Raw genomic sequence first — 556222 nt, 5'->3', positions numbered from 1 at the left:
GTTCGGAAAGGGGGTTTCGAACTCTGTTGACGACATTCCTTTTGGCTTCTCAGCAGGAGCAGAAGCATCTCCCTGGTCCTGATTCTATATCAAAGCCACGCAGCCTGTGCTCTTGCCAGCTAAGGGAAGAAGGCTGTGGTGGGAGCCTTGGAGGAAGAAGGCAGTGGGGCCAAAGACGGCCCTGCCAGCCCAGTCAGGGCGATCACCACCTCAAGCCCTCTCTGATGGGAACCACTCAGGCACACTGACGCTTTCAGACTCGGCTATTTTTAATACCCTGTTCACAGGCTCAAAGCAAACAGTGATGGAGACAGCGAGGCGGTCGCTGAAGGAAATTGATTCAGGAAAGGAAACCTCAAATGTTTGAGGGCTCTGGAAAGCAGTCCTCCACCACTCACTGCGAGGTGATAAGTTCACTGTGGACATGTCCCTGACTGACAGGGACAGGCACCGGGACTGTGTGGAATTTCCCTGGGAAATAATCCAGCAAGGCCCAGTTCGGCTTCATGTAGTGTATTTCCTAAACCATTTCATCGATCGCTTGTCTTCTCACCTGTTTCTCCACGCTGGGACGGCGAAAGCACTGAGAAAGGCTAACTTGCTGAAGAACATCCCAAGTCCCAAGGGAAACCTGAGTTAGGAAATGACAAGCCGCTCCCCTCATCTCCCTCCTGGAGACTGGCCTTCCTAGGCACGAAGGGGAGGCCTCCTCCCACTGCACTGTGAGCCTCCCCGGAGGGGGTGCCATGGCTGGGTTCGGGTAGCATGGGTAGCATGGGGCTGGAGGGCAGAAGGAACGCTCTCTGCCCTGTCCTATCCGTACCAGTCAGGCTTTGGGTGGGAAAGTGCAAGTGTCAGCATTCCAGGAAGGGAAGGACCTGATTTGGGAATTGGGGGCTACAGAACCATTGGAAGAATCAGGAAGGCGCCGCTGGGAGAGGTGGCTCACGGAGGCCATCTTGAAACTGCGCCGGATTTCCACAAGCTCGGCAGGCACCTTCCGGGGCTTCCTGCAGGGCCTGCGTGGTAACTTTTCTAGAGCCCGTCTCTTCTGCCGGCGCCTACTCTGGAAAGTAACGGCTTCGCATGCTGTCATAGGCTGTGTTGTGTCCCATGTGATTTATGTAGAGATAAGGACTTTAAAGAGGTAATTAAGGTAAAATGAGATCACTAGCATAGGCCCCAATCCATAGGACTGGTGTCCTTACCGGAAAGGAACATCAGGACACACACACAAAGGGACATGTCCCCCCATGTGAGGACACAGGGAGAAGGTGGCCATCTGCAAGTCAAGGAGAGAGGCCTCAGGAGAAACCAACCCTGTGGACACCTTGATCCCAGACTTCCAGCCTGCAGCGCTGAGAGACCATACCTGCCGGCTGTTGAAGCCACAAGGCTGTGAGCCTTTGTGTGGCTGGAGCAGACTAAGACCCTTGCTGTTCCTCCATCCCTCCCTCTTCCTACATCCCTGGTTCTTACAGCTTACCGCCCCCCCTCCCCCCGGAAGTGATTCTGCCCTTATTTCTTTGCTCATATTTCTTTGGCCAGAACAAATCATGTGGCCAAGCCAAGCCTCCAGTGGAGGAGGAAGTGCAAGCTTACTGTGCGCCCAGTGCCGAGGCGAGCCGGAATGTTTTGGAACAAGCTATTAGTGAGCACCCCACCATTCTTCCCCACCTCACCCTGAGTGACCTGCAAAAGCCCATCGCCTGCGGCGCTGCAGACACCTGGGCCAGCAGACCCCAAGGAATGCATCAGACACGCAGGAGGGGGTGAGAAGACAGGACAACTTCAGCCATATTTTTAGTCTCTTTCTGTTTTTAATATGCTTGAAATGTGCACAATGCATTTGTACAGTGATGTATTGTATGAAGTGTGAACCTGTCGGCGGGGAGGGGGATAGGCACAAAACTTTTTACCAATGGGGCACAACATCAAACAAGCGTGAGACCCGGCCTTAGCCTGCAGAGACAGGTACTGGCTTTATTCTGCTGCCGGACCCTGGGCTGAGCCAGATGGGACTCAGGGATGGATGCTTTTCTTCTGAGAGGTCACACAGGTAGGTCCTATGGCAAATGTCCCTCTGTGGGCACCAGCAACTTTAGTCCTTTGGTAAAAGATACAACATTCCTTCCAGTTGGCTCTGGGCTCTGCTCCCCTTGACCACAGAGCAGAAAACAGAGGGTGGAAGAGGAAGGGAGAGGGGAAAGGGAGAGGAGGCCAAGAAAGAAAGAAGGCAAAGGAAAAAGCAAACGAGGGGAGGATTTTCTAAAGCACAGAGTTGACATCAAGTCAGAAAACATGAAATAACCTTCTCTTCCTGCACTGAATCCCCTGCCTTTTTTTACTTTAAAGTTTATTTATTTATTTTGAGAGTGAGCCAGGTGTGTGTGTGGTTGGGGGGGGGGGTGCATAAGAGAGAAGGGGAGAGAGAGAGAGAGAGAGAGAGAGAGAGAGAGAGAATCCCAAACATCTCTGCACTGCCAGTGCAGAGCCTGGAGCTGACGCAAAGCTCGAACTCACAAAATCACGAACCCGTGAGATCATGACCTGAGCCAAAACCAAGATGTTTAACCCACTGAGCCACCCAGGGGGGAGCCACCCCTCCCCTTTTTTAATAAGGTCCTTAGAACAGGGCCCAGAAATCACAGTTTCCAAGTTTGACTCTCAGGGAGCAGGCGTGGATCCAAGGCCTAGCAGCCAGAGGAATTGCCAGGCACCCCACAGCCTATTTGAGTCCACACCCCAGGTTGAGCAAAACCGTTGATCTCAGTGCCTGCTCGGACTGTCTGTCCCACCTTTGACAGGCCACTTCCCGCGCAGCTCCTCAGGGGCCCTGCTGAAATGACCAGAGCTCAGCCCACAGAGGGCGAGGCACCTGGAAACACTGGGGAGCCTGGGGGCCAGACACAGGGAGGAAGGAGTTCTCTACTGCTGCTTCCTGCTGGAGACAAAGGAACACAAAATGTCATCTGCTGAATCCTCCACCCCCTTCTCCCCCACCCCAACCTGAAATTGGGGTGGGGGCTGTTCTCTGAGCTCTGCTAACTCTAAGGAAAGACAAGACTGAATGAACCATCATAAAAATGTTCCGGGGGCCCCAGGAGAGGGACTAGATTTTCTAAAAGCAAGTTTCTAAGTTTCCAGCCACTTCTATTTCTAGCAGAGGAGACAGTGAGTCTCCCTTAGAAAAGCCTCCTGAGTGGTCTCTTTCAGGAAGTGGATGAAAGGCAAGTCAGCAACTACTCCTCTCTGGGAGGGTGAGCCAAGAGTCTTGGCTCTGACAAAGACCGTTCCCCCCAGCTCCCACTGCGATTGCTAGGAAGGGGTAGACAATTTGGGTCGGGGCCTAGAAGCCTTCCAAAGAACGGGATCTCGACTCCTTTACAGATTCTGAAGTACGGAAGCATCTCTGAAGCGCCTCTAAAACCGAATGCCTGACTCCTTCAGTGGGGAAGGCTGGATGCCATCAGTCACAGATGTGCTGAACTTGCAGGACACCCAGGAGCCTCCTCACAGGGGCTGTGACACTAGGAGCCCGGATCTTAGAGGAGATGACAGCCTCCCCTTCAAGGGGGCAAAGCAGAGAGCAAGGAGCAGCCTTGGGGAGTGATGAGTCTCAGGGGAGAAGGGAGAGGAGAGACACAAGACTTGCCATGTTTGAACTCATGATTAACTCACAACCAGAATTAAATCATACAAAATGTAAAAGAAGCCATGGCCTTATACCGACCCCACCCTGCTGAGGTGGGATATGATGAGGGAAACAAAGGCAAGAGAAATGTAGCTTACGTTAAATCTCCTTACAGCTTGCATCCCACTGAGAGACACCTTCCTCAAGCAACTCATGGCTGCCTTACTTACTGTTTTTGTTTTATTAAAGACTAAAAGTAACCTTATGTTAACAGCAGCTAGCCCCTCAAGGCCTCCAAAGCCTTGCTTTCAAATTCCTGAGAGACTTACGCTATCTCTACCTCCCACTAACTTAAGAGTATATAATCAGTCACTCCTCACAACCCAGGGCAGCTCTTTCTGCCCACGGGTCTTGTCCCCATACTTTAATAAAAAATCACCTTTTTGCACCAAAGACATCTCAAGAATTCTTTCTTAGCCATTTGCTCACGAACCCCATCAGGGTATATCACATGCTGTCAGGTCAGAGAGCTTTAGCCATCAGAAAGTGATCTTTTCCTCGTACAAAGAAGTAGGTCCAGGGGCACCTGGGTGGTTCAGTCGGCTAAGCATCCGACTTCAGCTCAGGTCATGATCTCACAGTTCATGAGTTCGAGCTCCACGTCCGGCTCTGTGCTGACAGCTCAGAGCCTGGAGCCTACTTTGGAATCTGTGTCTCCCTCTCTCTCTGCCCCTCCCCTGCTCACACTCTGTCTCTCCTTCCAAAATAAAAATGAACATTAAAAATATATATATTTTTAAAAAAGACAAAGAAGAAGCAGAAGCAGGTCCAGGAGCTGAAGTGACTAGCTACAGTCACTGCCCAGCTGGTGCAGAGCTGGGAATGCATCCTCCTCCGGGACCTCCCAACACCTTCTCTTTCCTGCAGCCCCTCCATCTCTATGTCCCCTTGCCAGAACCTTCCAGAGGTCTGAGAAAACAAATCTGTGAAATTCTTCCTTCTGTAAACAGTCGGGTTTTTTGGACCTTTGTCATCCAGACCCAACTGTGTTAAAGAAATCCTAAAGTGCCCTCTGCTGGAGAAACTGAGGAATCTATTTACATGTGGGATGCCCCCCTCCCCCCACCCCCCGCCCCCAAGTTTTAGCAACACCAATCATTTTCACCTTGGTATTTGCTTATTTTCTTGGTGTTTGCGATTGCCATCACTTTCCATGTTTGCTGAAAAATTCCAAGTTCGGATGCTATTTCCACCACTCAGAAACCAAAATCTCTAGTTGGAGCACTCTGTCACCATTTAATTAATCTGCTAATATATTTTAATATCCAGTTGGTGCCAAGCACCGCACCAGCTCCAGGGAAGCAAGATGGTAGAAACCGATGGCGTATATACAACACTTTGGTTTCCTTCCTGCTATCTCAGCTGAAATTCATGTTTTATCTCCGTTCCCGAATGCAATCCTTTTTAAAGAAAATAAAATAGCCGTTAACCTGAAAACACTACAAGTTTTGAAATCTCTTGTTTCATGTGGTGTTTTTCCTTCTCACTTTTTCGAGCTCCAGTTCCTAGTTATTGTGGCCATTTTCCCGATTATAATGGAGAAGCGAGGAAGTTTTGCATCTTTCCATTTGTTCTCTCTTGTTCTCTCAAAGCTACTCCTGGACTACTCCAGAGTTTCCCCTTTCGCTTGATTCCAAAGCTCCCGCCATCTTCCTCAGCCTGCAGCTAAAATCTGGCTTTCTCTCCAGGAGAGAGAACTTTCTAAGACCATGACTCAAGTAATTCAATTTTCCTCTTCAATCTGTCTGCTGTCTTTCTCTCTTGCTCTCGCTCTCGCTCTCTCTCTTCCCATGAGTTAGAAACAAAATGATTACATTCACAAGCCCTTTCCCTTCCTTATAGTGTGTTTCCTCATGACTGATTGTTCTCAGTTGGATATGTCTCTATTCATTTTGATTTATGGTCTTGCTTGCTTTTTTTTGTTGTGGTTGTTGTTTTTTAACCTTTCAGGGGAAGATGCCTCTCTGATTTGCACCCCTCTCTCCAGATGGCCACCTTCCTTTCTAGCAGACAGTATTTTTTCACCTTCATTGCCCCTGGCAGCATACCAAAATGTAAACTAGCACCGCAGCAAAGTCCATGTGATACATTACTAACAGAGTTTGTTTAAAAGAGGGGGATGGGGTGGGGAAGGGGCTTTCTAAAGCTTAATACTAACCTAAGTTCAAGAAATAACCCAATTTATACCTATAACTTTTTTTTCAAAACCTGAATGGAAAAATGACTGAAAGGAAGGAATAAACAATCAAAACCATATAAACATCCTCTATAACCTCAGGAGTTTGGGTGTGTGATTCTCTTTCTGGACCAGCTCAAATTCCAGCCTGCAGTTTGTCACCAAATGTCCAATTGTTAACCGTGAACATCTTGACTTTACACAAATAAACTGTACAATAACTCTTAACATCAGAATATTTCTGACCAACTATCTAGATAAGTGATTAATATATATTAATATGTGTGTGTGATTTTATCTCTGCCCCTTTACACATTTGATGTTCTTTTCCTGTGCTTATGCTGACTTCACAATAAGACTGTAATTTTCCTCTTTATAAACTCCTGGGACCTAACTCAGTACCCAGACTGGTCAGGTCCCTCAATAGATGTGAGGAAAATGAATAGTCTCAGAATTATTTTATGTCTCATCTACCTCAAGTGTTTACAGAAAGTGGCTGTCTGGATCCTGAGAAAGAATAGCATTGTCCCACGGTTATGATTGAGCTGAGCCGGAAGTGGGCATTCAGGGTGGGAGGTCACTTCCCCTCGTCTGGGTCTCTGGCTCCCTCTGCTGGTGCTCTTTCCACTTGTCCACGAATAAGGCAAATCAAGACTTGGCCTTCTAGGTATGGCCAACCTCAAAGTTTCCTTGGTATGAAGACTTCACACCTCAATCTCAGAAAAAATCAGGCTTAGGAATCAGACAGAAAACATTATTTTAGAACATATTAGAGATAGCTGTTGAAAAGAAGCATCTTGAGCATCCCACGTCTTAGAGGAGCCAGAGGGCATGAGCGGTAAATTAAATGAGCCTGTGCAGATCTGTCCTTCCCTAGACCTATTTGAAAAATCCCCAAATAATTGGAAAACTAAGCAGTATTTTACTAAATATCTCATGAATCAAAAAAAAAAAAATCAAGGGGAAATTAGAAAATATTTCAAGCCAAGCGAAATGGATGATATATCAAAATTTGTGATATTCCAATTAATGCAATAATTAGAGTTTGGGAAATTTGCTTTAGATATTTATACTGGGAAGGACTAAAATTCCAAAATAAATTTTATAAACTTCTATGTTAAGAACTTAGAAAAAAGAGGGGCGCTTGGGTGGCTCACTCCATTAAGTGACTGTTGATTTCAGCTCAGGTCATGATCTCACAGTTCGTGAGATCGACGTCCACATCAGGCTCTGTGCTGACAGCATGGAGCCTGCTTGGGGTTCTCTCTCTCCTTCTCTCTCTACCCCTCCCCTGCTCACACTCTCTCTCTGTCAAGATTAATAAATAAACATTTTTTTAAAAAGAAAGAAAAAAGAGCAAAATACCTGATATAAGCAGAAGGAGGCAAATAATAAATATCAACACAAAAGTCAATTAAATAGAAACAAAAACCATAGAGAAAATCAATGATACTGAAAGTAAGTTAATTGGAAAGATCAGTAAAATTGATTGATAAGCCTCTAGCTAAAATGATCAGTTAAAGAGAAAGAGGGAGATTACACACAAAATACCAACAGCAGGAATGAATGGCAGGGGCGCCTGGCTGGGTGAGTCAGTAGAACATGTGACTCTTGATCTCTGGATTGTAAATTCGAGTCCCATGTTGGGGTAGGGATTACTTAAATAAATAAAATCTAAAAAAAATTAAAATAACAGTACTGAATGGGAGCAGCACTATAGATTCCTACGGAAGTGATAATAATGGAACATTATGAAAAAATTCAAATCTAAATTTGACAATTTAGATGAAGTGGAAAAGTTCCTTGAAACACAGAGAGTATTGAAACTGACTAAACAAAAACAAAATCTAAGTAACTGTAGGTACTACAGAAATTGAATTCTTAATTAAAAGCCTTCCTACAAAGAAAACTCCAGGCCTCATTGGTCTCATCAGTGAATGCTTTCAAAGAGTTAGAAAGAAAAAGAAGACTGTTTTATGCAGTTTTTCAGAGGATAAAGGAGAACATATTTTCCTACTCATTATATGAGAACTTCATTATTCTGAAATCAAAACTGGACAAAGACTTACAAAAAGAAAATAGAAAAGTATAGATTAATATCTCTCATTAAAAAAATACTAGCAAACTCAATGTAGCAATATACAAAAAATAAGATTTATCCCAGCTATTCAAGGTTGACTAAAATTCAAAAATCAGGGACACCTGGGTGGCTTAGTCAGTTGAGAGCCTGACTCTTGATTTCAGCTCAGGTCACGATCTCAGAGTTGTGGGATCGAGCCCTGCATTGGGCTCCATGTTGAGCACGGAGCCTGCTTAAGATTCTCTCTCTCTGTCTCTGTCTCTCTCTCTCTCTCTCTCTCTCTCTTTCTCTCTCTCTCTGTCTCTCCCCCTTTGTTCTCCCCAACTCACACTCTCTCTAAAATAAAATTTTTAAAAATTAATTCATATAGTTCACCATAACAGGATAATTAAAAAAAAAAAAAAAGATCTTCTTTGGGGCACCTGTGTGGCTCAGTTAAGCCTCCCACTCTTGATTTTGGCTCAGTTCATGATCTCATGGTTCATGGGTTGGAGCCCCATGTCAGGCTGTCCTGCTTGGGATTCTCTGTCTCCCTCTCTCTCTCTGCCCATTTCCCGCTCACACTTTATCTCTCTCTTTCTGTCAAAATGAATAAATAAACATTTTTTTGAAAAAGACCATCTTCACAGATGTAGGAGAAAAATTGAAAAGTTTCTATTTTCTTTCTTTTTAATGTTTACTTATTTTTGAGAGAGAGAGCTTGTGCATATGTGTGATGGAGAGAGGGGTGGGGGAGGGGCAGAGAGACAGGAGAGAGAAAATCCCAAGCATGCTCCATGCCATCAGCAAGGAGCCCAAAGGGAAGCTCGATCTCACGTATTGTGAGATCATGACCTGAGCTGTAATCAAGATTTGGACACCTAACTGACTGAGCCACCCAGGAGCCCCCCAAAAAGTCTATTTTCATCAATGCTAAAATCTCTTAGCAAATTAAGAATAGAAGACTTCTTCAAACGGATGAAGAAATATGAAAAACCTAGAGCTGACCTCATACTTCATGGCAAAAGACTGAATGCCTTCATCCTCAGTTTGGAAACAGGTAAAAAATGCTCTCATAGCTTCTTTTCATCACTAAACTGGAAATTCTAGCCTATGTAATCAGGAAAGAAAAAGAAATAAAAGGCAGAAAAAGTGGAAAGTAAAATTGTCTTTAGTGCAAAGTACATGATCATGTATACAGAAACCCCCAAAAAACCTACCAAAAAGCTATTAGGACTAATAAATGAGATTAACAATGTCTCAAGTTACAAAGTCAATATACAAAAGTCAATTGTATTTCTATATATTAGCAATCAGAACTTGAAAAAGTTTTAATAGGCATCCCAAAACATGAATAATTAGGGATAAATTTAAATATAAATATATTAAATATAAATATAAATAAGATTTATAACTGAGAAATATAAAACATTGTTAAGAGAAACCAAAGAGGCCCAGAATAAATGGAGACACATACCATTTTAATGGACTGGAAGACTCAATCTCCCTAACAGGTATCTACAGATATGATACAACTCCAGGCAAAATTCCAGGAGGGCTTTCCTGTCGAAATCGACAAGTTGATTCTGAAATTAACAAGGAAATACAAAGGACTTAGAAGCACCAAAATAAATGTAGAAGCACAAAGTTAGAGGCCCTCACTCTCTGATTTCAAGACATTATGCACTAACAGTAATTAAGACATTGTAGTACCAGTGTAAGGATAGACATATAGATCAATGGACAGAAGAGAGAGTACAAAAATTGACCCCCACATATATGATTAGTTGATTTTCAACAACTTGCCAAAGCAATTCAGTGGGGGAAAGTGTAGCCTTTTCAATAAATTGGACTGGAAGAACTGGATACTCCTATTATTCATACAGAAAAAAAGTGAACCCTAGCCTTCACATATACATTAAAATCAACTTGAAGTAAAGCATAGACCTAATACAAAGGCTAAAAGCATAGCATCTTTAAAAGAAAACATAAGAAAAAATACCTATGACCTTCAAGTAAGCAAAGATTATTTAGAAAAACAACACAAAAGGCATAAACCGAAAAAAAGAAAAAAAAAGAACTAAGTGGACTTCATCAAAATTTAAAACTTCTGCTCTTTGAAAGGTATTGTTAATGGAAAGGTAAACCACGGGCTGGGAGAACATATTCTTCATATATGTATCTGATAAAGAATTGGTATCCAGAAAATATAAACATAAAAATATAAACATTTAGACAACATTTTGGTGGGGGGTGGGGGGGTGACTGGGTGACTGGGTGACGCTGAAGCGTTCCACTTTAGCTCAGGTCATGATCTCATGGTTCATGAGTTCAAGCCCCACATCCAGCTCACTGCTGTCAGCACAGAGTCCACTTTGGAACCTCTGTCCACCTCTCTCTCTGCCCCTCCCTCTCTTGCACTCTCTCTCTCTCTCTCTCTCTCAAAAATGAATAATCATTAAGGAAAAAAAAACATTTTGGGAATTTCTTACATTGTTGAGCATATACTTACCATGTGACCCAGCAACTCTACTCCTAAGTGTATATGCCCAAGAGATAGGAAAACAGATTTCCACACGAAGACTCGTACATCAATGCTCATAGCATCTTTGTTCATAATAGCAAAAAAAAACAAAAACAAAAAACAAACCTAGAAACAACCTAAAATGCCCTTTAGTAAATGAATGGATAAAAAATTGTGGTATATTTATACAATCGAACAGTATTCAGCAATCAAAGGAATGAGCTACTGATACAGTAGCATACATGAATCTCAAAAAGATGATGCTGACCCAGACCATACTTTACACACTGTATGTTAGCCAATTTGACAATAAATTATATTTAAAAAAAAAAGTGATGCTGAACAGAAGAAGTGAAACATTAAAGAGTACATGCTGTATAATTTCATTTACAAAAGACAAATTCAATTTACAAAAGACTTCACTTGAATTTACAAAAGACAAATTCAAAAGTCCATGCTAGACTCTCCTGATCAGCTCAGGACAGTTTTCTCCTGGGTGTGGTCCTAACACCAACTATTATTTCCTTCTGAAATCCTGTGAGATCACTCGCAGACAGAAAGCAGATCAGCGGTTACCTGGAGCAGAGGCAGGGGTTGAGTGGGGATGAGACACAGGGGATTTGGGAGGTAATAGGAATATCCTGTATCTTGGATGTGGTTGTATGAATGTATCAATTTGTTTGAGCTCATTGAAATGGGGTTTGGTGGCATAATAAATTATACCTCAGTAAATTATAACTGAATGAAGTTAATTAAAAAAAAAAAAAACCCTAAGCAGTCTGGGAAAAAAGGTTTAGAAAACACTAACAAATAACATGAAAAGGAAAAGCACCACTTTATGGAGTCCTGGAGACAGGGGCCAGAAGAAAGGAGACGTAAAGCAAGTGAAGTTCTGTGAAACTCCTTTCCCCTCTCTTGGCCTCAGTCATACCCATGGCGCAAGGGACAGGATCCTGTGTGCGGTCATCTGTGTAGGTTCTGCTTTTTCTCCATTATCAGGAGATAATGTGTGCCTACACACAGTTACAATCACCATCACCATGAGCCTTTCATAGCTGCATTGGACGGGATGGTCTGTGGCCAGACGTCTTCACCGATGCTTCTTATTCAACCCTCAAGTCCACTCTTGGCTAAGAGGCTGTGTGGTCTCCATTACTACAGGAAACGAGACTGAGGCTCGGAGAAATTAATGATTTTCCCTAGATCACACAGAACACGGCAGACCCTGGATTCAATTCCGAGTGCCAAGGAACTTTGTTTTCCATTTTCTCTCACGCTTCACCGCCCATCCTTTTGTCCCTGGAAAAAGTAACTCAGTTGTTATGTAATTGACTAGAATCATCAGAAGCAACAACGTATCATTAACAGAACAGAGTGATAACAGATCTAAGAAGTAGCACTGTGATGTAAGGTTCATTTTCTTGTTCATCCCATTATTTCCCAAAGAACCGAGTGGCTATGACTCTGCTTGTTGTGTTTAACTACGCTTTACTTAGTATTTCAGTTCAACAAATATTCTGCGAGTGAGGCATTATTAGAAAGAAGCTGGGCAGTCAACAATGAATGAGACATGGTCTTTGCCTTCTGAGAGCTCAAAAGTCAGTGCTAGACTCTCCTGATCAGCTCAGGACAGTTTTCTCCTGGGTGTGGCCCTAACACCAACTATTATTTGCTTCTGAAATCCTGCAGAGTCACTCCCAGTGACTCACAGAACACAAGGGGAAGATAAGGGTCCACGTCCGGATTTTCTGTTTTCCAAGAAGTACAACACAGGCAGGATCTGACAAGTGCCAGAGCACTGGTGGCCACCATAGGACAGAGTAATTTAAATCAGACCTAGCGTGCAGAATCCAGAACAAAATGCTGTCCTGTACAGGGTTGTAAGCCTCAAGTCTGACATCCTCAAGCTACTTGAGAATTTCTAATGTTACTTTACAGTTTGGGGTGGTTTTTGTTTAATGTTTATTTATTTTTGAGAGGAGAGCGCATGAGCAGGGGAGGGGCAGAGAGAGGGAGACAGAGGCTCCAAAGCTGGCTCTGAGCCAGATGCAAGGCTCAAACTCATGAATCGAAAGATCATGATCTGAGCCAAAGTCTGATGCTCAATCTACTGAGCCACCCAGGCACCCTGAGGTTGTTTTTTAACATAACCGCCAAATTAAGCAAACACAGTCCACAGGTCTCCTTATGTCTTCCCCTACAAATTTTAAAACACCCATTTCAAATCACAAACATTTCTCTGGGAAAGGAGGTGGTGTAGAGAGAGACACCTTTGTGATAAGCACCATTCCCTTTATTTATGGCCAGGCTTCTGAAGGCAGGGGGAGGAAAGCAGAGGTTGTTATTCTTGTCCAGGGTGAGAAGCTCACATACCAAGAGGTAGTACCATCAGGACAGAATGGACACCCCTTGCTTTTGAGATCCTCAATCCTTTTTAAAGTTTTTACACATTCATCTTTCATTCTCTGATGCCACATCACACACATTCATTTGAAAAATTAAAAAAGTGAACTATACCTAACTTTTTTCCTGTCATAACATGTAACATTGATAACCTTCAGTGCATTTTCTTCATGTGAAACACATATGGAGAAGACAGCATGACACAGACCTGAGTTTTGGCTTCCTCGGACACACATGGTCCCTGCATAAATGACCCCTTGCTCATGACACACAAAATTACCTTTGCCTGTCTTCTCACAGCCAAGTTTGGCAAACACCAACCCATTAAATGCTTTTTCCAGTTGGGTCTACCTGATCCACGCTGGGGTGCCCTCTGGTGGCAGAGATTTGTATAACTGTCGAACACCAAAACTGTTCACTCTTTTAAGTCACTCCGTATTTGATTATGTCCTCCGCCTTGATGTAAGGTCCATGAAAGACATAATCTTTACCTTCTTAGCTCCCTGAAGTATCCCTTACAGTTAAAACAGTGTCTGGCACGCAGTAGGTGTTCTATAAATATTCATTGAACGAGTAACTGAAAGGATGAGTAAGTTCTCCTGCCCGCACTAGGCTGTCTAGTAGGCTCTTTTGTGTTTTGTTTTTTTAATGTTTATTTATTTTTGAGACAGGGAGAGACAGCATGAACGGGGGAGGGTCAGAGAGAGAGGGAGACACAGAATCGGAAACAGGCTCCAGGCTCTGAGCCATCAGCACAGAGCCCGACGTGGGGCTCAAACTCACGAACTGAGAGATCATGACCTGAGCTGAAGTTGGACACTTAACCGACTGAGCCACCCAGGCACCCCCAGTTCTTTCATGTTTTTGCTCGTATTCATGTGCAGTGTGTAGCTGAAGCCCATCTCCTAACTTGTCAATTGAAACTCAGCCCCAGCCTCTCCACAATGAGACGAGCTTCCCATGCAGCTGCAGTCTGAAAGTACTTAACAGAGAGAATGATCATGTAAATCATATGCAAATCAAATCAGCAAAAATACTTTTCTGTTTCATATCTAAACAAACTGAATTATATGGATACCACAATGGCTTATCAAGAGATATAACTTATTATGAAAATAAACCATCAAATCATTCTAGTAGTTTCCAAATCATGTCTTCATTTTTAGAAGTTTTTGCAGTAATTTCCTTTTTTTTTTTTTTTTAATGGCTACCAGATGACACTCTTGCCTGAGCTATAATTCAACTTAGGGAATCACATGAAACTCTTTCAACAACTTCCACATTAGATTGATATTTGGTGGTGGGTTTTTGTCTTAAAAAGTACATTTCTTGGGGCTCCTGGGTGGCTCAGTCAAATGTCCGACTCTTGATTTCGGTTCAGGTTCATGATCCCAGGGTCATGGGATCAAGTCTGCATGGAGCTCCACACTGTGCGTGGAGCCTGCTTAAAACTCTCTCTCTCTCTCCCTCTGCCCCTCTCCCCTACTTCTGTGCTCTCTCTCTCTCTCAAAAAAAAAAGTACATTTCTCTTAGCATCAACAATTTAGTTTTTGGTGCTGACTGTTCTCTTGGCTTCTACCAAACTAATGGCAACTTCACTAAAGAACTTCTTAGCACATGTAATACTATTTGATATTCCTATTTATTCAATATTTCTATTATCAAACAGCTCATAAAAATGTTTATTGAATTGTCATATTAAAGATTTGGTTTAATTTTGTCAACCGTGTTCATCAGCGATTCCCAGAGCTTTGTGAACATTAATCAGCCACACTGAGAGAATTTAAATTCATTACGACTTTTACTTTTGTCATCAAAAATTCATTTACATATAATTCAAGATTAATAATATTTCTCTTATAATTGATAGTTTCTTTTATCTTAAAATGACATACCTCTTCACTGTTTCCTCATTTGTTATATCTTCTGCTTCTCTTAATATCTCTATTTAGATTGACAGGTTAATTATTTTATCATTCATCAAAATAGTCTATCAGCTTTAATACTGGAAATACTTTCCTTATATAGCTGAACAAAGTTTTGAGTTTTGGTACAATATTATTTACTTAAGTCAAATCGCTGATTATAAAAAAAAATTTTTCCAGGGCACCTGTGAGTAGCTCAGTCAGTTAAGTGTCTGACTCTTGATTTTGGCTCAGGTCATGATCTTGCCATTCATGAGATCGAGCCCTGTGTCAGGCTCCATGCTGCTGACAGGGCTGACTGCCTGGGATTCTCTTTCTGCCCCTCCCCTGCTCGTGCACATGAGCTCTCTCTGTCTCTCTGTCTCTGTCTCTCTTTCTCTCTCAAAATAAATAAACTTAAAAAACTTGTAACCACTCCTATTTCACAGTTTCTATGTAAGTGACTATTTGTATATCTAAATGTGATTTCCAGCCTGCTCTGCAACACTAACAAGTCAGATTATCCCTTAAGGTTATTAAACATTTCAAATATCCCCTCTGCTTGTTAGGAAATTTAAGCACATTATCTGTAGGTCCATGCATTGGAAAAGATTTCTGCTCTGTAGGAACAGTGTAAGTTTCACATTTAGCTCCAGAGTCCTCAGCTGTTAAAGCCAAAGAACGCTTTCCCTCCCATAAATTGTCTCATCACCAAGCAATACTCAAAAGCACAGGGCCAGGCCATTTGTATCCACTGCCCTTGCAATAGGCACTGTGCCAATGGACCGATGCTAGGTACCCAGCACCTGGATGTGCCTGATTGCCCTCATACTCGTTCCTCACCCTCTCCCTGCTCTGCTGTGTATTAAGGGGGCATCCTGAAGCCTGCAAGCTTCCTTCTCCACTGTCAGCTGGGTTTACCCCAATGGGAGGCACTAGTAGGGACAGAAAGGTAGGAGAAGAGAGAAGCCAGAGTATTTCTTTCCCTCCATCTCTGCCTCCGGTGCATCTCTAGAAGCACCTGCATCTCATCAGCTGTTCTAGTCCCTCTGGGGCTCAGATTCTGCCAGGGGACCTGAGCCCCTGGCTCTGAGGACCCTCATCACCTCTTCCTTCTGTCCCTTCAGCTAGGGATGGAATGCCTTTCTGCCGTTCCTGTTCTTGTACTGCCCTGCTTCATTTTGAGCCGCTCCATCACCTGGATAACCAATTTTTAAATCTGCATTAAATCTCCTTTACAATACATGCGTTTTCCTGGTTAATCTTTGACTGATGTATTGCCATTTCAGAGCCAAATAATAACAACATTCCAGGAGGAGGCTTTGCCTCTCTCCCCTATTGGCTTCATGCTCTCCCTTCCACATCTCCCACAGCTTGAGTCTGCCCATTTACCATTTCTTTCCAACTCTGCCTTCAGCAACATCATGTTTGTGGTTTGAAGCCACCCGTGAAGAGAGCAGTCACACCATGGAAACCTGCAAGCGCTATGAACCCGGCCCACGCCGCCCACCCCATTCCACCCGGAGCCAGTTGTTGAACATTTACCAGCACACCGCTAGTGGAGTGCTTGATGAGTAGCATAATGGACACTTGGCCATTTAACTAGGGACAGGGCTTCTCTGTGGAGGTAGGTTTCCAGCTTGCCCCACCTCGTCTTAATTTTTTTTTTTAATGTTTATTTATTTTTGAGACAGAGACAGAGCATGAACGGGGGAGGGGCAGAGAGAGAGGGAGACACAGAATCCGAAGCAGGCTCCAGGCTCCCAGCTGTCAGCACAGAGCCCGACGCAGGTCTCGAACTCACGGACCGCGAGATCACGACCTGAGCCGAAATTGGACGGCCAACCGACTGAGCCACCCAGACGCCCCACCCCACTTAGTCTTAAAAGAGAACTGGCCCAGTATGAACACAACTGTATGGCCCTGGGAAGCCTTGGCTAAGTGCTATCTCTGGAGCAGGGTTGGCACTATGGTGAGATGAGGCAGGGATTTGCTTCAGGCACAAAATTTTAGGAGGCATCCAAAAACTCAGTAACCAAGATGACTGGTATTTTAATGCAATATTTTTCAAGGGTCAAAATTAATATCCCCAAGCCCATGATAAACAAAGTAAAAAAATTTTAGGTAAGAATGGGATTGGACAGGTCTGACATTGGGTGAGGTGAGTAGGGGGAGTGATGCTGAGTCTAGGTAGAATTTTGTGTTGGTTAGATTTCGATAGTTGATTCATACAGGGTTTTTTGCATTAATTTTGATTTCCTAGTTGCATTAGCAATGATTTCTTGGCTATGACACCAACAGCACAGAGAACAAATAGATAGAATAGATAAATTAGGGCTCATCAAAATAAAAAAACTTCTGTACATCCAAGTACATCATTAATGAGATTAAAAAGACATGCAAAGGGGCGGCTGGGTGGCTCAGTCAGTAAGCATCCGACTTCGGCTCAGGTCATGATTTCACGGTTTGTGGGTCTGAGCCCCGCGTCGGGCTCTGTGCTGACAGCTCAGAGCCTGGAGCCTGCTTCGGGTTCTGTGTCTCCCTCTCTCTCTCTGCTCCTCTCCCACTCACACTCTGTCTCTCTCTCTCAAAAATAAATAAACGTTAAAAAAAAAGCGCCATGCAAAATGGGAGAAAATACTTGCAAATTACATATCTGATAAGGAATTAATAACTACAATATATAAAGAGCTCCTAAAACTCAACAACAGTCAACCCAATTTTAAAAAAGGAGCAAAAGACTTGAATAGACTTTTCTCCAAAGAGGCTATACAAATGGCCAAATAAACACATGAAAAGATACTCAGCATCACCAATCATTAGGGAAATGCAAATCAAACTGAAAATGAGATACCACCTCACACCCATTGATTGAGATGACCAGTATTAATAAAGCAATTTTAAAAAAGAAAAAAACGGGGCGCCTGGGTGGCTCAGTCGGTTGAGCGTCCGACTTCAACTCAGGTCACGATCTCGTGGTCTGTGAGTTTGAGCCCCGCGTCAGGCTCTGGGCTGATGGCTCAGAGCCTGGAGCCTGCTTTGGGTTCTGTGTCTCCCTCTCTCCAAAACAAGTTTTGGAGAGGTGGAGAAATTGGAATACATGCATCGCTGATGGCAATATGGTACAGCTGCTGTGGGAAGCAGTGTGGCAGTTCCTCAAAAAATTAAAAACTAGAACTACGAGATGACCCAGCACCTCTGCTTCTGGGTCTGTAGTCAAAAGAGTGGAAAGCAGGGACTCAAACAGATATCTGTACCCCCATGTTCATGGCAGCGCTATTGACGATGGCCAAAAGCTGGAAGCAACGAAGTGTCTATGGACAGATGTGGAAATAAACAAATGTGGTATGTCCATACAATGGAATATTATTCAGCCTTAAATAGGAAGGACACTCTGCCACACACAGCAACATGAATGAACCTTGAGGACGTTATGCTAAGTTAAACAAACCAGTCACAAAAAGACAAATACTATCTGATTCCACTCATATAAAGTTCCTGGAGTAGTCACATTCATAGAGACAAATCAGAATGGTGGTCTCCAGGGGATGAGAGTGGGCTGTTCGGGTTTAATGGGTACAAAGTTTCAGTTTAGGAAGACGAAAATGTTCTTCACATGGTGGTGGTGATGATTGCACAACAACGTGAAATGTACTGGAAGCCACTGAACTATACACTTTTTACCACAATTTTTTAAATACAGCATTAAAATATGATTCATGTTGGCACTTAAGGGGTTTTTGGCTCCTCCTTAAATTCTGCACCTGAGAAGAGTACTTCATTGACCTCACCCCAGTCCCAGGCCTGCTCTTGAACATATGTCAGGCAAGTGGAAACAATTTTCTGGTTTTCTTGGTAGTAGAATGACACCTCTCCTCTACATGAGCATGGCCATGGCTGCTGGTAACATTCCGCCCCTGATTCCAGTGGCTGGAGAGGAGGACCTGGTTTGGGGTGGGGGCGGGGAGGCAGAGTGTGGCTGACTATGGATTTGGAATGCTGAGTGATGGACTAGCCATGGAGAAATCTTTGAGGCAAGATATAAGGCGCCAAGGAAAGAATGGGCCCATGGGAAGTGGCCCATTACAAATGGCAGCAGAAAAGTGGTCTTCAGAGAGCAAGCATGCTGGCCACACAGTGTGGTCAGGACTTTCTCTCAGCCTCAAGCCACTCCAAGAGGTGCTGGAGAGCATGTAGGATTGAAGGAAGGGCTCAGGGACAGGGCCTCAGGGACAGGAAAGGCCTTAGAGCTTCCAGGCCTTTCCCTCTCCATCCATCTCTTACCTCTGTCTACCTGGCTTAGTTCTGAAGACAGCTTTTCTTCCCACATCTGGGAAAGAAACCTCCAACACCCCGGTTCACATTCCTCCAGCTTAGCAAGTTTAACAAACAAAGAATATTCTCTTTCCATTGTCCACTTGCCTTCTTCAAAAAAGGAATTATTAGTTTGCTCAGGCTGCCTTAAAAAAGCACTGCAAACCATGGAAAGAGCCCAAATGTCCATTGACAAGTGAATGGATAAAGAAGATGTGGTATATATATATATGTGTATGTGTATATATATATATATATATATATATATATACACATACACATATATATATATACGCACACACATACCATGGAATATTACTCGGCAAACAGAAAGAATGAAATCTTGCCATTTGCAACCATGTGGATGGAACTAGAGGGTATTATGCTAAGCGAAATAAGCCAGTCAGAGAAAGACAAATATCATATGACTTCACTCGTGTGGAATTTAGGGTACAAAACAGATGAACATAAGGGAAGGGAAGCAAAAATAATATAAAAACAGGGAGGGGGACAAAACATAAGAGACTCTTAAACACAGAGATCTAACTGAGGGTTGCTGGAGGGGCTGTAGGTGGGGGGGATGGGCCAAATGGGTGAGAGGCATTAAGGAAGACACTTGTTGGGATGAGCACTGGGTGTTATACCTAGGGGATGAATCACTGGAATCTACTCCTGAAATCATTGCACTCTATGCTAACTAACTTTGATATAAATTAAAAATAAATAAATGAATAAATAAATAAATAAGAACAGCCAATAATAAATTCAAAAGAAAATAAAAACAAAAGCACTGCAAAACAAGGACCTGGAATAACAGAAATATACGGTCTCCCTGTCCTGGAAACCAGAAGTCCAAGATCAAGATATCAATGGACGGGCGCCTGGGTGGCTCAGTTGGTTAAGCATCCAACTCCGGCTCAGGTCATGATCTCACGGCTTGTGAGTTCGAGCCCCATGTCAGGCTCTGTGCTGACAGCTCAGAACCTGCAGCCTGCTTCAGATTCTGTGTTTCCTTCTCTCGCTCTCTGCCCCTCCCCCACCCACAATCTGTCTCTCTCTGTCTCTCAAAAATAAATGAACATTAAAAAAAAAAAAAAAGATATCAATGGGGTTGGTTCCCTGTGAGGGAAGGGTCTGTGTCAGGCCCCTCTCCTTGGCTTGTAGATGACCGTCTTCTCCCTGTGTCTCCACATCATCTTCCTTCTATACATGTCTGTCTCTGTCCAGTTTTCCCCTTCTTATAAGGATATCACTCATATTGGATTCGAGCCCACCTTTACAATTGTATTTTAATTTGATTATCTAAAGACCCTACCTCCAAATAAGTTCACATTCTAAGGTAATGTACACTAGGTCCTCAACATAAAATTTTTTAGGGGGGACCCAATTCAACCTATAACAGATATCATTGGACACCACTGTTGCCAAGGAGACAAGGACACTAAAATGGATCACACAGCATCCCCACGGCAAGAGGTGAGCTACTATGCAGATTCTCCCTTCTTCCCCCAAAGAAGGAACATCGTGAAGATAATAAAAACATTGGCCAGTACATTCAACAGTAAAGTTTATTGAGCAAATCCTCCCTTTACACTGAGTTAAGGAGATTTTATGCTTTGACTCTATGTTACAATGTGAAATAAAATGCACATAAATTATGAGGTGCCTGTCCCGTCCGTCATGTTTGAATTCATAGCCGCTTTTACCCTGCGTCACTATTGTATGTGTGTGTGTGTGTGGGGGGGGGGGGGGGGGGGCAGGGAACAGCAAAGGAGAGTAGAGCTCTGAGGTGGAAACATTTCCAATTTCCTCGTTTTCACTTATTCAGAGATTGGTATCTTTTAGGCCCTGAGCTTGTGAACCAGTATTAATTTTAATATAAATAAGAGAATGCCTGGAAAAAAACAGCATACTAGAAAAAACACTGGTCCGGGGGTAGGAGGCCTGTCTGGAGGCCCAGCTCCAGTGTCAACAACATTTCTTTCTCCAGGACTCAGACTTTTCGTGTATAACATGGGTCTTACGCTGTTCAGGAAGTATCTGGAAGATGCCGTTGGATAAAAAAAGCAAGGTGCATATCTAGGAAAAGAATTGAAAGCAGGGACTCAAGCAGATATCCGTACACCCATGTTTACAGCAGCATTATGCACAAGTCACCCACCTGAGTGGACGCGACCCAAGTGCCCATCACGGGTGAATGGATAAGCAAAATACATACAAATGAGTATTATCCAGCCTTAAAAGGGAAGGAAAGACTGACACAAGCAACAGCATGGATGAACTCTGAGGATATTATGCTAAGTGACATGAGCCAGTCACAGAAGGGCAAATATTGTTCGATTCCACTTACGTGAGGCCCCGAGAGCAGTCAAATTCGTAGAGACAGGAAATGGAATGGCGGTGGCCATGGGCTGAGGAGGGGAGGGAAGAATGGGGAGCTGTCGTTTAGTACGTCGAGCATCGGTTTTGCACGAGGGAGAGAGCTAGGAGATGGATGGTGGTGATGGTGGCAAACCATACGAATGTACCTAATACCACTGAACTATACATCGGAACACGGTTGTGAAAATACAGGAAATCTCATTTGAAATGACTCCGGAAGCCCTGACCTGGGCACTGTCATGCATATACCACTCCCGCATTCTGTACAACCAGCAGGAAGAAGGAAGGTAACTGTCTTGATTAAGGAAGACATTTTTACATAGGAATTTTATCTCCTGATTTTAAGGGGGGAAAAAAAGGAAAATCCACCACCCCCTGCTCCAGCAACAGGGCACTCACCACCGCCAGCAGTCCATGGAAACTGCTACAACCTTGAACTCTGGTTCTTCCCCTATGAACTTGTGATTAAAGCAACCTTCCCCTAATGTCTTCCTAAAACCTAATAAATCTGACCTTCCCTTTGCCTCTTCAGGCCTCCCTATGGTTCTCCAGAGTTTGCTTGTCCCAGAGTGTAATTCCTCTACTATTCCTACATAAGCTCATTTCACTGGTAAAATAACTGGCTATTTTATTGTTAAGATCGACATGGTTGAGATGATAAATTTTATGTTATGTGTATTTTTGCAGTTTTTTTTAAATTGAGGAATAAATGAAAGGTGCAAACCAGTATATGTTAATGGATTACTTTTAGGTTTAAAAAAAGTGTGTCAGGGAGTGGGTAAGAATCTAGTATTTGATTTGCTTGGATTTGCATTTTTTTAATTTTTTTTTCATTTTAGAGAGAGTGTGTGTGTAAGTAGGGGAGAGGGGCAGAGGGAGAGAGAGAGAATTTTTTTTTTTTTTTTTTTTTGAGAGAGAGAGTGAGAGAGCACAAGTGGAGTGAAGGCCAATGGGGGAGAGAGAGGATCCCAAGCAGGCTCAGCACTAACAGTTCAGAGCCTGATGCGGGGCTCCATCCCATGACCCTGGGATCATGACCTGAGCTGACATCAAGAGTCAGATGCTCAACCAACTGAGCCACCCAGGCGCCCCTGGACTTGCATTTTTAAACCTCTGGAAAGATGCCTACGAAACTAAGAATAAAGTTTACCTAGGGAGGTGTGGGAACTGGGCAGCTGGAGGACCAGGGCAGATATGACACTTGTCACAGTATCCTTTCTGAGAAGTCCTAGTAAGACCTATAAACAGGTCTCAGAAATTCCCAGCTGCTTATGGAAAAGCAGAAATACCCTAACTTGAAGGTTATATAATGATCACATGGTCTCAGAATGCTAACACTTTCTGGCAGGGGTTTACCTTGACCTGTCATTGCCCAGTGCCTTGTTTTCTATCTTATCTCACTTGAAAACCAGAACGAGCCTTCAAGCCAACCCAGCAGAGCACTTTTCTCTGGAAAGAGTCCCACTCACTCCCTTGAAAGGCGTGGGGCCAGGGGGCACTGAGCTAGCTCAGCCAGGAACCTTCTCTCTGGGGGTAGTTCCATCTTTCTCCTTGCCTTTCTGTCATCTCCATGGACATCTTGCATTCGGGGATCCTGTGCTGGCCAGTTCCCGGCCCTGCTTGCCAAGCTCCTCTTGGACTACTAGGAAGGTTCCAGGGAGCCCTGTCTCGAGTTTTACTGAAGGTTGACCACACCCGTGGTCAGGAAGCAATGAGAAGCCGTGCTGAGAACGGACACGCTCGGGGGCGTGCTCCCTTCGCTCTGAAGTAGCTGCTTTTTACTTGTCCCCTCATCTTTCCCTGCTCAGGGAGAGAACCCAAGGCCCCAAGTCCTATTCCACACCGCCCACCTCTTCTGGGGCCTGGACCTCCAGTCTTGCCCTCCACCTCCCACACTGGAGCCCTGCCCGGTTAGCACCGTCCTGCAGTCAGGAGCTCGCACATGGGTTTGAATTCTGCTTACCAGCCGTGTGTGACCCTGAGAGAGGTATTACCCTACTCGTGCCTGGGGTCCCCCCTGTGTAAAATCATAATAAAGTACCATGAATATGTGCACTCTCCTGGAAGGAGAGTTTCTGGGTAATGGCATGGTTCTTCTTGAGCTAGTTGGTGGCCTTGCAGGACTTTTCTTTATAATTATTAAACTACATTTTTGTTTTACGCACATTTCTAATATGTACGTTCTATTGTACAGTTTCCCCAAAAAAGTGATTCAAGAAAGGCGGACCTACAGAAGAAAATGTTCAGTGTTGAATGAATGCCAGTTTAGTCACCCTCCCTCCCGCTTCATACCAACTCAGTTCTCATCCTTCTTAAATCCCTTTGATTCTCCACTATTGCAAGTCTCTTCTTTTTCCCAGCCACGCTCCTCAGATGGCTAATCCAAACCTGCCACCGGCACTTGTCTCTCCCCTGTCTTCTTGATGAGCCAATCATGGGCAGCAGGCCATGCCTTGACGCATCTGATTCCCCACCACATTGCTCTCGGCCATGGCTGTCCGCAGAGTGTCTCTTTCCCAACGCTAGTCAGCCTCATCCAGATGTACAAGGGTATTCTCGGGCACAATTCCAGGGGTTAGGCTCTGTAAGTGATATGAAGCAGTATCACCTGCCCTCGCATCAGAATTACCTGGGTGCTTTTTTTTTTTCTGAAAGAGAGAGAGACAAACCAAAAAACCCCCTCTTTTTTTCTTTTTTTTTTTTGATTTGTTTATTAATTTTTGAGAGAGAGAGATAGCACATTCAGGGGAGGGGCAGAAGGAGAGGGAGAGAGGGAGAAGTTCCCAAGCAGGCTCCACACTGTTAGCATGGAGCCCAACGTGGGACTCGAACTCACAAAGTGTGAGACTATGACCTGAGCAGAAATCAAGAGTCGGTGGCTTAACTGACTGAGCCACCCAAGCGCCCCTACCTGGGTGCTTTTAAAGACACTGATTTCTCAAGGCCCACCAGGGAGGGACATGCCAAGAAGAAAACCCAAAAAGAAAATTTTCATCCACCAGACACCTACTATGGTACCAGGTACTTCCATACATCAGCCTATCTAATTCTTCCTCTAGTTCCATGAAGTTGGTGCCATGATTGTCCTCATTCTGCAGGTGAGGAAACTGAGGCTCAGAGAAGGTGAGTAATTGCAGTGGGTCACATGGGCGGGAGCAGTGGAGTCAGGATGTGAAACCACGACCGTGTGGCTCCCTGGGCCATTTTTCCCCCTGGGAAAAATTCCCTGAGAATTTTTCCCCCATGAAACCATGCTTTTCCATATCACTAACTTAGTATCTGGTAAAGCAGCGTTTCTCAAAAACATTCACATGCCCTTGATTTGCCTGGGAGCTTGCTAATTCTGACTTGGTGGGTGTGGGGTGAGGCCTGAGAGTCTGCATTTATTTTTTATTTATTTTTTTTTTTAATTTTTTATTTATTTATTTATTTTTGGGACAGAGAGAGACAGAGCATGAACGGGGGAGGGGCAGAGAGAGAGGGAGACACAGAATCGGAAACAGGCTCCAGGCTCCGAGCCATCAGCCCAGAGCCTGACGCGGGGCTCGAACTCACGGACCGCGAGATCGTGACCTGGCTGAAGTCGGACGCTTAACCGACTGCGCCACCCAGGCGCCCCAAGAGAGTCTGCATTTATAACAAGATCCCAGGCGGTCGTGGTCGGTGCACCTTGCTGTGAGTAGTAACACAGGAGAAGAGGCAAAAGTGCACATTACTGGGACCCAGGCATTCACTGGTGTTTCCATTTTAAGGGCGGGTAAGCTAAGGTGCTATAGACTGAATGTGTCCCCGCCAAAATGCATCTGTTAAAAACCTGTCTCACAATATGACAGTATTAGGAGGTGGGGCCTCTCAGAAGTAATTAGGTCATGGGAGTGGAGCCCTCATGAATGGGATTGGTGTCCCTGTAAAGAGACCCCAGAGAGCTCCCTCTCCCCATCTGCTGTGTGAGGACACAGAGAGAAGATGCCACCCGTGAACCAGGAAGAGGGCTCTCACCAGACAGGGAATTTGCCTTGATCTTGGACTTTCGGCTTCCAGAACTGTGAAAAACAAGTATGTGTTGTTTAAGCCACCCAGCCCATGGTATTCTGTTATACAGCCGGATCAGACGAAGACGTAAGGGCAGGGTAACTAGATGATCCCCCTCAGCCTGGTGGTGCCCTCATCATGCTGCCTCTGTTCTGCCAGTTCAATCACACAAAGCCCAGCCCTCTCCCCACTTTCCCTGAGGACTTGAGACCTTAGGAACTTCACTATAGATGTGAGAGGTGACAGGGAGCAAGCTCGTCTCAGGCCACATGCCAGCGTCTCCCTCAGCTCTGCTGCCTTTCTGGAAGGCCACACTTGGGACCTGTAGTCCCCTGAGAGGCATGGTCAAGTCCCTGCCCCCGGAAGTTTCTCTCTCAGGGAGCATCTGCCCTGACTAGGTCTCTGACGTCCTGGGGAATAAATGCTCTTGGTTACCTCTTCCACTAAGAAAAATATTGACAGCCCTTTGCAAATGTTTGTCCTTGTTGTTTTTAATGTAAATTCTCTCCCTACATGCCACAGAAAGAGACCAAACACGATCCTTACTTGTCTCTTCCAGGCTTTCTCCAACTCCTTGTCCCATTCCTAAGGATTCCATGGGGCCCTTCTATGAAGCACCTTTTGCAGTGTGGCTTCCCGGCTTAGTCTAGGATCAGTGTCGCCCCACTGTTTCCACCTTGTGGCACACAAAGGAGATGAGAATACGCGTGCCACATGGATGCACCCACCAGAGCTGAGGTGTGCTTGCCCCGAGGGTCCCCAAGGGTCCCTGAGGTCCGTGGGTATCCGTATCTCTGCCCATTTGTGTCGCATTTACAACACCTCAGCTGAGAAGCCCTGGGTGGAGATTCTTGCCCTCCCTTTGAGGACACTGGTTTCCCACACATTCTACTGATGCCATCTGTCCTAGTGGTAACTGGTTAAAGCCCACATTTTTAGGGCTTTATGGTGACCTGGAGGTGGATCTGAGTTCCAAGCTCGGTTCACAGAACACAAACCCACCCCGTACCACAGAGAGGGAGCCCTGCCTGCCCTTGTACCCCCTCGGGGGACAGAGAATAGTGAGCTAGAATGGTGAGCTCTGTCTCACCACCCCCCACCAGAATTGTTCATCACTCTGTCCCCTCTCTTGTACCCTGGCCTGAGGCCCTGGTTCTCCACATCTGTGCAACCTGCTATGAGATGCCACACAGCAATGGGCAGGAGCTTCTTCTCTGGGTCCCGGGCGGCCCCTATTTCTAACCCTGCCCCTCCAGGGCCTGCCCGGCATCAGCGGGAGAGTCTGCCCACAGGCACATTTGCAGGCACAGTCATCAATGTCATCGACCAAAGCAGCAGACAGGCTCAGGCTTCGGAGGGTTGCTTTCAGACCAGAGGTGGGGACCTGCTGGTCCTCGCTCCCTGAGGCTGCCCATTCAGTCCCACTCCAGGAAGCTGAGTATCTTCCACTGCACCTGCCCCCACCCAGCCTGAGCTGGAACCATCCATTCCAAATGGGTCGTTTGGTCTCATTTCCCAGTGACAACCAGTGCGGCCTCCCTCTCTCCCCCTTATGAACTGAGTTTCACAAAGAATGAGAAGTCAGAGCCCTCTCAGATCTCTAAGTTCCGGAGCTATGATTTTGCCACAAATCACTCCCGCAATAACTCGCCCATCCGTGCTGGTGTGTAGCCTACATTCCCCTCAGATGCCTCTGTGGTCAGAACTTGCTTCTTCCTTCTGGCAGCATGGGGTAGGGTCTCTGGTGTGGACTCCTGGCAAACATCCGTCGTGTGCTGTGGGACGTGCACGCAGCTGAAGGCCTCTGCAGCGCTGATACCGCAGAGACCCCTGAGTCTGCCAATGCTCAGCTAATGTCCGTCTCTTCATCTGCAGCCTGCCCCTGTCACAGTCCAGGGACGTTTGCCGACCATGGGTTCAAAGCTTCCTGCCCAGGTGCCGAGGCTGCATTCCCGTATGTGGCTCAGGTGTCTGGAAGCACAGGGCCCTACCAGGGTTCCTGCCAGGGAGGAGAAATGTCCATGGGGCCAAGATTAGAAGAACGGTGATCTTCCTTGACAACAGACCCAAGAGAGCCCGAGGCAGGAAAGAGATTGTGCCCTTGGATCTGCTGTAGGGTCTGGAGGATCAAAAATGAGGAGAGAAGCCAACGGCCCTGCCGAGATGAAGGCCAAACACACCTGCTGCCTTAGCAACACAGCGGCCTTCAACCCCCTCTCCAGGAGCTGCCACCAGCTTCACAGGCCCCGGCCGTGTTGACTCTGGCAGTAGGGGAGGATGCTATCAGCTCTCAAGGTCTGAGCCTCAAGGCAAGGGCAGAGTGGCTGATAAGCTAAGTGGGGCTTGGGAACCACTCCAGGCACAGGCACACGACCCACCACCTTGCTTTTCTCTGGCCAACAGCTGGGGCTGTGGAGGATCGTCCAGCCTAGGCCTGAGGCCCCGACCAGAGGGTAGGAGAAGACAGCCGTAAGTGTCCCTAAACATGAGCTGTCTGAATTTTCTTCCACATGTACAGGTGAGGATCCTCGAACACCACGTTCTCTACCTTCCGGGGTAGAGGGGGACCTTTGAGAACCTGAGGAAAGCCAACATCTTCTGCCTGAAAAGTGTTGCATCTAATGTGCAGCTGAGTTTGGTTTTCAACTCATTTGAGACCTGGTTGATACACAGACAGGGTCAAGGGGTGGGAAGGCTACTTGGAGGGTGGGGCAAGAAGCTGGCAAAGGTCTCCGAGAGCCTGGAGAAGGGGGAGTGAAACTGGGAGAAGCCTTAACTAAGGTTAAACCCCGAGACGACAGGAAAGATGGCATTAAAGATGTGAGTAAATTTAAAGATCTGGTTGGCTTAATTCAACCATTCCTGAACCCAGCAGCCTCCCACCTAACAAACAGAAGGCTGCTCTGAGGAGTTCAAACTGGAAGGCTTTTAATAGGCAGAAACGAGGACAAGAAAGTAAAGAGCCAAATGAAGAAAAGATTATTTCAGGTGAGCTCACCTTCCCTTAGGGGGAAGGGCAGGGGTCTTATCAAGCAGATGATCTCACTCCTCACTCACACGGATCAGGAAATTCTGGAGTGTTGGGTTTAAAATTCCTCTCTCCTGGGAGAGGCTAAAACTGCAGTTGTGTAAGATAGGAAGTCTTTCTTTTTAACAATGGGAAGGACTATCTCTCTGACATGGCTGAGAAATAATAAAAAATAATAATATAGAAAGGATGCCATATCCTAAAATGGTGGGGTTAGGTGTTAGCAAAGCATTTTTGGATGGTCCTCACCTGATCACCTGGCCAGGGAAGACTCCAGCAGAAGACGAAGAAGAACATAATTCAAGAAAGGCTTTGGGAGTAACATGAAGTATCTCTACTTCCTTTTCTCTTTGGGTCTTAGTAAATAATTTATCACATCATGTTGAACTCCCTGTTGTGGCTTTCAAACTTGGCCATTGTGATGGACAGACTATAAGGTGGTACCCACAATCCATGCCTCCTGGGAGAAAACCTCTCCCCTTGAATGTAAGCAAGATCTTGCTTCTAGCCAATGGAAAGCAAGCAAAGATGAAGGAATGTCACTTCCTTAATTAGGTTACATTATGTAAGACTCCAGCTTGCTAACAGACTTATTCTAGAGACTCTTCCTTACTGGCTGGATGAAATAAGCAGCCGTGTTGGGGAAGCCTATGCGGCAAGAAACTTCCCGAAGTCTCTAGGAGCTGGGAGTGCCTTCTGGGAGCTAAGGGTGACCGTTAGCAACAGCTCACAAAAAACCAGGGCCCTTGGAGATATAATCTCAAGGAAATGAATTCTGCCAGCCATCTGAGCTCAGAAGCAAATTCCTTCCCAGTCAGTCTTCCCAACGAGAACCCAGCCCTGGACAACACCTTGTTTGCAGCTTTGTGTGACCCTAAGCAGAGATCTTTACCTGGACTCCTGACCCACAGAAACTACAAGATAATAACGATGCCTTGTTTTAGCCACTAAGTTTGTTACACAACAATAGATAACCAATATGGCCATGGCCTGAGAAAATAGATAAATGGCTTTCTGTACCTGGGTTGTAGTGACTGGAAGTGTCCATATCAGTTGACAAAAGCAGAGAGATTCGAGGACGTGGATAAATGGTCTCTCATTGTGTCTCAGGAGTCACTATGTTGGCCTTGAGCTTAGCATTTATAAAGTCCTGGACATTATACTGGAAGAGAATTCCTTTTATCCTATGCATTCATTCTATATCTAAACCTTCTCCCTGAAACCTGTTATTACAAGCCACTATCTAGACTTCAGGGGACCTGGATTTGTTTCATCCTCAGAAGAACCCAAGATAGAGATGAGATGTGCAGGAATTACTGATGGTTGCAGAAGCACAGCCCGCAAAACCTGTTCAGGTACTTCAGTAGAGTCTGAGTTGTCCAGATTGAGTAACCCTACCCATCTGGAGAGCTTTTATGTAACTTTGGATTACTTGCGTCAACCTGAATTCTGGCTACCAAATCCTTCTCTGATCTGGCAGTTTTCCCCTTAACTTTCGATTCATGGCATTAATTATTACATAAAGCTAACATCTGTGTAATACTCAGTGATGTATTTCTTCTCTTCTATTCAGCTAGCGTTTATTAGGCATCAACTGTCATGCCAATGACCAGGGGAGTTGACAGATGATGGAAAGTAACCCAGGTTGTTTATAGGACTTGCTCGCTCACATAGGTCACAAGTGACAGGGCTGAGGCTTGACTCTGGTCTTCTGGCTGCAGAATGCTTCTGGTCATAATGTGATATTGCAGGAAGATCCCTAACCCCTTTCCTTCAAGGCTGTCCTTAATCTTTCCAAGAACATTCCTTCTTGCTCCTATTCAATTCAATCCAGTAGACAATCATTGAACACCTACCATTACAGTCTCAGAGACAAATACTGGGCTGAATGGACCACCTAAGGAACCTCTTAAGTCTGAATATCAAGGCTTTTGAGAGGCTGTGAAGATGGCAAATGGGGGCTTGTGTCCCTACACATACCCTGTCTGGTTTTCAGGGCTCCGTGTGTGGGTGGAAGACTCCACCCTTGGATGCCCTCGGGCTCTGTTGATCAAGATCAGGCCTTCCATGACAAGTTCCTGAGAGCAAAGATCTTGTGACTGACTGGGTTTATACAAGAGCCAAGGAGAACTAGGACTCTGTGCTGGGCGTCAGGGTAGGGCAGTATGATACTGTGATATGACAAATATATATATATATAGAGAGAGAGAGAGAGAGAGCCCTTCATCCCCAGACCTTGGCCAGAGTTCCTAAAACCCTCATAACTTCCTAGGTGACAAGAGTGACGGGAGCATCTTATTGGTTATAATATTTCATTTTTGTCCTTAGCTCCCGAGATAGCTCTAGACTGATAAAGATGAAAGACACAACTTTTGTTATTTGCAACATGCCCCTGTCAATGCCACCTGAGTTTATGTGAATGACGTGGCTTTTGGGAAACCCCTCAAGATGGGGTTGCTGGCCAGGGAAACCAACCTGTGTCCAGAGGGTTGGAACCTTCAGCCCCACCCAACTTCCAAGGAGGGGACAGAGACTGCAGCTGGAACTGATCACCAACAGTCAATGATTGAATCAGTCATACCTGCAAAATGAAGCCTCGATAAACACCCTACCTGAAGGAGTCTGGAGAGCTTCGTGGTTGGTGAGCATGTGGAGGTCCCGGGAGGGCAGCATGGCTGGAGAGGGCATGGAAGCCGTGCACCCCTTGCCCATACCTTGTCTACTGCATCCCTTCCATGTGGCTGCCTCTGAGTTGTATCCTTTGTAATAAACCACTAAGAGTAAGTAAAGTGAATTCCTGAGTTTTGCGAGCTATGCTAGCAATTATCAAACCCAAGGATGGGGTTGGGAGAGACCCTTGAGGTCTGGACTTACACTTGACATCTGAAGTGAGGGCAGGATTGTGGGAGTGGGCGCTTAACCTGTAGGGTCCACACCAACTCTGGGTAGTGTCAGAATTGAACTAAATCATAGGACACCCAGTTGGTCCACAGAGAACTGCAGAGGTACTTGGTGTGGAAAACCCATCTATTTGGTGTCAGAAGTGTTGAGAGTAGAGGAGACAATGTTTTCCCTTGTTGGAGGTTTTTACTTTTATGAAGACATTCCTCCACCATCACCACTCCCGCCAGGCTCAGCTTGCTCTCCTAGAGTTCATTCTATCAGGAACTTTGTCCACAAGAGTGGCAGGGACCTTGGAAGGTTGTTTGGGGTTGAGCACCCAGGGCTACTTCTCCCTTTCCTGCTTCCTGAGCTCCCACAAATCCTCCTGAGTCTCCTTTCCTCCATCTACTGCCTGGCCCCCACCTCCTCCGGGTCCATCCCTTATGCCTCCTCCCTCCTGATACCGATCCCCACTTTGGAGCACCCTCTCTCCTCTTTCCTCCCTGAGCACAGTGCCAGCAAGGACGACATCCTTTTTGGAGCTGCTCTCCTTAAGCCACTCATCAGGGTGTTGCCTGAGCCTTGCCCCCTCCTGGATGGCTCCTAGAACACCTTTGCACAGGTCCTTGGTTCTGCGGACAGACCTGGAGGACTTCACCGAGGACTCTCTCCTTTTCCTGAATGTCCCCCTGCCTGTGCAACCCGATCCTGGCCCTTCATCACCTGCCCCACTGCATGCTCCAGGGCTGCCTCCTGTGCTGACACCCTAGACCAAGGGATGGGTACTCCTAAGACCCACATTCTCTTTTATACAGACCTCCTCAGCAGCACCTGCAGCCCAGGCTCTGTGTGGTGCTGGCCGCTATGGGAGGCTGGGAGCAGGTTTCTCCACCTTTCTTTTCTTTTTAATGTTTATTCATTTTTTGAGAGACAGAGAGAGACAAAGCTCGAGCAGGGGTGGGGCAGAGAAAGAGGGAGACACGGAATCCGAAGCAGGCTCCAGGCTCTGAGCTGTCAGCACAGAGCCCGACACGGGGTTCGAAATCACAAACTGCGAGATCATGACCTGAGCCGAAGTCGGACGCTTAACCGACTGAGCCACCCAGGTGCTCCTCTCCAGCTTTCTTAAGGAATCCTGGTGTCTTGACTCCTGTGGCGATAAGTACAAGCCAGCTGTTCCTGAGCAGCGGAGAGAGAGTATCAGCACATGGCCAAGGATGAGAGCCCTTGGTGAGGCAGTAACTGGATGGACTTGTTCCCAGGGGCGGAGGGCTGTACAGATAGAGCCTGGCAACCTGTCGCCAAAGGCGGGCAGGAAGAAATATACCCAGACTCTGCCACATCAGACTGGACAAGACTGGCCCTCCTCACCTCTGAATGCATCCTTTCCATCCTGGCTGAATCAGGTTCGTTGAGAGGCAAAAGTCTTGAAATGCCCCTTTTGGATCCTGCCCTCAGAATTTCACTGGCTCCACTTGGAGGCTGGTGAGTGCCCAGGCTTCCAAAGAACTAACACTTAACTTACGTGCATCTGCTCCGTGGCAGGCACTGTGCTCTCGCGACACTTTTGCATTCCTTTCCCACAGCAATCCTCTCAAACAAGTACTATTTTACACAATGTTCATGTAGCACACCTGTTTCCTGGCATCTAGTTCAATAATGCGTAAATGTGTTTTGGGGGGACTGAGAACACTCAGCTATCAGAGAGCTAGCTCACAGCTCAACAGGAGGCACACTTGTGAATAATAACAATGCTTTTCTTGGGAAGAAGGGCCCATGGTAGTCTGGGTCCTCTGAGCATCTGATATCAAGATGGGATTAGATGTGTAAGAGATGTATTGTGCGGGGGAGGCGATGCCTGTGAGGAAAACAGGGGCTCCCAAGAAGTTTGAGAATCACTGCTTTGGGGAGGAAAATGCTCTTTCCTTGAAAAAACAAAAGCCAAGCATAGTTGTATTTCTCTGGCCCTATTTCTCCATGTAGGGCCTCAACTATCAGGTTACTTTTATAACTTTAACTGAAATAGAAGGCACAGAGGAAACTTCTATTTCACTGAGGAAACTGGGTGGGGTGGGGGAAGGATGGGGAGAAAGGAAGGTAAGAGAGACCTGTTTGTCTTACACAAGCATGTGAGCAGAATGGCAAAGCCCACAACCACACATAATGCAACGTTCTGCAGCCACACGTGTCCCGTTTACGTCTTCAAACAGCAAAAATGAACTCAGCCATTAATATAACCCCAAGATACAGCCTCTCTATAGCATAAAAAAAAGAAGCAACAGCATATAAAACTAAAATTATGTCAGTGATCAATGTTTGGGTATTTTATTGTGTTTAGACATTATCTAGATATCCAATGGTTATCACTAAACTAATTCAACAATATCAGTCCAAGGTTGTAGATTGCCTTAAAATCTTGGAAAGTTATCTTTCCCTTACAAAAACTTAATTGCAGTTGGAAGAAACAGTTTTTCAGAATAATGATTGAATGTAGTTGAACACAAATCTACATATTTAATAATCCTGTTAAGTAACATTAAGTATTAGATTATTTAATAAGTAAGCTTATCTATATTTGGGAAAGATAAAGTAAAATAAAATGTATGCTTGCACTACACCCTGATAAATAAGTGAAGTGACATGCTATTTTTTAAATAAAAATGATTAAGGGCACATGGGTGGCTCAGTCGGTTAAGCGTCTGACTTCAGCTCAGGTCACGATCTCACAATTCGTGGGTTCGAGTCCCGCATCGGGCTCTGGGCTGTCAGTGCAGAGTCAGCTTCAGATCCTCTGTCCCCCTCTCTCTCTGCTCTCTCTCCCTCTCTCTCTCGCTCTCAAAAATAAACTTTTGGGACACCTGGGTGGCTCAGTGGGTTAAGTGTCCAACTTCGGCTCAGGTCATGATCTCACGGTTTGCGAGTTCGAGCCCCGCGTCAGGCTCCGTGCTGACAGCTCAGAGCCTGGAGCCTGCTTCATATTCTGTGTCTCCCTCTCTCTCTGCCCCTACCCTGTTCATGCTCTGTCTCTCTCTGTCTCAAAAATAAATAAACGTTAAAAAAATTTTTTTTAAATAAAAAAATAAACTTTCAACAAAAATGATTAAACTAGTCTCATTTGCCAAAGGTTAATTTTAATTATACAAATGTGGATTCTAAAATGCTTCTTCTGAATTGGTATTAGATACTCAATTTCCTTATTTACAACAACAACAAACATACAGAGAGCTGATAGGGTTTTTTTGTTTGTTTCCACAATTTCAGTTACAGGTCAAGATCAAATTGCACAAACACGAGAGTATCACTTAACCTTGTACAAAATATTAAAGGGCTGTTCTTCCCAATGATCACAGAATTCTTGACCGACTTGAGCGAAAAAGAGACAAACAGAAAAACTAGAAAAAGACGAACAAACCAGATTCTCTGTTGTCTTTTACTCACTAGAGAACAGATTCAAAAAACTCACAAAATCAAATTCCCTCATTGCTGCTACTTGGGGGAATTGTTTACAGGCCACATGGAAACCAGAAATAAAAAGAAAACAAGATCAATAAAGAGGAGAAAAAATAAAACTAAAGAAACAAAGAATCACCACAGTTACAGTTCTGTTGCTGTTTGGATTTCCTGGGGAAATCTGGAAAAGACATGCCCAGGCTTATGTCAGCAGAGAGGTATCCTTCTCTGGCTACACAGTTCACCTTGCTTTGTCACGTGGATACGTTGTACCTCTAGGTGAACGGCCTTTGATACGATTGAAAGATTTTTTTTTGAAAAAGATTAAATTATGACTCTCATACAAACATAAAATACACAAAGATTGTGTTTAACTCATTAATGAATGAGGGAACCAGTAAGGTGTTACAGGTGACTCAAAAGAGGGCACACACACACACACACACACACACGTGTGCATGCACAATAAAGAATGCCAAAATGAATTTAATAGATGCAAAACTGGCTTCCTTCCTTTTTTTTTTTTTTAACTGGCTTCTTGATGAAGGAACCCAATTGTAACTCCAAGTAAAATCCATTTGCATTTCTATGGACAAGAATAATCTGCATTACTTGCAGTTAATTTACAGAGCTGTGAAATAACTAAAAAGAAATGAAAGGCACAGATAACCCAGAAGAGTGTGCTAATAATCTTCTTGCCCATTTCCAGTCCTTTCACAAATTTTCCTGACAGCAATAAGAGATCTATTGTGGACAATCCAAGTTTGAGATGCCATTTGTATGCCCAACTGGAGATGTTAAAAATTCAGTTAGATGTACAAGTTCGCAGTACCGAGGCTAAGTATTATGTTTCACCTCTTTTTAAAAATGTTTTTATAGGGGTGCCTGGGTGGCTCAGTTGGTTAAACGGCCAACTTTGGCTCAGGTCATGATCTTGTGGTCCGTGAGTTCGAGCCCTGCGTCGGACTCTGTGCTGACAGTTCAGAGCCTGGAGCCTGTTTCAGATTCTGTGTCTCCCTCTGTCTGACCCTCCCCTGTTCGTGCTCTGTCTCTCTCTCTCTGTCTCAAAAATAAATAAACGTTAAAAAAAATTTTTTTAAACATGTTTTTATATATTTTTGAGAAAGAGAGCATGATCAGGGAGGGGCAGAGAGAGGGAGACAGAGCCTCTGAAGCGGGCTCTGCACTGACAGCAGTGAGCCCAACTCGGGGCTCGAACTCACAAACTGTGAGATCATGACCTGAGCCAAAGTTGGACACTCAACAGACTGAGCCACACAGGTGGGTGTTAGATTTCACCTCTTGAGGAAAATGCTTCTGACCAACATCCCCCTGGAACCCACCTCACCACAAGACTATATACTCCTTCCTATAAATCATATGTGAACTTTTTTTTTTTTGAAAGAGAGTACACAAGCGGGGGGAGGGAGAGAGAGAGAGAGAGAGAGAGAGAGAATTTTAAGCAGACTCCAAGTCCAGCATGAAGCCCGATGTGGGCTCGATCCCAACACCCTGGGATCATGAGTCGGACGCTCAACCCATCCAGGAGCCCCATATGTGAACTTAAAAAAGAAAACTATTATTTAGTATCTATTATAGTTTTTTGCAACCGCCTTTTGACTTGTTCCTGTTTGTCTCCACTAGACTCTCAGGCACTCAGGAGAGGGCCCATTTCTTTTTTTAGTGTAGGATCCCCAGCACCCAGCAGAAACCCTTGCCAAGAAAACAATTAAGAGAGATAGGGTTGCAGCCACACTGTTCTACCATTCTGAGGTCTACCTAAGTGTTTGATAAGGAACTTGATAATTCCATGCTGACGTCATGGTCCTCTGTGTCATACGGTGGAAGTCAGAGAAGAGGTTGGAATGATAAGAATGTAATGAACTGTATCCACTCCAGTCATGAATAAATTAGTTAACAAATTAATGAATGAACTAGTGACTTGGAAAATCAGGGAAGCATTGAGCTAGGGCGACTGAGCTCGCAGAAGTAGGAATGGCCACGCAGGAAAAGATGCTTCAGGAAAAAGAGAGAATGGATATAGAGGTTCCGAAGCAAAGGAACAGGAAATGTTTGGGAAGCCACAGATTGGTCAGCATTACTTGAGCTGAATGCAAGGGAGCTAGTGGGAATAAACAAGGCTGGATAGCAGATAGGAGCAGAAACCTGGAGGGTCCCATAAGCCAGGCATGAGACGTTGTGCTGTGGGCAGTAAGAAGTTAACTGAAGAATTCTGATCAGAGGTATGGCTCAGATTTATTATGCTTATCAGTGCAAATCTTTGATTAGAAGAGGTGAGGAGCGCCTGAGTGGGTCAGTTGGTTAAGTGTCTGGCCTCCACTCAGGTCATGATCTCGTGATTCGTGGGTTCCAGCCCCATGTCAGAAGAAGATGAAACTAGGAGCAGAGTGATGAAGGCAGCTCATGAGTCTCACACACCACAATCTGGCTAAAATCACTTATTAGTTCCAGTAGGATCTTGTGCATCCTATACATTTTTTTTACATGCTTCTTTCTTTCTGACTTATGTCATACTGGCTAGAACCTCCAGTAGAGTGTGGAATAGTAGTGGTGAGAGCAGTCCTCCTTGTCTTATTCCTATTTATTTATTGATTTTTTTTATTTTGAGAGAGAGAGAGAGAAAGAGAGAGCATATGAGCAGGAGAGGGGCAGACAGAGACAGAGAGAGAGAGAGAAAGGGAGAGAGAGAATCCCAAGCAGGCTCCACACCATCAGTGCAGAGTCTGATCCGGGGCTCAAACTCATGAACTGTGAGATCATGACCTGAGCCTAAATCAAGAGTCAGACACCCAGGTGTCCCGTCTTATTCCTGATTTTAGGGGAAAAGCATTCAATTTTTCACCATTAAGTATATCAGATAATAATATTATATTAATAATATAATAATATTAGAATTTTTGTAAGTATTCTTTGTAACATTGAAGAAATTCCTCTCTATTCCTCCTTTTTGTTTTTTTTTTTTTTGGAGAGATTTTATCATAAATGGGTGTTGAATTTTGTTAAAGTTGGTTTTTTTGGATAGATTGATATGATCATGTAATTTTAATTTTTTAGTTTGTTAATAGGATGAATTACATTGATTTCTGAATATTGAAATAACCTTGTATCCTTGGGATAAACACTTGCAATGGTGTATAATTCTTTTGATATATTGCTTAATTCTATTTGCTAAAATTTTGATAGGGATCTTTGCATCTATATTCATTATAAATATTGGTCTGTAGTTTTCTTTCTCTGTACCATCTTTGTCTGGTTTTGGTGTCAGTATAATACTAACTTCATCAAATTAACTGGAAAGTATTCCCTCCTTTTCTATTCTCCAGAAGAGAATTAGTGTTAATTCTTCTTTTAACATTCGGCACACTTCCCCAGTGATTGTACCAGAAGATTTCCTTTATGGGAGTTTTTACTCTGCTTAGTCTCTGAATCCCTGTGGTTTGGTTTCTGACATTAATTTGGGGAAAATCCTCAATCATGATTGTTTAAAATATTTCTTTTGAACGGGAACCTTCTTGCACTGTTGGTGGGAATGCAAACTGGTGCAGCGGCTCTGGAAAAGTGCAGAGGTTCCTCAAAAAATTAAAAATAGAACTACCCTACAACCCAGCAATAGCACTACTAGGAATTTACCCAAGGGACACAGGAGTGCTGATGCATAGGGCACTTGTACCCCAATGTTTATAGCAGTGCTTTCAACAATAGCCAAATTATGGAAAGAGCCTAAATGTCCATCAACTGATGAGTGGATAAAGAAGATGTGGTTTATATATACAATGGAATACTACTTAGCAATGAGAAAGAATGAAATCCTGCCATTTGCAGCAACGTGGATGGAACTGGAAGGTATTATGCTGCCTGAAATAAGTCGATCAGAGAAGGACAGATATGTTTTCACTCATACGTGGATCTTGAGAAACTTAACAGAAGGCCATGGGGGAAGGGAAGGGGAAAAAATAGTTACAAACAGAGAGGGAGGGAGGTAAGCCCTAAGAGACACTTAAAAATTGAGAATAAACTGAGGGTTGATGGGGGGTGGGAGGGAGGGGAAAGTGGGTGATGGGCACTGAAGAGGGCACTTGTTGGGATGAGCACTGGGTGTTGTATGTAAGCCAATTTGACAATAAATTCTATTAAAAATAAATAAAACAAATTAAAGTAAAATATTTCTTTTGTTCCTTTTTCTCTTCTTCTGGCATACCCATTATGTGTGTGCTATACTTTTCACAGTAGTTCCACGATTCTTAGATATTCTATTCTGAGGGTTTTTTGGTGGTTTTTTTTTAGTCTTTTTTTCTCTTTGATTTTCAGTTTTGGAGGTTTTTATTGAGATATTCCCAAACTTAGATTGTCTTTCCCTCAACCATGTCCAGTCTACTAATAAGCCTTTTAAAGGTACTCTTCATTTCTGTTACAATGTTTTTGATCTCTAGCATTTCCCTTTTATTCTTTCTTAGAATTTCTCTCTCTGTGCTTACATTACCTATCTGTTCTTGTGTGTTGTCTCTTTTACCCATTAGAACCCTTAACATAGGAATCATAGTTATTTTAAATTCCCAATCTGATAATTCCAACATCCTCGTCATAACTGAATCTGGTTCTCATGCTCACTCCAGCTCTTTAAACTGTGTTTTATACCTTTTAGTACGTCTTGTAATTTTTTGGTAAATGAGCATTAAGTATTAGGTAAAAGGAAATGCTGTAAATAGGCCTGCAGGAAAGTGCTGGTAAGGTGTGGGGGAGGAAGGAGCTTTCTATGGTCCTGTGAGTAGGTCTCAGTCTTATCTAAGCCCTACCTCTGGACTGTGAATTTCACAAAAGCTTCTTAGTCCCACAGCCCCACCCCCCTTAGGTGGGACCCGCTGGCTAGAGTGGGCTGGAGCTGGGTGTTTCCCTTCGACTATATGGAAGGCTAGAACCAGGGCAGTTAACTGATAGAAGCAGGCTCTGGCTAACCAGTTTCTCCTTGTTAGGAAGAACAGAATGCTCTGGCATATTTCAAATTTGTTCCATTTCCCCCTCTTCCTGCCAGACTCAGGAGGGGAATTTTTTCTAATGTTCTTGTGAGAACCCAATCAAGCTCCTGAGTAAAATTCACAAGAGTAGGGGGCCCTTGATGACTAAGTCTACCTGGAGTTTCCAATCTCACCCATGCTGAGCCTCCAGCAGCTCATCAATTCCAGTGCAAGCTTCCTACCTCGTGCAAATGCCATAGAGGTTTGCGCTCCCGGTTTCTGCTCTGGGGAGTTGTAATTCTCTATATTCACCTGTCAGTTTCTCCGATTTTGGAGACAGCAGTTTGCCCTGTGACCTCACTTCTCTGACAGATGTAAGACTTGCTGATTTTTTCTGTTGTGAGGACAGAGTCATGACTTCCAGCATCTTACATGCAAAACCGGAAACCGGAAGTCCTTATGGGATTTTTACAACTATGAATTCAACTTCCTTAACAATTATAGGGTTATCCAAATTACCTATTACATGCTGCATGAGATATGGTGGTTTGTGTTTTTCAAGAAATTGGTCCATTTCATCTGATTTGCCAAATTTATGTTCGTAGAGCTATTGGGAGTATTTCCTTGGTATCCTTTTGACATCTGCAAGATCTGTAGTGATATCCTCTGTTTCATTCCTTTTTTTTTTTTTTTTAATGCTTATTTATTTTTGAAAGAGAGAGTGAGAGAGACAGAGTGCAAGCAAGGGAGGGGCAGAGAGAGGGAGACACAGAATCTGAAGCAGGCTCTAGGCTCTGAACCATCAGCACAGAGCCCAGCAAGGGGCTCTGATCCAGAAACTGGGAGATCATGACCTGAGTCAAAGTCCAAGGCTTAACTGACTAAGCCACCCAGGCGCCCCTTGCATGTTTCATTCCTGATGCTGCTTGGTTGGGTCTTTGCTCTCTCTTTTTAAATTTGTTACCTTCCTGGAGGATTGCCAACCTTATTAATCTTTTCAAATAACCATCTGTTTTCTTTCTTTCTTTCTTTTTTTTTTTTTTCTGTTTTCAATTCCATTGATTTCTGCTCTTATTTTTATTTTCTTCCCCCTGCTGGCTTGGAGTTTATTTTGCTTTTCTTCTTCTAAGTTCTTGAGGTGGTTCCTTAGATGACAGATTTGAGGCTTCTCTTTTTTTCTAATATATGTATTTAGTGCTATACATCTTCTCAGCACTGCCTCACCTGCTTCCCACAAATTCTGATATGTTGTATTTAAATTCATTAAATTGTATCTAAATGTATTTTTTAAATTTTTTTAGGAACACATATCTTTTTTTTCCTAAAATTTTCTTAAGTTTTTATTTTAATTCCAGTTAGTTAACATACAATAATGTTAGTTTCAGGTGTGCAGTACAGTGATTCAGCATTTCCATACAACACCCAGTGCTCATCACGACAAGTGTTCTCCTTAATCCCTATCACTTATTTCTTTAAAACTTCCTTGTGGACCCATGGATTTTTTAGGAGTGTGTTGTTTCATTTCAAAGTGTTCAGATATTTTCCTGTTATCTTTCTGTTATGTATTTCTACTTTGACTCCATCGTGGTTAGAGATCACATTCTATATGATTTCAGTCCTTTTGAATACATTGAGGTTTGCTTTATGGACCAGGATATGGTCTATCTTGCTAGAGGCTCCATGGGCACTTGAAAAGAATGTGTATTCTGCTGTTGCTGGGTGGAGTGTTCAATAAATATCAATTATGTCCTGTTGGTTGACACTGTTTTTGAGTTTCTCTTATAGTCTGACAAGGGCGGAAGTCTAGGCTTTCCACTTGATATTTGTTTGTGTGGGTGGGAGCTGGGCCACATTTTTTTTCTGCGGCCTTTGCCTTCAACAGAGTGATTATTTTCTTTTTTTTTTTTAATTTTTTTTAACATTTATTTATTTTTGAGACAGAGAGAGAGCATGAACAGGGGAGGGTCAGAGAAAGAGGGAGACATAGAATCTGAAACAGGCTCCAGGCTCTGAGCTGCCAGCACAGAGCCTGACACCGGGCTTGAACCCACAGACTGCGAGATCATGACCTGAGCCGAAGTTGGACGCTTAACCGACTGAGCCACCCAGGCACCCCCAGAGTGATTATTTTCTAAATTTTTTCTGTCTTGTTAGGTTGCCTCTTTCCTGATTCTTTGGCTAGAGAGAGCAAGCTTTTCTTGGGCCTCTTTTGTCTGTACCCATTGGCATTTCCAGGTTGCCAGCTTCTCTAGCAAATTCTGATATGTTGTATTTAAATTCGTTAAATTGTATCCAAATGTATTTTTTAACTTTTTTTTAGGAACACTTATGCAAGGCAAAAAGAAAATCCAGGGAACTAAGCACCATGTCATTCTTTGGTCTCAGGCTCCCAAGTCAGTCTGCCCTCTTCTCTACACCTTTCAGAGTAATCTTATGTTTGTGAGGCCAGCATGATTTTGGTAACAAAAATCTTACGAGGGCATACAAAGAAGGAAAATTATAGACTAATGTCCCTCATAAACATAGGTGCAAATATCCTAAACCAAATATTAGCAAATCAAATCCAAAAATGTAGAGAAAACTGGTATCTCTAAGAATGCAATTTGATTTAACCTTCAAAAATTAATCTATGTAATCGGCCACATCAACAGAATAAAGGAGAAAACTCATGTAATTGTTTTAATAGATGCTGAAAAAGCATTTAATAAAATCCACAGTAAGAACACTTACAGCAAATCAGAAAGGGATTTTCTTTAATCTAATAAAGGATATCTATAAAAAGCCTACAGCAAATATTATACTGAATGGTGATATCTTGAAAGCCTTCCGCTGAGACGGGAACACACAAATGTACCTACAGGTATCCCTTTCATTCCACCTCATGCTCAAAGTTGTACCCAGTGTTAAAATACAAGATAAATAAATGCATAAAGATTGGAAAGGAAGAAAGAAAGTTGTCAAGATTCACAACTGACATGATTTTTTAAAAATAGAAAATCCAGAAGAATCTATAAGTAAACTATAAAAATTAATAAGGAATGTCAACAGGCCAATACACAAAAGTCAACTGTATTTCCAGAAGAAAAACAAAACAAGATAAAAAATTTTAGAAATACTATTTAATTTTTTAATGTTTATTTATTTTTATTTAAAAAATTTTTAATGTTTTATTTATTTTTGAAAGAATGAGAGAGAGACAGAACACGAACAGAGAGAGAGGGAGACACAGAATCTGAAGCAGGCTCCAGGCTCTGAGCTGTCAGCACAGAGCCTGAGGCTCAAACTCATGAACCTGAACTCATGAACTCATGAACCTGAGCTGAAGTCCAAAGCTTAACCGACTGAGCCACCCTGGCCCCCCTAATGTTTATTTATCTTTGAGAGAGAGAGAGGAGAGAGAGAGAGAGAGAGAGAGAGAGAGAGAGAGAGAGAGAGAGAGAACAAGCAGGGGAGGGGCAGAGAGAGAGGGAGACATAGAATCTGAAGCAGGCTCCAGGCTCTGAGCTGTCAGCACAGAGCCCGATACGGGGCTCTAACTCACAAACTGTGAGATCATGATCTGAGCCAAAGTCTGATGCTTAACTGACTGAGCCACCCACGTGCCCCTAGAGATACTATTTAAATTGCATTGAAAAAAAAAGGAGTATCTAGGAAACTAACCATGATAAATCCTAGAACAGTGGTTTACTTTTGAGAGTGGGGGCAGAAGGGAGCCTCTGGGGTGCTGGAAATATTGTATATCTTGATTTGGGTGGTGGCTCCATAGGATATGTGTATGTAAAAATTTCTTAAACTCTAGGAAATAATTGATAGGCAAGAGTTCTTTGAAATTAAAGCCTTCTGCTCTGCAAAAGACAATGTCAAGAGAATGAGATAACAAGTCACAGACTGGGAGAAAATATTTGCAAAAGACACATCTGATAGAAGATCGTTATCCCAAATACACAAAGGACACTTAAAACTCAGTGATAAGAAAATGAAAAATCTAACTAAAAAATGGACAAAGACCTGAACAGACACCTTACTAAAGAAGACCTATCGATGGCAAATAAGTGTATACAAAAGATATTCACATCACATGTCATTAGGAAATTGAAAAAGCAAAATGACAATACCACTAACCACCTATTAGAATGGCCAAGTTTTTTTTTTAATCTTTTTTAAGTTTATTTATCTGTTTTGAGAGAGAGACAGAGAAAGAGACAATGGGGAGGGACATAGAGAGAGAGAGGGAGAGAGAGAATCCCAAGTGGGCTCCACACTGTCAGCATGGAGTTGAATGTGGGGCTTGAACTCACAAACTGTGAGGTCATGACCTGAGCTGAAACCAAGAGGTGGACGCTTAACCAAGTGAGCCACTGGGAACCCCAATATGGCCACATTTCTAAACACTAGCAACACCAAATGCAGCCAAAGATGTGACATTCATTGCTGGTGGGAACTCAAAATTGTGCAGCCATTTTGGAAAGCAGTTTGGCAGTGTCTTATAATACTAAACATATTCTTACTGTACAACCCAGCAATCTCATTGGTTGGTATTTACCCAAAGGAGTTGAAAACTTAACATCCACACAACAACCTCCACAAGGATGTTTATAACATCCCTATTCATAATTGCCAAAGCTTGGAAGCAACCAAGATGTCCTTCAATAGGAGAATGGATAAACTGTGGTACATCTACACAATGGAACATTATTTACCACTAAAAACAAATGAGCTATCAAGCTGTGAAAAGACACGAAAGAAACTTAAGTGCGTGTTATTAAATGAAAGAAGCCAATATGCAGAGGCTACATACCTATGAGTCTAACTATATGACATTCTAGGAAAGGCCAAACTATGGAGACCTTAAAAAAAAATCAGTCATATTTGGGGCCACCCAGGGACTCACACACACACACACACACACACACACACACATCAGTGGTTGCCGAGACGGAGGGATGAGTAGGTGGAACACAGAGGGTTCTTAGGGCAGTGAAACTGTTCTGTATGAGACTATAATGCTATATGCTTGTCATTATACACTTTTACAAACCCATAGAACCTGCAACGCCAAGAGTGAGCCCTAATGTAAACTATAGACTTTGGGTCATTATGATGTGTCAATATGGTAGGTTCACTGTGCCAAATGTACCACTCTGGTAGGGGATGTTGATCGTGGGGGAGGTTGTACATGTTGGGGACCAGAGGATATATGGGCACTCTGTACTTTCCGCTCCACTTTGTTGTGAATCTGAAACTGCTCTAAATAATAAATACTATTGAAGTGATTAAAAAATTTTTATTAAGCTCTAAAAAAAAATTTAACCAAGCTCCTCTGCCCATAGAATTTGTACATTCTTGTGCATATATATCTCAATAGAAATTAGAGAAAGAAATAAAAACCACAATGAGGTCTTATTAGTCATTCACCAGAATAACTGAAATTAATGACCCTGCCAATGCTAAATGTTAGCAAGGATATGCAGAGCTCACGTCCTGTTCTTTGGCACTGTTAGGTAGGATACACCAACAGTGAGCTTACACTAGACCCAGCATATGCTATATAGAGCCTAGGTCTATACTCAACAGAATTGAAAACTTACATTCACCAAGAGATACATACAAGAAAGCTCATGGCACCCCTATTCATAATAGCCCCCAACTGGAAATAACCCAAATGTCCATTAGAATTAAAATTGATTTTTCTGGGGGTGGGGAGGATTTAATGACCTGGTTTTCTCCCACCCATTTCCCCAGTGTTAGTATTATTATTACTACAGGAATAAAGGATTCCTGAGAACCTTCCACCGTCCCTTCCCTTGGGGCCCCCCCTTGACAGGACTCATCCCCACCAACCCCCACCCCTGGATTTTTGGGGAAGAAAAACGAGTGAAAGGCACTGCAGAGGGTAAAGCTCAAGTGTCAGGAATCTGAGAAGTGGTGCAGAGGCTGGGCCAAGCCCCCAGGGATCTAGGGGGAGTATCCAGGTTTAGCAGGCCTAGGAAAGTCCCTCCTCCTACTCCCAGACCCACTCGGGGGTCTGCAAAAGGAGGATAATCAGTGTTGGGCTCAGAAAGGAGGAATGGAGGGCACACTCTGCCCAAACCCAGAGGGGCATATTGCAAATCACTATAATCCTCAAAAGCCTATTGTCTTTGGGAAAATTGATTTTTTTATGTTGATTTTGTCATATTCTGCAATACTATACAGCAGTGAAATGAACTATTATGTCTATACATAGTGACATGGATGAATCTCATGAACACAGTGTTGAGCAAAAGAAACCAGGCACCAAAAAAAGGACTCTACACTTTTATTTATATGTAAGTCTAAGACAACGAAACTTACCTGTAGTGTTAGAAGTAAGGGTGTTGTTACCTCTGGGGCAAGATTGGTAGTGACAAAGAGGGGGTATGGGAGGGGTTCTGGGAACTCATATATTTTATGTCTTGATTCTACGTAGTGGTTGCATAGATTTACACATCTTTAAAAATGCATCCGTTTGGGGGCGCTTAGGTGGCTCAGTTATGCGTCTGCCTCTTGATTTTGGCTCAGATCATGATCTCATGTTCGAGCCCCCACATTGGGTTCTGTGCTGACAGCATGGAGCCTGCTTGGGACTCTCTGTCTCCCTCTCCCTTTCTCTGCCCCTCCCCCACTCATGCTCTCATGCTCTCTCTCTCTCTCTCAAAAATAAATAAACAATGATCTATTTAAAAAATAAATAAATAAAAAAATAAAAATGCATCCATCTGGACACATAAGATTCGTATACTATGTTATGTTATACTTTGATAAAAAGTGTTTAAGAATATTGGGATCTAGTAAAATTACATATGCATTTACCCTCACTAGAGTCGGTAGCAACACATGGCACACAGGTGAATAAAATAAGGGGAAACAAGATTGTAGATATGCATGCATCTTTTAAGTGAAAAGGGAGAAATACCAAACAATATTTTAAAATGTCTATGGGAATAGGATAGGTGTAAGTGATATATTTTTTAAATTATGAAGTCATTCTGGGTTCCCTGGTATTTGTTGTGAAAAATGCTAGCAAAACAGAAGCACTTACTAAAGAGACTATTAAAACACAAAATAAAGGGGTGCCTGGGTGGCTCAGTGACTTCGGCTCAGGTCATGATCTCACAGTCCGAGAGTTCGAGCCCTGCGTCAGTCTCTGTGCTGACAGCTCGGAGCCTGGAGCCTGCTTCAGATTCTGTCTCCCTCTCTCTGACCCTCCCCCATTCATGCTCTGTCTCTCTCTCTGTCTCAAAAATAAATAAACATTAAAAAAACACACACAAAAAATAAAAAACACTGTTTATCTGTGCGAAGGAGTCTTTCCAGGGAATTGTAAATTGGCTTTATTGAAGGGAAGTGTTGGAAACAGTTTCTGTACAATTATATAAACTATTACCACACGACAGGAATTCAACACTAACAGGGACAGTTTTTAAGTCTTTTATTAAAACAGATTCTCAAAAATTATTCATTTCTGCCCTTCAAACAGAATCCCATCTGTTTCAAGACTGACTACATATGTCAGCATAGTACTTCATTTCCAGAATTTAGTAAACATTGCAAAATTAGTTTCAAAGCATATGGCAGATTTTTAGCAAATTTCCTTTTCCCGAAAACTCCAGGGCTTAAGGAGGAAACTAGGAATTTTCAAACTGTTGCAATAGGTTCTACCTATTTCACTGAATGGAATCCATTATGTTTTTTTAATTTTTTTTTAACTTTTATTTATTTTTGAGACAGAGAGAGACAGAGCATGAACTGGGGAGGGTCAGAGAGAGGGAGACACAGAATCTGAAACAGGCTCCAGGCTCTGAGCTGTCAGCACAGAGCCCGACGCAGGGCTCGAACCCACGGACTGTGAGATCATGACCTGAGCTGAAGTCAGACGCCCAACCGACCGAGCCACCCAGGCGCCCCTGGAATCCATTATTTAACAATTATGTATTCCCCAGCAAGACACCAAATAATTTCACTTTCATAGGAACGTGCTAAATAATTTTAAGAAAAGTATTTTGACACTAATGGAAAAAAAGAAATGGAAATATTGGCTCATCTTTTATTAGAACTTTAATGTGTCTCAAGAGAAGTGGCATCCTTAGCAAGTCTGGTGCCCGCCTTACCTGTCCACCCACCAGCAATGTCAAAGGCAGGTAGTTGGCCCAACAGTGGCCAACAGTGGCCAACAACGGCTGAGCTTCCTTCTTCATTTCAGCCCTCAAAATGACACCCAGGGCAGGGTGGGGGCTGCCCTTGGACTCCAGTAGGTACAAATGCAACCATATCTATCCATCATAGCTACCTGTGCTAAGACTCACATTGTCTTCCACACTTTAATGTCTTTGAAATCAGGCTGCACCTTATAACTGCTGTTGACTAGTGAAAGTGTTAATAGTGTTGGCATCGCCTACAAGGCACCTTCAAAAGCACAGTCTAGAAATCTGCAGGGTGGTGTCAGCTTTCAAACCCTTGGGAGCCAGAGGGGTGTAGGTTGGGGTGAATCAGATTTATTTAGCCACATTCCTGAAGTAGGTTCAAAAGCACACTAACTTGGTGTAATTGTAAAGCTGATTTACAGCACCAATGATTTTTAGTTTTTATGAATTCTTTTAAGAAATGCCCTATCATCAATACTCCTGTTGGCAAAGAGAATAATGCTGGGTAGAAAAAGAGACACTGAGTCAAAAAAGATTCAGAAAAGTCAGACCCCAAGTCTTAAGTATACCAAAGATGCATTTGACTATTTCTCTTTTTATGTATGCACAAGTGATAAAAATCTGTATCTAGTACAGTCAAAAAGAGTGCTCCAGTAAGATATAAAATAAAAATTCCAAGCAATGTAAAAGCTTTGTTCAGTTGGAAAAGTTTTTTGTTTCTTAGTGGAAAAATGGTGTGTTACAAAAAATAGCATATTCTAATGACATTTTAAAATTATGCTTTTAATGATATATTTTCTCAGTGCTTTGAGTGTGAAAAAATTGGGAAAGCACAATCCTTGGGGGAGGGGAGCTTACCCTGGTGAATTCTTGCACACTATAAATTATCCTTAAACTTTTCTCAATAATCTATATAGATTCCTGAAGTCACGTGAGAAGTACACTTAATTTTTCTTAATGTTTATTTATTTATTTTTTTTTTAATTTTTTTTTCAATGTTTTTTATTTATTTTTGGGACAGAGAGACACAGAGCATGAACGGGGGAGGGGCAGAGAGAGAGGGAGACACAGAATTGGAAACAGGCTCCAGGCTCCGAGCTGTCAGCACAGAGCCCGACGCGGGGCTCGAACTCACAGACGCGAGATCGTGACCTGGCTGAAGTCGGCCGCTCAACCGACTGCGCCACCCAGGCGCCCCTCTTAATGTTTATTTTTGAGAGAGAGACAGACAGAGACAGAGAGAGACAGAGCATGAGTGGGGGAGGGGCAGAGAGAGAGGAAGACACAGAATTTTTGAAGCAGGCTCCAGGCTCTGGACTGTCAGCACAGAGCCCTTCGCGGGGCTCGAACTCACAAACCGTGAGATCATGACCTGAGCTGAAGTCAGACGCCCAACCGACTGAGCCCTACCCAGGCAGCCTTACACTTAAATTTAAATAAAGAACTGGGAAAAAATAAAAATGCTTGTTTCTTGTTAATAAATTTCCTAAATCTTTTTTTCTCAAGGACTTAAATATATCAATAGAGAATATATTACACGTGCCCCAATATAAGGGAAATTTTTCTTCCAAAAGTATCCCTTAGAGAGGGTCGTTTTATAAATGAGACATCACAAAGTCTTTTCAATACCCTAAGCACCTCAATAATCTGAACAGAATGCTATCTGGGGAAATCTATTTTTAGCCTCAGACGACCTTCAGCGATGCTAATTACCTGGTGCTGGTGGAACAGACTATAAAGAAGGCGGTAAATTAACGTATTTGCGAATGCTCCCTGGGATTATGAAGCTACAATTTCAACTGTTAGGTGTTTAAAAATCCCTGAAAGCAATACTGTAAGCGACTGTGTGGCAATCACAGGATGGATTTTGAATGGTATTATGCAGAGGAGTACTTGTGGTTTGGGATTAAATTTCCACCCACAGCATCACACATGGATTAAACAAGGCTGCATGTAGGGACGCCCCACTGGCTCAGTCAGTAGAACATGTGACTCTTGATCTCAGGGTCATGAGTTCAAGCCCCATGTTGGGGGTAGAGTTTACTTTAATAAAACAGAAACAACGCTGCATGTCAAACAAATTGGAACAAAAGATTATTTGCTCTTGACTTGTGAAAACACAAAAGTTAATGTCAAAAGTGAATTTGATATTTGAATAACATTCAGGAAAGGTGAATATAACGAGGAAAAATCTTGTTTCTTGGTTAACAGATGAACAAATTTGAAACACACAACTAATATTAAAGGTATATATTTTTGGGGCGCCTGGGTGGCACAGTCGGTTAAGCGTCCGACTTCAGCCAGGTCACGATCTCGCGGTCCGTGAGTTCGAGCCCCACGTCAGGCTCTGGGCTGATGGCTCGGAGCCTGGAGCCTGTTTCCGATTCTGTGTCTCCCTCTCTCTGACCCTCCCCCGTTCATGCTCTGTCTCTCTCTGTCCCAAAAATAAATAAAAAACGTTGAAAAAAAAAATTAAAAAAAAAAAAAAAAAGGTATATATTTTATAATCTCATCTGCAACCCTAAAAGCTATATATTTAAGTTGGGCAGAAAGGCTTTGTGGGATCTTCACAGTGGAAAGATGAGGCATTGCCTGTTTAATTTAGTCCCCTCATGGTCAAGCACACATATTAGAACCACAAAAACTCACATATGTCTATTTTCAAAAAAGTGAGTACCCAAAATTATCTTAATAAAATGTGATTTAAAAACAGGATTACTATCTCATGGGTGGCTTATGGAACCAATACCCCGAGCTAGAGGTAGTTACCCAAGATCTGGTATCTTTATCACATTAGTTCAAATCTCTTTCAATTAGACTCTTAAGATTCTCCAGCAAAAAACTAAGTTTATATTCCCCCAAATTTTTACAAAATAAAACTTTTTTTTTAAAGCAAAACATTTAAAGAAATGTAGACCATATCATGGTAAATAAATATGTACCACAAGAAGGAATGTTGATGGTAGAGCAGAATTTCTAATTTCATACATTAATTCAATTTTTTCTCAATAGCAGTTTCTTTCATTTTTAAAAAATGTTTATTTATTTTGAGAGAGAGAGAGAGAGTGAGTACAAGTGGGAGAGGGGCATAGACAGAGGGAGAGAGAAAATCCCGACGCAAGGCTTCATCTCACGAACTGGGAGATCATGACCTGAGCCAAAATTAAGAGTTAGACACAGGGGCGCCTGGGTGGCTCAGTCGGTTGAGCTTCTGACTTTGGCTCAGGTCATGATCTCCCACTCCGTGGGTTCGAGCCCCACATCGGGCTCTGTGCTGACAGCTCAGAGCCTGAAGCCTGCTTTGGATTCTGTGTCTCCCTCTTTCTCTGCCCCTCCCACACTCACACTCTGTCTCTGTTTCTCAAAAATGAATAAATGTTAAAAAAGAAAAAAAGAGTTGGACACTTCGACTACTGAGCCACCGAAGTGCCCCTCAATAGCATTTGACTACATAAAATTAAGAGGCAAACAGTGTTCACATACACTGGCCAAGTAATTGTATTTCTAGTTTCCACACTTAGCCAAAAGGGCGAGAAGCGATTGTATTTCTAGTTTCCAAAGAAAAGCAATTAAAATGTAAAATTGTTACATAATTATGGTATTTTATTCAATTATTAAGCAGCTATTTTTTAAGTGGTAACTATTAAAACTACATTTAAGTTACTTGGAACACATATGAGAAGACTGGATGGAAATATTTTTTAAAAAAACTAGTACGTTAGGTGGCAAAGGTTGCAAGTGATTCTTTCCCAAGAAGTTTGGCAATGTTGTCTTAGCCCTTTTACAGTTTAAAAAAGAAAAAAAAAGTTTGATTGTCTGATACTATACTGTAGAAGCACAGGGGGGAAATATAGATACACATTATGCTGTTAACATCATTTATTGATTGGGTTTAGAGAAGACAACTTTTTTTTTCATTATATATCTTTAATTGTTTGAATTCTTAATATTTTGAAAAGATCTAAAAGGGTTTTGTTTGTTTTTGAAGACTCATGCCCTTACCATAAAATACAGTAACAAATCGGCAACTTGGCCTATGCAAGTTAAAAAACTATTAGCGTCCACCCTCTTCTACAGGAAATGTCCAAAACAGCAGTAATACTCTCTGCCCAGAGCCTGCTTCTCAATTTTGAACTTTCCTGATGGCAGCCGTGAGCCGTGCCGTCTGTGGAGTGACACAAAGGCACATTGCGGCCATGCCACATGGAAAACATGGCAGCACGACTAACGACCACGTTGGTAGTCTGGGGAAATCTTCAAGATCTAAGACAGCCAAGCAAAGTCAACCTTTATAGTCTTCCTTTTTTCATCTAAAATCAAAACACTATTTTGTTTTTTTTTTTTTTATTTTTTTTTTATTTTTTATTTTTTTTATTTTTTTTATTTTTTTTATTTATTTTTTTTGGGACAGAGAGAGACAGAGCATGAACGGGGGAGGGGCAGAGAGAGAGAGGGAGACACAGAATCGGAAACAGGCTCCAGGCTCCGAGCCATCAGCCCAGAGCCTGACGCGGGGCTCGAACTCATGGACCGCGAGATCGTGACCTGGCTGAAGTCGGACGCTTAACCGACTGCGCCACCCAGGCGCCCCTCAAAACACTATTTTGTAGTTAAATCCCCACTTTCCCCTTCTAAGATGCTCTTCAGATCATTTCCTTTTTTTTTTTTTTTAATTTTTTTTTCTTTCAACGTTTATTTATTTTTGGGACAGAGAGACAGAGCATGAACGGGGGAGGGACAGAGAGAGAGGGAGACACAGAATCGGAAACAGGCTCCAGGCTCCGAGCCATCAGCCCAGAGCCTGACGCGGGGCTCGAACTCACGGACCGTGAGATCGTGACCTGGCTGAAGTCGGACGCTTAACCGACTGCGCCACCCAGGCGCCCCTCCTTTTTTTTTTTTTTTTTAAGTTTAATGTTTTTATTTATTTATTTCGAGAGAGACAGAGACAGAGAGCCTGAGCAAATGCAAGCAGGGGAGGAGCAAAGAGAGGGGGAGAGAGAATCTCCAAATGGGGCTCGATCCCACAAATAGTGACCTGAGCCTAAATCAAGGGTAGGACACTTAACAACTGAGCCACTCAGGCTTCCTTCCCCAGATCATTTCCAAATGAACTGTAAAAAACCTTTTCTCCCAACAGAAAGGAGTCTTTTATAGCACAACATTGAGTCATCTCCTGGGATCCCAAGATGTGCCCTAGATATTGCATGTTTAAATAGAAAGGGCAACTCTAATTTTAGTCATTTTAAATTATTTATTTTTTTAAATGTTTATTTTGAGAGACAGAGAAGGAGAGAGTGAGTGGGGGAGGGGCAGAGAGAATCCCAAGCAGGCTCTGTGCTGTCAGTGCAGAGCCTGATGTGGGGCTCGAACTCACAAACCGTGAGATCATGACCTGAGCCGAAATCTGAAGTCAGACGCTCAACCGACTGAGCCACCCATGCGCCCCAAAATTATTATTTATGAGATAGAGAAAGTGAGGAGGGGCAGAGAGGGGACAAAGGATCTGAAGCGGGCTCTGTGCTGACAGCAGTGAGCTGGACGTGGGGCTCAAACTCACAGACCATGAGATCACAACCTGAGTCAAAGTTGGATGCTCAGCTGACTGAGCCACCCAGGCGCCTCTCTAATTTTAGAGTGCAAAATGCCAGTGCAGAAGAACTCCTATATTTTTAAGTATTCATTATTCTTTTACACTCCTCTCAGGTTTTCCTCAAGGTGCACGTATAGATTTAGAAAGACTGAAGGAAGCCATTCTAGAACAAATCCCTCCAAAAGGCCCCAATTGTGAGGTCATTCAAGGAAGCTGGTGGAAACACTGGAGACTAAGGTCTCAGAGTCAAAGGTCAGCCTCAAGTCAGTTGCTTCTTCCCTTCTCATGGAAAGAATTCACTTCTGTTCCTTTATGATAATAGAGAGTAAATCAGGGGAGCTTAAGAACTATTTTTCAAACTGTGAACAATAAATGAGCTTCAAAACACACTTATCTACACAGATATTTGTAACAGCATTAATCCATAACTGAAGCATGCAAACCAGCTAAACGTCTCCCAACTGAAGGACAACATGGAGTAGACCCATACAACGTAGTACTATGAGCAATGAAATGGATGGAGTATTGACACATGCTACATCATGGAGGAACTTGGATGCTAAAACTTTATGCTAAATTAAGGAAGCCAGTCCAAAAAAGACCACATATTTTATGATTCCACTTATGTGAAGTGTCCAGGACAGGCAAATCCACAGACATGGAAAGTAAAGACATGCTTGCCTAAAGTAGAGAGGGCTAATGGGCACCTTCTTTGTGGGATGTTGATATGGCCTAACATTACAGTGATGGTTGAACAACTCTGTGAAGATACTGAAAAATCACTGAACTATAAAGTCCAGTGGATGCCAACACAGGTTGTTCCTGACTTTGCTCACCCTCCCTCATAAGAACTAACGACTCTTCGAGAACAAGATGCCACTGAGAGAATCCTAGAACAGAGGGCTGAGGCAGTAGCACACCTCTCCTCTACCTCTCATCACACAGACCAAGACATGCTGCAATAGAAGGGTAATGGGGGCAGCTACACGTTGAACTCACCGCCCCTTCCCCAGGCCAGTGCAGCGCCACACAGAGGGAGGCCTCCCCTGAGCCTCTCGGTTCTTCCAGGAGAAAGAGAACCTAAAGGTAACCACCAGCTACCGCCAGCATTGTGGGTCACTTTGCAGGAGCCTCTACTCTAATGTTGCACCACAGGGATTGCTGGGGAATCTACAGGGCTCAGCCACTGGGAATTTGATTATGACAGAGGGCAGAGGGGCTTGCAACACAGCAGCACACAGATTTTGGCAGACCAAGTTCATATCTGTAGTCCCCAAGTAGTAATCCCAGCCAGCAGCACTGCTCAACTCCAGAACCAAGTTGGGGATGCACTCTAAGGGCCTTGGTGGGGTGTAGATACATCTGCCTGATATAGATCCTGAAACTAGAAAATTTGCCAGCCTTAGAGCCTGGTTTCCCCACACCCAGGCAAGGCGTTGAATCACGGTCCCACCCACTGGAGATAGTGTCTTGCAGTCCCATCAGACCAGAAGCTGGAAGCTATGTGGTCCAGCGGTGGTTGAAGTGACAAGCAGGTGGGCAGAGCCAATTGCTCCCAGAGCAAAGCCAGTACCATACATGGGACAGTCCTGTGCGTACACATACAGGCAGGGGGATTAATCCATAGCCAAGGCTGAGGATAGCTCCTGGCCCCTCCCACCTGAAAAGCCTTGACTTGCATCTTGATAATGATGTCCTTTTTTTGGATGTGACAGGGACACCTAAAGCTCATGCAGCAAGATAAAAAACATCAAACTAAAAAGCTCTGCACAGCAACAGAAGCCATCAACAAAGTGAAAAGACAACCTCCAGAATGGGAAAAGTATCTGCAGAGCACACATCTGATGAGGGGTTAATGTCCAAAATGTATAAGGAACTCATACAACTCAATAGCAAAAAACCAAATAACTCAATTCAAAAGTGGGCACACTACTTACATAGGCATCTCTTTAAAGACATACAGATTGCCAACAAGTACATGAAAAGGTGCTCAATCACTAGTCATTAGGGGAGTGCAAATTAAACTCAACACTGAGGTATCAGCCCACATCTCTTAGCATGATCATCATCAAAAAGACAAGAGATAACAAATGCCAGCGAGGGTGTGGAGAAAATGGACCCCTTATGTACTGTTGCACTGTTCGTGGGATTGTAAACTGGTTCAGCCACTATGGAAAACAGTATGGAGGATCCTTCCAAAAATTAAAAGTACAACTACCATATGATCAACCAATTCCATTTCTGAGAATAGATCCAAAAAAGCCAACACTAACTTGAAAACACACTTGTACTCCCATGTCCACAGCAGCATCATTTACAAGAGTCAAGACATGGAAACAATCTAAGTGTCCATCAATGGCTACATGAATAAAGAAGTTATGGTATATATACACAATATTACTAAGCCATGAAAAATGAGGAAATCCTACCATTTACAACAGCATGGATGGACCTCGATGGCATTATGCTAAGTGAAATAAGTCAGACAGAGACAAATACTGTATGACCTCAGTTAACATGTGGGGTGTGGGGGATAAAGTTTAGGAATCCCCCAGGTTTACACCAATGGGTTAACAAGGCATAAACAAATACAAAGTCATAAAATGCTCACTCCTGAGTTTGGGTAAATCAGATTGGCACCACAAGAATGGGGGGGGGGTGCAAAGACACCCCAAGAGTAGGGAGGAGCAAATGTGCCAGGATTAGGGAGGTGCAAAGGCACCCCAAAATAGAGAGGGGGTGCAGAGCCCCCAAAATAGAGGCAGAGGCAAAAGCCTAAAATAGAAATGGCACAAAGGTGCCCAATATTCAGGTATATGAAATGAACAAGATTAGATTTTCAGGGCAGAAACACCCCCAATTTAGTACTATGGCAGAAAAGCTGCTTTCACAGAATAGGACCAGGTTAGGTAAATTGGTGAATTGGATTATGGACCACTGCGCTGCAGGCAAATCAGCCCAGAGAGGAGATGGTTAACAAAAGAACAGGTGCCTTATTAACCCTGAGGTTATTCCCACCGTCTTATCCTCTAGGCTAGCTAAGATAACAGGCAAGGCGCCTCCTGTCTGCCATTAACAACCTTCCTCCCGACTTGCCTGGCGCCCAGATTTTGTTTTATATTGACCCAAACCCCAAACACTGTATCTTCAAAAACCCCCTTTCCCCTCACGTCCCCAAGTTAATGTTCCCAGTTTGTCTCTTTGTACACGTCCATCACGTTTGTAAGCCTTCTGATCTGAATGAATACGGGGCAAGGACGCTTATTCAGGGGTCTTGTCTTTTCCCAGACATAGCCAACTCTCGCTTTAATCCTGTGTCTGCTCTTTTGCTGGCCAAAAGAGAACTTTAGACTTAGAGCCTAGGACAGTGGGAGAAAAAACCCATCCAGTCTCATAGAAAAATCAGTCAGAATTGTGGTTACCAGAGGTAGAAGATGGTAGAAGGGGAAATTGGAGGCAAGTGGTCAAAAGGTACAAACTTCCAATGATAAGAGAAATAAGTACTCGGGATATAATGTGTAATGTGATGACTGTAGCTACCACTGCTGTATGAGCTATAGGACAGGTGTTAACAGTCAATCCTAAGAGTGCTCATCACAAGGAGAACTTTTTTTCTTTATTCGTTTTTATCTTTCTTTCATTTTATTGTATTTCTATGAGATGATGGCTATTAGCTAAACCTATTGTCATAATCACTTCCCAATCAAACCACCACGCAGTACATCTTAAACTTACACAGTGATGTACATCAACTATTTCTCGATAAAACTGGAAAAAAACCCAAACAAAACTATACATGAGTAAATTCAACAGCATATGAAATATATCTCAATAAAGTTGTAAAAAACAAAAACAAAAACAAAAAACAAAAAAACGGGACACCTGGGTGGCTCAGTCAGTTAAGCATCCGACTTCGGCTCAGGACATGATCTCACAGTTCGTGGGTTCGAGCCCCACATGGGGCTCTGATCTGAGAGTGCAGAGCCTACTTGAGATTCTCTCTTTCCCTCACTCTCTGCCCCTCCTCTACTTTCTCTCTCTCAAAAATAAACATTAAAAAAGAACTCATTACTGTTTGGCTTTAGAAAATAATACACATCAATATAAGCTTCATTACATTAAGTAGGGAAAAAAACTATATCAAAATAACTATTAAATAATTTATTTATTTAAAAAAAATTTTTTTAACGTTTATTTATTTTTGAGACAGAGAGAGAGCACGAACGGGGGAGGGTCAGAGAGAGGGAGACACAGAATCTGAAACAGGCTCCAGGCTCTGAGCTGTCAGCACAGAGCCCAATGCGGGGCTCGAACTCACGGACTGCGAGATCATGACCTGAGCCGAAGTCGGCCGCTCAACCGACTGAGCCACCCAGGCGCCCCAATAATTCAATTATTTAGAAGTTCTCCAGTTAAAAGTTAAATAGATTTTAAATCCAGTTATACCTCCAAAAAAGTTCACATTTCTACCCTGCAGTTAAAAATATCAAATACAGGGGCACCTGGGTGGCTCAGTTGATTAAGCATCTGACTTTGGCTCAGGTCACAATCTCACAGCTCATGAGTTCAAGCCCCACGTTGGGCTCTGTACTGACAGCTCAGAGCCCGGAGCCTGCTTCGGTTTCTGCGTCTCCCTCTCTCTCTCTCTCTCTGCCCCTTTCCCACTCACACTCTCTCTCTCTCTTTCTCAAAGATGAACATTAAAAAAAAAAATCCAAATACAAAACATTGACAGTAAGCACATAATAGAAATGTCTTTTAGTCCATGACAGCTATTGTCCAATATGCTCATGATTAATCTTGGAATTTCACTCTCCAGTAATTCCACAGGTATCCGGAGGTAGCTGGAAAAAAGTCAACCTGTATATATTTACATAGGAATTGCTTCAGAGGATATAGAGCAGGTCTTCTGAAAGCTCAGCCTAAGTGTGTAACAAAAAGGCTATCACAAGAAAAGTTCTCTTTAGAAAATAGTGTTTGGACCTGGTCCAGCAGGCCATAGCTGGAATAGAATAACCAGTGGCCTTTTGAAATTCCCACCCCCATTTGTTGAATCATCTGAAGGGATGGGGCCCAGAAACCTGAACATTGAGAGAAGCTCCTCGGGGAGATTGACAAGGCCAGGTGAGAGAACTACAGTCCTGGTAATCAACACTTAGCTCACAACCGGGAAGGTAATCAAAGTAGGAGGTGCTACCCATTATTAGTTAGATCATCTTTGATACTCCTAATTTCCTACAGATATGTCTTTTTACAGAAAAATAAATGAGAAGTGATAATTGTTGAAGAAGTATTAAAATCTCACGTATATTATGAACATGGGATTATATGTCAAACATTTTTAAAGTCCTGATGGGATAGTAAAGTATACTTATAAATTAGGAGATCATCTTGGATAGTCTTTAAAATGTAATCTTTGGTCTCTAGTCAAGAGAATAATGGAGTCTTAGGAGTGATACGAAAATTAAATTTAATTAAAGACAAACATCACATACTTCCACCTTCCCCAAAATGGTCACTTCATCTTAATTAACCTAAATGGAAACTATTATGACTTAAGCCTTCATTCTGTGATATGCGTGTTTGGGCAAGTTTAGGCAAACAGCAAAGACTGAGAACTCCTACCACCAAACCTACAGCCCTTTGAAAATGCAAAAGCCTACTTGATTCTCCAATCTGGCAATTCAATATGAGCTGCCAAAATTTCCTCCAATTAGTCCTTCCACTCCTGATAATCGAGGTTCCTTGGGGTATATAACCTTGGGGTCATTATGGTTTTCCCTTGACAGCTGTCCAGGATACAGGAGTTCTCCCTTATGATCCTCTCAGTTAGCTTGGGCAACTCTGGTATCAGAGCCATGGAAGTTCAACATCGTCGTCACCAGCTCTGGAAGATCAAAGTCGTGTTTCCACCCCCAGTCTTTCCGAGCATTGCTGTCATCAAAATTCATCGGCCAACTATCCGCTAGGAAAAGACATGGAACAGAAACTTAAGTTACTCAGGCTCTAGATTTGCAAAAAGGTCTAGAACATTTTATATGAAGGTCTCCTGTACAAGGTACACCAAGGAAATTCACTCTTTGAAATTCTTCCTTGAGCAGACCAGAGTGGCCATCATGTGCATTCACAGCCACCTTCTCTTAACATGCCTCCTGTCAGACATTGTGAATTGTGACACACTATGAAAATCTGACACGAAGTTGTAAGGTAGGAATCTTATACTCAAACAGTGCTCAAGGGCCACAGTGGCAGAGTCCCAGCATTGGAAACCCCAGGGATATTTTTTCTAAATTTTTTTTTTCAACGTTTTTTATTTATTTTTGGGACAGAGAGAGACAGAGCATGAACGGGGGAGGGGCAGAGAGAGAGGCAGACACAGAATCGGAAACAGGCTCCAGGCTCCGAGCCATCAGCCCAGAGCCTGACGCGGGGCTCGAACTCGCGGACCGCGAGATCGTGACCTGGCTGAAGTCGGACGCTTAACCGACTGCGCCACCCAGGCGCCCCCCCCCCAGGGATATTTTCTTACGCTGCCTGCTTGTTTTACGTCTAAACTATAAAATGGCAAAATGCTGATAAGCTGTTTATTTGGAACAGAACTATTCCACCCCCTTTAGGTAGGATTTCCCCAAACTGCAGCAACTGTTGGCTCAACAGCAGCTCCTTCTACAGAAAGTGTCAGGCCCTCCTTATCCGCCACGCTTTGTGTCCTCAGGGGACTCTCAGCCCAGATTGAAGCTTAACTTTGGTTGTCATGGGGTTTGCAACAATGTACCAACCTATGGCCTGTCGAACAGAATCCACATTGTACGTGATCTGGAATTCTGGTATGTGCTTGAGAAGCTCCTGGGCCAGGTCCTCAGGGGTAAAACTCATGGCATTGACATTGTAGGTCCTCATGGACAGGGACTCTGCCGGGGCCTCCATGACTTCCAGGGTGGCCCTGAGGCAGTCATCAATATACATCATTGGGAGCCGTGTGCTGGATTTCAGGTTGCACTCAAATTTGCCATTCTTTACAGCATCGTGGAAGATCTGGACTGCATAGTCTGAAAGAGAATCCTGTCTGTGGGTCTTCTTAAAACAGTGAATGAACCTCTTGCATTAGGGCAGTGGTTCTCAGAAGCCTTAGTCTCAGAACTTCTTTATGCTCTTTTTAAAAAAAAAAAAAAAATTTTTTTTTAACGTTTATTTATTTTTGAGAGAGAGAGAGAGAGAGAGAGAATGCAAGCAGGGGAGGGGCAGAGAGACAGGGAGACACAGAATTTGAAGCAGGCTCCAGGCTCCAAGCTGTCAGCACAGAGCCTGACAGGGGGCTCAAACCCCTGGACTGCGAGATCATGACCTGAGCTGAAGTCGGAGGCTCAACTGACTGAGCCACCCAGGTGCCCCTGAGCATCCAACTCTTAAAAATGTTTTTTTAATGTTTGTATTTATTTTTGAGACAGAGAGAGACACAGCATGAGCAGGGGAGGGGCAGAGAGCGAGAGCGAGAGCGAGAGCGAGAGAGAGAGAGAGACACAGAATCCAAAGCAGGGTCCAGGCTCTGAGCGGTCAGCACAGACCCTGATGCGGGGCTTGAACCCACAGACCACGAGATCATGGCCTGAGCCAAAGTTGGACGCTTAACCGACTGAGCCACCCAGGTGCCCCAGAACTTCTTTATGCTCTTAAACAACACTGAGGACCCCCCTCCAAGAGGTCTTATTAGTGGGAGTTACATCAGTACCTACCGCACCAGAAATTAACTGAGAATTTAAAAAAATATTACTACATTTTAAAATGACAATAAACCCATCACATGTTCATATATATATGATATTTTATATGAAGAATATATTTTCCAAACAAAAGAAAATTTAGTGAAAAAAATGGCATGTTTTACTCATTTGACAATCTCTCCGCTGCTTGGTTTAGAAGGAGACAGCCGGGGTCTGCGGCCTGCTTGTGCGTCCAGGCCACTGGGCCACCACACATCACCCAGCCTTTTAAAAAAGTCCTCCGTGCCCTTATAGAAGGGAGTGAAAAAAGGGCAAACAACATCTTAGTACTGAGATGAAAACAGTTTTGACCTCTGAGACCCCCTGAAAAACACCAAAGATCCCGAGGGATTCCTAGGAGAGGCACTGTATTAAGGCAAAAGCTTTTTCAAAAGTAACCCAAACCAAAATCTCCTTTAAAATCCCTCAGATTTTGTCAAGATTTATCTTTTATATTGTATCTCAGGACCCCTCATATAGGGGTTACTGAATATAATGCATGCTTGAGTCCAAATTAATTATAATACTTAAGCTCCTTTTAAAATGCATCTACTGGGGCGCCTGGGTGGCTCAGTCAGTGAAGCGGCCGACTTCGGCTCGGGTCATCATCTCGCGGTCCCTGAGTTCGAGCCCCGCGTCGGGCTCTGTGCTGACAGCTCGGAGCCTGGAACCTGTTTCAGATTCTGTGTCTCCCTCTCTCTGACCCTCCCCTGTTCATGCTGTCTCTGTCTCAAAAATAAATATAAATGTTAAAAAAATAACAAATTAAAAATAAATAAATAAATAAAATAAAATGCATCTACTCCTGAAACCATATTGCACTGTATGCAAAAATTTTTTAAAAATCATAAAAAATAAAATAAAATATGCAATGTATACAGTCCATTTTCTGCATTAAGAAACAAAGCTCTTGGGGCGACTGGGTGGCTCAGTCAGTTAAGCATCCAACTTCGGCTCAGGTCATGATCTCAAGGTCTGTGAGTTCGAGCCCCACATCAAGCTCTGAGTTGTCAGTACTATTTCAGATTCTGTGTCTCCCTCTCTCTCTGCCCCTCTCCTGCTCACACTGTCTCTCTATCAAAAATAAATAAACATTAAAAAAAATTAAAAAATGGAAAAAAAAAAAAAAACCACCCCAACCCTCTCTGCATGAAGAAACAAAGGGCTGCATTTAAAAAAAAAAAAAAAGAAAAAAAAGGAGGCTATTTCCTGTTTGGTGTCTTCCTACATTGCGGGTGACAAATATGTCCTCACACCCGATCTGATTCCAGCACTGTGGGTGGCCAATCCTGAGCTGGATTTGCAGCACCAGCATAAGCTGCCCTTAACAAGTTCAAGTCAAGAGGATTCCCTGAGCTTCTCAGATGCACCTCCCAGAGGGGATGTGGGACATCTGTGAGCACACAGCTAAAAGACGGCCAGTCCCTCACCTCTTCACAGCACTAAGAAAGCCCTTCTCACATGGGACAGAAACAGAAAACAACACTTACCAGTTGTTCCTCCACCAGGCTGGGAGTCCGCGGAGATGATTCCAGGGTATCTCAGGCATCGGAAATCTAACCCATACCGGTAATGATAATACTAGAGAAAAGAGAAAAACTACTTTAAAACCAGTCTTTTCAATCAGATAGAGCAAAGAAAACAAACAAACAAACAAACAAACAAACAGAAAAACGCTTTTTTTTGGTGAAAGATCTTTCCATGCAGTTCTATTAAAATATTCCTTAAGGAAAGGAGACTGTAGGATTTCTAAGAGTCACTCATTTTTCTTTAATAAATAATCCTGAGGTTTTTGTCTTCAAAAAATCATCACTCTGGTGACATATTAACACGGTAAATAATAAATCAGCCCGCACTAGGGACTTCTGACTTTGTTTGGAAGCAAGTCACTGCTCATTGTCCTGAACAATTCTCCACGGGCATGTTCCTTCAATGCAGCACTGGAAAGTGCAGGGGGTGGGGGGGCAGGGGGCGAGGAGAGCAATAACTGATATATCAGCTAAAGGAGCAAACAGCAATTGACATTTGCTGTAGAGTTATAAAGACAACGATTATTTAAAAAACTAAAACCCAAAGTCATTTGACGTTCTCTAGAACACAAAGTTTTAAAATCACCTCCAGTAACTGCCAGTACCGGGAGCTTTTTGAAAGACTGGACCAGCACACAGAAGAGAGGCAGCAGTGGAGGAGAGAGTGCCATTTGAGAGGCCTCTAGGAAGGGCTGAGTGTTATCATGTGGCCAAGGGCTGAGGAGTTCTTCTGGAGCTATCAGGACCCGCCACTTGGCAAACACAATCAGTTTAGGAGCACTTCTGGGGGCTGGGAAGGGGCGGGGGCAGGGAAAAGTCACCCCAAGAATGAATCAGCAAGTGTTCGAGGCAAAAACGAACAGAAAAGGCAACACGGAGTTATCTTGCCAAGCAATGCTTACTTCTCCCATGAGCTCCGCATGGACCTTGGACACCCCGTAGATAGTCCTGGGCCTCTGAATACAGATATCGGGAGTTGGATTCCGGGGAGAAGTAGGTCCAAAAGCTCCGATTGTGCTAGGCACAAACAATCGCAAATTGTGCTCTGCTGCAACATCCAGGACGTTATGCAATCCTGAAACGAACAGACATGGTCACAGTCTGAAAAGTCTCTTCCCGGTGAACTGAAAACACTGGCAAACAGATCATTTGGGGCAAGAAACTTACCAGTGATATTTACGGCTCTGGCCAAGGACACGTTTGCTTCTCCAATGGCACTGAGCAAAGCGCTATAATGAAACAACCAGGTAATGCGGTTGTTTACCACGATCTCCCGAAGATTCTTGTAATCCAGAATGTCAGAATAAATAAATGGGCCTACGAGGAACACAGCAAGACCACAGATGCGCAAGTTTGGGGTTTAAAAAGCTACGTGAACTTTCTCTCCCTCTCCTGTTGACTTGTGAATTCCAGTAGGGTCAACTTGGTAACTAAACCACTTGGACAATATGCAGCATTTTTCTTATGAAAAGAGTAACAAACCCCAACCACCCCACAGGTACTAATAGCTAATGCTTACACAAGACCTACGTTTGCCAGGCACCGTCCTACGGGCTTTCTCTCTCTCTAGCTCTCCTACAGTTTTTCAGGGAGATACCTTTTACTGAGGAGGAAACTGAGGCACAGAGAAGTAAGAACTAGTCAGGATGAAACAGACAGCAAGTGGAAGAACTGGGGTCACAACCAGGCAGCTGGTTCCAGAGTTGGTGCCGTTAATACTACCCGACATGCGCACAGTGATTTCACTCTGTTGAAAAGTTGCCTATTTTGAAAGGAATATAAAAGTGGAGTTTTGAAAGAATATACAGCTCGGTAGAGAAGAACCATAAGCAGGAGTTCATCATACCCGGTCAGGCTGGAGGAAGAGCCAGTTTGGTTCAGTGGCAACTTCCCCCACTGCCCCCAGGGGCCACATAACACTCAACCCTTCCTAGAGGCCCCTCGAATGGCACCTCCTCCATTGCTGCCTCTCTTCTGTGTACTGGTCTAGTCTTTCAGGCTCCCAGTACTGGCAGTTGGTGGAAATAATTTTCAAACTTGGTGTTATGGTAAGTACCGGTAAGCCACATGCTGACGTGGAGCCACCAAGGACTCGCAGACGTTATAAAAAGGTTTCCAAGGTAGGAGAAAACTTGAGTAGAGGAGTCTGGAGGCCTTGTGTGTATGCCCAGTAATTTAAGAGCAAGCCTATGCAGAAATAGATTAATTTCGATTAATTTCTATAAATTTTTAAAGCTCCCTTTCCTCATTAGAGCACTTGATTTTTGTTTATTTTCCCTCTGAGCCAAGAAGTTAACTAAGCACTCAAAAAGGCAGGAATCAAAGTTTGTACTCCAAAAATACTATCCCAGATAACACCCAAAATATTATTCCAAAACTTTACTTCATGTTCAGAACTCTCCTGTTCTTGTAACACTTGAGCAAACAACAGCATCACTGCAGACATTTCCCAGAACTACTAGGGACAAATGTATGAGATTTTTATTCTATTTTATTTTATTTATTTATTCATTTATTATTTTAATGTTTATTTTTGAGAGAGAGAGAGAGAGGGAGACAGAGAGAGAGAGACATAGAGCATGAGCAGGGGAGGGGCAGAGAGAGAGGGACACACAGAATCTGAAGCAGGCTCCAGGCTCTGAGCTGTCAGCACAGTCCCATGTGGACCTTGGACACCTCATAGATGATCTCAGGTGAGATCATGACCAGAGCCAAAGTTGGATGCTTAACTGACTGAGCCACCCAGGCATCCACAACATAGGAGATTTATAACAGAGACACAACTCTGCCTCAAAAGTGCTTTCTTCCTTTCTTTTCTTTTTTTTTTTTTTTAAACTAGGCTTTACTCCCAGCATGGAGCCCAACACGGTGCTTAAACTCACAACCCTGAGATCAAGACCTGAGCTGAGCTCAGGTCAGCTGAGTTGGACACTTAACCAACTGAGCCACTCAGGCACCCCAATAATGCCTTTCTTTTCATCACAAGCCTGGTTATGAGCTGTTGTACACAGTGATTCCATGAACTGCCTCTCTAACTGCAATCTGAAAATCAAGAGATAAAACAAAAGCAAGACATATTGATCTCTTACCACCATGGAAGATGTGATCAGGTGGTTTCCTTATGTCGGACAAAATCACATTGTCCTTCCCAAATCGTTTCCTGAAGGACAAAATCAAAACACATGAGTAGGTACATCTAGGATATAACTGGTCCGATGAAAACACTCTTTCAAACAGGGAAAAGGACCAGCGTGGGAGAGGATGAGCCATGGACCTGTTACAAGTGTATGATGTTAAGAGGCAAAATAAAACGTATTCTAAACGGCCAGTTAGCTGGGACACCTTTAAAATGGTAAGGGGCAAGAAGGAAGAGAAAAATTAAATAATAAAATGGCACCGGAGGCAAGCTGTACATACTGAAGAATTCAGATTTTCAATCTTAGCTTTTTGGGCTCTTACCTCAAAAAGTTAGCAAGCCCCACTCCAAGCTGGCCAAGACCCCCTAGATGAAGAAGAAAAAAAGTGGACCTTTAATCCAAATCTAACCGATTCAATTATTCCCAGAACACAATGACACACGACGACTATATGACAATCTCAGCTAATTAGGGAAAGTGCTAGTCTGACCTGACAGAACTAAATTACCTCCTCCAAGCTAAGACAGAGATCAATGCAGGTAACATTAGTTTCAGAGACAAAAGAAAGCAAGGGTGAAGGAAGAGAAAAAACACAAGAAAGCCGGACAACCTACTAGCTCCCTGGGCCAGGAATTGCCTCTCATTATTTGATGGGCTCTGATGCTTGTGTGCGACAGGTGCCAAGACATTCAAATATAAGTGTTTGAGGTCAGCCTCCAGTGGGATTATCCAGAAGCCCATCCTCCAGCAGAACTGGGCTGACAGGAGAGGGGAAAAAGGGGACAAACCAGGAGGTCATCTGAAAAAGGGGCAAACATCTGAATCGACAAGGAGCTATGAAGAAAATTAAAAATGCATCTTAGAGCTTCCTGATTAGAGGCTTAAAAATGCCACTGACGGGGGCGCCTGGGTGGCTTAGTCTGTTGAGCGTCGGACTCTTGATCTTGGCTCGGGTAATGATCTCATGGTTTGTGACTTCAAGCCCTGTGTTGGGTTCTGTGCTGACAGCACAAAGCCTGCTTGGGATTCTCTCTCTCCCTCTCTCTCTGCCCCTCCTCTGCTTGTGGACATGCTCACTCACTCTCAAAAGTAAATAAACATTGAAAACAAAATATGCCATTGACAGAAGTGGGAGAGATTGGGGCTATGGGTACATTTGGGGGAATGTAACTGCAAATTCCATCTGAGAGAAATAAACGAGGTGGAGAGATACAGAAAGTGGGGTTTCCTGTAGGCACTTGTTACCGTGGGACTAGAACCAAGCCCACTAACATCACCACTGGGTGAGCAACAGAAGATGCTCTGTTGGTGAAGGCAGGAAGGAGTAAACCAGAGAAGCAGGTAAACCAGGGAGGACAGTGCAGAGGGGAACTGACTACATCTGAAGTCAGTCTCCAGCAGGAGAAGAGGCAGTGGCAGTGACAGAAACACACATACACAGTGTGAAGAAGGGAGGAAGCCAAGGGAAGACAACCTGGCAGGAAGGAGGAAATAAAGCGTGCCCGTCAAATCAGAGGTGGGCTTGGGGGGAGCTGGAAGGACGCGGAGTGCCCTGTGAAGCCCAGAGCGAGGAGCGTACATCAGGGGTGGGGTGTACACGAGGCCAGGAGCACAGGGTGTGAGTCCGGCAGCGAGATCAACAACGTTGTGCGATGTTGGCAACGGGTTCCTCAGGCCCTGACCTGCCTTCTCTGTTGCCCACACACAAACACGCAGCAGCTGCTTGGGACAGGTGACGCCAGGTTCAGGTTGAGGGGTTTGGCCAAGAAAAGCTGTGCCTGATGCACAGTCCATGCCCCAGTCCCTGCATATGACCTATCTGTGAGCCCTCACCCCCCAGGCCATCCCAGCAGACAACGACACCGGAGCTCCACAGCAGCTTCTTGGCCCCCAGGTCCCTCTATCCTCCCTTCAGACCATAAAAAATTACAACAAGGAGGGGCACCTGGGTGGCTCAGTTGGTTAAGCATTGGACTCTTGATTTCGGCTCAGGTCATGATCTCGCGGTTCGTGGGATTGAGTCCCCCATTGCGCACTTCGCTGATAGTTAAGTACGTAGCCTGCTTGAGATTCTCTCTCCCTCTTTCCCTGCCCCTCCCCTGCTCGTGCTCTCCCCACCCCCCTTTCTCTCAAAATAAACAAAAAACATTAAAAAAAAAAAGATTGTGACAAGAAAATGAAGCACCGGCAACCGTGACAAAATAAGGATTTGGGGCTTGCAAGATTCTGGAGGAAGCCAATAGCGGAACAGGTAGTTTCTGATGAATATGTTAGCTGGTGACCTGGCAGCCCTTCCAAACACAAAGTCACACAGAGACAGCACAGAAAAGAAAATAAGAATCAAGTTTCAAATGTGGAAAAAAGAAACAAAAAACAAGAACAAAAAACACCCCAACCTGTAATTAAGACGCGTGGCTGGTCTGTTCCAGAGAAAGAAGAAGAGTAGAAGTTGGCATCTGCTGGAATTTGCCGAGGGGAGGTGCCCAGAAACCGGGCCAGCGGGGCAGAGGTCCAGCAGCCACAGGCTGGTCTCCCCGGCATCTGGCCCACAACCTGCCGCAGCATCCTGGCGACCGGCATCGCTCTTCAAATACCCTGCAATAATAAAGGAGCAGAGCTCACTACACAATCTTCTATTCTCCCAACGCGTCCAGACTCAAGCTCTTTAACTGAAATGAACACTAAGATTGTCAGCTCATGACCCAAAAACTGTTTGGCGTTGTGAACTGAACTAAAGAGGCTACCGAGTGGGAAGCCGGTCAAGAGCCTGCCATGAGCCGTGCTCTGTGAAAAGGGCATCAAACACTGTAGGCAAACAAAAGCCGGGCAGAGATTTAGAACTGAAATCGCACAATGCGGACATCAATGGCATCTAACGGTCACAGCGGAGGTGACCGTATATACAGCCAGAAACACCAAGTCAGTGGATTCCAGTGAAGCCTTCAAATCTTTACAACTGTTACCAGTCTGCCCACGCACCATCACAAGGCACAAACAGGTCCCAGGTTTCATAAGCCAGTGCCCTGTAGATCTTGTGCTAACACTCAGATGTTACCTTTAGAATGAACCAGACTAGAAAAGCAGATGGTTAAGATAAAAAGGCCCTTGGCGATATTTAATAAGCTGTAACTACTTTGTTTACTGCCATCTCCTTAGAAAGGATCATTTAGAAAAGTCATTTTTGGGGCACGTGGGTGGTTCAGTCGGTTAAGCATCTGACTCTTCTCTCAGCTCAGGTCATGATCTCATGGTTCGTGAGTTCCGGCCCTGCGTCGGGCTCTACACGGACAGTGCTGAGCCTGCTTGGGATTCTCAGTCTCTCTCTCAAAAACAGATGAATAAACAACAACAACAACAACAACAACAAAAAAGCCATCTTCTCCTTTCCTTCCAGATCACGTACAGTTTATTTTAGTCTCCCTCTTCCTCCTCACCAGTTTTATTGCTTACTGACCATAAAATCAGTTCTGGCCTTAGGAGGCCAAGATGGTCCAATCATACATGGCTTAAGACCAGATCCGCATGCAGGGCTTCCATTTTCCTGATTCCATGCCCTGCACCCAGACAAGCATGTCACAAGTGTAAATCAGAGCTACCCCGCTTGCTCTGCTGGTTCCGACCCTCTAAAGTCAGGCCTACCGCACTCTGCACACGGCCCTGTGGCTTCCACAGTAAGCTTTCCAACAGAGCTGGGAGATAAAGCTTCAGAGCCAATCCTGCTGGCCTGCCCCTTTACAAAGAGCTGACCAGATCTCCACCACCTTCTGTTTTGCATCATACAAGGAGAAAAGGTAGATGCCAGTTTTAGATCTGACCTTGGCCAGCTACCACGCTCCACTCAGCGCCTTGAGGCAGGAACAGTAACACAGCCCTTAAAGCACGGGGGCCCTTAGTCCCAGCCAACTTTGCCAAACAAGCAGAGGAGAGCCTTCTGCTGGAGCCTCTCCAGCTTGCTGTGGGGGTGGTCAGGACTGGACAAAAGGCCCCCCCTCCTCTGGACTGCATTACAGGAAAGGCCCAAGCATCTCAGAAAGACCTTTGGAGAAATCATCCTTTTAGTCATGGTTGTCACCCGACACCAGGTAAGAACAGTTTTCTTCTTCTTTTCTTCTCCCGGGTTGGGAGGCAGAGTGGAGTAAATTGTAATTTTGTTTAAATTGGAAACCAAACACACAACTTGGAATGGATTCGAGGCAAACTGTGCCATAGCACTTTAAGTGGCTACACAAAATTTAAAAAGCAAGTGGGGCGCCTGTGTGGCTGAGTGGGTTAAACATCTCTTGATTTCTGCTCAGGTCACGATCCGAGTGTCACAGGATGGAGCCTCGCGTTTGACTCCAGGCTGAGCGTGGAGCCTGCTTAAGGTTCTCCCCCGCCTCCTCTCGCTCATTAAAAAAAACAAAAACAAAAACAAAAACAAAAAAAACGCTCTTCAAAAAGGAGCTATCAAAAAAATGTTTCTAATATGGGACCAGTAGTGCAAGAAACAGCGTGTGAATACCTGGATAATACACCCATTTTGCAATAGTGCAACGCTCAAGTACATATTGCTGACTGTCCATACTCCACACTGAGTCCTGGCTCCTCATTTCTACAACATGCTGACATTTCCTAAAGAAAACTACTTAAAAAAAAGGCATAACCCAGATCTTTCCTCCTTTGACCTACTCCATCTCAGTTTAGGTGTTCAGAAGGGCCTAGATTAATCCAGAGGCAGCTGCATGCCACATGTGACTAGATCAGTTTTCTCAAGGTTTCAGGACCACGACAGTAAGGGAAGGGAAGGAAACACGGTGGAATGAAGTCCTAATTGCTATACATGCATATTGTTGGACAGCAGGGGGAAACCTTTTACAGACAAGTTACCAAAAAAAGGCAAATAACTTGGAACACATTGTGCAGTATCTGCACGTTGCTGTCACCGCGTGTACGAACTCTTCATAGTTGGACTGAATATCTGCTTCCCTGATTGTTTTATCAGCCTACCATCTGCTCACTTTTCCACCAAATTTGTCATCACATGGCCAAGCCCCGCACTCACACAGCCATTGCCATCCTTAACAAACACGCGGACTGCTTCTCCAATTTCTTCTTCACTGTGCCTTTCATTTTTTTTTTTTGCCATCATTGTCAGAAATTCCAGGAGGTCAAGTGTGTCCTTATCATCAGCATCCACTTCACTGATCGTGTCCTGTAACTCTGCTTCTGGGAGATTCTGCCCGAGAGACCCGGTTACAGTTCCCAATGCTTCTGTTGTTATGGTTCCATCACCATCCTTGCCAAATGGTGGAAAAGCTTCTTGGGATTCTGCTGTCTGCTCCTTGGTGCTGCATGCTGGTCTCTGAGATGCCACCACCCAGCATGCCCCACTCGGACCCAGATCTCTGACGCTTAAAGCTGCTTTTTTCAGCAAGTGGCAAGGGGATGGCAAGGAAGCCAAGAAGCAGATAGATTTGGCAGAACATTTAAATATCAAAGACAATTCTCCATTCCCCATAGCAAATAATGGATGGCTAGTTGAAAAAAGTGGGTTTCTTTTTTTTAATGTTTATTTTTGAGAGAGAGAGAAAGAGAGAGAGAGAGAGAGAGAGAGAGACCAACCCCAAGTGGGGGAGAGGCAGAGAGGGAGGAATACAAAGAATCCAAAGCAGACTCCAGGCTCTGAGCTGTCAGCACAAAGCCTAACACGGGGCTCAAACTCACAAACCGCGAGATCATGACCTGAGCCAAAGTTGGACGCTTAACCAACTGAGCCACCCAGGCGCCTCTAGTTTTTTTTCTTTTAAGGTTAAAGAAGGGGTGTCTGGGTGGCTCAGCTAGTTAAGCGTCCAACTTCGGCTCAGGTCATGAGCCTGCGATTCATAAGTCAGAGCCATGGGCGGGGCTCTCTGCTGTCAGCTCTGAGCCAGCTTCGGTTCCTGTCCCCCATTCTCTCTGCCCCTCCCCCCCTCAAAAATAACCCTTAAAGAGGGGCGCCTGGGTGGCGCAGTCGGTTAAGCGTCCGACTTCAGCCAGGTCACGATCTCGAGGTCCGTGAGTTCGAGCCCCGCGTTAGGCTCTGGGCTGATGGCTCGGAGCCTGGAGCCTGTTTCCGATTCTGTGTCTCCCTCTCTCTCTGCCCCTCCCCCGTTCATGCTCTGTCTCTCTCTGTCCCAAAAATAAATAAAAAATGTTGAAAAAAAAAATTAAAAAAAAAAATAACCCTTAAAGAAATGAAAATAAAGGTTAAAGAGACTGAAGTCAGGGAAAAAGCAAACCTCGAAGATACAAAAGACTTGCGACTCCATTCATCTCTTTCTCCACAAGGAGAAAGCATGGAGGAGGCTGACATTCTTAAACGAATATAAAGCATTTTAGGTTAACAACGTGGACAATTCATAACTGAGTTGGTTCTTCTTATCTCACTACTACTAACAGCTAACATTTGAAACTCGCACTCCCACTATATGCCATGGGCCAGGGAGTCAACCAGTTAGTTCTTAAACACCAAGCCGCAGTACTGTCGCCATCATGGGACCGCTCTAACCATGCATGGGCACTGAAAACAAAACTGCCAACCATCATGCTTTTCCAAGTCAAGATTATCACCTCGCTACTTACGGCCAAGTTCAATTTCATAGTCTTAAGGCAGCAATTCTCAGGTTTTCTGGTCTTAGGACCCCTTTACATTCTTAAAAATTGAAGACGAAAAAGAGCTTTTGTTTATGTGGGTTACATCGGACGTTTGTTGTGTTAGAAAGCAAAATCGAGAAACGTTTACCATAAAATTCACTTAAAACCAGTAAACAGATACACATATTTTTATGAAAATAACCACATTTTTTAAAAAACCTAGTGAGAAGAGTGCCACTGTTTACATTTTGTACATCTTTGTTGTTTGCCCTAATGGAAAACAGCTGGATTCTCACACATGCTTCTGCACCCCATCTGTGACTTAAACTGAAGTATGTATAAAAAACTCCAGCACGCGGCGAAAGAATGGGGAAAGGGAGCAGTGTTTTAAAAGCCTTTTCAGGGGTGTCTGGGTGGCTCAGTCAGTTGAGCATCAGACTCTTGATTTTGGCTCAGGTCACGAGAGTATAGTGAGTTCAAGCCCCACGTTGGGCTCTGAGCTGGCAGTGCAGGGCCTGCCTGGGATTCTCTCCCTCTCTCTGCCTCTCCCGACTCGGTGCTGTCTCTCTCTCTCAAAATAAATAAATAAAACTTAAAAAAATAAAATAAATAAAAGCCTTTTCAGAGAATTCTGGATAGTCATCTTTGCTATCCCAAACTCAACACATGGTAGTTTCTTAAAGGTTACCTGCAAAGTAGAATCTGAAGCCATTATCAATGCACCCCATTACATTAAAACCCACTGGTCTATCTAGTGCTTTGAATGGATCCTTTACCCCTGAATGATTTTGTAATCTCATATACTGGTTCAGCAAGTTAAGCAGGGCTTCCAAATGTTAACAAACTTCACTATACAATATCAACAAGTCACACTGATCTCATCAGAAAATTTCTAAATACTGGGAAGCTATCAAGCTCGCAGTGGTGGATACAAGTTACTTGGCAAAAAACACCATTAGCTGTTTTCTTGAATTGACAAGCTCACTTGGTTTATTTTTTAGAAAATGTATTCCAGGGGCTCCTGGGTGGCTCAGTTGATTAAGGGCCCATCTTCGGCTCAGGTCATGATCTCACGGTTTGTGAGTTCAAGCCTCGCATTGGGCTCGCGGCTGTCATTGGGGAGCCCACTTCGGATCCTCTGTCCCCCTCTCTCTGCCCTCCTCCCCCGCTTGCATGCACACACTTTTTTTCTTTTTTTAATGTTTATTTTTGGGAGAGAGAAAGAAAATGTATTCCAACCATCCAAGTATGAATAACCCTAGATTTTCAGTTATTCATTGAAACAAAAATAATTTTCCATGAAAAACAAAGGGGGGGTGGGGAGGGAGGGCAGTTCACCTCACAATTCAATCATTCAGGTGCTTTACCTCAAGTAAGCTGTCCCACCTCGACATAGAACAGGTGCATCCACTTACCACATGGCATCCTAAAAAGATAGGTCCTCCAGGGTCAAGATTTAATAAAGCTTCACATTTTTACTATTATATAAAGGGCATTCTTAAGTAAATCTGGCAAATTTTTCTTTTCTCTTCTATTTTTTTATTGAAAGCCCACGAAGACCATCTACTGGTCGTTTGATGCCACGGCCTCGATTCCTGTAAAGGCACCAGTGGTTTTAGTCACCACTGTTTTTGCCCCAGCAGTGCAAATTCAATGCAGTCGTCCCCAGATAAAGCCTGAAATTTAAAAGTGTTATTCCATGCTGAATACTTTGGCAGCACTTGTATTTGCTGCCAAGCACTTCCTGAAAAGATGCTCGCTGGTGAGCGGTTTGGTGCTGATACCAAAGGGATACAAACTAAATGACAAATCAAGCCAAGGCTGCTAGTTCTTCCATTGATTTGTAAGGTAAAATTCACTTCTGTTAAGATACTAACGCGGTCTTCATGTGTGCAGCGAAAGTTTTAATTTGACAAGCTTCTGTATTATTAGAAAGTGACAGTGCTAATGATTCCTTTCAATGCTTTTTCATCCCAACAAGGCTTTATTGTGTTTCTCCAGCCACCGCAATTGGATAACCTAGCCTGCCCGAAGCTTCAATAGCTTTTTCGTTGCTAGTTTGGAAAGCTGTGACAAATCATTTCTGGCTTTTAAAGAGCTCATCATAGCTACATTTAAGCCATTCAATTCATTTTTTTCTTTAGAGGACTCTGCATGGTTGATCTCAGAATAATGCTACTGGTACCATAATATTATTCAAAAAAGGTTCTGCTGCATAAGACATATAATGTAAATTTCTAACATATGTAAAACTGACACAATCTGTCACATTTTTACGTCTTTTTTAGTTCTGTCTACTTCTCTGGAGTAAATTCCTCCCTTCCATTATTCAGACAATTTTGATAGATCATTTCATTCCCCCCCCCAGCTTTTATAGACATGAATGGTACATTTTTGAGTAGAAAAAAATCAAGTTTTCTAATATCTTCCTGTTTAGCCAACAATCTATCCTTATATATAAAAAATATATAAATATCCTTTATTTTAGAATAATTTTATATCATTTAAAAATTTAGAAAAGTTTTCAAATCAAGACTACAAAGCATACTTACTTTTTGTGGGTTTTTTTTTCCATATATGCAAAACTCAGAGATTTCAAAGTAATGACTTAATAAAAGAAAACGAGGTCACAGAGGTGATAGTAGGTATAACTGGATAGCTAGTAAGCATGGAGTAGAAGTACTAAAAATAAACTGAGTTTATCTCTGAAAACACATATTTATACTCCAAGCCTACTTACCCTTAGAAAGTTCTAGAAACATGAGATTCTAGAAGACACAAGCACACATTTCATTAGCCATCAGAGGAAAGGCTCATCACAAGTCATGGAGACTCCCACTGTATGCTTGTCAGAGAAAGAATGAAAATGGTGAATAACATCTCAGTCTTATTTTTAAAACAGTTTGACCTCATAGACCCTAAAATCTGTCTCATACTTTGAGGAGAGCTGCTCTAAAGTAAAATTTGCCTTGCCAACCTAGTTATTAAATGTATAAAGGGAAACCATCAAAGATTCTGTCCCTCTTTAAAGATCAGATTATAGTCCGTAGACTCTCTCCCAAGCACCTTGTTTACTTTAACTGCAAAGGGATGAAAAAGAAAAAGGTCAACAACAGACTCCTCCCCAGAAATAATGAAGTGCCTCCCGAACCCAGGCCTCTCCAGGGTGGTTACTATACCACTTTCCCATCTCCTGGCATGTACCCTATCTGCATGAACCACAGAACTCTAAGACAGCAGTGACATCAGGAAGAGAGTGGGGGTGATACAGATAAAGACTCAGAGCTCAAGTGGCTTTGGTCATTGTACAGATATGGCAGGGCTAGTTAAGGAATTAAGGAGAATAATACTGAGGTCTCTAATTTGTGCTACAGTAAGAATGGGCTCCCTGGAGAAGCAGATCAGGTGAGAAGACAAGGAGTTTGGATTTGGACATGTTGGTTTTCGGTGCCAGGAGACAATATGGCTGTCTCTCTCATAAAGTTGTGAGTGCTTATGAGCAGTTCCTAGGAGTACCTGATGTATGTCAGTACTCACCAAATACCGTGTGGAATAGATAGACCGGAAGGAGAAAACAGGAAATATCAAGGGTTTGTCTACACCACACAAAAAATACAGAATGCCCCTGTTCTCTGAAAAAAAATTACTTCAGTTTCTCAGGGGAAAAACTTACTTCACTTGTGATTGCTCTGAAGATAGATAATTCTGTTTCAGGAATATTAAAAGAAACTCTAAATTGAAACACTTCAGTCCAACAAAATAGGCCTTTTCCTTGAGGGTACACCATCAATTTCCCTTCATGTGCTTGTTGCCTTGTGATCTCCTTCGATTCTAGCCCTAATCATTCTTAGCCATGGAGATAGTAACTAAGAACTATTAAGTAATAACTCCAGCACTAACGCATGAAGGTAAAAGTATCCAGCCACTGACAGATGAATGGATAGACAAAATGTGGTATATACACACAACAGTATATTATTCAGCCTTGAAAAAGGAGATCGTACCACATGCCACAACATGGATAAACCCCCAGAACATGGCAAATGGATGAGTCAGTCACAAAAGGCCAAATACAGTATGACTCCACTCTTACGAGTTCTACAAGGTATCTAAAGTAATGAAAATCACAGAAAAAGGAAGTAGAAAGGTAGTTGCCAAGGAGTGGGAGATAACAGGGAAGGAATATCAGTGTTTAATTAATTGACATATGCTTTCAGTTTTCTGAGATGAAAAAAGTTCTACAGATCTGTTGCACAGTATACTTAATACCACTGAATTGTACATTTAAAAATGGTTAATGTGGTAAATTTTACATTATGTGATTGCAACCACAATTTAAAATAAAATTTAAATTCATTTTTTTAAAAAATGTTTATAAATAAGTTGAGAGGGAGCACTGTGTGCAAGTGGGGGAGGGGTAGAGAGAGAATCCCAAACAGGGTCTGGGAGCCTGACACGGAGCTGGAGCTCACCAACCCTGAGATCATGACCTGAGCCGAAAGTAAGAGTCCAGCGCTTAACCAACTGAGCCACCCAGGCACCCCTAAATGCACTTTTAGAAAAAGTTTCCAGCACCAACAAATGGTCTGCACGGACATATATTGCTGAGGAGCTAGAAAATTTGCCCAGTAGAGATCAATGCTGTCTCCAGAGACCTAACAGTTCAGTTGGTGCCTACCAACTCCAGTCTCACCCAAACTCCCAAGCCCTTTTCCCACTTAACTCCCCAATTTGTTCTCCTCCCTCTGCTGAAACCTCTTTTGTTCTACCGGCTTCATCTTTTCTCCCAGTCTCAGGTGTCTCCAGGACCCACCGGTTGCTCCCAACCTTCATTCCCTACTCCTCAAAGTGGGGCTTCCTAACCCTGCAATCCGTGAAACGGCTTTCAAGGAATATGTGCCCTAGCCTAGTGGACGATTACTTTCTTTGCTCCAGTAAACTGCTGACCACGCCCACCTTCATTTCTCCCTCTTAGCCTGTTTTAAGGACCAATAACACTTATAAAACACATGCAAGGCAATCTCTCCTTTCAATCTTCCGGTTGACTAAATAATACTAAATGTGTACTCTTAACAGTACCGACCCAAAGAAAAACCAGGCACTCATAACTACTGACCATTGATCAAACACCTGCTTTCCTGAACTCTTACTGAACCCTCACGGTAACCCTGAAGCTGACATCTTTTCTCCGTTTGGCAGGATGAATTGACCTATCCAAGGTCAGGCAAACACTAATCACCAAGAAGGGGTAGGAAACCAGATTCGTTGAGTCTCAAACGCTCCTTCCCACCACCCCTACTCTTCTCCTACAAGAAAAGAGATGCGATCAGGTACCCAAGAAGACGACAAAGAGGAACATCTCCGTGGTCGCGCAGAAGGTACCCTCCACATGCCCCCCAAAACCCCCTCCAATGCGGTTCCTCTGCGCCCCTCCCCAGGAGGACACCCGAGCAGCCTAAGGGGTTCAGGACACCGCCAACTCTCTTGCTGTGAGAGCCTGCCTACACGCCTTTGCCAAACTTCAAGTTTCCTCAGTTTTAGAAAGGGGAAAATGATGGGACCACCACACTAGATTAATGGAGCAATCTAGTTAGAGCACTTAGCCACACTGCTAAACGCAAAGACTCCATCAACGAGCTGGTAAAATCTGGACTTACTGTGGGGATGAGCCGAAAGCCAGAAATGGTCTAGAAAAAAATGCCAGAGTTTTAAAAAGCATGAGATACAGAGGGTCTCAGAGGGCAGTCCGGCTCTGTAGAGCGGGTGTCCTCCTCCCATGCACACTTGCCGGGGAGAGGGGACCCAAGAAGACGCTGGGGGTGAGCCGCACACGGGTCTCCCGACCTCAGCCTGGCTCCCGGGGAAAAGGGTGTGGGGTCCCATCCTCCCTGGGAGTTGACCGGGTAAACCGGTTTTACGAGAACAGCCGCGCCTATCTCTACTCCTTGGTGGAGGTTGCCCTTGCAAAGTGGAAGGGGTCGGGGGTCGCGTCCGGTCGACCGAGCGGCTCCCAGTCCACCCCCGCCCCCGCGCCCCCGGCCCCGGGCTCCCGGCTCCCAGCTCCGCGGCGACGGCTGGAGACCCGCGCTCACGGCCGGGTCACATCGATCGGAGTCCCAACGGGAGCCGGGGAAGGCGGGGGGCGGTGGTGGATCTGCTCCTGGGTACAGCCGCCGGGGTAGCGTCCGGCCACCTCCGCACTGACCTTCCGAAGGAGCCTCCCAGAGATGCTGAGCTGCGAGAGCCCACGCTGCAGCAGCACGTGGCCCGAAATCCTAGCGCCGCGAGCGGAAACCCGAGCGCCTTTATCCTCTCTGCGCCCGAACCCGCCCCTCCGCTCACCAATCCCTTTCTTCGGCCCGCGCCCGGGCGGCGGCTCCAGGTCAGCAAGGGGCCGGGGTGCGGGAGGGGTGTGTGCGGAGGGAGGGCTCCCGTTGCCTTGGCAACCCTTCCCCGCCAGTATAGGCCTCCGCCTCCGACCGACCCGGTGGAGAATTAAGCCACTGCGAGGGACGCGCGCGGTGTACCGGGCTTCGGCGGTGCCAGCCCGCCAGGCTTCACGGGGCACCTTCAGGGCGCTGGCAGCTCTGCGAGGGCGTCCCACTACACGGAAATCGGCCCCGCCGTACGCCTGAGAACCGGCTCGGGCTGCTGTGGAGCGGCTCCGCTGGGAACCTGGGGATGAAGGCGGGACGTCGAAGAGGAAGCTGGAAGGATTGGCTCAGGAAATACCCCGGGACCCGGAGACAGGAGACCTGGTATGGGAAGACCCTGAGCGAGTCATTTCATCTTGGTTTCCCACATGGGAAACATCAATGTCAAAGTAGATGGCCCCCAAGGCCACGGACCAGCAGAGTCAGCATCACCTGGGAACTTGTTAGACACGAAAATCCGGGGCCCCAACCCAGACCTGCAGAGTCCTGATCTCTGGGGGCGGGGTCCCGCCAGCTGTGTTTTAACAAGTCCTCCAGGTGATGCTCATGCGCGCTAAAGTTGGAGAAGCGCTGGTGTCAGGCCCCAGTTCTCAGACTTCGCTGCCTGTTAGAATCACCTGGGAGTTTTTGACTCTCCCAATAACCAGACGGTACTCTGAATCAAATGAATAAGAATCTCGTTTGTGGGGTTGGGGGAGGAGGAGCCCAGGCTTAAGCATTTTTTAAAAGCTCCTCAAGAGATTCCAATGTGCAGTCAAAGCTGAGACAAAGCAGTGCCCATCCCCCCACCCGGATCTACTGAATCACTGTCTGCGTTTTAAAAGATCCCCAAGCGATTCTCACGCACATCAGGATTTTGGAAAGCAGCTCTAAGGAAGGTCTCCTCCAACATTAAGAATCTATGACCTCATGAAATAGGTCTAATTTGGTTTTACAGACACTTAGAATGCTCCATTCAACATTTTCTCATATGACATAATCCTCATTATGTCTTTCTCTGTTGCACTTGAACTCTAAAATCTTAATTACAGGCTTTTTAACCTCTCAGGAGACTTCAGAGATTATGAAGGGCACCATACCCCCTTCACAGTGGAAAAGGCAAAAACCCTTCCAGAAGGTAAAGACATTTGCTCAAGGCCAAGGGACTAGAATGCTGCCCCAGGCACTGGGTCCTTTCTAATACATCGTATCATATCACGAGGTTTTGTTTTGTTTTGTTTTTGTTGTTTGGTTTTGTTTGTTTTCCTCAAACCTTGTGATGGCATCAGAGATCCGGAGCTTGCTTTGAGTGGGGTTGGAGGTGGGGAAGTTGCTGAGTGGAGCAACCCACTGACTTTGCTGCTGATCGGGATCCGGGATGGGGTAGGGGAGAGAGAGGCGTGGCTTAAGCCTTTGTTTCCGAGGACCAGGGCAAGGAGGAGGGTGGATTTACAAGGGACTGAAAGCTGGGTGGTTTCTGGCTACCTACCATCAATTTCCTCTCTTTCTCACGGAAACAGTCTGGTAGTAACATCATCAGCCCTCTTCCTCTTCCAGCCAAGAGAGAGGCACTTCCAGTGGATTTGAATCCTGGTTGGAGTGGTTAGAGAGGCTGAAAACAGCAGAACCGGTCCCCAGCAACCGAGGTCCCCTCCAAGAAGGTCAGTCCTGCCTGGGGGCCACTGCCTGGGGGCTTCCAGACTCCCAGACACCTTTCCAGGCTAATTCTCCAGCTTTGCCAAGTCTGTCTTCCTCATATCCTTTGGATTAAGTCATCAGAGCAGGTTTCTGTTACTCTAATTTAGATTCTGATAATATTCAGACTTTCCCTCCATTTTCAGGGTTGAGGTTTTCATTCTCAGATCACAAACGCAAATAATAAAAAAGAATATAAATATCCTCTAGTCTATATTGATATAAACACTGAGTAAATAAATGAAGTAGAAGAGACAACTCTTTCTTACAGAAGAATTCCAACAAATAAATGTAGAAGAAATGAAGGATATAGACATTCCCTGTAAGAACACCACAGCAATAGTTGCTGCAGGGAGCAAATTCTCCCTTCCTCTACATTTTGTTCTATTCAGGCTCTCAAAGGATTGGATGATACCAACTCACACTGAGTAGGGCAGTCTACTAAACACACTTATTCAAATGCTGATCTCATCCGGAAACATCCTCACAGACACCCAGAAATAATATTTAATCATGGCACCAGGGGCACCTGGGTGGCTCAGTCGGTTAAGCGTTTGACTTTGGCTCAGGTTATGATCTCGCGGTCCGTGAGTTCAAGCCCCACGTCGGTCTCTGTGTTGACAGCTCAGAGCCTGGAGCCTGCTTCAGATTATGTGTCTCCCTCTCTCTGTCCCTCCCCTGCTCATGCTCTGTCAAAAGTAAAGATTGGAAAAAAAATTTTTTTAATTTAAGAAATTAAAAAACAAACAAATAAACAAAAAAATCATGGCACCATATGGCCCCATCAAGTTAACATATAACACTAACCATCATATAGTCTCCATAGTTTTGCCTGTTCCAGAATGTCGTTAGCTGAATCATACACTATGTAGCCTTTTCACATTGGCTTCTTTTACATAGTAATATGCATTTAAAGTTTCCTCCGTGTCTTGTCATAATTCTGAATAATATTCATTGCTTTTTTTAGCACTGAAAAATACTCCAATATCTGGACATACTACAGTTTAACCATTCACCGCTCCCTTGTAATCTTGGTTGCTTACAAGGAATCTTGGTTGCTTCCAAGCTTTCTCAATTGTGAAGAAAACAGCAGTAAATATCCATGTGCAGGTTTTTGTGTGGACGTAAGTTTTCAACTCCTTTGGGTAAACACCCAGGAGAACAACTGCAGGATTGTTTGGTAAGAGTATGTTTAGTTTTGTGAGAAAACTCCCAAACTGTCTTCCAAAGTGGCTGTACCATTTTGCATTCCTACCAGCTAATAATAAAAGTGCTTGATGCATCTTCACCAGCATTTGGTGTTGCTTTTATTTTTTTTAATTATTATTTTTTTTTACACTTATTTATTTTTGAGGGACAGAACGTGAGTGGGGGAGGGGCAGAGAGAGAGGGAGACACAGAATCCAAAGCAGGCTCCAGGCTCCCAGCTCCCAGCTGTCAGCACAGAGCCCCTCGAACCCACAAACCGCGAGATCATGACCTGAGCCGAAGTCGGATGCTTAACTGCCTGAGCCACCCAGGTGCCCCTGGTGTAGTTTTATTTTTTACTTTTTTTTTTTTTTAACATGTATTTATTTTTGAGACAGAGAGAGCATGAACAGGGGAGGGTCAGAGAAAGAGGGAGACACAGAATCTGAAACAGGTTCCAGGCTCTGAGCTGTCAGCACAGAACCCGACACGGGGCTCGAACCCACGGACCGCGAGATCATGACCTTAGCCGAAGTCGGACGCTTAACCGACTGAGCCACCCAGGCGCCCCTCTGGTGTTGTTTTAGATATTCACTGTACATGTGTGGTGGTATCTTGTTTTAATTTGCAAATCCCTATTGACATGATTTTAAGCATCTTTCCATATACTTGCTTGGCATCAATCTTCTTTGGTGTGATATATGTACAGATCTCTTGTTCGCTTTTAACTGGTTGTACATTTTCTTATTTTTGGGTTTTAAAAGTTTTAAAAAATACTTTTTGAATAACTGTCCATTATCAGATAGGTCTTTTGCAAATAACTCCTCCTTCTCTGTGGTTTGTCTTCTCATTCTCTTAGCAATGTCTTTTGCAGAAAAGAAGTTTTTGTTTTAATAAGTCCAGTTTACCAATTGTTTCTTTCATGAATTATGCCATTGGTGTTGTAACTAAAAAGTAATCACCATATTTAAGGTCATCTAAGTTTCCTCCTATGTAGGATTTTTATAGTTTTGTTGTTTACATTTAGGTCTATAAACCATTTTGAGTTAATTTTTATGAAAGGTGTAAGGTCTGTGTCTATATTATATATTATATATATTTATGTGTGTGTGTATATATATATATATATATATATATATATGGCATATGGATGTCCAGCTGTTTCAACACAATTTATTGAAGACTCTTCTCTATTGTGTTACCTTTGTACTCCTATGAAAGATCTATTGCCTATATTTGTATAACTTTCTGGGGTCTCTATTCTGTTCCATTGATTTATTTGTCTATTCATTCTATACTGTCTTGGTTACTGTAGCTTTATAGTAAATCTTGAAGTTGGGTAGCATCAGTCTCCTGATTCTGGCCTTCTCCTTTACTATTATGTTGACTATTCTGCTTCTTCATATAAACTTTAGAATCATTTTGTCAATAACCACATTTTTTTTCCTTGGGATTGCATTGAATCTATAGACCATTTTGTGAAGAACTGACATGCTGCCAGTATTGAATTTTCCTATCATTAACATGGAAACTATCTAGTTCTGTGATTTCTTTTATCAGATCTTATAGTTTTCCTCATTGAGATCTTGTACAGATTTTGTAAATATTTCATTTTGGGGGAGGTGTGAATGTAAATGGTATTGTTTTAAATTTCATATTCCACTTGTTCATTGCTGGTATATAGGAAAATTATTGACTTTTGTATATTAACCTTGTATCCTGCAACCTTGCTATAATCACTTATAAGCTCCATTTTTTTGTCAATGCTTCCTGGTTTTCTACATAGATTATTATGTCAGCTGCAAAAACAGTTTTATATCATCCTTTTCTATATGTATACCTTTAATTTCATTTCCTGTCTTAGTGAGTTAGCTAGAACTTCCAATATAATGTTGAAAAGCCGTGGTGAGAGGGGACCCTTTTGCTTTGTTCCTGATGTTAGTGGGAAAGTTTCTGGGTTTTTTTGTCTGTTTTTTACCAATAAGTATGACATTTGCTGTAGGGTTTTTGTAGATGTTCTTTATAAAGCTGAAGAAGAACTTTCAGTTTTTATAATGAATTGGAATTGCTTTTGGTCAAATACTTTTTCTGAATCCATTAATAGGATCATGTGATTTTTATTGTTTTTCTGTGATGTGATGAATTACATTAGTTAATTTTTGAATGCTGAACCAAACTTGCATACCCAGGGGATCATGGTGTTTTTCAAATTTATCCTTCTATTACCTTCCTTTTATTGTAAATTTTAATCTATTTACATTTAAAATAATGATAAAAAAGAATTTACTTCTGCCATTTTGCTATTTGTTTTCTGTACATTTTATAGCTTTTTTGTACCTCATTTCCTCCATCATTACTATCTTTTGTGTTTATTATTTGTAGTGACTTTAGATTTTCTTCTCATTTCCTCCTCTGTAGATATTGTTTTTGTGGTTACTATGAGCCTCATATATAGCAACCTAAAGTTTTAACACTCTAATTTGAATTGACATCAACTTAACTGTAAGAGCTTACAAAAACTCTGCTCTTATGTAGTTCTGTCTCTCACTCTTTGTTATTGGTATCACAAATTACATCATTATACATTGTGTGCTGAATAACAGATTTATAATTATTTTTTTATGTCTTTGTCTTTCAAATTCTGTAGAAAATTAAAGTGGAGATACAAACCAAAATTACAGTAAGATTGCTTTTTATATTTGTCCACTATTTTACATGTGCTGGAGATATTTATTTCTTCTTATGGATTTCGTTATCAACTAGTGTTCTTTCACCTCACCTTGAATGACTTCCATTAGTAGTTTTTGTAGGCTAGGTCTAGTGGTAACAAGCTCCCTGAGCTTTTGTTAATCTGGGAATATCTTAATTTCTCCATTATTTTTGAGGACATTTTTCTGTATATAGAATTCCTAGTTGACAAGATTTTTTCTTTTAATATTTTAAATGTATCATCTACCTGTCTTCTGGCCTCCATGGATTCTAATGAAAGATCAAATTGATAATATCATTGAAGATCCCTTGTATGTGTTGATTCTCTTACTGCTTTTAAGATTTTTTCTGTGACTTTTAGTAGTTCGATTATGTGTTTCACTGTGGGTCTCTGAGTTTATGCTACTTGGAAGTCATTGAGGTTCTTGGATTTTTAAATTCATGTCTGTTTTTCAAATTTGAAAGTTTTTATCCCTTAATTCTTCAAATCATCTTTCTACTCCTTTAACTTTTCTTTCTTTGATTCCCATGTTGGTCCATTTGATGGTGTCCCATCGGTGTTGTAGGCCTGTCCACTTTCTTCATTCTTTTTCTTCCTGCTCCTTAATCATTTCAATTCACCAATCTTCAAGTTAGCTGATTCTTTCTTCTGCCTGAGCAAATAATTTGTTGACTCCTGCTAGTGAATTTTTCATTTCACTTGTACTTTTCAGCTCAAGAATTTGTTTGGTTCCTTTTTATAATTTCTATCTTTTTATTGGTATTTGCATTATGTTCATACATTTTCTGGATTTCCTTCAGTTCTTTGTCCATGTTTTCCTTTAGCTCTTTAAGCCTATTTAGGACAGTGATTTTAATATCTTTTTCTAGTTACTCCAATGTCTAGAATTTTTCAGGGAGACTATTTTGTTAAATTTTGTAAAACTTGTTACTTTGAATGGGTCATACTTTCCTTTTTTTTTTTTTTTTTAGGTTTCATTTTTTTGCATGCCTTGAGATTTTTTTTTACTGTTATTGTTAAAAATTAAATGTTATAATGTGGTCACTGGAAATTAGATTCTTACCCTTCCCCAGAGTTTGCTAGGGGCTTTTTGTTTTATTATTATTTAAGGTTGTAATAGTCTATTTGTTTTGTTACTTTCCCAAACTATTTTTGCAAGAACTGTATTCCTTGTCATATGTGGCCACTGAGGTCTCTGTTCCTTCAGCTCCTGTTAGCTTAATGTTTTGGCAGAGATTTCTTGGAATGCTAAGAGCTTAAAAAAAGAACTGAAAACAAACCAAAAAAAATCCTTCTTCCAGTCTTTGCATATCTGTTCTGTGTTGTGGCCCTCCTCCAACACTAGTCTTGCACTGAGCCTAGGGATCACTTGTAAGTGAAAACTTAGGATCTTAATACTTTTCTCAACATGCATCTTCGTTTAGGTATGTATACAAGTTCTTTTGAATGTCTTGATTTCCCAAAGAATCTTCCCCAGCTTTTCCTATCAGGCCTTAAGTATCTTGACTGTTACATATCTTGACTATATTTTGCCCCAGGTGTTTGCTGGTTGTTAGTTCTCCTTACAGTATTTTGGATCAAAGCCCCACTGCCTTTCAGCCTGAGTTCTGAGTTAGGTAAAAGAGAGATGAACACGTTCTGTTAGCCCTTCAGGTATCCTCTAGACAGGTTACAGCAGACTTAAGTGTATTTTTGACTCAAGTGTACTCTGCTCTCTTCAGAACCGGATACCAGGGTCCACGATGGTTAACATAGGCTGGCCCTATTTCAAGACTGCCACTGTGCTGGAGATGGGGTGGGACAGTGGCATGTAAAATGCTACAAATTTTCCCTAGTTTTCAAGTCATCTTTTAATTTATTCAGCATTTGCTTTGTTGCTACAAACCTTTGACTCTTTTCCAGAGTTCTGACAAGCTTGGATCTGAACTTGTTTTTGGACGTTTCTGTGTGAGGATACAAGGTTAGATCTGCCTATTCCATCAATCTGTTAATATCACTGTATATGCATTTTCAGTGATTTTATTCCGAACATTGCAATAGTTTAAAAATATTTGTAAACTGGAAAGTAGGTATATTAAAGTCATGTTATTTCATTATACATTTTTAAAATAACATAAAATTTACCATATTAACCATTTTTAAGTGTACAGTTCAGTATTAAGTATATCCAAATTGTGAATTTCTACAACGTGAATATACTTAACAATACTGAATTTTTTTATTTCGCAAAACTGAAACTCTGTATCATTGAACGCTAACTCCTTATTTCCCCTTCCATCCAGCCTATGGCAACCACCATTCTCCTGTTTCTACAAATTTGACTGCTGTAGATACCTTACATAATTGAAATCTTACATTTGTCTTTTTATGACTGGCTTATTTCTAAATGAAATATAATAAAAATGTAATAAAAACTAGTTCCATCCATGATGTAGCATGTGACAGAAACTCCTTTTTAAACACTGAATATTACATTATATGTATATATCATATTTTCTTTATCTGTTTATCCACTGGTAGATATAGGTATTTGGGTTACTTGCCTATTGTGAATATCACTACGATGAATATAGGTGTCCACATATCTCTTATTTTAGATTCTTTTGGATATATACCCAGAAGTGGGGTAGCTGTATATGGTAATTCTGTTTTTAGTTTTTTGAGGAACTGCTAATACTCTTTTTCATAGTGGCTGTACCATTTGACATTCCCAGCAGAGTCCACAAGGATTTCAGGTTCTTCACATATTATTTAACCCCCTTTCTAACTAGTAAGTATTTTATGGAAAGACACTTTGGGACTATATGCTTTTCCTCACAAATACCTGCCAATTTTAGCACCCACAGATGATGACCACCTAGATCAATTATTACTGTGATGCCTGCAAGATAGTGACTTTCTAATTTTGTCATTCTTCCTATATCTCCTAGTTGGCAATCTATTCTAACAGAGAGATTTCTCTTTTTCTTTACTAATTTATTCATAGCAATACAAACTAGGTAAATAGAATAAGACATACACCTAAATCTTGAGAGATACCTCTGAAATATTTATGTAGAAAGGTCATGATGTCTACAGCTTACCCTCAAATATTTCAGCAAAATAACAGTAATAACATACACACTCACATAATCAGGAGTGCCAAGTTAAATGTGAAAATTGTTAATTATTCAACTTAGGTGAACAATATATGGGAGATCATTGTACTGTTTTGCAACTGTTTTTGTGGATCTGAATTGTTTCAAAATATAAGGTCTAGACATAGCAGTTTTAATTGAGACACTGCCAAAACCTTCACGAATATTTGGAAAAAAATTAAAGTCAGCCTATAGGTTTAATTTACCAGCATTTGGATATATTCAAATTTTATTACCATTGTCTATAGACATTTAAACTAGCATCTGTGCAACAGTCCTCTGAGGCAGAGAGCACACCGCACAAATCTTACATACTAAGATAACGGTACCATGTTCAACAAGACTGTTTCATGACTAAGTAAACCAAGCTTGACAAAGCGGCCAACTCACGATGGATGATTCCAGTTTTAGGACATAAGTGAACTTACTACATAGGGAACATTACAAACAATATTAAAATGTTACAGAGACTTTAAAAAGTTTATATTTTTTCCCTAAGACTATATATAGACATGGTTCACATAATAGAAACCTGTACATTACAGCACTCAGAGGTTTTAGCAAAGCATACATTATAGACATATTTGCCATACAGTGCAATTTTATTGTGTAAGACATGAATCATAGTGCACTTAAATCCAAGAGTCACATTCAAATATATCAAGAATACAATCCAAATACCTGGCTATTGAAGAAATACATATTCTTTTTTTATGTAATTAAATTGTGCAAGTACAACATTTTTAGTGTAGATGGTGATAGATCTATAAGGATTCGAAGCAACAGAACTCAGGGTGTATTCATGTAGAATAATCCACGTCTCCAAAGATATGTGCACTTTAAAAGTGAAACAAATGACAAATGTCTTGGGCAGAAAGACACAGGCAGTGTGGCACAACTTGCTTTTATTACAAATTACCAACACAGTTCATCTGTATACTCATAGATGGCTAGACAAAATGGTTCTAGAAGTCCGTAAGCTCCAGGAATTATTTTTCAGGACAATGTAGTGTCTACAGTGAGCCCCACTATCTTTCACTATACAAACTATAGTTCTACAATGTAGTTCAAAAATGGTACTTTCTTAAACGGGAATTTAGTTAAGTTCAAACTTTCTAAAACCTCATCCTACAGTTTCATAGGGTCTCTTCCCAGCCATTGGTTTCAAAGAAGAAGATGTGGTGGACACTAGATCATAAGGACTGAGTAACGGTAGTTTTATTCAAGAAAAAAAAAATCAGAAAACTGATACTGTAAGAAAATTAGCATTTCATGTCATCTGAGAATAAATATTAATGGAGAAATCAGTCTTTAAATGTTTTTTAAGATGGTGAATTACATAAAAATACTATCTGGTAATAAGTTAGCATATCAGCTCCAGAGAGGGGAAAAGATCTAACCCATGTCAAAGAAAAAATAAATTATCTATGTTATCTTTTTAAAAAAAAATTTTTTTTAAATGTTTATTTTATTATTTTTGAGACAGAGAGAGACAGAGCATGAACGGGGGAGGGGCAGAGAGAGAGGGAGACACAGAATCCGAAGCAGGCTCCAGGCTCTGAGCCATCAGCCCAGAGCCCGACGCGGGGCTCGAACTCACGGACCGCGAGATCGTGACCTGAGCCGAAGTCGGACGCTTAACCGACTGAGCCACCCAGGCGCCCCTATCTATGTTATCTTGAGGTATAGCATAAACCTGTACCAGATGTACTGAATGACTTCATCCTCTGGTAAATTTCAAAGCTGCCAGAACAGGGGATCTACTATTCTAAAATTTGCCGATTTTTTTTGTCCAGGAAATAACTTCTGATAAGGGTGCTCATAACACCCTCTTAGTTTTCACTCATTAAATCTGGATATGGGTAAATAGCAAAATTTTGCCTCAGGTTGGGGTCTGGTAATAAGTAACCTGGTTAAGACTGACAATAAGGGGCGCCTGGGTGGCTCAGTCGCCTGAGCATCCAACTTCAGCTCAGGTCATGATCTCAATGCTCATGAGTTCAAAACCTGCATCAGGCTCTGTGCTGACAGCTCAGAGCCTGGAGCCTGCTTCTGATTCTATGTACCCCTCTCTCTCTACCCCTCTCCACTCATGCTCTGTCTCTCTCTCTCTCTCTCAAAACTAAGTAAACATTAACAATTTTTTTAAAAAACCTGACAATTAAAATAGCTAATCCTGGGGGCACCTGGGTGGCTCAGTTGGTTAAGCATCCAACTTCGGCTCAGGTCATGATCTTGCCAATCTCAAGTTAGAGCCCCGGGTCAGGCTCTGTGCTGACAGCTCAGAGTCTGGAGACTGTTTCAGGTTCTGTGTCTCCCTCTCTCTCTCTCTGCCCCTCCCCTGCTCGCACTCAGTCTCTCTCTCTCACTCTCTCTCTCAAAACTAAATAAACATTAAACAAGTAATAATAATAATAATAATAATAAAATAGCTAATCCCCAAACCAGATTAACTACAAGAGTTACATCTTTCTTTTGTTCTTTTTCTTTCTTTCTTTCTTTCTTGTTTTTGTTTTTTTTTTTGAGAAAGAAAGCATGAGCAGGGGAGGGGTGAAGAGAGAGGGAGACACAGAATCTGAAGCAGGTTCCAGGCTCCGAGCTGTCAGCACAGAGCCCGACGCAGGGCTCAAACTCATGAACTCATGAACCGTGAGATCATGACCTGAGCCAAAGTCGGACACTTAATGGACTGAGCCACCCAGGCGTCCCAAGAGTTACATCTTTAAGCAGATTTTTTTTAAATGCAGCAAAATGTTCCTTCTATTTTTCACTTTAAGAGATAACTACTGGTCAGATCTTTTCCATGACATTGATTTTTTTATGTAACATAAATAATGAGTGAATCAAAGACTAAAATATCGCTAAATTTCATCCTTTAAAATGAAAAGCAATGACATATCACCTCTTTAAATCAGGATTCAGAGTTCAAAGAAAAGCTTTTAAATTACCCATATGAGATCTGAAATGATTCTAATCTGTTGTCTTCCCAAGTTTTCCCCAAAATCACTTTGAACTCTTGCTTCAAAGCCTAATTTTTCTTAGAAGTAACATCCATTTTTAAGTGTTTTAATCCTGCTAAATTTTATAATTTCTGCTTTTGTTCCCATTTAATAAAAACAGAATGAAAAATTCTGATCAATTAATTACTGAAAAGTCTTACCACCCAAAAAGTTTCAAAGTCTTAACAACCCACTATGTTCTTCTGATTTCTACAAAAATTGTTAATTTAAAATCTAAGGATCCTGGTATTGCTGACAGAGGACTTTAGCAATCTTTTGTATTTTTAAAGTATTCTTTGTAGGACCTTCATTTGCATCCCAAAAATGTAAGCCAGGCTTTACTATGCATTCATTTATAGTATGCTTAATATACATAAACTTGATTATATCTCACTTGATTATTATTGGCTCCTGTGGGGCAATTTGTTTGCTAATTCTGCCACCACTCTCTTTATTAAAGTTTTTTTTTTATGTTATTTTTGAGAGAGAGAGAGCGCGCAAGCAGAGGAGTGGCAGAGAGAGAGAGAGGGAGACAGAATCTGCAGCAGGCTCCAGGCTCTGAGCTGTCAGCACAAAGCCTGATGCAGGGCTTGAACCACAAAATCATGACCTGAGCCAAAGTAGGACACTTACCTAGTGAGCCACCCAGGAGCCCCTTCATTAAAGTTTTTAAAGCCACGTTTATCAAAGATGATTCTCCAAACTTAATGTTTAGTAAGTATTTTCTCATGAGTATATCCACTGTATATATTCTTCTCATGCAAGGGATGAGTAACTTCATAGTATTACTAAAACCCCTCTTTAAATTATATTGATAATGTACTTTTGACATGGTTCTTGAGTTTGGGGAAATCCTAATATTTGCATTAGATGTCCCCTTTGAAAATGGATACCAAAGTTTGTTTTTATGACCTATAAACGGAACTGAAGGTTACAACCCTTAATTATAAATTAGTACTAAAATGCAAACTTGTCCAAACAGCTTAAGATTGTTGTCTCAATAAGAAAAAAAAAAAAAAGAAATTGAAACACTATTCTACTATTGGACTCTGGCTCACAAATAAAACGTTCATCAGGAAGACAGGTAAAAATCGATGGCATACAATTTCTCCATGATCAAGCCTAATAAAAACTTCCACCCACAGAAGCCCTATGGCCAATCAATATCATCAGTGGCAGTCACTTCTAAAGAATCACTTAAAAAAGAAAACTCTCTAAATGTTTTTCCTTATGGATCTGTTAGCTGAGAAGAAAAAGGCTCCTTCATATCTACTCTTGAGACAAAAATAGGAGAAAACAAAAAGGTCAGCTGCATGAACAAATGCAGAAAGCAATTTTGAGGGGTGATAAAAAAGCTAGGATATTTCCTCTTTTAAAGTATTAATATAAACATTTTGTACAATAGAGAGATACTGAGAGCATGATTTCCTTTGCTCCTTGCCTTAGCCTTTTTGTGAGAGCTTTCATGCCTGGAGACTCATAACTATAGCCAAGAAAATAAGAGAATAAATATGGGCTTGAAGGAGAAGGCAGGCAAATATACCAAAAGAGAGTTCTGATACGCATGGTTTTCCAAGCCTTTTGCTACAAGTCTGAGAAAACAGAAAAAAAAGATGAAGCTTGGGCAACTGGAGATAGAAAGTACTTTGCTACTTTCTAAGGCTTCTGAATGTGGCCATAGATGATGCTAGAGGTGATTTTTTAAAATTATATTTTTAGCTTAATACACAGCTCTAAAGCAGGGTTCAGTTTTGGTGTGCTTTACACTGAAATGGTTATATACAGATGGGGTGGAAATAGTATTAAACATTATTCTTCAACTATCCTTTTAATGGAAAACTAGAATTCATAGTATTTTTTAAAATAAACAGTGTCACAAAACAAATGTATACAGAAAGAACTGAACCACAGACTTTTAGAGTAGCAGGCATGAACTAGCATAGCATACGGTCATAACATTGAAACATTTCAATCTGTTTCTGAAGTTTAAAACATAGCTTTGTCATGTTCATAAACTTTCACCTCCACTTCAAGTAGATTTGCCTAACATATAATGGACAAATCAGCAGAATCCAGATAAATGTTCAAAAGGCTCAAGCCAACATGAAAGTTTTAAGCTTAGTATTAGTAAACTCTCAGAATACTTAAAAATAAGACACAATAAAACTTAACAAACACAGATACATAAACCAGTGCAATAAGAATTTCAGATAAGGGCAGTGCATCTCTGGTTTAAGGAAACCGTATTTGTAGCTTAATTATAACAAATTAACATCTACCCTAAATGATGGTTTAATACGATATCCAGCATTTGATATGCACTTTATTATGTACTCTCAAAAACCTGAAAAATCAATTCAACAGTAACAATACCATATCAGTAACAAATTCCTACTTTGTTTCTATATTGCACATACTTTTACGGGTCTACTGTTAAAATTTACTTCTTAACGTAAATATCAGAGGATTAAACCTATAACCCTTGCAAAAATAATTTACCTTGAATAAATATTCAGATTTTCCTTTCTTGACAAACCAGAATGAGAATGAATTCAGCTTTGTTAATCCAAAGCTATTTTAAAGAGAAGGGCAAAGGTATTGGAAATGGCATGTTAATCACAAAATTCTTGGTTTTTCAACCATTTCAGTTTTGAAAAATATTTCTATATTTGGAGTGTTTAAAAGTCTAATCTTTTTTAAAACTACCAAATATTTCCTAAAGAGATTAATCATATACTTGACCGGTCTAGAGCAGTGTTTGGAAAGTAGACACAGAAGAATAAATGGTATATAACGCAAGTGGCATTAAATAGGTCACCTGTTTCACATAAAATAAAATGACTAGCACCTCCTTTCTGCTCCCAAAGTAAAGAGGCCTAACAGGCCACATGAAACATGAGTAATTACAGTATATTTCATTCATAAAGTATTGAGAAATCCACTACATTTAGAGGGTTCTCACATCTAAAGCCTTAAGTTCAAGGCTACTTTGTAAAAGTGAACTGAAGGGCCAAAGGAAAAAGAGGTGGATACAGGTCCAGGAAGGTCCTTACGTAGGTCATAGGGAGGTCTTTCATGGACTCTCCTGCATCTCGTCCTCAGTTTCCAGTTCTGCCAACTGCCTCCTAAGGATATTTACTTTTGCTTGTAATTCCTTGTTATATTCAATGATGTTAACCATTTCTTCATATGCTTCATCCAGATACTTGGAGGATCTGTTCCAACGTAGGAAAATACCTATTGAATTCCAGGAAAGGAAGACAGAAGGGAAAAAGATACATATGGTGAATTAACATTGACATTATTCCATGCATTATACATTCTTTTCTCTTTACTTTTCTTCTTTTTTTTTTTTTTTTACAGTTCACATCTATATTTTACTATACTCTGAAATAAGCAGGAATATTGGTGTACTGAAAGAGTATAATTAAATACAGTATTTAAAACATCACTATTTCTATGTACATAATCATTCATTCTTCAACCCCCCCATAAAATCATGATTTTACAATACCATTTTCTGATGTATTCAGGAAAATAAGCTGATAATTTACAATGCCATAAACTTTACAGTTTCACAATATAAATTTTTTATTCAATTATAGAACTTTACTCAGACCTGTAGGACCTCATACATGTATAAAATCATTCACTGGGAAAATGACGGTTACAGTAACAGCAAAACTACACACACTGTTATTTAAAAACCTAAACTTCCCAACAAACAAAAGTTCAGGATCAGATGGCTTCAGAGGTAAATTCTACCAAACATTTAAAGAAGTGTTAATACTTATTTTTCTCAAACCATTCCAAAAACTTGAAGAGAAAGGAATGCTTCCAAGCTCATTCTATGAGGCCAGCATTACCCTTGATACCAAAACCAAACACAACACAAAAAAAGAAAATTATAGGTCAATAACCCTGATGAACATAGATGCAAACATCCTGAATGAAATTTTAGCAAACTGAATTCAACAATACATTAAAAGCTAAAAGCATCTTATGCCACAATCAAGTGGGATTTATTCCAGCAATGCCAGGATGGTTCAATATCCAGAAATCAATCAACACAATACGGCACATTAACAAATAGGATAAAAATAATGATCATCCCAACAGATGCAGACAAAGCATTTTATTAAATTCGACATCCATTTATGATAACTCACAACAAAGTGGATATAGAGGCCATAAATGACAAACCAACAGCTAACATCATATACAACAGGGAAACGTTGAAAGCTTTTCCTCTAGCTCACAGACAAGGAGGCTTACCACTTTAACACAATATTGGAGATCCTAGCCAGAGAAATCAGACAAGTAAAAGAAAAGGCTTCCAAACAGGAAAAGAAGAAATAAAACTGCCACTATTTGCAGATGACCTGATACTATATATAAAAAACCCTGAAGACTCCACCAAAAAACTATTAAAACTAATAAATTCAGTAAAGTTAAAGGATATAAAATTAACACATAAATCTGCATTTTTGTATACTAAGAATGAACTATCAGAAATTAAGAAAACAATTCCATTTATAGTTGCATTAAAAAAAGTACCCAGGGATAGGAGGAAGATCTTGCACTGAGGAGGTAAAAGACCTGTACTCTGAAAACTGTAAGACATTAATGAAATAAAATGAAGAAAACGCAAATAAATAGAAGGACATACCATGTTCATGGATTGAAGAATATTGTCAAAATGTCCATACTACCCAAAGCAATCTACAAATTCAATACAATCCCTATCAAAAGGCATTCTTCACAGACATGAAACAATCCTAAAATTTATATGGAACCACAAAAGACTCCAAATAGCCAAAGAAATCTTGAGAAAAGAACAAAGCTGGAGGTATCACCCTTCCTGATTCCAACCTATACTACACAAAGCTACGGTAATCAGAACAGTAGGCTAACAACACAAAAACAGATACACAAAATCAGAATAGAGTCCAGAGGGGTGCCTGGGTGGCTCAGTTGGTTGGGCATCTGACTTCGGCTCAGGTCATGATCTCACTGTGGGTTTGAGCCCCGCGTCAGGCTCTGTGCTGACTGCTCGGAGCATGCTTCAGATTCTGTGTCTCTCTGCCCCTCCCCACACTCGTGCTCTGTCTCTCTCTCACTCTCTCAAAAATAAATAAACCTTAAATTAAAAAAAAAGAAGTCTAGATATAAACCCACACTTAGATGGTCAATTAATTTTGAACAAAGGAGGCAAGAATATACAATGGGGAAAAGACAGTCTCTTCAATAAATGATTAATGCTGGGAAAACTGGACAACTACATGCAAAACGATACTGGACCACTTTCTTACATCATATACAAAAATAAACTCAAAATGAACTAAAGATTTAAATGTAAGAACAGAACCCATAAAACTCCTGAAAGAAAGCATAGGCAGTATGCCCTTTGACGTCAGTTTTAGCAATAACTTTTTGAATATGTCTCCTCAGGCAAAGGCTAACAAAGCAAAAATGAACAATAGGACTACATCAGACTAAAAAGCTTTTGCACAATAAAGGGAAGCATCAACAAAATGCAAACTAATGAATGGGAGAAGATATTTGCAAATGATAGAAATGATAAGGGGTTAATGTCCAAAAGAAATAACAGAATCATATAACTCAAAATAAAAAAAAATAAAAAAACAATCTAATTAAAAAACTGGCAGACAACTTGAATAGATATTTCTCCAAAGAAGGCATACAGATGGGCCAAGAGACACACGAGAAAATGCTTAACATCGCTAATTATCAGGGTGAAATGCAAATCAAAACCACAATCAGAAATCAGCTCACACTTGTCAGAATGGCTATTATCAAAAAGACAAGAAATAACAACTGTTGGCAAGGATGCAGAGAAAAAGGAACCTTCATGCACTGCAAGTGAACATGCTAAATTGTATAGCCACTATGGAAAACAGTATGGAGGTTCCTCAAAAAATTAAAAATTGAACTACCATATGACCTAGCATTTCCACTTCTAGGTATTTATCCAAAGAAAATGCACACACAAATCGAACAGATATATGCATCCCTTATGTTCACTGCAGCATTATTTACAACAGCCAAGATATGGAAGCCACCTAAGTGTCCATCGATAGATGAATGAATAGAGAAGACGTGGTATACATACACAATGGAATATTACCCAGCCATAAAAATGAATGACATTTTGCTATTTGCAACAACATAGATGGACTTGGAGGGTATTATGCCAGGTGAAATAAGTCAAGTAGAGAATGATAAATACCATAGAATTTCATTTATTTGTGGAATCTAAAAAACAGAAACAAAACAAACAAAATAAAACAGAAACAGACTCCCAGATACAGAGAATGGTCTGATGGTTGCCAGAGGGGAGGGAGGTGGGGCGACGGACAAAACAGGGGAAGGGGATTAAAAGGCACAAACTCTAGGTATAAATAAGACAGGGATGCAACATATAGCAGAGGAAACATAGTTAATAATAGTGTAATGCCTTTGATGACAGGTTGTAGCTAGACTTATTGTGGTTATCACTTTGTAACATACATAATGTTGAATCACTGTGTTGTATACCTGAAATTAATATATGTCAGCTACACTCCAATTAAAGAAAAGGATAGAAAAAATAATGCTCTCCCTCCCTGTTTCTTAAGAGGTGGTCTTCCAATTCTACAGGCAAGTCTTCTTTCCCCCATTAATAATTATCCTTTTATTATAGACTAAAAGGAGACATTTTCTCCTCTGTATAGATCTACGTTAACTATATCAGCCCAACATAATGGCTTAAAGATAGTCAAATAAGGAGGTACAGAAACTTTCCAGGCAGCAACATGTCAGTAGCTGGTAAGTTCACAAAGGTTTTATGTTTCTTTAAAACACTTTTTAGAAACCAAACTGCCAGGGCCTTAAATCCTGTATGTCCAAATGCTACTCTCTATCAGAAAAGGAAAATAGAAACATAGCTTAAAGACTATCTCCTTTGTTGATTTTTCTGTTATATGAACCTGTATTTAAAATCCTGTTCTTCAACCCAGGAATTACCTTAAATTAATGGTTAACTATGATGTAAATATAAACAGGAGAGAGACATTTTAAGGTCAAAGAGTAGTCTCATTATACAATCCAAATACCTACTGTGGGAAGATTTTCCCTAACAAAATTTCTTCCAGTTCTAAGCTGAGGCACTAAACACATATGGAAACTCTGTTCTTTATGGAGCGGTAGGAATTTATTCATGTAACAACAAAGATTTCCTCCAGTCTCTTAATTTCTAAACTCTCAATGAGGTTTACTCATTGTAACTAGTAAACAAGTTAAACTGTCCTTCAGGCCATTCAATTCCAAAATGTGGCTTTTCTCCCAAGTAGCTAGTCTCTCACTTCAGTTATTAAACATGACAGTGGCTTCTAGGTAAATTGTCCCAGAAATCTTTAACAAAGAAATCACTTATCCTGCACCTGTGACTATCTACAACAACCAAGAAAGTAAGCAAAGAGAAGTTCTGAACAGCCCAAAATTCCCAAAGCACCAAAGCTCAGGCTCAGAGAATCTGCAGACTATCTGAGGCCACTTTCCCCACAATTCTAACTTGGGGACACCTCAACAGATAAGATTAGAAGCATAAATTGAGGAGGAAGAGAGCAGCTAATGACAGATATGCCAAGAGGAACAAGACCTGAGGGCTGACATTCAGAGAAGTGACAGAAACAGACTCAGTCCCAAACTGAGAGAGCAAAATGATCTGAGGCCTTTTTGCACACAAAAGGCAGTTTCCCACACATGGATTTGCCCTGTGGGCATAACATATGAAACTGTGGTATAGTTAACTGACATGTATGGTAATTCAGTTCAATTACCAAACAGCTACCATTCCTGTGTGTAGGCTGTGTGCTGTTTAATACAAAGATGAATAAAGATGCATTACTACCTTCAAGATGATTAAAAAGAAACGGTATTTTATAGTCTTTGTTTAATGGATAGCTAATATAGTCTAGATAGATTTTGGTTATATTTTTAAGAAGAAGCTTTGGTATTTTATAGAACCTTACTAGAATGACTAGCTAATTAACCCTTCAACAGAAAAACCTATCCTAATGGCTGCTTAATAAAGGAAATAGAAACCATCTCCTTGGAGCTTATAATTTATTCCTGTCCCAGCTACCTACCAACTCTCTCAGACAAAAAATAACGTACTTTCCCTCATTACCCGTCAGACTGGCCACTACCAAAGGGGGGAGAAAACCAAAAATATAGGAAGTGGTGGCAAGGATGTAGAGACACTGGAACGCTTGTGCACTGTTGGTGGAATGTAAAACGGTACAGCTGTTATGGAAAACAGTACAGATGTTCCTTAAAAAATTAAACATAGAATTCTCATATGATCCAGCAATTCCACTTCTGGGTACACACCCAAAAGAATCAAAAGCAGGATCCTGAAGAGGTATTTGTGCACCTATGTGCCAAAAGATGAAAGCAAGCCAGCTGCCCATCAAAGTATGAATGGGTAAGCAAAATGTGGTCTACACATACAATGGAAAACTATTCAACCTTAGAAAGAAGGAAGTCCTCTCATATGCTACAACATGGATGAATCTGAGGACATGATGTGAAGGGAAAGAAGTCAATCACAAAAAAACAAATACTGTATGATCCCACTCATATGGGGTACCTGGAGTGGTCAAACTCAACACAGAAAGCAGAATGGTAGTTAACCAGGGGCTGCAGAGTGGAACAATGGGAAGTTGTTTAGTGAGTAGAGAGTTTCAGATTTACAAGATGAAAAGTTCTGGAGACCTGTTTCACAACAGTATAAATATACTTGGCAAGACTGAATTGTATACCTAAACATGGTTAAGTTGGTAAATTTGTAATCACAATTAAAAATAGAAATGTATCTTTCTATCTGGGGAAAATAACCAACATAAACAGCAGTATCCATTGAATTATCCCCGCTAATGTCTGAAATGGGGACTGAACAAAAAAAGTGTGACCAGATTATGGATATGAAAGAGAGAACCATTCCCCACATTGAGAAAAAACAGCAATAACACACAGGTTTGAGGGTCAGGTCCACCACTTACCATCTTCAAATACAAACAACAGCATGTTCACAGAGGATCCTTGGCTACTGATAACAAATTTACAAAGGATGCACAGCTTACCTTCCCATAGCTGAAGACTCTGCGGAGCAACTGAAGGCCAGATGACGAGATTGTTGGCTTCAAAGAGAGGATTGGTGAATTTACTCAGTTCACTGGGCCGATTGACCCAGGACCACAGAGACATCGTTTTCTGCTGCAGCTTTAACTTACATCTGATTAAGGAAGAAAACTGCCATTAAAGCAGTTAAATTATAACCACCACTATTAAATGCTCCTAATAGGACAAGTGCTTCTCTACGTGTGTTAGAAGGCAGAACACAGGACTTTTAACAGAGGAATAAAATGTTGCAAAATAAAAATATTTGTGGGATGCCTGGGTGGCTCAGTCCATTGAGTGGCTGATTTGGCTCAAGTCATGATCTCGAGGTTTTGTGGGTTCGAGTCCTCTGCCGGGCTCTGTGTTGGCATCAGAGCCTGCTTGGGATTCTCTCACACCCCACCTCTCTCTCTCTCTCTGTGCCCCTCCCCCACTCGTGCTGTCTCTGTCTCTCTCAAATAAGTAAATAAACTTTAAAATAAAAATATCTGTCAGAAAGTTCAACCAACATTACAACTCTCAATAACAACAAAACTATTCCACAGGCTCTCAAAGCCAGCCAAAAGGATAAAACCAGAATCTGGTCATGTCAGGTATGGTGTTAAGCAGAACATTACTATACCCAAAAGCCCTTTATTGCATCTGGCATTGTGTTTTAATTTAAAATAGCTAAATATAAAACTAACTCTCCTTTTTGTTTTGACAAGTCTAGAATACAAAGAACAGATTACAGACATACTACAAATGGAGGCTGAGTCAAATCTCAAAACTTAAAAATTTTAGACACTGAGATTTTAGGACAAATAAATTACATGTACATAAAATATACATGGACTGTCAAAGATTAAAAATAAAGATGTGTCTTGTGTAAATACAAATACAGATTTAATCTACATTTATATACAATGAACAGCTTCATAATAACCCTGAAGTTCTGTAACACTCTTTTATCATGGAATAAACTCACAGGGATGGAAAATAAACTGGTACATTTTTTGAAAAAATAAATTTTAATAACAACTGGAAGATAATTTGTGGTCAACCTTACATTAAGCGAAAAGATAATACATTCAATTTTCACAGGATCCTATTGAAGTTTTACTATAAGATTGGTTTTGTCTCTGAAACTACTTGGCCATTTATAAGGTTCACACAAGTTAATTATGTGCATCCTTTTTATGCCAGCAATAAAAACAATCCACATAATCCCAGAACCCATGTGCTGGAACTTAACTGCTAGGATAGCAAGTCCCGTACTATGTCCCCCGGAACCAGGCATGGAAAGAATAGGAAACCACTGCACCAATTGCTCCTGCAGAAATTGGTTTGGCCCTGCCCCCCAGCCCTAACCAATCACTGAACTTTTTCCACCTGAGCCCACCCCATACAGCTTTAGAATCCTTCTCAATCAGCCCTACTGGTAGAATCTACCAAATGGCAATCAGAATGTGAGATAAAATGCATTTGTGATCCCTTTATTAAAAGCTAGTTCTGAAGGATGTTAGTAAGTATAATTCCAAAAAGAAATCCATAGTCAAACATATAATTTAATTTAAATGCTGAATTAAAGGGGCGCCTGGGTGATTCAGTCGTTTAAGTGGTTAAGCATCCCACTGGATCTGGCTAACTCAGGTCATGATCTCACGGTTCAATGGACTGAGCCCCATGTAGGGCTATGCACCAGCAGTGTGGAGCCTGCTGGGGATTCTCTTTCCTCTCCCTTAAAATAGGTAAACTTTAAAAACTAACTAAATAAATAAATGCTGAATTAAAGTTACGTACATTGCTTTATTGAAGAGTGTCTTAAAGCTTTTAATAATTATTTTGTGACTCTCTGAGAGGGGACTACATTATGCCACATTCCCCAAATTTATCTATGTAAATCATCAATTCTCTTCCTTGCCCCATCAGAGTATAGTCCAGGGCTGAGTCAAACATGTTTTAAGAAATGGCAGGAGAGGGGCGCCTGGGTGGCTCAGTCGGTTAAGTGTCCGACTTCAGCTCAGGTCTCTTGTGCTCTGTCTAGCTCTCAAAAATTAAAAAAATTAAAAAAAGAAATGGTGGAAGATATTAGATTTCTAAAACATTAAGTGCCATAAAAAGAATTGCCTTTGTGATGATTATTGGGATGTAATTTTTAATCCCCTAAAAAACAGGCTAAAACCAAAATAAAATATCAAAGCCTTGACATACGACTTTGTTTGTTCAGTTCTTTTTTATTTTATTTTAATTATTATTTTAACTCAGCATTTTTATAAAAAAGTATTTTTTATTTCAGAGAGACTGTGCAAGCAGGGGAGAGGGGCAGAGGAGGGGAGGCAGAAAGAGACAAAGGGAGAGAAAATCTTTTTTTTTCAAGATTTTTTTTAATGTTTATTTATTTTTGAGACAGGGGAAGACAGAGCACGAGTGGAGGAGGGGCAGAGAGAGAGGGAGACACAGAATCCGAAGCAGGCTCCAGGCTCTGAGCTGTCAGCACAGAGCCCAATGTGGGGCTCAAACCCACAAACTGTGGGATCATGACCTGAGCCGAAGTTGATGCTTAACCAACTGAGCCACCCAGGCATCCCAAGAAAATCTTAAGCAGGCTCCATGCTGTGTGGAGCCAGATGCAGGGCACAATCCCATGAGCCTAGGATCATGATCTGAGCTGAAATCAAGAATTGGAGGATCAACCGAGTCACCCAGGTGCCCCCGTTTTGTTCAGCATTTTGTTTGTTTCTTTTTGACAGACAGCAAGCATGCCCACACAAGTGGGGGGGGGGGGGGCCGAGGATCTGAAGCTGGCTCTGCGCTGACAGCAGCGAGCCTAATGTGCGGCTCGAACTTAACGAACCAGGAGATCATGACCTGAGCCACCCACATGCCCCTTGCTCAGCATTTAAAAAGTATTTCTGACCACGAATCCTTTTTGGTGTAATACCTTTTTTTTTTTTTTTTTTTTTTTTTTAATTTATTTTTGGGACAGAGAGAGACATAGCATGAACGGGGGAGGGGCAGAGAGAGAGGGAGACACAGAATCGGAAACAGGCTCCAGGCTCCGAGCCATCAGCCCAGAGCCTGACGCGGGGCTCGAACTCACGGACCGCGAGATCGTGACCTGGCTGAAGTCGGACGCTTAACCGACTGCGCCACCCAGGCGCCCCTGTGTGTAATACCTTTTAACATTGCTTGGTATTAGTGTCTATCAAAGAAACTGTAAATACGTTTCATTTCACGTGCTGACTCCCAACTGCTAAAGGTTACCAATTCTCTTTCCTTTTTTTTAAGCATCAGGTGACACAGAGCACAGTAAATCAGTGGTAAGCTTTAGGCTCATGTCTAAGCAGGTGATAGAAGACTGAAGGAGGAATGAATGAATGAACTGACATTTTTTAAATGCCATTTTGTGAAAGGTATGCTGGGAATTTTCACATGTGTGCTATTTGAACCTCCCTATAACCCAGTCTGGCAGAGATTAATTTTTGCCTTTAACATTAACAGAAATAGATTCAGAGAAATCACATGGTTAGTAGGTGGTATGGTGGAGATTCAAACTCAAATCTCCTAACTTCAAGTCCTGAACTTTTTCCTTTTAAAGTACATTGGAGAGAATGAGGAAGGGGCTGATGGCAGTGAAAAAGAAAAGTCCCTCAAGTTTCTCGGAGTATATTTTAAAATGTGGCATTTGGGTGTGGGACTTCTGGAATGGTAGTGATGATCTCTGTATATCTTCTCTAAAAAGTCATGAAAACAGTGGCAAAAATGGTCAAAATTAATTACTTTTAAAACTCTGGGAATTAACAAAAGGCTTGGGACAATCTGAGGAATACTCATTCAAGAAAAACTAATGAGACTCTGAAAGAACAGCAGGATTTGTGGCATTTTAACTTGGTCAATGCCAACACCCTTTCCCCAGCTCTGCAGTAGCCTTGTAGCCACCGGAAGGGCAGGCCAAGTTTGGAGCTCCTCAAAAAATACCACCCCCAGGGGCGCCTGGGTGGCTCAGTCGGTTAAGCGTCCGACTTCAGCTCAGGTCACGATCTCGCGGTCCGTGAGTTCGAGCCCCGCGTCAGGCTCTGGGCTGATGGCTCGGAGCCTGGAGCCTGTTTCCGATTCTGTGTCTCCCTCTCTCTCTGCCCCTCCCCCGTTCATGCTCTGTCTCTCTGTCTCAAAAATAAATAAAAAATGGTAAAAAAAATTAAAAAAAAAAAATACTACCCCCAGAGCACGGTCACTATTTGATGCGTCTTACAGCTCCCTGGCAAAGCCTCCTTTGCAGAGTGTTGTAGTTATCTGACTTGACTCACAGTTTTCTTGGAGGGAAAAACCCTATTCCCCAGGGTGTTTGTCAAAAATAATGAGCAGAAACTATTTAACATCACAGCTGCTTGAGGCTGCCATAACAACTGGGGCAAATAAGAGCCTGGGAAAAATCGTAAAAGTAAGATTTGGGGAATGAGATGTCCATGGGCAACAGGGGATGGGGGTGAGGTGGGGAGGGGGCTATGTGAAGCTCTGACATATTCCTGGGAATTTAAACGGGTGTGCACATGCCCAGAAAATGCTTGAGATAGTCCCAGTCTTTCACCTCTGGCTGAACCTCGGGCCCTGTACAAGCTGAAGGCTAAAGCAGAGTTGTAAACCACCTGAGAGTTGAAGTCATGCCTAACACACACATAGGGCCCCTCAGCAAAGGGTGAATGAGTTATTCATTCAGAGGGTGGAAGATCTAATTTCCAGATTTGCCATATTATCTAAAACATCAGTTTTCCAAAAAACAAATTATAACGCACATAAAGAAACAGGAATGCATGGGTAAAAAAAAAAGGCAGTCAAAAGAAACTGTCCCTTGGATGAGGAAGGACATATTGAACTTACCAGACAAAGACTTTACATCATCTATCATAAATATGTTCGAAGAGCTAAAGAAAAATGCCTGAAAAGTTAAAGTATGATAACAATGCTGTACCAAGTGGACAATATCAGTAAAGAAGTAAAAATTATAAAGAAGAACCAAACAGAAACCCTGATTTGAAAGTATAACTGAAATGAAAAAATGACCATAGGAGGTCAACAGTAGATGTAAGCTAAAATTTGAAGATAGGTCAATTGAGGTTATTAATTTCTGAGGAAAAGAAAGAAAAATTGAAGAAAATTCTAAAGAATCTCCAAACCCGTGGAAGACCACCAAATATACCAACATATGCATAATGGGAGTTCCAGAAGGAGAAGAGAAAAAGGGAGCCTGGGTGGCTCATCCGACTTTGGCTCAGGTCATGATCTTGCTGTTCATGAGTTCGAGCTCTGCATCAGGCTCTGTACTGACAGTTTGGAGCCTGAAGCCTGCTTCAGGTTCTGCGTCTCCCTTGTCTCTCTGCCTCACCCCTGCTCGTATTCTGTCTCTTTCACTCTCTCTCTCTCTCAAAAATAAATAAACATTAAAAAAAAATTAAAAAGGTCTCAAGTGTGATGAAGACATTATCTACATACCCTAAAAGATCAAGGAACTCCAAGTGGGATAAATTCAAAGTGTTCCACATTAGGACACATCAACGTCAAACTGTCAAAAGTCATAGAAAAAGAGAATTGTAAAAGCAGAGAAAAATGATCCATTATGTACCAGGGACCCTCAATGAAAATAGTGGCTGACTTATCAGAAACCACGAGGCCAGAAAGCAGGTATGACATGTTCAAAGTGCTGCAAGATAAAGACTATTACTTCAAAAATGAAGAGTGATGCCAGCAAAAATGCCAGAGTAGGCAGCTCCAAATGCCCATCCCTCCACAGGAACATTGATAACACAAGCAGAAACTGTTAAAACCTACTCTGTCAGGAGCGCCTGGGTGGCTCAGTTGGTTAAGCATCCAACTTCAGCTCAAGTCATGATCTCACGGTTTGTGGGTTCAAGCCCTGCATCGGGCTCTGTGCTGACAGCTCAGAGCCTGGAGCCTGCTTTGGATTCTGTTTCCCTCTCTCTCTGCCCCTCCCTGGCTCACACTCTGTCTACCTCTCTCTCAAAAATAAACATTAAAAAAAAAAAAATTAAAAAAAAAAAACCCTACTTTGTCAGACTTCTCAGAAATAGTCCAAAGTTTATAGCACACAAGCAAATGAAGAATCAAGAGGAAAAGGGGACTTAAAAACAATCACAAAGCTTTATGGCATTTTTATTTGCTCTTGCCTCACCCATTTCCTAGCTCCTGGAGGTCTTGAAGAGGGCAGCCCATGTTCTCAGTATGGGACCCTGGTCCTGGCTCCAGAGGGAACACAGCAGTCCTTATTCACAAAGAATTGTGTCTCTCTGTTCTAACTTATCCAAGGGTTCGGACTTGTCTTTGTCATGTCTAGCTTGGAAACCACCGTGGGCAGAAAGGTGATGGGCGTTCTTAGAAAACATAAGATGAGCGGGCAACCTGCAGTCTTCTAGGGGAAAAGATGATGGGTGAAGGAAACACCAGAGCACCAAAAGCCTAGGGAATAAGATTCTTTGGAAAACCAGAGTATTCAAAGGTGCCCATGTATACTGAGGAATTCAGAAAGCCACATGCATGCCCAATGCAGGAAACCTGCTCGCAAGGGCCGAAGAAGATCCCAAGATTTTGGTTCTGGCTGATCTCAAGGCTCAGTGAGAGCCAGAAGTGAAGGCTGAAGCTTAAGCACTGAAGAAATATTCCAGCAAAAAGCCCATCTGCAAAGACTGCAAAAGGATTTTTCCTTTGTCTTGAGTGGTTTTCCCTTTCTCTTTTCCCTCCCTCTTTTCATCTCTCTCTTTTGGTTCCTGGCACTCAAGAAAATTGCTGTCAAACACTAGATGAACACAAACTAAAAGAACAGATACTTCAGAAACCACACATGAAAAAAAAATACGCTTTACAATATAGTTTAGAAAATGACTAAATAAAGCGATGAATCACGGTAATCTACCCCCAAAACCAAGAGCACACTGTGTTAGCTACCTTGACAGCAAATTATATTTAAAAAAACCCAGAAATGACTAAATAAACAGCTACAGCCCACAGAAAGCAATAAATACAAATGCTGAGGAGTGGGAAGAATCTGATTTCCAGAGAGCCACATTATAATATTTTAAATGTCCAGATTTAAAATTACAAATAATACAAAAAGAAACCCTAGAAAGTATGGCCCATTCATAGGAAAAAATTAACAGAAACTGTTCCTGAGAAAGCACAGACTTGGGTTTTACTAGATTTTAAATCAACTGTCTGAAATATGCTCAAAGAGCTAAACAAAACAAAACAAAAAAAACTAGGACAAAGAACTAAAGGAAACCAGGAGAACAGGTCTCAAAACCTAGACTATATCAATAGACAAAATTATAAAATAGTACCAAACAGAAATTCTGAAACTGAAAAGTATAATATCTGAAATTAAAAAAAAAAACAACAATGCACTAGATGGGTTTTAATTACAGATTTGAGCAGGCACAGGTATAAACAAATTTGAAGACAGGTCAACAAAAATTCCCCACTCTGAGAAGAACAAAAAAAGAATAAAGAAAAACGAACAGAGCCTAAGCAATATACCAACATACGCATAATGGGAGTCCCAGAGACAGAAGAGAGAAAGGGAACAAAAGAATATATAAAGAATTCATGGCCAATTTGTCATTTATACCTCAACACAAACGGGGGAAAAACACAAACACAAAAAGAACCACACACACACATGCAAATATTAAGGACTGAAAACTCCCCAAACTTGATAAAAGACACAAATCTACATATTTAAGAAGCGCGACAGGCTCCAAGAAGGATAAAAGCAACTCACTGCCCATACTGGACACACCATAATCATCAAATTGTCAAAGCCAGACAGAGAATCTTGAAAGCAGCAAGAGAAAAGCAACTTCTCAAATACAGGGATCCTACATGATCCCTCCAGAACAGGTTTCTCATCAGAAACCATGGAGGCCAGAAGGGAGGGCAATAACGTTTTTAAAGTGCTAAAAGAAAACCAAACTACCTACGAAGAATTCCACATCTGACAAAAAGATAAAAACTGAGGGAGATCATTGCTAGAAGACTTGCTTTGCAAGAAAAATGCAAAAAAGGAATCCTTCAAGCTAAAATGAAAGGACACTAGACAGTAACTCCAAGCCATGTGAACATACAATTCGGCAAAGATAATTACATAGGAAAGAATAAAAGTTATTATTGTATTTTTGATTTGTAACTCCTCTTTTTATTTCCTACATAATTTAAAAGACAAATGGATAAAAATAATAATAAATCCATGTTAATGGGCATATATGAGAATATAACTTGGGATAACAACACATAGAGGAGTGGAGTATAGAAGAGCAAAGTTTTGTATGCTATATGCACTGAAGCTAAGTTTGTAGTCAAGTAGATTGTTATAAATTTAGGATGTTAACTGAAATCCACCTGGTAACCAGTAAAAACAAACCCAAAAAACTGTTTTAATATACACAAAAGGAAACAAGAAGGGAATCACAATAGTATACTATAAGGTATCAAACACAAAGGAAGGCAAGTAATGGAGGAGATGAAGAACAAAAGAGTATAAAATAAACAGAACACAAATATCAAACTGGCAGAAATAAGCCATTCCTTTTCAGTAATCACTTTAAATATAAATGAAGTAAATTCTCCAATCAAGATGCAGAGATTGGCAGAATGGATTTTAAAACATGATCCAACTATATATTGTCTACAAAAGACGCAAACAGACTGAAAGTAAAAGGAAGAAAAAAGATTTTTCATACAAATAGTAACCCAGAGAGAGCTAAGGAGGACATATTACATCAGATGAAATAAACTTAAGGGCAAAAGCTCTTACAAGAGACAAAGCAGGACATTATAAACTGGAAAAAGAGTCAATCCATGAAGAAGATAAAATAATTACAAACATATAATTTATGGCACTTTGCACCAGAGCCACAAAATATATGAAGCAAAAACTGATGTAATGGAAGAGAGAAATAGATAATTCTACAATATAGTTGAGGACTTCAATATCCCACTTTTGATAATGTATAGAACTAGACAGAAGATCAAAAAGGAAATAACAGGATTTGAATAAAATGTAAAACAAATATATAATACTCTGCTCAACAACATCAGAGTACACATTTTTCTCAAGTGTACATAAAACATTCTTCAGGATATATCACATGTTAGTCCACAAATAAATCTCAATAAATTTTAAAAGTTTAAAAGCCAGCTAAGTATCTTCTCCAACAGCATGAAATTAGAAATCAATAACATAAGAAAAAATGGAAAATTCATAAACATGTGGTATTATATAAAGCAATTTTAAACAACCAATGGGTTAAAGAAGAAATCACAAGAGAAATTAGAAAACACTTAACAGATGAATGAAAAGAAAAACACAACGTGCTAACACAACGTATGGGGACCCAGTGAAAAGCAGTGCTCGGACGGATATTTATAGCAGTAAAAACCTCTATTAAAAAAGAACAAATACCTCAAATCAAAAACTTAAATTTTTTTTTTTAGTGTCTGTTTTTTTATTTTTGAGAGAGAGAGAAAGAGACAGAGTGCAAGCGGGGAAGGGCAGACAGAGAGAGACACAGAATCCAAAGCAAGCTCCAGGCTCTGAGCTGTCAGTACAGAGCCCGACATGGGGCTCAAACACATGAACCATGAGAGCATGACCTGAGCCAAAGTTGGAGGCTTAACCAGCTGAGCCACCCAGGCACCCCCAAAACTTTTAAATCGATAACTTTATATCTTAAGGAACTAGAAAAATAGGGGAAACTAAACCAGTGCTAGCAGAAAGAAGAAAAAAATGAACAGTAGAGAACAGATGGACAAAACAAAATAAACAGATAATAGAGAGCATCAATGAAACCAAAAGTCAGTTCTCTGAAAAGATCAACAAAACTGTCTCTTCAGCTAGAATGACAACAGAAAAAAGAGAAAGCCTTTTGACTGTACCCAATTGAAATTACCAGTTGATCACCTTTAAAGAGCATTCTGATATGAATCTTCTAAATAAACCTATGAACTTGACAGAGTGTAGGCTGTGAAGTGAGACTGTCACTCTGGGCCTGAGGGCAGTTTCCAGGTGTAATAAAGAAAGTCTGGAGCAGGAGTAGAAGACCTGTATCCTAGCCCTACTACTGGTGATCAACTGGCTGCGTCATTTAACTTTTTGGATACCCTCCTAATCTATAAAATTGGATGGAGGGGCCTCTTCCAGATATAAGATTACCATGATCTTAGATAAGGAAGTTAACATTTTAAATGGTTGCCGAATTTACTCAAAGCTTTTAAATCAGTAGGTAGACTAATTTTAATCTAACAGAACAAAATCTAGGACATGTTCTCACCCAGCATGTGATAGGCTCATAATAAGAACACACATTATGTAATTTATCTATACTAATTGTAACCTCTACCATCTTACAAATAACATCAATATGGAACCAAATCCTGGTCTCTTTTAGGAGGTGACCAAAACAATTACAAACAAAATGGCCCCCATCCCATGTAAACAGTGTACTCACCTTTCACTTTCATTGTTGCCGAGAAATGTTCCAAACTGTGAGGCATATGCATGCTCAAAGAGCATGATGAGGAAATTCTCATTAAATTCAAAAGAACAGGGAAACTGACGAAGTATCTGCCACACACAGTCCAAGAAGAGAAGAAATACAGGTGACTCCCACTTCTGCTTACTATTACAATAGGCTGACTGTGCGCAGCGCTGCTGAAATGGGTGACCAGCCTAAGACAGAAGATGGAAAGGTGACAGTCATAGCCTACTGAGATCACATTACAGCACATTCTATTAACATATTTCACACAGTTACAACAAAACTTATTAAATGGAACATCATGTAATTTGGATGGCTGCTGTTTACATTAATGATTTCTTGGCTTAAAACAATTTTTAGCATCTAAGGAAAGAAACACAACTTCCAAACATGTAACAAGGCCATGCAGTTACGGCATAACCATAAGAACTGCAATTATCCTTGGTGAACTTCATAAAATAAAATTTTCTAGGTCTCTGTAATTGGTAGCAAAGTCAAAGAATGTAAGGTCTTCAAGTACAAAACAAAAGACAGCTATCACATTTTATCTGTCCAAAGCACTGCAGATTGTTGTAAGCTACGTAAGCCTCACTACTAAATGGAAATAAATCTGGGGCTCTCACAAACTTTGTAAAGTCACTCCTGATATTCAATTTTTAATTACATATGGGAAAAAAGTTAGTGTGAAGAGATATTTAAGAATACTTTTATATTAGAGATAAAAATTGTCCCTAGCTCCCCTCTTCTCTCAAAAAGAATTGGAGGAGTCTGACATGTACTGACTAAAGGAAATTCAAGAATCATTTGGCTCTCTGGCCCACCCAGAACCTAAGTACTGACCTTGTCCCAAATGACACCCTTCTAGGTATTTCACAAACTTGCTTTATCTTTGGATCCTTATACTACTTTACCAGACAAAGATAATGACATCAGCATTTTCTAGTGGCTAATGGTACTTCGATACTCATTAAAATGGTAATATATGAGTAAGTAAGTCACATTCATTTTATTTGTTTGCTATGCATCATGAGGAATGTGGCTGAATAGATTTTTGCCAAATATTTGGGATGGTCTGATTTGAACAGAGATACAAATCAGTTGTCAGGCAAGATAGACAAGGTATCCATAACAGCATTAACACGCAACAAACCTGAATTTTAACTAGAAGGTCCAGAAATTATTTTTCTCCAGAGATACTTCCACTTTCAAGATATATCTAAACATCTGTTCTCAATCACAATTATTTGCTAAGTTACACAGTGTATATACATTTATAAATTAATCTCTGACTTGGAGGTTTCAATCTATTTCATGAGAACTTTCTTTCAGTTGTCATTCAGCATTACGTGATAGCACTGCATTGTCTCCTAGGGATAATAGAGCAGCTGCGCATGGTTCCCTGACCTCAAAGGAATCACTTTATTTGGGTCTAGGAAACAAATCATGAAGACAATGGATGGATTTTATCTGTGAAGAAGGTTAAGGTCCCAAGACTTCAGGACAGCAGTGACATTTAGCTGTATCTTAAAGCATGAGAAGGATTTCACCTGGTTGGGCAAGAGGATAGAGGGGAACCAGACAAGCAAAAGGCAGAAAGCACTAAAGCACACGTCTTATAATTACAAATCCCCACATCCCTTTCCTGCTTTATGTTTTTTATCTCTAGCAAAATTAAGCTCTGCAAGACAGAGACTACGTTTTACGCTCTTTGTTCTTTCCCTTGTAGGTAACAAAGTACAACTAGTGAGAGCTTGTTAGGGGAATAAAATGCCAAATGAGCAATATAAGCAAAGACAGGTACAAAATTGAGAGGCAGTAAAGATTATAAACATTTACTGAGAGGAAGACAGATTATTTGCCTCCAGAAAATTAAACATATAATGTAAACATTTTAATCAAAACTTCATACATTATGTCTGTCCTACAACTAGGATCACACCCATTATTATTAGCAGTTCCTGTGCACATCAAACAGTGTTTCTCACCTGCAGCCACTCTCTTTCTATCAGGGCCTCAAAACCACGGATGGTCCTGCTTCTCGGTTCCAAGATGATCTGGGCCAGGGAGGTAACCTGAAGTGTGGAATCAGTTCCTTCTGTTCCATGAATCAATATGGATGCCCCTTCCCTGATAGGAAAATCCAGAGTACAAATGGGATACTCCCAACATGGTCAATCAACTCTGTTAATAATAAACATTTCCTGAGTACAGTATTTGAAACTCATGCATTCTGCTCTGTCCAGCAGGGTTTAGAGTCTAAGTAAGGCAAATGAAGAGAGCTTCTCTTAGGAGAAATAAATAAATAAAACTATAAGTTCAAAATTTCACATGGCAAGAACCTCTTTAACTTACAACAAGTTTCACAAAACTTTTTAGTTGAATTTTTTCTCCCTTTACAAAACCCAAAAGCAGTCCTTATCATGCACACACAGTAAGCACTTACCTTTTCTGCCTATTAAGTTAACTAAAGCCTTTTCTCATCACACCTAGGAACACACACTTAAAGTTATTTTTCTGTATCTCTCTGACCTTGATTCTATCTTTCCACCTCAGCTGACTGTAAGGATGCCTTCATAAACTGTAATGTAATGAATCTAGGAAACAAGTCCTAAACCACATTTTTAGAAAAATGAAAACAAGATACATAAAACAAAACATAAAAATTTCAATCTAGAGGGGCGCCTGGGTGGCTCAGTCGGTTAAGCATCCGACTTCAGCTCAGGTCACGATCTCGCGGTCTGCGAGTTCGAGCCCCGCGTCGGGCTCTGGGCTGATGGCTCAGAGCCTGGAGCCTGCTTCCGATTCTGTGTCTCCCTCTCTCTCTGCCCCTCCCCTGTTCATGCTGTGTCTCTCTCTCTGTCTCAAAAATAGATAAACGTTAAAAAAAAATTTAAAAAAAAAAAAAAAATTTCAATCTAGAAACTCAGTGGCAATGATACTATTATACCACAATATTTAGGAGGAGTCTGGGGCCCAATATTCTAAAGAGAGTGGAAGGAAACACCAAAAACTAAACTAACTACATTCTTTCCTCTCCCCTTCTACCTCTTATATTGAAATGACAGTGAATAAAATTTCCCAGAAGAGTCTCCAGTTTGGTTACCATTAATTCTTTTCCCACATACATATATACTTTACGTAGCTATAACATAAGGTAATTTCTTACTATTTCCACTTTTATTATAAACATTTTCCAATGTTTCTATACCACCTTTAGAAGTATTGTATTCATGGTTATATAATATTCTATTAGGTGATCAACTATAATTTGCTGAAATGTCTGAGAATTAGACATTTAGGTCATTGTCAATTTTTGTTACACTACAGATGACATACTTAGCTTTTTGTCTTTTGCTGGATCATTTGAGAGTTCTTAATTTGAAAATAAAGGTCCCTGGTTAGGTTAACAACCTTATTCTAAGAATGAAACCTCATGACTAGGTAGAACGGTATGAGTAAATAGTTTAAGGCTTCTGATGTATATATTGAATCTATATATCTTAGTTATCTGTGGCGTATTTTAAATTCAATTCAATTAATTTAAGGTCTATTTTTACATTTTGAGCAGTTAATTATAAGGACAGACTTTTATGGAGGTATAAATAATAAGCCTAATATCAGAAAAGGTAACTCAATCATGGCATAATAAACCAAAACCTTCAACTCTTGTTAAGAATGTGGAAGTCCTTGTTTAAGGTGGCCAGCTGACTCTCAACAAAGATGGAGATAGCAAATACTGTTCTGCACCTAGGGTTCCCTTAATCTGCAGCATCCCATCATTACGGCTGCAAATTCGGACAACACGGTGAGAAATGTTTATTACAATTTATGGTTCATAAGAAAACAGAAGCTCTGTACTCATCATGTAAGGGGAAATCTTTTTAACTTGGGTTAAAAAGAAACAGAACCTTTAATATCAACACCTCATCATTCTGTAGTATTGATTTGTCTGCCGTAGAACCTCTTCTTTAACTCCCATATTTCGTTAGATAAATGAGCTTTGAGCTTTGCCTAAAACAAAAAACTAGTGACAGCCTGAGAATCCAGACCAAAAATCTCTACCCATTTCTGGTGTTGTCACTAATTCACCACATGACCTTAAGCAACCCATTCTATTACCAGTTTCTCACTAACCACAAAAAAATTACATATGTCTATTTCCCTAATTTGGAAGCACCAATAAGACAAGTTACAGTTTCAAGGAAAAGTGTCATCCAGCTATGTAGTGGCAATACTTACACCTACCTATTGTCTCAGAAGAATCCCCTTCTTAAAAGGGGCATTCTAAGCTTCTGCAACAACTTATACCAGTTCTCTGTTCAAGTCTTCTGCTTCAAGTCTCAAGGATTAGCAACCTTCAGCTGAATGAATAAACTAAAATCACTTCATATACTTTACGTCACTGCCATCGGGTTTTCTCAACTTGAGATCCTGTTATAATGGCACGTATCAAGTACTTTGTAATAAGATATCTGAGAGATTAGAAAGAATCATTTTACCGTGTAACAAAATTACATGTTTCCTCTCATTGATATTTCGAAAGTAAGAAGGCAAGCCTGGCCCTCTGAGAACAAATAAGAAAACTTCTTTTCATTCTTGTTCGCAGTTTAAGCAAAGGAAAATAGGTAGATTCACAATTCAAGGATTTTATAGAAAAAAAGAGTTCCTTTAGTATTTAAAAGCTTTGTGTCCTTGAAGATGTGTGCCTGTGGTTCATATTTGTTCAACAAATATTAATCACCAATTAAATGCCAGACTCTATGCACACACTTCATTGATAGCACTGAATGGCATTGACCACCTTATACAGTAATTTATGCAATGATCTCAACACAGAATAGAGACTAAAAAACTTTTAACAAATATATAAACACATGTCTGGATAAAAGCAAAGTCTAGTTAGCGCTGCGTGTCCCATTTCAGAACACCAAAATACACTCTACCTGTCGATACACTGAGCCGCTAGACAGGCAGTTGTAAGAATCTCTTTGATGTGAGTCAGCCAGTTAGAAGCCTCCAATTTACTGAGCCATCTGTCCATGTTATGTGTTTGGTCATTACAAGCTTCCACGAGTTTGATTAAGCTCTCCTGAAGAATGTGATACCTTTAAAAAATAAGAAAAAGTAAAAAGAAAATAGAAAACACACTGATGAAGAGAGAAACCAACCAAAACTTCAACCTCCAATATATCCAAGAGGAAAAGTAGCTCAAAATGGTATAAAAATATTTACCTTACTGACAATAACTTGATGATTAAACACTGAAAAAATAATATGTAAACATGGCAACAAAGATACTTAAAATGCCTGTCATGGTAAACCATTCCTCACCTGAACAGATTAAACCCAGTTTACATAGCTAAATTACCTGACTGGGGAGTGGGCCAGAACACCGCATTTTGTAAGAAGTCACGAGGCCGCACCACTGACACCTGCAATCCTATTTCCACAGATCCAACACTGGATACCCAGTACCTTTAGCAGGGATGCCCAGGGCCAGCTCAGACCCCACTGTTTTATTAGCTCCAACTCCCACCCACCCTTCCAGAAGTCCCTATAAACCTCTAATTGTAGACATAAACAAGATGTAGGTGGAGGAAACAGGGTGGGAGAATAGGAGGGTGTGGGGGAAAGTGTCTAGTCTTCTGACTTAGAAAAATATACTTATCCGTGGCGTATCTGTTCAGTAAGTTTGATGACCACTGATCTTACAAGGAGAGGAGCAGACCTCTGACCTTGCGGAGATGAAATTTCAGAGTTAACTTAAGAGGAAGCATGCTGGATGTAAATTTAAAAAAATAATAAATAAAATAAAAATAAATAAATAAATAAAGCATTAAAAAAAAGAGAGAGAGAGAGAAAAGCATGCTACCTGACTAAAAGTCAGCTGTGGGCATCCAAGATACGTTTCCTGCTTATCTTATAAAACGCAACAGGAGATCCAGCCGATTTCCGACTCTAAGTTAATACGTAGGTTCATTTGAGAACTTGTGATTTTTGCAGCTAAGGGCTCACCCATTCTAATTCGCTTCAAATAAGAGCCTACTACTGTCTCCAGAGTCTGTTACCTCTCAATGGACTTATGAATCCGCCTCCACTGGGGATAATGGGCTTCTTGTTCAAAGCCGCCGCCTTTGGCTCTAGCTTGCTGAGCTACATTTAAAGACCGTGTGTCAATGATGTAGCCACGTTTCCCTGCCCTGAGGGTAGCATTTATCAGCTTTTCATCTTCTTTGCACCTTCTCCCATTTGTGCCAGTGAGTGGCTGACCGCTTCGCATGATTACCTAGAAGCACGATGCAGTTTAAAATTTAAGAGTAGCTGCTTTGAAAGTTTCTGAAAATAGAAATAAATTAGCTAGATTAAGAGTATCTCAAAAACAATTGTGTGGCACTTTGAAGATGAATATGATCGTAAAACAAAGAAATATTTCCACATATTTGCAATAGTTAATAACTGTAGAACAAAAATAAGCCTTGCACTTTAACACAATTTTTCTTCCTACTTCTCAAAATACTTCCACATAATAAATTACAATTGCTAAAAAGATCAATTACCACAATTTGTTTAGTTAGTAAATTGTTTACTGGACATGGCCCTGTAACAGAGATAATAATAATGGCCTATGTGCCAGTAAACTTTTGCTTCAACTACATAAAGAGGGTTGGCAGGTTTAATCAAGAATTATAAAGAGAGAGATGGGGTACCTGGGTGGCTCAGTCAGTTGAGCGTCCAACTCTTGATTTTGGCTCAGGTCATGGTCCCAGGGTCATAGGATCAAGCCCTGCATCAGGCTCCATGCTCAGCATGCTCTACTTGGGATTCTGTCTCCCTCTCCCTCCCTCCCTCCCTCCCTCCCTCCCTCCCTCCCTCTCTCTCTCTCTCTCTGTCTCCCCCTCTGTCCCTCTCCCCAGCTCAAGTGTACTCTCTCTCTCTCTAAAAGAAGAAGAAGAAGAAGAAGAAGAAGAAGAAGAAGAAGAAGAAGAAGAAGAAGAAGAAGAAGAAGAAAAAGAGGGGCGTTTGGGTGGCTCAGTAGATTTGGCGACCAACTCTTGATTTTAGCTCAGGTCATGATACAGGGTCATGGGATTAAGCCCTGCATCAGGCTCTGTGCTGAGTGTGAAGCCTGCTTGGGATTCATTCACATTCATTCTCTCTCTCCCCCCTGCCCCCAACCCCTCTCCCCTCTCATGCTCTCTCTCTCTAAAATAAAAATAAAAAAAGAAAGAACTATAAAGAGAGAAAAACTATAAAGAGAAAAGCCACCAATGGTAAAATAAAGTTTATGTACTATTTGTGTTTGGGGAATCATTTTTAATATCTTTAAAGCTGCTTGTCTATTATTTATTCTCCTGTTACCCTCTTTCATCCTGTTCAATATTTCAGGATTTAGAAACTTATTTCCAAAGACCATCAACTATATATTTTGAAAGGTTTGATTTTGAAACCTTTCATTTTCTCAAGAAATTAATATTATACAGATCTCTTCCTTGGTGAATGGTTTAGAGTTATTTCACTTTCTCCCCATAACATGTGCTGTTATCTTCACTACCTTGAAATTTAACATGATCAAGAAAGGTCATCCAGAGGCTGACAATGGCTAACTCCCAGACTGCACTAACCATGTAAATGGACATATAGTATATTTAATATCCCTTTTTAAAATGCTTTGTAATGAACTCTCTAACAAACAGAAATACTACTATGCAAATGGGATAGATGATCTGATGCCAAAGTAGCAAGTTTTTTGGAAATTTTTTTACCCTAAATATCCATGCTTGACTTATTATCCAGGGGAAAAAAGGCAACGGAAAATGACCATAACTTATCCACTATTTTACTATTGGTTTCAAAATGAGAAGCCGAGTTTATTGACTGAGAGAAAATAAGAGGACAGAAACAGATTTAGAAAATATTTAGGAAACATACATACAGCAAGCACTATTCAATTACTGACTCCTGTGTTTACTTAAATTGTAACTAATAACGTGACATTCTTCTCCTTTTTGAAAATAAAAATGTCTGCTCAATTTACTTTTTACAGGGAAATTTGGGTAAAAATAATTTTAAAAAAGAATTCTGCCATTATTCTGGTCAGAGAAATTTATTTTTCTACCTAACAGTGTTATTTTAAGTATCAAATAAACATTAGTTCCCTTAGTACTGAGTCCTTAAAATAAACCTGCCTGGCCTTTTTTTTTTTTTTTTTTTTTTAAATATTTATTTATTTTTGAGAGAGAGAGAGCAGAGGAGGGCCAGACAGAGAAGGAGACACAGAATCCGAAGCAGGCTCCAGGCTCCAGGCTCCAAGCTGTCAGCACAGAGCCCCATGTGGGGCTCGAACTCATGGACTGCGAGATCATGACCTGAGCTGAAGTCGGACGCTTAACCGACTGAGCCACCCAAGCGCCCCACCTGTCTGGTCTTTCTAATTTTCAGCAGCATCATGAGAAGAATTCAAAGTCATATCCTAATCATGGAAAACACTCTACTCCTGATTCCCTAATGTTTAAAAAAGGAAGTTCTGGCAAGGGAGACTAATCGCATCAATGAACAAGTACACAGAAAGTGGAGCATTTCTAAGGAAAGATCTGTAAACCAAGGCATTCATAGATCAAGCAGCAATACTGTACACATACCATTCCATTTTTCTTATGATAATAGCTGAGTACTGGGAAGCGTCCTCCATGCCGAAACGTAGCTACCTTCCGAAGAGCTTCATCATCAATGGATTTGGGCACTATGACAATTGGCGGGTAAGAAGGACAGACAGCAAATTCCTTATTGACATAGCTTAACCTCCATTCACTGGTCTGGAAAACACAAAATACTTCAAAGCTAAGCAAGTATCTCAATGTTACAAAATAATCTGAAAATTTTAAAGGACCTTAGAGATCAATTTTCATACAATGAAGAAGCCATCTCTGGGGAATTTAATATAAGGATACCCAACCCATACTTAAAGGAGTTCTATTCTTCAGAGTCCGTTTCCTACATTGCTAGGTATTCTCCATTCCTAGAAAGTGCTTCCTTATATTGGGCAAATGTGGCTCTGTAACTTCCTCTATTGTTTTTACATGCTTCAGTCCCAGTTTCCTATTTCACATGGCATCCTATTAAATATGTGAAAGACAGTTGTTTCCCCTGTAGTCGCCTATTCTCCAAGTTAAATATATTTAAGCATATCCATGCTATCAAGGCCAACATCATCCCATTCATCCTTTTTGGGGTAGCATTTAACTTTATTTTTGGCATTCTTAAGTACAGCAACAGGAAGACTGTAATATTCTAGATAATGCTTAACCAGATGATAACAATAGAGCTACTACCTACATCAAATCCCTTGTTCCCTTCTGTTATTTAAAAATATAGAAAGACTGGTCATATCTTTCTTAAAACAATAACCACTTAATGCTAAAAAAAATTGTACTTAGGAATCAATGAAATAATTTCTAACTCAATATACTGAGGACTAAGAGTATACAATATAAGATTATCAAATGACAACTTATTTTAAACATCAAAAATAAAAACCACTTGAAGACAGTAAAAAAAAACTTTTTACAGTTAAAAAAATAAAGTTATGAATATGCAAATTTTGATACATTCCGATAAATCAGATTTGGCGTGACATACTGGCCAAGAGGTGCAGTACCAGGAAGATAAAATTGAAGCATATTCAACATACTATAGGAAAAGAGAATTTTTTTAAAAACCTTTTTACAAGATACAATATATTTTTTAATTAAACCACTTACACTTTTCGGTTATTCTCTTACCAATTTTAAAGACAGTTTCTAAAAAATTCATTATTTAAAAAAAGAAAAAAGGAATTTACCTGTTTCCTGTTCACCTCCATCACGTAATTCCCTTTCCCCAGAGGTAATCGTTTTCAACTCTTATAGCTTTTTATTTCTAGTGTTTCCATCCAAAATTTTTTTTTTTAATTTTTTGTAATGTTTTATTTTTGAGAGAGAGAGAGAGAGAGAGAGAGAGAGAGAGAGAGAGACGGAGCACATGTGGAGGAGTGGCAGAGAGAGAGGGAGACACAGAATCCAAAGCAGGCTCCAGGTTCTGAGCTGTCAGCACAGAGCCCAACGTGGGGCTCGAACTCACCAACCGTGAGGTCATGACCTGAGCCTAAGTCGGACGCTTAACTGACTGAGCCACCCAAGCGCCCCTACATCCAAATTCCTAAATAACGTGATTATACTGTTACTTCTTGAATTTCACTATTAGACATTACTTACTGATTTCCTACTCTGGAGAATGGTATGATCATCCATTGACCTGCAATGCCACTTCCGGTATATATTAAGTTCCCATACGTAGAAGGTTCGCTATTCTGTCCCACTGGTTTATTGTAGTAAGTCCCATAGCTTTTAGAATAAACTTGATATTTAGTAGGCTAAGTCTCCTCCTCCCTCTTTTTTGTTCTTCAAGAGTACCTGAGCTTCTCTGTGCAACTTTTATCTAATTTCATGTAAAAACCCATTGTGGTTTTAGTAAGACTGCATTGATTTTATGGATTCATTTAAAGACATCTTTAAAATATTCTATCTCCCTGTCCATGAGCATAGTGTCTCTCACCTTTTTAAAGCTTACTTAATTTTTTCAACAAAGTTGTACAATTCTCTCAATAAAAGCCTTGCCTAACTTTTCTTCGATATATTCCTAGAAACCTTATATTTTTGTTGCATTTTAGTCATATGTTTTTCAAAACTGTGGTTGGTATACAGAAATGCTCACAATCTCAAGACTCTTTCAGTTTCCTGTGTAGACAAACATATAAGTAAAAATGACAGTCTTGCTTCTTTCATTTCAATCTTTGTATCTTTTATTTTTCCTTCTTGTCTTAATGAACCAGCAAGTAGTGGTGGTGGACAAACTTGTCTCAGTCTTGAACTTAAAGAGAATGATAAAAGACTTGCTTTTTTCATGTTTTTGTTTTGGGTAGCTTTATCAGACTTATCAGACAGCATTTATCAGATGATATAAATGCCCTTCAAATCCAATTCTGCTAAGAGCTTTTATCATGAATAGATGTCTAATTCTATCCAGTTTTTTTCTATTCTAATTGTATTACACCAATATGTAGTTTCTCTTTTCTCTCCGACTTACTTTGTGATATTCTCTTTGCCTTACGATTTAATAGCTGGACTACAACACATCTAACTAAAGATTTATTTTTTATTGTCTTGCATAGTGCTTCCTGGGACACTTTAAGAGTTTGTGGCTTTCATCAGTTCTGGAGAACTCTCAACCATTACCTACTTGAATAGTGCCTTTCTCCCATATTCTCTATTATCTTCTTGAACTCCCATTTAATGAATATTGGATCTTTTCCCTTTATCATTCATACACGTGTCTAACTTTTCTATCATTTTGCACATCTTCCTTGTTTCTCTGCTCTGCACTCTGAGCAATTACTTCAGATCTGTATTCTAGATCACTCTTTGTTTCCAATCAGGTACTTAACCTTACATTAAGTTTTTTCTCTTCTTTTTAATCAATTTTGAGATTTTATTATTTGTATGGAAAAATAAACTAGATCCATTTAGAGTGCATGATTTCATGAGTCTTGACAGCTATATACACTCATGAAACCACCACCACAATCAAGATAACAAACATTTCAATCATTTCCCACAAAAATCCCATGTGTATTTTTGCAGTCCATATCCTCTCCTCCACATCTCAAACTAGGAAATCATTAATCTGATTTCAGTCACTTTTGGTGTTCTATCTAAAAAATCTTTGCCTAATCCAAGGTCATAAAGATTTTCTCCTGTGTTTTCTTCAAGAAGTTTTATAGTTTTAGCTTTTATTCCATTCATCAATAAGTCTGCCCTTATACCAATGCCACACTCTCTTGATTATTATAACTTTACATTAAGTTTTGAAATCAAATAATGTAAATCCTTTCTTTTTCACAGTTGTTTTGACTATTCTAGTAACTTTGCATATCCACATAAATTTTAGGATAATTTTGTCAATTTCTATTAAACACACGTATTGGAATTCTCATAGGAATTGCACTGAATCTATAAAGCAATCTGGAAACAACTGTGATCTTAATGAGAGGTCAGCAAACAATAGTCCACAAGCCAAATCCAGCCCACTGCCTGTTTTTATAAATAAAGTTCTATTGGAACATAGCACTACCCATTGTTGCAGTAGGCAAATAACTTCCTTAGATTTAAACTGCAAATTCTGTCACACCTGAGGTGCATGGCAGCTCAGATCGTGGTTCTGACTGATCTCAGTCTACCCCATGCAAGCAAGGTTCGAGATCAGCCCGAAGTTCAAGGCTGCACACAAAATCAAGGTTCCCCTTCTCTGGCTCTCTGGTTGCCCCAAACCGTTCACCCGGCTCCTCCCACCAGAAGAAGGTGGGCTTTCTATTGGAACGTTAGCTGTTCCACATTATCAATCCCAAACTATGCTGACCTGAGGACAAAGCCGCCTAAAAAGAAATCCCACTCTGGCCTTCACTGTCTCTATGTTTTGATTCCTCCAAAATATGCTGCTTTCTGTTCAATTACCAGAGCTTTCAGATGGCAGTTTTTTGTGTTTTATTCATAGTTTGTCATCTATCTCTGCAGGAGGTCTTGTCAGATAGGAGCTACTCAATCAAAAGTAGGACCTCATCACCTTTTTATATATAATTTCTAAAGTGGTAGATTAGGTGAGTACACATATACTGTGTATGTGTACTTCAACAAAGTACCTGAAATAATCTTTCATGATATCCTAGAATAAAAAGCATGCTTAACATAGGAGGAACTCTAGAGATCACTTTGTTCAATACTTTCATTTTGTAGACATGGAATCGGAGTCCCAGAAAGTCAAGCAGACAATAATATATCTGGGATGCAACCCACAATATCCTGATAGCTAGCTTTAGTACTAATTCAATACCACACATTTCTTTTGGACATAATAATGAAGTAGGGACTGGCTAATATTATAAAGTTTTTACATGGTAAAAAAAAAAAAAAAAAAACTTACTCAAAGAATATTAAGTGATAGATGTCTAACCTGGCAGAGGATTTTTAATGATACATAGAAGGCTTTCCTGTCCTTCTGCCCTATCCTGAATAAATACACATTCCTACATTCATTCACTCAACAAATATTTACTCTTCGTTGATCATATGCTAGCAATACAGTAGAAAACAAGAATGACATTGTTCCTGCCCTTGTAAAGTTAATATTCTAGCAGCTTATATTCTACGCCGTGAAAGAGAAAATAAACAATGAATAAGAAGCTGTCCACACTGTTGACTCCCTCCTATGTGAAACTTGCTCTTTTCTTGGATTTTTCCTCCATTTACCTCTTAAATGGTTCAATCCTTAGCATCCTTTTTTTTTTTTTTTTTTTTTTTAACATTTATTTATTTTTGAGACAGAGAGAGACAGAGCATGAACAGGGGAGGGGCAGAGAGGGAGGGAGACACAGAATCTGAAACAGGCTCCAGGCTCCGAGCCATCAGCCCAGAGCCCGACGCGGGGCTCGAACTCACGGACCGTGAGATCATGACCTGAGCTGAAGTCGGATGCTTAACCGACCGAGCCACCCAGGCGCCCCAGCATCCTTTTTACTTTAGATGCTCCTTAGGCAATCTCAGTTTCTCCTCATGGTTTCTACAATGTATTTGCTGGTTAGTCTCAGTTTTTCATTTTTAACACATCCCTCAAGTAAGCTCTAGACTATCTCTTGTATACATTCAATGACATGTACCATACAGGCCATTCGAATTGCCATGCCCCAAACTAAACTGAACTCATTCCCTCTACACATATTTCTTTTTCTGCCTTTCCTATCTCAGTGGTAGCATCCTTTTCACATCCAGTAAGTGGGTCACCAACGCCTTTTAATTCTACTTTCTGAATCTTTCTGTGCTATATCCAACCACCTTTATATTATTACAGTAGCCTCTTAAGCAGTTTCTTGGCATTTTGCTTCAGAATTGATTTTCTGTAACACAAATTTAATTATGTCATTTTCCCTGTGCCTTGTGGATACTTTTGTCAGCACTTATTTTTATTGTACTTGATTACTTAAATAATTGCTAGACTTTGAACAAGTAGAAGGAAGGAACCATGCTTTGCTCATCTTAAATTTCCATAATCTAGTAATACCTCAAACAAGGCATTGAAGATGTTCTCATTAAATCTGTGGATTATAAAATTTGCAGGAAAATACCAGAACTTCAAACATACAAATTGCTTAAATAATTAGCTGAGCCAAAAAGAAAATGTCTACAAGGAGAAGTATTGAATCTGAGTAAAAATTAGTACGTAAATAAAATAACAGAAACATAGGGAGGATCCCTTAGTAACACATGTGAGATGCAGGAATTTTCACTTATTTCATTAGTAACTTAATTCTCAAAAATGCTAATTCAAACTTAAGCTGCCTTAAAGTACCAGCCATAGTTCCAATCTACACCAAGTGTTATGGGTACCATATGTTTAAGAGAATAAATGACAAACTGAAGGCCCTGTTGGGAACAGCAACCAGGACAGTGTGGGGACCTGAGGTCACTGTTACTAGAAGAAAAGTTGAGGTAAATACTGACATTTAATCTACAGAAAAGAAAACGTCATGGGGACATAAAAGTTCTTAATTTGAGGAACAGTTCATGGTAGAGGAATAAGATAAATTGGGTAACACAAGGTAACATCAGAAACATTGGCTCTGTGTACAGGGAGACAGAGCTCAGCTCAGCATAAGAGCTGTTCCCAAACGGGGCATCATTGTGTTTTTGCGAATTCTCCCACACTAAGAGTTCAAGCAGAGGCTAAACAACAACATCATGGTTGTTTTTTCGAACAGGAGATTTCTGCACAGAATAGGAGACTAACTTGAATGTTGAGTTGTAGAATGTAGAATTACACTGGTTCACTCACAGCACCTATCTCCAAGATAAATCACAGGCAGGTCATCTGTATGGACAGTTTTGGGTAACCAAGCAAATCATCCAGACATCTCTCTTTCTGACCACCATGTGACAGCCATTTGCCACCTAGGAAATAATTGAGGATTCCCCTAAGGTAACCATTAGGTGGCAGCTGACACAACAGAAAAGCATCATGCATTTAAGAGTGTTTACTATGCGGGCACCTGGGTGGCTCAGTCGTTTGGGCGTCCAACTTCAGTCAGGTCATGATCTCACAGCTCGTGAGTTCGAGGACTGCGTCGGGCTCTGTGCTGACAGCTCAGAGCCTGGAGCCTGCTTCGGATTCTGCATCTCCCTCTCTCTACCCCTCCCCCACTTGTTCTCTGTCTCTTTCTCTCTTTCTCTCAAAGATAAATTAAAACATTAAAAAAAAATTTTTTTTTAAAGAATGTTTACCATGCAGTTTGTAATGCAATAAAAACACTAAATGTAAGTGTAAATACAGGTAGTTATCCACAAACTACACAAAATGCCCCATAAATAAGAATGTGAACTTCCTGTTCCTTTGACACTTTGCTTGCCATGAACATCTTTATTCTTTAAATTACAAAGCACCCTGGTCCCTACTTCTTCATCCCCATGCCCCGCCCCACCCCCACCGGGTCCATTTACATAGGTGTGACGGAAAAAGAAAGAAGTAAAATAGTGAAGAATGAGAAAGAAAACCTGGTTCTAGTAACATGGTCTTGATAACCCAAGTTCTAAAAACATAAAAATTATCCCACAGAAACAAACGTGATCTATGTTTCTCTAATGCTGTCTTAGGTACACAGTGGGTTCAACAGACTTCTTTGGGATAGCTCAGACCCTAATTACTACATAAAATTGTATCTATGGAGACACTTTTAAAATAATCAACAATTAATTCAAACATGTCAGGATTACCTTTATGAAGATCTTAATGTTTTATCAATGTCATTTTCGAAATTAAAAAAGTAGTATTTGGAATACAGCAAATCCACTAGTGGAAAAATCACTTGAGCTACAGCATTGAAAATAAATTATGCAAATCTCTGAATGGCAGAAGTTGCATTACTAATCACTACCAGAAATTTCTTTTAGGCATAGATAAGCCAACAACACCTTATTACTTGTCAAAAGGAAGTGATCATTTTCACAAGTAAGGTGCTGGGTTATTTCTCATTACATATAGATCTCTCAGAAAAGTTAACTCACAGCTGAAGAGTAGAGTTCAAACTCTTGCTCAGGAAGGAAAGAATGCCAGCCATCTTCTATCACTTCAAACATGGGTCGGTAAAAGAAAGGGTACATCAGAGTGATAGAGTCCAAGGTAGACAGTGCCTAGGGCATAAAAAGGAAATTAAAGAAAGGAAAAGGAACATACTGCAATTTCAACACTTTCTAACTGCCAAATTGGTATTAAATATGATCAATAATGATACACACCCAATATATTTCTTTAACGTTGTACTTACCACTAGATGTATAGTTTATCGAAGCTAATTTCCATGCCTGCAGCATCTAACAAGGTATGTATCTGGCACATAACATACACTCAGTTACCATTTGCTGAATGAACACAAGGACAAGAAAAGTGTGTACACCTATTCTAGGAGAAAAACTAAATAACTCCTTTTGATACCACTTAACAAAGCCTAATAAAAAGGTCCAAATATTTCTGGAAATCAGAAAATAAACACGTTTTGTTAGCAAGCAAGGTCATGGCTCAAAATCCCAGCTATCAACTGTATCAACATATGTAAATTACATAAAATCAGTGTCTGTTAATAACCATAAATAAGGGTGTCACAGGTAAGTGGCCAAAGAGTCAGACTAGAGCCAAACTGCTAGACTCAAATTCCAGATCCCAGTGCAATAATGATTAACTAACGTAACCACTCTAATGCCTCCATTTCCTCAGCTCTAAAATGGGGGGAATTAAAGTACCTAACTCATAGGGCTATTGGTAGCATTATGAAAGATAACGTATAAAACAGGCCTGTTAATAATAGTGCCTGGCACATGATAAACCCTGAAATTGATCTTGGCAATTATATGCTTCACATATATGCACCACATATGCTCCATCAATGTTCATGTTCTACCTCCTTAGAATGATATGCCATTTGGTCATGTATCATATTATCTTTATGTTACAATGAATGACCCATTCTCAACCTGCGGCATTAACTCTGTGGTCCCCAAAAGAGCCTGTGTTCATCTGGAACTCTTGAATTCTGGGTAACACCACCAAGAAAATCTGACTAAATGGGAGGAACAGACAGATGAAATAGCCTCCAGGTGATGGAGGCTATTTCAACCTTCTGACAGGGGAGTTATGAAAAGCACTTCTATGGCTGCAAAAAAAGGCACCAAAATCAATTAGCATAATTCAAATTCTAGGAATTATGGAGACACTCTTCTGGAGGAGGGCAGGGCCCCAACATCATGCTAGCTCCCCAAAACTCTCAGAATAAAGCTACCTCCCTCTAGGTCACAGAAGGATCAGTCTCACAAAAGAATGGGCCCAAGCGTTAGTAAAAAATAGACTGGACATGTAGTTCAGCAGCTTAACAAAAACATCCCCATCCAAAGCTATTCTTCTGTCTGTTCATAAATCACGACACCTTCCCCCCAGAGCTCATAAAACAGAAAATATGGAGAAGCAGGGCTGGATAATCCATTATCCACTTCTGTAGAGTCTTTGGCTTCCAATCACACTAAACAGAAACAGAATGGCCAGTGTCCACATCTGACCTAGGCCAGAACTGTCATCGTTCAGGACAAACATTATTTTATTTAATGGTTTACTTTTTTAATTGGTTTAAGATATTTTTTGCAATATTTAAAAAATCTTTTTTCATCTTTGCTGAGGTAAAACTACCAAAACTAAGAGATATTTCAAGTGATGATCTGATTCACCGTGAAAGGACTCCCCCATTGAGTCAATTAACATGTCCATCACCTCACATATTTACCTTTTGTTAAGAACATTTAAGTGCTACTCTCTTAGAAAATGTCTGTTATACAATACAGTGTTATCAACTGGAGGGACCATGGTATATATTAGATCTTAAGACCTTATTCATCTTATAACTGCAAGTTTGTAACTTTTACCAACCTGTCCCTATTTCCCCAGCCGCCAACAACCACTTTTCCACTCTGTTTCTATTAAGTTTTGTTTTTGTTTTTTAGGATTCCACATATAAGTAATAACATGCAATTATTTGTCTTCTCTGTCTGATTTCACTTGACACAAAGCCCTCCAATTTCATTCATGTTGTCACAAATATTAGGATTGCTGTTTTTTAAGGCTGAATCATATTCCATTATATATATAGATACGTGTCACATTTTCTTTATCCAGTCATCTGTTGACAGATACTTAGGGTATTTCCATATTTTGGCTAATATGAATAATGCTGCAATGAACAGTGGAGTACAGATACGTCTTTGAGATAATGATTTTGTTTTCTTCGGCTATATATCCAGAAGTGAGACTGCTGGGTCACATGGTAGTTCCATTTTTAATTTCTTAAGGAACCTCCTACTGTTTGCATACTGGTACAATCATGATTTTTTTTTCTAATTTTTTAAAATGTTTTATTTATTCTTGAGAGAGAGACAGTATGAGCGGGGGAGGAACAGAGCAAGAGAGGGACACAGAATCTGAAGCAGGCTCCAGGCTCTGAGCTGTCAGCACAGAGCCCGATGCAGGGCTCGAACTCACAGAGGGTGAGATCATGACCTGAGCCGAAGTCGGATGCTTAACCAACTGAGCCACCCAGGTGCCCCGTGATTTTTAATGCAAGTCAGCAGTCACTTTAGCAGATAATAAGCACTCATATTCTGACTTGTTGTGATCACAATTTGTATCGCTAGAGGTAGGACTTTTCCTTTAAACTCATTAACGCTGAAAGAACTGAAAACATTTCAACTCCAAAAGACAGTAGAAACTACATAGAAAAAAGCTTCATCGGCCTTCCTACTACGATTTAGAAAAACGAGCACTTGCAAGTTATTACTCCAGTGGGATTCTATTTATGGCAGCAGAATATATTTGGGTATATGGATTCTTGATTGCAAAGAACAGTTCAACTGTGCTATATAAGAAATTCACTTATTACTTCCAAGTTATATCAAGATATACAGGGGAGATGGGAAAGAAATTAGATACCAGCAAAAGGCAAGAGGCCACGTTCACTATGGACATTTACTACGTTGTAAAAATAACCAGTAGAGCATTCACTTCCTAAGGTCAAATTATGAGAATGGCTCATAATTCATAGCTTCTTTTCAGCTGTAAGGGTTTCTATATAATCAGTTTCTAAAGGATTTTAGGTACTATATACAGCTAATGAAACAATTGATTAGCGTCAGATGCTAACAAAGCTAAGTAAATGCAATCAGAAAGTGGGTTAATAGCTTTGCCCTATATTTTCTTCACCACTATCCTTTACCATATGCAATTTCACTGACACCCACCAACCAGCTATCTTGTAACCCATAAAACAGATAAAAAGAAAAATGCAGACTGGCCAGTGAAAATCCAAACCCACAACTGAAATGAAATGGGTCAGTAGCATTTCCTTGCCCAAAGAGCAGGACAGTATTTCAGCTTAACAGCCTAGAAACCACAGTGTGTTTCTTACCCACGTTAGCGAATGTGGCCAAATCAACATTACTCTGTCACTTCCAAATGACAGATATGTAAGACAAACAGTTCAGCTCATCTTCTCATTTCCTTTAACGAAAATTTAGCAAAGGCAGAAGGTAAAATGGTTACATGCCATTTTCTCAGCACCACAACAGTTGTTTTTTTTATTTCTCTATTCTTGTTTAGAAACCAAACATGATCCTAGTTATAGATTTTTAAACCTTTCTGCCTCCTTTTAATAGTTAAGCCGCTAGCATTTGTTTTGGATACAAAGACCAGATTAGTCACTCATAGACGGAGGGAAAAGAAATCAGTGTGTCTATAATTATCTAGAAAATACCATAAACATAAAGTTAATTACTATAATTTAGTAGCAATGATTTAAAATAAGGCAATTTAAAATTTGAGTGTAAACCAAAATAGTTGGTTTGAATGGGGAAGAAAATGAAGTGAGCTCCTCAATTTAAATATTAAATTATCCAAGTAAAATTTCTATTATTTGAAATCTGAAGAGACAGTCAATACTGTTTATACAAATATAAAACAAACACACTTTTTAGTCTTAGGCAAACATTTGCCTAAGACAAGCAAACATTCTCTGTTTGCTTCAGACTTGCTAAAAACAAACACAGGGCTATAATCATTGGTATAATTATTTGCTTTGATAAAAGAAGTAACTTCTAACAAAAGCCTTACCATATACACATACAATGGATTATCATCCAGCCTTAAAAGGGAAGGAAATTCTGTCAAATGCTACAATGAGTGAACCTGGAGGAATAAGGAACCCAGAACACTAAAAACTAATATAAGTCAATAAAATCCTAATACATTCCTATAACAATGAATCCGGGTGAGGCTTTTCCTAACAATTTTCAATATGTGAGTCATAGAACATGACCAAATATCTAGTAAAACAAACATAAGAGCTATACTGAGTAAGAATATAAGGTTCTTTTTTATTACTATTTACTTTCACCAGATTTTGCTTCTGAAACATTTACCTCAATGGAACTGGCAATATTCAAACATTCCTCCATTCCAGGAATATCCAACTGAATTATTCGAAAGTCTTTACATTTTATGATGATGGTACCCAGTGGTCCCACAAATCTGTAAAAAATTACAAATTATGCTTAGGAACATATACATTTCTATCTTTTTAAAAAAAGTATATTTATTTATTTTGAGAGAGAGAAAAAGGGAATCCCAGGCAGACTTCACACTGTCAGTGTGAATCTCAATACAGGACTCAAACTCACAAACCAGGAGATCATGACCTGAGCTGAAATCAAGAGCTGGATGCTTAACCAACTGAGCCACCCAAGCACCCCCATATATGTCTCTATCTTTAAGCATATGATTATTTCCTTGAAAAAAGAATGTAGAAAAAAGAATTACCATCTACATTCACCTTTCTTCTCCCCAATTAGTCTAGTTAGGGAAGAGGCAAGCCTGCATTACTAAAATGTGAGCCATAAATTATTTTAAATATATGTACTTTAAAACATTTCAAATTCATAAAGTAATTCATACTAGGCCAATTCATTTAATGAAAATTATTTGGGACCTTGCTTCAAAGAATGAAGAAAAAAGATCTGTAATTAATGTGGTAAGTGTTTGTACAGAGGTATTTCTGAAACGTAGGAAAACACTTCATTTCAGATTTTACTTACTTCCAAGTTTAATAGTTGATTTTAAATATAAATATCTCTTTTTCAGTCTTTAAAAACTATTAGCTTGCAATATCTATTCTAAACCAATGTCATATCTAATCACAAATTTTGTATCAGTAAATTTTGTGCAAATGTAATTTTACCTTTATTGGAATTTTTGTCTTTTATTGTAGTTGTTTTGTCAGTACTTGCTAACAGCTCTGATTTTTCTTTTGCTTTGCCACTGGTTGGCCCTAAATCTTTTCCATTAATAGTTCTGGGTATTCCTTAACTAGGAATTCTTAGATTGTCCAAATGCTGTTCATTTAACCTACTTTTTGCCCAGTTTAGAAAGACATCTCCTACAGCCACTCTTCTGAACACCATCTGAATTGTAAGCATCCCTATGCCTCTCACCACTGCGTTGTTAATTTGGACAAGCAGACGTTATCAGCACGGGTCAAATCCCAGTAAAGATAATTCCACCAGACATCCACAACCTATCAACACACTAGAATGCCGCTTATAAAATTTATTTTGAAAACTCACATTCTTGGCACTTCTACTTCTGGCAAAGGTAGAGTAACAGGGACCAGACTTACCTTCCCACCTGAAACAACCAAAATAACTGGACAAAATATAAGAAAGAACTGTTTTCAAGACACTGGACATCAAGCAACAAAGAACAGAGATCTCTGGGAGATGGGAAACAAGATGAGTCCTACAAATACCCCAGTTTACTGTTTTGAGTTTCCAGGCCACAGGAGAGGGAACACCTGGGTGGGGCTGATAGTCTGAGGAGAGCATCTATATTAAAAAAGAAAGTTTCATAATAGTGACTTCAGATTCCAGGATACTAGGAAAAGAAGGGCAAATTAAATCCAAAGCAGAAGACATTAAATAATAAAGATCAGAGCCAAAATCAATGAAAGAGAAAAAAAAATTATAGGGAACAAGAAAAGCAAAAATGATTGTTTGAAAATAATAAAAGCAATAAACCACTTGCCAAAGTGATCAGGAAAAAAGAAAATCTGTCTCAATTTACCAATACCAGTAAGGAGAGAAACGAGAATCCTTACAGATTCTACAGGCATTAAAAACATTAAAGGAAATACTAGTAACAACTTTATGCCAATAAATTCAACAAGGGAAATGATATGGACAAATTCCTAGAAGACAAAAACTCAAGGAGAACCTAATTAGTTTTATAGCTATTAAACAAACTGAAATGTTCATTAAAATCTCCTCCCTACCACCACCAAAACAAACAAATAAACAAACAAACAAACAAAAAACAAAAACAAAATAACCTTCAGGTCTAGGTGGCTTCACTGATGAATTCTACAAAATGTTTAAGGAAAAAATACTATTCAAGACAAACTCTTCCAGAAAGTTGAAGAAAAGGCAATTATTTATCAATTCATTCCATGGGGCCAGCATAACCCTAATATATATATATTAAAAAAAAAAAAAGACATTACAAGAAAACTACAGACCAATATATTTCATGAACCCAGATGCAAAATTTCTAAACAAAATATTAGCAAATTAAATCCAACAATACGTGAAAAGGATAATACATCATAAGCAACTGGGGTTTATCATTTGAAAATCAAAGCAATTTATCATATTGCCAAATTAAAAAAGAAAAACACCACATGATCATCTCAATAGATATAGAAAAAGCATTTGACAAAAGTCAACATCTATTCCTGATTTTTAAAAACAAAAACAAAAAACCTCAACTCTCAGCAAACTAGGAACAAAAGGAAACATCTTCAACAGCATTTACCAAAACAAAACAAAACAAAAACAAAACAACCCTACTACTAATTACAGACTTAACAGTGAAAACTAAATACTTTTTCACTAATATCAGAAATAACAGAGATGTTCACTCTCACCACTTCTATTCAACGTTGTATTGACAGTTAATAGCCAGTGCAATAAGGCCAAAACAAAAGAAAACAAAACAAAAAAAACCACAAAAAAACAAAACCAGAATGAATAAATGGCATCCAGATTGAAAACAAAGAAATAAAATGGTCTTTAGTTGAGGATGACATGATTGCCTATTTAGAAAAGCCAATGAAAAATACATAAAAGCTATTAGAATTAAAAGATGAGTTTAGTAAGGCTGCCAGATACAAATTCAATACACAAAAATCAATAGTATTTCTATATACTATCGCAACAATTGTTTAAAACGCCCAGGATTTGGTTTTTATTCAGGATGGTGAGGCTGATAGATCAGGAGATAACTGTCACTGAAAAGTTATTTTGTTACTCACATTTCCCAACAGGAGAGGCAAACTATGTCACTCAGAGCCACATGGGGAAGCATCTGGGACAGTCAGGAGGCAGACAGAGCGAGAGGAAAGGATGGGCCAGAACTTCTGTGATGTTTCACAGAAAAGAATGGGAAAGGCAGGGTAGGTGAGCTGAGCAAGTTTAGGATTAGAGTTTGAATAATTCTGTCAGGCTCTGGGTTATACCAGTGATCCCTGGTTGTCTGGTACCTGGCCCTGGAAGAATTTAGGACAGGAGAATAGTGGTCCTGACTGCAGAAGCCTGATAAGAGGAAGCAGATGCGGGTATGGACTTGAGATTGGTTGGTCTGCATATCAAAGGTGTGCTTGCAGGCAATTTTCTTGCTATCTCTAGGAAATAGCTAACCCTGGGTGGAAGCAGTCCCACTCCAGGTCTGCAAGGGGCTTAAGACATCAATGTATTATAAAATACAAAAAGTAAAAAACATAATTAATACATATGAGCAATTAGAAATTGAAATTTTTAAAATACCATTTGAAAGAGCATCTAAAAATGTGGACTAGAGGAAAATCTGTCAAAAGATGCCTAAGATCTGTAAATGAAAATTACAACACATCACTGAAAGAAATTTAAGAAGACCTAAATAAAATAAATGGAGAGATTCACTTTGTTCATGGGGCAGAACACTCAATATTTAGATATCAGATGTTAACTCTTACCAAATTCATTTATCAACAGATTGAACACAATTCTCATCAAAATCAGAGGCTTTTTTTAAAGAAATTGACAAGCTGATTCTAAAATTCATATGGAAATGCAAATGATTGAAATAGACAGAACTTTTAATTAGAACAATTATGTAATACTACATAATTTCAACTTAATATAGAGCTACTGTAATTAAGACAGTATGGTAGTGTGGTAACAGCATCAAGATAAACAGATCAATGAACCAGAAAAAAGAGTCTAGAAACAGTTCTATTTATATATGGACAAAGATGCAAAGACAATGCATTGAAAAAAGGGCAAAACAATCAGATATCTATATGCAATATACATACATACACACATATACGGTAAACCATATATAAAAACTCAAAATGTATCATATACATAAAGATAAAACCTAAAACTATAAAAGTGCTAGAAGATAAAGAGAAAAAATCTTTGTGACCTTGGGTTAGGCAATGATTTCTAAGATAAGACACCGCAACCCCAATCTATAAAAGAACTGGTAAATTGGGCTTCTTCAAAATTTAAGTCATTTTCTCTTTGAAAGACACTGCTAAAGAGAATGAAAAGCCAAGCCACAGACAGAAAATATTTGCAGATCTTATATAATAAAAGACTTGTATCTAAACTATATTTTTTTTTTTAATTTTTTTTTTCAACGTTTTTTATTTATTTTTGGGACAGAGAGAGACAGAGCATGAATGGGGGAGGGGCAGAGAGAGAGGGAGACACAGAATCGGAAACAGGCTCCAGGCTCCGAGCCATCAGCCCAGAGCCTGACGCAGGGCTCGAACTCACGGACCGCGAGATCGTGACCTGGCTGAAGTCGGACGCTTAACCGACTGCGCCACCCAGGCGCCCCTAAACTATATATTTTTAAAAACACTCAAAACTCAGTAAAGGGAAAGATTCTGGGAAGATGGTGGAATAGAAAGCACCAGGAATCTGTCTCCCAACCTAGACAGCAATTTCATTGGCATGATCTGTTTGATGTGACTGTTTTATAACTCTAGAGTCTACTAAGGCTTGCAACTTCCAGAGTTCCAGAGACCTGGATGGTAAGTTTTGGATAAATTCAGCTCTTAGCAAAACAGCAGCTATGCATCCTACCCATGAGGTGGGCAGCTGTGCACACGTTCCTGGAGCAACTTACAAACAGCTTGCAGAAGCTAGGTTGGGCAAAAAAGACCCTGTCCTCCAAACATCAGAGAAAAGAGATCCTGTCCTACAAATATCAGGATTTGTGTGCTAGCTGATTGCTGCTTCTGATCACAGAAGAGCAGAGGCCAGTGGACATCTGGTTATTGCATCTGTTATTGCATCTTTCCCCATTGTTGTAAGCCTCTCCCCAACAAGTGACTTCCAGAGTTTTAAACAACAGTCCCCTTTCCCCTCCCTGCCTGCATTTCATTTTTCACTCTTCTCCTTTCAGGAGACAGACATTAAAGACTAAGACATTCAAAGACAATTACATAAATCAGGAAAACTAGGATTGGAAATGCCCAGGGAAAGGCTCAAAAACAACCCTAAGATGACCTTACATTTATACTCTAGGCTGATCCTTGGCATAGAGAAAGCTTACAACAATAAATAACAACATCAACAACAACAAAAGTAAATAACAACAACAAAACAACAACAAAAAAAGAGCAAACCTTGGGGAAGGAGAAAAACATGATTTCCAGAATCACCACATTATTAGATCAAATGTTCAATGTTCAACCAAAAAAAAAAATCACAAAGCATACAAATAAACAGGAAAGTATGGGACAGTCAAAGGAAAAAAATACATCAACAGAAACTTTCCCTGAAAAAGACCTGATGGCAGATACACTAGACAATGATTTTAAAACAATTGTCTTAAAGATGCTCAAAGAACTAAAGGAAGATGTAGAGAAAGTCAAGAATGTGATGTGTGAACAAAATGGAAATATCAATGAAGAGAGAGAAAACCTAAAAGGAAACCAAAAAGAAATGCTGGGGCTGAAAAGTGCGATAACGGAAATGAAAAATTCACGAGAGGGATTCAAAGGCAGATGTGAACAGGCAGAAGAAAAATCAATGAACCTGAAAATAAGAAAATGAAAATTATTGAGTCTGAGGAACAGAGAGAAAAGATTGAAAAAAAGAGAACAGAGCCTAAGGGACCTGTGGGATACCAACAAGAGAACCAACATACACATTGTGGAAGTCCCAGAAAGAGAAGGGAAAGGGAGAGAGAGAATATTTGAAGAAATAATAGCTGAAAAATTCCCCAATTTGATGAAAGACATGAATATAAACATCCAAGAAGTTCAACAAAATCCAGATAAGATAAACTCAGAGAACCACATCAAAACACATTTTAATCAAACTTTCAAAAGACAAAGAGAAAATTTTGAAAGCAGCAAGAGGGAAGTAAATTGTCACATACAAGGGAGCCACAATAAGATAATAAACAGACTTCTCATCATAAACTTTGGAAGCCAGAAGACAGTGAGCTAATATATTCAAAGTGCTAAAAGAAAAAATTGTCAACTAAGAATCTTATATCCAGCAAAAGTGTCCTTCCAAAGTGAGGGAGAAATTAAGATAATCCCAAATAAGCAAAAGTTGAGGCATTTATGACCACTAGAGCTATCTTACAAGAAATGCTCAAGGGTGGGGTACCTCAGTGGCTCAGTAAGTTAAGCATCTGACTTTGGCTCAGGTCATGATCTCATGGTTCCTGAGTGTAAGCCCTGCATCAGGCTCTATGCTGACAGTGCAGGGCCTGCTTGCGATTCTCTCTCTCTCCCTCCATCTTTGCCCCTCCCCACCTCATGCTTTCTCTCTCAAAATAAACTTAAAAAAAAAAAAGAAAAAAAAAAGAAATGCTTAAGGGAGTCCTACAAGATTAAATGAAAGAACACTAGGCAGTAATTTGAAGTTATATGAAAAAATAAAGATCTCAATAAAGGTAAACACATGGGTAATTATAAAAGCTAATATGTAATAATGGTGTGTAATTGCACTTTCTGTTTTCTACATGATTTAACAGATTAGTACATTCAAAGAAAAGATTATTAGTATAAAAGTTAATATTACTGTATTACTATAACTTTGGTTTATAACCCCAAATTTTGTTTACTACATAATTTAAGAGAGTAATGCATTTTCAATAATTATGAGTTTATGTTTGGGGGCATACAATGTATAAAGATGTAATTTTGTGACATTAACAATGAAAAAAAGTAGGGACAGACCTATAAAGAAGTAGATTTTTTGTATGCTATTGAAGTTAAGCTGGTATAAATTCAAACTAGAGTGTTATAACTTCAGGATGTTAAATGTAATGCCTATGATCATCTTAAAGAAAATAGCTACAGAATATACATAAAAGTAGACAAGAAAGAAATTTAAATATTTCACTACAAAAAATCAACTACATACAAAATAGAACAGTAATTAAGGGACTAAAAAGCTATAAGGCATATAGAAAACAAACAGCACAGTAACAGAAGTCCCTCCTTATCAAAAATTACTTTAAATATAAATGCATTAAACAAACCGTTCAATCAAAAGACAGAGACTGGAAGAATGAATAAAAACATGGTCTGGGGGTGCCTGGGTGGCTCAGTCGGTTAAGCATCCTACTCTTGATTTTGGCTCAGGTGGGATCGAGCCCTGCATTGGGTTCCACGCTGAGTGTGAAGCCTGCCTCGGATCCTCTCCCTCTGCCCCTCTCCCCCACTCACACACTCTCTCTTATCAAAATAAAATAAAAAACTTTTTTTAAAAATGTGTTTAGGGACACCTGGGTGCTCAGTCGGTTGAGCACCTAACTCTTGATTTCAGCTCAGATCATGATCTCGCAGTCGTGGGATGGAGCCCTGTGTCAGGCTTTGCACTGACAGCATGGAACCTGCTTAGGATTCTCTCTCTCTCTCTCTCTCTCTCTCTCTCTCTCTCTCCCCTTCCCCTGCTCTCTCTCTCTCTTGCTCTCTCTCTCTCTCTGTCTCCCTGTCTCTCAAAATAAATACACATTTAAAAAAATGTATGATCCAACAATATGCTGTCTTACAAGAGACTCAAGATTCAAAGACACAAAGGGGTTAAAAGTGAAAAGACAGAAAACAGATATTCCACACAAACAGTAACCAAAAGACAATAGGTACAGTTATACTAATCTCAGACAAAATGGACTTTAAATCAGAAGTGGTTACAAGAGACAAGGAAGGACTTTATATGTGAAAAAAGATTCATCACAGCAAGAAGATATAACAATTATAAATATTACACACTTAATTACAGGCAACCAAAATATATGAAGCGAAAACTGACAGAAATTGAAGGAAAAAATAGTTGGAGACTTTAATACCCTATTCATGATAGTGGCTAGAACAACCAGATTAAAGATAAATAAGGAAATAGACACTTAACACAATAAACCACCTAGACACATCAGACATGTACATGCTACACAACAACAGAATACACATGGGACATTTTCCAGGATTGACATATGTTAGGTCACAAATCAAAGCCTCAATAAATTTAAAAAGACAGATATCTTACAAAGTATCTTCTCTGAACACAATGGGATGAAATTAGAAATCCACAACAAAAGGAAAACTGGGAAATTCGCAAAATTATGGAAATTAAACACTACACTTATAAACAACCAAGCCATGGGCACCTGGGTGGCTCAGTCGGTTGAGCGTCCGACTTCGGCTCAGGTCACGATCTCACAGTTTGTGGGTTCGAGCCCCACATCGGGCTCCATGCTGACAGCTCAGAGCCCAGAGCCTGCTTCCAATTCTGTGTCTCCCTCTCTCTCTGCTCCTCCCCTGCTCACACTCTATCTCTTTCTCTCTCAAAAATAAACATTAAAAAAATTTTCTTAAACACATAAACAACCAAGGGATCAAAGAAAAAAAATCACACAGTAAATTAGAAAAAATAGAAACAAATGGAAACAAACACATAACATTACAAAACTTATGGGACACAGAGAAAGCTATACATATATGAAACCACTTGATATATGTTATGATGCATCAGTCAAGAATGGGTTGCTAGACAATGGTATTAAGAAAACTGGCTTGCTACATGGAGAAAAACACTTGAAATTAAGGTAGAATCCAAATGAATTAAAGTACTAAAAGTGAAGGGTAAAAGTATAAAGCTAATATGGAAGAAAATGTAGAGAATATCCTAGTGATCTTCTTCAGTATGACTTAAAAAGCACAAACAATAAAGTAAAAATTGATGAATTCTGAATTAAAATTAAGGCCTTTTGTTCAACAAAGAACACCACAGAAAAGTCAACAAATGGGTGAGAGACTAGAAGACATTTGCCATGTCCAAGTAAAGAATAATACCTCAAGAGTATACATGGAACCAGTGCAAATCAATTCTAGAAAGACTTTTAAGCACTTTTTTTTTTTTTTTTAAGAGGGAGAGAGGGGCGCCTGGGTGGCTCAGTCAGTTAAGCATCCGACTTCGGCTCAGGTCATGATATTGAGGTTTGTGAGTTCGAGCCCCACGTCGGGCTCTGTGCTGACAGCTCGGAGCCTGGAGCCTGCTTTGGATTCTGTGTCTCCCTCTCTCTCTGCCCCTCCCCTGCTCACGCTCTGACTCTCTCTGACTTTCAATAATAAATAAACATTTAAAAAAAATTTTTTTTAAAAAGAGGGAGAGAATTTACACATGAAGCGGGGGAGGGGCAGAATATGTCGTGACAGCAGGAAGTTGGAGGTTCTCTGGAGGGTCAGAAAAGTAGAATGTGGTAGATAATTTGGGATTCTATTCTGCCATCAGAAACAGTGAAATGGATGTACACACAGCAATAGGAAGAGATCCTGAACAAGAGTACTGAGTTAATGTTGAGAAATAGAACAAGATCTGCAACATACTCATACTGAGGGAAATTAAACTCACACGATAGTGCTATAGATTTTATAGGAATATACATATATCCAAGGACAAATAGCAACACTCAGCATTACTTGCCTATAGGGACTGAGGATGAGGTAGAAAACAGGCATGAAAATTAGGGCTTGAAGACGAATCAAATTAAAAAAAACAAAAACAAAAACAAGAAAACCTTGTAATGAATCCATCCTGAAAATGACAAGTCATCAACCGAGTAGGATTAACTCAACTCTATACATGTGAGGTCCATGAAAAGAAAAAGGTATAATTGTAAAACCTGTGTAACACCTTGCGTGCTGAAAGGACCACATCAAATTATGTATGCAACGTGCACGACAGCACTACATGAGCCTGTGACGTGTTACCCAAATAGAAGTTACTACTAGATACGAGAAGGGCTGTCTTCCTCTGTGTGATAGAAGTGATGTTCAGAGAGGTTAAGTGGCTTGTCCAAGGACACCTACCCCACCGGAGGCAGCACTAAAAGAGGCATCCTTAATACTGCTCTTCCTCTCACATCGCATTTGCAACTCACTCACGAGGCATGGCAGCTCAGCCTTCAAAACACACCCCAAACTGGCCTGCTTCTGATCATGCTACTACTGCTTCCACTCCTTTTTTTATTTCAAGTTTATTTATTTATTTATTGAGAGAGAGAGAGAGAGAGAGAGAGGAAGGAGCAGAGAGAAAGGGAGAGGAAGAATTCCAGCAGGCTCTGCATCACCAGTGTAGAAACTGATGCGGGGCTCGAACTCACGAACCGTGCGATCATGCCCTGAGCAGAAGTCCGATGCTTAACCTGCTGAGCCACCCAGGTGCCCCTGCTTCCACTCTAAAGTCACCACTGCCCTTTCCCTGAACTATTCAACAGTCTCCTAACTGGGCCCACTGCTTCCACTGTTCCCCCTCTGCAATCCATTTTCTGCCAGTCGCCGGAATCATCTACAAAGTCTGTCTGCTCTTACTTCCTTGCTTTCAACTCTCCAGGGGCTTCCTGTGAAAACCATCACACCGGCAAATAAAGCCCTACACCATCTGGCCCCTGCTTATCCCTCCAACCATTTTCTGCTATGCCTCTAGCCTCTACTCTTGCTCACTGCCCTCCAGCCAACTGGTCTCTATGTTTTTTCTTGTCTAATCCTAGCATATTCCTGTCTTTGCATTCCCTGATCCCTCTGGCTGGAATGCTCCTTCTTCCCATATTCACACTGCTAGCTTCCTCTCTTCATTCAGATGTCATTCATTTAAATGTCACTTGTCTTCTCTGAAATTCTTTCTAAATACACGGGCATTCTGTACCCTCCCATCTTTCTTTATTTTCCTTCCCGGAACTTATTACCTGACATCGTTATCTACTTATTTGTTGATTTATTTGAATCTCCTCCACTGGTACACAAATTCTTCAACCACCTTAGTCACAACTGTACCTGCAGAGCCCAGACAGTGATCAGCACATAGAAGACACATGGAAGTATTTCTTGACCACAACAATTAAACAAACTCTGGTCTGACCACCTAGCTCGTGCTCTTTCCATCACATCATGCTGCTTCCTGGGGAAAAAGGTAAATGTATACACAATTTGTCATTTCTGCCCTAACAGGTTAAAATGTCATGTCTTATATACTTTGTTAGCCTTACCAGGCCTGGCATGTAGTAAATGCTACGTAAATATGATGAAATGAAAGTGTGAAAAGCAACCATAGAAAAAGAAATAAGAAAAAAAGAAAAGGGAGTTGGTGGTGAGGAGAAACTCTGCTTCAGAGGCACCTGGGTGGCTCAGTCAGTTAAGCATCCGACTTTGGCTTGGGTCATGATATCGTGGGTTCGTGGGTTCAAGCCCTGCGTCAGGCTCTGTGCGGACAGCTCCGAGCCTAGAGGCTGCTTCATATCGTGTCTCCCTCTCTCTCTGCCCCTTGCCTACTCACATTCTGTCTAATTCTCTTTCAAAAATAAATAAAAAACATTTTTAAAAAATTAAAAAAATAAATAAGTAATTTGTATTTTATAGCGCCACAGACCATTCGGGGGTCAATCCATCTTATACTTCCTATATGCCTATGTGCCCACGTTAGGAGTTTGGAAAGAGATAAAAATTAACCAAATGTTAAGTACTGACTTCAAGGAGCTAACATCTATGTAACTATCAAAATACAAATGGTAACATACACTTATTAAAGAGGTATAATTAAAGAGCTAAAGGATTTCAAGGTGAGAATTACTTCTAGTTGTGGAAATTCCTTCTTTGTAGGAAGAACCTACAAAAAGAGGCGGCAGTTAACAGGGTTAAACTAAATATTGATAGACGAATAGAGGTTGGATGATGGCCTATGAAGTCCTGAAAGACAAGCACTATATTTTATTCATCTCGATGTTCTTAAAGCCTCCCAAAATGTCTAGACCCTAACAACATTCAATAAATCTTTAACAAACTTGGGAGGAACACGGCATTCCAGGCAGAAGGAAGAGCATCGATAAGATATACACAAGAGAATGCAGGACACGGCGAGCAAAAATAAAGAGTGAGGACTGGCTAATAAAAAGGGTTCGTGAAAGGGAATGGCAAGAACCCAAGTGGGAAAAGTAAGTTAGGGCCAGACACGGAGCACCACAAATGATAGAGTTAAGAGGTTTATGCTTTATTATGCAGGCCAGGAAGAGACCATCGAAAACTTTTACACAGGAGAAGGTTGATCTGAGGAGTCTAGCAAGAATCCTCTGCTTGAAAAAAAATAAATAAATCTGTCACCAATTCATCCATACCATTCAAATTCTACCACTAGAAATTATTTTCTTTTAAGGCATAACCTCTCTAGGAATCTTCTTAATATCCAAGTTTTCCTGAGAGGTAATAAAAAAGGCTGTTGTCATTCATTTATACTTTAGTGTAAACTGGATGATCAATTCACCTTCTCCTGGCTAGAGTTAAGTACACAGAGCCATTGGGGAAGTAAGAATTTTGACTGCAGATGGATGTATAACTTTTTGACTCTGAGACACCACCTTGGAAAGACAGAGTCTGGGGTGCAAAAAGAAAAAAAAAAGAGGTTAACAAATTAATATTTTTGATTAAGAGCCAATTCTGTTTCTTCCAAAAGCAGACCTTAGTAAGGATAAATAAAAGATATTAAATCTCCTATGGTAGGAAGTATTCAATTGATGACCCAGAAGGTAAGAAATAAGGAGAAATATGATCAACCAAACATGTTTGAGGGAAAGGAAAAAAAAAAGTTTTGTGAACTTTAGACACTACATACGAAGTTCTTGGAGTTTTCCTCAAAAGTGGCAACTAAAGACTTTACCTAAATCACACTCAACTACTTCAAGAACTGTGACAGGCAATCAATAATCAATAATACAAGGAATATGATGGTGCAAGAAGAAATTTTTTTTTAAGGTTGAAAATCCACCCAAATGATGTTATGTACCAAAAATGATAATCAGAATAACATGTGACAACCCTGGAAATTCCACCCAGATTTAACGGAAATCAGGCATCTCGTTTGAATGGTTTTCTGCTTTCTAAAATTCCTATCCTCAATCTAGGCCAAAGAGGGCTCATTTTGCTGGCGGGTTAGGCGATGGGGCGCAAGGAAAACACTGAATCGCGTGGCCTCAGACGTCCACCTAAGGTCCCCCAAGCTCCCTACGGAAGGGGGTGGGATGGGCACTCACCGCTTGTCGATGGCGTCGATGTTTGAATGGAGAAGCCACAGCTCCTCGGTGTTGTCCTGCCGAGAAGACAGGATCAGGTGGTGACCAGTCAGACACAAGGTCCCTTCGACGGCGGGATAAAAAGGCCGGTGCAGCACCACATTGTCCACCCGCGGGGTCTTAATCAGCTCCGCAAACTCCATGTTGCCCCGCGGCCGGAGCCACGGGACTGCCGAGTCCCGGAGGTCCGAGGCGGTTACACCGCCGCAGGGCTGGGGACCAGACTGACCAGGCTCGGGGCAGGCCGGAGGGGCGGGGACGGGGCGGGGAGGCCGGGCCCCGCCCCAGGCTAGGGTGGGCGCGGCGAGGCCTGTGGCCACCGTCACTGGCCGCGGGAAGACGGGGGCTGGGGCTGGGCCAGGCCCGGGCGTCTCTCTTGTGCTCCCGGTGCCCCAGGTCCAGGTCTCGGGCCGAGAGAACGCTCCGCGACAGGCCCAGCAAGCCTCTGCCGCCACCTGGGGACCCGACCTCAGGTGGGCAGGCTGAAGGGAGAAGGAGGAGGCCGCTTTAGGGTCAGTTTCCGAGACCGAGCTGCTTGGGACTCCTGGCGGAAGTAGCTGCTCGGAGCCGGAGCCTAGGGCAACTCTGGGCGGAAGCGGTGGAGCTCGAAACTAGAAAGGCAGGGAAGTCAGAGCCGGAAGTCGGTCCCCTCCCCAGGTCCGAAGAGAATGTTTTCGGAAACAAGGACCCGAAGGTTTGTGTTCCTACCAGGAAAAAGAGCCTTTCTGCCTTCACGCCCACCACCGTCCTTCTCACCCCTTCCAAATATTGATCAGAAAAGGCCAGGGAAGAAGGGACGACGAGAAGAGGTCCTTGCCTGCCTCCCTGCACTTTAGTAGTCCCTGCAAGGGCTCGTCACAACGTGGGGCTGACGTAAAGTGTGAGGATTTTCTTCCATTCTCCGTGAGATGGCAAGTGTGCGATCGAATCAGTGATTGTGACCGTAGAGAAACCGCAGGTGTAAGGGAGGAACCCAGGGCCGGCACCGCAGACTCCCAGAGAGCGCCGCGCTAAGGTTCTGTGACCTTGAACGAGAGTAAGAAAAAGCATGCAAACACATATGAGAGGGACCTAGGTAGAAATAACACACAATGCGCAGAAGAGGAAAAATTTAATCCTATCCTGTGAGGAAGCTCAAATGGCTTGCTAAATCTTAGTCTGTAGCGGAGACTGGACTTCATCTAGATCTGTGAAATCAAGGTACCTAGGGCGGGGGGCGGGGAGGACATTGGTCACCACCACATAGCCACCCCATTAAATACAGTGCCACTGAACTACTCCCAGATACCTAAATTATACCAGAAATTAACTCAAATAAATTCTTGCTTAGTGCCCCCTTCTTTAAACTATTTTCGTAACTTCATTAACCTTTGAAATCCTCACCGTCTAGTACCTGAGGACAACGGATAGGCTAAAGTCTCACAGCAATCAAAGTCAAAATGAATTGTCTAAAATCTCACCTGATATATATAAATAAATAAATAGAGAGAGAAATAAATAAAATCTCACCCCATCACCCAACAGTGTCCCTGCCTCTGGCCTTGCCCCCCAACAGTGTCCCTGCTTCTGGCCTTGCCCTTCCTAAAATGTTCCTTTATTAAAACAAACACTTTATAAGATTGTTACAGCTGAGAGTCCAGTTTTATTTGTCTCCAAACGAAAAAAAAAAAAAAAAAAAAGGAACCAACAGAAAAGAGAAAATGAGGGAACTGGTTTATAAAGCTATTTTTCGAATTAGAATTTTTATCGTCCTTCCACTTTGTGATTCATTATAACAATTCAGAATTTACTTCCAGAATGAGGAACCAGGGAAAGTTTTATGGAGAAGATATCATTTGAAACAATGACCTTGAAGGATGAGTAAGATTTATACTCTGAATGGAATGTAGCCAAGATGTCTGTCTTGTCTTAAGTTAATGATGTCTGCTTGAGGTAGGGAAAAATTCTTCCAAAATTCTGTGACCTTTTCTTTTAGTTTAACTGAAAAAAAAAAAAAAGCCTATGGAAAAAAAACAGTGTGTCATTACATTTTAAAATGTTTAATATTCCATAAAGGCATAAACTCTTTGCCCACAAGAGAAAATTGTCAGTATCATGTTGGATTGCTATAATGGAACACCGGAAACTTAAAAAATTACACCTACTCTGGGTTGAAACTCAAAGCATAGAAAGCCCCTGAGATCTGCAGAAAACAAATATTCAATAGCAAAGAATAGAGCAGAGACGGAGCGCCATTTGTGAACTTAATAAGTACCTGAACAGTAGGTGGCAGTCGAGCTCAACAGTAATAGGACAGGCTTCCATTCTATTACATTAAATTCGAGGAGGCTGTAGTCAAAACAAACAGCCTGGTTGTAAGGGTCTCAGATGATTCTGATAAACAAAAGAAGATGATGGCATTTATAATGCATGTAAAATACTCAACACCTTACAAGTGTTATTACTTTTATTATTATTTTGTGAGATAATAAATGGCATTAATGTGTAATCATCTTGTATTCTATCAAATAGTCACCTAGCATGTATTAGGTGCCTACTGGGTCATCAGCACTTGCCCTCAAAAAGTAACAGCTAATGTGGGAAGGCCAACACACCCTACACAACTAATGAACAGAAACTAAGAGAGTAAGTATGGAAATTTTGAAGTACAGGTTTACTTTCCCGGCTCTGTTTCTCTACCAGGCCTTGAGTAGTTAGTAGAAATGGAGCATTTGAAAGTAGTTTGAAGAAAGCCGATCTACAGTTGCCAAAAGTAGCAGGAGCACTTGAGATAGAGAAGACGCTGCCTGTATGTGCCATTGATGAGCAGTTTTTCTCCATGTGCTTGACTGTAGCAGGCAGCTGAGTCAAACTTGATCACCTTGTGCCTATCTTCCTTGTGTTCTTCCTCCCTTCATCCCGTAAGCAAATCAATCACCAAATTGTGATCTAATAACTCTTAAAATCCCCCACCTCTCTCCATCGCCAAGGCTGATGCCACCACCATCTCTCACAGTACTTAAGGAGAAAGCCTCTTAGTTGGTCTCATTTCTTCCAACAGGGTTTCCCTCAAGACTATTTTTCCATTTGGTAGCTAAAGCCCTCTTTATGTTCTAAATTTCTTTTTTCTTTTCTTGTAGGTCCTTTTGTGATCTAGCCCCTTAGGCAGTGATCAGCATCACAGATCTCATCGTTCCTATTCTCTCTACCTGGCACGACAGTTCCCAAACCCCATTCCCAGCAGTTTGCACACCAGCTATCCTTAAATAGCTGACAGTTTCCTCTTGAGATTTTGCACCCAGTTCAAATCTTGCTCTGGTGGGGAAGTGTAGGACAGGGACCAGCATCATTAGCATTCCCTGGGAACTTTATTAGAAATATTTCACTCCAGGGGCACCTGGGTGGTCAGTCAGTTAAGCATCCGATTCTTGATTTCAGCTCAGGTCATGATCCCATGGTTTCATGAGTTTGAGCCCCACATCAGGTTCTGTGCTGACAGCATGGGGCCTACTTGGGATTCTCTGTCTCCCTCTCTCTCTGCTCCTCCCCAACTCACACTCTCTCTGTCTCTTTCTCAAAAAACAGAAAGAAAGAAAGAGAAAAAAAAAAAAAAAAAGGAATGTTTCACTCCAGAGCTACTGAATCAGAATCTGCACTTAAAGAAGATGCCTAGATGATTTTTATGAACATCAAAGTTTGAGAAAGCACTGATTTAAAGAATCTGGGTGTTCTTTAATAGCCACATTCCTTATGTCTGTTCACTGAGCCACTTTGGTTTTTGGAACCAATCAGAACAGCAACCCGGCATCTTAGAAGAAGGTGACAAACTGGACGGATGAGGGACTGTTGCTATTGCACATAAAATAAATCAGCCCAAGCATGGTTGCTTAAAACAACATCCAGCAGTTGGTAGCTAGAGCTGGAGTAGTAGGAGGGGGAGAGGCTGAAGCATCTGGGCACTGCCCAGCACCCTTCTCTGTAGTCTCCAGGGCTCTCCCATGGTTTCCTTGGGAGTCAATTTGGTATTTCTCCTAGTAAGTTGGCCACAGGGCAGTTGGGCTGCATACAAAGCACTCTGGAGTCCAGAGTGAATATTCCCAAGGGTAAAGCAGAAGCTGCATCAACTTTTATGACCTAGACTCTGATGTCACATAATGTCACTTCCACAGCACTGTCTTGATTTTAAACAGCACAAAACCCCACCCAGTTTCAGTGGGAGAGGGTGTAGACCCCATGTCTCAACAGGAGCAATGTCAAATGAATGCATGCCAGAGGGATGCAGTTGATAGTGGGAAACCTATGTGTGAACTCAACCACCCCTGCACACTCTGGCAGCTGCGAAGAGGAATAAAGAGAATATTCAGAAAGTCAACACACTCTTTTTGGCAAAGTGCTTCTCTGCTCATAGCCATAATGAAATGAACTAAGAATATGCAATTACATCTAATTGGATATAATTAAAATAAAGAGTCACATCTAAAATAAAGGCATAATTAAGTGGGAGAATTTACTAGGTGGCAATGTCAACGATGCTAATTAAGTGATCACTATTGGAGTTTATTTTATCATCACTGAACCTAAGTTGGGGTCAGTGTCCAATAAAGCAGGGAAGCAACTTCAGTCTGCCCTCGACTCTTTTAGTCACAGCTACGTCGCTTCCCATTTTTCCCCCACATTATTTACAGGAGGCTTTACGTAAAATTTTAAATGTGACATGTAGTTTTGTTTTCAGTCCTTTAATTTGTTCAATAGACTATGACAACTGTTCCACTTTCCCTCCCCATGTCTTCCCTTACTGTACTTCCTTTGGCTTTCCTCCACTGTCCTTTCCTTTCCCATCCTATTCTGCTCTTCTTACCCCATCGTTTTTTCTCAGAGATGACCACCCAAAGAGGACAGATCCACAAGTGTCACCCCACAGATCACAAAGTAATTACCAAAGGAAAAGCATATCTTTATAATGGAGAGATCTGGTGATCGTCACGATAACCAAGTGATGAACAATGCAACATCCAGTCATTCTGAGCCTCCTGCTGTGAGACAGTAATAGGCACACAACATCTCCTGGGATATGCCCTGGCCAGATGTGCTTACCTTGAATCTAAGCCTGAGAAACCACCAGACACATCCACAGAATGGGATATTCTACAAGGCAGTTGGCTTGGGCTCCCCTAAAAATTCAGTACCGTGGAACACCAAAACAAAAGCAAAAGGCAAGAGACCCATTCCAGATTCATAGGAGGTAAAGAAAGGGATGTAATAACCACGTGCAAGACAAGAAACTTGATTAAATCCCTGACCCCCCCCCCCACACACAAAAAACCCCAAAAAACTACAGAAGACTTTGGGGCAAAGTGTGAACATGGATTGTATGTTAGTTGACATTATTTTTTTTTTTTTAATTTTTTTTTTTCAACTTTTTTTTTTTTATTTATTTTTGGGACAGAGAGAGACAGAGCATGAACGGGGGAGGGGCAGAGAGAGAGGGAGACACAGAATCGGAAACAGGCTCCAGGCTCCGAGCCATCAGCCCAGAGCCTGACGCGGGGCTCGAACTCACGGACCGCGAGATCGTGACCTGGCTGAAGTCGGACGCTTAACCGACTGCGCCACCCAGGCGCCCCTGTTAGTTGACATTATTGAGTAAATGTTGATTTTTTACAGATGGGATAATAATAATGTGATTGTGTAGGAGGAAATTGTCTTCTTTCTCAAGATACATGCTGAAATGTTTAAAGATGAAGTATCCCGATGTCCGCAGCTTCCAAATGTTTCAGAAAAATATATATGGATTGTATATGTGTGCATATATATGCATGCACACATAGAGAGAACACACACATATACACATACATAGAGAATACACACACACACACACACACACACACACACACACACAGGATGAAAATGTGGCAAATAATTGATAATTGGTTAATTTGGGGGAAGGATTTAAGGATATCTCAGGTACCAATCTTCCAACTTTTCTATATTCGGACATTTTCAAAATTGAGATTGAAAGAATCAAAATAAAAAAAGACATACTGTAATATAATGGTCATTAATGCAAGTTCTGGCAGCTAAACACCATAGCAGACTTGGAGCTGTGGCTTAGCACTGTATCTAGTCTGGAGTGGCTTGGATTGGCAACTCGATTTTAATACAGCCCTGACAGAGAAGTATAATTGAAGACCCTCCTGAGAAAGTTTAGATTCTAAAAGTTCATCAAAGACTACGGAAAGACTGGGCACTAGTGACTCCTGCTGTGAACTTCATTGTTTTATTGGGTTTTTAAAAATTGTTTTATTGTTTTGGGGCACCTGGGTGGCGCAGTCGGTTAAGCGTCCGACTTCAGCCACGTCACCATCTCGCGGTCCGTGAGTTCGAGCCCCGCGTCGGGCTCTGGGCTGATGGCTCAGAGCCTGGAGCCTGTTTCCGATTCTGTGTCTTCCTCTCTCTCTGCCCCTCCCCCGTTCATGCTCTGTCTCTCTCTGTCACAAAAATAAATTAAAAACGTTGAAAAAAAATTAAAAAAAAAAACAATTGTTTTATTGTTTTATTGTAAGGGGTTACTGGTAGGAGTTCAAATATGAGTTGCCAAATCATGCATTCAAAATTTCAAGTCCACACAGTGTAAACTTATACCAGCCAAAATTTCTGTACATCTGACATTTTCAAATCCTGAAATTCCACCTTCTGACCACAGTTTCCTTTTCCTAGCCTTCTTTTACACTCAACCTGCCCTGCTCAGGTAGACTCTGAGTCCCTGCCAGCCTTCTTTAACTCACTTCCTTCCCTGCGCAGGCCCCATGCCCTAGTCCGTGGCTTCCGGGACACTCTAGTGTTCACTCCTTCACCTGTATAAAGGCAAGGACTGGGTTCCACTGATCTTTGTAGCCCCGGAGTTGAGCACAGTGATGGGTACATAATAAATATTTGATAAATACATGTAAATGAAATAGAATAATCTAATCCAACCCTCTCATTTTACAGATGAGGAAACCGAGGCTCAGAGATGCAAAACAACGTGCCTAAAATCAAACAACTGGTGAGTGGCAGACCGGGAAGGAAACCCATTTCCTTGGGGCTTTCTTTTTGTGTGTGTGTGTGTGTGTGTGTGTGTGTGTGTGTGTTTGTTTAGAGGGAGAGACAGAGCACAAGTAGGGAAGGGGCAGAGAGAGAGGGAGAGAGAATCCCAAGCAGGCTACATGTTGTCAGCACAGAGCCCGACGTGGACTCAATCTAATGAACCTGAGCTCATGACCTGAGTTGAAAGCAAGACTCAGACGCTCAATCAACTAAGTCACCCAGGTGCTCCTTCTTATAACTTTCTTATCAGTGCTCTTTCTACTGCCAAAGCTTCCTTCTCCATCACTTAAGTCTAGTTTAGTTTTTATTTTTTGAGATAGGATGGCTGGGGAACAGGAAAAGAATGAAAAGCCAGTTTGTCTACACATACCAGCTAATGGCCCAGGACATGTCTCTTCATCTGGCCTCTGCTCTCCACTTCCTCCATCTGCTCGTCCCCAAGGAGCGTGGACGTGTATGTGACCAGGCACCAGGAAAGATGTGGTAGTTGCATCCTCTGCCGGATTTCTGCTGCATTTTTAATCAGTGTCTCCCTGGTGAAAAGTCTCCGGTACCTTGATTTACTTTCACTTTTTCTCCTTGGTTTCAGTGTGTGTGTGTGTGTGTGTCCCTCCCTCAGGGTTTTGTTTCTAAGGAGCAATGGAAGTCTATTTTCTACAACTTTCAATTTCTTACCCGAAGATTTAAGAGGATATTCTGTCATTATCAGTGTCAAAGATGAAAAAAGCCAGACACGAGCTAAAGTGGTCAGGACAGATTGTAATCAGTAATACATTATTGCAGTAGGGAAGGGTCCAGAGTGAACTGAACTCAAGTTCAGTTTGTTCAGAGGTGACTGGGCATTTCCAAGGGAGAATGGGAGAATAGGAAGGGGGCTTGCACAGAGGCATGGAAGTGAAAAATTACAAAAGCTTGGTCAGTATAAATGCTATTAGGCCAGCTGTGTCTGTTAGGGGACAGTTAATCGAATTTAAGGTTCTATCCTCTCACAGACTGGGAGACAGGGGCCCTATACTTCCTGAGGATTGTATTTCAAAGGAATGGATTTCAGGTCTGTGAGAAATTCATTCCTGAGTTGTAGGAGATACATATCCATCCAGAGGGACAGAGGAAGGATTCACAATTGTAAGCCCCTTTTAGCAAATCCTCCATAGAGGCTGACGGGGGCCTATCATCAGGTGTTGGCTAGAACAAACAGTAAATTCTTTAAAAAAATTTTTTTAATATTTATTTATTTTGGGGAGAGGGAGAGAGACAGAGCATGAACGGGGGAGGGGCAGAGAGAGAGAAGGAGGCACAGAATCAGAAGCAGGCTCCAGGCTCTGAGCTATCAGCACAGAGCCTGATGTGGGACTCGAACTCATAAACTGTGAGATCGTGACCTGAGCTGAAGTTGGAGGCTCAACAGACTGAGCCACCCAGGCACCCAAACAGTAAATTCTTTCGGTCACCTTGAGCTTTTGTGTTTTAAGGTGGGTAAGGGTCATCCAAGGATGTGGTCTTGAACTGTTAGAAATCAAGTTAGTGTGTATATAAAATATATACAATAATGGAATATTATTCAGCCACAAGAAAGATCATCCATATATAAAAAATATATATGAATATTACTATCATTGATGGACCATATATTCCATTACATTGACACTGGGGCTGTTTCCATAATTTGGCTATTGTAAATAATACTACAATAAATATAGGGATACATGTATCCTTTGAAAAAAAAAAGAAATCAAGTTAGTGTGTATTCAAGGATTCATAGTGGGGGTGAGGGGAGGAAGGGGGTTGGATAAAATCATTTGTGCAGAGTCTGCAGTTTTTACAGACCAAGGATGAGGCCTGATCAAGAAGGCCCAGATGACCTGACTAGAGTCTGACTGAGGAGAGACTTTTTGTCATCGCTACCAAGGAAACATGAAACATATTTTTTAAATGGGCCTCATCCTCAGATTTCAATTTTAAATCTGAAAACTGAATATGGCCACATATCTATGTGGCTCACACTTGACATTCCTTTACTCATTCCCTCCTTTCTCTCCTTTGTAATATTCCCAGTCATATTAGTTTCTCACTAGACCATATGATTTTTTAGAATGACAGGTCTATATCCTATTTATCTCAGTGCTTCCTCCCCTCTCAGAGCTCCTCACAGTCCCAGGTGCATAGAGGACACTGGGCAAATGTTAATGAAATAAAGGAACAATCAAAAAAGGGGTAACCATGTCAGTCATCAGTTCCAAAAGGCCAGAAGATAAAGTTGGGGAAGCAAGGTGAGGGAAGTTCTGACACACTACTGATTTCAAAGGAATAATCTCCTTGGGGCATCCTCTACCACCATCACCAAAGATAGTTATTTGCCCTTGTTTTCTAAAGAACCAAAGAGAATTCATTCTTAGAGAGAAAGAGAAAGAGAAAAAGAAAAAGAGAAAAGAAAAGAAAGGAATAGAAAAGAAAAGAAAAAGAAAAAAAACAGTGTTATTACCCATCCCGGCCATTGGTAGGAAAATTGACTCTGTAGTAAAACAACATTTTCTCCCCTATGTGTGTTTAGGGTTAGAGGGAGGCCTCAACAGATCATATTAACACACGCTGCTAGTCACATAGGGGTGGGATGGTCACTTTTACTCTTGTCTTACCTGCAAAATCAGGCTAGCAACTCCTACAGAACCAAGTTATGCTAAGCATCGAGTACTGTTTATGAAATAAAGCTGTAAACTGTAAGGTGCCATGGAAATATAAGACGAAGATGATGTTTAGGTTTCTATTACAGCTGAGTGTGTTGTTGGAATGATGGTACATTCAACCCAAGTGGCATCTTCTCATTGTTTTAGTCATGCAGGAAAAGGGGAAATTAAGGTACACATAAGAGAAGCTAGCGGGTTATCGTCATGCAGGAGAAAATGATAGGGGAGGACTTAATGAAGCCAAGCTCTGATGATCTGTGCTTTAACCACTATTTTCTCCTTTGAGGAGGAGTGGGAGAAAGCTTGAATAGGCAGGTATGAGCTGAATTGTGTCCTTCCCAAATTCATATGTTGAAGTTCTAACCCCTAGTGCCTCAGGATGTGTATTTGGAAATAAGATCTTTTAAGAGGTAATTAAAGTTAAATGAGGTCATTGGGGTGGGCTCTAATCCAATATGACTAATGTCTTTATAAGAAGAGGACAGTGGGACACAGACACTCTCAGAGGGAAGACCATGTGAGGACACAGGAAGAAGATGGCCACCTGCAAGTCAAGGAGAGAGGCCTCAGGGGAAATCAACCCTGCCAACACCTTGATCTTGGACTTCCAGCCTCCAGAACATAAGAAAATAAACTGTTGTTTAAGCCCCCAGGCTGGTATTTTGTTATGGTGGCCCTAGCAAACTAGAACAGATGGTCATCCTGTTATTTAAAAACAAAAACAAAAACTATATAACACAAAAGATTAAGAAAAAATTGACAAGAACAATCCAGGTGATTCCGGTGTCCCTTACTCCTCCATCATGGTTCTCCATGTGACGTGACTCTCATCTCTGGATCGTGTTTGAGCCACAGCTCATCAGTTTGTCCTCATAGCTTCCCCACCCTGGCAGTAGCCCTTATCCTGGACACAAGCTTCCATGCCTGCCCACCATGGGAGAAGAAAATCAATGGAGGAAACTGGAAAATGCTGTGGACTAAGCAGGCTGGACCCCTAGGTCCATACTACTTTATCAGAGGGCACACCCTGGGGACAGCAGTGGCCAGTGGCAGAGAGATGCTGCTGTGTGGGTCAGATTGTACCCTGTGGCAATCCAGAATTCTTCCACAGGCGGTCGACTCAGAGAAAGAATGTGGAGCCCTGCCTCAGTACTTATCAACTGTGTGGGCTCAGGCAATTTACTGAACCTCTCTGAGCTTCAGTTTTCCTACGTATAAAATGAAAATTACCGGCCCCGCATGCTGTCAAGAGGATGAAATGGAATTATGTAATTATTTGAAATTCATAAAGCGGCCAGCACAGGTTTAGCACACAGCTGGCTACATCTCAAGTATTGATAAAATTGGAAACAGGGCATTGTTGTTTTTTGGTCCTCTGGGCACCTTCTCCTTGACTCCTAGGACCGTTCCTGTAAATTTGAACTGTTTATGATGGTGAGAAATGCAGATTCCTTCTGTTCCTAGGAGGATTGCCAAGACCTTTTCTGTGACCATTTTTATAGATTCCAGGAAAGGGCATTTTGATAGTGTATCTCATTCCCAGGTGTCCTGTACAGGTCCTCTAAAAGGGCAGGTCTGGAATGCTGGAGGCCGCCCCTACAGGTGTGGAGACTGATTTCTGTAGCTTGTTCTTGAACTGCCTTTGAAGAGAGCCTCCTCCTGCTTGCCTTCACCCCCTTGAGGTCACCTTGGCGGTGACTGCAGATTATTTTTAGCTGTAGGCAGTGTTTCTTACACTGTGTGCAGAACATTTATATCAGAATTTCGGCGGGGGGTGGAGGCAGAGAGAAACATGCAGATTCCCAGGCTCCTCCCCAAACCTATGGAATCAGAACCTCTGGGAGCCTATGCTTGTTCCCCTAGCTCCTCAGGTGACTCTGAAGCTGCAGGTGCTGTCACCTTGATACAGTGAGTATTCAACTAATGGTGGCTAGCGTATGTATGTGATGGGGAGGTGAGGCAACAATAGTTATTGAACATTTACTATGTTCCGGCCCTTACATACTGTGTATGCTTCCTATGGATGCTGTAACATATTACAACAAAATTAGTGGCTTAAAACAGCCCACCTTTGTTCTCTCACAGTTCTAGAAGTCGGAAGTCTGAATCATTTTCACTAAGCTAAAATCAAGGTGCTTGTGGGCAGAGCCACACTCTCCAAAAGGCTCCTTGCTTTTTTTACCCTCTACAGCTGCATCCCTGGCCTGGGGCTCCTGCCTCCATCTTCAAAGCATCTTGCTTCAGTAGCCACCTTGCCTTCTTCCTCTGTAGTCAACTCTCCCTCTGCCTCCCTCTTATAAGGATACTTATGATTGAATTTAGGGCCCACCAAAATAATCCAGGATAATCTCCCCATCTTTTTATTTTTTTAAGTTTATTTATTTATTTTGAGAGAGACAGAGACAGTGTGAGTGGGGGAGGGGCAGAGAGAGAGGGAGAGAAAATCCCAAGCCGGCTCTGTGCTGCTTGCGCAGAGCTCGACAAGGCACTCGAATTCAGAAAACTGCAAGATCACGACCTGAGCCGAAACCAAGAGTTGGACGCTTAACCTGATGAGGCACCTAAGTGCCCCTTGGATAATCTCCCCATCTTAAGATCTTCGACTTAATTACTGTTGGTTTACAAATCGGTCCCCATACGTGGAGCGTAAGAAGAAACCAAAGAAAGAGGCAGACCGTTCCAGATTGGTAGATGACAGGTGTAATAAACAAGGGAAATTCACACAGGATTCCTATCAGGCAGCTGCAAGACCAGTGGATCTCCATGCTTACCCACCAGAAACTTAAAAGTTTAAACAGAGGCCTTAACTGGGTTTGATCACATATACTATCTAGGTGGTCTCAAAAACACATTGCTCTCTCAAGGCTGCATTCTTGAAAACACCATTGTGGAAATGGTGGCAGAATGTACATTCCAAGCACATGGAAGGGGATGAAGAGCCTCCAATTGTCTGGGTCCAGCTGGTGGGTCACATCCTCTCAATGGACCTCTAATAATCACATCTGCCAAGTCTCTTTTGCCATATAAGGTAATATTCACAGGTTCCAGGGGTTAGAACCTGGATATTTGGGGGCAGGGGCATCATTCACACACATTATTTTTTAATCCTCAGAACAATACTATGAGTTGGTTAGTGTTATCCCCATTTTCCAGATGAGGGAACAATTTTTAAATTGCAAACCACACAGCTGGTGGAGGAGTTAGGATCTGTGCCCAAGACTGACTGGTTTTAAGACCTGTGATTCCTGCTAGACATCAGATTGAACTATAATACCTGACACAGGAATACTACCAGTCACAGCTTGTCGGTCTTTTAGACGTCTAAGACAGCCATTAAAATGTCCCAACATGATGCTATTCTCAGTCTCTTTCCCAAATACAGGTGAGAAGTCCAGCTCTCGAATTCGAGTGGGTTATTGGAAGACAGGGTATCGACAGACAAGCCAGGTCCTTGCCAAATTTTTGGAACACCCGGGAAGATATAGATGATTACCAAACAGCCCACTGGGTCGATTCTTGAGATGGGAGCGGCTACTTCCATTTAGAACCCTCATGGTAGTTCTGCACAATTTAAGTAAAAAAGATTATATAGGAGGGGCGCCTCTGTGGCTTAGTCGGTTGGGTGTCCAACTTCGGCCCAGGTCATGATCTCACAGTTCCTGAGTTCGAGCCCCGCGTCGGGCTCCATGCTGACAGCTCAGAGCCTGGAGCCTGCTTCAGATTCTGTGTCTCAAACTCTCTCTGCGCCTCCCATGCTCATGCTCTGTCTCTCTCTGTCTCTCAATAATAAATACAAAATATTAAAAAAAAAATTAAAAAAAAGATCACATAGGAGAAGCAGCTAGGCTAGGTCTCAAAGACAGCCTTAAAAAGGCACATCCAGGCTGTGTTAACCAACCTTACTGTGGAAATCATTTCACAGTACATACTTGTATCAAGTCACCACACTGTACAACTTAAATTTACATATGTTCTATGTCATCAATAACTCAGTAAAGCTGGTCAGGGGTCGGGGGGGCAGAAGCTGTCTTCTTATTCGACAACATCTCTGAGGTTGCTATGGTTCTGCAGTGCCCAGCCAAGTGCAAAAGCAGGACCTGAAGAATTGTTGTAATAGTGACTGTAACAACTATCGGGAGTGTGTAGTTATTGGAATGTCTGTAAGTTAGCACTATGGAAACACAATGGCAAATGCTTCATGAAGCCCAGCGAGGTAGAGATAAGTAAACAGGGGAACCTTCTGAGTAGAGAAGCAGAAAATAAGAAAAGGGATATATAGGCTTCACTGCAGGAAAAAAAAAGTAAAAATAGACTGTTAGACTTCTATCATATAGATATAACTTAATTACAATATCTAGTTTGCAATAAAATACAGTGTTCTCAAAAAGGAGAGAGACTAAACTTTTTCTATTCCAAAGTGTAGGAAGGAATCCCAAATTGGATATTTTAACCTTTAAACAGAACATAGTCTCCACTTAGTGTTCTCTCATTTCTAAAAAGGTTGTGCATTGTAATTTAAATCACTCTGAAGCAAAACCACCTTTAAGTTCTGGTCAATGGCTTATTTATATGTATTTGATATATCAAAGAATTAAGATGGTTCTCCAAAGTTAATTGCAATGGGATTCATCCTGGATTCTAAGTTTCTGTATTTAGATGGGCTTGAAAATTCAATACTTACTCTCTTAGCACCCTCAGATTGCCTTTATGTGAACCCAAACTCAGTCCAAAGTGTTTGAATCTATCCATGATCCTAATCACCCATCTTTATTTAGGTCCCACCTTCCTAGAGGAGTCAGGAAGAACAAGTAGAAGTTTTTCTCAACAGGAAAGCTCATCAGGAAAAAGCTAGTGTATGAGAACAGAGGAAATGCAATGAACGAAGCACTACAAAAAAGAATAAAGGTCATTTCAACCTTTTGTATCAAAAGGAATCAGGACTAGTGTGGGTAGCAGACGGTAACCAAAGTTATGAAGGCAATCTGTTTATTACTTGACATTTGCTTTTGTGTATCCTTTGTCCGTAAAGGTGAACTCATCAAAGTTCCTAACACACACTCACTCAGTGCCAGTTTCCCATTGCACCTTTCCTTTTATGCCATTTGAGTCTACAAAAGTGAAATATAGCCCTATCTCAAACTAGAGGCACCTGGGTGGCTCAGTCAGTTAAGCGTCTAGCTCTTGGTTTTGGCTCAGGTCATGATCTCATGGTTTGTGAGTTCGAGCCCAGCATCAGGTTCTGTGCTGCAAGTGTGGAGTCTGCTTGCCCCTCCCCCGCTCATTCCCTCCCTTCCCCCCTCTCAAAATAAATAATAAAAAAAATTTGAAATAAGTTCTAGCTGAAATAAAGCTCTAAGTTTAAAGAAACCATGCTCAGCAATATGGCAGAATGCAAACCCTATTAATCCTTTTAGCATAAGACACCTACAATTGTCTATTTTTAAAACAATTTTTTTTGAGAGAGAGAGAGGGCACAAGTGAGCGAGGGGTGGAGAGAGAGAGAAAGAATCCCAGGAAGGGCAGCAGGAGAGAGAGAGAGAGAGAGAGAGAGAGAGAGAGAGAGAAGTGGGGTTTACCCAAAGCGGGGCTCGTGTTTTTACCTGAAGTGGGGCTCAGGCTCACCCGATGTGGGACTGGAAATCACGAACCCTGAGATAATGACCTGAGCCAAAGTGAGATGATTCATGACTAAGCCACCCAGGTGCCCCTAAAACAACAAATATTTACAAATATTAAAAAAAACAACAAACTATTAAGTGCCTAGCCAGCTTAGTAAAAGTAAAAGAAAATCCTCCAAGACCAAAATTAATATAAATCATGGATTCAGAGAAACAAGCAAGGATATGGAAAAGTTACTGCTCAAGGAACATCTGGAGGCCTGGAGTTTCCGTTTAAATGGTTTCTTTAAGGGGGGCGCCTGGGTGGCTCGGTTAGTTAAGTGTCCGACTTCAGCTCAGGTCATGACCTCACAGTTCTTGAGTTTGAGCCCCGAGTTGGTCTCCACACTGACGGTGCGGAGCTTGCTTGGAATTCTCTCTCTCTGCCCCTCCCTTGCTTGTGCATGCTCTCTCTCTCTCTCTTAAAGTAAATAAAAAGTTTTATAAAATAATAAATAAAGAGTTTTGTTGAGGGGAAAGGAAGACAAAGCCTAGTACCCACACAGGTGAGAAGTCTACCTACCTAGAGACCTTTGTTTATAAGGCTGGGACCCTGAAAACCACACCTCATTTGGTAATCCAGGGGAAAAATCCTTTCTCTCTTGAGATATTAAGGAAACCTGTCTCTCTTGCCCTTTCCTCTAGGTGAAAGGGAGACAAATATGTTTAAGAATTTGCATTTTACCCTCACACAGGTGTAGGACCAGAATGTATACTGTTTGAGAATCCTGGAAGCACCAAACTGATAATTTACTTTAAAGACATCCCGGATTGCTAATACATCAGGTGCTTGCAAAAACAAATGTAAATATTCACTCAAGGATTACACCTTAAACCCGAGTCAAAGAACTATTACAGATAGGCTCCATGGAACACGATCTCACAATGATAAATTATAAGACACACGAGGAAACTGTCACTTGAGTGACAGTCAAGGGAAAGAAGAAACAGTAGAAACATTTAGAAAAGACTGAAGACATTACAAAATAAAGCAAAATAAATATTGTAATGTATTGATTGAAAGAAATGGGGTGTTAGAAGTATGACCTTGGAGCAAACAAGAAAGCATTCTGCCAGCTTTACAAGCAATAACTGAGACCTGCCATGAGACCTGCCATGATTTGTAATACACAAACAAAAATTACAGAGTATCTGCTCCACACTCTACAAAGACATGCTAAGATATGGCCATAAAATCTTAACTGATATTAGACAAGATAGTATTTTACAAGCACTTACTTTAGCAAACAACCTAATGTAAACAACATAGTTCTGCATTAAAAATCTTTCCTCCAAGACCCTCAGGGGATCTGTTATTTGGTTGTCTACTATACATACCATAAAATTTTGACAAGGCTTAATTCTGTTTTCCCTTTGTGTTAACATTTTTGGAGGTCCAACAGAGATTACCCACTACTCAGAGCTTGCTCCTCAACTCCTGAGCGGGGGACATTTTGGCAGCATGCCAAAAGATCTTTGTCTCTCTTGACCTTCTCACCTGGGAAGCCATCACTGACCAGAGAATCCAAGTTGTTACAGTGATAGGGAACCACCGAGGTATTACCTGTCAAAACTCCTGAAATTGGCCATGAGATTATTGAAGCTGAGTGGTGAGTACATGAAGGGTTCACCATAAGCTGTCTCTACTTTTGTATGCATTTGAAATTTTACATAACAACTTTAAAAATAGAATCTGCTATAGAACACTCCTCTCAACAACAGCAAAATGTATATTCTCCTCAAATGCACGTGGAATATTCTCCAGGATGGATTATATGTTAGACCATAAAACAAACCTTAATAAGTTTTTAATGATTTAAATTATGCGAGTATGTTCTATGACCACAATGGAATTAAATTAGAAGTCAATAACAGAAAGTAATTTGGAAAACTTACAAATAGGTGGAAACTAAAACAATACAATCCTAAATAACCAATAGATCAAAGTATAAATAATAATGGAAATTTAAAAAAATATTTTGCAATGAATGAAAATGAAGATACAACTTACCAAAACTTATACTGTTATGGGAGTGCCTGAAGGAAAATTTATAGCTGAAAATGTCTATATGAAAAAAGAAAAGATCTCTAATCAATAACCTAACCTTCCATCCTAAGATCCTGGAGAGAGGAAACTGAACCTAAAGCAAGCAGAAGGAAGGAAATACCAGATAAATATTAGAACAGAAATTAATGAAATAGAGAATACAAAAACAATAGGAAAAAAAGCAATGAAACCAAAAGTTGATTATTTTAAAAGATTGATAAAATCAATAACAATTGGCCAAGAATGAAAGAAAGAAGGCTCAAGTTACTAGAGTCAGAATGAAAGAGGAGACCTTACCACCAACCTTACATAAACAAAAAGGATTATAAGGAATACTATGAAAAACTGGTAATTAAAAAAAAAGAAAAGAAAAATTGGTGAAAAATAGATAATTTATATATGACGAGGTCGGATGCATTTAGGATTAGATGACCTTAGACTACTTGTATGACATGGACAAGTTCTTAGCAGGATGCAAACACCTGAAAACAACTCAAGGTGAAATAGAAAATTGAAACAGACCTATATCAAATGAAGACATTAAGTTAGTAATAAAAAAAAACTACCTACAAAAAAAGCTCAGGCCCAGGTGGATTCATTGATCAATTCTACCATTTAAGAAAGATTTAATACCAATTCTTTACAAGTAAAAGAAGAGGATACTTCTCAACTCATTCTATGAGCCAGTATTACCCTGACACCCAAACCAGACAAAGACATCACAAGAAAACTACAGACCAATATCTGATGAATATGGGCGCAAAAATCCTCAACAAAGTGCTAGCAAACCAAATCGAGCAGCATATAAAAAGGGTTACACACCATGATCTAGTGAGTATTATCCCAGGAATGCAGGTTAGTTTAGCACCTGAAAGTCAATTCATGTAATACACCGTATCAATAGAATAAAAAACAATACACATAATTATCTCAGTAGATGAAGGAAAAGCCCTTGACAAAATCTAACACCCTTTTTTGATTAAAAAAGAAAACATATTAGGGGCGCCTGGGTGGCTCAGTTGGTTGAGCTTCCGACTTCAGCTCAGGTTATGATGTCACAGTTCATGAGATGGAGCCCCGCGTCAGGCTCTGTGCTGACGGCTCAGAGCCTGAAGCCTGCTTCGGATTCTGTGTCTCAACCTCTCTCTGCCCCTCCCCTGCTCATGCTCTGTCTCTCTCTGTCTCAAAAATAAATAAAACACTAAAAAAAAAAAAAAATAATAATAATAAAGAAAACATATTCAACAAACTATAGAAAGGAACTTCCTGAACCTGATAAAAGACATCTATGAGAAACCACAATTCACATTATACTAATGGTTCCCTAAGATCAGGAATAAGGCCAAGTGTTCTTGCCACTTCTATTCAATATTGTACTAAAGGTTCTAGTAAGGAAATTAGGCAATAAAGCAAAATAAAAGGTATCCATCCAAATTAGAAAAAAGATTTAAAAAATAGAGAAATAAAATTATCTCTATTCACACTCAACATACTCTTGTATATAGAAAATCTAGGGAATTTACTTAAAAAGAAACTATTAGAACTAATAAGTTCAGCAAGGTTGCAGGATGCAAGATCAACACATAAAAACCCATTGTATTTCTATATGCGTGCAATGAGCAATCTGAAAATAAGGTAAACAATTCCATTTACAAAAAAGAATAAAATACCTAGCAATAAATTTAACTAAAGAAGTATATACAATTTATGTTCAGAAAGCTACAAAGTATCATTAAATGAAATTTTGGAAAGGTATCCCATGTTGGTATATTGAGAGCCTTAACAGTGTTTAAAAGACAATATTCCCCCCAAAGTGATCTGCACATCCAACATAATCTTTATTAGAATCCCAGCTAACTTCTTTGTAGCAATTAACAAGTTGATTATAAAATTTATATGGAAATGCAAGAGACCCAGAATAACCAAAACAATCTTGCAAAAGAAAAACAGAGTTAGAGGACTCACACCTCCTGAATTCAATTTACTATAATGCAATGCTAATCAAGATTGTGTGATAATGGCATAAGAATAGGTTATAGATCAATGGAATAGAATTGAGTGCCCAGAAAGAACCATATGTCTATGGTAAATTGATTTTCAACAAGGGTGCCAAGACCATTCAGTGGGGAAGAATATTCTTTTAAACAAATGGTGCCAGAACAACTGTGTTGCCAAATGCTAAAGAATGAAGTTGGAGGGGCGCCTGGGTGGCTCAGTCGGTTAAGCGTCCGACTTCGGCTCAGGTCATGATCTCGCGGTCCGTGAGTTCGAGCCCCGCGTCGGGCTCTGTGCTGACCGCTCAGAGCCTGGAGCCTGTTTCAGATTCTGTGTCTCCCTCTCTCTCTGACCCTCCCCCATTCATGCTCTGTCTCTCTCTGTCTCAAAAATAAATAAAAATGTTAAAAAAAAAATTTTTTTTAAATAAAAAAAAAAAAAAAAAGAATGAAGTTGGAGCCCTACCTCACACCATATACAAAAAATTAACTCAAAATGAATCATACCTGAATGTAAGAATTTAAACTATAACATTCTTAGAAGAAATTATAGGGCCAAATTTTCATGATGTTGGATCTTGACATAGATTCTTAGATATTTCATAAAAAACATGAGCAAAAAAATAGATACATTGGACCTCATCAAAATTAAAAACTTTTGCACTTCAAGGGGCACTATCAAGAAATTTAAAAAACAACTCTTGCAGAATGGATTAAAATATGTGCAAATTATATATTTGATAAGGGATTTGTATCTAGAATATATTTTTTAAAAAAACTCTTACAACTAAAGAATAAAAAGACAAATAATCCAAATTAAAGATGAATAAGGTCTGAATAGACTCTTCTCCAAAGAACATACAGAAATGGCCAAAAAGCACATGAAAAATGCTTGAAATCAGGGGTGCCTGGGTGGCTCAGTTGGTTAAGCATTGGACTTTGGCTCAGGTCATGATCTCACTGTTCGTGGGTTCAAGCACCACTTCAGGCTCTGTGCTGAAAGCTCAGAGCCTGGAGCCTGCTCTGCATTCTGTGTCTCCCTCTCTCTTTGCCCCTCCCCCAGTCACACTCTGTCTCCATCTCTCTCTCTCAGAAGATGAATAAACATTTTTAAAAAACACATTTTTTTAAAGAAAAATGCTTGAAATCAGAAAAATATAAATCAAAACCACATGAGCTACCACTTGAGATGTCTAAAATCAAAACATATACAAGAATGCTTATAGCAACATTATTCATAATAGCCAAAAGGTGGAAACCCAAATGTCAATCCACTGATGAGTAGATAAGCAAAATGTGGTCTATGCATACAATAGGATATTAGTCAGCCCAAAAAGGGAGTGAGGAACTGATACATTCTGTAGCATGGATGATCTTTGAACACAACATACTAAATGAGAAGCCAATCATAAAGGACTTCATGTCGTATGACTTTGTTTATATGAAATGTCTAGAAAAGGCAAATCTACATGGAGAGACAGAAAATATATTGCTGATTGCTCAGAGCTGGAGGGTATGTATGGTGAGGATTAAGGGATGATTGCTAAAGGATATGGCATCTCTTCTTGAGGTAATAAAAATGCTCTAAAATTTCTTGTGGTGATGGCTGCACAGCTCTGTGAATGTGCTAAAAACCATTGAACTGTACAGTTTAAATAGGCCATGGGTATGGGATGTGAATTATATCTCAACAAAACTGTTACAAGGAGAGGGCAGAGAGAGGGAAAAGCTGTAAGGGCAGACATACAAGTTAATGTAGGGGTTCGTGCTTAACCTGTAGTAAGCCATGTTTCAGAGAATCGCTCTAAATCAGCACTGTTCAATAGAAATTTCAGTGAGGGGGCGCCTGTCACTGAGGGGGCTCAGTCAGTTAAGCATCCGACTTTGGCTCAGGTCATGATCTTGAGGTTCATGGGTTCAAGCCCCGTGTCGGGCTCTGTGCTGCCACCTCAGAGCCTGGAGCCTGCTTCAGATTCTGTGTCTCCGTCTCTCTCTCTGCCCCTCCCCAGCTTGCACTCTGTCTCTCGTTCTCTCCCAGAAAAAAAGTAAACATTAGAAAATAAATACATAAAATTTTTATAAAAAAACTGTAAATGTAAGCATGTGTATTTAATAAGAGTTGCCAACAACTAATGGCTGCATGTGAAACACTGCAAATTATGTGAGCCTCTAGAATCAATCACTCCACCTTTACTGCCTGGATCAATTTTTAAGTGTCGTGTTTTTCTTACAAATTTTTAATAAAAACGGTGATTAAATGTTCTTCAAGTATAATCCTAAGATTCATACTTAGCTTGAGACCTTTAAGTTATCCACTGCGGTAATTAGGGAGTAATCTTTATGTATCTGGAAATTTTTCAAAGGAAAAATTTCAAATTTGTAAATAAAGAGAAAATAAGGCCCATGCTCATGTTGTTTTGGCCTACATCTTCTTGTCCATATAAACACACGTAGCTTCAAAAATGCTGATTCGAAGGGGCACACGCACCCCGAAGCTTATAGCAGCGCTATCAGCAAGAACCAAAGTACGGAAAGAGCCCAAATGTCCATCGACTGATGAATGAATAAAGAAGATGTGGTGTACATAAATACAATGGAATATTACTCAGCGATCAAAAAGAACAAAATCTTGTCATTGGCAGCAACATGGGTGGAACTAGAATGTGTTGTGCTAAGTGAAATAAGTCAGTCAGAGAAAGACAAATATCCTATGATTTCACTCACATGTGGAATTTAAGAAACAAAACAGATGAACATGGCGGAAGGGAAGGAAAAAGAAGATAAAAACAGAGAGGGAGGCAAACCGTAAGAGACTCTTAAATAAAGAGGACGAATTGAGGGTTGCCGGAGGGGTGTTGGGTGGGGGAATGGGCTCACTGAGTGATGGGCATTAAGGAGGGCACTTGTTGGGACGAGCACTGGGTGTTGTATGTAAGTGAGGAATCACTGGGTTCTACTCCTGAAAAACCAGTATTATACTATATGTTGACTAACTTGGATTTAAATAAAATGAAAAAATGAAGAAAAAAATCATTAAAAGTAAATAAAATGTTTACAAAATTTAAAAAGCAAACACATGTATCTTTAGGACACTCAGTGAAGATAGTAAAAACCGATCTATTATAAACATTGCCTAATAACATGCCTGGTAAGATGAATTATGTGTATAAAATTAGAGTTTCAAAGGGTTTAATAGCATCGGCATTTAAACATTATCTGGGCACAAAGCCAGTCCAGGCAAGTCATGGGGGAGCCCTGGGAAGTAAGAGGCGATGGGTCGTCAGGGCCTGCAGGGAGTGGTCCCCACCGCGATAGCACGGGACCTGTTCAGGATTGCCATGGGGCCTTGCAGGGTAGGGCTGTGCCCAGGACAAGCCCTGTACCTACTGGTGAGCTTTGCCACAACGAGGAAATGATAGGCCTCTGGGTGATCCTACAGAGGACTGTGAGCTCCCGGCTGAGGGCTTGAACTTTGCTCTCCCAGGTGACTTGTGATTTGCCTTCTGTGCTGGCTGTAGAGCCCCTAGAGATTGTCCCCACTCTAGGGGGTGCTCTGGTTTCTGGAAAAGACTACTAACATTTGTACACAGTTGGATTCACCTTTTGGATACTTCCGGACTTTATGCAAATTCCTAGTGTTTGTAATATTACCTTTGGGCATTGTTGTTATAAAATATGTGAGACCAGTTAATCATGCAGCCAAGATAATGGACATTTCTTGTTTTCTTGTACCTTTGCTTGTATCTTAATAAATTAACTATTCTCTTCTGTTTTAATTAAAAGACTTTATTTTTTATAGCATTTTTAAGTGTACAGAGAGTTCTTAGGGCACCTGGGTGGCTCAGTCAGTTATGTGTCTGACTCTTGGTTTCAGCTCAAGTCATGATCTCATAACTTGTGGGTTTGAGCCCCACATCTGCACTGTTAGTGCACAGCCAGCTTGGGATTCTCTCTCTGTGTGTCCCCAGTTCATGCGCTCTCTCTTTCTCTCTCTCAAAATAAATAAATAAACTTTAAAAACAACTTTACAGAGAGTTCTCATCTACTCCTACCCCACCCCTACCAAGCCAACACAGTTTTCCCTATTATTTACATCTTGTATTATAATGTACCTCTTTTATAATTAACCAATACTAATACATTATTATTAACTGAAGTCCACGGTTTCCATTAGGGTTCACTCTTTGTGTTGTACCTTCCATAGGTTTTGAAAAATGTGGAATGACATGTCCATGATTTTTGTATTGTGTCGAATAGTTTCTCTGTCCTGCAAAACCTCTTCCTCTAGTTTTCAGTTTAGTTTTAGTTGTATTTCTTTATATATATATATATATATATATATATATATATATATATATATATATATTTGAGACAGAGGGAGACAGAGCGTGAGTGGGGGAAGGGCAGAGAGAGAGAGACACACACACACAGAATCTGAAGCAGGCTCCAGGCTCCAAGCTGGCAGCACAGAGCCTGATGCGGGGCTCAAACTCACAAACCGTGGGATCATGACCTGAGTCGAAGTCGGACGCTTAACTGACTGAGCCACCCAGGAGCCCCTTTTAGTTGTATTTCTGACATCCAGCCCCAAATTGAGAACCAGGTGGGTTTTTTTATTTTCCCAAAATGGCCTAAATGGTTTTTGACTACCATTTTTGATTTTCCCAAAATGGCCATTTGGTGATATCCGGAGGAATATACATACCTCCAGCTCGAGTAACATATGCAGGCTCCAAAGGCAAGAATCAACACCCAAGTGCAAAAATGCCCAGAGTTGGGGAAATTTTATTCCATTTGCATAACTAGTTGCCTCACTTGCAACCAGCATAACCTTCAAATATCTATAAAGGTGTGGTAAAGACATTACACATTGCTGGGTCCCTATGAATTGGATTTTCAGTGCTTGTTGACTACATCTTCATAAGCATGTGTATTTTCAGAGTAGGTGAAGTCATTCCCTGTCACAAAGCACTCCCTTATCCTGTCAAAGACATCAGGACAGTATGTCATTCTTTCCAACCTGGAGAATGATGTCAGCTCACTCCGCAGACAGAGGCTCACTTTATTGAACTGTTTTTGTTGTTGTTGTTTTGTTTTAATTTTTTTACGTTTATTTATTGTTGAGAGACAGAGAGAGACAAAGCATGAGCAGGGGAGGGACAGAGAGAGAGGGAGACACAGAATCCGAAGCAAGCTCCAGGCTCTGAGCTGTCAGCACAGAGCCTGATGTGGGTCTCGAACTCAGAACCACAAGATCATGACCTGAGCCGAAGTCAGTCGCTCAACCAACTGAGCCACCCAGGCACCCCTATTGAACTGTTCTTTTGCCTTATCAGGCTGGTTTTTGGGGCCATTTACCAGTTTTACTATTCATATCTATATCTACATTTCCCAAACACAGAAATGTGAAACACATTGATACAAGTGTCAAAGCCAAATTGGCTAATCTAGTGAGTGAAACTGAAACGTTTTGGTCTCTTTCCTCTTTACTCATGAGAATTCATTCCTCTGCGCAAAGCAAACAAACAAAAAATACCACTGAATCCTTATGAAATAGCTCCTGGAAGGCCTCTGCATTTTCATGTTATATCCCCATGAAAGGACAATACTTGGGGTGACAATACATCCTAGTTTCTTCCCAGCACAGTCCTCGTTTATGCTGTTGCCTGTGATGGTTAATTTTATGTGCCATTTTGCCTGGGCCACAGGAGGCCAAGATAGGTGGTTAAACATTATTTTGACTGTGTCTGTAAGGGTGTATGTCTAGATGAGATTAAGATTTGAGTCTGAAGACTGAGTATAGCAGACTGCTCTCCCCTCTGTGGGTGGGCCCCATCCAATCAGTTGAAGGCCTCAATCCAGCAAAAAGGCGACTGAGGCAGAATTTTCTCTTTTAGTCTTTTCCTGCCCTCCTCACACTAGCTCTCCTGGATCTCAGGCCTTTGGATTCGAACTAGAACTACACCATCTGATCCTGGGTTCCCAGCTTGCTGACTGCAGATTTGGGATTTCTCAACCTCCATAACCATGGAAGCCAAGTTCTTACAATAATTAATTAATTATTAATAAACAAATAAATATCCTATTAGTTGTGTTTCTCTGGAGAACCTTGACTAATGCATTATTCCAGTGTAATTTTTCATAACCCCTCCCCCCCATTTCACTCTCAAAAGTGTTCCAGTTTGGAAGATAGATTATATGGATACCCTAACTCTCAGCCGTCACGTTCTGATATGATCAGCACAGCCTGCTCTAGCACAGACAGCATCCCCCTGAACTACGGAAGACTCAAGACAGGACATCTCATTTTAGGCCCAGCTTGCCCCTTGCTGGCCAAAGCCCGGTGTCTGCTTCCCTCATCACAGGCAAACTGGAGCCCGTGACTGCACATGGGACTGAGAGGAGGCAACCAGAGCTGCCTTGGGATAAGGATGGAAGCAGAGAGTGGGACTCAAAAGGGAGAGGCTCATTGCTGTCATCTGAGTGGTTGTGCAGAAAACCACAGGCCCAATCAGCCTGGGATCCAAGCGGTCTGAACACGAATCCTCCTCCTGCCTTTACCAGGACTTATCTGCAACTTGTTCCAACTTTCTAGGCTCTGTTTCTTGATCTTCTAGAATAGGGTCAATAGCAGAAAGACAGAAAAGCATAGTATTGGTTAGATGTCCCTGAGGCCATAGAGTAATTAAGCTTTTGACCTCCGGAGCCAGACTGTCTGGCTTTGAATTCCAGCTCTGTCACCTACTAGCTAGGATCCGGGAGAGTTATGGAATCTCTCCAGGCTTGAGTTTCTGTATCTGTAAAATGGGGATGGTGATGATAATTGTGTCTGCCTTATAAGATTTGGCAGAGGAAGAGGGGAGGTGAGAATGTGGGGTTAGAGTTTAATGGGGACAGAGTTTCAGTTTTGCCAGATGAAAATGTTCTGGAGATGGAAGGTGGTGACGGCTACATAACGTGTGAATATAGTTAATGCCTTGGAACTGTACACTTAAAAATGGCTAAGGGGCACTTGGGTGGCTCAGTCGGTTGAGCATCCGGCTTCGGCTCAGGTCATGATCTCACGGTCTGTGAGTTCGAGCCCCGCGTCGGGCTCTGTGCTGACAGCTCAGAGCCTGGAGCCTGCTTCGGATTCTGTGTTCCCCTCTCTCTCTGCCCCTCCCCCTCTCATGCTCTGCCTCTCTCTGTCTCAGAAATAATAAACATTATTTTAAAAAAATGGCTAAGATGGGGGGCGCCTGGATGGTTCAGTCGGTTAAGCATCTAACTCTTGGTTTCAGCTCAGGTCATGATCTCACAGTTTATGAGTTCGAACCCCCGGTGGGGCTCTGCATCAACAGTGGGATTCTCTCTCTCCCTCTCTCTCTCTCTGCCCCTCCCCTGCTTGCACTAAGTAAATAAATAAATAATGGTTAAGATGGTAAATCCTATGTTATGCATATTTTACCACAATTAAAAATAATCTATAAAAGCTTAGAGCATGAAAGCATGATGTAAGTGAACTAAGTCAGAAAAAGAAAAATACCATATGATCTCACTCATGTCTGGAACTTAAGAAATAGAGCAAATGGGCAAAGGGAAAGAGAGAGAGACAGAGACAGAGAGAGAGATAGAGAAACCAAAAAACAGACTCTTAACTATAGAGGACAAACTGATAGTTGCCAGAGGTGAGGTAGGTGGGACAGTGGTGGAAATAGGGGATGGGGATTGAAAAGTACATTTGTCATGATGAAAAATGAAATGAAATGAAATGAAAAAATTATAAAACCTTTTTTGAAAAAAGATTTAGGAGAGGAATACTGAGCTCATTTCTGAACCACCCCTGGAAGAGTGCCTGTCACCCATGAGCCTTCCCTGAGGACTTGCTGTGCATATCGTGAGCTGGGTGACATGGAAAAACTTAGCTTGACTCCTGGACTTTAATCCCCTTACCCACAAACTGAAGTCATGGCAAGAATTAGAAATAAAGCAGGTACAACTGTTTGACACGCAGTCCTATCCTTAATAAATGGTAATAGCTGTTAGCTCAGAAACCACTGGGGTATGAAGCTGACTAGGGCTGGGGGTAACCCGCCCTGCAGACAAGAAGGAAGGCAGTTTTCCCAGACACCCTCTAAGTTGGAGCAGGATCTTGGTTCCAAAGCAAACCTGAGGGGCAGAAACATTGCAACAATGCAAAGGGGAAGAGACAGAAACCTTGTCAGTTTCCCTCCACGGGTAAAAACTGACCTCCAGGCAGGGGTCGCGGGGTGAGGGGTGAATTACACCGTCTTTGAAGAGTGTGTCTGGATTTAACAAGATGCACGTATCACGGAGCATGTATCAGGAGTGTATCAGGAGCGTGTTCCTGGCCAGAACACACGCACCGCGGTCTTTCAATGAATGGTCCCCTCCCTGAACCTGCCCCTCCGTCTGGGATGCACAGGTGGGACCTCCTCTATCTCACAGACCAAAGTTGCTGGTATTTGTCAGATACTCTGAAATCTTCCCAAATAGGGCTTCCTCAAATGAAGGGAAGGTGCGGGAGTGGGATGAGCTTGGCTTTGGGCAGGATTGGGAAAGTCAAACACCATCTCTGTGGCGAGGGCTGGAGGGGGAAGAAAGCGCATGCCTGGCTAGAGCCCCCAGTCATAGTCTCTGCACCTCTGAAATGCTTCTCCCAGCAGAGCACTGCTCTCCCAGCTTCTCTGAAGCAGGGTTCAGTTTCCTGATATGAAAGACTTCCTTTTCTTCTTGAATGGCTGTCACCAGCTGGATACTTCCTAGAAAGGAAGGAAAGCAAATTATTTTGAATCTGAGACCAAAGGGGACCTAGCCTAATTAATATCCACTCCCCCACTTCCACTATACAATGAAATTACTTTTAATAATGATCATGTAATATCCAGTAGTAATCTGGATTCAGTCTATAGTTTCAAATCACACAGCTTTGAGGACAAAAACATTTCAATTTAACATTATTCAAATTTAGTAACCTATTTCATGGATGAACAAAATTTCCCTTGCCACTAGAAGATATTAGATCTCACATTTTTCTCTCTGTTTTACTGTTAAAAATTCTTTTTTATTGAGATGTAACTGACATATAACATTGTATTAGCTTTAGTTATACAACATAGTTTGATATACTAGGAAATGGTCAGAACAGTAAGTTTAGTTAACATTCATCACCTCACACAGTCACAAATTTTTTTCTTGTGATGAGAACTTTTAAGATCTACTTTCTTGGAAACTTTTAAATGTACAACACAGTATTCTTAACTACAGTCACCATGCCGTATGTTACATCCTGTGACTTATTTACCCTTTAGCTAGAACTGTTTCAAAAAAATTTTTTTAACGTTTTATTTATTTTTGAGACAGGGAGAGACAGCATGAACAGGGGAGGGTCAGAGAGAGGGAGACACAGAATCCAAAACAGGCTCCAGGCTCCGAGCTGTCAGCACAGAGCCCGACGTGGGGCTCGAACTCACGGACCGCAAGATCATGACCTGAGCCAAAGTCGGCTGCTTAACCGACTGAGCCACCCAGGCACCCCTGTTTCAAATGTTTAACTCAAACAAAAACTCCCAAGTTTGTATCACGTAGAATGTAAAAAATGAAACATCTCAAGGCCTATTCTTCATCCTTACAATCACTGTGTTATCACGGTTTATTTTGAATCTATCATTTTTTAATTTTTTAAAAATGTTTACTTATTTTTGAGAGAGTACAAGCAGGGGAGGGGCAGAGAGAGAGGGTGACAGAGGATCTGAAGCACGCTCTGATGTGGGGCGTGAGCTCACAAACTGTGACATCCTGACCGGAGCCGAAGTCTGATGCTCACCCAACAGAGCCACCCAGGCGCCCCTATTATTTTTTTATTTGTTTTTTAAGTAGTCTGTACACCCGATGTGGGGCTTGAATTCATAACTGGGAGGTCAAGAGTCACGTGCTATACTGACTGAGCCAGCCAAGCACCCCTTGAGTCTACTATTTAAGCAGAGTGGTTGGAGACCGTCGCTTTACAGACCCTTGCCATGTTTCTGAACTGACAGAAATGTACAAAAGAAGGAAAATGCAGAGAGCTGGGTCCATGTGGCAGGAACTTCTGCACAACTGGGAGTTCTCTGCATTAGCTTCCAGACAGAATACAATTGCTGATGGATAAATAGGAAAATGTAGTGCAGGAATGCAACCAATCCCGGAGAAGCTGGTGGGAGCCCTGGGAGAGAGTTCTCATTTCCTTGTGAAGGGCAGGACATCTTGGAATAGGTTCGCCCCAAAGGAGGTGCCTGTACTTTAGAAAAAGAAAAAAAGAAGAAGAAGGGGCATCTGGGTGGCTCAGTCAGTTTAGCATCTGACTGCCACTCGGGTCATGATCTCCCCGTTCATGGGTTCGAGCCCTACGTAGGGCTCTGTGCTGACAGCTCAGAGCCTGGAGCCTGCTTTGGATTGTGTGTCTCCCTCTCTCTCTGCCACTCCCCTGTTCACGCTTTGTCTGTCACTCTCTCTGAAAAACAAACATCAAAAAATTTTTTTAGAAAAGAAAAAAGAAAATGTACCAAGTGGAACTTATGTATATGTTACTAAAATGCAATCATACCTGCAGAAATTGTTTAGAACTTCCAACAACAAAAGATTTTTTTGTGTGTGGAGAATTTTATCACTGACATCATTCAGAATTTCTGGTACAGAGTGATCCGAAAAACTGACTTTTAAGTTCTCTGCAAAAGATCCATTCCTTACTGCCTGCCCCACAGTCACACTGCTGTCACAGCTCTGTCCTTGGTTTGTCACTAGTTTAAGAGGTAGCCTCAAAGCTACAAGGTTATACATCTGTCTTCATTTAAACCAAGTCTTGAAGTTGAGCATTTTTATTTTAGATGTAAGATCCCTCAAGGGTGAAAGGGCAAACAAATGGAATGTTGCTAAATTCTTTTTCTCAGACATCAATACTTAGGATTTTTAGAGCATGTTTTACAAATACGGAATTTTTGCGGGGTGGGGAGGCGGGGAACTGGACAACAGCTTTTTCAAATTCCAGAACCGGGTTTGCCGCCCTCTGGTGGACAGTTTGAAATAGAAATAGCAAACAGTAAATCAACGATAGCTTATGTTGTTTATTAACTGCCGTGTTTGAGCTCAGCCCTTTGTATGCATTATCCCAGCCTTACAACCGTCTATAAATTAGGCATCTGATTCCAATTTTACTTATTATAGAACTAACTCAAAAATGTCAAGTAAATTGACCACAGCCACACAGCTAGCAAGTGGCAAAGCTGGGATTGAAGTTAGTTTTGTCTCATAACAGAGCCAAGTTCTTAAGCACTACGGACATAATACCGGCTCTGCATCTTAGAGCCGTGGGGCTGAAGGAGGGCCCACCCAAACTGTGCTTCCAGAACTATAGTTAACTGCCCGATTGTGGTGGTAAGATTTAAAAGTAGTTTTTTGATGTTCACTTAAAGGTTGTGATTTGCTCTCAAAAGTAAGCCACCGTGGCTTGGTTTGTCACTATTTTCCCATGCTTTTGGTACTTTTGTGTCTTCACATGCTCTTCTCAGTTCATGGCCATGGCTTATGGTGTCTAGCAATAGTAACTTTCAAACTTTAAGGAACGTTAGCAACATACTTCATCTGTGAAGCCCCGGCAATCTTAGAACCATAGAATTGAAATGAGCTAGTTCTGGAAGGATCTTGGGTGTTGTCCAATTTAGTGGTTTCCCAATGTGTGTATCTTGAAAGCCCGTGGAGGAAGTGTTGGCTGTTACAATGATTGGAGGGTGGCTACTGATGTATAGTGGGAGGGACACTGAGTGTCCTTCGATGCCAGCACAGGTTACACAAGGAAGAATTTACCCAGGTCCCATAAGACTTTCCAGTGTGCTGCCAGACATTTTGAAAGAAAATGTCCACTCCAATCTGTCATGGGATTTCAAGATCTGGGAAGTCTGTTCCACGACAGTTCATCACTCCCAAATCCCACGTCATCAAAAGGAATTGTTTCGACACTACACTTATAAATAAAGCGTGGATGATTTGCAAGAATATTCTACTTCCTGGGGTGCCTGGGTAGCTCAGTCAGTTAAATGTCCGACTCTTGATTTCGACTCAAGTCATGATCTCACAGTTTGTCAGTTCAAGCCCCGTGTCAGGCTCTGCATTGACAGCGTGGAGCCTACTTGGGATTCTCTCTCTCCCTCTCTCTCTCTGCCCCTTCAACGCTTGCACACACATGTGTTCACACACACACACTCTCTCTCTCGCAATATAAATAAATAAACATTAAAAAATATTCTACTTCCTTTTCCTGTATAGTCTATAACTTTTCTTGGCATCTTATCCCTACCTAAGGTTTTTCCTCTTTGTCCTATCGTATACAAATCACTCAGCTTTGTTAATACTAACCATGAACATTTATCCTTCTGTGTAACATTCTCCTGCTTTCTTTTCCTCTGTCCTTCTAGGAAATAGCTCCTGATCTCCCAACTTTTGTTAAATCTTAGCTTATTCATTGTGAGTGGGAGCAGTAAACCATTTTCAAATGTCTCACCATATAGTTCTGTTCTTAAAATATTTGTATTAATAGAAAATTCAGGGTATAGTAAGCCGACAGACCAGGAGATGACTACTATTGAAATGATAGCTTGTTACTCATAGATCCCAAGGGAAGGGGGTGCACTGTGCTATGGGGAGCCCACTTGGGGAAGCACAGGGTAGGTCAGGAGGCAGAGGGAGCAAGGAAGAAATGTGCACATGGGTCTCTATTGTGGTTTCCATGGGAAGGAAGAAGTGAGGCAGGGGAAGCAGGCTTTGGATTGGCTAGTCTGAAAAACTTCAGTAGGCTCTGGGGCATAACAGCTGTCCCTAGCTGTTGGTACCTGACCCCACAGTGATAAGGGCAGGTGGATTGTGGCCCGGAGTGCACAAGCCTGACTTGGTTGGGTTGTAAGCTCTGGACTGGTTGGTTTGCATTTTAGAAGCCTGCTCTGGGGCAAGTTGCTTACAAGCTCTAGAAATTCACTAGCTCTGAGACAGGCGGAGACCCCTCCGTGGTCAGCAAGCCCCCAGATGTCAAAGCATCAGAATACAGACCATCAAAGACATGGTTAATACACTGCCCAAGCCTTTGTGTACTACAATATGTATTATTTTCTCATAACCTATTCACTTGAACTTCCTATTTAAATTACTTTTAGAGCATGAGAGTGGTTTATAAAAATTAGGTCTACAACTAGTTGTCTACATATCTGTATATCTATGATTTTCATTTTCAGATTGCCAAGAGGATGTTTCAAAAGTTCCTTTCAAAACAGGGCATAGGGTCGGATGAGATTGGGAGCCGTAGATGTGTTACAGATGATGAACCTGGGACCTGGGGAGCCCACGTGACTCTCCCAGGATGACAGTGGGTTAGCAAAAAGTTGGGACCCAGCGCTCGCTCCAGCCTAATCTCTGCAAGGCTTTCTTTGGCACCAAGCTGCCTCGGTTGAGTCAGAACTGCCCCCACAAAAAAAGTAGTATTAGTGCGCTCCGCAAATACCCACAGTGAATACCTATAGCACTCAATACAAATAATGAGTACATAACAGCAAAAATTTGCCCCAAAAATCAAGTTTGTATTTCATCTTTTGGTAAGACTGGGGAGGTAGAACACATGTAGCCCATTCCCTGCATCCTTTCTGCCCTGTTTCCTCCATTTCTGTGTTGGTCAAAAAGAAGCAATAGGTTTGCCCTGCCTTTTTTTTCCATCTTTTTAGCAGCCCAACTTCCTCATAACATCCTTCCTGACCTACTAACGGTGAAATCGTCACGGTCTCCCAAAGACTTCACCTGGCCTGTAGATCCCCTCCACCAGGGCTCCTTCAGTTTCCTGCAAATTGCCCGGGGCTGCTGTAAAAATGCAGTCAGTGTTTCTAACAAGCCCCCAGGTAATGCTGAAGCTGCCCGGACAAGGGCCCCTACTTAGAACAGAAAGACTCTCCGAATAAAGCCACGGGTCTCAAACCAGCTTATCAGTACGGGTATCTATCTGAGCAGCTTCTTAAAAATACAGCCTCCCAGCCCCCACTTCATACCTATACTATCATAAGAGATGATAAAAGCAGAGCCCAGAATGTGAATTTTTAGAAGCTCTCCAGAGAGCTCGATAATCAACCAGGTTTGGAAACGCTCTCCCCGGCAACAATACAATGTTGACCTAATGCCTATGAGTACTACAACGATGTTATAACTTAATTTGGAATTGGCTTTCAGAGGTAAGCATCTTGCAGGCTGCTGCAAACCCTGAGTGATCGTTCTGTTCTGTATTTTCATGCTCAGGCCAGATTCCAAGAACTGTTCCTTCCCACACAATTACAGGACCGAACCAGATGGGGAAATGATCTAAAACAATCTTGTGGTGTTAATATCTTATTTACATGTATTTATACATCTCTTAAGATGATCATAGTAGTTGCCAGAAACCCAAATTGAAACATTTCACTGCATTAGGATTTTAAAACTAGGGCACTGGTGTGTATTTTACCAGAAGTTTATATTTGCATAATTATGAGTAGCCTGCATTTTCTTGAGCCCCTGTCTGTGCCTTCATCAAAGGCTTGAAGACAACCTGGCCTCAGAGGGAAATTCTTACAGAGGGAAATTCTTAAAGCAGTCTATTCCTCCCACCAGAGAAGGGGGAGGTGGGTGGGGGGAAGATAACAGTGGAGGGGAACCCCAAATTAGGATGCTGCTATTTATGCTGAAATTTGGGTGCCCTCAAAATCCATGTGTTGAAATCCTAACCCCCAATGTGACGGTGTCTGGAGGTAGAGCCTTTCGGAGTGATTAGGTCATGAATGGGATTAGGGCCCTTATAGAGGAGACCCCAGAGAGCTTCTCCACTCCTTCCACCATATGAAGACATGGCGAGAAGACAGCTGTCTATGAACCAAGTAGGCTCTCACCAGACACTGAATCTGCTGGTGTCTTGATCTTGGACTTCCAGCCTCCAGAACTGTGAGAAATAAATTTCTGTTGTTTATAAACCACACAGTCTATGGCGTTTTATTATAGCAGCCCAAACAGACTAAGACAAATGAACTTCTGAGCTGCAGAAACACTTAAAAAAATTTTTTTTTCCCATTTTTTCCAGAAGAGCACACCAGAGAACTGCAGTGATGGACTGTACCAGCTACAGCCATAGTTCATCGAATCTGACAGAGAAGTAACACTGAGGCCCAGATGGGAGGATTCAGGCGGGTCGTCGGGGCTGCTGAGGAAATTTTGGAAATGTCTCCGGTGGGACGAGGAGTTCCAAAAGGCAAGGTCATTTTTTCCAGCCCAATATGCCACTGTGGTTAGGGACGTACTCTGCCTTCAGGCTCAAGTGTGTTCCAGAGAAATGCACCTTCCATTTTCAGATGGCAAGTCAGTGTTCCCAGGGGGCTGTTATGCTCCACAGACAACTGCTCAAGACCCTGTGTAGCTGGTCCCTGTGTGGGCTTGGCAGCTCAGCCCTGGGCTCCACGAGGCAAGGTCAGGGCTTTTGGGTTCACACCTGTCTCCCCAGCATCCAGTACGGTGCCTCACTCATGGCAGCTATTTAATGAACAAGTGTCGACTCATGGAATGGACTAGATGTTATGTTTGTTAATTGCAGAGGTGCCTGATGCACCTTCTAGTTTCCACATTCTTCAGGAGTTAGGACTTCACAGGGAGGTATTATTTTTATTTGACTTTGCATTAAGCAAGTCTTTTTATTCTGATGCCTTGACATCTGGGCCTTGCTGACCCTGAAGCAATGGCGCCTCCCATGGCTACCAGTTCTTAGAGTGAGGGAGTCAGCAACAATCATGACTTTCTTATGCAAACCAGCCAATCTGGAGCCCACATCTCCAACCACCTCCTCTATTAGGCTATCTATCACTCTCTAGGCCTTTATCCACCTGCCCTACTCACCCCAGGGCCAGTACCAGACAACTAAGGAAGCGTCTATGACCCCAGAGCCCACTGAAATTATTCAGAATAGCCAATCCTATGTCCTGCTTCCCCTGTCTTACCTACTTCTTCCCACGGAAACCACAATAAAGACTTTTGACCATACTTCCCTCCACTGTTTCTGCCCCCTGACTGACTCTGGTGCTTCCCCATGTGCCCCCCCACCCCAAACACACACACAGCTCAGTGTCCTCTCTCCTCTTGGAATCTGTGAGTAGCAAACGATCCTTTCAGGGGCACCTGGCTGGCTCAGTCAGAAGGGCACGCGACTCTTGATCTCGGGTGGTGAGTTCAAGCTCCATGCTGTGTGTAGAGATTACTAAAAATTTTAAAAAATGTTAATTGCTTAAAAAAAGAGAAAGATCATTCCAATGGCAATCTTCCATGATCTGTTAGCTTTACCATACTTGAATAATCATAAAACCTACATTTTTAAAACAGACATATTGTGAAATCACAGGATATCAGACCTATTTATAGTCAAGTGTAGATTTCCAGACAATTTCAATGATCTGGAAGGAACATTTACTGTGGATAATAAGTAGTGCAGTATATTAAGACTGTTTAGGGTTCATCCCAGCCAGGGGTCAGTCAGAGCAGCAAAGCTGCTAGAATCTAGATCTCATATATATACCATCAGGGTATTTGCACGGCAAACCATGTTGACAGAGAGCAGGGTATGGTCCTCTGCAGTGAAGGGCAGGTCTGTTTGCTGCCTAATGTGAGAAAGATAATGCCTCCCCTGGAGCAATGTTCAGACATGCTTACTGTCCACCATAAAGGACAGGCTCACAGGGAAGCCTGGGTGGCTCAGTTGGTTAAGTATTTAACTTTCACTCAGGTCATGATCTCACGGTTCACGAGTTCAAACCCCCCATCGGGTTCTCTACCATCAGCACAGAGCCTGCATGGGATCCTCTGTGCCCCTCTCTCTCTGCCCCTCCCCCCACCTCAAAAATAAATAAACATTAAAAAAAAAAAAAAGACAGGCTCACAAAGCTTGAGCTTACTCCCAGTAAAGCCACCCTATGCCTCTACGGGCAGCACCTGGCCCTCATCACATGGCCCTGTGGGAACTGGGCCCTGGGAGACGAGCACAAACCCCAATACTCTGGGTACTGCTGTGGCTGTAATAGGATCCTTTGTCTCTGACCCCGAAGTCTTGTATCTTCTACCAGCAAACATGAGGCCGTGCAGGCTAACTCATAAGCTTGTGAGGAGGGTACAATCTCACACCCTTCACAGTTGCTGGTACTCCAGCCTCCTGGGGAGGGGGAAAGGGTTTTCACTCCCCCTTCTGTCACTGGTCTGTGAGGCTGTCTTTCTTAGCGATTGCTCTGTGCCTACCTCTGGAGGAACAGGCATCCGGAGGAGTCACAGCCAGCCTTCTTGTGCTGACCCAAAGAAGAGTCATTGACAATTGGGCCACAGAGGCCACACCACAAAGCCAAGTGACAGAGGGAACTCCTTTTGGGAAAGCCCCTTTATTAGTCTGCTAAGACTGCCATGACCAAGTACCACAGACTACGTGGCTTGAACAGCAGACATTCATTTTCTCAGTTCTAAAGACTGCAAGTCCCAGACCAAGGTGCTGGCCAATTTGGTTCCTGATGAGAGTGCTCTCTCTGGCTTGCAGATGGCCACCTTCTTGCTCTATCCTCACACGACCTTTCTTCTGTGTGTGTGTGAAGACAGAGAGTGAGCCAGTGTCTCCTCTTGTAAGGACACCAGCCCTACCGGGTCAGGGCCCCAACCTTGTGATCTCATTTAACCTTCGTTGCCTTCCTAAAGGCCCTATCGCCAAATACAGTCACACTGTGGGTTAAGGCTTTGACATATGAATTTGGTTTCAGAGGGGGGAAGACACAATTTAGTCCATAGCAGCTCCCACATGGCTGTGAGGTAGGTCGGCCACATTCACAGTCTTAAAAACATGATAAAGCATCTTAACGTTTCATCCACCTGGGGGAGGAAGAGCAAAAGGTAATCCTCGGGAAGACAAATGGAGAGAAGGACGTAGCAAGTGCTAGTAGCCCTCTGGCTTCTGAGTTGAGCTTCCTGCAGTTTTCTTCATGTTTTTTGTCTGGTCAAGTCACAGTCTCCTGCTGTGGTGTCTCCCTGTAGAAAGCCATTGCCCACTTTGTGCCTTGGAGGAAGTGTGCTGAAGAGCAGGCCATTGAAATTCTTTCTACATCGTAGCTTTGAAAAGAAACCCAGAGGAGCTGACCGATGCCCAGGAAGTGCTCAGAGCACCCTCCCACGCTTGCTCTAAACACACCCACTGTTCTCTCTCATCTGCTGTGGTGATTCCTCGACCACCCCAAACGTCTACAGTCCCCCCCTTACTGTTCTCTCTGGCGACTCCCTGCCTCTGCGCAGCCTCTGCCCCCTGCCTGCTCACCCCTGCTCCCCTCCTTCACTTGGCTGATTTCATAAAGATTACCTCGGACAGTAGCTTTATTCATAATTGTCAAAACTTAGAAGCAACCAAGCTGTCCTTCAGCAGGTAAATGGATAAACTGTGGTGTGTCTGCAGGATAGAACAGTATTCTGTGCTAAAAAGAAATGAGCTGTCAATCCATGATAAGACAGGGAGGAACCTTAAATGCATATTACTGAGTGAAAGAAGCCAATTGGAAAAGTCTTATATTGTATGACTCCAACTATATGACATTCTGGAAAAGGCAAAACTGTGGAGACAGTAAAAAGACCAGTGGTTTCCAGGAGTTAGGGGGAAAGGAAGGGTGAGTAGGGGGAGCACAGAGGACCTTTAGGGCAGTGAAACTACTCTGTATGACATTATCAAGGTGGATACGTATCATTACAAATTTGTCGAAATCCATAGAATGTACAACACCAAGAATGAAACTTGATGTAAACTACGGACTTTGAGTGATGAGGGTGTGTCCAGGCAGGTTCATTAGTTATAACAAATGTACCCCTCTGGTGGGGGATATTGATAATGAGGGAAGCTTATGTATGTGTGGGGGCAGGGGGGTACATGGGAAATCTCTGTACCTTTTAATCAATTTTCCCATGAACCTAAAACTGCTCTAAAAAGTAAAACCCAGTATGAAATGGAATAAATAACTTTTAAAAGACTCACCTAGATAAAAGACATCATCCTTTCTAGACTCGATGCACTGGAAAAATTGCAAGAGAAAATCTTTTCTGGCTCAGTGAAACATTTCTTTCTGGTGGAGGTTCTTCCTCCTTAGAAGAAACCTGATAGTTTCCAACTTACTTAGTCCTATAGGTAAGGCCAAAGGAATAGGCAAGAAGCGAATCTCAACATCCCAACCTCAATAGCTGGAATAAGTCACCTTCCTCTGTGGTTCCACAGCACCCTGTGTTTACCTAATGGACAGTAGTTATGCAGTGCTTGCTATGTGCCAAGTTGTGCCAAGGAACTGTACTATAATTCTCATCATATCCCGTGAAGTAACTATTATTACCTCCACTTGGCAGACAAGGAAACTGAGGCGTGACAAACTTGCCAAAGAGCCACCAGTTGGTAGGTGGAGGGGCCAGGAGTCAAATCAAGTCATTTTCCTCCAGTGCCCGGTCCCCCACCACTGCGCCTTATGGTCTCTGCATAGACCTTTTTGCCCTGAGATGCGACTGCCGGCCTCCTCTGCCAGCCCGTGGACCCCATGGAGGCAACACTGCATCTTCCTGTATTTTCAGCCCCTTAAGAACAGCACATATCAGTATTTCAATATGTATTTTTGAAAAAAAAAAAAAAGCAGGTTGATTTGCACTTGGTAAGACTGGGTGAAAATGGCATAGCCATCCATGTCCCGGGGCAGGGGGGGCGGGGGGGGACAGATGGCACAGTCAGGTTAGACTAATCGAGGAGCGTTTAATGGAGGGACTATTTGCAAAGCTATGGCCCAGGGAAGTACCCAGAGCCTAGTCCCAGCTGGCTTTCTTGCTGTCTATAGAGTTGAAGGGGGCAAGGGCAGGGAAGGGTTACCAGAACCTGGAGATGAACAGGGTGTGCAGAGAGGGCTGCCTGACCAGAGCTGGGATCTTCTGGTTGAAGGACACAGCCAGCCTGCAGTGACTCTGCAAGGGGAGGTGAGGAAAAAATACTGTGATCTTTCCCACCTGGCCTCCAGGAGACTGCTGGGACAAAATATGTCCCCAGTGAGAAGCTAGGGAAGAAGAGAAGTGCTGTTAGTGGCACACGTAAAGGATTGTGGGTTTTCAGGGAAGGCAGTGGCATTTGTGGGTAGGTTTTGAAAAGACGGAGATGTGGGGAGAGGATTCCTCCCTGAGAACACAGCAGGGCAAAGGTGCAGTGAGCCAGGAGCACAAGTGTGTCCGTCCCACCATGGCCGCTTGGCTTGGTCAGAGAGCAGAGTCGTTGATGGTGGAGCTACAGGGACGGGCTGTTTACAGCCACAGTGAGGAGGTCCTTGAGTGCCAGGCCAAGGGTGCAGAAATGTTTCTGTAAGATGCTGAGCAGGAGGGCAGTGTGCTTACAACTGTGCTTGAAGAAGACTGTAGCAGGGGCAGCATGACGATGGCCACCAGCTTTGAGCCAAGGGATGGAGAAATAGGCAGCAGGCCACCACAACATCGTGTGCTATGGGCTGAATTGTGATGACCCCCAAACTCCTATGTTGAAGCCCTAACCCCCATACCTCAGAATGGGAATGTATTTGGAAATAGGGTCTTTAATGAGGTAATTAAGTTAAAATGAGGCCATGTGGGTGGGCCCTATCCGATCTGACCAGTGTCCTACCAGAAGAGGATATCAGGGGGCACCTGGGTGGCTCAGCCGGTTAAGCGTCTGACTTCAGCTCAGGTCATGATCCCACAGTTCATGAGTTCAAGCCTCACATCGGGCTCTGTGCTCACAGCATGGAGCCTGCTTGGGATTCTCCCTCTCCCTCTCTCTCTGCCCCTCCCCTGCTAGCGTGTGCTCCCTCTCTGTCTCTCAAAATAAATAAACATTAAAAAAAAGAAGAAGAGGAGGACATTAGGACACAGGCACACACAAAGAGAAGACCGTGCGAGGACACAGGGAGAAGACGGCCATCCACAAGCCGAGGAGATTGGCCTCAAAAGGAACCAACGCTATGGACACCTTGATCTTGGACTTCTAGCCTCCAGAACTCCGAAGAAAGAGATTTCTGTTGTTTCAGGTGCCCAGTCTGTGGTACTTCATTACAGCAGCCTCAGGAAACTAACAAAGCCCAGGAAAGAAAATGATAAAGAGACACACTCAGAGAAGGCTGGCCAAGGACCATGTCTCATTGGACAAGAGTACTGAGGTCCAGGATGACCCAAGGCCGTAAGCCCAGTGGCGAGGGGCATGGTGGAACCACTGACGGAAGCAGCAAGCAGGCGATGCTCAGTTCCAGGAAAATGAAGTCTGTTTCTGATCGTGAGCTGCAGCTGCTGGCAGGATGTCTAGGCAGAGTTGGCCTTCCCATGGCATTAAAGGCTGATCTGAAGCCCAGAGGCTTGCCAGAGGTGGAGATACAGATGTGGGAAGGGGGATGCATGAGATCACTTTGGGAGGGAGGACACACAGCACGAGGGCCGGGAGACAGGCTCAGAGGGAACCCACAGCGGGCAAGGAGACAAAGGGCTGGTCAAAAACACAGAGGACAGTGTCCCAAAGGCCAGCAACAGGCTGTTGAGACCCAGGGCTCATCCTGCCAGCCCTGGGGGAGGACAAGGGCTCATGGATGACCTTTCAGGAGAGGGTCACTGCAGAGGGGTGGGCGAAAGCCTGACTGCCAAGGGATGAGGTAGCGAGGAGTTTAGGAAAGGAAACCATAAGTTTCATGTACTCCTTTTAGGAGTTTGGAAAAAGGGAGAGAAGTGGTAAATCGGGCCATGGGAATTTTACTGTACTTGTTTTCATTTTATTTTTTTTATCATGGTTACACAGACGACTATACATGACATAAAATTTACCATTTTAATCGTTTTTAACTGTACAGGTCACTGTCATTAAGCACACTCACACTTATGATGTGTGAACATCATCACCGTCCATCACAGAACTCTTCATCTTCCCAAACTGAAACTCCATCCCCATTAAAAATAAGTGCTCCTTCCCCCACTCTGTCTAACTCCTGGCAACCCCCATCCTACTTTCCGTGTCTAGGAATCTGACCACTCCAGGAACCTCATGGAAGTGGATCATACAGTACTTGTCCTGTCGGGGACTGGCTTCTTGCACTTGGCATAATGCCCTCAAGGTTTGTTTACGTTGTAGTATCTACCAGAACATCCTTTCTTTTTGAGACTGTGGGGCTTCTCTTTCTCATAGTGGCACAGCCCTGAATATGTCAAAGAGGGAAAGAAAACAGTAAGGAAAGATGGAAAAGTGGAAGGATGAAAGGCAGGGAGAAAGGCAGGACAGAGTAGACGGAGGGTCCGGTTTAGAGCCAAGCAGGCCTGGGTTCAGATCCTGGCCTTTCCACTGCATGATTTTGAGCAATTCATGTCATCTCCCCAGATCAGCTTCCTTGTGTGCAAAATACAGAGAGTGATGTCCTTTGGTGGGATCACTGTGTGTGTAAAGCGTCCCCGGAAGGGAACCCACACTTGCTGCGTGTTTGCTTTGTGTCCTCTGCAGCTGGATACTCAGAAAGGATGGTCTTATTCAGGAGGATTTTGCCCTCGTTTTCTATGGGAAGGAGCAGAAGGGTAGAGAGGGCATGTGACATGCCCCCAAATCCACATGTGACGGGGGGAATGACCCACGTTTTCTTGATTCCCAGCCCCATCCTCTCTCCAAGGCACCAGGGAGTACCACATGGTATAAAGCAGGCTCTTCCTCTTCCCCTGGAGGGGTGAGGCACCACCTATCTGCTAGAAGGGGAAGGGGAAGTGGGTGGGAGTCAACTTGAGAATCAATCTAAGGATTGCCAAACAGCTGCGAAGAGCCACCCAGCTGGCCCCATTACTATGACCAGAGCTAAGTAGACATGGAGCCCAAGAGGTGACAGGTAACTGCCCAAAAAGCTGTATGGGAGAGGCTGGCGAGAAGGGCATCCAGGATATACAGTTCACACAAGGGAACAGGAGGCTTGCAAGACCGCCAGAGACCACGGAAGCCCAGCAGAGGTCCTCGGTTCGCTGGATTGAGTCTAGTTTGGAGGCAATCCAGTAGCTGGAGTCAGTAAAGATCTTTTCAGATGCCATTGAATCGCGGACTCTGAGTAGACACCAACAAGGGCTCCATATCCCGCAGGAGGGAAGTCAGGAAGGAAAGGCACAGAACCCTTTGATGCATGTCTGGTATATTTTCTCCAGACAGTCGCAAGGGACGGCATGCATGTGTTTTGCAATGTACATATATGATTTTTGGTGCATCAGACATCTGTCTAATGATCTTAAGCACCTGCCAGCCATAGAGTTTCAGATGCATTTCTCAGATAAGCAGGGTCTGTGTCCTGTGTTGTCCCCCCACCCTACCCTCCAGCCCCGTTGCAAATCGCTGAGTGACAAAAGCAGATTCTTGCTGGGACCACGGAACACTGGCAGTGTTACCCTGAGGCTGCTATCTAAGGAAAACATTCTGCCGAGGCCGTTTGGACAATATGGTTTTATGTGCTCATTTATTTCACACCCATGTTTTAAAATAATTCTTTTTGGCCGAAAATGTATTTTCACCTAAGATAATAGATGGAAGTTGTGAGCCGGTTACATTTCCGTCAAGTGACATTAGCATGTGTGCCACATTTTTTTCCTGAATCCCACCCCCTGTCTCCTTTCTGCTTTTCTGTCTTTTTCTGGTTCGAAGGAAGAAAATCTGGAAAGAAAATATTACCTGCATAATATACCTCTTTCTCACCTTCCTCTCCCCCACCTTGTCACAGAAGGTGAATAAGCTTCCAAGTCCAGTCCTACTTTATTTCCCAGTAGTAGAGTCTCCCTCAGACCTGTCCCTACTTCTCCACCCCCACAGTCTTTGTCTCAGTTGAGCCCTTGCCTTCTCCCACCTGGATCCTCACCGAACCTCCTCTCCAAATTGTCCTGTGATCTTCACTTTTACCCTGTAACTCATTGTCCATGCTGCAACCAAAGCAATCTCTCTGAAGCTGCAAACTGGGTCCTGTTTCATCCTTTGGGGACTTGCCATTAGTTTCAGAATACTTCCTTCTTTCTTACCAAGCCATTCGTTTCTCATTCTCTGCCCTTCTCCTCCAACACTCCATGGGGTGTCAAGTCAATCTACTCATGTACCTGGCAGTTCTATCTCCCCAAAGTGCTTTTTCCCTCCTTGCCCACCCTGCAAACTCCTAGTCACTCTTTGGGTAACTGAAGCCCACTTGGAAGTGTCTGAGGCCCACCCAAGTGTAACCGATCACTTCATCTGAGGCTCCTGCATCAAGCATGGCATGTGCACCTGGGAGTTTCCAATGTCGGCCCTGCTTGACTGAGTCCCTGACTACCAGGACTGACCTTCCTTCCTCTCCTTTGCACCTCTAGGGCCTGTCCTGTGCTTAACTCAAAACAGACCCATTAAACGTGTATGTCGGATTGAAAGGCTATGTTGAAAAGGTTAGGTCAGCTGATGGCAATGGTAGGTCTAACCCTCTATGATTATTGAAAATGTCACTCTAGTTCAACAAATATTCATGGACTATTTACTATGTGCCAGCAGCTCTTTTGAGTTCATTGCACCCAAATGAACAATGCATCATTCCTTTCATCACTGAGCTCACAGTTGATCAGTGAAGACCAGCAAAGAATATCACTAATACAAAATGAGAGGCACTAGACTAGGGGTGGGGACAAAATATTATGTAAGAGGTTTTCAACCGTGGCTATATATCCAAACGTGAGGAGTTTTTAAAAATACGCATGTTTCCCCTTCTAGGAAATATCTAAAATAGTCAAACTCATAGAAGCAAAGAATGTAAAGGTGGTTGCCAAGGACTAGGGAGAGAAGAAAATGAAGAGTTGCTAATCAACATATATGAAATTTAACTTTGCAAGGTGGATTAGTTCTAGAGATGTGATGTACATTATGCCTATAGATAACAATACACATAACACAACACACTTAAAAATCTGTTGAAGATGGATTTCATGTTGTGTTCTTAGCAAAAGAAAAGAAAAAATTGTGCAGTCCAACAAGGTAGAGAAATCTTATCAAACTGTGTCAGGTAATTTATAAACAAATATATCATTTTTCTGGATTAAAAGAATATGTACATCTTGGCCTGCATTGATGATCTTTTCTGCTTAACAAATTGTTCCAAAACTGTGCAGCGTCAAACAACAATAAACCTTTATTATGTCAAACCGCTCTAGGTGAGGCTAGAATTGGGGAGAAGCTTACTGAGGTGGTAGTGGTATTGGGGTCCCTCCAGTGGTTGTAGTCAAGATGTTGGCCAGGGCTGTCATCATCTGAAGGCTTTGCCAAGGCTGAAGAATTCATCTCCAAGATGGTTCATTCACATGGCTGGCAAGTTGGTGCTGCTCTTGGCAGGGAGCCTCAGTAACTCCCCACATGGACCCTTCCACAAGCAACCCAAGTATCCTCATAATATAGTGACTTTCCCCCAGAGAGAAAGATCCAGGAGAGAGAGCAAGGTGCAAGCTGAAATGTCATACATGATCTAGATTCAGAAGCCACATTGCATCATTCCAAAACATCCTCCTGATTACACAGGGCAGCTCTGTTCAGCGTGTGAGATGTCCACACAAGATTGCGAATTCCAGGTAGTGAGGATTGCAGAGAGGCATTCTGGGGGCTGGTTTCAACATGACCCTACTACCCCAATGGGTTTAATTCAGTATGCCCACGTAGGACCCTGGGTTCTGTTTGGGGAGGGGAGGGTTATTTGGTTGTTTTTTTATTTTATTTTATTTTTATTATCTTGTTGGCTTTTAAACTTTTTATTGAAACATAACATACATATAATACATAAATCATACACAGATCATGAGTGTTCAGCTGGATAAATCGTCATGAAAGTATACACTCATGTAACCTATACCCAGGTCAAGAAACATAACATTAATCGCACTCCAGAAGCCCCAGCTGTGTTCTCTTCTAGTCACTAAACCCTAGAGAGCATACTCTCAAGACTTTTAACAACAGTGAATAGTTTTGCTGGTCTTTAAACTTTGCATAAGTGGAATCATACAGTGTGTACTCGTTTATATCTGGCTTCCTTTCACTCAACGTTGTTCTCCATGCTCAGCATGGATACATGTCATGAACATATATTTGTTCATTCTCATTGCTATATAGTAGTCCCTTGAGTAAAATGGCTATTCTACTGCGTTCCAGTGGTTGGCTACTATGAGTAGCACTGCTGTGAACATTCTTGTAAGTGTCTTCTGGTGACCATATGTACATTTTTCTGTGGGGTATACACTGAGGAGTGGAAATTCTGGGTCATAGAGTAAGTGTATGTTTAACTTTATAGAGACTGTGAAACAGTTTCTCAAAGTGGTTATATCAATATACACCTCTATCAATAGTCTATGGGAATTCAAGTTCTCTATCTTCTCCAATAGTTGGTATCTTCTGTCTCTTTCATTTGAACCATTCGGATTGGCATAAGGTGATATCACATGTTGGTCTTAATTTGCATTTCCTTAATGACAAATGCATTTTAACGCCTTTTCACAGGTTTATTGGCCATTTGTATGTCCCTCTTTTGAAGTGATTGTTCATGCCTTTTGTCCATTTTTCTATTGAAATATATTCCTTTCTTAAAGATTTGCAGCTTTGTTTAACATATTCTGGATAAGACTTTTTGTTAGACGTATGTATTACAAATGTCCAACCATCCTATATGTCACCTTTGACTCCCTAAATGATCATGTTTGATGACCAAAAAAGCTTAACTTTAATATAATCCAAATTATCCATTTTTCCACTTTATGGTTATTACTATTGGTACCCTATTTAAAGAAAAAAAACCTTTATCTACTCCAAGGTCATGAAAATGTTCTCTCATTTTTCTCCCTAAACTCTGTGTTGCTTCACTTTTCATGCTTAGACATACAATGCATCAGGAATGGTTGTTTGTTTGGTGTGAGGTGAGGATCGTGATGCATTTTTCCCAATATGGAGATCCAATCTATCTAGCACCATCCATTCAAGAGATCAGCCTTCTCCTCTCCTCTTCAATGTCACCTTTGTTGTATTTCAGGTGACTATACACATGTGAGCCTGTTTCTGGATTCACTATTGTGTTCTAGTGGTCTGCTTGTTACCCTTGCATCAGTAACACGTTTTCTTAACTATTACAGATTTTAACAGGTGTTAATACTGGTGGCATAAGTCCTCCCGCTTTTTATAAAACTTTCCCCTACCAAATGAGGAACAAATTGAGATTATCTACTATTATTACTTCCACTCAATGTTGTCCTGGCAGTCCTAAGGCAAGGGGGCAGGGGAACACACAAGAATTGGAAAGGAAGAAAGAAAACTATTGGGGTGCCTAGCTGGCTCAGTCGGTAGAGCATGGGACCCTTGATCTCAGGGTTGTGAGTTTGGGCCCCACTTTGGGTATAGAGATTACTTTTTTAAAAATCTTAAGAAAAAAGAAAGAAAACTGTCATTATTTGCAGACAACATGATTTCATTATAAGTAAATTTAACAAGGCTACTGAAAATAGGATCAATATATAAAAATCAACTCTATTTCTATATGTTAGCAACAAACAATAAAATCAAAATATCTAAATATCACTACCAATGGTACCAAAAACTATCAACAAATAAGCGGGCCTCTACATGAACAACTACAAAAATTTATTGAGAAATTGTAAAAATACCTATATAAATGGAAGTATATACCATGTTGTTGGAAAGATTTAACATTTAATGTAGTTCCAATTAAAAATCGAGCAAGATGTGTGTGTGTGTGTGTGTAAAAATAAATGCATTTTTAAATTTTTATAAAAATGCAAAAGGCCAAAAATAAACAAGGCAATCTTGATGCAGAAGGGTGTGTGTGTGTGTGTGTGTGTGTGTGTGTGTATTTGAGTCATTCAGGGAGCTCTCTAAACAGTAGATAGAAAACTGGAAGAGCACCCTTCCCCTCCCCCTCCAACAAAGGAAAGAGAAGAGCTGGCACTGGAGAACATTCAATAAAAATGAAAGAGTCGGCATAACATCATGGAAGTTAGAAGGTGCGTAGCATATTCTAGGAGCTTAAATAACTTGAAGTGGTTGGAGTTTAGGTTGAGTACAGTAGAAAGAGAGATGAAGGGGGGGAATGTAGATTGACAGCCTAAATGCTAAGGACTCTGAATATCATGAAGAATTCTAATTAAAGTAAGAGCTTTATCTAATTCCATAAATTGCCTACATGGTCTTTTTAGGCAATGGAATAAGATGCTTTGCACATGGTAATTCATACTCCTCATGACAATCCCAAAAGGTAGACACTATTATTATCCACATTTAACAGATGGAGAATCTAAGGCAAGAGAGGTTACCCAACCCAAAGGCACAGCTCATAGAAAGGGGGATTTAGAATTTGCTCTCAGGACCCTCTTGCACTGCTGGTGGGGATGCAAATGGGGGCAACCACTGAGGAAAACAGTATAGAGTTTTCTCAAAGAGTTAGAAATAGAACTACCCTATGATCCAGCAATTGCACTACTAGGTATTTACCTAAAGAATACAAAAATATTAATTCAAAGGGATCCATGCACTCTGGTGTTTATAGCAGCATTATCTACAATAATCACATTATGGAAACAGCTCAAATGTCCATCAATTGGTGAATGGATAAAGAAGATGTGGTATATATAGACAATGGAATATTACTCAGCCATAAAAAAGAATGAAATCTTGCCATTTCCAACAATGTGGAGGGAGCTAGAGAGTATTATGCTAATCAAAATAAGTCAGTCAGAGAAAGACAAATACCATATGATCTCATTCATATGTGGAATTTAAGAAACAAAACAAAAGAGCAAAGAGAGAAAGAGAGAGAGACAAATCAAGAAACAGGCTCTCAACTACAGAGAACAACCTGATGGTTACCAGAGGCAGGGTAGGTTGGTGGAGGGGGATGGGTGAAATAGGTGATGGAGATTAAGGAGTGCACCTGTGATGAGCAATGGGCATTGTAGGGAAGTGTTGAATCACTATATTGTACACCTGAAACTAATACAACATTGTATGTTAACTGGGATTTAAATTACTTTAGAAATAAAAAAGAATTAAAAAAAAGAATTTGTTCCCTATACTTTTGGTTTCCATGTTATACCATTTCTCACCATTACCACTTCATTAGAAAGTTAACTTTGGCAGCGGTAGGAGGGCTGGCTTGATCCTGTGATAGGAGACATTTCAGACGGAGACAAGCTTGGTAATGATGAGTGGCAAAGTTCTGACAGAGTGACAGCAGTGGGAAAGGAGATGGGATGGGTTTGACCAATATCACTGAACTAAGGGGACAAGTGAATTTGGCAATTCACTCATGTAAGAGTCAGATGGAAGGAGGAGGAAGAAAGGCAAGTCAATGAACAAATCCTGAATAAAGTTCATGCCATTTACCTACATAGGTCTTTGTTGGGGAAAAGCTACAAATACACTTGCACTTAGCATGGCAGACATAGAACCATTTGCCATGGGTTAAGGAAGGCTGGGCTTTTTAAGTTGCAAGAATGCAGATAATGTGAAATCTAAGTTTATATAGTCCAATTCCCTAGAAGTCCTGAAATTATTTCCAGACCATGGTTCCAGCCTCCCTCTCTGTTTCTCTGTAGCTCAGCCCACTCTTCTTATATTCTTTTTCTCTTGAAAAAAGTTTAAGTTTATTTACTTTTGAGAGAGAGAGAGAGAGAGAGAGTAGGGGAGGAACAGAGAGAGAGGGAGGCACAGAATCCAAAGCAGGCTTCAGGGTCTGAGCTGTCAACACAGAGCCCAATGTGGGGCTCGAACCCGCAAGCTGTGAGACCATGACCTGAGCTGAAGTCAGATGCTTAACCAACTGAGCCACCCAGGCGCCCCTATATTCTTTTTCTCTTACTCGTTTTAAATTTTTAAAAGTTCAGGAATTTCTTTTTCTGGCCTCAGCAAGGCTAACCCATGCCCAGTGTCCAGTACCAACAGACTTGTCAACAACAGTTCCTTTTCCAAGAGGGATTCGGATGCCAGGTATTAAAATGACACATTTGTTACTCCATTATAGAACATATGGTCTTTCATTATATCATAAATTAGGCTCTAGAAAGGTCCACCCTGAAGTCTGAGGTCCTCAAGTATGAACTGTTCTGTTCATTCACATGGGTTGACATTAGCATGGGTTGACAATCACTTTGGGGGCTTATAGAAACTCAGGGTTCTAGGCTTCATGTCTCAAGATTGCTTTTTAGTAGGTTTGGAGTAGGGCCAAGAAATCCCCCTTTCTGGCCCTGTCCCAGATGGTTTGGAGGAAGGTGGTTCTGACCTCACTCTGAGAAGCAATGCTGCAGTGGGTGATGGATGTGCTATTCCACCCCACCCCCCAGGGAAGCAAGTCCTCTCCCCACCTGAGAGTAACTGGCCCCTGATACACACCTGACACACTCACTTCATTCTCCCAACAACCCTTTGTGATAGGTACTATTATTATTCCCATTTCACAGGTGAGAAAACCAAGGCTCAGAATGATCCACTTGCTCCAGTTTTCACAACTAATACTCAACCATGAATTGATACACTTATTCATTTACACACCACCATATGGGAGACCTTATTCTAGGTGCCAATAGGTAGCAGAGCAAGGGTGTGAACTCACAACTTTAAGGCCATGTTCCTCACCACAACGACATAATGTCTTCCTAAAACGTTGTTAAGACAGCATCATAGACCATGAGGCTGTATAATAGGCAGAGAAGATGCAGGAAGGAAGAGGTTCCATCACACCAGGCTGGTGCCCGCATCCCAGAGTGTGCAGGTGGGGCCTGTTGACCTACAGCGGCATCCTGCAGGTGTGGAGGCATGAGGAGGGGTCACTCCCACTAAGAACGGCATAGGCAACACCTGGAGTGGTGGGAATGACTCCAGCCAGAGTTGGGAGTGCTGGGATTGGAGGAGGGAGAGGAGCTAATGTTCAAATCCATCTACCTTCCCAACTCCTCTTTCTCTTCCCTCTTCTCTTCCTCCTTCCCAAAGCCTCTCTGCCTCCCTCCATTTCATCTCTCTTCTTCTTCAGTGCCTCTTCTCTTTCCCACTTCTCTCGGCCTTCTCTGCCTCTTTTGCTAGCTGCCATGGGAGGTCTGGGTTGTTGTGAACATAGCTGCACCCCCCTGAGGCTTCCCCTCCCCTGCGAGGGCTCTGTAGGCCCTTCACGGGGTCAGTCCCACCCCTGGGTCCTAGGACTAGTCATGACAGAATGCAGTATTGCTTGGTCTACCCTCACCTGAACTCCACTTGTGTTTGAGGGACCATGCAGGGGGCTACAAGAGTCTGGGGGGAGATGGGGTCTCTGCCCTCAAGACACTTAGGGACACAAAGCACAGCGGGAGGGGAAAAGACATAGTGGAAAGTAGGAAATTGTAATGAGAGAGGTACAAAGGGATTCCACCCACATATCTTCTTAATCTGCTGCCTTTCTGCATTCTTAGAACCACTGCCTTGGTCCGTTGTTCACCTGGATCCTTATTCACTTGGTTTACTGCAGTGGCCTCCTTTAGATCTTTAGAGTACATCAGTATTACCTGGATGGCTTGCTAAAACTTGGAGGGCTGGGCTCCATCGCAGAATATCTGATTCATCAGGTCTGGGAAGTGGTATTTCTAGCAAGTTCTGTGGTGCTCTCAGTGAGTACCACACTTAGAAAATCACTGTTCTCACTGATCTTTGCTCTCACCCTTCAAGTCATTCAATTACAAGTATGAGTTGTTGTTTTTTAAGAGAAATCTGCTGCTATTTCTCTCCTGAAAATCAGTTAGCATTTTTACCTTTGTTTTGAGGGCCAGGGAAGTCCTCACATTTAGCCGATCTGCTCTCTGCTGCCTCTTAGGCTTTGCTCGTGTTGTTCTCTCTCCCTGGGATGCCCTTTCCCCTCTGTCTGGCTAGCTCCCAGGAGTCTTCAAGATGCCCTTTGGCTCCACATCCCTAGAGACACTTCCTGCTCTCCCTGTCACCCATGCACCCCGGGCAACCACTGCCTGCAGGGGTTCATTGATTACCGTGCTGGCATATCTTCCTTGCCTTTCTGTTCTGCCTCCCCCACACTAGGCTTTCAGCCCAGTATAGACAGGGAGGAGCCCAAAACCATGTCTTGAAGTGAGTGCTTCAGGCGTGTGCCTGGATTACCCCTTTCTGTCCCATTTTTTCCTCTAGGCTCCCACACCGCATGTATTCTTGGGTTAATCTGCTTATTCGTGGCTCCAGGTGTTGATAACTTACACAACTGGGTAGGTACTGTCCTCCTGAAGTATCAGCCTCGAGCCATTTGTGGTCCCGTCTCACCAAGACACTAGCATCTGAGCCCCAGCCATCGGGTGAGTTCCCCTTCTGGCCTCCTGTTTACTCTCACCTGCCTGGCACTGCAGGCCCCTTCTAGAAGGTGCCGTGGCAGATGTCTTAGAGTGTGCCCTCGTGCTTCTGATGTGGCAACATTTTTGAAAGCAGAGTGTTTGAGCCTAGTGAGGCCTCTCTCTCCATCCAGGTGATCTCAGCCCCGTGGCCCCTTTTGAGAATGAGAATTTCAGCGAAAAAGGGGTGGGGGGAGGGGCGGTCGGAGAGGTGAGCTGCATATGTAAAAAAAAAAAAAAAAAAAAAAGGCAAATATTTTTTCCTTACCATTTTCAGCAGCACAACAGCAGCAGGCACTAGTTTAAACTCTCGGATAATTCAATCTTAATTATATGGTATGCAGAGCACTAATAAGTTTACAAAGCTGCCAGCAACACTAAACACACATGTCGTCGAAAATGGTACCCTTTTCCTTGCTTATTGTAGGACCGTGAATTCGGTAATTGTCAGCAATTAAGAGGGAGTGACCAAACGGTGATTCAGAGGAATCCTCCAGAGACACTGACATCAGTGAAAGTAATAAGTCTGGCCTGGTGGGCGAGGGGCATCTGGAGGCTGGGGAGGTGTCCTGGAACCCCAAACTGTGGGATTGATCTATCACAGCCGAATGTGATAGAGAAAAGTATGCTGGGAGAGCCAAAATATTACTCATTCCTACCACAAATGGAGACCAAGAGGCTCAGCCATGGCTTTGCAAAGAACACTGTGGCAAATGCGAGCTTCTGCTCCCAACTCCTCGCTCCGTGTGGGATAGGTTTGGGCTTGAGATCCAAAAGTCTGTACCCTTCAAACTTGAGTCTGCCACTCACCAGCTGAATGCCATTTTGCAAGTTACGGGGGTGACCCTGGGCTTGTTCCCTGTAAAACAGCTGCCTTGTGGGAGTCATGTCAGAAAAGACACAGCACACGTGCAAACTCAAGCAGACGTGCTGGCATGCAATGTATGCAATTTATATTCATGCCTTTCCTTCCCTGCCTCCTTTCTTCAGAAAGGGATAAAACATTTTTATTAAGGTCATCTATGACTGGTACATTTCCCAGCCTCTGTAAGGTATTACATCAAAATTTGGAACAAATAATCGGTAAATAGTGTTTCTTACTAAATCAAGAAACTAAAGCACAGAGACGCCAAGTAACTTGGCAAAAGCACACAGCAAGTAGATGGTAAACTAGCCTTTAGTCCTAATAGGGAGCCCAAATTCAGTACAACTAAATTCAGTATGATAGAACCAAACTACAGCATGCAATTCTGTTCCTTGATCTTTATTCTGAAGTTGCAATATTTTACAATAATGTTTATTTCAAAGAGGATGGGGGGGGGAGAGAAAACACCCAGAAAAGCTGAAGGAGTGTGAATGCCTGATTACAGACTTCTTTGGATAAAATAGAAACTTTGCCTCTGTGGTATGTGTGTTTAGGCAGATTAAATTCATGTTTGATTACAAACCCCAGGATAGAAGCAAAATAAATATGTTCACGAAGACTAGGAATTCCCAAAGGGAGGAAAAAAAAAAAAAATCATCAGTTAATACTCTGAAGGGGACTGTCTCTAAGAGAGTCTAGATAGATGTCACCATAGCATCCCTGTGCGCAGAGACCCTCTGTGGGTGGCTCCCCATTTTCCCAGAATATCCACACTTCCAAGCATGGTGCTCATGACCCTCCTGTTCTGTCTGAATCCAACATATTTTCCAGCCTCATCTCTCCAGCCTTCCTGTCCTGCGCCCTTGCCTCAACCACACAGCAGAGGGCTTACTTGTTCTGAGCACCTTCTGAGCTTTACTGGCTGAGGGCCCTCATGCCACCCCCCCCCTCCCCATCCCATCCTTTACCTGTTAGGAAATACTTAATTAATCTTTAATGTCTTTAGTCTTTAAATGAAATGGAGAAATCCCTTCCAAGTCCTTTCCCAGTGCCTCAACAGGAAATGATTGCTTCCTCTGCAGTCCCCAAGTGCTTGGTAGTTTTTGTTTTTTTGTCCCATCCATCTGAATCTGCCTCCTTTTTAAAATGACATTTATTTCTGAATGTCTCTGACCTCCTCCCTGAATCTGTAAATACCCTCTTGGTCCCCCACCCACGGTGCCGTGCAAATAATAAGTATCAAAAGATATTAATTGATGAAAACAAGTTAGAAGTCCCAAGACAGAGGCCCCCGTGAATCAGGTGTGGGACAGTCATTCGGTGGGGTTTTATGCACCATTAATAACGTGACATGTGCATTTAAAGGAAATAGAAGCATAGCTATTGACATTTACATGTCTACTACACTGGCATGACCACAGCCACTCACAGTACATTCCATCTGTTTTCGTGCATCTCCCTGTCCCCTCGCAGCGAGTTAGATGTGGCCATGTGAGTATGTGGCCAGTGGAATGTGACCACAAGCGACTCTACTAAAGCAACGAAAAGCCGGTGCATGACGCTCCAGGCTTTCTTCTGCCGTATTGGCCAAGACAGCCCTGGGATCCACAAAGTGCAGTCACAACACGGCAGTGCCTCCATCACCCGGGTGACCACATGGAGCGGAGGTATGATTGATATGCTTCCAAGGCGAGAGCTAAACCCTTCATGTGTTAAGCCACTGCGATTCTGGTGAGCGAGACAAAAAGCAGGGATGTGACCGTCTGCTTCATAGGCTGTGGTGACAATGAAATGATATTATATTACTTGACCCAGCACTTGGCATAAAGGGGGCACTTGGAAATGCTCGTTCCTATCCCCCCTTCTATTCTGCCATGTAGTGAACCTTCAACTATCCATTAGTGAATCCATGCACTTAGCAGAGTAGATGTGATGGAGGATTCAGAAAAAGCCCAGAACATGCGGTGTTGCACTTGCTCTAAGTGTGGCCCAGATGTGTTGTCATGGGGGAGATTCTAGGAGAAGCAGTGTGAAGGCTCTGGGCCTCCAGCCTGGATGAGGAAATGGGGAGTCTTGGGGCGCCTGTGTGGTTCAGTAGGTTAAGCGACCAACTCTTGGTTTCGGCTCAGGTCAAGATCTCACGGTTCGTAGGATAGAGCCCCGTGTTGGGGATTCTGTCTCTCCCTCTCTCTGCCCCTCCCTCTCTCATGCTCTCTCTCTCTCAAAATAAATAAATAAACTTATAAAAAAACAAATGGGGAGCCTAGGGATGCCCCGGGTTTGGTGCTCGGACTTCTGACTTGTTTGCACTCCCTTATAGAATGGAAGCAATTTATCCTTGCCCGGGTGGGACAGGAGGGTGAGGGAGACGGAATGGTTTCTGGATGTCTGCCACGATGGTGAGGGCAGAATTCTAGAGGGCTGTGTATGAGGATAAAAGGTTGTGGAAAGGGGTGAGGCTCAGGAGGCTGCCAGAGAAAGGGAAGTGTCACGTCTAATCCTATTTGTCCTATGGGAGTTTTCCAAAGCCAGACAAAGGACATCGTATCTAATGCCTGGTCTCACACACAGATGTCTGGGGCAGTCTTTATGTTCTTTTTAAACTCTGCACACACTTGGCTGCACAGATTTTAAGAAGGACAAATGTTGTTTTAATAGTGTTAATGGGGGGCGATGGGCAAATCATAATCTTATAACCAAAATGGTTCACTTGTTTGTGTCAGCTATTGAAAGGAAAGACTCTTTGGTAGGTAGAGAAGAAAAGGATTTGAAATCGCTTGCCACCCACCTCCTCCACAGGAATGCTGTGTGCATTAATGAGGGAATGTATTAGCGCTGTGAACGCCCTGGAAAGAAGTCGCTTTGCCGATTCCAAATATTATTGTGACTTGCTTAAGGCAGAGCTGAAGGAACGATGGGAGTGGGAGGTTGGCTACTGCATGTGGTGTTTTTCTTTCGGGGCTCCTAAGTTGCTTCAGAGGCAGAACGGTTGCTGAGAAAGCCCCCAAGGAGAATGGAGCACACATTCTGGATTCTTATTCCCACAAGGCACTTGCCTTTCTGAGAGACCCTGCTCTGTGTCTGGTGCCTTGCTGTGGCTTCACATGGCTTCCACTGCGAACTTTTCAACTTAGTTTTGGACGAACACATAAAGAACTTGCAAATAGCTTAAAGATTGTTGGAAACATGGAATGAAACAAACACCATAAGAATAATGATGAAATGAGGGGCGCCTGGGTGGCTCAGTCAGTTAAGTGTCCAACTTGGGCTCAGGTCATGATCTCATGGTTCTTGGGTTTGAGCCCCATGTTGGGTTCTGTGCTGACAGCTCAGAGCCTGGAGCCTGCTTCAGATGCTGTGTCTCCCTGTCACTCTGTCCCTAACCTCCCCCCCCCCACAAAAAAAACCCAAATAAACAAACAAACAAAAAAGAATAATGATGAAATCAAGGTAGAGCATAAACATTTTGTATCCTTCTTCCTGCAAAATGGCTTAAGATGCTTCCATGTTAAGGATTTCATTGGTATAGAGCTGTGTGCAGACCATTGCAGTGAAGTTAGTTGGCAGAAAATAATAACGGTAATAACTGTCTGGCATTTAGAAACCAGCTTAGAACCCACAGAGCACATTCCATGCACTGTATCTTCTGTGGTCCTCCAGCACTGAATTCAGATAGGCAGGGAAGAGTTACGGTGATTGTCTCCGTTTCATAGGTAGGAGCACTGAGGCTCCCCCAGGTGAAAGGTCTGAGAAAAATAGCGGGGCAAGTCTTCTGGTTTCATATCTCTGTTTGTTCCACTGGACAAAAAAGAAACATACCAAAATAAAAAGTAAAATACACTAAGAAAAGTAACAAGATGCATACTCAGTGACAAAAAAACAAAAACAAAAACAAAACAAAAAAAACTGGTAACAATGTTAGAAGTAGTAAGGAAGGTTTTACATAAGCTTAAGCAGTGATTTTTTTTTTTTTTTTTTTTTTTTAGTTTACTTATTTTGAGGGGGAGGGGCACGGACAGGAGAAAGGCAGGGAGAGAGGGAGAGAGAGAATCCCAAGCAGGCTCCGCACTGTCAGCACAGAGCCCAATGCAGGGGCTCTACCTCATGAACCGTGAGATCGTGACCTGAGCCGAAATCAAGAGTCAGGTGCTTAACTGACTGACTGAGCCACCTAGGCGCCCCAAGCAGTGATTTTTTTTTTTAATTTTTTTTTTTAACGTTTATTTATTTTTGAGACAGGGAGAGACAGAGCATGAACAGGGGAGGGTCAGAGAGAAGGAGACACAGAATATGAAGCAGGCTCCAGGCTCTGAGCTATCAGCACAGAGCCCGACGCGGGGCTAGAACTCACGGACCGCAAGATCATGACCTGAGCCGAAGTCGGCCGCCCAACCGACTGAGCCACCCAGGCGCCCCCCAAGCAGTGATTTTTAAACAAATTTTGCATTTTTTTTGTTTTGCTTAAGAAACCCATAGTGTGTCTGGAAGGTGGGGTGGGGCGGATGGGCTAAATAGGTGATGGGCATTAAGGAGGGCACTTGTGATGATCACTGTGTGTTATATGCAAGTCATGAATCACGAAATTCTACTCCTGAAACCAATACTACACTATATGTTAAGGAACTTGAATTTAAATAAAATCTTGTAAAGAAAAAAAAAAAAAGAAACCTGTGAGAGGGAAGGGAAAGCAGCCTTTTTATAGGGGAATAATGGAATATAGAGAGCTGTAGAGGCAGGAGGGAGAATGGTATTTTGTCAATTTGAAGATACAATAAGCTCCGGGCTTGTAGGAAGAGAGGGCTCCTGAATAAGTTAGTGGAAAATGTCAAAGCCCATAATTAGTTTACATTTGACTCAAGAAACAATTGGAAGCCTGTGCTAGTTTCTCAGAAGAGTATGACAGAAGCCAACACTTGCAAGAGATCATTCTTATGGCACACCCAAGCCCTGCAAATGGGGGACACGGCGTGTCATTGGGAGCCATTGCGGAGAAAGGACAGGACTTCGTGACAGAAGGTACTCCAAGGAAGACAGAAAGGAATCATAATTAGTTTTAGAATAGTAGCTGGGGTGGGGGGGGGCGGGTGTATTGGCGGCTGAAAATTGGGGTCACCGAAGAACTCACTGAAATGACAAAAACCTCATCCTCCACATCTATCCTGCTCTCATGCCTACCTCTCAAGATTTCAGATAGATTTTCTAGGGGTTGGGTGTGTCTTGGGAGAACCTCTCCAGCTGATTCTGACAGGGCATAAAAGGATGAAAAATGACCCCAGTAAAGGTCAAGTCTAACACACGCGTAAAATAGTAAACCAGAACTGCGATACGTTGTGTCATGTGGTACGATGGAGATGTATAGAGAAAGCTCTGGAAACTCATGTGAAGGAATAATTCCGTCTACATAGAGGGGAGGGTCACAAAAAGGTACAAAGGAGTTGTTCTCAACCCTGGTTGTACATTTCAAACAACCAATTAAATCAGGGTCTCCGTGAGGGTGGGACCCGGGCACTATTTTTTAAAATCTCCTCAGATGATTCTAGTGCAGCAAGGGTTGAGAATGGCTGTTGGAGATTGAATTTACCCCAGCCTTTGAAGAAAATGTAGACATTTTCCAGGCAGAAAGACAAATGGGACAGACAAGGGCATAGAGACATAGAAGTAGCATGTGTGGAAAATGGGGAAAAGTCGATTGTGGCTAGGACTCTGGGACTCAGGAGGAGACACTGGAAAGGTAGGCTGGGGCTACATTATGAAGATGATGGTAATGGTGAAGAGGAAGAAAAGAACGAGGAGGAAGGTAAGGAGGAGGGGAAGAGGAGGGAGAAGAGGAGAGGGGGCTGGAGGAGGAGCAGGAGGAGGAGAAGGGGAGAGAGAATGACAGCAGCAAGCAGGAGGAGGGAATGAGTGAGAAGGGGATCACCCTGAAAGCATTATGACAGGTGTTTTGCAAGAGTGAAAAGGGAGACCTATGTTTTACAACAATTCTGAAGGATGAGGATGGATAAAAAGAGATGTAAGGACGGGGCGCCTGGGTGTCTCAGTTGGTTAAGCATTTGACTCTCGATTTTGGCTCAGGTCATGAGCTCACGGTTCATGAGATCGAGCCATCGAGGAGCCTGCTTGGGATTCTCCCTCCCTCCCTCACTGCCTCTCCCTCACTCTCTCAAAATAAATAAATAAACTTTAACAAAAAAGAGAGAGATGTAAAGATATCCAACCTTTGGCTCGATTTCTTTGGGCCATGGGGCCCATTTTTGCCTATAGTTGTCATAAAACAACGGTCAGTGAGTCTTTGAAAGTAACATGCTTGATAGTCACAACGATGATTGTCTTAATTCTCCATGAAACACATATTTTTAAAAATGAGAACTGTCAAGGCCCATTTCCCCTCTGACGTGTGAAGTCGTTTCCCTTCTCCCCACTGAAAATTAGAAGTGATTTCAAGATTGTTTCTGCTTCCATGTTAGGAACTTAAGAGCCCAACTCTTTGTAACAATTTCACCCAATGCATACATATCTTACACATTTAAAGGCAGGCATCGTAAAAGTAGTTTTAGACATTGAGGTCCGTCCTTGCCCCATGGGGCACAGGAGCCCAACCTCAGATCCTTGTATCCTTCATTTTCCTTGTCCTGTCCTTTTCTTTCTCTGTCTCCTTTAAGTGGTCTTAATATTAAACTGAAGTTTATTTTAATGGCTCATAGCTCTTACTGAATAATTTTATTTCTGCTTTGAAGTTAAAAAGTCACCCAGGCACCCTTTAAATTAAGGAGTGCCTGGGTGGCTCAGTCAGTTGAGTGTCCAATTCTTGATTTCAGCTCAGGTCACGATCTCACAGTTCATGGGATCGAGCCCCGCATCGGACTCTGCATTGACCTTGCAGAGCCTGCTTGGGATTTTCTCTCTCCCTCTCTGCCCCTCCCCCACTCTAACTTGTGCGCTGTTTCTCAAAATAAATTAATAAACATTTAAAAATGCTTTAAATTGAGTTTACAGATATTTTTGCATATATGTTGATTTTTACATGTATGTTCTTGGGTTGTACTTTTTTCCTTGTCCTCTCTGAGTCCATAGCCTTAAAATAAAGTACACCAATACAAACACCATTTCCAGATGGCAATAAAAGCTTCATGGTAGGATAGGATCGCTGAGGACCTGAGGTTTACAGATGCCTGATCTTATTTTTAGATTCTTTGGACGGATTTCCTTCTTCAAGGCACCTGTCAAGCATTCACTGAATACCCACAGAATACCCACTATAGGCCAGGTCCCTTGTGGGAGAGGGTACAGAGGTGAATAAGTAGTCCTCGATCTCACCTCATCTTCCTAAAAGCTTTAAGATACATGAAGGGGACAAGATTATTTTTACCTAATGAAACTGGAGCCCAGAAGGGTTACGGGCATGGATCAGGTCTAAACAAAAGTGGATCCAAGATGATTCTATCCTTGGAGTGGTGCTCAAATTAAATTCCTACATGATATGACATGTTTCAATAGTACCTGCGTTACTTGAGGAGATGGTGGCAACTGCTAATTTACATCACTACAATGGAAAATCTCACATTTCCATTACATACTATTGTTTTGAGATTCTAACATGTGGACTGAAAAAAAATGAGAAGCCGGTAAAGCAGTTATTTAACATACAGAATGAAATACTTCATCTTTAACTAGTTCCTGTTAGAGAAAGAACAGAATGTCTGAAGAAATCATTTTAATAGTTAACATTTTAAAAATGCTTTAATAAATGGTTTTCCTCAAGCCCCTTTCATAATTACAAACCTTTAAAAAAGTTTTAATTGAGCCTGTGACCATTAAGTTCCAAATGATTCATGCTTCTATTTTTTTTTAATTTTAACTAAGTGTATCAACAACGGTGATAATGATTATGTATTTTCAAGTAACTGTCCTAAAACTTTGAAGTGCCTTGAAAATATTAAACAGTAAATACTAACATCCTAAACTATAAGGAATCTTTTTGGCTTGACCCAGACTAGTGTTTTACACCTTAAAAAATTATTACTGTATCCTTAAGTGATCACATAATTCTTTATATCTCAGTTGACACTGAGCTTCATTAAAAAAAAACAGGGGGGGGGGTTCCTGGGTGGCTCAGGCGGTTGAGCGTCCGACTTTGGCTCAGGTCATGATCTCATGGTCTGTGAGTTCGAGCCCCGCATTGGGGTCTGTGCTGACAGCTCAGCTAGGAGCCTGGACCCTGCTTCAGATTCTGTGTCTCCCTCTCTCTAGGCCCCTCCCCCGCTCATGCTCTCTCTCTCTCTCTCTCTCTCTCTCTCTCTCTCTCTCTGTCAAAAATAAATAAACATTAAAAAAAAAAAGCAACAGCAAAATTTCTGAGGTATTGAATAGATACATAAATCTTTCCCTTTCTACTCACTCTACTCACTTTTCTTCCTCCATGAAATAAGCCTTCCCTTTTCCATTGGATAGTAGAGATGATTCTGGTAACTTCCTTAAATTCATCTAAGTAGCTAAAGTATACTTCATTAACTTCATATTTTACATTTTCTAAGTTGAAAGTTTACCCACAGTGGTACTAAGCACTCTGTCCCATTTCCTACCCAACTCTGACCACTTCTGTTATCTTCCTTTGCCTGCTGGGTATGCTATAAAGATCATGAACCCCTGCAGCCAACTTACAGATGAACCTGAATTAAAACCCCAGCTTCACCATTTACTGACCGTTAAGTTGGGGGAAATTACTTAACTTCTCAGCATCTCAGTTTCCTCCTGGGCAAAATGGGGATAATTTCTTGTCTTCTGGAGGGTGGTAAAAATTAAATAATAATGTATGTTAAACTCCTGGCCCAATGCCTGGTACAGAGGCAGTTCCTAATTGAAGTGAGTTTTCCTGTCCCTGCTTCTAGGAAGAAAATAGAGACAAACAAACATCTTTTTTTTTTTTTTTTTTAAACTCTGGGTACTTGCCTTCCTAGGTCCTCTTTGTTTTAAGCCACAAATCACTTTCACAGGCTCTTCATCTGGAATCAAACATTTTCAAATGTACATGCCATGAGAGTCGGTTCTTATTTATATTCTCTAGAAAAAGAGCACGTATATTACCTGTCGTCTCCTTTGGGAAATGCTAGTTTCACTTCAGAAATCAGAATCCTAGGAGTTTGAAATAAACATTTTTTTTTATTATGACATTTATTGTCAAATTGGTTTCCATACAACACCCAGTGCTCATCCCAACAGGTGCCCTCCTCAATACCCATCACCCACCCACCCCTCCCTCCCATAGAAATAAACATTTAAAAAAATTGTCTGAGTTGCAATTTTAGGCACAATTAAAGTATATTTTATTATTTCTTTTTAATATTAAAAACAATATTAAAGAATAAAAATATTAAAGAATAAAATATTAAACAAAATAAAAATATTAAAGAATAAAAAGAATATTAAAAATGGGTGCTCCTATTCATTGGATAACTAGCCATGGGTATAAAGGATAAAACTGTTTTTTCTGGACTTTTATAGGAGTTTCTGCCCAGTCTCCCCCTTCTCTTGGGAACCCAGCCTTTCCGCGACCCACCACACAATGTTCTTACCTAACTCACTGTGCCCTCCACCCAACCATGACCCATCAATTGGCCTAGGAGAGGGCACCTAGAAGCAGAGACCATGAGTTCTTTCTCTAGGGTTTTTGGCCCCAAGGCAAAAGAGGTCAATAAGCATTTCTCTGGTGGCACAAACTATGAAGCGTGAAACTTGCAAACAGGGGACACATTTCCTACTACCTAGGGAAACCCAGTGCGACAAGTAGACAGGAGAGATAGAAAGTGAGTCTTGGAAGTGTTAAGTGCCAGCCATGCACCCATTTCTGTGTGGGCTTGGAATTCTCTAGCACTTAGCAGACCCTGGGGGGCTGCTTCTCTTTATTCTCAAGATAAAGCATTTTGAGTATGGAAGTGGGAGAGGAAAAAAAGAGGAAGGGAAACTTAAGTCCTCTCTCTTTTGAGAAAGTCCTACTGGAGACAGTTTTAAATCAATCTATTCATACTCAAGCATTTGCAGACTAGAGCCTGCAGTCAACTATTCACGGGGTTTCTTCCTCCTTTTTGCCAACGAATTGGCCCCTACCGTTGATAATATAATCATTTTGGATGAGGATCAGAAGACAAAAAGCATGTGTTTGTGTGTGTGTGTGTGTGGGGGGGGGGGGTGGAGTTCAGAACATTTGGGGCACGGTATTTCAAAATGAAAACAAAACGATAGCTAATAGTTACTGTGTGCCTAAGATGTGCCATGCACTGTCCTTAGAGTTTACATATACCAACCCATTTAATTCTTACAACAACCAAAGTTAAGGTAGTTGTCCTCCACAGAAGATATTGTGGCACAGAGAGACTCAGTAACTTGTCTAAAGTCACACAGGTAGAGTGCAGGGGTAGAATCAGGATTCAAACCCAGGCAGCCTGGCTCCAGAGTCCTTGCTCTTACTGTCCAGCGCACCTGTTTTTTTTACGACTGGATGCAGGGTACGATGCTTCATAGCAATGATTTTTGAGCCCCATGGGATCACTGGACTCCACTTGGGGAGGGAAGGTTTTTCCAGACCTGCTGTCATCCTCTGCCCACGGTGGGTCATGGGCTCAAGTATGGTCCAATCACTATTATCTGGGGCTTGTTGGGGCATTAACTTACTCTCTTGTAAGAAAGGCTGCATTTAGGGAGTTATCAAAAGCACAAGGATTTCCTTACACATAGTAAACGTCAATATATAACTGATGAATGAACAAGTGAGCAACAGCTATTTACAAAAACTGTTTAAGTGTATACCAGGAGTCTAAAACTTAATGGGCTTTTTGTGGGTGGTAAGATTACAGATGATTTTCACTTTGAGTTCTTCAAGTTTTTAACCAAGGATATGTATCTTTTTTTTGGTTTTGTTTTTAAAGTTTATTTATTTATTTTGAGAGAGAGAGTGAGAGAGCACGTGCAAGCAGGGGAGGAGCAGAGAGACAGGAGAAGAGAGCGAATCCCAAGTAGGCTCCATGCTGTCAGTGTGGAGCCCGACTTGGGGCTCAGCCTCATGAATCGTGAGATCATGATCTTAGACAAAATCAAGAGTTGGATGCTTAACCAACTGAGCCACCCGGGCGCCCCATCCCTTTTTTTAAAATCAGAAAAAATGGTATGCTTCAAAAGAGAGATACTCAGATGCAATGATTATCATGTGTTGGTTTTTGTTTCATTTTTGTATTTTATACCCCAAAGTCAAGAAATATTTCTTGGGTCCCCAGTGTAAAGTTTCGTGTAGATACTCAACAAATACTTATCATATTTGTTAATAATATATTTGTTAATAATATATTCTATTTCCATAAGACCCTGTCATTTCTGACTGAAAAAAAATCATACAATCCTAAAATATCTACTGGAATTCTTAAAACACTGGGATTAGACAAAGTACAGATCCTCATGGATACATACTAAGAATGGTGTAACTAAATAGCACTTTGAGATCCTAATTTTTTCTGCATTTTTTGTTTCTTTCAACTCAAGCAGCTGCTTCATAACCTTAGGGAAGGCAGTAGCAGTCAGGGAGTAGAAAGAGTTCACCAGATCTCCGGGCTTTTGTTTCAAAAAGTCAAATTCATCAAGGACGATAAGGTCCGAGGTAAAGGATATCTTCCCCAAACCAGAAAGAAAAATTTCCCATTTGGATGACAGGAGTAAAACCTGGGGGTATTGCAAGAGCAAAGGCCTCTCTGTTATCACCGTGGGGTGCAGGGAGATAGTGGGGGGCTCTTTCATGGTACAAAACATGCTCGGGGATCCTACCCTACAGACCCATTTTTTTAAGTTTATTTATTCATTTTGAGAGAGAGGGAGAGAGAGTGTGTGAGTAGGGCAGGGGCAGAGAGAGAAAGAGAGGGAGAGAATCCCAAGCAGGCTCCACATTGTCAGCACTGAGCCCGAGGCAGGGTTTGAACCTACAAACCATGAGATCATGACCTGAGCCAAAATCAGGAGGCAGATACTTGATAAACTCAGCCACCCAGGCACCCCTGGACCCGTTCTTATTCCCCAACCCAGCCTGAAAGCAGCAGAAAGCAATTGGTCTGAATGGCTCTGGCGTCTCATGGCCAGAGATAAGGCTCTGGCTCTCTGTGTGGAAGACTGGCTGTTGGCAGAAGGAGTTACCCCTGGGTAACTCCTTGGTTGTGATGGGCTGAGTTGTGCTCTCCCGACCCCTGTAAATTCATATGTTGAAACCTAACCCTCAGGACCTCAGTATGTTACTGTATTTGGAGAAGAGGTCTTTGAAGAGGTAATTAAGATAAAATGAGGTCTTTATGGGTGGCCTTTAATCCAATCTCACTGGTGTCCCTAAAAGAAGAAATTAGAACACAGGCACACAAAGAGGGAAATCCTGGGAAGACAAAGGGGGAAGATGGCCATCTAAGAGCCAAGGAGAGAGGTCTTCAGAAGAAACCCACCTTTCTGGTGCCTTAATCTTGGAATTTTAGCCTCCAGAACTGTGAGAAATACATTTTTGTTGTTTAAGCCGCCCAGTCTGGGTCATTTTGTTGTGGAAGCCGGAGCAAACCAATACATGGGCATTGACCCTTAGTGAGACCTCAGAAACTTAGTACACCCCGGAGAGGATCACTCCAAGAGGACTGAGGCTGAAAGTTTGCCAATCTTATAAGATTAGGGCACCCAGGTGCCCCAGCATTGTTTTATTTTCCATTAAACAATTGAATTTCTATTCTATTTCTATTCTAAGCCCTAATCTTATAAGATTGGCAAACTTTCAGCCTCAGTCCTCTTGGAGGACAGATGATTAACTGGCTGGGGCACCTTGGTTGGTCAGTCAGTTAATCATCTGACTTCGGCTCAGGCCATGATCTCACAGCTCGTGAGTTCAATCCCTGCATCAGGCTCTGTGCTGAAGCTCAGAGTCTGGAACCTGCTTCGGATTCTGCATCCTACCCCCCCCCCCCCCCACACACACACACTGCTTGCACTCTCTCTCATAAATAAGTAAACATTAAAAAAATTTTTTTAAACAGAAAAGAAAACAATGCCTTATTTCTTTCACATGTAAATTGGAGCTATATGATTCAAAGTTATTACCCATGCTATTTGGTTTCATGTCGATTTTGCTGCACTGCATTTTGAGGGATCTGTTTTTATTTTTACTATTTGTTATACATTCTTTTTTTAATGTATCTCTCTTAGAACTCATTATTTTATGACCCATTGTGAAGTTGCTTAAAGTCACCTAGTACATTTCTCACTTCTTTATTCTTTCCAGGAAGCTTGGCTATATTGATTTGATTTTTGTGTTTAGGTGTCCAAAATTCCACTATAAAGAAGAAACTTGGAAGGAGGAATTGGAAACCAACCTCCCCCCCCCCCCCCCACCCAATTTGCAGGAAGAACTAACCAGCAATAAACAATGAAAGCAATGGAAAAAGCTTGGACACTTCTGTGATTTTATCAGCAATGGCAAGTGTAATTTAACATAGACAAACTAATAATTAACCAGGGAGGAAAGAGGCCAGCCCAGTGATGTGTCTAGGCAGAAAATCATCTTCTAACACACAGATCAAGAAAAGGATTTAGGGATTATTCTTGAAAAAATCATTAGAACTATCAGTCTAGCGCAGAGTTCTGGGAACAAAAGCAAACACTGTGTTAGCAAAGAGAAAGCACAGAAGCTGGAGGTGCACCTGTTAGCTTGAAAAGAACTTGTTTGATCTAGTCAGGAATATCATCATGTCAACCGTTGTTATGCAAGAAGGTAATAGAAAAATGATAAAAACCGAAGAATGAAATGTATCCACTTATCCAAGAGGGATGCAAATTCAAATGCCTTCAAGGACCAAGCAGGTAGGTAATTGCGTGAGCTGTCATAGTAAGACTTTTGGGAATGGTGGGAATGGGGTCAGAATGGAGGTGTTTAAACTTCTAGATTCACACACACACACACACACACACACACACACACACACACACGCAATGTGGCAGCCCCACAAGATCTGCCTGCCTAATTCACCGCTTTGGTTGCCAGGACGGATCCCTGACTTAGAAAGTTTTGTTTTGTGCCTTTCTTCTGATTCCTCCCAACTCTGAGTGTCCCTGGAGGATAGGCATCCTGCCTGGCATCGAGCATAATACCTTGCCCCATGAAGACTGACTGAAAATGTTGCAACAAAGAAAGAGCTCCAGGCTGTATGGAGCAGAAAAGGCTGCTGCTGATCGCTGGGCCTAGTACTCAGTGGCGGCTGTGTCTCAGGTCGCATGTCTAAAAGAGCTCTCGAGTGGGCCCAAAAGCCCACTCTGTGCTTGACTCAGCCTCCCAGTACCTAATTTCCATGCGGTGCATAAATTATTTCTGTCTCTGTTCTGCATAATGTTGCGTTTTCTCTCTTCTGCCTGCTCCTCTCCTCCCAGATCTTTGTCTTCTGCTCTTCAGCAACATAAAAAGGACTTTTTCAGCTGGTTTTTCCTTTTCTGTCCTCTCCTCCTGGTTGTTTTTGCATCTTACCTTTTCCTTTGTCTCCTCATACCTGTGCTGCAAAAGATGCGAGACCAAAACAATTTCATTGAATTACGTCCTCAGGGAGTATGACATTCTGCTTAGCAGAGTTTATGTTGAACTGACTATGTTAACTCCTTCAAAGAGCACAAGCCTTTTCTGGTAGGTAACAGAAATAGATTAATAATTAAGAAGCACATTACAGTGAGGATAGCATCATGTATACACCTGAAACTACTATAATATTTCATGTCAACTATACTCAAATTAAAAAAAATTAATAATAATAAAAAAGAAGTACTTTAGGCTAGTCTTGATGGTTATTCATACTTATAAATTGTGCGTTGATGTATACGAAAGAACCAATATAACATGTATGTAAATTATAAAGCACAATAAAATGAATACCTGGGAGCCCACCTCTCAAGAACTAGAACATTAAAGGGGCACCTGGCTGGCTCAGTCAGTGGAACATGTGACTCCTGACCTCAGGATCGTGAGTTTGAGGCCCATGTGGGGTGTAGAGATGACCTAAAAATAAATCTAAAAACAAACAAACAATACAACACAACACAAAAAAACAAACAAACAAAAAAACTAGAACATTACAAATACTGATGGGGGCATCTGGGTGGCTCAGTTGGTTGAGCATCTGACTTTTGCCCAGGTCATGATCTTGTGGTTCAAAAGTTTGAGCCCCGCATCGGGTTCTGTGCTGACAGCTCAGAGCCTGGAGTCTGCTTCAGATTCTGTGTCTCTGTCTCTCTCTGTCCCTCCCCAGCTTGCACTCTGTCTCTCTCTCTCTCTCAAAAGTAAATAAAAGCAAAAAAAAAAAAAAACCACAGTTGAAGCTCTGTATTTTACCTGGTGTTTCTTTGATGGCTTCCAATCCTCCCCTCCCTTAAGATCATTATTATGAGCATCAGTTATGACTATATAACACTATGGATGCCCAAATATATAAAATGAGCCAATGTTTTCTCAAAATATAAAATGAAGCTCTGAGTTGTTTCTTGCTTTGGTCACCTCTTTGTTCCAGATGCCACTGCAGTGGCTCAGGCCTGAGAAACTTCACTAGATTGTGGCAATAGCCCCCTCCTGTATCTCTGTGTCTCCATTTTCATCCAAGTTTGAACCAGCAGCTGTTGGATGAAGGGGCAGGCCAGTAGGGCAGCTATGGGTGAGGGAATTCCATCTTTAGGAGGCATGAAAATATTTGAATCAATTAGAAATACAGTGCCAGTTAACTGATTCTCCTTTTTAAAAACAAGACACTAGATAAAATAATGGTTCCTTTTGGCTCTATTTAAAAAAAAAAAAATTCAGGGACACCTGGGTGGATAAGTCGGTTGAGCGTCAGACTTTGGCTCAGGTCATGATCTTGCTCGTGGGTTCAAGACCCACGTCAGGATCTGTGCTAATGGCTCAGAGCCTGCTTCAGATTCTCTGTCTCCCTTATTCTCTGCCCCTCCCCTGTTCACGCTCTGTCTCTCTCAAAATAAATAAACATTAAAATTTTTTAAAAAATCATTACAAGAACTAAGAGAATGGAAGACAACATATAAATCAAATTAAAATGTGTGGTAGAGATTCTAAATGCTACATGATTTTAGAGCAAGAAGGTATTCTCTGTAGGAGTCGTCAAGGACATTTTTGCTGAAGAAGGTGGGATTCGAAACAGGTATGAAAAGAGGAGAGTGATTTGGGGCCATGGCTAGCATGACACCTTCTTAAAAGCTTAGTGCTTTGAATTTTTGAACTGAATGATGGGCAAAGAGAGGAGAAATGACTTTGTGAATGAATAAAATGCAAGCTCAGAAGCACCAATGCAAGAATGAGCTGGATAGATGTGGACAATGCAGACATTTTCATGGTAAGGGTGTGTTCTGGCCAACAGTGAAATTAATTTTGATTATGTAGGTTAGAAGAAGATAATGGAAGATCTGAAAACTAAGGGGTGTAGTTTGGACTTGGTACAGTAGGCAATAGCAAGACCTTACATGTTCTTACAATAGTATTTGAAGTTTATTAGTCTGATAGTACTAAGCAGACTGGATGGGAAAAGAAGAAAATAAAGTCAGAAACATTAGGTAGGAGGCCTCAACTTGGATAAAAATAGTTCCATATTTTTTACACCTCCTTATGATTTAGAAAGCATCCAATAAACCCACAAAAGAAGTACTCACAACTAGCCTTGGAGGAAGCTAGGGGAAATATTAATATTCTTATTCTACATGAAAACTGAGATTCAATCTAGATTTTCCCAAAGTCATAAAGCTGGTAAATGGTGTCATTGGAACTCAGATCTACTTTTTGCTTTTTTAATCTCTAAACCCAGCATTCTGGTCATTAAGAGATAGAGATGAAGGAGAAGATTTCAAATACTGAAAATGAATACTCTATGCAACTTTATAAGGTAAATGAGTCAGTATAATTCACATTATATAGTGGTAAAAATGCTGGCCTGAATATCAGGAAAGTAAATTCTAATCCCTGAGTTCATGTGACCTTAAATAAATGCCTTCTATGCTCAGCTTCCTCTTCCTAATTTGTAACATGGGAGTTGTACACAAAATTCTCTTTATTTGTTTTTTAACATTTATTCATTGTTGAGAGACAAAGTGCAAGCAGGGGAGGGGCAGAGAGAGAGGGAGACACGGAGTCCCAAGCAGGCTCCAGGTTCTGAGTTGTCAGCACAGAGCCCGATTGTGGGGATTGAACACATGAACTCTGAGATCATGACCTGAACCGAAGTCGGATGCTTAACCCAATGAGCCACCCAGGCATCTCCAGAAAATCTCCTTAAATTCGTTCTGGCTCATCGGGCTTGGAGTTTGTGAATGAATCATCAGTTAGCCATCTGGATGACCAAGTGAGGTAGGTATCACAGCAATTAAGAAAATTGGCAAACAGAGTCAATTTGAGGGCCAGGGATGATGAGCTCAGGTTTACATATCAGGAAGGAGTTCGAGCGAGTGGTAGGCAGAATAACAACTCCCTCAATATGGCCATGTCCTAATCCCTGGAATCTGTGAATGTTACTTGACATGGCTGAAGAAATTGAAGATGTAATGAAAATAAGTATGTCGCCGCGTAGATTATTCTGGATTACTTGGGTGGGTCCTTAGAAGGGAAAGAAGAAGGAAGAAGAGTCAGAAAAGATGGGCTCACAAAAGCAGAGGTGAAGCAATTGCTGGCTTTGAAGGTAGAAGAGGAACATGAGCCAAGGAATGTAGGCAGCCTCCAGATCTGGGGAGACGATTCTCTCCTAGAGCCTCCAGAAGGAACACAGCCCTTCGGATACGCTGACACCCACTGAGACCCATTTTGGACTTCTGACCTCCAGAACTGTAAGATAACAAATTTGTGTTGCTTTAAGCCACCAAGTTTGTGATAATTTGTTACAGCAACAAGAGGAAACAAGTACGGGGGGGTCGGGGGGGGGGAGTAGGGAAGGACAACTGATATTTACTTAGCACTTTTTTAAAAATTTATTTATTTATTTTAAGAGAGAGGGGGTGGAGGGGCAGAGGGAGAGGGAGAGATAGAATCCCAAGAAGGCTCCCACGTCCCTGGGATCATGACCTGAGCAGAAATCCAAAGTTGATTGCTCAACTGACTAAGCCACCCAGGTGCCCCTTAGCACCTTTTCTAAATTGGGCATTGATATCACAATAGGCTTGTTGTTGGGGAACAGTAGGCTATTTTACACATTAGGAAAATAAATCTGAGACCTGAAATAACTTGCCCAGGGAAGAGCCTGAGCTGGGAATTCAGACTCAGGGCTGCATGACTGCCTGTTGTATCATACAATTTCTGGTATGAAAGGCAAAGCCTGTACAAAGCCTACACAGTTACTTAACCAGATAGTGCTAGAAAATCAGGAAAACGTATGATATGAATCAATGAACCGGGGACTTGGGAACCAGGAAGACTTTCATAAGGATCTGGGAACATGAGGCAGGGAAAGGCCAGCATTAACCACTTATTCAGAAGCAGATAGTTTTTGCACACATTATTTCATTAAACCACCACAAATCACACCATGAAATAGATTTTACTCTCCTTATTTTTGTGGTTGAGGGACTGGGGCTTAAATAAGAAAGTACCTTGCCCCACATCCATAGCTAATTAACGACAAAGCAGTGATTTAAACACAAAGCTTATTTCCTGTGAATACAAAAGTTAAAAATTTTATATATTTTTTGAAAAATAGGAAAATCTGGAGGAGGGCATGAATTAATCATCACTTGAAAATATATGATGCCCATGCCCCCAAACATGCACAGAAGATTGTAAAAGGCTTGAGGTTACGAATGTTTATAAAATTTTTTGTTCTCCAGGATCCTTAGAACAGTCTTGAGTATATTATTGGCACCCAATGTATACTCATTAAATAAAATCAGTTAGTGGGATAGAGGGACTTCTGTATAAGATTAAGTAAGAAGTCTGGAACTCCTATGTCTGGAAGGATGAAGGTTGAGAGCTGGTGGGACCCGAATGTAACAAGGTCTCCTCTTCCCACTTAAAGATTTCCCGGCCCGCCCTGTGACTTCAACCATCCTAAATTTCCTCTTTTTCTCCTTTCTGATTGCCCATAGTGCATGCCTCAGCCCCAAGCACTTGGGTACTTGATCACTCAGTTTAGCATTTTACTTCATCCTTCTGCCTTGATGGCAAGGGCTGCCACTGCTTTGGGCATTAAGCCTAACTTTCTGGTTTCCACTTCTCCCTCTCTCATCTTTCCTCTCCAGCCTTACCACTTGTCCATGCAAACCCTTGTCTCTGTTTGACCAGATCCCATGCCTGGAGTCAGGGAATCCCTGCCTCACACCAACCACTCCCTGTTATATAGATCCTCCTTCTTCATTGCACCAATGTTTTTGATTAATTCTCCCCTCAGCCACAATGCCTTCTTTAACTCTTCTCTCCCACTTTCCTAATCCTTTTGTTATTATTGCCTGTACTGTATAATTTACACTGCAAATAAAATAAAAATTCCTTAGTGTGGTGCAAATGCTTCTTTCTTCAATCTCACTGTTAATTTTTCCCTCCATTTTTTTATTGTGGTAAAATACACATTGCATAAAATGTACCAACTTAACCATTTTTAAGTTCAGTGGTATGAGATACATTCACATTTTTCTGCAACCATCACCACCATCCAGCTCCAGAGTTCATCTTGCTAAATAGAAACTATCACACAGTCTCCCTTTGGTCCACCCTCCTTGTTGGCCACTAAGTGTTTACACACTGCCCTCAATTGGCCACTCAGTTGGCCACTAAGTGCTTACACACTGCCCTCAATTTCTCCAACAGGCTACAGTGACAATTTCCCCAACAGTACCTTCCCCACTTTTTACAGAAAATGTAGCATGCTTTATTGTTTTGCAGGTCATAGTTCAGGCCCTGAAACAGGTGATTTTCTCCATCCAGAAGGCATTTCTCCAATATTATTCCCACTCCCACCCGATGGTCAACCAAGACTGGTCCATCCTCATTTTTTGCTCTCAACTTAAATGTCACTTTATCATTGGCTTCCTGATTTCTCACGTTTCTGTAGATTACCTACTTAAAAACCAACCAACCAACTAACCAACAGAACACTTCTTGGGTATTTTTTTTTAATGCTTATTTATTTTTGAAAGAGAGAGAGTGTGAGTGGGGGAGGGGCAGAGATAGAGAGAGGGAGACACAGAATCCGAAACAGGCTCCAGGCTCTGAACTGTCAGCACAGAGCCTGATGCAGGGCTTGAACTTGGGAACTGCAAGATCATGACCTGAGCTGAAGTCAGATACTCAATCGACTGAGCCACCCAGGCGCCCCTTGGGTACCTTTTAAAGCTTCTAAAATACTTTCTTGTTTTTATGTTTACAATTATTTACTTGTTCACTGTCACTTCCACTTATTTGTAAGCTTCATGGGGGTCATAGCCATGTCTCTTTTATTCTTAGTGCCTACTAGACTGCTTGGCATATAGTAGGTAGGCACTTAGATGTTTGTTGATAAATGCATATCCTATATCTTACTCTCTAATCTCTAATTGTTCTCTAAATTTTAACATCATTTCATGACGTATTTATAATGCTGTTTTGTTAACTGCTATTTGCAGGTGTCTATTTTCTTTCAATGGGACTGTAGTTTGTAGAAATTATATTTCATATTTCTTTGCAATAAAGGAAGATAGTGGATTTTCAATAAACGCTTGCTGAATTAGGTTAGATTTAATTTAATTTGGTGTCTATCACTTTCTGAAATACTACAGCAGGAAACATGTCTAAAATGTGAAGGAGATCTTGCTGTGGGATTTCATATGACTTGGGGGGCCAGTGGTATCGGCTAATGTCTGAGGTCAGCACCAAGCATAAGAGCCGTGTATGCTCAAAATTTTCTTTGCATTGGAGACATCATAGCAGTTTGCCAAAAGACCAATTCATCAAGCTTTTCCTCTAGCATCAGACCAAGTCTTATATCTTTGGTTGAAGATCAGAGAAAGGACTTACTTGACTTGGATTTGGGGGCCATATTATAGGCCAAATACAAATCTTTAAATTCTAGAATCACACTTGGCCTGGCAAGACAATCATATGAGAAACAAAGGAATGAAGGTCTACTGTGGAAATAGCATACTTTCATTACCCATCTCACACTCTATGCGAAGTCATATACCCCTTCTCTGAAGTGGCCTATATGAGTTGACTTATTATTCCTTGTTCTTCATTTTCTTTCGGTTGAGCATGAATAGTTGATTTCACATGTTAAGTGTATGTATGATGAACTTTTGCTATACTCTGCTCTTTGGGGAGTTAACTCATGGATCTCACTATCCTTAGTTAGACAATAAATGTGTAAGAATAAAAGTATAAGAAAGTTGAAGAAGGGTTTAAGTCATTTCACAGATAATCAAAGTTCTTGAGACAAACACCTTTACCAAATGATTTTCAGTGGTGTTCCTGCACAGAAGAAATACTGACATTCTTACCCCTTCGTTCCTACATATCTCTCCCAACCCACGTATGTGTGCACATTCCTCACCGTGTCCAAAAGACTCCTGTAAACATTTATTGTTTTTCTCCCATCCCACCCCTGTCATCACCCTATAGGTGTTTCTTTGCTATCTTTCTTTTTTTTTTTTTAGTTTTTTTTTCAACGTTTTTTAATTTATTTTTGGGACAGAGAGACACAGAGCATAAACGGGGGAGGGGCAGAGAGAGAGGGAGACACAGAATCGGAAACAGGCTCCAGGCTCCGAGCTGTCAGCACAGAGCCCGACGCGGGGCTCGAACTCAGGGACCACGAGATCGTGACCTGGCTGGAGTCGGCCGCTTAACCGACTGCGCCACCCAGGCGCCCCAGCTTTGCTATCTTTCTTGAACTACTCTATGCGAATACAAGAAAATAGGAATAAACTTCTGCCTTCCCCCACTTTTTACAGAAAATGTAGCATGCTTTATTGTTTTTCACCTTATTCTTTTTGTACAACAACGTGTCCTGTAACTCACTCTATATCATTAAAAATAAAACCATAATATTTCAATATCACTGCATAGTATTTTGTCATGTGGATGTGCTACAATTTGTGTAACTAGTATTCCTTTGGACTGACACTTGGTTTTTTTTCCTCCTCATTTTTCTTCCTGTTGTAAACAACAAACAATGCTGCATGTATAACCTTGTCCACGTGTCATTTCTGACATGTGCATATTTATCTGTAGGATAAATTCCTGTAAAAGGAATTGCTGTTGCAGAGAATGACTGCATTCGTAATTTTGATAGATCATGCCATATTCCCTTCCATAGATATTGTACCATTTTGTAACATCAGCATGAATCTATGAGAATGCTCGCTTGAATTGCAATTCTTAGAATCAAATAGAAAAAATGGAGCTTTTAGGGATAATGGGCTCCACGAGCTTACTCCTCTGTACTCAAAGAAGTCCTGCTTCTAGAGACAATAGATACAAGGAATAAAATTGATTAGGATGACATCCATCTACTGGTTTTGAGGCTTTACCCAAGCTCAAATTAGGAAAACCTGGTGAAGAATGTATGAGGAAGCCCCCACATAGTGCTTTTTTGGGGGGGCAAATCCCCATGCTGTAATTCAAGTATTCTGTCTCCCTAATATGTATCAGATTATAACAGGCCCCTCTAGTGACTAGAACCGTAAGACTGGCTTCATTTCAAGAGGCCAATAGCTGGTGGCCCAGGGCAATGTGAAGGTGAGAGGTTTAGGCTTTGGAATTAGGCCTCCTTTGGACTGGAGGCTGTTTTCCAGCTATTAAAATGGGGATATCCCCATGCCTTTTGGGATGGTTGTAAAATTAAATAGAATGCTGTTTGGGACGGTGGCTAATACATAATGGCACTTAACAATAAATTCCCCTTTTGCCTTTCTGAAAACAGCAGAGATTCAGGAAGAAAAATGTCAAAAGTTTGGGGGCAGTGAAACTGTGCCACAACTTCCGTGTATTAGCTCTGTTTTACTTTACTCATAGAAGATGCTCTAAAAATCGATTTACCATTGTATTGCATGTAATTCCAACATGACTTCCCAGCCTATGTCAAAGTGGAAGTAAAAGGAGCCAAAGTTGGTAACTGACTGAACTACAAATAGCAGAGATTTTTTTAAAAAAATGTTATTTAGAAACAACAAGAACGCAAGTATCCAGCAGGCCTGGGGTGGCTTCTTAGTAGGCTTGTTCAATAGACAGAACCTCTTAGCATAAGTATACCTTAAGGTCAAGTCATCAAGAAAAGGTTAACTGGTGTGCTTGTAAAAAAGCAGACCAGTGGTCAATGAATTTCTTTTTATTCCTTCCTTGTTTACGAAAGGATCAAGGTATCTCTGTAATACATCAATGGTTTTATAAAGATTTATATCATCAGATGCAAAATACCTATTTTGGGGGGGGGGCTTTGAAAGGGTAAATTTCAGTTATTTCAAAAATTATTTTAATTCACTTATTTGACTAATATTTATTGAGTGCTTACTATGTGTTCAGCACTGTGCTAAGCTCAGGACTTAGTTGGTATACCTAATTGCCCCAAAATTCTGGGTTAAAAAAAAGTATCATTCATAGCACAGTTCTAATTTATGTTAGCCTTTCAGTGAGTTTTCATGATAGCTTTATTATCACTGTAACTGATTTTAATTTTAGAACCTTCTGGGTTGCACACTGTATACCTTCCACAGAAGTCAGAATGATAAAATTGTTGAAACAGCAAATGTAAAGTTGAAATCACTTGACAGCCTGCAGATCTTATGCATCCACTTGAAATTTCAATTGTGATAAACCCTTTTGATTCAGTCTCATTTGTCAGCTTTATACAGTAAGTATAATTTACTTAGCTAATTTCACTAGTAGATTATGTTCTTTCAGGGCATAGAGAAATAAGAATCATAAATATGTCATTGCTGCCTGCTATTGTATCTCATTTCATTGCCTCACAGGCTTAAACAGAGAAAATATACTTAAAGATACAAATTAGTTGTACCCGTTTCCTGGAAGCAGTTAAAAATGCCTTCATTTATTAGAGATACCAAATCTATCTACTGAATGATAAAATTTAAGTAACTATATGTTGGTACCATACAAACATATCATAATAGCAATAAAAATAATAGCAGTTATCATTTATTTAGTGCTGACTACCTATCAAGTATCATGTTGAGTTTTGAATGGATTACCATCTTTAATCCACCTAACAACTTTTCAGAGAACATGTCAACATTGTATGATGTTATTATCCCCATCATACAATGGAGGGAACTCAGGTTTAAGGAGGTTAATTATCTTGCTCACAGTATTCATGTTAAAGAATAAAAATTCAACCAAGTAAATGCAAAGATCTAATTGGCTTTATTAAATGATTCATGAATTGGGCAGCATCCCATCTAGCAAGTAGAGAGGAGTCCCAAGGAGTTCTACAGAATGGAAGATTTTCATAGGAAGGAAGGTGGGGCAAGAAAGTTACTAGCAAGAGGAAACAAAGAGTTGTGCCAGACAAGGTCACCTTCCCTTAGCCGCAAGGGCAGGGGTTCTTATTAGGTAAATTACCTCATCTTCCTTTGGGGGATGAAAAGGGCCCGTATGACAAATTACCTCATTGGTGCTGCTCAGAAAATTCCTGACTGACTGGTTAAGACTACATTGAGGAAGGTAGAAACTGCAGTGAGGTATTAAGACCTGGTTTGGTGACTTGGCCAAAGTCATGCCATTTTGGGCCTATGGTTTTCTTTTTGCCATTCACATTATTATTTTAGTGGAACTGGGATTCAAACCTAGGCAGTCCTAATCTACACTTAAGCTGTTTTTCTAAAACGTTATTAATTCAAATTCAGTAAAGAAAGAGGCCATTTATATGAGGAAATGTCCTTACCTGTTGGCTATAAGTTTTGCTAGCACAGGAACAAAGAGGCTTAAATCGTGGTATGAAATCAAAGGATAGAGTTACGAGACTTGTTTCCAAAAGCAGATTTTGGAATTACTTGTCCTCTTTCCCCCCCCCCCTCCCCAATGGCTGGGGTAAAAATTCTCTAGGAGTACTTTCTGTAAGGTCTTTATAGGATTTACCTTGGCATACTGACGAAAAGTTGTGTCCTAAAATATGGAATCCTTGTTTGCCTTGCCACCCCCAATTAACTAGGTGCTATAGTGTTAAATATCATATACCTCAAAATAATCCTGAAGATTTCATAGGCACCTTTCTTCTACAGAACTTGGGTGCAAATATTACCTAATTTGACCTCAGCATTCCAAAGAAAACTACAGTATTATTAGGTTTTACTCAAGAGAGAAGTAGACAGGGTCAGAAAAATGAGTACAAAATTCAGGGTTTAAAGAAAATTCAGAGTTTAAAACATTTTTTGCCCTCTTTTTTTAATCTCAAAATGTTTCTTTCCCTTGATCAGTAACAATTGTAACCATGTAGCTTGCTTTGTCTGGCTTCAAATGTACTTTCACTAGAAGATCATTGTAATTCAAATCCATTCAGTGCTGCTTCACTTTTGTAATTTGTTAAGATTAAGTAGTGTACCCTCCACATGTTTTAATGATATAGCACAATGATAACATTTTCACTCATTTAAAGCCGTGTTTACTGACAGAATTTTAGCACCAAAAACATTCTAAAAGGCAATCTTCACACATTCAAATAGCTTGAACAAGTAATTGATACACCTTAAACTCTGGCTAGTTCGAATTTTCCAAATTAAGGTCACATAATATAAAAATCACATACTTAAAAAAAGTTGGTAGAAATACATTTCAATGATGAAGAAAATACATTCAAGGTCACTGATGCCAATTCAATCTTCGCTCTAACATTCAAGGTGCAATAGGCTGACTTTTAATTGGACTTTGGATTTTTTTAAGGGAATGATGGAAACTTTATTACTAAAGATGGTAAAGTTGTCAGTGACAAGAAAATCAGGGGGTCAACAGAGGGAGGTGTCCAAACATGTGAGAATCAGTCAGTTGTGTGTGGGAATCTAAACTGATTTATGCAATTTCTCAAGACCCTCAAAATAAGAAAATAAGAGAATTTTGAAAGAAGGAAAAAAAAAAAACCACCCAAGAGGTGAGACACAGCCATTTTGATGGGGGGGGGGGGTGCCTAACTACTCAATGAGGTCATCCTATCTCCCGGAAGTGACACGTAATCACCTGCTTTGCACGAGCTCCGCCCCTTCCCTCAGAGGTCCCGCCCCTTTGCCAGCAGCCGGGAGGGTGTTAGGGGGCGTTTCTCCAGGAGGAAAGCTGTGAGCTGCGACGCTGAGGAAGGGGACCCCAAAACGTCTGGCACTGCCCCCTCCAGGGATCACTTTGGACCGCATCACTCGGCCCAGCGGGATTCAGAAACGCCGAGGGGTCAACCTGATGGGTTTCGGGGTCAACGGAAGAGGGGAAGGGGAGCCCTGGCGGGGAGAACCCCCCGGTCCCCCGCCCAGCAGCTGAGGCACAGGAGGGCGGCCATCTTGGCCGGGAGGGTAGGGCTGGGGAGCTGCGGGCGCCGTGCGATTGGGGGGCTCGCCCGGAAGTGACGCCAACTACCCGGAAGCGGAGGGGGTTCCCTGGCCCACTCCCCCCTCGTTCGTTTGCTCCCCCGCTTCCTCCCCGCCCCCCTTCCTCTCCATTCGTTTCCCCCCCTCCCCGTTCCCTGCCTTCTTCCCCCCCCTACCCGTCCCTCCCCCCCCAACCTCCGGAGCTGGGAAGAGAGTCAAGATGGCGGCGAAATCCGATGGCGGTGGCGTGGGGGTGGGCTTCGCCCAGCTGCACAACCTGGACGAGGCGGTGGGCAGCGGCGGCGAGGAGGACGGGGAGCCCGGGGGAGGCGGCTGCGGCGGCGGCGGCGACGGCAGCGAGCCCGGCGAGAGCAGCTCGCTGCACATCTGCCACTGCTGCAACACCTCCTCGTGCTACTGGGGCTGCCGCTCCGCCTGCCTGCGCTCCCTCCTGGGCAAGAAGCCGCGCCGCAGCGCCGCCGCCGCCGCCGACGGGGGGGACCAGCCGCTGCAGCCGCCCGCGGCCGCCGACCACCACCCCCCGACGCCTGCCGCTCGGCCGCAACCGCCGCCGCCGCAGGTGGAGCGGCCGTGGCTCGACTGCCTGTGGATCGTGCTGGCGCTGCTGGTCTTCTTCGGGGACGTGGGCACCGACCTGTGGCTGGCCCTCGACTACTACCGCAAGGGGGACTACGGCTTCTTCGGGCTGACCCTCTTCTTCGTGCTGGTGCCGTCGCTGCTGGTGCAGAGCCTGAGCTTCCGCTGGTTCGTGCAGGACTACACGGGCGGCGGGCTGGGCGCCGTGGAGGGGCTCAGCAGCCGGGGCCCCCCCATGATGGGGGCCGGCTACGGCCGCGGCGGCCCGGGCTCGGCCACGCCGGGGGCGCAGCGCCTGTGCCGCCTCTCCGTGTGGATCTGGCAGTCGGTCATCCACCTGCTGCAGATGGGGCAGGTGTGGAGGTAAGAGCACTGCGGGGGTGGGGGCGGGGGCCCGGGCAGCCGGCCCTGCGGAGGGCCCCGCGGGCGAGGCCAGAGCCCTCCAGAGCGCGTTCTGCCCTCGAGGTGCCTCGCAGTTGGGCCCCTCGGACGGGTCTGCCCCGGGGTCTTGAAGGAGGGGTTTGCCGCTCACTTCCCCTGGCGTCTGAAAAAGACCGTCGTTTGATCTGGATCCCTGGCCACGCCTTTTGGCCCTGGGAGGCCCCAGTCCCGCTGTTTGTCTATCTTCTTCCCGGGTTCGCACTTACCGGAGACCCTGCCTCATCCTTTCCTTCCCTCACATCTCTGTAGACCTCTTATTCCCGTTGTCCCTTTCCCCTGTTTCCCAAGGTAACCAGCCGCTAGCGCTTTTTATCTGCACCCCAGCTCGCCTCCTGTTTGGGGGGGGGGGGACCTTCCTTCTTCCAAGCTGGTTTTGCATTCGGTTTTGTCCCCTGGTGAGACATCTTCCCCTCTTCCCCGTCTTCTCTCCGCAGTGGCCTGTGTGGGGCCCTGTGCAAAAAACCCCTCTCTGCCTCTCCTTTTAGCACTCCTTTATTCCATGCGCCCTCCCCCCTGCAATCCTGTCCCCTGCAAATGACTCTAAACCGCTGCCCTCCTTGAAGGAAAAATGACTTTTCTTTCTTTTTTTTTTTTTTTTTTCTCTTTCTTTCTTTCTTTCTTTCTTTCTTTCTTTCTTTCTTTCTTTCTTTCTTTTTTTGCTGGATTAGACCCTTTTTTTGGTGACAGGTAAAATTGTGTCGTATATACTGGGTGTAAGCGTTTGTTTTTAACTCTCACCTCCAGAAAGTCAATTAGCCACCTGGACACCTATTCTGGAGGAACATTGTTTTTGATACCTAGGCCAGTGCTTAGGGGATTTATGTTTACACAAGCCCATGCTTGGCCCTGCGGCCCTTTCCTCTTTTGTAAATTTCCCCTGTGCCTGGTGAATACCTCACAAACCCCTTGCAGATGTTCTTTTTGCTACCCACCTTAACTGGCTTAACTAAGGAAATGATCCCTTTAAAATCTTGGTAAATCTTTGCCCTCCAGCTTAAAAGCTTGAGTGTATTCTGGAAACTGTGAGTTTGTAGGTAAACATTTACAAGAGAAGCGAATCTTAACTGAAGCTGAATTACACAGAGCTCTTCGGGTACATTGCTTCTGTGAGAAGACATTTTGCCTAGATTGCCCTGAGTCCTGCACCTAGTAGGAGGTTTTAGGTGCTCTGTATTTCAGTTAACTGAGATGTACTTAGGTTAACTGACATAAAGTTCATTGTCTTTTGAATTGTTTGTCCAGATCTCTCTTTATAGTTTCAAATAAAGACGTTTCAGAAAGCATGGGATTGAGTTAAGTCAAATCATGAAAGTGACTGCAAGAACTTTGTCCTGTAGGGTTTATATGCAGATTCAGGATTGGGGACTTGTGAATGGTTCTTGATTTTTCTGATACTTCTAGGCTTGTTTACTGGTGCTCCTAGATTGAATTTAGCAACCTTTTTTTCCTAGCTGTACTTGTCTGCAAATAATTGGTTTCCTGCTGATAAGTTTATAAGAAAGGGGTAGTGGGATAAAATAGGGGGGAAAATGATGATTAACTTTTAGCAATTTTGAGTGTAGCATGCGGTCAGGTAAAGTTTTGAAATACGTTTTGCATTTGAAATCTAAATCTAAAAACCTACCTGAACACCCAAATCCATATTGAATCAAAGGTAGTACGTTTGATACTGGGGATACTTTTTTGATTTCTTGCAGGTTGGTAAGATGCAAAAGAATGAAGGGGGAGAGGGACAAGAAGGATGGGGGAGAGAGATTTTGAAATACTAGTAAAGATAAACTGCATATATTTAATAACTAGGTTTCTGAACAAGCCAAAGTTCCCTGTCGCTCCCTGTCTAACTCCTAAGTGTAGACAATCAGTATCTTGGTGTCAGGTTCAAGTTCCTGAGAGAATGTTTCTAATGTAATCCATGCTAGGTATTTATTAGTAGTGAGCTTTTGGGACATGATGGAATTGGAGTTCAGCTTCACAGATTTCTTAGAACAATTTTTCCCCTAATCTTAATTGCATTTGGATAAAGAAGTCCAGATTTTGGAACAAACCAAAAAGTACATTTTAAGTGTAATTTTAGGCTTTTATACTTGTTTAAAATAGGGTAATGTATTTCTTTCCCAGATCTTCCTTGAAGTTTCAAGATGTGCAGTGGTATAGATATTTCAGAAAGATGCCTGTGATTTTACTATGTTTAAATTTTTTTTCAAGATTAGAATATGTGTCTAAATTTTTCATAAAGCTTTCAAAGTATAAAGTACTAAAAGATACGTTAATTCAGCTAAGTTATTTATTCCAACTTAGCTGTACTTCAAAAGAAATAATTGCTGATGAAGGATTTTCTTTCCTTGCTTTAAAATTTTTCAATAAGCTTGTTTTGTTTGAAATGTCCCAGGAGCAGTCTCCTCTTTACTACCTGCTAGGCACGTGGCTTGTATGCAAATCATTCACATGAAAAGCATTACAAGAAGGTTTTCATCCTTTTTTTGTTTGAATTTCTGGGCAAACAATTAGTTATTGTGTGTATAAACACACATCATCTCAGAGTTTACTGCAGATTTTTGGGGTTACAGTTGTTCCCTTAGTTATATTTGCTACTTAAATTTTGCTATTTCATGTGGTCATGTGACGAGGGTAAGGCCTAGGAATTATATCACTGATTTGGGCTACATTTCTAAGAAACATGTTGGTAAAGCTGTACATTGTTAAAGCTGATTCCATTAAACCATGAACACCTGTCTCTTCACATGCTTCTTCTTTTTTTTTTTTTTAATGTAAAATCATTTGACTCATGCTTGGACAGATCTCAGTGCTAATTTAAGAGAATTTAGTTTTCCTTGATAGTAGGGTGATACACTTTAACGTGTGATGCCTTTCCTGTCGAGATGCAAAATACTTGATAGCTCTTTCACCAAATGACTTTACAGAATGTGAGAAAATATTTTTGGGTAGGCCAGAATTGGAGCGTGGAAGAATAGTTGTCTGTGGGATGATTTGGTTTCATGAACCTCCTTTTGCAGAGTTTTGGTGTGTGATTAAGGTCTACTTAATGTATGTGTTACTCTCACTAATTACTTAACATGTAACTTAACGGTGTAGCTTTATGTGCTCTATTTTTCAGGTGCTTTTCCCAAGGATGGAAGGTATATGAGTCACTCATAACAAGAATGTGAGTCACGCCGGGCTTCAGTTTAGTGAAAGTGTTATTAGAAAGCGCGATCATTTTCTTAAAGGGTTAGACCTTAGGAACGGTTTGATTTAGTTTGTATATTTGCATCGTTGTAAGTTTTTTCCTTCAGTGTATCAGCCTTCCTTTGCTTTTGTGCTACCTTCAGAGGGTGTTTAGTATTTCGGCAGTTCTCTGCAGTCACAAAGCAACAGTTCTTTGACTGAAATTTCATCTAATGTCATGATATCGCAGCCAATCGTTAATCTCCCTATTTGTTTTTATGGGTGTGTTTACACCTTTCTTTTTCACAAAGTCAAAGAAGAATTTATCTAAAATCTTAATAAGTTTTGCCATTTTTAAAGTGAGTATCAACTGTCTTTTCTCCTGGGAGATGGTGTGGGGTGGAGGGTTGCCTTCAAGGGAGAAAAAAGAAAAAGGTGTTTGACATATCATAATAGCCCCATCCATCTATGAACAGTTAAAAGCTTTGTGTGTTTTGCAGTTTTTCCTGTTTTAAGACTGGCATAATGTAGGGACACAGCTTAATCAGCAGCAAATATTGCTAGGCTGGTGAAGATGGTTTTTTCATTACTGCTTCACCCCCCCCCCCCCCCCCCCCGCAATATATAGGGATGCTTGGCATTTTAAGGGCCTTTGTTCTTGTTGAATCTTTTAGAACGTTGGTTTCTAACTCTGGCTGAAACTAGAACCTACTACAGCTTTAAAAAAAAAAAAAAAAAGAAAGAAAATGTTTAAGGTCCCAGAGTGGGACCCAAGTAATCTTTTTAAAAGCTCTACAGGTGATTACATGGGCAGGCAGAGAAACAGTTGAGAAGCAGTTTTAGAATTGTTTCAGCTTATTCATTTGGAGATTGTTGTTGGATTTGTGTTTTTAATAAATGATGGAACAGTTGGGAATGGAATGATGTGGTACTATGAAGTTCGGTTCCTGGACCCACTGTAACAAAAAGACTTTGCCTTGGAAACAGTATCTAAAAATGTACCTGGAGCTGTTTCTAGTATATGCCCTTAAGGTACTCTTGTTTTTTGTTTTTTTGTTTTGTTTTGTTTTGTTTTGAGCCCAGTATGGGTCTTCTAAAAGGATTTCTAAGTTGAAAGTACTCTTGAATAAAGGTAGACCACTTCTTTGCTTTTGTGTGATCCAGGTAGTACTTTTATGATTATGTTGCATGTAAAAGGTATATTACTTTAACTTTGAAATGAATCTCGGGCAGGCTTAAGGTAAACATAACTGGGCTTACAAGTGGTATTGGACTAAGTGATCTATAATGTTCTTCTTGCTCTAAGATTTTGTGATTTAAGAATGGAAATGTTACCTTGCAAATAAGGAAATTTCATTCGTGTGGGGCCATAGTACCAGTCACTGTCAAATGAAGATTGTATACGTGTGTGTGTGTGTGTGTGTGTGTGTGTGTGTGTGTCGGGGGCTTTACATATCTGCTTATTACTAGATGGGAATCTAAATATTTTAAAAATACATTATATTTTATCCATAAATTTAATGGAATTCTGTTTCAAAAGAAAGTGGGATTTTTTTTAGGGGAAACGAGAAAAATTGAGAGAAGTAAATGTTTTTGCACAATCAAAACAAGTCTTGTTGAAAAAATGCTGAGACTTACCAGAAAACGGATGTGCTGTAAAGTGTCAATAATTAGAACAACGTGTGGCTGGCAGAGGAATTAGGCAAATAGGTAGTGAAACAGAATAAGGAGTGAGGTAAAAAGACAGGTTTATGGGAATTTAGCAGATAGTAAAGCATTTCTAATCCATGAAGGGGAAAAGGGTTATTTAACAAATGATATTGGGGCAAATGACTACCCAGTTGGGAAGAATTGATTTCTACCTTACATAAATAAAGATTCTAAAAGAATTAAAGATATAAACATAAAATAGTACATGTAAAAGAAAATATAGAATAATTTTATAATTTTGCAGTGGGCAAGACCCTTTGATACCATAAAGGAAAAAAGAAAGGTATCACAACATTAAGTAGTCTTATCTAGTTATTCCCTTCCCCCTCCCACCACCTGAAAAATCGTAGAAATACATAATTAGTGGAAGTTATATATATAGATAAAGAGCTACTTCCTCAAGGAGAATGACTATGAAGAGAGTTTCCCTGAAAATTATTTCTCATTTTTCAAAGAATAGAAACAGTAAAATTTGACATTTATGGTAACTTTTCAAGGGAAGGTGATGAAAAAAATGGCATGGCGTTGAGTAACATTGCAACTAGTGATGAAGGATAGTATTTCCAGAATGATGGAGAAACAAAGCCTTAAACTCTATGTTACAGAAATCTAGCGTTCTAGAAATGTAGTAGGCACATGTCAGAAATCACAGGCAGTTCATTTCTGTCTCTTAAGAATACACATACTGTTTTGCAGTATGATTTGATTTTGCAAACTTTATCCAAAAGTCACTTAGGCTTATGTAACTGATAAATTCTGGACTATTGCAAAGATTCTGTGGGATTCAAAAATAATCTGTGTCTGACGTATTGCCATTTTCACCCTGGGCTGGTAGCTTTATGGTGTTACTTCTGCAAGGAAGTTTATGGCTAAAACTTTAGTTTATTTCTTCATAATGTTCTGTTTACCTACTTTCTTCTAGTTAGAATTCTGGATTTCTTGTTTCTTTCTGAACGAGTTAAATTTTTTTAAAATGTCATGAACATACAACCTCATTTAAAAAGTTCAGTGACTTTTTACATTTGCCTGAAGACAATCCACTACTTATTGTCATTGGAGATTTTTTGTTGTTGTTGTTAAGGGACAGGACATACATAGTGTGGTATACAGGGAACACTGTATATTGGAATTAAGAAGTCTGGTTTATCATTCTACAAGTTACAAAAAAATCTCTGGCTTCAATTTTCTCATATTTATCAAATGAGAAGTTAAAGTTAGTGATCCTTAAGGTCTCTTCAGTTTTAAAAAGTTTATTATGCTGATAGGGATTAACACTCTGAAGTTTTAAAGAAGCAGTTTCATGCTTTAGTTTGAGCAGTTTAAATATTTTAAAATGTATAGGTTTCCCAGGAACTGCCTTGAAATTTTACCATGTGTTATTTTGATATACTAAACACATTCTCATTATTTTCAATAACTTTGCTGCCTGTAGAGGCATTTTTATCTCTCTGTAGTTAATGTTAGAATTCATAGCAGATTAGACTTTCTAAGAAATGTGTTAATGCTGGTTTATTAGCTAACTTTGTGAATTTGCAATTTCAGCTAAAATTCACATCTTTTATTTATTTATTTATTTATTTATTTAAAAAAAATTTTTTTTCAACGTTTTTTATTTATTTTTGGGACAGAGAGAGACAGAGCATGAACGGGGGAGGGGCAGCGAGAGAGGGAGACACAGACTCGGAAACAGGCTCCAGGCTCCGAGCCATCAGCCCAGAGCCCGACGCGGGGCTTGAACTCACGGACCGCGAGATCATGACCTGGCTGAAGTTGGCCGCTTAACCGACTGCGCCACCCAGGCGCCCCTAAAATTCACGTCTTTTAAAGTTCATTTTTTGTAGTCTTCAGTTATAAATTTTTTTACTGTTAGATTAAGCTTAAAGCAATGTATGTATCCAAGTTCTAGATTTTGGAGGTTTTCCTGGATTGTTCATTAGATTAATTTCTTTATTGGGGAGGAACCTCAAGTCACCTACTGCAGTTTATTATTTGCTATGTGTTCTCTAACTTTGAAAAGTTAGTGTTTGTAATTATTGTTTTTTTAATGGTAGCTTCTATGTCAGTTGTGAGCTGTTCTGGGAAATAATTCTAAGTGAATTTTGGTTTTGGTATTCTTAGATTATGGTATAGGTACTTTTCTGGTTCTAGTTGTATTTCCTGATTTTGCTTGGAGGACTTAGTGAATATTGTTACAATGACATTGATAACATTTCTACACAAGATTCACCTTTAGATTTTTCTTTTCTGTATATCTGATATGTATATATCTTGGTATATTACATTGTTTTTATCCATTTTAAAACAAATCACTAGGGGCGCCTGGGTGGCGCAGTCGGTTAAGCGTCCGACTTCAGCCAGGTCACGATCTCGCGGTCCGTGAGTTCGAGCCCCGCGTCAGGCTCTGGGCTGATGGCTCGGAGCCTGGAGCCTGTTTCCGATTCTGTGTCTCCCTCTCTCTCTGCCCCTCCCCCGTTCATGCTCTGTCTCTCTCTGTCCCAAAAATAAATTAAAAACGTTGAAAAAAAAATTAAAAAAAAATAAAATAAAACAAATCACTATATCCCTAAGGTATTTTACGTATTGCTAACAAAGTTTCTCATATATCACTTTTACTTTGAAATGCCAGTTTTTAAAATAACTTTTTTTACTGAAGAATAATTGACATACAATATTTCATTAATTTCAGGTATACAGCGTAGTAATTTAATAGCTCTGCTGTGTATTACGTATCTGTGTCATATGCATTTTATAACTGGAAGATTGTGCCTCTTAATCCTCCTCACCTGTTTCGTCCATCACCACACCCCACTCCTCTCTGGCAACCATCAAGTTTGTTCTCTGTATCTGAGTCTTTTTTCTGTTTTGTTTTTTAAATTCCACATATAAGTGAAATCACTGACTTATTTCACTTAGCATGGTACCTTATAGGTCCATCCATGTTGTCGCAAATGGCAAGATTTCATTTTTTAAGAAAGTTTAAAGTTAGGTTTTATGTGTTTATTTATTTAATAAGTCAATCTCTACACCCAGTGTAGGGCTCAAACTCATGACCCTGAGATCAAGAGTCACATGCTCTTCCAACTGAGCCAGCCAGGCACCCCAAGATTTCATTTTTTAAGGCTGGGTAATATACCACATCTTGTTTTTCCATTCTATTGATGGATACTTAGGTTGCTTCCATATCTTGGCTATTGTAAACATTGCTATAATGAACGTAAGGGTACACATGTCTTTTCAAAGTGGTTTTTGTTTTCTTTGGATACATACCTGGAACTGGAATTGCTGGATTGTATGGTAGTTCTATTTTAAATTTTTTGAGGAACTTCCGTACTGTTTTCCACAGTAGCTGCACCAATTTACAACCTTAACTACTTACAGTGCACGAGATTCCCTTTTCTCCACATCCTCGCCACACTTGTTACTTCTAACAGGTGTAAGGTGATTTCTTGTGGTTTTGATTTGCATTTCCCTGATGATTACTGAAATTGATCATCTTTTCATTGCCTGTTGGCCATCTGTGTGTCTTTGGAAAAATGTCTCTTGTTTTGTCCTGTTTTTTGTTTTGTTTTTAGAGAGAGAGAGGCAGAGGGAGAGAGAGAATCTCTAGCAGGCTCCACATTCAGAGCAGAGCTTAATGGTGGGGCTTGATCTCATGACCTGAGTGAAATCAGGAGTCAGACCTCAACCAACTGAGCCACCAGGCACCCTCCTCTCCCTCCTCTGTCCATTTTCTTAATTGGAGTGTTTATTATTAGTTTTTAAATACTGAATTATGAGTTCTTTATATAGTTCACATGTTAACCCCTTATTGTATATATCATTTGTGACTGTCTTCTCCCATTGCCTTTTCATTTTGTTGGTCATATCCATTGCTGTGTAAAAGCCTTTCAGTTCGATGTACTCCCATTTGTTTGTACAAAAGCTTTTTAGTTTGTTGTAGTCAAAAGTTTTGAGTGCGGTATTTTGGTCTTTTTTTCTTTTTCAATTGTGAGGATACCATTCCTGCTTTATTTTGGTTATCAATTTGTAGACTATGGACTGTGTACTCATTACCCATTTCTAGGAAGAAATTTGAATATTCAGTTCAGAGAAAGGTAAACAAGAATTCTTTAAAGCACTCTTGGGAGTTAGAGTTGATAATTATTGTTTACCGTGGGGAGATGCTCTCAAGGAATCATAGGTACATGAAATAGAAATCTTTTACTATTATGCCTCCTTTTTAGTCCATCTTAAATATACTGGACACATGAAGAAAGATGGCAACAGTGAGGAAGATACCAAATCCATTGCTTGGGAAGCCTGCCAATAAAATAGAGCTGGCACAGAGTTTAGAACCCAAGCTCTTCCAGATAGTGGACACCACTTACTTTCTGTCTTCAGCTGTGTTTCTTAGAGTGGTCAGAGAACATTTTGTATTTTAGGATAGGCCCCAGGGCTACTTGAATGCAGATTCATGGGCCCACCGCAGGCTTAAGGAATTAGAGTCTCATAGAGTTGGGCCAGGGAATGTGTTTTTCTTAGTCTTCATTATGGAAACTTTTAAGCATACAGAGAGAAAGAGTAGTGAACACCTGTTACCATCTACCTGGTTTCAATAATTAACATAGATATCTTTGTCAGTGTATGTTTGTGTATCTAACATACTATAAGGAAGCACCTCTCTGTACTGCAAATACTAAATAATTAGAATAATTCTATATAGCTGTAATACCATTATCCCATCATTATCAATGATTCCATAATTTTACAGAATCATGTAATAACTGCTTATATTCACATTTGCCCATTTGCCCCCAACAATTTCTTCTATAGGTTTTTTTCCCCTCCAAACAGGGATTTAATTATAATTCACTCATTGCTTTTGTTTCTGTTACCCTAGAACAGTTTTCTTACATGTTTTCCCCTCGTGACGTTGACTTTTGCAGACTCTAGGCCAGTTCATACATGTTCTATATTTTGGATTGCCTAATTGTTTTTTCCAAGTATCATCTGACCTCTCTGTTTTCTGGGTCAACTTTAAGGTGCATCTAGGGGCTTGATTTTATTCAGGGTACATATGTTTGCCAAAATACTGCTTCCTACTTCCTTTTTGCATCCTGTCAACAGGCACATGGTATCTGATGTGTTGCACTGTTAGTGATGCTAAGGTTTATCTCCTGGTTAAGATTCTGACTCCCAGATTTTTCTGTATAGAGGTATGTATTTTTTCCCTTTTGCAACCAGTAAATAACTCGTGGGATAATACTTTGGCAAGATGTCTGTGTTGTTTCCTAGCAACCTTTTACCTACTGCCATTAGCAGCCAGTGAGAATCCTTCCTGTTATCAATTACGACATTGTTGGTGGGAGGTGGGATTTGTATTTTAAACAAGCTCCCCAGTAATTCTTACCTTTCTTTAAAGTTTGGGAGCCTTTGCTCTAGAGGAATCAGTACCTGAGAATAAAAAAAAAGAAATTCTGTCCTGAAGAAGTGAGTATGAATCTAGGCCCTGATGAGTTCTCAGTGGGTTGTCAGTAGACAAAGTTTAAACTGCATGTTAGTTTTGGAGGAGCAAAATTAGTGTTCTCATGTGTTTCTCATATGTAATAGCAATAAATCAAGGTAAAGACTAACAGAGGTATGTAGTAACTATTAGTATGTATGACTTAAAGGAGAGTGGTATAGAAGAGGCATATAGAAATTACCAAGGAGGAAAGGCAGCTGTATTGAAAATTCTGTTTTTGCAATATTGTCTCATTTAAATTTTCATAAGTTTTTGTGCTCATTTTATAGAGGAAGAAATGGGTTTAGAGAGGTTAAGTAATCTGATGTCACTGGTAACTAACTGGTGGAGGAAGGTTTTGAAGGCAGATCTCATTGATGGCAAAATTTGTGCAGTTTTCTTTATCAGACTTTTCTTGTAATGATCAGAAGGCTCTTCTCACTAATTACTTTGCTTTACTTTGGGACTTTGCTGTTCTGCTAATTGAAAATGGAGAAATGATATTCTTGAACCACTGGGCCCTCTTGATGTAAAGCTAGGGTCCTTTGAGACCTCTGATTTCTAGTCTAATGTATTAAACTCTGAGGAATATGGTAGGCTTATGACTCTTAGTCAGTTGTAACTGCTGTTGTGATTCAAGCAGCTGAGTGGTACTGCTGAGTGTATATCTTTAGGAAGTTATTTTCTGTACTTCACCCTAGTCTCTTTCTTGGGGTAGGTGGTCCTTCCAACCCCGTGATTTCCACATTACAGAAAGGAGTATGTAGGGTTGACCACACCCTCTTGGCCACTCTTTATCCTTGCAGGTCCCACCTAAAGGCTGCACCCGTATGTTGGTTCTTTGGTGACCTGTTGGAAACACTGAGAGCAGCAGCTTTTAAGATTCCTAAGATTATAAAGCTATTATTTCCAAACTTTGGCTGTGCATTGGAATCATCTGAGGAGTTGGATATTTGGGTACTACCATAACAGATTAGGATCCATTAGATCTGGAAGGGCCTTGGAATCTGTATGTTTTAAAAGCCTGTGTTTTCACAAAGGTCCCCCAGCAGTGCACCGAGATGAGAACCACAGTTGTATAGGTTGATTCCTGCCACTATTTGCAGTGATAGTTCTCGAGAAGCAGTTTCTGTTAGGATCACTTGGAAAGTTTTTATAAATCTGAGCACTGGGCATGCCAGATTTAGAGCGGTGGACCATACAGAGGAAGCTGTGATGATGATTTTAATGGATCACACCAGTGTTAAAGCAATCTCTGATTTGACCTTACCCTTAGTTGGAATGGGTTGGTGAAAGTGTGTATTAATCAAGTAGTAGCAAGATTTGTCATCTATTATGGCATATGGATTACCATATACTAAAGCCTTAGAATATTGTAAAGACATTTAACTTTAAAACTGTATGGTGTATAACTGAATATTCCTTTGATTCAGAAGCTTCTTTGGAAGTTTGAAGTACTTCAGGGTCATTATTAACACAAATTACCACTGTTAGTGTTTTAGAAGTGCCAAGTTAGGTGTTGGGGAGATTGCTATTCAATCCAGAGTGAATTTCACATCTTGAATTTTCAGAAATGTTGTATATGTTGAAGTCAGTACTAAAGTAGGATTCCTAAAAAGAAACCAGTGAGTGAAAGAGGAGAAGTGACCTAAAAGGTATTAAATGGGTGTCTCATTACACACAGGGATGAAGGAAGCAGAGAAGAAAAATGATTTCACTACATTTTGCTTGACAGATTCACGAGCAGAGGGTAGATAACTAGGGAAGGGGATCGGAAGGGGTCATGGAGTGTTTTACTCTGTTACTCCATGTTGGTAGGATATCAGTACAGTAGATCAACAAGGAAACCTAGAATCCGCACATACCAAAATAGCGTCCCTCGGGGTTCCATGTGGGAATGTAGTGTGGCAGTGGTGAGGCAGTTCAGGCTCCTTGTAACTGGGAAGTTTGAGGTCAGAAATCCTAGTGGAGGCAATGGCTGGCAGAGATGGGGCACAGAGTATATGGGCGAGCACAGTGTAGACCAGGTTGGATCCTCTGATTTTGGATCGAAATGAGCAAAATTCCCACATCTGTCATTTTGCTTGGTTGTGAGGAATGCAGCTCTGGAGGAGTCACCTAAATAGTATAAGGAGCCTTGTATGTTCAGGATGCTGCCATTTTGCCTTCTTTAAAGCAGTTTTCATGAAAGCTGACTCCGAAGGAAAAGATTATGCTTTCTAAAAAGGAAATCATATTTTCAAAATTCAAGCAATCCCAAATGGTTTGGTTAGACCTAGTGTGTGATGGTGTGCCTTTGGACTAGGAGAACAGAGAAGCTACCTAAAGGATTTATTACTCTGTTTGCAGACTAAATGACAGTTGTAAAAGCGAAGCTGAAGTTAAAAGCAATTATATTGTAGATTTGGAAGAATAGAGAATTAGAATATGTTTGTAGCATTTATGGACTATATGGTTTCCATTGTTTGCTAGGGACTACATAATTTTTAGGTAGGTTTTCAGATGGTAGTTGTCTAGGATTAAATGAGATGGTGTTTGTCAGGCTGCTAAAGGATTTGTAATGGGGACCCATGAGGTTGGATTGTGTCATTTTGCCTGTTTGCTTGACATTTGCAGTTCACGATCTCAATTTGTGATATGCTCATACCTATTCCTGAAAAACCTCTCATTCTGCAAAATCATGCACTAAAACTAAGGCCTGTGGGGAAGAAAAAAGGATTAAGGCTAGACTACTTAAAACTATGTAACTTTGTAACCATAGCATTAACAAAAACAATGAGAATCCAGATAAAAATATCACTACGGTAGTATGGGTGACATTTGCACTCCCTGCCAAGATGATTCTAGGTCTTATTTTATTCTGGGACATGTTTTTCTTTGATATGTAGGTTCCTGTAGCTATTAGCTTCTATTGGAGGCCGTTTTCACCATAATTAAAGCTCTGATGTAAGGTGTAGCCTTCATGTGTGTCCACAGCATCACAAGATAGTGGAGAGCATAACGGACCCTAAAGCCAGTAAAGTGACCACCCCTATTTGTGCCACAGGAAGGTAAGACTTTGGTAAGATTCTCAGTTACCACTTTTCTTAAAATCTTTATTTTGCTTTTCCCTCTAAGTCTTCCTCATTATTTCGGAACAGTCTTGTCCAGGATAGCTTCAAAACATTCACATGCTGGGAAGAATCACTCAAGAACCAACACTACTTTCCCATTACACTGTTGTCATTCCCATTTTGCCAGGCAGGTGTGAAGGAATCCATGGGACAGAAGCATGCATTTTGGCAGAACTGACATATTTTTGAATCTCTGACGGTTTCATGATGCAGCTCTTGAAAATACCAGGGTTCTGTTGTTTTGGGAAGTTCTAGTTTGGGAGACACTAGTGTTTCAACGTTAAGTGAAATTGGTACCCTTCTCAAGTTTTGTTTTGTTTTGTTTTGTTTTTTGGCCCTTACATACAATAAGTAAGTGAAGAGGGGCTATTTTAATCCATTTTAAAATGTCTGCTTCTGTCACATAGTCATTGGATGGAATGCGGGGATGTCTCAGTGCCGCATCATTTGAACCACGTATGTGGAGCAGGAATGGTTTTAAATTTTGGTTCATTTGAAATGTGGTTTTAGTGAGTTTTTAAATTAAAATTCATCTGAGCATACAGTAAACAGAAAAAGGAGCAACAGTAGCCAGTTGTCAAGGAAAAGACTGATGGGTAGAATAAACAGACGGCTTTCAGCAACATAAACAATCTGTTTTCAGAGAGTTTTTTTTTTTTTTTTTAAAGGATGATTGGGAGAATTTCCAAAATAAGTAGAAGTTAGTTAAATGTGAAAGGCAGCAGATATACAACATTTATGTTAGTGACTGTTACAGTTTGTTTCCTCAGTAAGTATAATAGCAAAAATTTCGGTGACTTAACACAATAGAAATGTCTTGTCTCCTGTGGGTGGTCCTGGCTGATAGTGGCTTTTACATCCTTTAGGGACTCAACACCCTCAGCATTCAGCCAGTGAAAGGAAAGGGAAAATGGAGAAAGCATAATTGCTTCCTAAAAGCCCTACCTAGAAGTGAGACACATCACTTGTGCTGAAAATCCATTGTGAAGAACTAGCCCTGTGACTGTAACCACATCAGGTGAGGCTGGGAAATGTATTGGTGCCCAGGCGGCAGCTTTGGACCATAGAAGAGGAAGCTTAGATTTTGGTGGACGCGCTGAGAAAGGAAGAATTCTGTGCTTAGACCAGGTATCCTTCAGGTTAATGGAGGGTGTATACATGTGGGTGTGTGATGTAAATTGCTATCGACTAAAGTATCAAAGAGAATTTCTTTTTAGTTTGATTCATGTTTTAATTCAATATTTTAGGATTTGTGAGTCTTGTCAGGCCTCTGTCTCATTGTACCCTTTAAAAAATGTAAAAACTGTCCTTAGCCTGAGGGTCGTATAAAAACAGGCCACCAACCCCTGTTTTAATTGGTCAGATAAAACAAGTAACTATTTAAATTAGCCTTTAATAAAAATAACTAAGTTCAAACATTTTAAGTGTGATCCATACTAAATATACTAAATTAAAATGTAATGGAATAATACAACTAGAGTTAAATTTTTCAGATGAAATTTAATTGAGGTAAAAATGTCCCTCATAAACTAAATAAAAAGTATTGTAGCCCTATGTCTAACCCTTGTCAGTATTTCAAGTCTTTTTTTTTTTTTTAAGTTTATTTATTTTTGACAGAGACAGAGTGCAGGCATGAGCTGGGGAGGGGCAGAGAGAGAGAGGGAGACACAGAATCTGAAGCAGGCTCCAGGCTCCAAGCTGTCGGCACAGAGCCTGACGCGGGTCTTGAACTCACCCACTGTGAGATCATGACCTGGGCCGAAGTCAGACGCTTAACCAACTGAGCCACCCAGGCGCCCCCAGTGTTTCAAGTCTTAAAAAATAGTTCATCTGATTCAGGACAGTTTGGGATCTTGAGACCTGAGCACAGCTGATGTGAAACAAAGCTATGTCCCATACTTGGAGACCTGGTTGGGCGCTATTCCCCTAAGTACCCCTGAAAGTTACTTCTTGTTTTTCATTTGTTAATTGTTAAGGCCATCAAATATATGACCTAAATATATGTATAAAATTCATACTTAAGTTTTGAATTTTATGCTAAACTTTACATTATTAAAATTCTAGATTCTATTTGTATGCTAATAACCACTGGGGATGGATTAAAATTATCTAAAAATTCCTTACAAAGTTGTTGAAGCATCTAAGTATTAATCATGTAAAACTCAAACTAAAATGTTTTCATCAAAACATGTCAGTGTGTTTTAGAAGTTCTTATCGAAATCCATAAAATATTTAAAAAATAGAACCTATTACTCTCGTATTGAAGGTTTAACAGTCAGCTGGTTTAAGATGTTTGTTCTGTTAATTCCAAATATTATTTAGGTTACGTTTTCTGGTATTCTAAATTGGCTTTAAATATTAGCTTACTGAAACTTTAAAAAAATAAATACATGTGTTATTTAGAGGCTATTTAATAAAGTTCCTCTACATAATATCACCATCAGTTGAGACTCTATGAGGGGTCTAGATGAAGATCCTTGTTTTTTCTACAAAGCCAAGATCTGTGACTTGTATGCCTAATAAGTAATTAATATTTTCTGAGACTATTATACTGTAATGATAAAACTGCAAATTAGGATAAAAATTATACACCAAAACCTTTAACAGAAGCTATATGGTGTTACAGGTCAGATACACGTTGAGATAAAACTTTTGTCCCATTGATCTTATTAATATAATTTAATACTTTTAGTATATTTACTTATATTATCTGGAATTGGCTTAGTCTTTCCCTCCCACTAGTCTATCTGTTGTAGCCATGCACTATTTCCCACACTACAAACAGACCTCACTCCCCAGTATTGTATAAAGCCACAAGGTGACCCTGTCTGAGCTTGATCAAAATAAATACTGGTACATCTATGCGTTCCAGTATTACTGCTTCAGATGTTATAATGGTTATGCTGTGTTTAAAAGCTTATTCATAAGCCTTTTCAGGTTTTAATTTATCAGCTCACTTTTGGGTGGACTCTTCCAAAATCATACTTAGTGGCATTATAATAATGTTAACACAGATCTTAGGGAACTCTAAGGCCAAATTAAAGGTCAAATTAAAAATAAGTAAATTAACTTCACATAATACTCTTGATTGACACAGATACAATCTTGAGTAATATTTTTTTAAAAATTGAGCAGATAACGCTTCACAGCCATTAGGATAGCTACAGTAAAACAACAACAGCAGAATAACAAGTATCGGTGAGGGTGTGGAGAAACTGGGACCCTTGTGTGTTGCTGGAAATGTAAAGTGGTGCAGCCATTATGGGAAACAGTATGGTGGCTCCTCAAAAAATTAAATGTAGATTTCTATGTGATGCAACAATTCCTCTTCTGGTTATAAACCCAAAAGAACTGAAAACAGGGACTTGAGATATTTGTACACCTGTGTTCATAGATGCATTATATATACTAGCCAAAAGGGGGAAACAACCCAATGTCCATGGATGGATGAATGGATAAGCAAAATGTAGCATATACATAGACTATGTATTATTCATCCCAACGAAGGAAGGTCTGACACAGGCTACAACATGGACGAACCATGAGGACGTTATCCTAAGTGACATAAGACAGTTAACGAAAGCAGGTTACTTAGAAGAGTAAACTTCATAGAGACAGAAAGTAGAGTGGCAGTTACCAGGGAGCAGGCAGGGAGGGAAGAATAGAAAGTCAGGTACAGTTTCAGTTTGGGAAGATGGAAAGAGTTCTGTGGGTAGATGCTGGTGATGGTTGTACCACACTGTGAATGTATTTCGTGCCACTGCACACTTAAAAATGGTAAGGATGGTAAATTTTATGTTAAGTGTATTTTACCACAGTTAAAAAAAAAATGAACAGGGGCGCCTGGGTGGCTCAGTCGGTTAAGCATCCGACTTCAGCTCAGGTCACGATCTCGCGGTCCGTGAGTTCGAGCCCTGCGTCGGGCTCTGGGCTGATGGCTCAGAGCCTGGAGCCTGCTTCCGATTCTGTGTCTCCCTCTCTGTCTGCCCCTCCCCTGTTCATGCTCTGTCTCTCTCTGTCCCAAAAATAAATAAACGTTAAAAAAAAAAAATTAAAACAAAAAAAAATGAACCAACCCTTCAGATATTTTGACTTCTTTCTAGCCTTACAACTTAAAACATAAAAACATGAACAGATGAAATCTTTTTCTCTTCCTCACCCAGGACCGTTGGCCAGTTTAAAAAACAAAATACTGATATTTTGTTTTTTAATACTGATTAATACTGTCCTCGTAGTCAACCCATTTAGCTTAAGGCATACCTCTTATTAGGTTGTAGTTAGACTGTCCAGCTGGTGACTGGCTGTTGTGATTCCTAAAAATGCTTAAAAAAATTTTTTTTAATGTTTATTTATTTTTGAGAGAGAGAGAGAGACATACACAGGTGCAAGAGGAAGAGGGGCAGAGAGAGAGGGAGACACGGAGTCCAAAGCAGGCTCCAGGCTCTGAGCTGTCAGCACAGAGCCCAATGCGGGGCTCGAACTCACGAACTGTGAGATCATGACCTGAGTCGAAGTCGGACGCCCACCGACTGAGCCACCCAGGCGCCCCAGTTTCTTAAAAATACTTTAAAGTTGGTCACTTCCATAACACAGTGTGATCACTGTTGGGTAAAAAGTTAGTCCTGGTGTTATCCTCCACAATGATAACCTATAGTGTCAGATTTGAAAAAGAGAACCCCAACATTATTAAATCTGAAATTACTCTAGTGAAAAAAAGGTAGTATTTTGTATCAAAAGAATGTTCTTCCAAATTCTCCCCTCTAGGGCATGACCTGTGGTCATGAGGCCCAGTGCTGCCTAATAAGGAGGGCTTAGGGAGCCAGTAGAGTCTGAGCCTTCAGGGCATGCCTTCTGGAGCCTGAGTGATTGGTCTCAAGCTTGCCTCAGGCCAGTTGTTAACTTGGACAAGTTATTTAACCTGTCTGCTTCTGAGTTTCCTCATAGGTAAAATACTGCTTATTTGGAGTAGAAAGATCAGGAACAGCTTTATGGGGGAGGGTATCACTATCTTACATACTTGTTTGAGAATTAATAGTTAATACATGTAAAGTCTGATACATAGTAAGTGCTCACTAAATAAATGTTTGGGACACCTGGGTGGCTCGGTCAGTTAAGCGTCCGACTTCAGCTCAGGTCATAATCTCGTGGTTTGTGAGTTTGAGCCCTGCATCAGGATCTGTGCTGACAGCTCAGAGCCTGGAGCCTGCTTCAGATTCTGTGTCTCATTCTCTCTTTGCCCCTCCCCCACTTGTGCTCTCTATCTCTCAAAAATAAATGTAAAAAAATAAAAAATAAAAGAATGTTCAATATTAACACCTTTTTCTACCTGGCCCACAGTATTTAGGATTGTACCTGGCATTGATAAGGTTCTACTTGGCCAAATTTTCCTCCTTTATCTATTATCTAGATCTCTTTCTATGCATACCACGTACCTTGCTTAGATATTCAAAGTAAATTCTCCAAATAAAGATATGATAATGTTAAAGGAGTTATAAATGTGTGTTTATTAAGTGTTCTTACTGTAAGTGAAACCTAGGAGAAAACTATAGTCACTTTGTAATTCGTTTGCATTTGATAAATGCTTGTGTAAAAAGTGGGTTGTGTATATTTAAGAATGAAGTTAGGTGGGTATATCTTTTGAAATAAAAGTCAAAAACATTATCTACTACCCCCAAAATCTAAAACATGAGCTTTTAATTTTGTTATTATTGATTGATTTTTTTTAACGTGAACTTTTTAAAGAAAAAATGTTGGGGTGCCTGGTTGGCTCAGTTGGTGGAGCATGTGACTCTTGATCTTGGGGTTGTAGGTTTGAGCCCCATGTTGGGTATAGAGATGACTTTAAAACAAAAAAAGAAAAACGTTGCTGTAAAATATTGTCATGCATGTATAAACTTTTGATGGAAAAAGAGTTCACCACCCTATAGTTGATGAGGAAAATATTGTGTATAAAGGTTTAATTATGCAACAACCCTTTAAAATCCTTTCAGCAAGGAAGGATGTTAACTAGCCATTTTACAACCTTTCCAAACAACATTATTGACAGAACTTCTCTGGACCTGCTACTACTGGGTCAAAGATCTTCAGTGGCCCCTCTTCATTCGCAGAATATACTCCAAACTTTTAACTAGTATCTTGGAGACCTTTTGGTTGTCATAGCTGGAGAGTGCTGCTGGCATCTAGTGGGTTGAAACAAGGGACGCTACTAAACATTCTGCAGTGAACAGGACAGTCCTCTGTGACGAAGAATTACTCAGTTTAAAAGATAGAGTGCCTGTGTTGAAAATCCCCCACATGGGTAGTCCTTTGTATTGCTCTGTTCAAATTCTAACGATCTCTTTAATGTTTATTTATTTATTTTGAGAGAGATAAAGGGAGCATGAGTGAGTGCCAGGGAGGGGCAGAGGGAGAGAGAATCCCAAGCAGGCTCTGCACTGTCAGCTCAGAGCCTGACTTGGTCTTGATCCCACCATCGCGACATCATGACTGAACTGGAATCAAGTCAGATGCTCAACTGACTGAGCCACCCAGGCGCCCCTCTAATGATTTTTTATGACCTTTTTAAATGGTTAACTCTTCCATGAAAATGGGTACTGGTCTTTCCATTCAAATCATCATTCTTGACTGTTCACTTTCTCAGGGAAAGTACTTTGGCACTTAATATTTTTATTTTATTTTTTACTTTATTTGTAATTTGTTCTCTCCTTTAAGAGTGGGCTCTGTGTCTGATTCGTATTCATTTCTTGCAAAGAAATTTGTACATAGAAGGGTGCACTGTTTGAAAGAATGAACAAACACGGCATTAAAGCATTGCATGGTGTTGACACAGGGCAACTAAGCCACCTATCTAACTGAACGATAGATACTCAGTACTTAGAAGATGGGTGTAAATGGGAGTGTCTGAACATATAGTTTGAGTTGGGCTTCAGTGAAGGGGTAGGACTTCAACACCAGAATTTTGAGGGGGAGACACAAGACTGTGATGCAAATATAAGTATACACACACACATACACACACACACACACATATGGACACACACGGTATTTTCATTCTAATGCTGCCTTGAAAATAGCCTTCACCAATTTGGGAGGTTTGCTTCTGACAGTTTCTTAGGGTCTGGTTGGCTCAGGTGGTGGTTTTAATCTTTTGCCTTTGAAATGTTACATGAACTAAAAGTGTGTAGTGGTTTATTTTAATGTTTTCCGTGTATGGTGGCTAAAGGCTAGGTGCCCAGTAGGAATTAATAAGAATAATCAGTTATTTGCTTTTAAAAAGGAGACATCTGTCAACTTGTAGTCCCAATTGTCAACTGTATCTTGGTTTTCTCCACCTAGATGTCTATTCTTTGGGCTATTGGACTCCTGTAGGCTCAGACAGAACCAAAACCAGTCAGAAAATGGAGAATTAAAGAAGGATGTGTTCATCTGTATTTTAGCAATTGTGTTTTTTTAAGGGCTTTGTCTCAATTTTATTTACAGCCCAAATTACAGTGAAACTAGAAGTTTTCTGTTTGGTCCAAGCTCTTCTCTCATATCTTTTTTTTTTTAACCTTTAAATGTTTCTACTTAAAAATTAAATTTTTTTTCTTTTCCTTTTTTTTTTTAGTGATTTCTTCATGGCTGGGAAATTTTGTATCCTTTCTTTTTCTCTCCGAACTTTAATGTGTATGTACACAAAGTTTCTTCTTGGTTGGAATTTAGTTGTACTCTTTGGAAACTGCTTGATGACCACCTGACATCACATGAGACTATTTAATGAAGTAATCCATTTTTAATACATTAATTTTTGGGCCCATTTATAATTTTCCAAGTTTCATAATATTCTTGAGGTTGCTGCAGGTCAATCCCGGAGCTGATAAACTTTCAAAAGATTATACCAGAGTACACTGATTCGTTGTTGAACATGTGAAATTATTGATTTGACCAGAATCCACGTTTGTGGTCTGTTTTTAGTCATTTTGCCAGTAATAGTGTCGATTAGGTTAACCTCTTTATCCATAGGACGGTTTCCTGCCGCTGCCTGTTGATTGGAAGATCTGGCTCCCACCCAGCCTCTGTGGCCTGGTACCTTGCTGTCTGTTCTATACCCGATTTCTTGCCTCTGTTACAAAACTTAGTACGATGGGATCAGTTCTGTGTAGTTCCCAGTACAGAAGGAACTCAGGCTTCAGGCTTTCTCTGTCAGAGAAGTATCTTGGAATATACGTTAGATCATTGTTATTAGTTTCTTCCTAAAGGCTGCTGTAACAAAGGATCACAAACCGGAGAGCTTGAAACAACAGACATTTATTCTCTGACAGTCCTGGAGACAAGACTGAAACCAAGGTGTCGGAAGGACCGTGGCCCTTCTGAGACCGGCTAAAGGGCTCCTTGTCCATTCCTAGTTACTGGTGGTGACAGTTAGGCCTTGGCACCCCTTGCCTTGCAGCTGCATAATTTCATTACCTGATTCCATTGTCACATGGCATTCTTCCCTCTGTGTCTGTGTCCAGAGTTTTGTTTCCTTACGAGGACAACAGTCATAATTAGGTTATGGCCCAGCCTACTCTAGTATGACTCCATTTTAACGTATTACCTTTGCAACTACACTGTTTCCAAATAAGGTCATATTCTGAGATACTGGTAGTTGGGATTTGCACATATCTTTTTAAGGGACACAGTTCAGTCTGTTAACACTCAAGACTTTAGCATAGCAGGGTTTAAAATTCTCTTTCACAGCCGATGCGTCGATTTGACTAAAAATGAAGGCAGTTAGGGTATAGGTGGCTCTTCGAATAAGGAAATTATATGCCGTAATGGTTATGAAGTAGGTAAATCTACAGCTTTGCCATGTGACAGGTAGGAGTCTTTGTGGCTCTCCTGTTATGTGCGTTATCACACAACTTGTTCCACCCAACTTCGTATGTAACAAGGGGAACTCCGGTAGGGCTTCGTTACGCATTACCCTGCAGATAATGCCTTTTTCTCAGTTTCTGTATAGCGCCATTTAGGCTTTGGAACAGATGACACAGTTCTTAGTTTGCCCACTGGTGGAACGAGAACTCTACCTCCCTGGTAGGGTTATTCCGAGGTTTGGACGAGAGGATGTTGGCATCGTATCTGGCGCACATGGCGTGTTTGCTCTGTGGGAGTTGCCCTCTCCTCCTCTCCATCTTCTCTTAGCCTTGGCCACGCTGGAAGTGGCTGTCAGCGGAGCAGCTGGAGTTCGTCGCGCTGCCAGCAGTAACATCTTGCTGCCAGTGGTGCCAGACTTTGCCCAGTGTTGAACTGGCTAAAAATAGTAACCAGGAAGACGGCCAGGGGAGGTCTCTTGCTCAGATTTCGAGACTTTATGGCGGTTTTTCTTTGAGAATGGTACTCACACCTTACCAAGATGCACTGATGGCTTGTGGACCTTGGTCCCGTTGGGTGCGGTGCTGTGCGGCACCATGACACCCTGTGTACTTGGGGGTGGACCTCATCTGCCTTCTCACCGAGGTGTTTAAGTAGTCTTGGATTTGGGGATGGCGGGAAGTTTTGTGGGACAGACAGCACCTGAATATTTCAGAGAAGAGGTTGATAAGAAATTGGACTCAAGTTTTAAAAACGTATATGTGTTTATTTAATAAAGGGATAATATAGTAAAATCACCAGTTTACCAGTATATTTGAGACCATTTCCTAACCCTTTAAAGTGTCAATATCATGCTCAAGTTTTCTTTGGGGGGAATTTGTTCTTGATATAGTAAATCTGTCAGATCCTTGCTTATCATCTGTTGCGTTAGGCGATTTTACTCAGCTCACCCTCAGTTTCTGATTCTGTAAATTGGAAATGACCTGTTTTATTAATCTTAAGACCATTACGAGCATCAGAACAGGATTTATACGTGTTTGTCAATTAGGTCACTTCTCAGGTTTATTTCAATTATGAGATTTTTCAACTTTTTCAAATCAGGTAGCTGGTAAAAGTGCGTTGAAGATGCTAAGTGTGCAGAGCAGTGAAACCGGCAGTTTGGAAATACCGGCACACAAGTTGGGAACCTTGTAAAATGAGTTTTGCGAGGTTTGTTTTACACTCGTGGAGTAGTACATTATTCAGCCCGTCTCTTGGGAGTCAGAAATTAGTATTAGTGTGTCAGACTTTAAATGTAAACAGCACTTGTCTGATTTTTTTGAGAGGGACACAGTTGCATACCTGTATTTTTGTAGCGGCAGTCAAAAAAGATCATGAAAAATGCTGACGGGCACCACTGGTAATGCTGACAGACAGCTGAAGATACAGTGATTATGTTGGGGTGTCATTGGTCTGGTAGGTGAGGAAAACATACTGGACAAAGTGTAAAAATCCTGTATTGCTTTCAAAGTGAAATCATTATCTTCAAGTAGATATCAAAAGTTAAAAAAAAAAAAAAATTTAAGACCCTACTACAGAGAGACCTGAGGACTAGATCTTGCAAACAAATTCTCTTTCCTTTTTTCCCTTCTGTATTTTTGTAAGATCAGTTGTCACTCATTTAGTTTAGAAAGGAGGAAGGGGTAGGGGTACCTGGGTGGCTCGGTCGGTTAGGCATCCGACTTCAGCTCAAGTCATGATCTTGGGGTTTGTGAGTTTGAGCCCCTCCACCCCCCATCAGGCTTGCTTGCTGTCCATGCAGAGCTCACTTCGGATCCTCTGTTCCCCCTTTTCTCTTGCTCTCTCTCTGTCTCACACACACACACACACACACACAAATAAACATTAAAAAAAAAAAAAAAAAAAGAAAGGAGGAAGGGGATCCTAATACTAAAAATTACTTTAGGGGCACCTGAATGGCTCGGTTGAGCATCTGACTTGATTTCGTCTCAGGTCATGGTCTCACAGTTGTGGGATCGTGCCCCCAGTCAAGCTCTTCGCTGAGAATGAAGCCTGCTTGGGATTCTCTCTCTCTTCCTCTCTCTCTGCCCTCCCCTCCTCAATAAATAAATAAACATTAAAAAAAAAATAAATTACTTTAGAACTTTGGCTAAATGTCCTCAAAACTAGAATGTGGCTTCAGGTGTTTGAGGGGTGAAAAGATCCTTTGGTTGTCCTTTTTTTTCTTTTGCCTCACAGGATGGTGGGAAAGGAGCTAATGGAGAGAACTGCAGGATGTGCTCAGGAGACTAGGTGAGAGCAGGAATTGGAAGAAAGCTAAGGGCAGGGTCTCTTCCCTGTAAGTCAGTGTAACCTCTGAATGGATTAATAAGCAACCAAATGAAGGCACTTTGTGTTCTCAGCTATAGTCACAGCCACTTTGTTCCTTGAATCAAAGGAAGGAACAGAATGTCTAATTATAATAATCTCCTAATAATTACAATATTTTGCATTCATTTTCTTTTAAAAATCTATTTGAGTAACTACTAGCCTTCCGAAGATGTTGGAAAATAGTATTTAGGCAGCAGCTGGCAGCTACCAGTGTTGGAGCCTGCAGTGTATAGCTCGTAGAAGATTTCATTAGTTGGACATACACTTTGATTTCCTTCTTGCGGCACGAGTGCATTCTCTTGAGCAGCTGCTTTGGAAAGGAACGTACAATAAACATTTCTACACTTGTTTTAAATATGTGGGTTTTGTTGGAGTGTCACTTGCCATCTGGTAGAGAGAGGAGTGACTTAACTGCTAGAGAGGAAGTGATTGGAATCTCAGCACGTGTTCCTAATGCAGTCTCAGGTTCCCTCTTCGTTTCTCATTCACTGAGACAAAAATTGACAGCTGTAATTATTTTGTTCTGTCAGATCCTTAGAAAGAACCACACTTAGGATAGGATTTGCAGAAATACATTTTGAGCTGTACCTGGCTTGAAATTGTTTTAATTGGAAAGCAAATGTTTTTCGTAAATGTTTATTGACACTTAGCATTTTTAAATGAAAAAGATACTGTAAACAAGTCAGACAGTTAAAAAAAGTGAAAGTCTTCTCCTCATCCCAAATCACCATCACCATGAAGGTGCTGCATTCACCACCACCCCCAATTTTTTTCTGTGTGCTATCAACTACCTAGATACCAGAGTGACTTATGAGAGGAATTTTTTCTAGTAGCGACTTGTGGTTGCATTATAATCACATTGAGTGCTTTGGATAATGGCAATCTCGCGTTGGTTCTCGGGAGGCTGCCGGGGCATTGAGGGACTGATAGGGGTGGGCTGAGTAAAGGAAAACCCTGCTTCATCTGGGAAGTGGCCAAGAAGGGTCATTGTCCTTAATTGGTACTTACATACTCCTAATTGGAAAAATGCCATCACAATGACTAACTTATACTGAGGGTCTCCTAAGTGCAGGGCATTAAGCTCTTTACATGTGTATTACTTACTGAATTCCCACAGTAACCCTGTGAGGTAAGTACTGTTATCCCCATTTTAGAGATGTGGAAACTGAAGCACAGAGAAGTGAGCAACGTGCCCCGTGTCTCAGCTTAGTAAGAGATTCACAGTTAACTAGTCTGGCTCCAGACTCCCGTTCTTATTCTGCCATCTCTTGGAAACATACCTGTGTTCGCTGGAAGCTGCTGTATTTTTAAAGCATACCTTTTGGCCCAGGAGTTAAGTGAATGGGAATTATAGATATGTTAATAACTTAAATACCAGAGAAGAAATTTTGTATAATTAAATATGTGTCTTGAAACAATTCCGTTGCCAGACTGCTTGCAGGAATCCTCCTTCTGGTTTTGCTTTGTTAAAGTAAACGTTTCCCCCCGTGAGTCTTCTGTAGTGTTTTATTCTGGGTATTTTTCTTTGGAGCCTACATGTATTCTGGCTTTTGCTCCTGCTGAGTAGGCAAACATATCTAGAGACAGCCATGGAGTAAAGGAAAAGAAAAGCTTTGCAATTTAAAATTGATTTATGTGGAAGCTTTTTCTGTGGTTCCAAAAAAAAAAAAAGAGAGTAAAAGAAAAAAAACCCTTCTGTCCTTTCTATCTTGTCATCCCCAGCTACAGTAAATCAAACCCATTTTTGGGGGCAGGGGTAGGCAGGAGTCTGTGGAAAGCACTCAGGACAGGAAGTAAATGCCACTGTGATAATCAAGTGACTTTCATGAGAAGCTCTATTGTTAAGAAAGGGTACCTGTGTGAAAGTAAAATGTGCAGGAGAGAACTCCTGGAGGTCACCAGACCCACCTAAAGTATGTGCTGTAGTGAATGGCATTTAAGGGCCACAGCTCTTAATTTCTGGTAATTCGTAGTGAAACAGGCAAAATGTCCCGGACTGATTTTTCCCCTCTCCCCACCGTCTCTTGAATTAGCTGTGTGTATGAGTATGTGCGTGTGTGTGTGTACCGTTAATTTTAGCACTAGCAGAATTCTTTTTTTTTTTAATGTTTATTTTTGAGAGAGAGAGAGAGAGAGAGAGAGAGAGACAGTGTGAGTGGGTGAAGGGCAGAGAGACTGAGAATCTGAAGCAGACTCCAGGCTCTGAGCTGTGTGCACAGAGCCCGACATGGGGCTCGAACTCACAAACTGCTAGATGACAAGCTGAGCTGAAGTCGGCCACCCAGGCGCCCCTAGCAGAATTCTTAATGGCAGTTTTTGTTCTGAGGTTCTCTGTGTACAGTTAATCTCTCCAGTGGCCCATACTCCAGCGAATCCTTTCTTCCTTACGCTCTTCTGTGGGCACAAGGCATGTGATACTTATAATAACATACACTTGAGGAACTCCAGAATAACGTATATATAGAGGACAAAATATTTTCTCAATATTTCCTTATAATTTCTAAATTAGTAAGAGTCAAGAATTCAAGGTTCCTAACCTAAATCCTTAAGTTGGAATAGCCATTGTGAAGGGTGAGAGAACAGATAATTATTCTGTTACAGCAGTGGAGGTTAATATGTAATGTTCCTCTGTAAATTATTCAAATCTAAGAATATTTTCCAACATTTCAGAGACTTAAAAAACAAACTAGAGTTTTCAGAATGCGTTGTGTATACAGATGGCATTGTTTTTATCCCACTGAGACTTTGCTTCAGCACTTGAGATATGAGGATCAGAATGTCAAAGAGCAGCATTTATTTTTAGCAGCTAAGATCTAATTGGCAACCATAAAATTTACCCACTTAAAGTGTATAATTCTGTCTTTTTAATATAGTCACAGAATTGTGCAGCCATCACCACTATCTAATTTTAGAACATTTTATCCCTCCAAAAAGAAACGCTATGCCCATTGTTAATCACTTCTCTTTCTCCCTTTTCCCCAGCCCCTGGGAACCATTAACCTACTGTCTGTAGAGCTCTGGACATTTCATATAGAGAGAATCCTACAATACCTACAGTGTATAGCCTTTTCTGACTGGCTTCTTTTACTTCCACATAATGTTTCAAGGTTCATCTGTGGTGTAGCCTGTATCGGTGGTCCATTCCATTTATGGTTGAATGATATTCCGTTGTATGGATTTACTATATTTTGTGTATCCATTTGTCAGTTGGTGGACATTTGAGTTATCCCCACAATTTGACTGTTACTGATAGTGAAAGTTTTTGTACGGACTGTATTTTTATTTCTGTTGGGCATATACCTAAGAGCGGTCTTGCTGGGTCCAGTGATAATTCTGTGTGTAATATTTTGAGGGACACTGTGGACAGTAGTGTGATAGCATTATATTCATTCTTTGTTTAGCACAAGACATTATCTAAGGCCCAGAGCTTGTTTAAGTCACTCTTGTTTAAGACTGTCATGGGAGCACTGCTGGGGTGGCTCAGTCGGTTGAGCATCCAGCTCTTGATTTTAGCTAGGTCATGATCCCAGGGTCAAGGGATTGAGTCCTGCATTAACTCCACACTGAGCATAGAGTCTGCTTAAGATTGTCTCTGTCTGTGTCTCTCTCTATCCCTCTCCCCCTCTCTCCCTCTCCCTCTCTCCCTCTCTCCCTCTCCCCCTCTCCCTCACTCGTGCACTTGCTGAATCTCTCTAATTAAAAGAAAAAAGACTATCCTGGGATACTAGTCACTAACCCAGATCTAACATCAGATCCAACTAGAAATTGCAGACTATTTTCATGCCTATACAGGAGAGATTTTATTATATATCTCTGTCAAATCGTATAGATTCTGTGTCTTGCTCTGCTTTTATATTTAAAAAAAGTTATCGTGGTAATATATTAACGTCAGATCTACTGTATTAACTATTTAAGATTTTTATCATTGTGGTAAATATGCATAATATAATATAAATTACCATTGTAGTCAGTATTTTTTTTTAAAATTTTTTTTTCAACGTTTTTTTTAATTTATTTTTGGGACAGAGAGAGACAGAGCATGAACGAGGAAGGGGCAGAGAGAGAGGGAGACACACAGAATTGGAAACAGGCTCCAGGCTCCAAGCCATCAGCCCAGAGCCTGACGCGGGGCTCGAACTCACAGACCGCGAGATCGTGACCTGGCTGAAGTCGGACGCTTAACCGACTGCGCCACCCAGGCGCCCCAGTATTTTTTTTTTATTGTGGTAAAATACGTGTAACAAAATTTACCGTTTTAACCCATTTGCCAAGTGTATATAGTTCATTGGCCTTAAATACATTGACAGTGTTGTGTAATCATCACCACCATCCATCTCCAGAACTTTTTCATCATTCCAAACAGTCTCTCTACCTGTTCAGCATTAATTCCCCAATGCTCCCTTTCTCCAGCCCCTGGTTACCTCTTTCCTACTTCCTGTCTTTATGTGTTCGCCTATTCTAGGTGCCTCGTATAAGTGGAATCATAAATTTGTCCTTTTGTGTCTGGCTTCTTTCACTCAGCATATTTTTTAAGGTTCATCTATATTGCAGCATGTATCAGAATTGCATTCCTTTTGAAGACTGAATAATAATCCATTGTACAGACATATACCACATTGTATTTAGCTGTTCATCAGTTGATGGATATTTGGGTTATTTCCACCTTTTAGCTTTCATAAATAATGCTCTTGTGAACACTGGTGTACAGATATCTGAGTTCTTGCTCTCACTTTTTTTGAGTACATACCTAGGTGTAGAATTGGTTGATCATATGGTAATTCTATGTTTAAGTTTTTGAATAACTACCAAACTTGTTTTCCTCAGCAGCTGCATAATTTTACATTCCCACCAGCAATGTGCACATGTTCTGATTTCTCCACACCTTCACCAAAACTTATTTTCCTTTTTTTTTTCCCATTGTAGTCAACGTAGTAGGTATGAAGGTCTCTCATTGTGGTTTTGACTTGCATTTCCCTAATGACTGATTATGTTGAGCATGTCATGTGCTTGTTATTAGCCTTTTATATACCTTCTTTGAGGGAATTGTCTGTTCAAATCCTTTATCCATTTAATTGGCCTGTCCTTTTGTTATTTAGTTGTAGGAGTTTTTTGTATATTTTGATATCCAAATACATGATTTGGAAATATTTTTTCCCATTCTGTAGGTAGTTCTTGCACTTTCTTCATATATTGAACCATCTTTGCATTCCAGGATAAATCCCAATAGGTCATGGTAGATAAAAATTTTTTTTTAATGCTCTGTTGGATTTGCTTTATTAATACTTTGTTGAAGGTTTTGTGTATATATTCATAGGGCTTTTGGTTTTTAATTTTCTTGTGATGTCTTTTTCTGGCTTTGGTATCTGTTGCAGCCTCATAGAATGAGTTGGGAAGTGTTCCCTTGTCTTCTGTTCTTTGGAAGAGTTTGAAAAGGATTGATGTTAATTCTTTAACAGTGTGGTAGAATTCACCAGTGAAGCCATCTGGTTATGGACTTCTTGGGGAGATTTTTGTTTTTTCTTGAGTCGGTTTATATAATATGTGTGTTTCTAGGAATCTGTCCATTTCATCTAGTTGACTAGTTTGATGTATAGTTCATATAATTCTTCTATAATTCTTTTTACTTCTGCAAGGTCATTAGTATGTCTCTACTTTCTGATTTAGGTTATTGTGTCTCTTGTATTCTTTGTAAGTCTAGCTATAGGTTTGTCAATTTTGTTCATCTTTTTCAAGAGGCCACTTTGATTTTCATTGATTTTCTTTATTACTTTATTTCATTTATCTCCTCCCTGATAGTCATGGTTATTTTCCTTCTCTGTTTCTTACGATACAAAGTTAGGTCATTGATTTGAGATCATTCATCTTTTTTGTTTCTTGTTTTTTAACTTTATGTATTTGGGGGTGGGGAGAGGGAGTGAGGAAGGGACAGAGGGAGAGGGAGAGAGAGAATCCCAAGCAGGCTCCACACTGTCAGTGCAGAGCCCAGTGTGGGGCTCGAACTCACGAATTGCTAGATCATGACCTGAGCTGAAATCAAGAGTCGGATGCTCAACTGACTGAGCCACCCAGGCGCCCCTCATTCGTCTTTTTTAATGCAGGCATCACAGCTATACGTTTCCTTTTGAGCATTGCTTTTGCTGCTTCCCTAAGTTCTGATATGTTTTGTTTTTGTTTTTGTTTTCATTTGTCTCAAGGTATTTTCAGTCTCAGGCCTTGTCAGGCACTTTTTTTCTGTCAATTTTGTTTCTTTGCATGGGCCATACCTTCCATTTTCTTTTCATGCCTTGTGATTTTTTTTTAATTGAAAAATGGACACTTGAATTTGATGTTTATAATATTTTATCTCTAGAAATGAGATTCTCCCCCTTCCTTGGTTTTTTAATTGTTGAAGGCAGTGGTATTTCTGATATGTAGTAATTTTTTGCAAATATTGTTGTAGGAATCGTATTCCTTGTTGCATATAGTCACTGAAGTCTCTATTTCTCGGCTTGTGTTCAGTCAGTGATTTCATAGAGAGTGCCTTGTATGCCAGAAGCTGGAAAACAAATAAACCTCTCCGATTCTTTGCAGGTTGGCTGTGTGCTGGTGCCTGTTTTCCTAAGATAGTCAGACTTGGAACTAATTTAGCATTCAGCGTGTGGTGAAAGCTTAGGGTTTTCTCTGAGCATGCGTCCCATCCTGGGCATAGCTGCACCTTTCTAAATTTCCTTAGATACTGGTGCTTTTGACTGCCCTAATTTCCCAAAGAAACTCTCTTCTTGACTTTTCCTCCTAGATCTTGGGTAGTCTATTGTATGTTTCAACTATAATCCTTTACTTCAGGTATCTGCAGATTGTTCCTGCACCTTAGATGTTTTGAGCAGTGCCCACCACTTCTCCAGCCTGGATGAGTTTGAGTTAGGTGAGACAGAAACCGTATCTTGCCCGTCCTTCAGATGATCCCGAGATAGGTTATAACACAGTTAAACAATAATTCACAAGTCAGGTCTGGTCTGCTTTTTCTAGAACCAGGGAGCCCAGGTTCCATTTTGGGAACATAGGCTGCTGCCACACCAGAGATGGGGTAGGGCAAGGACAAATGAAAATGCCACAAATGTTTCCTACCATTTTAAGTTGACTTTTCCTTGATCCAGTATTCAGTTGGTTGCTGTGTTTTCCAGAGTTCTGATGAAGTTGGTTCTGACAGTTGGTGTTTGTTTTGCGACGTCATGGTACCGTAGGGGGCTGTGGGTGGGAACATGGAGCCACTTACTCCGCCATGTTGCGGACTTCACCCTCACCCTCTCAGACCTAGGTATCTTCTGGTAGTCCAATTTCAGTGCCCACAGAAAGCATTTTATTCTACTGCATCTACAAATTCTGCAGATAAGAGGTGCTCTTTTTATATATCCCTGGCAATCACCAGTTTCTGTGACACTATTTTCAGGAGTGTTGTTGACTGAGTAGTAGCATTAATATTTTTTCTGAGTAAATATTAGATTAAGTACTAAATACTAAATCCTTTTAAAAGTTTGGTGCCCTAGGATCTTTATCTCTTACGGCCATGTTTTTGGATATCTTTTCTCCCTGTGCAAATGCACTTTTGAAATAACCCGAGGCAAGGGTAAATATGATTTGATTTATATACAATTTTATAGTTATGCATTTACTGGCAAAACTGAGGTACAGCTAAAGTGGTCTTTTATCTATGTGGTGGAGAGTATGCGTTTATAATCAGTTTGCAAATATGGAAAGGTGGCATCATTTGACAGGACATTAGACAATGACCACTGCATGTGGCTTTTTAAGACCTTACTGCCCTCTTATGTAACATGAGGTGGTATAAGACAGAGTGTATTCAGGAGAAGACAAATTCTATCACTATACACAAACCAGAAATGACCACTTGAATAAGAATTTGAGACCTTTGGATGTAAGAATGTATGATGGTCCTTCTGGCATTCTTTGGCTGCTTTTGATGTTGATCAATCTTTTTGATACTAGATTGGGATCACTGTTTGTTTTTCAGGACTTTGACCTAGAAGCTAACCTATCACATTCATTCTGAAGACTGAGTTGAGCCCAAAAATAGAAACACAGTTGGTAATAAATTGCTTACATGATGTGAACCTGAGGCTGCCGTGACCCTACACTGCACACCATTTTCCCAGTTGTCTCTTACTGTCTGGGTGTCAACTCAAAAACATAGTTTGGTTAAAATTCTCCATTAAGGCATAGGAGTTAGTAGATCTGTGCTTCTCTACTTAAAATAGTTATTGTCAAGGGAAAGATTGGATGATTTAGTACTGTCCTGTTGTGTCAGGGGATATTTTTGGATTGAAGGTGTATCTTAAGCCTGTTGGTACCTCTCGTTCTTTGCTGTCCTTACATATCATCTCCTTTGAACCTTAGATTATGGAGGTGAGAGGAAGTGGGATTACCTTTGTTTTATGTATCAGTAAACAAAACTTCAGTAACATCGTTTCTTAAGTAAGTGATGGTGTTCTAGGAGCCAGGTCTCAGGTGTCTAAGGCTAATGTTCTTTCTAATTTTTCACATCTGACAAGTGGATTTTGAGAAATAGTTGATTATATGGTGAGAGAAGAACAGTGTCGTTAGAAATTAGTGGATAGAAAAGGGGGATGCTAAGAATCAAAGACCCTCACTATTATGGCATATATGTTTGTGTGTATGTGTGTGTGTTTATTTCTTTATTATAGTTAGGCCATATTCATTGTAGTTTAATGCTTGGTTCTTTTGAAAGGAATGAAATTGGAAATAGGATATCTGTTAAAACAGTGACTTAATACAAGAACCTCTTGAATTTTCATTTCAGTTTTATTTTATTTTATTTTATTTTTTTACTTTCCTCCTCTCAGACCTTTCATTTTCCCCATAGGAACCCATAGGGAGGAAGACTTAGAATAACATAAGCGTAGGGGCAGTAAAACCAAGGGGAAAAGGCTAACAACAGTTCTGAGCAAGTGCTGGGAAAAGAGCTTGAACACCAGGGGAGGAGAAAAGGGAAAAGTCTAGTGCCTGCAGTAATTGACCTCATTCTAGCATGGCTGCGATGACACACAATTGCAGAGTTTGATACTGTAAAGGATCAGAGAACTGTTGGCTCTGCTTGAGGCACTTTCAAACCTTACTACTCTACCTGAATTGAAGCTGAAGCCTGCAGGTGGATTGGCTACTGGCCATGAACAGGCTGACTCCATAGGAAAGTAAGTAGGAAGCAGTGCTGGCCCGGTCACGTTCATTCTTCCTCGTTCTAGACAGGGGTCTTCATCATATAGAAAGGGAGAAAACTAGGGTAAAATTAAGATGAGAGTGACTCTTCCAGAAACTTACCTCCACGTTCCCATTTTGAAACATATGTCTACAACTTACCAGGATGACTGGGTTGAGGAATGGTTGTCTTTTTAATGTCTGTTTATCTTTTTTTTTTTTTTTTTTTCACATTAATTTTTCAATGAGGGCTGGGCCAGTGACAACAGAGAAGGTTTAGGACAAAGTAAAATTTAAACCCTTCATTCAGCTCTGTGATCTGGGATACCTTGGATACCTTGACAACCTCTCTTTCTCTCTCTCCCTCCCTTCCTCATCTGTGAAATGAGGTATCAAGAGTGTACCTACCTTATAGGTACAGTAAGTGAGTTTATGGATCTTAAGTGCTGACACACTGCCTAGCACATAGAAGTGTTCTTGTCAGAAACTGAAAAACTAAGTAACAGACCATGCAGACCACAAAATGGACATGGATTCTATCCCACCTGAATCCGTGCTTTTACCAAATTCAGTATGTATTTTGTTACTCTTCATTTTTTAATTGTTACCCTTAGGTTGTATTAATGAGACTTAATTTTGTCATGGATGTGTATCTCCCGCAGTTCAGGATGTGGTCAGTTACATGACCAGGGAAAGACCTAGTACATGCAGACTTAGGTGGGTTTTGCGAGCTTCACGTGAGAACCTGCAAAGTGACCCTGGCAACAAAAGGTGCCAAGTCTCTGGTGTGCGGGTCACATTTTTCCTGCAACAGTAATTATGTATTAGAATTGAGAATGTATGGAAGTAGACTTGGTAATATATTATTCTGGGTGATAAAGGCTGTGCGGTGCTTATACCTTACACAAAACTGTGTTTTTAAAACCTTCTCATGTTTGAAAGATGCCAGTTTTTAGGACTGACCCTCACAGAGTATGGTTTGATGTTTTCTAACAATTTTTTATTATCAAATTTGTTGATTTTTGATCATTTTAAATGGCCTGGATTTTATTAGAAAATAATTTTACGTTTTGACCACTTGTTTTTTTGTATGTCATTGTATTCCCTGTTTTCAGGTACAGGGGAAACAAATTCGATAAAATAAACAGTTTCTCTTTAAGGAAGAGCGGTTTTCTTTTTCCTAAAATGGTATTTTTGGAGGCTCATGGTCCAAACAGATTAGCTGGGCTGAGAATGAGATTAAGTGATGAATCCATAAAAATGTGGGGTCTGAAATGCTTATACTGGGTAGTTCGGCTAAGACTCAGCCATCAGATATGTCTTTACTGTTTATGTGTAATGATTTAAAGAGTTCCTGAACTCATTGTGGCTCCCCAGAGTTTTGTTTTGTTTTTTTTCTGGCTCCCCAGTGTCAGTCAGACAGACCGTCTTAAAACTTTGAGGTTCATTGCCTCACTGGATTAACCACTGGGCCTTTTGTAATAATGTCCTCAAAATTTTTAGAAAATCAAAAGTCACATTTTTATATAAGCCAAAACAACAAAAAAGTGAAGTTCCTCTTTTGTAATTGTGGAGAGTAAAGTATGTTCTGTAACTTTTCACTGCCACAGTGTCAGTATGAACCATTTTGAAATCCCAGTTTAGCTGCCTTTAATGAAATGTGAAATAAAACCACCTAGTAACTATTATAATTAAAAGTTAGGATTTTTTTTTCTCCTTCTGCAATTGATCAGTTGTGAATCTCAAGTCACAGTTTGGAAAATTAAGGCCATAAAGCTTCAGAGTTGGGGATGTCTGAGGATGGTTCCTGTGGACTAAGAGAAGGTGAAGGAGAAGGAGACTTTTTCTGAGTTTACAATGTGGTAAGCATGTTTATTCCTGTTTGATTTAATACAGTCATGTGCTCTGTCTGCTTCTCCCTCCCTTGCCTTCAGCTTCTTGGATTCCTAACTCTTGGATTCATTTCTCTGTTCATTCTTTTAAAAATTTCTGGAAGCTAGCTCCTTTAACTTCTATTTATAATTAGGTAGTTTCCTGTCTCAGAAAATAAAGAGAGAGTTTCTTTATCTCGGGTATATCACTCAGAATTGTTCTGGGTCACTGTTTTTTAAATACAAAATATGATGGGGTCAGATTACTTTTCCAGAAATGTCATTCTGTGAAGTAGGATAAGATGAGATGGATCCTCCCATAGACCTTCCTCTTGTTTTCGTTATTCCGCACTATTTATTTGCTAGGACTTGGACAGCTCAATCCAATTCTTCTTTACAAAGGCAGATTAACCCTTTATTCTTTTCCTTCTTTGCCAGTTAAGCCAACCAGAATTTGAGTTACAAGTTCCGTGATATAGTTTAATAAATATTTTGTTGTTACAAAGATTTAGCATTTAAATGCTAAATTCTGACTGAGAAAGACTTGTGATAGCTTGTCTTAGCAAAGTGATAGCAAAGTGATTGATTAATCAGTAAGATTAATTAAGGGTTTAAAATGCTGCTAACATTGTGAAGAATTGTGGGTATCCCTGAACATGTTTGTATTATAGGAAAATAAAAATATCTGAAAGAAAGAACAAATCAGGTGCTAAATCTTGCTCTCTTGTGTAAGTTACAGACCCAGTATAGAGGATGATGTATGTATTGTGGTAGTTATTGGCAGTTGCTGGGAAAAGAATCGTGGATCCAACCTAATCATGGAACTGGGTATTTTGGTTGCACTTTGCAAGATTTGCAAATTCCACGTGGGCAGAAAGGGTTAATGACGTGCTAGGCGCGTATAGGAGACCTTATGAGCAAAGGCATTGGACAGGAATTAGGCTGGGGGGTGGGTAGGGAGAGAGGAGGGTCTTGGGTAGTTTTGGGATATGGACACTGAGTAGACTCCATAAGAAGTGGAAGCTGTATTAAGGTAGGTAGTGGTAGTGGAGAGAGAACTTTAAATCCCAGGCAGAAGAGTTTAGGTTAGAGTAGGTAGGTATTTAGAAGTCTTTAGACTTCTCTTCTTCTAGCCTTCAGATGTTACTGATTGTTGATTTGATGCTTAGAGCTGCTGCATCTTACAACCCTGTGAGGGTTGTGAATTCCATCCCATATCCTTGATTTCTCAAATTTAATTTCACCTAGATACTCTGCTTGGATCAGGTCCAGTTGGCAGTTGTGATTTGGTTTTGTGTTTTAATGCATCTTTTTACCTTTGCTATATTCTAATCTCATAATATTTTAGAGTCTTACAGTTAGAAGGGTGCTTGGAGGTAATCTGATCCACCTATCAACCAGTACAGGAATTATACGCTTAATGATTGAAATGATTGTTCTGTTTCTGCTGGAATGCATGAACCATCTTTTAATACAACTCTTTCCATTGGTAGGTTTCATTTCTTAAGTTAAAATATGCCTTTTCTAGCATTATTTAGAGCTATACAAAGTCTAATATTTTTTTTTCAGGTATTCCAGCCCTTCAGATATTTGAGGAAACTTATGATGATGTCTTCTTTTAAACTGTCTTTTCTCAGTCTCAATATTTTACTTTCTCTTACTTTATACTTCAAGATTCTCCACCATCACTCTTGTCCATCTTTTGTGTATTCTGGTCTTAATGAAGACCCGGAATTGAACATAATATCCTTCTTTAAAAAAATCAGTTATTGAGGCACCTGGGTGGCTCAGTTGGTTAAGCGGTTGACTTGGCTCAGGTCATGATCTCACAGTTTATGGGTTCAAGCCCCACATCGGGCTCTGGGCTGACAGCTCAGAGCCTGGAGCCTGCTTCAGATTCATTCTCTCTCTCTCTCTCTCTCTCTCTCTCTCTCTCAATAATAAACATAAAAATAATTAGTTATGATTTAGCAGGCAACAGAAATCCCCTTCTCATTTGGCTTAAACAATAAGGAATTTACATTTTCTTCATAATTGAATGTTCTTGAAATTGAGACATTTTGAACCTTTATTTAAGTGAATAGAATGTTGGTTTAGTGACAGCCTCCCCCCCTTGATGATTCATAAAATAATGATGCATCCAAACCATTTGATGGATAGAGTGGATCCATGATTGGATATTTTTTTACCTTGATTGTATCAGCAAACCAGTGTGGCAGAAAAGTTTTTGGCTTGCCTTCTTATGACTGCGAGGTGGCTGCAACAGCTCTAGGCATCAAATCTCTGTAATCAAAAACATCTAAAGGCCAGAAGAGGGAAAGTCCCTTCTTTGTGTTCTTTTTTCAATAAGCAGAATTTCCGAAGTGACCCTCCTTGGTCAGAATCGTCATATGCCTGTTCCTAAACCAGTTACTGACAAGAGATAGGGATTACCATTAATGGCTCAGTGGTTCTCAGGCTTGTGTGCACCAGAATGACCTGGAGAACTTGTTAAAACACAGATTTCTGGGCCCCACTCCCAGAGTTTCTGATTTAGTAAGTTTAGACTGGAGACTGAGATTTTGTATTTCTCCCAAGTTCCTTCTACATGATGCTGATGCTGTTGATCCAGGGAATGGAAATGACTGTCTCCAAATGTGTGCCCGACTGATACCCAAACAAAATCAGGATTTCGTTAATAAGTACGGTGGGCCAGTGGAGAGAGATAGGCAGTGTCCATTTCTGCTGTAGTCTAGATCAGTATTTCTTCTAGATGTTGTAACACACTGAGAAGTGTGATTGTTATTGTGGGTTGTACAGAATATATTACTAGTAGTAAACTAAGCTTTGAGAATGAATATAGAGTAGATCAAGTAGATTCAAGATAATGTTTGTTATTTTCTGACATGCTTTCTTGAAGGGGAGAGAAAAGGGTGGCTATTCAGTGAGGGCACAGGGAATGTACACCTTTGGAAGTATAGAGTGTGTATTAATGATAGCTGAAATGTATTAACTCGGTTAAACATCAAACTGCATCTGTGAAATAGGTAATATCCATACCTTCCAAAGGAGGAAACTGAGGCCCAGAGAGCTTTAAGTAATTTGCCCAGTAATACAATTAACAGATGGTAGAGTTGGGTTTCAGAGCCATGAGGTTTGGCCTCACAACCTGTACTTTTAACCATATGTTTGATTGTCGGGTAGGTCCTCTGTTGCAGGAATGTTAAAGCCAAGATGTTCATTGTATGTTTTTGACTCTGCCAGTATGGTGGGATTGGTGTTGTGGTAATTATACCCTGCCTTCCTTTCCTCCCTGGTTCATAGCTACTTATATTTAGGGTTATTGATAAATCTGAACTTAAGTGTGGAACTTAAAACATTATGTTAGCAATGTCTGCCAGCTTTTTGCCATCTGTGCGTTTTATAAACCTGCCTTCCTTGTCTTTTTGCACATACTAGGGCAAAGAAAACTGTGTAGATAGGATTGAACATAGAGACTATGGTTAAACATTTGTTTTTTCTGTTGCTGTTGAATGTTATGGTGTGGAGGCTAATTATCTTTGTAAGAGGGGTTGTGTGGCTCAGTATTTATGGCAAGTAACAAACTAATATGAAGGTTTCTAGTTGCTCCAGAATTATTGGGAAAGGTAAAGAAACTTTAGGCCAGGCTTCTAGGCATGACTCCACTCCCAAAAGCAGACTGAAAAATTGGGCGGCTGCATTTTTTGCCATGCCCTGCTTAGCACTTTAAGCTGTAGCCACACTGAACAACTGGCCATGGTCTCTCACTTGTAGCTCTTTGTGCAGGCCTGTTGCCTTTGCCTGGTATACTCAATCCTCTTTTCTTGGCTAATGCTTCTTAACCTTTGGATCTCATTCTAAATTTTACTTAAAAAATTTTACTGATCCTCCCATCCTAATCTCCCTCAGACAGTCCTAAGAGTCCAGAGAGCTCTTGTTTTCCTCCCGTTGCATCCTGTATCCCACTGTCCTAGTACTTAACCCTTTATTACTGCTTATTGGTCTTTCCCCGATTCCACATTACATCCTAGTGCCTAGCACAGTGTGATGCTTGAATGTAGAGAGTTGAGTGGTTCAGATTTAAAAAGCCACTAATGACACATTTGAAAGTTCCTTTTCAAGAAATAGATGCCAGTCACTAATGTCTAAGTTGTAATTTATAATTTTCATAATTATAATTGACTGGACAGATTTTTGCTTTGGTTTGAGTATAGCATCTTTTTTTTAATGTTTATTTTTGACAAAGCACAAGCAGGGGAGGGGCAGAGAAGGGGAGACAGAGAATCTGAAGTAAGCTCTTGGCTGACAGCAGTGAGCCTGATGTGGGGCTGGAACTCACAAACTGCAAGATCATGACCTGAGCTGAAGTCAGATGTTCAGCTGACTGAGTCACCCAGGCGCCCCTGAGTATAACACCTTTTATTGCATGTCTAATGTAACTTACTGGAGATTGGACAACAAATCTGTTTGCTAATAATTCTTCAAAAGTTTGGAAGCTGGGAATCTGAAAGTTTGTAACTACATGAAAAAAGACTGAAAAAATAATAAAAAGTTTATTTTTTGAATAATTGTAAGTTTACCAAAAAACGGTAAAGACCACACAGAGTTCCTGTATACTCCCACCCAGTTTTCCCCATTTGTTTAACATCTTACATTACCATGGTACCTTTGTGCAAAGTAAGACACCCACATTGGTACACTGCCATTAACTAAACTCCAGATTTTATTTGGATTTCACCAGTTTTTCCATTTGTGTCCTCATTCTGTTCCAGGATCCATTCCAGGATACCAAAGTGCATTTTGTCATCATATCTCCTTAGTCTCTTCTGGGCTGTGACAGTTTCAGTCTTTCCTTGTTTTTCATGCCCCTGACAGTTGGGAAGTCCTGGTCAGGTATTGTGTAGAATGTCCCTCAATTTGGGTTGATCTGATTTTTTTATCCATGATTAGACAGAAGTTATAAATTTTTGGAAAGAATACTATAGGGATGAAGTGGCTTTCTTGACACATGACATCAAGGAATGCATGATACCTGCATGACCTCGTGGGTGAGGTTGACCTTCAGTTAAGTAGCTAATCCCTTGCTTAAGGTGCTGTCTTCAGGTTTCTCCACTGTAAACTTTACTATTTTCCTCTTTTCCACTCTATTCTTTTAAAGCAAGTCACTAAGTACCCACCCCCACGGACTGTGTGTTGGGGGGGGGGGCCAGAGGATTAAGCTCCGCCTCCTGGAGGGGGCAGTGTGTGCATATGTTATTTAGAATTCTGTAAAGGAGATTTGTTTTTTCCTGTCCCTGTGCAGTCACTTTGTATGTTTATATTGATGACAATTTAGTAGATGTTTAGTGGGTCTCTACTCTGTGACAGATACTGTGCTAATTTAGGGGGCAGTATTTTTAACTCTTTTGGGGTCACATGCGTCTTTGAGAGACTGATAACTGCTATAGACCTTCTCTCCAAAAAACATAAGATACACAGAATTTTGCTTCTAATTTTAGGGGTTTCACAGATCTTTGAAACTCTTAGAACTTGAATTAAGACACTGTCTACTAGTAATTTAGAACAGCTGAGGAGACAGGCAAGTTAAAAACAATAGAATAGGATGTGTTGTGTGCAGTCAGGGAAATTTGAGTAAAGTATTATGGGAAAACAGTTACGGGAGTAGCTTTACTTTGGGTGTAGGGAAAGCTACAGAGAGCAGCTACAATTTGAATTTGGCATTGAAGAATGAGAAAGAGTTAAATCAACAAGAGGTTGGAAAAGCATTCTAAGCAGAAGGAACACAACCAACAAAGACCTGTGCAAAAATGCATGCTGGAGGAGCTAGATCTTGCACGGTATAGATGAAGTGGCAGATGGCTTGGATATAAAATTGGTGGAGAGGTAGGAGAAGGTATAGAGCGGAGAGAGCCTTGGATAAGTTTCTCAGTTGATAAATTTTGAAATGTTTAAATGAGTATATAATGGTTTTGTACACAGATTATTTTCATCTTTAGTTTTGTGACTCAGTAATTTACATGCATCATGCATGTATGAGCTAAGGAGTGACTAGGACGTGAAGAAACGTACACCTCTTTCTCAAGAAGCATGGATATGAAGGGGATTGGTGAAGGAGACAGCTAGAAGAGATTGTGGCATCCATAGGAGTTTGTTTTGAGTTGGGAGAGACTTGAGTGTGTTCAAATGAAAGGAAGGAGCCAGTAGAGAAGGAAAGTGATAATTGAAATGACGCTCCTGAAAGGGAGGAAGGGTTGAACTAACACAGAATAGATAGTTTGCATTGGGAATTAATCTAACTTGTACTTAATTGCTTTTGTACATTTTATTTAGAACGGTCTTACATATCATATCGGACATAACATTTGACTTATAGGTAAGTTCAGGCTGTGACCTGACCTTCCATCTTACTGTATTCAATATGCTTATTTAATCTCTTGTATTAATATATTTAAGGTCTTTGCTAAATTCTGGTGATAGAGAAAGTGTCAGAGAGTCCATACCCTTTGTGAACTTGGTTGAAATAATTAGGATACAGGACAGATATATAAAAGGATCAAAAATAAATATGTGAAATTCTCCAGTTCTTTCTCATGCTTTGGGCTTCAGCCTTTGGCCAGAGCAGTCACTCTATCTTCCTGTTTGTTTGTTTGTTTGTTTGTTTTTTTACGGTGCTGGAGAAAATGAGGTTATGATTGGCGGTAGTTTATCTTGTTCTAAATAGTGTTTCTCAATTAGGAGTGAATTCAGCTGTTTCTGCACTAGAGAATCCTTACTTGATATTTTTCTTTTCCTCTTAGATAATTTTAACTCTGAGCTATGAAGAAGACTAATTTTTATGGTGACCTCTTTTCTTCCTTTTCTTTTAACTTAGGCCACAATGTTAATCGCTGGTTTCTAATCTGATAGATTCTATTTATAAAGGAATTGAACCTCTTAGGAAGGAAATTATTCCTAAATAAAGCATTAAAATTTAGCACATGTTTGAACATAGATTTGACCCTATGCTTAACAAAAGGTTTTTGGTTGTGGTTTTAATAAAATGCCCTTTGGGCATGGTATTAATTGACTTTGGAAATTAATTTAAAATGAAACTTCATTAGGCAGCCAGTAATCTTGCATTTATATTCTTTCTGCTCTAAATCCTTAGAAAACATATGCTCTTTAAATAATTAAAAAGTGTGTACTGAAGTTTTATTGTTGAAAAACCACCTAGTATTGTAATGGTAAATAAACAACTTTCACTTTAAAGCATTTTCCTTTTGTGATGGATTTTTGAAAAGAAATTTTAATAAAATTACATTATTTGCACTAACAATTGACTTTGAAACCTTTAAAGTCAGTATCTTTTATGCTTCTGGACTCATTCGTTCATTCAGCAAAAATGTGCAAAGCATGGCTGGATGTAGCAGTGAGTAAGAAAGACTTGGATCCTGTCCTCAAGCTTCCAGTCTAGTGAGACGAATGGAATAGGTGTGCTTAGTGCTGCAGAAGGTTAGGGTGTCTGATGTGAGCCTGTGAAGGCATTTTCCTCGTTTGTGGGAAGGCATCAGCAAAGATCTCTTTGGTAACATGAAATCTGCAACCAGGGGTGAGTAGAATCTGGGAGAAGGGTGAGGGAAGGATGTATGGCCAGAGGGAATGGTTCCGAGGGAGGGAGTAGGGTCTGGGGAGGATGGGGGTCCTGTGCAAGCTGACCCTGGAGGCTGAAGTATACACATGCAGGGGAGAGCAGCACGTGGCGGCAAGGGCCATGTCGTGAGAGTCTTATAAGGATTTTGACTCTCCTGAAGGCTCCAGAAAGCCATTGATGGGAGATCAGATTTGCATTTTGAGTAAGATCAATCTGCAGCAGAGTATAGTGGCGTGAGGCAGAGTGGTAAATGGGTGGAAGAGTTGAGCAAATGCAGGAAGGCCAGTTAGCCTTCAGTAGTAGTCTCTGCAAGGGCTGGTGATGGGTGCTTTCTGACAATTCGGTGTGAAACTCCACATTCTGAAAGACCACTGAAGGAGTGAGGTAAAAACTACGAATATGTATTAAACAGACCACATATGCCTGGGTGTAAAGCCTTGTAGCACATGCAGTTTTCAAATTTCATTTAAGGATCCATATCCTGAAGATAATGCACAACTACTGTGAAATCTTAATAATTTTTTTCTTTTGGGGGGGGTATCCTGTGTTTATTTTATAAAATGAAACTAATATTCAAATTATAAAGTCTTTGGTTATAGCGATACAAAAACACAGTGTTAAACATATTCGATTAGCACTCTGGAACACTTGACCCTTAATTAACTAGTAAGGCAGGGAATTCAGTGTGCCCAAATGTTAAATAATGCTGTTTAACATTTGGAAGCCTGAAGCAAGACAAGGCAGTGATGACCATAACCAAGCTGAGAGGACTACTTTGTTTTTTTAATTATAAAAAAATGTTTATTTATTTTGAGAGAGAGAGTGGGAGGAGGGGCAGAGAGGAGAGAAGAGCCAAGCAGGCTCCACGCTGTCAGCACAGAGCCCAGTGCAGGGCTCAGTCCCTTGAACCATGAAATCATGACCTGAGCCGAAACCCAAGAGTTAGACACTTATCCGACTGAACCACCCAGGAGCCCCAAGAGTACTCTTTTTGCGTAATAAAGTAAGCTTGTAAAATGTATACAATTCTAGAGAGTACGGCATCTCAAGACTAGAGAAGCAGGTGCCACTGGTTCGGGGCCTCAGGTTGAAACCATGGGCCTTGCCAGAAGATTCTTACTGTTTTTATCCCTAATGAAGCTCAAATAAATATGAGGCTGTGCTTGTAGAAAATCTTTTGTACTCTCTATTTGTCTTTCTTTTCCAGGGGAAGTAGAAACTTTACATCACAGACTTAAGAGAATATGATGTGAAAATCTTACAATTCAGTTTTGAGTCCATAAAGTGAGGGTGGGCTACTGAGAACATTTGAAGAGGATTGAAGCAGCAGCAGAGAGAAAAGAGAATGGAGGGAAGGGTACTTTTGTTTTCTCCTGAAGAATGAGAGGGTAGACCACCATATTTAGAGGCAGACAAGGAACCAACAGAAAAAAAAAAAAAAAAAGATTACAAGTATGCTAAAAACTCTGTTAATTTGTAAGAAAACTATAAAAACACTCTGATATCTTCCTGGAGTTAACCAAACTGCAGGTTTGTGGGTGCAGGCCCCAGCACTGTCTTTACCCCTGATGCCAGCTGCAAGTTCAGGGGGGTTGCCCAAATCACCCTAAGGTTCAATAATTTGCAAGTACTCACAGAACTCACTGAGAGCTGTTATTCTTACAGTTCTGCTTATTACAGAAAGAGAATACAGATCAAAATTAGCCAAACGAAGAGACTCCTAGGGCTAATCCTAGGGCAGGGCCTGGGAGAATTCTAAATGTGTAGCTTCTGTTCTCTTCTCCCTTGGAGCCAGAATGGTTACCCTCTTGGTATCAGTGTGTACATGATGTGTAACCCTTTGCATGGAGTATTACTAACCAGGGAACTCACTCAAGCTTTGGTTTCCAGAGTTTTTAATGGGGCTTCATTACATAGGCATGATTGTTTGATTGCCCATGGAGTTGAACTCACTCTCCATGTCTGTTGGTTGTGTGTGACCTGAAGCCCCCATACTAAATTGGTCTTTCTGACATGGCTAGTCCCCATCCTAAGACTGTTGGGTATGGCCATTCCTATGCTAAGATGGGGTATGATCAGCCCCTTCCCTAAACAAGGTCACTTCTGTCAGATATGACTTAGATTGCCTCCCGAAAGCCTAGGCAGTGGCTAGACCTCTTTTTGGGCAAGACCAACTTTACTACACACTTATATTTTAACAGGATTGTCTTGAGTTTTATGTTGAGATTGGTCTTGAGTAGGGGCAAGGGTAGAAACAAAAAGACCAATTAAAAGGACTGTTTGCAGTAGTCCAGAGGAAATGTGCTTAAGTCAACATGATAGTGGTAAGGGTAAGGTAATAAGAAGTGGTTTCATCATTAATTCTGGGGTACCTGGTTGGCTTAGTTGGTTAAGCGTCCGATGTCGGCTCAAGTCATGATCTCATGGTTCATGAGTTCAAGCCCTGCATCTGGCTCTCCTCTGACAGTGCAAAGCCTACTTCCAATCCTCTCATTCCCCTCACTCTGCCTCTCTCCTGCGTGTGTTCGTTCTCTCTCTCTCTCTCTCTCTCTCTCTCTCTCTCTCTCTCTCAAAATAAATAAGCATTAAATAAAAGTGGTTTCAGTCTGGGAATATTTTGAAGGAAAGAAGCAATAGGATTTATTGCTCTTAAGGATGGAGTTGGCATTACTGAAAGCCAGTTGTCCATCATAAGAATTAGGTGGTTCCCACCACTACCATCAAAGAAGTCGTCTCAAAAACTAGTCTGATATTGATGATATGTTGAGGTTTATTAAAAGCAAATCATTTCTTGTGTTTCAGATACTTGAAAAAAGAAATCTGTTGTACCTTATAATAATGCCATGTGAGGACTTTGAATGAACAAAAGGCCAACTTAACTGATACTAATACCTTTATATTGATTCTTCTCTCATAATATTATCAAAGTGATCCAAACTATATTTAGATGTTTTAAATTATTTCTGAATAGCAACAGTAGTAGAGTTTCTGGACCTAAAATTATTCAGCCCATTAAAACTGATAATACTTTCAGAAGTTTTTGCTGTATTATGCATGCTACATGCATGAGCTATGTCATATTTCATAGTTTCTTCATGCTATCTGCTGACCTAGTGAATTGGTTTATTTGGGTCAATTGAGAGCATTGATCTAAAGGAATAAATTAATATTGAACTCAGTTCATTATCTTCATGTATCTTTCGTTAGCTTTGATGATGGTTATTTTTATACAGGTTCAGTTTCTTCATTGAGTTTAAGTGTGAATGTTGGCAGTTATAATTCAATGGATAACACAGGGTAATCTAACTGTACTCTAATTTTAATTTAAAAATTGATAATTAAAAAATTCTTCCAAATAGCAAAATTTTGTTAGTATTACTCTGTTGATGTTAAGATCAGAATAATGCCAAACCATTTGGCTATTCATCTATGTATCAGTACATAACTTATCATCTGACAAATCTGTCAGCTAGAATTTGTGCTGTTCTCAAGCCCTAGTGACCCAGTAATATCTTTGCTGCATTATGGAAAGTACAAGGTTCGCTTAAGACTGCTTAGGAAATTTCTCATCATTGGAAATTGTGACTCAATGAACTCAATTCTAATTACATTTAAATTTGTTTATAGCAGTTAAAAGGATTAACTAGAAAAGAAATACAGTTGACCCCTGGACAGCATGGGGATTAGGGGTGCCAACTTCTGTGCAGTAGAAAATCTGTGTATAACTTTTGAGTCCCGAAAGCTTAAGTACTAATAGTCTATTGTTGACTGGAAGCCTCACTGATCACATAAACAGTTGATTAACACATCTTTTGTATGTTATATGTATGATATACTGTCTTCTTACAATAAAATAAAGCGAATGTTAAGAAAATCATGAGGGACAGAAAATACATTTACAGTTCCGTGCTGTATTTATAAAAAAAAAAAAAATCCTGCATACAGGTGAAATTCAAAGGTCAGCTGTATTCTGTTTAAAAGCAAGTTAAGGATCAAATTGTCATTTCTTGACTCTCTGTGCTGGCTTAGTTCTTTGGGCCACTAACTTAATTCTATTCATTTGTTTTGGAAAGCAAAGATTAGTGAAATAAAACAGATTGGTGTTACTAATGTTAGAACAGAGAATGAAAACCTTTGGTCACGTGTATACTTTATTAGGAAAAAAGTTCAAATTGAAGTTCTTCGGGTGCCAGAAATCTTATCCTGGTAGTGACCAGTCATTCTTAAGTGGTAGAGTACATTGACTTTTCCTTCCTCCTTTCTTCTCTCCATCTCTCCCATCCTCCTTCCATTTCTCCATCTGTCCTTCCCACAATTTATATATCTAGATTCAAAGCTTAAAAAATTAATATTAGTCTGGCTTTAAAAAACGTGTTACACCTTGAGTGGTACAGATGAGGCCAGCAATATGCCTAGGTATTTTATGGAGTCAGAGCTGAGGATATTGTCCCGAATATTTCAGAGAGGACCATTGTAGACAGTGCAGGGAACCATGCTGTTACTTAATGTCTTCAGAAAGACCCCTCCCCCCCAACTAGTATCACACCCCTGATGCCACTGATTTATTCCAGTGTTTTAACTGCCCTTACTGCTAGCAGGGACATTTTCATCAGGTATCATTTGAATTCTGTGTACTTTAGCAAAAGTTTATATGTATGCTCTTAATGTAAATTGGGAACTAAAAAAAGCGTCTTTTTAATGTAGTTTGTTAATAAGTATGTTTACCGTTGTCATTCTCTTGTGATCTTCTTGTCTCTAAGTGGCATTCAACCTTCAGTTTAATAATCTATTGAACAGGACCTATAATCTTCTTCCCAGTCAGTTATGAGAATGATGCCATTGCTTCTTGTAGAGCCAAAATCACAACATTAGTACAAGTTTATTAATTATTTCTCTTGCTGGTGGGAGTTGTTTGGAACTTTTGAAGACAGATTTATGATATTTTTAAAGTGGGAGAAAATGTGAAGCAAAAGGGAATGTGAATTGATAAGTTGAAAAAGATTGAGAAAAATGTAAATAAAATACTTGCTGAGAGAGTCTCAAATGGATCTTGGGTGTACATTTTCTGAAACTAGAACTCAGTTTGATCTGAAGTCATCATGCTTTCTAGCTGCTTTACTTCTTTTACTATTAACTCTGTAGTTTTTAACATGAAATTTTAGGAAATGGTACATTGTGTTTACATGGGTAGAATTCTGTTACATTCTTCCCTTGTTATTCATGAACAAAGTTAAAGTCTTGCCATACGGATAGATGAAATAGTAAACTATGTTCATGTTCTTTGCTCTTACAGGATTACCTACTGCAGTCCTACAAAATACCTTTCAAAGATAAATATAAATATTTTGAATTGTGGCTTTTCATATACACGTTTGCCAAGTGTATTAGTGTGTGATTTTTTTAAATTAGTATAAGATCACTTAGGTGTGTAAGTCCAGTAGGCATAGTGGTTTAAAATAAAATTAGGAGAGAAAATTCAAGACAATTTCAGTGTTGCTTATTTTTATTTGCTTGTTTGTTTATTTTATTTTATTTTATTTTAATTTTTTATTTTTTATTTTTTTTAAAATTTTTTTAACGTTTATTTATTTTTGAGACAGAGAGAGACAGAGCGTGAACAGGGGAGGGTCAGAGAGAGAGGGAGACACAGAATCCGAAACAGGCTCCAGGCTCTGAGCAGTCAGCACAGAGCCTGACACGGGGCTCGAACTCACAGACCGTGAGATCATGACTTGAGCTGAAGTCGGATGCTTAACCGACTGAGCCACCCAGGCGCCCCTTGTTTGTTTATTTTAATTGTAAGTAGAATCCATGCCCAACCTTGGGTTTAAACTCATGACCTTGAGATTGAGTCACATGTTGTATCAGACTGAGCCAGCCAGGCACTTTTCCTTACTTTTGTTTACTTTACTTTTAACAGTAGAAACTTTCACCTTGGAAGGTACTTTTTGGGACAAAAATGTTGTTTTCTGAATAGCCAATTAATATTTATATCATTTGGGGAAAAAACAGAGGAACTGGAAGAAAATCCCAGAGAGATTAAGGAATGCTTTTTCAGGGCTATTCACATAGAATTTATTTATTTATGTCTTTATGTCTCTATTTATTTACTAATTTTTAATTTTTTTAATGTTTATTTTTGAGAGAGAGAGAGAGAGTGTGTGAGTAGGTGAGGGGCAGAGAGAGAGGGAGACACAGAATCCAAAGCAGGCTTTAGGCTCTGAGCTGTCAGCACAGACCCTGACGCAGGGCTCCAATTCCCGAACCGTGAGATCATGACCTTAGCTGAAGTCGGATGCCTAACCAACTGAGCCACCCAGGCACCCCACAAAGAATTTATATGAAGCAAATTAGTTTGGGTTTCTTTTTATCTTGGGAGAAATTCTAATATAATTTTAAATTAAGGAAAGAGAAAATAAAACTCAGTGAATATAGTGGAACAGCACACATCGTTATTATGGCTAAAGGAGGTAGAAAAAAAGGGAAGGGAAAAAATAAAGGATTTCAAGATTGGAAGGAATTTTAACTGATCATTATGTTCAGCTCCTTTTTTTTCAGAGAGATAATATTGCAATTTAGGAAATGAGGTGGGAATCAGAGGGAAAGTAACCCAAACTGGAGGGTAAAGGTGGAGAAGGAAGTTTATCTATTAAAATTGCTTTCACCTTGTGTTTTCTAGAGGGTTTTGCATAAAGGATAACACAACAATAGGTTTTTAAAGGAAATTTAAAGCATAGGCATTTTTGAAATATTATCATCTCATTAATTTTTTATATAGTTTTTCAGATTATAAAAGCATGATACATGCTATTTCAAGCCAGGAAACCATTCTGAATATGAAATGTAGAGATTCCTCACAATTTCACCCTCACAGAAATAACCACTATTAAAAGTTTGTTGAATAAACATTATTTTTATTCACTTTTATAAAAATGGGAGTATACCATATATATTATTTTATAATTTGGCATTTTTAGTTAACATCTTGCATGCCTTTGTATATCTGTATATATAGTTCTGCTAATGTTAAATATATACATAGAAATCCACTGGGTGGCCCTTTCCATTGTGCCGTGATTTGTTAATATCGTTTCTTAGTGAAAATATTTAGTTGATTTCTAGTTTTTTAATGAATACAGAGAGTATACATAGAAGTACAAATAGTGGGGCGCCTGGGTGGCGCAGTCGGTTAAGCGTCCGACTTCAGCCAGGTCACGGTCTCGCGGTCCGTGAGTTCGAGCCCCGCTTCAGGCTCTGGGCTGATGGCTCGGAGCCTGGAGCCTGTTTCCGATTCTGTGTCTCCCTCTCTCTCTGCCCCTCCCCCGTTCATGCTCTGTCTCTCTCTGTCCCAAAAATAAATAAAAAAACGTTTAAAAAAAAAAAAAAAAGAAGTACAAATAGTTCTTCAGTGACATTGGTGGTATGTTTATTTACCTTTTGTACTTGTGTTAGTATCTAGTAGGATAAATATTTCTGGATTTCAGAATGCAAACATAAAAAAAGACTCAAAATGGCTACTAATTTGTATTTCCTTCAGGGAAGTATTTTCAGTTTTTTAGTCTGATAACCAAAACATGTTTATTAATTTGTAGTCCTTAGTTTGTGTCTTTTTGGTGAATTTTCGCAAAGTGAATACTCCCATGTGACCAGCACCAAGGTCAAGAAACCACATCCACAGAAATACCCTTGGTGACTGACTCTTTAAGCACTAAAACTATTCCGCCCTGCCCCCCCCCACTCTCCCCCCAGCGGTAAACACTAACACCATTGATGAGTTTTTACCTATGTTTGAATTTTATGAGTGGTATCATACAGAATTATGTAGATGCTTTGGTGTCTGACTTATTTTATTTTATTATTATTTTTTAATGTTTATTTTTGAGAGAGAGACTGAGTGTGAACGGGGGAGGGCAGAGAGAGAGGGAGACACAGAATCCAAAGCAGGCTCCAGGCTCTGAACTGTCAGCACAGAGCCTGATGCAGGGCTCGAACTCATGAACTGGGAGATCATGACCTGAGCCGAAGTTGGACACTCAACCGACTGAGCCACCCAGGTGCCCCTAGTGTCAGACTTCTTTAATTCAACATTGTTTTTGAGATTCAACCATGTTGTTGTGTCTGCTAGTTGTAGACTGTTCTTTTTCCTTGCTGTATGGTGTTCCATTGACCGAATATACAGTTAGTTCACTTACCTGTACTAATATTGATGGGCATTTGGGTTGTCCTACTTTTTGGATATTAAGAATAATGCTGCTGTAATATAAACATGCTTGCGTTTGTCTTCTGATGAACATGTATATACACTTCTGTTTGGAATTACATTGCTATGTTATGATTTTGTTTGTTTTAATATGTCTTTGGCCCATTTTAATATTAATGTTTGGTTTAGTTCTCTGTTATGTTATTCTTTACTGTTTTTTAAAAAAATTTTTTTTAACGTTTATTTATTTTTGAGACAGAGAGAGACAGAGCATGAACGGGGGAGGGTCAGAGAGAGGGAGACACAGAATCTGAAACAGGCTCCAGGCTCCGAGCTGTCAGCACAGAGCCTGATGTGGGGCTCGAACTCACGGGCCGTGAGGTCATGACCTGAGCCGAAGTCGGCCGCTTCACCGACTGAGCCACCCAGGCGCCCCTATTCTTTACTGTTTTTATTTTGCATTTTCTTTCTTCTTGTTCTCTCTGCATATTATGATCAGTTTTAGTAGATACTGACAAACATTTCTATAAAGTGGCTGTGTCAGTTTGCACTCCCAGTAGCTGTTTGCTTCACATCCTTCCTAATATCTGCTATTTTATTTTCCCATTCTATTGCGTGTGTAAAACTCCAAACCATATTAGTATAATCTATATGTTTGATTTGATATCTGGTCCTTTTTTTAATTCAGAATTTTCTGGTCAGTCCTGGTTATTTATTCATCCATTTGACCTTTAGGATTATTTTGAAGTTTATAAAATAAATATGCTGGGATTTTTACTTATAATTTTATTGATTTATAAGTTACATTGATGTGAATTAGCAACTTGTATTATTTAGAGTCTTCCAATTCAGAATAAGACATGAGTTTTCAGTTAATTTAGGATTTCTTTTATGTCCCCCAGTTGAGTTATATGGTTTGTTTTGTAGATCATTCACATTTCTTACTAAGTGGATACTTCATTGTTTTATGCTTGTGAAAGTGTGAGTATATATTCTTCTTTTTAATCTTCTAATTGGTATGAAAATCCTGATAAAAGTGTATTATTTCTTTTAAAGTTTTGCTGTGTTCTTTCTATTGGATATCGGGTATTCCTCAGTTTTCATACATGAAATTAACATGTCTTTTTCGTATGTGTGTGTTTATGCATTTCATTATTACTCTTCTTTCTAAAAGGAGTTGACAAATTTTCTTTTATCTGTTTGCAGGAACAATTTGAATAGCATCAGAACAGCCTACTCTTTGATTGTATAAAAGGTCACAAATGAAAAATCTGGACTTGATTTTTGGACTGTAGCTTTTTGCTTTCTCAGTTCTATACAAAGCATTATATTACCTATTTAGGTTTACTGTTCCATGAGTCAATTTTGCTGTTTATTCATTGGACCTTATTCTCAGATTTATGAACATTGAGTTAAGAAAATAGTCTCCTATAATTCTTTTTGCTTTCTTATTTTTTTCTAATTTCAGTTTCGATATTTATAGTTTCTCTTTAGATTTTGAGTAGCTGATTAGTGATTTATACATTATATTGAATTTTAATCAGAAATACAGTCTTTGTTCTTTTCCTATGTGGACTTCAGTTGATATTGTTATTAATTCCTCTTCTCTGATTTTGTAGATTCATGTTATTCTTTCTCTGAATTCTTTGTTTTATATGCGTATTAATTTGTTTTTATTCTTAGTAACATAGATATTTAAACTTCGAGCTTTCTCAGATTAACATAGGGTAATGGCCCACAGATTTTTGACATGGTTTTCATTTTAATTATAATTTCCTGGATAATCTATAATTATACCTTTGATTTCCCCTTTAGCCTAATATTTATGAGAGAGTATTTTAAATTCTCAGATTAGTGAATTTTGGGCTGTTGTTATTGTTTTGTTGTCCTAAATCTCTGGCTTTATTGTATATGATTAGACTGTTTTGTTAAGATGTTCTCTACTAGTCCCATGTGTGTTCACTTTTTGTGTAGTGTTGTGAATTCTTTAATAAGAGCATAATTCTCTTTTCATGATACAGAGTTGGATGCGTGAGTATGCCCTTGTATGTTCCAACTTAATATTTTCTGTATTCTTAGTTTTTTACCTCCTCCGTCAAGGCCTGAAAGAAATTTATCAGAATATTATGCCATTTTCTCCTTGGTAGTTTCAAATGTTTGCTATTTAAATTTTTTAACAGTTTTGTTGAAATACAGTTGACTTACAGAAAACTACACACATTTGAAGTGTTTAATTTGATAATGTTTTGAAATACATATCCCTACCGTGAGATCCACAATCAAGAAAACCAAAATATCCATTACCCCCCAAAGTTTTCTTGTGCATCTTTATCACTCCACATTGTTTTCCTCCCTGTCCTCAGGTAACCCCTGAATTGCTGTCTTTCACTATAGTTTACCTTTTGTAGAATTTTATTTTAATGAAATTATACGCTATTTTTTTTTCCTGTTGGTTTCTTTTACTCAGCATAATTATTTTCAGAGTCATCTGTGTTGTGTGTATTCCTTTGTGTGTTGTGTTCCTTCCTTTCTATTGCCCAGAAGTATTCCATTGTATGGAAACACTATCTTATCCATTCATCTGTTAATGGATACTTGGGTTTTTTCCTGTTTGGCGCTATTATACATAAAAATGCTATAAACATTTGTGTCTAGTCTTTGTGTGGACATGCATATTTTTTTCTTTGCTTTTGGGTAAATCCCTAAGAGTAGAATGGCTAGATTGTATGATAAGTATATATTTAAAGTTTTAAGACACTGTTCCTGTTTTCCAAGTTGGTTATACCATTTGGCATTTCCATCAGCAGAATGAGAATTATAGTTGCTTTATACCTTTGCTGTATCTGTTTGCTAGGACTGCCCTAACAAAATACCACAAACTGGGTGGTTTAAACAATAGGGATTTATTTATTTATAGATCCGGAGCGTACGATCAAGGTGCTGGCAGGGTTGATTTCTCTGAGCCTTTTCTCCTTGGCTTGTAGATGGCTGTTCTCTTGCTGCCTCTTCACATGCTCTTTTCTTATGTTCAAATTTCCTCTTCTTAGAAGGACGCCAGTCAGATTGAGTTAGGACTCACACTAACCTCATTTTAACTTAACCATCTCTTGAAAGGCCGTATCTCCAAATAATGGCCACATTCTGAGATACTGGGGAATTAGGGTTTCAATAATAGTTTGGGGGGGCACTTAAGCCCATAGCACTTGTTATGATCAGTTGTAGTTGTATAATTTAGCCTTTCTAATAGATGTATAATGGTGTCTCATTGCGGTTTCAATTTGTATTTCTCTGATGATGTTGAGTGTATTTTCATGTGCTTATTGCCATCCATGTATCTTCTTTGGCAAAGAAGATTTGGGGTTTGGTTTCTTACTAGTAAGTATTGAGAAATCTTTATTTTGGATGCAAGGTCTTTATCGGGTACACGCTTTGAAAAATACTTTCTCCCAGTCTCTGGCTTGTATTTTCAATCTTCTAATGAGTGAAAGTTTTTCATTTTAAGTCCATTTTATTAACTTTTTCTTTAATAGATTGTACTCTTGGTATCTTATTTTACTTTTAAAGTTTATTTATTTTGAGAGAGAGGGGGAGCATGCAGGCATGGGAGGGGCAGAGAGAGCGGGAGAGAGAGAATCCCAAGCAGGCTCTGTGCTTACAGCACAGAGCCCAACGTGGACTTGAATGGTGATGGTGAGATCACCATCTGAGCCAAAATCAGGAGTTGGATGCATAATAACTGACTGGGCCACCCAGGCACCACTTGGTGTCTTTGCCAAACCCAAGAACACCAAAGATTTTCTCCTTTGTTTTCTTCTAAAAATTTTATAGCTTTTGGTTTTACGTCTAGGTCTATGGTCCATTTTTCAGTTACTTTTTGTATATGATATGAAGTATTGATCAGTTCTTTTTTTCCCCATATCTCAATATCCAGTTGTTCTAGTACCATTTGTTGAAAAAGGTTATTCTTTCTTTAGTGACTTTCTTTGCACCTTTGTTAAACATCAGTTGACCATAAAAGTATGAGTCTGTTTCTGAGCTGTGTTCTTTCTGTTCCATGGATCTTTTTGTGTATCTTCAGGCCAATACCACACTGTCTTGATTACTGTAACTTTTAAAAAAATTTTAATTCCAGTATAGTTACGATTACTATAACTTTTAAAATGAGTCCTGAAGGTCATGCATTGTAAGTCTTCAAAGGAAAAGTTCTTCCTTTTCAAAGTTGTTTTGGCTCTTCTTGGTTCTTTACATTTTCATATGCATTTTAGAGTCAGTTTGTAAATTTCTTCACAACAGTGTGTGAGGATTTTTATTGGGATTGTATTGAATTTCTAGATCAGTTTGGGAAGAATTGAAATCTTAACAGTATTGAACCTTTTGATCCATGAACATGGCATATCTCCCCTCCTTTAGGGGTCTTTAATTTCTCTCAGCATTATTTTGTAGGTTTTAGTGTAAAGTTCTTGTATCTTTTGTCAGAATTGTCTCTGAGTGTTTCATATTTTCTGACCCTATTGTTAAAGGTATTTTGTTATTAATTTCAATGCTGATTGTTCGTTGTTGGTTTACAGAAATACAGCTGATTATTTTGTATTGATATATTAGTTTTAATAACTTTTTTGGTAGATTTGATGGGACTTTCTTTGTAGATGATCATGTCCTCTACCAATAAATTTTATACCAATGTACTTTAATATGGGTCTTTTCATCCTTTGTTCTGGTTCGTGGCCTTTTCAGCAAAGAAAGTCATTTTTAGTTTTGGGACATTTTTCTAGTACTATTTTTTTTCTTTTTTGTTTTCCCCCATATTTCTGTTGTGAAACCTAGCTGTCCATATTCTAGTGTATGAACAAGAAAGGGCTCTGGAGATAAGGACTTTTATTTCTCTTGTGGAATCAAAATAGAACATAGGTTTTTTTTTTTTGCATATACTTTCCCCATTCTTCCAATTGTTTTTTTCCCTCAAGTTTTTAACAGTTGTACTGTGTCAGTATATTACAAAGCTTTTAACTCTCACTTAATGTTACTTCTTCAAGTAACTATATAGTTAGCTATACTCGTATCAGTCTTTATATGTCTTTGTAATCATTTTAGTTTTCTGAAGCTTTAGTTTTGTTCTCTAATAGATTCCCCAGAAGTTGAGAACAACTTTTCTAGGGTTCTTACATAGTGTCACCTTGATACTTGAAGGTTAGTTTTGCTGGATGTAAAATTCTTGGCTTGCATTTTTGTAAGTATCTTAAATATATTTGTTTTATTCTGGTATAAAATATCGCTGGCAGTGTCCAATGATAATTAAGTCATGTGCTCTTTTGCCTAGAAGTACAAAGGACTTTTTCTTTAAAGTCTAATAATTTTGGGGGGTGCCTCAGTGACTCAGTCAGTTAAGCATCTGACTTTGGCTCAGGTCATGATCTCATGGTCCATGAGTTTGAGCCCTGCATCAGGCTCTGTGCTGACGGCTCAGAGTCTGGAGCCTGCTTCGGATTCTGTGTCTCCCTCTCTCTCTGCCCCTCCCCTGCTTGCACTCTTGTCTTTCTCTCAGCAATAAATAAACATTTTAAAAAGATTTGAAAAAAAAAAAGTAATAGTTGTTGTTGTTTTTTTAGAATATCTCTGATGCTGGTCATTCAGGGCTGGTAGTCTCAGATATGTGGTATGTTCTTTCAGTATTTAGCTTCGCATTTTTTTCAAGCAGACGTCTTTTGCATTATAGTTTTCAGTATTCGGTTCTATTTCTTTCTTGTTTTAGTCAGCAACTCCTGTTTTCTGTGTTATGTATCCTCACCCATCTTTAATATTTGTTATTTTCTATTGTATCTTAATTTTTATTTATCTCTTCATTCTCTTTTATTTAAAAAATTTCTCATCTTCCCTGTTTCTCTTAAAGCATGTTTGTGTTTATTTGCTCTTGTCTTCTAAAATAATGTTCATTTATTTTTTAAAAATTATTTATTTATTTTTAAGTGATCTCTACACCCAACATGGGGCTTGAACTCAATGACCCCAAGATCAAGAATCACATGCTCTTCCAACTGAGCCAGCCAGGTGCCCCTATAGTGTTCATTTCTAAACTGGTGTTTTGTTTTTCCTTGAGTTTTATCCCCTCTTTTCTGAATTAAAAGAAAATTCTGACTTACATTCTTTCATGCCTTATATCATCTTAATATCTTTTATCTGGCTTTAATTAGTTAGGTGTGCTTTCATTGTCTGTGGAGGATTTGCTGTTTAATCTCTTTTTCTTATAATAACTTTGGGATCTGATTTTAGTGCTTTCTGTTGCTCATTTTTATGTGAAGTTATTTTTCACCAACTCTTAAAGTGAGGATTAGTTTAGGGTTTTTTTCTCCCCTCTTGCACTCCGTGTGTGTGTGTGTGTGTGTGTGTGTGTGTGTGTAATGTTTATTTACTTATTGTGAGGCACAGAGAGCGTGCCCAAGCCTCCAAGAGTATGAGTGGGGGAGGGGCAGAGAGAATGGGACAGAGAATCCTCAGCAGGCTCCCCTGTCTTAATCCTCAAGGCTTAATCCTACCAACCATAAGATCATGACCTGAACCGAAATCCAGAGTTACATGCTGAACCAACTGAGTCAGCCAGGCACCCCTTTTGTGGTTTTTGTGCAGATAACTTGCATTTTCAACTTAGCCATATTTTTAGTTTACAGGAAGTTTATCAGGAAATAACTCCATTGTAAGCTGAGGAAGATCTGCATATTCGAATAGCCTTCATAAAAGATTGTACCAATTTACATTCATACTTACAGTTAAAAGGACCATGGTATCCTCTTTTCAAAAAATATTAAAATATTCCATGTGTAAATTCTGGGTTTTGGTTCCATAAAAATATGATAAATGAAAACACTAGCTAGGATATTATTCCACACAGTCACGCAGCACACACGAATGCCTGCCTTTGTGCCTCTGATACAGAAATGGGTCACTGGGTGTATAGTTTTTTCACTTACAATAGTTGTTGCCAAATTGTCCAGCAGTTTCTGAGGCTACCCATTTTTGTACATCCTTACTTATATTTTTAATATAGTTTCAGGTGTTTTAATTTTTGCTAATGTTGGCTAAAGATAAGACAAAAATCCTTTTTGTTAGGGCCCTTAAGGTATTGGGGGTGGGAAGGGTGCAGGACAGGGGATAATCCCAGCAAACTGTGACATGCATTGTGGTAAGCTCTATGAAGGAAGCGTGGGGTGCTTTGGAGAGTCAGCCTCACTCCTCAGCACCCAAAGCACCTACTTCTCCAGGTTCCTCCAGGATGAAGAAGGAAGGACCAGCCCACATTTACCCTCCAACAAGTTGGAATAATATGTGAGTGTCTCTTAAAAGACTCTGAAGATAAAATTCAGGAATATGAACAAATCCTCAAGACCAAACAAGCAGAACAATATGAATCTTTTGTGAAATGCACATAGGAGCAGGTTATGCGACAGTATGGGACAAGGTCAACAAGCTGTGTGTCCTGAAACCTCTTGCATGTCTGGGTACCAGGTTTGACCTCAAGAGATGGCTGCTGTGCACTTTTTGCAACTGGTTTGGTAACACATTTCGTCTCCAACTTTGCATCCTGAGAACACTAAACGTTTTTGCAGGTCCATTTTATACAATTTGAAAGACCTTAAAACTTTCTGGTTACCACAAGCATATCTTTCTTTTCATCAGGATCTTTCATCCTGTTTTGAAGAGGTGGAAGTTAGGTGTACATTTATTTTTCACATGTTACTTCTTCAGGACCACATTTTTGAGAATGGCTTGTTTTCCTTTATTGTTTTTGGAAAGGAAAGTTCTATTGAAATTGTTTTAGTGTGAATAGAATAGTTTTATTAGAGTTTAGTTTGAAAATTTCTGAGTTTAATTCAAATGTATGCCGGTTCCTTCCAAAGTAAGGTAATATTCAGAGACAGTTCTGAGCAGATGGCTTGGAGAAATTTCCACCATACTCCTATTCACAGATTCCTTATCAATGAACATCTTTGACTTTTAAATCTAACCAAAAACTGCAACATTATTTTTTGCCCATTCCATTATATATTGTTAACAAGCTTAATTGCAAACAAATAAAGTACTTCAGCTATTTGGGGAAAAAAAGTGCAGGGAGGTTGCTTGGGGACACACATGCGCCATCTTGGGGTGGTGGATGAGGAAGGCATCATAGAGGAAGAATTGCCTGGCCGGTTTGAATGTTGAGTGTACGGAGGTACAGAGGTATAAGCCTAAAGGATGCTTTTGGGGGGAAGTACAGGTACTTTGAGGATGAAGTTTTTTTTGAAAGAAGTTCAGGGCAAAAAGGTAGGACGCCAGGTCATGAGTGGCCACATAGGGAAAGTCAGAGTAATCAGACTTTATTCCATAAGTGAAGGAAAGTCATTATACTAGATTTTAAAATAGGAGATGACATGATCTGATTAGGTATATGATGTAATAGAAGGCATAGAATTAGTTATGTTTTGAGCTTGGGAAATAAGTGGTTTTAAAAGGAATCAGACTACTGAGGACAGGGAGGGTTTTGGGCAATGGGTGTCACAGCTACCTCCCTATTTGTAATGCTTTTTCTATTAAAGGCCAGACCATTCTTGTGTACATAGTTCTTCCAGAACTCAGGCCTATGCCGAGTCTTAGCCTGTAATGTATTACATTTGTTCCTCTTTAAATCTCCCTGGAGAATTTTAAGGGAAGCTCCACTCCTCTCCAGCTCAGGGTCTGTTCTCAGCCTTGTACTTTCCGAGAGAAAGTTGGAATCCTTAGTTTTTGCCCCCTCCCCAGGAAGGGAATGCTCACATTTGGCCCAAGGATCTGAGCTAAGGTCCAGAGTTCAGAGTTACGATTTGTCGCTCCAGTCCACCTCCAGCTTGCCTCACAAAGAGGTGCTCTGCATGAAGCTGGCACCATATGTTTACAGATCTGTCCAAATATGATCCTGGCTGCTTACACAGTAATGATAGTACTTCATTCTGATGCCTAAAGGCTGTAAAGATTTTAATAAATATGCATTTAAATTTCAATTCCTGGTACTCATTTGCACCCTCTCCCTTGTGTGCTTATTTTTAAAGCCAATTATATTTATGTTTGCAGTATAACTTACAGTTCAGTATTTCCCTTCATTATAACATTTGGTGTCAAATGAATTTCTTTTGCTCATTTTCCTTACAGAGGTATTTGATCTCAAAAATGTGTAAATTTACATCTAACCCTTCTTTTTAACTTCAGTCTCTTTAATCTGATTCCAGCAGACTTCTGTCCTTGGGGCATTTATTTCTGGCATTTCCATTGGAAGACCTTTATTCTCCTTGCACATCACATGACAGAGAGAAGTGTAAGTGGCAGAGACTAGTACCAACAACAAAGTCTGCCAAGCATGAAGAAAAAGTTGAATATTGGGTTATCAGCAAGTATGACAGAGGCTTGAATCAGAGGTTTAGATGAGAGGAAATTATTGTAGACTGTAGAGGAGAGTTTCTTAGTAGTTCTGGAACCACCAGCCGAGGCTGTGATACATAGACTTCGATTTCCGAGATATCTGATGTCCATAGTAGATTACTCGGTTATATTAAGATCATTTCATTCCAAAGTGTGGTCCTGGCACTAGCAGCATCCCATCACCTGGGTGCTAGTTAGAAATGCGGATTCTTGGACCTCACTTCAGACCTCCTGAACCAGAATCTCTGGAGGTGCCTGGGGCACAGCAGTTTTGAATTTTAAGGTTCACTGTTACTAGGTAGAACGTAGAGAAAATAGAGCTCATTGGATCAACAGTGTTAGGAAATAATGCTAGTTATGTAACTGAGTACTCAGTTTCAGAGATTCTTTCTCCTGGAGATTTCTTTTTTGTTGTGGTAATCCTTGTTAGTAGCTATAATTTCAATGAAAACAGAATTCCAGAGACTTGACATTATATTGAATTGAGCATTTATGTGATCTCATTTTACGGACTGTCTTTCATTTTCTATAGCTTTGAGATCTCAGCCTTTCTCTGTTTGTTACTCAAAGAGTACAACTACTCTCTCCTATTTCTTTCAAATTCTTAATCCAGATTATACCTCTTTAGATTTCTGTGTGGAAATGTGTGTGTGGATTTAGGAATTGAAATTTACTTGAAAGATGTAAGTAAGATATAAGAAAGAGAGGTAGTTCAAATAGAAGGTACAATGGAAGACATTGAATTTTCTTTTAAATTTATGATATGGAAAGGGAAAATTCCTCAGAAACATAGTTAAATTTTATTATTTAACTAAAACTAATATTTGAAAATTAACTCCTTATTCAAGACCTCTTTGACATGGGTCTTGGCTTTAAGTTTTTGAATCTTGACACCAAAAGTAAAAACAAAAATAAACAAGTGGGACTATATCAAACTGAAAAGCTTCTGCACAGCAAAGGAAACCATCAACAAAATAAAAAGGGAACCTACTGAATGGGAAAAAGTATTTGCAAATCATATATCTGATAAGGGGCTAATATCCAAAATATATAAAGAACTCCTACAACTGAAGAGCAAAACAACAGTCCGATTTAAAAAGTGGACAAAAGATCTGAATAGACGTTTTTCCAAAGAAGACATCCAGATGGCCAACGCATACTTGAAAAGATGCTCAACATCACTGATCCCTAGGGAAATGCAAATCAAAACCACAATGAGATTTGTTATTTTACACCTGTTTGACTAGTCAAGAGAATAACAAATGCTGGCAAGGATGTGTAGAAAACAACCTTTGTGCATTGTTGATAGGAATGTAAATTGGTGCAGCCACTGTGGAAAACAATATGGAGTTTTTCCTCAAAAAATTAAATTTGGAACTTGTCATTTGCATCAAGATGGATGGAACTTGAGGCATTATGCCAAGTGAAATAAGACAGACAAAGACAGATACCATATGATCTCTGCTATATGTGGAATCTAAAAAAAAGAAATATAAATTAAACATTACAACCAAGCTCACAGATAACAGATTGGTGGTTGCTAGAGGTGTGTGTGTTGGCGGGGTGAGGGGGTGGGTAGTAGAAATGGATACTGGGAGTCAAAAGGGATAAAACAAAACAAAACAAAAGAACTTATTGGAATGAAAATACGAAGTCTTTTAGGAAATGTTAACCTAGGTTTTTGAACTAGTATTAAAAAAAATAAGATAGAAGGTATGAGAAATATTAATGTAGTAAAATTTCTTGACCTAACTAAAGCTAATATTAAGAGTATTTTTGAATGGTTTAACAGAATAAAATTTAAAAAGTAAACAAGGATCTATAGTAAAAAGCTTTCCTTCATCTTTTTCCCTTTGAGGTACCCAGTGTTTGCCTGTCCTTTTATACACACACACATACATTTGTATATATTACAAATAGTATCTTACTACTATACCTTTTATAATAGACAATCACATTTCTTTTTTAAAATTTTTTTAATGTTTATTCATTTTTGAGAGAGAGAGAGAGAGAGAGAGAGAGAGACAGAGCATGAGTGGGAGAAGAGCAGAGAGAGAGGGAGACACAGAATTGGAAGCAGGCTCCAGGCTCTGCACTGTCAGCACAGAGCTCCACGCAGGGCTTGAACTCACAAAGCACAAGATCATGACCTGAGCTGAAGTCGACGCTTAACCCACTGAGCCACCCAGGCGCCCCAACAATTACATTTCTTAAACTCTTTTGCCATCATTGCTGTGATACCGTGCATATATGTATGCCACACACGCATACACACACATATATACATCTCGTCTTCACACATATGTAAGCAGAGCTATAGAATAAATTTCTAGAAGTTTACTGGTTGTGTCCAAGAATATGTATGTATGTGTGCAATTTTGATAGATATTGGCAAATAGCCCTTCATAATGGCGGTCAATTTGGACTCTCATCAGCAATGTTAGAAGGCGCCTATTTCTTACAGCTTTACCAACAAAAAGTTTTAAATTTTTGCTAGTTTGGTTGGTGAAAAATACTTTCTCGTTGTAGTTTTAATTGTGTATAGTGTTGATCTTTTTATTTGCTTGTCTTTCTTTCCCATGAAGTATGGATAGTTTCTGAATATTTTTTGAGGAATGTCTCTCCAGCGCCTGTGGGCTTTGGGGATACCAAAATAAAAAATTCATTGTGAGGTTAGTTTTTGTTTTTGTTTGTAATTAAGATGGAAAACACTTTGTCTTTCTTTTTTTTTTTAATGCTTATTTATTTTGAGAGAGAGTGTACCTATACTCACACAAGAAGGGGAAGGGCAGAGAGAGAGGGAGAGAATCCCAAGCAGGCTCCACACTGACAGAGTGGGCTCTGTCTCACGAACTAAGATCATGATCTGAGCCAAAATCAAGAGTTGAACACTTAAACCATCTGAGCCACCCAGGCACCCTAAGATGGAAGACACTTTGAAATGAGGCACATGCTGAAGAAGACAAGCCAAGAGAGAGGGTGTGCTTGAAAATAAATGAAACAAAGTATTGTAGAGGAGTTAGGGAAGCAGGAAATACCTATTTAATCAGAAACACGTTGTGTGTGATATCATGACACCATTTCTTGGTCTTGTGCTCAGAATTCAGGTAGTTTGACGACAGAATTTACTATTTGAGAACACGTGTTTTTCCACAAGATTTCTGTTGACATCACTGCAGTAAAGTGCAATCTAAAGGAGGTCTGAGGTTTTGGTGTCGTGACAAGTCTAGTAGGTGTGCACATATGTGGATCCAGTGTTCTTTATAAAGGCCCCCTAACTTTACTTCTCCCTTCCACATTTACTTCCAAGTTACTCCTCACACACTCCTCACATCAAGTGAGGAGTCCCTTGGACTCTGATGTCCCTTGGCTTTTGATGGAAGGCCCACAATCTGTACCTTAGTCTGAAGAATGAGATATATAGTGTTACGTACAAGGTTCTCAGTGACCAACTTGTAGACAGAGTACCCAGAGGAGAGTTTGGTCAGAAGCAGATCTCAGGTAGGTAGGAATGAAGACCAATTATAAAGTAGTCACTAAAAGATTTATTTTATTTTTATTTTATTCCATTCTGTTTTACTTTTGAGAGAGCGTGAGCAGAGCAGAGGGAGAAGGAGAGAATCTTAGGCAGACTCCAACGACCGTGAGATCATGACCTGAGCTGAAATCAAGGGTCAGATGCTGAACCAACTTGTTCTTTGGGAAACTTAAAAACTTCAAACTCAGATCTTGATAACAAAGTGAAGAGGAAATGAGTTTTAATTATTTATTGAAAAATATGTCAGTTTGGAAGCATTTTAAAAAGTTAAAACTGGAGGGAGCCAGGGTGGCTCAGTTGATTAACCAAGCTACTTTGTCTCAGGTCATGATCTCACAGTTTGTGAGTTCAAGCCCCACGTCGGGCTCTGTGCTGACAGCTCGGAGCCTGGAGCCTGTTTCAGATTCTTTGTCTCCGCCCCTCCACTGTTTACACTCTGTCTCTCGCTCTCTCTCAAAAATTAATAAATGTTAAAAAAAAAAATTTTTTTTTAAGTTAAATGGGAAACTGAGAGTGAACAGTTTTAACAGCAACCTGAAAATAGATAAATAAATCAGCTATCAGTAGTTTTACTTTATCTTAAATGTTAAATGCTGGTCTTGTTCTGGAACTGAAAAGGACTTCCTTGTCTTTCTAAAAGTATATGTGCTGAATATATGACGACATTGCTTCTTCTGTGGCTCTGAAGAATTAATTTTGCTACTTTATTGTCAGACCTTGTATGTAAGAAATCTGATAAGGAATATGATCAGGGATTTCCCATGCAATTTAGAACCGAGAATTCCAATTGACACTTGAGCTTTTTATCTCAAATTTCCCTTTCCTTTATCTCTTGTTATATATTAAATAGGTGAGTATTTTTAAAAGTGACAATTGAATTGTTTTCTCATTTATTGTGAACTGGCAGAAGAGTGGAAAGGATCGTCCTTTAAGACAGTTGACTTGGGTGGATAGAAAATATTCCTCTCTATGTCTCATCTCCCTGTCCTCCTTTTCACCTTGATTTAAAAAATTAGACACAAATACAAAATCCAAAACTAACAGATTTAGAATAAATTAAAATTCAGGTAAAATTAAACTATTGTAACATATCGCATTTGACTCTAAATATGTGTAACCTTTTTATTAAAAAAAAGGTTTTTTTCAACGTGTATTTATTTTTGAGAGACAGAGCATGAGCAGGGGAGGAGCAGAGAGAGAGGGAGACACAGAATCCAAAGCAGACTCCAGGCTTTGAGCTGTCAGCACAGAGCCCGATGTGGGGCTCAAACTCACCAACCCTGAGACCATGACCTGAGCCCAAGTCGGACGCTTAACTGACTGAGCCACCCAGGCATTCCTATGTGTCACCATTTTAAAAATGGTATTTTTTTTTTTTTAACATTTTTTATTTATTTTTGGGACAGAGAGAGACAGAGCATGAACGGGGGAGGGGCAGAGAGAGAGGGAGACACAGAATCGGAAACAGGCTCCAGGCTCCGAGCCATCAGCCCAGAGCCCGACGCGGGGCTCGAACTCACAGACCGCGAGATCGTGACCTGGCTGAAGTCGGACGCTTAACCGACTGCGCCACCCAGGCGCCCCTAAAAATGGTATTTTATGTTTGGCCTTGTCCCATGAATATTCTCATTAAATTCTAGAGTTAGTTATTAACTCGTAAAGAAGAGATGGTTTGCATAGCTAGTGGTTTTCCTGTGGAAAATGGAAGGCAGATCTCCTTTTAAGCCAAGGAGAAACTACTCAAGAAATGTTTGATGATAAGAGTTTGGTAAAAGTTCCATTAGCGGAATAGTGAAAAATCACTTTTTTACCTGATTTGGAAAACATGACTGCAATAATAAACCTTTCAGCTTTGAACACCAGGAGGATTTTCTACAGAAAGAAGAGTGTGCTGCCCTCCCTCCTCACCCCAATCTATTCTACTGAATTGAGGAATCACTCAGCAAATGAAAAGGAACTACTCCTTGAAGGCAGAAATTTATCTTATTCTTTTTTTTTTCAATGTTTATTTGTCTATTTTTGAGAGAGAGAGAGAGAGAGACAGGGAGGGAAACTGAGAATCCCAAGCAGGCTCCACACTGTCAGCACAGAGCCCAATGTGGGGCTCGAACCCACAAACTGTGAGATCATGGCCTGGGCCGAAATCAAAGGGTCTGGTGCTCAACCAACCGAGCCACCCAGGCACCCCAGAAATGTGTCTTATTCTTGCTTTTGAATTGTGGTATCTGTTTGAAAACACATGGCACAATAGGAAATATTCATTAGGGTGGTTGTCATTAAGAAAAGGTTAGTGTGTGCACTCTGTTGTAGAGCAGGGAAATGTGTGCTACACAAAAGCTTGCTTTCAGAAGAGGTTAACAGCAAGAGTTTCTGCAGGTAGAATGATTTAATTCTGAAAGCCAGAAGAGAGGTCAGAGATAATCGAATTCAGCCCATTCTCCTAATTTTTGTAGCTGCAGAAGCTGAGACTCAGAGCAGTTCGATAGCTGAGGCACAGGACACTCAGCCCGTTAGATAGTGGCAAAATCGGCATTGCATCCAGAGCTCTCACTGTGCAGTGCTTGCTTGTAAGCCAGAGTCCCCTGACAGGTTTTGTGATGTGCATTCCACCTGATGACTCTGCATTACTACCTCACAAATCAAGGCAATGGTGGAAAGAATAGAAATTTTAGGTAATAGCAATATTTTTGAACCACTTGATGTGTTCACTGTAATGTGAACTCCTAAAAGGTACCTACACGTGTCTGCAGAAGGTCTGCAGTCTTCTTTGCACTGTTTATTTCTAATCAAAAATACTAGTTTTTTAGTTTAAAATACTCCATTTTCTATCCTCTTGAATTCAGAAGAGGTGCTTTTACATTGCCAAGTAGACAGTGGTCTTTGACTAGGCCTTTGTTGTTAATTTCCAGTTCCCTTCCAGTTTGGCTAGCAAATTCGGCTTGTGTTGGTGTTTCTTGTGGAATGTGTTGAGATTTTCTTCATGGTGGTCGAGTCTGATGACAGGCCTTCAAAGAGCCTGGGACGTGTGACAGTAGAAGGAGAAGAAGTGGCACTGAGGTCATCAAGAGACAGATTGCCCCAAAAGGGCTCAGGTGTGTGGCATGTGGGAGGAAGACAGCTTTCGCCTCTGAGAACTGCAGGAGAAGCTGTGTTGTCAGGTGACTGGATGCAGCTTTAGCACAGGAAGGTGAAGGAAATGTTCACAAGAGAAAGACTTCTGGGTATTGGACACCCAGTGATTTTTTTTTTGTATTTTAGGCTCTGTGTGGCCCTTAGCTTCAGATGAGCTCTTGAAAAAGAGATTTTAATGTTCTTGGGTCATACTTTGCCTCAAAACTAGATCGAGGTTTGCTCCATTGCCTTCTCCCATGGAGTGTTGCCGTAAGGAAGTCTGAGGCCAGCTTGATTTCTTTTCCTTTCCTAGGGGCTTGCCTTTTCTGCTTGCAAGTTGGAGGAAGAAAAAAAAGACAAAATGGCAGCCACATTAGATAATGGACTGGTGACCCACATTAACTAACTCATAAAGTGACAAGAACTCTGGCGTTTCTGTATGTTTATTCCTTTACTTGTGTGAGTCTCATGGGGTCTGCAGAGATGCAAAGAATTGCTCTAGATATGGGCTCTGTTTTTGCATTCTTCAGTGATTTAGCCCTTCCGGGCTTCCCCGTGGGCAGGGTCTGATTGTGACCCTTCAAATCCAGACTAGCCCTGAACCAACAACTGCACCTCAACCAGTTACAGACAATGTGACTCCATTCTGGAATTAATCCCTTTTGTCTAATTATTGCTCCCTGATGTTTAGAATCAGATTTATCTTGAATAGTGAAATAACCAGATACCTTCCAAAGTTGTATTCAGTAGAGTTGAGAACCTTAGGAATTAGAACCTAGAGTTTTTTCTGGGGCTGGGAGACAGCAGGGTATGATGGCTGGAGTGTGGGCTTCAAAGTCAGCCCCACCCTACATCAAGTCCCGGAGTTACCTCTGATTACTTTGGTTCAGCACAAGTTGCTTGGCAAAATGGGGATTCAAACAGCCAACATTCCTTGGTTGTTGTAAGGAATGCAGATAATATTTGTAAACTCTGTTGCACAGTACCTGTCATGGAGTTGGTTAAGTGGTAGTAGTTTTCATTAGTATTTGTAAATTTGGTAGCTGTTACATATGAAAATTTAACAACATTTAAATTTGGACACGTTAAATCTAGTTAAGGCTACTTCTACGTGGCTAGTTATATGTTGGGTAGTGTTTTTCCTTGTGTAAGACATAAGCGAATTACTGTAATCAGACTGTTTTATTACCCTATGTTAATTGGGATTAAACTTTGAGATGGCATAATAGTTGACTAGCACCCTGTTTTAACTCCTGAACACTTGGAGATCTTAAACTTACGGCTTCAGGAAAGTACCTTCTTTTCTTTCCTGCAATCTTTCTTCAGCCATTCTTACTTTATAGTAACACTATATAGTGCAATGTTAAAGCATTGACAGGGGCTGAGGACAATCTTAAGTATGACCTTTGACAAGCTAGGTCATTATAGAAGCCAACAGTGAACACTTTGCTGATGTGGCTTAACTTGGATTCTCCTCTTCTCATGCCTACAAGACTAGCTGTTCAAAATAGTTCTAGCTGCCTGCCTGAGAATACAATGCCTGTATTTACCTGTGGCCCTCCCAGTCTGAGCATATCCTCTACCTGGTACTAATAGAAATATAGTCAACTTTTTTATACACTTTACAGTGTGTTTCATTTTCATTATCTCGGTTGATCCTCACAATAGTCAAGTGTCTTCATTTTACACATGAAAAAAACTACAAAATCTGTAAAGCTGGAAAGACTTACTCCAGACTACATACTTTAGTGAAATAACCTAAGTCACACATACGGTGGTATTGACACTGGATTTTGTGTTATTCTGAATTGCCTGACTGCTTTCTGTTTCAAAAAATAAAACATTCTGTATGGGTCTTATGTATTTATTTATTGAAGTGAAACGTATATAACATTCATGTATATATGTATGTATATAACATAACTGTTCATGGTGAACAGTTTGGTGGGATCTGTTACATTCACAGTATTAAGCAACAACTATCATCTCTGTCGAGCTCCAGAACATTTTTATCACCCTGAAAGAAAACCTGCTACCCATTAAGCAATTGCTCCCTATTTCTCCTTCCCCTCAGCATCTGGCAACCACCAATTTGCATTCTGTCTCTATGGATTTACCTATTCTGAATGTTTCATACAAGTTAAATCTTTAATGTCAGATTTCTTTCACTTATCTTCATGTTTTCCAGCTTCATCCACATTGTAACATGTATTAATACTTCATTCCTTTTTATATCTGAATAAGAATCCGTTGTATGGATGTACCGCATTTATTTAACCATTTATCTGTTGATGAACATTGTTTCCACCTTTTGGCGATTACGAATAGTGGCGCTCATGCATGTGCTTGTTTCTATCTTATTACACCTACCTTTGCTGTAGGTACTTACCCGAGGAACCCATATGTCCACAAAAAGACTTATATAAGAATTTTATAACTGCTTTATTCATAATAGCCCAAAGCTAGAAGAATTCTGTCTTGATTGGGGTCTTGATTACATGGGTGTATGCAATTGAATTGAAACCTGACGTCTGTTTAATTTCACTAGGTGTACATTTTACATTATTTTAAAAGAGGAACAATAAACCATGAACCATAATTTAAAAAATGATTCTAGCTGTTGTCCATTCAGGCTGCTATAACAAAATACCACAGACTGGGTACCTTATAAACACAAGAAATTTATTTCTCATAGTTCTGGAGTCTGAGATCAAGGTGCTAGCATGATTGCATTTTGGTGAGGGCCCTCTTCCTGGTTGAAAGCAGGCACTTTTTTGCCAGGTACTCACATGGCAGAAAGGGTGAGGAAGTTCTGTGGGGCCCTCTTTTATAAGAGCACTAATCGCATTCATGAAGGCTCCACTCCCATGACCTAATCACCCTCCAAAGGCCCCACATAATACTGTTACCTTTGGGGGTTAGGATTTCAACGTAATGAACTCTGGGGCAGAGGGGACACAAGCATTCAGGAATAGCCTGGGGGCACCTGGCTGGCTTAGTTGGTAGAACATGGGATTCTTGCTCTCAGGGTCATGAGTTCAAGCCCTACAGTGGGCATGGGACATACTTAAAAAAAAAAAAAAAAAAGGAAGAAATAGCATATAGTATTAAATAAACCACAGGAACAATAGTAGAAGTGGAAGCAGATTGTTGCTGTAACCTAAGTAAGAGATGATGATGGCTTGGCTCAAGATGGTAACAGTGGAGACGATAAGAAGTGGTCAGATTCTGGATATATTTTGAAGGGAGAGCTAATTTGGTCTGTTGATGTGACGGTGTGGTGGATGTGAGGGAAAGAAAGTTTTCAAGGATGATACTAAGGTTTTTGATGAGATAGTGTTCCCACGTACTGAGCTGAGAAAGACTTCAAGGAGCAGGTTTATAGGGAAGATCAAGAATTTGGTTTAGGATATGCAGAGATACCTGTTTGATATATAAGAGAACCTATTGGGGGAGGTAGTTGTGATATAGAAGACTGGAGACCAAGGATCTGATACAGACCGAAAATACAAAATTTGGAATTGTCAGCACAGATAGTAATTAAAGTCCTGAGACTGAATACCTTCTCAAGGGAGTGAATGTAGACGGTGAGGCCTAAGGCACTTTAACTTTTAGAGTTTAGGGAATCAAGAAGAATCCAGCAAAGGGGAGTGGGAAGGCCCGGCCGTTGGTAGAAGGAAACCCAGAATGGTATGGTGTCTTGCAAGTGAAATGTGAAAAATGCTTCATAGAAGAGAAATTGATTGTCTAGGTGAAGTAATATAAGGACCAAGCATTGACCTCTACATTTAGCCATGTAAAAATTATTGATGACCTTGATAAGTTTTTGCTGTGTGTTGAGGGTGAGCACTTGGTTTGTGGGCTTAGGAAAAGGTGTGAGGGAGGTGGTTGGAGACATTAAGTGTAATGGGAAAAATTACAGACCTGTTTGTATGCTTGTGGAAATGATCCACAAGAGAGGAAGAATTTGATGAAGCAGGAGACAGGGGAGGATTTCTAGAGCTGCAGCCTTGAGTTGGTAACAGATGAGAAGTGATCAAAGGCAGAGTGAAGCAGTTGGCAATTATCCAGACTAACAGGAGGGAAAGGAGGGTATAAGGGTGCACTTGGAGTCACTGGGTAGATGAGTAGATGATGAGGTGGGACCTGATGGATGTTCTGTTTGCTGAGTGAAATAGGAAGAACCTGGGAGTGAGGACTGGGGAGGGAGGAGGGGAGTACAGGGTTTCAGAGAGAGGAGGCTAAATAATTATGTGCGGAAAAAAATCACCTGAATTAAGGAAACGTAGTTTGATTAGAGGGCAGCTGTAAAGGGCCCATTTGAGATGAGTGGTGGAGGTTTTCTCCTCCCAATGTTCAACTGTCCTTGGGCTGGCATGAAGTAGACGGAAAGTTGTACAGAGGAGTGTTGCTGGTTTTTGCTAGCCAAGTACCATGAGATGAGAGAGGGGCGTGATTGTAACAACAGACTATGAGGCCTAAGTTGGAGTGTGAGGGTGAGAACGGGGGAGGGAGAATGAAAGGTAGTAGGATCCCGGATTTGAAGGTTGAGGAGTTGTTGGAGCTGGCATTTGCATATTCCTTATTAGTTTAATTTGTCTCATATTAATTCATGTAGCCTTGAGGGTTTTAATGACTGCCTAACCCTTATATTTTCTTTTCCTCTCCATTGATGAATCAAACACCTGCCATTTTGTATCTGAAACTGAAGTAAAAAAATGCAGTCTAATTTTAGTATGAACGTGAAAATAGCTGTGTCCTCCCAACTAACAGTATTGAAGTTTCAAGGTAAGATGGAATTTTTTCACCAAATTTAAACTGGTTAATATAAAATCAGTGGTAGGGCTTCTGGGTGGCTCAGCCAGTTAACCATCCAATTTCTGTTCAGGTCATGATCTCATGACTCATGAGTTCGAGCCCCACATTGGGGTCTCTGCTGTCAGCCCAGAGCCCACTTTGGATTCTCTGTCTCCCTCTCTGTCCCTCCCCCACTAGCATGCGCTCGCTCTCTCTCGCTCTCGCTCTCTCTCTCTCTCTCTCTCTCTCTCTGTCTCTAAAATAGACATTAAAAACAAAACATAAAATCAGTGGTGACACTATAGTACTGCACCTCTGTAGTAGGCAGAATCATGATCTTCTAGTAATGTCACATCTTAATCCCCAGAAACTATAAATATGTTACCTCACATTCTAAAAGAGACTTTGCAGATGTGATTAAGTTAAGGATTTAGAGATGGAGTGATAATCCTGGATTATCTAGGTGGGCCCGATGTAATCACATGGGGGCCTTGTAACTGAAAGAGGGAGCCTGGAGAGTCAGAGCGTGATCTGAAGATACTGTGCTGCCGATGATGTTAGCTTTGAAGATGGAGCAAGGGGCCTTGAGCCCATGAATGCATGCGATCTTTAGAAGCTGGAAGAGGCAAAGGATCCTCCCTGAGGGTCTTCAGAAGGACGAGTGGGCTTTGAACTCAAACGTTAATGACTCCCAGGCCTTAACATAGGCTAACCTCCAGGTCATTGGCATTTGATCAGAACTTGGTGGAGTTGCATTGCAGCTAATTAAGAAGTAGGACTGTCAAGAAGGATGTTTCTTCCTCATGTAACCAAGACATATTTTAACAGTGTTCATTCAAGTACCAGGCACAGTACCCTGTTTAGAGAATGATACATGAGACTATTTACCCTGGTATTGTTAAATATATGTTAGAAAACTGTTTTGCTTTGATTTCTATGCTCAGTAAACAAACATTTGAGTATAATTTGGCTTCCTGTGTGATATGCTCACATGGAAAGAATTAGAGTTTGCTCTAATGATTTGCTCAAATGATTCAATTATCTGATTTCTTTGGACTATATATTGATTTCCAATATGGTTTGTCTGTGGGCAGGAGTGGGCAGGTGGGAATACATTGGCCACAGAACTCTAATTTCTCTCAGTTCCTTAGCTGTTCTAATTTTCACTTAACACTTTTGAGTTGACATTCTGGTTTTAGTTAGTCCATGGAAAGTCAGTCCATCCCTGGGAAATGGCTCTTTTCAATGCACCTAACAGATTATTTTGCTCACCTTATGAGGATTAGTCTCTAGATCTTGGAAATTCAACAAGTTAATGCAATCCCAGAAGGCCTCTTGTGAGAATAAGATGTTTTCTCAAGGTGACATAGCCCTGCTTCTGCAAAGCTGAGAAGTAAACATGAGTGTGTTTTCCTTAAGTTTGAATTTCTATAATTGAAAACTAGGAAAATGGCAAACATTAGTTTTTAGAATTAAAAAAAAATTCCAACAACTGCTTAGGTTGGAAAGATAGGCCAAAAATAAGGTGAAGTATAGGATAATTAATTGTAGAGTTTTGCACTACATCATCTTTACAAATAAAGTGTAGGATATAGAACACAAAGAGGCTTATCGTTTCCAGCAAGTTTATTGGAAGTCAGGAGGGGAGTACCAGAGAAGCAACAGAGTGTATTAGATGGCACTGATAGAACATGGGAGATCATTAGTTTCATTGTACTGGTACTAAACATTTTAAGAGGGTCTGGGCATTTTTATGAGGGACATTAGTGATCAAGATGGTAAAAACATGTAGAGAGATACAAAGTCATATATGTAGAACAGTACACCAAAACGAGAGGAATAGGAATTTAGGATTGAGGATGAGAACACACAGTATTTTTTTTTTGCATATATAGAGTTTGTGTGTAGTTAAGTACAAGTATAACGATTTCTCCAATTAGATCTAGAGGGTTGGGGCACCTTGGGTAGCCTCAGTTAAGCATCCAACTTCCATGACCAAACTCAGGTCATGATCTCACAGTTCCTGAGTTTGAGCCCCACATCAGGTTCCACACTGGCAGTGCAGTTTGCTTGGGATTCTCTCTCTCTCTCTTTTCTCACTTCACTTCCCCTGCTCATGCTTTCTCTCTCTCAAAATGAATAACTAAACTTAAAAAAAATTATTTTAAAAAATCTAGAGATTAGAGTAGAAATTGCTGAAGAGCAGATTTTGAGGCCATGTACCCATAAGCAAATGTTGAATCACTTTTACTTTCTCTGCCCTTTCCTCTTCCCTTCCTCCTAAGAGAATTTTTATTTTGTTTAAGTAATCTACCCTTTCTTCATAGCTTTGTCAAGAGAGGCAAACCCCAGTTCAGGGGGGCTGCGGGTGGGGGTGTGGGGCAAATGATAATCATTCTCAATCACAGTGGACCTATTTTCCTTGCCAGTGATTGGCCAGGTGTAGTTCTGGCCAATAAGATGTGTGCTAGGGAACTTCAGACACAGATATTCCTCTCTGATAAAAAGTTACAGAAGGGAAGAAATAATCTTTTTATACTGGGCATTATCATATCCGCATGTGAAGCCTGGAATGATGGGAGCCATCTTGAAACCATAAGGAGAGCTAAACCAGCTTGCTAATGGCAGAGTGAAAAGAGCCTAGGCCTTTGATTGTTGAACCACTGGAATAACAAACCACTGGAGATTCGTGACCTTGGAACTTCCTATTATTGAACAATAAAAAAACAAATGAGCCGGCCTTTACTTGAAGTAATTAATGTAACATTTTTTATTTTTTCTAAATTGTATAGGACCAAAATGATTTCCAACAGAGCCTCTCTGAAATGGAAAAGATTATTTCCAAAGAAACAGCCTTTTTGTCCTCTGAGATGTTTAAACAAAAGCTGTAAATAAACCACTTACTAGACTTGGGATTCTAGCACTGGTGAAAGTCTGGACTAGATGACTTTAGATTCTTTCTAACTAAAAGATTCAGGCTTTACCATTCTGAAAACAAAATACTGGAGCAATCCACAGTTGAAATTGGGTCCACTTAGCTTCTCCATTTTTGTGCCCTCTTTGCTTTCTTAGGATCACTGCTTTGAGAGATGAATGTGGAACATTGTTTCTCCTATCACATAGCTCATTTTCCTTTCTCTGAATATGTTGTCTGCTGCTCATGTGGAAATACTGGGGTTCGAAGCTGATGGCCAAAAAAGAATTCTTGAGACGTCTTTGGTGCAAAAAGGTGGTTTTCTTATAGCACAGGGACAGGACCCTTGGAAAAAAGAGCTGCCCTAGGATTGTGAGGAGTGACTGATTATATACTTGGAAGTTGGGGGAGGTAAGGACACAGGGAAGTTTCCAAAAGGACTTTCATATGTTAAAGACAACTCACCCTGAAGGCCTAGCTATTGTCAAGCTAAGGTTGTTTTCCCCTCTAACAAAGCATTAACCTTAAGACAGTGGGGATTTCCTGGAGGAATGTCCTACTCTGCCTGCCTCAAATATCTGTCAGTGGGCTGCAGGTTTATAAGGAAATTTTAATTTTATCTACATTTCTTTCTGCCTTTGTTCGCCTACCTCACTGCTATTTCATAGTTTCCAGAGGGAAGGAGATAGAACATAATTGTGCTTCAGTGTAAAAGACATTTTTGTTGTTCAGATGCACTAATTTATGGAGAGAAGAAAGTGTCTTAGAGTAGATGCCAGAAGTTTTGTTTTACTTTAGTAATTTAAAGAATCTTAATCTTTTTAGTTTTGTTTTTTTCCTGCTGGAAGATGAACCAAGTATTTCTAGTCTTACTAATAGAGGATGTTGTAGGGACATACTGAAATGATAATCCTTTTGGAAAGTAATAATAGTGGTAAGCATTTATTAGAAATATTTTGTGCTTTTCGAGTTTGTAAATTGGGAATACATTATTTGACGTCAAAATAAGTGGCTTGCTTATTAAATTGATGTCTCTACCCTTTGAATTTCAAGATGATAATGAGAAGCTAAAATAATTTAAAAAACAAAAATGGAATACAAATGAATCTACCTTTATACATGGTGGACATTATCAGAAACATCAGGTTTAATTGTTCACAGTGTTTAATTGAGCTGTCTTATATCAGAAATAAAGGCAAAAAAGAGGGACTGTCCACATATTATTGTGAAGCTTTTTTCTTTCTTTTTAGTTTTTTTCTTATAAAGCGTATTTCATTTAATCTATCAGGATATCAGGAAAATAAATTAACATACATGGTTTATAAAAATGACAGTCTTTTCTTACACATTATCACATTTCAGAAATTAGAAGATAAATTCCAAAGTAAGCAAATTTGTCTCCTGGAATGGCAGTGTTTAACTGATAGTTTTTGAGGTTCTTTTTTTCCTCTTTATTTTAGACTTTTTTTTTAAACTCTCCGAAGACCCATTCTGGTATTAAAACTTGTTTCCTGTCCAACTCCAATTCCTCCATTTCCTTGCCTAATGGGATTTTTTTTTTTAACCGTGGCCAACTCTGAGTATTAGTCAATAGGGGAAATAGTCTTAGGTCTTTCCTATTCTTTATGTTACATATTTCAGATATCATTTATGGGTTTCTTGTCTTCTTGCTCTCAGTCAGCCATATTGATCTTTCTTGGGTGGTAATAGAATCCAGATCTAATTCATTATGCTTCTTCACCAAAATGTATCTACTGTGTTTCCTGCTTAGTAATCTTCTATTCAACTAGGGAATTGTGTTAATAGCTGTTAATGGGTTACCACTTCCCCCCACCCTCTTAGTTAAACAAACCGACTTGGAAATGCCTGAAGAAGTATTTTGGCCTTGCTCTGCCCCTTAAATTGTACCATGAGTGCCAGTGGCTTCTGTGAATGCCTGCTGTACTTAGAGGTGGGGGTTCACTTTGGCCTTCCCCTGCTTTTGCTGCTTGGAGCAATCTGCAGCTCAATACTCAGGGCCAGGGTCCCGGGGAGTGCATTGGGTCCCACAACTGCTCTAATGTTTTTCTCCTACCCTGAAAGTGTTTTTTGTTTTTTGGTTTTTTGGGGGTTTTTTTGTTTGTTTTTAAAAACAAGGGCCTGCATTTCCCTTGTAAGCTAGGCCCTGGAAATTATGTACCCATGCCTTGCGTAAGCTTTGATTATTTGTGGGCCTTCTCTCCTCCTTTTGTTTCCAGTTTTCCCTGTGGGCTTCCTGTGGTGCCTGATAACTCACCAGCTTCTGCTCACCCTACTTTGCCCCCACCCCATCCCCCTCATATTTTTAACTCTTTTTTTCCTAACTTCTCTCTTTTTAAAAGTGTATTCTTTTAAAAAATTTTTTATTTTATTTATTTTTAATTATTATTTATTTATTTTTAAATTTACATTAAAATTAGCATATACTGCAACAATGATTTCAGGAGTAGATTCCTTTAGTGCCCCTTACCCATTTAGCCCATCCCCCCTCCCACAACCCCTCCAGTAACCCTTTATTTGTTCTCCATGTTTAAGAGTCTCTTATGTTTTGCCCCCTCCCTGTTTTTATATTATTTTTGCTTCCCTTCCCTTATTTCATCCGTTTTGTATCATAAAGCCCTCATATGAGTGAAGTCATATGATATTTGTCTTTCTCTAATTTCGCTTAGCATAATACCCTCCAGTTCCATCCACATAGTTGCAAATGGCAAGATTTCATTCTTTTTGATTGCCGAGTAATACTCCAGTGTGTGTGTGTGTGTGTGTGTGTGTGTGTGTGTGTGTGTGTGTACATATGTATATATATACACCACCTCTTTTTTATCTATTCATCCATCAATGGACATTTGGGCTCTTTCCATACTTCGGCTATCTATCGTTGATAGTGCTGCTATAAACATGGGGGTGCCTGTGCCTCTTTGAAACAGCATACCTGTATCCCTTGGATAAATACCTAGTGGTGCAGTTGCTGGGTGGTAGGGTAGTTCTATTTTTAGTTTTTTGAGGAAACTCTATGCTGTTTTCCAGAGTGGCTGCACCAGTTTGCATTCCCACTGCATTCCCATTGCAGTGCAAAAGAGATTCTCTTTCTCTGCATCCTTGCCAACATCTGTTGTCGTCTGAGTTGTTCATGTTAGCCATTTTGACAGGTGTGAGGTGTTATCTTATTGTCGTTTTGATTTGTATTTCCTTGATGATGAGTGATGTTGAGCATCTTTTCATGTGTCTGTTAGCCATCTGGATGTCATCTTTGGAAAAGTGTTCATTCATGTCTTTTGCCCATTTCTTCAGTGGATTATTTGTTTTTTGGGTAGTGAGTTTGAGAAGTTCTTTATAGATTTTGGATACTAACCCTTTATCTGATATGTCGTTTGCAAATACCTTCTGTCGGTTGCCTTTTAGTTTTGCTGATTGTTTTCCTTTGCTGTGCAGCAGCTTTTTATTTTGATGAGGTTCCAATAGTTCATTTTTGCTTTTGTTTCCCTTGCCTCCAGAGAGGTGTTGAGTAAGAAGTTGCTGCGGCCAAGATCAAAGAGATTTTTGCCTGCTTTCACCTTGAGGATTTTGATGGCTTCCTGTCTTACATTGAGGTCTTTCATCCACTGAGTTTATTTTCGTGTATGGTGTAAGAAAGTGGTCCAGATTCATTCTTCTGCATGTCGCTGCTCAGTTTTCCCAGCACCACTTGCTGAAGAGACTGTCTTTATTCCACTGAATATTCTTTCCTGCTTTGTCAAAGATTAGTTGGCCATACGTTTGTGGGTCCATTTCTGGATTCTCTATTCTGTTCCATTGATCTGAGTGTCTGTTTTTGTGCCAGTACCATACTGTCTTAATGATTACAGCTTTGTGATACAGCTTGCAGTCCGGGATTGTGATGCCTCCAGCTTCGGGTTTTTTTTTTCAAGATTGCTTTGGCTATTTGGGGTCTTTTCTGGTTCCATACAAATTTTAGGATTGTTTGTTCTAGCTCTGTGATGAATGCTGGTGTTATTTTGATAGGGATTGCTTTCGTAACTTCTCTTCATCTTTACTAACCCTCAAGTACTCTTGTATTCACAGGGTTTGGCTTTTATAATTACTTGATCAACCAGTTACAGTACTGTCTGGAACTTTGACAAAAACCTTTATAAATATTCTATTGAGGAGCCCCTGTAATAATTGTTTCTCCAGCTTCTGCTTGTGGTTTCTGTACTTCAAAAAAGATAGGCAATATGTGCTTGTTTCTAGTTGGTTGTGTTGTGTGTTTAATTGAGGTGTAACTGCATTCACGTTGAGTTGTCTCAGAGATGGGTGAGTTATTGATGACCTCGGGTCCATCACAGGTTATGGGTAGAAACTTAGCCGTAACAGTATCCTGGTTTGCTATTTTGCAGATAGAGTAAAGTGGGTAAAGTATACGATCTACCCTCTAGATAATAGAATAGCATTAAAGCTTTTTTTCTTCCTTGAATGATTATACCATAAAATATAGTTTCAGATATAAATGCCAGGAAACTAGAATCAATTCTGGTAGGGGAGATAGAAAATAAATGAGTTAAACTATGGGATAATGTTAGCAGTACATTATTCTGGGAAGAAAATGGCAGGACACAGAAGGGGCTCTGGGTTGACTGGGAAGGGGTGAGTAGGAAGGGCTGTTTGATTTTAGACAGATTGATTGGATAGGGTGCCCTCCCTGAGGAGTTAGCATTTGAGCAGATACCTTACTGAGATGAAGTGGGATGACTGTGACAATTACCGAGGAAAAGCCACCCCTGAAGAGGCAACACAAATTCAGGTTTCTTCAGGAGATTCAGTCCCTTTGAAAATGTAAAATACAGAAGATGTATATTTTTTGATGGTAAAGTATCTTAAACTCTGGCACACTTGAATTTTTAATCGACGTGTGTATCAGCCAATGAGTATTTCTGTTCTTAGGTCCAGTTTGAGGTTGGTGATGGCATTGAAGAAACTTCAGGCTTTACAATGTAGCAGATGGTCCTAAAGGTGGGGCATATCTTCATGCAGTTTTATCTACTTTAGTTGACTGTCCAGTTTGAAGTAGAAAAGCAGATTCGAGTATTTGTTTTAAAATAGAATTCCCTAATTAAATAAATCTTTATTTGGGGGTGCCTGGGTGGTTCAGTTAGATGAGTGTCTGACTTCTGCTCAGGTCATGATCATGCCGTTCCCGAGTTCGAGCCCCGCTTTGGGCTCTGTGTTGACAGCTCAGAGACTGAACCTGCTTGGGATTCTGTGTTTCCCTCTCACTCTGCCCTTCCCCTGCTGGTGCTCTGTCTCTGTCTGTCTCAAAACTAAAACGTTAAAAAGAAAACAAATCTTTTTTGTAAAATATACTGAATAGGATTTTTCCAATTTAACTTTACAAGAGCATAAGTTCTGCAGTCATAAGTTCAGCAACTGAAAGCAAATTGTCATGAAAAATATTGTATTTTTTTTTTTCAACATTTATTATTTTTGGGACAGAGAGAGACAGAGCATGAACGGGGGAGGGGCAGAGAGAGAGGGAGACACAGAATCGGAAACAGACTCCAGGCTCTGAGCCATCAGCCCAGAGCCTGACGCGGGGCTCGAACCCACGGACCGCGAGATCGTGACCTGGCTGAAGTCGGACGCCCAACAGACTGCGCCACCCAGGCACCCCGAAAAATATTGTATTTTTATTTATATGTGGGGCATGTACTTTTAGTCATTTAAATTTTAGAGCGTTAGTGAATTTGTTTATTCTGTTACTAAACAGTAAATATAATTGTGTGTTTATTTTTCCTTCCTTAGTTTTTCCCTAGGAAAACATTGCCAACACTACAACTTTTCGGCATTACCCCAAGAGGCTGTTTGCTTATTTGAGAGAACTGTAGTAGATTGCTTGCTGCCTTATGGAATGTTTCCAGAAATTTTTCCAAAAGCTGTTATTTTAACTTTGAGTTTTAACTGATATATTTTGTTATGGCATTTTTGTGATTTAAAAGTAGTTTGTGTTTTTCTGACTTTGGTAAGAACAACAGGAAATCTATTATTTAATGACTAGCTGGTATCTGTCAAGGCTACAGGTTAAGATACAGCTGTCTTAAGGGTAGTTTTTCTTTGGGAGCCCCAAGTAGCATTCCACTGTATTTTCATTTAGGTCTTTTAATTCCTGTACTGTTAATATTTTTAGCATTGAGTGAGCTATAAATCTAATATTGTGTAATATAGTCTGCTTAAACCAGCCTGATTAGAAGAAAACATTTAGTCAGAAATATGGAGGGGCATCTGGGTGGCTCAGTCTGACTTCGGTTTAGGTCATGATCTTGCAGTTCTTGGGTTCAAGGCCCATGTCGGGCTTGTGCTGACAGTTTAAAGCCTGGAACCTGCTTCGGATTCTGGGTCTCCCTCTCTCTCTGCCCCTTCCCCACTCACACTCTGTCTCTATCTCTCAAAAATGAATAAACATTAAAAAATTTAAAAAAAAAAAGAAATATGTAAAGAATGGTGATAGATTATTAGGGATCTTGAAATACTTGCTAACAGATTGGGACTCCAGCCAGTCAGTTGTGTTTGAAAAAGTTATGTAACATATGTAAAATTTGTGTACTCCAAATTTTTATCAAGTTTCAGTTGTCTTAAAAGTAATTGTTTATCATCCTTGTACACTATTAGTGGGAATGTGCTATGGAAAACAGTTTAGAGGTCCCTCAAAAACTGAAAAGTAGATGAGCCATTAGTTCTCCTTCTGAGTATATACTCAGAAGAATTGAAAGCAAGGGTCTTGAGAGTATTTGTACACTCAATGTTCATAGCAGTGTTATTCACAATAGTCAAAAGGTGGCAGCAACCCAAGCGTTCATTGATTGATAAGTAGATAAAACATGGTCTGTACATACAAATGAGTATTATTCAGCTAATTTAAAAGGAAAGGTGCAGGGGCGCCTGGATGGCTTCGTCAGTTAAGTGTTCAACTCTTGATTTTAGCTCAGGTCATGATCTCGCCTTTCATGGGATGGAACCCCGCATTGGGCTCTGTGCTGACATCACGGAGCCTGCTTGGGATTCTGTCTGCTCTCCACCCCCCACCCCCACTGCCAGCTTACTTTCTCCCGCTCAAAATGAATAAATAAACTTAAAAAAAGAAAGCATGCATTAACAAAACAAACATAACTGGAGGACATTATGTCAAGTGAAAGAAACTAGATACAAAAGGATGCTTTACTGTAGGATTCTTGTGTGAGGAGGGTCCTAGAGTAGTCTCATTCATAGACTGAAGGTAGAAGGTGGCTGTTGGGGAAGATGGGGAGAAGCAATGGGCAGTTACTGTTGAATGGCTGCAGAGTTTCAGTTTTGCAAGATGAAACGAATTCTGGAAATGGGTGGTGGTAGTGGCGACAATGGGTAGTGGTGAATATATTTATTACCACCAAACTGCACGATTTAAAAATGGTCAAGGTGGTTGTCCACAAAAACAAACAAACAAACAAACAAAAAAAAACAACTTAGTTGTAAATTTTACCTCCAGCGCCAAAAAAGGAAACTAACAATCCTCATTAGTTGGGGAGTAAGGAGTAGACAGAGACACTGGTGAAACAGAAAGGGCAGGATGTTGATTAGCTTAGTTGTGAAACAGAGTTGAGGGTACTTGAGGGTTCATTGCACTCGTCTGTTTACTTTTGTATACGTTTGAAATTTTCCATAATACAAAATATTTTTAAATGATGATTTGTCATTCAATTTAGGAGACTGAAGTTATTCCCCCAGGGGATCATAGTGGCTGCCATGGCCCTCCACGACTAAGGAGCGTTTCCAGTGTAGAGGGGCTGTGGCTGGTGAGGAAGGGAACAAATTGTGAAGAATGCTGTTAGCTCTTAACAGAAAGGACGCTGGAAGGGGTGGCACTTCGTGTAGGCAGTTAAAGTCTGTGAGTCCTTCCCAGTTGCTTTCTTTTTATTAGATTAGTACAGCTACTGCCTGAGACCAGGAAGGTGCCAACAGTTTTTACTGTCCCTCAGTGTTCTTCATTCCTACGGCCTTTTTCTTCTCAGGAGCCCAGGCTGTTACGGAACCTGGTCTGGATCCCCAGGCAGAAGACCCAAGCGGCACTCGGGGATCTTGGAAGGCAGGGGTTTATTTCAAATCCGCGGGCTCAGAGGAGATCCCATTCCAGAGGTTTGATCCCCGAGCGTAAGCAGAGGGAACGATTTATAGTGTGTTACTTCCGCATTCCTCATTAATAGTAATTTGGTGTGCGCGCCAAGGGGGGTGGGAAGAAGAACCTGGAAGGGGAGTCTTGGGTTGGGGACTGGAATGCCCCTGTCAGTCCTGTCGGCCGTCTTACAACAGATTTTTCCTATCAAGACGGGGCTGTACTTGTTGTCTGTGTTGTCGGGAACTACCACAAAATGACATGGTCATTTCACACTGTAAAGTTCCCATTTAGACCATCATGGGCTGTACGTCACAGAGCCTGAATTTGTGACAGATGTTTCTACTTTAGGGCAGCATGCGTCTGTTTTGCTGCACTGGCACTGTTTTCTGCTCCAGTACTAAATACGGACTCTTTTTCCTGTCCCGGTCAGATTGTGCCACCCGGTTGTTGGGTGTTTAGTTATTAGTCTGATCATATCTTTTGGACAACGCTATCTGTCTGTTAGCGCGGCGGAAGCTTCGAAGGCCTGTAAACATCCTATCTACTGCTGTGAAAACTAGACTTCGGACCCATATCCATGTTAAACTTCAAAATGTGCAAAATCTGGTCTTTTTAACCCATTTAAAACCAAGTGTGAAGCAGATGAGAATTTTTTAAACCAATAACATTTAATCTTTCTAGAGTTATCACTCTTGGTTATAAAGACACATAATATGGGGGACTTAGTATGAGAACCATGAAAGTACATTTTTATTTGTTTTGTGTAGAAAATATCTAATTAAGTGTAATTATATGATGGCCTGATTCTGGGCACAACTCAGATCATTCTGCAGACACAAAAAGATCTGCTTTGAAAGAGCTGAAATATCTGCAACTCATGGTAGAGGAAGTGTATTCCTATTTAAAATAAACAAATCCTACATTTCTTTCTAAGTCTGTACCAATAGATCCGTGGGATGTGGGCAGAGCCGTTAAATGTTGAACCCAGCAAATTTGACATCTTGCCCTACCTACCAGAATAAGGTGAAAATACTCGGTGCTTATCTTCATTTAGAACAGAAGTATGGTAATTTCCTGCTAAAATCTATAAGTGTGGTGGCCCTTGACTTTTAGCGTTTGTTAAAATTATCAAAAATGGAAGAAATAGCATATTCTACAGTTTCTAAATGATAGATTGCCCCTATGTAAAGCGTACCTACAATAACTTGCAGAACGTGATGGCTAGTTTAATGTGAGAGGTCGTTGGCTTGTATTGTCTGTAACAGAAGAACAGAGGAGTCCTGCTTTTCAGTTGAATGTACATTTTAGCTGGGTGCCGGTTGTCTAGTTTTTATAGGTATACTATGGAGGAACGAGGCCACTGCCATACTTACACCCGGTGGTGAGCACAGAGAACGGCCGGGCCATCTCAGCATTGTGTTTGTGGACTAATAAAGTTATAATTGGGCATTTGTTTAAAGAAATTTCTGGAGTTCATAAATAGTTCATCCCCACAAGAGAAAATCAGGCAAGTCCATAAGTTGAATTAAAGCAATTTCAAATAGACATCTAATAGAGAATCTTATTAAATATGATTGCATTTTGTACTGTCGTGATTAATTTTTCATCAGTCTGTTTTCTTCCAAGACTGATTTGTCTCTGTGCAAACTTTGAATACCTAGTACGTATAGAATGTTAAGCTAAATACTGAGAGACGCAGAAGACAGGAAAATCGGTGACAGCTTATGTTTTCAAGCTCAGGGTGGAAGCCATTTCAGAAGCTGAACGTAGGCATTCCTTGTCTTATTGTGCTTTTACTTTATTGTACTTCACAGGTACTGCATTTTTTTTTTTTTTTTTTTTTTTTTAACTCATTGAAGGTTTGTGGCAGCCCAACGTCAAGCAAGTCTTTCAGTGCCATTTTTCCAGCAGCATTTGCTCACTTCATGTCTCTGTTACATTCTGGTAATTCTCACAATATTTCAAGCTTTTTCATTGTTATTATATTTGTTATGGTGATCTGTGATCAGTGATTAGGACTCTCTGAAAGCTCAAATGATGGTTAGAATTTTTTTTAGCAATAATGTGCTTTTAAATTAAGGTATGATTATGTACATGGCCTTTTTAGACATAATGCTATTGCACACTTAATAGACTACAGTGTAGCGTAAACATAACTTTTATATGCACGGAAACCAAAAATCATTTGACTTTGCTTCATTGTGCTAGTCTGGAACCAAACCTGCAGTGCCTCTGGGGTATGCTTGTAGTCAGTTCCTGAGAACTGAGAAGACCCTGTGTGTTAGAAGTGTATGGCTGGCTGTTAAGAGAATACGTATGAGTAGTAATCATGCTGCAAAGAGCTAGATGGTTAAGGGTGATAAATGCAGTCCCCATTGCACTTAGATTAAAGCCCCAAATCCTCATCGTGCCATTTGAGACTGGTTAGTCTGGCTCATACCTGTTTGTTCTTCTTCCGTGTGTGTGCTCGGTCCTCATTGCCCTTCTTTCTGATCCTCCCAAGTCACCATATTCTTTCCTGTCCAAGGACTTTCACATAGTTAGTTCCCTCTATGTGGAATGCTACCTCTCTTATTCTTTGCCTAGCCATTTCCTGTTCAGCTTTTAGATCTCAGCTTAAATGCTGTTTCCAACAAGAGACCTCACCAGCACTGCTGTATGCTAAGACCACAGAGCTCTGTATGCCAGAACACCTAGCCCAGGAAGAGAAGAGCACCTGCTGAGGTTGTGCAGAGTGGCAGCCCAATCTAAACCCCCTGTTGATGCTCTGTCATATGTCATAGCCTTGGGTGTTAATTCCTTCACAGCAGTTAACATCTTGAACCCATAGATATCTATTCTCTGTGTAATGGAACTAACTTACTGGAATTCGTTGATCTTATTAGTGGTTTTTATTTTTTTAATTTTTTAATTTTTTTATTTTTGAGAGAGACTAAGCATGAGCAGGGGAGGGGCAGAGAGAGAGGGAGACACAGAATCTGAAGCAGGCTCCAGGCTCTGAGCTGTCAGCACAGAGCCTGATGCAGGGCTCGAATTTACGAACTGTGAGATCATGACCGGAGCCGAAGTCAGATGCTTAACCGACTGAGCCACCCAGGTGTCCCCATTGATTGTATTAAATGGGAGACCTCAGAGTGACATTCCTGATGTGACAAGTGGAGTTTTATGATTAGTATAACTTAAGATGGAGTATAATATTACTTGCCTCAATAAGCTGTAAATCATGTCTTCTGAGTCATAAAATCTCATGACTTCATCATGAAAGGCCTTGATCAAAGTGGCAGTAGTGAAAGTTGTAGAATTCAAGAAATAATGGTTACATCCTCTGGGCTGGGTGGATTGGTTCAGGGAAATGATAGGACTGTAACTTGTAGAACAAAATGGACTATCATTGATGCAAAAAGGAATGAAAGCTACTTAAAGAAAAGATCCAAGTTTTGGAGAGGCCAGTGAAGCCTCTGGTTGCTTTTGTTTTTGCCAAAGAATGGTAGCAAACCTGAGTTGAGAGGAGCTGTGAGCTAAATGATAGGTTTTCTTGATGGAAGCGGGACAAATTTGGGACTTACAAATAAGTGAGTGTTCGAGGCATAGAGTAGGAGAAGTGTGTCTATCAATTAGTTATGTTTTCTCTGGAATTTACTGAAAATGAAAGGGGTAGGGAATCTGTGATGCATGTGGGAAAGGAAGAAGTAGGAACTGCTTCCAAATAAGGCCAGCATTCAGTTTTCCTTGGTTAAAATTTGAGTGCATCAAAATACAAAACGGTTAGAATCATTTTATGAACTTTCAAAAGCTTTGTTGATTAAAAAAAATACATTTTCACTTAGTGCAAACCATATTCTAAAACCTAGGTATACCTCAAAACAGTTCTTTTCTTTAAATATTTACGTGGAAATGGCAAGTTATTACTTTAAAGAATGGTTCAGAAACCTATAAACTTCAGAGTCAAGCCATTTAATTTTGTAACTTTTGTCTAGATACTAAATGTACTTGGACTTCACATGAAAAACTGCAGAAGCTAAGCTAATTCAGAAATCTTTTTACTACTCTTTATTTAAGGTGAACATTGAGCTTAAATTGATTGATTTTGATGTGTTTTGGTAATGTACCGTGTTCCGCAAAATTAAAGACTTTCATTGGTATACATAGATCCAGCAGAGAAATGCAAAGCATTAAGCAGTAATGTTAGTACAGACTCTAGTGATGATGTATTAATTCTGTTTAACCAAAGTATATGCATGGTGTAAAAAAAAATCTCATAAGCAATTTGTCTTCATTATGTTATAGTTAAGGCCAGTTCTTAAAGTGTAACTTTGGCAACAGAATTTCTGCATTTTAAAATATGGCTTCTGTTGAATGAAGTATTCCCCTGTTAAGTGACTGTTGAAGGTGCTTGGCAGATTTCACCTTACCAAATAATACGAGACATTTATCTTGAGGATTGAAACTACCATGCTCTACAAATGAAGGAGAATTAATTTTCAGGATTAATGAGGATTTTGAAAATATAAGCTTCGCATTGCAGAGACCAAATACTGACTGGACGTCACTTACAGCATAAGATTTAGGCTTCTCAGTGGATTTTGTTTTAAACCCTGTAGTGTCATTCTCTTGTCATATATACTGCCCTCCTCCCTTTCGTGGAAACATAGCAATCCTTATTTTCTGTCTCCTTCGCAATATAGAGCCCAGACTTGAGACAAAAACTTAGGAGATAGAAAGCCAGGATGCCACTTGCTGAGGTCTGGAACCCGGCTTTCCTATTCAGCATTTGGTTTCCAGCACTTAGAAACATTCAATATTTGTAGAGTGAGTGAATGCCTTATTTTGATTGTAGAAACAAGTTAATTTTCATGTACCACCATTGTTGCTGTTGGAATTCAGAGTTTCTAAATACAGAAAAATAATATTTCTAGGGCCAGCCCATTGTTCTGTTTCAGCATTATGCTTTCTTTGCTCGCCTTGGTTTATTTGCATAAAAAGAGCTGAGTTGCTATCTAATGTCATTAGATTCATTAATGGTACTGTTGTAGTTAACTTTGTGAAAAAAGGAGGGGGGGATGTTTCAGAATCTCAGGAGATGAGTGTAATACTACTGTAGCTTTGTGGAACCACCTTTGGTATTAAATTGTCATTGTTACTATCAGAGCCAGCAGCTGACGGGCAAGAAGAGTACTCTTTCCTTCTAAATAGGATTGTGATGCTCTGCATAGAAATGTGTATGTTTTCATTTTTCTGTGATAAAAATGGCTTCTGATATTTTCTATTTTAGTGTCATGTTAGAGATTTCATTCCATGCTCATTTGTTCATTCACATGTATTTTTATTTTTAGCTCTAAGCGAAAGACATGAGGCCTAAGACTGAAATGAGGTTGTTTTGAGGCCATCTGATTTCTGACTAGAAGGTGTGCGATCGCCTCGTCCTGAAACCACTTCAAACAGAATGGTAATGGCAAAACCTAAGAGAAAGAGAGGCCTTCATGTTTTTCCATGTCTGTTCTCTTATCCCAATTCCTTCCTCTTTAAGATTAAAACAAATTCTTTAAGTTACAAACAAAAAGTATTAAACAATATGCTAATATACCCTAACTAAACTGGGTCTCAGGTGAAGAGTTGTGTAAATCTACATGGTAAGCCTTGTATAGTTGTTTGAACTTTTTAGTGAGCTACTTAATTAGTGACAAAATCTGTATTCTGTGAAAACGCCTGAGCCATTAGGAATTTGCAGATTGAAATAATTTTCTTCCTTTGAAAAATGATAGGGTTTGCTCTTAGAAGGGGCTCCAGACTTGTGAGGCGTTTCAGACTAGGAAGTTAGGGTTCTTGTCACAACTTTCTTTTGCTGTCATAAAGAATTTTAATGTCTTATGTATGTGTTTTTGTTTTTCTATTTAAGATGTAAAGTCCTATTAAGAATGTTAGTAGTATCAGTTAGCTCTACTTTAATTATTACCGGTATCTTAGTTCAAAATGTATTTTATAGTTGAGAATAGCACTGTTTGCTTTTATTACAGTAAAACTTTTTTGAGAGAGTGCTACTATTTATTAAGTTTATTCCAGTGGTCCAGGTCCTGTTAAAATAATGTTGATGTGGCAATTACTAGGCTGAATCCCGCTGGGAATAGAATTCCAATAGGGTCTTTGCTCAAGTTCAGATTTTATGCAAAGCCATCTTTTCAGAATAAATGGTTACTTGTTATTTCTTGTACTACATGTAATAGTGTTAATAGCAAAAATAGTATCACAAGTTTACTTATATTTAGCCTGAATTATATGTTTGTTTAATTGATGGCATGCCAAGAAAATGAAATTGTCATCCCCTTCCAGAGGGTAATGGGGTGGGGGTGGGGGGGGGGCAAATTCTATGGAACTGTGACAGCATTAATATATTTTTTAAAGTCATGCTTCTTTCCATGTTTTCTTCTAGGGTCTCGGTTGTTGGTATAGTGCTACATTACCTCATTTCTCTACAAACAGTATTTTCTTATAAAGAGTATTACAAATAATATCTTATAAACAGTATTTTCGCAGATGTTGAGAGTGACTCAAAGTTTTAAAATGTATTTTTATTTGTATATGTGGCTTTCTGTGATGACAGACTTAATCACATGCCATGCAAATCCAGGCACCACTTAGGCTCACAACAGTGTAGTTATCTTCTATCTGTGATCTTGGTTTAGCCTTCAGTCAGTCAGTCTAGCTTTGTTCCGAAGAAAAGCAGTTTTCCTTTGTTTTCTAGATCTCCCTATGTGTTGTTTTAATTCTTCTGGAAATGTGAACTCTGACCTCTTGCTTTTCTATGGAAAAATTAAACAGGCCAATCTAAAAACATAGTTTTTAAGCCTGTAGTAGCAGAATTGTTCATATAGTTCACTTTTGTGTGTTAATGCTTTAATAAGAAACAGATAGATTGTTTTTATTTTTTTGAAATTCTTGTTTCTTATGTTTACCCAAACACTTTTTTTTTTTCCCCTCAAATAAAGCCTATCTAGTTGACCCTGTTTGAAGTTAGAAGAACTTTGAAGGTCATCTTTTATATTTCTATTTCATGTGCTAAAAATGAATGTGATAGAAGTACAAAGACTTTAACCACTATTAATTGGCTAAAAATGTGGTTTCTAAAGGCATGTGTTATATAAGAATGAAATCAGTAACCTCATTTATACATCTGGATATCTGTCACCATAATAATAGCTTATTAACAGAAAATATAGAACTGATGCCACTTTAATTTAAAGACTGAAATTGTAAATGTGAAGATATTTGGACCCAATAAATATTAAATAGGTGATATATATGAGTATAGTTTAATATTTTTTAATAAGTAAACTGCCTTGTTTCTAACTTTAATGTTAGACTTAAGAGCTTATAACTGTAAGATGAGAAAGAAACATTAACTTTAAAATGTCATTTTGAAAATTATAAAAGTAAATATTGACCTTAGAAAGTTTTTTCCTTTTGACATTGTTTAATTTTTTTTCCTTTTTGTTTTTTAGGTTTGCAATTTTTTTTGGTGATGGCATGTTCAGAATCTTGGATCCCTAAGTTGAATATGTTGGAAATATTTAGGAACTCTGGAAATTATTGTTTTGTGTATATAATGGCTTACTAGGTGAATCAGTAGATTTAATAAAAAGTATATAAAAGACTAGGTATTATAATTTTGTGTTTCTAAGTTGACATGCATATCTCAAATTGTCATCTATCAGTATTAGTGTCATTCTCTGGAGATAGTCCTATTTTGAAGATTTGGGGGTTTTTATGGACCCCGTATTTTCCCAGGCAGTTTATGTATTCCCCCACCCCTTGGGCCAGTTTGTTCAGCTCCTTTACCTTTCTACTACTGTGCAGTGTAGCTTACTTAGATCAGTGGTAATTATTGAACAGGAAGAGATCAAGTGACAGTCCTAGAGATAGTAATTATAAAATTTCAGCCTGGAAATGACCTCAGAACGGTCTGTATTCGAATATACAGATTATATCCAAATATACTTGTGACAAAACGCTGCCGATTTTCTCCTTGGATATTATTATCTAGGAACAGAAGTGCTAATAGGGAGGAAAAAGAACTGTTCAGTTTTACCTCTTCCCTCTCTCCCTTTTGTTGGGCGAATGGGTTAAGGGGAAAGTAAAATGGCCAAGAGATAGACCATGTAAATGAAAAGGAGGAAAAACAAATTTTAATCTCCAAGAAAGAATATTTCCCCTTAAAAATTCGAAAGTTAGCTCCATTCTGTGTACCTGAACATACTGTTTTAAAACTGTGGGCGCACTTTCACATAGGCCCAGAATGTGAGCTAGGGTATGCTTATGCTTAACCATAGGAATGGCTGGAGAACTTGTTATTTGATAGGAGAGTCAGACAGTCCTTGGGTGACAGTCAGTGGTTGACTTGTTCCCTGACCTGTTCCTGCTGGGATTAACAGATTTGAGGAATTTTCTGGGGCAGTTATTTTGATGGTCAAATGATACAACAGCCTCTATACCCCTTTGACCAAAACTGAGGAAAAAATTGATTTTTAAGACTGTATTTAGAACAGCCTGAAAAAGGATCATAGGAAAAGACTGAGGTAGTCCAGTAGAATGTTAATGTATTTGACTATTACAAGGTTTATTATTGGTAGATTATCCAGTAATACGGAAGTTGGTGTATAACCCAAGTTTTCATAACGTTTCTATTAGAAGACTTCCAGAACTAAATAAAATACACCCTCCACCCCTTTGCTTTACTTTGCTTTGCTTTAAGAGGATTTGACTGATAGGTATATTTAATAGGTGGCACAATGAAGACATTAGATTTTTAAAAATCAGGTTACATTTTAATTTAAATGTGTGTTGCCTCTTTGCTGCTTTCCCATTACAACTGGCTTTTTAAAAACTCTCCTTCTGTGATACTTTTATCAATAGAGGTGTTTCCTCTTAGCCAATTCTAGCCACAGTATTGACTGGGCCTCGGCATTTGATATACCCAGAAGGAATTAGACAGACAGGAAAAAAGTTGGTCTATACTGAAATGAATATTTTAAAAACCTTCTTAGATTCTGAACACTTTGAGTACAAATGAAAGAGACCCAAGAGGGGGGAAAATTTAAGAGCCCAAGAATTAAAAAATGGTGGGGGTGGGGGTGGGGGATAACCCCTTACATAGCTAACTAAGGTATAATAAGGGAAGGAAATTAATTTCCTGGAGATTATGAGATAGAATATGAAATCCCTTGGATAGTAGGCATTCTTAGACTCATTAGGGTAGTTCACACTAGCACACTGCAGTATTGTAAGGACAGTGTTATGTGATCTGGGGAAATATTAATGGATTTCCTAACACAGAGTTTGACATTTATTGTAGTGTGTTACAAATGGGTATGCAGCTCAAAAATGAATATAATTCAAAATAAGTATTGTAGATACTAGGAAAATATTATAAAATCTGGATCTTTTGTCTCTATTTTGCAACGTTAGAGAGTAATGTAGACTACAGAGCATAGTAGAGAATTGATGGCATGACTATAATCAGTATTTGATGGTTGCTAGTATTACTAGAAACTTCTAAATAAAACCTGATATTTGTCTAATGTTGTCCTTAGTTGTACTGTAACAATTTTAGTGAGAAAATGTGTACCTTCTTGGGTCACTCTACTCCATAGTCTGGCACATCACTGTGAAAATGTAGAAATCTAAGCTCGTTTACCCAGAGAGGAACGGATCTTTGTAAATTTGGATACAGTAAGTGCGTAGGGACACACACAGAATGTGAGCCTAGAACAGTGGTTCTTGGTATTTCGGCACTTTTCGACCCCCTTTTGAAAACCTGAAGGTAACTATGGATCCTTTCCCCAGCAAGACTGCAATTTCTGAGGGTAGAGGGACCGCCCTTGGCTGTCAGGTCAGGAAGCCCTGATCTACAAGATCATCTTCATTTTACTTCTGACCTTGCTCTTGACTTTATTGTCAACTGTCTGTCAGGGGTTCTCGAATGGAGCTTCAAATCTTGAAGGACGCTTACTGCCTTACTCATTGAACTGAAGCCCCATGTCCAGAGCTCTGTAACGTAATGGAGCAGACGTCGTTCACAAAACGCTGCCCCACATGTACAGTGGTAAAAAGAGAGCCTGAGGCATTTGTGTGTGGCACAGCCTCCTGGGTAGTATCTCCTTCCTACTGGCACAGGGGGGTTTATTCCATAGTAAGTTGAATCTTGATGTTCTGTTTTTAAAATGAGCATATTTCTTCTAAAACCTCGAATTATTATAAAGGTTTCTAACTGTGACTTTTCCCCCGTGTCATAGGATGTCACATTAATGGTGTAAAATGTGCACTTCAAATTAACATAGTTACTGGGAACCTGGGATTGTTATTTTGTGACTCTGAAATCTATAACACGTTTTCAGGGGAATTGTTGAGATGACCAGATAATTCATTCTTTATTCCTTTCAAGTTCCTGAATGTATGATTGTTTCTGAATCTTATTAAGCCATTTATAAGATGAGACAAAACTGTCTTCAGTTCATATTTTGACACAGAATGCATACATTGAATTGATCTTATTAGAAATGTGTTTTTGACAAAAAATTCTATTTGAGTGGCTCTAATCTTCATTTTGGAATCTCAGATCCCCTGCTCGTTATGTCGTTCACTGGGACTTTGCTGCAAAATACAGCTTCGCTGAGAAGGTCATCCTTGAAAAATCAAGAAATCTGAAGAAACTTACTTTGGGACTTGAGTAAACAGACGGAAGAGCATCGTCAGAGTGACAACGCAGCACACTCTGGAAACATCTTCGACTGCACTGCTTTTGTACATGAAACAATTTGACTGTTTTATGAACTGGACCTATAGAGAGAGAAAACAACCTCATAAAATGTATCTTTAATATAAGAAAACAGGACTCTGGCCTTTGAAACATTTCTGTCAGGACAGTTTGTTCTGACTACTCACCGAGGGAGGGAGGAGCTTGGGTCATTGAACTCGACTGAAAGTTAGTTGCCATGTATTCTGGATTTGAAGGTGTTTTTTTAATTTCCTCTCAGCATATAGTGTTTTGGGCTTTTGCACCATCTGCCTTCCATGTGCCTTTCCTGTCCCCTGAGAGAGGAGCTGGAGTTCACCTGTGCCCTGATACTTGTTCTCTGTCCTTTCTTTTCTGTACTGTTGACTTAAATGTGGGGAAACGTGGAGCAGGTAGAGGATTCCAGGATCCTGTTAAATCTATCCCGCTCTCCCTCCCAGGTAGTTGTATTGCATTTCCTTTTCAGCTCCTCTCAGTGTTGCCCAATTTTAGCCCCTCGGTTAGGTCGAGGCGGCATTAAAATCACACCTTTTGAGGCTCCCTTCCCATCGTCCTTTTTGTTCTGCCTGCAGTGGGCGGTTTTCAGTTGTGCTACTGGGCCACATGTGCTCTCATTTCCCTCCCCCTTCCTGCGTGTTCTGCTGGAGAGAGAAAACAGATCTAGACTTGGGGATTTGAGTTGCGTGAGGCTTGCCCCCACAGATGCACAGCACGGTGTTTAAAATACAGCCTCTTAGCTGTGCTGTCCACAGTAGTCTCCTTCATACCTCTGCTCTGTGCTGGGCACTGTCCCCTCGTCCTCTCCACCGCTCGATTCTCCTGAGGCCGGGAATGGACCGCATGGCACCATCCACACAGGGGGAACCGTAGTTGGCCTCTGTGTAAGCTTGCTAGTTCCTGAGGTCATGAGTTAACGAGGGAGCTGAAGAGTTCCCCGGGTCCTCCACCGGACTCTGGTAAAAGCAGATCATGTGCAGAGAAAGTCCTCATGCCGGAATGATTTTGAAAACAAGATTTGTCCAAAGAAATAGGCCAAATTCCAGGTTAACCGTGCACCCACATTGACTCTCCTGGTGTGCCTTACTTTCCACAAAATAAAAACCTTACCAAATGAACCCTGACGTAAGTCAAATGTGGTATTACTCAAAAAGAGTTTTTACAAGTAGTTTTCAGAAACATGTGCAAATAAATATGTTTTGTATGAAAGAGTATATACTATGTACAATAATTTTCTGATTCTTGCTCTAATAAATATTAAACTTAAGTGGTCTCCGCATTTGAGCCCTGATAGTTTGAAATTATTTTTTTGAAATTACTTTCTTGAGTAACATTTTAAGGTACACAATCTTTTTACTTTTCATGTAACGTTCAAGTGTTCTTAGAAGCTGTTGACACGTGTTTGTTTTCCACATGTGAACCTACTGTGTCTTCAGTAAGAGTTTCTGAACCTTTGGCTGTAATTACCAAGCGCTGGGGGTTGGGCTGGCTGGAAACGCGTGTTGAGCTTTTCTGTGTATGCAGCAAACTGTGTGCAAATAAAATAGCTTTGTACCCTGAAGGAGCTTTTAGTAATTAAATTTTTATGAAACATGAGCAAGTTAGACGAGAGGAAGTGAACAAAAGGAGCTGTAAACGATGGTCTAAATTAGAGGTTTGGGAACCTTTATGGAAGGTAGCGGTGGGAATGGGGTGGGGTGGGCTGTGAAGTTTGGAGAGGAGCGCAAGACCCCCATCTGGAGTCAGTAGTGGTGTGGGTCGGTGCGCGTAAGCTGTGCTCCGTGGACGTGGATCCAAGGTCAAGGAAGCTTGGTAGCAGAAGTCTATCCCCACCGTTCCTGACTGATCAGCAGATGGGTGCCATGAGGCAAAATAGGAAAAAGAAAATCAAGGGTGGGGTGGGGACTTCAAAAGTTTTTTTCACTTTAAAAAACGGACCTTTTAAACTTCTGTGTCATTCTCTGTACTGTGTACCCCTGGTAAAATAAAATTCTTGCCATCTCAAATTAGTTCTCTACAGATACCCAAACCATTTTTTTTATTGACCTGTGAAATCAAAAGGCTGGGTGCTGCTGTTTCTTGGAAATGTGCAGGATTAGCATAGTCAGGTCTTAGTTGTCCATCCTACAACCCATAGATCATGGGACGCTGTTTAACGCGCCAAAGAACAGGGCAGGTTTACATACTTCCTTCAGCTTTGCTGTAGAGTGGGAGACCCTGTCTCAAAAAAATTAAGGTAGCTGTTAAGGGGCGCCTAGCTGGCTCGGTAGAGCACGCGACTCTTGATCTTGGGGTCGTGAGTTCAAGCCCCACATCAGGTGTAGAGCTTACTTTTTAAAAAAAGGTAGTAATTAAAAGAACAGCTGTTATCATCCTGTTTCAACCAACAGTTGGCCGAGAACTCATTCTGGAAATCTCTTGAACAGATTTCCAGTATTTTACATGAGGATGAACTGAGACCTCCAATAATGCAAAGATCCACTACAACACAAACTGAAGAAATCATTTCACACTCCCTTGCAGATAATTTTTCAACCTGCAAAGTAGTCACAAACCTCCAAAAAATTTTACGCTGATAAGTGAGTGGCCAGAAACAATGCAATGGTTAGAACTTGTCTTATGTCTGCCTGTCTCCAACTTTTAAGATTTACTCTACGTACCATCGTCTTGCATGACTAGACTGCTTTTTAATATCCGCTTACATGCTAGCCCCTGCAATAAGGTAAATGTATAAAATGTGTCGAGGAGTGAATTTTCAAGAAAGATGTGGAGATTTCTTCCTTTGGCATCTAAAGATGAAGGTTGGTATCTTTCCTAAACGGGTGCTTGTAGGCAAGTTCAGAGGAAGTCCGTGATCTCTAGTCATGGTTCACAGCACTCCAAAGTACGTCCCTTTATCTCGGGGATATTGCAAAATTCGGAACCGTATTGCTCTATTAGTATTCCACGTTGTGTTCCTTAGAGACTTTTTCTTAGGAGTCCCAACTTTGAATTATTCAACCCAGGGCTAAGATTAGTGAGGCAGACACCTGCTTTCTGTATTCCCTGGGACTCAAAAGCAAGAATGAAATTACTAAATAAACTGAGGTTGAGGGATATTTTGGACTTCGTTAGCTGTGTGCTATGCATCCATTCCTGCAGGCAGGGCACTCAGAGGGCTGGTAAATTTCTCAGTACTGGAGGGCATTACTTTGCCGTGAAAATTTTGGATTAAATATTTTTGAACGTCCTCAATTTTGTAGCATAGCAGACAAAAGATTATAAATAGATACGTACTGATTGAAATCATTTTACCTAAAGTATGACATGACCAAACTGTGTAGATTTGCAATTTTGTATTTGGAAGAAAAGACACAAGTGACTTGCTAGGGGTCTTTGATGACAGTTACAAGCAGGAAATTTAGTTCTGCCTCTAATACCAAGTTACGTGCTTAGTCAAAATAATACCTCAGAACTTTTCCGTTAGGATTTTCTTTAGCCCTTGAGTGGCTCTTGTGGCCTGTCCAGGGCCCCTTTTTACCTAAGAAAGCCACATCAGAGAATGAGTTACACAATTTTAAAAGCCCCATTTGTGGGATCTTCTGGAAAACACTAAAATACATCACTGTAGGATAGTTTCCCTCTTTGAGAAACGGGGAATTATCCTTAAGTGAGAGGCCAAACCAAGGCGAAACAGGTGGTTCACAGATGGCTTGGTCTGTGTCTGTGGCTGCCTTCAGCACACTTCCGGTGTGGGGGCTGAGTGGCAGTGGGGGGGGGGGGGTGGAAATGTGGCAGGTGTTGGGAGAATGGCTTTTCACATCTACTAGCGTAAGCAATTCCTGTTTGCCTACTTTTTATGTAACATCTTTCTAAGGAGTCATTGTAGCAAACCGTAGTTTCTCCCTTCCCCCAGATTAGAATTTTGTGATTTATCTGTTTAAATTAAGAAGTAAGGTTAACTCCATAGCTGCCATTTCCTCAAACAAAAACAAAAAACCCAGCAGCAGCTGACCTAGACTTCCATCTTGTACTCACTATTATGTAAGTCCTAAATTCTGATTTAAAAAATGATAAATTCGGGGCGCCTGGGTGGCTCAGTCGGTTGAGCGACTGACTTCGGCTCGGGTCATGATCTCGCAGTTTGTGGGTTTGAGCCCCATGTCGGGCTCTGGGCTGACAGCTTGGAGCCTGGGGCCAGCTTTGGATTCTGTGTCTCCTTCTCTCTCTGTTCCTCCCCTGCTCACGCTCTGTCTCTCTCTCTCTCAAAAATAAAGATTAAAAAAAAAGTTTTTTAAGTGATAAATTTGGTCTGAAGCAGAAAGAGTGTAATAAGCCTTTTCTCTAGTCTGTCACCCTTCAGATCCTCTGGCCCCCTATGGTAGTGAGGCCGGTGACCACCTGAAAGGTTTGAAATTGAGAGCAAGAATCAGAAAAAGATAATAGCAGGGGGCCTGGGTGGCTCAGTCGGTTAAGTGTCCAACTCGATATTGGCTCAGGTCATGATCTCATGGTTCGTGGGATCTTTCATAAGGGGGTCTTAGGAGGAAAGGCCGGGCAGAAGCAGTGCCAGGAGCTGGAGCCCCAGACTGAGCAAGGTCCAACTTACTGGTGATTAAAATGAAAGAGATCGTGGAGGCCCCCTAAGTTCATGCTGAAGAGTAGGGGTTCAGTTCTACAGGCAGGAGGGGACCTGTCCTCTGTGGCTTTGCTCATGTGGGAGTTTCATCTGAGTATGGTCCAGAATTCTTGGCCCCTGTGGGTTCTCAGTTTATCATCTCGGGCAAGGGAGGAAAGAGAGAGAAGTTGATTAGTAATCATTCCCTCTCTCCTGTCTCTCAATACTTGCTTTTCCAAAATGCTCATAACTTTTTCCTCATAAAAAGGAGATGATTTATAAAAATTCACACGGTGCAGAAAAGTAAGAGTAAAGTTCGCTATCTTACTGCTAATATTCTGATCAGCAGCAGTTTCGACTTCGACATCATCTGTGCTAACGGCCTCCTCGGTAAGGGCTGCTGTGTGTGGATGCAACCATCTCACTCCCTAGTGCTGGAAGTTAGGTGGTCTACAATTTTCATTATTCATGTTCTTTTCATTTTCTCACTCTTGCAAACTTGGTTTCCCGTGAACGTCCTTATGCATAAGATCTGCATTTACCCAGTTATCTCCTTGGTATAAACAGAAGGACACCTCAAAAACTTGGGATGCCTAGAGTCACCTGGGTGGCTTGGTTAAGTGTCCAGTCCCTGATTTCAGCTCAGATCATGATCTTGGGTTCTTGGGATCAAGCCCCGCGTCAGGCTCTGTGCTGGCAGTATGGAGCCTGCTTGGGATTCTGTCTCTCTCCCTCTCTCTGCTCCTCCCCTGCTCATGCTCTCTCTCTCTCTCTCTCTCTCTCTCTCTCTTTCTCTGTCAATAAATAAACAACAACAAAAAAGTTTGAAACCTAGAACTGAGGTCCACAATACCAGAATTTAGTACAGACATTACCATTGAGCAGTTTGTGTGTATGTGTATGCCCACATGTGCACTTTTCAGAGCACTTTAGTAGCAACTTCCGTCTTGAGATTTGCATAAAACGTTGCGAGGTGGGTTAGTGGAGATGATGGTCATTCCTTCGGGTGGGTGTGGGGGGCTCCCATCTCTCCTCAGCACTGCTGTCACATGGCAAGTGCCTGCTGCTCACAAAGCACATTTGCAATCAGCTTTCAGAACATCAACTCCAAGGCCAATGCCAACAGAAGCTTTTGGAATACACGATGATTAGCACACATGATAGCCAAACTAAAAATGGAACTTTCCGGCTTCCACGCATGAAACTGCTTTGATTCCAAGTTTTCCTATTTTAATTAGGCAGATCAAAGAGACAACACGTTTTTCTGAGAAGTTGAAAATCATATGGCAAACCGCTCTATTTTTCAATGTAGGAAGTCTTTACAAGGGTTAAGTGTGAGCGATGTTCATTTTGGTTCTTTCAGGGGGAAGTACCTTCTGGAAGTGGTCTAATTGGATCCCTCGGTGGTGGTCTTCTACCCAGGCCCCCCTCCCCAGCCATTTCTCATCCATAAGATCTCTGGATGGTTCCTGGATTAAACCACTGTGTACTAAACGTAATGAGAACTCAGAGCTAAAGACTCCTTGTCCTGTTATGTAGAAGGCTTGGTTTAGGTTGAAGTCATACGTTCCATTCTTTCTTCTTAAAAATGAGCCCTACTTGGGGTGCCTGGGTGACTCAGTCGGTTGAGTATCTGACTCTCAATTTTGACTCAGGTCACGATCTCATGTTTCGAGGGACCGAGCCCCAAATCAGGTTCTATGCTGGCAGCGCAGAGCCTCCTTGGGATTCTCTCTCTCCCTCTGCCGCTCCCTCTCTCTCTCTCTCAAAATAAATATATAAACATAAAAAAGAGAGACAGAGAGCCCTACTTAACAAATTGTAGCTCTAGCACTCCTGTACTCAGCAACCAGGCCCCTTAGCATACTCCCACTCTTTTGTCTCAGGGCCTTTGCACTTGCTGTTCCCTTGGCCTGGTCTGCTCCTCCCCAGATGCTCACGTGGCTCTCTCCCTTGCTTCTGTTAGCTCTCTGCTCAAACGTCTCCTCATCAGAGAGCCATTCTGACCCACCTGTCTATCTAAAATAGCATCTCTTTCCCTACCTCCCTTATTTCCTCACAGCAGTTACCCCACGCTGACAGCAAAGATTTGTCTCCTCCACAAAGCATAAGCTCAGAGAGGGCAGGGCTTTTTTGTTCCTGGCTGTTCCTTCAAAACCGAGAACAATACCTGACCTATGTTAGAAACTCAGTAAATGTATACTTTTTGCATGAGTGAACAAATCCCCCCATGTTCCTACCTAGGGACGTGTGAAGACACTTGGAGCTTTCAAACACCAGAAGAAAGTCAAGGACTTGGGGAAAAGGAGCAGTGATCTCAGGGTGGGATCTCTGTGTCAGGCTGACCTGGCCCAGTGGCGCCATTTCTGCTTCCAGCTCCTTCTCTAACTTCATGTTCACGTGGAGCCATGGCTTGCTTCTTTCTTTCTTTCTTTTTCTTTCTTTCTTTCTTTCTTTCTTTCTTTCTTTCTTTCTTTCTTTCTTTCTTTCTTTCTTTCTTTCTTTCTTTCTTTCTTCTTTCTTTCTTTCTTTCTTTCTTTCTTTCTTTCTTTCTTTCTTCTTTTTCTTTCTTTTTATGGAACGCTTCACGAATTTGTGTGTCATCCTTGTGCAGGGGCCATGCTAATCTTCTCTGCATCATTCCAATTTTAGTATCTGTGCTGCCGAAGCGAGCACGAGCCATGATTTCTAACATTCCCCCCCGCCCCAAGTGGAGGGTGACTTGTGCTAACAGTAGGCACTGCCTTTAAAAAGCATTTCAGTGGGGGAGTCTGGGTGGCTCAGTTGGTTAAGCGTCTGGCTGGATTTCGGCTCAGATCGTGATCTCACGACTTGTGATTTTGAGCCCTGCATCGGGCTCTGTGCTGACAACATGGAGCCTGCTTGGGATTCTCTCTCTCTCTCTCTCTCTCTCTCTCCCTCTCTTTCTGCTCCTCCCCTGCTTGTTCTCTCTCTTTCAAAATGAATACATTTTTAAAACTTAAAAAAAAAGCATTTTAATGGATTAATACATGCAATAGATATTTACAGAGCAACAACTACAGTCCCAGGCATTGTGCTAGAGGCCAGGGTTATAAGAGGCCACAAGATACTCAGTGAGCTGACAGTTTTTCAGTATGAGTTTGGTTGGACAAGATCGCCCTCCTGCCACCTCAAGCTAAGAGAAGAGCCCTGAAAGAGGGGAAGCTTTGCCCAGTGGGCAGAAGGGCTGTGTGGGGCGGAGCCCAGGTGTCAGAGGGCAGGTGGGCTTACCGTGTGGTGTCAGGGTTTGGCTTTAGCTCCCCCAGGGCTCAAGAGGGAGGAAGCTCTCTGTATGCTTGTTTTCTACTAGACCACATCAATAAAAAAAATTCTTAAAACTACCACGTTTTTTGGTTTTGGTTAGACTTCTGTGGACTAAATTCAGAAGCTAGCAATAATTTTAAATATTTCCATGGGTAACTCTTCGAGAAAGTTCCAAAGCCAGAAAGTCTATTTAAAAACAACTTTGGAAACAACAAATTTGTGTTTCTCCCCGCACTTAAGATTCAAAAGAAAGAAGAAGAGCAACAACAAAAACTTTCTCCAACAATGCAAATAGACTAAAATATAAGGAAACAGGAACTCCAGGTGATTTTTCTCACTTATTGAAAGCAATAAATAATGAGTCCTTCCAATACTCTACAAGAGGTATCTTGAACTTCTCTGTAAGGAATATTTCGCTGAAAAGGAGTGTAATGCAAACATGAATGACCATGTAACCCTACCCTGTATGTAACTCAAGGATTTGCGCAGAGGCATAGTTTTTGGCCTCTAGTTATGTAATTACTGAAATACAGTTCTATGGTGCTTTTACAGTGTTTTAAGGGGGAGACGTACACGGCACTCAGATCATCAGGTGAAACCAAAGACTGGTAAGAATAGGGCCTCCTTTTCATTTCACTTTTTGTATCCTGTCCACTGGGTCCTGTAGCTCACATTCTGGCTCCCTCTTTCTCGCTCTCTCTCTTTTTAAATGTTTTATTGTATTTTTGAGAGAGAGCGAGAAAGAGAGAGAACACATGCGTGCACAAGTGGGAGAGGGGCAGAGAGAGAGGGAGACAGAGGATCCGAAGCGGGCTCCAAGCTGACAGCAGAGAGCCTGATATGGGGCTCGAACTTACAAGCCACAGGATCCTGACCTGAGCCAAAGTCGAATGCTCAACTTGCTCAACTGCCTGAGCCACCCAGGCACCGCTTGGCTCCCTCTTTCTCAAAGAGTGAGTGTGTGTGTGTGTGTGTGTGTGTGTCAGAGACAGAGATGGAGACAGAGACAGACAATAACGTGGGGACAAAATTCAATTGCAGATTCAGACTCAACTATTTCTGAAGTGAGACTTGGGAATGATTCTGCTTTTCTAACGAGCCAGCTGGTTAAGCCAGTACAACTGGTTCACAAACTCCATGGAATAGTAAGCCTCTTAGCCTACCAGGAACTTTCACATGCATTTTTTTTTTTTCATGGAACTTTGTAACTATCCTGTGAGTTGAGCACTGCTGGTGGCACCTACTTTTATACATAATAGGGCAGGTCCCAAGAGGCAGATTGCCTAAACAGAGCTTGATGCTAGAACCCAAGCTTCCTAACGTCCCATGGAGTGTTTTTATTAAGGGAGCTCTAGCTTGGTGGTTGAGTCATGAATACGTGGGGAGTGGGGAGGTAAAATTAAAATTTTTGGAAACCCAATAGAGAAAATGCACCCTTTTGTTATTACTGTTGTTATGATGTCCCCTGAGGTCTTAGAGCCAGCGCTAATAGACTGGGAGATGGTCACATGAGAGTTCTTACACTTGCCATTTTTAGGCAACAGGAAGACAGCAGGTGGCGAGTGTCCTTCTGGTGACAAACTTAACTATCTTTGGGAAAATGGGATTTAACTTGACTGTAGGCTGCCTTCCATCTACCGGATGGAGCTAGAACTTGAGAGCTGGGTGGCTTTGATTTATGGAACACCATTCCTGTCAGATGGTACAAAGGATGTGCAAATCATATGCAAGTGGGCTAAATCTCACTCAGAATTTGCCAACCGGAAACACAACGTCTTGATTCCAGCTGGATTTTAATGTGATCTTGGGGTAACTTTCAGTGAAGTCTCCACTAGGCTTACTTTTAGCTGAGAAATAGCTAAATCCTGTCAAATGCAAGAAAGGTCCGAACATGGAAGTCCAGAGTGGCATTTGTGACCGTGGGTCCTGTACCCCATCTGGGGAGAGGAGCCCCAGCTGGCCTTGGGGTAAAGTGAGTCTCCTATGGTCTTTCACTTTCACAAGTTCTCTTTCTTTCTCTTTCTTTCTTTCTTTCTTTCTTTCTTTCTTTCTTTCTTTCTTTCTTTCAAGAGGTTACTTTCTTATCTGTGTTGGTCCAACCTTCTTCCTTTTCCAAACCGTCCCTCTTAGGCATTTGCTGCTAAGCAACACAATGGTATAGAACAATTGGATTCATGTGGGATCTTGATTCAGTTCAAAGACATGATCATCTTGATTTTGGTGTTCTAAGAGTGTCTTGTTATGCACATAATACCTGTTCACTGCAAAAATTTTGGAAATTAACAGAAAGTGTAAAGGAAAACATTGCTATACTCCCACCACTCAGTGATAACTATTGTTATCATTTTGGTAAGTATCATTCAGGAACATATTTTACCAAGTTGAGATGATGACGCTATTAAAGTTTTGTTTTGTTTTACTACTTAAGTCTTGTAACCTCCTCTTTCCCATGAGTATTAGATTGAATGTTTTCCCAAGTTCTGAAATATTATTGAAGAGGTTTTCATTGGCTTGTTAGTTTGTTTTGCAGGTTGGTGTACCATCAGATGGATGCGTTCTAGTTTATGCAGTTCTCCCTTATTGATGAACATGTAGTTTGTTGCCCGTTGTTTAATATGTTATGCTCCGAGAGAGAATCCTTGCGACGAATCTTTGTGCACATCTCTAATTATTCTTTTAGGATAAATATGGACAAGTGGAATTACCAGCTCTAAAGATATATGTAAAATTGTTGTTGGATAAATGATGCCTTTTGATAAATGCTACCGAGGGTGTTCCAGAGTGGTTGATCCAATTTATATCCTCAACCAACAGTGCGCTCTGGCTGTTTTGGTGTATTGTGTTTAAACTGACTCTTTGACAGTTCAAAATGATATCCTTTGTTTTAATTTGCATATATTTGATCTCCCGGAGACTGAACTGTTTACAATTTCTTTCTTTTCCTTTGACAAATGCCTCTGAGGTCCGTGGCTCCTTTTTTTTTTTTTTGGAGTTTTATTTTGTTGCTGATGTTGTTTTTCAATGATCCTTAAAAGCTCTGTCTTGTACACATATTTTCCCTCATTTGTTTTTTTTTTCACTTTGATTATAGTTGTTGGTTGACATTCAGCAAGTGTTATGCTTTCACCTAGTTGGATTTTTCAATCTTTTATTTTAGGCTTTCTTTCTGCTTGAAAATGTCTTCCCAGTGCTGAACTAAAATAGGCTAGTGAAGGTAGCTTTACCTGTACACTTCATTGGAAGACGGTGGAATTAGAGATTGGCAGAGTATTGAGGAAAACACAACCACTAATGAAATGTGATCTAGTCTTAACCAGATGTGTACCTCAGAATCCTGTTAGAGCTTTAAAAAATTACCAGTTCCTGGGACACAGTCCAGTACCACTGAATCGGAAACTTTAAAAAAAGGGGGCACCTTGGTGGCTCAGTCAGTTAAGGGTCTGACTTCGGCTCAGGTCATGATCTCATGGTCTGTGACACAGTTTGAGCCCCACATCAGGCTCTGTGCTGACAGCTCAGAGCCTGGAGCCTGCTTCAGATTCTGTGTCTCCCTCTCTCTCTGCCCCTCTCCCACTTGCGCGCGCTCTCTCTCTCTCTCAGATAAATAAATATTAAAAAAAAATCAAAAAAAAGAAACTTAAAAAAAGAACCTTACACAAATCCACAGAGTTAGAAAGGATCAGAGCCAAGTTGCATGTGATTTTTTTTTTTTTTGCTTTCTTTGAGCATTACATTTTATTAGCGTACCGGGTGTATCTTGTCTTATGCATTATCTGTTAACAATGAAGATCAAAATGCTTTTGTGAGGAGGGGAATTCAGAACAGTATGCTGTGTGGGGTGTTCTGCAAAATTACAGCGGTTCTCTGAAAGCATCAGTCTCATGAGTTCCGTGGCTGATTCTGCCTTCCGTGTCTCTACACTATGGCAAGTAGACTTTTTTCAAATTCGAAGTGACAGTATATTTACAAATGTAATGTATTTTGAAGAATATCTGGAATACGTAAACTATATTAGAAGATATATTTACAAATTGCAAATGTTAACACCTTGTATTTGTATATATATATATTTTTAAACCATCATTCGTTATTCTTTGATTTACAGTAGTATCTCATTTGAAAATGGGGTATGAGCCTGCAAATTAGCATTTACAACTTGGGAAAAGAAAGTCAAACCAAAAATGGCCAATTTGACATCTCTGTACAAACTTGAACTATGTTCATTGGTTAACATTGAAAATACACCCTTATTTCTGTAGCCTGGAACTGCTTCATTAAAAGGTTTTACTTTATAAGGGGGCTGGTTCCTGGGTGGCTCAGGTTGAGTGTCCAACTTCGGCTCTTGTCATGATCTCACAGTTCGTGGGTTCTAACCCCGTGTGCCTGGAGCCTGCTTTGGATTCTGTATCTCCCTCTCTCTCTGCCCCTACCCTGCTCACACTCTGTCTCTTAAAAAGTAAGTTAAAAAAAAAAGTTTTATAAGGGAATTTTCCTATGAATCAACCTATTTGTTTTAGTGTCCACCCCATAAGCAGCATTTTGGGTTTAAAAAAATTTTTTTTAACATTTATTTTTATTTTTATTTTTGAGAGACAGAGCACAGCAAGGGGGCAGGCAGAAAGAGAGGGAGACATAGAATCTGAAGCAGGCTCCAGGCTCTGAGCTATCAGCACAGCCCGACACAGGACTTGAACCCACAAACTGTGAGATCATGACCTGAGCTAAAGTCAGACGCTTAACTGACTGAGCCACCCAGGTTCCCCTTAGCATCTTGGATTTGAAGGAGAAGGCAGTCAGCCTGTATGAGGTGAGAGGGAGGGCATGGAAGGACCTTGGCTTTGGGCAAGGAACTTAGTATCTCAGAGCCTCAGAAATGGTGGTGGTGGTGATGACAATGGTGATGACAATGATTGTGGTGGTGTCACTTCATTGGGGAGCAGGCATGGTAACATAAGTCTAGCATGTGGGGGCGCCTGGGTGGCGCAGTCGGTTAAGCGTCCGACTTCAGCCACGTCACGATCTCGCGGTCCGTGAGTTCGAGCCCCGCGTCGGGCTCTGGGCTGACGGCTCGGAGCCTGGAGCCTGTTTCCGATTCTGTGTCTCCCTCTCTCTCTGCCCCTCCCCCGTTCATGCTCTGTCTCTCTCTGTCCCAAAAATAAATAAAAAACGTTGAAAAAAAAATTAAAAAAAAAAAATAAGTCTAGCATGTGGTGGCTAGCAACAACTTTGTTACTGTTGGTCCCCCCATCCCTCACTCTGTTCACTGCACTGGATCAGTTAAAGGAAGATGTTTGGGGGTAAGGGGCAGGAAGCAGAGGGTTCTAAGGAGGTTTCTATGTTTGAGGTCCCCTGATCAGTTTGAGAAATTATATATGCTCCAAACAAAAAGTAGTATAAAGTGCTAAAGTTAGTGTTACAGTTAATACATTTATTTTTTAACTAGATTTACTTATTTATTATTTTTGAGAGGGAGAGAGAGAGAGAGAGAGAGAGAGAGCACGAGCAGAGGAGGGGCAGACAGAGGATCTGAAGTGAGCTCTGTGCTCACAGCAGAGAGCCTGATGCAGGACTCGAACTCACAAACCGTGAGATCATGACCTGGGCTGAAGTCAGATGCTTAACTGACTGAGGCACCCCGGCGCCCCAATAGATTTATTATTTATAAGAAATCAAAAACAGGAGAGACAGGTGTGGCCTAAAGAGTTACTATGCTCTTTTGTATATCATTTTCATGTAAAAAATGCTTGAACCAGATTTGAATGCATCTTAGGTAATTTCAAGAAGGAGGAGGAGAAGGAGGAGGAGGAGGAAAGGTCATGTTGCTAAAAGTCTATTATAACTAAGAAGCTAAGAGTATGTGAAAGGGTCTTAAGTGCTGGCAGGACAAAACCCAGTCCGTGGTCTGGCACAGGGGACAAGGGACGCACCAAACTTGATGCCAGACGAGTTTTTCTTGCATAAGCATCTTTGTGCCATGGTTGAAGTTATGACTTGAGATAAACAACGGATGAGAGCTCTGAGGTGGCAGACTGTGCCGCAGGACGGGCCACCATAGCCATTGCAGGGCTATGGGGTGCTCAGACAAGCAGCCAGGTCAGGTCTCCCCACATGGTGAGTCCCAGGGCCGCCCATCCAAGGTCTCCTCGTAGCACACAGCCTCCTATAAGACGAGGGAAACGACTGGCTGGATTGTGTGGTCTTCAGGTCCATTTCAGCTCTGACATTCCAGGATGAAAAACCAATTTATTGATTATTGCGGGCCAGAAGAATTGAAAGAGTTTGAAAGGGATTCTGAGTTCTTTTCTGGCTGAGGTTCGTCCAGAGGCAGAGCAAAATGAGCTTCTTGATCACCATCCAAGAGGAAGAGTTTATCTCTGGACCTCCTTCCAGTCTTCTTGCTGATTTCTGCAGGGCAGAAACACGGCCAGCTCTTGGCAAACTTGTGAACTAAGAAATTTCTCCCCCTAATCTGTTATCCCCTTTGATGTCCCTGACCCCCAAGCACAGCGCCCCTCATATCACACCTGGGGTCCCCGCCAGCCACCCCAAATTTAGAGGGGGTCTCAAAGTAAAAAACGTTCCACGTACAAAGTCCATAGTGCTGTTTGTACACTTAACGCTCTTCATTTTGCTCGACAGATATTTAGCCAGCATCTATTGTGTACAAAGCACTGTGCTCGATTCTTGGGCAGTAGTTTTCCAACTACACGTTATCGCCCATTAGTGAGCTTTAGTCTCAATTTAATTGGCTCCAACCAGAATTCCAAACGTAAGTAGAAAACACATCAAAGTGTCTCACACATAGTAAGGCTAAGCACTAGTTAATAAAACATTTGCTTCAGTTTTACATTTGTAGATGTGTGTGTGTGTGTGTGTGATGAATGTCCATGGAAAATGTATTTCTCACTGCAATATAGTTAGAAAAGTTTAAAAACCAATGCTGTGGGCTCTCAATCCCTTAACTGCAACTCCATATTCCAAAACATGAAAATCTTTTCTTAAGTTTGGCACAAGTTCATTTGGCAGCAAAATATGACCCAAAGTGATTTGAGGGTATTTATAGTCTTTCTCTCACTTACTGCAAATATTTGTACACTTAATTGCAGAATGGAGTCATACCTTTGACCCCACTGGGCATGTTGCACTCAATTACTTTCCTAAGGGCCAAAAACTTATAAACCATAGCACTTTCCACAAGACACAGTGGATCTATATAAGGGATATAGCAGTTTTCATCCATTGGGCAAATATTTATCGAATGCTTACTATGAGCTTGGTATTGTGCTGGGTGTTAGATATGGAAGGAAGAAAACTAGTATGAGATGAACTCCTGCAAAATTTCACAATCCCATAGGCGAGATAGATTTGGGGCCACCAGAGCTGAACTTCAGTACTCTCCTTATACCTTTCTTCTCACTGCTAGTTCACTCAGATCCTTGGCTGCAGAGATTTCTCTGCTGATGGCTTCTAAGTCTCCTACATCACATTTCTAACCTGACTTCATAAGGGCACTTCAGCACATTTAAAACCAGACTCCAAACTACTTCCTCCTATATTTCTATATCCTTAGAAGTACCACTGTCCGCCTCACTTGGACACAGCCTTACTCTTGTCCTTGACTCTGTCATCCAGTTATTGTTCACTTCTGTTGATTTTTTTCTGTTGGTACAGATGCGAATTACTACTTCTACCTGAACGAATGGTCTGGAAGAGTAGTTGGGAAGAGCTTGCAAGTGTCATAGGATCATAAAGACCTGGGCTCAAGTTGTATCTCTTCCCCATTCTGGCTGAGGGACCTTAGGCAAGTCACATAGGATCAGTTTTCACATTTAGAAAATGGAATTGGTGATATATATTTTATGACTCTTATAATTAAGAATAAAAATATATTCACTAAAAACAATATTAAAAGATAAGTCACAGGCTGTGTGCAGATATTTGTAGGGCATGTAACTAACATAGGGTTAGTATTCAGAATTTACAAAGAACCTTCTTCAAATCAGTGAGGGAAAAAAGATCAATATTTTTAAATGGGCAAAAGATATGAACAAGCAGTTTCTAAGGTGAAAATCAAAAGACCAGTAAATATATAAAAAGATGTTTAATCCCATTAGCAATCAAAATTTTAAAACAATGAAATACCGTTTCACATCTATAATATAGCCCAAAATGTAGGCAAGCACATCAAGCAATAATAACTCATATTGCTGGTGAATGTGTAAATTGTTCCACCCTCTATAGAGGGCAAGTTAGCAATATCTAATAAAGTTGATGATATGTATACCCACCACTCAGCAATTCCTTTGCCAAGTATGTCCTTTACAGGACATACTTTGTTTTTAATGACAAGAACATTAGAAATAACAAAAGCATACGTTAAAAGGAGTCTGGATATTCATTCAATGAAATACCATACAGCAATTAAAGTGAATAAATTTGAACTACATTTGTATCACCATGGATAAAGCTAAAAAGAAAGTTGAGTGAAAGAAGCAAGCCACAGAATATCGACAGTATGAAAACATTCATGTAAAAAACATTAAAGTATGCCAAGCAATATTATTTATATATAGTAGGTATATGTGGGTGCATGTACCTGCATATGTATAGGTGAATATATACCTAGCTTATGAATAAGTGTATATCTAGCAAAAAATACTAAACTGTGCATGAGAATTCAGTGCAATAGTTATCTTGGGAAGGAGAATGGAATGGAGAAGAGTACAGAGAGGGTTGCAATTGTTAAGTGATTTACTTCTTAGAAAGAAAATGAAGCAATGAATGCAAAGTGTTAAATTTTGACAAAGCTGAGTGGGTATATTATTGTTCCTTGTATTGTGCCCTTTACTTATATGCTTGAAATATTTTATTTTAAAAAAGCATTCAATCCCAGTCTGACACTCAGTGAGAGTATAATAAATATTCCTTCCACCCCATTCAGAAAGTTTCTAAGGCTTCCTTTCACCTGAGTAGTTGAGTACCATTCCCTCCAACTGGCCCTCTAGATCAGATGAGGTCTAAACTGCCTGGGGAGGCAGTCTTGACCCTCCAGTCCAGTCTGTATTTCCAGCTTTATGCTCTAGCACTTTCCTCAATGGACCTGATGTTTCAGCCATGGGATCCTAGGTCATGCTTGATGATTTACTGCCCCTTTGTCTTGGTTTGTGTGGTTTTCTTGGCTGGAATTCCCTTATCCCTTTTTTTCTGGTTATACAAACCCAATCTTTTTTGCACCCATCTGTCCGCCCATCCATCCATCCATCCTTCCATCCATCCATCCATCCATCCGTCCATTCATCCATCTATTCATCCATCCATCCACTGATTCATCCGTTTATTGATCATCTTTTATGTGCAAGGTACATACAGCGTAGCCTAATCATAAAGTAATCACAACTTTCAGAAAACCTCCAAAATCCCGTATACCTCTAATATGGTATTTATCATATTAAAATTTACTTTATCTTTCTAGACTAGGCACTGAAGGGCAGATACCATTCTCTTCATTTTTAATGTCTTGCACTTATAGAAACTCATTAAACACTGGTTGAAGAAATAAATGAATTTCAGATTATATGTCCAAAACACTGAAATCAGTATTAAGATTGTGGTTTAATCCTCATTACTTGAATTTAAATATTTAGTGTCTTTAGCTCACTGATTTTCATACTACTACCATTCATGCACTCCCTTCCATCTTTGTCACCTGAAGGAAGGGAGGAGGTTCTACCTCAGCCATTCTGTCTTCACGTTTTCTGAAAACCCAGGCTCCAGTGCACCAGGCATGATCTCACCTCTCTAGGGACTTTGCATTTAGTTAGAGAGGAAGACAGTGCCACAATAAATTAGTTAACATGACAAGGCAGTATGGGGTGTGGGTCAAATAATTGGTGTTGACATCATGATCTGAAATCGTCTTTAATGAAACAGCTTGTTTCATGCTTGGCTGTGTAAGTCTGGTTTTGAGATTCATTCTTTTGCAAAGGGATCTGGGTCAGATTTATCATTTTGTGTCAGATTGGGTTTCTGTAAAGTCCCCCCACTCCCATGCTTTTGGCTCAAGTAGATATTTAACAACATCTCTATTATATGTAAACTGATACACAGGTGTGGATTTTAAGATGTCTTCTGATATCATTTCAGAGATGGGAGCCCGAAATATCTTTCTGACCTGACATTGAATGGAATTTTCTTTGCACTTTTTCAAAACAGGTGTCTGAATTCTTAAAGCTACTAGCCTTCCTCACACCTCTTCCTTTCCAGTACACTCCTGGAAAACAATTTTCAATCTGACAGCAGCTATACTTTATGTTTCCAAAAAATAGATCTCAGGCTGTTTGCTTGTTTTCATGGTTATTCCTTATCCAGGCAGGCTGTGTGAAAACTTTCATTGGAGAGTCATTATATGGACTTCACTCTTTCCCGGACAGAAGCTGCTTCTCTGCCTTATGCCTCTGCTTGAATATTTCTAGTGGTGGGAAACTCAGAATTTCTCATTGTTAATGACCTTTACATGTGGAATTAGAGACTCATGGGTTGTCTGAATATAATGGGAGAGTTGGCCTCCAGCAGTGGGGCTCACAGAGCATTCCAGGAAGACCTCATCCTCCTCTGAAGGTTCAGGATATGCTGGCAGATCCCAATTTTTTGGGACAGTGGATCTATCGCGTCTTCTTTTGAGTCAAGAATTATTGGAGTCCTGGCTTCAAGAATGCTGGTCATATTCCTCTAAGATTATTGTGAATGAATGTTGTCTTCTGAGGGGCAAGAATGGAATCTAATTCTGGCTGTCTGATTGGGGGTGGGGCAAGAAGAATGAGCATAGAGGTAGAGGAAGAATTCGGGCGCCTGTATACATCTTGGACAGGAGACCAAGTAACCAGGTAGAAGCTGCAGGGGCCTGACAAAGTCCTCTTAGCAGGGACAGGCTGGTCAGTGTTGCGGGTATGACCCTGGAACCTCCAGACATCAGTCGGTCAGCACGTCTGATTGGCTGAGACGTAATCGTGTACTTGAGCAACACTCCAGTTGTGTTCCCAGCAAAGGAGGGTCTGGATGGGTAGGTGGCTGCTAGACTGCCAAAATAGCAACAAGGATTCCTTTTCAGTAACAAACTATGAAGAAGTCTTCCAGGCACCATATTGAATATGACACTGTATGAAAATAAAAAGTATATAAATTGGTTTACTTTTTCTGATTCTTTGCTTTGAGCTTTGGCATGTCTGTTTTATTGGCTAAGGAGGTAAATGTGAGTTACTAACAAAACCAGTGCCAGTTTGGCCCTGCCTGATAGGATCCAGTGACCGTCTGCCAAGAGGAGATTGGAGCTGGCATTAGGATGTATGACACAAAGGATAATCAAGTTCCTCCATGACTGTAGTTTTCTCACTTGTACAGCACAGTCCTCTTCTTGAGTAATCAATCCCAAAGCATGGTCAACGTTGTTGGGACTGAAGTGTTGATATGCTCTTTGTATCACAGAAAAGTCTGTTTTCTCTTTCTTTGGGCGATGTGTGGTGTGATGGAGACCCTGGAGACCCATAATGCCCGCCCCTCACTACTGTGGAGCCCTCTCCACTTGGCTGGGCCATGTCCTGTCCTGGGATCCCTGCCTGCATGCCTCCCTCTGGCATCATCTTTGCACACTTTCTACCTTGGTTTCCCCTGTCTGCCCACCTTGCTCCTGTGCTTTCTGCCACACATCCCTTTCTGCTCTGGTTCTCCCAGCTCTTTGACTTGGATTCTAGAAGCCAGTTTCCCAGCATCAACTCTCTAAGGAATGTGAATATAAAGAGAAGGTGCACTTTTCATGATTTTTTTTCTTAAGGCCACCACTATAAACACAACGGGGACTTAAAAGCTGAAAGCAAGTAATGGATTCACAGCCAGCTTAAGTTGAGTTAGTGGGAGCTGCTTGCTGGATAATTAATAGCTGCAGGTGACTGAATGGAAGGATCTTATAAGCAGGAGTCATATTCAGACCACTGGAAACACTTGTCAAGCAGATGCCCCTGAATCAAAATAAATGCCCCCTTTGGCTCCTGGGCTAGGAGAACTGCCTGGTTACTGCACTGTGATGAGTTTGGGGGGTCCTGACCAGGGGGCAGGGGGACAGGAGGACCACTTGGGGTGGTGGTTTACCATGCAAGATAAAACTGACCAAGGGGCGCCTGGGTGGCGCAGTCGGTTAAGCGTCCGACTTCAGCCAGGTCACGATCTCGCGGTCTGTGAGTTCGAGCCCCGCGTCAGGCTCTGGGCCGATGGCTCGGAGCCTGGAGCCTGTTTCCGATTCTGTGTCTCCCTCTCTCTCTGCCCCTCCCCCGTTCATGCTCTGTCTCTCTCTGTCCCAAAAATAAATTAAAAAAAAACGTTGAAAAAAAAATGCTAAAAAAAAAACAAAACTGACCAAGATGCAGTGTATATTTCCAATGCTTCTTTTTCAGAGGACGGGATTTTTTTTTTTTTTAATTTGGTTTGCTTTTTCTGTTTGGATTGTAGTTGGATGTACACCAGCCTCTACATTACAAATCTTCTCTCTTATGCCAGTCTGAGCCTTCTCATTACAGTTGAGAGGGACATAGACTCCAGAGTGAGAAAACTGGAACTCACCCCATCTACTCCACACGGTGGCTGTGTGACATCTCGTAAACCACTACCCTCCTCTGTAAAGTGGGCCTGATGGTACTTCCCTTTTAGGGACATTATGAGGACTCAATAGGGTGATGTAGGTTAAGCATCTGGCACTGTGCCAACCACTTCAGTTATATCCTGGAAAAGGCACAACCTTTTAAGAAAGGCAAGGCTTGTTTTGAATCCTGGCTCTACCATTTACTATCTATGTAATTTCAGGCAAGTTAACTTCTCTGAGCCTCAGTTTCTTCATCTTGCAAATGGAATTCATACCTCACAGAGTCAGAAAGATTAATGGAGATAACATATGAAATTGTCTAGCCCAAAGCTAGGGCCATGGAAGATCAATGAATAGCAATGTTTTGTTCATATCTTCCCTTCTCTCAGCCATTAAGATCTACTGTCATGGTGGTAGTGGGTCTTGCAGGGACAGTATTTTAAAGAGCCACTTGATGGGGCTATAGGTTGGGGGATGGCTGATCATACTAGTTCCAAGCAAAGCAGGCTGCAGCTCTCACATCCTCTCCACCCCTCACCCCCCAGGAATTCCTTCTGAACTTGGAAGCACGGTTGGTGGCAAGGCTTGGAAAGCAACCAGACAACATTTTCAGATTTATGGATGGATCCTACCTTTTTTCTTAAGATTTTCAAAAATGTTTTTTATTTATTTTGGGAGAGAGAGAGGAAGAGAGAGAATCCCAAGCAGGCTGCTCCATGCCATCAGTGCAGAGCCTGACACGGGGCTTGATCTCATGAAGTGTGAGAGCATGACCCGAGTGGAAATCCAGAGTCGGATGTGCAACCGACTGAGCCACCCGGGAACCCCACCTCTGGGTCTTGTTTTTCTGATTACAAGGTGTTGATATAGAAGACCTCATCCCAAGAAGGCACCACTCTAACTTCAAAGCAAAAGAAAAATATATATGAATCTGATTTTTAAAAAACTTATGTGTCATATAAAATGCATACTCAAGGGTTAAAATTGAAAAGATTATAGCCAATGTCTGCATCTGGCAATAGTTTAATGATAAAATAATCAAGTGACTTTTGGGCCACTCTCATGCAAGGGGAGGCGTTCATAACTGGCATCTTTGTCTTTGTCTTGCACTCCGTCTTAGTATGGCAGTCCTTGCGAAAGGACCCTGTGTGCCACTGAAGAGGGGAAGGGTAGCGGGTTGGGAGGTACAAGGTATTGGAATAGTCCTCACTCTTCCACCAAGTAGCAGTGAGGAGACTTAGTGAGCTGACCCCCAATAGCTTGTCTGGGGCCAGGGTTCTGATCTGAAGAACAGTTTGCTCCGACTGTAATTGTCACCTTCTTCCTTGATAGAGGACACAAGAAGCCAACCCCACTGGGTGCCTCTGTTCCCTGATCTAGAGCAACAGAGAAACAGAAGGCTTCTCTTGGTTGGCCACATTCAGACACGTGTGTGGCGCCTAGGTCTGCACTGTAAATACTGCCCTCTGAGCCTCTTACGCAGTGGATGTGCCACCATTCCTTGGCACTTTCAGATAGGGTTGGACAGCCTGCACCCTTTCCCCCGTCTGATTCCCGGTCCCCTTTAGCTGGGCATGACTTCATCTGGGAGGCCTTTCCTGACCCCTCCAGCCTGGCTGTTTTCTCCTCCCACTGCCTTGGTTTTACACATCTCCCACTGGGCTATTAGCATCTAGAGGGCAGGAACTGTCTCATTTCCCACCATACCCTGTAGTGGCCAGTACTGAGTGAGCTCTCACAGTAATAGCATCTGTTGAATGAATGGCCAATGAGAATACAGCCAAGAGAAAAAAATTATCATGGAGATGTTGAACTGGAGCAGGGTTTAAAGCCTCCATTAGCAGTACAGATATGCAAGGTGGTTCTATGGATGGGGGTGGTTTTCTTTCAGGGTGGGCAGAGCTGAGGCTGGAATCCAGTCTGAGATTCTCAGGACTCTCAGCACCATTGCGGCCCATTGCCCTCCCCTTGGTCTCAAGCTCACCCTGTGATTCGGCAGCCCCTAGGCCCGTTGATCTTCAGCCTTCTGTACTGTCCTTGTTTGTACCTCTCTCTCAACACAGAAGGGACTCGAGAATGTGTTTTGCAATAAATGAATGAACAAATGAAGCCTCAGACAAAAGTCCCTGAGTAAGACAAGAAAAACAGTCAAAGGGCCCAGATAAAGATCCTCCCCTTTCTCAGAGGTTTTACTGCAATTAGAACACTCCAGACTTCTAATCATGGGATATCTGAAACCAGTCTAGCCTCTAGAGAAGGAAAATGGGAAGGACTATTTTAATGAATTTACTTTTGCCTCATGCCTACGGGTGTCACAAGCCCCCTCACAGCCATCTCCTCCGAGCCTCTCAACAGCTGGGGGAGGTAGCATAATTTATCTGTGTGCAGCACTTAGATATTGCCTGGCCCGTGGAAGGTGTGACGCAAGTGTTAGCTATCATTATACATCAATATCCCCACTTCACAGATTAGAAAAGAAAGGCTGATGGAAGCAATAGCAATGGTCTGTAGAAGGTCATTCGCTGGAAAGTGGCAGAGGTGAGATTTGAACCCTGGTCATCTGACTCCACAGTCTGTCCCTGTCTCCTCCTTATGCAGAGCCCTTCTATATCTATAGGTCATTTCCAAACTCGAGCTGTATCTCATCCCTTCAGCAGGATGGACACCTCTTAGGTTTTTGAGATTTCATGTAAAACCCTCTTAGGAGGCCGTAGCAGACCCGACATTCTTCTGGGCCTTTCTCCCACCAAGCAGAACCCAGACGTTAACCATCTGGCTCATGAGAGCATCTCATATATCCATGCCCCAATACGCCACAGAGTCATTGGCTATTTCATTTCTCTCCTAGATGCACATATGACTTGGACAGCTGGTAGAAATGCTCTGTTTCTGCTATCCAGGTGCTCCAAAAAGACCAGGGAGAGAGGCTTATGGTGGAACCACTTAGGTTGGCCTCCTCTGCTCTTGAGAGTGGACCTGTTGATGTGTGTCAGGGTCAGGGAGCTCAGATGAAACCTCAGAGTCATTAGCCCTATTTTCCTAAATCCTGATTACACTAGTTAATGCTTACAACCTAAACACCAAAAAAAAAAAAAAAAAAAAAAAAAAAAAATGCCTGTAGACTGAAGTCATGGTGTGATTCTTAGTACAGAAAGGATGGTCTAAACACACGATCTCGGGGCGCCTGGGTGGCGCAGTCGGTTAGGCGTCCGACTTCAGCCAGGTCACGATCTCGCGGTCCGTGAGTTCGAGCCCCGCGTCAGGCTCTGGGCTGATGGCTCGGAGCCTGGAGCCTGTTTCGGATTCTGTGTCTCCCTCTCTCTCTGCCCCTCTCCCGCCCGTTCATGCTCTGTCTCTCTCTGTCCCAAAAATAAATAAAAAACATTAAAAAAAAAAAATTTAAACACACGATCTCTCCTCCTACTGGTGGATGATGAAATTGGCCTTACTCACCCAAATACTCCAATGATATCATTTGTTATTGATATTTGATTCGGTGCCTGTGGCAAGCAGGATGCTGGCCATACTCTACTCACTAGTGAAATGCATCCATGTCTTCCACAGAGTTCATAACTATAGCATCGGTCGATTGTCATTTATTTATTATGTCTGTTTATACAGACTTTCCCCAAGAAAAGACAGAGGAACGGAAGAAATATAAGCTATGGCTCGTGCTCCCCCATCTTAGACTCTGGAAGAAAGAGAAGGCATGAATGTTGAAGGTGTGAAAAGTGCAGTGCAGAGCTATATTTGGTAAGAGGTCTGTGTGAGCCCCAGGTAATGGATGCTGTGTGAGTTCAGAAGCAATACAGAGCTCTCAAGGCTGGGGCTGTCAAAAACGGCTTCCTCTCAGTAGCCTGGTGGCAGTCCCCAAGGGTGAGTCTGGGACGCTCCCTTCCCCCATCCTGCAAACTTGGGCTTCCTTTTCTGCTTTGAGGGACTTTCTACTGGGTCACAGTTTCTTTGGCTAGAAGGACAAGTCAATTTCCATCTCCTCCATTACCAGGAAACTCAGATATAAGGAGGTTGAAAGCAAATTCCAGGTCCAAAAATGTTAACAATCCCACATTAATCCATGTAGCTTTCTCTGAATCCCTGCTTACATCAGAACCTACAGAGGCATTGATTACTTGTGTTTATTTTGTTTTGAAGTCATGATTTGACCTCCAGACTGTCCAACTTCAAGAAAAAATGATTTATCTTCTCCTGGATTTAAACAATCCCACAGTAAAAGGAACATGGCCTTTGGTTAATATTCAGGTTCTCCCAGTGCTGGGGAGCCTGCTGGCTTATGCTGGCAAACAAAGTGACACTACATGATTGTAGTGATTCTGCATGATTCTACCTGATTGTCTGGTTGCCCCCAGAGCCAGAAAACATCATTCAAGTCCTATTTGCCAGGGGGGCCGTTTATTGTGGTCTAAACGTAAAAGGCTCCACAAGGGACTTAGGTTTTTAGAAATTGAGGGAGTTTAATTTACATTCCAGTCACATAAAAGTAATCTCTAAATCGCTAAACATTTACACTAATATGTAATATGTTGGTCCTATGTGTAGTTTGGAAATTGGTGTTGGTTCTATTCTGTCTCATCAACTAAACGCCAAGAGTAGAGAGATTGCTAATCAGTTTGGCAGCTTTTGGCTACAGGTGCAGAGAACATGCTTCAAAGTAGCCTATATAATAAGGAAAATGTATCATGTCATTTAATAAGAGGTCACTAGGGAATGTGATGCTAGGATTGGTCAGTTTGGTAGCTCGGTGATGACATCATAGACCCAGGGTCCTTCAATCTTTTTGCCCTGCTGTCCTTATAACGTCCGGAGGGCTCCCTTTGTGCTCACTTAGGGTCCTCCTACTTGGCTACCTTCCCTAGAAGTCCTTCCTTTTGTGATTGCAAAATGACTTTCACTGCCCCCAGTATACTTTTGAGATATGACAGTGTCCAGAGGAAGAAGAGAAGGTCGCCTTCCATGTGTCTCTTTTTTGGGAAACCTTTCCATAAGTTCCCCCCAGTTCACTTCCACCATATCTCACTGGCCAGAATCCATCATGTTGCTGTGCTTCAAGTTAGTCTCTGGAAAGAGGAACAGGGTTGTTGAGCTTGACAGGGGCAAATTAGAATTCACCCTGAACCCAAGATCCACATGAGGGGAGCAAAATCAAGATCAGAGTTATGTTATCAAGGAAGGAGGGGAGGAACGGATGTGGGTGGTTAACCAATAATAGCAGCCAAAAATGTTCTTCACTGAGACAGTCATTGAATGCCTCCTCGAAGGGTAAAATTAGCAGTATTGAAACACTGAGTTCCCACACTGTGGTGTTATAGGATTTGGTAGGAGGAAAGGAGGCACGTTATAGACAAAGACTTCTCAAATGTACTGGATTTCAGACCTTAGAGTGAGGCGAGTGTGGCGAGGGCAGGACAGAGGAGAATGAGTGAGTGTATGGGGCTGCGTGAGGCAGGGGGAAGTTTGGGGTTGATGGGTTCCACTTGTTCATACCCCCAGCCCTCGAATGTGGGCAGATCCCTGTGGGAGGCAGTCTCAGCCTCCGAGCAATGCCTTGGAGATCTCTAGGGACAGGACTGATCTCTGTGGGACAGGTCTGGCCGGTGACCTCCAACGTCTCTGTTCTCTTTCAGATATTTCTAGCATTCAGCCTTTTCATAGGATGCAGGAGACAGCCACACCACTGCCTCTCTTCACAGCAGACCAAACTACTGGGCTGACTTTTTATTTGAAGTCTCCCCTTTCACTGAGGAGGCAGCAGGATCTAGAAAAGAGATACTATCAGAGCGGGACACCGGAGACCTGGGTTATATTCCTGCCGCCGCTGGGGATTTACTTTGTAGCTGAGGTCAGTCACTTAACCTCACCATGCTGCTTTCTGGAGTATGCAACTGGACTCAATGCCGTTGAAAGCTTTTTACTCTTTCTGACATTTTAGATGTTTCAGTCTAGGGTTGCCTAACTGGGTTGGGCAGGATACAGTGTCTTCATCGTTAGGGTCCTTTTCAGGGACGGTGCTAATAAAATGACGACATAGAGTTCTTTTTTTTTTAATGTTTATTTTTGAAAGAGAGAGAGAGAGAGGAGACAGAGCGTGAGCAGGGGAGGGGCAGAGAGAGAGGGAGACACAGAATCGGAACAGGCCCTGAGCTGTCAGCACGGAGCCCGACCTGGGGCTCAAACTTGTGAACTGTGAGATCATGACCTGAGCTGAAGTTGGACGCTTAACCGACTGAGCCGTCCAGGCGCCGCTGACGACACACAGCTCTGATGAGGACCTCCACGTTTCATGTCCACCTCGGTGGAAGGCTGTCATTTATGGGCAACAGCAATGACAACTTGTCCTGCTTGGGCACCTACAGTGCACTAATGGCCCTGGCTCATTAGTCCTTAGATTTTCAGAATATTCCCTGGGTCGGCCAAGTTGTACCCTTGTGTTGACCTGTAGTGTGATCTTCTTTCTCAAAGTGATTACTTGTATTTAAGCAACCATTCATAAGCCACCGAGTGAGTGCATTAGCAAGAGTCTGGGGGAAGGACATGCACTCTACTTTTTTTTTTTTTAAGTTTATTTATTTATTTTGAGAGAGCGAGTGAGCACAAGAGGGGGAGGGGCAGAGAGAGACAGGGAGAGAGAAAATCCCAAGCAGGCTCCATGCTGTCAGCACAGAGCCCGACTTGGGAATCGATCCCACCAACTGTGAGGTTATGACCTGGACTGAAATCAAGTGTCAGACGTTCAACTGACTGAGCCACCCAGGCACTCTTCTACTTGTGTTTTCAAAACACATTTGGTTTCGCTCTTAATTCTTCAGCTGAGGGGATGTGGACAGCGGGCAATGCTGTGGGCACGTACAGAGAATGTCCTGCAGGCAACTCCGGCCTGCTCACTGAAGAGGGGACCTCGTTCCTTCCATCGGTGCTGCTCAGACTTTAGTGAGCGTCAGAGTTCCCTGGGAGTTTGTGACACCCTGGGTCCCACCTGAAGATACTCCTCATTCCCCATCTGTAGGCACTCCTAGCCTCTCCCCCACCTGCATACTTTCCTGGGTCCCACCTGCCGACAATCTGACCCAGTAGATTTGGGGTGAGGCTCATGTGCCTTCTCACAGCTCCCCAAGTGATTCTGGTGCAGAACATCTGTGGGCCCCAGGTTGGGAAACACCAGTCTCGCTGAAGTGTAGAAGGCTGGCCCATGGAAGCAAAGTAAAAGATCTTTGAAGGACAACGGAACTGGGACACAGTGACTCACTCAGTGCTCTGGAGAGGCAGGCACTGATGCCAACAGCAAAGGGAACAGAGCCCAGTCAACTTGCTCCCACTAAGCTTTTTTGGGAAGAGATAATTTGAGCTGAGGTGTGAAGAAGGTGGGGTAAAGATGGCAGGATGGAGACCTCTGCTGTCCCAGATCCACACTGGTGGTCCAGGGATAAGAGTCTTTGAGGAGAGGTCTGTGGGTGGCAGCTTGAGTCCATGGCCAACCAAGCCTGGGCCAGAAAGCAAAAGTTACCAGCTGCCTGACCTCTGGTAGGCTTTCTTTCCTGGGTACCACACTGGGTTCACCTTGCCCCCTCTGCATCATTCTAGCACGGTCCACTCTCCACTCTTCTGTCCCTGGTCAATGTCATTTAACCCTTTGGAAATTTTGGTGATCTCATCTATAAAATGAGGAAAACTACCTTTTCTCATGAGATTGGTGTGAGGATTAATGCAGTCATCTCTCTCTCTCTCTCTCTCTCTCACACACACACACACACACACACATACACACACACAGGAATCCCTTTCACATCTAATGAACATGTCCTTAGCACTCTCCCTGGGCCAGCTCCCTGCACAGGGCTGTGGACTCCCTGAGAGCAGGAACAGTGCCACATGGCACCTGGTACACAGAACAGGCAAGCCATGAATACCTGTTGAATCAAAGAAGTCTCATTGCCAGGGACATAGAGTTGATGAAGACATGCAGTGCCCTAAAATAGCTCCCCATCTAACACAGGGGAGCATGGAGGTAAATTTGTAAGGATAATAGGGTAAGGTAAGTACTCATGCTGATAGAGCTTTAGGCAGACCATTCTGGGGTGATGGGAAGGACGGGGCTGGGCCTGGAGGGGTCAGGAAAGCCTGCAAGGAGAGCCTGGAAGAGAAGGAGGTGACCACAGGCACAGAGAAGGGCTGGGGAAAGGCCGTGCCAAGCAGAGGGAGAGCTGGGAGATGAGAAACAGAGTAGGGGTGCACCTGGAATACTGGGGGCACCAGATCCCAAAGGCTTGTTTTGAAGTGAAGGAGTCTGGGATTTCCCTCATAGATCGATGATGAGTATCCCTTGAATTCCATTATTCAGAAAATACTGTATTTCATAGACATAAGCCAGTGTTTCCTTGGGAGCTGACCGACTGCAAATTTGTGAGGAAGACAAAGGGCGTTAGAGTTCTCTTCCATCTTGTGTGTGAGTAGTGTCCCCCTTCCCTTGAAGCTGGCAGCAAGCCCAGCACTGCCACAGAGGAGCACGGAGAACCTTCCCTGAGCCTTGGGAAATAGCTAAACCGTTACTGGCCAAGTGCCTCTTTGAAAAAGGGAAAATATAGATCCCACACATTAACTCTGAAAGCTGGTGAAGTCTGGTAACTTACTTCAAACAGATTTGGACTGAATCAGAAATACATCAGGCTGGTGGGTGGAGCTCTAAATTTACCCCTTCATCTCATCATTAAGACCGGGTAGAGGTTTCATTAGCGTGAGGTGCTATGTAAATACGAAGTGCTTTCTGAGTAACTATGTTCTGCACACCACCCCCCCCACCCCCAATTAGGATATGCTCAGTGGTAAATAGTGCGATTCTTAGAGACAGGAGAGCTTTATTTATAAATGACAGTATAAATCATACCTAAATTCTGGGAAGTGCTAAGTTATCTAGCCTTGAAGCAATATAGTAGTTTCCGTTCGTGCACAGGAAAGTCAGGCGCGTCTGAAATCGTATGTGGGAAATTGCTCTAAGCAGATTTCCAGCTCCCTGGGTTTGGTAAATATGGATGATGGAAGTCATGGGCTAATTAGGTCAGTTCACACTGTTTGTGGGTGGACACCGGATCTGGAAGATACTCTGGCAGTTTACACTGTGGAATTTACTTAGTGTATCGTTGTGGAAACTGGGGTCCCAAGAGGTGTGTCCAAGGCTACGTGGTTAGATAGACCAGAGACAGGACGAGGAGCCGAGACTTAGGGACCTCCGTTTAGGACCCCTTTTGTTGCCGGCTTTATTTTTTTCATTCAGTGTTATTTATTGTAAAAACAATAATGAGTTAACAAAATTTATATCTCCCTAACTCAAGAGCTTTAAATAAATCAAGCAAATTTAGATTTATTTAAATTAATCAAGTAAATTTAGATTTATTTAAATAAATCACATTATTTAGATTTATTTAAATAAATTAACATTTGCAAGAAAACTTATATATTTGCAAATTATATATTTATAAATTTATATATTATATATTAAAAATATATTTCTGCATTTTCTTGCAAAATCTAAAACACACAGTTATAATCATTATGGCATACGATTCCATTTTCCTTCTTAATGTAATATTCAAATCGCTTCCCCTCATAGTTATGTGTTTTTCATAATTGCTTTTATGACAGATTACCAGATTTCTCATTGATACTAAGCATTCCCTTCATCTGGGGCACTTAGGTGGATTGTAAATTTTAAACTTTCACAGGGGCGCCTGGGAGGCTCAGTCGGTTGAACGTCTGACTTCAGCTCAGTTCTGGGTTCCAGCCCGGCATGGGGCTCTGTGCTGACAGTTCCCAGCTTGGAGCCTGGAGCCTGCTTGGGATTCTGTCTCTGCCCCTCCCCTGCTTGCGCACTCGCACACGCGCACTCTCTCTCTTTAATATAAATAAACGTTTAAAAAATTAAAAAGATAATAAAATGTTTTCACTTTGACACGTAATGCTGGCGTTAACATTGTTATGCAGTCGGCCTTTTCATGTTGAACTAGTCCCTTGCCCTCTTCCCCCGTGAGGCATTCCCAGGCTGAAAAGGGGAAACCCAGCCCGGCACCAGTATTTTGTACTCTGGCCCAGCAGGTGGCTAAGGAAAGCTTTGACCCCAGCTGGGAGTAGCCCACCAATGTAATAAAAATCCAGCCAGACCCCAGTGAGGATGCCACAGCCTGTAATCCTCTGTGGGATCCGGGCATAAAAGAGGGGTGAAAACGTTTCAGGAAGGTGCACTCCCTGCTGATGGTGGGGCCTTTGTGGGAAGGGAAGGAGCCAGTTTTCGGGAGGAGGGGGTAGAGGAGGAGCGAGTTTAAGGAGGGCACTGGCTTGCCTCCCCAGCTCTGCCCCAGTGCTTGATGGGGGTGTCACTAGCAGAGTGCAGGGTAGCCCACTGGCTCTGGGAGGCGGCTGGGCTCCTTCTGTCTCCACAGGGAGGTCCTGAGAGTGGCCTCCTTCTGCAGTGACAGCCCAGGAGTTCTAGGGGAGACTCAAAGGATCAGGAACAACAGGGTGGGGAATGCTAAAGAGCATGAATCCAGCCCACTGGCTTTGTAGAAAGGACCAAGGTGGGCAAGCCTTGCTCCCCTTCCTCTGACCCTCTTTTGTGGAAGGAAGCTAGAAGCATACCAAAGGCCAGAGCAACAGTAGGGCCCAATCCTTGTTCAGGAAAGCCTGGTGTGTCCACTGAATATGTGCACTGTGTCAAGCCTCTGCAGAGTCTCCTAATCTGCAGGAATTGCAGAAAGCTGGGTGCCAAGCAAGGGCCGAAAGGAGGCTTTGGGGGTCACTTTTTCATGATCTTCTCCCAGGCTGCAAGTTGAATCGCACTTTATTTCAGCTCAGATTTGATATTTGCCGGCGATCTTAACTGAGTGCCTTCTAACCTTGCCTGACTCTTGCTCCTGCTGTTATAACACGGTACCAAGTGATCGCACATTATTATTTGAGTCCCACCTCGGCTATGTGAGATGTTCTGATCTTGTCAACAAGACCTTACAAAGAGTGAAGCTAGACTTCACAGACACCATCCCCTCAAGCAAGGGCGGACCAGCTTTCTAAGTTCAGAGGAAACCATCTCCTCAAATTTCCTATACCCAGCTCACTGCTCCTGGCCACACAGCAGAACATTCTGGCTGTGGAAGGGGCTGTCTCTGTTCGTAAAGCCAAAACTGTACCGGTCTGACTTCTGGCTCCCCTGCACCTGGGGTCTCTGGACATTCGTTCCCTCCCGGGTCTTAGCAGAGGGGGCAGGCAGGCAGGAACATCCTCAGTTGGGTTCAATGAACAGTGACTCTCTGGCCAGCTGGCTCCTTCCTCATCCTGCTGCAGAGGGCAAGGAGCACGTGCTTCTGCCGACTTTGACCGAGGCAATGAGGCTGCAGACTGAGTAGCACCGGGGGAAACAGTGGAACTCACATGGACTCCTAATGAACTATTACAGAGTAAGCCCCCGACTAATTAATGCACATTAAAGCTTCTCTATCTCCCCATTAAGCCGACAGGGCTTATTCTTGTTTACATCTTCTTTGATTGTAAGATTCCCTTTGAACTTGATGGTCAGAACTCAGGGTGGGGAGCCGTAGGGAAAGGAGAGAGAGAATCCAGGCTGAGCAAAGTTGCCGCCAAGGGCTCACCAGAGCCTGCTGACTCGGGAATTCCTGGGATGGAACAGCCCCGGGAGAGGAAGCAAGGCAAGATGCATTTAATTTCTTGATTAAAACGAGTTAAATGACCACAATTTTGATGTGTAATCAAATCATATTTGAAATACACTGGGCCAAATATATTTGTGATGAACTGCTGTGCAGATAATGGAAATCATTTCAATAAAACCCTCATCCATACTAAGACCTTAATCAAGGGATAACCTATTTGACATTGGATCACAGAGGACTGTGTAATTCTGCCCCTGCAGGAATAGATTTATTCCATTTGTGTGATTAATGCATTAGGAAGCTGAGGTCATGGTGAAGTTAAAGTCCACCTTCTGGATTTCTGTGCACTTTCCAGTTTTTTAGTTTCCTTGGGAGCAATGGTCTTTAATTTTTGTTTTTTAATTTTTTAAGTTTATTTCTGAGAGAGAAAGGAAGTGAGGACGGGACAGAGAGAGAGAGGGAGGGAGGGAGAGAGAATCGCAAAAAGGCCCCACACTGTCAGCACAGAGCCTGACATGGGGATCCATCTCACAAACCATAAGATCATGACCTGAGTCGAAATCAAGAGTCCAACACTTAACTGAGCCACCAAGGCACCCCGGGAGCAATGGTTTTTAAAGTGTGATTCTCATGCTTTTCTCAGTAATTTTTACTTTTCCCAGAATCTGGTCTTCTGTTCATCAAACCTATGCCAATTTTGAGGTCATTGTAGCCTAGAAAGTGGGGGCTACTCCACTCCCTACCCCTAGAGGTTCCCTGTGGTACTGTTACCTAGACTTATTGGTTTCGAGCTTACCCAAAGTTTTGCCCTGGATGGGCTTTGTCCCGAGTAACCACAGACCACTGTTTTTCCTTCATGATTCTTTACCAATGGTAAATAGACATTTTGTTGGTTTCGTATACATCTCTTATTCTACCACCCTCAGGCTCCTCGCATGAGACATGGGGATCATATTGGCTCCATTCTCCTTCCCAAAGAGGTTGGCAGCTCCAGTGGGCAAACGGTGCCCGAAGAGGCTTGTGTAAACCGCAAAGTACTGCCAGATAACCGTGACCTCTGGTATTATGGCGTCCCTTCCAGGGGTCTTCTCTTTCTGACTAGGTTATATGCTTTTTGTGCACAGGGGCTCTCTGTCTCCTCCCCCAAACCATTTCCTGGCACAGACCAAGGCTCAACAAAGACTTCTTGACCGACTAGCTGGATAGACTGGAAGTGGGTTGTACAGATGGGTCTGGAGACCAGCCAGGGTGCCCGCCCATCTTGTCACCGGGACGAGGAACGTGGGCAGACTCAAACCGGTGGCAGCCACTCACTTTATGTCTTCAGGGTTCTGATTACTCCATTCCGCAGAGAGAAATAGATAGTTAAACTGTTAAAATGAGCCCAATAATCAGGTCAGTGGCATTGTAAAAGATATCTCTTTTGACATGTTCTGATTTCTTTTTCCTCTCTTTTTATCCTCCTCTTAAAATCTGTCCTTTCTTATAAAGAGACAGATCCCTGATTTGGCATATGCTGTAGCTTGGACAAATTACATGAGAAGAGATCTCTTTTTGTTAGTTTGCTTGGAAGCTGTCTTATTATGGGGACTGAGATGACTGGAGAGGCCCAAGCTCGTGTAATTAGGCAGAGAACAAAAATTACATGTCAATTAAAATACGCAAGTGGGCATTTTTCTTGCTTTTTGAGGTGGGTCTCTGCAAACATTTCAGGATGTTGCTCATTCATGGACGGACACAGGTCTCAAGCACGCACTCTCTAAGGGTATTCCTGTCCCCGAGGTGACTGCTATTAACTCTCGGTGTGATGGCAACTTCCAGACGATTTTATATGTATGCTTAGTCAAACTCATATGCAGATACACAGATATTATTGAACCAAAATGAGATAGCAGGAGGCATAGTTTTCTGCAGATTTTTTCACCGTGGACATTTCTCAAGTCAGAAATAGAGATCTATTTCATTATTTTTAATAGCTGCGTTTACTCGATGGCTTGATATAACCGTAATCAAACACTCTGGTGCTGCACCAGGCTATATTCATTTACTGATAGACATTTAGGTCAGACCCCACCCCCACCTCCAACACACACACTTCCTTCTGCCGTTACAGGCTGGCTCAGAGATGCCCACGCTCGACTGTGTGCACTGGGTATCTCTCGCTCAGAAGTTACTTTTCTGATGGGGAAGAGGTGTTTGCACCCTGTAGGTAAGTAGGTGGCTGGAAATCAGTCTTAGGTCTTCATGTCCTTTTCCCTGATCCCAGAGGAGCAGAGCTCCGATGGCAAAATGGTGTTTTTAAGGCCCACGGGTGCCCTGTTTCTCTGGCCTTGTTCGCTCTCCTTCCACCAGAGTCATCCTGCTGTGGCCCCTGTGCTCCTTTGCCTTGGCCATCAGAAGGTATGCTTGACCATTAGCCTAGGTTGGTTGGACAACTCATGGGGACAGGGCCCTGATGGGAAGGTCTCTTTGCCTTGGGGATTGGATAAGAAGGCTGGGTGTCCACACTGTGGTCCCGCAGCTATATGACTGGAAGCCTGCAGGGCTGGCTGGGTGGATATCCCCTTCCCTTCTCACCATCCCTGGCATTCCAAGAACCCCCAGACAGGCTCTTGGTGGCCAACTGCTAGGATCCTCCTGGATCGCCATTGAGACTAGCCTTTACCCCTATCCTGAGGTTGTCCTCTGTCAGGCAGGGACTGAGTGGCCCTGCACCAATCAGCCATGAGGTGGAGGAAAAGAAACAGGTGTTGTATCAGAAGACACTGAGGTGGTGACCCTTGTTAGACAAGGCAGTGGTCGGAGAAAGCACATGTCAGCTGAGGGAAGAGAAGAAGCCAACTCGAGATGTGCTCCGCAAAGCATGTTCTGGGAACGGTCATGCAGGGCCTACAGCGGAGAGATGGCCAGGGACATGCGGCAGCTCTGGGACCCGATGGCAGGGCGGTACTGGACAGTGAGAGAGGGGACAGTGGCAGGAGAAGAGTTGCAAAGGGGGCTGGACAGACACCGGGGAGAGCCAACGCACCCACATCCGTGCCTTAACACATTGTCAGGTACTGAACTTCTCGTAGGGCAAAACTACCTCATTTGGGGGACCTCGGGGATGGAGGCAGAAAAACGTACTTGTGTTCACTCGGAGGCAAGAGTGCTATGGCGAGACTGTTCAGAGCACCATCAAGGGCTGGTGTCACCCGTGTGGTGGGAGCAGGGCAGGCAGCACAGGGCTGGCCCGTGAGGGAGGCCGCTGGGACCTGCAGACACACTGGGGGGACATTTCTGGCGGAGGGAGCTCTGCACTAATGTTCAGAGGCTTGGAGCAGGGACAGGTGTGGGGAACAGCAGAGAAAGGCATTTGGAACAGAGACATGTGAAAGTGGAAGCGTCAGGCCAGGCCTAGAGCAGGGAGCCTTGAAGGCTGAGATGTGCACTCATTTCCATAGGAAAGGGGATGGGGCAAGCTGTTTGTTTCTGAGCTGGTTTGGGAAAGAATAGAGGCCTGTGCCTTGTTTGGTGTGCTTGTGGCCGTGTGATTCGGTAGCTTATTTCACTCCATCAGGATTTAGGGTGTGGCACTCTAGCCAGGACCCTGTCTTGAACTGCAAATGGGCAGGCCTGGGAGGTCACCAGGGCACCACCTGTCGCCAGCTTCAGGCCCTCACAGAGTGGAGGCTTAGTAGGGATGGCCAGAGTGGGACCTGCCAGCCAAGGTCACACAGAGAACCTGGGGTGGGAGGGCCTTCAGCACGACCCTCCCTGTAGCCAGAGAACATTCTCTGAGCAAAGAGGTAGAAGGAAAAAAAAAAAAACCTGGCAATCTGATCAGTGTTCCGTGTTGGGCACTCTAGAGTCCCAGGACTCATGGGAAGGGAGTTGTGACATCTGGGTCCTGTGAAGACTGCCCCATCCTACCCACTGGTTGAGGCACATGCACTTCCTTCCTCCAACCGCTCCTTAGAACTGCAAGTTACCTCAGGGTGCCTGGTGACAGGAAATAGCCTGCCCTCACATGTGGTCAGCAGCATGGTGGCATAGTGGAGAAAGCGCAGGTAGAAAAGGCAGACCTCATCGTGGTCTGGATTCTGACATCAGGATTCCAAAGCTGCGTGGCCTTGGAGAAGTAGCTAGAGCTCTCTGGGCCTCATTTCCTCATTTAAAACAGTGGCAATAAGCCCCAGGCTGGCAATGCTGATTAAAGTTGGCGACGTCAATAAAGTCTCAGGGTGCACAGTAAGATATTCGATAAGAGTCAGTTCTCTTTTCCCTCTGGAATTCCTTCCCCGACTTTATCCTTCCAAATGAAATTTTTAAAATAGGCCTGTCTTCCCAGTAGACTCGGTGAGACTCAATAAATCCTAGAGTGAGGTACCAAGAGGATTGCAGAATACGTTTTCCCAGCGAGCCTTAAGAATGCAGGTGTCTGGATTGGCTTGGGGTCAAGCTCAAGGTCAGTGGTGAGGCCTGTCCACCTGAGGGTAAGTGCTGTCCTCGCACCTGCCCCTCGCGCCCCAGGGCAGCGTGGTGGCCAGTGCAGTTGAACACTGCGAGACTGTTCCCAAATTCAGCTTCTCGCCTTTGAATCCCTGGGGTCCTGATTCTGAGAACAGGCTAAGCGTGTGAGGGTTCCCCCTCCTTTAATTTTAGCAGCAGCAGACTACTTTGTGCTGACACAGATTGCAGCGGTTGCCATGGGGACCAGAATCTGTGCCCAGATTCTTTCTGGAACTGGGAAGGCAGAGTGGGGCTCCCCCAGAGAGGTTGGAGGGTTTCTACTTTATAGAGGGAGCTGGAGGGAAGGAGAGCCACAAGCCTCTTCCTTGGCTGTTCCAGCTGCTTCAGTCAAAGGTGACCCAAATGAGACTGAATGTGGAAGGTTACCGCCTCCTGGAGATTTGCCCCTCAGTGCCTTGGGGCCCTTCCTCAGGTACCCAGGGAAGCATTGACCCTCACCCATCGCCTGGAGCCACCCAGCTTCCTCCCACACTCTCCTCCCAGAGCTTGGTGAGAAAGAAGATGAACTGCTCACATGGGTCCATGGTCCTTTATCCAGAACACCTGGCACCAGTTGTGTTTTGGAGTTCAGAGTTTTGGGGGTTTCGAAAGGGGATGTGGCACGTATGTGTAGATTGCGCGACTCCGTCAGTGGGATTCCGGGCAGCACCTTGTAATCAAATGCACGAATGTTTCTGGGGCAAAGCACAGGAATGTGCACACACATAAAGATTATAAATAACCTCCTGTCGGTTCAGGGCAGATCTCCCTGCCAGGAGTTATGAAAAAGCTTCTGGCATCTCGAGCTTTTTGGATTTGGGAGTTGTGGATAAGGGGTTGTACTTCACAGCTATTTCTACTTTGTCGGCAGTTTTACATTTGTCATCGTGTTTTATTCTCCAGCAACCCTGGGCATTACTACATCTATGTAACAGATGGGAAAAGTGGGTCTTAGGGTAAGGGACTTCTAGGGTGACAGCAAGCAAGTGCCAGTGTGGACTGGATGCATACACCCAAGTTCCAGTTTCTTTCAGGCACACTGGGTTTTACGGAATTTGGAAAAGAAATGGTTTGCCTCCAAATAATGATGATGATGGAAACAACAACAATACTAGTAGGTGGCATTGCTGGAGCACTTAGGGCAAGCTGGTGGTCATGCTAAGTCCTTCTGCGTGAAGCCCTCAAGTAGCCCCATTACTCCCCTGCACCATGGTCAGGCCCATTTCACAGATGATGTAGCAGCACGTGCAGATGAGGTGATTTGTATAAGGGGTACAACTGGTCCATGGCAGGGTTGGGACGTGAACTGGGGCCTGGGTGATGCCAGAGCCTCTGGGCCCACCCTGTGTTTACTGCCAGAAGCTAATGATTTTTGAGAGCAGATGGTCTCACAATCTAGTATAAACTTCTGGTCGCCATGAGGGGCATATGTAGTTGCTCTGGCTGGACCAACAGAAGAACCCAAGCCTGGTTTTGAGGTTTTGAGAAATCACAGTGCTGTGTGCACCCTCCCACCCCTAAAATCTGTATGTTGAAGCCCTAACCCCTAATGTGATTGTATTTGGAGATGGAGCCTTTGGGAGGTAATTAGGATTAGATGAGTGCATGAAGGTAAGGGGACTGTGTTGGGGCTGGTGCCCACAGAGAAGAGGTCATGTGAACACACACTGAGATGGTGGGCATTTACAAGCTGGGAGAAGAAACCTTTCTTCCCAGCTCCCTGACCTTGGACTTACAACCTCCAGGACTGAGAGATGAATGTCTGTTTAAGCCACCCAGTCTGTGGCACTTTGTTACGCAGCCTGAGCTAACTAAGACACACAGAGATAGTTTCCCATCCTGAGTTCTTCCTCTGCATCCATACTGGGCTGTGGTAGGTTCTGCTGTGGGAGGATGCCACCAAGATGGGGATGGGGGTGTGTGAGAACAAACCTATCCATTTCTCCATTTTTATATTGGGCACTGGTCCTTATCCTGGAATATCAGGCTTATCCTGGACGGTCTCCTCCACCCTCCGCATGGGGGACCCCAGAGGCCCAGCAGCAGCCTAGGTCTGGCCCATTGCTGGCGTTAGTCAATCATCAAATCTTAATGTGGGGATAATACACCCTTTATATCCAAATGAGGAGCCTAGGGTCAAGGGTTGGCTTACTCACTTGAAGGAGGCACAGCCAAGAGGGGCTTGAGTTCTATCTCACCAATATTAGTGGGTCCTGAATGATGCCTCACCCACCTCTCCCATCTCTTTCTTCCCTCCCAGTTTCATGGCCAACACATGGTGCAGGCTTGGTGTCCCTACCCTGTGCTCCCATCCCCCTACAACTGCCAGAGCAAACTTCTCATTTGGTGTTCATGCTATTCCCTTGACCTATGCTATGGATTGAATTGTGTGTGTCTTTCCCAAATTCATATGTTGAAGTCCTAATTCCCGATGTGGCTGTGTCAGAGAGGAGGCCTTTGAGGAGGTAATTGAGGTTAAATGAGGTCATAAGGGTGGAGCTCTGATCTGGTGTCCTCATATGAGAGGAATAGACACCAGAGGTCTCTCCCCCCTCTCTCTGCCACGTGAGGACACAGGGAGAAGGCAGCCATCTGCAAGTCAGGAAAAGGGCTCGTTACCAGAGCCTTGTTCCTGCAGGAAGCTTCACTTTGGACTTTCCAGCTTCCAGAACTATGAGAAAATTAATGTTTGTTTTTAAGCCACCCAGGGTATGGGCTTTTGTTATGGCAGCCCGAGCTGACTACCACCACCTGAATTCCTTTCCCCCAAACCTGTGTGTAAGCACCTCTTCTGAGACCCGGGTCAAGACATCCCCCAGTAGGAATGCTCTTACTTCTGAGCTCTTGTCCACTTGTGTTAAAAAGAACACTGACATAGTAGCCAAAAGGTGGAAGTAACCCAAGTGTGCATTAACAATGAATGGATAAACTGAACGTATTTGATTCATACTATGGAATATTACTCAGCTTTTAGAAGCAAGGAAATTCTGACACACCCTACAACGTGGATGATCCTTGAAAACATTATGCTACTTGAAATAAGCCAGTCACAAAGGACAAATACTATTTGGTTCCACTTTATATGAGGTACATAGAGCAGTCAAACTCATAGACACAGAAAGTGAAATGGAGGTTGCCAGGGACTGGGGGAGGGGGAATGAGAAGGTTTTTTTCCCTCCCTTAAGTGTTTATTTATTTTAAAGAGAGAGACAGGGACAGAGACAGAGAGAGAGGGAGAGAGAGAGACAAAACACGAGCAGGGGAGGGGCAAAGAGAGAAGGAGGGAAACATAGAATTTGAAGCAGGCTCCAGGCCCTGAGCTGTCAGTACAGAGCCCGATGCAGGGTTCAAACCCACAAACCATGAGATCATGACCTGATCCAAAGTCGGACACTTAACCACCTGAGGCACCCAGGTGCCCTGGAGTTTTGTCTTGTTTTTTTAAGTTTATTTATTTATTTTGAGAGAGGGAGAGAGAGAGAGAAAAAGAAAAACAGAGCAGAGGAGGGGCAGAGAAAGAGAGAGGGAACACAGAGCCAAAAGCAGGGCTCAATTTCATGAACTGTGAGAAAATCAAAAGAGTGGGGCGCTTAACCCACTGAGCCACCCAGGTGCCCCGAGAAGTTGTTTTTTTAATGAACGATACAGAGTTTCAGTGTTGGAAGATGGAAAAGTTCTGGAGATGGATGGTAGTGATGGTTGCACAATAATGCAGATGTTCTTACGGCCACTGAAACTACCTAAGAACGGTTAAAATCAGTTTTTTGTATGTATTGTTGCCACAGTAAAAAAAAAAACAAAACACTTATCAAGCTTAGGAAACCTTGTAGGCCGGGAATTCAGGCTATTAAAATGGATGAAATTAGTTTAGCTAAACAAACAAAACAAACAAAAAGAACACCGGGCATAGAATCACAGTCTTGGTCTGGTTCCTTCTAGCTGTCTGGCCTGCACACGCCCCCACCTTTCTGGGCGTGAAGGGACTTAGCGCCCAGCAGTTCATGGCTGTCGGGCAAGAGCGCCTGTTGAACATTATGGCGCACGCATGCGCATTCATCGATGCAGCGGTACATACGGAGCACCCGCTGTGGGCCAGCGCTATTCCTGGCCTGCAGGATACCTCAGTGAACAGATACAGGCAAAGATCCTGCCCTCGTGGAGCTTACACTCTCGTGGAGGGAGAAAGACGACAAACAGTGGATAAGAACCATACACGGTGTTTTAGAAGGTAGTAAATGCTAAGGACTGTGAAGCAAGGGAGGTGGGTTAGGAGCATGTGTGTATGTGGAGGGTGCTATGAACTGGGTGTTTGCTTGCTCCCCAAATGTATATGTTGAAATCCTAACCCCCAAGGTGGTGGTATTAGGAGGTGATTAGGTCATGAGGGTAGAGTCCCCCATTAATGGGAGTTGAGACCCCCGAGAACTCCTTGGCCACTTTCACCATGTGAGGACATGGCGAGAAGACTGTGAACTAGGAGGAGGGTCCTCAGCAGACACTGAATCTGCCAGCACCTTCATCTTGGACTTCCCAGCCTCTAGGACTGTGAGAAATAATTTTCCGTTGTATATAAGCTACCCAGTCTGTGATATTTTGTGATAGCAGCCCGAATGGACTAAGACAGAAGGGGTTTGTTCAATAGGGGTTTGTTCAATGGTCAGTGTGGGGCTCACAAGAAGGTGACATTTGAAGTTAGTGGTGGAGTGCTTTCCAACATGGTAGCCACTGGCCACGTGTGGCTATTTGAGCTCTTGGAATGTGGCTGGTCCACACCGAGATATGCTGTGAGTGTAAAGCACACATCAGACTTCAAAGACAGGTTGCAAGACAAAAAATATAAAATATGTCATGAATAACTTTTTATTGGTTACATGTTGAAATGATCATTGGATATAATTGGGTTAAATATATTATTAGCATTAATTTCAACTTTCTTAGATTTTTTATTGTGGCTACTAGAAAGTTTAAATTTATATATGTGAAATATAAATTTGAATGATATACGTGAAAAAGCACTTCCATAGATGGTGCGCATTTGTGGCTGTCATTATGTTTTAGTGGATGGTGTTCTAGGTGGGGGTTGCTAAGCTGAGAGCAGGCCTGGCATGGTCTGGGATGGAGAGAAGGCCAGAGTGGGGAGGACGCAGTGAGGGAGGGCCTGAGAGGTGCAGAGACTCAGGATTTTTTTTTAAAGCTTATTTATTTATTTTGAGAGAGAGAGAGCAGCAGCATGAGCAGAGGAGGGGCAGAGGGAGAGGGAGAAAGAGAATCCCAAGCAGGCTCTGCACTGTCAGCACAGAGCCCGAGGCGGGGCTCAACCTCATGGACCTCGAGACCATGACCTAAGCCGAAATCAAGAGTCAGACACTTAAGCTTAACTGACTGAGCCACCAGGTGCCCGCAGAGACCTGGGATTTTGAGTGGAGGTGTAACTTGGGGCTGGTGATGTCCTGCCTCGGTCAGCTTGAGCTGCCATAACAGAGTAGCACAGACTGAGTGGCTTAAACAATAGTCGTTTATTTTCTTGCAGCTCTGGAGGCTAGGAGTCCAAGACTAAGGTAGTACAGATTTAGTTTCTCCCAAAGCCTCTCCTTGACTTGCAGATGGCCTCCTTTGTGCTATGTCCTCACATGGCCTTTGCTGTTGGCACGCATCCCTCGTGTCTCTCTGTAAGGACACCAGTCGTACTAGATTAGGGCCCCCCTTATCACCTGATTTAACCTTAATTACCTCTTAACGGTCCTATCTCCAAATAGAGTGATTTTGAGGGTTAGAACTTCAATAAATTTTTTGTGGGGGCACACAGTTCAATCCATAACGTAGCCTTAACAGCCATAGTGTGTTTTGTTTTGTTTTGTTTTTTGTTTTTTTTTCTGCCGGCTAGTGTGAGGGAAGGTTGCTTTGGGGTAGGTCTCTTCCTGACTCTTCTTCCTGTCCCCAGCTTGAGCACACGGTCAGTAGTGGGTGGTCCCAAACTCCTTGCTGTGGGCCCTGGACATCTCCTCCCCTCACCCCCGCCCCAGAACCTTCTAGGAAGCTTTCCGTGGTCTTACTGAGACCCCCTGTATGCTGGTCCCCGAAGTCCAGGACCCCATATAATTCTCTCAGCCACCTTGAGGATGGGCCATGGTTCCCCACACTTTCCAGTGGTGCTTGAAGAAATGCAGGAATATGCCCAGGGTCCCACAGTGATTGGAGGCCATGCTAAGCCCGTCAGACCCTGAGCCTCTCTTCTGACCTCTGTGTGGTGCTGCTTAGGCTTCCTGACAGTTGGACACAGCTTTCCAGTTTTTGAAGGATCAAGTGAGTCAGACTATTACTTGTAAAGGACTGGACTTTCTTGTCCCTGTGGCCTGAGAGTCAAGGTTGCAGTGGGTAAGTGGACATTCCTGTGCCCATCCATTCATGGGCGGCGAACACCTGTGCTGACCGAGTCCTGGTTCCTGTCTGGACTTAGCCGAACCCTTTCTAACTGACCCTGAGGCTCTCACCTAAGTGCCCTGGGGGCACTTTACTGTCATTATTGTGTTTTGGCTTCAATTTATAGCTTAGAATTGAATCTCAGCGAGGTGAGGGAGCACAGTCACATGGCTAGTGAGACTCACCCAGTCGCTGGCCTACGTCCAGCCTGTGTGCTCTCTTGAGTGTCCTGTGATGATGGGGTAAAGGTCAGGCCGGTGGCCTGATGGTCAGGACGTGTGGGTTCAAGTCATTTTTTACAAAAAAACTAAACATTAAAACAATTTTTGATAAAATACAAGTAACATAAAATTTACCATCTTAATCATTTTTTAATGTTTATTTATTTTTGAGGGGGGAAGGGGCAGAGAGAGAGGGAGACACAGAATCTGAAGCAGGATCCAGGCTCCAAGCTGTTAGCACAGAGCCCAACATGGGGCTCGAACTCACGAATCGCGAAATCATGACCTGAGCCAAAGTCGGACACTTAACCGACTTGAGCCACCCAGGCTCCCCATCTTTAAAAAGAACTTTTTAATGTTTATTTATTTACCATCTTAATCATTTTTAAGTGTACAGTTCAGTGGTGTTAAGTGGATTCACACTGTGCTGCAATGAACACCATCCAGCTCCAGAACTCTTTCACCTTGCAAAACTGAAACTCTGTACCCATTAAACACTAGCTCCCCATTTCCTCTTCCCCAGCCCCTAGCAACCCACATTCTGCATTCTGTCTCTATGAACTGATTACTCTAGGTCCCTCATGTTAAGTGGAGTCATAGAGTCCTCATCTTTTTGTAACTGGCTTCTTTCACTTGGGTTCATCCGCTTTGCAGCATGTGTCAGGATTGCCTTCCTTTTTAAGACATTTGAATGATAGTCCGTTGTATGGATATGCAGCATTTTGTTTACCTATCTGTCTGACAGTGGACGTCTAGTTTGCTTCCACCATTTGGTTATTGTGAACAGTGCTGCCGCGAACACGAGTGTGCAGATATCTCTCGAGTGTCAAGTCACCTTGTTAATCGATGCACTGGGAACAATAATACCTGCTCTGCCTCCCTCCCGGGACTTTCTCAAGGATAAAGCTGTGAATATGTGTGGAATGTCTTGTGAAGTGTGAAGTGCTGTCTGATGTAGGGAGCGGGGTCATTAGAGTCCTTCCTGTCCTCCACCTTGATGGGAAGAGTTAGCTTTCACCACGGAAGTACAAACTGGGAATATTTTTCCTAAATCCCAACCCTAGAGGGAATTTATTTGGCAGAAGAAGACACTGACCTAAGGCCCTAGTTAAAGGGGCCGGCCTAGGGGCGCCTGGGTGGCTCAGTCGGTTAAGCGGCCAACTTCAGCTCAAGTCATGATCTCGCGGTCCGTGAGTTCGAGCCCCGCGTCGGGCTCTGTGCGGACAGCTCAGAGCCTGGAGCCTGTTTCAGATTCTGTGTCTCCCTCTCTCTGACCCTCCCCCGTTCATGCTCTGTCTCTCTCTGTCTCAAAAATAAATAAACGTCAAAAAAAAAAAATTTAAAGGGGCCGGCCTAGAGAGCTGCTTCAAGGCCAGGCTCTTCATCTGTGCCGAGTCTCTGTTTACTTCCCAAGTAGGGTCGAGCAAGGAGAACTTGGCTGAAATCTTCAGTCAAGGGACCCATGGATGGTGGATGCAACTACCATCTTCTTTCCAGAGCTCAAGTCTTAGCAGGCTTCTTTCACTTCCACTCCCAGACATGACGGGCCACCTTGTAGGAGCCTTTGCAGGGCTGGGGCAGCATTGAAGTGGTCCTCCTCTCCCATCTCCGCCTTTCTCAATGCCTCAGCTCCCCAGGATGGTGCCACCGGCCATGTCCTGTGGCCATTTGGAAACTCTCCTGTTCCCAGGCTCTACTCTGAGTCCAGGACTGGCCTGTCACCCAGTGGGAACACTACTGTGGTTTCTAATGAGCCTCCAGTGGTTTTTCCCAGTCCTTTGTCACCTTCCTGCCCTCATCCTGGGTCTCAGCACCGCTTGTTCTCATCCTACTGCCAAAAGACTGCTGCCTACAGAGGCTCTGCTGGTTAAAACTTCATTATGGAACATTCCTTATCTCCTTGCTGGGGCCTGGCATGCAGCTTCGACTTGACAATTTCTCCTTGGCACCCAGGGCCCCGACGCTGTCCTGGCTCACCGCCTGTGTAGCATGTATCACTCCACCATACTTCTGCCCATCTCCCACACTGGACTGTGAGCTTCCTGGGGCAGGGATGCTGTCCCCAATGCCTAGCATTGCTCTGGTACAGAGCAAGTGCTCAGAGCATGTTTGCTGATGGAATATGTAGGGCTCTCCTGCTAGACTGTCCTCTCCACAGCAGGGCCTGTGACTCAGTAATCACCTGCATCTCTTTCTCCATCCCCCACATCTGGAAGAATGCCAAGACCCAAGAAATGATTGACTGAATAAATGAATGAATCATGAGGCAGGAGGCTCCATCAACCCAGGGCAGGGCTGGGCAGTGCAGCTGGGTGGACCTTGTTGTCACATCATCAGCGTCACTAGATTGAACAATTACTCTGTTATATGTGACTGTGGGCCATGGGGCCATGGGGCGCTGCCAACATGGGGAGACCTGTGGTGGGAGAAAGGGCATATGAGACACAGGGCCCAGCTCAAGCAAGACTTCTGCTATAGCTCTGGGTCCCCTGGCTTTTTACTTTCCGCTTGGCTGGAGCTGACAGAGCATGCCTGTTGCTGCGGCCATGTGGGTGCCTCAGGGATAGGACATTTGAAAAGCTATCCAGGCTCTTGTTGTCCCAAGAATAGACAACACTGCTTTTTTGAAGAGTCTTGTCTTCAGCAACAAAAAGTCTGTAATTCCTAACCTGCCGTGATATCATTTATCTCTCTTCTTTTTATCTCTCTTCTTTAAACTAGCCAAACAGACTGCTAGGTATTTTCTGCGTGTCTGGTTTGTTTTCTGGTGGCGTTCTGGAACCTGTCGCCTGGGCTCCTGGCCTATCGAATGGGCAATAGAGCCCCAGGTCACCCGTCTTGGAGCAGCTCACCAGTGGGCGCCTGGATTGGACAGTTCCCTCAGGGCTGTTAGCTTTCCTCTGGAGCTTTAGTTTCCCTGGAACTCCTTGCTCCACCCTGATCCCTTTCCATCTGCCAGAGGCCAACAGAACAGCCTCTTGGCAAGGGTTTCTACTTCTTAATCCATTTTCACAACCTGTGATTGAACTATGTGCAATGCAGGCATCAGAATTCAGTAGCATCTTTTAATTCTCTATTATTGATGAAAATTTTTGGACTGAAAAGAAAAACTGGTTTGGGGATTGATTTTTGTCAGTTTAACTCATCTTCGGTATCGATCCGTGCATATGTTAGAGCGAAAGACTAAATCTGGGCTGTTTCAGGTGAATGGGGAATGTTATTGCAGAGCATCTAAATTCAGGGTACACTTACAGCATAGGATCACTGTCACCATAGGATGCCTTTTACAACAGTCCTCCATGTACTGGGATGCTTGCCCCAGGTTTGAGGTCTCTGAATTACCCTTCTAATCCTCTCCCACCCCAACCCAATAGACTACCTGACACATAGTTGGCTCTTAGCCAACATTTGTTAAGCACGTTTGTTTAAACACAGTCTCCAGAGTTCATAACAGCCCTTAATTATTATTCATCAGAAGGGAATCGCAATACTCAAATTGTGCACATACGTATGAATTCCATAGGGACAAGCATTCTGGGAAATGTACTGGATATTAATCATACAAGATGATGAACAATTACTCTTCTCAGGAAAATACAGATAGGACCCTAATTTCAGAATATGCTAATCGAAGTTTCCTTTAGCATGTGGCAGCAACTTTAGCAGACAGCTCCTGGCACAGTCCAAATATATTGTGGCCACAGCTGTCCTGACCTCTGATCACCAATGTCCTCCTACCCCTACCCTGACCACACAGGTTGTTGCCTGGTGGGTATGTCCCACTCTCCCTCTGCCCAGAGTCCCAGGGCAGGCTTGGGGGTGCACAGAGTTTCTTCCCTGTTTCTCCACTCAACATGAAACCTAGGGACAGAAATTCTGATTTGACTCTTGGCCCCACCAGTGCAAGACTCACCTTGAGCAAGTCCCAGAACCTCTCTCTGGGCCTCCAGGCCCCCTTGTGAATGTGGTTATTGAGAGTTGTCCTCCTGATTCTCTGGTGGACATTTCTAGAATGCAAAGAGGTGGGGTATGTGAGGGACACCTGGGTGGCTCAGTCAGTTAAGTGTCTGACTCTTGATTTCTGCTCAGGTCATGATCTCACAGTTCATGGCTCTGAGCCCCACATCAGGCTCTGTGCTGACAGCACGGAGCCTGCTTGGGATTCTCTCTCTCTCTCTCTCTCTCTCTCAAAATATGTAAATAAGCATTAAAAAAAAAGAGGTGGGATATGTGAAAGGACAGTGTTGGCTGTAAAGGTCATTTATTGTCATTGATGTCATCAGCTGGCTGGATGTTGCAGACTTATGTGGGGGCAGAGCCACCCAAAGAGTTCACTGCTTCTGAAGAAACATTCTGGGTTAACTCACAAAGTGGCTTTCAGACACACTGTGTTAAAAAGCAGAGTGCTTTCTCTGTATTCACAATCCATATTTTTATCTTACTCTTCTGCATTTTAAGGTTTTCAGAGGGAGGGAACAGATGCCACATCTGGTCTGATTTTCTTGGCATAGTGCATATATTCAGCAGACACTTAATATTAGGAAAGGAGTCATGAATGCCCTGTGATGTTAACAGAGGGTATTTACATGGACTGTTGCCCACTGGAGAGAGGGGGCTGGGCCAACTTATACTTCCTTCTTGAGTCCCAGCCTGATCTTGGGCCTGTTAGTCAGCCAGAGCATTTTTAACAAAGTACCACAGATTGGGTGGCTTCAATGGCAGAAACTGCTTTTCTCAGTTTTGGAGTCTAGGAGTCCAATATCAAAGTGATTTCTCCTGAGACCTCCTTCTTTGGCTTGTAGATGGCCCTTCCTGAGTCCTCACATGGCCTTCCCTCTGTGTGTGTCTGTGTCCTAATTTCTCCTTCTTATAAGGACACCAGTCATATTGAATCAAGGCCCATCCCAATGACCTTATATTAACTTAATTTCTTCTTTAAAGGTTCTATCTCTAGGGGTGCCTAGGAGGCTTAGTTGGGTAAGCATCTGACTTTGGCTCAGGTCATGATCTCAGGGTCTGTGGGTTCGAGCTCGACGTCGGGCTCTGTGCTGATAGCTCGGAGCCTGGAGCCTGCTCCAGATTCTGTGTGTGTCTCTCTCTCTCTGCCCCTCCCCTGCTTGTACTCTGTTTCTCTCTCTCTCTCTCAAAAATAAATAAACATTAAAAAAATTTAAAGGTTCTGTCTCCGAATACATTCTGAGATGCTGGGGGTTAGAACTTCAACTTAAATTTGGGGTGGGGGGGGACACAATTTATCCCATAGCAGAGCTTATCTTGTCTCTTTCAGTACCTCTGTGTCCCTAACTGCTGAACCATGAACACATGCCTGGAAAACAGCTGGATGGACCTCCCCTCTGAAAACTTGCACCCATTTCTCTGTACTGTCCCAACCTGGGCCCAGCTATGAGAATGTGGACACGGTTCCCACAACAAACTTCTGCTTTTACCATGATCCTGTTCCAGTGTATGAGGTGAACTTGCCAGGAAGAGATGGTCGCTCAAGCAGGTCACCAAAATCGTGGTGCTGTGCTCCTTGTCACAGCCAGGCCTCTGTGTGCCGGTGATTATCGAGCCTCTTGGGATGGCACTCCAATGGATGGTTGATTAATTCATCCATTTCTTGGCATCCTTGCCCTCCAGATGCTCTAAGTCTAGTGGCTTCAGCAGGAGAGACGAGAGGCAATGGGCAGAAAGGCACTAAGCTGGGAGATCTTAAGCAAGCCACTTAATAACTGATTGCCAATCCATAAAATGGGGGACTCTTGCTTCCTTGCCCAGTATGTGAGGATGTTATGAGGATTAAATAGAATCATGTCCATGAATGTGTTTTGTAAGCTGAAAGTGCTACCTAAATGTAAGGAACCCTTATAGTCACACTTTTATCCTGTTTGAGTTCCTGTTGGGGTCTAGTAGTTAGGTGCTGCCGTGTTTGGGGATGGGATTAGCTGTGTCCACTAGCCTGCTCACTCATTACCTGTTTGGTTTTTTTACTGCTGTCACCACTAGCACCCCAACTTGCCTCTCTCTGATCCTCTTATCCCACCCAGAGATAGGTCCTAAATCCTCAGAGTGATTGATTATATGTATGTGAAATCTAGCAAGCACATTCCTTTAGAATTATTGAGGAAATATGCTCTCTCCCCTTCTTGGAAATTCATGGTGCACATTGATGTGTTAAAGCTTTGGGGGGTTCTGCAGTAAAGAAACCTTGACCCCAAAATTCTACCCACTCCCCTTTGTTTTGTTTTCTTATTACTACTCTCTGGAACACTGGGAAATGTCAATGAACTGATGGCACTTTAGGGAAATTTGCCTCTACATTCAGGTTTAGGGTTAGGGAAGGTGGTGATTGGGGTTTGAGGCCCTGGCTCATAAAAGTACCCATCAGGGGAGTCATCGGAGGAAGTGGAGGAGAAAGAATTATAAGTTCAGCCATCCAATCTGAGCCCCATGTGACCCTGAAGTTCTGTCTGGCAACATCAGCCCCAGGCAGGGCTCCAGGGAGGGCCTTGCAGGAGAGGTGCTTCAGGTAGAGTCTGGGACAGATGGAAGAGTTGGCTTCCTCCAGTGGGAGCTGAGTCTAGTGGAGCTGCTTATTCTGCTTCAGACAGAGAAGGAACCACAGAGCACCTGTTAAGGCTGAAGGACTGGGCAGGGTTCTCCCAAATGTAGATTTCTCAGCCAGATCTTTCAGGGGAGAAGAATATGCTTATCTCATGAAGGACAGTGGTCCTTTACTATTTATTCCATTAAGGAGGAACCCTAGAGCTATTTTTTTTTAAAGTTTTATTTATTTATTTTGAGCGAGTGAGTGAGAGAGAGAGCATGCATGAGAGCAGGGGAGGGGCAGAGAGAGAGGGAAGAGAGAATCCTAAGCGGGCTCCACTCTGTCAGTGCAGAGACTGACGTGGGGCTCGATCCCATGAACCATGAGATCATGACCTGAGCCAAAATCAAGAGTTGAACGATTAACCAACTGAGCCACCCAAGTGCCCCAAGCCAAAGACTGTGAGGTGAATGTGACAACCACTACACTCCAGAAACTAGCCGGTGGCAAAGACTGTGGTGTTGGTTCCAGCCCTGCTGATGGAGAAGAGGAGGTGACCGACATGCAAGGCCAGGTGGTTGCTCTTGGAAGTTAGTCACAGTTAGGGACACCAAGTTAGATTAAACTTGGAGCACTGGGTAACTGCTTGGCTGAGAAGTGGTAGTCTGGGGTGGGGTGATGGATGACAGAATATAGGCGTGGGAGGGAGGGAGGGTGAAAGTAGGAGTTAACTGCCTATCAGATGCCTTTTGAAGGACAAAATCAATTATGATCAGTGTGGTGGGCAGTCAGGGATACAATGCACATAACTGTGCTTTTTGGTGGCCCATGAATGTGTGTGTGTGGGTGTGTGTGTGGAGGGGGGATGACAAAGGGAGTAAGGTCCCATATCAGCCAGTGTGGGTTGTTTACCAATGGGAGCCCATCTGGGGGTTAGTGTAGGCTCCTGTAGGGTTCCAGCTGACCTCTTTGCTAGGAATGGGGAGCTGTTTTGTGGTCCTTCTCTGGGGGAAAGGCCTGCTGGGCAGTCTGTGTTCAGACAAGAAGCCCATGCTACCCCGTGTCAACCCACATGTGTAGGACCTCGGCCCAGCCACCAAGTCAGGGCTGCTGGAAGCAGTCAGCTCCTCGCAGAGGCTACTGGAGAGAAGGAGGAAGAAAGCGCTGTGCAGACGAGGAGTAGGCAGGGAAAAGAGAGAAAGCTTTCAGCAGATGGGAAGGCAAGGAGGGCAAGAAACCACGGGAAATGTCACAGGAAGTGTCAACATCATAAGCATCAACATCAGGCTAGTAATGGCATTTGAACAGGACATTTTATTGCAGCTACTGTTGTCCCCTGAAGAATGTTTAACCTTCCCAGCCCACACCTACTGTGTGCCAGGAATGCCCCTCACTCAGTCATCAGGGCAACCAAGGCCACTCCACTCATCTTCCAATGCCCCCATGCTGCCTCTGCTTGGGAATGTTCACCAAGGCCCCTGTTATCACCAATAGTTTGAGCTGATGGAGCTGTAAGTGTCCCCCCACTCCCCACCCAGGACAGTCACAAAGGCCATAAAGAGGAGATGGGCTAGAAGAGGCTGTTCGAATGGTGACATTTTTTCCAAATAAACAAGCTGCTATTGAGTCAGGCACTGACACAGACCCTGGTGACTCGAGGAGAAGTAAAACCTGACTCTGGAGCTTAAAGAGCTCAGGGTCCAGCAGGGTGGGCAGGCAGACAGACATCAGACATATGACACTCAGTCAAAAATACAGGGTTAGAAGTGCAATAATGTATCAGTTAGTGCAGGTGCAGCTTCAGTAACAAATAGACCCCACAAGCCTGGTGACTTAAGTTAATTTCTTGACCGTGGTGTGGTTGGAGGTGAATATTCCTGCTTGGTGGGTGATGCTCCTCTGTAACTGGAGAACCCAAACTTGCTTCATATCTGCCATCCTTGTCACCTGCATCCAGGTGGCATATGGAGAGGCTCACCACTTAAGTCTTGTCTTGGAAGTGACATATATCACTTCTACTCCTATTGTATGCTCTAGATCTAGCCATGTGGCCACATCCAGCTACAAGGAAAGCTGGAGATTGGGGTCCAATCTCCATGTTGGCAAATGGCAAGCTGGTTCTACCCCAACAAGCACAGGCCAGGGGGAGAGGCAGCCTAGTGGAGGGCAGTTTTTTCATCTTGGGAAACTTTACCTTTACAGAAACATCTATTGTTGCTTGGTTCATATCTAAGACAAATAATCCTTCACTTCATGGGGCAGAGTAGCCCCGCAAAATATTGTAAATGTTTATAATCATGTAACGTTAATACTAGAAGGGACATCAGGGATCGTTAAGTTTAACTCTTTATTTTTCATTTTTATTTTTTAGCTTATTTATTTATCTTTGAGAGAGAGAAAGAGAGAGAGAGAACGAGTTGGGGAGGGGCAGAGAGAGGCAGAGAGAAGCCCAAGCAGGCTCTGCACTGTCAGCACAGAGCTGAACGCGGGGCTCAATCTCACAAACCATGAGATTGTGACCTGAGCTGAAATCAAGAGTCAGACTCTTAACCGACTGAAACACCCAGGAGTCCTATCAACTCTTTAGATTTTAGAAGGGAATGCTCATGTTCAGAGAGGAAGTGACTTGGTCAAGATCACCCAGGTTGGGGAGTTCTGCCCAGGCCACCACAGTGGCTGGTCCAAGTGTCTGGAATTTGAGGGAACGCAGGAAAAAGATGCAAGTAAAACTACATGTGCAGGTTTATTCTAGAACCTCAAGCCACCCCCACACACTCTTGCCCTTGCCTCTGCTGGGAGAGTCAGAGCCACATCCTCCTCAGCCAAATGAACTGAGTGCTTGTGTCATGCTTCCCACGCAGACAGCTGCTTCTCTTATCCCCTGCCAGCCTCCGGCAGCGCCCTAGGCCATCCATGGCTTACATGAGCCACCTCTTCTGCTAGAAGAAGCACCACCAAGCAACTCTGTCCCCACATTCATCCCGACCTGGGGTCTTGTCCTTTCTTTGCAACTTCTACATGCACCTGTGCAGCCCCATCCCATTCCACTGACTCAGGGCTCTAAGCAGCGGGAGGTAAGGTTGGGAAGCTCTTAGCTCCTGCCTCTGGAAGCTGAGGGTCTATGGAGAAGAAGCCTGCAGGGAAGAGGCAATGGCAGAACAGAGTGACCAACCTCAGACCAGAAGCAGGCTCAGTGGGACCCAGAAGAGGGCAATTTAATTCCACGTGGGAGACCCGGGAAGGCTCTCTGAGAGGGACCAGCTAAACTGAGTCCTGTAGAAGGAACACAGGGCAAGGTGGGTGGGAGAGCAGAGCAGGAAGAGGGAGCACCTGTTCACACATCACAAGGTGGGAGAAATGTAGCTTCTGTGGACAACTGTATTCACCCCAGTCCGCCCACGTGGCAATGGCCAGACATCCACAGAGTGTGAAGATGTTGCAGGCGAGAGATGCAGGTGGGAGCCAGGTGGAGGGGAGCGAACTTGGTCTTGGGGGCAAAGGACAGCAGTGCCTGAGGGTCTGTAAGGCCAGGGCCACAGGCTTCCTGTGCTGTGGCGGAAGGGCCTGGGGCTCCTTCCCTGGGCCCTGAGGGGCTGCTGTGTGCTGACACCTGTGGCTTATGCTTTCCTCCAGGGCACTGGGAATGGGGAACCTGAGGTCAGGATGTTGAAGACCCGGATGCATGTCCTAGGTGAGCCTATCCGAGTCCTAGCGCCCTTATCTGGAAAACGGCCACAGTGATTATAATACTTTGTTTTAAAAAATGGTAATAGTTGGATATCTTTAAAAAATTTTTTTCAATTGTGCTACAATACACGTGACATAACATTTGCCATCTCAGGCATTTTTAAGTGTACATTCAGTAGTGTTACATATACTCACATAGTTGTGCAATAGCTCCAGAACTTTTTCATCCTGCAAAACAGAGCTTTGTTCCTATTCAATGACAATTTCCCATTCCTTTCTCCCTCAGCCCCAGTAACCACTATTCTACTTTCTCTTCCTATGAGTTTGACTACTTTAGATACCTCATGTAAGTGGAAGTATGTATCTTTTTGTGACTGGCTTATCTCACTTAATGTCCTCAAGGCCCATCCATGTTACAGCATGTGTCTAGATTTCCTTCTCTCAAAGGCTGATGAGAAATCGTACCTCAACTTGTGTGTGTGTGCGAGGATCAGAGGACAGTATATGAGACAATGATGTGTAAACTCTCAAGTGCTGTGCACATGCTTCAGAGGAAAACCCCTTCACAGGAGTGGCCTCCTTAGTTGGTAGAGTAGATCGTGGGACAGGGGGCTGACTTGAGCTGGGCCATGAAGAACAGAAGGAGGAGGTGCTAACGACCACACTTGGAACACCATGGTCTCAGTTGGTAACTATGAGACAGTCTGGGCCATGTCATCCCTACTGGGTACAAGTGGAAACTGAGGCTCAGAAAGTTTAAGCCACATTCTCAAAGCTATGGAGCCAGTAAGTAGTAGAACTGTGGCTAGTACAGAATGCTCTGATACCCTGTGGCTTATGTGCAAAAACAAGTCTTTTTATATAGGACAAACATGTCTTCTATTTCTGAGGGTGCCATAGAAAAGGTGGGAAGCAGAGAAACCGAGCAGAAGAAAATGGAGGCTGAAAATAGGCTGTGTAGAACCAGCAGCTACCAACCAGTTTAAGGCAGGGATCAGGAACATAAGGCTGTCCAAGGTGCTGGGACATGTCTGCCATGAGCATAAGGTGGGAAGTAGAGGGAGTTGTTTTACAGACAAAAATGTCTACTGACTGCTAAAGAATTCACTGGTAGGACACTGGATGGAAATCGCAAGACACCTTTGCAGCAGAAAAAGCCAATGTCAGGGTGCACACAGGGGAATTTATGGAGAAGGCAGTGGGTACCAAAGGAAGCAGAAGTTTAACATGGTGGAGGGGCAAGATGACAGAGACCTACGTAGTTCATAAGGGAACATTTGGCACAAAAGAGAGCCAGTGACGTCAGAATTGCGCTAACAGACTCTCAAGAATGGTATTGTATTTACAGGCATTTATTTAATGTGTATTAGGGAAAACATCCTGCAACTCACATGCCAAAACAATGACCTCCTGAATGACACAAAATTTATTAAGTAAAAATGTGACTAAAGAAAAAAATATGTCGGGACGCCTGGGTGGCTCAGTCGGTTAAGCATCCGACTTCGGCTCAGGTCATATCTCATGGTCCATGAGTTTGAGCCCCGTGTCAGGCTCTGTGCTGACAGCTTGGAGCCTGGAGCCTGCTTCGGATTCTGTGTCTCCCTCCCTCTCTGCCCCTCCCCTGTTCATGCTGTGTCTCTCTCTGTCTCAAAAATAAATAAACATTAAAAAAATTTTTTAAAAAAAGAAAAAATATGTAGACAAGACTACAGTTGGTATGGCTGATATGGGCACATATCGAGGTCATGGTACCCAGATGAGTGGGAAACACTGAGTCAAATGATAAGGGGAAGTCACATTGGAGGGAGAGAGCTGATAACAGGATGAAACCATTGGACAGTGGAGTATGCCAGGCATTTGAGGATTATGTGATAAGAATCCTTGGAAAGTTCTTTCTAAAGATTAAGGGAAATGACAAGACCCATATGACAATTTCCTCTCATAGTTCTTAGGAGGCAATCACATCTCTGCAGCTGTGGTTAGGAAAAATTCAGTAATCTTCCCACATTTCCATTTTTGCTGTGGGTACTCAGAAGCTCAGAGCTAAGTTCTGTACTCAATTGTGTTCATTCCCTTGAGTCTAGCTTTTAAAAGAAAGTTACAATTATTTCTGCTTCCACACATATATTCCCATTTAGCATGTCTCTTGTCCTTATTTTTATGGTAATGATTTTTTTAATGTTATGCTGTGTCGTATCCTTTTAGCAAACAGGCAGGAAGTAGAGAAATATTTTGGAAGCATTTCCAGGACTTTATTACAAGAGTAACAAAGAAGTCAATCATGTACAGTATGCTTTCTAATATTAACCATTGGGATCTTTGTCCCATTCCCTTCCTGCTTTGTCATTAACTCTACTTCAATTGAAGTTTAGGGCTCAATTTTATGCTCAATGACAGTAACTATCCTTAGTCTAAGATGCACAGATCCATTGACGTTTGCCCCTTCCTTAATTGGCTCACAGCCTTTTGTAAGTTATTTTAGTATTTCTGTGCCTTCTGTTGTGAGCTGTTACAATTCTATTTGGTAGTGGAAGGGGTATAAATACCCAGAGGTAAAAAGGAAAGGCTGGAGTCTGCAAGTATTTGAATGTATAAAAAGATTTGATAAAAGTTGATGTGTATTTATTACAATGGCAGAAAATTGAGTGTTTAAGGAGGTGAAACTGGAGAAGAAATCCTGACAATTCTTGTAATATACTTTTGGCTCAGCAATTTATTTCCTTTACAAACTGTTCTGCTTCTTTTCCTGAAAAACAGTGGGGCTTTTATTTCCTCCTTAGCATGAGGGAATTTAGGACATGGGAGATCAGAAGACAAGGGGTTCCCACCACAGGAGGCAGGGGAGTAAGAATGGCAATGACCAACTAACTTTTAATTAGTTTTCCACATGGCTCGACTTAACTAAGGCAGAAGCTAACAAGCATCGGAAGGGAAGTTTTAACTTCTCTTTCCTAGTTGAAAGCAGGACATGTGTCTTGGAGAATAAGTGGGGTTGAGATTGGGGTACTGGGAAGGGAGGAAATGCCTGGAAGATGAGGGAAAGCATTTCTTGGGAAAAAAATGGCAGCAGGGCAGGGCGGAGAATGAGGCGGGAGGACCTGAAGAGGCCGCGTGGAGAAGTGATGCGTGAAAGGGACAGAGCCCAAAACACAGTATAAATGGAAGGGTTGATGCGCCTTGCTATAAAAGGCAACTTTAGAAGGTTGAGTGAAATAGAAGGTTAGAGCAAGGCACTCAGTAAGCTTTTTGTCAGACCCGATGGCAAGTTCAGAAGATTTTAAGGAAAATTATTAGCTTAAGGAAAAATCTGGACAGAAAGAGATGCATTCACTATGTCTCTAATTGAAAAAAAAAAGGCGGGGGGTATGTGCTCAGTTAGGTCCAAATGTCTGGCAGAACAGTCACTAAGGGGGAGCGTTAAGGAGAAGTGATCAGTGAGTGTCCATGGCTAGGTCCCAGTTGCAGCTGGGGATGGTGGGGGGTGGGAAAAATTCGCACTGAGACAAATGTCTCTGTGGGTGTTCCCAAGCATGGGCCCCCTCCCTGCATCTTCATACTTGACTCTTACCTGTACATGCCCTACCCTGGCCTGGCTTGCCATGTGCTGTGCACATAGTAAGTGCTTTTTTAGTTAGGCTAATGTTGGATACTGTGATCCATAAATGCCAAAATGTTGGTAGCTTTACAGGATTTAAATTTATTTCCTGTCCATATAAGAGTACAGTGGGGTCACTCATGGGCAGCCTTCCATGTGGTGGTTCAAGAACCCAGGCTTCTCCATCTTCCATCTCTAGCCAGCACATGGGGAGAGAATATGGTTGGTTACCCGTGGGAGAGTTTTGCGGGCCAGGCCAGGAAGGGATGCTCACTTCTGCTCACTTCCCATTGGCTAGAATTTTGTCACGCTGATTGCTACGGAGGCTCGGAAATGCCGTGTGGCTGTGTGCTCAGGAGGAGGGAAGGATCCTCCTTATTTTTGGTAAATACATACTTGCTGATGTCACAGTATTTAAAAGAAAGTTTGTTCCATAAAATAAGCGGAACTCAAACTTTAAGACCAGATCTCATGAGAGGGCAATTGTGTTTATTACTGTGGGATTCTTTGCTCTTTTGAAGGATTTAGCAAAATTGCTTTAAATAGAAGCTTTCTGCCTTTAGTGCATTTAATTAGTCTTCAATCCCCATTTTGTCTGGATCCTATGTTGTACCAGGTACGGACCAGAGAGGCAGTGAGGATGACGTGACTCTTGACCTCCCAAAGCCAGAGTCTTGGTGCCTGCACATGGATTTCTGACTGGGGGGTTGTGGGGGAGTGGGGCTAAGTGAAGGAACATACAAATCCAGGCATCAGCCTAGCTGGAAATGTGATTCTGCCCACAAACATGTGGCTTGTAGATCACATGTTCACCGCCTGGGTCTCCTGAGAAACCCTGAAGCTTCTCCCCACTCTTTGGCCTGGACTCCCCTGATTTCCTGGGTACATGAGTGAGCATTTCTCCAGATAACCCATACCTCAGCACAGAGAAAGCACCTTGTACACACCACGCAGAGTGCCTTTCCAGGGAGAAGATCCTGGCCAGGTGAGCCTGGGCACGAGTTATGGAGGACGCAGGACAGCCCAGGTGTAAGCAGCTTCTTCTGCCCTGTCACCCTTCCAGATTGGATCTGACTTGCTGGCCACTGTCAGGTCTGTTTTCTCTCAGCATGCTGGTTATCCCGGCCTGTCTGTCCTGTGGAATTCTGGGTTTTCAGATTGCTTTCCCCTGCGTGTGTTAGCTTGCTGCTGTCCTGGTTTCACCCCGTTACAATTCCTGCCTGCTCCTCAGAAGGGGGGAGCACGGCCAAGGGATGCGGTCCGGGGAGCTAAGAGCAGCAGCATCTAATCCTGGCGGTGTCCTTGCCTGACCCATGCACACCGACTCAGACTTATTTTAATGGGCCTCAAGTGAAGTCCTTGCTCTCCCAGCCAGCAACTCTCCTCTGTCTTCTCTCTTCTGCCCAGCCTCCCTCCCTCTCCTCCGCCTTTGGGTCAAGAAAGTTGAATGGGCTCAACCTGCCCTTGGGCCACCGGCTCCCCGATTTTTAATGCTTCTTCCTCCTCTGTGTTCCCATAGCACCCTGGACAGGGCCCTTCCAGCTCTAACCTTGTGTGGGATGTGTGTTTCCATCTCCCTGATTGGGGTTTGGAGTTCTTCAGGCACAGTTTCTCACTGTGCATTGAATGAGCAAATGAATATGTGGGCTGGCATCGGGGGAGAATGGGGGGAGGCTTCTGTGCATCTACGCAGACTTGGGGGTGGGCCCGATGGCCCTGTGCTTCTGCCAAATGGAATTGTCAGATGGTGGCTCCTAGTCCAAGTGTCTGTTCACATTTTTACTGGCTCAGAATTTTAAAAACAGGGCTCTCCAAGTATAGCCCTAGTCCACGTTAGCCTCAGCAGAGTCTTTGCCATTCTCGGTTTGAACGTGGGACTATATAGCCCCACTGTTTCCTTCGGGAACTGGGAGTTGGGCCATTTCCAACCCCTGCCCTCGGTGGCCATTTGCAGTCAGGACACCGGCTTTGGTCCTGCCTCCAAACCTTGGCTCAGAGATCTTGGTCCAGTTGTTTCTTCTCTTTGAGCCTTTGTTTCTGTATCTGTAAAATGGGAGATAATCATGTTTACCATTCAGGGTCATAAATAGGGTAGGTGTCAAGACTGAAAGAGGTATTTCCCGTATGGCGCATGGATTGTCATTGAGATTACAGTGGGCTCTTGAACAACGTGGGTTTGAACTTCACGGGCCCACTTATACGTGGATTTTTTTCGATAAATACAGTAAGGTACTATAAGTGTATTTGCTCTTCCTTATGATTTTCTTAATAACATTTTATTTTCTTTAGCTTACTTTACTGTGAGAATACAGTATGTAATACATATGACCTATAAAAATGTGTTAATTGGCTATTAACGTTATCAGTAAGGCTTCTGGTCAGCAGTAGTTTATTAGTAGTTGAGTTTCTGGGGAGTCAAAAGTTGTACGTGGATTTTTGACAGCGTGGGGGATTGGTGCCCTAACCCATGTGTTTATTCAATGACTGACTCTATTTTTAATTGCTTCTCCTTGACTACAAGACTTGCGCTCTGCTCCATGCTCAGGGTCCAGTTCATGGTGCAAAAAGTATTTACTGAATAGATTGCCAGAGAAGCACCAACTTAGTCCTTGGCACAGAGCAAGCAAGTGTAGTTCCTGCGATTTGTCTCCCTCGCCTTCTAGAATAGGAGTTCCTTTGTGGACAGAAACGGTGACCAACTCTTTGTCATCACTTCGTAACCTCTTCAATGCTTACACCTGGGGGAAAAAATCCAAACAAACCAATTGTACAGAAGCAAGCCCCTGGGCACTGAAAACCCAGGACAGGCACTTCCCACCACCATCCCTTGGAGAGTGTAGGGGGAGCAGCTCCATCTCATGCGGGAGCTCTGGCGCCATCAAGGCTCCACAGGCTTCCAGAAGAAGCAGGAGATCCAGACACAGGTGCCGGCTAGGGGAGGTCTGCAGTAGAGGCAGGGAGGAAAGGCTGCCAGCTCGCCTCTGTCCCCCAGTTGGTGTCCCTCCACTAGCCCAAAGCTCTTGTGAGCCTGAGTGACCGCCCTTTACCTTTGGGATGGCAGCCGGTTCCCTGGAGTCCAGCGCTTAGGGGTGGAGTTTGCACGACGTGATTCAGCGTTGTCTGTACCCGCTCCCGCCAAGCCCTGAGCCTGCCCTGGGGCTTGCGGCTGCAAGAAAGGCGCTCGCATCAGAATGATTTTTTCAAAATGATTTTTTTCCCCCTTAATGAATTTTAATCCAGGCCTCATCGTCTGTACCTGGGACTGTCTGAAAGGGGATTCCTGAGTTGGGTGGGAAACTGGACTAGAGAGACATTTTGTAAAATGCTCATCCAATCACCCACGGCGATACGACGATAGCTTCTGTGTAGTAAGTGCCGCCGCGTGCGTTACCCCCTGTAATCCTTAATAACACAGATACTAGGGTTCCCGCGGCCTGCCTTCCAGATGGGGTCGTAGGTGCCGCTGGTTGGGGCGGAAGCCGAACTGCAGGGCGAGCCTTCGCGGGCGGTTTTGGGGTGAGCGCAGGCGTGGGGGTGTGGGCGGGCGGACGGGCCGGAGACGTGCTGGCCGCGCCCCCCGCGCGGGTCCGGGACGCGGCGCCCACCTCGGTCCCCGGCGCCCCTCCTCCCGGGCTGGCAGCGGCCGCGGCGCGCCTGGAAGCCGAGCGCTGTTTCTCTCTCGCGCGCAGTCTGGTTTGTAAACAAACACTGGGGCGGGCGCCGCCGCCTGCGCAGCAGATGGCTCCGCAGCTGCCCGCCCGGCGGTCCCTCCCTCTCCGCTGCGACGCGGACGCGCGGGGCCGATGGCGCCTCCCAGTGCCCGAGGCCCAAGGGATACCGTCCCACCTCCTCCTGCAATCTGGAGGCTGGAGACTGGGAGCGTGAGCCCGGCGGGCCCTGGGGTGCTCATTCTGTTTATTTCACTCGTCGTTCGTTCATTCGTTCATTCAACGAAGATCTCTAGTGTGGCAAGGACCGGGTGATCCCTCCCTTCACGACATGGAAGGGAGACGAGCAAGTAAACGGGTCACTGTGGTTTCATTTAATGGATCAAGGAAGGCTGCCTGGAGGAGGTGCTGTGGGGGCTGACAGAATGGGCAGCAATTAGGCAAAGTTTGGAGGAAGATAGGAAAGAACTGCCCCAGGTGGAGGTAAGGGCACTTTCTGAATATTTGGAACAGGGGAGGAATTAGCTCTGAGAGTAGTAGAGGGCAATTAAGGGTTCAATGCACAGGGTGAGCCCCTTCGGGGTTTGTATTCCCACCTTCATAAAATGAGAGGGCGGAACTAGATGATCCCCAAGGTAGTTCCCAAACTGAGATGACCCTGGAGTGTCCAATAAAATACAAATTCCAGGCCACACCCCAGACCCGTTGTATCAGAAGGGGATAAACTCTTGAGTCTGTATTTTTAGCAGTCTCTCCAGATGACTCCTGGTTAAGGCTTGAGATCCAGTGGTCCGAGGAGATGGCAGAAAGGAGGCGAGTAATCATACCGTTGGTGAGGGCGATCTGTCTTCATGATTGTTGGATGAGACTGATTCTTGGCATGGTGAGCGCCTGAAGCAGGTCACAAGTGCATGGTGTCTGTCCCCGGAGAGTGTCACAGATGTGTCAGAGCTGTGGACATACAGGAGAGAAGGTGCAAGTTGGGGCCCCAGCTCCCTGTCTGAGTCTCTGCTTCATCAAGTGTAACATGAGGAGGATACCAGCCTCACAGGAGTATGAGAGGGACCAGGGAGTAGCCAGAGGAGCCCTGCCACTGAGTGCTCTGAGCATGTGGGCAAACTTCGGCTGATCGTTGGCTTTGTCAATGTTTCAGACTCTGGTCCCACACTTGACCACCTGTGGGAGCTTTGCAACATGTCCCCTCCTTGCCCCTGCTGCGAGCTTCTGAGCTGGCAGAAGGACAGGTCTTCATGGTTTCAGTAGGCTCTATAGATGATTCTGATACCCACCAAAGTTGAGGAGAGTAAGCTGTCGTTGGTAAAAGGAGTTGGCTAAACTCTTGCTTAAGTGCCTGTGACTTAGTTCCATCCAGCGAAAGCACTAGCCCGGGGGGTGTGCAGTAGCATCAAGGAGAACAAAAGCTTTAATGAAGGACTGACACACACCACAGCGTGGGTATCTATCTTGAAAACGTTATCCTCAGTGAAAGAGGCCAGACATAAAACACCATGTATTTTTTAAACTTCATTTATTTATTTTGAGAGAGAGAGGGAGAGAGAAAGAGAGAATCCCAAGCAGGCTTCATGCTGTCAGCACAGAGCCCAATGCAGGGCTCAATCTCAAGAACTGTGACATTGTGACCTGAGCTGAAACCAAGAGTCAGATGCCTAACTGACTGAACCACCCAGGCGCCCCAAAAGACCATGAACTGTATGATCCCATTTACAGGAAATACCCAGAACAGGTAAATCCATAGAGATAGAGAGCAGATTAGTGATTGTCAGGGGCTGGGGGGAAGGCATGGGGAGTGAGTGCTAACGGATACAGGGTTTCTTTTGTGAGCGATAAAAATATTCTTTTTTTAAAAAATGTTTATTTATTTATTTTTGAGGAGTGGATGGGCAGAGAGAGAGAGAGGGAGACAGAGAATCCCAAGCAGGCTCTGCACTCTGTTCAAAGCCTGACACGGGGCTCGAACCCATGAACTGTGAGATCATGACCTGAGCTGGGCATTTAAGTGATTGAGCCACCCAGGTGTCCCAGCGATAAAAATATTCTTAAATTTGATGGTGGTGATGGCTGCACAATTTTGTGAATATGTTAAAAGCCACTAAATTGTACACTTGCATTTTTTAATTTAAAAAATAAATTAAAAAAAAAAAAAGAAGCCATCCTATCAGGACAAAGGCTAATGGGTCAGTTTTGCCTTTCTCAACCATGGTCCTCAAGGGTGCTGCCCTGCTGCCTTCCCCAGCCAGTGGGGAGAAGCGGGAAGCTGTGTGTTTTTCCCACTTTGGTGCATGTGTAACTGCTGCTCCATATCGAGGGGAGGTTTGGTCACATGGCCAAGAGAGGCTGGGAAATGTGGTCTAGCTGGGCAGCCATGTGCCTAGAAGGAAGGAAGAAAGGATGGATTGGGGTGGAGGGCTGGGCAAGAGAAGAATCTTTGCCAAAAACAGTAAATTACACAACAATCAATTTCCATTTGGGTATTTATTCTTGCAGATATTAGTAATAACAGCTAGTGCTGTAGTATAGTGCCAGGCCTTCATTTTAGCTCCTAATGCACATCATGTCATTTAATTACATCAAAATGTATTACATATGTTATCATACCGACTTAAAGATGGGGGAGTTGAGGCACAGAGCATTCAATGTTATCTAGGGCTATGCATCTGGTCTATGTCTGGCTTCTTTCACTGAGCATGTTTTCGAGGTATAGATCCATGGTGTAGCATGTGTCAGTCCTTCATTCATTCTTATGGTTCAATAACATTTCAGTATGTGTGTATACTGTATTTTGTTTATCCATTCATCGACTCAGTTGTTTCCATTTCTGGCTATTGTGAATAATGCTGCTGTGAAGAGTCATGTACAAGCTGCTGTGTGGACATGTGTTTTCAGTTCTCTTGGGTGTAGAACTAGGAGCAAGCTGCTGGGCCACATGCAGGTTTAACGTTTTGAGAAGTTGCCAGATTGTTTTGCAAGGAGGCCACACCATTTTACATTCTGAACAAAGCTGTCTACTCACCTGGACTATGACATGCAAGAGAAACGAAATCATATTCTGTTTGAGCCATTGCCTTTAGGGGTGTCTTTGATACAGCAGGTCAGCTGTCACCCCAGTATATTATTCCACCAAGTCTTCTAACTGGTCATGAGAATAAAAGGAACACCCACAACCCATGCATCCGGTCCTATGTTTGTTTATTCATCCGTCAAAAAGATTTGAGGGGCGCCTGGGTGGCTCAGTCGGGTGAGCATCTGACTTCAGCTCAGGTCGTGATCTCAGGGTTTGTGGGTTCAAGCCCCACATCCAGCCCTGAGCTGACAGCGTGGAGCCTGCTTTGGATTCTTGTCTGGTCTCTCTCTTCTCCTCTCACACTCTTTTAAAATTAAACATTTTAAAAAATTAAAAAAAATAAAAAAAAGATTTGAGCTCTGAGGATTTGCCAACCATAATTAGCCAGCATCTCTGCCTTCAGAAATCTTACGGTTTAGCTGGAAAGCCAGGCAGCCACCAGGATAGACCTTAGGCATGGAATCCATGCAAAACTGGTAGGGTCCAGATTCCACCTCATTTGCTGGACGAAGGGCTCTGGGGGAATTGCTTCAGCTCTCTGAGCCTCACTTTCCTCATCTGTAAAGTGGGGATACTAACATCTACCTTGCAGGGAACTTGTGTTGATTAAAAACAGTGTGTACTGGGGCACCTGGGCGTCTCAGTCGGTTAAGCATCTATCTTTAGTTCAGGTCATGATCTCGTGGTGTGGTTCCTGGGTTTGAGCCCCATGTCGGGCTGTGCACTGACAGCTCAGCACATGGAAGTTCATGGCCTGGTTGGAGAACAGTTCTGAGCCTTCAGTGGGTAAAAATCTGAATCTGTGCTCCCCCTACTCTGTTCCTGTCCCCCGCGCCCAGAGCCAGTCTGGCCCTCACCTGGCCCCAGGGGCTTCTGTGGCCTCTTGCTCAGGAGGGCTGGGTTTCCACACGCCTTTGAGCTCACTTCTTTCCTCCTTCTCTGACGTGAAGCTCTGCTCATTCAGATGCGGGCTTTAATCAGATCTTAAGACCAGTTGAACCCCCAAGGATCTTGGTTGCCTGCCCTGGTTTTTTAAAAAATCCAGTCTCCATCTGGGGTTGGGGTTGTAAGTATTTCCTTATTGCATTAGGGACAAAGGAGTTCGGTTTTTCCATTCAAATGAAAATCAGGGAGGTGATGATGGAGACGACTATGATGAGGGCTATACTGGGATTAATAAAATAATAAGCTTCTGTTGAATAACTCAGGGGGTGGGGTGGGAAGAGGACAGCATGGGTTAGCAGGGGATCTAGACTTTGATCCGGATCCTGTGAATCATTCTCAGCCCTTTCCTCTTCCGAAAAGCAAGGGACTTGGGCTGGATACACTTCCAGGGTTTCCCACCCAACAGTCTGAGATTCCACAAAGGGACTCTAGACTGTGCCATCCAGTTTACCATCTCTAGGAGCACTAGTCTTGTGTTAGAACCCAGCCTTGCCTTCCACCAGGGGACTCAGGTGAGTCCATCCACCTCCCTGAGCCTCTGTTTCTTCCCACAGGTTGCCTGGGGGTTGCAGACAGCTATGTGAACTAGCAGGGTCTCGTCCTGAAATGGAGGTGTGGGGGACCATTTTCCGGGAGGAGGATGAGCCCCAGACCTGGTGTAACAAGAAGTTTGAAGGCCCAGGTCTAATGAACCAGCTCCTTGAATCAGAGGGCGTAGCCTCCCTCAGCTGGGCTGTGTTGACTGTGTCATTTATTGTGTGTAGTCTCATGCTTTGACATCTGAGGCCTTGCTGACCTTGGAGGGGCCGCCCCTCCCAGAGCTGGACAATTCTTAGAGAGAGCAAACAACTCACCAGCTAGTGTACTTTTCAGACGTAGCCACCTCCTTTATTGGCTTCAGAGACTTGCCAGGTCCAGGATAATCACCCAAGGGCCAGGTACCAGACAACTAGGGACACTTCCTATGTGCCAGGACCCACCCAAATTATTCGGGCTAGCCAGCCCTAAGCCTGCTTACCCTGCCTTGCTGTTCTTTGCTGCAGAAACGACAATAAAAACTCTTGCTCACAGATTCCGCCTCTCCTTCTGCGTCTGACTGACCCCAGAGCTTCGAGTGGCCCTCTGTGGCTTGGTTTACCCCCTTTTATTGGGATCTGTGAGTAGCAAACTCTCTTTTCAATGTCTCCGGTCTGTTGGTAACTCAAATTTTCTATTAATACACTATGCATGAATACATAATATACTAATATATATTACATATACTATATAGATAACATTATATATAGAATATATTAAGAGATACCTAGATTAAGCTTGAGAGAAATATCTGGATGTTGAAAAGGAAGGTTAGGGTTAAAATACCTAGATGTTGAAAAGGAAGGTTAGTGTCATGCATGGCAGTATTTACAAACAAGAGTATAAGTATTTTTAAGAGCTTATTTAGTAACATTTCAACAGTGGAGTGAATTTGAATATATGAAAATCTGAAAAAGTATTAGGTATATTTATGAAATATTCTCTCTATATTTTATCCATTCATCTATATCTGTTTCTGCCTTCAAAATCTATTAGGCACTGCCTGCATTATGGTTCAATCAGCTCAGACAAAGCAATTTTAAAGCTATTTTCTTTCCCTTCATTCATTTAACAAGTGTTTATTGCAGTTCATTATTTGTGAGATGCTGCATGTGTTCTGGGCTGTGATTCAGATCCATGCATTGTGCCTTCAAAAACTCACCATTTAGTTGTAGAAGATAGATGTGCATATCATAAAAGATTTTTTAAATATGATTAAAAAGCCAAGGCCCAGCAGTAGGGATTAGGAACAACTTCATGGAGGAAGTGGTGTAGACAGGAAGACGTTGAAGGTGGGCAAGGTTAGGACTGAGGATTAGAGGGGGATGGAAAGCTCGGGAGGCAGCCTATGGGGTGCAGGGCTCTGGAGCAGAGAGTGACATCTATGAGCTTGGGCGCTGGGGTCAGTGAGGCCTGGGTCCTTCATCACCCCACCATGCATAGGGACTGTTAGGACTGAGGATTAGAGGGGGATGGAAAGCTCGGGAGGCAGCCTATGGGGTGCAGGGCTCTGGAGCAGAGAGTGACATCTATGAGCTTGGGCGCTGGGGTCAGTGAGGCCTGGGTCCTTCATCACCCCACCATGCACAGGGACTGTTAGGACTGAGGATTAGAGGGGGATGGAAAGCTCGGGAGGCAGCCTATGGGGTGCAGGGCTCTGGAGCAGAGAGTGACATCTATGAGCTTGGGCGCTGGGGTCAGTGAGGCCTGGGTCCTTCATCACCCACCATGCACAGGGACTGTCTAGCCAAATAAAACTACCATGTGCTCCCGCTTTACCGCATCCAGACTGTGTGACCTTGGGAATTCATGGAACTTTCTTGCACAGGTAAAGAGAATAAAAGTACCTACCTTTAGGTGCTATGGCAAAGATGAACCAAGATAATGCAGGTGTAGGGAGAACACTGGACACATGGAACTTCTCATTGTTCATTCATTCAGTGCCTGATGTTTAAACCCCTGTTGTGTGCCTGGCCCTTTGTGTTTCATAGCACTGAGCAAAACAGACAAAGATCCCTCCCTTGGAGGCTCCTGGGTGGCTCAGTTGGTTAAGTGTCCGACTTCAGCTCAGGTCATGGTCTCGCGGTTGGTGAATTAGAGCCCCACATCAGGCTCTGTGCTGTCAGTGGACAGCAGTAGGATCCTCTGTCTTCCCTGCTCTCTACCCCTCCCCCACTTGTGCATGTATGCTCTCTCTCTCAAAAATAAAAAATAAACATTAAAAAAATCCCTCCCTTGTAGAGCTCACATTGCAGGGAGATGGAGACTATGAGAAGTCAATAAAACATATACTGAGTTAGACAGTGACAGTGAGATAAAGACAGTTGTAACAGGGGATGGAAAATACTGGGGGTGCCATATAGGATAACTGACATGATCATTGTTTGTTGCTTAGTTTGGGTGGAAAACAGGTTCTGTGAAGTGGGGAGAGTAGCAGGAAAATGTTTTTGTGAGTAGGGTGGGACCAGGGGCACCAAGAAAAGCTTCCGAGCAGTGGTGTGACCTGAGCTGTGCTTCCAGAAGGTAGGGTGGTTGCTTCTTGTTCTGGGATTGAAGGGGCCTGGGTGCAGCCAGCAGGGACACTCTGGCAGGGAAGGGAGGTGAGGACAGGGGAATCAGACAGTCTGGGATGAGGCATGGGCTGGTGGGCACTAAAGTGGGCAGGGTCCCTCTGGCCAGTAGGTTCCTCGGCACAATGGGAGCCAGCCTGGCTAGGGAGAAGTGAGGCCAGGGCTGCTTAGTTAAGAGACGTGATGAGATGTGTAGAAAGCTTCATCCTCCCAGCTGATCACCTGCCTGGAGCCTGGGAAGGTGAGAGGGGCAAGAAGGTAGATACACAGGAGGCTGTTGGGCGTGGGGAAGGAGTTAATGTCTTTGGGTCACAAAGAGTACAAGTAACCTTCGGTTTCAGATCAACTGAGATTTTACTTGTTTCACTGATGTGGCTGTTTCTGTGAACTCCATGGCCCGGATGCCCTGTCACAGGAAAGCTGGGGTCTGGCAGAGAGGGGTGCTGTTATGACGATGGTTCTCTTGGCAGAATTGCCTTTGGGCTAACCGTACATCTCTCAACCAAGTGTCAAGGGACTAGTTATGTTTTTTAATGTTTATTTATTTTTTGAGAGACAGCGTGTGAGTGAGCACACAGACATGCAAGCACGCAAGGGAGGGGCAGAGAGAGAGGGAGAGAGAAATCCCAAGCAGGCTCCCTGCTGACAACAGAGTCAGATGTGGGGCTCAGACTCACGAACTGTGAGATCATGACCTGAGCTGAAACCAAGAGTCCGATGCTTAACTGACTGAGCCCCCCCGGGCATCCCCAGAGCCTAGTTATTTGTAAAGAAACTCCAGCCTGCTCTTCAGCCATTTTCCCGTGAACTTGGGGGAATATTTACTCAGTAGTTCTCAGAAGAGCCTTGTGAGCTGCTGGCAGTCTGAAGCAGCTCTGTAGTTTAGCAACAAGGAGAACAGAGAGGATCCGGGGACCCGGGAACTGGTGGGAAGTGTAAATTACAGCAATGTCAATAGAGAACTTCTCAGTAAACGCGTAAATAAGCAGGCCGAAGTCTCCTGGGAATAGTAATCAGGCCGCGCTGCCTTCACCCTGTTTGAGAACAGCCAGTGACAGGGCGCCTCCACCTATTTAACAGAGGACTCACCTCCACTCGAGGGTACTCCAGGCCACAGGGTGGAGCTCAGTGGGGCAGGACAGCTGCACATGGGGCATCCAGCAGGGGCAGCGGAGAAAGAAATGAAGGGGTACAATGAGTAACATTTACAGAGTGACAAGGGCTAGAGAGAAAAATCGAGCAAGGAAGGGGGTGGGCAGTTCAGATAAGTTTGTCGTGGCGGTAGTTGCTGTCTAATGTGGCCCGGCTGGAACGCAGGGTCTGAAGGGGATATGCGAGGGAAATAAGGTTCCAGCGGTAGGTGCTACCACCAGAACTGTGATCCGAGGTCCCCAAGCTGGGCCTGAGGCCCGAGAGAGCCCCTCCCCTGCCCTCGCCTTGGCCTTCCTCTCTGTACAGTGGGACCTCTGGGCCTTCTGTGCTGACCGGTCCTGGGAAGATCACCGCAAGGCCGTGCAGGTCACTTCAGAAAGTCCTAGGTGAGTCCAAGATGCCCCACTCATGCTCTTGCCTTTCAGGGCCAATGTGGGGGAAGTAGAAGCTGACTAGGGCTGAGAATAAGGGATGTTGTTTGTCAGAGCTCTCCTGGAATGTGGAATTTAGGGGCAATGGGCCAGAACCTCCAGTGGAGCTGAGCTTCAAGGTGGAGGGGCTGGAACCAGAACCTCCTTCCCTGCTGTTACTAAGGGAGGCCTTCCCGGACCCATGAGCTGTCTGCCCACAAATGTCCAGGCAAGACCCGTGGATGTGGCCATCTGCCTTTGCAGCCCCCTTAAGCCACCCTTTGGAATTCCTATTTACTTATTTAGAGAGCACGCACAAGCTGGAGAGGAGCAGAGAGAGAAGGAGAGAGAGACAGAGAGAATCCCAAGCAGGCTCCGTGTTGTCAGTACAGAGCCTCATGTGGGGCTTAAACTCAGGAACTGTGAAATCATGACCTGAACTGAAACCAAGAGTCCGACGCTTAACCCACTGAGCCACCCACACGCTCCCTGGCATTCCCCTTTTATAGAGGAGAACGCATGACCTACCCCCAAACCAGGCCTTGGCGAGCCTATGAGGTCTTTGCGTGAATTAGAAAAGAGGCCCCTATGCTTTAAATAAGTACAATTTTTATTGAAAGAAAGAAAGAAAGAAAGAAAGAGAGAGAAAGAGAGAAAGAAAGAAAGGAAAGAAAAAAGAAAAGGGGCCCTTCCTTGAGTAATTCCTTGAGTGAGTTAGTACCACCTGAACCCCTGTATAAGATGATTCAGCTCACCATTGCTTGGGGAGCTCTCACATCCCACTGGGCAGGAACCCCTACAGACCCCACCCTCTGACCCTGCCATAGGCCAGCAGAAATACACATTATCCACCCTTCACTTCCTTCCCTGCTTCCCACCCACCACCAGGGTGAGGCAACTGTTCTATATTGTTCTCGTGGTGGGGGCAGGAGTTGGACTGCCTAAGGGACAGGTGCGAAAAAGAAGCTGCTGCAGGTCCCTCCCAGAGCATAGTTGGGACAAGGTGCCATGACATAGGCATGTAGTACTGAGTACTACTGAGGTGGATTTATGGAGGAGGGCTCTTTCCCCTGCTGTTGTAGGACTCAGCCAGGAGGCCTGGAACCTCTGTGCCCATCCACAAACTCTCAGATAAGTTGGTATATGTTTACAATGTAAATAGCACCTCTCCCCAAGATATTGCATTCTTGGGCACTGTACAACTTGAACACCCACACATGAATGGCATTTTTTTTTTTTTTAAGTAGGCTTCACATCCAGCGTGGAGCCCAGTGTGGGCTTGATCTCAGGACACTGAGATCAAGACCTGAGCTGAGGGGCACCTGGGTGGCTCAGTCAGTGAAGCATCCATCTTCCGCTCAGGTCATAATCTCCCAGTTTGTGGGTTTGAGCCCTGCATCGGACAATGTGCTGACAGCTCAGAGCTTGGAGCCTGCTCTGGATTCTGTGTCTCCTTCTCTCTCTGACTCTTCCCCACTCACGCTTTGTCTCTGTCTCTCAAAAATGAATAAACATTAAAAAAAAAAAAAGACCTTAGGTTAGATCAAGAGTCAGAGGCTCAACTGCCTGAGCCACTGGGGTACCCCCATGAATGGTATTTTTGTGCAGGGCACACAGCCTGTGAGTTAGGCTTTACACTCAGGTCTCATGGAGAGTTAGTAGTAGTTAGAGGTTAAATTTGAATCACGTTGAGCTGTCTTCCTTCTCTGATCCTGCTCAGCATTCACTGCCCAGAGGTGGCTTGCCTTGGACCGGTGGGGAAGGCCACAGAGAGTGGCCTCTTCCTGGAGAAGGAAGGTGGTTCCATCCCCTAAGCCGCCAACTTCATTAAAGATGTTGATTTGTGGGGTGCCTGCATGGCTCAATTGGGTGAGTGTGGACTTCCACTTCGGCTCAGGTCATGATTCAAGGTTAGTGAGTTCAAGCCCAGCATCAGGCTCTGTGCTGACAGCTCAGAGCCTGGAGCCTGTTTCAGATCCTGTGTCTCCCTCCCTCTCTGCCCCCACCCCCCAAATAAAAAACATAAAAGATGTTGATTCATAAGATAGCATTGCTAGGTGCTACCCACCCAGAAGCCATGACATTCTGTTCTGGGAACTTGCACCCTTTGATTCCCCATCCACTATTCCTATCCTATTTCATTTCTCATAAAACAGTATTGTTGCAACATCAGAGAGAGTTTAAAGAAGAAAAGACCTCCACTAAGATTCCGCCTTTGTAGCGCAGCGCTCCCGCAGTTTTCACATTTCCGGTGTTCCCGCCGCCCACAAGCTCACGTGTTTGAAGACCCGGGGCACATGCACTTTTAAATCACTGAATTCTAGGGAGCGGAATGATCTAGAGAACAGCTCCCTCTCCCAGCTTCGGTGGAGTGGGGGTTGCCTTCCCCCCCACCCCCCGCCCCCCCCCCTCCAAGGCACGTGAGACATGTATGTTGGAGGGAAGGAAAGGGGGTAAAGAGAAGTACTGTGGACTGCGGGGGCGGGGGTGGTGTTTTTATTTTTATCCGCAAGGTAAGTGAATCTTGATCCCCGTGGGGATTCTCAGGAACAGAAGGCTGGAAACAGATTTGATCAATGAAAGCTGTTTCCGAGAGAAGGAGCCATTGATGAATTCCCCCGCACTGGCCAGTTGGTTGGAGTTCATCTGTGGGAGCAGAGCGGAGCCGGGAGGGTGACTGTGCAGGGGCGGCAGTCCGCTGCCTTCTGGGAATGAGGAACAAGTCCAGCTCCTCAGAGCCAGCCTCTTTGTAATTAGCTCCAGTAAGATCAGGGATTGATCTTTGGCCGCGATTGATGGGCTCCCCCATGCTGGCTGGGGGAGGGGCAACTCATGGAGAGGGTTAAGTGTGTAGGGCCGGAGAACTTGGGGCTCCTTAATGCAGGGACTTTAGAGACTAAAGAAGTAAAATGAGCCATATCCGCCCCCCCCCCCCCCCCCCAGTCCTTGTCCCTTTCCTTTTTTGGTAACCTAGAGGAGGCCTCCAGGAGGAAGCGATTCTTCCAAAATGACACACCCATCCCATCCCAGGTGCACAGCATGGCAGGTGCAGGGCAAGCTGGGCGTCAGCCCCCCAGGTGCCTCTTCTGGGCACGCTCGAAGCTCTTCCCCACCCCTGACTTAACAGCCCTTCAGCGCTGTGACTGCATGTCCTTGGAGGAGACCCCCACCCCACCCCCCTTACGCCCAGGCCAATGACAATTTTATCTGGAAGAGTTGAGTGGGGGGAGGGGGGGTGACTGAGGAGTGGGTGGAGGTGCTGGTGCTGAGTGGGGTAGGCGTGACGTGCAAGAGCTTAGCCAGGGGGTTCCGGAGCCAGAATGCAGAATCCGTGCCTTCCCAAAAGTTCTGGTTGGTGGGGGGAGGGGGGGAGGGAGTGGCGCTGCAGCGGAGGGACACTTCTCAGCAGAGCATAGGGAGGTGGCCCTGGAGGCTGGAGGCTGGAGGCCAGGCTGGCAACTCTCTGGGTGCAGGGAAGGAAGTGTAAGTGACATGATGTGCAGGGAAGGGCTTGCCAACAGAGGAGCTAGGACTCCATACATGCAAACACATGTGTGTGCACACAGGCACAGGCATGCACGCGCATGCGTGCATATGTCATACATCATTGCTGTTGCTAGAGGCGCTGGTAACACAGTTGTTTCCAACAGCTTTTACCTAGGCAAGAGCACTTTATTCATTTTCATTCAGATGGCGTTGTTGTCTGAGTGACTGGATGCTGTGCTGATATCATGCCCTCCCTTCTGCTTCCAGGCCTTCTCCCGTCTCCTCCACCTCCTCTCCTTCCTGTCCCTCTCTCTGCTCTTGTCTGGGGCACTGGGTCCCACACTTGTCTATCTCTTGATTTGCTGGCTTTTGACAAAGTATGTGTCACTGGACATGTGGACATGACCTTGTCTCATTCAGCCGATGCAGGGAGGGGGAAAAGGGGGCTGTGCCAGAGTGGAAAGAGGTGGAGGTGTGTCAGAGGGAACAGGAGAGAGAGCCTCTGGGTCCTGCAGTGGCTGTAGAGTGGAAAGGGCAGGCAGGCAGACATAAATCAAAACCTTTTTAAAAAAATGTTTATAGAGAAAGAGAGAAGGAGAGAGGGAGAGAGAGAGAACTAACAGGGGAGGGACAGAGGGAAAGAGAATCCCAGGAGGCACCGTGCTTAGCGCAGAGCCCGACTCAAGACTCGGTATCACTGTGAGATCATGACCTGAGCCGAAATCAAGAGTTGGACACTTAACTGACTGAGCAGCCCAGGGGCTCTGAAATAAATCAAAATCTTAAATCTGTGACTGCAGAGCTGTGGTGTCCTTGGGTGAGTTATAGAACCTCTCTGAGCATTTGTAAAATGGGAAACCAGGGTTGTTATGATCCAGTGGGTGGAGCTGGGTGGAGCTGGCCATAATGGCAAACCTGGGCTGGAGACAGGCACAGAGTTCTCCCACCGCAGGGCTTCCCTGACCGAAGGCGCTAGTGCATAAGTGATGGGGCATAAACCACACCCTTAGAGATCTTGCCTTTCTTCTGTGTGCATTGTTCTATGGTCTTCTCAGCTATCCCAACCGACCGTCCAGCTCAGACCCCTCCCCTAAGGAGAGCTGCCTGACTCTCTCCAGCTGGGCTCTGTGCTCTCTGTGCACCCCATACTTGCCAGTTATGACTCCTGGGTATGATATTCTGCTATTGGACATCTCTGCTTAGATGCTTGCCTCAAGCATCGTCTGTGTTCTCTAGAGTGGACATCGGGACTGTTTCAAAATCCCCAGTTCTGGCTTGAACACAGTACCGAGGTGTTTAGCAAATGTTGCCCAACTGAAAGGCAAAAACAAAACAAAACAATACCGAGAAACCACAGTTCTTGTCCTCAACTCAGGATAGCAGAGGAGACAGATGTGAAATCAATTTCAGCCATGTACAGAGTTCCTACTATGTGCCAGCTGTGTTAGCTGTCACATGCCCTGCACCACTCCCCTTGCCCTGAAAAACAACCTTTGTAAATATAATCTCTATACAATGCCGGGAGCCTTCTGGAGGTATCTGAAGAGCATAAATAAACTAGTGCGTTAGGGAAGGCTCATGAATCAAGTCTTGAAGGAATGCAGGAAGTTCACCGGGAGACTGGAGTTCCAGGTAGAGGGAATGGCATATGCAAAGTTACAGAGGCATGAAAGAATGGGAATGCAAAACGTGATTTGGTTTTATGAAAGCTAACTCTAGCCAGGTAAGGAGGCTGGATGGAAAGAGGCCAGGTGAGAAAGACAGGTCAAGGGGTGAGCAAGGAGAGGTACAAAGTCCCAGGGCATTCACCACACCCTGTAGCCCTGGTTGGCTTTCTCATCTCCTGTGCTCTCTGGCCTCTCTTCCCTACCCCTCCCACTCCCTTAAGAAGTCTAGGATTTTCTGTCCTGCCACTGAGTGACATCTGGCTGCAACCAATTTCTGCTCCTAGACAAGACGTAAGATTTCAGGCCCTGTGGTCAGAAGGCTGAACATTGAACTCCCTGAGCTTCAGTTTCTTCATCTGGAAAATGGGTGTGCTCAGGAGGTCTGCCTGCCTGCAGATGACAGGCTAGGCAGGAACACGGCCTCACGTGTAGGCATGAGCGGACTTCTGTTCAACTGTGTGCGTTCACCGGCAAGCGGCGCTTGCACACGGGGCCGCTGGGGGTTTTCATATGCATTGGCTGCAGGGTTGCTTTTGCAGTGTTGTCTCCAGCCCATCACTTCTTTTTGTTTGCCCAGCTGGGCCCTCGTCAAGTGCCTTGTCAGTCCCGAGCTGCATGACCACACGGCTACCTCATTCCTCTCTGTGGCTCTTGCTCCCCTGCCTTCAACCTACTCACTAAGCCCCAGGATGATCTTGGATCCCTCCCGCGGTGTTGTAGAATACAGACTCTTTAGCCTGGTCCTTCTAGCCACCCATGGGCTGTTTCTCCCGGCCATCCTGCCCCCCCCCTTCCAAGTTGCCAGTTAGTCACCTGCCACCTGAGCCTCTCCATTTGTCCCCACCTCCACAGGGACATATGGCTCCTCTGGATACCTCTTTTCTGACCACCCACAGTCTTTCTGGAAGCCCTGAAAGTGGCTCTGCTCCAGGAAGCCCTCCTCCTCCTTTCCCCCCAGCTCACTTCTTCATTTTGCATCTTTGGCCTTTCCCCATAATTGTTCCCTTTCTCTCCCTAATTCCATTCCTTAAAGTCTTGCAGATTTTACTGTGCCAGGACACTGCTGCATCCCCGGCAGCAGTGGTGGAATGGATTTCTCAAGAATGCTTGTATGGACCCCTGTGGTTTAGCAGCAGGCCCCCTGTGAGGGTGCCGAGGCGCCCAGGCACCTCACCCCCTGCTCGGCCCCCAAGCTCCTGGTAACGCCTCCTCCTAGCATCATGTGACACACTCACACGCATGTGTGACACGCATGTGTCACATGTGACACACTCACATGCATGGACACGCCATGTTTCCTGCTTTGGCTCAGAGACCATGCACAGCCACATGTGTCTCTCCCTAAGCCTCTCTGTTCATTACAATGTGTGTAAGCCAAGTCCAAGGGCTTTGAGAATCTCTTTCCTTTCTACCCTCTGGTTACCCAGTCTTCCCATCTGTCTTCCTTTCTTGTTTTGCCTTCCCATCCTTCAGACCTTAACTCAAAGGCCACCCCTGCAAGGGGTCTATCCCTGACAGCCAGTGTATGCAGCCCCTCCTCTGTCTCTTTTACTTTTCCTTATTTCGACCTGTTTTTGTCTTTTATACCTGTTTTCCCACACTAAAATGGTCTCGTTTGTTTGCTTGCTTCCTCACGTGCCACCTGCCTCCCCCAGGACACTCGGGGTCTGAGGGTGAGGACTTTGTCATGGGCACCGTCCTGTCACCTGCACCTGCACAGTGCTTGGCACTTACAGATGCTCATGCAGACGCTGGGGGAAGGAATCTGAAGTAGTCAAACAGGAAATAGAGCACTGCCCCAGAATCAGGAAGCCCTGGTTGGGTCCTTGTGTGGTCGAGGATGTTTGATTCCGAGGCTCTCCCCTCCAGGAGTTGGGGTCTTCTCACTTCCCTTCCTATTGTCCCTCAAAAGCAGCACATTCTAGGCCCCTGAGGGATGTTCTCAGGTGCCTTACTACTTTTCATTTATTAATTCAAAAACTGGTTATGGGACACATGCTAAGTGCCAGATGCTGGGGACACAGGAGTCAATAAGACTGATGTGGTCTCTGCCTGCTGAATGTAGTTTCTAGCCAGATCTTCTGTGGGACAGACGACAAATACTCATACACTAAATAGTTAAACTTGGGGCGCCCGGGTGGCTCAATCGGGTTAAGCATCTGACTCTTGATCTCAGCTCAGGCCATGATCTCATGGTTCATGGTTTCGAGCCCCGCATCCGGTTCTGTGCTGACAGCTGACAGCTGACACAGCCTTCTTGGGATTCTCTATCTCCCTCTCTCTCTGCCCCTCCCTTGCTCCAGTGTTTTCTCTCTCCCTCTCTCAAAATAAAGAAATAAACATTTAAACATGTATAAATAAATAGTTAAACTTTGCAGCAAGTGCTAGGAAGCAAAATGCAAGGCAAAGAGGGTGGGTGGGTGGGGTGAGGAGGATGTACTTTGCAGAGGCTCATTCCTAAGACCAGAAGGGGGAATAAGTCTCTCAGCTTTCTCTACCTTACTCTGCTTGGATCAATAGCTGATTGAAGAGGAGGCCGGAAGGGCACCGCAGGGCATGGGTGGCTGGTCAAGCTTGCAGGGTTTCAGGGATGGAGATGTCTCCAGCCCTGCTCAGAAGCTTCAGACAACCCAGGGGGCTCCTGAAGAGCAATCTGGAAGCCTGCAGTTGATTCAAGACCCAGAAGCATAGAATTTGTATCAGATCCTGCTTGGGGGCAGGGAGAGAGGGAGGGGAGAGCTGGCAGCCAAGAGCCTGTTGGCAGTAATTGTGACTGGTTCACAGAAGTCCCTGAGGGCTAGGCCTGGATGGTCAAGGTGATCCTGCCAAGAAAGGGAGAGAAAGAAGGAGAGGAAGGTAGTGGGGGTGGGGTGGGGGGTATTGACTGGATGACACGCCCCTCTGCCAGAGGCAGGCCAGGTCATTCACTCTTGAATATTTATCAAGTACCATCTGTGTGCCAGACTCCTTTGTGAGCACTGGGGATTCAGCCGTGAGCAAGACAGACAAAATTTCTACCTTCATGGAGTCTATAGTCTCATGGGGGAAGGCAATAAACAAATACAATAAATCATTTTAATTTCTAATGATTGTAAGTGCTATGTAGAAAAAGAAAGCTGGGGAAGAGGATAGCACCTGGGGGAGGGTGCTTTAGATTGGGTGGTCAGGGCTGTGACTTTTAAGCAGTAATGATGTAAGAAGTGATGTAAGCATAGTGATGTAAGAAGCATATCAGCTCTGAGAAGCCCTTGGGGAACGAGCCTTCCAGACAGGGGAACAGCAAACATTAAGGTGCCAGAATGGAAACATGCTTGGAATGTGTGAGCAAGGAAGCCAGTTGGAATGAGTGAGGGGCAGAGTGACTGAGGGGGACAGTGGTAAGGGATAGGCAGGACCTGGGAAGAAATTTGGATATTATATTAAACATAATAGCCATTGGGGGGCTTTCAATATAGAAGGATGTGTTAGTCAGGATCCTCCAGAGAAACAGAGCCAATAGGATCCATACAGATACATAGAAGAGATTCCTTACCAGGGATTGGCTCATGCAATCCTGGAGGCTGAGGAGTCCTATGGTCGGTCAGGGGCAGGCTGGAGGCCCAAGAAAGCAGGTGGCATCATTCGGTCCAAGTCTGAAGTCCTGACAATTAGGAGCCCTTCTGTTGTCAGAGGATCGCAAAAGAAGCATGTTCCAGCTCAAGCAGAAAGAGCAATTTGCCTGTCCTCTGCCCTTTTGTTCTATTCTTTGGATCGGATGATGCCCATCTACAAACCCCACCCCCCAAAGTGATGGTGTTGGGAGGGGGGACTTTGGGGAAGTGATTAGGATTAGATGAGGTCATAAGGGAGAGGCCCCATGATGGGATTGGTGCCCTGGTAAGTCACGAGAGAGTCTCCTTCCTCTCTGCCCTCACCTTGTGAAGATGCAGCTGGAAGGTGGTAGTCTGTAACCTCGAAGAGAGCTCTCCCCAGAATCAGGCAGCACTGGCATCCTGATCCTGGTCTCCCAGCCTCCAGAACTGTGAGAAATAAGCCACGCAGGCTACGGTATTTTGATATTGCAACCCTAATGGGTTGAGACATTTGGGCAGACAGAGCTTGGAGGCGTAAATTTAAGCTTTCAGTGTGTAGATGATATTAAAAGGCACAGTGTGGATGAGACCACCTAGGGAGAGAATAAAGAGAGATGCAAGCTAAGGTCTGAGCTCTCCAGCATTTGAGGGGCCGGAAGTGGAGGAGGGAGCAGAGAGAGTGGGAATAGCCAGTGAGCCAGAAGAAACCAAAGAGGATGTCTGGGAACCTAGGGAAGAAAGGATTTCAACAGATGGAGGATGACCCACTGAACTAAATACTGCCACAAGGCCAAGTAAGATGGACACTGAGAGATGATCGTTAGACTTGGGAAGACTAGGGCCTGCGCTGATTTTTGACAAGGATGATTTTGGTGGGAGGTGAGAACAAAAGCTTGATTGGAGAGAATGGCAGGTGATGGCGGTGAACACTAACAGTTTCCTTGAGACATTCTGTTCCAAGGGGAAGCCAAGAAATAAGGGTAGTAGCTGGAGGGGACTGTGAGATCAAAAAATGTTTTTCACTTTTGAAGGCGGGGAAATAGGACAGAATGCTTTTATGTGGAGGAGAATGACCCAGGAGAGTCATTGATGATGCAGGAAAGAGTGGGGATAGGTGCCAGGTTAGGTCCCTGAGCAGGCTCTGGGGAATGGGGCCAGCTCCGAGCCATGACCATCCATCCTCCGGGACAGGGGCAAGGCCAAATACAGGGGTGCACGCGTGAGGGCTTGGTAGATGTGGTAGTAGGAAGGAGAGGTTCTTCTTTACCCAATGTCTCTTCTCTTTGAAAGAAAAATATCTACATCTGTTCCTTCTTCCCACATAGCTTCCTTCCTCTTCCTCTATTGCCTTGCTGGGGATCCGAAAAATCAGGGTGCGTTTTTTCATAAAGAGAAAGTTTATTCCCACCTCTGTTTCTCTCCCTCTCTTCACTTTTCTGTCTCTTGGATTCAGCTGGGGACCGAAAAAAATGTGTCTGTCAACACACTTGTTTTTCTCCTCGTTCTTTTTTAAAAAAAAATTTTTTTTAATGTTTATTTTTGAAAGAGAGAGAGAGAGTGAGCATGAGTGGGGGAGGGGCAGAGAGAGAGGGAGACAGAATCCCAAGCAGGGTCCAGGCTCTGAGCTGTCAGCACAGAGCTCGACGCAGGGATTGAACTTGCAAACCGCGAGATCACAACCTGAGCTGAAGTCGGACGCTTAACCGACTGAGCCACCCAGGTGCCCCCTCTCCTTGTTCTTCCTAGAACTGTAGACAGGCAGAGCTGGGGGACCTCCAAGGCCACCTTTCCAGGTCCACTCCCTTCTTTTTACAGATGAGAAGGTCATGGCTTGGGGAGACTGAGTGACCTACTCCAGCCAGGGCTTTGATATGGCCTCCGCTACAGGTGAGGTCAGCTGTAATCTCGCCAGGAGCCAACAGTTGCTCGGATGCTTGAAATGATATCCTTGCTCTGTTGCCAATGTTGCACAGGCCTCCATCTGTATCGGGCGTGTTTCTCTGTGCTACTTAGTCTGGCATCATTGAATTAGCCCGTGTGACAGAGCTCAGAGAATGGACAGTGGGTGCTGTGCTAGCCACTGCAGCCCCAGCTCCCGGTTTAGGGCGGGAAACTGTTTCTGTCATTTCTTTGCACGTGTTTACATTGTGCAAGTAAACGTCCTGGGGAAGAGAACATATCATTCAAGGTCGCAGAGCAACTACTGCTGGACGTCTTCTAGCTTGACAGTTATGGCAGGGGGCTGGGAAGGCAACAGATGTTGTAGTTCCTATTTGGTGAGGGTAAACTGAGGTATAGTAAAGGAAAATGTCCTTTCAGCTGCTCTGTGAGGGCACTGGGACAGCGTTTCTGTGCTTGCCTGTGTTGGCTCTATTTGTCCCTCAATGATTCTTGAAGGGTGTTTAAAGGTGAATAAAAAGAGATCGTAGAAAAATCTGCCCATCAGATTTGGCTGACTTTTTATTTTTCTGCATTATTTGTCATCCATTGCTAGAAGGTATTAGCCATACCCTTTGGCTTTGATAGGCTGGGTGTTTCCCTTGGAGTGGCCCTCGTAAGACCCTGGGGAGGTGGGCGCATCTAGCAGGCTTTGCTGTTCTGCCCTACGGAGGTGGGTTTGATTGCCAGGGACGCTCTGTTGCCTGCTGTTTCATTTCCTGCCCTTGGGTTTCCCTGTAAAGACTTGGTGGTGGTGGCAGTGACAGATCCAGCTGGCCTTCCAAGGTTTTGGTCCTCAGGCTGTTCCCTCTCCTGGGCATAGGGCTCCCCCTGGACAGGGCTAACCCACAGCCCCTACAGAGAAACACGAGGGTGGGAGCGGGGGCAGACGGGTCAGCTCCAAGCCTGGGGCTGTGTTCTAAGATCTGGTTCTGCTTCAGGCATTGATGTCTCTGCAAATAAATAGACCTAACACACAGCGAAAACCTAAGGGGGGCTCTGAGCCCTTCTGCCGATCCTGAGAAATGGGCAGGGTCAGAGGAAAGTGAGAACAGGTAGAAGTTTGGACTACTCACCAAATAAGAATAAAGTGAGGCAGTGGGAGCTGCTAACAGAAGATTTCATGAGGCCAACTGGCCCATTCTAGCCATGAAAACTCCAGTTAAGACTTTTATAAAAATAAGCTTCCCCACAGCAAGCTGGGGAACGGTGCCTGTTCCCAGGGAGGGCTTCTGAGCTTCCCAAAGGCTCAGCCCCATTTGCTATTCCCAGAAAAGTTTTCTGCCACCAAGACTAGCCACTTCTACAGGGTGACCTCTAGAATGCCAGCCAGGGCGGCAGTCACAAGGATCTTGTCCTGACTCATCCCTAGCAGATGCCCTGCTGATCCCATTGATAAAAACCTGCAGCCGCTCCTCCACTGAGTACCCGGGCAGCCAGCCAAACCCAGCTTCATTCACTGACAGGCTGCCCGACCGGGGGGAGTGGGTTAGGAAAGCGAAGTGCAAGTTAGAGAGGAATGGAGCAGAGGCCTGAGGTCTGGCACAGGACGAAACAGAGCCAGAGACACCAGCCAGGGGGTGGCGACCTGAGGTTGGGGCTCCTGGGGTGGGACAGTAACCCAAATCCTAAAGACTGTAGGTATGCTAGAGGGTCCAAGGATAACCTGGACAGGGACACCCACACTCTGAGTTTTCTCTGGCTTGCAGAAGGCCTCTGGACACCAACTGGATCAGTTCTTCTCACACCTTGGGGCTCATCAGAATCCCCTGGGATGCTTAATTTTTATTTTTATTTTTTTAATTTTAATTTTAATTTTATTATTTATTTATTTTTATTTTTTAACCTGTTTTATTTATTATTTTTTTAAAATTTACATCCAAATTAGTTACCATATAGTGCAACAATAATTTCAGGAGTAGATTCCTTAGTGCCACTGACCCATTTAGCCCATCCCCCCTCCCACAACCCCTCCAGTAACCCTCAGTTTGTTCCCATATTTATGAGTCTCTTGTGTTTTGTCCCCCTCCCTGTTTTTATATTATTTTTGTTTCCCTTCCCTTATGTTCATCTGTTTTGTCTCTTAAAGTCCTCATATGAGTGAAGTCATATGATTTTTGTATTTCTCTGACTAATTTCACTTAGTGTAATACCCTCCAGTTCCATCCACGTAGTTGCAAATGGCAAGATTTCATTCTTTTTGATTGCCGAGTAATACTCCATTTTGTATATATACCACATTTTCTTTATCCATTCATCTATCGATGGACATTTGGGCTCTTTCCATACGTTGGCTACTGTTGATAGTGCTGCTATAAACACTGGGGTGCATGTGTCCCTTCGAAGCAGCACCCCTGTATCCCGTGGATAAATGCCTAGTAGTGCAATTGCTGGGTCGTAGGGTAGTTCTATTTTTAGTTTTTTGAGAAACCTCCGTACTGTTCTCCAGAGTGGCTGCACCAGCTTGCATTCCCACCAACAATACAAAAGAGATCCTCTTTCTCTGCATCCTTGCCAACATCTGTTGTTGCCTGAGTCGTTCATGTTAGCCATTCTGACAGGTGTAATGTGGTAGCTCATTGTGTTTTTCATTTGTATTTTCCTGATGATGAGTGAAGTTGAGCATTTTTTCATGTGTCGCTTGGCCATCTGGATGTTTTCTTTGGAGAAATGTCATTTCATGTCTTTTGCCCATTTCTTCAGTGGATTATTTGTTTTTTGGGTGTTGAGTTTGATAAGTTCTTTATAGATTTTGGATACTAACCCTTTATCTGATATGCCATTTGCAAATATCTTCTCCCATTCTGTCGGTTGCCTTTTAGTTTTGCTGATTGTTTCCTTCGCTGTGCAGAAGCTTTTTATTTTGATGAGGTCTGAGTAGTTCATTTTTGGTTTTGTTTCCCTTGCCTCCAGAGACGTGTTGAGTAAGAAGTTGCTGCAGCCAAGATCAAAGAGATTTTTGCCTGCTTTCTCCGCGAGGATTTTGATGGCTTCCTGTCTTACATTGAGGTCTTTCATCCATTTTATTTTTGTGTCTGGTGTAAGAAAGTGGTCCAGGTTCATTCTTCTGCATGTCGCTGTCCAGTTTTCCCAGCACCACTTGCTGAAGAGACTGTCTTTATTCCATTGGATATTCTTTCCTGCTTTGTCAAAGATTAGTTGGCCATACGTTTGTGGATTCATTTCTGGGTTCTCTATTCTGTTCCATTGATCTAAGTGTCTGTTCTTGTGCCAGTACCATACTGTCTTGATGATTACAGCTTTGTAGTATAGCTTGATGTCTGGGATTGTGATGCCTCCTGCTTTGGTTTTCTTTTTCAGGATTGCTTTGGCTATTCGTGATCTTTTCTGCTTCCATACAATTTTTAGGATTATTTGTTCTAGCTCTGTGAAGAATGCTGGTGTTATTTTGATAGGGATTGCATTAAATATGTAGATTGCTTTGGGTAGTATTGACATTTTAACAATATTTGTTCTTCCTATCCAGGAGCATGGAATCTTTTTCCATTTTTTTTGTGTCTTCTTCAATTTCTTTCATAAGCTTTCTATAGTTTTCAGCATATAGATTTTTCACCTCTTTGGTTAGATTTATTCCTAGGTATTTTATGGTTTTTTGTGCAACTGTAAATGGGATTGATTCCTTGATTTCTCTTTCTGTCACTTCATTGTTGGTGTATAGGAATGCAACCGATTTCTGTGTGTTGATTTTATATCCTGCAACTTTGCTGAATTCATGAATCAATTTTTGCAGTTTTTTGGTGGAATCTTTTGGGTTTTCCATATAGAGTATCATGTCATCTGCGAAGAGTGAAAGTTTGACCTCCTCCTGGCCGAACTGAATGCCTTTTATGTCTTTGTGTTGTCTGATTGCAGAGACTAAGACTTCCAATACTTGAATTGACACTGGCGAGAGTGGACATCCCCATCTTGTTCCCGATCTTAGGGGGAAAGCTCTCAGTTTTTCCCCACTGAGGATGATATTAGCATTGGGTTGTTCATATATGGCTTTTATGATCTCAAGGTATGCTCCTTCTATCCCTACCTTCTTGAGGGTTTTTATCAAGAAAGGATGCTGTATTTTGTCAAATGCTTTCTCTGTGTCTATTGAGAGGATCATATGGTTCTTTTCCTTTCTTTTATTGATGTGATGAATCACGTTAATTGTTTTGCGGATATTGAACCAACCCTGCATCCTGGGTATCAATCCCACTTGGTCGTGGTTAATAATTTTTTTAATGTATTGTTGGATCCAGTTGGCTAATATCTTGTTGAGGATTTTTGCATCCATGTTAATTAAGGAAATTGCTCTATAGTTCTCCTTTGTAGTGAGGGTCTCTGTCTGGTTTTGGAATCAAGGTAATGCTGGCTTCATAGAGTTTGGAAGTTTTCCTTCCATTTCTATTTTTTGGAACACCTTCAAGAGAATAGGTGTTAACTCTTCCTTAAATGTTTGATAGACTTCTCCTGGAAAGCCATCTGTCTCTGGACTCTTGTTTTTTGGCAGATTTTTGATGACTAATTCAATTTCCTTACTGGTTATGGGTCTGTTCAAATTTTCTATTTCTTCCTGTTTTAGTTTTGGTAATGTATATGTTTCTAGGAGTTTGTCCATTTCTTCCAGATTGCCCATTTTATTGGCACATAATTGTTCATAATATTCTCTTATCATTGTTTTTATTTCTGCTGTGTGGGTTGTGATCTCTCCTCTTTCATTCTTGATTTTATTTATTTGGGTCCTTTCCTTTTTCTTTTTGATCAAACTGGCTAGTGGTTTATCAATTTTGTGAATTCTTTCAAAGAACCAGCTTCTGGTTTCATTAATCTGTTCTACTGTTTTTTTTGGTTTTGATAGCATTAATTTCTGCTCTAGTCTTTATTATTTCCTGTCTTCTGCTAGTTTGGGGTTTTATTTGCTGGTCTTTATCCAGTTCTTTTAGGTTTAAGGTTAGATTGTATATCTGAGACATTTCTTCCTTCTTTAGGAAGGCCTGGATTGCTATATACTGTCCTCTTATGACCACCTTTGCTGCGTCCCAGAGGTTTTGGGTTGTGGTATTATCATTTTCATTGACTTCCATATACTGTTTAATTTCCTCTTTAACTTCTTGGTTAGCCTATTCATTCTTTAGTAGGATGTTCTTCAGTCTCCAAATATTTGTTACCTTTCCAAATTTTTTCTTGTGGTTGATTTCGAGTTTCATAGGGTTGTGGTCTGAAAATATGCACGGTATGATCTTGATTTTTTTGTACTTACTTAGGGCTCATTTGTGTCCCAGTATACGGTCTATTCTGGAGAACGTTCCTGTGCACTGGAGAAGAATGTATATTCTGCTGCTTTAGGATGAAATGTTCTGAATATATCTGTTAAGTCCATCCGGTCCAGTGTGTCATTCAAAATCATTGTTTCCATGTTGATTTTTTGATTAGATGATCTGTCCATTGCTGTGAGTGGGGTGTTGAAGTCTCCTACTATTATGGTATTACTATCGATGAGTTTCTTTATGTTTGTGATTAATTGATTTATATATTTGGGTTTTCCCACATTTGGCGCATAAATGCGCCAAATTGTTCACAATTGTTAGGTCTTCTTGTTGGATAGACCCCTTGACATGATATAATGTCTTTCTGCATCTCTTGATACAGTCTTTATTTTAAAGTCTAGATTGTCTGATATAAGTATGGCTATTCTGGCTTTCTTTTGTTGACCATTAGCATGATAGATGGTTCTCCATCCCCTTGTTTTCAATCTGAAGGTGTCTTTAGGTCTAAAGTGGGTCTCTTGTAAACAGCATATAGATGGATCTTGTTTTCTTATCTGTTCTGTTACCCTATGTCTTTTGATTGGAGCATTGAGTCCACTGATGTTTAGAGTGAGTACTGAAAGATATGAAATTATTGCCATTGGAGTTTCTGGTGGTGTTCTCTGGTCCTTTCTAATCTTTGTTATATATATATATATATATATATATATATATATATATATATATATATCTTTTCTCCCCTCAGAGAGTACCCCTTAAAATTTCTTGCAGGGCTGGTTTAGTGATCACAAACTCCTTTAATTTTTGTTTGGGAAAATTTTATCTCTCTTTCTATTTTGAATGACAGCCTTGCTGGATAAAGAATTCTTGGCTGCATATTTTTCTGATTCAGCACATTGAATATATTCTTCCACTCCTTTCTGGCCTGCCAACTTTCTGTGGATAGGTCTGCTGCAAACCCAATCTGTCTTCCCTTGTAGGTTAGGGACTTTTTTTCCCTTGATGCTTTCATGATTCTCTCCTTGCCTGAGTATTTTGTGAATTTGACTATGATATGCCTTGTTGATAGTTGTTTTTTGTTGAATCTAATGGGGGTCCTCTGTGCTTCCTGGATTTTGATGTCTGTGTCTTTCCCCAGGTTAGGAAAGTTTTCCACTCTGATTTGCTCACATAACCCTTCTATCCCTATTTCTCTCTCTTCCTCTTCTGGGACCCCTATGATTCTGATGTTGCTCCTTTTTAATGAGTCACTGATTTCTCTAATTCTTAAATCATGCTCTTTTGCCTTAATATCCCTCTTTATTCTGCTTCATTATTCTCTATAAGTTTGTCGTCTGTATGGCTGATTCTCTGTTCTGCCTCATCCATCCTTGCTGCCGCTGCATCCACCCATGATTGCAGCTCAGTTATAGCATTTTTAATTTCATTCTGAATATTTTTTACTTCTTTTATCTCTGCAGAAAGGGATTCTAATCTATATTCGACTCCAGCTAGTATTCTTACTATCGTGATTCTAAATTCTGGTTCAGACATCTTGCTTGTATCTGTGTTGGTTAAATCCCTGGCTATCGTCTCTTCGTGCTCTTTCTTTTGGGGTGAATTCCTTCATTTTGTCATCTTGAAGGGAGAAAAGGAATTAATGAGGTAGAAAAATTGAAATTAAATTAAAATTAAAAAAATATTAAAATTAAAAGTTACACACACACACATGCACAAATCGAATAGATGATGCTAGATTCTAGGTGTGTTTTGGTCTGGGTGTTGAAAGTGGTTTGACAGATTAGAGAAAAAAAAGGGGAGGGGGATAAAAAAAGGAAATCATTTGAGAATTTGAAATAATGAATACACTGAAGTAGACTAAAATGAGATTATGGGGGTAAGATAGAATTTGAAAAAATATACACAAAAGTAAAGAATACAGTAGAAAAATTAAAGGAAAATATTTTAATAAAAATTAAAAATAAATATGAATTTTTTTCTTTTTCTGTATTCAAGAGAAAAGAAACAAAAAAGATAAAAAAGATAAAAAAGAAAGAAAAAAAGGAAATTGTTTGAAAATTTGAAAAAGTGAATACACTGTAGTAGACTAAAATAAAATGATGAAAGTAAAATAGAATTTGAAGAAATTTACCTAAAAGCAAAAAATATAGTAAAAAAATTAAATAAAATATTTTTAATAGAAATTGAAAGTAAAAATGAAGTTTTTCTCGTTCTGCATCAAGAAAGAAAAAAGAAACGAAAAAGAAAAAAGAAACAGAAAACAGAAAAAAAGGAAATCGCTTGAAAATTTGAAAAGGTGAATACACTGAAGTAGACTAAAATAAAATGATGGCAGTAAGATAGAATTTGAAAAGATTTGCACAAAAGTAAAAAACATAGTAAAAAAATTAAAGAAAAATATTTTTAATAAAAATTGAAAATAAAAATGAATTTTTTCTTTCTGTATTCACAAAAAAGGAAAAAAAAAAGAAAATTGAATAGGTGGACCTGCTGACAGATTGAAATAGGACTGAAATTACTTCGTTTTCCCCTAGAAGTCAGACTATGTAGTGCTTTATAGTCCATAAACTAAGTGGGCGGTGAGACTTACGTTCTTGAAGATCGAGGTTGGCCAAGTTGGGCAGGGCTCAGTGTAACGGCTCCATTCTCCACTAGATGGCGCTACTAGCCTACTGGGGTGGATTGTTGTGGCGCCCGTAGGTGCATATGCGCATGTGTGGGAGTGGTGAAGATGGTGCCACCCAGCTACCCAGTCTGTTTTCCCAGATCAGCAATCGCACACCTGTCCTCTGTATTCAGCTTTCATCCACTCCCCGCTTCTTCACTGTCCGTGACCAAGCTCCAGGCAGTGACTCTCCTGAGTTTTGTCTCAGATGCGGCTGTTTTCCCCGGCCCCTTATTTCTGAAGCACTGAGGCTTTGACCCGTTCGCCCCCTCTGCGGGAGGGTCTTACTGAGCAATGGCTGAGTGAGCAATGGCTGAATGTCGGCTGCACCCAGGAACACTTGCTGGACCCTGCTGCTGCCGGTGCCCCAAGACTGCAGCCAGGTGCCAGCCTGTCCCAGAAAAAGTTTGAGAGATAGTGTAGCAGCAGCGTTTCAGGGATTATGGAAAATCACAACACATCTGGCATTGGGCTTCACCCTTAACAACCTTGTTCCAGCACCAGCAAATGTGGCCATTTTCTGGGGTCTGCTGGGACCAGGTGGCTTCAACAGTCTCTACCAAATGTCCTTCCAGCAGTGGAACCGCTTTTCCCCGTGTGGCCCGAGAACCTCCTGGACCTCACTCTGTTCCTGGGGATTCGCCCTTCCCACCAGAGCACTGCCAGGTATTGAGCTGTGGAATTGCAGACTTTGTGCTTCCCTTGTTTACAGTCTTAATGGAATTTCAACCCTTTACTTTCTCCTTTCTCCCTTTTTAGTTTAGTCCCTGCGGCTGTTTCCAATTTTCTACTTTCTCTCCAGCTGCTTTTGGGTAGGGGTGCTTTTCCCATATTCTCCCCCGCCCCCCACCAGTCTTCATCCTCTCTCCGCCTGCAAAAGCGGCTCCCTGCCCGCTGCCAGCTTCTCGCTCACCAAGTTCACTCTCCACACCAAGTACCTGCTGAATTCTGTGGTTCAGGTTGTGCAGATGTTGTGTTAACCCTCCAATCATTTTTCTAGGTGTGTAGGATGGTTTAGTGTTGGTCTGGCTGTATTTCATGGACATGAGACACACAAAAAACTTCCATGCTGTTCTGCCATCTTGGCTCCCTCCCCCTCCTCCCCTGGGGTGCTTTAAAAAATTTCTGGGATACCTGGGTGGCTCAGTTGGATTAACATCCAGCTTTTGATATCAGGTCAGGTCCTGATTTCTTGGTGGTAAGATCGAGCCCCATGTTGGGTTCTGTGCTGACAGTGTGGATTCTGCTTGGGATTCTCTCTCTCTCCTTCTTGCTGCCCCTCCCCCACTCGCACTCGCCCTCTCTCTCTCCAAACAAAAAAATAAACACTAAAAACCCACAAATTTCTAAATGCCATCTGGAAAATTTGACACTTGGGAGTTGGCTCCAGGAACCTGTATTTTTAGCACATTCTCCAGGTATTTCTCAGGGCCCATGGAGTTCTGGTCTGGCCTGTGGGCACCAGGGTAGTGGGCCATGTCCCCTTCCAGGTACCAAGGGATCTCAGAAAGCTACAGGACTCTATAGCTGCTCATTGGGATGACACCTTTGGGACCTACAAATTGCTTCGGTTTAGATGCTCCAGCCATCTTGTGGTGGTTGTAAGGGGACATACATACAGACCCGCAGGCACAGGAACGCTAGGCTGGAGATACTGTCTTATCACTCTCTGTCACATTGCCTGGTTTTATTTTATATATTGTGCTTACCACTCTCTGACATTATTTTATTGCTTGTCGATTGGTTAGTTGTCTGTCTCCTACCATTGATATTGGGTTTCCATGAAAGCAGGGGCCTCATCTGTTTTGCTTACTGCTTTCTGCCTAATACCCAGAAACGAGCTGGCATGTCACCAGGCCTGGATTCCTGCTTGATTGGTGAATCTGAGTTACAAGATACCGGAGGCTCTCAGGCAAACGCCCCAAGTCATCTCGGTTTCCAGGGAAGCTCCTGACATTCCCAGTTCCTGTGTGTCTGCTTGAGGAGTAGAGCAGGAGGATATCATGGGAGATTGGACCATTCACCTCCTTCCTGAGTCAGGATGTCCCAGTGGGGCCTGGCTGTTAATATGTTTGATTGGTTTTAAAATGAGTCTCCCTGCAAAATGTCATAGATATCTTACTCTAGTGTAGATTCAACAACATTCCTGGGAAAATAGACTGTACTCAAGGTCCCAGGCACAGTCCACATCTCTGCCCTCCAGTACTGATAGACCTAGGAAGAGATCTCTATGTGAGCTTCTGCAAGTGTGAAACCATCTCATCGGAGGAGCATAGGGACGCTGGCTAGTGGGGAGTGGGAGAAGACAAGGACTGCATAGAGGCCGTAGTTTCTCTTCCTGTGGGAAGAATCAGACTTCCCCTCTGGGTGATCTGCTCTAAATCGCACCCCTTCCCCTTCCCTCCCCCCACCCCCGAGAACTTCAGGCAGATAAAATATTGAAAAATAAGGACAGGATGCTGCTTGCTGATGGCACATTATGATCAAGAAGGTTTCCAAGGTCAGCCCTACAGTCCATGGAGGCACTAGCTATCCACATGGCTAGGTGTCACTGGAGCAACATGTGACGTCTGGCTACTGCTGTGATCAAGTGTGGGCAGTGTGTGGGTGCGTGTGAAAGAGGGGCAGAGGGAGAATTACATGACCATCACTGGGTTGCAGAAGAGGTGATCCTAGTCAGTGTAGTGGTCAATCCAGCACAGGCTTTGGGGTCCAACAGGCTTGTATTTGAGAACCTTCTTAGGAAAGCAGTTAACCTCTCCAAGCTTAGTTTCCTCATCTGCAAAACTGGGACTTTTACCGCCAGTTATAAGGTTGTTTTAAGGAGTAACTGAAAAAAGTACCATTCATTTAGGAAAGTTCCTGGGACCATGTAATTATGTTTTAGTTATTGTTATGGTGTGTGTGTGTGTGTGTGTGTGTATGTGTGTGTGTGTGTGTGTGGTAAAACATACATAATAAAAAATTTGCCATCGTAACGATTTTAAGTTAATTTATTATATATATACATATATTTTTTTAGAGAGAGTGAGAAAGACTGTGCATGCAAGTGGGGGAAGGGCAGACAGAGAGGGAGAGAGAGACTCTTAAGCAGGCTCCATATTCAGCATGGAGCCCAGCATGGTACTTGATCTCATGACTGCAAGATCATGACCTGAGCTGAAATCAAGAGTTGGAAACTCAACCCACTGAGCCACCCAGGTGTCCCTTAACTATTTTTAAAAAATATTTTATTTAATCTTCACACCCAACATGGGGCTCAAATTTACAACCCCAAGACCAAGAGTCGAGTGCTCTACTGACTGGGCCAGCCAGGTGCCCCTTAACTATTTTTAAGTGTACATTTCAGTGGCATTAAGTACATTCACCTTGAACCATCAGTGCCATCCATCTGCAGAACTTTTCGTCTTCCCAAACGGAAACTCTGTCCCCATTAAACACTAACTCCTTGCTCCTCCTTACCCTCAGCCCTTGGCAATCCCTATTTTACTTTCTCACTATGAATCTGACAGCTCTAGGTACCAATATACATGGAATCATACAGTGTTTGTCCTTTTATGACTGGCTTATTTCACTTAGCATAATGTCTTCAAGGTTCATCCATGTTGTAGCTGTCAGAATTTCCTTCCTTTTAAAGGCTGAATCCATTGTGAGCACATGGGTGGCTCAGTCAGTTAAGCATCCAACTCTTGACTTCAGCTCAGGTCGCAATCTCACGGTTCGTGAGATCGAGCCTTGTGTCGGGCTCTACGCTGATAGCACGGAGACTGCTTGGAATTCTCTCTCTCCCTCTCTCTCTCTGCCCCTTCTCCACTCCCGTGTCCTGTCTCTTAAAAATAAATACATAAAGTTAAAAAAAAAAAAAAGGCCGAATCCATTGTATGGACAGACCACATTGTGTTTATCTGTTTACCCATTCATCCTTCAGCGGCCACTTGGGTTGCTTCTCCCCAAATAATGCTGCCGTGAACGTGGGTGTGCAAATACCTCTTCATTTCCCAGCTCTCCATTCTTCTGAGCGTATACAATTCACTGTTCTTCCATGTATATGCATATATGTATATAAGTATAATTGCTAAATCATATAGTAGTTCTATGTTTAACTTCTTGAGGAAACTCCTTACCGTTTTCTACAACAGATGCACCTTTTTATAGTTCCACCAACAGCACACAGGGTTCCAGTTCTCCACATTCATGCCAATACTTGCTATTTTCTCCTTCTTTTTAAAAAATAATAGTCATTCTACGGCTACTTTTTTAACTTACAAGCATTGAAACATACACAGGACACGTTTCTTTTCCATTTTTCTGGGTGGTATCTGCTAAGCCACACCAGTCTGCTGTGTGGTGGAGACCACAGAAAACCAGTAAGGAAGGACAGCAGGAAAAAAGGCAGGGAGAACACTTTGTAATTTATCAGGAGAGAAGTGTTCTATGTTTTGGGAAATGTGTAGAAGGAGTACACTTCCACGCAGTGCACGCTGTCGGGTAGCATGTAGTGGTGCTCAGTGAGCATGTGTTGAGTGAACTGGGCATTCACGTGGGAGGAAGACCCAACATGTATTAAATGCCCATTAGTTGTCAGACCAGTTGCTAGGAAACCCTTGGAGGAAGTGTCGAGTCTCTTTACAAATGAGAAAACTGAGACCCAAAGAACCTGAGGGTGGAGGTGCGTGGGTGACTCAGTCTGTTAAGTGTCTGACTCTTGGTTTCAGCTCAGGTCATGATCTCACCGTTCGTGAGTTCGAGCCCTGCATTAGGCTCTGTGCTGACAGCATGCAGCCTCCTTGGGATTCTCTCTCTGTCCTTCTGTCTCTGCCCCTCCCCTCCTCTTGCTCTCTCTCTTAAAATAAATGAACTTAAAAAGCAGCTGAGGATGAGTCTGTGCACATATGTCTGATGAGGGGCAGAACTGGGATCTGAACCCAGGTCCTTGGACTCCACGTTGGGGCTGAGGAGATGGCGGCATTCGCTCTTGCCCTGGAATGAATACACAGCCTGATTTCAGACAAATCACCTCTCTTTTCTAGGCCTTGATTGCTTCCTCGGTGACACAGAGGTGGGATGGAGGGCTATTGGAGCCCCTGCGGTTCCCTGGTTCTGTGGGGCTCTGCCCTCCATCTGGTCTCGAGAGAGCCTGGGCCTGAGAGCAGCCAGCCGAGAAGAGAGGGGCCACCATGTCCTGCAGGGCACTGAGCGGCACGGGAGCGTGTGTGGGGGTGTGTGCGCTGGCTGGGGAAGGCCCAGCGGACAGGAGAGTCATGATGAGGATCACATGAAGAGCCTCCTAGATGTGTCCATGGGCACTGGCCTGACAGCAAGGGGCTCTGCTTTCTGTCCCAGCTGTAGCCCTAACTGCTGTGTGGCCTCCGGCTCCCAGACCCAGTGCTTCCCTTCTGTGGCTGATGATAATGGTGGCTGGGCTTATGAGACCACTTAGTGTCTGCAAAGGTAAGCACTAGAATGAGTTATTCAATTTCACCCACCCCATCACCAGCTCTGTGAGGTAGGGGGTAGTAGTAGTCTTGTCTTATAGAAGAAATGGAAGCTTAGACTTCTTATAAAATGAATGAGTCTCACAGACCTAGGAAGTAGGGGCTGGGTTGAGAGTACCTGCCCGTCCTCCACTCCCGGCATTATTGGGACAATCAGAACCAGACTGATATAATGAGCATCTATAAGAGTGATTTCAGGGTGCAAAACAATGCAAAGAACAAATAAGGCATTTATGTGAGCAAGCAGAGGTCCCTGCCGTGGAGGTTAGAAAGCTAGTGTCCTTTAGCAAGCTGCTCATCTTCCCTAAGCCTCAGTTTTCTCATCTGTTAAAATGGGAAAACCATTACCCCCGCCTGCTTACAGGACAGAGGTGGAAGGAGGAAGATAGAAGGGCAGATTTGTAGATATGCTTGAAACACTATAAAGCACACTCTACACTGACTGGTAACAGAGAGACTGCCTGTGGGAAAGTTTATTTGAGAGAACTTTCTCTTCCCTCCCCTCCCCTCCCCTCCCCTCTTCTTCCCTTCCTCCCCTCCCCTCCCCTCCTCTTCCCAGGGTAAGTTTCTTGAAGACAGAACTTCCAGAGAGCACTCGGTGGGTGAGGGTTGGAGAAATCAGGGTAGGCTGCATGGTGGAGGTAGCAGCCTGGGAGGAGGAGGGTTTGTTTCAGATTTTCATACACTTGCAGCTTGGAAGCTGAGCTCCCACTGTGCCCTGTCTGGGAGACTCATTTCCCCAATGCCCCCCGCCTCCCCCCCCCCCCCATTTCTCAGCCTTGCCTCTGCTGTGAGTCTTCCTGTTAAAAGTGTTTTTTTCTCCTTCTCTTCAGCAGAGGTGCACCAAGCATGTATAATTTATAATAAATAAATTAATATTTTATATTTTATAGGCCTAAATCGTTCATAACTCTCATAATGCACAGAGTTGCTGGGAAGCCCAGAGTGTTATGGGCATTCCGTGGAGGTCCTGCTTGAAAAGAAGCCCCTCTGGGCAGGCCTCAGCCACCCACGACTGGCGAGGGGTACTGCAATGCACAGAGCCTGGCAGGATGAGCCACTGGCTATCACTATCTCTGAAGTGCAGTCTGGCTGCCAGACCTAAGTAGCTGGTGGCCCCGGGGTAGCTGGTGGGGCTGGCCGGTCTCCTCCACCCATGTTCACTGGGTTCTGGAGACCTGGCAGGAAAAGGGGTGTGTGGGGCCTCCTCGGAGCCTGAGCGCTAGGATGCCCAGGGCGGCTGCCCCCACTTCTGTGATGGTAGGGGCCGTGACAGAACTCCCTCTGGGGACCCTAGTGTTAGTAGTGAACTGGGGAGTGAAAAGGGCAGGTGCAGAGCAGTGTGTTTTGAATGCTTCCTATTGATAAGAAAGGGGATATCAGTGCATTCTTAGTGGCTTATACAGCATAAAGCACTCTGCAGAGTCACAGGATGGTGCCTACCTCTGGAGGCTGCTGGGGGCGTGGCAAGAGGACTGTATATGCACACATGTTTATATATAATACGTATGTGTGGGGGTGTATACACGAACTTTTGAACAAATTAAATATATTAAAACCATTTTTTAAAGTTTATTTTGACAGAGAGAGAGCGTAGGAGCAAGCACAAGCAGGGGAGGGGCAGAGAGAGAGAGGGAGAGAGACTCCCAAGACATGGGGCTGGAACTCATAAACCATGGCTTGAACTGAGATCAAGAGTTGGACGCTAAAACTACTGAGCCACCCAGGCGCCCCTGTATTAAAACCATTTTAAATATATTCTGCCAGTAGTACAGGGCTCCAGGGTCTTTCCTGGCCTGGGCCAGATGGAAGGTGGCTTACCTTCCAGCCCCTCCAACACCCCCTGCAATCCTGGCCAGGGCTTGGACCTGCTCCTCTTCCCCCTGCTTCTTGTTTCCATCCCCTGGGGCACTCAACCTCTCCCACAGCTCCTTCCTGCCAGCCCTCTGCTCCTCCATCCTGTCTTCATGACCTGGTCTTCTGCTTTTTGATATGCACCTTCCATGCCAGCTCCCCTGCTCCCCTGTCTCCTTGGGCCCTGGCAGCTTGGCTGGCCAGTCAAATCTGTTTGCTCTGAGATATTCACAGCCTATAATGACACGTCAGATGCATCAGATGTCACCCTCTCCCCAGGCTGTGATAGTAATACCTTCTCATGGGATAGAACTTGGAAAATATCAACATATCAATTTCTGAATGACCCACAACCTCACCACCCAGAGATCACCAGCTATCTACCCTTCAGTACCTCTTCTGTTTCAACATTCGTGTCGTCAACATTATTTTCAAAAGCTAAGTTCATATCCTGCTCTTCTCACATTTTTCTGTTCTGACTGTTTTCCCTGAATGTTCTGTTAAAAGCATTCTCCAACTTTTAAAACCTTCTCATGGATAGGGGCAGCTGGGTGGCTCAGTCGGCTAAGTGTCCAACTCTCAATTTCAGCTCAGGTCATGATCTCATGCTTGTGAGATCCAGACCCTCGGGTTGAGCTCTGAACTGACAGCACAGAGTCTGCTTGGGGTTCTCTCTCTCCCTTTCCTTCTCTGCCCCTCCCCGCTTGCATGCATGCACTTTCTCTTTCTCTCAAAATAAATAAATAAATAAATAAATAAATAAACAAACATGGAAACTCCTCATGGATAACACTTTTGAAATTTATTGCAGAGATGTACCATACATTGAACTTCTCCCTAATTTCTAAACAGCATTTACTCACTGACCCTGGCTGGAGTTGTAACCACTACCTCAAATGCATGTTGAGAGAACGATGTACTGAGATCCATAAAGGGCCTAGATCCTCACCTAATGCAGAGTAGATGTCCAAGAAGCACCTCATGCATGCACTTGCCCAATACACCCACCTGAATTGACAGCTCTTCTTTAGGTTCCTAAACTCTGAGGTTTGGTTTTCCCTATGGGAATGCAACAGCTGTGACCAGTGATTCCTGTCTGACAGGAGGCCAGGTGAGCCAGGAAGGAAGAAAGAAAGGAAGGAAGGAAGGAAGGAAAGAAAGAAAGAAGGAGGGAAGGAGGGAGGAAGGAAGGAAGGAAAGAAAGAAGGAGGGAGGGAGGAAGGAAGGAAGGAAAGAAAGGAGGGAGGGAGGAAGGAAGGAAGGAAAGAAAGGAGGGAGGGAGGAAGGAAGGAAGGAAAGAAAGAAGGAGGGAGGGAGGAAGGAAGGAAGGAAGGAAGGAAGGAAGGAAGGAAGGAAAGAGAGGAAGGAAGGGAAGAAAGAAAGAAAAAGAAAAAGAGAGAAAGAAGGAGGAAGGAAGGAAGGAAATGCCCTGTTTCTGAGGAAGGGAAGTGGAAAGTGGGGGCACCTTTGCCTGTCTTCCTTTGTCATGGCAAAGCCTTGTCCTTTCTAAGGAACTGCTTGTAGTTATTTTTCTTCCTGACTTCTTCACCTCCCTAACCTGGGGGTGGAGGGCTGGCTGGATGGGAAACGTGAGTGGTTGCTGAAAGGCAGGAAACTCCAGCCAGGGAGGCATGAATGATTCCTGAATAATTTTGTGCATCAGCAGTTAGCAAGTTAGGCTGCTAAGGAGTGAATGGGAAGCTTGTTCTGCTAACGGCTGACGTCCTTTTGCTCTCTGGAGAGCAGCTTTCCCCACTTGGGTCTGCTGGTGAGCAGGAACTGTATGCACAGGTGGGGCCTTGGACATTCACTCATTCATTCAACAAACACGTATTCAAGCACCTGCCATCCCGGGGGGCTGTGTGAGGGAAGGGGGGAGTACAAAGGGGAGTTGGTGCAAATCCTCATGGAGGGCTTGTGGTCACCAGGCTGGCTTTCCAGCCACCAGTGTCAGCCTGTTGTTCCATGACCCCAATAATCCCACTCTTCATGCTCACTTTGGAAGTCAGGGCGCTCTCTGCTCCAAGTCCTTTGTTGGCACCAGCCACGGTTCCATCTGGGCCCCATTGTCCTCATCTGTGAAAGGACTTGGTCCACAGAGGTCCCTCATGGGTCTGCCAGGCCCCAAATACTCACCCAACACACACAGGCCATGCCCAGTAAGAAGGGACAGGGTGCCTCAGTGTTGCCATGGTTGCTGGGGGGGGCGGGCCCTGAGGCTGCAAATCCCATGCTCCTGGGTTTCACCCGCACTGTCAATCTTGGTCGCCTTCCCAGGTGCTCAGTCTCTCTCCTTCCATGCTGCCTCTCCCTGCCTTTTTTGCTACACTTTTCCTCTTTCCTATTTCAGACCAGTAAGATCTAAAATGGATTTGTGTGCCTGGAATACATTTGCTTGCTTACTTATCTTGGCTTTTCATTGGCCAAGCAGGTGAAGTGAGTGGTGCATGTTTCCTTTCTGGGTCTCTGTGGCAGTGATTACACCTCAGGCTTCTTCCCACTAAAGTCTCCTTGGGTCTTTTGGCTCCAACTGGGTCCTGGGTCTTCCTGGAACCAGCCTCTGTGCCCAGGGGAATGTGAGCTCTGAGTGGCCAGGTCTGAGGGACCTGTCCTTCCCACAGTGAGAGTGGACTGTGGGCTGAGATTTTGGGGGTGCAGCAGGGGGCTTCCCATTTTCTAATGGGTAGATGTAACCATGTAGTTAAGGCAACAGAAGCCCACCCACTCCCCTCTGGCCGAAGTGAACAAAACTAATGATTTTTCCAAATCCTTAAAGGATGAAAATCACTAAAGTTATTAAATGACTAAAATTACTTCTCTGAGTCTCTGAGGTATACCCTTCCCTTCTCCCCTCAATTTATTAGTGTTCCTCTGTACAACAAATGTTTCCCTGGTTTCTGGTTTAATTATATTTAAAATACCTATATGACCTCAGGTGACTCCCATCACCTCAGGAAGATTCAGATCCCTTATCTATAAAATGAAAAGATTGGCTGAAATTATTAATTTTCTATCGTTTTAAAAGCAGAGGCATCTTTTCCTCAAATGTAACCTTGTATGAACTTCTCAAATACAAAATACATACAAGTAGTGTTGTTCATATAAAAAAGGGTCCCATAAGTTAGAGTTTAGAATGTTTGCTTTTTTGAATTAGTAAGTGGGGGGGAAAATGGGTCCACTCTGACAATACGCAGATTTGAAGTCAGGGGTTATAGTTAATACACTTACACATCATTGTTGACGTTAATTACTTCCATTAAAAAAATTTTTTTTAATGTTTGTTTTATTTTTGAGAGAGACAGAGTGCAAGCGGGGGAGGGGCAGAGAGAAAGAGGGAAACATGGAATCTGAGCTCTCAGCACAGAGCCCACTGCAGGGCCCGAACTCACAGACCACAAGATCATGACCTGAGCTGAAGTCGGATGCTTAACTGAGCCACCCAGGTGCCCCTAATTACTTCCATTTTGTGTGTGTGTGTGTGTGTGTGTGTGTGTGTGTGACAATATTAAGAAAATTCTGATCAGCTCAAATCATATAGCTCTAAGTGGTAAGAGTTTTCTAAGAGTCCAACTTGTAACTGTTGAGCTATTTCCTCTTGAGTGAAACAAATCCAGAAACTTGACAGAGGAGTCTTGGATAATTTTTGTTCCACAGTGAAAACATTGAATGACATGCATCCCTTATCATAAACATGAATGAGACCATAATAAATAGAAAAACCTACAAAAGGCAATGATGTTATCTATGAAATGACAAGAACAGGACAAGTTGTGCATTTCCTGTGATTGCACAGCTGGCTGTCACACCAAGTCAGGAAGGCGTCTGAAGCATCTGCACGCCTGGCATTCAGTGAGCATAGCCCGCGGGAGCCAGCTCAGTGGGCCAGCGAGTGCATTTGACAGGGTTGGGCATATACAGCTCTGTGCTCACAGAAGACCTCTGCACAGCCATAGCCATCTTCTGGGGAGTTCAAACTTGAGTCTCCTGGCCCAGTCTGCACAATTGTGATGCAATCCTGTGGCCCAAGCTCATGGTATTGGTGGCCTCCCAGGTAGCAAAATTTGGTACATAGAGCATTAGGGCTATTTTTTTAAATGTTTTTATTTTTTTATTTTTGAGAGAGAGAGGGAGAGAGAGAGAGAGAGAGACCAAGGCGGGGAGGGGCAGAGAGAGGAGACACAGAATCCAAAGCAGGCTCTAGGCTCCAAGCTGTCAGCGCAGAGCCCGATGTGGGGCTCAAACCCACAATCCGCTAGACCATGACCTGAGCAAAGTCGGATGCTTATCCAACTGAGTCACCGAGGCGCCCCAAGGGCTATTTTTTTTATTGTGGCTTAAAAACATCGTTATATCAACCTCATGAAACTTGCCTCCAACTTCTGTTGAACCCTCCCCAGATCCCTTTTCCTCACTCTTGACAGCAATGTTTCACAAATTTCAGAGTGCACCAGAATTAGTGTGCTACATGCTCAAAATTTAGTGTGCAGTCAGCTGGAGGGTTTGGTAAAATACAGATTCCTGGGGGGGTGGGGTGCACCCCCAGAGATCTTGACTCAACAGGTCTGCGGTGGAGGCTGAGAATTTGCATTCCTAACAAGCTCCCAGGTATCGCTGATGCTGCTGGTCCACACTGAGTGGTGAGATTCAAGTTCAACAGCTTGAAAACTACTTGGTCAGAACATCTCTATGGGGTCCTTCTTATGTTAAACATACACGATTCACTGAGGCAGGGCACAGAGTGTGTCATTCTAGGATCCCTCCTCTCATCTAGAACTAGGTGACTATCTATCATATCAGACTGGAAACTTTCTGAGATCCTATAACCTCTGAGATGCTCTTCTCTGTACTTGTTAGGAAGGGACTTTCACAGGTGACATCTAATCAGACACAGAGCAGCACTAGATGAGGAGAGGAGCAGACCTGCCTTTTTCCTTGCTGTGAGCTGTGGCACTTTGGGGAAACCACTTCCTTCCCTGTCCTCACTTACCCCATCTGCAGCATCAACTTACGAATCTCCTTGCCTCCCCGACAGGATGATGTATCCGAAAGTGTTTTGTAAATGACCCGCCACTGTCTGTACGTATGTAAGGGACTGTTACTGTCAATACCTACAAAATCCTTTCGTGTGCTGTTTCTGGGCAGAATGGGACATTTCAGGCCTCTGGATTCTTCATCAAGAACCCCCAGAACTCCAATATACAGCCTGGGTTCTGCAAGCTTAGCTGTAGAGCAGAGCATGGTCTCAGGCTTTGGAGTCTCTCTCAGGATGCCCTTTGTGTGGGTGCAGTGAGCCCCAGTTCACCCCATTTGGACTCTTTGGCCCTTGGAGGCCAGAGAGCCTGTCTGGGTGCAGAGATTTGGTCTTGATCCTCCAGAGGCTGTGCTTTGCCCAGCGTCTGAAGCAGAGGGCTTCATCTGTGTTTTGGTCTCCTGGTTCCTGCGTGGCTAATAAGGGGCCTGACCCACCGCAACGCAGGAAGATGATTTGATGATAGTCATCATCATCCAAGCCCATGCTGTGCTGGGCACTGAGCCACGTGTGTCATACTTTGTCTCCCAACCTCAGGGCAACCGCTTAAGGTAAGTATCATCATCCCTGTTTTACAGATGAGGAGACTGAGGCTCAGAGAGAATCTGCAAATGGGTCAAGATCACACTACTACTAAATGAATATGGATCTGAGATTCAGAGTCTTTGGGGCCCCCGCTGGTGTTACCACCTCCTTCACCCACCTTGCCTCTCAGGGTTTGGCCGGCACGTTAGCAATATACCCCAAGAGAAGCCTGCCTTATTTATTGTCACAAGGGAACAGACAAGGCTGGACTGAGATATACCGAGTATACGGATGGGTGTGCTGGGTTGGGACACAGCATAGAGCAGCCTTGGGCATTAAATGTCACATATTCACCCTTCAACCTGTCACCCCATCCCCATCAAAGGCAGGCAGGAGATGGGAGGGTGGACAGGCCTAGGCAGCTGTCCCAACTGGCATCCCCTGGCCTCCCCCGGTACTGTCTCCCATCCATCTAGTTTTAAGTTGCCATCGTGGAGATCTTCCTAAGATGCATGATTCTCCCTTACTGGAAAGCCTCCCGTGGCTCCCCGTTGCTTATACAGTAAAATCCAAGCTTCTCAGCATAGCATTGGGCTCATGCTGTCTGGCTCCTCAGCCTTGTGCCTCATGTGGCTCTGTCCCACCAGGAGCTTCTTCCTCTTACCCACAAACATCCTCCACATTCCTTCAACCTTTTTATGCCTTTGCTTGTGCTATTCTCTCCGCCCACAGTGTTCTTTTTATTTTGTTTGGCAAATTCTGCTCATCCTGCAAAGCTCATCCTGTAAAGCTCCTTCCCTGCACACTGTCTCACACAACCGTTGAGACGCTCCATGGCTCTCGCCGTCCCTCCCCATGTAGCCCCTCCCCTGCTCCCCTTTCCTGGCACTCACTTTCTCCCCCACCCAGGTGGTGTGCTTGTTGAGGGCAGGCATTTCATCTGATTTGGTTTTGGTCCCGGATAGTGCTCTGTAGACAGTCGGCACTCAACATATCACTGTTGAACAAATAATAGGCTGTGCTGGGGTGCAAGCACCCTGCTCTTGGATTTTGAGGATCAGGTCTGGTTTTGGCTCCACCATCCCTGGGCTGCTCACCTGTTTCTCTCCAGGCCTCAGTTTTTTCATATGTAGAATGAGCGAGTTGGACTTCACAGGTGGTTCTCCACTTCCAGTTACATAAGAACTCCCTGGGGAGTGTGCTTAAAATGTGCTTCCAGGCCCCACCCCGAGAGTCACAATATGAAATTCTGGGGTGAGCTGAGGATCTGCATGGTTCATACACACCCGGGGAGCTTTCTGGTGCTGGTGGTTCTCAGATGATCTTTGGGTGACTGTGGTCCAGGTAGACTTTGAGGCAGGTCCTTTCTGAGACAGGTAGAGCTGTGGGGGGAAGAAGGGGCTGTGGAGCTGTGCCCATGGTAGGTGAGGCAAGAGCCACCATCACCATCACCATCATCACCATCATGATCATCTTCTTCATCACTATCAATACCATCATGGCCTTTGTCGTTGTCATTGTCGTCATCATCACCGTCACCATCCTCCTCCTCCTTTGCACACCATCACCAGCAAAGCCACCACCACTCCTCAGTGCTCACCAGCGGCTAGGGCTGGTGCAAATGCCATTTTGGGCATTGTCTCCTTCAATCTTCTCAAGTTCCTTGTGAGGCAGGGCTCAGAGGAATGCCTCACCATGACCCCGCACAGACCCTGGGTGCTCCAGTCTGTGGATGGCCCCATGTGCCAAGCCATTCTGCTATCGGAGGGAGCCTACACCTTCCCTGGTGAGCCTGGAGAGAGCAAATAGGGTGCTTGTCCTCTTGGTATCTATTCCTTCATCCAGTGCATCTCTATTACGGGCCTCCTTCATACCAGATGCCAGGTTTGAATTTGATCCAGGCCAATATTTTTTTTTTCCATTTTCACAAAACAAAGATTTTATTTTTTCTTTCCCCAGCCCCTTCCTTCACAATTTAAACTCCTGCAAAAATAGCATGCGTAGCTGAGCCTCAGGCCAATTTGTGTCTTTGTACTCAGCACACACACTCCATCTTTCACACCACAAACAGCTTTGCTCAGGAAAAATATGTTTTCCCTCTGCAAAACTGCCATTTTAGGGCAACACATAGAAGGCAGAAAGAGACTATTTCACTTTTTCTTCCCCTGGAAAAACCCACCAAGATGTTGTTTTCCCTTGCTTTTTCTGGAGGGGAGATATTTTTTGACAGCTTTCGTCGCTAATCTGGCTCTCAGCCCTACGTCTAGTGCCAACTTGTGAAGGAGGCAAAGGAAAAACTAGATGAGCAAAGGCAAGATTCTCCTAGAGGGGCACCAGGACCCTGTAGTTCAGGAGTTGTAAGGGACCTTGTGGTAAGCCCAGTCTCCTGCCCCCAGGGGAAGCCCCTCTTGGAAGCTTTGGATGGGGACACAGCTGTGGCAGGGTACCTGCTGATAAGGGTCTCGATGTGCACTCATTCAATAAACATCTATCCATTCTTTTTACAGGCTGGAGAATGGACTGGGTGCTTTGGGACTCCACAAATAAATCAGTCATGGATTCTGTCTCCATACTTTCCAGTCTAGTACAGAGTGAAGATTTATATATTAACTTATTATAACATTGAGTAGAAAGAGAGATGTATAGCAGCTCCTGGGTGGCTCATTCAGTTAAGTGTCCAACTTCAGCTCAGGTCATGATCTCATGGTTTGTGGGTTCGAGCTCTTCACTGGGCTCTGTGCTGACAGTGTGGAGCCTGCTGCAGATTCTCTCTCTCCCTCTCTCTCTCTGCCCCTCCCCCACTCTCTCTCTCTTTCTCTCTCTCAAAAATAAATTAATAAACTTAAAAAAAAAAGTGACGTATAGACCAGGAAGTGTGACTAGTGTTCTAGTTTCACATGGGAGGCTCGTTTTAGCCTGGGGAATTAGGGTAGATTTGGAGGACGAGGTGGCTTGAGCTGAGACGGAACATTCCAGTGAGGTTCTCTCCAGTACCCTGAACTTGGCCTCCATGGGGCTTCCAGCCATTTGTCATCCCTCCGCCCTTGGTCCAGCTCAGAGCAGTTCTCCATTCTGTGTGTGGCAGCTCTTTGGGTCCTGGCAGACAGCTGCTGAGTGTCCCTGAGTCTCCACTTTCCTGTGCTAGCTTTCTGGACCTGTGGAGCCTCTCGGTTCTATTCTCATGGCCCATCTCCACGTGGGAGTGGAGCGGAGCGGAGTGTTTCCTTCCACCGTGGAGCCAGCTTCCTGAGCCAGGAGCCTCTGGGGGCTATGCTTGTCTCTGCAGCCACAGGGCTGTATGTAGTCCGACCTTGATTGCATAGTAGCCTTCTCAATGTAACAGAAACCAGCGAGCTGCCATAGCCCGTCGGAGATATCTCAGGCGACCCAAGGCAAGAGCTGGGCCCTGGGATCACCACAAGTCAGCAGGTGGAAGTCCAAACGATCCCAGGTGCTTTCTCTCCCTCCCCTTCTCAATCTGTCTCAGCACTTTTCTCTCCCAGTGCCAAGTTCTGAAGGGTTCAGCTTGGGTCAGGTGCTCTTCTGCTGAGGGGGCGGAGTCTGGGGAAGGGCTTCTGATTGGCCCAGTTTGAGTCAGGAGTCCATCTCTGATCCAGCCAGCAGTAGCCAGTGGACAGGGTCAGCTCCGTGAGGCGAGGCTAGCGGGGGCCCACCCTTGAGACTGGGGGAGGGGCAGTTAGAGAAGGAAGGTTCACCGTGAGCCAGGGAGGTAGTCACTCAATGTCCCGGACACCAGCTCTGCCTTTTTCTAGCTGTGCAACCTCCACGGGCTTGAATTGTCTAATCTTTAAAATGGTAGTAGACTCTCCATTGGTTTGATAGGATTCTTGCAATATTGAAATGGAGCAGCACTTAGGGCTCTTACCCCAGGCCTGGCACATGATTCACATCTGTTAAGTGGTAGCAACATGTGTACTCGGTGAAGGAGCTGAAGGGAGGCTTTCCCTGGCTGGCCTCCTGATTTGGGGTCTTTCAGATGAGGGCATTAAAGTAGGGGGGTTTCACTTGATGCCATCGCCACCCTCCGCGCCTCAGAGATCGTTGATAACGACTGTTAGCACTCTGTGCCGTGAGTCTTCTGTCGGAGGTGGCAAGAGGCCCCTCATCCTTGTCTAATAGGAGGCTGGACTGGACCTGGTCCTGTCATCACAGCCCCCAAAATATTAACTGAGCCATACCCCCTCCACCTCAGAAACATCCCTTTGACAGGGATCTCAGGCTCTATGGGACACTTGCACGAGGTCACTGCATGGGTATCATTCAGCCACATACCAGATTTCTCAAGAGGAAGGTTATATTTTATTGGGTGTTGTCACTAGATTATTTTTTACTTTCATGTTGATCAAAGGTTTCAATCTGCAGTTTTTTGGGATACCTTCTCACTGTAGATACCTGCTGTAGGTACTAACTAGTGCACAAGGGACTTGAGCTACCAGGTGTCAGGGGAGAAAAAGCAATGGCAACACCAGGCTTCTCTCTTTGGACAGTCAGGAAGGACCAAGGCCATAGGGATGGCATTATGAGACAATTTTCCTGGCGTGGCCAGATTTGGGACCATTCTGGAAGGCCTGTTGGCATCCAGATGGAAAAGGAAGAGGGACCAGGGCATTTTGGGTCAGGGGATGGTATGTGGAGCCACTTGGAGATGGAAATTGAGCACAGCTTGGGCAGGCAAGAGACAGGGAGCTGGCTGGGCTGGAGCAGAGATCTATGTGGGGTGAGCTGAGACAGGCACAGCCTGGGGGCTGGATTACTGAAGATTGTGAATACTAAAGAGTATTACTAAATACTCTGTATTACTAAATACAGAGAATACTAAAGAGTATTAATCCAGTGAGCACTTGGGAGCCATAGCAGGTTGTAGAGTGGTGTGCATGGTTTGGGTATTATTGTCTGCAGATTTATACATAGGATGGACTGGGTAAAGGGACACTGAAGGAATGAAGGCCAGTTAGACTGTAACAGTTGTTCCAAAGTGGATGGAAATCACTTGGATCAGCAGAGTGTAGCAGGGATGGAAAGGAGAGGTTTAGTCTGAGTGGAGTTCTCAAGGGAGAATTGAGAGGTGAGAATTTGAGTAAGAGAGAGGAGTTAGATTTCCAGGTTTCAGGATACTGGCAGAAGGGCAAAAGGAAATACCACTGAGATGGGGAAATGGGGATGGGGTGGGCTTGGCAAGGGGAGACAATGAGATCTTTCTTAGTCAGATTGGGCTGCAATAACAAATATCACAGACTGGGCAGCTTGAACAATGGGCATTTATGTCTCAAGTTACTGAGGCACCTTGACCCAGCATAGTTGGGTTCAGGTAAGAACCCTCTCTTCTTACGGTGTCCTTGTATGATAGAGGGAGCAAGCCCTATCCCTTCACCTCCTTATAAGGGCATTAATCCCATCATGGGGGGCCCCATGACCTCATCTATCCCAATCACCTCCTAACTATATCTCATTGAGGGCTAGCCTTAGGTTTTGGTTTGCTTAAACAGGTTGCTAAGGTATTTTTTTTTTTTAGATGTTTATTTAAGAGAGAGAGAGAGAGAGAGAGAGAGAGAGAGAGAGAGAGAGAAAACATGAGTGGGGAAGGCAGAGAGAGAGAGAGAGAGAGAGAGAGAGAGAGAGAGAATCCCAAGCATGCTCCACACTCAGTGTGTAGCCTGATGTGGGGTTCGATCTCATAACTGAGAGACCATGACCTGAGATAATACTGAGAGTTGGACGCTTAACTGACTGAGCCACCCAGGCGCCCCTCAGGTTGCTAAGGTATTAGAACCACCTGAAGTATCAGCACATGAATTCTGGGGGGACACAAACATTCAGTCCATAGCTGAATGTGATGGCAGAGGGCCATTTAGGAGAAGTGCCCATGGTGTTCAGAGATGGAGAGATAGAGAGCCTTTCAGGGGGCCGGGTTAGGTGTGAGATTTGAGGGTCGTCAGCCCAGAAGGAAAAGTGGGGATGTGAGGGTGCAGGAGCCTGGGAGAGAGGGGCATGGATGGCAGAGAAACAAGTCTGCGTTCTTGGGGACAGCCCATGTGAGAGGAAAGAGCAGTGCCTGTGAACATAGGACAGGGAGGGTCACTGAAGGCTCAGCCAGCATTCACAATGACCGCCAAGAAGGCACAGTTCCAGGTGAGTGAGGCATGGTCCTGGTTCAGAAGGAGCTCACAGCTGAGTAAGATAGAGACGCGTGTGTCAGGAGCAGCCCAGCCCAGGGGTAACCTGCAGAGGGTTTGAATCCCACCACTACCACCCCCCAGCAGCAGGGTCACCGTGGCAAGCCATGATCATATCTGAGCCTCAGTTTCCATGCGTGTGAATGGGGATAATGATAGTACCCACGCAGGGTTGCTGTGAAGATTAGTAGGAAGAGTTTTTCCCAGTGCCCAACTCATATTAAGTGCTTTCCATTAGCATAATTATTATTAAGGAGCAAAGGTACATACACTGAGAGCTAAATACCCACAGGAGCCTCAGTAAAGTTGGATAGCTGGGGTCTGGGCTCAGCAGGCAGGGGACACAGAGGCGCAGCTCCTAAAAAGTAGCATGTTACTAGTGGTAACAGTTCATCAACCGTAGTGTGGTCTCTTATTCATCGCCCGTGGGAATGCAAAATGGTGTGGCCACTTCGGGGACAGTGTGGCAGTTTCTTAACAAAACTAAACATACTCTAACCATATGATCCAGCAGCTGTGCTCCTTGGCGTCCACACAAAGGAGTGGAAAACCTATGTTCACCAAAAAACCTGCACATGGATGTTTACAGAAGCTTTATTCACAATTGCCCAAACTTAGAAGTAGCCAAGATGTTACTGGATAAATAAACTGTGGTGCATCCAGACAATGGAATATTATCCCTCAATAATTACCACTAAAAAAGAAATGAGCATATCAAGGCATGGAAAGACTAGACGAAAGAAGCCAGTCTGGAAAGCTTGATTCCAACTGTATGACATTCTGGGAAAGGCAAAACTATGGGGACAGTAAAAAAACTATGGGGATCAGTGGTTGCCAGGGGTTAAGGGGAAGGAAGGAAGAACAGGTAAAGCACAGAGGATTTTAGGGAAGTGAAACTGTAATAGTGGCTGCATGATGTTACACATTTGCCCAAACCCACAGAATGTACAGAACCTAGTGCACACAAGAGTGAACCCTAATATAAACTAAGGGTCTGGGTGAGAATGGTGTGTCAATGTAGGCTGATCAATTGTAACACACGTACCATGCTGGGGTGGGAATGTTGCTCACGGGAGATCTGTGTGTGGAAGCACGTGCAGGGGATACATGGGAAATCTCTGTACCTTCCCCTCCATTTTGCTGTGGACCCAAAACTGCCTTAAAAGGGAAAGTCTGTTATTTAACAAGAAAGTAGCATGGCTGTGCAGGAGCCCAGGCCTCATGGCAAGTTGTGGAGTGGTTAAACGATCATCTGGGGACCATGGTGTCGGGCACAGGGAATGCAGGGAGGAAGGAACCGCTCTTGTTAGGCAGGTAGCAGCCATTGTGGCACCACAATGCAAGGGTGTGGGAAGGGCCAGGTGAGGACAGGCCCTGGGAAGGGCAGCACCAGGGACGAGGGGGCTCTCAGCACAGCCTTGGGAGCTGTAACTGTCGGTGGTTGTTGAGAGCAGAAGACAGTGCAGAGAAGGGTTATTTTTAGGATATGTGATATTAGGATGATTGTCTCCGCTTGAAAGCTGAGAATGTATTTCCTGCTTGTTACTATACCACATCAGGTGAGGAAGCAGGTGAGGCAAAAGTGAGTTGTTGATGCCTAATGTGGAATGACCTGGGCCAATTTGCCACTTCTCTGAGCCTTGGTTAGCTTGTCTTTAAAATGGTGCTGGGGCCCCTGGGTGGCTCAGTCAGTTAAGCTGCAGACTTTGGCTCAGGTCATGATCTCAAAGTTTGTGAGCTGGAGCAGGACTCGAACTCTGTGCTGACAGCTCAGAGCCTGGAGCCTGCTTTGGATTCTGTGTCTCCCTCTCTGTCTGCCCCTCCCCAACCCTCAAAAATAAATAAACATTAAAAAAAATTTTTTTGATGGCACTAATGCTGGGTGGCTCAGTCGGTTAAGCGTCCACCTGTTTATTATGGCTCAGGTCACGATCTCGCGGTCTGGTTTGAATTTGAGCCCCACATCCAGCTCTGTACTGACAGTGAAGAGCTTGCTTGGGATTCTCTCTCTCTCTCTCTCTCTCTGTTCCTCTCCTACTTATGCTCTCTCTCTCTCTCTCTAAATAAATAAACTTAAAAAAATATTTTTTAAAAAAATAAAATGGGGCTAATGCCTACTTTGGAGACTTGTGAGTTTTAAATGATGCTCTAGACCTCCACTGGCCAATGGAAACATGACATGGACCAAAAATGCAAACCATGTTTGGGAGTTTACATCTTTAGTAGCCACATTCACAAAAGTAAAAAGAAGTAGGTGAAATTAATTTTAAGAACACATATATAGTGATGTTTCATTAATCCAATATCTATCAGAAATATCATCACTGAAACATGTAATCGATACAACGTTTATTCTTGAGATATGCCAGTGTTTTATATTAAGTCTGATATCTGGTGGAGACTTACCACGCGCAGCACCTCTCAGTTGGGACCAGCCACATTTCTGGCGCTCACTAGCCCCTTGTGGCCTGAGGCTGCCCTGCTGGAGAGCACTGCTGTTTATAAATATAGGGAGTTTCCACCCCTCCCTCTACAAGTGGGGATAACAATATCACACCCCAGAGCCTCACTAATTACTCATCCAGTCACACTCTATCTAGCGTGTATTAGTATTATTAGATCAAGAGCTTTATTTCACGCACCACGATTGTATATTCATAAATTCTAACTCATGAATTCGCAGGCTTGCAATCACAGGCCATGCAAACCCAGGAATTAGCCTTTTGTTCCTGAAGCAATTCGTGTTCACCTCTTTCAGAGTAGTTACCAAGCCTGGCATGTGTTGGGATTAGTTGTGTGAGTCTTTATTTTCCCTCACACTGCCCCGACTCAGAGCTTTCTGGAGGGAAAGGATGTGTCTCTCACATCCTTCTTTCCCCCACGACCCCTCCCTGCACCCCAAGTGTCTAGCTCCTGGCTGGCCCCAGCAGGTATTCAATAGGCATTTTTGAATAGACTCCATCAACCAAAGTATCGTTTCCTTTTAGAAGAGAAGCGTATTATAAAGAAAGGCTCTAAACTCAGATGATGTAAAACTGTGTTGAAAGGCGGCAGGGACATCAAATGTAACCACCGAATTGAAGTTTTTATTTGAGTAGACATGAATCTGGAGAGGTGAGTGCAGGGTTCCAACAGATGGGTGGCTGTTTGGGAGATGATGCCAGAACAAAAGTGTCTGGAAATTTGTCACAGGCATTTGAACTTCTGGTGAACTAAATTCTGTCTCAGCCCTGCGGGACATGCTCTAGTCAGCTTCAAGGCGCTGTGGAAGGTGAGAGCACCTTGCTCCCCGTGTTCACGTCAGAGCCCTCTTCAGGAGCAGATCCGACCCTGTGGCCCTGCCTGCAGGCTTTGATTACTGAGGAACTGCAGGGACTCTGAGACAGCCGAGTCAGGGAGCAGGCTTTGACCAGGTTAGTGGTGAGCATGTGACTTGGCTGGCCACAGTTGCTAATGTAACTCAGGACACACCTGCAACCTTGGAGGAAGGAGGGACAGTCCAGCTTTGGGTGTCCCCAGGGCTCTCAGTTCCCACCCTGTGTACTGTCTCTTTAAGAGGCATCAATTCTAGACTCTCTTCCACATCTCCTCGGCAGCCATGGAGGCCAGGTGATGGAAATGATGGAGGGAGGGCACCTCTTAGAAGTCTGGGTGATTTGGCAGAGGTGCGATGGCACTGGCATGGAGGTGAATGAAGTCCTTGAGTAATGAGCATGAGGCAGGGGCTGAGGACAGCCACATACTTGGTAGGTAGCAGTATTTCAGTTCATTAATAGCAGTGATGATCAATTCATGCTATCATTTTTGGAACACTTTTTATGTGCCAGAAACCCTACTAAGCCTTTTACCTGAATTACCTTCTCTAATACTTGGAGCACCAAAAGCTTGACACAGCTTTTGTCTTATGTCCATTTCACAGGTGAGGAAACAGATCAGAAGTTGAGTAACTTGTCCTAGGTCACCCAACTGGGGAGGGGCTGGTGGGACAGGGGGACAGGAGTCAACAACCCAAAGTCACAAAATCAGAAAAGGAGTAAACTTGGATGGAGGGAGAATCTCTGTCTCTCTGTCTCTGCTTCTGCCTCTGTCTCTGTCTCTGTCTCTCTCTCTCTCTCTCTCTCACCCCTCTTAATTTTGTCTGCAACAAGGGAAAATAATTTGTTAACATTTCATTTAAAACTATGGGAGAAGTAATTCCTGGACTGCTTCTATGGAGCAAAGAGTGGACATTGGAAAGCAATTGTACATTATCTTCTATGAGTACTTTAAGATGCGCAACATGGCTTTGGCTGAGGGCTGTCTGTGTATGCAGTGATATGTGTGTTATAATGTAAGAGCAGATAGTTTTGAGGACTTTCCTCGGTTCTTTTGCAATCATGATTCTCCCCACGCCCGCCTGCCCCCGCCTGCCCCCGCCTGAGCGTCACCCCCCCCCCCTCCGCCCCCAGGCAGTATTTCTCAAACTGTGGCCTATGAACCACTAGCTTCAGAGGCCCGGACGGGCTGGTGAGGCGCCCCAGCCGCCCGGCGGGCAGGGCGGGGCGGGGAGTCTGCAGGTGTCTGTTGCGCACACGGGGTCTGAGAGCAGCGCCCCTGGCGGAGGCGGGGCCGGGACGGCGAGGGTCGCGCAGCGGTGAGAAATGGGGACACAGCGCCGAGGGCGAGCCGTCCTTCCCGCCCCAGCACTTTCTCGTCGCTCGTCCCGACTCACTGATTGAGACAAGTTCCTGTCTCTGGTTTTTGTTCAGCACATCAGAGGCTGAGTCTGAGCCTTTGGTCTGGAGTTTGAACAAATTGGACTGAAATTGCCTCAGCGGGGTAACTGGGAGCTCTGTACTGTTGGCGCCAGCGTTGCGGCGGCGCCGGATTGGGGAGGAGGGGCACTTTCCCGCGGGCCTGGGAAGGCAGGAACCCAAGTTCAAGGAGACTTGCTATAGAGACGCCTAGCCGAGGCCCTAAGACATTGAGGATGTTTAAGAGGGGCCTGATGGATTAAATATTGATTCAATATTAATAACAAATATAGAAATGGAAAGTATACCTGACAAACCCCAAGCGTTAGGAACAAAAATCCTGGGTCTTGGTTCTGCCACTTACCAACTGCAGTACCTTGGGCAGGATAACCCCTCTGAGCCCCAGTTTTTGCATCTGTAAAAGGGGAATCATCAACCATAGTTGTTGCAAAGACTGGAGAAGATAACAGGTGGAAGCACAGAGGTTCTCCACTCCCACCACCTGTCTTGTCCCTTGAGGGATGACTCACTTTGGCACTTTGACACTCAGTCGTTGTCCCACACACCGAGTCCAGGATCTTCTGGCGTTGGCCTAATGTCATCATGTACCCTCGCCCTTGAGGTGGACCCTCTGCCTTGGATCCAGGGACCACTTGGCCACTTCTTATCAGCCAGAGAGTTTTGGTTCACTGAACCCAGCGCACAAATTCCCAAGTCCACGTTTGAAGATGCTGCTCCTCCCAGTGACGGTCATGGTAACCTACAGGCTGGTGGGCTTGGTCACCACCGCAGGCCTTTTCCAGGAGGGCTTATGGGAAAGCTGCTCTTCAGCGCCCTGTTCTAGACTGCATGTGCTTTCTTCCCCCACTGTCTGTTATGTGTCATAATCACATGCGTGAGAAGCACTGCTGTCTTTTAAAGTTTTTCTTTTAATTTTTTGTAATGTTTATTTATTTTTGGGAGACAGAGAGACAGAGTGCAAGCAGGGAGGGGAAGAGAGAGGGAGACACAGAATCTGAAGCAGGCTCCAGGCTCTGGGCTGTCAGCTCAGAGCCTGACGCGGGGCTCGAACCCACGAAGCATGGGATCATGACCTGGGCCAAAGGTGGATGCTTAACTGACTGAACCGAGGCGCCCCAATGCTGCTGTCTTAAAGAGAGGGCCTGCTTTGTCTAGGACACGCTGCCAGTGAACTGCAAGCGTTCCAAGGCCTGGCCTGCTTTGATTACATTCCTTGCAAAGTTCTGCAGTGGGCTGTGGTCCCCTTGTGGCTGGTGGCTCTCTTCTCTTTGTGTTCTGCGGTGTCCAGTCCAGTGTTCGGCTAGAGGCAGGGGCTATATATAAATGCTGGTGGGAGTACAGAAGCAGTCCTTAGTACTAGCCAGCAATAATGGTGTGAGGGTCACAGACAGGAGGAAAGAGGGCTAGGTGGAACGAGGCCAAGTTCAAGGAGATAATTGTTCCTTGAGGGCAGGGATTGTGTCTTACCTATCACAGTGACATCTTTGGAGGCTGGTTAAATCTTAGCATAGTAGAATAAAGCAGCAAAGCAAGGAGGGAGGATTTGAGGCTCTGTTTGGATTTTTTTTTTTTTAATTAAAAGTATAGCAGGACCAAGAATATACAGCAGGCATGAACTCTGATGTGCTTCACAACAAAGCCTCCATGCACTTTGGAGCTTTTGAGGATCCTACATGATGTTGGTTGGACTCCTGGTCACAGCTTCCTCTTACTCTTTTGGGGACTGTTTTCTGCCTGAGGGGGCAAAAGACCAGAAGCTACTATGAACTGTGCCAGGCTCCAAAGAAGCAAATAACTATCGATTAATATTTGTGTTGTGAGTGGTAACCATTACTTAAAGGCCGTGCCTCTGCCTAAGGGTTTGTATACTGAGAACATCCTTAATCTGATAGAATGCAATGGAAGCCTGCAGCATCTAGAAACCCTCAGCTGTCCATCGCTTTAGTTGTATGCCTCGTTCTTCTCCTTATCACAGTGAAAATCCAACATGTTCACCTACCTGACTGTAGGAAGAGCAAAGATAGCGTTCTTCATTTACCCCTCCTTCCCCTGTGAGACTCTGTAGTGTCTAGTCTGAGTTTCCAAGAGAGGCCCTGAGTCTCCTCCCCAAGAAAGCTGTTATATGGAGGTGGGTTAAGGTCTGGGGAGACTAGGGTTTGATGTATCTTCAAGCCAAAAGCATTTGTCCAATAGACTCCCTGAGGTCCTTGGTGAAAGGTGAGCCTGAATCCTAATTTCCCATGGGCATATGGCATCATGGTCGTAAGCAGCTCACCCTTGCATACTGTGTGCCGGTTGTTCAAAACACTGCATATGCAAACCCTTCAGGTTTTCACAGTGGCCCCGTAAGATAATTACTCACACTATCCTACACTTTACAGATGGGAAAACTGACACACGCAGAGGTCACCTGACCTGCTGAGGTCATACAGCAAGTTTTGGGGGGAGCATACTTTTGTAAGGACATCAAAATTATGTCTTCAGTCTTCGTATTAGGATAAAGTACAAAGCTGGCCTGAGAAATTAGCCAGTGATGTCAGTCAAGGACTACCTAGCTGGGATTGCAAGGACCAAGAAGGGGAAAGGCGTTTGATAGGGGGTCTCTTGGAAGCATCCAAAGGGTTTCTCCCTGTCAAGTCACATCTCCCAGCATGTGCTTAATACTTCACAGGCTGCAAGCCCGTGACATTAGCTTTCTCATTTGATTCTCATGAGGGCCCTATGAAGCACAGGTCATAGGTAGAACTACCACCATTTTACAGGAGGGGGTCACACAGAGTAGGGTCTCAATTCTTGTTTGTTGAATTAATTCTTGAATGACCAGGTATTTGAGTGACTGGGTGTATGGATGAGTTTCTGTAGGGATTGAGGAATGACAGGAGAATGGGCTCGGGTTTCTGGGTGTGGTGTGTGCATAGGGCGCCCACTTCCTGCATTCAGTCACATTGACTAGAGCGGACTCCCGGCTCCACAGCCAAGCTCCCTCACTCCATTCCCACCCTGTAAGCCCCCATGTTCCAGGAGTCAGGGCAGGTGCAAGCCCTTCTGACAAAGGCCAGGGGACTGTGACAGGGCTTAGCTGGAAGGTGGCCCTTTGTCCCCTGTCATCTGCTCTAACTGGGCCTGGCTTTTCCCTGGAGAGGCTTGCCATGCTCAACCAGGGGGGAAAGAGCCTTCTTCTGTCTTTACCATTGATATCTCAGTGGTTGCTTCTCCACTATTTATAACCCATTGCCTTTCTGCCATGCTTTGGCCCAGCTGGAAGTGAGCACCACGACCTGTGATCGGATTTCTCTTTTCTGGGTTCAAGCTTATAAGGAAGCAAAGAATCCTCAGAGGTCACACCTCCTGAGCCCCACGGGTGCCCAATCAATGCTCGTACTCTTAGCTGAAGGTTGGAACCAATTAACCGCGTTAGCCTTGCCTCCGCAAGCTGTGTCTGCAAGCTCTGCTGAGGCCTGTCAGGGTTCCCCCCCGCAGCCTCCCCAAGCTGTGTTCTGGAGACCAGAGCCTGCCGCCAAGCTGCTTACTCCCCCACTAGGTGAGGTCCACACCCTAGGGCTAGGCCTGGGTGTAGCTGGAGCACCATGTGCCTGTTCTAGCTAGAGGCCTGTTACTGAGTCTCTTGTCTCCTTTGCCCGATGCCAGGGAGCCCTGTCTCCATCCCCAGAGGAGAAGGCCCAGAAACCCATCTCCCTTTGGGCAGCCGCAGCTCTGAAGAGTTGGGGGGGGGGGGAAGTACCATTACGAGGGGGTCCAAAACTCCAGAGGGGAAGGATCTGGTCCCTCTGCTCTTGGAACCCCATCTCTTTACCAGGGGAGGGAGGCTCGTATGGCTGGATGTGCGATGGCTAGTCCACCCAGGGTCTCCTCACTTATCTTTGGTGAAGCTTTTCAAAACCAACTCAGAGAGGAGAGGGAGGGCGAATCAGTGCCATGCAACTTATATTGGTTTTGGCTTCAGTCGTGGCCCTCTGAAGGATAAAGGGACACCAAAATAAGCAAATCCATGTGTTTGCCTTCAGGGGCCGTGTGCCATGGTGGGTGATAGATACACTTAAATCCATATAATCCATGACAGACTCAGTTTTCTACTAGGGGTCCAAAAAACCCCTAGTAGAGGGAAGGAAGGATTTCATTTGAACTGAGGATAAGAAAAGGACGAGGGAGCCTGAGGACTGGGGCTGAGCTTTGAGGCTGAGGGTGACTTGAGGATGTGGACATGGTGAGAAGCCCAGTCTAGCGTGGGCTAAGCATACTGGCTGGAGAACCTCTGGGAAGCAGGAAGTGGTCTGCCAAGGCTGTGGCATTGGGGGTGGCGGGACTCTGTCAGGGGCAGCAAGGATGGTTACTAGCCAGGTCATGAGAGAGGTATAAAAGGGAGGCTGGGGCCAGAGTGAGAGTTTGGTCTTCCTGGCACTGGGGAGCTATTGAAGGTTTGGGGCAGGAGAGTAATGGATCATGTTTCAGGAAGAGTATTATGGTGCTGTGTGTGTGTGTGTGTGTGTGTAGATTTGATGAGAATTTTATAGCATTTGACAAAAAAGTGTGACTTTCTGCCAAGTGTATTCTTGAAGGCTACATATGTGTCATGACTTGGAATAGTGGAAAATCCTGGGTTTTTTTCCACAGACGCTAAACTCTGACGGTAGTTCTAGCTCCTGCCTTCACGTTCTCTGTCCCCCTCCCTCTGGAGACTTGAATCTTATGGAGAGAAATACCAGCCTAGCGTCCCCACAGTGGAGGCATCTGTCATGAGGTCCCCCCTTCCCTACCACTCCCCCCATTCTGCATTCATGCAGGGAAAGAAGGCCCTGAGATGCCACCTGTCAAATACCTCTGCTGGTGAGCAGCTGTGTACCCGTGTTGATTTCAGGAGCAATTTAGACACCCAGGTCTCCTCAGGAAACATAGGTATGAACTGGCTCCTTGGGATCACTATGGTAACCAATTACACATCTCAGCCGGTGGCAGGAAGTGAGCCATGAGCTGAGTCACCCTGAGGGGGAGGCAGTCCTGGGTGGGTGGGGGGATTTAGGTCAGACAGATGGAGGGCCTGCTGACAGCAGTGTAACCCTTTGACATCCGGAGCCATCTCCCGTGGGAGGGCTGATTAACTCTTGTATTGTCATGTGTCCATAGTTGGAAGACCTGGCTAAGAGGCCTATGTCACCTTAGGTGCCTGGGGACAGGTTTAGCAGAGGACTCCGGAACGGATAAAGTAGACTGATGGTCAGGGCCCCTCTCAGCCTGGCCTCAGTCAGCTCTCTCCTCTTTGAGCACAGTCGGCTACCACCTGGCCATCCAGTCCTGCAGAACTGCCCCCATCCCAGGAGAGGTCGGGCCCATCCCTCCTATAGGCACATGATGGTGCCTCTACTTAAAATACCTTTCTTTCTTCTGGAAACCCCCAACCTATTCTTCAAGACCCAGGTCAAAGGCTTTCCTTCCTGTGTGTTCCGTAATCTCCATCTATCACCTGTGCCAGGGCGCCTGTCACGTGAGGTTACCGTGTGGGGGTCTGATGTCAGAATGTCAGCCCCTCACAAGCAGGCACGCGCCCTGTTACTCTCTGGCTCACAGGACCCAGCCGTGTGTGACTGCACAGTAGGTCAGAGAGGCTTGTTGAAAGAATGGCAATTGCCAACAATCCAGCCCAGTAGAACCAGAGCTGTGCTCAAACCATCTGCAAGCAGAACTTGGGTTTCCAGGCTAAGCTGCTCCAAGCACTTTACAGTTTGCACAGCTTAGGCAGCTGGAACCCTGCAGCTTCCTTTCTATGAAGCAGGTTGTGAAAGCCTGGGTACTGTCCTGGCCAGCCTGCAGTCCCGGGTTATCCCTTTTGTATATATTTGCGTATCTACAAATCCAACCATCCATCCATCCATCCACCTACCATCTTCCTATCCATCTACCAGTCATCAATTTATATTTATCTATTATTTTTCTATCTCTATTGCCCATATATCCAACTATCATCTATCCATATGAATCTGTTATATATATATACCTACCTATCCGTTTATCCTATTATCACCTGAAAGTGACTCCTCAGGACTGGGCACTGGAGGGTCTGAGAGGAGGTGGAAGCTACTAAGGAACTGGGAAAACAGAGGAAGAGGAGGCTAGTCTGGCTTTGGGCCTTGCCAGCCCTGCGCGGGAAGAGATGAGGTGGGTGGGCAAAGATGTGCTGGCTCCGAGCGGGAGTGTGAAGGATAGAGGGCCGAGAGCAGGCAGGGACGCCTCGGTGCCGCTGGACGACGGCTGCAGAAGGCTAAGGCGTGGGGGCGAGGGCTCCAGGGGGAATGATGTCATTTTCGGCCGTGACGAGGAAGGCGGGGGCTTTCGAAACGCCCCCGCCCAGGGCTCGGCGCACCCGCAGCCAACCGGTGAATGGCGCTCTCGCGGCGCGGACGGGGACGGCCTGGTGACAGCCCCGGCAACCCGGGGCGGCGACGTGCAGGCGAAGGCGTCGGGGCGCTGGGCTGAGGTGCGCGGAAGGGTCTTTAGGCTCCGGATGCGGAGGACCCAGCGGCGAGCATGCTGTCCGGCGCGCACACTCACCCGGGGTCGCCCGCCCGGGCGCACAACGTCACCCGCGGCCGCGACGCCAACTTGCTGCGCGAAGCGCACTCTCACCGTCCAGGGCGGGGGTGGGGGCGTAAGGGTGGAGGAAGGTCCCTCCCGGAATTCGGGCTCTGGATCCAGCCTCTAGACCAAATCCCCATCGCCGGGGTGCGCGTCCCTCGGCCTGGCGTGCTGCGCTCAGGGGAGTGCCTACCGCGCGAGTTCCGACGGGCGCCCGGAGGAGGGCGCGCGGAACCTAGGGCTCAGCTCCTGCAAGGGGAGATCAGAGGACTGGACGGTGTCGCCGAGCGAGGGGAGCGGGCCAGGCTGGGTGTTAACGAAGGATCTGCTGAGAGAGCCGGATTGTCAAAGTACCTCTGCCCTCCCTAGTCGCCCCCGCCCAGCAGTCAGGCCAGAAAGAGCCCAGATTTAGAGACTTAGGTGTGATATGTTGGCACCCCCACCGACGGATGCCCAGCCCACCCTCAATACAGGTCAATTTTCTTTCTTCCTCCTTTCTTCTCCTTTCCTCCTCCCCATCCCCCCCCCCCTCTCTCTCCTCCAGACTCCTCCCTGGCTTTCTCTATCCCCTCCTTCCTTCTGGTTCTGAACTCCAGCCAGTGTCTGCTCGATCTGGCGGTGGGTCTCAGGTTGGGCCTGCTTTGCATCCTGCCAGAGGATGGAGAAACCCAGTCACCTGGCCTGGCGCCAGTTCCCAGCTTCAGAGACTTTCAACAGGGAGACATCCGTCTTTGTTACACCTGGCTGAGGTTTTGTCGTCAGCCACCACCCACCGCTAGGTACCCCTCTCCAAGGTGGTGGGGTTTCTATCAAGTGTGGGAATTAAGGGGCAAAAAATCGCAACCGAACCCCCAGTCCATTTAGAGACATTCTTGCTACTATGAATACTTCCCTTTCCCCAGACCTTTCCTAAATCAACAGTCTGGACACAGGATGAGGAACCCCTTTTCATCCAGAACGGGGCATCCGGGATATGCCCAGAAGAGCACAAATAAAGGGGCAGCAGACAGTGATTTAAGAGCAATAGTAGAAGAAACTGGGGAAGTGAAACTAGAACTAAGGAGATTCGGATTGCCTCAAAAAAAAAAAAAAAAAAAAAAGTATAGCTCTGTACTTTTAGCCAGAGTAAACACACCAGGTAAGTAGCACCTAGATCAAGCTATTATCAGCACCTTAGGCCCACACATTTTTCCTACCAGCCCTAACTCCGGGGCAACCAGCATCCTGGCTTCTCCCATCATAGAGTAGTTTTGTCTATTCTAGAAATCTGTAGGAACAGAATCATATGCACTCTTTCAGACCTGGTTTTTGGCTCAGCATTATGTTGGGGAGGGTTGTCTATGTTTTGCCTGTGGTGGCAGGTGACTCATTCAGAATTTGGGTAGCCTTCCTAATGGTTCAGATAATTTTTCTATCCCAGAGAGTAGAGCGGCAGTAGTGTAAGTCTTTCTTGCCTTGGATTTATCTTACTAGGGGCTTTTTCTCACTGTCCCTGGGGTGTTATTTTGATGACAGCAGGAATCAACTTCCCTGTTGCCCACTGGGCAAAGGCTTTACCCAGGATGTTGGCTCAATGGCCCACAATCCTGACCCCTGAATTTCTCTTAGCAAATTGCCTTTCCTTTCCCCAGGAAAGGCTTTGAGCTGAGACCCAACTGGAAAAATGATGCTGAAAAAGATGTTTGGATGAACCTGTGCTCTTCCTACATGGCCTCCAGGAGGGAACCAATAGGGGCGGAGGACGGAGGGGGAGGCCTCTGACCTGAATTGAAATGTTTTCAGGGGCCAGTTGTGTAATTAGTATCCTTGGGAGCCCGTAGGGGATTTTCCTGCCTTCAAGGAAAGAACATTTGCAGGCCTACACAGGTTAACAGCTTCCCTTTAAATATTTTCCTTTTGTGGTTAGCTCCATGCCTACCTTTGAAAATGTGGTCATTTAAAAAAACAAGAATCAATTCTCCCAGAAGGGAATGTGAAGGGCTGCTACACTCCTTGGGAGCCTTTTCTTTCTCACGCATAATAAAGATTGAGATTATTTGGTAGGACAAATGCTTAGGGGCTCTGAAAATATGGATTATGCAAATGAGCTATTTAAGGACCTTTAAAAATGCTGACCCAGTCCCAGAGTATTTACTAGCTGTTAGAAAATGTGGATTGTCTAAATGGGCATTTGGGGACCTTTAAACACTCAGATTATGATGGATCTGGAGAGCCTAACAAATCCCTCTGGCCCGTTAGGCCTGTCTGCTCTGTAAGTAAAGAAGTGTTTGGACAAAGAATTTTTGCGCAGTGGCCTGGGATGGATTTGGGTCTGTCTTGCAGGCCTAGATGTTGGTGAAGGAGCACAGAAGCTGGAGGAGGTTGGTGGCCTCACAGGGAACCCCCCAGGAGTGGTTTGGGTACAGGTGGGCTGGAAGATGACCTCTGGTAAGTCAACCTTAACAGGATGACTCTAGAGGTCCGTCTGTGGCCCCCAGCCTTCATATAGCAAATCTCTCCTACTTAAGGAACCCCTCTGAAGTAGGTTTTGATTTTTGTTTATTTCCTTCTGCAAAGCACGGGGGGAGAATCAATATAAAAATGCAGGCACCGGTTTCCATACCGACTGTAGGGACATACTCTTCTCTCCACTGGTTATGGATTAATGGTGGCATGGTTCCCATCGGCAGCACAGATCTTGGCCAGATGTAGGCGCTGCGATTTCACAAAAAGGGCCCAATAGTAAGTGAATGAATCTGTGGCGACAATTGCTGGTACGAAAGTCCATCCTTCACCGTCTGGAGCCTGTCTCTGCCAGGCTGACCCAGACAGGGCCCTTACAGGTGGCTAGGGGACCGTGAGCATAAGTCTCGAATAAGCACACACAGCCTTGTTTTCTGACATGGCCCCTCTTTGGCCTTAAGAGACAGTATTTCTAGACCTCACTTTATGAAGTGCTGTGGTAAATCCTCCTCCTCTCCCTCCCTCAAAGCCCTCCTTCCCTCTCTTCCTTGATGGAGAGCCTCCTAGAAAACCACCTTGTGGATAAGATCAGTCTTCTCAGCTTCCTCCTCCTAAAGGTAGACCTACCTTTACAAGGAGATCTTGGGCAGTTTCTGTAACTTTTCTGAGCCTTGGTGTCTTTCTCTTTAAGAGAGATATTGATGGTACCTGCTTTGAAGATTAAGTGCCTGGCATGTAGTAAGGGCTTAATACATGTTAACTTGGAAACCCAGGTTCCCATTTCAACTTGGCCCCCAATCTGCTGTGTGACCTTGGGAAATTCACTTCCCTTCTCTGGGCCTCATTTTTATTTTCAGACTGAGGGTAGGTGTGGTCTAAAGATGTATCAAGGCTCTTATAGCTCTTATAAGTCAAAATACTGCAATTGAACAAGGCACTGCTTCATTCTTGGGGCACCAGGACAGGTCAACAAGGCCTTGGGTGACAGATGTCCTCAAGTGCAGAGGGCAATTATTAGAATGGAGTTGTGTTTGTTACAGCAAATGATTAGAAGTGGCCCGACATGAGGCAAAATGTATTCATTTGTGGTCATTAATGAACTGCTAATGTACTTACCAGTGAGTTTACTGGGGAAGGCTATCAAAACAAAGATTAATCCAGAGAATGAGGGTACTAGACTAGAGAAGAAGGAGATGGCCATGGAGAGGAACACATAAAACTGGGAGTGGAAGACACATAGAGAGAAGGGGGGGATATCTTGTCCACTGTTTACATTCTTCCAGCTCTCCTCCATCCCGCATGGTGGCTGGAAACTCTTAGGTCTACTAAGAATGTAGTTTGGGGCTATTGTCAATCAGAATGCTAATAATAATAATAGCAGCAGTTACAAGGATACTAATAATGAATAGATACTCAGTTATTGAGCTCCTACTATATGGAAATGGTGTTGTGAATACTTCACATTTGTTAATTCATGTAATCTTACCTATGAGATAGGTGTCATTATTACTCCCATTTCACAGATGAGAAAATGGAGGCATGGAGACATAAAGTAACTTGCCAGGTAAAATTTACCTGCACAGCAGTTCCCTAAGCAATTGAGATTCTTTTTTTTTTTTAATTTATGTTTTTGTTTTATTTTAGAGAGAGAGAGAAAGAGAGCATGCGAGCAGGGCAGAGGGGAAGAGGGAGAGAGAGTGGGAATCTCAAGCAGGCTCCATGCTCAGTATAGAGACAAACGCAGGGCTCCATCCCACATTCCTAGGATCATGACCTGAGCTGAAATCAAGAGTCAGGTGCTCCACCAACTGAGCCACCCAGCCCCCAGCTGAGATTCTAAATAGGCTTGGGCCATTACTTTCCTGTGTGTCCCCGTGCTGGTATTCAGGGTCAGGGTAGGGGGATGTGGCGAAGGTCCTGTGCCTGGAGTGCCAGGCCAGGGATCATGTGTGCAGGCACAGGTGAAGTGGGTGGATTTCCCCGTGTGCGCTGATAGGGGCTTCACAGTCCTGCCTCCTGTGCTCCCAGTACTCCTCACTCAGGTCCTAAATGGGCATGAAAATAACTAGGGCTTCCATCATTGACACAGCTGATGGTCCCAAAGCTGACAGCATGAACACGCCTGAACTGTTCTGTTGCACCTGTAGGTGTGTGTTACTCCTCTAGCATCACAGGAGCCCCTCAGTGAACCCCAGAGCAAGTGGCAGCTCTTAGCTGGGGGCTTTGGTGGCTTTCTCCCACTGGGCTCTTTCAGCCACTCTTACCACCAGCACCTTGTTCACTTCCTCCTGCAGGTTTTTACTGAAATATCTCAGTGAGGCCTTTCCAGCTACTGAAAATCACAACCCTCTGACTCCAGATATTCCCTGTCTGTCCCTGTCTGCTTTATTGCTTTATTCTCCATAACATTAAGGCCATCTGAATCACTTGTTTATTGTCTCCTTCCCCATTAGATTGTAAGTTCCATGTGGCCAGGGGGTGTTTACCCCTTGTGTTCTCTGCTGTATCCTTAGCAGCTAGGATGAGCCTGGCACTTAGTAGAATCTTCATAAATATTTGAATGAATGAATGAATGAATGAGTGAGGGAATGAATGAAAAAATGAACGAAAACTTTCAGGACCCTTCTCAGCCTGGTACCCACCTCCTTTCCAGTCTCATCTGCCATGTACCTGTGTCCTTCTGTAGAATGCTCATCCCCTCTGTGGCTGCAGGGCCAGATGGCCCTCCCCTCTACCCAGCCCAGCCTGAGAACCCTGTCCCTTGTAGTCCTGCTGATTTCCTGTGAGAGTCCACATTCCCTTCCTCTTCTTCTTGTGGCATTCCCCACTGGCTTATGTGAGGGCTCTGTGTCATTGTATTGTTGTAATGGCTTGTTCTTATGCCAGTCTCTCCCTGTTAGGTGGGGGTTCCCTGAAGGGACTTCAGTGTGTGGGAAGGAGCATGAGTTTGGGGCCAGAGTTCAAATTTCAGCTCTATTCATGACTGCTATGGTTTTGGGACTGTTAAGGTTTTACTTAACTGTTCTGAGTCTCAGTTTTCTCATCTGTCAAATAGGGATAATAATCTTGACTTTGTAGGGTTGCTGAGAAATATAGAGGCAATGTGCACAGTGTGCATAACAAAATGCCTAGCACACAATAGGTATGGCATAACAGGAGGTTATGAGTGAAAAATTACCATGTCACTCCAGCCAGATTTTAGCTGCTACTGTGGCAAGAAGCTTGTGTTCAGTCTACAGTCATACTACCCTGAATGTGCCTGATCTCATCTGATCTTGGAAGCTAAGCAGGTCAGGCCTGGTTAATACTTGGGTGGGAGAGGAAGCTTGTGTTCTTTGGCCTGCTGTAAATATCTGGTTTAACTCTGTGTCGATGTCATGAAAGAAAGAAAGGTAAGAGAGGTCTGCTGTTTTAGACCAAATGTTAATAAAGAGTCCTGTTAGTGGAATGGAATATATGAGGCTTGATGTTGGACCAAAAAAAAAAAAAAAAAAAGTCTATAAAGGACATTTGGGGGAAAATAGGGAAGTTTTGAATATGGACTAGTTCTTATTGACTCATAAATACATTTCTTGGGTGGGATTTTTAAAAAATGTATAATGAGTGCTGATTGTGTGCTAGGCATTGTATTGGAAAGTCATTTTACATGTGCTATATCACTCCCATGAAATACATATCGTTATTCCATTTTATAAACGAGAAGCAGAGGCTTAGAGAAGGGAAATAATTTGTTCAAAGGCATACCACATGTAGTGCTGGGACCAGTTATTATTATTATGTCTTTTTTTTTAATTTCTAAAAACATTTTATTTATTTATTTTGAGAGAGAAAATGTGAGCAGCAAAGGGACAGGGAGAGAGAATCTCAAGCAGGTTCCATGCTGTGAGCACAGAGCCCGATTTGGGGCTCAATCCCATGAACGATGAGATCATGACCTGAGTCAAGATCAAGAGTCTGGTGCTTAGCTGACTGAGCCACCTGGGCGCCCCTATTATTATGTTTTAATAAACATCTTATTTTATTTTGTTATTTTAAAAATGTTTATTTATTTTTGAGAGAAAGAGAGCAGGGGAGAGGGAGAGAGGGGGACAGAGGATCTGAAGTAGACTTTGCACTGACAGCAGAGAGCTTGATGTGGGACTTGAACTGACAAACCACGAGATCATGGCCTGAGCTGAAGTTGGACATTCAACCAACTGAGCCGCCCAAGTGCCCCTAAACATCTTATTTTAGAAAAGTTTTAGATTTACAGAAGTATTGCAAAGGTAATGCAGAGAGTTCCCCTATATTCCATACCCACTTTCCCCTATTATTAACACCTCACATTAGTATGGAATATGTGTCACAATTAATGAATCAACATTGATACATTATTAACTAAAGCCCATACTTTATTCAGATTACCTTGATTTCCCCAATGTCCTTTTTCTGTTCCAGAATTCTGTTCAGGATACCACATTGCTTTTTTGTCATCCTGTCTCCTTAGACTTCTATAGACTGTGACAATTTCTCAGATTTTTCTTGTTTTTGATGACCTTGACAGTTTTGAGTACTGGTCAGGTGTTCTGTAAAAGAAAGAATGGCTGGGACCAATTTTGAACCCAAATTTGTCTTATTCCAAAGTTCATGCTACCTCCACTAGGCCCTGTCTCTTGTCATTGAGAGAGAGAGGTAGGAGAGGGGGATGGGGGGAGAGAGAGAGAGAGAGAGAGAGAGAGAGAGAGAGAGAGAGAGACATTGATTGATTTACTGTGGAGTGATTTGCCAAAGGCCAAGAAGTTATAGAATAGAACCCACCCACACCTACTGACTTTCATTTTTTTTTTTAACATTTTTAAATTTATTTTTGTGAGGCAGAGAGAGAGACAGAGCATGAGCAGGAGAGGGGCAGAGAAAGAAGGAGACACAGAATCTGAAGCAGGCTCCAGGCTCCGAGCTGTCAGCACAGAGCCCAACATAGGGCTTAAACTCAGGAGCCATGAGATCATGACCTGAGCCAAAGTCAGATGCTTAACCGACTGAGGCACCCAGGCATCCCAACACCTACTGACTTTGTAGGAGAGGTGTAACTTGGAGTCTGGCTACTTGTCTGTGCTAACAAACCCCCTTTAGACAACAATTTAAGAAGATTGACTCTAGCCCTTGCTCTTTTTGAGCTTGATGGTCCCCTTGCATCTAAATGGTATCCCTCAGCTCTGGGAGAGCCCCACTAGGCTGCAGTGGACACAGGTGCTCTTTTTCACTAAACCTGGGGCCCTATGACTGGATTTCCTTGCATGATATGAGCAGCTTGGCCTGTGGCTCACCCAGGCTCCCAGAAGCACCTCAGCCCAGACAGATGTGTTTCATCTGCTGGTGGACTCTGTGGGAAGCCTTTGGAGCCCCCAAGAGGCTGAGCAGAGCAAGGGATGGGATGCTCCAATCTGAGGAAGAGGGAATCAGAGAAATCCTTGGAGATAGGTAGCAGTTTTTCCATGCACTGCCCACCTGCCTGAGTGTCTGGGCCAGCCTTTAGGGTAGACATTGGAGCTAGGTGGGAGACAAGGCCACTGTGGTGGGGTATTGTGGATGATTGGGCTAAAGAGATCAGGCTTGATTCTGTAGACAGCAGGAGCCAGTGAGGGTGTTTGAGCAGAAGAGGGCATTATGAGAATAAAATGAAAGAATGGTTCGTTAAACCAGCAGCTTCTCCACAGGTGTTTTCCAAGTGAGGTTCAGATGCAGAGCTGACAAAACCTGGTTGGCAGAAGACTTCATTGTCCTCCCCCTTGAGCAAATGCAACAGAGATGCAATTCAGTCCCTGCAGGCAACAGCCAGAAAAAAGCAGACCCATGCTTCCCTCTCTTTCCTCACTCAGCCCTGGTTTCTTTGTCAGGGCCCTACATGCCTCTGCCCTGACATCCACCTCTGTGACAGCAAGCTCCTTTCTCTTGGTTGCCACACTCACCCGGGTTTTACCTCCTCCACTCCAAGGGAAGGAGAGCAAGCCCAGAAGAAGGAGCCTAGAATGAAGCCAGGGCCACCAAAGATGAACTTCAGGAACCCACAGTGCTACCTGGATCACGCTTGCATCTGAGTAGATGAGATCTGGGTAGAGTCTTTTCCCCTTTTGTTTTGCTTCCTGCGTGTTTCACCTGTTTTGTTGGGGGGAAGAGAGGAGCTGACTCCACCAGTCTGTCTTCCTCTGTGGGTTTGATATAATTTGTCTTGCACTGGCTCGTTGACAATTGATGGCAATCATGGTGTTGATAGCTGGGTGGAAGCTATTTTAACAGCGTCATTTCTTTGTACGTGTAAAAGGCTGCAGGAGGTCTGACCTGACTAAGGGAAGTATTGGTTTTTAGGCACCAAATGATCATTGGGACCCAGGTTTTGCTGCCAGACCAACAAAAGCTCTCACATTATCACCTGGTCTCAAGGAAGTCATATTACTAGAGATGCATTTAGTGGCAAGGAATAGAATACCCAATTAACAGAGGCCAAATAACAAAGGAATTTAATTATCTTACATAACAAGATGCTAGAGATGGATATTTTCAATAATGGTCTAGCAGTTCAAAAGTGTTAGGATGTTGGACCTTGTCTCTGTGACTCTCCTGACCTGTCCCTCTTGGTCATAAATTGGCTGCCCCAGCTCCAAGTATCAGAGCAGCATCCCTAGCTGGAAACAAGAGGACAGGTATAGAATGAGCCTTTTCCTTAGCAGTTCTTTCCTTTTATAGAGGAGCAAAATCCTAGAGAGTTCATCTATGTTATAGCATGTGTTGGAATTTCCTTCCTCTCTAAAGCTGGATGATATTCCATGGTATCTGTACACCACCTTTAGTTTATCCATTCATCCATTCATGGACACTGGATTGCTTCTACCATTTGGCTATTGTAAATAGTGCTGCTATAAAGATGGGTGGAAAAATACCTCTTCAAGTCCCTGCTTTCACTTCTTTTGGGCATATACCCAGAAGATGAATTGCTGGATCATACATACCATCATTTTTAATGACTGCAAGGTGTTCCATTGTTTGGATGAGCAACGAGTTCATTTAACCAGTTTCGTATTGCTGACCTGGTAAGCTGTTGCCACTTTTTATAAGCATCAGAATAATAAACATCCTTGTCAATATATCTTCATCCCACAGCTTTTTGAGACAGATTTGAGCATCTCACTGCTTTGGCTCAAGACTCCCAGGGCTCCTCCAAACTCACAGACTTAACTCTATTTTGTAGCTCAGGGGATGAGGCCCTTACATTCTGGTCCCAGCTGTCACTGTTCTCCCTCACTCCCTAATTACTCACTCATACAATGTTCTAGGACCTTCTGTACACTGAGTGCCCAACACTCCTTCCCACTCCCTGTTTTTGTACATGCTCCCTCCTCTCCTTGAGACATATGGCCATCCCTCTTTCCCCTAGGATTTGAAAGCCTTCCCAAGATGTCACCTTGACTGTGTCTTCCTCTGTGAACTTCCTGCTCACCATCCCAGGCAGAATTAACCACACTTTTCTCTGTACTCCTGGAGTTCCTTACCTATGTCTGTTAGAGCATTTATCACGTGTTAGCATAATTGTTTGTTGATGGAGGCAGCATGAAAAAGCAGAAAGAGGGACTATTTTGCAGTCCAACTCCAGAATCCCAATTCTTACAGTATAACACTGGGCTTATCTGAATAAGGCTGTGTGGCTTATCTGAATCTTACTTTGCCCATTTGTAAAATGGGGATCATAATTTCTACTACTAAAAGATTATTTGAGGATTAGAGGTGATGCATGTAGCCCAAGTAACACAATTAAGTGTTTTAGTATTTATATCAGTATTGTAGCTATGATGAGCAAAGCTGCTGCTGCTGCTGAAGATGGAGTGATGATGATGGTGGTGGTGATGATGGTGGTGTTGGTGATATTGGTGGCAGTGACAATAATGATGGGGTTGGTGGTGGTGATGATGATTATGATGGTGATGGGGTGATGGTGATGATGGTGGTGATGATGATGGTGGTGGTGGTGATGATATTGGTGGTGGTGGTAATAATGATGGGGTTGATGGTTGTGATAATGATGGTGATGGTGGTGGTGATTATGATTGGACTGATGGTGGCAATGGTGGCAATGATAACGATGGGTTTGATGGTGATGATGGTGGTAGTGATGATGATGATGATGGTGGTGGTGATGACAATTATGACAATGATATACTTATCTCTCTGACCGAATGTGATTACTCCTCAGGCAGGTGCCATGCAGCTTCATCTCTGCTTTGTCAGTGTCTGCTAGAGAGGAAATCCATAGTAAAAAATACATGAATTGCTTCAGTGCTAAATTGCTTTGGTGGGGGACAGTCCTTCCTGAATTAACCTGTTTAGTCCCAGCTGAGCCTCCCTTCTGAATGCTCCCTGGCTGTGAATTTTGTGAGCTGAGGCAGCACAGTGTGTAAAACCCTCAACCTAGAACTATGAAATTGGGGTCTGCCCTCAGCACTGCCCTTAACCAGGCTGGGCACCTCCTTCCTCTCGGTTTTGGAGCCCCCATGGGGGATGCCTAGTCAAATCTCTCATGCAACACTGGTTTCCATCCAAGGTGCCTTGCTCTGAAACTGTACCCAGATTATTTCCAAGATTGAGTTTGACATTCCAACTGGAATGGGCACAAGGGCCTGAGGATGGAGACTACACTCCATTTCCCTTTTGCCTCATTTTCCTTGCCCTCTGAGTGCCCAGGGCTGTGCTCAGCACAAAACTGGCATCTTAGCCATGATGGTGGTGGGGCTGGATGGGAGAAGACAATGCTCAAGGTCACTGAACTCATACATCATCATGACTTAGTCTGTCCCATGGTTAGGGGGTGGTAAGAGCAATTAGCTGTTGCTAGTGTATCACCTGTTAGGGATGTTACTGGGTGCCTCCTGTGCTGGGCTGTGTGTGTGTGTCGGGGGGGAGATCTGGACATTTACCTCACCTATTCCTTTCCACTTGCTGTATATATTGGTCAATTTATGTTCTCCATAGCTCCTTTCACCCCCAGCAATGAAGAGAATGACAAGCACTGCTGAGTGCTTGGTCTATTCAAGGGTTATAAACCTGCCACATCTGTATACAGAATGAGTCTTCCCCTGAAAAGCTCACAGTCTAGGAGGGAAGATCATATATGGACACAAGTAATTACCAAATGAAGAAAGCATGACTTGGAGAGCTTTTGGAATTCAGAGGGGAGTGTCCTTGTGGAAGAATGCACGGGCCCAGGATGGGGGAGGGCAGAACATTCCTGGCAGGGGTATGCCTTGAAAAAGTGCACAGAGGCAGAAGTGGTTTGAAGTAATTTGTACTTCCTGGGCAAGAGCTTGGAATGACTCTATATTCTTTGGAACCCATACAGTGACAACATGGATTCATCCTCTGAAGTCATCTACTAGAGAAGAAAAGCAGAGTTATCCTTATAATTCTGAAGGTCTGATTAGAAAACGGAGGTCTGTTGAAAGGAAGTGCTGTGGGGAGCAAGGGGGCGATGAGAGAGTGTGTTTAGACTTGGGAAGGCTGTAGTGCAAAGGGATGTGAGCACCCTAAGGTCTCCTGGGCCATCGATGGCTTAGGATCCAGAGCCTGCCTGCTGCTTGCCCGTGACTGGCTCTGAGCGGCCCAGCAGGGGACACTGTGGTGACTCTGGGGCCAGTGAATTTCTGAGGCATGCAGGGCCAGGAGGTTCCTTCTCTGTCTTGTCCTGGTTTTGCTTCAACAAATGGACTCTCTCTTTGTTCTCCTTTCCTTACCCTAGTGAGTTTCCAAGACACAACAGTGACAGCATCCCCTCGTTGTGGAGGCAGGTGGACCCAGAAGTAGTGATAGAACAAGCCTCGCTGGCCCAGAATTGCCATCTGGGGACCAGCTCCAGGGGGCGGAGGGGAATTTTTCTTTACATCAGACAAATTTCTGCTCAGTTGGAATAAACTTGTATTGTTGTCAATGAGATAATAGTTTGAGTATCTGAGAATCAAGACCCTGTCTCTTCCTAGCGGTTTCTTTCAGCTTCTATTTGAGGGAGCCTCAGGGAAGTCTATAAAAAAGAGACCACTTCCTAACTGGGTGACTCTGAACAGGTCACTTTTTAATTCTCTGAGCTTTGGTTTCTCCATCAAAAATGGGGTTCTTCTTTCACGGGGTTGTTTTCGAATTAGAGGAGTGTATGGCATCTAACACTTAGCATGTGCTCAACAAATGTTAGTTCCATTTCTCATTGCCCGTGTGCTAAATCATTATATAAATCCAGCGATTGTTCTGTTCCTTCCTCTGCCTAGATCCAGATTTCAGATATATATAGGGTTTATTTTAAGTGGGGGAGGGATACACTTTCTGAAGCAGAAAGGCAAACGCTTAAGGAGATGAAATTACACAAAGAATCTCTAAGGAAAGAATAACGATATTCCAAAACATGTAATATATGTATATAAAAGTGCAATTACGTGCTCAGTGAAGAAGAAAACAAGATGCTGTGATGCATTGTTACCCGTTTCTCATTTCGATCCCATTTTAATCTTTAGAAGGGGTTAGCTGCAGTCATCTTCTTTCTTCACTAGAAGGCGCGGGGGCAGTAAGGCTGCACTGGCCTCTGTTCCTGCCCCCTTCTCCATAGAGCTTCAGACAAGCTTCTAAGTGTGGACTCTACCATCCAGAATTAGTGACAGAGGACAGGACTAGGAGTCAGGAGGGCTTGATTCTTATCCAAAATATGTATTTAATTGGTTCCATGATTCTGGGAAAAAATAACTTCACTTCTGTGGGTCTTTCTTCATCTATGATCTGAATGTCTTGAGTTAGGTGCTCCTTGAAGCTCCTCCAAGGACAAAGCTTTTGGTTGTCCTCACAGATGGAAATCTCGATTAACTAAACGTATGGTCTGGGCAAGTCATAGGAAACAGTGCATCCAGACGTTTTCCTCTCTCATATTCCTTTAAATTGTTCATAAGCAACGGGAGAGTTGTACTATTTGGTCTTAAATCCTGGAGAAGCTTTCTCAACCCTGCCCCATGACTTTCATTATAGCATGGAGCTGACTGTCTCATGTGTCCCAAAGTGACTTCTGGGCTTTGTCTGCACACATTTATGCCCACCCCATCTGCAGGACGGCAGCCAGTTCCTTTAAAGCTTCCTCTCAACTCACTTTTTAACCAATCAAACCAGATGTGGAACGAGATTCATTCCTTCCGTTTCTTTGGGCTACCTCACTATTTGGTGAAATATGGAAAACAGCTTTTTTCAGAACTTTTCATTTATTTTGGTGTCTAGGAAGAGACTTTTTGTTCCCCCACGATGTCAGCCCAATTTTTCTCTTTGAAACTAAAAATCTGGCGACCATTGACTTATTTCTTTAAACATTTTGTTCTTGGAATAAAAATGCGTAAATGAAAAGAAAACTCTCACTGATAAGGCCTCTACCCAGTACCAATCTGTCAACATTTTGCCTAGTTTTATTTTAGTGTTTTCATTCACATTAATAAGATTATATTATAGACACAATTTGCATGCTGAATTTTCCCCTTAACATCATATTGTGTGCATTTCCTCATGTCAGTAGAATAGAAATTGAATGCCTGCACACGACTTCATAGAAGAAATGAATCTTAACTTAGTCATTTCCTCAAGGTTGGACAGTGAACTTGCCTTCAGTTCTTCAATGCCGTAAATAGCTCCATGATTGAACCCCTACACAAACATGGTAGCTCCTTCTGACTGAAATTTCCCCTTACCTAATGTTACCAAAGTGTGCTTGAAAGAGTAAGACAACTGGGCATACAAAGGGGGAAGTAAAAGAACAAATATTGAAAGATTTTTGTTACCTTCCAGGCATGGAGTGGAGGGTAATTTATAGTTCACATTTATCCTTAGAACAACCATAGGTTTTGCAGCTGGAAAAGAGACTTCAAGAGATTTGGGAATTTGGCTGTCAAGTCACCCAGCTAGTTAGCAGCTGTGCCAGGATTTGACCTTCAGTTTGTCTGACTGCAGAGTTGGCTTCTCCTTCGTTGCCATGCTGCTTGGAGACAGAAGGAGCAGAGTCTGTGGGGTGTGGACTGGGATGCGGGGAGCTGGCATGCCCACCACCAACAAGAGGTTTCAGATCATAGGTTGAGGTGCTTGTCTGCTCAGGGGAACCAGAGCTGGCTGGGGGCAGGAGATGGAAGGAGCACCCCACCTGGAGAGCTGAGGAAAGTCGACCTGTTGGAATCTGGGGCTGAGCCTCTGCCAAGGTTTCTAGCCTGTTTTGTTGGACAAACAGCCCGAGTCCCTGCTTCATCAGCTCCTGCTCTTGTCCTCCCCTTTTCTCTACCACTTCTAATAAATCTGAATCACAGTTTTTGGCTTTGTTCTCATAAATTTGAAGTGGAGTTCTTACCAGGCCTGTCAGTAAGATGGAGAAGGGAGGGTGAGAAGGAGAGGTGAATTCCAGGAATCTGGACTATTTTTAAACACATCCTCGTTATTCTAGAGCTTGCAGGTCACTGGTACCAGAGAAGAGTTTTGCAGACCTGACAGCTGGTGTTAAAACAATTAGGTTCAAAATGACAACCACAGGATGTGTGTATGTGTGTGTACGTGCATGTGTGGCCACTCTTCCTCATTCTTTTCCTTACCTCATGGGGAAGCTCTCCTGGATGTGTTTTGGACAGGGCCAGCTGGGTCAGTGAGAGGATGTGCAGTTTTGGGGGGTGAGTTCTAGACTCTGTTTCAGGGAAAGCTGATGCACCCCTCCGGCTGCACACACAGGCATCACCCCAGACCTCCTCTCCCTAGACCCAGCCTTCTCTTGTATAAACCAGAGGGTGGGATTAGGACCTCTCTAAATTCCCCTTTAGCTCTAGGATGCATCCTATGATTGGGACTGCAAATGCCTCTCACTGTGCTATTTTATGGTCTTTGTGAAGTCCTTTCCCCGTTGTCCCTGACCTGCCCTGATCATGCCAGACACTCCACTTGGAGAGTTTTACCTTGACTGCTTATTACCATGGAATTCTCTGAAAGGGCAAGAGACAGCTTTGCCTAGCTTCTCGTCCATGATCTCAATCCCTTTTCATTATTTGGACACAATTAGCCTTTCTTTTCATTCCCCCCAGCACTTCCTACCTGTGTTGGTTAGGGTTCTCCAGAGAAAGAGAACCAATTAGAAGACGTAGAAAGAAATAGAGAATACAAACAGAGATGGAGAGGTATTTATTGTAAGGAATTGGCTCATGCAATTATGGGTGCTGATAAGCCCCAGGATCTGTGGTTGGTGAGCTGGAGACCCAGGAGAGATGATGTGTAATTCCAGTCTGAATCTGAAGGACTGAGAATCAGGAAAGCCAAGGGTGTATTTCCAGTCTGCAAGCTGGCAGGCTCAAGACCCAGGAAGAGCTGATGTTTCAGTATGAGCCCAAAGGCAGGAAAAAAGTCATCCCCATTTGAAGGCTGTCAGGCAGAAAGAATGATCTCTTATTCAAGGGAAGTTCAGCCCTTTCGTTCTATTCAGGCCTTCATTGGACTGGATGAGGACCACGCAAATGAGGGAGTGCAATCTGCTTTACTCAGTGTACTGATTCAAATGTTAATCTTATCCAGAAACACCCTCATAGAAACACCGTGAATAATATTTGACCAAATGTCTGGTCACTCATGGACCAGTCAAGTTGACACATATAAACTGCATACCACCCAATATTCTTTACCCCACCCACACACTCATTGCTTTTCATGGCCCCTACAAAGGTTCCTGTCTACAGGCCATTAACTGTGCTATTCCCTCCCTCTCCGCAACCCCAGTCTGTTAGAAGAAATTTTAGGGACTCCTGAGTGGCTCAGTTGGTTGAGCATCTGACTCTTGATTTCGGCTCAGGTCATGATCCCAGGGTCTAGCTCCATCTGAGCGTGGAGTCTATTTAAGATTCTCTCTGTCTCTCTCTGTGTCTCCCCTCTGCTCCTCCCCCCCCCATTTGCATGCATGCACTCTCTAAAATAAACTTAAAAATGAAAAAAAAGAAGGAATTTTACCTGTTGTGCCTTAAATATTTTTTCATATGGTCATCTCACCAGCTAGAAGGAGATATCAGTGTCTGCAATGTTCTGAGGAGGTGAAAAGCATAGATTCTGGCATTCTACTCTCTGGGTTTACACCCTGGCTCTTCCAGTTACTAGCTCTCTGGCCTTGGGTTAGTTTGTGCTCCATCTCCTCAATCCGCACAAAGTAAATAATAATAATACTTAACTGGTGGGGTTGTTTTGAGGATTAGGATGAGATGTTTATAAGGAATTGCTGTGGTTGCTGTAGTCCCTGGGTTGAGCACGGAGCCTGACATATACCAGACATTCCCTAAGCCGTTGTTGAGTGGAGTCATTTATAACAAAGTGTGTAGAGAAGATATGAAAAGTGAGTACCTCAAATCATGAGGTGATTTGAGGAAAAACTAGGAAGACATTTGGTGTCCTTCCTGGAGAGACAGTGCACATGACTAGAAAGATTGTGTGTGTGTTTGCGTGTGTACGTGTGTGTGCACATGCACCTGTTTGGTTGGTGGGGAAAGACTTTGCTTATTACTTTCCTTTTCCCCAAGGCCAGTCCCTTTCCTATGGACCAGAGCAGTCTTCACAACAACACCATGTGTAAAAAGTTCCATTTATATCTTCTCTGTATACAGGAGACAAAAAGCTAAGGGGATGCAAATGGGTGGGTGTAGTGTTTTATTGTTCTTCAAAGAGGAAAATTACAGAGGAAACCTGTAATTGGGAAAATTTTATTTCTTGCTCTCAGCAGTGTAGAGATGTGCTCTACTTCTTCACACTTAACTTCTGCTGTATGTAAAGAGCATAAGGGAAAAAGCAGAAACTATAGAAAAACAATTCAAAGCCTTTCCTCAAATTAGCTGGAAGCAGTCAGAAATATTGTCCTGAGAGAACAGAAGTCACTGACAGAGGAAAGTGCCTTGTAGAGCTTCGGAGACCCAGTTAATATGAAGCTTAGCATGCCCACTATACTGCACACCCCCGAAAGTGATTCTTAATAGAATACAGATAGTCATGGTGAGTTACAAAGGCTATTTTAGTCAATATCTGTGAAAAATATTATTGATGTGAGAATTTGACATTAGATAATGATTACTAAAGAAAAGTATTTAATTTTCTGGGTATTTCTTCCTTTAAAAGTTCTCTCTCGATTTATATTAGGTGGATCTGTATCGCAGACTACGATAACTTTAATCCTGAAAAGAGTTTTAGAGAAGATCTACTTCAACCTCTGTTATATAGATGAGGAAACCGAGGCCCAAGAGGATGCACAACTTGCCCAAGGACACATGACAAGTGTAAAGTTGCAGGTCTTTCATATGATATGATCACATTCACTTAGTGCTCACCTGTCCATGTCCAGCAAAGAAAAGAGATGTTGTCAAAGAGAGCCAACCAACTGAGGGGAAGGTGTGACTCATGGGTAACTGATGAATGGTGTGCGTGTGATTGTGTACAGATCTACAACCTCTCAAAATTCCATTAGGCAATGGAATAATATACTAATTCCTAATCAGTAGGACCTTGTCACTTGGCCCAGTGATATTGTTCCCAATAGGAGGAGTACTGACTCTAGGACAAGCTAACCTCTGTGGAGCACATTTATAAATTGTGATGGTTAATTTTATGTGTCAACTTGTCTGTGCCATAGGGTGCTAGATTAAACATTATTTCTGGGTGTCTGTGTGGGTGTCTCCAAAAGAAATTGACATTTGGATTGGTGGACTCAATAAAGCAGACTGTGCTCCCCAATGTGGGTGGCCTCATCCAATCCATTGAGGGCCCAAATAGAACAGAAGGGGAAGGAAGAACGATTTTGTTCTCTCTACTTGAGCTGAGACATCCCTCTTGTCCTCCCCTCAGATATTGCTGCACCTCATTCTCGGGTCTTCAGACTCAGACCCAGAATTACACCACAGGCTTTCCTGGGTCTTCAGCTTGTAAACTGCCATAACTCTGAGAGCCAGATCCTATAATCACCCTCCTCTTCTATGTATTTCTCTATATCCTACTGGTTCTGTTTGTCTGGAGACCCCTGACTAATATATAGACATAGTTCCACTTAATCCTTACAACTGCCCCATGCAGTAAGTAGTATGAGTCAACCCCCCTCCCTCCTGCCCCCAGTCACAATGCTCAGTCCCCTGCCCTGTTGCATCTCATTCAGTGTGTTACTGGTGCTGGACATCATCCAGGCTGGAATATAAGTCATTTTCAAGAGAATCTCAGGGGGTAACTTGGATCTGTGATAGATGATAAAGAAAGAGAAAAGTTGGAGCAAAAGCAGATTAAAACCCCCCAGCCCTTCTCCATTAGAGAGTCCTGTTTATGGAATTGGATTCTGTTCTCCTTGGGTACTGATATTCCCATAAAGTTCCCCAGAGACAGTCTCTGCAGGCAGAATCTTGGCTTGATGTAGGGAGATTTTCTGGAGCAGGGCTCTTCCCTGGCATTGAATGTAAACATGTAGGTAACTGGGTCTAGATGCTTTTTCCTGCAGATTCCTACAGAATCCTAAGATTCTCAATAGATGAGTGACTTCCTAAAAAGGCTGAAGACCAGGTCTGAGTGTGCAGCATTTCAGTGGTAAGGTGTACATATGTGTGTGTGTGTCGGGGATGGGGGAGCTTTCCTTCTAAGGATATGGGTCCTCACACCCTCAGCTGTGGGATCCATCATAAGAAAACATCTTGAGAAATTATGTGAAGAATAATCATGGGGAACCTCGCATGTCCCCAAAACCCTACCTTTGAAGGTGACCTAGAGAATGGCTGGAAGGACCCTTTGGGGCCACCTAGCTTCTACCCCTCTCATATTCGTGCCATCTCTACTGAAGGAGGCTCCTCTTCCTCCATTAATTTCACCCTCTGGCATGCTGCAGCTTCCAATTAAGCAGCTTTCTTGATTTCCAGTTCAGCCTTGCAAATTAACATCCCAAATTTAATAGCTCACAAATTGATTTTTCCTATCTCCCGCCTCTTACCAGCATGCACTGGTAACAGAGACAAAAATGCTTTCGTGTCTATATATCTTGCATGGTCACTACTTGCTGAGGCTTCTTGCAGCATTGGTCTAGCCTAAGTCCCCCATGTTCTCAGACAGTGCTGTCTAAATACAAGCAGTCCTTGCCAGGAGACTGGTGAATGTAACTCAGGGGTCAACCTTTATCTCTTATAACAGCCTTGGCAAAGATGTAACTTGTGATACAGGAAGTTTGTTTTCTGTGTGGCCCTACTCGTCTTCTCCTCCCATTCCCAAGCTTTTTCTGTTCTTTTCCTGGGATGGTGGGGGGAATATCATCAGTTTTGGAATTAGATAGATTTTTATTTGCATTCTGGCTATACCATTTATTAGTTCTTGGGATCAGACCAAAGTCCTCTGAGTTAGTTTCCTCATCTGTAAATGGGTATGATTTTTCCTATTTATAGTTGTTCTGCTGATTGAATAATACATGTATAAACAGAGAACAGGCATTTCATAAATATTAGTCTCCTTAAACCTCTCAGGCACCTGAGTGTGGAGATAATTTGTAAATAACACAGGGGTCACCTCTAACTCTGATTGTTGAGTCTGATTTCGAGATTTGATTCTTAGAGTGACTGCAACCTCATGACCAGGCCTGAGGACAGTTATCTTGCCAAGCCTCCTCTGCACTTCCTGGGACAGGGTGCCTCCTGCTGGTCTCCCACTGACCTTGAACTTTGACATGACCAAACCCCCCTAATTCGAGCTCAAGTCCTTCAGCCAAGTCCTAACGGGGAAGCCTCAAACTCCAGAGGGCTTTGCTGAGTGCCACCCTCAGGAGCAAAGCTGGGAACCAGGCCTGAGGAGGTGGAGCAGTGAAGACAATGTAGTAACTAAAGAGCAGTAGGGTCTGAAGGTGTATAATAAGCTTGTGCTTGGTTTAGGTTGTACTGATTTCCCCAGGGTCTTAGTTCTTAGTAGCTCCCTGGCATGGTGACATGGGTGGCTGGTCACATTACATTGTGGGTTGCTCTGCAGAGGGACTTCAGCTCCCAGCTAGGGGTTAGGGTCAGGGCCCAAGGGCTGGCAGGGATTTTAGGAGCCCAGCCAAGGCAGCTACAATTTCTAATGTGTTCTGACCATAGCAATTAAGTCAAATACTAGGCAGGATCTAGGCCTTATGATGGGGGCAAACGAAGGCTTGGTGGGCATGAGGGTTTTTTGAGCTCCGAATTCACTGTAGGCCCCACCCTGATTAATATGGGCTGGGCTAAGGTTGTGGGTATAGGGCTTGTGTAGCTATGGCTCTGTGGGGTAGGGAGCCCTAGACTCCCTTTGGAAGACTGAAACTCCAATGGAACCATTACAAAGGACAACAGAGGAAGATCTAGGGTATATATATGGGCAAGGTGGCTAGGGCAGGACTGTTCCATGACACAGGCCCCCCAGCACGTGGTGGGACGGAGCTGAGGCAAGGAGCAGAGGAGCAGAGCAGAGGGAAGATGCAGAAGACAGCTATTTGGCCTCCCTCCTGCCATGCACTTCTTATCCATTCTGCGTCAGGAGCTTTGGTTGGCGGGGCACCTGCTCCTCAAACCTCTGAGCATTGCAGCATGTCCACCCTGAAGACACAGGCCCTGGCTCACGGTTCAGCCCTCCACCTGGCTGGGAGAGTTACACCAAGGAAGGAAGCATCCATTCAGAATGAGGTGGGGGCAGAGGGGCTGGACAGTTGGGTTTTTGCCTCCTCCCCCACCTCACCAGCTCTTTCCCACCCCCCTTTCTGTCCTTCCTTCCTTCCTTTTATGACGTCACCTCTCGCCACTGCCCTCACACCCCGTCCTCTCCTGCTGTCTGCTCCTCTGCTTCCTGACTGCGGGGCTGCTGCTGCAAATGGTAGGTGCTGATTAAGATGGATGGATTCGTAAGAGGCATTCAATGTGACTAGAATAAAAACCACCACAGCCTTGCCTGGACGTGAGGGCATGTGGCCAGAAAGTAGCATCACTCAGGAGATTACTTTACTACTGCAGCTTGTCCTTAAAATAGCATGTGCCCCTCCATGTTCCATTTTGGTTGCTATTTATATAAATGTAGATACGCACATATATACATTTTTAAACAGAATCTTTTCTCTATTTCCCACCTACCCTCTTCTCTTCCTCTTTGGTATTTATTCATGAAGACCAGACACCAGTTTTTTAAAGGAAGTGTTAAGGGTCCAAGGTCGTTGGGGAAAGATGACATTCTCCGACCTTCTGAGGTAGTTTGCTGCTTCAGGTCAGCTTGAGGCTTAGCACCATTTAGGAACTTAGTGGAGCTGGGCTTGAGATCATGGAGGTCCATCTGGTGGTGCTGTCCCAGGGGTTGTGAGTATGCCCAAGGATCACTCCTTCCTCCATCTCCTGCAAAGCTCTCACTACAACACTTGTCCTCTGGGAGACTTTCTCTCCAGATGCAGAATTGACATGCTTAATACACAGTCACTGCTTGGTTAGCAGGATGGAGGAGGTCATGAAATTTGTTCAAGGTCATGTGGAAGTGGAGGCTTTAGTCCCAGGTTCTTTCCTGAGGTGTCCAATCAGAGCCTCACTTCATGGTAAGAACGAGGGAGATTAGAGTTCCCTTTAACACATCAGATCTATTTTAAACGTTCACAGGCTGCTACTCATTCAAGGTTAAACCCTGAGTTTCTCACTATACAAAGAAATAGAGACCTTGTTTATAGACAATGCCAGTGAATTATGGAGAGAAGCACATCTGCCCCTCTAGACATGGAGAAGGCATTAGGGACTAGCTAGACACAGGAGCTCTGGCATACAATCAGAAGGGTGGGCTTTTGGATAGATGATTCTTCATTCTAATAAGTAGCCATTAAAATCTAAAATCTATTGGTCTGTGGTGTGTGTGTGTGTGTGTGTGCGCGCGCGCGCATGCGTGTGCGTGCACATGCATGCTTATGGTTAAATGGTGCTATAGAATTTACCACCATCTATTAATTTTTTTGTAAGCTCTTTAAAAAATAATTGATAGCTGAACAGCAACAGGCTAGAAGGTGATGATATCATCACTCTGCTATTTATAGATCTCCATTCCCTGAAGAGTGCAGATCTTGATATTTAGATTATGGAGGCCTGTGGGTAGGACTCCTGCCCAGTTCTGTGCTTCCTGCTGTACCCATCACATGGCTGTCTCATGACATCCGTTGTTAACCACCTGTTTATAAAAAGGAAGCTGAAATATGAAGCCAGGATGTAAGTGGAAAATGAAATTATCTAGTTCTGTTTTCCCACTTTTTTTTTCCACTAGGCTTTACTCTCTTCATGTATTTAGAAGCAAAACCAGAGGCGAACAGCATTTGAACCAATTCCATTTTATATGTATGGTCAGGAAAAAAAGAAAAAGTGCTATCTTACATAGCATGAGGAAAGAAAGTTGAGAGTGAATAGGAGGTAGACATTGAATATAAATTACCGAAGACAGTAATCCTGCAACTTCAACTTTAATGAAATTTAGACTAGAAACCATGGTTCTTGTCTGATATGGGTCCAGAGATTAACCATTGACTGCTCAAGTCCGTAGAAAACCTTGCTTGAGCCTGTCATTCTTTGTGTAGAAGGTCCCCTGAGTCTGCTCCTGTATTGATTTGAGCTGTGGTTTTGCTGCACATTAAGACCTCTGGCAATCCTGAGGACCCAGAAAAGATAGACTCATCTTGTCCAGATCTTAACATCCAAATTAATCTTGAAATTGAACCTTCTTTGAATCCTCTGAATCATAATGATCCTCAGGCTTCAGTTAGCCAGAAGATCAAGGAAGAACTAACTAGAGTTTAAAAGGAAAGGGGAAGGCACTTTCAGCTAGAGCAAAGCTTTGAACACTGAGAACAAGTCTGAGCCACAGTGAGTTGTGACAGCTATTGTTTGGACCAGAGAAGGCTTTTTGAATCCATGGTCAGCAGCTCTTGGTGTGAAAATAACAGTTAACTATTCTGCAGCTGCCCCCACGCTCTGCTAACTCCTAGCCACTCTGGCTTGTGGACATGGACAGCTCCTGTTGGAGCCAGAGCCAGCTTTTCAGCACCATGGCCAGCAGCAGCCCCATACACTAACAGCCCCTGGATAGAATCTTCTCTGTCCTGGAGCAGTTCTTTGTTAACATTGCATTGAAAATCACTATGCAATATAACCCCTACTCATCCAGATACTTGGCTGTTACAAAACTTTTTTGTTTGTTTGTTTTAATATAGTAAGTCTGTCACTTTACAGCCTTTCAAAGAGGTGTGGCGTATCGTGATGTCAATCAGGATTTTACAAGGGGCGTCACTGCTCTCTGGGAGAGAATGATGATGTCCTGTAGATCACATGGTACAACAGTGACCATGACCTGATTCCCAGTGTGTGATCTGCTTTGCAGATCATATGATCTCCTGAATATGGATAGATAAATATTGAATCATGACATTTCATCTGACTCTGTTACATGTAGCAAACAGAAGTCAGTCGAAAGACACTACAAGTGAGGGACCAAGGAAGTGAGTTTGGCTACATCGTTTCTTACATAACTTCTGCCAGACTATTTCCTATTCACAAGGAAGCACTTTTTTCCTATAGTCTGTGACTCAGACAGGATACTTGTCCCTGCATTGTCACAGTATTATTAAAATTCTTTTTGAGTGCATACTATCTGCGAGGCACTATGCTAAATGCTTTACGTGTATTATCTCATTAATTCTCATAACTTTAGTTATGTAAGGTAGAATGATATTGGCCCAATTTTATGGCTATGACTGAAATTTAGAGAGATTAAGTAAGGAACTTACTAAATGTTATGTATGCATCAGGTGGTGGAGCCAGGAATTGTGAAACTATTCTTCCAGACACTGTGCTATATTGAGGGCTTTTCATTTTAGCCTCTTCTCTTTTTCATGACTTCTTTCAATGATGGAAACAGATCTGATTTTTAGAATATGCCTAATATGGATATTGGTGATCTCATGTCTCATTTGGTTTGTGATTTTGGCCTAGGCAAGTTTCAGCTAACTCTTACGTCCAATTGCAAGTCACTGTATAATGACCCCTCCCTCCCCAGCTTTCTTGTTTTCTCACAGACGATACAACCAAAGGAATTATTAGAAAAGTATTAACCCACAAACAGTTTTTGTCAGCTTTGGTGATATTTCACAGTTCATTTTCCCTCATCCAAGCAAATGAGTCTTTTATTCACTTCTTCTGTTCAACCACTGGGTTCTTCAGATGATTGCACTCACCTGGACATTGCTCCTCTTAGGCACCACCCAAATCCCTATTTAATATGACCTGCACAGAGATCATGCCCCTTACTAGACTGTAGATGTCCCCTTCCTTGTCTGTTTCCTAGTACCTAATACAGGTAGTTGTGGTGAATCAACAGAAGGATGTAGCTTGTTCCCGGCGGTGTTCAATGAGTGTCAGGATCGAATCCCATTGGTAATGTCAAGTATGTCTTTTGTGTCCAGGGTATTGTCCTCTGTCTTTTCCCTTGAGTCACCTAGAATGGTGTGAGTTTTTGTCATTGGGATATACTCCACAAGCCACTGGGTGGAAGAATAAATCTTCAGTCCACAGCAGGGTCTATGGCAGATTGAAGACCTTGAATTCATAGAGTCATGGTTCTTCGCTTTTTCAGGTTTATTCTGTGAAGAATTGGGATCAGTAACTCTCGTTGTCTTCTTTCTTCCTTTGGCATCCTAAGCTGGTACCAAGTTCTAGGATTGTGATACATTTTATACCTCTTGGCTCTGAATTGCTGACAGGCCTCAGAACAAGCACAGAGTTATTCCTCTTTGTAGCCAATATGTAATGAAATCTACACTGTCTTCCTCCTCAACAGCCCTGATGTCTAAGTGTACTCTCTATGGAAAAGCAGAGAAGGGATGGGAAAAAAATGGAATTGAGCTTAAAGTCCCTCCTCCTTCAGATCATGGTTATATTTGCATGACAATGGAGATTGTCAGCTTTCCTGGAAATGATGGTGATGTCTACATGGTGTTGATAGGTCTACATAATGTCTATAAGGTCTACTGGGGATTTCCAAAGAATGAAAGCAAAAGATACCAAAAGAGACCAGAATTTGCCAAACAAAATCACTGAATATCTTCGGGAGAATGACTGAGTTAATTCATTTACTTGTTTATTTAACAAAAATTTACTGAGCACCTCTTTTATGTCAGGAGCCGTGCCAGGTGCTGGGGAGACAGCAGCAGGCAAAACGGATCAAAAATCCATGCTCTCATGGAACTGACATCTTAGAGGGGAGTTAGATAACTGGGAATATAAATAAAGAAAATGTTAGACAGTGAGAAGAAACAAAAAACAAAGCAGGAGATGGGGATATGAAGACTACTGAGATTTAGATTGGATGGCCGGAGAAAGCCCCCCTAAGAAATAAACTTAAATAATACTTTTTCAAAATGTAAATACTTAAACATGTTCCAAAGCAGAGAGGACAGAATCATTAAACCTCCAATGTACCCATGCTGCAGAGAAGGTGATTCTTGAGTAAAGATGTGAGAGAAGTGAGGACTGGAGCATGCAGGTATAGATGAAAAAGCATTCCAGGTTTCTTCAAGGCCCTGGGACAGGATCTTGCCTAGAACGTTTGAGGAGTAGCAAGGAGGCCATTTGAGCTGGATGGGGAAGACACTAGGGAGGGTGAGAGGAAACGATGTCAGCCCATGAACATCTCCCGAAGGAGATCGGGGCCCATGCCATGAGGAGTCTTGGGAGCCATAGTAAGGACTTTGAATTTCTTTTTTAGTCTCTGTGTTTTACATTAGATCCTCAGACATTATTCATCTAAGCTGAAAGTTTGTACCCTTTACGAATCTCTCATTTCCTCACATCCCCCAGCCCCTGGAAACCACTGTTCTATTCTGATTTGGTGAGTATCATCTTTATTTTTAAAAAGGCTTCCATATTTAAATGAGATCATGCAATATTTGTCATTCTCTGGCTTATTTCACTTAGCATAAAGCCCTCAATTCCATCTGCATTGTTGCAAATTGTAGGATTTCGTTTTTTTTCTTGTGGCTGAATATTTCATTATACACACAAACACACACCAAATTTTACTTATCCATTCATTCATTAGTGGATACTCAGGTTGTTTCCATATCTTGGATATTGGGAATAATTCTGCAATGAACTTGAGGGTGCAGATGTCTCTTTGACATAGTGATTTTGTTTCCTTTGGATGTATAACCAGAAATAAGATTACTGGAGCATATGGTAGCTCCATTTTCATTTTTTAAAGAAAGCTCCATACTGTTTTCTTTAGTGGTTGTACCAATCTACACTCCCATTAACAGTGTACAAGTGTTTCCTTTTTTCCACAAAATCATCAACCCTTACTTATCTCTTGTTTTTTTAGTCGTGACCATTCTAACAGGTATTAGGTAATATCTCATCATGGTTTTGATTTGCATTTCCCTGATGATTAGTGATGTAGAGAATGTTTTCACGCACCTATTGGCCATTTGAGAATCTACTTTGTAAAAATGTTTATTCAGTATCTCTGTCCATTTTTAATGTTTATTTATTTATTTTGAGAGAGAGAGAGAGAGTGAACGAGAGAGAGAGTGTGAGCTGAGGAGGGGCAGAGAGAGAGAGAGAAAGAGAGAGGGGGAGGGAGAGAATCCCAAGCCAGCTCTGCACTGTCAGTACAGGGCCCAGTGCAGGCTCCGATCTCATGAGCCGTGAAATAAAAAGTTGATGCTTAACCAACTGAGCCATCCAGGCACCCCCTCTGCCCCCTTTTTAATTGGATTTTTGGGGGCTGAGTTATAGGTGTTCTTTATATAGTTTGGATATTAATCCTTTATCAGATATATGATTTGGAAACATTTTTCCCCATTCTGTAGGTTGGTTTTTAATTTTTGTTGGTGGTTTCCTTTGCTATGCAGAAATAAGGATGTTGTCATTCAAAGTAAGGACTCTGAATTTTGATCTTAGTGAAATGGGAATTATTGCAGGTTTTTGAGAAGAGACATGAAGAATAACTTACAGTTTAACAGGATCCCTCTGGCTGCAGTGAAGACTAGAGTGTGGGGACAAGGGTAGGAGTTTTTCCTGAAGGGAACATCTATTACACGGGAATAATCAGGTGGGAGAAAAGGTGGTCACAATAAAGACTGGTGAGAAGTGGTTGAAATATGAATATATATTTGAAGTTTACAATATACACTAATAGATTGGATGTGAAGTATGAGACACACACACACACACACACACACACACACACAGAGAGAGAGAGAGAGAGAGAGAGAGAGAGAAGTTTAGGCTGACTCCAAGGTTTGGGACCTGAACAGCTGGAAGGATGGGTTTCCTAGTTTTCTCAACTCTAAATTGCATGATAATGCTGCTGCTCTTATTAACTGGATTGTTGAGAGTTTTGAATGCATTGATGAACTGGTGATGCCATTTCAGATTTCTAGCACAGAAGGTGTCTCTCCAGGATATAGTATTGTTGCACCCATTTGTTCAGCCTATATATAGATGCATTTCTGTGTTGTATTTTGGACTTTCTTAAATATTTGAGGCTGCTTAAACATGACTTTCTTAATACATTGGTAATATTTATAGGTTACTATATATCATCCACTTAGCTAAGCCCATTATATACACTTCATTTAATCCTTAAAACAAACCTGTGAAAAAGATCTTAGTATTCTTACTTTGTAAATAAGAAGACTGAATTCCAGTGAGATTAAAAGAAATATTGCCCCTGACCACTCAGCTGATATGTGGTGGAGCTGCAATTTAAACCAGCTGTGTCTAATTCTAAAGCTTGTTCTTTTAACTGTTGACATTTCTACTGCCTCCCACTTCATTTTTCTGCACCAAAATTGCCAAGTCCCTCTCTTGCTGATCACAAAGTTCCACCACCTTTTTGTAGGAAAAACTTCTTTTAAAGCTTCTCCAGAGGACCAAGATCATAAAATACAAAGATGATGGTTGTCCTTTTATCTTTAATATGAGTTACAAAAATTTCCCCACTTGGTTGTTTGTCTTGATTTTTTGGTACCTTTTTTTTAATGGAAAATTAATTTAAAAAACCCCATACATTTGGGGTGCCTGGGTGGCTCAGTTAACTGTCCAACTCTTGATTTTGGCTCAAGTCATGATCTCACACTTTGTGAGATCGAGACCCATATCAGGTTCTTCGCTGATAGCACAGAGCCTGTTTGGGATTCTCTCTCCCTCTCTCTCTGCCCCTCCCCTGCTTACACATGGTCTCTCTCTCAAAGTAAATAAGTAAACTTAAAAAAAAACCCACATTTGTAGATCCTTTTTTTTTTTTTTTTTCCGGACACATCATATTTAGAACGGCTGTCTGAGTGATGAGATTATACAAATATTTTCCTATTGGTTTTCTAATCCTAATATAATTTCATTGTATGTCTAAATATTTGATCAATCTGAAATTAATTTGCTATATGTTGTGAAGTATATATCCAGTTTCCATTTTTCCAGAAGTCTAATGATCTGTGTGACTATCATTTATTGAATAATCTGTTCCCCTCCCCCACTAACTTGACATGCCACTTTTGTTTATTTTACTGCAGTGTGCTTTTCAGTCTATATCTGGCCTTTCTCATTTATTCAGTAGATCTGTCTGTATCTGATATGTCAGAACCACACTTTTATTTTTTTAAGTTTATTTATTTTGAGAGAGAGGGAGAGCGCATGTGCATGTGCACAAGCAAGTGGGGGAGGGGCACAGAGAGAGGGAGAGAGAGAATCCCAAACAGGCTCTGTACTGTCAGCTCAGAGCCCAACATAGGGCTTGATCTCATGAACTGAACCAACCATGAGATCATGACCTGAGCGGAGATCAAGAGCTGGAGGCTTAACAGATTGAGCCACCCAGGCACCACAGAACTACACTGTTTTAACTGTTACATAGCTTTGCAATATTTTTAGCATCTGTTAGTAGTCTTATTTTTTCCAGAAACTTGTTAAGTATTCTTGTTTGTTTATTTTTCCATGTGAATTTGAGAATCAACTTATCTAGTCAAGCAAATATCCACTGGTATTTTTGTTGGGGTCATATGAAATTTATGGATTAACTTAGGGAGGATTTAAAATCTTTACAACATTGGAACTTTCCAACCAAGAACATAGGACATCTTTCCATTTATGTAAGTCTTAGTAGAGTTTTAATATTTTCTTCACACACATATCCTGCTAAGTATATTCCTATGTATTTTATCCTTTGTGTTACTATTATGTTGGTATTTGCTTTCATCTACCTGTCATTTTCATTTGGAAAGCTGATGATTTCTGCTTATGAATTCTGTACAACCACCTACTTGGATTCCTTTACTTACCAGATGATTCTCTGGAGTTTTCACCTGAAAATCAGGATAACTTTATCTTCCTTTTTCCAACTGTGTACTCTGTCTTCTTTCTTATTCAGTCTCTAGTTGAGTTGACTAGTACCAATGCTAAAAATTTGTATTACTAATCAATGTTCTGGGGATACCTCCCATGTTCCCTAAATAAGTACAACACAGACTTTTGAGTTGAGATGTGTGTATATGTGTGCATGTGTATGTGTGTGCATGTAAGAATTTTATCGTATTTAAAGATTAAACATGAGTTTTATTTTGATTGAGAATAGATGTTGACTTTTATGAAATGCCTTTTCAGTATCATAGAATATCATATGATTTTTCTCCTTTGATGCATTAATATGGAAAGTTATGGTAATAGATTTCTTAAAACATCCCTGTGTATGTGGAATACATGACTCATTTGTGTAAAGGTGTCCTTCTTTTACTGTGCTGCTGGGTTCTATTTGTTAATATTTCATTTAAAAGTTTGCAATAATATTCCTAAATAAGGTTAGTTTGCAGTTTTTGTTTATGTTTTGTCTTTTTGGGTTTTGATGTCAATGTTATACTAGTTTTATAAAAGAACTAGTTTTTGTAAGCTTTCCTTCTTTTTCTATGCTCTGAACAGTTTCAGAGCAGTTGTCTTGTTTCTTTCTATCAAAGGATTAGATAGAATTTTTCTATAAATCCAGTTGGGCCCAATTTCTTTTAGAAGGATCAGCTCTGTGACAACTTTTTTCTATGGTTATTGTTCTCTTTACTTTTTCTGTCTTTCCAGAGGTTGGTTGTGGGAATTTGTACTTTTCTATTAAATGTTCATCTCACTTAGGTTCACAGATTTCGCTGTATAGTTTGCAAATAAGTCTTATATAATTCCTTTAATATCTTCTGTATCTGTGACTATTTCCCCATCATCATTTCTTATTTTGTGCATTTCTGTTTTCTTCTTTTTTTTGTTGTTATAGCTAATAATTTATTCTATTTTTCTCCCAAAGAAGCAATTTTTGAATTTATATATCTGTTCTACATTTAAAATTTTTTGGTTCAGTAATTTTTTATCAATATTAATTCTTCCCTTTTACTTTTCTTAGGTGTATTTTATTACATTATTTTTCTTTCCAGATCCACCTCAGAGTCTACATTTGTACATTATTTACATATTGTAAAACATATTTATATATATTCTTTTATTTGATTCTTACAGATCTGTGAGGTGATTGGTATGTACCCCCATTTTACAGATTTAAAAAGGCCTAGAGAAGTTAAACGGCTTGCCCAAGTTCACATAGGTACAAGGAAGCAGAAATGGGGTCCCAGGGGGCCACCCTACCCAGATGCTCTTCTCCCAGCCTGTCCTTGGACACACAGCCACATGTCCATGGAGCTGCTACAGGCCTGCTCCCTCTGAATACCTTCCAGTCTTTTGGTCCTCCCTCAGCCATGTCACCTGCTACAGGTGAAGATCACAGTGCTTGGAGGCTTTGAGAAAAGCCAGGGCTCTAATTCCAGCTGCAAATTGGTTGCTGGTAGTTTTTGACCTTTGTACCCAAAGCACTTCCTCTGAGCTTATAAAACTGACTCCAGAAAGATCTCTCCTGGACTGTGGTCTCTTTGCCAATGCTAATTGGACAGCAAAGAGAACATTCTTCCTATTTTGCTCATCATCACAAAAAGCCACTAAAATTCCTTCCCAGCCTTCAGGGGTGAGTTAAACATTGGTACAGGACCCAGGCACAGAGTCACAGACAGGCTCAGACATAGGAGAGGGGTTGCTCAGAAACAGCATTGCATGTTCTGTTTCAGAGGTGGGACCTGAGCTCAGCAAGTGTGCCTATCATTTTTGCATGCATTATACTATGGCATCTTAGAGAAGCCAGGACACGTGGGAAATCTCCCCAGACTGCCTTTTTTCTTGGAAATGATTTTCAACTGGGAGAAATCAAAGGGAACGTGTAGTTCTTGCTGTATCTTTTATTTATCTTTACTTTGCTGCTACATATTAATTTTGCCACTGCCATTCCCCTTTGAAACAGAGCTTATTGGAAAGATGTCATAAAGAGGTGAGTGCAGACTTCACTGGTGTTAACTGATTTGCATTTCCACTTTGAAGTGTTTACCCTCACAGTAGCCTCCACATAGGGCAGCAACCACAGCTTCTGTGCTGACAGTGGCCTTTAGTGCACAAAAGTTTGTTTGGCCAGCATGGGCCTTACTTTATACAGGCTTAGTAACTAACCTTGGAATCCTGAATAGCCTTAATATAAACCATGAACTTTTTCTAAACATTTAGGCTTTTGAATAAAAACACAATTCATGGATTTACCCATTTTCCCATCAGCCCTTGTTTGGGTTTGACATGTGATATCTCTGCATAATAATAGGTGCTATTTTTTAACCACAAAATGGTGGCCCTTCCACTGGGGAAAGAAGGAATAAGCAACGACAGACATAAGGTACAGTGTGAAGGATTAAACTTAGTTGTAAGGAACAGATTGCTGGACACGAGCGTAATCAGACACAAGAACAAGTTTTGAAGGAAACTGGGCAGTGTCGCTGCCTAGACATCTTTAAAAGAAATTTTGTTAGATTTTATTATTTATAAGGTATAGCTGATAGTAAATTGGGAGGTTCATTCTAGATCCCTGGATCTACGAATTTCTAGATTCAGGGTTAGAAATGGTAGGCTATCTTTTCTCTTAAACTACTTCTATCCAACCACCTGGTGATAGGGTTCAGCTAGACCTGGCCACTTCCTGAAAACCCTGCATCTCTTTCCAAAGCTGTCCTCCTCACCCTTGTCCTCCTCATGTCTGATCTCTTACCAAGCCCTGCTGGCTTGATCTTGGAAACCTTTCTTTTCCTTGTCTCTTCCCTGCTGTGTATTGGTTCAGGCCACTGTGGGCCCCAGATGAAACACAGCCACGGATCCCAGACCACATACGTGACTGATAGAATTCATCCTGCCATAGGAGTTCTGAATAAGTTCACTCTCAGAGAATCTGTTTATCTCCTGTCTATGCACTCAAACCCACACCTGTGGGCACACCGATCTGTGGGAAATGGCCATGCTCCTTGCCTCCAAGTTTTTGTATGAGTTTTGTGTCTATGTGTGTTGTTCTGCTCTTTTCTCATTGGGCTTCTTGCTTGAGCCTACCTAACAGTGGATAAGTGGTAGCAGACATTGAAGGTTTCTGGGGTGGGGGCAGAAATGGGATAGGAATTTAAAATTTGAAAAAGTGTCTGCATTTACCGGGTATTTTTCCCCCTAAAAACTTGCTTTTGCTGTCTTTTTTTTACTACAACAATTTATGGGGTCCTACTGCCACCCCAAAGTGTTGCTGTCCCTAGTCCCTCTAGCCCCTAGTTACTGGTCATAATCTGAGAGAGAGAGAGAGAGATCATAATCCTATATCAGTCACAACCCATACAATGCCATTTGAGCATCTACTGTGTGTTAGGCACATTCTCTGTATTTAGGACCAGGAATGGACAAGGTGGATGAGAATCCCTGTCCTGAGTGTTCCTTTCTGCATATAAACCAGAGAGACCAATCTGTTGTTTAACATCCTAGAGTAGCTCCCTGTCACCCAGGAGATCTGGTGCCAACGTCTCTGCCTGGAATCAGGGTCCTCCTCACTTGGACCTCTGAGGGTCTTGCCAACCCTTCTTTGTCCCTTCCCACTTGCAGCCCTAGCCAACTGCCCCTTCCCAACCTCCTGAGCACCCCCACTTCTGCCGGCTGCTCCCCTGCCTTGACCACCCCCAAAGAGACAGGGTGCACCACCTTCAGAGCCCAGCCCAGCGAGCCTTTCTGAGACCCCTCTGCCTCTGTACTCCTGGCCTGCCCAAGGCATCTCATCGTGGCTACTGATGATGATCACCCCCCCCCCCCCGCCCTCAACCAAACTTTGGTCAGCCTCGTCTGAACCGGCTTCCCAGCCAGGCTTCCATCTACCTTTGCACTTTTGTGTCTGTCTCTGCATTGACCAGTGTTAACAAAAGCCCTGCCTAATCAGTTTAGCCAGAATCCCCACCCTCATATCAAATCAATTCCCTCACTGCCCCCCCCCTACCCCCCACAGTGAGGTCGGCTGACCTGACCTGCTTTAGTGAGAATCCTGGTAGGTGGGTTTCACCTGAGTCCCTACCTGTTAGAAACTTTCTATCCACCGACCTCCTTCCCTGCTCCTTGGTTATAAATCCCCATTTTTCCTTGTTATTTGGAATTAGGCCCAGTTTCAGTTTGAGGTCTCTTTCTCCTACTGCAATAGTTCCTGAGTAAAACGTGTATTTACCTTTAACTACTGTCCAGCTCTGGTTTCCTTTGGCACCCCCTGCTTGTCTGCATCAGTTGGGGAATTCCCAGGAACAGAGTTCGGCCTCAAGGTCCACATGGACGAGGATGGGGCATGGCTGACTACATCCGTAGGCTTGGGGTTGGGGCGAGTGAACCTTCCCATGGACCCTTTTCTCAGGGTCACTGTAGAGGTCCTTATAGGGCCTCCAAAACACCAAGAGGGGCGGGTCCTCTAGTCTTCTTTTTTTTTTTTTTTTTAATTTATTTTTGGGACAGAGAGAGACAGAGCATGAACGGGGGAGGGGCAGAGAGAGAGGGAGACACAGAATCGGAAACAGGCTCCAGGCTCCGAGCCATCAGCCCAGAGCCTGACGCGGGGCTCGAACTCACGGACCGCGAGATCGTGACCTGGCTGAAGTCGGACGCCCAACCGACTGCGCCACCCAGGCGCCCCGGTCCTCTAGTCTTTTGCAAGATCTCACCCACCACGTCTGCACAGCAGCTCACCATCGTACATCTCCTCTTTCCAAAGCACACAGGCCGTGGTCAAACCCCAGAGAGGAACCTGCAAGAGGCCAAGGCAGCCAGGAGCTGCTACAGTCATCAGCAGTTCCAGCTACCACACTTGTCCACAAAGGACCTGCAAACATGTGACTTCATGTGGTCCCATGAGAACGCTGGGACCCGGGTAGGGGAAGGCCTAGCCCACTTCACTCAGTCAAGTGAAGTGATTTGCCCAGATTTCCATGTGCATATCTTGGTTGTGTGGGTGGCTGGAGAGACAGGAGTCTTTTTAAAAGACCTGGCTAGAAAAGAGACTGTCAAAGAGGCTGGGTCTAATGTGGTGACCCTGGAGTTGGCCTCAGTTCCAGGTGGTTCCACTAGGAACCAGGATCATGCTGGCTGCTGGGCAGGGCTGAAGATGCCTGGGGCCACCAGGACTCCTGTGCCTGTGGGTGCAAGCACCTACTTGCTTCCTTGTTTTTCTGTGAATGCAAAGGAACATTAGTTGGTTTTCTTGTGTGTTATTTCAGCAAATGCACATTGAGTCCCGCTGGGTCCTGCAGGGATGAGGGGACAGGTGAGTGGGCCATGGCCCCTCTGGGAGCCTTTCTAGTAGGAGAAAGATTGGAGGTAGAGTCAGGTATGCCATGAGACCCTCAGGGAACCTGCAGAGGAAGATGAGCTCTTTTCCAGCTGGGGATTCAGAGAGACTGTAGAAAGGACAGTGGAGATGGGGCTGGTCCTTGACCCTCAAGCAGGACGTCAGCAGGAGACATCAACAGGATTCCAGGCAGGGGAAGCACAGGACGGAGAAGTGTGGGCATGACAGCAGGGTAATTCGCCTAGAGGGGCTTTCGGTGTGGGATTATTTAGAGCTGTGGCTGGGAAGGTGGCAGGATGACACTCAGGAGGCCTAGAATGTCCAGCTCGGGAGTGTGGCCTTGCGCACAGGCCGTGGTAGCCACTTTATTTCCTAGGCAGAGAGCGACAGGACAAGGTGTTGCGTCAGCCTATGGGGAGAGTTGTCTGGCTGCCTCTGGTGCTGAAGAGGGTGACTGGTGGGTAGTGGCCCACAGCAGCATCAGTGTGCTGGGCCTAAGACACACAGTCTGGTGGAGAAGCCCTTGGCAGCCTGGGGCTGGGCTGTTGAATGTGAGTGAATCCATGGAGACAGTGGCTGAGGCTGAAAGTGAGCACCTTTGTCAAAGCAAAGAAGGGAGGAGGGTCAAGGACAGAGCTGGGGCAGGAAGGGAAAGAGGAACCACATTTCCTTCTGTGTTAGAGTCAGAGGCTAATACTGTGTCTAACACAGCCCCCATGAACAGGGTGTGTTAAGGTGACTCTGTTTCTTTGGAAGAGAATGCATAAGAGTCTCTAATAGAAAGCTCAACTGATAAAATACACCTATTTCTTGTTAAATCAGGCTTTAATAAATTGTCCTCCCCCCAAACGCATTATTTAACTTGTTTGAGACAGAGTGCATTTCGTAGGATGTATAAATCCACAGAAATTTATTAAGTCTTGACAAGAGTTATTGAATGTTATATTAAGTTTTTCAAATTGGCAAATGTTGGATGGCTTAAAAATTATTAATTAATGTATAACATTAAATACCAATAAATTGCACGGTGTATTTATGAACTATCTTTGAACATCATTAAATATACATATTAGGCAATAAATCTATTCCCGCTTATAAATCTGTTCTGAATTGTGGTAAGTTATGGTTTAGGTGGTAGTGGAGGGGGAGGTCTAGACTGTCATTGGATGTCACTGGGTCCCCGGGCGGTGCCCAGGAACTAGGGACCAGTCCCCTTCAGTTTCCATCCCTCTGGCTAATGGAATGGGAAGGAAGTTCAAGAAGGTAGACTCTTTAGGTTTCAGACATGGGATTAAAAGAGTCAAAATATGGAAGTTGGAGCAATGCAGATGACAATTTTTGCTCCGAAAAGCCATGTCTTGACATCATCACCCCATCACCACAAGCAGCCAAAGTGCTCTGACAGCACTTTTCAAAAATTAGCCCCTCTGATTCTTACACAAAGTTGGGAAGTAAAACAGAGGTTAAGTAGTTGGCCTAATTTACTCTCTCAATTCCAAAGGCCCACCTCATTCCATGACCCTATGCTGTCTCCATTCCAGGACTGGCCTCAGTTATAGACCTTAAGGGATGGAGGGACTTTGCTCTCCTACCATCTCTGAGAGGGTGGCAAAAATTGATAATTGGAGAGCCCAGGCTCTGCTCTTCCAGTTTTCAAAAGCTGTTGGGGCTTATTTGTTTGTGTAGTGCCACTTGCTATAAAGTTTGAGTCACATCCCCACTTATCGCCTGTCTCATCCCAGATTTCTCCAGTGATGGGGGACTCACCACCTCCCAAGGCCCACTGACAGACTATTTCAGTTTTTAGAAATTCTCCTGTTTCTTTCTTTTATTCCCCGAGTCAATATTATTAAGATATAATTGACATGCAGTACATATAGGTTTAGGGTGGACAGCATAATGATTTGACTTGCATGTATTGTGAAACGATTACTGCTGTAAGTTTAGTTAACATCCATCATCTTATAGAGATAATATAAAAAAAAAAGAAAGACAAAGAAAAAAATTCTCCTTGTGATGAGGACTCTTAAGATCTACTGTCTTAACACTTTTGCTGTGTATCATGGGACAGTGGTAGCTCCCATCATCATGCTGAACACTATATTCCGAGTACTTATTTATCTTGTAACTGGAAGTTTGTGCCTTTTGGACATTTTCACCCAATCCCCCCTCCCCCAACTCTCCCCTCGAGTAACCAAAGTCTGATTTCTTTTTCTATGAGTTGGGGAGGGGGTTATGTTTTAAGATTCCACACATACAGTATTTGTCTTTCACTATCTGACTTATTTCACTTAACATAATGCTCTCAAGGTCCGTCCGTATTGTTGCAAATGGCGGGATCTCCTCATTTTTAATGGCTGAATAATATTTCATCACACAGACAGACACACACACACACACACACACACACACACACACACACAACTTATTTACCCATCAGTGGACATTTGTTTCCATATCTTGGCTATTATAAATAATACTGCCATGAACATGGGGTGCAGAAGTCTCTTCCACTTAGTATTTTCATTTATTCTGGATAAATAAGCAGAAGTGGAGTTGCTGGAACATATGGTAGTTCTATTTTTAATTTTTTGAGAAACCTCTATATCTTGTTTCTTTACCTTGGATTAGAGGATTTGTCAGTTTTCACAGGTGGTCTCCAGATGGCCACCAGAGGGCAGTGTGGCAGGGGGCGGGTGAGAACAATAATGGGATTAGGAGGCAAGGGTTCCAGACTTTGCTCCACTCCTGAACACCTGCCTGCTCCATCTTAGAAACAAGGGTACAGGCCTGGACCACTTCTGTGGTGCCAGCCAGCTATGGGAGGCTTCCAGGTTGCTTCTAATGGGAGCTTCGATGAGATGAGGTCTCATGTGGGAAGCAAAGGGTCCCAGGTGTGAACTCAAGAAAATTTACTAGCTTTGTAATCTCAGGCATATCCCCTGGCCACTTTGAAGTACGTTTCTTTTAGAAGGGCATCCTTGGACCTTGGAAGTCATGCAACATCTGGTGGCCCAGGCCTCAGTAAAGTGGAAGAGTGAATGAGGCAAGCAAGTGAGGAATGGCCCACGTGGGGGTCTGCAAGCTCAGGCACTGATGGAGTGCATGCTTGGTCATGACCATGTCCTGTGTCCACACATGTGTTCCTGGTTCACTCGAGCCCTCAAGTAAATGGGCGCTCAGGCAGCCAGATGTGTTCTGCTTTCAGTGAGGCCACATCACTTTTGGAGGAATTCATTGTTAAATTAATTAATTGCAAAATTGTCCTGCATACCCTGCTCTGAGAGAGTGACAGAGAGAGAGAGAGAGAGAGAGAGAGAGAGAGAGAGAGAGAAACAGAGACAAATAGTGAGAAAGTCAGCAAGTGGGCTGGTTTAGGAACACTGATGCCACGAAGCTACTTTAATGGCTTCATGATGTTCATTCACTCAATATTTATTGGGTGCTCTTTTGTGCCAGGCACTAGAATAAAGAGAAGAATGACACCCGGTCGGTCTGTGCCCCATTGCTCTTCCTAGACTGTGGAGTTAACACTTCTGAAAGCAGGCTGTCTCTTTTCCATCCTCACGCGCCCACTGTCTGGCACCCGGCAGACTCCCAATAGTCATGTATTCAGTGCACGAATGCGGAAGTGCTGTCCTCAAGTAGCTGGTGGTCTGATGAAGACAGCAGTGCATACAGATCTCTCTACCACGACTAGGTGAGGTTCAGAGCTAGCATGTGCTGGCTCCTCTGGCTCGCAGGTCCCTATCCTACAAATAAGGACTGGACCAGTTGCTGTCTGGGGTCCCCTGGGTCTCTGGGAATCATGTCTTTCCTCTGGCTCCTTCCCATTTATGGAGCCTCCATGGTAATGGAGAGAAGGAAAACCATGGCTCTTGCTGGGCCCATTTACTCTTCTATTCAGTCATTCAATAAGTACAGGTACTTTTCTATTCATGACCTCATAAATGCTCCCACAGTGTTGGGGACAAGTTTTGATACTATCATGTTTCCAATGGGGGAGACTCAGAGATGGAGTTGTTGGTCCACGGGGTAGAGCAGGAATTCAAACCCAAGTCTCCCTTGGAGACTGTGGTAGAGGCAGCAGTGGTCTGAGCAGAGCCCATGTCGACGTATTGTCAGCCCAGCTCCCGGCCAGGCCATCTCTGCGCTGGGATTGGAGTTCTGCCTTCCTGACTCTCTGGACAGTGCTTCTACAGAGGGCTGTGCCTCCACTTTCTTGAAAAACTCTCTGGAACTGATTCTTCACCTTTTCTCCAGCCCACAGAGGAACCACGCAGATCAGCAAGAGCACATGTGTTGTTGCCAGCGTGGGCCTGAGCAGAGATATAATTTTCCCTCTTTCAGCCCTGTGCCCAGAGTAGGCTGGTGGGCGAGGGCGCGGGAACACTCCTGCAGAGGGAAAGAGCCACCATTCTGGCCCACTCAGATGACAAAGGTTTAAAACACATTGCTTAGCTGGTGTTTGCTTTTCATCACAACTTTATTTGAACCTGACTTCTCAGAGAGCTGGGGGATTGTGCCAGAGTGGTTTTTATTCATGGGCAGCAGTCCGCCTTGATGCTGCTGTGTCCTTTGCTGGGAGAAGCAGTTCTGTTGACCGCTCATGAGTGGGAGACACAGGAGTAGCTGGGGTCAAGTCAGCCACACCGCCTCCCACGGCACTGTGCACCTGGGGCAGCAGAGGGGGCTGTCTGCCAGCCTGCAGCTACTGGTTCCCTCCTGTCCCCTGTAGCTACTGGTACAAATGTAGAGCTTTGCAGATCATATAATCATAGGGTCACTTGACAGAGAAGATACTGAGGCTGAGGGAGGCTAACCCCAACCCAGGTCACAGGCCAGCAGGTGGCATAGCTCTTAGATGTCTGCCTTCTCCCTCTGCCTTCACATGGCCCTTTCTCAGAGTGTGTTCATGGAGGGAGAGAGAATTCTCTCTCTTCCTCTCCCCATAAGCTCACTAATCCCATCATGGGGCCCCACCCTCATGATGTCATTGGGACCTAGTCACCTCTCAAAGACCACACCCCAAAATATCATCACATCGTGGGTTAGGGGCTTCAACATATGAATTTGGGGGGACACAAACACTGTCCCTCTTCTGCCCACGAACCCTGGTATGCTGACATTGAGTTCTGTGTTCTTTCCTCTGCCACTTGCCACAGATGGAGGCTTTTTCCTTGGAAGCAGCCCTTGGGAAAGGAATGGAATCTCACTGGAGTAATGATTCTCAGCAAGAGGGAAAGGGGAGAGTGGGGATAAAAGCAAAATTGTTCTCTGGGCATCCTAGAGTAACCTAGTACTCATCTGTCACCTTCTCCCCCACTGAAGCTGGGCTATGGATGAAATAAAAAGTGATTTTTTCCTGCAGAAGGACCAGCCCAGGATGTGGCCGAGCTGCCCAGTGACTAGGGCCTGGCAGGGACTGTGGTCAAGGTTCAGGCTGGGGCAGAAGTACCCTTGCCTCTCCTGGGGTCATCCACCTCCCCCTGAACTGATCACCCTAACTCGCTGCTGCCCGTGCACTGTTCTGAAAAGGAACTCAGGAGGGGATATGGCAGCCCTGGTCCCACTGTGTGACTGTGGGCGAGATGCTCTCCTCTCTGTCCATCCATTTTCCTGTCATTAAGAAGCCCTCCAGTCAGGCTTTGCTCATCCCACACTCCCAAGGAGAGGTGTTTCTCCCCAGTTCCCGGCTTACATATTAAAACTAGAAGTATACAGCACAGTGTTCTCTGAAGACTGACATATCAGAGTCTGCTACCATCTGTTGAGGCCCACCTAGCTGCCAGGTACCTACTAAGGTACCTATTCCTCCTTCCCACATTCCACAAAGGCAACTGGGATATAAGGAGGAGACTTGCCGGGTGATTGGAAAGATATGTGTTCCATTCTGACTCATGCACTCCCTGTGTGATCTTAAGCAAATGGCTTAACCCCTCCGAGCTTCAATTTCCTACTTGTAAAAAGAAGAAGAGGCACATGGGTGGCTCAGTTGGTTAAGCTTCCAACTCTTGATTTCGGCTCAGGTCATGATTTCACAGTTCATGAGATCAAGCCCCACGTTGGGCTCTGCACTGATAGCACAGAACCTGATTGGGATTCTCTCTCCCTCTCTCTCTGCCCCTCCCCCCCCCAAATAAATAAACTTAAACATATATTAAAAATTTTTTTTAAATAAAAAAGAAAGAGGAGGATTACGAGGGGGAAGGGAAGAGGAAGATCCAGAAAAATGAGATACAATTTGGAAAGCACCTAGTCACAGTACCAATGCAAAGTAGGCACTCAAGAAATATCAGTAGCCTATGCCTTTCTTGGGGCTCAGTTTTCTCATTTGTGAAGTGGGGATAGAATAGATTTCAGAGGGCAGTTGGGAAGATTGAAGGAGTATATGGGAAAGTCTGGTACACTGAGGCTCAGTTCATGTCACTCCTTCCCTTCACAGACTGGAGCCAGTAGCCATGGAACCCTAAACTTAGAGGAACTCTTTGCAGGCATTCTGAGCAGTGGGCATTTTGATGACTGCCCCGGGAGGAAGGGCCAGTGTAACATCTCTTTTCCATAGTTGTTTTGTTACTCGTAGTGATCTTCAACTAAGATACTGAGACATCTGTGACAGTTGGTGATGGGTTACTTTAAATTCTTAGCTTATAACACGGGTCAAGTTCATTCTTTCAAAATAGGTGTTCCATCAATTCCTAGTAATTAAAACCCTAGTCCTATGATGCATATTCTCAAGGAACACTCCTGTATGGTGTACAAGAATGCCCTAATAGTCCAGAAGAACTGAGTCGTAAGCCTCATCAATCAGCCATATTCCCAAGAAATAGGAGAGAGCAAAACTCTTACTGAACAGCCAGATTAAATCCTGCAAACTCCATACACAAAGACGTATGAATATTCCTCCCAGAGGCATGCCAGTGTCTCCCTTGGGACCTGTGGTGTGTGACTCCTGGTATAGTTCTTTTTTAAAAAAAAAAAAATTTTTATTTGTTTATTTTTGAAAGAGGGGGTGGGAAAAGGGTAGAGAGAGAGAGAGGGAGACAGAGGATCTGAAGCAGGTTCTGCTCTGACAGCGCTCAGCCTGATACTGGGCTTGAACTCAGAACCTCAAGATCATGACCTGAGCCAAAGTCAGAAGCTTAATCAACTGAGCCACCCAGGCACCCCGTATAGTTCTAAAATTTTAAGTTCTTTTTTTTTTATTGTGGTAAAATACACACAACATAAAACTTACCGTTTTCACCATTTTTAAATGTACAGTCAGTGGCATGAAGTGCACTCACAGTGTTGTGCAGTAATCGCCACCACCCCCTTCAGGACCCTTTTCATCTTCCCACACTGACACTGCACCGAACTCCCTATATCCTCCCCACACCAGTCCCTAGCAACCCACCTTCTACTTTCTGTCTCTATTTACTCTAGGTACCTCATGTAACTGGAATTGCACAGTACTTGGTCTTGTGTGACGGGCTTATTGTCACTTAGCATAATGTCCTCCAGGTTCATCCGTGTAGCATGTGTCAGAATGTTTGCACTTTTTAAGGCTGAATAATGCCCTATTGTGTGTATAGACCACATCTCATTTACCCACCCACCCTCGGTACGATTTTAACAAGCTTGTCCACTTCCACCGTTGCTGACTCATTCCAAGATGCTGACCGCTGGCCCTTTTAGAGTTTACAAAGCACCTTTATGTACGTGTTCTGTCCATCTCCTACCAACACTATAAGACAGATATTACCCTGAGAGAGGCTAAGTAATTTGCCCAAGGTCCTACATCATCAGTTAGCAAAGCAGACACTCAAACTCTGGTCTAATGTCAAACTCCAAACACCATGTTATTTCTCCTTGAAAGCTCTGTTCTGTTGAACCTGGGCTGATAATTCAAAATAGTGAACCAACTGTGAGGCACAGTCACTGATAGACCTCCTTGGGAGGGGGTGACCTGGGGCCCCTGGGGTTTGGGCCATACAAACCCCAGAGTAGTTGGGGATGGGGACAGGGTGTCTCAGCCTGTGGCTAATCACTACTCAGAACAGAAATATTTCAACAAATACTTAATAACAGGTGCCTGGTACTGATGCAAGTCACCGATTGCCACTTATGGGATTAGATTCTAGCAGGACTTACAGAGATGGAAGGGCATCTTAAGAAGAAAACACTGCAAATATATTTTTGGAAACTGAGAATGGAGAATCAGCCCCAAGAAATATATATATATATATATATATATATATATATATATATATTTTTTTTTTTTTTTTTTTTTTTTTTTTTTTTTTGGTCACGTCTGTCATTCACCAAAAGAAGTGATGCAAATATATCTGATTGGTGAGCTACGCATTCTCATAGTTGGCTCCATGCTCCTCGTGTCCGAGGAAGAGGCTACAGGATGCCAGAAAGGTGGGGGCAGCCAGAACCCTCCACCCTCCATTAGTGTGCACAGTACACGTTTCTCCTGTGTTTGGGATCTCATCTGCCTACTGGGAAGAGGAACTACTACCAGGGTCATTAGGGAATCGTGTGAAGGGTGAAGGTAGTTAGGACCACTGGGCTGGGGGTGGGGCTTTGCCTTGAATCCCCTTTCAGTCACAACACACTGACTAGCATTAGGTAAGTCACTTACTTTCTGGTGCAAGAAAAGGGCTCTTGAAGCTTTCACCTTCTGTAACTCTCTGGAATATTTATTCCTACTCAGTTCCAAAATGTATTAAGCCTGCTCACAATTACAAAACACACAGGAACAAGAAAATTAAAAGAGTCTAAACTAAAACCCAGTTACAAGAGGCCAAAGAATAGATGTGCCAGGTGTCGAGATGAATATAACTGCAGTTAAGCATTCAGTTTGTCACTGCGCTTCCCAACAGCCAAGGCAAAAAGGGAAACATGTCATATTCTCTGATCAAAGAGTACTTCAGATTTTTCTTAAGAGAGACATCTTGGCACTAGAGGAATTTACTACCTGATATTATCTTGTCTTCATAGCAAAGGCAGAAATAACAGTGTTTGGTGGAAATTTTGTTACACACCCTTTTTTCAAATGGACATTTCTCATTTTGCTCCCTCATACAATCTAAGAGCAAACACATTAAATTTTATCCCAGGGAAATCATCCCAATGGTTAAAATAATATGCTCTATGTCTGTTACCTGACTTAAAACTGAGGCACTTGATGAGAAACGACACTGAGATTCTACATGAATGAACACTTAACATTAAATGTCTCGATGAGTTTGGAGCATTCCTGGGTCCTGGTCATTTCATGTTTAAATCCTCTGGTGAGGGCCTGTTGTGTTACTAATTTGAGACTTTGTGCCTTGGTATCTATGACAGCACCAGGCACATGGTAGGCACTCAATGAACATTTGTGAAATCATATGCTGATTTCCAGACATGGAGAATTCAGGCCACAAAGGACCTGAGAAAGTGTTTGGTCCAGTGCCTTCATTTTACAGATGCATCATCTAAGGCCCAGAGGGCTGTCTTGATCTGCCCATGATCACACAAAGGATAGTGGTGGGTTTGGGTTTAGTACAGAGTCTCTGTCCTTGGGCCACCACTCAGCACTGTGTTGCTGCCATGACCTGGTCCCCTGACCTTATAGGACGGTGGATGCATTTATAGAATGCACGGAAGTTGTCTGTGTCTCCCATCTTGAGAGAAGTGCATCGATAGGTGGGAGCATAGTTATGGTGGCACAGAGCACGGAAAAGAGCCAAGGTGTCTGACCAAAGCCAGACAGCTCACTTCTCCCACTTGAGCCCAAAGGCTGTTGACAATTAGCCCGAACCAAGCTGTTTGTGAGCCCTGCCTCTCTGTGGTGAGCATTTAGTGTCTGACGTGCATTTTCACCTGAGCGGGGCAGCCTCAGGGGGCTCTCTGGGCATTTAGGGTTGGCATGGCATTTTCCTAAAGAACCCAGGCAGGAACCCAGGGGAACATTTGCCCACTCCCCTCACACAGGTGAGAAAGCTGAACAATGATTGTTAACAAAGGCCACCGGACGCATCCCGTCTTTGGCCGAACTGCAGATAAACTGTCCCAGTCGGATGAGAGTCAGGCTTGGTATTAAGCTCTGTGGGGGACATGCTACCTGCATAGTCAGTGTCTAGTGGCCCCTGGGCAGGAGTCTAAGGCTGAGTCTATGACCTCACGTGAACTCACCCCTCAGTGAAAGAGATGGGCGGTGCTTCCGTTTCTCCTCAACGCCCTTCATACTCAGAGTCTTTTAAGTTCTTGTCTCAAGGCTGAATTGCAGGGGTCCTTTGGCCTTTTATAATCACACCCACCCAGCCCTTAACTCTGTTGTTGCACTTCCTTTTGGGCTAAGTGCACATTCTCTATTTCCATTAATGCTGTGAATTCTGGACAGGCATGCCTGTGTGCAGTTAGGGACCCACAGTTGTCTTTTTTTTAATGTTTTAAATTTTATTTCATTATATTTTAATCTTTTTATTTTAGAGAGAGAGAGAGAGAGCAGGGGAGAGGGGCAGTGGGAGAGAGAGAATCTTTTTTTTTCTTTTTAAATTTATTTTAATGTTCATTTATTTTTGAGAGAGAGAGAGAGGGAGAGCATGAGCAGGGGAGAGGCATAGAGAGGGAGACACAGAATCTGAAGCAGGCTCCAGGCTCTGAGCTGTCAGCACAGAGCCTGATATGGGGCTCGAACCCACAAACCATGAGGTCATGACCTGAGCCAAAGTCAGATGTTTAACCAACTAAGCCACCCAGGAGCCCTGAGAGAGAGAATCTTAATGAAGCAGACTCCATGGCCAGTGTGGAGCCTGACACAGGGCTTGATCCCACACCCTTGGGATCATGACCTGAGCTGAAATCGAGTCTGACACTTAACCAGCTGAGCCACCCAGGCGCTCAGGAACCCACATTTATCTTATCCTGCTTGATTCATAGACCTTCCACCTACTAATTTATATAATCCAACCCATCATCTTCATTAAACCTAGTCCTGAACAGTCCTTTTCACTGAGTTTCTTTAGATACTACTAGGTAACATCTCTAGCTGGGCCCAGCCTGGTTTGAGAAAATAAGACCGTGATTTCTTTTCTTTTTTTTTAAACATAATTTATTGTCAAATGGGTTTCCATACAACACCCAGTGCTCATCCCAACAGGTGCCCTCCTCAATGCCCATCACCCACTTTCCCCTCTCCCCCATCCCCCATTAACCCTCAGTTTGTTCTCTGTATTTAAGAAAGACTGTAATTTCTTTAAAACAATTTTTTTAATGTTTATTTATTTTTGAGACAGAAAGAGACAGAGCATGAGCGGGGGAGGGGCAGAGAGAGGGGGAGACCCAGAATCCAAAGCAGACTCCAGGCTCTGAGCTGTCATTACAGAGCCCGACGTGGGGCTTGAACTCACCAACCATGAGATCATGACCTGAGCCCAAGTCAGATGCTCAGCTGACCTAGCCACCCAGGTGCGCCAAGAAAGACCGTGATTTCTTAGGAGTCCAGTTTCTAAGAACCGGCAGCTCATGAGTGTTATCGAGACACTCGCGTGCAAGACGTGAGTAAACTGAGACTCAGAGAGAACGAATGCCTTGTTCATGGGTCATACAAAGTAGGTATGGGCAGGAGGGGTCTCTAAATCAGTGAATGGAACTTAGGCTTCATTGTGCAGACCAACCACTCAGAGACCGCGTTGAAATGTAAATTCTGGCACAGCAGACTAGAGCCTGAGCCTGTGCACTTCCAAGCAGCTCCTGGATGGTACTCAAGCCACTGGTCTTGAGACCACACTTGTGCAGTGGGGCTCTAGACCTGACCTTCTCAGGCCTCAGCTCATTATAATTATCCGGGGAGCTTTAAACGTAAGGGAGGCCTGCGCACCACTGCCAGAGATGGGAGTGCAGCTAAGCACTCGGAGTGTTCCCCAAAGGTTCAAACACTCTGCCCCAGCCCAGCACTTCTCAAACATGAGTGTGAGAATCCCCTCAGCATCCCCCGGAGGTCTTGCTAAAACCCACACTCCCGGGCACTGCCCCTAGAGATTCTATTCCGGAGAGCTAGGTACAGGGCCTGAGAACTTGCATTCCTACAAATGTCCAAGCAATGCTGGCCCTCCTGGCCCAGCACCATGCTTCGAGTGGCAAGGCTATATAGACCTGTGGTCTCAAGGGTGGTCCTGGACCAGCAGCATCAACATCCTTTGGGAATCTGTCAGAAATGCAAATTCTTGGCCACCCGCACCCCCGGACACACTGTATCGGAAACTCTGTGGGTGGGGCCCGGCAATATGTGTTTTAGCAAATACCTCCCCCCACCCAGGTAACTCTGATGCACTCTGAGGCTTGAGGGCCCCCACTGTAGACCTCTGGCATCACTGCACCTGAAAAAATTCCAACTCAGTCTCCTGGGCCTGGGCTGGCAGGTAAGCCTGGTGCCCTTGAGGAAGCCTAGTATTTGGGATGTTGAAGATCATTCTTTGGTTCCCAGAGAACTGGGAAGCCTGCACCTGCTGGGCATGAGCCAGTACCACAAGGAAGTCGGAAGTGCCTTTACTAGGCCCAGACCAGATGCATCACAAGCTTCTCTCCACTGAGTGAATGGTCGGAAGCAGGAACATCTGTTAAATCGTTCTCACTTTCGTGTTTTGTGCGAGTAAGAGTTAAATTGCCAAATCCTGTCAGACAGCCGTCTGTTGCCCCGGCAACACCCTGCAGCTGCTGGAAAGAGAGAGAGAGTGCTTTCAGGCACCAAGCCCTCAACCCCTCCCACCCTTCAAGTCTCAAGTGAGCTGTTTGCTGTCTTCCTTTTCCTTCTGGAAAGAGAGTAATCTGGAACTGCTCCCCCAGGGCCCCTGAGTGCCTGAGATTACCATGTAAAATGACCGGAAAGTGAGAGCATTGCCATATTCTTGTATTCCTCCTACCTGTGTTCATGTAGCCAATTATTCTGTGTACACCAGGTGCTGTGCAAGGTGCCAGCCAGCAACAGAGGGACAGTTTCCTCCAGGCAACCCCTCATGTAGGTATGTCTGCGAGCCCTCAGACCCTCAGAGGACCAGTGCTTGGGGGAAGCCTGACCTTCCATTGTAGCTCTGTTCCCTCTACAGTGAGCAGATCAAGGGAATATGCCCAACCCAGAGCCATGCCACCAGGGAGGAGTATCCACGAGTGGGTAGCCCTTGGCCAGCCCTTTCAAGGAAGAGGGAAAGGAAGGAGATCTAGAACAGAGCTTGGCTGCTTATGGAAGAGGGTTGGAAAAATATTGTGATGCTGTGGACGGCAGGTTTTGCGGATTGTGGAGTGCCGATCAGGAAAACTGAGTTAAGAGGCAGTTCCCGCAGATATAGGCCCTGTGCAGGGAAAGAGGCTTTAGAGAATGCTGCTGACCTTAGCCCAGGCTCATCCCCTTGGCATCGGGAGCAGGTCTGGCAGCAAGATGGCTCCCATGCTGCAGTTGCTGGAGAAACCGAGAAGATAATGGGCCCCTGCCCTGGCCAGGGCCAGCTCCAGGATGGGCAGGGAGCAACTTGTGGGTGCAGGTCATGGTGACAGGCAGGTGCAGATTGTTGGAGACTTCTGGAAGGTGATTACTAGGATTTCCTTTTGTTTTCAAGACCAAGACAATGTTGCTGAGGTGTCACTTCCCCTCATTGAAACGATTAGGGTCGGTGTCCTCACATGTTCCAGGTGAACCGGGTTGCACTTTGGGAGTAGTGTGCGTCATGATTGTTCTCCATGCCCTGAATATGGGGGATCTGAGGCCCTGCAAGTGGGAGCTATTGTCCCACCTGTGGTTTTGAACCTCCAGGTTTGAGCTCCAGCCCGGAGTAAGGCTCGGTGTCAGCAGGACAGGCCCTGAGGGGATCAGTGTGCAATCTCTGGTCTAGCAGAGCTGAGAAGACCCGTGTCCTGGAAGCCCCAGGAGGATGTGGGGGTGCAGGGTTTATAGAATCAACCACTTATTTCTCCCACAACTACCTCTCCTTGCAAGGTGTTCCCTGGGATACATAAAGGCTGTAAGCAGCCCTTGCTGTGGAAAGGTGGGTTGGGGGAGTAAACCTAGTCCGGGATGCCCAGGAGAATATTCTTGGAGTTCACAGACCCCCAAGTGGTACCCAGGGCTAATGGTAAGTGAGGGCTCAGGGATCCTTCCAGTCTGTGGACTCTGGATGGCTGGCGATGCCCCACCAGGGCTACCCCTCTGGACACACTGAGCTCTCCCATTACCACCAGTGAATTCTGCAGCCACTGACATTGGGGGTGGGGGTGTGCAGGAGATGGCAGAATGCTAGTATCTGTTCAGTCTTTATTCTGTGCCCTTCACTGTGCTAGATGGTCTACATGTTCCTCACAGACACCTTCTGAGGTGGGGACTATGTCACCCATTTTAGAGACGTGGAAATGAACGTTTAGACAGAGATTCACTAACTTGCCCAGTGGCACATGGCTAGGAGCTGGGATTTGAATCCAGGGCTGACCCCATGTTCATGCTTTGCTCACTTCATTCATTGACTCAATAAATGCTTATTAAGGGCCTCCTTTGTGCCAGACTCTGTTTTAGGCCCTGGGGATTCACACTGAGCCAAAATCCTTGCCCTCATGACATGATCATTCTCATGAGAGCAGACAGGCGATAAACAAGTGTCTAAGTAAAATGGTACAGCGAAGTTGAGACAATAAAAATGGCTTGGAGAAAACTAAAGGAGAGAAGGGAGGAGGAGCATTCAGGGGGAGGGCTGAGATTTTAGACAAGAGTGGTCAGGAAAGGCCTTGCTAATAAACAGAGGAAAAGAGCATTCCAGGTAGAGGAAACTGGCTGTGCAAAGACCGTGAGGCAGAAGCAGGCCTGAAATGCCTGAGGGCCACCTGTGTGGCTGGAGCCCAGTGAGTGAGGGGGACAGGAGGCAGGTCAGGGAGGGAGCAAGGGGCTTTTGTTAAGACCACAGCTGTGGCTCTGAGTAAGCCAGTGGCCACTGGAGGGGCCGAGCAGAGTAGTGGTGGCTGTATTGAGTATTGAGTCTACTGGCTGTAGGGGCCCAGGGGGGTTGTGGGCGGACTACTGAGGATGCTCAGGGTCAAAGAACAGTCGATACTTAGAAATTCTGACAGGGGCCCAAACTGAGATCTTCAGTAGCTTTAAAAACAGATGAACCAGGATATCAGCCTAAAAATGGAGCAGGGGAGATAAAAGACATTGAACCTAATCCCCCTTCCAAGTTCCAAAGATGCAAAACATGAAAGATAAACAAAAAATACATTTACACCTTTTAGAGAAAATTCTCCCTGGACCACAACTCCGGAAGGAGGCAGTCAAGTCCTCTGTCTCTCAGAGCGCCCAGGGATGCCCCTCTTAGGGTTTACTAGAGCTGGATTCCAAGCCCCGCAGTGGCAAATTGGGCCTCAAGTTGGGGGCCTCAGAAGCACAGTGCGATTTTGTCTCCCAAAGCTGGTCACAGAACTAAATTGTATAATGCGTTTAATAGCCCCTCCATTGTATGATAATATTATGCTTCAGAAAAAAAGCATTTAAGCCTACTTATGGTTTGCATTTTCTTACCTCTTAAAAAAGATTGAAAATAAGTCCCCTCTGTGTTCTCAGGAGGTACCCCCTCCTCCTAACTCCACCCCCCCCATAAAAGTCGAGATTAGACCAAGGTTTCCTTCCCTGTACTTCAAAGAACAGCATGCAGCGAGATCAGCATTTTAAGGGAGAAGGCGCTTAACGCTCTCCCCCTGAATAAAAGGTATAGTTTTTACTCTGAAAAAGGTAGTGTATAATTACACGTGCATTTGTGGTTGATGAATACAACATGGCCCGTTTTATTGTCAATGAAATAAGAACAATTCTTGTGGCCCTCGGCATGGTGAAAGCTGGCCCCACTCACTGGCCTTTCTTCTCTCTTATGAAGTCCTCTAGGACAGCAGGGTCACAGGGGAGTGGTGGGGAAACAAAGTGACCACAGCCTCACATTTAAAAGGTAAAAAGAAGCAAACCCGAGTGCACACTTCTGGTTTCCACATTCTGGGTCCCGGTTGCCACCCTCTGGGGTCCGCATGCAGTTTTGGCCTGATGATGTTGACGAAGCTGACAGCACCCTCAAGCCACATATGTCCTCCATCTGGGCTGGCCCACATGACTGAGATTCTGCCTGAAGGGACAATCTTGAAATTCCCTTGGATTCCTTCCTTCATTCATTAGATGTTGACTGTGTCTTGCTCTGAAGGTCAAGCTGGTGTCCGCAGTCTGGCTTCCAGCGAGTCCCCTCCCCGATTCCTGTTTTGGCCACCAGCTCCCAGCTAGTCAGTGACAAAGTCATGCAGCTTCCTGTCTAAAAGCCATTCTGCACCACTGACGTCTCTCCACCTCACAGCTCCCACAGTATTCTGGCCACCGCCCTCCCTTGTCTGGAATATTGCCAGTAGCCAATCGGCTACCCCGCAGCCTCCCAGCTTCCCAGCTTGATGGCATATGAGAGCCAGTGTGATCTTCTTAATTGGCAAATTGGACCATGTGCCACTCCACTGTTTAAATCTTGTCAGTGGCTTCCATGTGTACTTAGAAAAAATCCAACTTCTTATGTGGGCTCATGGGCTCACCTCTGCTTTTCTTTCTGACCTTGTGTTATGTCACTTTTTGTCCCCTGCTCATGGTGCCTCAGCCATCTGACCTTTCCTCTGGTCTCCTAGGCACCTGGGCCCTCATTCTTCCCTCTGCCCTGAGTGTTCTTACCCTGGACCTCTGCGTGGCTGTCTTCTAGTCATTCAGTTCTCAGGACAAATGTTTCTTCCTCAGAGAGAACTCACTGACTGGTCAGTCCAAACTGGCCATACCCGTACTGGCCCCTATCACATTTTTCTGCTTTTGCTTTCTTTCCTTTTTTTCCCCTAAGTTTATTTATTTATTCTGAGAGAGAGAGTGGGAGAGGGGGAGAGATAGGGAGAGAGAGAGAGAGAGAGAGAGAGAGAGAGAATCCCAAGAAGGCTCCACGCTGTCAGAGCAGAACCGTATGTGGGGCTTGATCTCATGAACAGTGAGATTATGACCCGAGCCAGAATCAAGAGTCAGATGCTTAACCAACTCAACCTCCCACGTGCTCTCGGTTTTGCTTTCTTGATGGCACTGTTGCTTAGCTTACGTGTTTCTTCCCTGCCCATCTCTAAAATGCCAACTATATCCCAAGCTCCTCGAACAATTCCTGCCACACAGTAGGCCCTTAAATAATCTTTCTTTGAGAGACTGAATGGATGAATAGATGAGGCAGTGAGACAAAAATGAAAATTCAGGCTTTGGGGTCTTGAGGCAGCTGGTTTTGGTGTCAGACTTGGGCTTCTGTTTCTCTGTGTCTTTTGGCAAATCCTTTTAAGTCTCTGAGCCTCTGTTTCCTTATCTGTAAGTTGAGAACAGCCCTCTCTTGCTGGACTGTGTTGCGGGTCAAATAAGATAACTATGCATTAGTTCCTGACCCACAGTGGGAATGTGATGAGTTTTCATTTTCTTCCTCTCCAGTGGAGACCTGGCCTTATTCCATGATCAAGGGGAGGGCCTCACCTGTCACTTTAGTCAGGCTCTCTCCTGCCTTGGAGAACTCAGGACTCCTTTCCCCAGGGGCTGATGCTGTCAAGGTAACGCCTCTAACACTGCCTGGTGTTCATGGGTTAATTGACTTGAGGGTTCCCTTGAGGTCCCAGAGGAGACTGTACTTGAACCAATCTGCGTAGGAAAAGGCATTCCTGAGGCATTTGGGACCCTGGGGCAGGTTGAAAACAGGGCCAGGACTCATGAGAGTCAAGCAAGGCACCAGGGCATCAATGTGAGGAGGCCCTCACTTTCAGGGTTGGGTAAGCACAGGGTCTCACCTGAGAATGAGTACACCTTAAATTCTGCATCTCTGCTCCTCAGGTCTTCACCCTAGTCCTTTGCTGATCATGGAAGCTCACGTTTGGAAGGGACACTGAAAACCACTTCCCACCCATTCTCAGATCCCTCCCAGAGCCATAAAAACACAGAGAAAAAGTGTTTTGTCCAGCTGCATATGTGGCTGATTCCTCTGCCTCTTCCTCCTATCTTTTCTGATACAGGCTGTGATAGACTGAATCCTTGTGTCCCTGCTCCCCCAAATTCACATGTCAAAGTCCAATGTGATAGTATTTGGACATAAGGCTTTGGGAGGTAATTAGGGTGAGGTGAGGCCATAAGGATGGGGCCCCCATGATGAGATTGTGTCCTTAGAAGAAGAAGAGGCCAAATCTCCCTCCCTCCACCATGTGAGGATGCAGCGAGAAGCTCACCATCTATAAGCCAGGAAGAGAGCCCTCACGAGAGCCAAATCCTCCAGCGCCTTCATGTTGGACTTCCAGTCTCTAAGACAGTGAGAAATAAATGTCTATGTGTTGTTTAAGCCACTGGCATACTGTATTTTGTTATAGTAGCTAGAACTGACTAATACACTAGGCAAAACCAGTTTCCCTAGAACATCTGCCCATTGCTCCTATCTGCTCCCACCCTTTGGGACCTCAGGGAACAAGTGTAGCCCCTTTCTATGTGGCAGCAGGGAGAACTCTGTCCCTCTCTCACTTCTGTGGTCTCCATATCAAGCTCACCTGGGAGCAGAGGAAAGGAGAATTACTAGAGAAACCCATTGGCCATCTTGGAGAGCAGGGAAAGCCACACAAACCATCATTATCTCTGTGTGAGCCCATGTTTGGGGAGCTACATAGCAAACAGATGCCCATTGTGACCCAGGAGAAGTGGTTGGAACTCAGGGGGTCAGTTCCCCACTTCTGGCTGCAGGAGCCCTGGAGAGATGTGTGCTGCAGTCTCCAGGAGGGTTGGCCCCCCTTCTTAGGCTTAATGTTTTCCCACTGAAGTGCAGATGTAGCTTTTGCACAAAAGGAGAGACCCATCCCCCAAAGCAGCGATGCTTCCAGGACTTGCTTCCGAGCAATCAGAGCTAGATAAGGAGAATGATCCCTCCTAATTCCTCCTTCTGCTTTCTGTCTCCAAGGCTCTCAGTGTTACTTTCTCAGTTGAGCTCCTCATTCGTCTACAGGACAGAGAAGGAGTGCGTCACTCCATTCAAAGGCAAGAAATCACAGGTACAAATGGGCACCTTTGTCAGCTAGCTACCCAGGCCTGCTTCTCCAGGAGAAGGTTGGCTGGGGTGGTGGCCCAGGGCTTTCCAACCCCAGCTTCTATGTTCTGCCCCTGACAGAAGTAGGCACATTCTTTCCCAGGCAACAGAAGCCTCCTAACCTGCCTGCCTTGCTAGTGGGTGTTCAGATCTCAGGATGACCCCTGCCCAGAATAAATGGGGCCTCCTGGGAGAATGGCATCACCCACCAGGCAGCTCATTGTCACTTTTGATTTAACCAAATGAAGCACAGTGAAAACCAAGGTGAATGTCCTAATCACATAATTACATTAGTGCCGGCTCCAAAGAGTCAGCAGGCTTCCCTAGTCCTAGGGTTCGGTCCTCTGTTTCCCAGGCTCCTCACAGATGGCACATATAGAACATTCCTTTTCCAGATGACTTGTCTTGGTTATCATCCAGACAGAGAACTGAACTTCATGGAAGGCTGTGCAGAGTTCACTTAGAGACTATTTTGAGATTTAGGGATTAAACAGCAGTAAGAGCCATTGAGACCTTCTAGCCTGACATAAATAAGGGAAACTGAGGCCCAAAAAGAGCAAGTGACTTACCCCAGGTCACACAGCACATCATTGGACCAACACACTTTCCAAATCACTGTGGGTTTTTTCTTTTTGTTTTGTTTTAGAAATTCTAAAACAAGTTCTAAAATTGACATTTTAGAAAATGTCAATGTTTAATTACAAATCTAACTATAATTCACTAGTTTTTTTAAGAGTTAAAAAAATCAGTAAAAAAGAGCAAGAATAAGAATATTGGGGTGATTCTAATATTAGCTATACTGTTGGCTCTTAATTTGGTTTAGTTCAAGTTCCTGCATCAAAAAAACTGAATTCTGGTCTGCATGGGTTTCCCCAGTCCCCAGTTTGGCTGGTTCTGAGGAGGGAAGGAGAGTCCTGTCTTGGGATGAGGTGAAGGTCTCTGTTGGCAGGATTGGATGGCCAGAGAGGCATGAGAACATGCTGTACGAGTAAGACTGGGCATCAGAGCAGGGAGTCAGCGGCTCTTGGCAGGTGAGGTCTCCATCTGTCCTGCCTTCCCTCTTATTTTTTCTTCCTGTGACTGTGGCATCAGTATCCCAGGGTCTGCCTGTCTGTCTCCTGGGAGGCTGCCAGACGTTGACACTTAATCTCCCCATCCCTGGGGGCCTGTCACTGTGAAGAGAAGTAAGTGGAGTCGAGGGCACGCAGTGGACCTCAGGTCTGCTTCTCAAAGCTCTCTTCAGACATGTGGTGCCCAGCTGAGTGGAAAGACCTGTAAAGAGAGAATCAGTTCTTCTGATGGGGATGCAGATGTGATAGAGGCCTTACTTGTATCTGAGAAGCTGAAGGCAGTTTAATCCCAAATTCTAGTCCAGTCTCTCCTCAGTAGCCACTGGGGTACAGGGTGGGCCGGAAAGGGCAGAGGGAGCAGCCAGCCATTTTGCTGTGCTAATTGGCTGTGTCCTCTGTGAAGTCACCGGTTTGACCTTCTCTTTTCTTTGGTGCCTGTTGAGTTTCTCATGGAACGTCCTGAGTGGCTGCAGACTCCTGATTCCTTGGAGCTTGCTGGGCTCCCATTGTGCCTTGAGTGTCCCTCCCTGCTGATAGTCGGCCAGGGTCTGAAGTCAGGGTGAGGGCTCTTCACCCTCTCCCACCTCATCATGAACTCTTTGCTTACTTGGTGGGGGGGACTTCTCAGAGTGTGGGACAGGCCTTTGGTCCCCACTTTGTAGGAAGGCTGGAACTGGTGCCTCAGGGCAGGGAAGATAGGCCCACGACAGGGCTAGAGATGTGGCAGACCACTAGCATCCACCCCCACTGTCCAGCTGCTGGTGCATCTCAGGCCAGGCTAAAAATAGAGGGAAACAAAACCAAGGAGGTGACCACTGAGATGAGGAAGGTAATCTAGTCCTTGGGTCACAGAGGGATGTTCTGTGTCTTCACAACTTGTGATTAACCAAGTGGCCTCTGCTCTCCTCTCTGCACCCTACTGGCAACATCTGGCCCTGGAAGATGACCTGCAAGGGAACGCAGCAGGTGGCAGAAAAAACACAGGCCAGGAGCCAAAAGACCAGGGGGAAAATCACAGTGAGGCACATCTCTCTTGGGCCTCCGTCTTCTTCATCTGTAAAGGAAGGGGTTGGATTCCTGCCCATTCTACCACTAACTTGTGAGTTTTGCAAAGCGAGACAAGATGTGTTACCTCATTTGGCTTAAGTCAAAGGAATGACTGTATGACAGCAGGAAAGGGATTGAAGCTTAAACTTCTAGGTTCAGAACCCCTTCACCCACACTCTGCATCCCACCTCATCTCCTTGCCAGATGGTCACCAGGCCCGGCGCTCATGGGGCAACAATTTGCTGAATGAATAAATGGAGGCTCCCTTTCTACATGGATGGTCCTAGGACTCTGTTAGTTTGTAACTGACTTCCATAACTAAGTACCACAGACTGGGTGGTACTTACACGCAGTAAGTACAAACAACAGAAACCCATTTTCTCACATTATGGAGGCTGAAAGTCTGAGACCAAAGTTTCATCAGGGTTGCTTTCTAGTGGGGCCTCTCTTCCTGATTTGTAGATGGCTACCTTCCTTTTCCCTGAGTCCTTTTCCCTGAGGTGGGTTCCCAGCTGGCCCCTGGGGGCTCCTGCAGGGGTGGGAGGAGTCCTTTTCCCTGAGGCCTTCCTTCCTGTGTGTGCATGGAGGGAGAGAGATCTCCAGTGTCTCTCTCTCTTCTTATAAGGAAACAAGTCCTATTGGATCAGGGCCTCACTCTCATGATCTCAACCTTAATTACTTCCTCAAAGACCTTACCTCCAAATACAGTCACAGTGGGGTTAGGGCTTCAACATATGAATTTGGTTGGGGGGACACAATTCAGTCTATGTCAGCCACCTTCTCACTATGTCTTCTTTTCTTTTTAATTATTACATTTTACTTAAATCCAAGTTAGTTAACATATAGGGTAATAATGATTTCAGGAGTAGAATTCAGTGATTCATATAACACCCAGTTCTCATCCCAACAAGTGCCCTCATTAATACCCATCAGCCATTTAGCATATCCCCCCTCCACCCAACACCTCTCCAGCAGCCCTCAGTTTGTTCTCTGTATTTAAGAGTCTCTTATGGTTTTCCTTCCTCTCTCTTTTTATCTTATCTCACTGTGTCTTCTTATGATCATCCTTCAGTCCTCCTGTGTCTGTCCTACTCTCTTCTTATGAGGACACCAGTCATATTGGATCAGAATCCACCCTAATGACCTTATTTACCTTAATTACCTCTTTAAAGATCCTGTTTCCAAGGGCAGTCACAGTCTAAGGTGTGTTAAGACTTCAACATATGAATTTGGAGGGAACACAATTCAGCTCATAGACCCCTGGGTATCCATTTCTGGGAGTGACTTCCCCGTACAGATGACTTGATATTCCAGGATGACTGTGATGGATGAAGCCAGGGAGAGCTAGCAGGACTTCTATGGCTGGGGAGGGTGATGTTGGAGAACCCAAGAAGACCAGCCTGTCCAGAGGTGCATGACTTTAAATGTCTCCATGGGTGAAATTCACTGAGTCCAACCCTCACAGCCCTCGGTGTCCTCATCTGTAAAGGAGGAATAATAATGCCTATTTTATCTACATCATCGGCTCAAGGGAAACAATAAATGGGAAGTGCACTGAGTTCCATACATTGGTTACTCTATCTGGTTTGGGAAGAGGTATGTCTTTTGGTCCAAGGATGGATTTTTGTGGTTGGTCAGACAGACTTCTCTACAGAAAGGAGATCTGTGAGAATAAGCAAAGCCAGTTTTTCCTGTAGAAGAAAGGAGAGTGGGGTCCACTCTGCAATGGGAGCCTATTGCATTGTCTGAAACATCATTCCTTTTATTCCAAGCATTTAGCTCCTTTGTTTGGAGGGATAATACCTTAAGCCATTATCATCTTAGTGTGAATTAGCCTAATCAATTTTTCTCTTCTGTGACAGGAAGGATTTGAGGGGCATGTGAGTCCTGACCATGTGGGAAGAGGGAAGGGCCAGGATGGGCAGGTGGGTTCCCAGCTGGCCCCTGGGGGCTCCTGCAGGGGTGGGAGGAGGCTTGCTAAACTGTCATCTGGGTGGTCTGGGCAGCAATAATTCACTAAAAGCTGCCTGAAGACTAGCTTGATCACTGAGTGACTTTTCTAGTGCTTTCTCTGAGGCAACCTGCAGTCTCATTCATCCATTGATTTAGTCTCTACTCATTCATTCCTCCTTCTCTCCCTCTCTTTCTCCTTTCCTTCCTTCCTTCCTTCCTTCCTTCCTTCCTTCCTTCCTTCCTTCCTCCCCCCTCCCTCTCTCCCTCCCTCCCTCCCTCCCTTCTCAGAAAATAGCTGAGCATGGCCATGAGCCCAGCCTTGTGTGGACAAGTCCTGCATTAGGAGTTCATGATCTTATAAAGGAGGCCAAAGGAAAAGCAAATCACAGAACACAAGACTAAGACACTGAATGCCATAGTGACAGGTGCTGGGGGAGAAGGGAAACAGGGGAGGGGCACCACACTCTCCCCCGGGGAGTAGAGATGGGGGAAGGAGAGTGAATTCCCAGAAACAATAGTTGGGTTGGGTCTTGGATAATGAGGGGTTAATCAGTTGAAGGGAAAAGGGCATCTCAGGAGTCTGTAGAGTATGAACAAAAAGAGTGAGGAATGGTTTGGCTTAGGATGTGTTGAGGGGGAATGTCTCGGGACAGACAGGAGGGAGGGGAGAGGCAGGTGGCTCATGAGTCAGCAGCCCTACTTCCTGCCTGGAGCAAGGGAATTGTCAGCCACCCCAGCCCTGACCTTCTTGCTGGGTGGGCCTATTGTTCATAGACAGATGTGGCTTAGGTGCCAGGATCTGTGCAGTGGGGCTCTCTGCAGGGGTGACAGCAGCTAGGAGGAGGCTGCCTCCAGCACTAGGGAGGTCTAGGCAGTGTTAATCCAATGAAAGCTGCTGACTAACAGCCTGGGGAGACTAGATCCCAAATGAAGGAGGCTGCAGAGATGACTCAGTCACCCTGTTCAGCCAGTGTCAGCCAAGGCCTGCTGTGTGCCTGCTGAGGTGTGGGCTGTCTGTAGCAGGGTCACAAGGATGGGAAATGGGGCCACTAAACTCCTGGAGCTTACAGTTTCAGGAAGGAGACAAACTCCAGGGATACTGCTAGACAGAAAGTGATAGGTGGTACAGTATAGTGGGAACAGTGACCCCATGCAGTTCTGGTCCTGAACTTGCTTCCTGGGCAGTAAGTTTAGACCCCTTTACCTCTGAGGAGGACCAAGGATCTGTTTAGGCCCTGGCCCAGCATCATGGCCCCCACTCTCTTGGCCAGGAGCCAAAGGAATCACCACATGGCCACTGTGTCAGTATTTTGACAAGGCAACTTCACACTGAAATGAACATGCAGCACTACATGGAAGCAGGAAGTGGCTAGTGTGGGCAGAAGAGGCCAGGATCTGTAGACCTGGATCTCATCCTGCCTGTCTCACAGTGAGCCTTAGACAAGCCTCTTTACACCCCAAATGTTTCTCTATAAAAGGGGAGGCCCAGACTGGTTCACTCCCATGTTTCTGGCATCACCATGGGTATCTGAGCCACATGGCTCAGGTTCACCTCCCAACTCTGCCACTTACCACTTGTGTGGCCTTAGGCATGTTACATGACTTCCTTGTGCCTCAGTTTCTTCATCTGAAAAATGGGACCACATGGAGCCTACCTCACAGGTCATGTTAATTGAGTTAATGCACACAACACACTTAGGCTTATATTTGACATAGGTCTGAACTCCATATATGTTAGAAAACAGGGAGAAAAACAGGGAGGGGGGAAATTCTGAAAAAGAATAACAAAACTGGAGCAGTTATACTTTGTTTTCCAACCTTACTGTAAGCTGTAGTAAGCAAGACAGCACAGTGCTATCATGAAGACAGACATGTGATTCAAGGGAACAGAATTGTCTAGAAATACACCCCTATATTTATGGTCAATTGATATTTGTCAAGAGTGCTGAGACAGTTCAATGGGGGAAAGAACAATCTTTTCAGCAAAGGGTGCTGGGACAAGTGGCCATTCACATGCAAAAGAATAAACCTGGGATCTTACCTTACATTTTACGTAAAAACCATCCAGCATGGATTATAGACCTAAATGTCTATATGCCAGACCTAAATGCCAGAACTATAAAAACTCTTAGAAGAAAACACAGGAGTAAACCTTCATGACCTTGGGTTATGCAAAGCATTCTTTTTTTAATTTTTAAAGTTTATTTATTTATTTTGAGAGAAAGAGACCATGAGCAGGGGAAGGACAGAGAGAGAGAGAGTGCGAGAGAGAATCCCAAGCAGGGCTCCACACCGTCAGCGCAGAGCCGGATGCAGGGTTTGAATTCATGAACTGTAAGATCATGACCTCAGCCAAAAACAAGAGTCAGACACTTAGCCAACTGAGCCACCCAGGTGCCCCTAGGCAAAGCATTCTTAGGTATGACACCAAAACAACAAGGAACAAACGAAAACAAAAACTGACAAGTTGAACTTTACCAAAATCAAAAACTTTTGTGCTTCAAAGAACATCATCAAGAAAGTGAAAAGACAGGTTATTGAATGGGAGAAATATTTGCAAATTACATATCTAATAAGGAACTGGTATCTAGGATACATAAAGAGTTCTTACAAATCAATAACAAAAAGACAAATAAGCCCATTAATAAAAGGACAAACGTGTTGAATAGTCATTTCTCCAAAGAAGTAATACAAATGGCCAATAAGCACATGACAAGATGTTCAACATCATTAGTCATCAGAGGAATGCAAATGGAAATTACAATGAGATGTCCCTTGACACCCATGAGGATGGCTTAAATTAAAAAGACAGATAATAGCAAATGTTGGCAAGGATGTGGAGAAATTAGAACCTTCGTACATTGCTGGTGGGAATGTAAAAGGGTGTAGTCACTCTGGAAAACAGTCTGGAAGTTCCTCAAAAAGTTACACTAGGGTTACTATAGGACCTGATGCCTCCATTACTAGGTATATAGCTAAGAAAATTGAAAACACATGTCCACACAAAAAACTTGTACATCAATGTTCACAGCAGCATTGTTCATAGTATCCAAAAACAGAAATAACCCAAATGTTCACCAACTGATGAATAGAGAAACAAAAGACAGTGTGTATCCATCCAATGGAATATTATTTGGCAGTAGAGAGGAATAGAGAACTGACACAGGCTATAACATGGATGAACCTCGAAAGCATTATGCTAAATGGAAGAAACCAGACACAAAAGGCCTCCTATTGCATAATTCCATTTCTATGAAATTCCCAGCAGAGGCAATCCTTAGAGACAGAAAACACAGTATTGCTTGCCCGATGCTGTGGTGAGAGGGGACTGGGGAATGACTGCTAGTGGGCTCAGGGTTTCTTTTTGGAGTGATGAAAATGTTCTGCCATTAGAGAGCAGTAATGGCCTGGCCTGGAGGCAGGTGCGACCTAGGTGTGAGGTGGGGGCTCTGGAAAAGCCAAGGAGGGGTGCAGGGATGCTATAGGAGGCTATGCCGTGGACCCTGGTGCTGTGCTCAGGGGAAAGAAGAGACATCTGTATAGCTGGCCCTTCTTCCCAGCCACTCAGCCCTGCTCAGAACCAAAGCTGACCCTATGCTCTCCCAGCCCACTGAAGGAGGGCCAGGGACTGGTGCTTTTCTCTTGGTCCACCTGTCAGCCTCTAGCCCAGTTTCTTCAGTCATGCGAACCAGATGCTGGCTCCTTGCTTTGGCCCCCTCCCCAGGCTCAGGATCCCCATGTCCTCCTCAAGCCTGGTAAGGAGGAAACTACATCCCTCTTGTTCCCTCCTCCTTTGAGGCCACCAGCCATGTGTGGGCTCATTTCATGCTGGCTCAAGCTGTGGCAGGCCACAGAGGGGTCTTGTGCTCCCCGACAGCTGACTGCACACAGGTTCCTATTGGGGTCACCTGCCCAGGAGATGCTTGCCCGCGCCACCCTGCTGGCTGCACCCTTCCCTAGGGAGATCACCTAGGCAGAGAGCACAGGGCAGGCTGCTGGCCTCCCAGGCTGGGCCACATGTTCCCAGGCCTGGCCCTAACCCCTAGGAGAAGATCAGGTTCTGGTCCCAAATGCCCACTGATGGCATGGAAGGAGATAAGGGGCAGCAAGTGTTGTCCAGACCAGCATTCTCATCTTACAGGTGAGGACACTAGCGTCCTGAGAAGTTGAAGGACTTGTGTAAAGGTTGCAGAGTGACATTGGGACAAAGATCAGAAAGAAACAAAGCAATATGTAATGTACGAGTAGCTACTGCTGTTATTTGGAACTAAAACCAAGCTCTTCCCTGATGAGCCCCAGGTAATCCTGTCTCTTCTCATGCCTGCCCAGCCTCTAGACCCCAGGAGGGTGTCTGGCTGCAGCTCTACTGGCTGTTCTCCTCCTTGGACTGCTGACTGGGTGCTCCTTCTGCATGGCTCAGCCCCTCGCTCCGCTCCAGCCCGGGGTTCTCCCCGTCAGGTCTGCCGTGGCCTCCCCTGTTGGGTGTGTGTGCACACACACGTGCACTCCTCCGGCTCCCTCCCTTCAACTGCTTTATTTGGCCTGCAGCATTTACCACCCTGGAGAATGAAGTTGCCCCTTTGCTTTTCTGTCTGCCTGCACCTGGAACATGAGGTCCAGGTGGGGCAGGGCTGGGGATAGGATGCCACGTAGGTCCAGGGACTGGCCCAGGATAGCTTCTCCTGGGGAAGCTGATGGGTGAATGGCCCCGACTCAGCACTTAGCAGTTTTGCAAGTACCTGCACAGAGAGACCGTACAGCACACTGCTGAGATTCTAGGGCTCAGAGTCAGTCCTGGGTGTGAGTTCCAGCCCCCCCGTCCTTGCTCTGTGACCTTGGGCAAGTAAAATATCATCTCAGGTTGCTCATGTGTAGAAAGGCACAGTAATAATACCTGCCTGATGGGACAGCCGTGAGGGTTAAATAAGATGGCACATGAGAAACTTCTAGCAAACTGCCTGCCGCATAGAAAATGTTCAACAATTACTCACAGGAGACGGATAGTATGGCTAGTGAGTGAAGTCTGTGGTGCTGGCCAACTGTATCATATGCTGCTGCCATCTCAAATTCTGTTCCGAATGTGCTGAGGTATGAATGAATGAATTATTAAGCATTTTCTGTCTGAGGGAGGAGACAAGGCTGTTTCTGTTCTTGTTATGTGTTATTAGATGAAGATCATTGTACGGCCACATCATTTTCTTTGCTTGCACCTGTAAGACATTAGAAGAGAATCCACAAGAGATCCTTCTCCCCATTTTATGGATGAAGTGACCCGAGGCTCGGGATGTTGATGTGATTCTGGGTATCTCTGGGCTGGTCAGTGGAATGACAGAAAAGGCCTGCACGGATGATTCCTGGTGTGGCTGCCCTCTGCCCTGCTAAGGACTGGGTGGCATAAGATGGGTGCTCTCAGTTCCAACAGGCTCCTAGAAGGAGCTCATGCTGCTTCCTGGCTTGGAGCCCCAGAAAGTAAGGCATCTCCAACTTGGCAGGTCACCTAAGCCCAAATAGACACTGCTTCCCACGCCTACCCCCAGCCAGGGTGAAGCTGGCGAATGTTATGAGCAGAGCCAGCTCTCTCACCCCTGTCCATATGGCTAAGGTGTTGTCCCATCTCCAATGGCCTCTTTCGTGGCATTGCTGCCAAGGAAGAGGAAGGCAGGCCAGAGCTGGGTCACCCTTCTCCCTGCAGGTTATGGAACGGTTATAGAGAGTCTGCATGGCTGCCCCCTTAGAACAGGGACTGGGGAATTATCATTCATTTCCTTACTTTACAGATGTGGGTCTGGGGTCGGGCAAAGAGGGCAAGAAGTCCCAGGCTCTCACGCTAGTCAACTGCAGAGGCAGCCGTGGGACCCAGGCTTCCTGACTCTCAGTCACCACTCTTCCTGCACTCCCTGCTGTCCCAGCCCAGAATGGGGACACTGTCAGGGAGCGAGCAGCCCGAGTGTGAGGCTTACACAGCAGAACTCTGGCCTGGGTGCAGGAGAATGCCCCGGCCTTTGCCACCCTCTCTTGCACCTGACTTTGGGGGGCCTCCCGGCGAGGTTGGGCTGCCCAGGACATTGGTGAGTGGACCTTAGCCTTGCATCACCTGGTACAGTGCAGACTCCACTCAATGCCACCGTCTCTTTCTATTTTTAGCTTACTTCCCTGGGCGGCCCCAGGAAATAGCACACATGACGTTGTCTGGCTTCTGAGGCAGGAGACGGGCCTGGATATAGACAAGGACTAGAAGGAGCAAAGGCTGCCTTCTTGGGAGATGCTGAACCTCTCCCATGAAGGACAGCAGCCTTGGGGTGGATAGGTGGAGACGGTCTGGGAGGAAACAGCCCAAGTCCTATAGGGTGACCACTAATCCGGAAAGATCTCTGAGTAGCAGACTAGATCCTATATGACTTGCAGTCTCAATGTAGCATTAGGGCCTAAGAGCTCATCTGGTCTTATCCACTCATTTCGGCAAGAAGGAAACACAGGGGCCACAAATGTTCCCAAGGCCACACAGCAGCCTGGACATGGTGGAAGCAGAACAACCTTGAGGCCAGGGTCAAGTCCATCAGTGAGTCATCACGTGGATTCCTCAGCCCATTTCTCACTCGTCAACAGCAGCGTTCACAGCTAGAGCCTAAGTACGAAACTCGCACACCACCAAGGCAGCAATTGCATCTTCGGTAGGAACCGACAGAGCCATGGGATGGGGGCGGGGCAGGGACTAGGGTGGGTCTACCGTACCTAGCACAGCACCTGGCATGCAGTGGGAACTCAGTTATGTCTGTCGAATGCTTAAATACAGATGGGAGGCGTCTGGGTTGCTGCTTGTGAGAGTCTGAAAGGGAAAAGCTGGGGCAAGTGAATGAATAGGGGATGAATATGAGAGAACAAACCACTGGGGTACATGATCCCCAAGAGCCGCCTCAATTCACTTCATTCAATTCAATTCAGTTCACACACCACAGATCCACTGTGGGCTAGAAAGGGGATACTGGAGTGTTTCAGCCACACGCTGCCCCTGAGGCTTATGACAAAGGCACAGGCATGTCCTCCTGCCTAGTGTGCGTGGGATTTCCTGGGGTCACTGGGCTGGCGGGGAAGGGGAGAGTCATGTTTCTATGTTTATCACATGACTCAAAGCCGCTGGCAAAGTGGGGGTGACTTTACTTTGGATCAGTGGGCCCCTCCCAGAATTGGAAGGTACTTTTACAGCCATGAATGATTTCCCTCATTTACAGAGCTGATCTCCCCCATTCTACTGCCTCCACCTGTGTGCACAGGGGCTACCTTGGATCCCGGCAATGCCCTTTTACCAGGATGCAGGCAGAGCAGTGTTTTGGGGAGCCTGTTGTCAGAAGTCTTCATTCTAATTTGGGGAACAGCAGAGTGGCCTCTCCCATTGTGGACATGCCAGTGGTTCCACTTCCAAGCTGAAAAGCACAAGGCAGTGCTAGCCATGGACCTGCTTGCCTGGTTGGAAAGAACACATGCTGGTCAGAGCAAAGAGTCAAATCACTCAGGTCTGGGGACCTGGGCTGGGCCAGAGTGAGGCTCAGAGACAAGAGGGAGGGAGGGAGGGCGGGGAGGAGGCCCGCTGAGCTGCTCCAGCTCCAGGTCCTGGATGTCCCAGTGGAGGCTCAGGGCGATCCCGAGCCTGGAGGTAGGGAGGCTTTCCTTATACCTGCCCTGGGCACTTAGAATATAAATGTATGAACTTTCTAGAGCTCAAGGATTTTATTAGCAGACTGTCTGATTGGTTCATTCTTTCATGAGACAGACACCGAATGCCTACCAAGTGGCCGATAATGTACCATGCATCGGGTATGCAAAGATAAACTGGAACCCCAAAACTTGGTCTCTGGCTTTCTGGGAGCTTATGATAGGGAACAAGACACATTTCTCCAATATGCAGGTTTTCAGGACGTTTCAATATATATTTTTATTTTATTTTATTTTATTTTATTTTATTATTTTTTTTTTAATTTATTTTTGAGACAGAGACAGAGCATGAATGGGGGAGGGTCAGAGAGAGAGGGAGACACAGAATCTGAAACAGGCTCCAGGCTCTGAGCGGTCAGCACAGAGCCCGACGCGGGGCTCGAACTCACGGACCGCGAGATCGTGACCTGAGCCAAAGTCCGATGCTTAACCGACTGAGCCACCCAGGCGCCCCTCAATATATATTTTTAAATGTCTATTTATTTATTTTGAGAGAGAGAGAGAGAGCGCAAGCATGAACGAGGGAGGGGCAGAGATAGAGAGGAAGAGAGAATCCTAAGCAGGCCCTGCCTGTCAAGCACAGAGGCCAATGTGGGGCTTGATCCCATAAACTATGAGATCATGATTTGAGCTGAAATCAAGAGCCGGATGCTCAACAGAGCCACCCAGGCATCCCAAGGTGTTTGAATATTTTTAATCAAGTTTTTTGCAAGGTCTCAGAGAAGTAGCCTGGGCCTCACTGTGCTGATGGGGAAATGGGGCAGGGTGGTGTGGGGGCAGTTGTCACCCATGCTCTGCTCTTCTGAGCCCCGGGATGTCAAAGGATGCTTAGGCCACCTGTCAACCAAGGCACATCCAGGGGGACTGCTAGATGACACCCAGTGATTCGACATCCCTTCCCTGAAGCTGTCTGGTGCTTTCCCCGCTATTTCCCCTCGGCCCTGGCAAAGAAATGCCATTTCATGCCTTCCTTCCCAGATGTATGCCCCGAGCCTTCCACCATTGCTCAGCTGATGTCAGGGACACTGGAGAGAAGGGCTAAAAATAGTTCTCATTTGATGCGCAGCTCTCGGGGTGAGCTGGCAGCTAGCCCCTCCACCTTTTCTTTACACAAAAGGCATTTCAGTTGGAGTGTATCTATGGGGGTTGTCAGTGGTGGGGTGGGGTGGGGGGGACAGAGGCTTCCAGGGTCAGCGAGGAAGTGGAAGGTTCTAGAATCTGTGCTCATACTCAGAGAGAGCCCATGGTCCATAGTTGGGGCTGCGTGGGCACACACATTCCCCTGTGCCAGACTTGAGGGCCCCTCAAGGCACCTGGAACTGGCATCTCAAGCAGTTTTGAGGGAGGCTGCAGGTAGACTTGTGCATGGACACATGTGTATGCTCTTGTGGGTGTTCGGTGCACTGTGCTGTGCCTGTGATAAAGTGCTAGGGCCGAGAGGGCCCTGGCTGGTGTAGCTGTGATCCTCCACGAGCCGGAAGTGTCTGACATCTGACAGCCCCAACAGATGTGCTTCTGTCTTCCTCAACTGTCCAGAGAGGGGCAGAAAACCTGTTTCATTGCAGCGTTGTCCTGCCACTCAGGTGGCTGAGTTTTCTCTTGTGTACAACCCAAATCTTTCCTGCTTTTTCTTTGAGCTCCTGGCCCCATTCCGGCCATCTACCTTGGGGAGTGTGCATTTCATGTGTTTGAAGCTAGGGTTGTAGGCATCTCCTGGCCAGATGAGACCAGTTTTCCATTAAAGCAGGGGCTATATCCACCTTAGCTCCTCTGCTGGATGTTCACCATGGTGGGCCGGGGCCACTGGGTGTACAGATGCCTGTCCTGGGGGTTCAAATCTAGCTGGGAAGCATCTCTGTACGTACATGACTTTGCCACAGTGTGAGCTTCAGACAGAGCTATGGTAGTGGAGGTGAGGGGCCTCCAGGTGGAAAACAGAGCCAAACAAACAGAGGCTTAAATTTGGCTTTCTAATTTGGGCATACTGTTTCATCCTTCTAAGCCTCAATCTCCTGATCTGTGAAATGGGGCTAATAGGTTATCTAATAATTAGGTTGTTGAAAGGAGTACATGAGATGGGGATGGAGGGGAAATGAGAGAAAGATAACGAACAGGAAGATATAGCGTACCGGGTTAGAAGCAGCCTGTCTGGACTCCAGCTACCCGGTGTGGATCCCAGTAGCTATGCGCTGGGCTTTCTCTTGCTTCAGTTTCTTCACTGTAGACAATGTTAAAGTTTTTGTGTCAAATGACTTAATACGTGTAAAGTGCTTACATTGTGCCCGGCATGCAGGGGAAAGCCAATAAATGGGAGCTATTACTTTACTGGGGACTCGGTATAATGGGAGGATGCAGAGGAAAGTCATTTGACCTTGACATGGAGTAAGGCATGTGGCTACAGGGCCCTCCTGCTCCGACCTGTGGGCTGTGGACTCTGTGGGAAGGAACAGAGGCCCACACCTTGCTGACTCTCCAGGTGGTGGGGAACAGCATAAAGACATACAGACAGGCACACACCATGGGGGTCTGGGGATGGAGACCCATTTGGTGCAGCCAGGGGGCAGGGAGCAGGTGTGGGAGAGAGATGGGGGAGGCAGGAGACTGAGTCCCTGGTTACAGAGCCAATGGAGACCCACCCAAGTGACTAAACCTAGGTCAGCTTTGATTTCCTCATCTGTGAAATGGGAATGGTGATAGTGATAACCAGATAGAGGCTTGCAGATTGTTCCCTAATCATGTCTGCTGATGTCCTTCAGATAGGTAAATGATCTGGGAGAACTGGAAGGACTTTTGCTCTGTCCCACTGCCTGCTCTCTGCTCCAGGACCCCAGGGAACAGCCACAGGGTTTCCTGCTGGGCATGGAATCAAATGCATGCAGATAGCAGCACTGCTTCTATGCCATAGCAGCCTCAGAACTCCCCAGTCAGTACTTTCCTGAATGGACCTGGTGACCCAGCTCAGCAATTCTCAGCAGGGGACAAGCCCCAGACAGGTGAGGTTTCCACACAAGCCCCCTGAAGGCTCCCCCACCCCTCCTTTGGCACATCCTCTCCTACGGCCACTGCATGGCCATAAGCCCTAGATCCTTCCTGTCCCAGCATGTGGTCAGAAATGGAAAGGACACCTGGGAGGCATTGCTGCCACCTCCAGAAGGATGGACCAGACGAGAATGCAGATCTTACAGTCTGCACTTACAGTCCCAGCAGCTCTTAACACCTTGGCTGCTACCATGACAAGTCACGATTCCCAAATCAACCAGGTAGAGGTGGAGGGAAAGTGGAATACGTGTGAACAGGGCTTAGAGGGGTACTTCGCGAGTTCAGATAGCAGTGAGCCCTTGGGGGCTTTGGTGGCAGCTAGCCCAGCTTTGTCCTTGATATTGGGGGCAGTATGTCATCGGATTTGCAAACCCCCTTACCCTCTTACTTCTCATCTGACTAGTATTACAGTGTCCCTGTTCTCTGGTCTGGTTCACAGCTACTGAAGAGAGCTTAGGGCTTTGATGTGGGTTTGGATTTGCCTCTGTCCTCTGTGTCTGCTCGCCCATTCGTTAGGAGGCCGTGATGACAGTTAGTGGCCAGGAGCAGGAAGGACTGGCGGGGGGGCATGAAAGGAAGCACAGGTGGGAGACCACCCCCTCTGTGATCCAGGGTTGGCCGTGACACAGGGATGCCGTCATGTGCCTACAGGTGTCTGTACAGCTGGGGCTTAGACGTGTGAGCCATGTACATTATATGTGGTTTGTACATGTGTATCTCTGTGCTGTGCAGGGCACGGTGCATCTATGTAGTGTGGCTGTGTGGGTATATGAATTTCATGTGTAGTTAGCATGTACACACCAGGGAAGTTTCTGTGCAAAGTGTGAGTACATTGTGGTACAGTGTGCATGCGTGTCTATGTGTGGTGCTGGTGTGGAGTGGGTTCTTGGGGGTGGTGTGTGTATGAAAGCAGTTGGTTATGTGTGTGTGAGAGAGAGCACGTGTGTCACACGCACCCAGGATAAGAGTAAAGGTGCCTCATGGTGGTCCTGGAAGGCATGGTTACTTGTATCTAAATGCAACAAAAATATAAAGACATATTTTTTAAGAATAGCGAAGAGCTGTCCAGGTGAATGACTCTACTGTTATTAGTTTTAGAGAAGAAGTGTATCTTGAGTTCGAGGGCAGCTTTCTGAGTCTTTCTGGAAAGAGCTGGAACACTTCTTGGTCACGGAGGGGACAGCTGTAGCCACCACACAGGCCTGGTTGCTGGTGGCCGAGGCGGCCGTGGCTCTGGGGGGTCACAGCCCTGGACGGGTTTTGGGGGGCTGAGTGCTGCTGTGGCATTAGCCCAGAGTCGCCTCTGGGCTTCAGGGCCCTTCTGGGTGAGCCAAGACCCTGTCGGTTGGGGTGGTCTTCAGCCTACTGGCCTCTCCAGCCTCCTCACCTCAGGGAGCACAGGAGCAACCAGGTAGCATGGCCACACAGATGGTGGGCTCTGAGGGCCAGAGGTGGGGACTCAGGCCCAGCCCTGCTCCCTCATTCAGTCAGCAGATGTTCTCCTCCCGTGTACTAGGTGCTGTGCCGGGGGGCTGAGGACACAATTTTGTTGCAAAGCTGGGCTCTCTCCTGGGCTTAGGGTCCCACAGGAATGACAGGTCTTTCTGCTTTTAATTAATTAATTAATTAATTTTTTAAAAATTTATTTATTTATTTTTAATTTCTTTTAATGTTTATTTATTTTTGAGAGAGACAGAGAGAGAGTATGAGAGGCAGAGAGGCAGAGAGAGGAGACACAGAGCCCGAAGCAGGCTCCGGGCTCTGAGCTGTCAGGACAGAGCCCGATGCGGGGCTCAAACTCACGGACTGTGAGATCATGACCTGAGCTGAAGTCGGACGCTTAACGGACTGAGCCACCCAGGTGCCCCTAATTAATTAATTTTTAAATGTACATCCAAGTTAGCATATAGTGCAATAATGATTTCAGGAGTAGATTCCATTGATTCATCCCCTAGTGACAGGTCTTAACTACCACTCCCACACATACCCAGCAGCTGCATGGTCACTGTACAAAGAAAGGTTCACAGGCTCTGAGGGCACACACGGGGGCAGCAGACCCTGGCTGGTGACACCAGCAAGTTCCATACTCAGCTTCCCCATCTCCAGAGGCGGGTAATAATGCCTGCCTCACGCAGTTGGGGAGGGGGTGTGGTTAAATGGGATGATGCAGGTAGCATCTCAGGCCTGAGGCATGTTGAGTGAGTGGCTATTACAGTTCCTCTGACTTTTTGTGTTGTTGTTATACTATCCTCTGTTGCTGCCTCCATGTACCAACCCTGCAGACAATTCTGCAGTTTGGGACTTACAGAGCAATTAACAGCCTTTTGCAGTGAAGGGCTGAGGCTATGTTTGGGGGAGCAAGGGTGAGTGGAGGTGTTTAGGGAGAGGAGTGAGGTAAGAAGGGCCAGAAAGGCAGGATACTGTCCAGCTGGTGGGGGGAGGCTTTAGGCAGGGAGGGCAGACACAGGAGAGGGTAGAAAGAGAACAGGGCCTGGAGAGAGGGGCCCCTGGTATCATGAAGGCAAAGAGGAATGGCCCCCTCCTTGGGCTCTTCCCCATTGAGGTCTGCCTCCCTGCTGGAGCCACTGAGCCTCTACCATGCCCCCCCCCCCCTTGGTGTCTGAGGAGCCTGGTCTGGTGGCCTAGCCCTGTGGCCTCCTGGCAGCTTGGCAGCCAGGCCCAGGGCTGTGTCCTCGCATGACCTCAGCCTTGGCATGTCATTTGTACTGAGCCAATTGCATGCTGGTGCAGGGCCCAGGAGGACAGCCCATGTGCTGGCTGAAGGGAAGAAGGTGCCCTTCCCGTGGCTTGGTTGGAGAGGATCAGGGAGCCTGGGGCCCCCCCAGCTAGGGAAAGTGGGGATTTGCTGGCTGGGGATAGGTTCATCAGCTCATGGCTGGGGAAAATATTATGGTCTCTGTGTATAAGTCTTGTACGTTCGGGGTACAAGCAGTGTTACTGCTGTCAACCAAGATGCTCTCCTTGAGGTGGCACACCAGTGGCTGCTTAGCCCCTGGGAGCCCCATGGGGAGGGCAGGAGCTGTGTTGTGTGCTTTTGTTTCAGCTCTGCCACCAGACTGCGTCTGCAGATGCCTGTGAGGCAAGACGGTCGAAACTCACCACCACTCTCCAACCCTGCCCAGTAGAACCTGGCCAGCTGTCCCCACCTGGCCTCCCCCTACACCTGTGTGTTGTAGGTGAAATGCAGGGTCTGCTGTAGCCTCCACCTGGCATATGCCCAGCAGATTTCTAGTGGCTTCCTGGGGTCACAGCCCTTCCCTGACTCGCATATGAGCCTTGAAGGAAGAGCCTTATCACAGTGACACCAGCTGGCCCTGAGCCTGGAGACTTGCAAACAGAGGAGGAAGGCAGGCCTAGGGGTTTAGTACGTGCAGTTGGAGCCCTGTCCATGTGTCCACAAGACCCGTTTGTACTTCCTGCTTCAGTATGCCACCCTCGTCTTATAAGGGTCTTTCTTTACCTTCCTAAGGGAAGTTTCAGGGACCAAGGCCAGATGGAGGCCCGAGGCACCATCTGAGGTGACCATCACTCCCTGGGTGGAATGTAAGATCCCACAGAATTGGGTTCCTGAAGAAGCCAGGTGCTAGGTGAGTTGTGAGAGCTGGGCGTGCTAACACCGCCCTGCCTGGGTCCACTACCTAAGTAGATGGTAAGGCCCCTGGCCTCCCCCCAGCAGCTCCCTCAGCAGCTCATTTGTCCCCAGGGCATCTGGGGGAGGCCTGTGGGGCAAGCTCTGCCTTAAATCCTTATAGCTCCTACACACTTAGCCCCTACCCAGGCTCAGGGCAGCCCCTGGGGGGTGAGTCCATGCCCCCTCACCCCCGGCCATTTCTCCTCCTACCCAGGGGTCCATCAGCAGAGTCTTGTCCTCAGTGGCCAGGTGCTCAGGGCCAAGCCCAGGGAAGGTGAGGCAGGAAGCCTTCTTGTATCTCCTTTGCTTGAGTTCTTCCTACCCTCCTTCTCGTGAGTAGGCAATTCTGAGAGTTCTGCACATATTCTGGAGACAAGTTCTCCCTCGTCTTCATCAGATATGTGACTTGCAAATATTTTCTCCCATTCCATAGCTTGTGTTTTTATTCTCCTTATGTCATTCACAGAGCAAACACTTTTAATTTTGGTGAAATCCAATGCATCGATTGTTTTCTTTTATGGATCATGTTTTTGCTGCCCTCTGTAAGAGCTCTTTGCTAATGCAAGGTCACAAAGATTTTCTCTTGAAAGTTTTCTAGTTTTACATTTCAATCTCTGATATATTTTAAGTTAGTTGTTTGCATGGGAAAGATTAATTGTGCCCACATCATTTGTTGAAAAGACTACTTCTCTTCATTAAATTATCTTTGCACCTTCAAACAAACATCAGTTGCCCACATATGTATGAGTCTGTTTCTGGACTTTTGTCTGCCCCATTGATCCATTTCTCTGTCCTTGCCAACAACACCCTGTCTTAATTACTGTAGTGTTATAGTGAGTTCCAAAATCCGGCACTGTGAGCTCTTTAAATTTATTCTCCCCTGCCCCCCAATTGTGTTGGCTCTTCTGGTTCCTTTGCCTTTCCATATCAATTTTAGAATCTGCTTGTCTATATCTGCAAAAAATCCCTGCTGGAATCTGTATTGAAATCATGTTAAATCTATACATTAATTTGAAGAAAATTGTCATTGTGTCATCACTATATTGAGTCTTTCAACCCATGAACATGGTGTATATCTCTCTATCACTTAGATTTTCTTTGACTTTTTTTTTATTAGTGTTGTAGCTTCAGTATACAAACCTTGCATATTTTATTAGGCTTATTCCTAAGTATTTCAAGTTTTGGAGCCAATTTAAGTGATATATATTATATCTATATATTTATATACCATTTTTTTTCTTTTAAAAAAATTTTTTTTATGTTTATTTATTTCTGAGACAGAGAGAGACAGAGCATGAGAGGGGGAGGGGCAGAGAGAGAGGGAGACCCAGAATCGGAAGCAGGCTCCAGGTTCCGAGCTGTCAGCACAGAGCCTGACGCGGGGCTCAAACTCACAAACTGTGAGATCATGACCTGAGCCGAAGTCAGTCACTCAACCAACTGAGCCACCCAGGCGCCCCTACCACTTTTTTTTTCAAGAGAGAGAGTGTGTGAGTAGGGGAGGAGCAGAGGGAGAGATCTGAAAGAGAGTCTTAATTAAGCAGGCTCCATGCCCAGTTGCAAAGCCCAACTCAAGGATAGATCCCATAACCCTGGGATCATGGCATGAGCTGAAATCAAGAGTCAGATGCTCAACCAACTGAGCCACCCAGGTGCCCTTAAGTGGTATATATTTTTTAAATCTCAAATTTTGATTTCCAATTGTTAATTAGTAGTCCATAGAAATATACTGAATTTCTATATGCTGACCTTGTATCATGAGACTTTGCTAAACTTCCTAATTAGTTCTGTGAACTTTTTTGTATATTCCTTGGGGTTTTCAATCTAGACAATTGTGTCATTTTCAAATGGGGACAACTTGACTTCCTTCTTTGCAATCTGTATATACTTTATTTCTTTTTCTTGACTTATTGCACTGACTGGGACTTCTAGTATGATGCAGAGTAGAAGTGATAAGAGTAGACATCACTGCCTTGCTCCTGATCTTAAGAGGAAAGAATTCAACTTTTATTATTGAGTGTGACATTAAGTGTGGGTTTTTGTAGGTGTCCTTCATCTATCAGGTTAAGGAAGTTCTCTTTTATTTCTAGATCGTTGAGCATTTCTTCTTTGTTTAAAAATCATGAATCGATGCTGAATTTTGTCAAATGCCTTTTATCTGCATTAATTAATTAATTAATTAATGCGTGTTTTGTCTTATTAATATCTTTGATTACAGGGATTGATTTTTGCATATAGAAGCAGCCTTACTTTCTCAAGATAAACCCAATTGGCTATAGTGTATCATTCTTACTATATATTACTGGAATTGATTTGCTAATATTTTGTTGAGGATTTTTGCATTTGTGTTTATGAAAGGTATTGTCTGTAGTTTTATTTGGTTATACAGTGTTTGTCTGGTTTTGATATCAGAGTAATGCTGACCTCATAAAATGAATGAGAAAGTGTTCTTTCCTCTTGAATTTTTTGGGAAAAAAAGGGTAGAATGGGTGCTATTTCTACCCTAAATGTTTGGTAGGCTTTATTTTTCTTAAAAGGGATTGTCAAGTTGCAGGCCCCACAAAATCATTTGGGGCTTCGAGGGTGGATTGTTCTTTGAAAATACGGTTTCTGAGAATGTCACCAGAAGCAGCATGTGACTGTAGGCCCAGACAGCAAACCTGTTCAGCCTCCTGCCTCTTGTAGAAGTCACTTATTTCTCATCCTAGCCAGTTTTAGGCAGAGCTATAGCTAACTCCTAGTGAGGCAACATAGTTTGGGTAAGACCATCTTCGATTTGCCTGAACTATGACTGGCTGTGTGCCTGGGGGGGAATCACCCCACCTCTCTGAGACTCAGATGTGCCAGATGGGAAAGAGAGGGTAACAAAGTATCTTCCCTCAAAGGGCTGGTGAAAAGGTGAGAATATGCTCAGAGAACTAGAAAGTTCTTCTGGAGGCAGATATGTGGAGCTTTGAACAATTCCATGGTTTACAAAGTAAGAGGAAGAAACAGAGCTGGGATAACCAGCGTGTGCTGAAGGAAGGACAGGAGGGGAGCACCTCAGGAAGCAGGAATAGCTGCCCTCTGGGCCATCTGGTCTCCCAGGTAGTCTCACACACATTTGAGGCTTCTGCGACTCCCCGAGGGGGCATGTTTGCCTGCATTTATTTACTCAACATATCCTGAGATCCTACTCTAGCCCAGGCATTTGAAAGATGTGGAAACTGAGGCCCAAAGAGGTTAGGAGATGTTCTCCCCAAGGTAACACAGCCAGTGAAAGAACTGGAAGAGAGCCCAGGTGGTTTGCTTTTCCACCGTAGTGAGGGGAATGAGTTGGACTAAGTTCAGAAGGAAAGAGGCAGACGGTCTGTCCCTGATCAGCACGTGGGTAGGAGCTAAGAGCACTGGTCCTGGAGCCAGACTGCCCGCTTGACGCCCTGCTCGACCACTTACCCAGCTGGGCAAACTGCAGAACAGAACCTCACTGCTGCAGTTTGCCGTCTGCAAAATGAGGCTCATACTGCATCTACCTCATAAGGTTGTTGTGAGGATTAAACGAATTAAATAAATTCATAGGTACAAAATGCTCAGTACAGTGCCCGGCACATGTGTCACACAGACATCAGGTATTATTATTTATGAAGATGCTAGGGCACACTTCAGTTTCTCTGAAGCCACTCGGTTAAGAAAGGATAAAGTTGTGAAAACGTTGGCGGAAGCTTGAGGTCCTCGTCTGCCCTCTGCGGTGGTGAATGGCACAAGTTCCGCCTTGGGACGGACTTGCCCAAGGCCATGCAGGTCCTTCAGACTGTAGACCAAATCCGCCCAGCTTTATGAGCCCTCGCTCTATCATGACACACTTCCTCCCTGCTTTTAGACCCAAGCATTTCATGATCTGATGTTCTTGGGAGAGAGATGGCATGACAGGTGCCATCAGATGTGGAAACAAATCCGGGAAGAGACTTGGATGTCTTCTATCCTGAGCTAGTGTCCAGGGGATGGTGAGCTTTTGGAATCTGCCAGGCAAGTTGGGGGCGGGGGGTGGCAGGGATGAGGGTTTGGAGGAGCAGCAGCCCTCCTTGTGGGGATTTGGCACATCTGGCCCTGCTCTGGGCCTCGCCTGCACCACCTGCACCCCAATGCTACTGCATGGAAGGGTGCAGGCCTTAGGAGGCTGCCTGCTGGGAATGAGATCACCTCGCGGAGCAGCGTTTCCCCCGTCGCTTAGGGTCTGGCGCCACCTTGTGGCCACAGGCCAAAGCTGTCTTCGCACAGGGGCTGGAGCCTTAGCAGAGGCAGCTACTTGGATGGCCCCAGAGGTCACCTAGACCCCCTCTGGATTTTACAGGTACCCTCAGTTGCCTCTCGGGGACCCAGAGACTCAAGTACAGAGGAGAAGGGCCCAGGAGCCAGAAGGTGTGAAAGAAAGCACTCGATTGGGAAATCCTGAACTGGATTCCGTGACGCAGCTCCCATTACAGGGGGTTGAGGCTGTGTGAGCTGGTGTCTCAGGAGGCATGATTTCCAGATTTGGTTTTGGACTTGATCCTGGTGCACTCTGGGCTGCCAGCATCTGTTTGCTCATCAACATAGTGGGAGAGGCTCTGGTTTTGCCCACTCCCACCTTTGTTTCTTCCCATCCCTTGCGATGTTCTCACAGAAGAAAATTCAAGGCTGCTTTCTCTGGCAGACATTATAGCTGAGTCAGCATGTCCTGGGCTCATTGCGTTCCATTTCCATGGGAATTATGGGGCACAGGGGCCTGTGGCTTGGGGAAAATGGAGTTGGGGGCACACATCAAGTGCTCCTTTTGCCCTAGCAGGACAGAGCTAGGTGAATCTGAGTGTTGACGTGACCCTGCCCTGGGACTTGAACGCGTAGGCTTGGCTCTGCCACATAATCATTCCTCCACCTCGTGAGGCTGGGAGAAGCAGAGTCTGTGGTCTGAGTGTACCCCTAGAGAGTATAAATTTGTGATCTGGTCCCTGTGAGAGACTCCCTGTGGGAGTCTGTGGCCTATGGATTGTGTGTTACAGCTGCCACATGTGGGTAGAGCTCAGATTTGGGTCATGGAGGCCACATCTGACCTGTGAGACCCAAGGCACCAAGGCTTCACTAGGCACATGGTCATTCTGGGTGCTGTGTGGAGTTTCTAGACTCACAGCCCTGACCTCAGCCAGTGTACCTTTGTCCTCCACTGCTCTGCCTTCCCAGGCCACCATCAGATCTGACCAATTTGACCCTTTCCTCCACCCTTGCTCCTCAACCCCTCCCAGACTACTTGTGATCATATCTCTTTACAGCAAACCCTCCCCTGCCCAAATATATCTTTGCCATGACTTCTTGAAGTTGGTCTTCTCCTTCAGGCCCAAAATTGTGACACTGCTTTCCTCTCCTTCCTCTCTCTCTCTTTGTGTTCCCTCTCACATCTCTCTCTCTCTTTCTCTCTTTCTGTATTTCTTCTCTGTGTGTATGTGCTTTTCTGTCTCTGTATCTCTCTGTGTCTCTCTGTCTGGCTCTGTGTCTCTGTGCCTCTGTCTGTCTGTCTGTCTCTGTGTGTGTGTGTGTGTGTGTGTGTGTCTCCCTGTCTCACTCTCTGTCTCTTTTTCTCTCTCTCAGTGACCCCGTAGATTTACAACAATGTCCCTGCCCTTTTCCAAGCCTCCCGCCTCATCCCTTGATTTTGGGCCATACCACAGATAGTAAGTGCCAGAATCTGTAACAGAACCAGAATTTGATGCTTTACTTCACTCGAGCCTCAGTTTTTCCCATGAGTTAAATGACAATAACCAGACCTGCCCCATGAGGCATGGCAGGGACTCCAAGAGATGGCCGGCCTTCTGCACCTGCCCTTCTCACACCGGCCCCACCCCAGCGCCTTCCTGCCTTTGAGTCCTCACCTCCAGACTTTCCTGCTTTAGTCTTCAGCAGGACTGTTGCTCTGCTCACTGTGGGGAGCGCATCTGGAGGGAAGTAAGGTGTCCATCCCAGCTTCCCAGGGTGGGTCTCTTCAGAGATACCATCACCCAAAGGCTCTTAGGAATCTAGAGAGGCAGACATAGTATTACTCATCTGGTGTGGGATGGGTGCTCCTTGTTGCTAGTGTGTTTGTTGTAGGTCACACCAATGGTTCAGTGGGGCTGCTTTGTGTCCCAATGCACAGTCTAGAGGACCCTGGAGCCTTTGTTCACTGAGGAGTCCAGTACATGGTTAATGCTCAGGAGGGAGACCCACCATTTTGGAATCAGAGAGGAGCATCACTTTAAACTATTTTATAAATGCATGCTTTTGCATCTTTGCTTCTAAAATGTGAGCTTCTGTAACATCGATACAAGGTCTTGAATGCCCCACTCCTCCCATTGCTCCGGGGAAATTCAGAGCCCCTCTTAGTGACTGGCTTTATGAAGCTTTTCATGAATTTGCTGCACATGTGGGCATGGACTACCTTCACAGTATTGTGACAGTGTTGTCCCACCAGGACACCTCAGCCTTGCAGGACAGGAGTCCTTCTACAGGACAGTCTTCCTTCTACATCCATAGGCACTGAGGCAATGGTGTGAACAAAACACAAGCTCCCATGCTCCAGGAGAGACAGAAAAGACACAAGAAAGGAGTGGAGAGAGAGTGGGAGGTGGGGCTGGAGGGGCAGGCAGGGCCCCATGAGCCATGCGAGGCATTTGGATCTAAGCATTCTAAGCATTATGGGAAGCCGTGGGAGGGTTGGAAGAAGCTTGGGGATGACTGCACTTATGATTTTCAAAAAGCACCTTGGCTGCCGTGTGAAGAAAGGGTTGTTCTGGGGCAAGAGTGGACCCCAGGAGACCAGTTAGGGGGCTTCTGCTTCAATTCAGGCAAGAGGGGTGATGGCAGAGACCAGGCTGGGGGTGGTGATGGGGGCAGAGAGAAGGGACTGCCTGGTAGCCCCAAGTAGGCACCTGACAGTGCTTGAAGACAACAGGGACTACGGATTGTGTCAACCATGCTCTCTCGACCCCTATGATGCAGGCTAGTGTTTTAAAGGGCACAGTGATATGCATTCCCAGGGAACAATCAAGGTCACACATGTGCTTCTGTCTGTTGGCTGTGGCCCTTGGTTTATGGTTCATGTTCTTGATCTTAACTGGGCCTGCAAAACCGTGCTTCCTGAACCTCACTCTTGCCCTGGCCCTACTGGCCTCTCTGGCCTGGGCTCAGCCTCAGAGACCGCTGGATGACTTAGATGTGTCTTTAATCCGCCCCTTGACTGTGGTTTAAAGACAGCTTCCTAAAGTTCAGGTATAAGTGAGGCACGGGGGATGCAAGATGCATGTCCACCACACACATTATCTCCTTGATCTCCCCGCCAGCCCTGTGATGCTATGATTCTTTTCCCCATGTTAGAGAAGGGTAACAAGGACACAGAGTTGGAGTAATTAGTCCAAGATCCCACAATTAACAAATGATAGAGTCCGCATTTGAATCCAGAGCCCATGACCTCCCCCTACACCCACTTTCTTTGCTGATGGAGCAGGGTCAGTACAGGGTCAGAATGACTGTGTCCTGTGTCACCCTTGGACAAAGGCTCCATTGCAGTTTCCGTGGCTCCCTAGTGTAGAGCTTAAACTTTGGTGTCCGGCAGTCTGGGGCCAGCTCCCATTCGGTTCACCATCCAGCTATGCAGCCTGTACAGGTGTGGTACAGCGGTTCCCCATGTGTCTTACATAGGAATTACACCTGCGGGTCACCTGGGACCCTGGAACCATGCGGCCAGCCAGCCAGTGGTACTTCGTAGGAGCCTCACAAATGCTAACTCCCTTCCCTTCCTCACCCAGAGAGGGTGCAGGGCTGTGCAGAAGAGGTGAATATCTGCTGGAATGTTCCCCCTGGGGTTTTGAACGTGAGAAAGGTCATGCATCCTCTGAGCTCACCTATGATGTTTCACTGGCTGGCCCCAGGAAATCATCTGGTCCCACTCTTTCATTCTCATTTTTTTTTTTTTTTTTGATGAGCAAACCAAGACCAGGAAGGGGAGAACTTGTTTACGACCCCTTCCCTGGCCTGTCCCCCTCCACTCCCAATCCCTTCACTCCAAAGCCTTAGCACCTTGTCTGTGGTCTGGAAAAAACCCTGGTCCAAGCATTTGGAAAACTTCACAGCAAAGGAGGGGACATTGGCACAGGCAAGCCTTGGTTTTGGGGAATGGCATGACCCTTCCGCATTCCCTGCTCCCACCCACACTCTGTGTGTTCTGTCCTGTTCTCTCGGCAGGTATATCCGCACCATGTACCTGGGGATTCAGAGCCAGCGGCAGAAGGAACACCAGCGACGCTTCTACTGGGCTATGATGTATGAATATGCAGACGTCAACATGTTGCGCCTCCTTGAGACCTTCCTGGAGAGCGCCCCCCAACTGGTGCTACAGCTCTGCATAATGATCCAGAAGAACAGCGCTGAGACGCTGCCCTGTGAGTGTCCCACACCCACCCCCCACGGAAGGCTGGGGGAATGACCTGGGCTGGGACAGGGCTCTGCCCTCTCTCTGGGGACCACTTGGTGACTGCCACCTGCACACTCAGTGCCTGGCACATCCTGTGGGCATTGCCCATCCTGATCCCCAAGTCTCCACCTTGCCCAGGCCCCCATGTGATGCTGACCCAGCCCACACCAAAAGCACATGAGTGGCACAGATGTTCCCCAAACACCCATGTGCCAGCTGCCCTACCTGCTCAAGACCTTATGTTCTCATGAACAGAGCAGAGCCAGGGGCCCAAATGTCCCTGGGAGCAGGAGAACAGAGGGCTCTGTGTCTCCCAATCTGGGAGGAGTGCCTCCTTTTCTTTGGTGCTGGCCTGAGCCGAAGTGTTTGCACATACACAGGATAGGGGAGTCGGCCTAAGACTAAATCACAATAGACAATACCAGCGATTTTAGACATTTGTAAGTTGTGGTGCTGCTGCTTGAAATCAAAGTTTATGTAGCAGCCCCATTTTAAAACATGCTCAAATAGCTCTACTTTAGTTGGATAGGGATGGGGATCCAGAGCCAGGCGCACCCCACCCACCTCCCTCATGTCCCCTGTGGCCCCAGATGGTCTCCAAGGAGCCCCAGAAGCCCCCAGAGCCCAGTGGGATAGCACTGATATCTGCAGCAGTGGGAAGTCTCTAGGCACGTCCTGGTTGCCTGAGAAGCCCTTCTGAGGTTAGACTTTGTTGGCCAAGGCAACACCAGGTCACCGACGGTCAGACAGACTGCAAGCAGCATGGCTGTGTCTCAGAGCATGTTTCAGGGGGACTGGAGCTCCAGTAGGTCTAGGATGAGGAGGGGCTGAAGATCCCATCATGTGGGGGACACTGGAAATGTCTAGTTTGAGGAAGACTTGGGATGCAAGAATCCCAACATTTGAAGGGGAATGAATGGCCATCCTAAAGGGATGGAGGGAGCTATAGGGAGAGTGTTACTGATGCAACATGTGGCAGATATTTCAAACAGCAGGAGCTGTTCAGTGGTGGAAAGAGTGTCTCATCAGGTAGTGAGTTTCCTGACACTAGGAATATTCAAGCAGAAATGTTGCTGAGAAGACTCAGCCCAGAGGTTCCTGACTCCACACCCTCCCGCCTTACACCTTGTGGTCTGTCAAGAGCAGCCAAGCTCTGGCCTTCGTGAAACAGCTTTGCCTCCTGACTTTCTCCAGACTGGCCAGTCCTTGGCAATGTCCAGTTCCCTGGTCACTTGTGCGGAAAAGGAGTTTAATCTTCCAAGGCCAGCCAGAGAACATTGAGCTGTTCAGCTTGTGAACTCATTCCTGACATTTAGAGCCCAAGCACCTAGTTCTGAGCCCAACTGCACTGCCAACAGACACCCCAACCCTATGGGAGCTTGGCTTCCTGATGAAGCCTCCTACCCACCCCAAATCAGCATAACCCCAGCTGGAAGTGCCCCCAAGGGAAAGAGGCCTCAGGGCAGATCCCTCTGTCCCACAGAGCACCGGCTGCAGTCTTGTGAATCCCTCACGGAGGCAAGGAGAAGGGGGAATGTGGGAAACTTTGGTGGGCAGTGCCCACTGTTAGGAGGAGGCACCACCCAGCCCCTGGGCATCAGCTGTTTGGAGCCGGGGTCCAGTGGAGTTTGCAGTGACCTGTCCTGGAGAAGAGCTGGAAGGAGCTAAATAGATGTCTAGCTCCACTGGGGCATCTTGACACTGAGCAGGAAGCCATGGTGAGGGAGGCAGGGCTGGTAGTCCGTCTGGCCTGTCCCTTCTCTTTTGGATAGACTCCCATTCATATGCACATACACTGCCACTGGCATCGGAAAAAACTAGGAAACATGGAGACCTTGTCTTCAGGGTGCCCGCGGAGCCAGGCCATCTGCTTAGGCAATGATCTGGTGTGACTGCCCACGCCGAGGCCCCGGGATCCCCTGCTTCTCTGAACCTTGGAGAAAAGTGCATCATTTAGAGAGCACCATTTGTTTCAAGACCAAGAGAACCACTCGGGGGTTGATTCTGGAAGAACACAAGTGTCGCAGGGTCTGATGTGCACAGCCTTGCTCTGCAAGTCTTGAGGGAGTCCTCATGGGACCCTGATGATGGGCTGAGGTGCCCAGTGATAGGCACAGTGACCCTGCCTGCTCTCTGGAGCCCCCATACCCAGACTGCCCTCCTTCCATGGGCTGTACCTCCCCAGATCAGGGCAACATGCTCCAGGGGACAGATTTGCTGGGGGACTGGGGAAGGCCTCTTTCTCTCCCATCCGATTCCTCCTTTTTCCAACTCTGTTGCCAAGACCCCAATCTAAACCGTCCTTTGCTGTTTCGGTTGTTCAGATCTCCTCCCAATCCCCAGAATCACCAGGGAAGCAAAGTTATCCTTCTTGCACCCTTCGCCACATCCAGGCACCGCAAATAGATGGGACAGGTGGCAGGGTGATGTAGGGGGTGAGTTCCTGATAGGACATTCATCCCAGACCAAGATCCTGGTCACCACTTATACCCTGGTATGATTTTGGACCTTGCCCTTCACCTTATCAAGGCCTCCTTTTCTGTTTGGTGTAATGAAGGAGGTGACAGCACTACCTAATATTTAGGGAGGATGCAATAATGTAATGCATGTAGATCATTTTGTAAACTGTCAAGCTCCAAGGGCACCTAAGGGTGTGTGTTTGTCATTTCCAGAGCCTGGTGGTGAGTGGCGTGGGTGAGATCCTAGGGAGATTTCCACCCCACCCCTTTTGGCTCTGTGGGTCATCCCTGTCCCAGCCTCCTTGCTGAGACTGCCCTTTCTATGATAGCTGCTCATATTATAAACACAGAGAAGCTGAATGTGAAATCCCTGGAGAAGAAACTCAAGGGGCAGTAGATGTTGCTCCCTAAGAGCCCTCTTGATGTGGGAGTCCCATGGGGCCAAGTCCGTGAAGGCCAAGGGGCTGCTTAGTTGTGCTGCCATAAGCAGGCACCCTGGGAGAGGAGCTGGAGTGACGAGGGTCAGGCTGCTGTGGGGCTTTTGCCCTAGGGAAGCTGTCCCTGGCTTTTTTTCCCACACACCCCTCTTTTAGAGTGAGCAGCTCACTCAGAGGTCAGGCAAGCATTCCCCCACATTTGTTTGGTATGTGGAATAGGTGTTTCTCCAAACAAGCTTTCGTGGTTAAATACATTTGGGAACTGCTGGGCTAAACAAAGGTCAGTGGCAATCTTTGCTGTTGGAATGTGATTTCTCAAGACAAGGATGGGGTCTGTAGCATTAGCTGGATTAATGGGAAGGAAGGAAACCTGCCCTCACTGAGCACAGACTGCAGGGGGCTTGGCATTTCCCTCTTACTTAACTTGTAGAACATCTGCTCATCACTGGACCATTTTGTTTGGAAATAGATGCCTTCCTTCTTTTTTCCCATAAAAAGCTGTATGAAATGTACACACATTAAAGAAAGTCTGTTACCCTGGGAGGGACATGGTGACATGGAATCTTCCAGCCATGTGACTGCTTAGAGCACGGCAGCATAGAAAGATGTGGGTGACTCCCATGCTGATATCTGATAGCTGTTTGATCTGTGGAGAGTTACTGAGCCTTTCTGTTCCTGAGCTTTCCTGTTTCTTAAATGGGGATAATATTAGTACCTACCACAAAAAGTTGTTATGAGCATTTGATGACATGACCAATATCATGCCAGGTACAACACCTGGCCGTTTTGTTGGTGGTGGGAGAACTTTTATTGTAGATACACTTCCTGAATTGGACTACAAGCTGTACTGGTGGGATCCATGGCTAATTGGCCTTTCTTTGTGGGCTTTGATGACATAGCTGTCCATTTACACTGTTAATACTAGTAAATGGTTAGGAAGACCGCTGCCACCGCCACTTTATTTTTTTAATGTTTATTTTATTGTATTTTGAGAAGAGAGAGAGACAGAGAGAGTCGGGGAAGGGAAGAGAAAGAGGGAGAAAGAGAATCCCAGGCAGGCTCCACGCTGTCAGCACGGAGCCTAATGCAGGGCTTGAACTCATGAACCGTGAGATCATGACCTGAGCTGAAACCAAGAGTCAGACGCTTAACCAACTGAGTCACCCAGGTGCCCCACCACTATCACTTTAATATGCGAGTTCTCCACTGATCTTGCCAAATGCCAACCTTTCCCAACCTTTCCCATCTCTCCACCTTGTGGCCCTCACTTATTGTTGGGCTAACCCTGTGGTATTCAGCCTGCAAGATGGATTGTATCCAATTTCCCCAGAAGACCACATTCAAGTGAAAAATATGGTAATAATAAACAATCATACAAATATTACGCTGAAGTCACTTGACCATCTCAGCAGGGTTTCCTTAAATCTGATGTCTTGAAAGTTTGAGTAAAGATAAAAACAAAGCTTATTCTGATATGTCATCTACATTGGTGGTGACATTGTAGTGTCTGCTGAAAGCTTTGCCAGTATTCTAGGTAGGGCCAGGTTTGGAAAGCAGTTGGCGGGGCAGGAAAAGTGAGACAGAGTGTCAATACCACCATCCACCACTTACTGCCTTTATGGCCTGGGGCAAATTCATTTCCTACCTGGGCCTCTTGCTCTGTAAAATGTGAATAGAAGCTACCTTTGGGGGTGTCGTAAAGGTCTAATGAGCTGCACATACACTCCTACAGCACCTTGCTTGCCATGTGGTGGGCACTTGATATGATCCACCGTTCCACAAAAATGCGTCAGGTCAACTGCGATACTATGTGCTGAGGGGCAGCAGGGAACAGAACCGACACAGACCCTCTCCTCACGAAAGTCTTATTTTTCTGAGCAGACAGAACAAAAACAATGGGACCGATGACACATGTTAGGTGCTTTGAAGCAAACAAACCTGGTGCTGAGACCACAGATAATGTGGTGAGGGGTGGAGAGAGCTTACTTTGGGCAGGAGTGTTAGGGAAAGCCTCTCCAGGGAGCTGATGTTTAGGCTGAGTATAAGCAAAGAGAAGGAGCCACCTGTGGGAAGAACAGAAATAACCTCCCAGGCAGCGGAAAGAGCCCTGAGTAGGAAACGCCTGGCTTGTTCCAGCAAGTGAAGGACCCAGCATAGCTGAGGTTGGTGGGGCAGGGGGAGGAAAGTGATATCAGGGGAGGATGGAGAAGTCAGAGGCCTGATCAAGCAGGGTCTGCAGGGCCCCACAAGCAGTTTGGGCTGATACCAAGTATACTGGGAAGGGTTACATAGGAAAGCTGTAGGATTGGACCTGCATTTAAAGAAGATCTCCTTTTCTGCTGTTCAGGGAGGAAGCAAGAGCTGAGCTAAGAGATCCAGGGATGAAATTATGGGGTAGAGAGCATTTGGGAAATGATACCAAGTGCACGAATTTGAGGGCTGTTCTGGAGATCAAACCAATAAGACTTAGTAGAACTGGTGTAGGCAGTGATAGACGGAAGAGGTGGTGATTTCTCACTGGATATGTAGAGATGGAAGAGACCTTATGGGGGAACAGGTTTGGGGGACTGGATCAAGAATTAGCAGCTCTATCACTTTTCCTTACTTCTGGGTTTTTCTGATCCTTCCATGTAAACATTGGCAGGGGTCAGGGGTGAGCCCCTTGCACCCACATAGCACCTGAGCCTGCCTTTTTTGGTTAAGCATGCACGGAGGAGTTATCCTATAAGTAGGGCTCTGCTGACCACTTTTTCCCAGCATCACACCAGCACTCTGTCAGGTACCTGCCACAGGCCAGGCGCCGTGTTGGCAATGGGCTTGCAAACACACCTACCCTTCAGGAGTTTATGGTCTGGTGCAGCACATTTCAAATTCTGTGATAGGTGCATATACAGAGGAGGGATATATTGCTGTTTCTGGGGGCATGAGAGAGGAGGTAACTTTGGTCTGGATCTCGATGGATGCACAGGAGCTTGCCTGAAAGAGAAGTTTGGGGGCTCTTATGGACAGGGGAACCATAGGTGCCAAGAAATGGGCACCTAGAGCATAGGGTATATTGCATCAAGCTGGCGGGGGGGGGGGGTGGCGCTGTGGTAGGGTAGTGATGAGGATGATGCTAGCAATGCTGGTTAAGACTTTTGGGGAGCTCCACTGTGTGCCACAGGCTAGTTTAAGAGGTTTACATGGGTTAACCCATTAAACTCCCATGGCAGTCCAATGAGTGGATACTTTTGATTGCTCCCATTTTATAAGTGATGAAACTGAGGTCCAGAGACTTTAAGTAACAACACGAGGCAGCCACAAGGCTTGTAAACAATAGAGCTGGATCTTTACCTAGGTGGTTGGGCTCTAATGCCTGTGTCCTTAGCAAGGATGGCTGTGTCTGAGTCTTAAAGAGACAGACTTACATGGGTTCTTGGGGAAGCGGTTACCGATACAGGGAGGGAGCACGGGCTGATATGCACTGTAGACCAATCAGCTCCAGCGTGTATGTGTGTGTGCATGTGCACATGTGTGTTTATGTATCTTAGATGCAATTATACTGACAAGGGCAGAAGATGATGCTTCTGCTTCTTGCCCCCGAAATCTCTGCTCAGAAGTTGGCATTTTGAAAATGTTCTCAGCCTTCCAGAGCATTTTGTGTATGCCTTCTCTACTAGGCATGCAGGGCAAAGACTTGCTGTCTCACTATGGAGCTAAGCTTGGCCCGACCAAGGGGTGAGGGAATGGGTCCAAGACCCAAGACCTTCACAGCTCCCCAGACACCTATTAGCGAGAAAGATACACTGGCCTTTCTTTGAGGTTAGTTTCTATTCTGACCCTGGAGACCAGGAGAGCTTGGCCAGACACAAATGGGTGGCATACCCAATTAGAGAGAGATTTACTATTAAAACCCAGTGCCCCCCATGTCTGTATGGTGCATGTTCCTTCTGTCTTCTTAAATCCATCTGTGAACCCTTAGAGAAAATCCCAGGCACCTCCAGATACCCTTTGAGCTATGTGTGTCCCCCTCAACTCTCTAATTCGGCTAGGGGGCAAGACTGGAAGTTCCTGGATGGGACCAGAGGCTCAAGATAGCCACAAGGGCTTAAGGTAGGGCTGGAACTTGAAGGCGGAGCCACCTCTGACCACAGAACAGAGCTAGCTGGCACAGTGCAGAACAGTCCTGCTCGGGGGGCACACACAGGGGGTGCACTTCTCCTGAGGGCAACGGCTTCTCTCAGAGAGGATCAAAGCAGAGTTGACTTGTTCTCACAGGTGACAATCCACCACGCAAAACCTTGCAGGGCTTCCAAGACCCCTGTGAGTGGAGGTCAGGCAAATGCTGGCAGAGGGTACACATAAAGGTATGTCTGGTGTGAAAAGACTTAAATCTCATGACTTCAGTTTCCAAAGGGATTTAGAGCAATGGAATCTTTAGAACTGAAGAGGTTGACTAGGCCATCTAACCCACCATCCTTGTTTAACATATGGAAAGCCGAAGCACAGAGAGGTAAGTAAGCTGCCTGAGGTCACTCAGCAAGGAAGCCTCCCAAAAAAGTCTCCTTTTCTTGCCACACTGGGCCTATGGTTGAGATGGTAGCATGGCATCTATAGGATGTAGTTCAAATACCAAGCCTCACTCAGGTAGTTCTTCCCACCCTGCACCTAACCATCAATAACCATGATATCCCGGCCCAGAGTTATATAAAAACAAGCATCTTTACTAAGACAAGGAAGTATGAGAAAATATATACTAAACCCTGTCTTTAGACACTGGTTTTGTTTTAAACAAATGCTGAGTTCTAAGATTCAGTTAGGGCCTTTTCTTTCTGTCTCTTTGGTGTTAACCTCCATAATAGTCTTCTTTCTTAACTTCCCTGCTGGCTCCTCTTACATCAAAGCCCGTCTAGTGACTTGTACTTTAGCTTCTCATTTATTTCTTTTTCTAGCAAGAGCCCTGACCGCATCCCAGAGATTCACAAAGGCAAGTGTTCATTCCCGTTTCTCTGCTCCTTTTGAGCTAAACTGTCTGTGCCTTTGTCTGCAGCTGCTAGTTTCCCAAACACTTCCTCCTTTCCTGACTGAGGACGAAATGCATCCCAGAGGAAACTTCTCCAGCATCAATCTCCCTGGTCAGCTTTCCCTTCCTTGTGAGGGACCAAGCCACCTGGTTCGGGCTCTCAGGTGAGGGGAAAGCCCAGAGGCTGCTTCTTAGCTGTCAGATGGCTTAAACAGCCCTCTCACCTCCTCCCACAATGGGAAATTTCCATGTCCCTCTTCCTGGTAGGTTTCTTTTTACTTATTTGAAAAAAATGCATTCTGGTCTCTTTCCAGTCCTATTCATATGGACATTAGCTGTCACTCTCTATGTCTGGGACACAAAAGTTAATTCCTTGATCTTTTAGGATTCTGGTTAAAATTAGGTGAAGCTGCAACCCAAAAAGTGATGGCAATCTGGTTGTGTGGCCCGAGGATGATGGATCTACACCAGAGTTATGAATTTCACACTCCATTTTCTCATTACCAAGAAGTAAAACTTGCTGTTAAAACAACCAGCCCACTGCATCAAACAAATCACATAATGAATTGCCTTTCCCAGAGTCATAGGGAACGTCCATGCCCCTCATCCCTTACTAGTGAATAGAGCCCTTTGCCCTAGCTCATTCCTGTGCTGAGCTAGAGTTGCCCATCTCTAAGAGATAGTCCCAGGGTTTCAGACCAAGTTGGTACAGAGGTCTTCCAGCCTTTGATGGCAATTTCCAGGCCTCTTATCACACATCTGTGTCTTAGCAGGGAGCAGATAAAGAAAGGAAAGGATGCACAATATCCCCTGTTGACTCGCATCTCCTGGCTGTCTTGTATCTTCATCTATAACTGATATGAAGAGAGGCACACAGGTATGACTGCCTTTTCCGGCCAGAACACGAACTCAGCCTCTCCCAGTTTCCCCACAGTGGCCTCTCTGCAGCTGTATCCTGTCCTGCTTTTGAGGAGACACCCTCCTTCTCTCCTATGCAACATCTACTTGGTGTCTGCGCACAGGGTTCCCTGACCAGCCAACTCCAGAGCATGGTCCTGCTTCAGTGACCAATGGCTCCTTGTTAAACAGCACATTAAAACCTTACTCTCTCAAACAGAATTTGCAAGCATTTTAAGCAGAGACCTAAACCTTTCAGTGCACAATCCACCTTGAATCTGACTACAGTTCTGAGGCCCTGGCTGAGATTGCCCCTAACAACTGGCAAGAGAAGGACAGAGGCAGAGTTCTTTTCTCCCCCCGCCCTCTTTTTTAATTGTAGTAGGAACACTATATGTGAAATCCAGCCTCTTAAATTCAAATTTTTAAGTGCAAAAGAAAATGTAGTACGTGCATACAAAAGAGACTTCTTAAAGCAGCAGAAAAATATATGAGAAAGGCAAACTAAATTGATTTCATTAGAGTTGCCACAAATGAAATTGCAATTGGCCGTCTGGAAATGCTTGTGTGTCAAATGCTGAAATGCGGAAGGACTCAAGGTAGGCTTCTTCAGCACTCACTGGCTGACCAGTACAACCTCAGAGGGGAAGGCTCTAAGGGATGCAGATTCAGAAGCCTGAGCAGTAACTATAATTGGGCCATTTATTCATTTAATCAATAACTATTAAACACCTACAATGTGCCAAGCACGGTTCTAGGACCTAGGGACCGATATAGCCATAAACAAAAGAGATCGAAAGCCCTGCCCTCACAAAGCTTACACTTCTGGTAGAGAGAGGCAAACAGCGAACAAAACAAGTATTTTATTTTCTATATTAGAAAATGATAGGCACTAAGGGAGAAGATGTCACAGAGAGATGGGAGGGGAGCAGAGCCGTGGGCAGTTTTCATTGAGGCGTCTGGGGAAGGTTCCCTGGAGAAGGTGACTCCAGAGCAAAAATGTGAGGATAGGAGGGATCCAGCCCCACAAGCTTTGGAAGCAAGTGTGCCAGGAAGAGGAAACAGCCAAGGGCAAAGGGCTTGAGCTAAGAGGGTGCCTCCAGTGTTCGGCCGAGATAGGTCTCTTGGCTGCTTCTGTATCTTACCCTTGCCCAGAGGTCTTGCCAGCAGAACTTCTCCTTATTCTTTATTAGAAAATGCTTAAATAGGGGCACCTGGGTGGCCCAGTTGCTTAAGCATCTGACTCTTGATCTTGGCTCAGGTCATGACCTCACAGTTTGTGAGCTCAAGCCCCGTGTCAGGCTCTGAGCTAACAGTGCAGAGCCAGCTTGGGATTCTCTCTCTGCCTCTCTCTCTCTCTCTCTCTCTCTCTCTCTCTGCCCCTCCTGTGTGTACTTTCTCTCTTTCTCAAATAAATAAATAAATAAATAAGCAAACAAACAAAGGAAAAATATTTAAATAGCTTTACTGACATACAGTTTACATAGCATACAATTCACCCACTTGAAGTGTACAATTCACTGACTTTAGTATATTCACAGAGTTGTCACCACCACTCCGATTCATCTGAGAACATGTCCATTGCCCCACAAAGACACTACACCCCTCTTAGAGCTTCCCCCCTGTAAGTTCTTCCCCCGGCTTCCCTGCATAGGGAAAAGGCTCACCCTAGGTGGTGTGTCTGATTGGGAGAATGTGAGGGATCCCAGGCAAATCCCTGCAACGTCATCTTCTCTGGACCTGGCTAGTGCTACTGTGGGTAAGGGCAGGAGGGACTCCCAAAGACCCTTTCAGCCCCGGTAGCATTTGACTCTAAGGAAGGGAAAAGTGAAACTAGGGCAGTATCGGTCTTTAATTAAGCTTGACATTCACATTAGAGACAATCGCGAACTCTAGGCCTCGAGGGAACTTGGGGCTCCAGGAAAAGACAGCAGTTAAGTGATCTTCAAAAGATCTTTTGTATCCCTTAAGATTTCCAAGGAAAGAAAGCTCATGAGTTTCACAAGCAGTGCCCTTCCGTGTCACACATCTGTCACCACCAGGGAGGGGGCAGGATGGCAGAGACCCCGAGAAGGAAACCCCTGGGGGTGACCCCCCATCAGCTGTTCCACTTACTGTGTGGTTATGAGCGAATCACCCTCTCTGAGCCTCAACTTTTAAGTCTGTAAGATTTACCCCCAACTGGACCCAGTTGGAGGTGCGAGTCAGGACATCAGGAGGAGTTCTAGGCTGTGGCATTCACTCTAAGGCCAACCTGAGATAAAGATGGGTCTAAAGCTGAGCAGAGGAGAGCTGAGTCCTCTTTTAATTCTAGGCCTTCTTGTGCATTCAGACATCATGCATCCCAGGCCTCCAGACCCTGGAGTTGAGGAGCCTACCGGTTGGAAAATCTGCCCACCTGTGACAACATGGGGGCCCCGTCATTTCCTTTACACTTCACCCTTCACCAGTGACAGCCTGGCACATTGAGTCCTCTTCTGCTGGTCCACATGGTGGTCTCCTGACCCAGTCGCTTGCAAGACAAGGTGCTGCTCCTGTTTTGCACTGTAGAAAGCTCCTGACGTGGACCTCATAGGCCTGGTGTCACACACCTGCTCTGCACATAGGAACCACACATCCTTTCCAACAAGGACTTTGCCTCTTTGAGCCTCGGGGTTCTCATCTGTAAAGCACAACTCATAGCTCCTGCCCCAGGGGGGTTTTGTCAGGAGGAAGTGAAATGCATTTGTTCTTGGCACAGAAGAAGCACTCTGACAATGGCGGCTAGTATTTCTACTGCCTACCGTGGAAGGCACACATTGCTGCCATCCTCAGCACCTAAGGCTCCGATTGGACCACATCATTTTACCTGGAAGGTTTTTCTCATCCAGGACCACTGACCACAGAGAATTTGAGCTAAGGGGCCAGGACCACTCCCGAGTCAGCCCTGCACAGGCACACACCCACCTCGCCTGCTCAGCAGTCCTGCATCCCTCTGCAAAACTGCCCACCTGAGCTGCCATGGAACTAAAGTGTATCTGAGAGCCACCTGGTAAGGAGCCCCTTACCCCTCCTGAGCTTCTGTCACAGCTCTGTCCAGTTAATCAAGGCCTGTCATCCTCAGGGCCTCAGTGGCCTCAGGTAAAGGAAACCAAGACCATTTTGGCTGACAGAATTTCCAGGGCTTTGACAGCTATCTTATCCCACGCCATGGGAGATAGGATCCACCCCGATTCTCCACCTTTTAAAAAGATGTTATCAGCTTAGGGGCTGCTGGGTGGCTCAGTCAGTTAAGCGTCCGACTTCAGCTCAGGTCACGATCCTGGGGTGGTTGGATCAGGCTGTGTCGGGCTCTGTGCTGAGCTTGGAGTCTGCTTGGGATTCTCTCTGCCTCTCTCCTCTTCCCCTCTCCCCCACTCAAGCGCGTGCCCTCTCTCTCTCTCTCTCTCAAACAAAAACAAAAACAAAAACAAAAACAAACTTAGTAAGAGCTAATGTACATGAGGCATTTTACAATTCCCAAAGCACTTTTCCATTTGTCAGGCTATGTCAGATGAACAGCAGCTCCAGGAAGTAGGCCTTACTGCCATGCCTTCTGAGCCCTGAGGTTCAGCACTGTTGACAGGACTACCATGTAGGCACATCTTTGATACTACAGAATATGCAATATTCAATATGCATATTCAATATGTGCATATACACTATATATATATATGTTCTTTTTTTCTATTTATAGATATATGAATATATAGTATAGTACGCACACATATCAAAGATGTGCCTATATGTTTTATATTCATAACTTATTGAATACTCCCAAATCCACATTTTTACCCATGGTTCACAAACAATATGCTAAGCCCAGATCTGTTTGTACCAGTGCTCGTGTCCTTTCCAGGGCATCTCACAACCTGGGTTAAAATGCACTCATTCTGGGAGCATCAGGAGAATGAGCCTCGTTGGCCATTTTCTCTTCAATGAGAAGGGACTTACTGGAACTTTCTAGTGACGGCAGATGGCCTTCTTCACTGTGTGCTACAGGCCAGCCAGGATCCAGGCATCTGTGAGTCCTGCGCCACACTGGCTGAGTGGCTGACATTTGTTCTAGAATCTCTAAAGTTTGTCTTTCTCCAGCTGGCTGTGAAGATAGTGTTTTGATAGCGCTGAGAGCATCTTAGAGAGAAGAGACAAGCAAAGCAGAGGGCTGGCTCTAGCTTTCCTTCTGCTGTGTCCTTTAAATATCAGTGCTTGACCTTGAAGCTCCTTGAGGGGCATGCTGCTACCTTGCTATGTCCACCATGTTCCCAGAGTGGCTATGAGCTCATGGTGTGCTGCTCAGAAGAGACTCATCACACAGATATCAGACTGATGCTGTTCTCATGGCCTCTCCCGACATCATTGTGTCTGTATCCCATGGACCTCTTCCAGGATAGTCACTTCCCAGGAAGAACTGTCTAGAAAGTTTCAATCTCCAGCTACTAGACACACCCAGGTTCACAGTTTGGTTTTTGACCTCCTGAGAATATTGAGGAAATAGGAAATACCCTATCACAGGGCTTCTCAGCCTCAGCAGTACTATATCTGGGGCCCAGCAAGTCTTCATGGTGTGTTGGGGGGCCGTCCTATGCATTGTAGAATCTTTAGCAGCACCCCTGACCCCTGCCCACTAAATGCTGGTAGCACTCATACCCAGAGTTGTGACATTGCCACGTATCCTTGGTTGGGGGTGGGGGCAAAATCACCCCCGTTGTGGACTTTGCTCTGCTGTTAAATGGATGATTGTGGTTGTTTGGGCTGAATGCGGCCCCCTCTGGATTGGTTGGTTTACATGGAAGGGCACCAGTTGCTTGCTATGCACAGGAGTCAGCAGGGCCCGAGACGCTGAAGCATGAGAATAAAAGGACATGCTTAATGCAGGAATCTCAGGCGAATCCTTTTACGTCTCTGAGCCTTGGTGGCCTTGTCGGTAAAATGGGGCACCAGTAGACATTTCATGAGAGTATTGTCAGGGTTAAATGAAGTATCACATGCAAAGTATATGGCATAATGCCTAATACATGGGAAACGTTCAATAGATGTTCGTTTCCTTTTCATCGGCCTTTTCTCCCCTCAAGGATTTCTTCCTGAAGGATGAAGGGATAAATGTTGGCTCCCAGGGAATTTTCCTTTCCCACATCTAGGGCTAGAGGTGGGCACTTGTGATGGCTGGTGGGGTCAGAAGCCCCTTTCCCTATGGGCCCTCTTAGAAATCAGAGGATACTGTGGGCTGTTTTATGAGAAAAATACTCACACAATTTTGCACATAGTTTCAGAAGGAGCAGAAAAAATAGCTGCCCTGCCCTTGGAACATATGGGCAAAACAGGGAGGGGAGGCACCTAGGTGGTTCAGCCGGTTGAACATCTGATTTTGGCCCAGGGGGTGATCTCTCAGTTTGTGAGTTCGAGCCCCACATGGGGCTCACTGCTGTCAGCTCTGAGCCAGTTCTGGACCCTCCACCTCCCTCTCTCTCTGCCCCTGTCCCACTTGTGCTCTCTCTCAAAAATAAATACACATAAAAAAGGTAGAAATGCTAAGGTACAAAATAAAGCATGGAAGGAGGCACTGGCGGGGCAGTGTGTGGGGGGGAGCTGCAGTCAAGGATGGCCCCGCTGAGAAGCTGATCTTTGAGTCAAGGGCTCCATGAGGCACTTGGATATCTGGGGGAATGGCATTTCAGGCAGAGGAAGAGCAAGTGTGTGCGCCCTGAGTTGGGGGTATGCCAGGAGCACATCTGGAGCCAAGGGAGTGTGAGGAGCTGTGAGAGGTGACCCCCTAGGGAGAACAAGTAGCTGTCTCAAGTAGGGCCTTGCATGAAGGCCTGATGCCGTGAAAGGAACTTAGATTTGCACCCACTGGAGAAGGGAATTACTGAAGGGCACAGAAGAGAACGGACAGGTTACACTTGTAACTCCCAGGCTGTATCATGTAGGGCCCTGAAGTCCTTTTAAAGGACCTATCATGGCATTAACACCAAACAAGATGGCGTGTCAGTCCAGATAGGCTAGCCATGCTGCAGTGGAGGATACCCCAACAATTCCGGTGGCCTAAAATGTTGATTCATTTCCTGCTTGTTGCAGTATGTCTATCACAGGTCGCAGGTGGAGCAGCCTGTTTTTGGAGCGTGGGAGAGCCTGGTTTCCTACCTGGAAGTGACACCCATACTTCTGCTCATGTTTCCCTGGTCAGAGCAGCCACAGGCGGGAACTGGAGCTGAGCAGGGCAAGAATGCATATCCTCCCATGGGAAAGGTGCTGAAAATCAGGCACCATGACTGCCTATTGTGCCTGCAGGGCCATGCAGAGGGGCATACTTTAGCTTAGTCACTTTGGCTGCATAATGAAGAGATTTCTGGGACGAGAGCAGGTACAAGGAAATGAATTTGGAGGCCATGCCAACATAGAATAGAGATGTCACTGCTTCTGCACATACTGGGACACTCAGACAAGGCCTTCCAGGGGTGAGTCCTCAGTTTGGCAAGCCCACAAACTTGACTTTGTGCTCACAGAGATGATCAGAGAGCTGCCACACAGTAACCAAACTGATAAGAAATTGATGTATAAATCTGAATGCTTGTTCATTAATCTGTGGGTATGGATGAGGAGACATACCTATCCCGGTGTTTAAAAAAGGAATCTGATTGGGGCGCCTGGGTGGCTCAGTCAGTTAAGTGTCCAATTTTGGCTCAGGTCATGATCTCACTGTTCGTGAGTTCGAACCCATGTCAGGCTGCACTCACAGCATGGAACCTGGAGCCTGCTTGGGATTCTCTGTTTCCCTCTCTCTCTGCTCCTCCCCCCTTTCAAAAATAAGTATATATATATATATATATATATATATATATATATATATATATATATATAAAGGAGTCTGAGTTTTAGAGTTAGGCAGGTCTGCGTTGAAATCCTAGTTCCATGATTTCTTAACTACCTGATATGGAAAAGTTCCTTAGCCTGTGAGCCTTAGTCTCCCCCATCTTCAAATCAGTCCCCTGCTTTAGATATATATGTAGGAAAGAATAGTTGAGTTAATTCTGTCACATGCTTAGCACAGAGTCTGGGCCAAGGTAGCTGTTCAGTAAAGGGAAGAGATCGTCATTATTGAAATCTTTATTAGAGATTAGCAGATACCGATCAGCCTGGATACAAAGGCAATAAAGAGGTATTTCCTATAAACCATGGTAAAACGATTTTCTACAATAGAGATCACATCTGTAGTGGCCAAATTTGATTTCTGTCCTCCTTGTCCCATCCCTCTGATGTTAAAGAGCTTTTTCTTCAGCCAAGGTATAGTATGGTCTTTGTATAGATGTATAGATGTACATCTTTGTATAGATGTCGGTTTTCCTGACACCTTCCAGTCTTTCCTTCCTATGTTTGTATCAGGCTACTTTGATTGCCCTTGGGTTTTTCCACATTAACTCAGCCACAAACATCTGTCAGTCCTGAGGGTTACATCCACAGATGGTGGATGCCATCTTCTATTTTGACCCTTCTTAAGGAACAGTCTGGAAATATCAAGGGTGTCTTAAGGCCACCCCATGTGGTAACCTCATGTAGGAATCACACCCTCTCCAAACACAGAAATGTGATGAAAATGAGGGTGTCAATGCTTGCGAGTGACGGAAATGGGAAGAAAATGGTCAGATCTTCAATTATTTACCATGAATGTATTTTTAGTGAAACTTTAAAAAGGAGATTGGTTCCTTGGTTGCTTTCACATCAAGTCTACTAAGTATAATTCTGACTGATCGTCAGTAGCACATCTGGTTTGCCTAGAAGTGCGGTGTTGGAATAAAGAGGACAGCCTTATGGGGCTCATCTAATATGCAGTGAGGCCCACTGAATTCTTCAAGAAGGATAATAGGTCCTGCCAAGTGATATGCTGGTAAATGCTTAACAACCAGCTCTTAGCAGAATTGGGGGAACCCTGGTCTGTAGCAGTTGCCAGTTTCTGTGGTGTAAATATTCCCACCATGCCTATTTCAAGCCTCCAACATGACATCAGCCAGCCTGCAAAATCCCTGCAAATTTAACAATTGGATGCCATGAGCCAGGATGCGCTGGCTTGAACATGCTGATCATGCCTGAGGAGTGAGATAATCCCAGGAATCATTGTTAGCACTCTTGCTTCCCACCTGTGTAACTTTGGCTAGGTTATTCAACGTCTTTGAGCCTGGCTCACAGGAGGCATCTGTGAGGCTTATTTCCTTCCTCTAGTGGTTGCCGGCATAGGAAAGTAACTTTGTACCCATGCTTCCTTGCTGTGCCTCCTGGGTGGAGGTGAGGATAGGAGACAGGCAGGAATGTTTAGACAACCTTGCACACAGCTGCTCCATCTTTTTCCTGGGAGCATTTCCAAGAAGAAACGAAGCTTTTTAAAAATGTAGGAAGATAGAGGGAGGTTGGATGGGTGGAAAGTGAAGTATTGCCCATCTAAAAGGAACTTGGTGTGGAGAAAATACACAGGGGGAATTGAGGAGCAGATGGTTGACTTTCCCCAAACATTAACTTCAGGGAAGAGGGGAAGGTTGAAAGAGGTTAATATTGACCTTGATGTGCAGGTAGACAAATAGCCAGTTGAGCATGTTTCTTGGTTTGGGGAACCTCTAGGGGTACAATACCATGCAAATTAGGTGAGTATGTAATGTCAGAACATGGCTGCAGCCACATTGAAGTCTCTTAACTTCAAACTCAGTTTCCTCACCTGTAAAATGGGAGTAATAGCCCAGCAAAGAAAGGATACCATAACTAGGGGAATAGCTAATGGCCCAGCGTGAAGGACAGAGGGGCTCCAAATGCCAAATGTCACACAGAGGCAGGAGAAGAGATTAGTCGTCTGGGTAGAGGAATTGGTTGGTGACTTCCAAGAGAGCTCTCCATTGAGATTGGAGGTCAGGAGTCAAGGGAGCAAGGAGAGTACCCTCAAGAAGTTTGGAGAAGAGACAAAGAGAGGTGGGATCTCATTGGCAGAAAATGCAGGGTCCTGAGAGCTAGTGTTTGTAAGATAAGAGGAACTTGACTGTGGTTATATGCTGATGGGAAGGAGCCAGGAGAGAGGGAGCTGGGAGCGGCAGGGCCGACTCTTCCTACCCCTGCTCTATCCTGTGCTTAGCGCCCTTTCCATCCCTCTTCTGAGTGTTTCTCCACCATGTGATTTAGTGGTGGAACGGAGCACTGTGGCAGAAAGGTTGGAGACGGCAGGTGCTGAAGACCTGGGTGTGCACGTCCTACCTGGCAAAACCAAATCCTGCTGTTGCCCCCTCCGTTCTTGCTTAGAAAGTCTTGTGGCCATCTCTAGATACCCCTGGGGGTTCTCAAAGTACTCCTCAAACCCACATGCTATGTTCTCCCTGTGAGATACTGTAGTGTTCTGGTTTCTCCTTCCAGTTTCCTTTCTGCTGATGTATTGGGGCTCCCACTTGCTGGCCCCTTGGTGCAGCCCTGCCCTGATCATGGCCCTGCTTCAGTTTGTCATATCTCAGCTTCTCTACCTCACCCTGGTGGCTGGGCCCTCCCACTGCCCTGATCCCTTCCACTGCATTGCATCTTTCCTCCTGATTCAGCCACTTCATCTGCTGCTTGCCCTCTGATTTTAGAATCCCATCCTTCCCCAAACATCATATCACTATGCTTTTCACACGATGGGATATCCATACTCACAGCTTTTGTTTTGTTCCCCAACTGGCAACCGTTCAACTGACAGTGACCCTTGGATATTGCATTGATGCCACCAAATTGGGCCTTCCCTGATGACTAGGGCTAGTCAACTGCAGATTGGTTGCAACTGGTAAGGGGTGTCCCATTGCAGATTGCAGCCTTTCATTCTCTGTTCTGTTGGTCATAAGGTGTGGCCATTCCATTTCTGGAAATCTTAAACCCTGGATCCAGTGATCAGAACCTGAAGGCCCCTCTCCCAAGCTTTTCTCAGAGGGAGTGGCTTCCTAGGAGGCGCCAGCTTAGTGACTTCCTAGCTGATAGAGCTGGACTCCAGGCAGCTCAGTGGGCCAACCGCAAGCCCCGCCTCCTGGTCTGCACCACTAAAAGTGAGCTAGCTGTGAAGGTCACTGCCCAGAACTTGTCACAGCCAAACGTGAGGTGTTTAACAATTTCCAGTCTGATCTTTGGAATGTAGAAACGGATCGGGCCATAGTGGAAGCAAATCATAAAGCTCCCCAGCCTGTCTGAGAATTTCACCGGGGGCCACAAAGGCCCCTTCCAAGGCTGATTCCTGTGGGCTTGGGTCCTGGCCAAGATAATGCATTGACTTTTGGATTGACCTCACGTGAGACAGAAATCTTCTAGTGAGCCACAGCAGTGAGGGAAAATCTTGCACCTCTTCCCTCTGCAATGGAATACACTGTAGGCCTTTGAAGATTAATCACTTGACAGAGGGAAAGCCATCTCACCAGAACCACCTCTTTACTTGTGGTTTGAATGTTACTCTCCTGAGGAAGGTAGACTAGAATGCAAATTTGGTTTTTAGCTCCAAAATCAAGGACCTCTCTCAGATACCCACGGCTACTAACTTCTTGTCCACTCAGCAAAAGATTCAAATTCTTTGTACCCAGAGAACCTAGACTTTCTATCCTGTCACCTCACCCAGCCCCCTTCTGAGGCCATGTCTGGAGGGCCCGTTAGTACAGTGGTTACCTTCAGGGCCACTGGAGTCAGACTCTGAGTTTGAATCCTGACTCTACTTCTTGATAGATGTATGTATTTTGAAAAATGTCTTGGGGCACCTGGGTGGCTCAGTTGGTTGAGCACCAACTTCAGCTCAGGTCATGATCTCATGGTTTGTGAGTTTGAGCTCTGAGTCAGGGTCTGTGTTGGCAGCTCAGAGCCTGGAGCCTGCTTAGGATCCTGTGCCTCCTTCTCTCTCTGCCCCTCCTCCACTCACACTCTGTCTCTCTCTTCCTCTCTCTCTCTCTCAAAAATAAAATAAACATTAAAAAAACCTTAAGTTTCTTCATCTAAAAAATGTAATTAGAGCACTGTATTAGTTTTCTAGGGCTGCTGTAATAAAATACCACAGGCTGGGTGGCTAAAACAACAGACCTTTATTTCTTCCCTGTTCTAGAGGCTGGAAGTCTAAGACCAAAGTGGAGACAGTCTTGGTTTCTCTGGAGGCCTCCTTTCTTGGCTTGCAGATGGCCACCTTCTCCCTGTGTCCTCACATGGCCTTTCCTATGTGTGAGCACATCCCCTGGTGTTTCTGTGTGCCCAAATCCCCTTTTCTTATAAGAACACAAGTCGGATTGGATTAGGGCCACCTCTCATGATATCATTTAACTTAATCACCTCTTTAAAGGCCCTGTCTCCAAATGCACTCATGTTCTGAGGTGCTGGGGATTAGGGGTTTGACATGTGAATTTTTTTGTGGGAAGGATGACACAGTTCAGCCTATAAGAAGTACCTACATCACAAGGTTCTTCCAAATAAGATAATGCATATACATGCTCAGTGAATCATGCTGTGTTCTCTGGGACAGTCAGGTACACTGTTAAGGAACACATCTGTCTGGCACTCTCTCCCTCCCCCACCCCGGTTGAGCCCCCAGAATGAACTGGCTTCCCTGAAGCACCTTCTGCTGACAGTCCTTCATGGAAGAGATGCCGTTAGAGTCCTGTGGGTTTGTGAGGCCACAGGCTTTGTCCAGTGAAATGATGCAAAGGTGGCAAGTCATGAGACATTTAATCCCTTGACCAAGCGTAACAAATGTGCCAATGTCACAGATGGGGTCCAGACAAGTTTCTTGGAGGTGAGTTGATAACAAGTGTATCTAATGGCTTCTACCATTGGTTCCTGAGCCCTCAGAGGACAAGTGTTTCTCTGTGTTGAGCATCTAGTGAGAAACTCAAGTCCCAAATGGCTTCCTAAAATGGGCCTGTTTTTTCTGGGCTCCACTCAGGATGTACTCAGCCTACTAACTCTGGACCCAAAAAATGTGTCTGGAGCTTTGCACAGAACAGGGAGTTCTTTGGTGAATGTGGTGAATTATAAGGTAGCCACACCCAGACATTCCTTCTTTCAAAGGATCATCTTTGTCAATGCTGCTGGCAGAGAGAGCAGGGCAGGCTTGTCATGGAATGATGACCCCATTCATGTTTCTTCCTGTCCCTGCTTGCCATGCTCAGGATCTGAAGAGAAGAGAGGTCCCAGACAAATGCACTCTTTTTGGTCTTGGGCAGGACCTCTGCCCTGGGCACCCTGCACATGAGCCAAATGTCAGAAGTTCCCACCTTCCCTTTTCCCTTTAACTCAGAGCATTTGCACAATGCCAAGGATGTGGCCTGGAATTCAAGGCCCTGAAGGACAAACAACTTGGTGTTAGAACAGACACCTGCTATTAGAGAAGGTTGATGGCCTTTATGACCTCAGTAAAGGCACTACCTGGTGAGGGTCGAGCTGACAAAGGGATAGGATGCAGGAAAACATGGAGTGTTGGGACCAATATGAAAAGGCAGGCAGAGAGCTGTGCTGTGGGCCTAACATTACTGTCAGTAGTTGGGTAATCTTGGGCAAGGCACCCGCATGCCTGTACTTCTGCATCCTGTCGAATGAGTGGGTTGAAGTGGATAGTCCATGAATCTCCCTGTGGATATTCTGTTTGGTGATATACAATATACCAAATTGGGACAGATAAGGCAGAGAGTTAAGACTGGGGTTGGGCATCAGCTGACAAGCAGCCCCAGAGCCAAGTGCTCAGATGTGTCTCCCATGTGACTGTGTCCCAAGTCCTCCTTATAATTAGCATTAATGTCTTATGATGTTTGGGGAGCATTCATGTTGTATTCTAGAGAGCAACTCCAGTAGCATTGACCAAGATCCAAGGCAGTGTCTGGGTCAGCTCAGAGGGAAGCAGTTTCTGTAACAATTCATGATGGGTGGAGCAGGAACAGAACCCAGACCTCAAAGCCACAGGGACAGATCAGGAAATGGCAGAGGTAACCCAGAAGATAGAATAATGGGGAACAATTGTATTTGGCTTTGCTATGTGAGATTGATGGACATTTGAATTCCTGTTTATTCATATTTGGCATGGACGGGCTAATGTCACAACACACAGAATATCGAGATCAGCATGGTGAAGGCTGAGGGGCTGTCCTACTTCTGAACCCCACGTCTGTTCAAAAGCACACCCAGAGTAAGACTGAATGAGACCACGCTCCGGCAAAAGATAAGCTGCTTTTTCTTATTTCTCCAGCTTGGCACTCATGTTTTTCTTTTGAACTGGGGGAGTAATACATTCTGATTTATTAGAAGGAACAAAAAAAAAAAATCAAGGCTTCTTCCCATTCAGTTTCTGTAGAACTCCCATCTGATTATTAAAGGTCAGCTGTACCACCAAGATTATTAACAGCAAGAAATGAGTTTACCAGGAGAGGGTTTGATGTCACAAAGATGTTTAAAAGGAACTTTCTGATGATGCTCCAGTATTGATAATAAGCCTGGCACAGACTGCTGAGATGATTGCGTATTCCCTGCCCTCCAGAAACCTACAGCCTAAATCATGTGACTCCCAAAGCACCCATTCTCCTCCCTGCCTAGTGCACCAGACAACATAAACACAGGAGTCTCTAAAACGTTAGCATGACCACTGTGACATGGCTGTGGAGCACACATGGTCTTAGCAGATGCCGGTGGGAATGCCCTATGCATACAAAGGGCAGAGCAAGACACACAGAGTATCATGCTCAGAACTTTCCAGAAAGGTGAGAGGAAACTGTTAGGTGTTTTCAAGATTGGCTTTCAAAATTGCTATGGTTTCTCCCCTGTTTGCTTTCAATCTTGGTTGCTATTATTATGAAAGCAACACATACTCCTTGCAACAGTTGACAGTCTGGGGGTTTTTCTAGGTTCACGCCAACATAATGGTTTTTGTTATCGCACTACATTGTTCTGCAAGCTGTGAACCTGAGCGTCTCTCAGGTTGGAAGGAAGCTCCGTGAGGTGGGTGAGGAAGGTGGATGCAGGGAGGGTGTAAAATGACTTTGACTCTTCACTGGGGCTTGGAGGGGAGTGGGGTGGTGAGCAGGGCCCAGGGAAAGACAATTCAAAGACTACAGGGCTGGGGCAGTTTAATGAGTCACTTGATGAGACAGTATTCAAGACCTCAACCAAATTTAATTGCATTTAGTTCTGAAATCTGAGGAGAAAGGAAAAATGGAGGCTCCAGATGGTCGGAGTGGAGAACACATGTGAGAGACTAGGGGTGATGGGGAGTCTCGCCTGAGAGGAGATCACATGGTAATACCTGACTAATAGCTGGTTGCTTGTGCGTGGGTCAGAGACTCCAGTAACTATTTGTTGTGTTCAGTTTGATTCAGTTACACATACCAAATAGGTAGCATTATTAATAAAATTGCTCCATAATGATTGAAGTATCACTGAAATGCAGGGGAATGATGAACAGCGGTGCTGAGTGGAAAAGGCATTTCCAAAGCATGAGCAACACTCCTAAGTTAGGACAGATACCAGAGAAGCATGGGCCTCCAAGTCAAGGCTTCGGAGAACTTGGAGCCATGCTGGGGTGGGGAAAGCAGCAAGGACTGAGTGAGAATGAGAGAGAAAGGAGTGAATGAGAAAGGCAGCCACCCAGACAGAAGATCCCAGGGCTCTTGGTCAAGGTGGCCTTAGGCAGCGGATGGAGAAGCTAAATGCAAAGCTTCAGTTAAGATGCATTGGGTGAGCTGATGAAAAGGTGGGAGAGATGCCAGTGTCTTCCCAGAGGAGAATAGTTGTGCAACTTGGGGCAATGAGCAAGCTGTCAGTCTTCACCATCAGTGATCCCTTCTATGGCTCCTCTAAGAGCACAGGCTGCTGGTGACAGGGACACCAACCCTGGCCACATGTCAGCGTGCAACAAGGATCCCCCACAAGCTCGTGATCCCTTCAGACAGAACACGTGCCACCCGACCCACAGCAGATGCAAGGAACTGCCACGGTGGCTCCAGTTCTTGGCTTCCCGGGCAAGGCACATCAGCCTCAGCCTTCACTCTTGAGTTGTGAGTCCCCAGAAATTCTGGACTGGGGCCTTAAAACTAAAAGTTGATCTCAAAAGTTGTCAGTTTAGGGAACATCTATAGCCTCTGTGGCCCGTTCCTGATTATGTGTTTCTTTCTCCCTCCTCCTTTAGACTTCGGTGTGTGTGGGCATCTCCTTGGCCAACAGCCCCACTGTGCCCCATGTGGGATGTCCAAGGTTTTGACTGTGTGGGTTTGTGTCTTTCTGGCAGGTGTCTCCTCTGTGACTTCCCTGATGTCCCTGGCTTGGGTGCTAGCCTCCTATCACAAGCTGCTGCGGGACTCCAGGGACGACAAGAAGAGTATGAGCTACAGAGGGGCCCTCATCCACCTCTTCTGGCGCCTCTTCACCATCTCATCCAGAGTTATCTCTTTTGCCCTCTTTGCTTCCATATTCCAGCTCTACTTCGGGATCTTCGTGGTGGTTCACTGGTGCGCCATGGCCTTCTGGATCATCCATGGCGGAACAGACTTCTGTATGTCCAAGTGGGAGGAGATCCTCTTCAACATGGTGGTAGGGATCGTGTACATTTTCTGCTGGTTTAACGTCAAGGAAGGGCGGACTCGATATCGAATGTTTGCATATTATACGATAGTGTTGACCGAGAATGCTGCCTTGACGTTCCTTTGGTATTTTTACAGAAACCCGGAGACCACTGACTCCTATGCGGTGCCAGCACTGTGTTGTGTCTTTATTAGCTTTGTGGCTGGGATCGCATTGATGCTCTTATATTATGGTGTGCTGCATCCCATGGGGCCGCGAGCTAAGATTTTTGCCAGCTCCTGTTGTGCCGAGCTGCTCTGGGGCATCCCTCTGCCCCCCGATGTTGAGCCCATGGCGCCTCAGACCCCTGGGTACCGGGGGACCCAGGTCACGCCTACCAGAGCCGTAACGGAACAACAGGAGGATCTCACGGCTGACACTTGCTTGCCCGTTTTCCAAGTGAGACCCATGGGGCCCTTGACCCCGTCGGGGCGTCCTTACCACCCAGAAGGGCCCCTCATTAAGATTGACATGCCAAGAAAGAGATACCCAGCTTGGGATGCTCATTTTGTAGACAGGAGGTTGAGAAGGACTATTAACATTCTGCAGTATGTCACCCCCACCGCAGTAGGCATTCGGTATCGAGACGGACCGCTCCTTTATGAGTTGCTACAGTATGAGTCTTCACTCTAAGAGCATCTTGACCCAAGTTGAGAAGGGAACTTAAGTTTGGGTTGTGGTAAACACCGCTTACAAGAAATATAACCCTCCCTTTCCCCAACACACAGAACCACCACCACCACCACCACCACCACCACCACCACCATCACCACCACCACCAATGCTACAAAAAACAAAAAAGAAAATAAGTCACAACCCCTTCAGATAAGCTTTCTTTCCAGTCGCTGTATGTATACAAAGATATTCTCTATGTTTTGTAAGTAAAAACAAAAAGAAAACTTTTCTTTTGTTTTTTACACATAAGAAACAGTATTGAAAAATCCCACACTATGGTTCATAGGGTGGAGAAGGAGGAGTTGTCTCCACTCCAAAAGAAAAACAAAGTTTTATACCTTACACCAAGTGTAGATCATTTACGGGATTGGTGCTGATTGAAAGAACAAAACAAAACAAAACAAAACAAACAAACACAAACAAACAAACAAACAAAAAAACCTTCAACTGCCTTATGCCCTTAGGTGCTGAGTTTCATTAAGTACTGTCACGTTTTCTCATGCAAAACTCTCTGGTGATTTTTGCACCAGGAGAGGGAAAATTAAACAATCAAATGAAACAAATCTAGAAACAAAACAAAAACCAACCAACAAAAAATCACAAAGCAATCATTCTTCCTATCTGATTATTTGTATTGAACAAAACAAATTTACCAAAAGCAAAGGCATAAAAACCCCTCCTTCTTTTTGGTTTCTCTCCCAGTCTCCTGTCCTTGCCCCTAATTAATCAGCGCCTTCTAGGAGCCAAAGTCTGGCTGTTTGAAACTCAAATGGCTGGAGAAGCTACTTGAAGGTTGACTATGTGCCATTTTAGCATTCACCCACTGAGAATCACATTTGTTTCCTGGTGTAAAGCAACACAGAACAAAACAAAAAGCCACCCCAATAATTCTGTAAGAACAGGAAATTCTAAAGCAAATTAAAGGAGATTTCCATTTCTGTAATCAAAGAACATCAGTAATAATAAAACTCAGCATAGTAGCAAAAAGAATGACATCAATTTAAAGGCACAATACTTAATCAGTGACCGGCAAAAAATGATTTGTTCTGTCATTTTAAGGCCGTGAAAGGTATACATTTATCACATGTGATATTGTGTAAGGCCTCTTCTGTTTCCATTTGGTGGGAAGCCTTAAATTGATCTGGAAAGAATTCTTCATTTTTCATTTGTGCTTTTTAAAAATATTAACAAAAGAGGAAAATTAGAATATAAAAAAAAAGTCAAATTGTAATAACTGACCCATTTCAAAGACTGTTTGGTGCTTCTGTCTTTCACCATTGTGGTTGGCTGAAAGTCATTCAGCTCACTTGGTGCATCTGGGTTGAGTGGGAAATTTTGTGTGTGTAGTGAGTGTGTGTGTGTGTGTGTGTGTGTGCATGTGCGTGTGTGTGCCCATAGCACACGTCTATGTGTGTGTATGTGTCTGCTGCAAAGTCTTGCCAGAAATGTAGAAAACTGATACAAGACAGACTCTGGGTATGGCTGAGGTGGAGTATAAGGGTGCTGGGGAGTGGGAGCAGGGACAAGGGAATGGTGCTTGAATATCAGCCCCTGTCTGGATGGCGAGACTCATACCAGCAGCAATACTCTGGGTCTTAGAGGCACGTCATTTGGGTGAAGATGTGATTCAATTATTTATTTTCATGTTGTACCAAGTTGAATTTCTGGAGGTGTTGCAAGTATGTTCAACCATTTTTAAATGTTATTTTTCAAAAAGTATTGCTCCTGTAAGGAATATTCTGTTCTAGGGCATCTTTTCAATCCCATTGTATCTCTACTTGGGCACAAAAAAAAAAAAAAAAAAAAAAAAAAAAAAAGGAAAAGAAAAAAATCACAAAAAGAAAAAAAATCTCCACAAAAACGATATATATATATATATATATATATATATATATATATATATAAAACTCTGTGTATGTGTGTGTATATACACATATATATATGTATATGTGTATATACACACACAATATTTTTCGGTAAATACTGTTTGTCTTTGTTGTGTGGAGCTGCAATTTTTTTTTTTTTAATTCCAGATATAACTGTTTAGGGTGCAAGACCTCACATTGAACTATTCTCAAAAGAAGTTCAAAACCTGAGGAATTTTTTTATGTTTGTGGGTTTTTTTTTAATTATTATTCAAAGAGGCTTCTCCTTTCCACCCCCTTTATTATTTATCTAAAGCTGTTTTAAAAAAAAAGAAAAAAGAAAAAAAAAAGAACAAGTTTTAAATTTTCTTTCAGTTGTAAACTGGATGCTCCTTTTTTTGTTCAGGTCCCTTTGATTTCCTTTATTATTACTAAACTTAGCAGCGCTGTCCTGTCCCTCTCCCTGACTCGGTTGTCTCCTCAGGTCCTTCCTGGCAGAAAGGAGGAAGGGAGGAGAGGTGCAGAGAGCCTGTGGCCCTCGTGCCCATCCGTCTAGGAAGCATGATGCACAGAGCACACCCAGGCCTTGGCAAAGACCAGCTATGCGGGACTGTCTCCGCCCATCCAAGGGACAGGCCCATGGGCCACTAGGTAGTTAATTGGGAATTCCAATCTGGTCAGCGGTGCTTTCCTTTTTATTCTGCTTCCCTGCCGAGGGTTTATCTGCTGCTTACTCTGCTGAGGCCGGAAGAGGTGAGGCCATTTGAGAGGGACCATCCCATCCTGGCTTGCTATAGTCCTAACTCTTGTCTGCCTCAGCTCTGGGGCCGTGTGTGCCTAGAGCCCTATAGACGTCCATCACTGGAGCAATCCTAGACATTGTCCCCCGTGCATCCCTTTGGGACCTCTGCCACTTTGGCTTGTTTGCCTGTCCTTTCTCTTTCTGTTTCGTTTTGATACAGTCACAGGCTTTAATTTGCCACCTGTATTCTACTACTCCACATTTAGCATGTGCGCACGTGAGTGTGTTTGCGTGTGTGTGTGTGTGTGTGTGTGTGTGTGTGTGTGTGTGTATTTATGTTTACATGCAAATGAGAAAATTACCAACATTTGTGGACCTGGAGCGCCAAAAGTTGGGGTGACAACTTCCAACTCAGGGAGGGCCCTCTGGGGTCTTAGCCACTGGGAGCAAATGAGAAGACCACGGGGCATTTCAGAAATCCTTTCTTTCCATCTCTATTGGACTGGGCTCCACAAGACTCAGGCAGGAGAGCACACTTATCCCGTGAAATGTTACTCCCCACCTCTCCATCATGCCGGTTACTTTCCTAATGATGAAAATGAAAATATGCATTATGAGCAGTAGCAGGGAAATCTGTCTTGGCATAGGGACAGAAGAAGGAAGAAAAGTCTGGAAAGAAGTAGAAAACATGGGAGAGGGGCAGGGACACATGAAGAGAATGAACAGAGGAGAGTTTTCATTTGCCTTCTCAGTACCATCAGCCAATAGCAGGTCCTTAAGTTTTCCAATCCCCTGGACACCCTCTGGCCACTAGTCCCAACCAGCAGGTCCCCTTGGGTCTTCTCCCCGCCTCCAGTTGCTTCTGGGGCTGCTGGTGGCTGGCGGAATGCACACATTCCCCTGCTCAGAGCCACCCCTGGGAGGTCTGTCTCCTTACCTGGAAGACATTGGTTCTGAAAACCCAGACCCTTCAGGCTGCTCTGTGGCAGAATCACTCAGTGAGCAGTGGTGGCCTCATCCCACACTGGGAACCTGCTTTTAGTCTGCCATTTGCCTGAGCGCCTGGCAAACCTCTTAAGGGCTATGCTGCCCCAGCTGCCCCCCAGCAGAGTGCTTGATGAAGACTAATTAACTCTCTATATTTAGTTCTGGTGGGAGATGAGCACACTGTACAAGCAGCTGTAGAATAAAATAGGAAGGTAATCTCCTTTCTTTACTTACTGCCACTCCCCCCATCAAATCTGCCCACAACCCCCCATAGAACTTTGGCTCTTCATTCTCAGAAATATATACTATCTCTAAAATCTGGCTGATTTTGTTAGCATCCTTTCTGCAAGTTCTGTTTATCCCTTGCTCAGGGAGTGTGCCTTTTCTCTGGGCCTCGGAATGAAAAGAAACCTCGTTCTCCTCAGATAATATTGAGGTGATGTCCCTGAGCTCATTGCCACAAACCTGTGACATCCCAAGTAGGAATGTCATGTCTCTTTAGACCATGAGGAGGGGAGCTAAGAGGGTTTAATTTATCAGATGAGCCCCCACTGGCCTCACTCACCCCCCAAAGTTTCTCCTATCTCAAACACACCTCTCCACTCTGTCTCCAAAAGGTTCACCTTGTTCTGAACAAGTTGGGCAGGGGTGCTATGGGGAACAGGCACCATCTCTCTTAATGGCACATGCTGCCAACATGTCCCTTTCCAGTCGAGGAGGACACTTCCTTATGGCCCCAGGGGCTTCCCCACTCCTGCCAGATCCCCCTCACTCTACCTCCCCAGGCACAAATTCAGTCAATAAATACTCTACGGCCCTGGTGGCCTAACTTACCATCACCTTCATAGCCATGGCCCCTCTGAGTCTAAGAATGGCTTAAAAGAGTACAAATATACCTGTCTGGACCATGGTCATGAGGATGATTCTATTGGCCTTGTGGCATCTCATGCCATAGGCAACAGACCCTATGCCACCCAATTGGAGCCTTATTCCTAGAAAAATTTACAGGTTTTTAAAAAACACCAAATGAGATCATTTTCTCAAGTCTCCCTCTACTTTTACCCCCTCCCACACAGTCATAGTGGCAGAAGCAGAGGTTTCTGATGCTGATCTTGTTTGGAGGACCTCTTAATGGACATGGTCCCACTCCTCTGTATACACAGAAACTTCTTTCCCTGTGTTTATGTGCCTGATAGAGCATACCTCCCCTTTCCTTGTCTACTCTGCTCCTGGGGATGGAGGGATCTATAATAAGCCCCAAGCCCTGATGCCCCTAGACTGTAGCAAAATTTTCTCCATTACCTGGGAACAGATGCAAGGAAAGGACAGTAGCATGCAGGCTTAGAGCCTTTGGTCTAGAGAAAAGGATGTCAGATCCCAAAGGAGAATGGGCCTGGGGTATATTCTACCTACAGTATCCACACCTTCTGGCTCCCAGCTTCTCCAGTGGGGTGAACAGGGCCACCTAACATTTGCTTAGTATACAAGATGGCATTTTCTTTTCCAAGGAAAGTGCCTCATTATTCAAAGTGAGCCATTTCAGCCCTCTTGTGTGTGATGACAGCACCTTCAGGTGGTGGCCTGGATGTGGGTGCATTCCTTGTGCACACTCATTTGATTGTCTTATCAAAAAGCTAAAATCTGTTATTTCTTTGCTAAACCAAAAAATGTTAAAATAACACTGCCAGATTTGGTGGGGGGGCATATAAATTTGGAGAATGCAAAGAGAGCTCATTGCAATTAATTTCACTTAGATTCCAAGTGACGTTCCTAGTGTATACTTAGAAAACTGCCAGGAAAGTCTTGAAGAGCTCACAGGAGTCCTGGGAAAGATCCTGCATGATGAAAGAGAAGGACACAGATGCATAGACAGACTCATCCCAGTGGCTGGATCAGCCTTACAGGTAGCAGTTCTGTTCATTTCATTCTCAAACATTTATTGATTACTAGATTCTGTCGGGCAGCCCTCCTTATGAAGCACACACAAGGATCCTATGATACTTGTGAATTTAAGTCAACATCAGCTTCTCTTATTAAAGTCCAGGTGTCAATGAGGTGAATAAAATGGGAAGTTCTTCAAGGTTAAAGTCTGTAGCATTATCCCTTCATCTAAAACTGGCCACAGTTATAGGTAACATTCCGTTCTCATCTGCAGGTCAACCTCCTGGACATGGAAATTGCAGTGGTTGACCTATCACAGGCTATAAAACCATAAGTTTGTATGAGGGCTGCCCCCAGAGCATCTTAAATCAATGTGTGTCTGTCCCAATTGCAAAACTTGTAAAGAGGCAACTCTGCCCTCTCAGAGATTTTTTTCTGAAGCCCCTCACTGGGGAAAAAGATTCATTCCTGCAATGACAACACAAGCCTCTTTCTCATCCATCTTTAGCTATTTTAAACATTCTGTTTCTTGCTTAAAACACCGCATCTTGTGCTACTGGCCAAATATCAAAAGACAAGGGCACTGCCTTGATCTGCCTGCAGCTTTATTTCTTTGCCTGCCTGGTTCTGTCTGCCTTACTTGACTCTCTCGGGCACCATCTGCTTCTTCTCCACCTCCTGGAAAGAAGCTGTGCCTTCTCACTCCCTCTACCTTTCCTTGCAGTGACTGGCAGGACATGGCTGGTATGTACTGGAGCCAAAGGTTGGGAGTGCTATTAATGGCAGCTCCTGAGGGCAGCAGACGGACAACCGTAGGAGTTCCCCCTGCACATGGCCAACACCTTGTGTCAAGGGCTAAGAATAGACCAAATTGGAAATGAGCAGGCAGGACCTAAAGGGCATATGCCCTGGCCTGCCCCATCCCATGCAGAACAATATGCAAGCCCAGATAGGAGACGCCTGCCCCTGCCAATCCTTAACATGAATCACAAGACCCCACAACACAAACTGAAGTCAGTCAGCGCACCCATGCTCATCCAGGAAGGACTACTCCTAAAGTCCATCCTTAAGGAGGACAAGTCTACCAAGGAGGACAATAAAAATAATTTCCTTTGGGTTTAGTGCCAATTGGTAACCCAGTGAACATCTCTCTAGAAGCAGCCTTTGGCCGTATGTCATGGTGAATATAGACAACTGGTCACCAATTTGATGAACTCCTTTGGTCTGTTTCTCTATCCCCAACATGGCTCTGGGATCCTCAGGCTAGAGTGGGTTTAGGAGATTTGTTTCAGCTGTAGGCCTCCTAGAAGCTTTTCTTTAGACCCAGAAAGATCAGGAAATATCACAGGCTGATTCAGGGTCCCCACTGTGATCATGGATAACTCACTTCACCTCTCGGTGCCTTGGTTTCTCCATCTGTAAAGTGGAGAGAGAGAAAGCCAACCTCTTCTTTCTCTCCTGCTCAGGGATGCTGTGAGGATTCAGTCATTATTGCCTGTAGCGAAGGCATCATATAAGGAATAGTGGTGACCTCGTTACTTAGGAAGTAGAACCTGGAAGCCCACAGGATGAGCAGTACTGCTGGATAGGGAGAAGTCTCACACACGTATAGTTCTTAGACACTTCACAGCACTGTGAACCCAGCACAATGGTACTCTGGTCAGGTGACCAGGGGTCACCTAGCTCAAGCCAGCCACTTGTAGTTCTAAACCAAATGTCCTGATGTTAATTTTTCCTAAAGTATCAGAGAATATATGGAGGGATCAATTTGAACACTGATATTCATTGAGCTTTGGGAAGACAAGAGAATAGGTGCATGGGGAGTATTTGGATGGTTTTTAAGGTGGGTGAAAGCTCTTTGGGAAATATCCCTCACTTTTGTTCTTTCTCACAATCTTTTTCAACCTTGAGGCTCACCTCATCAAATGGACTCACCTTGTCTTTGCCTCTCTGCAGAGTAAAGTAACAAACTTTGTTTTTTAAAAAACATCCATCAGCCAAAATGTGTGTCCCAATGGTGGGTTTTAATCATTCCCTGGTGTGCTTTGAGTGCAGCCTGCAGGCAAAGATTCAGAGACAAACAGGGGCTGGGGAATATCACTATTGATTTTTATCCAAATCAGGGTATTTTTTTCCTCAACATTTGAATTGGAAAATTTAGTTGAGTTTCTTTTTCTTTCCTTTTTTCTTTTTTTTTCTCTTTACTATGGTTTGACTGTTATCAATTCAACTACCAAGATACCCTTTGAACAAGAAAATAGACCCATGCTAAGAACCTCCATGTTCTTAGGACTCAACTAGAGTGAGAGCAGGTGGGAGCAGTGGAGAATAACACTAGCACTTCAGGAGGACCAGCTGCAACATTGATTTTCTATTGGCTCTTGGAACCTTCTTGGAGAGGAGAATTCTAGAAGTTTCACCTGTTCTCAATCAGTCAACCTGGCTCTGGCCCTTGGAGTTCAGGCATATTTCAATATAAAAATTCTATATAAAAAAATGCACCTTCTGAGACTATCCCAAAGGAACAGATAGTTCACCCAAGCAGGTTCTAGTTGTTGCTGCAAATCCTCCTGCTCTTTGGCTGTGGATCCCCGACAAGAACTCCTTTCCCACCTGCTCTGACTCTGTTCTCCAAGACTAATATTATTGTTTTGATAGCACAAGGGACCAGACCATAGTTTGGAATTCAGTAATGACTTCTGTTTGATTTTGTATCTGACCATTCTGTGGATAGGCCAAATTCTGCTGGGATTATTTGTTTCCACAAGGTATTTCTGATGGTTACCTGAAGGAAGGAATAAATGAGACCTCCGATTGATTCCCTGTTCTCATCGGCATTCCTCTTTTGACTGGGATGGATGGCAAATGAACTGTATAGCATTTATGAATGAGGACTTCGAAGATGGACACGTGGAACCACAGAGAACAAAATGACTCAGTAGTTGGGTAGGAAGAGTGATAAAGAAGAGGAAGGCTTCCGGAAGTATGTGGAAAGAAAATATTTGCAACAGTCTAATTGTTACTTCCTACACACTCTGGGGGCAGAAATAGCAAAGCATATTCTATTCAAACAGAGGAAATCGATCTTACTGAGTGACATATTTAAGCATTATTGTTTTATGGAAGGGTCAGAGAAAGCATCTCAAGAAAAGAAAGGCACGTTCTCATGAACAGATCATGTCACTAGAAGTAAAATATCCAGGACTCTATCCTTCTGCGGACCTAGGTCAAGGCACTCTTGGGGCCAATTTCTCTTTCTGTAAAATGGGAAGAGTATTGCTTACTTACCTCACAGGGGTGTTGTGAGGATAAGGTAATTAATGTCTTGGTAAAGCACTTTGAGGATAAAAGTATTATGGTTATCAAGTTTGCTTCCTATTTAAAATCCTTTTAAACTTCAATTGAGCTCCTTCAATTGAAGGGGAAGGTGATCTAGCTCCTCTCCTCTTTTTTGATTAACAGATATTTTTAAATGATTACAAGAGGACAGAATAACAGAGTTATCTCTATGTGGGTCAAGAAAGATGTTCTCTGTCTTTCCACCCAGAAAGGCTACTCTTCTTTCCTTCCCAAATATTTGGGCAAGAAGGAAGGGCTTTAAACCTTTTGGCTTCCATCAGAGAATGCTATTCTGAGAAGCAAACTAATATTGGTTGATTTCCTCCCTTTGGGGGAAAATGACCTGTGAAAATGGAAAAATGGAAAAATCCTGTGACCAGCAGATACGGCTCTATTATTTCAATCATTTCTCCTGCTCAGCCTCAGTATTCCCATAGCCTTCATCTTCTCTCTCCAGACCCAGAGAACAGTTTGCTTATGCTGTGCTGGAACAATAGCTGGATATGTTTTGGTTGGTTTGTGTCCTTGGAGAGTCTGGTATACTGTTGTTTGCTGGGAAGTCTTGGCTTCCAAAGACAAGGGTCTTTACTAGAAAACAAATCAAAACATGTGACTTGTCTTTAAAAAACTTTTTTTTTCCCCATGGTGGTGGGGGGAGGAGTTTTCAGTTGCTTAGCTATCAAAAGTCTTCTAAAATTTCTCATCTGTTTATCCATGTGCAAAGTTCTTCCCTTCCCAAACACACTCAAGGAATCAAGTCTGGATTCTTAAATATTCTAAAATATAGCACATCTCAAATGACTTGTTGAGTGCTGTGCCCAAAGTTCTCTAGTTTCTACGAAAAGTCAAACACCTATTGAGCTAAACAGGTTGGAACTCCAGCCCCAAGGTGAAGCTTCCTGGAAGTGCGCCAGAGCTTAGTTTTGGGAATGTTCTGTCAGTATTACTAGGGCTGTCTCCCCAGCCCCCCAGAAATCTCCGTGCCACAGAAAGAACATCCTCAGAGCTCAGTGGGGGCTTCCTCTGGGTTTTAGGACCAGAGTGAAACCATTTGTTATTTTGAAAATGATTATATGATGCCCATCTTTAGGGAAAGAAAAGGATTACTTTCTTTTCCTTTCAAAGGGCAGAAGGGACAAGGAGAAAGGGAAGGTTATTTGGTTTGAAAAGATGTGGGACTCTATGGTCCACAGTGGTTCTCTCCACCTCGGACACAGGACTTGGGAGGCCCTATGTGAGTTTGCATAGGAACCCAAGGTAGTACGGAGCCCTTTTCCTTCCAACCCAGGACCCAAGGAAGGGATGTCTTCAGCTTTGGTACTGCCTGTCCCCACATCACGCTGTGCTTCTCAGCCGCTTCTCTGCCCTTCTCCAGACTGTGTCCAAGACAGCTCCCACCTCTGGTGTTCATTCCAAAAGGCCTTCCTTCCCTAAGGCAGGTTCTCATATGCGTACTGCTTCAGGTTGGCTGTTTGTCCAAACTCAACCCCTTTAGCCTTTTCCCTCTCCTTGACCCCACTGCTGCTGCATGCTTCCACCAAATATGTCATTCTCCCCTCATCTGAGCCATGGCCCCAGCTTCTCAACTGGCCCAGCCTGCTTGAGGTCAAGGACAGGCTACATTTCTTTCTTCATTTACATACATATATATGCCTTTAAAAGGTGTGGTTCTTTAAAAGGGTTCTGAGGGAGACTTATGAAAGAATGGCAGGAAAGGGTGACTGTTCCTTCAGCATTTGGGGACACCCACTGATAACTTATGAGACTAATATTGGCCTCCAAGTGAACATACACTTTTCACAGCCCCTGGGCTATCTAGGGCATTTAGCACATCAACGTAGCAAAAAGCCCTGTGCAATGTGATGGGTCACACTGTGGTAGGGTCCCCTCCAGTTTCAACATGGAGGCTAACCTATGATACCTCCTTATTTTTGAGGGCTTTATTTTTATTTGCTTGAAATTATAGTGATTATGAAATGCCAGAGACAGAGAGAGAGAGTACACTGGAAATCACATAAATTATGAAGTGATCTGAGATTCTGAGATTACTGCAAATTGTGCATAACTAAAAGGAGCCCAGTTGAAGTACATGATCACATAACTGCATTCTAAGCTTACTGATCACTGCTAGATACATAAACATGCCAATATTGGGCACATATATGTCTATATAGGTATAGTATACACACACACATACATATGTGTGTGTATAGATATATATGTACCTTTTTCTTAAAAGGACTTAAAAAGTTGATGAAGCAGAGTAATCTTGATGTTCAGGGCTCTTGCCGGACTTGAAATAGACCTAGCCTAGATGGGTTTTTCTTTCTCCAGGGTGTGGGGCCATGAAGACCCCCCTGGGCTGAGATGCACCTTCTTCTCCTCCACCCAGTACAGGAGGCCAACAGGGGTTGTGCTGGGCTTTTGAGACTCTCCAGTTGCTCCCAGAATTCTCAGCAGGTCCACAGAGCAACCTATAGACTCCAGGCAGTAGCTTTCTTGATAGCTCCCCACATTTTGGAGTTCAGATCACACCAAATAACTCTGACCCATTGGCACAGCCCTCCCCAGAGCAGGTGAAGAGAGGGAAGCATACCAAAAGAAGCAAGGTGGAAGTTACTGCCTGGACCCTGGTCAGCATTAGATGTCCTTAGGCTGCCAGATTTCTGGCCCATGAAACCCAAACCTGATGGGTCTGGCCCTACAGTAGCCATGTCTTCAGATGATGGGAAGATAGCCTAGTGAAGCAGCCTCTTCCCTGCTGGAGACTTGGGGAGTGTGACATCCCCTTGTGGTGACTTTAATAGAGGGGAGACATTTTGGAGCAATCACTTTGTAGGCCTGGATGGCCACAACACGCCTGGAGTCTGTCAGAGGGAAGACATAGGTACACTCGTTGTGAAAAAGCCACTCAAATTCCCTCCTGCCGTTGTGACAGAATCCACATGACCCAAGGTGCCAGGATATTTGCTTATGCTGGGTGAAGGGAAAAGAGCATTTGAGGTTACCTAGAGGGGAAAGGTACTAATGCAATACAGTACTTTGAGTTACAGGCCTTCTTTCCTGACTCGCATCCCATGCCGAGGTCCCTCCTTTGACTGGAAGGGCGAGAGAAGCCACCTGCAGTGATGTGAGACATATTCTAAGAATGTTTGGAATCTGGACAGGTGCAGGTAAGACAGCCGCTGCTATCCAGAAGGCCTTGTGTTAAGTAGGAGAAAACCACAGGGTCTGGACAAAACCCCTAGAAATCTTTTCAAGCCCACCCATAGGAACAGCTTTTGGGGTCCCTTCCCATAACATGTCACAGATGCACATCTGGTGGTACGGCACACAGCCAGCTGGACAAAATGCCATTCCAGGAGCATATGTGACATCCTTCCCTATCGATGTCCTCTTATCCCCAAGTCATTCTTCAGTGTATAACAGTTCCATTATCTTTATTCCTACACGGACTTTTTTGTGACAAGACATGTTTCCAAGAAACCTACTTTTCTATTGGTGTTACTGAAAATGGGCTCCAACAAGGAGAGAAATTTGGAGGTAGGAAATAGGAAGATGAGACAGAACTCCGGAGGGGCTAATGGTGCAACCCTGCCTTCCTATGTGACTCTTTTCCTTTACTTAAAAAA

At 43.4% G+C, this 556222-nt stretch overlaps 3 protein-coding genes, 4 long non-coding RNA genes, 1 other non-coding gene and 1 pseudogene across 9 annotated transcripts; 5 read left to right on the top strand and 4 right to left on the bottom strand.

The window, feature by feature from the left end:
- Nucleotides 1–59030: 59030 nt before the first annotated feature.
- On the bottom strand, nt 59031–78925 carry LOC131506825 (L-threonine 3-dehydrogenase, mitochondrial). The gene is made up of 9 exons (XM_058720839.1): nt 78821–78925; nt 68400–68598; nt 66326–66368; nt 65956–66026; nt 64034–64183; nt 63769–63941; nt 62828–62918; nt 60357–60626; nt 59031–59542 (listed from the first exon to the last, which is right to left on the bottom strand). Exons 2-9 carry the CDS (start codon nt 68581–68583, stop codon nt 59403–59405), a joined length of 1122 nt encoding a protein of 373 aa, XP_058576822.1. The 5' UTR covers nt 68584–68598; nt 78821–78925; the 3' UTR covers nt 59031–59402.
- LOC131506827 (uncharacterized) lies at nt 69491–82014 on the top strand. Its single transcript, XR_009259166.1, has 6 exons — nt 69491–70085; nt 77815–77993; nt 78830–79373; nt 80081–80166; nt 80586–80689; nt 81691–82014. It is a non-coding gene; the product is annotated as an uncharacterized LOC131506827 (long non-coding RNA).
- On the bottom strand, nt 70423–71930 carry LOC131506826 (calmodulin-A-like; annotated as a pseudogene).
- An 11046-nt stretch (nt 82015–93060) lies between the features above and the next one.
- Nucleotides 93061–144860, bottom strand: MTMR9 (myotubularin related protein 9). Of its 2 annotated transcripts, XM_058720837.1 has the most exons (10): nt 144277–144856; nt 131055–131163; nt 126609–126734; nt 119106–119279; nt 116535–116752; nt 115410–115571; nt 112452–112593; nt 110437–110657; nt 99904–100055; nt 93061–93994 (listed from the first exon to the last, which is right to left on the bottom strand). In XM_058720837.1, exons 1-10 carry the CDS (start codon nt 144456–144458, stop codon nt 93831–93833), a joined length of 1650 nt encoding a protein of 549 aa, XP_058576820.1. In that variant the 5' UTR covers nt 144459–144856; the 3' UTR covers nt 93061–93830. The 2 variants fall into 2 exon arrangements, with proteins under 2 accessions (XP_058576820.1, XP_058576821.1); XM_058720838.1 differs by lacking the exon at nt 99904–100055 and having other exon boundaries at nt 144277–144860.
- Nucleotides 144861–145258: 398 nt separating this feature from the next.
- On the top strand, nt 145259–179843 carry LOC131506824 (uncharacterized). Its single transcript, XR_009259165.1, has 3 exons — nt 145259–145515; nt 151285–151339; nt 178881–179843. It is a non-coding gene; the product is annotated as an uncharacterized LOC131506824 (long non-coding RNA).
- Nucleotides 179844–196004: 16161 nt separating this feature from the next.
- LOC131506092 (uncharacterized) lies at nt 196005–210466 on the top strand. Its single transcript, XR_009258729.1, has 3 exons — nt 196005–196168; nt 198540–198733; nt 210391–210466. It is a non-coding gene; the product is annotated as an uncharacterized LOC131506092 (long non-coding RNA).
- Nucleotides 210467–223284: 12818 nt separating this feature from the next.
- Nucleotides 223285–545566, top strand: XKR6 (XK related 6). Its single transcript, XM_058720836.1, has 3 exons — nt 223285–224549; nt 518493–518689; nt 542770–545566. The coding sequence occupies exons 1-3, from the start codon at nt 223810–223812 to the stop codon at nt 543732–543734; spliced, it is 1902 nt and encodes a 633-aa protein (XP_058576819.1). The 5' UTR covers nt 223285–223809; the 3' UTR covers nt 543735–545566.
- LOC131506822 (uncharacterized) lies at nt 232062–313554 on the top strand. The gene is made up of 3 exons (XR_009259163.1): nt 232062–238034; nt 238964–239115; nt 313467–313554. It is a non-coding gene; the product is annotated as an uncharacterized LOC131506822 (long non-coding RNA).
- On the bottom strand, nt 326083–326189 carry LOC131508163 (U6 spliceosomal RNA). Its single transcript, XR_009259874.1, has one exon. It is a non-coding gene; the product is annotated as a U6 spliceosomal RNA (small nuclear RNA).
- Nucleotides 545567–556222: the final 10656 nt, after the last annotated feature.

This window comes from Neofelis nebulosa, chromosome 3 (genome assembly GCF_028018385.1).
Source record: "Neofelis nebulosa isolate mNeoNeb1 chromosome 3, mNeoNeb1.pri, whole genome shotgun sequence".
NCBI classification, from domain to species: Eukaryota; Metazoa; Chordata; class Mammalia; order Carnivora; family Felidae; genus Neofelis; species Neofelis nebulosa.
This window is presented reverse-complemented; position numbering and strand designations above follow the sequence as displayed.

Coding starts and splice junctions, on each gene's coding strand:
- LOC131506825 (XM_058720839.1), bottom strand. CDS start 68,583: ATGCCGGTCGCCAGGATGCTGCGGCAGGTTGTGGGCCAGATGCCGGGG. Junction 66,027..66,325: donor GGGCTTGCTAACTTTTTGAG/GTAAGAGCCCAA, acceptor TTTGTCCTTCAG/GAAACGATTTGGGAAGGACA. Junction 63,942..64,033: donor CAGAGCCGTAAATATCACTG/GTAAGTTTCTTG, acceptor TGTTCGTTTCAG/GATTGCATAACGTCCTGGAT.
- MTMR9 (XM_058720837.1), bottom strand. CDS start 144,458: ATGGAGTTTGCGGAGCTGATTAAGACCCCGCGGGTGGACAATGTGGTG. Junction 131,164..144,276: donor ATCGACGCCATCGACAAGCG/GTGAGTGCCCAT, acceptor AATTTTTTACAG/ATTTGTGGGACCACTGGGTA. Junction 115,572..116,534: donor ATTCATAAGTCCATTGAGAG/GTAACAGACTCT, acceptor TATTTTTTAAAG/GTATCACATTCTTCAGGAGA.
- XKR6 (XM_058720836.1), top strand. CDS start 223,810: ATGGCGGCGAAATCCGATGGCGGTGGCGTGGGGGTGGGCTTCGCCCAG. Junction 224,550..518,492: donor CAGATGGGGCAGGTGTGGAG/GTAAGAGCACTG, acceptor TTCTCTCGGCAG/GTATATCCGCACCATGTACC. Junction 518,690..542,769: donor CAGCGCTGAGACGCTGCCCT/GTGAGTGTCCCA, acceptor TCTTTCTGGCAG/GTGTCTCCTCTGTGACTTCC.